Genomic DNA, 518040 nt, shown 5'->3' on the forward strand with positions numbered 1-518040 from the left:
GTAGGCCAATACACCAGAGATTGAACCTGGGACCTTCAAAGCTGAAAGCATGAGTCTCTACAACTTCAGCTAAATAGACAGTGTCTCTGGAAGACAGCTGGAGGAAATTTGCATCCTCTGTCGATCTGGTACAAGAGGGGGACACACAATGCACACTGACAGTGGGTTTCCACAGTCATTAATAGTTAGCATTTATATTACTCTAGCATCTAGTGACTACAATCAGGAATGGGCCCCACTGAACAAGGTGCTTTAACTAAACAGAATTAGACCCAGTCCATGCCCAAAAGGCTTAGCATTCAGGCGTTCTAGGTTCCTGATCCCATTCTTGGATCTTTATATAACAGCTCCATCTTGACTGCCCAGGAGATAGAAAGATTCATTAGGCCCTGGCTTTCTGACTGGTGGGGTTATGTTTGAATTATTCACAATCATGTGATGCAGAGTAAGGGATTACCATTTTTGCTAGCATTTACACTGCAGTGCTATTAAAAAGTATAAGAACATAAAAGAATGGCCATACTGGGTCAGACCAAATGTCCATTCAGCCCAGTATCCTGTCTACCAACAGTGGCCAATGCCAGGTGCCCCAGAGGGAGTGAAACTAACAGGTAATGATCTAGTGATCTCTCTCCTGCCATCCATCTCCACCCTCTGACAAACAGAGGCTAGGGACATGGTTTTAGCAGTTGATCTGGGAAGTGCTTGATCTCCTGAAAACCTGAAACTCACGTGAATTTCCAGATGCTCTTTGCTTGGTGTGTTTTTAGATGCTCAACCAGCAATGTGATCTCTTCATGCATTTGCCTGGAATCCCAGTGTAGTTGTGGCCTTTGACATGAGGGTCATATACACGTGTAACTGGATGTCCTGCTCCTTTGAGGGCCAAGAGACTTTTGGTCCGTTGGCCCTGTTCAATTAACCCCACCCACTTCCCAGGACAGTGTGTGGGACTTAAAAGGAAGAAAGCCCAGCAGTAGATGGTGGTAAGGGTGGCAGAGAGCAAGAAGGCACCTGCAGGAGACCCTGCTACACCAGTGGAGAAAAGACTGCAGTGAGGTGGGCTAGTTGAGGGCCAGGGAGATGGCTGAGGACTGTGGCTGGCTGGATCCCTTTGTAGGGGGCTGGGCATGGAGCCTGGCTGGGCCAAAGAATCACTTGGTTCTGCATTTTGTTTATTGGACTGCATCTAAAGGACTCCATTACCTCAGAAGGGGTTAAATGCTTTAAGGAGACTTGACTGGAGGGTCAAGTCACTGCTATGGTTAGGCCAAAGGCTGACTAAAGGGAAACTGAGGTAGAGCTGCTGCAGGGCCCCATGATGCTGTGAGGGAGTGCACTGGAGCAGTGAGTGGTGTACGCAACATGGTAAGATATGTGGCAGCTTTAATAAAAGAAACAATTGTCAGCTTGCTTATGAATTAAACCCTAGTCATTTCAATGTCCAGATACCACAGTCCTTGAAATAACAATTGTCACAATACAATGGAGTAGAAATGAAGGCCATGGCCGCACAAAGGAGTGGGTCATTCAACTGTAAATGCAATACACAAATTGCCTCTATAACCTTTCCCTTTTTACTCTCTGCTTCTGCATAATGTCACCACAAGGCTGTGAGATGCATGCTGTGCTCTGTTCCTGCTGGGAGATCCATACATGCATTGACATGACAGAACAGTGGTAAAACTTTCTTTTTTTAATGTAAGACTTGGTCATTTGAACAGCAGTTGCAAGTCTCTTGAAGGAGAAAGAGTATGTGGCTACAGTGCTTGTCTATAAACTATAAGATAATTGTATAGTTCCTTCCTACGCTGAACAGAAAAAAAAGTGCCAATGCCTTTCTAGTAAGAGATGTGCCTATATAGGATTCACTGGAAAGTTGTATAACAAGGCGGCAGTTTTGTCCTGAAACCCCCTCCCTGTTAGTATGTGTGATCATGCCAGGAAAGGGTTATGTTGGTTTGCTGATGCACTAAGGCAGAACACCCCCCTGGAGATAAGGGAGGTAGAGGGGGTGCTTTAGAGAGAGAGTGAATCTAGTAAGGCCAAGCCTTAGGAAGGGAATTCTAGAAGGAGCCACCAGGGGTGTAGAGGAGGTTTGAGATAAGCTTTCATCTTACTGTTGTTTTCCATGTTAATGAAGTGAAGCTCCAGAAGGAGTTTGGACTTTGGATAACATGTGGACTGTTTGCAGAGAAGGCTGGGAATAGTGTCTGCTTGCCAGGTGATAGCAAGGGCCTGACTTTGGGAGGTGCTAGGAATTTCATTGGGAATTATGGGTTTAGCCCTGCCCAAGGTCAAGCCAATTGTTTCTAAACTCAGTGTTCACATGTGTGATTTTTCTAAACAGCTAGGCAAGCAAATAGGTATGGCGTAGAAGGTATATTCAAAACTACCCAGTACATTGTGATTTTTGTTAAGACTAATGTAAGGGTCCGAAGAATTTAATGACACAATTTCCAGTCGCTCTGGTTTACCATTACTGACATTGATGCAACCAAACCAGTAAAACTCTTAGCCATATGCCTGATGGAGCTAACCCATGCAGGGAAGGTGAGTGAAGTCCAATGTCTAAAGAAGCTCTGATTGGCCTGTGAATATGTCAACCGATAACTGCAACTGCAGGGTTTCTTGAACCTACCTGTGAAGCATCTAGGGCTGGCCGTTATCGAAGACAAGCTGTCTAGACTAGATGGACCACTGGTCTAATCCAGAAAAGCAATTCCTATGTGTCAGTATGTCTACACAAGGTGAAGTCCCTTGACTTCAGTGGGGCCAGGATTTCATACATAAACTAAAAAAAAAAGGAGTACTTGTGGCTTCATCCAATGAAGTGAGCTGTAGCTCACGAAAGCTTATGCTCAAATAAATGTGTTAGTCTCTAAGGTGCCACAAGTCCTCCTTTTCTTTTTGCGAATACAGACTAACACGGCTGCTACTCTGAAACCATACATAAACTAGATTTTTGTATGTCTATGTACTTGCCTTCCTCTGCTTTTCAGATCACTCCAGTTGTTAAAATTTACTATATACTTGCATCATGTCTATAATTCCATAGGTGAACATAGCAGTTAATGAGACAGAGTTGTACATCTTGCTTCTTTTCCTTCAAAGCTTCCTACAATTCTGAAATGTACCTGTATACATGGTCCTTTGTCCAGGCCTCATTTTAAGGGGCCTTTCTGCATCTCCAAAGTCAATAAATCATCACTAATGAATAATAATATTGATAAATATTAAAGGATACAAGACTTCACATAAGGTCTTCCAAAGTCCACAGAAGTCATTGGAGGACTCCTGTTGACTTCAGTGGGCATTGAATCCGGTCCTGAGAGGGAAAGCAAGCGTGAGAAAAGGAACAGACTGATTCCTCAGAAGTCAACTGCATCGATCCTCCCTTTCAACAGCCATTTCAGCTAAATCCCAATGCACTTTTGTTTCCATTGAAGAAAGCTACTGTAATGACCCACTAGTTACTGTTTACAGGTGTTCAATCTGCTTTTCTTCTCTCTTCCCTGGTAAAGGATCATTTTAGAATTTTCTGGCTTTTCATTGTTATGAGCTAACATTCAGCTGGCTACTGTGACTTCTGTTTTAAATTCTAAACACGATTCTGCTAAATTCATTGTCCCTGGTGTAAGTCCAATTCAATTTATGGATTTACAAGCAAAGATGAATTTGGACTGCTATGTTTAAAGATGTGCAAGAGGGGGATTACTCTGGTTTATAACTGGACACCATTTACTGTAGCTTTTACAGATTTTAGAGACAGTGGATAAAAATAACTTATAGCAAGGTCAGTGCTATGTGGACAGTGCCTTATAAACTCACCACCCTATAGTGACAAAATACCCTTGCAAAGTCCAGGTATGTTATGCAGAACAGCACCCACAGGAATAAAGCAGTAATTGTAATGGACATTGGTGTCACTGAACAATTTATCTTCCTTAAAAGGGCTTCACTTTACAAAGATGCTCATTTAGCCTGGGAAATTAAATTGATAGCCACGTGGGAACATTCATCTAATTCACTTAAAGAGTTCTATCATTAACCATGATTGTTTGATCAATATTTACATAAGAGTAGAATTTGCTCAGATGACAGATTTCAGCCTTTCTTTATATATAATAAATAAAAGAAGATTTTTTGGTGGGTGACCTGTAGTAACATCCACCTCATGGGGAACCTGACAAATAATATGTACTGCTTGATTTTTAAACACACAGTACTACAATGAAATACAACTACCTGCTGTTTCTCAATAAGATTCAACTAAAGCAAGGGAACAGTCTGGCTGATGCTATAATACTAATCTACACCAGCTCAAAGAGGTTTTGCAGTAGTGTCACAATATTAGTGCTCAACAACTGGAAAGAAAAGTAGCAATAGCTTAGTAGAGGCTTTGTGTGTAGCGTTCTGTAGTGGCTGAACCGCAGAAGTTGCGGGAATTACTACACGCTAAAGGTATACGAAGTCTCCTTGCTTCTTGGGTCATTTTATGGAATAGTAGAGAACAGAATCCTGAATTTTTGTAGTGGGGGCTTTAAACTCTTGAGAGAGGAAATATTTCCACAACTCTAATTATAGTGCTATAATTCTTTATGCCTATAAGAAGAATTTCTTTCTCCTACATGACCATTCACTAGATTTGCTCTAGTTTCATTACATCCTTTCTCCTTCTTATGTCTATTTTGTCGATAACAGCTTAATCCCATATGGCACTTTATTAAGATGTCTATTGCATTCCTGGAAGCTGAACCTGTACCATACATGTGTATCAAAGGAATCTCTAAATTGATATTAGATTATTTGGGTCAAAAATAAATCCTATTTGTCTAACACCTTCATACCTATGTAATATGGAAGACCGTCTATCTATGTTCTTAGAGAAGCCATTTTTTTCATATACGTTTTCATTCAAATTATTTGTATCCAGTATTCCCTCTAATTTTTCCCCACACATGTGCAGAATGAATTTTGTTATGTGAACCAATATGGAGGCAATATGTGACACATCACCTCCACATTGGTGCACATAAAAAAATTCATGTGGCGGGGTGGGGCCGAGGGGTTCGGAGTGTGGGAGGGGGCTCAGGGCTGGGGCAGAGGGTTGGGGTGTGGGGAGGTGAGGTCTCCAGCTGGGGGTGCAGGCTCTGGGGTGGGGCTGGGGATGAGGGGTTTGGGGTGCTCTGGGGCTACAGTAGGTAGAGAAGACTCCCCCCAGCTCTCTCTCCCCACAGCACATGGGCTGGGAGGGAGAGGTACCCCTCCCCCGGCCGCAGCAGGTCCTGACCAGGGCTGGGTTTGGGCCAGGGGAGGGGTGCCCGGCCGTGGTAGGTCTAGCTGGGGCTGCGTTCAGGCTGCCCCTCCGCCGGCCACGGCAGGTTCCGGCTGGGTGGGTTCTCTGAGCACCTGCACGGCGCTAAATAGGCTGCTGTGTGACCATGCAGCTTACAGGAACTTAGCTTGTATCCCTAAATAGCCAACTTTATGTTCCCTTTTCCGTGCATCACAATTATAAATCATTTCAAACTGCTTAGCTAACCAAAATTCAACTTCACCTTATTTTTGAAAGAGTTTATTAATAGATTGTCTCAGACATAAAGAAACTACATGTATTGCCTGTAGTCAGGAAAAACAGGTTTTATAAGGGAGATTCTTTCTGTTACAGCTTTTAGAAATCTTATATTTGTCAGTGTCAACATTTCAGGGTCGTGCTGCTGCTGAAGGGACACAGAATATATTTTCTCACTAAATCACAACCTTATACTGAGGTTGTCAGATAATTTTATGTCCAAGCATTCAGATTACTGCCCCAAATGGCTCTCTATATCAGAATTGGACCTAGCCCCACAATTCAAGTCTGGATTTGGATTTTGGGGTGGTTGAGCTATGGGGTTTGGGTTCAGATCTATTACAGAATAAATACCCAGAACCTCAGCTGCTATAGATTGGGATTGATCCATTGAAGTCACACTGATTTATACCAACTGATCCCTCCTTCTCCCCTTATAGAAAAGTCTCATACAATGGAATAGAAAATCATAACCTTTCTAGAAGTTGCTTAAAGCATTCTGGAGAATGTCGTCCCTGTTACAGAATTCCAGAAGATGTCTGTGAAACCTACAGGCAAGGGATCATACTTTATGTAAGGGGACTGTTGGCCCCTTGCTAAAACTCAGCGGGGTTTTTTTGTCTGGTTAGCTCCCAGTACCAAAAGAAAAGGGAGGGATCGATGGGAAATCAGGACCCTGAGACTGACAGTCCCCGAGAACAATGAGGAGAGGAGAGGCCAGTGATGTCAGTTAGATTATTTCAGATTTATACTGGTGACATAGATATTTATAGATATTAAGGTCAGAGACATTGAGATCAGCATCTGTATATCCCTTCTATTTCTCCTCAGAGGTGCCTAATCTTCCTTCTAAATTATGGATTTTCTTCTCTTAAGCCTTTTTAAAAAACCCTATATTTACTGATAAGAGGAGAGCAGTTACCTTTAAATGACAGGTGATTCAGAAATAGTGTCCTCCTTTTCTTCTCTCTCTTGACTTGTCTTTACTAGCTAAAAATAATATATTTTTCCATCTATATAATTTTATGTGCTCCATAAAGCACCATGCAGATAAACATAAAATACAGGTAACAATATACAACATCATTTGCCAATTGTCATGACGTTTAAAATCTGAAGCACAGCTGTTTATTTGAAATATGTCTTTTTAAACGGTGTTTTCCATTTTGTTGCTTTTCTCCTGTTATAAAAACACTTTTTAAAAATAATGTACTGATCTGTTGACCAAATGTTGCAGTGTTTGGCATGTGAGACCCATTTTAGTCATGGTAGGACATAAAGGGTCAAATCCTCAGCTGGGGTAAACTAGCATAGCTCGATTGACTTAAATGGAGCTATGTTGGTTTATGTGAGCTGAGGATCTGGCTATTAGGGTTAGTCTGTGACATGAAGCAGAAGGGGTGTGAATAAGCTTCACTGTTGCTCATAGACACACTGGTTTCACCCGCACATTCTCCTTGCCCCAGTAATAGAGCAGTAAATGACTACCCCTCCTGCTCTGATTAAGGGCCTGTGGTTTGTGTGGGAATGGGTATAGAGTGAAGCAAGAGTTCCATACCTCCCTGCCCACCTGATCCAGGGAGGGAGTAAGAAGGAGAATAAGCCCTCTACTCATACATGCTTGCATCGGAGGTCTGGGTAGCGCAGATAGGGATGCAGAGGTGGGATCTCACTCCCTTGTGCAGATGTTCAGTCTGAATCTCACACAATCTAGCCCTTTGTTTAAAAAAACCCACCACAGTGTGTCACAGAACTGATTCTCATTCATATTATTTGAACAGTTAGGTACGTAAGGATAGGGACTCTGTGTGTGCTCCCTCAGTCTTTGCATTCATTTGCTTTAGGTCAGTGTACCATGCAGTATCTACTCCAGGATTTCAGGTAATGGATTACCATATGCTTGAACTCGTGACTTTAATTAAACTTGTCAAATCGACGCTCTTGAGAAGCGTACTTCTTTTGATTCTTTTCTACTTTCTTTGATCCTTGCTTTAAAGTAGGAAGAATGGAGACAGACATGGTGATAGATTTGACAGGTGACCTATTACTCCCCAGGAAAATGGAACCATGATGGAACTTTTCTAATAAGAATTTGAAAGGTATTAATGTCGCTTTCAATCTAACCAATGTGTGACCTTTATTATGGCTTTGCTGTAATGATAGCTGCTCATACTCACTGTTCAATTTAAATGCTTGCTGAAAAATGTTTGAATGTAAAAATCACACAGAATCAAGGCAGAGTATTCAATAAATTGCTACTGACTTCAATTAATTAATTTAAATGCCCAAGGTCTGAATCAGCTGGTGTATTTTGAAAGCAGGGATCGAAGGGGCTGAAAATCCAGAGCATTGCACTGTAGGAGGATTTTTACTTTCTTTGGGAAAGTGTGCTAGGTGAACTTTACAACTGATGACAATGAGACAGATGCTGTGATATCTAAAGAAAAGTGGATGCATAGTGGGTTCTTGTATGCTGCTATTCCAAATGCTTATCCAGTTTCCAGCTGTTTCATAGAAGAGCTGACATCCCAAGTTCTAGGAAGAAATTCAAAGGGTTAAGCCTGACCTGCAGGCAATGAGAGCCAAATTCTGGTCCAGTGAAGTCACTGGGAGTTCTGCAATTGACTTCAATAGGATCAGGACCTGGCCTTGAGTTCTGTGTCCTTCAGAAGCATTTATTTTTTAAAGCTAGTTCACTTCCCTCATTATAGACTATTGCAGTGAGCAGGAATACAATTGGGTGTATAACTGTAATATACAAATTAGCAGCAATCAGATTTAGGATACAGTGGGGCTCAGCTAAACACAGATCAAAATTATACTTATGTTGGTTTTATTCTTAATTCAAAGTACTCATAAAAATTGCTCAATGCACCAGATTGCTGCACTGCACTCCATAATAGCATCTACAGGAGCCAAGTGCTTTAATGATTATAGAAAAGTGTTGCTGAAAGGATCTGCAAAGAGGTTCTAAATAAGAGAGGCAGATTTAAGCATGTGCTCAACTTTAAGTGCACGCATAGCCTCAAGGAGTTCTGTGGGATTTCTTATGTGCCTAGATTCAAGCATATGTTTAAATCTTTACAGGATCAGGGTCACAGCTGGAATCTAAAGAAACTGAACTTTGTATCAGAGTGCAGGTTATACAGAGAAGCCTGTAGAATGGAGCCAGCTTAGCAATATGTGGGGTACCTTGCATAAATGATTAATCCTCAACTTCTTCTCTATTCCATACTTTCCGATTTGCCACTGTTTAAGCACTGCTCAGGCTGCTTCTCAAACTCATTAAAACACTTTGCTCCATTGAATCTGTGTGATAATGTGTTTCGTGTGTTAATTAACCTTTTGTCTGGAACACTCCTTTTATGGTGAATCACAGTAGTTTCACCCAAACTGCTTTGGATAGAACATTAAATTGAAAATCTCAGTGGTGCGTTTGAAGTCATTTATATTTAACAAGTGGTTACCAGATAGTTTACAAATTCCAGTTGTGTATATGTGTATGGATTAAACTAATGTATAGTCAGTACTGGTCTAATAAATGGACTCTTAAATCAACATTCCACCCTAACTCTTTTAGACCACAATTTTCAAAGGCGCTGATGTGATGTAAGCATCCAAGTCCCCTTTTATTTCAGGGAGAGGTGGGCACCTAATCACCTTACATGCATTTGACAACCGCGTCCTTGCTCCCTTTTCTGTTGTTTGTTGGGCAAATTGGAGGAAATTTTGGGTTGTGCCAAGCTACATCATTTGGTTTTGGGGTTTCCAGATGCCAGAGTAATCAATTCTATTAGGGCCTATGTATTTTCCTATGTTGGCCCATCTCCAGTTTCTATCTTCTGGTCTTTGTTCATATTTGTTTTAAAAATGTAATCTACTAAGTAATTGGTTCAAGTACAAAATCTTACAGGCACTATTCTTCCATTGCAGGATACAGATAATTCCTGTTAGGAGTCATCCAGGCTTATTCCTATCCTGTGGGTGGGAGAACTGGGGCCATAGGATTTCTAGCCCAGCCCATCCCCCACTGAAACCAATTGGAATCTTTCCACTGACTCTGATGGGCTCCAACTCCAATCTGAGTTGAAATGGGCCTTAAGGGCTCAAACCTACAAAGTAATTAGCATTGACATCCACCAAAGTACCAAAGCATACACTTAACTTTAAACATTGAGTAGAACTGCTCAGGCATTTCTCAACAAAATGTTTTGTGGGAAACTTTTTTGTGGGAAAGGGTCAGTTTTGATGAAGATTTTGTCAGGAAATGTCTCTTGGGTCCAGAATGGACTTTTTTGATCAAAACCAGAGAGCAGAATAGCCTGGTGGATATGGCACTCACTTACAATGTGGGAGACCTACGTGGGTGCCCAACCATGAATCTATTAATGACTCTGAGATGGGGAATCTGTCTATTTTTCTGTAAAAAAAAAAAAAAAAATTGGTAAACCTTGGTTTTATCCTGATGTGAAACAGGAAATATTTTGAGCTCTCAAAAATTTTCACAGGACTATTTCCCACCCAGCTCCAAATGTGAGTAATCTCACATTTAAACACACACTTAATACTGGATTGGGGCAGAGAGCTCATCGACCTTTAGGGTTAAGCCCTTAGACCTTAGTTTGGGGGAAACTTACTCCAGGTCAATGGGATTTCTGTCTGAGTAGGGACTGCAGAAACAAATTCACTGGATGCTTTGATCATCCAAGGAAATAAGCTGCTTCTCTTCCTCACTAGGTCTTCAAATCTTAATGCATTGCAGCTGGGTATTAGAGTAGTCATTCCATGCAGAGGTACTTTCCTGAGAGCATTAATGACCCTCCTCATTTTTGGCAGCAGTAAGTATATTACAAAGTTGCCATCCTATAGGAACTGGAATCAATTCATACAGACTCATGAGACTCTCAGTTTTCATACACAACGATCTTTAAGCAAAGATCCTTCCTTGAGATACTTCCATGTAATCCTACCATCTATCATTTTGGGGGCAAATCTGGCCACTTTCTCTCCTTCCCCTTTTCTATTTTTTTGCAGAGGGAAGAGGGGTTCTCTGTCTTGCATACTGCATCAGCTTGGGTGTAAGACATATTTCATTATCCAATTGTTAGCAAGATTGGGCCAGATCCTTAGCTGCCTTAAAGTAGCATAGTTCCATTGCCTATGCTAATTTACAGCAGGTGAGGATTTCCACTGACTTTAATAGAGCTACACCAGTTTCCAACAGCTGAGGGTCTAGACCATCATTCATAGTTATTTTTGTTCATCCTCTCTAGTTATTTTCCGAACTTGTTTATGATTTCACTGTATATAGAGCTGGGCAGGAACAAGATTTCCATTTCATGTGAAATTGCGTAATTTCAAAATTTTTCCCATTCTGAAATGGATCCAAAACAAAAAAAAATTCAAAATTTCCAACAAAATTAAATACCAGAGAAATAATTGTGCGAAGTAGACTGAAATATTTCATTGCAATGTTTCATTCATTATATATTATAAATTGAAAAAAAATGTTATTTTGAAACAGAAAATTTGAAACATTCCATTTGGAAAATGTCAGAAGACTCCATTTCAGCCTTATCAGAATGCTCTGGTCCTTCCCCCCCTACCCAGAATGAAATTTCATCCAAGCTGACATTTTTCTGAAACATTTTGCTTTAGACAAATAAGCATTTTCTTGCAGGAAAACATTGTGCTGGAAAATTTCTAACCATCTCTAGTAGTATAATTGTGGGTTGTATTGGTTGTATTGGAATCAGAGTTGGGAACTTTGTAACGTAAAATGGGCAGTGATTAGTCCAGGCTCTGGTATATAAACAGGCACCAGCTAAAATATTTGGAGCATAAACCAGGCCTAGGACAATGAACATGATGCTTAGTCTTCCAGAGCATCAGGCTGGAAGAGACCACCTGGGTTATTCAGTCCAAAGTTCTTTTATGGAGCTTCAGTTTTCTCCACGTGGCTGTGTTTTATCTATTCCATTCTTAATCTTTTGGGGGGTTATGGCTACAGCTGCCACTCTAACATCCTGTTGTTTGAAGAAACTTGTAAGAAACTTTTTCTGATTTCTTACTTAAAAGCTTTCCTTTCTTTTAGTTCTCAGCCATTTCTTCTCATATTGATAGTCTCAACAGCAGATCAAACTATCCCATCCCCCTCCTTTATACTGGTAAATATAAGCAAATATAGACAGTTATACTATTCCTTCATTATCAAAGCTATACAATCAACACTTGATTTTTTTTATCCTTTGGTCCATGGGATGCAAACTATGCACCTCTCTTGCACCAGCAGGGGGCAGCTACACTGCAAGGAGCATTCACTCCCTTGTGAGCTGGTGCTACTGCCTCTTTCTAAAGAGTTCGACTGTGAGATGGCAGCTTTACACAAGAGCCCTGTCAGTGAAGGCTACTTGTTTCAGCATGTCTGACTCAGCTGTTCATAATTCCGTACATTTGCCAGATAAATTGCTCCTACTGACCAGTCCCACCCTCTTTGGAGGCCTTCCTGACTGGCTGAAATCATGCCTAGCGAAGTGGTATTGTGAACACCTTACAGTGATCCCTTGGGGCGCCCTGTGTCCTGGCCAACACAAGCTGGATCTGGCCCATCATGTTTCCTTAGTCACTCTCATGTCCTCTATTTGTAATAATTATATAATCCTTCTCAAGATCCTCTCTAAAACCATTTTTTCCCAGAATTTTCTTTCAAACAGAATTTCAAAAATTTCAGGCTTTGACCCCAATAAGAATAAAGCGAAGTTTGGAAATCTTCCAGTCCTCCATAAAAGAGAATTTCCGTCCTCTGCACATTGCAAAATAAAAACTTAAGGATCAGATTCTTATTTTACTACCATAAGTCTAAATCTAGAGCAACTTCATTTTAATCAACAGATTTATTCCATACTTACACCAGTCTAAATGAGATCAAAGTCTGTCCCTAAGCCATGAGTAGGCCATATAATTTCATATATGCATGCACTAGAAATATGGTAACACCATGCTGAACATCACTAGGGCAATGTTAACATAACTGTTCAAACTAGGAGCATTGTTTCTGGTTAGAGCAAATAGGTTATGACAACACCTGTTTAGTGCTGTCTTCCCATTCCTGGAGTAGCACCACCTTCAGGGCTGACACTTCCTATGGTTAAGTCATCCCAGGTGGCTTTCACCACCTTTGCTGCCTCAGAATTACACTGGAAATGAGAACTGACTGACTATTTAGAGCACTGAATGAACGCTGCCTTAATGAAATCCTTTCAGTTGAAACCTCCCTGTATTTCCTTTAGGACAGGGAACATTTAATAGAATTCAATTAATTATGTCTGATTACCTGTGTATAATAGTATTGATTGCAAATTGTGTATGATGCTGGGGCTCTATACCGAAGGTATTGTTCTCAGGTGCTTCTGCACTTCAGGATCTTATCAGTGTTTCCATTCTTTTATTCCTTATTTTTGGCATATATAATTTAGCAGCAATAGGACAGGAAATCTCACAAAGGTTGAAAAGTGACATGCCTATGGGGTACAAACTGTAGAATTCAGAGCAAGTATACCGAAATCAGAAGATGTTCAGAAAGAAATGTGAATCCATCCAAAATTCAACTTGCTTCCTTCTTCACTGGAAGTTTGAAATGTGTGTGATGTTTGTCTAAAGGTTTGCTATGTTCAGACACCTTTTTGAGTGAATTTTGAATGACCCTGAGCCCACTTTTGTGCTGGGCTGATTATGGTTCTGCATCATAATCAGGTGACATTCACGGTTTCAGCATGAAACATCAGTCTGAATCCAAAGGACAATGTTAAACTGAGGGTCCGAATCCACTGAAAATCAGGCCAAGCAAATGTTTCAGTGAAGAGAAACCACTGGGCTTTGCAGAGCCCTGGATGAAATGAGACTATAAAACAAGGACAGAAAAAGATCTTTTTCCTTTGCAACAGTAAACAAGGGCTTTATAGTTCATGTTCAGCTTAAAAACTGAAAGGGGACTGGTCTTTGTCAGAGCCTTCTAAACCCTTGTGAAACCATCATCCACAGCAGGCCTCCTGCAAGGAGAGATTCCATCCATGAGCTCTCTAAGGAAACTTTATTTTATTTGAAAGTCAAATGACCTTCGCTTTGATGAATTTGTGTGTTTAAAATACAGAAGTAACAGGAAAAAAAATTTAGACCCTGCAACTATGCTTGATTCTGCTATCTTTCATCTCACACAAACTGTCACAAGATAGAGCTCTCTGGCAGCGTTTCAAAGGGAAACCCCACAGAAGCATCTTCTCTTATGGTATTTCAAAGAGACCAGATTGTAGCAATCACCACATTCCCACCATGAAGGTGTTTTGTTTTCCCCTGTAGATAATAGGCAAAAGAGCTAGCTAATTCCGTGAAGTGACCCCCCCACACACACATCTCCCCCGCCCCAACCCTCAAGTCCTGCAAAAAATGGGGAACCAGATTCTCTGTTGGAGACAGTGAAATGCTAAAGAGAATAGCAAAGGATATTTCACGTGATCCTTTTCTTCCTTGTTTATTTTGTACTCCAGCTGTGTGCCTACAGGGCCTAGCTGAGACAGGGGGCCCACTGTGCTGGGTGCTCTACAAACACACTGCGAGCTTTACAATCTAGACAAGAGGGAGAAAGGGTGGGAGGGGAAATGAAGGCACCGAGAGGGGAAGCAATTTGCCAGAGCTCACACCAGGTCAGCGGTAGAGTTGGGAATATAACCCTGCTCTCCTGATTCCCAGTCCAATACCCTATTCCATTGACTTCAATCAGAGCAGCAACCTACTGCTTAAACTGCCATATAGGGCCTAATTCTGCTTGATTGAAATCAGTGGGATTTTGTCATTTATTTTAGTCGGAGTAGGATGAGGCACATAGCAGATGACAGTTCCTGTGCTGAAATGCTTACTGTCTCTTCATCAGTGTTTGTAGTGTGCCTAGTACAACAGAGCCATACTCTTGATTGCAGCCTTTTCTAGAAATGTTTAGGAATCATACTGAATAACAGAGTGTTACCTATGGGACTGGGATAGGCACACTGATTTGATTACAGAACAGCCTCTCCAGAACTTACACAAAAGCTAAAGTGAAGCCAAGCATGGGTGTGAGTGTAAGGGGTGTTGACAAGGGTACTAGAGGCTTGACAAAGTATGAACTTTCCTTATTATTTTTCATTTTCACAGCCCCTTCTGCTCTTCCCGATTCACTTCAGTCCTAGCTGGAAAGTGCCGACATAGAATGACAAAAATCTTAAGTGCATGGCTATGTAGCAAGACAACCATAAAGACAGCCATTCTGGCCCTAAATGGAGCTGAGCCCCTACAGCTCCCTTCAAAGTCAATAGACACTAGATACTATCATTCAGCAGGATGGGAGCTGTCCTCTCTCGGCATCTCCGAGGAGCAGGCAAGGTGTTTGTTAAGCACTTAGGGCTCAGTCCTGTGCAGTGCTGAGCACTTCAACCCGATTGCTTCCAGTAGGAGGTGAGGGCTCTCAGCACTGCACAGCATGGGGCTTTTTTAAAGGAAAGATATACCACAGAGATTACATTTTTAGATTTTTAGGAAAAAACAAGTATCAAAAGTAAAGTCTCTGGTTTCAGAAAAGAGGCAATGCTGTCTGCAAGTATGAGCTCAGGGTTGAGGACTAGACCTTCCCGAGACACTGATTCAGTAAAGCATGTGCTTAAAAACTTGGCTGATTTGGGGTCTGAGTTCTTATCTTCATGTGACTGCTAGGTTGCTGTGTAGCCTTGGGCAAGTCACTTCACCTTGCTGCACCATTCTTCCCTTCTGCAAAATGGAGACCAGCAGGGCATAGTAAGGGCTAGTTAATGCTTTTATTTCCATATATCTGAAATGAGGATAATACTTCCTCACCTTTATAAAACTAAGTATGCATTCTTGTTATTTATTTGTGTAAGTATTATCGATACAACCCTCACCCTGTGCAAAAGGACGACCCCTGAGCAATGCAAAATTGGCTTATTTTTCTGCATTTAAGGCATGTAATTTAGTAGTCTGTTCACACAAATCCCTCAGATAAGAAGTGTAAACCTCTACTTTGGTTTACCTAGGCTTCCTAGAACAGCAGGCCCAAATTCTTTATACATTGTGTTGTTTTCAGATGTTGGAATATCTGCAGCTCCTTAGAAAGGTTTGGGTTTGGGAGCTAATCAGCACCCCTGGAAATTAAGCCTTATTTAGGTGCCTAAATATGGATCAAATGCCTAGCTCTAGGGTATCCAGCTCTTAATAGGTAGAGTATTGGTGAATTCAACTGGCCAAAACATCATAGCTTATTTGTATTATCCTTTATTGGGGGCTGGGGAGGAGTCACACTGTTTTAGTTTGGAAGGAGAAGGGGGGAATTTTAAATATTTTTGAAGCAGGTTAGCTAGAAAGAAAACACATAGCAACGGAAAGAATCTCTGCTAAATTTATCGACAGCAACATAAAATGCTTTGTGAATTTTGTGTGCGTGCCAGTTTTCTTGTTCATCTCAAAATGACATTTTAATGTTCACTGCTTCACTTAGTACCTTAGCACTTAGCAGAGAAAGTACAGAGAAGGGAATATATTTGTGTGTGTGTGTGTGGGAGAGAGACAGAGACCCTGAAAATGACAAGCTTAACATAACCACAATAAAATAAGCTGACCTGACTTTCAACCCATCTGCTAAGGTTGTAAATCACAGTGTAAAGTGGATTTCCCTTGGACCTTGTCATCATCTAAAGGACTATCTATGATTTCAGTAGTTTCTCTCATTTTCCACTATGCGAGACTCTTAGCATTGGAAGGCCTGGATTCTTAATCCTGAAAAAGAAAGGCACAAGGTGGGATTTGCCTAAATGATTTGTGGAGCACAACTCCTGTTGAAAGATCTTGCTAATGCTTGCCTGCCTTCAGTGCATGATACCACAGTAAGATGTTTAGATCAATTACCTATTCATCAGCAAATTCTCCTTACTTACTCGAAGGAGAAAATATCCATTATTGCGGGTTCAGTTGTGTGTCATGGGCCCAGTGCTCCCAGGTGCTCACATCTGAATGGTAACGAGTCAGCATTTATGTGCTTTGGAGGAGAGACAGACAAGCTGCAAATGCGATAGGGGAAGGGGAAAGAGAAAGTATTATTTGTATAACAATAGCACTTCAACCAGGATTGGAACCCCATGGTGCTAGGCACTGTATGCACAGCACATTGTACCCAAAGTCTCTGCTCTGATGATCTTCCACTCTAAACAGACAAAGGGTAGGTGAGGGAACCAAGGTATAAAGAGGTGAAGTAGCTTGCCCAGACCTCTGACTTCTAGCATCATGTCTTACCACTCCATTCCTCTTGAAAGCAGTGTCAGTTTAGCCCCAGAGGCTGACGGGGGACTGCATCAAAGCCTTCAAAGTGGATAAAAGTGATGGGGAAGGGAAAGGGAGAGGGACAGGAAGAGGGAGGGGCAGTTGTATGGGAAAATAAAAATAGAAGAAAAGATGAAATAACCTGAGGAGAAAAATCCATTTCCTAAAAATATCATCTGAGAGGTCTGAATATTGGCATGGGATTGGATTTTTACATATTTTAATTTTGGTCTGTGAGTTTATTTGTGGCTCAGAAGAAATTAAACATAAAACTCTAACTCATTTGGAAAAGGTTGCTCTTACTTAATACAGAGTCCTATTGCTTCGAAATGCATTGACTTTTAAAAGTTCCAAAGCATCTGAAGAATAACTACAATCCTATTCACATCCATTTACTGTATTACTGGATTATCCATTTATGAGATCAACATTCAAAACAGGTCCAACCTTTGTCCCTACCCCTTTCTTGTACAAGCGTAAGAGAATTAACCTCTGTGGCTGTAGAAAATGGTGATGCATACATCAAAAGAACATGCTCCACTGGCAGTTTTCTCAGTGTCTTTCTTGGAAGAGATAATACCTCCCCTTAGATGTAAGCTTGAGCTGTGTGTTATACATTAGGGAACACAGCTTCAGTGTGTTTTGTTTTGAACACAGCCTGGAAACAACATGTGAGATAAAATCCAGGCAGATACCCTTATAGTTCTGAACCTGTTCAAGACTAGACAGTCTTCTAGTTCTCTGTGAAAACAGCAGCTGAGCTAGGAGGTGTGATTCCCGGTGCAGACCGACACGGATGTCTGCTAGCTCTGTTCAAACTATCATGCTAAAAATAGCAATGTGGGCTTTGCAGCACAGGTGGCCGCTTGGACTAGCCACCCGATCTTGGACCCAAAGGTTGGGCAGGCTTAGACTTGAGCAGCTAGCCCAAGCTGCCACGCGTGCCACAGCACCCACACTGGTATTTTTAGCCTGCCAGCTCGAGAGAGGGTAATGCGAGAGTGTCTACCCATACTGGGAATCACACCTCCCATATCATATCTGTAGAGATACCGAGGCTCTATTGTGCTGGGCACAGTACATGCACACAGGAAGAGACTGTCTCTGCCCCCAGGAGCTTAGAACACAAATAGACGAGGCAAATGGTGAGAGAAAGGGAGACAAGCATGATAATGGAAACTGAGGTCAGCGAGATGAAGTGACTTGTCCAAGCTCAGTTCATACAGGAAATCAGTGGCAACCTGCATTTCCTGAGTTCAAGTCCCGTGCCTTAATCATGGACCATCCTTCCTCCCATTCTCTGTATTAGTGTATGCAGCTCAAGAAGTTTACGAGATACTTTACAAACCAGAAAAAGGACAAAGTCCCTGCCACAAGGAATTTACAATCAGCGGACTTGATCCTGCAAAAACATACTAGCTGGCACAGAGCTTCTATTACTGTGAGGAGTCCCCCTGATTCCTTAAAGTGCCAACGCCAGAATCAGGCCCTGGCCAACATTAATACAATACAGAAACCAACAGGGCACATGGCCAAATATGTGGTGGCATCATCAGTGATGAGATCAATAGGGAAGCTTGTTGAATAAGTGGAGACTATTAAAGAGGTATTTGAAACTGAATGGCTCACTGACAGTGCAAGGCTATTCCAAGCAGGGGAATTGGGATACTAGAATGCATGAAACTGACAATGGGAACAGGAGACTACAAAAGGGGCCAAGGATTTAGAGGCACTGGATGAAGGATGAAATAAGAGCAGTGACGTAGGACTTGAGTCAAAGTCTATTGAAGTCAATGGATTCTTTGTCTTGATCTCAATGGGCTTTGGATTAGGCTCATAGTCAAGGAAGGAGTAGCAAAGAGCATAAAAAGAAGTAATGTTTAATTATTTATTTATTACTATTTATTATTCTCCTCTTCACTAACCAAACTTCTCTGTTATTCCTAATTCCTACTTTCATCCTACTATTTAAAAATAAAGGGCCAGATCCTAGTCTGGAGTGAATCAACATCTCTCCAGTGTTGGAGCTATCCCAGTTTACACCTGCTGAGGATCTGGTTAAAAGTCACAAGCGTTTGTTCATTTGTCAATATCATTAAAGAAAAATAAAAGGATTTTGCTGGGTTTGGAAACTCTTAATTTCCAAATCAGTAAAATAATCAAACTGGCCTGGCAATAAGTTCCCTCCATAATATATTGATTTTCTCTTTCTTTTGATTTAAAAATTAAGCTATCATGTATAATGGCAAAGATATTAAAATGGTCTTATGTATGTGTGCAGCAGTCTTTTCCTTGGAATTCTGGAAGGCATTTTTATGATCGGCTCAAACCTTCATTTACCCTACAGACCTGTTCTCTAGTGGATAAGCAATATTCATTCACAAACCATTATAAATACACATTCAGGTGGTGATAGTCCCCCAGAAGAGTGGTTCAAGCCTCTAGAAACTAATATCCACTTTAAACAAGTATATACTTGTTTTTCTCTCTGATGTTCTCAAACAATAGCTTTTTATTTATCAAAATTCATGCATAGGGATCTCACAAACTGGGTAAATCAAGATTAACTTAATGGAAGACAATGGGTTTATACTGGTTTTAAATCAGCACACGTTTGTGGAGAATCAAGCCCCAACACATTTATAAATTATCTGCCAGGATATATTTTATTATTTATATATATTACTGTAGCAGGTCTCCCAAGACCAGGTCCCACTGTGTTAGAGTGCTGTACAGACACATGGTAAAAGACAATCCTCACTCTGAAGAGTTTACCATCTAAATAGACAAGACAGACAAAGCGGTAGAGAAAGGAAGTATTATTTTCCCCATTTTATAGATGGGCAACCCAGCCACAGAGAGAGAGAGTGATTTGCTCAAAGTCACCTTAGAAATCTCTGGCAGAGCTAAGAACTGAGCCCTTGCGTCCAAAGAATCCCTCCAGTGCTTTAACCACACAACACTCTTTCTTCTTTAAGAATAGTTATCTAATTTCTGTCTGTCTATACTAGCTTTGTCTAATCTATACATCCCCAGATTGCCTAACGTTGGTCTAGTCCTCCTTTCGCTGAAGATATTGGGAGCATGATCCAGCCCTGTTCCGGTGATGTCTCCCTTTATATCAAATTTGGATGAGTAGCCTGAACTGTCCATCAGTGTAGCCTAAGACTTTGAAGGCAAGTCACCTAAGCACTGGTCTACACGAGAAAAGTAGTACCAGGATAAAAATATTGGTTAGTGGTGTGGATTTTTTACTGATACATTTATTCTCATATAAGCCCTAGTGTGGATGCAGCTAAACCACTATGAAGATGCCTTAATCCAATAAAACTTATTCCTCTTTCTGAACTAGAATAAACTATACCAGTATAAGCACTTTTGATCCAGTACAACTACATCTGTGCTAGTTGGGTTTTGCCACTTTAACGATACCAGTAGAGTTAAAGCAGCAAAATTTGCTAGTGTAGATTGCCCCTAATTCAGCTCATTTGTCTACTTCCAGCCTGTAGTGTTTGTACTCTATTAGCATCACGATTCTAAACTGCTTCAGACTCTAATGCAGTAGTCCCCCTTGTGCCATTTTACATCTAGTTTCAGAGGCTTCCTAAAGGGGTCCCTGTACTTGTCTTAACATTTGTTTACCTGCTTGCCAGCTTCCCTTTTGTTTTCACTTCATGACTGAACATTCATTATAAATCAGCTCACACTGCTCTTTCCCTCACTTTATCTTTCATATGGAAGCATATTTGCTTAGGCCCTGTAGCTTTCAGGTAGGGAAAGTTTATATTAGCAAATTTGGTGCGGTGCAGTCAGTAATATGGTTTTATTTATCCTGTGATTATGACACTAATATGTCTAGTACGCTAAACACATGTTCAGCTATTGCTACTTATATTACAAAATTTACATTCTGTCTACACAGGCAATTTTACTGAGACAATGAATATGATGGATTGTTGTGGCCTGCAGGGCCAGTGGTGTCTTCCAGTTGAGGCCACGCCTCTTCCGGTCGAGGCCACGCCCCCTGCTCAGGACTCGGGAGTACTGGTAAGTCCTTTAAGTTACTTTCACCCCTGGCTTTGGGTCAAGGCCGTAGTCAGCAGCACACTTTAAGACTTCTCCTTATCTCTTTCCCAGGCAGCGTTATCACCCTGCCCTGCACCTGAACACGCTCACGGAAACGTAATCTATTGTGCATTCTGTTCTCTTCAACACAAAAATAATAAATGTGGGCCAAACCCTGCAGTCTGAACTCTGGCAAAATTGCCAGTGCCTTTAATGGGAGTTTTCCTCGAGTAGAGAAATAATCTCCTCTGTCTCATGCCTGTCTCCATGGTAACTGAGCACCTTGCAAAAATTACATAAACCCAGGAGAATATACTCGTAGAGACTGGGTTTTTTCCCTTCTCTCTGTCTGTTCAGGAGCAGATAGGATTTTGCAGTACTTCACTGTTCTTCTCTTCCCCTCCTTGTGAAAGCAAGGGGAATAATGGTTTTAGGCCCTATATTTGCATCACTGTTTAGAGCAACTGCCATTCATAATGCATTTGCCCTTTTACTTTATTTATATACAATGAATATGCTGTGAGTATGTATGTAGTAGAGCGGTCGGGAAATGGGGAGTGGGGTTTGTCTGGAAAATTTTGACTTCTCAGTGAAAAATCAAAAGCTAAAATCTTTCTGCGGAAAATCAAAAATTTAGATTCTGAAATGCCAGCTGCAGTGCCTCATGTCCCCATTCTCCTTCCTGGGCTGGACTCCCTGGCCAGACTGCATCTCCCATTTTGCACCATGATCCTCCCCTCTTGCTGAGCATTGCAGTGCCTCATGTGTATCCCTGGCCATGATATGCCATGGGAGATATAGCCCAGCTAGGAAACATGTTCCATAGAGGAGAATGGGGGCATGAAGCACCAGAACTATAATTCCCACGAGGCCCAACATTGGTATGTCCAAACCAAAAAATGTTGGTATTTGCCTGAAATTTTTCATATTGGGGGCAAAAATCCAAAAATGTTTTGATTTTTCATCACTCCATTTTTCTACAGAATTTTTTTGCTGAAAGCAGACACTTTTCAGAAGAAAAAACCTTATTCGATTGAAAACCCAATTATCCACTGAAAAACTATTTAGACTGAAAATTTTCAACCCATCTTAGCCTATGGCCACTGGATTACATGCGTGTGTGAGCACATACATGATGCAGTTATTAAAATGTTCATTTTTAGGGAATTAAAATGGCGGCTGTTTTTTTTAAAAAAAACAACAACCCTCCATGCTCTGTTCAAAAGAGAGATTGTGTTACTTGTGAAAGGGGCATGACTGACACCTGTAAAAAGCAGTCATCTCTTTATCCTCAGAACTCCTACAGGATGAGACAGGACAGTGCAAGCTTCTCTAACCTTTGCCACCAATGTGCCTCAACCACAGGATGGAGGGACAACCACAAGCATGAGAAAGGAGTTTAGTCCCGATGCTCATTCAATGAATGGGAGTTCTCTAGGTCTGTCAATGAGGAGCCATTTATAGCTGGGGGTTATATAGCATGGCCACGAAAAGTGAGAAGGGTATCAAATAAAATGGGCCGTAGCATGGCCTAGTGGAGAGAGCACTAGCCTGGGACTCAAGAGACCTATGTTCTATTCATACTTCTGCCATTGGCCTGCTGGGTGATTTTGGCCAAGTCACTTCTTCTCTCTGTGCCTCAATTTCCCCATCTGTAAATACAGATAATACTGGCTTGCTTTATAAAGCAGTTTGAGATCTATAGATGAAAAGTGCTGTATAAGAGCTAGGTATTTATCATTATTTTATTATAACAATTCCAGCTTCACTTTTCTGAATACACTGGAAATAATTAGGGACAAATAATTTAGATTGCAATGTCTGCTGAGTATGGTACTAGTGAAAATAAAGCAGCATTCCTTCATGTGTTTATCTTTCAACTGCATTTAACGGTTCCTGTTAGATTTTAAAGTTTGACTCGTTGCTGGAAGTCGTGGCTATTAGTTCATGCTGCAAGTAAGATCAAGTGGTTTCCAATTCAGGGGTGGAATATTCACATCCTTGAGTGACATAAGTTTTGCTGACATAGCTAGTAGTTTAGACATAGCCGTAGAGTCTGTCCCAGAAGCAGTCTCTTTGTCTAAATTAAATTCTGAATGGTAGCTGGAAAGAAACTTTAAATCAGCTAAAAATGAATCACAGTTGATCTCAGAATGAGTATCCAATAATGGAACTGTGCAAAATACAAGGCTGGATGGATGAGCTTCATTTGCACAATGGATGGACCTCTTGATAGCTAATGCATGTAGGAATCAGGGCTATTATTGACAAATCCCAGTGCTGCTTATGTGTCATGCAAGCGAGTTGTCACTTGTTACTTTAATGGTTGTGCCTCTTAAACTTATGTATTGTTTATACTTACATTTATATTGAAACAAGTTAATTAGCAGTGAACCAAAAGTGCATCACCAGATATTCTCAGCTGTAGGACACCTAAAACAGCATTTTTTAACTTGTCTATTTACAAGCATTGTGTGTTGAAGTGACTTGTTGATGTGAATTTACAGTTTTCAAAAGCCCACTTTATCTATCTATCGATCTACCGGTATCTATCTATCTATCTATCTATCTAGAGAAGCACAAAAGATCTAAAAGTATATATGCTTCAGACTTTACCCCTTGTCTTCTGAACTGTGGTTACAGTCAGAAAAGTAACTATACTAAAATGAAATGTTCCCATTCAACAGAATAGCTCTTTGGGTGGCTTTGCAGGATATCTGTTTACTCTGCTTTATAGACAAAACACATACCTTTTCCGCCTAATGTTTTCAAAGAAGAGCCAACATAGGGCATGGGAGGATGAGCTGGATTCTCTTCCACTTTGTCCATCATCAACAGAATTGTCCGATATGTTCTGATTGCAGAATTTTCAGTACTAGAAAGTATATCACTTGATTTTCTTATTCCAGGTCACATTTGTAGGTGGACTAGAACACTCATAGTCTCTCTCTGTCTATGTAAGAACATAAGAATGTCCATATGAAGTCAGACCAATGGTCCATCTAGCCCAGTATCCTGTCTTCTGACAATGGCTAATGTCAGATGCTTCAGGGAAAGTGAACAGAACAGGGCAATTATTGAGTGATCAATCTTCCGTTGGTAAACATTTTCAAAATAATTGAAGAGATTTAGGGTAAATTTTTTTTAAAGTGTCTATGTGATTTGGGCACCTAAATCCCATTTTCAAAAGAGACATTGGCAACTGAGAGTATCATTGAAAATCAATGGCATTTAGCCCCTTAAGTCATTTAGGGAATTTTGAAAATATTTAGGCACTTCAACATGCAGATAGGTGCTTAACTGGATTTTCAAAAGCCTTAGGCACCTAACTCCCAATGATTACAATGGGACTTAGGTGCCTAACCTGCTTGGGTGCTTTTAAAAATCCCAGAAGGTGCCTGTCTGAATCTTTTGGCATGAAAGTACCAGTGAAAATCTGGCTCTGTGTCACTTATCCTCCAAAACCCTCAATGGGCCTGACATGGGGTGTATTCCCCGTGCTACTCCAGCCACTAAGGGGTTAACTGGGAAACTAGCTGTTGCCTTAGCTGAGGCTAATTGCTGGACTGGTAACAGCTGGGGGGATATAAAGACTGCAGATCAAAGCACAGCTGTAGCTACTAGAGAGATGAGGGTTTCCTAAGAAAGGACTCCTTTAGCAACAGTCTGGTAAGAAGATACTCAGGAACTGGACTTCCAGAGTGGGAGATTCAGATGGTGAGTCTGGGAAAAGCTTAAAGGAGAGATAAGAAAGGAAGCAACAAAGGATTGGGAGGAACTGGTTTCAACTGCTTCATACAGGATCCCTGGGCTAAAACCCAGAGAATTGGGTGGGCTTGGGATCCCCTGCCATCCCCAGCAGAGGGGATAGTAAGGACTTTAGAGAAAAGGGGTCAAGACCTTGTGGGAGCCTAGGACTACTGACCCTTTGCTGGGCACATAAGACTCCCTGGGACATCAGACTCTTTTTGTTGCCCTGGAAGGAGAGAGGCAACGAATGACCTGGCTGGAGCCATAACAAGAAACCACCAGACACAGAACTAAATGATTATTGGCAGAATGGGAGAAAACTTCCCCAGGCTAGTTGCAGTAAAAGGGGACAGCTGGTGAAAGCACCCCTGGATGAGGGCTAATTCAGCTGTGCTGTAAGCTGGCATAACTCTATTGAGGCTAAAGGGGCTGTACCTGTTTTCACTGTGAGTAGAATTTATTTCCTTATTCTTCTCCTGTCTAAGCTGTGTCACTGTAGTGTAAATACTTATTATACCGTAATGGAAAGGGTTTTTCTGTTGCTGTAGTAAATCCAACCCCTCAAGAGGCAGTAGCTAAGCTGACAGACAAATTCTTCCATCGACCTAGTGGTGTCTACACTGGGGCTTAGGTCAGCTTAACTATGCAACGTAGCTATGTCAACCTAAGTTTTAGGTGTAGACTAGGCCTAGGTGTTTGTACTGCACTCACAACCATAGCATGTGAGCATTTAACTGAGGTTGTACTTATTCTCTTACTGTAATATAGCAAAGCAAAAACTGCTGCACTGGGGGAGGGGGGAAAAATAGTGACCAGTCAGGGCTGCCCCCCCTTTCCCAGCAAACCTCAGGACCCAGGGGAGAGCCCCCCCCAACTCTGGGGGCAACAGGACCCAGGTGGCGGTGACCTCTACTCTCCTGTGACTTTGGGTTAAAACTGCAGAGAGCAGGTAGGCGCAGAAGCAGCTAAAGCAAAGACCTTTGACGATTTGAGGAACATTTTACAGGTTTGACTGGACTCTCTGTGCCTTGTGCTGACTGGCTGTTTGCTCTAACTGCCTCCTCCTTCTCTTCCACTCCCTGCTCTGTCCCTGTTACCCCTCTTACTTTCCCATTCCAACTGGTTGACCCCTCCTAAGTACCCCCTCCCCCCCCCCCCTATTAAACAGGAAAAACCTGTGGCGCTAATGTGGCATTTGCTGCCATCACATTGTCAACTCTTCCTGTGCGTTCTAGCCCTTCCCCTACCCTGTGTTTGTCTTGGCTAGTTAGATTGTAAGGGTGTGTCTGCACTGCAGCTTGCAACGAGCCTCCCAGCCCATGTAGACAGACTTGTGCTAGTGAGCCTCATGCTAAAAATAGCTCTGTGGACATTACTGCCCTGGCAGAGGCTCAGGTTAGCCACCCGAGCTCAAGCCCACCTCCCCAGTTCCAGCTGGAGTGGCTAGCACTCAACACAACGTCCAAACGGCTATTTTTAGTGTTTTAACGTGAGTCTGAATACCCAGGCTGGGAGGCTCACTTTCAGCTATGGGGTAGACATACCCGAAGCCCTTTGGGGTAGGGACTGTCTACTGCTCTGTACCGTGCTTAGCATCACTTCCTAGAGCTACTCCTGGCATGGTGCATCTTACGCACTACTTCCTGCTGAGGGCTGAATGAATCCCCAAAGCCAATAGTCTTGTCTAACATGCTAGTACAGTGCTATGGCCTTTCATAATGGTCCAGTTGTTTAAATAAATGGGTGTTATAAGATGCATGGCAAAAATTCAGCTCTAGACATTCAGAGCCAAGTTACTCTGTGTTCTTCAGTTTCCTCAATATTACAGTTATGTTAACTTCAAAGTGGTAATGCAAACAGATCATTAACTTCAATAATGGCCTTGTGTGCTCACCATTACATTAGTCTACTTACTATTATTTAACGGCACATTTCAGTTGGATGAATTCACTAATGCACGTTCTGGCTCTCAGTAAATAGAGTAGCTCTGCTTTGGAATTATGCTGTTGAATGTTAGAGAAAGATGGGGTGACAGATGGAGAGAGTCTCAGGACAGATGAATGGGCTCAGCATTAGACAGGAACATGTAAAGGAAAAAATGATACAGAAAGTTTCCCTTTGTGCAGTATTCTTTTGCTGCTTGTTATGTGAGATTCGCTGTTTGTCTTCTCTTCTCCTTGTAATGATGAGGAGAAAGAGGAAATGTGTGTGTGTCCCTGTAGGGAAGGATAGATGAATGGTAGAATAAATAAATTGGGTAGAATAAACTGCTGTTCACAGCCCAGAAATGGAGTAGAAGGATATGCTGAGCACAGATACCTGCACCTGCTCCTTTATTGTACAACGTACTTAACATTCAGGCTGTGAACAACCGACAGTCTTTACGTCTCCTCCACTACAACAACCCAAGCCTCTTTTTTTATCAGACAGGACCGAGTGCACATCTCCAATTTGCCTTAATAATGGGCCAGATTTTGAATGCTGACTAAACTGTACAACATTTGGATGGGAATTTCACCCCACAATTTTGAGACCATTCGTGTCAAACCCCGTAATGGATCCTGATCTAGAGATCATGTCTCTAAGTGTCCTCTCTGGGGTGGAGTTTTGTTTGTTTTTTCCCACTTTTGCTTTGCCTTTGCTTGCGGGGGACAGCCTGGCCCAATGGACAGGGTATGGGGCTGGGGGTCAGGATCGCTGAGTTCCATTTATTGTTCTACAGCTTATTCACCATACAGTCTTCAAGAAATGGTGGTGCCTTTCTGCACCTCACTTGCCTTTTTTATAAATGATGTTTGCTGGCCTCATTACAGTGCTTGGGAGCTCTGAGGGGGTGTGGGAAAGCGATATAAATGCTAAATAGTATTATTATTTTAACTAAACAAAATTATTTGCTATTCTTCTGACGTGCTCTCCTCACACAAAGGGGCTTGCTCCACCCCATTTGTGACATAAGGAAACTTTATGCACTGAACCTTGTTAGGCATTAAATGAAGAGAAGCAGCATGAGATCCCAGGAAGAACCAATTCCATTTCTCTCTCTCTCTCTCTCTGAGAAGGCGGGGGGACGGGGGGGGGGGACTACCAAAAGAGGGATGAGAGGAAAGATCTCGTATTCCTGTGCTAATATCCCTCACCATGACTGAACATCCTGAAAAACACATGAACCATGATTAGGCTCTGGTTACGTTGGCCAAGTGCAGCATGTGGAGCCAATGGGAAGTAATCTTGCAGTGCAATGACACAGGCAGATACAATTCTAAAGTGAGTAGGAGGGGAGGACACTGAATTGTTCTATTTTGTGAGTCACAATTCCAGCAACTTGTGCTTTGACCTTCTACAAAGTTATATTCTTTCCTGTTTATCTTTTGTCTCAGATAATCCAACTAGAGAGAACTGCAGAAGGTAGATCAGTGGTAGAAATGTTGGCCTTTTTAAATATTGGCTTTAACAAATTGTGTGGTTCTCTCTCTTTTAGCTTTCTAGTGAAAACAGCTGGAGAGTTCTTGTGAACCACACTCTGTATGATGCAAGTCTAGATATAAGAAAAGGAAGAACATAAGAATGGCCATACGGGGTCAGAGCAATGGTCCATCTAGCCAAATATCCTGTCTTCTGACTGAAGCACCTGGCATTGGCCACTGAGGGAATGAACAGAATAGGCAATCATAGAGTGATCCGTCCCATGTCATCCACTCCCAGTTTCTGACAAACAGAGGCTTGGGACACTAAGAGCATGGGGTTGCATCCCTGACCATCCTGGCTAATAGCCATTGATGGACATACCCTCCATGAAATTATCTAGTTCTTTTTTGAACCCTGTTATAGTTTTGGCCGTCACAACATCCTCTGGCAATGCGTTCCACAAGTTGACTGTGTGCTGAACATTCTGAGGCATGAAGATAGAGAATTCAGAGACACCTCTCCCCCGCCCCATCCAAGAACAGTCTGATGTGGAACAAGAGAGAAACTTTTCAGTGAAGCAATTGTTCACTTACAGGTTTAATATTCCCTCTTAGTCAAGTCTCCTGTGAGAGTTAATCAACTTTTTACCTTGAGATTTGGGCAGCACTGGAGGCTGCTGCACAAGTCAATTCTGGCCAAACTACTAGGTGAGGGAATGATGTGGGATACACCTGTCATGGGTCTAAATATAGGTATGATAAGCCCCTGGATATACTGGCCTCAGGTAGGGATGTAAATAGCGGTTTAAAAAAAATAACCATGTAACCGATTAAAATTGTATCAGTTACATGGTTAAACATTTAACTGGGGAACTATGGGCGCGGGGGGTGCTGCCCCCCCCCCCCCCCCCCGCGCACGGGAATCCCCGCTGCAGCACCCCCCGTGCCCAGGGATCCCTCCTGGATGCCGCCCCTTGAGGCGGCGGCAGCAGCAGACTCCTGGGCTCCGGCTGGCAGCGGGGTTTAGTTGTGAACCGAAACCAATAAGATTGCCTGTTAGTTAACTGTTTAAACTTTTGCATCCCTAGCTTCAGGGACATTCAGAGTTTTAGGGGGGTTTTGCCTAGGCTGGTATCAGCTCTATATTCTGGATTCCAATTTGTGTTTCCACCAGCTGGTGAGAGGTATGTCTTTCATCTTCCATGTTGCTGTTGCCACAGTAGAAGATTGTGACAAATCTAGCCCACTTCTTGTGAATCAGACATTCATGTTTTTGTCAATCAGCAGTTCCAATTACTTCCCTACCGTTCTATAGGTCAGTCAGCTTAGTTGCTTGGCAAAGATTTCTTTATTCTTCACTAGAGCTGACAAACTCTGCTGCACTCCCCTACCCTCTAATACACCTCAGGTTGGTGAGGGCTGCTGGTTATGAGTATGAGAAGGGTAGAACCTTGCTTAGGTTACAGGTTAAATGTACAAGGCTGATAATGAGAACAGTTTTAAAGCAAATCTGTTCAGAATGTCACTGAGATCAACATGGAACCCCATAATGCCTTTTGTACGGTGATACTTTAAGAAATAGGATTCCTAAGTCTTCTATATTTCTGAATGCATTAACATCATTTGCAACTCCGATTTCTATCTAACATAAGATGCATTTATAAATTAGCCTCCTGCATAACTGTTTTGTCCAAGGCTGCATGCTCATTTATGAATAGTCACCCATCAAATATAAGTCTCCTTTTTTAAAGGATTAAGTAATTTAAAAAAAAAAAACCAAGCAAGAACTACAGCCTGTCCATGACAATGATTTGTAATATTTATTCCAAGGGAATCAAATTAAAATTGCTTTATTGATTTAGCTATTAGTCCTAGTAAAATTTAAGTCTGCAATACTGGTACTTTAAGACTGTTACTGTATTTGCAAATCTGTTTTGAGCAGGAGGTGAGTTTTTTATATGTCACTGAAATGAAAGGTTTCGTGCAGCTGTCTTAATGTGAATGGCTCATGGAGATGAGTGAGGCGAGTCCATAAGATTTCAGAAATTATTCATATGCTGTGCACTCGGACAGCATTTGGAAATTAATGGAATTCTGGATTTCCTAGAAGAGAGTTGCTTCCATCTGCAGTTTGGGCCTGATCTAATGGCCATTAAAGTCCTTCAGTTTAATTCAGTAGATGTTGGCTCAGACCCCTCATGCAAATATATGTTAAAAGGACATGGCATTGTTTAGTTCTTGCTTGCTCGTTTAATTCATTAGCACTTTTTTCTTTTTCTCTTTATTTTTTTAATCCTTTTCTTTCCCACTTTGATTTCTATGCTTCTGTACTTTGGAATAAAGAGGGTCTTGTTCATTACAATATGCAGTCTGCAGTAGCAATGGGCAAAGTGCCAGAGTTGGAATGGTCTAGGGCACAAGGCAGGCTCTAATCCCAGCACTGCCGCTGACCTGCTACATGACTCCTGTCCTGTAAGCTCTGTAGGGCTGGGAGTGTTTATTATCTATTTGAACAATGCGTAGCACTGGTGGGGCTATGGCAGCTGGGATTTGAGACAGTGTTGTAATACCACTACCTCTCTATTTTGATACAAGCCAATTTTTCTAATGCTTTTCCAAACTACAGGAATATTATAAGCCAGATCCTCAGATGGTAGAACTTATCATAGCCCCATTAAGGTCATAGAACTATGCCAATTTTCTCGAGATGAGAATCTGGCCATATAAACCAGTAGAAAAGGACTGCAAAACTAAAGAAAATATACTTTCTCATGAGATTTCTGACATGGCTGGAGATGGAACAGCTTTTCTCTCACCTTTTTTTGCATTTTCAGGTGTGGGCTGGCTGGGTACTGGAAATAATAGTGATTTAAAAACAAACAAAAAACCATCATCGGAATGTTCTGAAAAGCTGTGATTTGGGTATGGTTCCAGATTTGAGAGAGGTAGGGATAGCAGTACTTTTTCCTAAGCCAGTTTATCCATTCTCATTCCTCTGTTCTTTTTAGGAATAGCCTTGGGTCCGTTTATTTATTGCCTAGGACAAAAAGCACAGAATGTTACCCACTAGTCCTGAAACCAGGTGCAAAATTAATTGACTCATTAACCTTAATCAACTTGTTTTTAATTTTAAAGGTCAGATGCACAAATAGAATTGGGTACCCTTAGTTTACCATCACACTGTAGATAAGAATTCATTGGCTATGCTTGCTGTGTAAACAAAGGTTTCAGAGTAACAGCATGTTAGTCTGTATTCGCAAAAAGAAAAGGAGTACTTGTGGCACCTTAGAAACTAACCAATTTATTTGAGCATAAGCTTTCGTGAGCTACAGCTCACTTCATCGGATGCATACTGTGGAAAATACAGAAGATGTTTGTTTTTATACACACAAATCATGAAAAAATGGGTGTTTCACTACAAAAGGTTTTCTCTCCCCCGACCCCACTCTCCTGCTGGTAATGGCTTATGTAAAGTGATCACTCTCCTTACAATGTGTATGATAATCAAGGTGGGCCATTTCCAGCACAAATCCAGGTTTTCTCCTTCCCCCCCGCACACACACCCCCAAACAAACCCAAGCTATTACCAACAGGAGAGTGGGTTTGTTTGGGGGGAGGGAGAAAACCTGGATTTGTGCTGGAAATGGCCCACCTTGATTATCATACACATTGTAAGGAGAGTGATCACTTTACATAAGCCATTACCAGCAGGAGAGTGGGGTGGGGGGAGAGAAAACCTTTTGTAGTGATAAACACCCATTTTTTTCATGATTTGTGTGTATAAAAACAAACATCTTCTGTATTTTCCACAGTATGCATCCGATGAAGTGAGCTGCAGCTCACGAAAGCTTATGCTCAAATAAATTGGTTAGTCTCTAAGGTGCCACAAGTCCTCCTTTTCTTTTTGTGTAAACAAAGTTCCCCTGGTTAGCACTAGAGGTTATGAGAGAGAAAGAAAATAAAGGAAACCTTAGCAATTCTGGAGTGCTTAAAGAATGTTTTAACATGCTTCAAGAATAATGTACGTGAGACTAGGTAGGTAAGTGTCTACCAATATGCATCTCACTTAGTGCTTCTACACTTAGTAATTTTAAATTTGATTTTTGCCATACTTGGTCCAGAGAGGGTTGTCTTATTTATTGACTCCTTTGGTGTAGAACACCTTTTCTATTAATAACATCAATGAAGTATAGGAATATAGCTATAATTCTCTCATTACTACCATGATATTGCTGAATACTTGAGATGCTCTGCATCCTACCTGCAATCATTCAGGACAATCCTAGCAATGAATTTGAGTGATACTCTTCTATTATCTGTTTTTATGAGATTCAATTTGAAACCTTGAGCATCCGTTTGCAAGAAATTTTGTACGGTGCACCTCTTTCACTGGCATATCAGTAATTTGTAGAGTGAAGCCCTCATCTTACTATGGAAAAGCCAAGGGTTTGACCCTCCCGCCCCCCATACATCCTTGGGATGGCATAGCATGTGAAATAATGTGAATGTTGCCTCAACTTGTGATTTCCTTGAGGGTGTATTTTAGTGATTATGACAGTGAATTTCCCTTGAGTAACAGCGGCAAAGAGTCCTGTGGCACCTTATAGACTAACAGATGTTTTGGAGCATAAGCTTTTGTGGGTGAATACCCACTTCATCGGATGCATGTAGTAGCATTGACTCTCGGTTAATGGGGGTCATTTATGCAAATCCCAAACTTGATTTGATGAGATAACAATTGTATGGGGTCTACCTCCTAGACCAATGAAAAAATACATTTTGAGTGCCAGTTTTGTTTTCTACATTGGTGCCCAGTAATGCAGTTTGGGAGACCCATTGGCATTCCTTGAGCACGCAAAAATCCCATTTAATCAGAAGCCTTTAGGCTATTCCAGGGGTGTATGGAGGCCATGGGATGGGGTGAGAAGCAGAATGGCACCCTGGGTAACTCCCCCAGCACTGGGACAGCATAGAGCACCCCCTTGCAGCTTATCCCTATACCAGGAGTGGGACAGGACTGGGATGGGGATAGACTCTGATCAATTCCATAGGCAGCCTAGGCTGTTGTAAGTTAGGGAAACCCTTATGGCTGCTTTAACTTACGCTACAGCTGAACTGGACACAATGGCCCAGAATCTGGGAGGCTTAAAGCCTCCTGTGTTGTCTCCTTGGGGCCTTTTGTGCATCATGTCTTGAGAGGCACAACGCAGAATCTGGCACGGATTACACAAGGATTCTAGGATCAGGCCATTGGTTTAAGTTAAATGTCTGTTGCCTGTAAATGGCCATTTTCAGGGTGGGTATAGTCCCCTTAAAAATCACTTTGGGCTGAAATTCTGTGTTATTCTGTCACAGTCCCCAGGGTCTTTCCACTCCCAGGCACTACTTTAACAACTTTCTCATTGTGACTAGGACAGGTCATGGGAGACTTTCCGTTAATACAAAACTTTGTACTTCCATTTAGTAATGTTAGCTCTCAGCAACTCCCCTTTAACCATTCTAATGATCCAGTTAAGAGTCCATGCCATCTCAGTCAGTCTAATTACTTTCAGTTAGACTTCAATGAAGCTTGCATTGGACTATGCAAGAGCACCCCATTGGACGCTAGCTTTTTCCAGCTGGGCTGAGCTGCAAACCACGCTTTCAGCCCTAAACAAACTCAAGTTGCCTGTGGTGGGTGGGTGGGGGTGTGTGAGTGTTTGTGTGTATGTAAACTTGTGCCCTGGGTCTGAAGTAGTTCATGGCCCAGGGTCTTTCTCAGGTTCTCTATGCAGGGATGAATTTTGCCCCCAGTAACTAGACCACATTTAATTAAATTACTAAAATTAGTAAGAAGAGCTCTTTGGGACAGGCACTGTCATTTACTATATGTTTGTGCAGTACCTAGTGCAATGGGGCAGTAACTGGGTTGAAGTCTCTGGGTGGTATTGCAATATAAATGTTAGAAATGCCTTTGTGTTTGCGGTAGTAATCCCATGTCAGTGCTGAGACAAGCATTCGTAGGGCATGCAGGTTAGGCAACGAGACGTTTCTTGTAAGTAACAGCTGCAAGTAAGGGGTTCACAATATGGAACTATCTAAGGCAGAGTGTGATATTGAGCACACAGTCTGTGTGAAAACTTAACTGTTGCATTTTGACCTGACAATGGATTTTTCTCTCAGATGAGGCGACTGAGCGTAAATTAAATTGCAAACAAGCACACCATGGAATAACTTATATTGAGCAACTGAACAATATCCCCCTCTACCTGTCTCTGGGTTAATTACATACTTGTGTTGGTAGCTGGACCAGAGAGTGGCTTAATACGATGATGCTTTAAAGTATCGTCTGAACATACCTACTGTTGCCCTGATTTATCTGTCTGTTTAGTGTGGCCTGAGGAGTGCTTAAAGCAATCAGCCATAAAGCAAATCAAGAGGGAGGATCTATATTTGAGAGTCCTTTCTGTCTTGATTTACATAAGGGAATGGGTAGTCTCCCTTAGAAAGCAAAGGCAAAGTGAAGTAGGGGTAGGATATTCATAGAGGCTGGCTGACTGACAAATCAGCACAGCTGGTATGACTCTTTAAAGCAAATGCACGGTGCTTGTCAGTTCCCATCTGCCTGGCCTGTGAGATGTGCCTTTTCTAGGCTCTTCATCATGCTGCCTTACCCTTGTGAATGCAGATTCTTGTGAAGTTGAGAAGCTTGTACAGCTTTTTGCTGTACACCTCGTGACCGCTCATGTGGAGTAATGCTAAATTATCCATACGCTACATGTGAGACTTGTTGCATGAAGCGTCTATCTGAAATATATGATGTTGCATAAAATATTTAAAATATCAGATAATTTGCAAACATCCTAGTATATTAAGACATAGTTGACATATTTTAAATATATATTTAGGCGGTATATTGTGCCATGCTGGTATGGCATCTATAAAGAAAACACAGAACACTTCTTTTTAGTGGAGGTCATACTAAGCACATAAAACTCCAAACTACCCCGGAAAGATATTTTCTCTCCATTCATATATATATAGATAGGCAGGCAGGCAAGAATTGGCCTGGGACTCAGGAGACCTGTGTTCAGTTCCTGGCTCTGCTTCTGGTTTCCTGAGTGACCTTGACAAGTCACTTTGCCTCCATTTGCCTCAGTTTCCCAATCTGTAAAGGGGAGATTATGATCCTGACCATTTTAGTAAATTGCTTTGAGATCTACAGATGTAGAGGGTATGTGATATTGTTATATTACTGTGGTTAAGACCATGGATTGAGATTCAGGAGATCTGAGTTAATTTCTTGGTTCTGCCACAGACTTGCTCTGTGACTTTGGTCAAGTCACTTATGGCCAGACTTCCAAAAGTGTTCTGTGTTGGGAACAGAGGGGGCTGGTGGGTGAGCAGCAATTCTGAAAACATGACCAATAATCTTTCTGTGCCCCACTTCCCCATCTGTAAAAAGAGGATCATACTTCTCTTTTTGGTGTCTATTCAGACTATCAGCTCCTCATGGGAGGAACACTATTTTACTATGTGTTTGTATAGCACAAGAAGGGTCTCATCTTAAAAGGGGCTTCAAGTTTTTACTGGAATTGTTGTTGTTTTTTTTTTTTTACTTATAGTTTTATTTTATTTGGGATTTTCTATAGCACTGGCAATGTACTAGGTGCCAGGTGTACAGATGGGAATGAGGATGACAGTCTTGGCCCAAAGAGCTTATGGCCTAAATAGGCAAAGTTTCTACCAGTGTTTTAGGTTAGATTTGAACAGATTACCCAATATAAAAGGGATAACTAGACATGTGCTCAGCTTCCCAGGCTGCTAGTTTCAATCCATCAGTCCGAATTATACTATGCCTGCAAAACATCACAGGACACTTTACAAAACAGTTTAAGGAAAAAGTGACAGCTAAAATATATGTCTGGGTCTGGTATTCTGACAACTTAAGAGTTCCTTGAATGAAGGGCATAATACCACAAAAGCGAGGTCCTGCCCAAAACAGCCTCTGACATGAACCACGATATGCTGCCAAGATAATAAAGAAACAGTCCCTATGGTAAACGGGAGCAAAAAAGCATTTCAACTGCAAAATAATTTGAAAGCCATTGTGCTGCTAAACAGGAATCAGTGAAGTTCCTTTTTTGCTAGAGTCATTTAGTGGGACACCTAGTCTTAGCTATAGATAGAAGTAGAGTCTCAGAATTTGAACTTTCATAAAAGACATGCAGTGGAGCTAGGAGACTAGAAAACTGAGATTTTCAGTAATCTATCTTGAGTGATATGGATAAGCCTCTAACAATTCCCTTATTAACATTAACATGTATGCATGCTAGCTGGAGTTCTATGGAGTAACAGTAATGGAGTACTTCAAATGGCCTGTCTGAAGACTCCTGAGCAAGTGTTTTCTTAAGGCTGCACAATAGAGTTGCTTCTCATTTTTTGTGGAAATCAAGGAGTCCAAAACAAAATGTACTCAAAAACCTTGGAAATACACAGTAGGTTATGTTTTATATTTAGGTTTGGAAGATATTTTTATCAGTAAATGTTGGTAAACATCAATTTAACTACACACACACACACACACACACACAGAGACAAAACAAATTCCATCGCCTTTACAGATAGGCAAAGTAAGAAAAATGCTGCTTTAAAACATCTTGGTTTGATTTAAGGACACTTATTTGCATGTTGTGATACGGAGTGATGATGATTTGTGTTGTAACAGTGAGGAAGCTGCAACTTTTTGCAGTTCAGAATCTGTCATTAAATAATTGTCTGATCCCTCTGTAATTTTCCGCAGGTGTGCACATGTAAAGAAAAGGGTTTTGTTTTGTTTTTAAAAAAAAAACAAAGGTCAATATCAGTCAAAATTATAAATATCAAATTGTACCAAGCCTATTTACTTACCATGAAATGTATACTTTGTGGTTAGGGCTAGGCCGTGGTTGTGCATGTCTCTGAGTGAGGCATGGGACTGTGCCCTGTCCCAGCAGTGGGTCTAGAGAACATTCGGACTTAGAAGCACACCTCTGAGTCAGTTGCTTCCATTCTTCCTCCTTTTTCAGGGAGTCAGAGGAAAAGGGGATGCTCACTGACTTGTAGCTCAACATTGCTAATTACAATGATTGTATTGTTGTTTACATCAAACCCCAGCTCCTGGAGTCATATGATTTTATGTGAGAATCTCAGCTTTCACTTTCTTTAAGAGTAAGGCTTTAGCCTTCAAAGTTGCAGAGAAAAGCTTTTAAACTTGAATCCTAAAAGCTCAAAGTTAGAAGGTAAATGTAAGCAGGGGAATAGTCCCGCTATTGTGAGGAACTTTCCTGGCTTCTGCACTACCCCGGTGAAGTGGGCTAGCGAAAGGATCTGAGTTCTCGCTCCCACTTCCTTTACCCAGTGGCCTCCCTGCCCTTGAGGACTCCCCTTACACTCTCCTGTCTGGCAGAGTCTTCGTAATCCCAATAAGGCTGGGCCCAGGATTCCTGGGGGGCTCGACCCCCAACCCTGCTGTGGTCACCTAGGACAGGGGCTAGGGTGTCCCCACTTTGGGGTACTCTCTCTGCACTGGGCACTTCTCTGACCCACTGACCATTACATACAATTTAAAGCAAATGCAAGTTATTTAATCAACAATTTTAAAAAGAATAAGGAAAAATGGGAAAGGTTAAAGGAAACACATCAACCCGCTCTGTGGCAGGGAACATCACAAACAGTGTCTCTGGAATGTCCGGGCAGTCACAGTCTGTTCCTTGTAAGTCCCAGGCCTCCTGCTCAGGCCCTGTCTGTGCTGCAGGGATGCTGTGGGTTGGACACTTGCTCTGGTGGTGGCCACACGCTCTCAGGCTCTAAGTGATAGGACCCTTCTTCCCAGTGTCACCCCCACCCTGTTGGGGTTACGATCCAAGCCTGGCCCGCAGAGCCTCTTGGCTGAGGCGTCTCCCTGTGCTGGACCTGCTGCCCAGGGTCCCCCTCACTCTCCTCAGCTGCTCACCACACCCAGCTCCAGACTACTCCAGCCCCACCACTCTGTCTCAGCGCTGCTGCTGCTCTGCCTCCAGCTCCCTGGGCTGCTTCTTTGGCCCCTCTGCCTCTGGTTGCTGCAGCTCTGCTCCCAGGGCAAGTCTGCTCTCTCTGGGCTGTGCCTCTGGCTTTGGGGCTCCAGCTCTGCTCCCAGGACAGGATCTGCTCTCTCTGGATCTGGCCCAGCTATGCTCCCCAGCTCAGCTTGGACCCCTGCTTTTTCCTTAGCTCAGCCCCACTCTGCCTGACCCAGGCAAATCCAGCTCATACTGAGGACGAGGCCGGAACCTCCCTGGCCTCCTAACTCTGATTAGCCTGCCTGCCCTGTCGTTCAGGCTGACCTGGAGCATTGGCCTCTCCCCATTGTTCCTGGGGGCTGTCAGTGTCAGGGTCCTGATTTCCCATCGACCCTTCCCCTTTTAGTACTGGAAGCTAGCAACTAAAACACCCCCACTGAATGTTAGTAAGGGGGCAACAGTCCCCTTACATAAATAAAGACTCTCTTATTTATATATATATATCATTTTATATGTTAAAATCATTTAGTGCTTTTTTAAAACCAGTCTTATGATTTTGGGGACCTGACTCTCGCTTTTGAATGTTTGGGATTGCCTAATACCATATAACTTATGAGCCATAGAAGCTGGCATTCCTGAGTATATTTATGACAAAAATCCCACTTTCATTTAAGGAGTGAAAGGAAGGATGGCAGTGTCTCAATATCTTTAGACAGGAGGCTTCAGGGAAGATAGAGTCTGAAGTAAAGCCCCCCCAGGGTGGCATGTCTAGAGACTCCCAAGATCGTCTAAGATTGCATTTAGGAAAGCAAGGTTGAGCAAGAGAAAATGGACTGAGATTCTGAAGGATTTGGAGATTCAGAAGTGCATCTTGAAACTAAAGCACCTTCCTGCCTCCGGGCAATCCATGTAACTGATCCAGAACTGGAGTTATGTGATTACTTCATCTGTTGCCAGATAGTATCCCAGCAGCAGCATTACTAGCTAAAGTCTGTTAATTGTGTGTGCACAGAGACTAGTAAAAGTGACATTAAAATCCTCTAAATGGGATTAAACAAATGAAAGAACAAGAATTTCTGCATCAGCTAGATGAGAATGCTGGCTTGGAGACTGGCTCTGATGCAGAAAGGCTGATGATTCTGCTGCAGCAGAGATGCCTGATTCAAATATTAGATCAGTCCACTCCTGCTGGACTTCTAAGCTTTTTTTTTTTATTTTTATGAGACTCTTAATGATTCCTACCCAAGGAAGAGGCAGACTATAAGTGTAACAAATCCATGACCATCTAGGAACTTTGTCATGACTGGTTCCTTTTTGAGCAGCACAATGGCTTTCAAATTATTTTGCAGTTGGAATGCTTTTTTGCTCCCAGTTACCATAGGGACGGTTTCTTTATTGTCTTGACAGCATATTGTGGTTCATGTCAGAGGCTGTTTTGGACAGGACCACGGTTTTTGAGGTATTATGCCCTTCATTCAAGGAACTCTTAAATCGTTAGAATACGAGACCCAGACACATCTTTTAGGTGTCACCACTGAAACTGTATAGAGAAAGTGGGAATAGAACTCACGATTTTGTGCTCCAAAAGCACAGACCCCTGGCACTTAAGCTAAAGGAGAATGTGAGCACGCTTGAGCAGTTCTGATTCTAGCCAACAGAGGGCAGCGGTACACATAACCCTATCCACAGAAAGAAAAGGAGGACTTGTGGCACCTTAGAGACTAACAAATTTATTTGAGCATAAGCTTTCGTGAGCTACAGCTCCCTATCCGGTTCATCACCATGTTGCCTGGAATCCCCAAGCCCTTGCTCTGATTTGGTGGCATGAAACATTCCAGCCCTTGACTAGGAAAACAAACACTGCAGAAGCATGTCCGGTTAACTTCAAAATAAATCCCAGTCGCAGCATATTTACAAAAGACTTTTAAGCACTTTGAAATTAGACAAACCTTGAAGCCTCAGTCTTCAAATTCTCCTGGAAACTGGGATTCTGTCTTGTATATTTGTTTCCAGAATTTTCTCTTTTTATTATTTTTCCTACTGATGGATTTTAATTTTTCACATGGGTTTGTATGAAAAGACAGACATCTGGTGAGCAGTTGTATGTATATCTGGGTTTGCTGGGGGGTTGGTGGTTTTTTCTTTTCTTTTTCTATACTCCTCAACTTTGGAGTAGGAGTGTCTTGTTCTAACAAGCACTTAAAATTCACTAACAAATAAACAGATCTACCAGTTACCCCCAGATCAAACACCCCGGCAGCGTTTGGGTGTACAGTGTGCGTACGTTACTTAGGATGCTGGTCAACCAGAGCCAGATCCTCAGCGGGTGTAAATCATTCAAGTTAAGCCTCTTGTCATCCATTACTGTACATGGAGCTGCACTGGTTTTTACACCCACCAAGAATCTGGTCCAGAAATTGTTGGCGCTCTAGCCCATAGCTTGAGGCACACCCCAGGGAGTCACCGTGTGCAGCACAAGAGAGCAAAGTCCTGGTCTGGACAAAGCAATCAGGGGATGGGATGCTGACTGCATTACACAGTACTTCAAAACCAAACAAACCTCAACCAATTCAGCTGTCGTCGGAGTTTCCATCCGTTCCTCTTAAAAAATGACCCACTAGCAGCGCCCTTAATGGATTGGTATCTCGGCATGCTTACTGCTTGGGACCATTAATTTCAGAAAGTGCTCAGTAAGCCTTCTAAATCACAAACATAAGCGTCAGTGTCCTGGTGTTGGCTTTAAAGGGCGTGTCAGTAATAGGTCTGTGTCAGAATGATACAGTTTCATGGCAGCAGGAGAGGCTGAGATTGTTTGCAAATGTCCCAGTGACATCAGACAGGAGCATAGGCTCTACCTAGAGATTCAGCCACAAAAAGGAAATAAAGAGCAATCAAGGACAGAGCTGCCTCTTTTTTTAATCCAACATGTTTCCTGGATAAAATTCCGCAAGGAGCGGAGACTAGACTATGCTGCATTGTGCCACTCCCTTTATGTCACTGACTTAGTTCCTCTCCTATATGACAAGCGAGGCTTTTGTTCTGAAAAGCCGTATTAAAGATATTTTAGTACCCTTCCTTGATGATCTTCTACTCTTCCATTTAACTGCTCCTTCCCTAATGCTTGTTTTTGGGGATATGTAGTCACCATGTCGAGGACCTAGAGAAGTAAGAGTTGGGGAGTAACTGTTTTGCGGGAGATAGCAGCGTCCACTCACCTGCCGCTCCCCATCCTATGGGAAGGAAGGAGATGGAAAGTGGGAGGAGCCTTGATCCCATCCGCCTCCTTATCAGCAAGAGAAACTGACTGTGCACACAGCTGCTTCACAGATAGCAGTGAAGTATCTTTACTCCCTCATTGCAGCAAAGGAGGAGCAGAAAGGAACATCACCTGGCCTGCTCCTAGGTGGTGTAGCTACACGTCAACACAGAGTATAAAAGTGTGCTGTGACCTCCATGAACAGAAAATCAACATCCTATTCTTTGGCTTCAGCTAGTTACTTTCAGAAGAATGTCATGAGGTTTCCAGGTGGTGATCCAGGTAATGAAACAATGCCCACAGTGCTCCATAACCGCAGGAGAGGGGTGTCTCTGTGTGTACCTGAGATGTGGCAAGTGAACTCTGAAAACTCATGTTGACATACAGAATACATCTTATTGAGCTTTCCCTTGGTACCTGCTCACTGCAGAAGTGGCCAGTAATGTTTATCTGATGAAATGAGAATTTTCTTTCTTAAATGCCAGTGCTGAAGTTTTAATTTTTATTTACTGACAGGAATGTAACCTTTTTGGGAGGTGGAGGGAAGTAAGGTCACTTTCTGTTAAGGTTTAATGCTTTTCTAGTCAGAAGGAAAAAAAGAGTCTCTTCTGGAGGAAAAGAGACTTTCAGAGACAAACGATTGTTTAGGAATATGAGGAGAAGAATCAGAAAGGGGAAACTGGTTCATTTTTTTTATAAGCCCTCTAATAACTCAGAGAAATAAATGATTCTACAATAAAAGACCAAATCTACTTGGGTGTGCTCCGGAGGGCAGAAAAACACAGGAGTACCTTACTTTCTCTGGGTTCTAAAAATGTGAATTATTAGTAGTCCTTGAGTGTATTTACTTACCCAAAGCTAAAACAACACTGTTTCTGAGAAGGCTCTGGTTTCAAGGATTGCTTTTGATTTATACAGGAGGGAGGAGAATGCCAGGGCATCACTCATGCAGAGCTGGAAATTCAGGCATTTAGGGTATAGACTTCTTGTCATTTTCTTTGGCCTATAATGTGGTTTTGTACCTTTGCCAAACCCTATGCTCTTTTGATGGAGGTGTTTCTCCAGGAAAAACTGAAAATTGGAGGGGAGGGGGGTGGAATCCCATTAATAATTATAGGATTTGTTCTGTACCAGGACAATGTCCCTCCACTACCCATCCTATTTTAGATCCCAATTTTACAGCTGATAGCATGTGGCCAGACTGCTGCACCTCTGTTATCTACACTGCAATAAAAAACCTACGGCACAGTGTCTCCGGGCCTGTGCCCAGCCACGGCTATGCTGTAGTATAGATGTACTCTCTTAGGTCCCTGAGTTATCCACCTGGATTGTGGCATAAGAGGGGATCTAGTTTTTCTCTCTTCTATCTAACTAGGGACTGCGGGTTCCATTTCATGAGAGAAGCTGGACTGGAGTGGAATTGGTCACCATACCTACATATTGACTTTTCTGGGCTTTTGCTTTTTGTTTTGCACTGCAGAGAGACTTCAGAGAAGTCTGAGCATGTGCTGTTATGTAGTGACTTAATCCAGAGTGTGACACCAGCTTGGTGAGCTAAACAGTCCACTACAGTGACTGGCTTGACATCCACTGAGGCACGGACCGAGTAGAGCAGAGTAAATTAGAGTGAAAAAGGGGATATGAAACCTCAGCTTCAACTAATTGGCTGGGTTTAGGAAGCAATTGCCTATGCATTATGTGGACCCTAGAGCCTCCTTCTGAAGGATATGGTATTAATCACTGTCAAACATAGGGTATGAGCTATTAGTCTGATCTGGTATGGCAATTCCTAAATCCCTAAATAAGTATCAACAATGGGACCAATACGGATTGGCCCCCAAACAAAGACTTGAAATTCAGCACATTACGATATGTAGAAGGCTTTTCTGGCTACCTGATTTGAAAGCATAATTCTATCCTATGGCTCAATTTTGTTGTTGTTGTTAATGTAGTTGCCAAACCACTTGTGAAATGTTTGTGCATTGGCAATATGACCTGCTCCGCAAAGCTGAACCCTCCTCAAATTGCTTTTAGTGGGTTTGCGTGGCCAGTATTGCCATGTTCTGTAACGCTTGGGGTCTTCCTGCAATGGTGTGATGTGAAGAGGGAAAAAATGAGCTAGCTTTATAGTGCTTGACCTTACAGTTCCTGGGACACCAATCTGTTGGACTTTTTTATTATTAGTTTAATGCACACACTCATGGACTAAACACACCTTTTACGTTACCAATACTATATGAAGCTGAGCTCAGTTCTACCAGTTTATTAGGGTCTAGACTGAATTCTATGGGTGCAGCTTATGTGGAGACTCAATCCCCTCTATGTTCCCCCATTTGCACCAGCAGGGCTTATGCCAAAAGCAAGTCGCCAGCTCAGCTGTGCTGACTGGAATGTTGGAAGGCATAGCCACGGCTCCACCAATTCCTGTCCACTTATAAAGTAAACGTATGCACAGGTTACCTTACCCCTTTGTGCTGTACCCAAGGTCTAATTAGCTTAAGGGGTGTGCAGGCTAAGTCAGACTCTTGCCCTATTTCTATTGCCACTACTTTGTGAATGACACAAGAATTTTGTTCTGAAAGCGAAATTTATATAATCCTACGTTACTGGGGGGATGTGCGCTATTGAGATCACCCATAATATGAAGTCTACCAAGTAGTATGACATTTTTTTCAAGCCCTGATAACTTTGCATATTTGTTCTTTACATACTTGTGGCTCCTACTGATTTTTGCAAATGAAAGCTTGACTGAATACTCCGTGACATCCCTAGTTCAGTCCTGATGTCTTTCTGTTGTCGATTTTAAATAATTTTATTTTCTATATATTTTAAAGCAAAAATGTCTAGTTGTATGCATACATTTTTCTCTACCAGTTGGTATCCTAATGCCTTCCAAATGTCACTGACACAGTCAGCAGCGGCTTTAACTGCTTTTCCTTCTTTTCAGTATCTCTAATAGAAGGTTGAAAAGATGTTTGGTTTTTTTTAATATTGTGTTTGCCATGGTATTACGCAGGTTGAGGTCTCTATAGCAATCCACGAACCTTGTTTAACCCTGTTTAATGTTGGACAGTTACAGGATCATGTTTACACTGACTCTTTGAGCCCACATATTCCATCAAAATTAACACAACAGGCCACAAGCAGATTAGGCCCCATTGTAATAGGTGCTAGACAAACACATGATCATTGACAATCGCTGCCTCAGAGATCTTGCAGTCTAAACAAGACCTAATGGGTGAGGAGACAAAGAAGCAGGCTGGGATGAAGTGGGGTAAAAGGGCTAACAATGAAATGTAAGAGGATACACCTATTCTTAGTCGATAGTAGCAATAACAGCTCTACATTTGCCTAGCTGTTATCAAAGATGTTTGTAGCAAAGGGCACGAGAGAGAGAGAGAATGGATCAGTTTCTTCTTCTCCTGAGGCCCCCCTTCAGCAAAGCACCTGGGATTTGTCTTCACTGCAGAGTTAACTCAGGGTCTTATTCAGATGTTGCCCCAACCCCTCTCCTGTCCACACAAACAACCTTTGCACCTGAATTTTAAACCCAGGCTTGCTGGCCTGACTGGGGGCCCAGGCTGGAGCCTGGGTGCCACTTTCCTTCAGGCTGATAACCCTCCCACTTTGCAGTGAGGACACCTGCTAAAACACTCAAGTGCTGATAGTCCTCCAGTGCCTTCCCACAGTTTCCCCTTCCTGTGCCCAGAAGGACAGACATGTTGCCCCATGATTCACTAGGAAAGAATCAGAGCAGCTCATCTTATTGCAGCACAAAGACCCGTGGGACATGCCCCTAGGAGTGCTCGTGACACGCACATGAGAGTGCATCACCAGTGAGGAGGCTTTGCTGCTCACACCTGGGCGCCAATCATCTGAGTTAGTTTGGCAGAATCCTTAGGGCTTGTCCACACATGGAATTATTCTGGAATAGCTACTATGCTTTAAATTCAATTAAATGCTGTCTTAATCTGAATTAAGCTTCTGATGTAGACAAGCCCTTAATATGTGCTTTTAAGTGCTTTGTTGAATCTCAGAGTTAATCCCTGGTTCCCACTGGTTTAAAGACCTATTTGCTAGTAGGGTTGCCAATTTTTCAAAATCGGACACTATTTTCTCGTTCACAGGGAGGGGTCAGTCCATGGAGGGAGGGGCAGAGAGAGCTGTCAGGAGGCTGTCTAAGGTGGCGAGCCCAGCCACTGGCCCAGCTCCTCAAACTCCACACGCGCACATTGGGATCCCTCCTCCTCCAGCCACAGCTGCTCTTCCCACCCTGCCAGTGGAAGAGGCCGATTGCAGTTACTGTGGTAATTGGACTTTTGGTGTCCGATCAGCAGTAGTAACTGGACACTACACAGGTACACTTTCGACAGGACTTTCCAGTCGAAAACCAGACACCTGGCAACGCTATTTGCTACTGTAGCAGACCTGGCAGAAAATGAGGGATTTGTAAGCCAGATAACCCCCCCTCCCCCCTCACTTCCTCTTACTCAACCCAGAGTAAACCTTTACACTGTAAAGATGTGAAAATACACAGAGACCTTCATGTTCCTTCTCCACATTCCTGCCATGACTGGGGAGGAATGACTCCACAGCACGTTATTCTAAGTTGGAGTGCTGGTAGCAAGGACATTCACTCATCTTGTATCTCTTTGAAATCACCCTCCTGACCATCAGCTTCACTGACTGGGGAGTGTCCTTGAGAGAGAACACGTTCACAGTGTCAGCCCATGGCCTGAATTTTCTAAAAGGTTTCCCAGAACCCTGACATCTGGCAGAAGTGGTCCCAACAGGAATCACGAGCTATTTTCTTACAAGTTTGTATCATTTCAGAGTGAAACTTGTGATTTGATGTGTGTGTTTTGGTTTTTTGTTTGTTTGTTTTTAACTGCATAGGATGGATTGGGGGCAAGACTTTTCTAAATGGAGCAGTGGAACTTTCCATTCTTACAATTTCTGGCCACACAGGATTATTGTTACCTAATACTATTTATTTAGGTCACTGATGAGTTCATCCTGAGGGGGCTAAAAAATAACATTTGAAAAGAGTTGGGAATATTGTGTGATTAGAATTGACTCAAGCAGGTGACCTAAGAGACAGAGGAATTGCCTTGATTGACATCGTTTGGAACATGCCTTTTGGTGCATGTTAATTTTCACCTTTTTTTCCCTTTTCTTTCCCTCATTGCTCCCTGGGGAATGGTTCCTTTACTTTGCTATTATGTAAGAATATTGCTTGCCAAGTGGCTGAGCTGGAAATCTCCAATAAGAGCTAATTTTGCAATCAGAATGATGATAGTATGTGATACACCTGCAGAAAGTGTTTTGGGTTATAAAAAGCCGCTGTTGACTGTGTCAGTGACATTTGGAAGACACTAGGATACCAACTGGTAGAGAAAATGTATGCACACAACTAGGCATTTTTGCTTTAAAATATATATAAAATAAAATGATTTAAATTGACAACAGAAAGACATCAGGACTGAAGAGAAATTGGAAAGAATGGTAGAAGGAGACGCTAATGGTCTGAATGCTTTAAACAGTTTAGGGTTTGTGATATTTTCCATTTGAAGTTAATACATATTTCATTTTTTTTTTCAAAACCTTGAAAGGAATTTTAACCAGGAGCGATGGTAATGGATGTAGGTCAACCTAGATAGATTGGATTTACGGGCGCAAAAGCATGCAGCAGGACAAGTAGGATTTCTTTTCTGCTTTCTCTACAACATTACATTGTTTTGCCATTCAAACAATGTTGATTTTATTTTGTTTTGTTTCAATTTTAATTCCCACCAGAAAGAGCTCTTTCTATAGCTGTTTGTAATGATTGCAGGACTGTTATAGTACAATAAAAAGGTACTGATTTATGGAATTATAATATAATTAATTTGTAATATACACGTTTGCAATTAATAGCAGTTAAAAGGGTAAATGCATTGGAGAGTAGGTAGCCATATATTGCTTTTTTGTAGTTAAGATGTTGAAGTGAAGATGAGGCTTTGCTGACTGCAATTTCAGACTCTGATTTCACACCCATTTTACCCTGTTATAACACCTTTGACTTCGCTTGAGCTGTGCTGCTATGAGTGAGATCCCAATCCATCCATTAGACTCATACAGCTGTAGAATACCTAAAATCTTTCATCAGTAGCTTTCAAAGCACTTTACAATGGAGATTATTATTCCGGATTTACAAATGGGGAAACTGAGAGACAGAGAGGAGAAGAGACTTACTCCAGGTTACCCAGTAGATCTGTGGCAGAGTCAAAAATAGAACTTGGGTCTCTTGAATGTATCCAGTGCTTTATTCGCTGGGCACTACTGCCTGCCCTCCTACTGAAAAATCCTACATCAAAAAATGTACACGATGGCAGGCATGGATATTCCTGCCCCACCCCGTCCTATGAGTGGGATTAACAGCAGTGCGTGATATGGAGGTGTTGCGGACTTCTAACCATGTGGAGCTTTAGAACCGGCAGGGAAGCCCAGTCCCCATCTCATAGCCCTCAGGGCTCCTTTGTGGAGCACCTTCCCCTACTGTGCTGCTCACTGATTGGATTCCCCACTGTGCCTGGTTCCGCTATCTGGTGGGAGTGGAAGCTTCAGATGGAAATGTGTGGCTGCAACAGGAGATAATTTGCTGAGTGAGTTGCAGCGTGTTGCTACAAGTGCCTGCTCCCCCACCTAAACCGCCTCCCCTCTTTGAAGCTGGAGAAAAGTGGATATAAAGGACTGCGCAGTTCAGTGTGGTGGCTATGTAGTGTTTATCCGCTCCTATCTATGCACCACAAGTGTGACCCACAGACACTGAAGATGGGAGTCCGATTCTTATAGCTTCTATACTGAAGTCCATCCCAGCCCCAGGGCAGGTTCCCTCTGGCTTTTGTTCTTCTCTCTCCTTTATTCCTCTTACGTTTTTCTCTCTCTACTCCTACCTGCCTTTCTATTCCTGCACCCAAATCGAACTCATTGGCACTCGGAGGACCAGCAGAATCTTTATGATGACTCCTACCAAGCCTCACTCTGTTGCCTCATTCTCCTCCTCCACCACCACACCAGTGCAAATGGATGTCAATGGTGTTACCACCAGTATGTGTGAGTAAGGGATCAGGACAAATGTGTCAGGGCCAGCAGCAGCCCAGGCTCCAATACCTTTATCGTTAGGCCGATTGTGTGGTAGGATATAAAACAGGTGCACAGCTGCCACCTCCTGTGGCCCTTCCACTGCCTTATCCCATGCTTGTGAAGATTTGACAAGTAGGGAGCTGGCTTGTTCACGTAACTGGGGAGCCTGTGAACTCCCTTCCATTGAACGATCATCCTAGCTCTCCCCCTCCTCCTCCAGTCAGCCAACTTCATCCTTCCACCAGCTGCCCTCCCCCGCAGGAGACTTCCTTACAGGTATTGACAGGCTGTCTACACTGGGATGCAGTGTAGACTACAGAGGTGGGCACTGTAGCATGTGTAACCCACACACCTTCTGGGTGTGGTGTTCTGTCCCATCTGGTGGCACCAAGACCACTTAGAAAAAAAGAGAGAATGAATCTGCTCTATGGCCTTACCTAGCAGCCAGTTGGCTTTTAGCTCATGCTGTAGAGACTCATGCACTAAGCTCCAGAGGTCCCCAGTTCAATTCCGCCCTGTCGATGACCAGTATCTGTCGGTCAGTGTTACAAGTGGGGGATCGTCCGAGATTTCAACTGGGAAGCCACTGAATCTCGGGATGTGCTCCCTCAGTTAGGGGAAGTATGTAACCCACACAGCTCCAAGCTCTGACTTTTTTTTTTTTTTTTAAACTTTGGGTGAAATTAGGGTAAAACAAAACAGTGTGTCATCTATCTGAAATCATGTAAGTCATAGTGGGCTCACTCTTGGAGTTAAAACAACACATCCGGTCTATATTTTAGTTTTACATGCAAACTCAAAACCAATTTCTTGGCATTATTGCAACACAACTAGTTGTGGACTTTATGTCTGTTACAAGCTAGAGGCAGTTGTCTTTTTAAAAGCTACCATTTGGATTTGACTGCTGGTATGGCTACAGGGTTGGACTTAAAATCAGGGAACGAATTTGGATTGAATTCCGGGTCTGAGCCAAGGAAGATTGGGAAATGGTTGAAGAATCAAGTTCTTAAGGACAGTCACTGGGGTATTCAGGCACTATGGGAGGGTGATCCTCATTTAAAAATTTGAAATGGCTTAACTAATAAAGTTGCTATTCATTCTCTCAGGAACATGGTGTGACATTTTCTTTTAATTGCTGAGCATATACACAGTGCTGTGTAAAGTTACTAATAAAAATAATATACTTTTAAGCATCAGGTATGTTGGCAACAAGAAGAAAGCCAAGGAAAGTGTGGGCCCCTTACTGAATGAGGGAGGCAACCTAGTGACAGAGGATGTGGAAAAAGCTAATGTGCTCAATGCTTTTTTTGCCTCTGTCTTCACTAACAAGGACAGCTCCCAGACTGCTGCGCTGGGCATCACAACATGGGGAGTAGATGGCCAGCCCTCTGTGGAGAAAGAGGTGGTTAGGGACTATTTAGAAAAGCTAGACGTGCACAAGTCCATGGGGCCGGACAAGTTGCATCCGAGAGTGCTAAAGGAATTGGCAGATGTGATTGCAGAGCCATTGGCCATTATCTTTGAAAACTCGTGGCGAACGGGGAAAGTCCCAGATGACTGGAAAAAGGCTAATGTAGTGCCAATCTTTAAAAAAGGGAAGAAGGAGGATCCTGGGAACTACAGGCCAGTCAGCCTCACCTCAGTCCCCGGAAAAATCATGGAGCAGGTCCTCAAGGAATCAATCCTGAAGCACTTACACGAGAGGAAAGTGATCAGGAACAGTCAGCATGGATTCACCAAGGATAGGTCATGCCTGACTAATCTAATAGCCTTCTATGATGAGATTACTGATCCTGTGGATGAAGGGAAAGCAGTGGGATGTATTGTTTCTTGACTTTAGCAAAGCTTTTGACACGGTCTCCCACAGTATTCTTGTCAGCAAGTTAAAGAAGTATGGGCTGGATGAATGCACTATAAGGTGGGTAGAAAGTTGGCTAGATTGTCGGGCTCAACGGGTAGTGATCAATGGCTCCATGTCTAGTTGGCAGCCGGTGTCAAGTGGAGTGCCCCAGGGGTCGGTCCTGGGACCAGTTTTGTTCAATATCTTCATAAATGATCTGGAGGATGGTGTGGATTGCACTCTCAGCAAATTTGCGGATGATACTAAACTGGGAGGAGTGGTAGATACGCTGGAGGGCAGGGATAGGATACAGAGGGACCTAGACAAATTGGAGGATTGGGCCAAAAGAAACCTGATGCGGTTCAATAAGGATAAGTGCAGGGTCCTGCACTTAGGACGGAAGAACCCAATGCACAGCTACAGACTAGGGACCGAATGGCTAGGCAGCAGTTCTGCGGAAAAGGACCTGGGGTTACAGTGGACGAGAAGCTGGATATGAGTCAGCAGTGTGCCCTTGTTGCCAAGAAGGCCAATGGCATTTTGGGATGTATAAATAGGGGCATAGCGAGCAGATCGAGGGACGTGATCATTCCCCTCTATTCGACATTGGTGAGGCCTCATCTGGAGTACTGTGTCCAGTTTTGGGCCCCACACTACAAGAAGGACGTGGATAAATTGGAGAGAGTCCAGCGAAGGGCAACAAAAATGATTAGGGGTCTGGAACACATGACTTATGAGGAGAGGCTGAGGGAACTGGGATTGTTTAGTCTGCGGAAGAGAAGAATGAGGGGGGATTTGATAGCTGCTTTCAACTACCTGAGAGGTGGTTCCAGAGAGGATGGTTCTAGACTATTCTCAGTGGTAGAAGAGGACAGGACAAGGAGCAATGGTCTCAAGTTGCAGTGGGGGAGGTTTAGGTTGGATATTAGGAAAAACTTTTTCACTAAGAGGGTGGTGAAACACTGCGTTACCTAGGGAATGCGTTACCTAGGGAGGTGGTAGAATCTCCTTCCTTGGAAGTTTTTAAGGTCAGGCTTGACAAAGCCTTGGCTGGGATGATTTGATTGGGGATTGGCCCTGCTTTGAGCAGGGGGTTGGACTAGATGACCTCCTGAGGTCCCTTCCAACCCTGATATTCTATGATTCTATGATCTGATTCAAAGCCCATGGAAATATACTGGAATCTTGCCTCTGCCATCAATTGGCCTTTAACCACCTGCAAAGGCAGGTAGGTATCCTCTAAAATTATAGACCAGCAGACCCGCACTGAGCTACTAAGAGAGAGATGGCAATATGCAGTATGGCGTTGACAGGCCCACACTGAGACTGTCAACAGTACACTAGCTACAACTGTAGCACTTCTGGTGAAGATGGTCTAAACCGATCAGACAGAGCTCTCCCATCAGCTTAACTCCTGCTTCTGCAAGAGATGCTAGATATGGTGATAGACCTAGCACGGTCCATTCTGGTGCTTAGGTTGGTATAACTTACATCGCTCAGGGGCTATGGATTATTCACACGCCTGAGCGACTTAAATTATACCAAAGTAATTTGTAGTGTAGACATTCAACTTTTGAAGATGATCTTTCAGAATTTCTTAATTCAAACTTGCTGCTTTTATGGTATAGAATGCAACAACAACAAGGACACAAGGAGCTCAATATGTTCAGTTTAACAAAGAAGTTTAAGGGGTGACTTGTTCAGTCTAACAATTACCTACATGGGAAAGGAAAAACTTGATGATAAAGGGATCTTCAGTCTAGGAGACAAAGGTATAACGAGATCTAATGGCTAGAAGTTGAAGCTAGACACAAACACAATAAAAATAAGGTGCAAATTTTTAATAGTGAGGGTAATTTACCACTGGAACATGTTCCCAAGGGGCACAGTGGAGTCTCCTTCGCTGGAAAATTTTAAATCAGAATTTGATGATTTTCTAAAATCTGGTCTAGTTCAAACAACAATTAATTCAAGGAAGTCCTATGGCCTGTGTCAGGCAGAAGGTCAAATTAGACCACAGTATTTCCTTTTGACTTCAAAATTTATGAATAAATAAAAAAAATTAGTTACATTATGAAAGTGACACTATACTTTTAGGTCCTGTTGCAGGACCCACTTGGCCTTTGAAGAGAGTTAAGGGAGACTGAAGTACTGGACAACGTGCTGTAGTTTGCATGTAGAGCTGCTGCTTGGTGGAAGTGTGAGCTGATTTAAAATTTATATTAGTTTTTTTAATATTAAATAATTGGCAGAGCATTCAGAGCTTGTGTATGGATGCGTTTTCTTCTAAACTGAAAGGAAATAAATATATCAAAAAGCATAATCTGTTGAGGGAGTAAAATGTATATAACTTCTGAAAATGTAACATTTTTACCAGGTCCATTCTACCTGCTGGCTTCTTTAAATGTACCACAACTTTTCCTGAAGATGAAAACTTTCAGTTTCACTGTTGTTTACTTTGCCTTGTTTGTATATTTACTTAACCAATAAGAAGCTCACAGGCATGGGGCAATCGTCAATAAGCTTTATTTTAATATTCCAGACCTGAACTTTTTTTTATATGGAGCTTTCCGCTTAGGAACTCACAGAATAGGTACCAGAATTTGAGTGAGAAGCAAGGACTATTGCAGTCTGTAAAATTAAATAAAATGATCCTTAATAATTGCTGAAAGGTCAAGACATGAAAATTAACATTGGGCTCCCTCACCAGTAAAAACAGGAATGAGAGAGCTGATACTCAGCCTGGTTGGATTGTAGCTTTAAGATTAGATATTCTAGTTGTGGTTTGTGGTTCTATGTTTAACAAGCATAAAATAGACATTTGTAATCCTGCAAAGATTTATGCATATGCTTAGGCCTAAACATGAGTCACTCCACTGAACTCAAGGGGGCTATTAATCTGTTTAACGATGGTGTGTATGTAAATCATAGCAGGATCAGAGATTCTATGTAAGTACAGCGAAACATCTGGCTTGAGCTGGGTAAAAAAAAAATTGTCCAAAAGACTTGGATGAAAAATGCAGATTTGGCAACACCAAACGTTTCATGAATTCTTGTCTGTTTCACCAAATTGTTTGTGCTGAAAAAGACAAAACAGAACCAGAAAGCTTTTGTTTTGACACTTTTTTTTATGAAGTATTTTTTTCTGTTTGAAATGACTTTTTATTTTGAAATTCCTTTGATTTTTACCTTTTTAAAACTTCAAAAATGTTTAAAAGTACTTGAAATGGAAACAATGTTTCAGTTGATCCAGTGTGAAATTTGGTTTTGACTTCAATTCACAAAACATGTTCGACAATTTTTTCGAATGGCTACTGAACTGAAAAAACAGTTTTTCGTGCACCTCTTCATCTGCCAGCTTGATAAACCAGCAAAAATTGGTTCCTTATAGAGGCTAGTCTTTAATTAAAGGTCAAACAAAACTATGTGGAAACTTGACATCTTTAAATTATCCTTTGTAAATTAAGACTGATTTCCTTATTGAAAGGATCTGAGTGCATGCAGATTTGACTGTATAACATGAACAGTAATAATAATTTTTAAACCAATGAAGATGCTTGACCCTTAATTATACAGGGCAGTTTGCTCACATAATTAGAATTACTTTTCAAGTTGCCTAGATTTCACATAATGTAGTTTCATGGCACACTAACGGCAAATATTATGGGCCACACAATTATTGTTACTTTCCTCTCTCCCTTGCCCTCTGAAGAGATTTTCTTCTTTACTGTACGTTAACATTGATTTGTTTATTGACCTCCTCTGGAATGCAGTCACACCAGTGAGGGGTTATGTCACTGCCAGTCCTGTAACCTTAAGTGCCTCAGTGCGCAGCTGCTGTACCACCAGTGTCTGGATGCTTCCAGCCACCTTACAGTCGTGTGGGTGTGTGCACGCGCACATGCGTTAAGCAGCATTGACTCAGTAACTCTGATAAAAGAGGCCTGCTTGTTACACCACTTCCACATTCTGGCTTCCACCAGCTGTGGTTACACCTAGCAACATGGCCCCAACACCCTACCCAAGTCCCAAATTTTCCCAAAGCCATGTGTTCTACAATGTCCAGCCCTCTCCTGGACCATTGGAAAAGAGATTAAGGTTTGTTTGTCCCTTTAAAGGTGCAATGCCCAACAACTTGACACATTAACTGGAATTAACATTAGGGTTGCCAGGCGTCTAGTTTTCGACCAGGACATGTGGTCAAAAAGGGACCCTGGTGGCTCAGGTCAGCACCACTGACAGGGCCGCTAAAAGTCCAATCGGTGGCGCAGCAGGCCTAAGCAGGCTTTCTGGCTCCGTGCAGCTCCTGGAAGCAGCCAGCATGTCCAACTCCTAGGCTCAGGGGCCTGGGTGGCTGTGCCTTGAGCGCTGCCTCCACAGCTCCCATTGGCTGGGAACTGCAGCCAATGAGAGCTGTGGAGGCAGCACCTGTGGGCATGGGCAGCAGGCAGAGCCCCCTGGTCCCTGTGCCTAGGAGTTGGACATACCGGCCGCTTCCGAGAGCCGCGCAGTGCCAAGGTAGGCAGGGAGCCTGCCTTAGCCATGCTGCACCGCCAACTGGGAGCCATGTGAGGTAAGCACCACCCAGCCAAGGCCTGCACCCCAAACCCCTGACCCAGCTCGGAACGACCTCCCACACCCAAACTCCATTCCGGAGCCTGTACCCCAAACCCCCTCATACAGCCCAGACCCCTCATCCCCGGCCCCAGCCATAGCCCTCACCTCTTCCCGCACCACAACCCCCTGCCCCAGCCCGGAGGCCCCTCCCATACCCTGAACCTCTCATTTCTAACCCCCCCCCCCCCGCACCTGAACCCACTGCCCCACCCAGTGAAAATGAGTGAGAATGGGGGAGAGCGAGTGACCGAGGGAGGGGGGATGGCGTGAGTTAGCAACCGTAGTTAACATTCACTTTAATTCAAACACAGCACTGGGTTGGTTTAGATTAAAAGTAAAACGTTCGTTAACAAAAGGAGATAGAATTTTAATTAACATCAAGTATAAAGATAGTTATAAATCTTATTAGCATATGTGCCTCAGGTGGCACATGACCAGGATTCATCACTGAATTTGGTCCACTAGATGGATCATTAACTTCCCCAGCTTGGGCCGGGTACTGATCGGGGGGGGAGGGGTACAACATGAACACTGATCCATGCCCCCCCAGTTAGAAATGATTAATAATAAAATGCAAGTGTTTTCACTTTTATTTTATTATCATTTCTAAGTGCTAAGACTTAACACAACAACCTTTTTTTCAAGGTAGTTTCCTTCCCAATCTACCTTCCAGCAAGATGGCTGACCACCCCTCTGGTCAGGATCTTCCACAAAGTCCAAAGTGCTCAATTCCTTTGTCATCTTAGATGAAAGATGCCTTGCGGTTCATTGTCCCTCTCTTGAAATGGATTCTTTGGACCATTACCCTTCCCCACAAAGTGAAGATCACTCAAGCTGTGGGGAAGGTGACATGGAGCCTCCTGGTGAGGGAAGTTTCATGCTGGTTTCTTCCCCTGCTGGTGTTTGCTAAAATGCAAATTGATCTGTTTCCTGCAGTCTCCTCCAGGCTGTGATACTAAGTGGCTTTCTCCTGCCCTTGTTGCCTTGATGATCCTGTTTACCTTCTACGTACATTGCATTCCCATTGTCTCTTTATACCTTGGAAATAGTTTCAAGGTGGCAAAATCACATTGATTTTGCTAGGCTGAGGTAACTTTAGCCCTGCCTTGCAGACAAACTTTACAGCGTGTTTGTAATTTTTAATTTGTCCTCCATTCGTACACACGAAAATAATAATAATGATCAGTATGATTTTAGCTTTCTATAGATCTCTCATGACACCTATTTGATACAAGTTATGACATCAGTGAGTTGGGGTACACTCAACTGGACAGGCCAGCTGAAACATACCACCATATACCAGTGAACCTCTTGCACTGGGATGCTGCCAAGGTCACAATTTTCTATTGAAGTTTTCAACAGAAGCTAATATGGATGTTTGAATTTTTACTTCAAAATGTAGCTATGCAGCTGATGGTCATAATAATCAATTTGCAGGCATCATACTTGGACCTAAATATGAAGCACTGGTTTCCAGTCCGCCTGGTAAAATATGAGAAGTAAGTCTAGCAAAAGGAAGTACTATTATCCCCACTTTACAGGTGGAGAACGGAGGTGCAGAAAGGTTAAATGCTTTGCACAAGTTGGTGTGTGACAGAGCTTGTAATTTATCTCTGATCTCCCTGTCTAGTCTCTTAACCATATGACCAGCCTTCTGCTTGCTCAATGTTCAAGCCCAGTTTAAAAGAAGCACCCTTTGCATATCAATGCTCCAATAAGAATCACTTTTCAAGAATCCTCCTTTTTCAACCAAATCTATGACAAATACAGTATCTGGATGTTAATAAGTGACAGAGGGCAGAGGTGACAAAGGCTCTAGGGTTTGTTATTCCTGACCTAGGGATAAAAGAATCCTCTAGTTGGAAAGATACAGGAGAAGTGTTGTTTTCATTAAAAATTCTTTTCCCCAATACCAATAAGTAAAAACCCTCTTTTCATTACATTGAACATCTGAGGAAATAGGTTTGCAGAGCAATTCACAGAACACCTGTAGAATGTTGTCAAATAGCCATGGGCAATTACAGTGCCAGGCAGAAAGGAATTCATTAGTATTACTGGCATGAGTAGTTATAACAATTAGCTAAGTCCCTCTGGTGAAATGAAGATGGTCTTTAAAACTCCCAGCCTCTGCTTGCTTTGCATAAAGCAAAACAAGCAGCTATCCATATAGGTACAGGAGGTGGAGTAGAAACACTATTACTTATGGATGATGAATGAATGTGGTTTAATAGGGAGATTTGCACTTTATTTCATCTGTGTCATCTCATTTTTGAACTAAGTGTTGATGTTTGCCATCAGCTATCTAACCAACTCTCCCACGGAATTGAAGCTATAATGATGAGACATGCAATTGCTGAATGATTTTCCAGTGGAAGTATCTTTTTCAGAAAATCTCTAGGGAGACAGTAAAACAATATATTGTTTCCATTTATATGTTAGATAATGGTGCCCAGGGGAGCTATTACCATCTCTATTTGGGATAATGGAACCTAACAGGAATTTTAGATCAAAGGGCACATTTGCAAAGTTATTTAAGCACATTTTATTTCTTGTGTGAGAAAGTTGCAGAGCCTACGTGATTACCTGGAGCAGAAGATTAATTCTCTGGATCTTTAGAATAAGGAACATATCATAGTGTAGTATGCTGAAAAAACAGGGTCTCTCTAGATATGTTGGAGGCTCATCTTGAGGAACAAGTACAAGACTCGTTCTCATTGTTGGTAGAAATAATGCTCCATGAAGACCATATCCTCAGGATAAGTCTTGACCTTGTTGAAGTCAATGGAAGTTTTGCCAGTTACTTCAGTGAGGGCAGGATTTCACCCTTGGTCTCTGGAGAGTACGTAGGCTATCCTGGCTGCTTCTCAGATTAGTGTAGTACACCATTTTCCTCACCACTTACAGTAGCTCGCCCATTGAGCAGTACTAATTTCAGCCTTAGTCAGAGCTCCTCATCTCCTGACCCTGTAGGAAAGGGCGATAAATGCATTTGAGTGTCAAAGTAGGGATTTGGGAGAATATCTGTTGAGTGGAAAAGCAGCTGCTTCTGGATGATGGGTTGGACGTTGCCCACTCTCTGGCATCTAACAAGTCCTAACCACACAGATGAAAGAGAAAATGAACAGTTAGGTGGAAAATCAGGAACCTACTGTCAAACCAGTTCAATTAAAATAATTTCAGCTTAATGAAACATACATCAACATGGTATGAAAACTTTCAGAGGGTTGCACTCTTTAAAAATTATTCCCAAATTGGCTCTTTCAACTCTAGATAGGCCTTAAGCCATTAAATTTCTGATTCAGCAAAGGACTGAAGTACATGAGCAGTTCCATCTGCTCCAGTGGGAGCTACTCCTGATTAAAGTTATTAATGTGCTTAAAGTTACCTTGTTGATATGTAGAGTAGGACATGGAAGGGTCAGGAGAAATCAAGGGGTAGCCATTTTATTTGACTGAGTTCCATGGAGAATTCCTGTGAGCAGAAAAGAAAAGAAATTCCTATTAAGTGAGGGGAGGGAGAGGGTAAAAAAAATAAAGCTTTGAATACAAAGGAATCTAAATGGTGTTTAAATTGGATTGTTTATGGTAAGTGAATATTATGTCTTGCTTCAGCTGGGGAGCTGAGTGTTGATTAGATAAGGAGAAACTTAGAGCCAGACACCCATGAGTGTTGTACATGTTTATTGTTAGTTTTATGTTTTTATGCGGTAACTCTTCTGAATGCTGAGGATAGAAGAACACACCAGAGGGAGAGTAATCAGAGGAGTGATTGTATCTGATGGATTATCTTTCCATTTAAAAAGACTTAATTGAAATGTGTGTGCACGATAGTTGTAGCCATGTCAGTCCCAGGCTATTATAGAGACAAGGTGGGTGAGATAATATCTCGTATTGGACCAACTTCTGTTGAGGGGAGAGACAAGCTTTTGAGCCACACAGAGCTCCTCTTCAAATCTGTGTGGTTCGAAAGCTTGTCTCTCTCCCCAACAGAAGTTGGTCCAATACAAGGTATTACCTCCCCTGCCTTGTCTCTCTCTAGTAATGGAAATGGCGCATTTTCAAAGAAAAACTGAAATCACATTTTAGGGGGAAAATAAAGGTTAAGAATATATTTGTCCTGCATTACTCTACCTGTGCAAGTTGATTTGGAGGTCGGCAATTAAAGTGAAAGATTTTTTTTGTTGGACTTGAGGACAGTGTTGTCTGAGTGTGTGTTTAGGCCCTATTCAGGAAGGTATTTCAGCATGACTACTAGCTTAAGCAGATGTATAGTCTGTTGACTTCAGGTACCCTGAATAACTTAATGAATTGGAGCTTTAGGAATTACAGGCCTGAATACTACTTATTGCCCTGCGCTCTATGCTACAGGCTCTTTTCTTGTTGTTGGCAGGGTGGTTCTGGGTGCAGGATTTGTACCCAAACTGGACATAAGTGATCTATCTAAAGGGTGCCCATGTAAAAGTCAGCAGCACAGCCCTCCACCCTGCAGCAAACCAGCTAACCCACTGTAGATACATTTGGTGCACAATATACTGGCTCAGCCTTAGCTCTCTGTAGTAGGACTAGTTGGGCATAGAATAGAGTATGCAGTGTAAACTAAGACACCAATGGAACTGGTTGAATTTTGGGTGACTGTTTATTTGTGTTAACATTAAATTGAAAATTACCGTGTGGCCAACTGATGACATGTTCTGTTTATTAGCATAGATTCATGTGTTGCTCTTCTTAACTTGCCCTACAGAGGTGAGGGCAGCAACTAGGAGGAGACCAGTGTTGCCAACTCCCACGATCATCGCAAGTGTTACAATCTCTGGCAATTGCCTAAAAGCCCCAACCCATAGAGTCATGTGATTATATGAGACTCTTAGCAGTAAAGTGTTGTGTAGCAATTGGGAAATATTCCTTTAAATAATTTGCAAGTCTTTTAGTGGCCCTCACTACCTTTCTGGAGGCACATGAACCTTACCACAGCAGTTAGATGTATATATGTAGCTAGACCTTGTATGTTTAGTAAACTTGGATATTTGCGTTAGTAGGAGCATTGCCAGCAGATCGAGGGAAGTGATTATTCCCCACTGTTCGGCACTGGTGAGGTCACATCTGGAGTATGGCATCCAGTTTTGGGCCCTCCGCTACAGAGAGGAGATGGACAAATTGGATAGAGTTCAGCGGTGGGCAGTGAAAATGATTAGGGGGCTGGGGCACATGACTTATGAGGAGAGGTTGAGGGAACTGGGGGGAGGGGATTTGATAGCAGCCTTCAACTACCTGAAGGGAGGTTCCAAAGAGGATGGAGCTAGACTGTCAGTGGTGGCAGATGACAGAACAAGGAGCAATGATTTCAAGTTGCAGTGGGGGAGGTCTAGGTTGGATATTAGGAAACACTATTTCACTAGGAGGGTGGTGAAGCACTGGAATGGGTTACCTAGGGAAGTGGTGGAATCTCCATCCTTAGAGGTTTTTAAGGCCTGGCTTGACAAAGCCCTAGCTGAGATGATTTAGTTGGGGTTGGTCCTGCTTTGGGCAGGGGGTTGGACTAGATGACCTCCTGAGGTGTCTTCCAACCCTATGATTCGATGACCCCAAGGTGCCTGTGGGATTTCTTCATATTTCGTATGTTGTGTAAAGAGCAAAAGGCACAACAGTATTTTTCTAGCCTTCGTGGTTAGGGTAAGAAGCTTGAAAACGTGAACCCTAACGTCTCAAAAGCCAGAAGACAAATGTAAAGACCAACGCTTATTTCTTTACAGTCATGAGATTTTAAAAATACCTTGGGGAGCTGGGCTAATTCATTGTGTTTGGGGTTGGCAAAAATATCGGTAGAAAAACTTGATGAAAGAGGGGGATAGTAGTCATGGGTAAGGGAGATTAAGATGGGGTTACCCTTGTTCAGATTTAGCACACTTTTTTTTTTTTGTATCTTGTTCTGTATCTCACTGATGTCTCATCGCAGCTATCATACAAGTGTAAATCAAAGCTTAGTCCCAAACATAATACATTTCCAATCACAAAGCGAACAGACTCTGCAGGTTATTTGACACCAATCTAATGTTAGCAAGAGGGCAGACTGATTATTGCTGCTACAATACAGAGTGGCTGACCGTGGTATCGCACAGCAGGACCACATAAGAAACAGCACAAAGCCAGTGCTTCTTGCCATTATTGGATAACAACATGAAAATATTGAGCAACATGGTGGGACTATCCTTCCTGTCTTCTCACAAAGCCAATTAATACCTATTAGTCTTGTTCTCAGCACTAAAAGTAAATACTAAAGTGACCAGTCTGTGCCTTTGTCTGCTGACTTCCAAGGCAAAGTGCTATTTAACAGTATTTTTTAGGTCTTGAATAAATACCGGGGTATGTTCACCTGTCACGTACAAGTAACTTCTAGGGTCCTCCTAGAGTATTTGGAAATACTCAAATATGGCAGTGGAACTTTTCCTTTCAGTGGGATTTACAAAAGTCTGTGAGTGAGTTAGGTGCCTAACTCCCATTGACTCTCCTATCATAATCTATGCATATATGAGGCTGAATCCTGCTGTCAGTAAAGTCAAAGGGAGATTTGGTATGACTTCGGTGGGAGTAGAATGGGGCCTTGATTCATGGCCCATTAATTCCAATGGAAGTGATTGCACGGGCTTCAGTGGGCACTGGTTCAGGCATTGTGTATTTCCTTGTGTAATCTTGTGAGAGAGATTTGCAGCATCCTATGGATATTGACTTTGCAGTGAATTAGCTCTGCCCCAAGGGAACTGTAGCTATCATGAACAAGATTTTTAGTCATCTCAATAACACCTCCTCACTATAACACTTTACAATAGTACCTGTTTGTTAAACTGTTCTGCCTTGGATGGTAATTGTAGTGAGGAAGGATTAGAAGAATGAAATAGCATCGTCTAATTGTACATGCAGTATATAAAGGTTAGCAAGCCTGTATACTGCTTGCTGATGTAATTATAGCTGTGCCTTCACAAAAGACATTTTCCCCCCTGCTACCTTCCCATTATTCATCCTTGTTATTCAGATTAGAGTATTTCACCTAGTACAATGCTTGGTAATTCTACTTTCTTTCTGAGTTTAAATCTTGTATAGCTCATCAGCTCTCACCAGCGCATTTCAGTCTTCTTTATTATCGATCCTCCTCTGTCTATTGATCCCTCTTCTCCATGAACAGATAACTTTTCTCATTCAGTTAAACAAAGAGAGTGACCTCGACGCAGACCCAGGATCTGGGTGCTGGTGATATCTGGATCTGAATCAGGATGTATTTATAGGTTTCAGAGTAACAGCCGTGTTAGTCTGTATTCACAAAAAGAAAAGGAGTACTTGTGGCACCTTAGAGACTAACCAATTTATCTGAGCATAAGCTTTCGTGAGCTACAGCTCACTTCATCGGATGCATACTGTGGAAAATACAGAAGATGTTTGTTTTTATACACACAAATCATGAAAAAATGGGTGTTTATCACTACAAAAGGTTTTCTCTCCCCCCACCCCACTCTCCTGCTGGTAATAGCTTATGTAAAGTGATCACTCTCCTTACAATGTGTATGATAATCAAGGTGGGCCATTTCCAGCACAAATCCAGGGTTTAACAAAAAGAAAAGGAGTACTTGTGGCACCTTAGAGACTAACCAATTTATTTGAGCGTAAGCTTTCGTGAGCTACAGCTCACTTCATCGGATGAAGTGAGCTGTAGCTCACGAAAGCTTACGCTCAAATAAATTGGTTAGTCTCTAAGGTGCCACAAGTACTCCTTTTCTTTTTGCAAATACAGACTAACACGGCTGTTACTCTAAAGCCTGCCATTATGCAGGATTTAACAAGAACGTCTGAGGAAGGGGGGTGGGGGGGGGTTAGGAAAACAAGGGGAAATAGGTTACCTTGCATAATGACTTAGCCACTCCTGATCTCTATTCAAGCCTAAGTTAATTGTATCCAATTTGCAAATGAATTCCAATTTAGCAGTCTCTCGCTGGAGTCTGGATTTGAAGTTTTTCTGTTGTAATATTGCAACTTTCATGTCTGTAATCGCGTGACCAGAGAGATTGAAATGTTCTCCGACTGGTTTATGAATGTTATAATTCTTGACATCTGATTTGTGTCCATTTATTCCTTTTACGTAGAGACTGTCCAGTTTGACCAATGTACATGGCAGAGGGGCATTGCTGGCAAATGATGGCATATATCACACTGGTAGATGTGCAGGTGAACGAGCCTCTGATAGTGTAGCTGATGTTATTAGGCCCTGTGATGGTGTCCCCTGAATAGGTATGTGGGCACAGTTGGCAACGGGCTTTGTTGCAAGGATAGGTTCCTGGGTTAGTGGTTCTGTTGTGTGGTATGTGGTTGCTGGTGAGTTGGTGAGTTGCTGGTGGTTGGGGGGCTGTCTGTAGGCAAGGACTGGCCTGTCTCCCCAGATTTGTGAGAGTGTTGGGTCATCCTTCAGGATAGGTTGTAGATCCTTGATAATGCGTTGGAGGGGTTTTAGTTGGGGGTTGAAGGCGACGGCTAGTGGTGTTCTGTTGTTTTCTTTGTTAGGCCTGTCCTGTAGTAGGTGACTTCTGGGAACTCTTCCGGCTCTATCAATCTGTTTCTTCACTTCCGCAGGTGGGTATTGTAGTTGTAAGAATGCTTGATAGAGATCTTAAAAAGAAAAGGAGTACTTGTGGCACCTTAGAGACTAACCAATTTATTTGAGCATAAGCTTTCGTGAGCTACAGCTCACTTCATCGGATGCTGTAGCTCACGAAAGCTTATGCTCAAATAAATTGGTTAGTCTCTAAGGTGCCACAAGTACTCCTTTTCTTTTTGCGAATACAGACTAACACGGCTGCTACTCTGAAACCTGATAGAGATCTTGTAGGTGTTTGTCTCTGTCTGAGGGGTTGGAGCAAATGCGGTTGTATCGCAGAGCTTGGCTGTAGACAATGGATCGTGTGGTGTGGTCAGGGTGAAAGCTGGAGGCATGTAGGTAGGAATAGCGGTCAGTAGGTTTCTGGTATAGGGTGGTGTTTATGTGACCATCGTTTATTAGCACTGTAGTGTCCAGGAAGTGGATCTCTTGTGTGGACTGGACCAGGCTGAGGTTGATGGTGGGACGGAAATTGTTGAAATCATGGTGGAATTCCTCAAGAGCTTTTTTTCCATGGGTTCAGATGATGATGTCATCAATATAGTGCAAGTAGAGTAGGGGCGCTAGGGACGAGAGCTGAGGAAGCGTTGTTCTAAGTCATCCATAAAAATGTTGGCATACTGTGGGACCATGCGGTTACCCATAGCAGTGCCGCTGATTTGAAGGTATACATTGTCCCCAAATATAAAATAGTTATGGGTAAGGACAAAGACACAAAGTTCAGCCACCAGGTTAGCCGTGACATTATCGGGGATAGTGTTCTTGATGGTTTGTAGTCCATCTTTGTGTGGAATGTTGGTGTAGAGGGCTTCTACATCCATAGTGGCCAGGATGGTGTTATCAGGAAGATCACCGATGGATTGTAGTTTCCTCAGGAAGTCAGTGGTGTCTTGAAGATAGCTGGGAGTGCTGGTAGCGTAGGGCCTGAGGAGGGAGTCTACATAGCCAGACAATCCTGCTGTCAGGGTGCCAATGCCTGAGATGATGGGGCGCCCAGGATTTCCAGGTTTATGGATCTTGGGTAGTAGATAGAATATCCCAGGTCGGGGTTCCAGGGGTGTGTCTGTGCGGATTTGATCTTGTGCTTTTTCAGGGAGTTTCTTGAGCAAATGCTGTAGTTTCTTTTGGTAACTCTCGGGCCAACTGTTCCTGCAAGCAGCAGTACAAATACTTGACTGCAGAGGTCCAGTTTTAATGAAACATTTCCCTTCCTTGCACTTCCTTGTTTTCTGCCCCTTTGACCTCCTCAGGGCTTGTCTTCATTACCGGGGTAAGTTACGCTACTCCAGTTACGTGAATAACATGAATAACGTAGCTTAGGTCGACTTACCACGGTGTCTTCACTGCGCTGCATCAACGGGAGAGACTCTCCTGTTGACTTCCCTTACTCTTCTCGGAGAGCTGGAATTACCAGGGTTGACTGGATTGCAGCAGCGTCGATCTCCCCTTGGTGAAGACCAGCCGACGGCTCATATTTCTTAATATTCTTCTATTTTCTCTTTCTTACCCTCTTATGCAGTTTCCTTCTGATCTAATGTGATTCAATTAGCCTTCATTTCTCCATTGGTCTCTGGTTTCAGCCAATGACTTTGTCCTCCAGCTCTTGAATAATCCATACTCTAACCTACAGCAATTCAGAATATTCATCCAAAACACCCATAAAGTGCTGCGACTTTACCCATAAACCCTGATTTTTTAAAACCACACGTAAAATGGAGCCTGTTTTTATATATATTTTCTCTTTTGACATTTGAATTATTTTTGAATGCTTTCTGTATTTTCTTCCTTCTTCCAGCTTTGCATCTTCACACACTGAGCCATCATTAGTGTTTATTCTCAAACTATCTAAATCTGAGAGAAGAGGCAAGGGTATCTCTTCATCCTCTGTCTGCTGTCCATCATTCTGACATGAGCCTCATTCATAGTTCTTCCAGCAGCAGATTGTCAAATGTAGTTTTAACTTTGGAGAGAAGACTGAAATCAGTCACCTATCTTCAGTAGTTTGCTAAAGCTTCTATCTTCTTTGGAATTTTTTTTTTTTTTTTTTTTTTACTTCTAAATAGGTTTTCAGTATCCTCCCTCTGTGCTTTTCCTTTTACAGTGCTTAATATGACTCATTACCAAAGTCTAGTACAAGTACAAATATTTTTCTGTGTCACTTATTGAATGACAGCTTTTCAGATTTTCTCTTCCAGTTTCTTTCACTATATATGTTTTTTTATTTTTAAAAGAAGTGCATTAAGCCACCCAAGGTCTCTCTTAGTGAGCTTTAAGTGTATCCACATGGGGAATTAGTGCAGAGTAGCTAGTGCACTTTAAATTCACAACCTAGCTTACTGCACGCTAACTTTCCTGTGTAGACAAGCCCTTAGCTATGCTTTTTATTGTGGTGTGCTCTTGGCCAGTGACAATGGTTTGATCCTCATTTACACTGAAGCTGTATTCAGGCCATGTAAGGAACATTAAAGTGGAAGTAAATGATGTACTCCCATTCTAATACCCAGGCTCGTGTAAAGGGGCCTTAGTGTAAATGAGATTCAGATCCAAGTGTCTCTAAACAAGCTGCTGAGAGTTTAGTTCACATTTGGAAGGTGACCTTTGCAGCTATAAAGGCAAGGCACATGTTTTTATTCTTAAATGAAAACTTAGATTCTGGAGAATCTTATTTATGCTTTGTGTTGCAGTAGCGCCTAGGTACCCCAACCCGGTAACAGGACTCCATTGTGCTAGGCGCTGTACTAACACAGAACAAAAAATGGTGCTGGCCCCAAAGAGCTTACTACACCACATGGGCCACATAAAGACATCAAGTGTGCCAGATCCGGCCCAGAAGCTGGGTATTTGACACCATAGCCTCGTGAGTCTTTTCTAAGCTCCCAGTCCTGTGCCAGCATGCTCTATGGTCAGTGTAAAACCTGCTGAGAATTTTGTGGGGGCAATCTCTTCTCTGATTGTTCCAAAGTCTTAGTTCAGAAGCTGGAGAGGATATTGTCAGGATGTTACACTTCATATGTTAAGTATCCAGACCATCTGCCAAATACTAAGCACTAGTGAGAAGGCTGAAATAAGCAAATAAGGAAGGCATACATTTATCGGTGTATCTTGCCCTAAGTCTTCACATCAAGCTTGGAACAAGGTTTTCTTCTATTGTGTTTTTTCTTCTTCTCCCCACTTCGAGGCATAAGATGAAGTTGTCAGCCATGAACCTACAGCTGCAGCCACATTACAGCAGATGGATGTCACACAGCCCTGCTAAATGAAGTTATGATGATAGTGTGGGAAGAATGTATCCAGAAGAGCCTGACAAAACTTCAAAGCAGTTGGGATCATGATGACTAAAACAGGACTGTGACACTCTCAGGAAAGTTACGATTTGTTTCTTTGACAGTCAGAACAAATAGGTGAGGGTTATATAGGTTTTCAAAAGACAGAGAGGAATGATGGCCAGGATTCTTTTCATCCTGTTCAGGGCTATGACAATTGTTTGTTCTTTAAAATCCATGAAATTTTTAGATGCTGCCTACTAGTAATCATGGCAGTTGAGCATCTTTTTGTGTAAGTGTTTGAAGATGATGTACTAAAGGGAAATATATTAGGGCCAAATTTTGGCTGGTCCCTGCATGGATAGGCAGAGGCCAACTGCAATAGGAGAGTGCCTGTACTTTCCTTTCAATGGAAAATGCTCCTTGCTGCACACCTCTAGGGCTCAGACCACCCAAAAGGTGGAGCAATGATCGTACATCATTCGGGACAAAGGGCTAAATATTGGGCAAGTCCCAATTTTATCGAAGCACGGCGTCCCCCAAAGCACATGGCCTGGGGCGGTCGCCCCGATTCGCCCTACGCAAGGGACGGCTCTGCTGACAGCAGAACCACTCCATCAGCATAGGTAATGTCTACACTTAAAACACTACAGTATAAACAAGGCCTAAAGCTTCAGAGGAAACCAAATTCCCCTAACCCCTAAATAATTCAGCTGACCAATTGTAGGTTCAGGTGACCGATGGAATTCTTCCTGACCCATTCAGTGCTGTGCTTCATTCACAACATACCTTACAACTTCTGCAACAAATAGAGCAAGAGTCCTAAAGACAACAGTCTGCTTTACGACACAATCCTAATCTGTTCCCAGAGCAGGTCCACCCTGTTTGCTGAGTGCACTGTGAGATTTGGCTCCACTGGGCTATACAGAAGTTGAGGGTGGCCAATGGGGGCCCCAAAGGAGGGGTGGGGGTAGGGGTAAGGGAATAAGGTGCCCAATTGCCACTGAAATTCAATGGGACTAAAGTGCCTAATTCCCTTCAACCCCTTTGAAAATTTCAGCCTTTATGCCTAAATCAGCCCTGTTAGAAACTGGGCAACAGCAGAATCCCATTAAAAGAATAACATCTAAATGGAGCCTAAGTTCCAGGGTAAACACATAAAAGGACTACTACATTTAAAACCCAGGAGCAAATGTCTGTTTAAACAGACAATATCAGTAGTGCCACTTTCTTAGTTTTATTTTTGTGCTTCAGAAAATCTACAATCTCCGACATGGCATATGAAATGAAACTATATGTCAGTAACCAGGCAAAGATCAAAAGGCCTAATGTGCAGCTATTTTTTCCCCTTATTAAATACATCAATTAAGCCAACCTGAATTCAACTCATCATTTTTCAGGGTATTTGGCCTTTATCAAAGTGTGTTCAAAATACAGAAAGATCAGGCTGAAAATTTTTAGGAATAATTGGCAGATTGGTCAAAGTTTGGATCATAAGTTGAGATTGGCAAAAGTTAATCATTCCAGTGTGGATACTTATGCCTCTCAACCAGCTAAGATTCACATGTGAGACTCCATATGGAAAAAACACTCAAAATGAGGGAAACTGTTTATGCAGGAAAGTTAAAATGTTGCGGGAGTCATTATATAACTTTGTTTCATGATTCTGTATTTCTGATGTAAGTACTCTTCAGCATAGAAGTAAGAAGAAAAACCAGATTGATGTGGAACATAGGTAACTCTGGGACTAGAATAAGAAGCGTTTCTTAAAATGAGGGACAGCTGAGAGGCAGGTGGATATGTGCTTTCTTAGGACAGCTAGCAACTAGAATGTAGGTAGATTAGTTTTAATGTAAAACTCTTCATTTCTAACACAATAAAAAGATCTGGTTTTCTCCAATTATTTTGAAGAGAGAGATGCGTGCAGGGGCAGAATTATATTAGAGAGAAGATGAACTGCTGCTTGCACCTGATGGACCGAACCACAGTTCAAAGTGCAAATTTGAGCATCTGTCTTTCCTTCTTCACTAGAGCATCATGAAAATTTTTCAAAATTTTGGTAAACCAAAAAGTCAAATGACATTTTGTTTCAGGTCAAATGGAAAAACTTCATCCAGCTCTGGTCTGAAAATTAATGGTGATAAATTTGCAAATGAATTTTAGTTCTGCAGTTTCTTCCTGGATATTCTATAACCGATTTAAAAGTAGCTATACTTGAACAAAAAAACTTCAGAAACAGACTTCAAAGAGAAACTGCAGAACTAAAATTTATTTGTAAATTTAACAGCATTAACTTGGGCTTGATTAGGGACTGGGAGTGGCTGGCTCACTACAAAAGCAGCTATGTCTCTCCTGAAATTGACACCTCTTCATCAATTATTGGGAGTGGACTACATCCACGCTGATAGAATTGGCCCTGTCAACACTAGTTCTCCACTTGTGAGGTAACTCCCTTCTCTTCATGTGTCTATATATAATGCCTGTATCTGTAATTTTCACTCCATGCATCTGAAGAAGTGGGTTTTTTTCTCTGTTTTGAATCTAATTATCCCGTAAGGTATCTACCATCCTGATTTTACAGAGGTGATTCCTTTACTTCTATTAAAAGTCTTCTTGTAAGAGAACTGAATGCTTTTTCATTGTTCTAAGATCCAAGGGTTTGGGTCTGTGGTCACCTATGCAAATTGGTGAGGATTTTTACCAAACCTTCCCCAGGAAGTGGGGTGCAAGGATTGGGAGGATTTTGGGGGGAAAGACGTGTCCAAACTAAGTTTCCCAGTAAACCCAGTTAAAGTTTGGTGGTGGCAGTGAAAATTCCAAGGGCAAAGGGTAAAATTAATTTGTACCTTGGGGAAGTTTTAACCTAAGCTGGTAAAAGTAAGCTTTGGAGGTTTTCATGCACGTCCCCACATCTGTATCCTAGAGTTCAGAGTGGGGGAGGAACCTTGACACATGGCTACCCCCATGATACTTCCCCTTGTACTGCTACAGTATAAAAGCCATGGAGGCTTTCTGGAATATTGGCCCAAGGCATGATAAAGACCATGCACTTTATTTGGATATTAATCTTTCCAGATTCCTACAAAGAAGCAGCTCAGAGCAGTAGGAATTGGGTTTTGAACACTGTGTTCTTGGTAGAAAATATATCCACATAGATTCCAGTGAAACCCTGAAATTGGAAAGGCCTCCACAGCATTAATTAGTTCTGTTTATCACTCATTCTCCTTCTCTTGACTACATGCTCAGTATTCTGCATGTGAGCAGTGGATCAAATGATCTCTGGTGTTGAAAGCATTAGGTCCTAATTCAGCAAAGTGCTTCAACATATGGTTAAATCCCACTGACCTTCATGAGACTTAAGCACATGCTTAAATGCTTTGCTAACTAGGGATGGACTTAAGCATGTGCTTAAATGCTTTGCCAAATCAGAGTGCCAGTTAGTGTTGGCAAAACACTTTGAGATCCATGGATGAGAAGCACTACATAAGGACAAATTATTATGGCTATTGATTATTATTGAATTGTCATTTTTATTACTACAAAGTAGTAGTATTATGTAAATAATTAATGGTGCATGCAACCTGTTAGCTTTCAGTACTCCCGGATTCTGCTCCTGGTCTTACTTGGCACATTTTTATTTCAAGCAAGTCAAGAATCTGCCACTTATCTTAGTTTAATCCTTTCTCGCAACCTTTTGAGAGAGCCAAATTGTGTTCTCTGATGGAACAGTCAGTGGGCTTGCAGCTGTGGACCTGGGACACAGAGTTTAGCCAATTAAGGCCAAATGTTTTGATGTAGGGGTAAAAGCAGAGGTGATAAAGAGGCACAGAACTACAAGATCTAATCCCAATTACCTCTCTGGAAGCGAGTTTTGTATTTGGGACATAGTCACAATTTAGTGTAAAATTCTACTTGGAGATTCAGTGCACCTTCTTACACCAAGGTGCACGGCAGTGTGCTGTTTACTCGGCAAGAACCGTGGTACAGCCACATGGCCCTAATCTTCTTGCAGGTACATTAACAATGTTTTGGCTGTTTTTGTTTGGTGGTGTTTTTTAATTACAGAGATTTGAAGAATTGCATTTTAATGACCCCTTTGTTTTAATGGGTTTGTACTGACTGGCACAGCAGATGAATTAAGCAGCACTTCTTGTTAGTCTGGCATCTTGCCTCCCACTATAATTTAGCAAAGGCACTATCTATGGTTTTAAAGCATTGCAGAGAACAATTTCATTTTTTCCTCTCTTAAACTTCCACTAGTCTAATGATACATTGCATGTCATTTTTACCACCACCTATGGGCAGAGGCATGCCACTTCTGTTCCTGTACAGCTGTCTCGTTCAGTAAATATATCTTTGAGGACTAATTTATGCTAGTTACCAAGAAATGATGTGTTGTAGTGAGCGGTGATTTTCTGCATTACAATAGGCTTTCCTCAGCCTTGTATCAGAATCTACTCTATTTTACTGGTAAGGGAGGAATGCAGTTGTAACAGCATGCAGGGAATGTGAAGGTCAAGAACTCATAGGCAGGAGGGACAACGTCTGGTGTTGCGTGTAGTGTGGTATAGCAAACTGGCACAGTTTAACAGCCTTTCAGCCAAGGGCCAGCTGGGGTTTCTCTTCTTTGGTCAAATAATGGCATTTCCTAGTTTTATTACTCTTTAATTTAATACTCTGGAAGTTATAAAGGAGAATGAAGTGCATTGCATTAGCAATTTTGATTATTAAAGAAATAGTTTAGAGAAAATGACCTGCATTTAAATGACTTCAGCAAATGATGTGTTGATGCAGCATCTGAAAAATTCCATCTACTGTAACCAAGGAGATGGGCACACTTTACTGTTAACTGAAAATGTTACTGTCAAGTTAGACGGTGTGTTTGTATGAGAGGTGGTGGGGATACTGCAGTAAATTTCTGTGGTGAGATTCAAATAAGTTGACTGGGCTGCATCTATTTGAATGATCTCACATGTATGCGGAATTGTCTGTGTGTGGGGGGTGGGGAGAGCACTAACCCTGTCATGGCAATGAGCATTCTCATTGCTGAAATAAAACACAGCTCCAGATACCTGCACGCTTGCATGCGCGAATATCCAGAGATCAAGGTGTCAGCAAAAATGCATTTGGAAATAGCATGCTGTGTATGTGTAGAACATGATTTTAAAATTGTAACTTTATTTCCAAAATAAATGTCTTAGGGGGAGACTTTCAAAAGTTCCAAACTGATTTAGGAGTGTAAATCCTATTGATTATTTTTTTCAATAGCACTTTTGCTTTTAAGCTCTTTTGAAAATCTGTCCCTTAATTTGCACCACAGGCACTTGTGTGCATTGGGGAGAATTTGAAATGCTTTTAAAAGGCCATTTCTTAAGTTAGCCCAGAGCACAAAAAAGAAAGTCTCTATAAAAATGGTGGCTTTCAGTGGCTAAGCCATTTTCCAATCTGATAAGTCAAATGGAATTATATCAGACTTTAAAAAATATGTTTCTATTGGGCTCAGAAAATAAGCAATATGTAAAAGATAATGGGCTAGGTTTGGGGCTGATTTACTCTGGTGTAAATCCAAAGTAATGTCATGATTGAAACCTGTATAACTCATAGCAGAACATAGTTCAATCAGGATGTAGTTTCTTAACTCAGAAGCACCTTAGAATATGGGCTCATAATGGAATGATGTAGAGCATACCATTACAACCCTGAAACAATCTGAAGTGATGTTATTGTAGACTGTCTGGAGGAACAGTCCCAGCACTGTAGGTAGTAAAATAATACAATGCATTCATAATCCAGTAACTGCCATCTTAAAAGCACCTCCAAGGAAGTCTTAACGTGCAAGAGCAGTAGAACTGATGGCAAAATTCTGCCCTTCTGGGTGTGAGGCATGGAGGGGGTGAGCAGGACAATTGAGTGAAAGTAGTTACACAGAGAATGCCTGAGCCATCTGGCATGGGCACGGTAAGACATGGGGGCAGTACACCCTGACTACTGCTCCATAGGGCTCTGACCCAAAGCCCGTTGAAGTCAGTGAAGGGCCTAAAAGAGCACCATGCACTTCCCTCAAAACTTGCTGCTGGCAGCTTCTATTATCCCCTTGCATTTGTCTTACCATACTGTCTTGGGACCATGGCACACTGCTAAAATGGGTAAACTGGGCACTACATCACACTTGGCACTTGAAGGATAATGATGTTATAATACTGTGCTTTTATAGTGCACTTTACTAAGGAGGTCAGTATCATTATCCCCATTTTACAGATGAGGAAACCAAGGCACAGGTAGGTGAAGTGACTTACCCAAGGCTACCCAACAGGTCGGTGGCAGACCTGGGAATAGGATCTAGGTCTCCTGAGCTCAGTCCAGTGCTCTATCCACCAAACCACTCGTCCAAGTAGGCTGGTATCTTACATCCCAGAGCAGTAGCATGAAAGTACAGGAGGGAGGGATCAACATTCAGGAATTTGAGCTCACACCTTGGATATTTCTTAATATTTTCTGCACAATATAAATTGTGTTGCATTTTTTTGAGGCATGCTTCAAACTAAATCTGACTACACTGACATTCACTATGTCTACATTGAGAACTTCAAAATTCAATTCAGGGACCTCTTGCTGTTGCAAACCACTTCAGTGGTACATTTATTAGTGAGTTTATAGATCCACCACAATATCAGAATTGCTAAGAAATCCTGAATGAGTTGATCTGTTCTCTCCAAAATATGTTCTTCAGCTTTTCAAGCAAGAAGCATTTTGCTACCTAGTTGAAAGCTGAAATGTGTTCTACATAAATCTTAAAACCAAAAGGTTCATATTGATAAGAAAAGGCACCCAGCCATTTGTATCTGTCTCTCCCCATCATAACAACCTCTCTGCTTTATAAATTAATTTGTTCACCGTCTTCTAATGCTTTCTCATTATGCTCTTGTGTTTAATAGATAATAACCATATTCATCAAATCTCACTTTAATGAAAAGGTGTCATCACTTCATTCCAGAGATTGGATCATTCGTTCATTTTTCAGCTATTAGTTTATCAGGTGCATCTGTCAAACAATACTCCTTACACCAAGTAAATATTATTTTGAGGTCAAATACCAAATATGAAAAAGCCAAGCTACTAGTTGCCATCTTTGGCTATTTAGCGGCCTATGGGAAATGAGGTAGCTGTTTCGCAGCAGTTGCTAATGTACAGTTGTGATTGATGTCGCTGATTGGAGCCTGTTTGTCGTCTCAGAGGCATCAAGGACTCAATGGACATGAAGGTTGAAGTCACCTCTCAACCTTACAAATGATCCAGCCAAGCTGCGCTTGAAGCATATTGCTTATTTCAGTGTGGGGAAGCATGCACTGTTACTGCCTGCATTTTACCTGTTCTGTTGGTAAATAGGTGTCATCAGTGTCCATGACTCTCAGGCTGACACCAGTACTAAATTCAGATAAAAATAAGAAAAAGGAAAAGAAAAGACAAAGACTGATTAGTGAACAATTGGAAGTTTTTTTCAGAATGATCGATCCCATCTATGTAGTGCTCCCTTGAATGAAGACTGCATATCAGAATAAATCTGTTTTAAGATCAAAAGCCTCCATTTATCTTGTAAATTCCATTTTTGTGGGGGGGAAGAAAAACCAAACCAAACACCAGATCCTTATAAGATTCTCATCTGTCTGCTTGTCCATCAGAATGCTATTTTCCATCTGCACTGCTGTGGAAATGCCACTCCGTCCTCCAAAGCTCATATTCTGCAGGTGTCAGAAGCAACTTTGTTTTTTCACATCCTCAACGAGTAAAGCTATATCTTGTTAAATAAATACAGATGTAATACTGAATTAATAGTATAATAATAGTCTCCCCTTTATATTTTATCAGTTTATGGCATGTTTGATCCTTACAGCCAAAGTACAGCTCTCTGCTTTGCCTGTGCGTATACGTACGTGTACACACACACACACTCTCTCTCTCTGCTGCTGGCCCTTTTTGCTCAGAAATTAGACCTTGTCACCCCCTTGTCCACCATCTCAAATCTCTTGTGCAGCTTTGCTTGGCTTTGCAGCCTGGGCTACCTCTTGGAGCTCATTAATTATGCTACTTCCCCATCATCTCTTTCACTTTAGCAACACTGCCAGCCTCACCACCACATGTCTTTTGTTCTCCCACTCCTATCTCTGTATCTTCTTCCATGTTTCCTAAGCAGGGGATGACCTCGCAGGCCCATTGCAGGGTCTCTCCTCATTTTGTGAGTGGCCAGGGTGGAAAGGAAAGATGGAAGTGGAATTGCTCTGCAGATACTAGTGGAGCCTGAACTTTGCAGTAGCTTGTGTTGTGGTTCTGTACTCTCCCATTTTGGCCAGCAGATCTGCATAATAGCCATCCTCCCATTGCCATTTCAGATGATTTAAGTAACAGGGCTCATTTCTGCAAAAAAGCTTACTCTGAGTTCTATACAGGGAAATCTGTGTGAGCTCCAGAAATGGATTTTCTGAGTCATATGCAGTTTTATGAAGGTTTTGTTGTATTGTTTTTTCACACTATGTAAGCAGGACATGGGACTTCTGGAGTCAGGCCCTTAAAAGTATAAGTTCAGTAATATGCCTCAAACTTGACAAGACGCATTAATCATTTTATGCAATGTTCACTGCACAGACATCAATCTAAAAATCAGAGTTGCATCAATCCTGTTTGGAGTTTGACATCAAATGGCTTAGATTTATAGCTCAAAAATACAATGCATAGGGCTTCCAAACACTAAGCACCCCATGCCTTTTCCCAGTCAGCCAGTGCCTCAGCCAGGAATGCAAACTGGGATTTATTTATTTTGGAACTATATGGCCATGATTGCAGCTGGCTTCCAAATTGCCTTCCTTTCTACATTGTCCACAAGTTTCAGTGCAGCCTTTTTGGCAAAGCTGAGGTATCCAGTGGCAACACCCATATATTGCAGTGGCCTTTAGTCTTGCTGATACTTCCATAGCTTATATGAGCCTGTAAAGTACAGTTCTCAAGTTTTCACATCTTACACTAATGTGCCCCCAAAACATGCCTGAGTATTTATTTGCATGAGCTAAACTGTCCATACAGGCATATGGTTATCTGCCCATGCAAACTTGGTAGTTGTGTTCCTGAACTAACCAATATGTGTTCAGCTGTCCCTTTGAATATGGAAAAACAGACATGCAAAGTAGAAGCTTTGGGCCCTGTGTATCTGTAATGCTCCATGGCCATACAGATAGAGACACCACATTCATCAGCAGAATCCAGTGACCTTCAGTGCCAAAAACACACGGTTACACCATTTGAGATAATGGAGAGCTCCTTTAGTGGGGAAGCTGTTATGGTCGATGCCACCAGACGCTAGAGGAAGCCATGATTGCCTCTACCGGTCCAGTGTGTTGCATATCTGACAGGGAACTATCAGTTTAGGACAAAACAGTCAAAGCACTAGGGCATTTTTACCAAATCTAATTATGCTCATTTGAAACAAAATCAGATGGTTTTTCAGAAGACATTCATTTTTTATTTATTTTTCCCCCCCTCACTGTCAGTTTCCTTTTACTCCAGTGAAAAGTCTGATTGTGGCTTAATTCCAAATGAAACAAATCAATCCCAAGTGAAATGTAGTCCAGTTGTAATGGCTCCCAACATAGCATGTATTATTTGGATTCATTTTTATAATGGCTGCAAATGGCTTGCTGATCTCGTATTCAAATTACACAGGTATTTAGGTTAAAGATTATAAACCAATTCAACAATTTCACAGTCTTCAAAAAATATAGAGCGCTCTCTATATTTGGAAAAAAGACATGAACCTGCTGATACTTGCTGTATATTGGTTTTGAAAGTAACAGTTAAGAAATTAAGTTTTAGGGTAACAAAATGCAGATTCTTGTAAAGTTATTTCACTTTAAATCTCTTGGAGAAATCCCACAAATTGCAACACCATTGACATTGTAAGTACATCTTCATATCCAAGAAATGATATTTCATAAAACAGAATCTTCATATGGAGGTTAGAGTTGTAAAAGGTGTGGTAGTCAAAACAGCACTGAAAAGAGGCAAATGGACAGATAAGGAGCATTTGGTTTGGAACATTCCAATATAGCAGAAACTGCAGGAGATTAAAATAACTACCTCCTCCTGGTCTGTTCACAAAACGACATTATCTTGTCTGTGTTTCAACACCTAATAATATCATTATAAGGCCTGTCTCTTTCTGGCATTATAAAATGCTCTCTCTGGTCATAGAAAATATAATGAACCACAAGTGAGCGTTTCTTAGTATTGATCAAACAACAAGATATATCATTTTATAATTCCACACTCAGAGGGGCAGAAGGGACTCCTTATAAATGCACAGAATGATGAGCCTTGGGGAAAATGAAAAACCTAGTAATGTCAGCTAACTGGAAAGAATACAGCAGCTTAGATACTAAGTTGGTGGGCTCTATAAAAACCCTAATACGGATAGATAAATCAAACTAGAGCTGGTTGAATAACTTATTCTATTAAGTTAGTGCTTGGTGAATTGTCTGGTAACTTTGGTTTAGATTTGCCTTTTTTTTTTTTTTTTTTTTTTTTTTTTGGGCTATTCACAATAGTTTTGTGAGTGATTTATGTGACCAAATTCAGCCTCCGGCTTGTTTTGCTTATGAACTGTTGATCGCAAGTATTCTTTATTGGTTATTGGAGCAGTGTGATTGTTCTGTGGCGTCGCATGTCATGGGGAAACCCATGCCACAGGTTTTATATTTCTTACCTGGATGCCTGTAACTTCTATAGCCCGAATACATATTCTCTGGCACCTATGTTTGTCTCTGAGCATGTATATTCCAACAGGAATAAACGGAGTAGCAGCAAAACCAGATTCCTTCAAGGATTCATCCTATCTGCATGGCAGAGCTACACCAGAGCCATGGACGCTGAAAGCCTGGGGCCCCAGCTTCAATGCAGTCCTTCAGGCAGGCTGCTGAGGTGTCAAGCAAGCAAGCTGGCAGGAAATTAGGGAACTTGCTTGGGCTGCGTTGGTTCAGAAGATTAGTCAAAATCTACATATGTCTCTGAAACATTTTGCTTTCAACTAATTGGTATCTTTTCAACGGAAGAATGTTCCATTGGAAGATTTTTGATCAGATCTATAGCTGGCTGACCAACCAAAAATATTCTGCTTATTCCAAAACTGACTGTTTTAAAGTGTATGATGTGACAACAAATACCTTGGATATGAAAATTAGTCCATGCTGTGAGACTGTGTCTTTTAGACAATGGCACACAAAATACAAACCCATACAGTGCATCTGGGGTGTAATTCAGCATTCAGCAGATGTCCAGTTGAAGCCCTCACAATAGGTCTTAAGTGGTACATAAATAGTGAGAATTTCTACCTGAATGGAGATATATATTATGCATGGGTCCCAGCATTATGCTTGTCCCAAGGATCAGATAGAATTGAGACCAGTTCATGTTTCGTGCTGGCAATTGACAGGAGAATGAGGAGCTGATGTTATAACTAGGAAATTAAAAGAAAATTTAGGTTAAATCTGTTTACTGCATAGGCTGAGCAAACGACCACTGATGTGAGAAACTTCAGTGCTGCTAAAGAGCGTGTGTTTTTAAACCAAAAGTAGATGCGGAGATTGTGGCAGTAAAATTGGCTGCAGTCCTTTCTTCTGAGACGACAGTAGGATGAGGCAATTTTCTTCTAGTTAGATCATTCCTCTTTTTACTGTACACGTTCATCACCACTTTAAATTATTTTTATTCGATCTGCAGACAGAGTCAAGTACATCCACGTGGTTTAAATAAAATAAGCTGCTTCCATTTCTTCCTTTTTTCCTGGTTGTAGTAAAACTTTGTGATCACCTTTCCTATTTAGATTTTTTTTAAAAAAATAGGTTAAATGCGAGCTGCAGTTTTGACTTGAGGCATGAATCTCTCTAGTGTACTTGCCCAAGTTTAAATCTAGATTGGTCTTCCACTTTAAAAAAAAAAAAAAAAAAAAAAGTCAAGAGCTTAAATGTTAAGGCATCATTGTGGATTGTAATGGAGCAATACATGACCATTAAATTTAGTTGGTTGCTAATAAATGCAGGATGATTTCATGTACGTATATTTGTTTGCATGCAGTGGGCCAAATTGTGTCCTTGGAATTCTACTCTCAGCCACAGAAGTGTAAATCTATAGTGACTCCTCTGAAATCAGTGCAGTTATTTCATAGTTACAAGAGCAAATGGAGGTACTCTAGATTTACACTGATGTAACTGGGCATAAAGATTGGCCCTGCGTCCTTTATTATTAATATGACAAGAAAAAAAGTAAGAGGCTGACAGAAAATCTAACAACCAGCTGATAAAAATGGTATTTTTAGAAGTCCTGTTTGGTATGTTTACTTTGGGGAGCTTCTTGTTTCCTCTGTTTTATGAGAGTTCTGCACTAGCACTTTTGTTGGCATAACTTACTGGTACATCGCTCAGAGGTGTGGAAAAAAACATTTCCCAGATTCATATACACATGGAAGAGTCACCTGTCACCATGTCAAAGGGAGGCATACAGAGGTCTACATTTTCAAAAATGTCCACTAAGTTTGAGCACCTCAAAACTTGAGTGCCCAATTTGTTATACAGGGTTACTAAGCACTCATTAAAAAGAAAAGGAGTACTTGTGGCACCTTAGAGACTAACCAATTTATTTGAGCATAAGCTTTCGTGAGCTACAGCTCACTTCATCGCATGGCTTATGTGCAAATAAAGGTTGGTTAGTCTCTAAGGTGCCACAAGTACTCCTTTTCTTTTTGCGAATACAGACTAACACGGCTGTTACTCTGAAACCTGAGCACTCATTCTAATTGAGATGCTAGTCTTCAGTCACTCTGCAAATCAAGTCCTAATTGTTTCTAGTTAAGAGTTCAAAAGTAGTGAATGCTTTATGCCTCTCTCTGTGCTTCGTATTTCCCCTCAGTTCCATGTTATTTTCAATGCGCAACCATTCCCCAGCCCGAGTTCACAAGAAATCAGGACCCATTTACTTGAACCTTAGTTTATCCATTTTTCTAAACGTCTTCTGAAATTCAATTTTGTAATGAATCCTAAAACACGAGTGAGTGTTGTGCTGGACATTGTACACAGCTCTACCTAAATATTTTGGTCCCCAGGCTTGTGCTTTGACCAAAAGGCAGCAATCTGTTAAGGAAAAATTAGCATATGTGACTTCATTTTGGTTTGGGGCCCACCATTGTCTAAAAGCAAACACATCATGTACCAGGAGGAGTGTTCCTTAGATACTGCATTCCTGTGAAACCCCCCCCCCCCCCCTTGTTTCCAGCCTGTCTTGACTCCCGGTTTCTGTTCTTTGTCTGTTCCTAACTCCCTGCCTCCTGGCCTTGATGCGAGCCTCTCATCCTGATAAGAAAGGCTACTGGTGCATTGCTTTAGGATCATGTTGTGTAGTTGAAGTAATGGTTTAACACAGGGGATGCACTTAGAAGGGATAGGTGGTAGATAAGGGAAGGGTTTGTCTATTGGCTAAGGTTTCCGATGCACGAGGGCAACATGCTTTGCTAAAAGGTACATAATCTCTGTATAATCTGCATTCGGGGTCCCCTCCTGATTAGCAGGGGGCACCACGCTTGAGCGTAATAAACTTAGTATCTTTGGGAACTCTGCAATTGTGGACTTTGTTCGCGTGCCTCAGCCTAGACTCGAACTGTGCATGACCTATCGGGTATACTTCGCAGCAGTTCCTGTGCGTGTCCTACCAGGTATAATTCGCAGCATTTGTGTGCGTGGCCTACCAGGTATAATTCGTAACAAGTCCCATGTTTCTTATGCTATTTTCTCTTTCACCCTGATCTCAGCTCTCACCTTATCTTTTACTGTGTTGGGGAGTTGGTGCAATCATCTTCCCTCCCCTTCGCTTTGACACCTCATTTTCCTGTTCTGAAAATACAACATCTGGTTATGCTCCTGCTGAGCGAAACTGAAATAGTAGAGGTAATGGCATATCAATTAAAGATCACTAAAGACATCACTGTCAATTGCCACTCTCGGGAACAGAAAGTACTTTTGTAGCATAATATTACTATTACCTTGCATTTGGAAATATTGCAAATGCTTTTAACAACTTCTATGGACTCTGTCTCAGAGCTGAATGGCTCCACTTCAATTTAAATGTAAATCAAAATTGCACAATAGTTAAACCTCTAATAGATAAAGAATTCCGCACTTAGCAGAATTATTCACTTACTAAATTCTGTAGTAGTTATTCATTTAGTGCCATATCCTAAATTCCTTAATCCTGTGCAGAGAAGGCGAGACTGCTGCCTCTGCCCCTCAGGAAGCACTCCCAGGGATCTCTGCAGGTATGGAGAGAGTGGTGGTCTTGTGTATCTCCCTCATTGTCCCTCCCATAAACCAATGGGGGAAACCAGTTTAAGGGACTACAGATGGAGTCAACAGGGACTTATGCTGTTTTCTCCTTCACTGTCTAGATCCCATCTCAGGGAGGGAAGTTCTTGCAGTATTTGGCAGTAGGGGAAAGTCCTGGAAGCAAAGCTCCTGTATGAGTCGTACGGTGTAGAGGCTGAAGTGAGTTCAGCAAAGGATGGTTTGGGCAGCAGCAGCAGCGTGGAGGTAAGGGACCTTGGTCCAGAATTCCTTGCTTCTAACAGATCCCCCTCAGAAACTCCCCCCCCCCCCAGCCACTTCTAGAAGGAGTGGGGTTACTGGGATTATTTCACCCTCAGAAGAATGACAAGGAATTTCCCTGAGTTAACCCTTGTGGGGTGTCCATTGCATAGCAATTGCCCAGGACTTGTGAAAATCACAGCTACAGCCCTTCTAGAATTAGGGCTGATAATGTTTATACAGCAGTCTGAGGCCTCCAGATGATACACTTAGTAAAAGTACTGGTTTGTGGGCATTTCTCTGGCGCTCATCACTTTAGCATCGGAGCTTCTATCATCATTATTAAAGTACAACATTCCATGTTATGCTGTTTCTGGTTTTTGCGTACCACATGTCTAGGTAGACCATTAGTTATTCTTTTTTTGTGTATGTGCATGGTGGTTTTTAACAGAGTAGCGCAGAGGAATCAGGTCAGTGTTTGTATTTCCTCTCTATGGAACAACTCTAAAGCCCTCTCTCAGGTGTGGAGCTGTGTGTCCTAGACCTAAGGAACACAGATAGTTAAGCAGTTGAACAATAGTGCTATTCCCCCCTCCTTCAGATTCTGCAAAAATTAAAGTGTTTTCAGCCTGTGTTCAAGTTTCATGATTTAATGTCTTGATTTTTACAAAATAGCTGGCAGAGAACTGAAGGTTAAACCTGGCTGTTCCCTAAGTGGTCACATTGATTGTGGCTTGTTGCTGTAACTTTCTTTCAAAGGCCTTGCTCAAGTAGCTTGTGTTTTAATTTACCTAGCTAAAAACCTGTTTTACTCACCATAAGTCTTTCCCACTATTGATTTTCCTTGTTTTTTCCCAGATTAATGGGCATAGAAATCAATTTTAGCTCCCTGAAGCACTTTCCCCCCCATACATTGAATCATACTAAATTTTCTCCTGTTTTTGACAGTCTGGCTTGTGCAGATGTTCCTTGTATAAGTACCTGTAAATAGTGAAGACACATCTTCAAACTAATGATTGCTGGAATTCTTACTCTTCATGCAGTGGGCTTGACTTAACAGGTCCCACTGGCTTTTGCTGGCAGAAAACTGGGTGCACGGTCCTGGGTGGCAGAAAGCCCATCCAGCTGGGAAGAAGCATCAGGACAAGCTGATGGCTGGAGAGTCTGGACAGTGTAGCCGTGGGTGGTAGTGACTGCTGCTGAGGTTGCAAACCAGTTTGTATTATAACCACTTTTTTAGGTGTGAAAAATTCCCATGGGGAGGGAGGCTGAAATGTGCCCAGAGACACAGATCTCAACATTGGCAAGGAATTTTCTCCACCCGCTTCAGTCAGACCTTTGCTCTCAGACTGTGTCCTTGCCACTATGATACATGCCTTCATTGCCTCCAGTTTAGGCCACTGAGCTTCACTCTGTCTGAGATTAAATGTATGTGAAACATGAAAACTACAACTGCACTTAGCTGCCTTTTGCTGTCGAGCAACAACGGACAATGTGAGCATCCTGCAGGAATATGTGAACTGCACTAGCTACTTACCCATTTCTGGTTTGAATTCAAAGTCATTTTCATATTATATAAGGCCCATAAGGGATTACAGTTACCTCGGAGAAGACCTATCCATCCACGACCCAGAAAACAGCTTTATTGCACAGGGATGCTGAAACCAGACAAGCCCAGATTCAGGCTCTGGGAAGCAAGAGGAGTGTTTTCAGTAGCAGGCGCCTGACAATGGAATAAGATTAGTCTGAGCCTTGAACACGTTCGTATCTAGAGCTGGGCAAAACTTTCAGACAAATAGTTGATTCATCCAAAAAATGCAGTTTACAGGTCAGCCAAAACTATTTGCAAATTTGGATCAAATTCGGCGAATAGTTCACCAAAAATATGGGGAGAAAAATTCCCAACAAGTAAAAAAATTTAATTTTGGCTTTTGTATCCAATGTTCTGACTTTTCATTTCAAAATGACGTTTTGTTGCAAAATGTTGCTAAAAAATGTTCAGGGTAGAAAAACCCCTGAAAATTTAACAAAGTTTTTTTAGTTTTGGCTCTTTCACAGAGTATGAATGTTAAGATCCTAAATTATTATTTGGTCCTGTCTTTAAAATTCACTATTCTATAAAGAATAAAATCCCCATTGGTAATAGCGTAAGTGGCGCTGTGTCAAATAGCATGCAGTAGCAGGTGCTCCAAAGGAAGATGAATGTAATCCTACAGTAGTTAGTTACAGAATAATCCGTCCACTGGGACAGTTTCTTCCCAACCCCAACTAGATAGAATATAGTTTATATCCTTTTTTGTTCAAGTGGGAAAGACCTGTGTCTTTGTTCCTGTATGGCCAGGATTGATTCCCTACCAATAACTAAAGTTGTTTTGACTGTGCTGTTGTAACACTACATTTTACCATAAAGTCAAAGTAATTTTTCTGATATGTTACATTATAAGACTAGTATAAAATACATTATCTAGAACTGTAAGCTTTCTTTAAAAACAAACAAACAAATAAGAAAACTGCCTTCAAGTCCCTTCTGTATTATTTTCTTTAACTCTGCTTAAGACTCCTGGTCTGAAAGTAGACTTATTCTACTAAATATGAGCAGGCTAAGAACACAGATGCTATTGCTCAACACTGTGTATCTCTGTCTGGAGTCTGGTTACTGTAAGGTCATCCTGACCACAGGAGCTGTGAAATGGAATGGAGCTTTCTTTCATCTAAGGGTGGGTGTTCTCTCCCCTGTCTCCAACACACACTGTTTTGGAACAGTCAGGTTTCCAGTTAAGTGAGTAAGTTAAGTGGCTTTCTGAATCTAAATGATTTTTTTTAAGTCTTTCATACAAATGCACCTTCTTTGCTTTTGACTTCAAAGTAAACCACCAAGGATCATGCAGCAACTTGCCCTTTGACTGACTCACAGCTCTGCCACAGCAAATGGATGGTGCCAACAAATCTGAATCATGCTATTTCTGTTGTCAGGGAGGGATTGACAGTTCAGCTCAACAGAGAAAAGGGACTGTTTCTTGCACAAGATAATAGGTAATGGTGGTTGTTTTTTGGTTACACAGACCAATAGACAATGAAACTATCACAAAACCCTTTTCTCTTCTCCTGGAACAAGATTTATTTTCCTTTTTCAAAGGATATACAAAGAGCTCTGGAAATAAATGAACTGCCCTGAATGCAGTGCAGTTCAGTTACCCTTCCTTTAGGGACTTAAATAAAACACAGCTCTAAGAGAATACAAAATAAATTCCCACACAAAAATCTCTACCAGACTGGAGTTAAATCTGCAGGCACCTAGCAGTGGCTTCAGTGCATAATACCTTTCAAGAATGTTATAGCTCAAATAAATACAACCTCAGAAGTGAGAGACATAGCGAGTATAAAGTATCATTACGATCCCCATTTTACAGAGTGGGAACAGAGATTAGGAGTAACATTTTCAAAGGCACTTAAGTCCCTTTTTCAAATGTGATTTAGACCTTGAGCCAGATTTTTAAAGATCTTTAGAAATCTAAAGATTAATATCGGCAGTGGCATTTTCAAAAGCACCTACGCAGGTTAGGCAGCTAACTCCTATTGATTTCAAGTCTGAGTGTAAACTACAGAAGTGCTCATGGTATTTATTTAATGGTCTCTAATCCATCACAGGAATCTGAGATGGTTATCAGGTTCTGTATATCATCCTGCAAATGGTGAATTTCTCCCTGCTTTGTTTGACAGCAGTTTGAGATGTAAGTGCAGGGAGGACCGTTTAGGCACAGAAAGGAATGCCTTGCCTTGTATGCTCCACATCTCCAATATTTTTGGGACCATTCAATGCCACCATGGCTCACTATGTGTGATGTTTTTCTAAGAGTATGTCTACACTGTAGCTAGAGGTGTAATTTCCATCTCAGGTAGGTGTACCCACCCTCACTCTCATCGAGCTAGCACGCCCAAAATATCAGTGTAACTTCAGCAGAACAAGCAGCAGGAGGGGAAGCCACCCCAAGTCTGATCCTGTCTGAAACCCTATGTATGTACTCAGGTGGCTAGTCCATCCCACTGCTTGTACCATCCAGGTTATGCGTCTGTTTTTAGTGATCAGTCAGAGCTAGCATGGGTATTTCTACTTGAGCTGGAAATTACACCTCTAGTTCCAGAGCAGACATATCCTGAGGTAGACACATCCTTAGCTACCTTTCTAAATTACAACAGAACACTGTGCAGTAGATAGGGGTGTTATCCACAATAGTCTCGATTACTCATGCTCACCTGGAAGAAGACTTGTTGCACATGCTAACATTTTGGCCTGCAAGTTCTGTCTGCTCTTTCACTTGGGTGGTAATAAATCAATTGTTCTGTTATTGTTTTGCTGACTGGAGAGTTCTGCATTTGTTCAGGAGCTTTTTAGGGGTAGGAAGAAGCATCAGCGACTGAGAGGAGGGGTTAATGTGACTTTTAAGTCCCCTTTGTGCTCCCCCATGTTCTGAAGCTGTGGAGGGGCTTGCCAGGCCCCCACTCTAACTTAGAGAAACCGCAGGGCTGCTTTAACTTCTACTTTGCATGCTATGGCTCCCTTTGGAGCCTGGAAGAAAACAGCCATATTGGAGTGAATTCCAGCCATGTCTCTGATGCATCCTGTGGTGGAGGCTGGGAACAGAGCCCTTAGACCAGCTGTTCACAAGCTGGGGAGGCCATCTCAACGTGTGGTATTCTCGGGGCCATATCTGCCTAATTTAAAGCCCCTTTATTTGGACAGAGTGATGTAAAAGGGATTTAATTGTAACTGAGAATCAGGCCTTTTCTGTGAAGTAGGAATTCACACCGTTCACATAAACATACAAAACATTCTCAGGATATTTTACTGGGGATTTTAATTCAGGTTCCCCTGATCAAGCTATATAAATACAATCCTTTCTTTACAGTCTGTCACCACTCTTGCTTCTTATCTAAGAAAATAATGTGAACTGTCAACAATTCTGTTTCCCTTTAATAAAAAAAAGTAAGTATACAAAAATCTGTTTAGGTTCTATAGCAGTATAAAAAACTTCACTAAAAGCGACTCTAATTCCTTGGAGTGTTCTCAGAGTAAAGAACTGCATTAATATAAATTATTAACCGAGCCACATTATCCTTTCTAGGTCTCCAATATGTTACACGAGTGCTACAGTTTTCCTTCAAAATAGTTCGGTGCTGCCTATGTTTCAAATGAGAGATTTGCAAATGCACCCAGACAAGGAAAGGCAATATATTAGCTAAAAGAAAAGGAGTACTTGTGGCACCTTAGAGACTAACCAATTTATTTGAGCATGAGCTTTCGTGAGCTAAAGCTCACTTCATCAGATGCAACCGATGAAGTGAGTTGTAGCTCACGAAAGCTCATGCTCAAATAAATTGGTTAGTCTCTAAGGTGCCACAAGTACTCCTTTTCTTTTTGCGAATACAGACAAACATGGCTGTTACTCTGAAATATATTAGCTGCCATTTCTGACCAAAGAGCAATTTTTGCAAGTATTTGGTGCCTTCATTTATTCCTAAAATTTCTTTGTTGCCTACAAGGTTCCCCAAGATTAAAACTGCCTTTGTTTGAACACACTCTTGTCCCTGTTTCTGCTGCTGAGTTCTTTGTGCATGTCTTGGCAATCAGGCATGTGCTGTATTATGTATGTTAGAACTGGACAAGGGTGGAGTGGGAGTACTGTGTTGGGGTTAAGCTACTGGACGGGGGCTTGGGATACCTGGGTTTAATTCCCAGCTCTGTGACACGCTAAACCTAAGATCTTGGGTAAATTGTTTAATTGACGCCATATCTCCATTCCCTATCTGTAAAATGGGTGTAGTACTTCCCTGCTTCAGAGGGTTGTTGTGAAGATAAACTCAATTTAATAATTGTGAAGTGCTCAGGTACTATGGTGATGAGGGCCACAAAAGTACCCCATAGGCAGTTTTCCATTCATTCCTGAAGATTTAAGCAATATGTACTGTTACTGCCTAGTAGTCTATAGTGCATGGAGATGGTTTGCCCAAATATTTCCCTTTCACTTGCTGCAGAAGTGAATCCAAAACCATTCTCTATCCATACTGTGATTAACATCTACCCAGGTTCTCTATATTCTGGACCAAGTGAAAGGGTGGTATTTTGTAAGGAAGTTGAAAAGGATCACTGCTAAAGAGTGGTGAACTGGTTTGGGAAATGGAAGCATCATATCTAGAAATGAACCCTAACTGCACCTTTGTAATTACTCGGAAATTATTAGTAGTATTTTAATTCATTTATATTACAATAGCACCTACACTCACTGAATAAGAATCTGGGCCTTTTGGTGCTATTCCTGTATCTGGGCCCTATTGTTCACACACAAAATAAAGATCATTACATGTGACTAGACACTAGAGACGGATAAAACAAATTTGGGTGTGTAAGGTGAAGAATCAAACAATAATGATTAGCACAGCTAAATGTGACTGGTTAATTCAATTTCTATTCCCCCCCACCCCCCCACATACACCTCTGAATTTTGTCAAAGAAGAAATGTAGCTGGTGGATGAGACCTCCCACTGTGGGAATGGTGGGGGTGGGGAGGAGAGGTTCTAGTATGATGTGCTTTTTACAAGACAGGAGCCATTGTGAAGATGGAAGAGAGATTTTGTTAAAGCAATTGAGTCCTTCAGGTTTTCACAGATACCAGCCACCCACACTTCTCTCAGGCAGTTAAAGCACTTGGCTTTGTGCCTCATAGTAATCTTGCACCGAGCAGGTATCCAGAATGGCCAATTCATGTGTTTATTACTTGGATAATGTAACCAAGGTCTATTCCTTCCTGTTCATCCTGGAAATAAAATAGACTGACACTGTTTGACGTGATCTGATTAAGGAAACACAAATAGCTGAAAGAGAACATCTTGTTACTACCACAATATGAGGCAGAGAGGGATAACATCCCTTCATTAGTAACACTTGATACTGAGCCAATAATTTATACTTGTCTGTTCTGCAAGGTATGGGGGAGGGGGGAAATCTGCCTCTTATTTATGTGAATTACCTAGTGGATGGATGTCATTGAGGGCCTTACACTGCTTCTGTTGAAGTCAGTGGCAAATTAATAAATTTAAAGTCCTTTGAGATCCTCCTCTGGAAGGAGATCTAGAAGGGTAGAATAGGATTATGTGGTTTCAATGGTCTCTGTGGGAGTGAATATTACTGGTATTATGATAGTGTCTAAAATCACCAACTAAAACTGGTTGGTTGTGCTGTAAAAGAAAATGTGTTATGCTGTAAACACATTGTGCTGTAAAAGAAAATGCATAGGGAACACTGGTTCAAAGTGCTTACAAATTCAATATAGACAGTCCAGACAAATAAGGTGGTAGGAGAAACAGAGGCAGAATGAGGTGAAGTGACTTGCCCCAGATCATACAGCAGTTCAGTGGCAGAGCTGACCTAGAAGTCAGAAGTCCTGATTCCCAGTCCAGTGCCCTATACCTCAGTAAATATTCTGCTGTGTCTGCATGATTGCACAGACTCCGTTTTCTCTGAATTGTTTTGGCCTAATAGGAGTCTGAGGAGAATACGGAGCCAGTATTGACCTCCTTAATGCTGACTTTAATGCTGCCTTTTACCCAAATCATTCAGGCCCCCAAATGGAAGCATTTCATTTTGAATGGTTCCCAGGACAGATCTATCTGTGTAAAGTAAATGATTTAAGGCTGATGGGCTGCTGTGTAATTCCCTTTTGAGATGAGAAGACCTTGTCCTGAAGGAAAATTCTTCATGATAAAATGTGGTCTGAAAAGAAGTGGCACTATGGAGAATAAATACCTGAGCACAACAGAAGATTCTTCTTTCACCTCTGAACTTCCAGATTGCTCAGTAATGTCGCTAATGCATTCATTAGAGACTGGAAAGGAACAGCATGGCACAGTGCTAGAATAGGGTATGCATCAAGAGAGATGATTTGTTTTTAAAGCACAATATTGAGCTAGGTTTCAGAGTAACAGCCGTGTTAGTCTGTATTCGCAAAAAGAAAAGGAGTACTTGTGGCACCTTAGAGACTAACCAATTTATTTGTGAGCTGTAGCTCACGAAAGCTTATGCTCAGATAAATTGGTTAGTCTCTAAGGTGCCACAAGTACTCCTTTAATATTGAGCTAGAAAGAGAGATTCTTTCATATCCTGTATAGCAATATTCTAAAGATTTAACGTCCCGTGCTTGCTTTCTATTGATGTTTTCCCTCCTCCCCCTAACATTTCCATTTGGAAACTGCTTCTCTCTGTAAGGGCTCTTGCATGTTTTTTTTCTTAAGTAAAAAGCAACAGACTTTTAATGGATGTCTTATGTAAGCCCAAATGGCTCGTTCTGCAGTCCATAATAGCAATGAGTGAAATATAAGCATAGTGCTGAGGTGAATGATGCAAGAAAATTGACTAAGTTTATTTATTTGAATTTAGCAGTAAATTTTGGTTCAACAGTATCCTTGACCCTTTTGTGTTTGCTTTGTATGAGCACTCAAGTATTTGACCTAAATAGCACAAATGCTCAAGAAAAGTGATTATTTAGCTCTAAGAGCAAATTTTGAAATAGGCTTTGCTGTTTAGTCATATAAATCATCCAATCAGGGAATAGAAGCAATATCATGTGAGTTATGTACCATCAGAAACTGACACAGCTTGTATTCATTTGTAGTATTCACTGTGTGTGCTGTCATTACATATGTCATCGAAATCAAGGAATAGAAAATACCCCATGACTTATGTAACTCATAAACTGCAAATTGTGAATATTTGCAATAATCTGCAGAAAAAGAATTATTAATGAAAGTCATTAGTGAAAATTTCAGTCTGTTTTTAGGTGTTTATATGGCATCATCCTAGTAGTAGAATGCCATGCTCTGTCAACAATTAGGGCATGATCCAAAGCCTATTGAAAGTCAGTGTGAGTCTTTCCATCTACTTCAGTAGGCTTTGGATTGGGGTGTTAATGGAACAGAAAAAGGGGGGAGTCCATATTCATTGAATATGTTGTTTGTAGCAAATTATTATTACTTAAACAATTCAGGGTTCAGGAACCCAAGCCTGCAAAATGGATGTTTGGGAAAAGCAAGGAACATAAGAAATGGCCCCCAGGTTTGTTTAAGCACCCAAAGATGAGATATGCATTCAAAGAGTCTGGACCTCTTGAATGTGCAAAACTGGACCACAGATGCTGTCAAGGTTCCTTCCCCACTCTGAACTCTAGGGTACAGATGTGGGGACCTGCATGAAAGACCCCCTAAGCTTATTCTTACCAGCTTAGGTTAAAAGCTTCCCCAAGGTACAAACTTTGCCTTGTCCTTGAACAGTATGCTGGCACCACCAAGCGTTTTAACCAAAGAACAGGGAAAGAGACCACTTGGAGACGTCTTCCCCTGAAATATCCCCCCAAGCACTACACTCCCGTTCCTGGGGAAGGCTTGATAATAATCCTCACCAATTGGTACAGGTGAACACAGACCCCCAACCCTTGGATCTTAAGAACAATGAAAAATCAATCAGGTTCTTAGAAGAAGAATTTTAATTAAAGAAAAGGTAAAAGAATCACCTCTGTAAAATCAGGATGGTAAATACCTTACAGAGTAATCATATTCAAAACATAGAGAATCCCTCTAGGCAAAACCTTAAGTTATAAAAAGAAAAGACACAAAAACAGGAATATACATTCCCTCCAGCACAGCTTATTTTACCAGCCATGAAACAAAAGAAAATCTAACATATTTTCTAGCTAGATTACTTACTTACTAATTTAACAGGAGTTGGAAGGCTTGCATTTCTGATCTGTTCCCAGCAAAAGCATCACACACACAGACAGAACCCTTTGTTCCCCCCCACCTCCAGATTTGAAAGTACCTTATCCCCTCATTAGTCATTTTGGGTCAGGTGCCAGTGAGGTTACCTTAGCTGCTTAACCCTTTACAGATGAAAGGGTTTTGCTTCTGGCCAGGAGGGATTTTATAGCACTTTATACAGAAAGGTGTTTGCCCTTCCCTTTATATTTATGACAGATGCCATGAGATTTCAAGTGCTTCGTGCTGCCAGTCAGGCTATGGGAATTGTCTTTCTTGTCGCATTTTCACTGTAGCTGCTCAGAAATTCTCTGGTGGAATGTTGTTCAGTCATAATTGAAACATTTTATGGAGATGGTTCAATTTCCAGGAAGTTTTGAGAGAACACAGGCAGGTTTCAAAACTTGCCTGGTTTCCTGCCAGGCAACCTGTCCAGTTCTTCAACCACCTGCCTGACAGGCTGAGGGGGAGTGAGAGTTCCAGATTTCCGGCTCCCTGTCAACCCACTAGTTGGAAGGCCTATAAGCCACAGCTGCCAAAGTCTGAGAATCCCAGCTCAGCCAGTACTCCCAGGGCTTCCAAGTTTCCAGTTCATTAGGCAGGAGGACAAGGAGCCCAAAAGCCCTGGGAGCTCCAGCTCCCAGGCTTGTAGCTTCTTAGCAGCTTCCAGGGTCTGCAGGTCTGGGGAAGCCCTCGTTGCAGACTTCCCCAGAGACAGGGCTCTATTTGCTTCCATGAAGAATTTCACAGATTTTGGTTTTGGTTCCAAATCTTAATGAAGCCAAATTTCAAAACCAGTGAAATCCTCTATGAAACAGAATTACCTTTCTCCACACAGCTCCAATCTTATATCTTCTCCTGTTTTCTCCAGCAACCTGGAAGTGCATTATTCTGAATTTTCACAATCCCCTTCAAATACATTAACATCAGTAAAATTTTGGATCAGAGTTTATTCAAGTTTGGGCTGTTCTTATTTAGTCTGTCCCTGTTTCTATCTTTAAGTCCTCGGACACTCTTCAAGGGATCCCTGGACCTCACTATGGGAGTCATGCTGCCTGGAGCGGTTCATGACCATAAGCGCCAACCTCAGGACAGACTGTCAAGAAGTAGGGCACAGATGCCAAGCTGGTTGTGTGTTGATCATTAGATTTCACCACCCCAGTAACGAGTGTGAACTTGGAAAGCACTATAACGTCTTACCATGTAACTGCATGCAGCTGTATTGGTAGAGCTGTGCCACTGTAAGTTTGCTAGTCTAGGCATGGCCTAAGATTTTGAGTTCCCTGGATCTGGGCTGACCTTGCCACTCTTATAGACCTTTAGTATCCAATTGTCCTCACAAACTGGAATGTCCAAGGCTACTGTCGATCTTGCCCCCCCAGGCAAGCTGGACTTAGTGATAGTTGGTTGCTATACAGCAATGGTTCTCAGCCTATTTATCATTGTGGGCCATAGGTTGAGAATCCCAGAGCCCCCCACCCAGAGACCCCCTCCATAGAGCAGGGCCAGGCAGCCGGGACCTGGAACACATCATGCACAGGGCCAGGCAGCGGGGACCCAGATTTTTTTTTCTTTTTTTTTAAAGCACACACTTGGGCTACGAGTTGAGAACCATTGCGCTACACCAAAGATCACAAAATATTCAGATTGCTTCCAGACCCAAGAGACCAGTCACTTACCCCAGGTTAATTTATACCTTATCTCACACCAAAAACCATGCCTATATCCAATACTATTGTAAACTACGCAAGGATTTATTAACGAAGAAAAGAAATGAATTATTACTAGGTTAAAGCAAGCAAACACATATACACAGAGGAGTTGCAGTTGATGGTTTTAAAAGGTGACAGTTATCTGTCAGCTCTGAATGTCTTTTAGGGTTAATCCAAGTTGACCCTGGGGAATCTCTGCTTCTGTTTCATAGCTCCAGCCCTGTGAGAGTCCAAACAGAAAAAGCAATTAAACATTTTCTTGTCAGCTATTTTTATTTCCATCTTTCAGAATTCAAGCTGATAGGACGAGCCCTTTTGCATGTAGCCTCCTCATGGTATGAGGGAGCAATTAACAAAATTTTTGTATTATGGTGTTCCACAATGGCCCATTTAGTTTTGATAGTGCTTCTTGAGCCCCTTCCCTGCTGTCCCTGCTGCCTTGCAGGCAGCTCTCTGGCCCGCCGCTCCTGTCGGGCAGCGCGGTGGTGTGGCTGGCTCCGGCATGGTAAGGGGGCGGGGAGCGGGAGGGTTGAATAAGGGGTAGGAGGTCCCCAGGGGCAGTCAGGGGGCAGGGGGAGTTGGATAGGGGGCAGGGTCCCGGGGTGTGGATAGGGGTCGTGGCAGTTAGGGGACAGGGGGCGGGGGGGGGGGGTTGGATAGGAGGTGAGGGGTCCTGGGAGGGGGCAGTCAGAGGTCAAGGAGCAGGGGGGTTGGATGGGTCGGGGGGTTCTGAGGGGGGTGGGAAGTGGGAGGGGTGGATAGGGGGCCAGGCTGTTTGGGGAAGCACAGCCTTCCCTACCCGGCCTTCCATACAGGTGCGCAACCCCGATGTGGCCCTCGGGCCAAAAAGTTTGCCCATGCCTGTTATAATATCTTTATCACATGCTATAAGTGAAATTAATGCATGCAGCAACTTACAATCTTTTCATAATGTCTAAACACTAGATAACTAAACTGATGGGTATAGAAGTTACAACAATCTTAACAATACAAACACACAGGTGACACTGGCTGATTTCCAACAATGAATTTGTGAGTGCTCAGCTGGGGCCTAAAGAGAACATATTAGGCCACGTCCACACTACCACTTACATTGGCAAAACTTATGTCGTTCAGGGGTGTGAAAATAACACTCCCGAAGTGGCATCAATTTCTCTGACATAATTGGTATTGTGCACAGCGCTATGGCGGTGGGAGAGCTTCTGCCGCCGACATAGCCACTCGTGGAGGTGGTTGTATTATGCTGACAGGAGAGCTCTCTCCCATCGGCATAGAGTGGTAACAGGAGCGATCTTACAGCAGCGCAGCTGCGTGGGTACAGCTGTGCCACCGTAACCTTGCTAGTGTAGACATGGCCTAAGATTTTGAGTTCCCTGGATCTGGGCCGAGCTTGCCCCTGGATCTGAGCTTCCCACTCTTCTAGATCTTTAGTACCTGATTGTGCTCTCAAATCGGTGTAAACCAAGGATGACCCCTTTGAAATCAGAAGGGTTACACTGGCTAAGTGAGAACAGAATCAGGGCTTTACCTTTTTAAAAGGAGATTAACAATGTGGTAACTTCTGCTACTCGACGCTAGCATTTTGATTGCTCAACAATGTTGTTGGTTCAACGTTATTCACTTTCAGTAATGATCTTCACTGGTCACACCAGGCACATGCTACTGCTGCAGTTATGAGCAGGAAAAAAAACAAGGCTCCGTCTTTTAAAGTTCTGTTTCCTGGAAACAAATAGAGCAAGAGGGAATTTGTGTTAACTGGCATTTGACAACAGCCCAATTATTCTTTGCCCGCATACTGAATATTCCTTTCTGAATGGTTAACTGACCAGTACAGCAAATCCTATGCTTTCTATTTAGACAACAAATATTCGATCTGAGGTTTTGGGCCAGACAGCAAGTTTGGGTGGTACCGTAAAATATCCAGGTTTTTCAGCTTACATAAGCAGTGAGATAGTTTAGTACCGGTATCATTTGCATGTCTGTTTTTATGATGTGCAACAAGATGGATTTTCAGATAAACCACCAGCTTTTCACCTCTGGGATAATGGCCTGTTTCCATCCAGCCTGTGTATCCACTAGATGTGAAATTAGCTTTATAACCTCTCTGCCAGACTCTTGTGAATAACATTTGGCATTTCAAAAGCATTGCTGTCATTCAGCACAATTTGGTCCAGCTGGCACTTTTGCTGAAGCATTGAGCTAGTACAAAAATGGTTATCCTCTTGCCCAGGAAGGGAGGATTGTTACTAAGACAGCACTGGTATAATTAGCAAGTGAAGCGTGGGTCAGTCTCACGGATGGTAGAGCTGCCTGCTCTCCCTGAAGCATGGACACATTAAGTGTCCTAGGTCCTCTGCTCCATTTCTGGCAACAGCTAAACCAGCCGTAAATGGGCAGCCTCAGTGCCCCACATTGCACCAAACCACAGGCATGGGGAGAAAAACACCACTAGATGCTCAGCCAGGGGTACGAAAAAGGATCAGTTACCTCTGAAGGCTGTTAACCTGCTGTGTCTGGACCATGCCAATAGCGCTTCTCTGTAGGGTCAGGGATCTGTGTATTGGGAAGGATGGAGCTGAGGCAGAGGTGACGTGTGGCGGGGGGCATGCAGGGTCTAGGGTGACCACCTTGCCAAAAGGCAAAAGTGGGAAACGTGCAGGAGCCCCTCTCCCACTTCTCCTCTTCCCCTGATGCTCCGCCTCCTCGTCCTCTGAGGCCCCGCCCCATGGCCAAGCCGGAAGCCAGAGCAGGGCCACGGTAAGAGCTGCCCAGGGACCCCAGATCTCTGTGGGGAGACCCTAACCCTCCACCTGCCCTAGACAGAAGGCATGGGGGACCAAGAGCAGCTCCCAGCCCATATCCTCACCCCCCAGGGCACACCACTCTGGTCAGGGGGCAGGGTCTTGCGGAAAAGAGGACGAGCCAGGGGACGGGGCCTCATGGCAAGGGGGGTGAAGGCCCACCTCAGCCTTCTGTGTCCCCCCCGCACCACCACCACCACCACTGGGAAGAGGCTGGTGCCACCCCTGAACCTTGGGCAGGCCTGAAGCAACACTGCAGGAAATCTGGGACAAATGCTCTCCCGGAGTCATTCAGCACGGGACTGGTACTTGAACTCTGCATTTCGGGACTGTCCCACCCAATCCGGGACAGGTGGTTGCCCTAGCGGGGGTCACATGCCCCCCCCAGATTTCTCAGGCCACCCCTAGCCGGGATGCCTAGCGGCGAGGAGGCAGAGGCTCCCCCTGGCGGTGCTGGCACTTACTGTGCAGCGTGGGGAGGGAGGATTCTGAGATCGCAGCAGGGAGGCTGGCTGCGGGCTGAGTTCCCCTCCCTGCTACACGGGGCTGCTTCTCCTTCTCTGCCGCTGGAGTCCAAGCGCTTCCCGCTGCCTGCTTTGCAGACCGCCCACTGAGGGGAGTCGGGGGGGAGGGAGGCATCTTTGAGATTGGGAAAAGGTCGGGAGCTGCAATGCAGTGCTCAGCGCCCGGCAGCTCAGGGGGAGTCCCATCCAGCACAAGAGCCCCGGGGGTAAGTGAGGGGAGCAGGCTGGGGACAGAGAGGGAAGGGGGGGACAGATCCTGATGCTGGGTGCTTCAGTGCTTGCTGCTACTGCTGAGGGTGCATTGAAACAGTAGCAGCCTCCAATGTGTCTATCAAGGCAAAGGCGATTTGGGGTTGTCGTATTCACCCCTCCAAAAAAAAAGTGACTGATAATTCTCCAACTTCTTGTTAGCGGAGATGATCCAGCCCCAAGCACCATCCCACCCTGATGGTCCATGGAGGACTGTGCATCCCAGCTGTGTTGCCCCTTTTGTTGGTCTTGTTTTGAACACTTGCTAAATTGAGGATAGTTCAGGCAGGGAGGTTTCCTGCAAGGGGCAGGGCAGCCACAGGACAGAGAGCAGGAGGAGGAGGTAGTTGCTAATGTATGTTGTCTAACATACATATCGAGTTTCAGGGCATGGAGGCAGAGACAACTCATGGGGCAGTGACGCACCCCCAAAATCTTTCAGTTGTTACCCTCCCATCCACAGTTACATGTTGCCTCTGAGCCGAAGAACTTGTGTGAAGGGTGGGATTGGTACACTGCATACATTGTCCCTCTGGAAATCGGCAGGGAATCCTTGGTAAACTTAATACTAGCTGAGTCTGTATCCGCTTTGATGCAGACCTGCCCTCTGCATCTTCCCATTTAGTGGGGGTACCTGGGTAAGCTACTAGCAGGATAGACCCAGTCAGAATGGCTCCTACTGAGCTGTGCTGGTAGGGATGGGGACAGCTTCAGGGAGCTGGGAGGCAGTGTGGAGACACAGGGCTTCTGCAGGATCACCTTAGAGCCAGGGGATCTGGGGGCTGACCCCTCATAGGCAGAATAAACCTTGTCCACCTCCAATAAAACAATCAGGAAGAAACTCCATGAAGGAAAGCTCTTAGAGGCTCTCATCCCCATGCACTTGTTACTGTGTAGTGGACCCTTCCATACAGATGATTATGGAAGTGGGGAATATGTCACCCATCTCTAAGCATCAGGTATTGGCTGTAGCAAGAGGCGGGACGCTAGCCTGGATGGATCAAGGTCAGATTCAGTTAATCAAATCCTACAGTTCTTATTTAGCAAACAAACACCAGATCCAAGTTTTTGCCAAGTAAGATTGGCTGGTATGAAAAAACTGCACATTCTAAATCCTGGCAGCTTACATAAGCATCCTGTGCTGGCATCACTGCACTTCTGGATTTGTGATTTGCATCAGGGTGGATTTTCAGATAACACACTCTGATCTTTCGGGACCTAATATAGCTCAGGTTTTAAAGCCACAAGCTTAAATGTAATTGAAAAGATATATACGTATATTTTGTGTGTGTGTGTATATATAGATAGATAGATATAAATATAATAAATCTAAAGAGTAACAGAGCAGACTTATGGATGGATTGGAATCAAGAGTTCATATCAAACTGACAATGGAAGCTGTATTAACTTAATATAAAAAGTAGACATTAATTAAAAATATCCAGGTTCTTTTAACAGAGAGCATAACAGGCAGGAGTCAAATGATTATCTTGTTTGTTTGGTTAGTTTCTATCAAATTTGTTACTCTTTCTTGATTAAATCTTCCCTAACAATTTCTGGCTGGATGGGAGGCCAAGAGAGGGTGATCACAAATCACTCATTTGAACAGAATCTGAGAGCAATATTATATGAGTCAGTTATGTCCAACAGGACATAAGCCCTTAATTCTTCCTCCTAACTATAAAGTAGAGGGACATGATAACCAGCTACAGATATCTGAAAGGTGTAGACACCAGGAAGAGAAAAGTCTGTGGTGTTATAGCTAGGAGTAATAGAATAAGATTAGGAAAATATTTGGATGTATATCAGAGAATGCTAATTTAAAGTCTGACTGAGTATCCCAGGGAATTGGTGAAAGCTACATTGAACATTTAGGCTTAGTTATAACCACTCTCATGGAATTTCACTAACTGGAGGAGAAGGAATAGGAAATCTTTTTGTTCCTCTGATGTACATGTGCAGGAGACAGCTATAATTGGCTGGATGCACTGAGGGCCTAACTGACCCAGTGAAGGCAATGAGTCTTTCCATTCACGTCAGTGGGCATTGGTTCCAGCCCTAGCATGTCATAAAAATCAAACGTTACCCTAGCTTCTTCAGTGTAATCAAAGCTCCAAGTGTGAGTTTGAGGTGGAGGTTCAGGTCAATTTTGATTATCCAAAGCAGCTCACCCTTAACCTTATTATGGTCCTAATTAGACAAATACCTAACTTTAAGCATCTCTATGAGATTACTCATGTGCTTGAAATCAGGCACATGTTTAAGTGCCTTGCTGAATTTGGGCCTCAAACAGTGTCATATATTTGGAGAAGAAGGTCCTGAACTTGCATCACTAAAGTTCATTGACTTCAATGGGGCTTAACCATATGCTTAAAATTAAGCATATGCTGAAAGTGCTCTGTTGATGCTTTCCTATATTGGTGCCTTACACAGGGAAGGAACAACCCATCTCTTTTTTTTTCAACCATTTTTCATCCCTTATTTTTCTCTCATTTTCCTTACGATTATAAGCGTCCCCTTTTCTGACAGAGGACTGGGCTGCTTTGAGCAAGATGACTGACAAAGTCCCCCCCGCCTTTTAAGAGAGAACATTTTTTTATTCTACTTGCTTTGTTGCCAGCTCCTATCTGTAATTTGGATCATAAACCCAAATAGTGTCTCCCCCCACCCCCCAAGAACGCTGGATAATATAATGGCTGGTAGAGTTTTCCTGTTGGATGCATGGTGGCTCTTTTTCCACAAAGTGTTTAGGCATTCAGTGGGGTATTGGAAATAAATTCATACTGCAATAGAAGAAGCAGGAATGAAAAATATTTTATTCTCCTTTGCTTTTCAGAGTGATATTTTTGGGCCCTTTAACATGGGGGCCCTCTAGTCAGTGTTATGTCCCACTGTATTAGTGAAGCAAGTTATTCCAGTGAAGGGAACGTGAGGTATGGCTTGATCCAAAGCTCACTGAAGTCAATGCGAGAAATTTCCATTGACTTCAATGGCCTTTGGATCAGGCTCAAAATCTTGTTATGGAACAGGACCATGAGGCCCCTGGGTCTGATTCCTGGGTCCATTGTTTCACTCCAAAAGTGCCCCCAAACCAAGAGATGGTAGTGTCATTCTACAGAAGGAGTAACACTAAGGGGTTCTGAAAAGGCCTTCTTCTAAGTGCTCTCCACCAGGAAGATCATTGCAGTGTGTGGCACAGAGGATGGGGCGTCCAAAAGACACCCAGAGGGAAAAATGGATGGGAAAAGAACAGGTTCTGAAGATCTTTTCCCACACCACTGTGATACACACTCTCTCTCTCTCTCACTACACATAGGTTAACATAAACCTACAGTGAAACTGAACTCTGGATTTCAACTAACCCCTGCCCTGGATAGTTTAATTTCAGTCACAAACATTCAGGGCTAGTCTACACTAGCAATGCTAAAGCACTGCCGTGGCAGTGCTTTAACGTGCCTTGTGTGGTTGCAGTGCAGTGCTGGGAGACAGCTCTCCCAGCACTCTTATAAAAAAACAAACAAACCCACCTCCACGAGGGGTGTAGCATCCAGCGCTGGGGCACTGTGCACACTGGCGCTTTACAGCACTGAAAATTGCTGTGCTCAGGGGGGTGGCTTTTTCCACACCCCTGAGCGAGAAAGTTGCAGTGCTATAAATTGCCAGTGTAGACAAGGCTCAGTTTGTTACCAGCTAAATCCTGGATGGAGAAGTTTAATAGCTGACTTTTAGTGCTGGAAGGGGAAAAATAAAACTCAGCAGTTCTAATCCTCATGATTGCTCTCTTGTAATCACACAAGTTGGAACCTTAGTTAACAAGTCAATTCCCCCACCATCCTTCTCATTCCTGGCCATTTTATAAAGAGAATTTACTAGCCAGTAACTCTAATTCATATTAATGTATTCCATTACTAGATTACTGAAAGACTATATCTTGCCCCCTTCAGAAAAACCTCTGTTATAAACAATACCTTTGGCACTGGATTGGGATACAGGTGGCCTTCATTCAATTCTCAGCTGTCTGTCTGATTTCCTGTGTGACCTTGCACGCATAGCTTAATCTCTCTGGGCCTCAGTTCTCCATCTATAAAATGGGGATATTAACATTTCTTTCTCCCACCATTTTTTGGTCTTGTGTATTTAGATGTTGGGCTCTTTGGGGGTGGGATCATTTTGTTAGCCTAGCGCAATGAAGCACTGGTCTCAATTTGTCATTTACACATGACAAGATTAATAATAATCTCTGATAAGAAGTCTTACAAAGAATAGCTTTTAGTTGTAGATAAATTCTCAAAACTCTCATCTTACAAACCATCCAGCCATCACAAGGAACACTCCCCTCTCAGTGGCATCTCCTATTGGCTAGTTTAGGCAGCTTCCCATCTATCATGCTGGCTTTTGTAAATTGCAATCTGATGCCTCTCTCTCCGCATTCACTGTGTAGAGAGTCAGGCACCCAACTCAGGCTTTGTGAATTGCAGTGCATTCCTGTGATTTTTCTATGCAACTAAAGTTTTAGGTGTTGTGATGCTGAGTACTTTTGTGAATCTAGGCTTGAGTGCCTTGTTTATGACATTTCAGCACTTTTAACCTTTGAAGGGGGTGTCAGTTCAAATCAACTGAATGCAAGGATATGTCCTAGATATGTACAGGAGAAATACATTTCCTGGATACTGATATTATCTGAGTCCAAACCATCTGTAACATATTTCATACAAAACTGCACAACTGAATATGAGCTACCTCAGCATAGGCACAATTTACTCAGCCATTTGATGGCATCGTCATCAGCCAGGAGGTGAGTCGGTTGCCTACCATCAAAATAAGTCAGTGAGCACTTGTCAAGGAAATGTGACATAGTCTGAATTGACTGCAGGGGCATCGCCGGTCATTGGAAAAACCCCATTTAAAGAGATTGGCCACGCAGTTGCCCTGTCCTGTGCAAAACCGGTTCAGAGATGACCACAGGTACCATGGCAGAGCAAAACCTGGTGGCCAGATGATTGGGTCAGTGACGAGAGAGTGATTAACAGCAGTTGTCACTGAGCACTCGTTGCGCCAAGCAGATACACCGTCATGTCCTGTGGTGGCATAAATGACCATACAGGGCGCCTAGAAGACAGGTGAGCTGGCGGGTAGTTGAAGAGGTCTGTGTACAAATGCAGGTCGCTGTTCTCACAGATCTTAGCCAGCACCATGATAGAGGCCCTCTCACAGTGAAGATGGGGCAGTGCTATGTTACTAAGTTTTGGGAACAGAATTGCACGTAACGTCCCAGTAAAATGCAGGTAGCTTTGTTCAGCTGTACATTGACCAGCCTTGAATGAGACAAGTGACACCAGGCAGGAGCGCAGTACTCTGCTGTTGAATAGTAGAGGGCAAGGGCTGATGTTCTAAGCATCTGGGCACTCATGCCCCAGGTTGAACTGGCCAATTTTCTGAGCAGGTTGTTTCTAGTGCTGAGTTTTGCTGCCATCTTCTTCAAATGGTTATGGTACATTAATGACCTATCCAATGTCACACCAAGGTGTGTCACACAAAGCATTGACTGCCATTTAGTGTTTGGGTACTGAATAACTGGAGTAATCAGCACTTGGCGAGCAAGCACAGTATGGAGAAAGGGGACCTAAATGAATAGACTTTTGCCTTCTTCTGTTGGGGGACAAAAGATAGTGATATGGTGTAATCCCCGAATCACGATTTGGCCCTTTTGTTCTTAATCAGTTTATCTAGGGTTGGTAGATACATTACTTCTCTTTATGCCCCGCAGTTATTTATTGTAAGTAAGTAAATAAATGAGACATACAATTTGTTAATCAATATACAAATTACATAGGGGCCGATCCTCAAATGGCATAAACTGAAGCCAATGAACTTATGATAGTTTATGCCAGCTGAGGATCTATACCTTAGAGTCTGGTGTCTGGTTGGTTCATCAGGACAACATTTTGAGGAAACTCAAGGCCAGTTAAATTACAAGGATTATATCAGTAAATGAATCATTTTACTAATAAACCACTTAATCTGCTTTATAGACATCCTCAGATTTTTATCACAGGGGCCCAACATCTGTTTCCCTTGTGTGGCAGAACAATGGATGTAAATGTGAAAGAGGGAGAGGGGGAAGTCTAACAGCTATTAACACTCACTCCCACAATGGCTAACTAATTGATTTGTAAGGTAGGGGTGGGGGAGGAAGAAGTGTCTGGGAGCAAGTTACATAAAATAACAAGAGGTTCATACCTGAAAGAATGAACAGGGGAACAAGAACTGTAAATAAATGTGATTACCATGAACAGAGCCTGGTTGGCCAACATTTACCTTGTAATTGATTTTACTGTATAAAAACACCATCTGTAGGAACAAAAAAGCAGAAGGTAGAAGCATTGTGAGCATAGCCTTTCCACTGTGTTAAACTGCCTCCATCAATCCATAAAATTAATATTGGAGTAAAAGAACCATCTGTAGAGGGTATATGAAATGCAGCAGAATTATTGCACAAAGACTTCCCAGTTATGCTGAAATGAGTGAGACTAGATAACTATAATGAATGCTGGAGTTTTTGCAGACTACCTACTGGCAGAAAAATTATTAATTCTCTCTCTGCCTGCCTGTGTCTTCCTCTCGCCCAAACCCATTATTGGACTGAAGCGCACTGAAGGGTGTTAAATGTCAGTCATTTGTTTTCATTATTGTTCATCTCGCTATGCCCAGGGGCCTTATAGGTGCTGGCTCGAACTGAAATTGGAAGGGCCAAAACTCACCTAGCTGTTCTTGCATCCCAGCAACAAATGAGAAACAGCATAAATCTGGTGGGAGAGACTCTTCCCAGAAGACTTCCAGCTCAATTTGGCAGACTCAGGTGTCTTGGCCAAGCTTTGAATAAGCACCCTGCTTAGTCCAAGCCAAGCCCAAACTCCAAACAAGTTGAAATTTCACATCACAAATTCTAGCCTTTTATGAGAAGACCAGTGCTAGCCCTCATAGAGCAGCCTGACCTCCTCCTAGAGCTGGCCTTAAACCATCCGTGGGGGCTGCAGAGCAGCAAGGGCGTGGGAACACCAGCCCGATCTTTTTGAGCCCCTACCAAAACCCCTCACCAGCAAGATGTACAGCAATGTGCACCAGGCCTCCAGTTCTCTTTCCCACAACAAACTCTCTCTGAAGTTCTTGCCAAGGGTGGACATTAGACGTCCACTAGGATCAGCAGCATTAACCTTTGTACAGTTAGCTCCTTTTGCTCGTCATGAATTCCTGTCCCACGGGAGAGGGCAGAACATGCAGGGGGCTGTCATCGGGGTGGAGAATAGGGGGGTATCAGTCAGGGCTGTAATGAATTGTGGCTGCTCCCTTTTCTAGAATCAACAGCGTAGAGGAGTTCTCCATCAAAATGATTTTTCTTGGCATAAATGCAGATTCCACACACACACAAATTTCACATGGCTTTTGATAAGCCAATTGTACATCAGCCCAAATTTGCTCAAAACTGGAAAGTCCCAATTTTTGAAAGTGTGGGCCAAATTTCATATTTGTATGGAAACCCAATTCCAGGCAGTTTGTCCGAAGTGTTCATAGTGAACCAGCTCCATTCACCAGGTATATTATCTGAAGAGCAGCTCTATTACATTAAGAGTTTTGATACCCAGATAGAAAATTCTCTTCTGTTTCTTTTCACAATAAGTTGTTGTACATCCAAGAGGGAATGTTTTGTTCTTGCAGAAGGCACTGTTTTATGTACACCGCACAGAAACCAAAGGGGCATGATGTCCCCATAAAAAGCATATTTGTCTGGAAATACCTAAAGTAACAACAAAGATTGAAGAAGAAACGTTTTTCTCTCTTTCACGTTATTTGGTGCATGGAACAGCCCTTGTGGCTCAATCCAACAAACTGCCTGACTTCAAGCACACAAGCAGTTCCTTTTGACTTCAGCCATCTCGGACTTAAATAGGATTTACTCATGCATTTAACTTTGCTCATGTGATTAAGCATTAGCTGGATCGTGTCCTTTGTGTGTAGTCAGGTGGGTCTTTCACACTGGAACCTTCTCTCATCACCTTGGAATACATCTTGCCTTCAAGAGGCTGATGGTGGCCTCCTCAGCAGACCTAGATTGCTCAGTGTTCATTGTTACTATTATTTGTACTGCAGCGGCACTTAGTGTCCTGAGCGCTGTACAGACTGTACAGAGTGAGAGAGAGTCCCTGTCCCAAAGAGCGTATGTCAGAGTCTTAATAGACAAGACAGATGGAGGGTGGGAGGGAAAACAGAGGCCCAGAGAAGTGAAGTGACTTGCCCAAGTTCATACAGCAGGTGAGAGAGAGCTAACTCCTGACTCTCAGCTCAGACCCCACTGCTTCCTCCTAAGCGGCTACTCTGCTCCAAATAAGCTTTGGTCTTGTGATAGTTGAGTATGGGGCAGGTTTTGTCCCTTATTTTGTTGTTCATTTTTGTACAATAAATACCATTCCTATTCCAGTGTCTGAATCCAGCAATTTAGGGAGTGTAAAATATCACTGACTTTGGAAGAAATGACTTGTACTCCTGAGCCACCTCAGACCAATGGGGAGCTGTTTTATACATTTTTCCAGCTAAATCACAGATCCAAGTGAAAAAATCTAGAACATTGTGTGGATTTGTGGTGCTCCCTGGAGGATCCCTGGTCCCAGAATCAATGACTGGATCACACTGCTCCATAAACGTAGTTTGGGTTTTTTCTCAGCAGTGACAGATATATTGATACCAGTCTTCATTTTACCAAAGAGAGCTCACAATGGAGAGGAGGTTGCTTAGAGAAAACAGGGAAAGGGATTGCAGAGGTTCTTCGCATGTGTATTATGGCAGTCAACAAAGTGGATACATGCCTGCTATACAGATGTGTCACACCGTGATATGCCTTGATCCCCACTACAAAATGTAAGCAATACACACTGGTCATGTATTGCTGGGCTGCATGTATTTAGTGGTTGGGGGAGGGGGGGCAGGGGAGAATCACTCATGATAAGGATATACAAACTGAGGGGGTAGGGGACAGTTGGATACAATAAGCACCCATTGTGCAACCTGGACTCACAATGAGAAACACTTGCATTCAGGTACAGCACTTGAAGTCACCTGGATAGATGGAGGCAAAGAAACCTTTTTCTTTTATTCCGGGGGGAGCTAGTGTAAATGTGCTAACATGACAGCTTTTGGACATCACTTTAATGAGTAGTTTTGTACCATAACTAAATTTTCCCACTTTTAATAAAATGAGATAAGCTTCTGTTCCAAACACAGGATTTCCTTTCTTAACGTTATCCTTAAATTTTAGGAGGAACTAGAGCTCCTCCCCAGCCTCACAGTTGTCTATGCCCATGGATTAGTGGGATAGAGCTCATCATCATGAATAATGGTCATACGTTCTCACCCCTATCTGCGTTGCATATGTTGGAGCAGCTGCTGGTTTTTGGGCAGTCTGAACGGAATGCACAAAAACATATCAAAAGGAACACACAGTGGGCATGTATGTTTGGAAATTCCATCCACAGCCTGACCCATACCAAGAGATCTGTGCAATTTTAAAAAGTCGTAAGTGCTGCTACCTTAAACCTTGACCCAAAGCCCACTGAAATCAGTGGACGTCATTCTCTTCGTTTCAGTGGGCTTTGGATCCAGCCCTTAGACACACTCAATGGTCCATTGAACATTATAAAATAAACATCCATCTATCTTCCCATCCCTGTGTATTTAGAGAGCCTCAATCACCTCATTATCTATCCACTCATCTATAGATGCAGATCTTCAAACTAGTAATATTTAGTTCATTATGTGATTGCCATGTGTTACTACTTAGAAGTGAACAGAAACTATTTTATTTATGCAATGCAAATCTTTTAGATCAAGAGACTTCTCTGTGGGCTATTTTGCCTTACATAGATAAGCTAATCAAAAACATTACGAAAGCTTCTATTTCAAGCTGGGATGAGACACTCCTCTGGAATTCATGAATAATGGCAAAGGCTTAGTCAAGTTGCGTATACACTTGCCAGCACTAACCTAATTGATTTTGCTGGATGTTAATCAGCTTTCTGATTTAAACATTTAGTCTGTTGTGTGTATATACAGTGATCTTACAAAATAATTGTGGGTGGTGTTTATTATTTGGCTTTTAAGGCTGATGCTGAGTGATCATCTGCATATTAAATGTAGCATTTACTTGTTGGTGTTGGAAGAACATATTGTTGAGCAATCTTCTGCATGTTTGGTTTTTTTAGATACACCCACGCATAGTACACTTTCCACCTCCAACCCAGCAATGATGACAGACAAAAAAGGAACAGTCTAATGTTACAAGAGGGAATTATTTCTCAAAGTCAGACTTGAAAGATTTAGACAAATGATCTCTGTTATTGACAACAGTGACCCCCTTCTATGCACAGAACTGGTTGCAAAAACACATGGGCCAAATCTGACCCTTTTGAAGACAAACTGCACAAATGAGATAATTTGACCCCTCTCTCTGTGTTTTCACAGGAATGGGATGTTTATATCAGTTTTGAGGTCATTGTGTTCATCTTACAGTTGTTGCAGATGCAAATTGCTCCTCATCTCAACTGGAAGCTATGATCAGAAATTTAGTTCTATTTCTGCAGAAGCTCTACAGGAGGTCAATCTGGCATATGTATTCCCTACTAAACAGTCTATACCAAAAGTTGTATGCAGTATAGTTGTAGCCATGTTGGTCCCAGGATATTAGAGAGAGACAAGGTGGGTGAGGTAATATCTTTGATTAGGCCAACTTCTGTTGGTGAGAGAGACAAGCTTTTGAGCCACACACAGCTCTTCTCCAGATCTGGGAAAGGTACTCCCACATCGCAGCTAAATCCAAGGTGGAAAAGATTGTTTAGCATAAGTAGTTAGTATATATTCTAAGGGACCATTCAAGGTCTGGAACCCACTACCCCACTTTTTATGTCCTATGACTGCAGAGCACAGTTGCCAACTTTCACGTGGTAAATAAGCACCCCGACTTTCACAATAAACCAGAAATCAAGCTAATCCCATTTCAAAACAAGGCCAAAACAAGCCAATCCCTAAGAACCCCAACACTCTGTGACTAGATCCCCCCAGCATGCAGTCTGGGACTGTGGTGGGCCTGCCGTGCACCCCTGATTCTCACCCCCCTCCCGTCCCAGCTTTCCGGGAGCCGATCAAAAAAAAAGAAGCTACAAGCCAAACAAGCAGAAAGCTACAATCCAAAAACTAGCCAACAAGCAACACACAAGCCAATTAAGCCAAAAACAAGCCCAATTTCTGCGGGGTTTTTTGCGGGTTTGGCATGTCTGTTGCAGAGATGTTAAAGGGCAACTCTACCTTGAATGGTCCCTTAGAATATGCTAAATAATCTGTTCCACCTTGCATTTAACCTTGAGGATTTAAGTGGTGTATAGGCGAATTTCACCCACTGTCCCAGAAGTTAGGTTCCAGATGAAGTGGCAATGGTTGTTGCATTTTGTGGCCTGTAGCATACAAGTCAGATAAATGAAAGGCATTAAAAAGCAGAAAGTCTTATGGGTGGGTTTGTTGGGTTTTTTAAAAATAATTAAATCAATATTTTAAATTTGTATTAATAACTTGTTTTGATTGCATTTCATCACTGAAGCGTAATCTCCCTATGAGAAGTGTCAGGAGTGGAAAAGTACATATCAACGAACACAGGACATTAATTCATGCATGGACCTAATGATCCCTAAGAAAGACACATTCCAGGGTGTCCCTAAATGCTGGGTTTTATATTTGCCTCTCTGATTTATCTCAAAGATGTATAAAATCGCATGTAGGCAGAGTGCTCTCTATTAATTAGTCATCTGCAAGTCTTAATGCACGATGTTTAGTTTATTGTGCGCAAAATATAGCATAGGCACAAAGTTGGGGTGTTTTTTTTTTTATAATCTCTCATTCCTCTAAGCGTCCCTGAAACCTTGACAAATACTACTTAAGCCTCCTGTGAGGAAGGTTACTGTAACAGCCATCAACTCAGTTGTCTCCAGAGATTAAAACCTGGAGCTCTGAGTCAGTGACAGCAGGGCTTTGGAGTCTTTTTCCCAATAATCTATTGTTCTCTATTCCCCCAGTAACCTACTTTTAGAGGATAGAGCATGAATGGTTGGGGCTCAGTGATGAGACTTCCGTACATTTGGTCAAGTCGTCGGGGGCGAATCTTAAAAACAAAATTGCAGAAAGCAGCAATACTATTGTTGTCCTAATCCTTTTTCTAAAATGTCAAGGTCCTAATAAATTAGACCAACATGTTCAAAGAGGGCTAGTGATTTTGGGTGCCTCTGTTTTTGGTTGGCCAACTTGAGACACCTTGAAAGGGCATGATTTTGAGAAGGTGCTGACTACCCACCCTCTGAAAATCTGGCCCCTTTATATCAAGTATCAAGTAGGGCACTCAGAATCACTAGTGAAATCTTGGCTTCGGATTTTAGTGCCTTGCCTGCTATACGCATCATTCTGCTTGCTTGGTGTTAGGCATATACCCATCTAGGGGAATGCTCAAATGGGAAAGTGAAACTCCCAGTCGATCCAATTTTCACACAACAAGCACCGGAGAATAGTGGGGAAGATAAATTACCCTTTTTTAAAAAATCTGGGTAAATTAGATAATCTGTTCCTCTCTCTTCTGATTCTTATTGGCTAACTATCTGAGAATTGTCATCCAATCATGGAAGCTGCTTGGTTATTTACATGCTGAACAGTAAGCAAGAACCATCCTTTCAACTCACAATTTATTTGACGCATTCGAGCTCTGGGAAAATGCTGATGTCTGTAGCATATTTAGCATTGCAACCAACCCTCACAAGATGAAAGATAGTCTCCCAATTCAAAGAACATAAGGAATTATTGAGGAAGAAAATTGTCTGAACGAGGGCAATTACAGCAATAACTATCCATGACGTAAATGGTATCAGGTCATACAAGCATAACCTAAGATGTAATGAAAATACTTCAAAGGCAAACATGTGTCTGATTTACAGCAATATAATATCATTTATTACTCTGTTGGGGATGATAAAGGTAAAAGAAAATCTCTTTTTTTCACAAGATAGAAGGAAAAGATACCTACAGTATATTCCCTGCTGCTTTCCTTTAGGCAAAAGAAGTAAGGTTTTGTAGCATATACAGAGAGTATTTCAGTCCCTACAGTAGAATCCTTGTCATCTAAAGCCCAAACTTCCATTTTAACTTCCTGGAATATAATCACTCTAATTATGCTCTCTCGCTCTCGCGCTCTCTCTCTCTCTCTCACACACACACACCCACCCACCCAGCCCCCAGTGGGAATTGAATTAGTGTGGTGTATTAATTATGCTAGATCTCTCTCTAACCTTGAAACCATTTGACATCTGTGCTTTTGCACTTGTGTGATGATTAAGCTTCTTGCAGCTGTCTGAGTTTCATCATGGAGATATTGTACTTCTGGTCTACGTTTATATTATCTGTTGTTTAAAATAAGGAGGAGGAAAAAGAAACTGGATCCAAAATGTGAAAGTAGTAAGGGGTGGCAAAAGCTTGTAGCTTTTGTGATATACTTTGTTATGGCCTGAATCCTCATTCCAGGATGAAATTCTGTCATGTATAGAGGGTCAGCAAGAGGCCCATGTGCCACTGAAGTCCCACTTCTGAGGGCTCAAGTGAGACCTAAACCTTGTGCTGCGCTTCTGCACAGGTGAATTTCACCTAGAGTGACAGGATAGCAAGTGTAAAAAATCAGGACAGGAGGTGAGGGGCAATAGGGGCCTATATAAGACAAAGCCCTGAGTATCAGGACTGTCCCTATAAAATCGAGACATCTGGTCACCTTAATTTCACTGCATAGCTCACAAGCCTGAGCACAGGGGTTGTGTGTTGAGAATTCCGCAGCAATTAGGGGAATCCTTGAATACGGTCTGTAAGTATCTACATGGGGAACAAATAGTTACTGATGGGCTTTTCACTCTGGCAGAGAAAGGAATAACACAATCCACTGGCTAGAAGCTAGACAAATTCAGACTGGAAATATGGTGTACTTTTTTAATGGTGAGAGTAATTCACCACTGGAACAATATACCAGGGGTCTTGGTGGATTCTCCATCACTGGTAATTTTAAAATCAAGTTTGGATTTTTTTTTTTAAATATATGCTTAAGAAATTATTTTGGAGGAGTTCTATGGCTTGTGTTATAGAGGAGATTAGACTGGATGATCACAACGGTTCCTTCTGGCCTTGGAATCATTGAATCCTTCCCATCAGGCATTACTCTACTGATTCTAAAGGTTTCTGTACATTTTTGCTGCTTCTGTGACCTCCTGTAGTGGGAAATTTAACGGCTCCTTGCTGATCTACTGGGCCCTGCTTCTCCATGCTCGTGTGCCATGGTGCATTCATTAGTCTGACCGCCACCTCAGGGGGGATGTACACAGCAAAGTAAAAAGTTAGGGAGAATGTGTCTCCCTCAGTGGTTAACAGGTGCGCGCTCTCTCTCTCACTGCAGGGCCTGGAGGAGGGGAAGGAGCTAAGGAAATGGAATGGGAGGTGGTGGGAAAACAGGGACGGCTGGTGGCTATATTTCATGATTTCCCCTCTCACACCACTTGAGCCAATAGTAGTCCCTGGGCAAAAAAATATATTGTGGGGATCGGGGTGTAAGCACCCAAGATGCAGAGAGAGACAGTCAGGGAGCAGCCGCTCAATATGGATGCTCCCCGGAGTAAGACTGCAAATTGCCATGGAATGTTAATTGGTGCTCCTTGCATCAGTCTTCTCCTGTTCTGTAGCATTTTACACACTCACACACACCCTCTCTGTCTCCCTCTCTCTCTCTAGTGGAGAGGCTAGGTGTTTCCAGTCTCTGTGGGGGAGACAGTGGCGTGGGGGTAGAATGGGCTTACAAGAGATCAGGGAGCTTTAGCATAAGAGAAGGGCCATGAGCTCGTTGTATCCAGCCAGGTATGTGCAGGGCATGTTCCTACATTTCTCAGAGATCGCTGGCTGGATGCGTGCAGCCACTAGCACTGCACCATCTGAGCGGTCACTGTCCCAACTCATTGAGCAGCTTCATGCACCTAGAAATCTGCTCCTTTCCGGATTTTACCACGGACGATGACGCTCTACCCTACTATGACAAACCAGAATGCTATTTGTCACACCCATTGTCTGAATGAGGGCAATTACAGCAATCACTATCCATGATCTCAGTGGTATCAGGTCATCCAAACATAACCTACAATGTGAAGGCCAATTGACCCGCTAGGAATCAGTCCTGGCTCGGCTATTGGAATGACCACGTTACAAAAAGTAATCCTTCAACTGCAGCCTCGGCAAACACGCTCCTTCTTAAGGTGCGGGAATGACATTCCCCAGTATATTCTGTGGATATAAAGTTTAAAACAAAAATGTTGCCTACATAGTATCTTGGTGATACTATACTAGGCCACATGTTGTGAGTACTTCAGGGGGATTTCTCACATAAGTAAGGATTGATATGCTTAGGCACAGTGTTTGTACTTCCCTAAGAAACTATATATTTCCAATGTTCTTTAACCCATGTGAATAAATAGAACAAACACAAAATCTTGTTAGAAAATTAAATGTTTTGTTTTATTTTGGAAAAAAACATTTAATTATTACTTACTTGCAAAGTCATTCTTGCTACATAATCTACTTTAAAACTCACATCTCATTCAATTAAGATTTCATACCATTGAGAAAATGATGCTGTCCTGAAGAAATACTACAAAAGTTGCCATATGCAAGCCCATAAATAAACTGCATGATTTTCATGCTTTAAAAGACTGAGGATAAGATTCATTTCAAGCATTTCTATTTCAGTATATTTTCTGCATTCAGTAAAACTATGAAAAATACATAGAATCAAACAAGATGAACAGACTTAGGTGGGGATGGACATTTACAGTATGCTTGTGGTTTTTTACTACTTTATCAGAAACTAAAGAGGCAAATAAAAGAAACTCCATTGCCATTACTAATAATACAGTGTTCTAACTCCTAAACTCACGTGACATAACCAAAATATACTACTTTATGTTCAAAATGCACAGATAAAGCATGGGACACAGGTTATGTACTGGAAAACATTGCAGTATCTACAATAGGTCTCAATACATATGGGTTAATGAATGTTCACTCCTTATATAATACATCTATGTCATAGTCCAAAATGTTTAAAAAATCATGTTCATGATTCATTGAGTCTGCTTATGTATTTTGGGGACTACGTTATATGTTATACCTGGATAAAAAAAATAGACTTAACCCTTTATAGTAGATGCTGTTGTACTGTATGTCAAATGTTATTTTCAAATGAATCTATGATAATCATTGTTACTGACAGTAACTTAGGTGACTGCTGTAAATTTAGCATAGGAGTAACGTTCAAAGTGAGAAATGGCACAGTGGGAATTATAAATATTTTAAAATCCCGTTTTTTCTTAAAACCCCTGTATTTTTTATGACTCATTCACAACGTCACTTTTACTACAACATAATGATTAGAATGGAAATCGCCTAATAGGGTTAAAATCTATATCCATGGTCACAGGTTTTTTTTTAAAATGTCCTCCGGTATCAAAAATATGTTTAAATATTTTATCAGCACACAACACAGACACTCTGAACCCTGTTATCACAGTACAGTTCTGTTACAACAACCTGCTTCCATATATTCCAGTCGCGCTTTCTATTGTATCTTTTGGAACAGACATTCTCTTTCCACAAGGGTCTGCTATATTTACACAGTTGTGATAATTATTCCAATGCTCAAAGAGCTAAGAGCAAGCCTATGCACAAAAGCCAATATAGAGAGAGAGCCACTTAAATATTTAGCTTTCTTCTTTCCCTGCTTTTACATTTAGCTGTCAACAAAATAGAATTATTCTGCTCACAGGATTAGAATTAATAAATGGCTGTATTTACATGTATTTATGATAGACACAGTGGGCCAAATTCTGCTCTGTTTTGCCTGTGTGAATCTGGAGTAAATTTGTTTAAGTTAATGCAATAACTGCAGAATTTGATTCACTTTTTAGTTAGTTAGGGAACAAATCCTGGTCCCCTAAAATCAATGATAAAACTCCCACTAACTTCAATGGGAGATTGTCACTGATTTCAGTGGATCAGCCTTGGCCTTAACTTTGGAAGGTATAAACATTAAATTAAGTAGGGAAAGATACTTTGAAAATACTGGGTCAAATCCTCAGCCCCCTTACAGCTGGTGGCACAAAGCATTGGGAAAGCAAGCACCAACTACCTAGGGGTTTGCCTACTGAAGGGGAATCCCCGGGTGAGATGGGGGCAGCATAGGGAGGGGGTGTTAGAGATATGGCGAGGAGAAAAGACGTGGCTGCAATGGCGTTTTTGTCTGAGCAGACTGAGCTGGTGGAGTGTTCCCTTTGGGACCATTGTTGCTGAGCAAATAGAGCAAGGTGCATGTTTTTGAGGCCAAATTAGCCCCTGGGCAGCCTCAAGATAATAGGGGCATATTCATGGCAAAAGCCACCTTGTCCTCCCCCACCAACCCCGCTGGGTGGGCATAATAATAGTGCGGCTGAGGGTCTGCCTCAGTGTGTCCAAACTACCTTCGGTGAATTATCCACTGACACAATCTACAAGAACCAGGAAGACATTGCTCCAGTGAAAAAAGGAGTCCCCCCCGCCCCCCCATGAAGATACTACATAATTGTATTAGAAGCAAAAGCTGCTGAATGCTGAGTAGAGTCTAAACCACAAAAGACTGTCTTGAGGTCTGTTTAAAAGCTGTCTGTAGATACCAATACACAGACTGATCTTCAGTCTTGCTACCTTCACAGTATTTTGTTGGAATTCAGTGTCTCATTCTGACCACTAAAAGGAGAAAGATAAGTCACAGTGTGGGTTTTGATTTCCAGAAGCTACAGATCAATTCCATTTGTGAAATGCGTGTGATGTACCATTGTTGATCTGTCTGAAAGACTGAGACAACTAGCTTCTAGTACGGTTAGTCAGCAGACAGAAATCACCCTTTAAATGAAACTAACATTGCGGATTGGAGCAGGGCAGTCAGAGCCTTTTGTATCTATTGCAGATCTGGAAAAAGGAATATCTAAAAAGTTAGCAGTCTGTGTGTGTGCACACGTGATTTGTGTGTATGTAGAGCTAGTGTATATCTGCTTCACTAGTCCCAAGTCTACAGAGTGGGCTGAATGGCTGGAATTTTTCTTTTTTTCCCTCACGGTCTGGCTTCTTTACAGTGTTCCCATAAAATGCCTGTTGGCAGTATGTGGTGTTAATAAGTTTCTCTGGGATAATTGGATTACTTAAGATATGACATGTAAACAGAGAGTGCACAGCTAAACAAGAATAGCCCTGTTACAACATCACAATTGGAAGCATTTCATTTTCAGAGCACAAAAATGCATTTTTCCTGAAATACGTGACCTTTAGATTTAGATCGCAATAACCTTCCCATCCCTAGTGTTGTCATCGTCACTGACAAAACCATCCAGTGTACAGTAGTGCTAGTTACTCTGCAGCTATTGCGAATTAGCTATTGCTAATGGTCGATTGCATTACACCCTGGAAGGGAGGCAGATGAAGACAGACTTGTACATACTCGGCAAAGCAATATGGCAATTTCCAATTTATTAGGCATTGATTAGAAGAGCAGTTCCTACTGGCATTAACGGTGAGAAAATACTGGGGGGGGGGGGCACTGTACTGGAGATCCTGAAGGTATGGCTTGATTTTTCAGAGAGAATCTGGGTCTAATATCAGACTGCTGATAAATCAATCTGATTGGCTGAATTGGTACTCTTGTCCCAGGTGTTCATCTTCGTAGGAGTTGTACCTGGCCTATTCCCAGTCATCTGGAAGACAAAATAGTATTGAAACTGGATTTACTTCTTTTGGTAAATCACTATTGACTGGAGGACATGAAAGCCTGAAAGCATCAATCTAGACTCCACATTACCTTAGACTCTTGAGAGCACAAGCCATAAAGGAGCCATTTAACATGTATTGTCAGGTATTATTCAGTGATCATTGCCAATCATTTCAGAAGCTATCATTTCTAATAGCCAGTTTTCTCATAAAATAAATGTATTTTGTCTCAAGACATCTTAAGCTCTCCTTGAGTCGGGGAGAGAGAGGGGAATGCATATATACACACTGATTTGTTTATATAAATGTTCACTCGTGGGACTCAAATGTAAAGGTCCTCAAATGTAAAGGACGGGAGCTGGTTGGAAATTGTCTGCTGGAACAATTTTGCATCAGAAAATGCCAGTTCGTCAGAAGTAAAATGTTTCACGCCAACCTGTCACTTTTGACAAGTCTCATGAAGGAACACCGGCAGAACCCGGCCTGTCAGGAAGGTTTCACATCTCTCCCTGCCACCTTGCCCACACATCTGAAGGACTGCCTTGGAGTCGGGACTCCAGGTCTTCCAGGATTTGCAGCTCCAGGACAGCCTTGCGATGGTGACCGTCCCCAGGGTTGGGGATGCCAGGGCTTCCAGATTCTCAGGCCAGTTGGCTCCCTGGACTGACCGACCCCTGCAGGCTGGGGAGCCAGTTGCCCTGCGAGTCAGGCAGCCTGGGGAATCAGCTGGCACAGAAGCCCGACAGCCAGGCTCTAGATGGGGCGCACAGGGCTTCCAGGTTCCCTGCCACAAAGCTGGGAGTCTGGAAGGTCCTGGGACAGACTTCAGGGTCTGTGGTTCCAGGGCATACCCGCCAGGCAGACTGGCCTCCGAGCTTCCAAAATCTTGGGCCAGCCAGCTCCTTGGCCTGTCCAAATCTTGGGGCAGATGGCTTCCAAGGTTGTCAGAGTTGAGCAGTCGGGGAGCCAACTACTGTGAGCATTGAAGAGCAAGCTGGCCCAGGAGCCTGCAAGCCATGGAGTCCCTGGCCCCGGGGGAGTCTGCATGGCAGGGCTGCCCTGGAATCAAGGATCCTGGAAGCCTTGCCAGCTGATGGCTGAAACCAACATGATTGCAACATTTCCATTTGGTTGAAAATTTCAAAAATTTTGATATAACGAAATTTCCCATGAAACAAAAATTCTGACTTTCAACCAGCTCTAACCCTAACCAAAACCAATGGTCATCAGCTGAAGTTAATAACGAGAACATTCTTCAAGGGCCTGGTTCAAAGGTCGTGGAAGTCAATGGAAAGACTCTCATTGACTTCAGTAGGCTTTGGATCAGGCCCCAAGTCTGATGTTTTTAGAAATTTTACGCACTGACTTATCAGAGAACAGAATTTAGTCCTCTGCTTTCAGAGTATCTCCTATAGTCACCACACAACCCTTGCCCATCGCAACTGGCTCTAGAACACACAGTAGAGACAAGTGCTAATTAACTCCTGTGCCCCCGTCATCTCATCTTTCTTTCCACAAGATCACTCTAGAGCTGGGCAACATTTTTCAGCTGAAACTTTTTTTCCACCAAAAAAAAAAAAAGCAAATCCGGATCCAATGAAATATTTTGCCACAATTTGTGTCAATTTGGGCAAAATGTTTCAGTCAAAACAAAAGAAAAGTTTGGAAACGTCTAAACAAATAGTTTTAATATTTTGAAAACGTGAAACATTTCCATTTTTTGGGCTACACAAAGCTGTGAAGGAGAAGGTGGTGTCACCATCCTCCTCTCCCCCATAACTTTTAGCCTCGTGCTCAGAGCACTCACTGGTGGTGTGGGAGACTCAGGTTTGAATCCCAGCTCAGGAGCAGGGACTGCAACCCCCAATCATTCCCCTCCCAGGTGTGTGTCCTAACCACCAGGCTATTGGCTATTCTGGGTTGGGCCTCTCTATATCTCTTTTGTTGAATCCTATATCTCCTGCTCCCTGGTTTTGTGAATGCAGCCCTTCAACTCCTTTGCTTATGTTCAAAATGAAACATAGTTTCAGGCTGAACAAAAACGTTTCCTTCAACACAAAATGAAGTTTTCCCAACTTTTTCACTTTGCTGAAAATCCCCCACTCTTCCCCCAAAATATATTTTTTTAACTTCATCTTGACCAAATCACACAATTCTTCTGATTTTTTAGAACTGCCAGTGAACCAAAAAATCAGTTAGTCTCACAGCTTGCTCTACAACCTTCCAGCCAGTACAATAGGATAAAAATGGCATTGATGGGAGTACTTACGATATCGGAGTTGAAGGGTTTCACATTGATGTTTCGAATTGAACTGCTGGTGAGGGACCACACCTTGGTTTTGTGCTTAAAGGCGGCTCTAACCTTTGGAAAGAAGCATTAGAAGGCAGTCAGGAAATGATGATCCTAATCTGGTTTTATTTATTTCTCAGGTACAAAGTATTGTCTTTCCATTATAAATGGACGAGGGTTCATACGCATACGTTACTGTGGAATATTTGCCATTCTACTGTGTAATAATAATAATAATATCATGGGGTTCCATTTTAGTGTTTACCAATAGGTCCATGATCAGATTTGCACATTTAATAAGTAAAAATATAAGCTCCGATTGTGTCAGCTAATCTGTGCACTCAGGTGGGCGCTTCCCCGGACTCCATGCAGTCCCAAAATAACTGCTCTGCCAGGAGCCAGCAATGGCTCTGGCCTCTTGGCGCACCCGCAGAGACCGAAGGGGCTTTGTGCAGTTTATCCTGGCCTTCCGGGGAGCCCCTAGGTTCTATGTGAGTCACCAACTTTGTGGGTGGGCCCTGTGGGCTTTTTTCACTAGATTCAAACTCTGACAATGCACACGCACACCCATCCCTCTCTGATGGGATGAGGGGATCTGGCATGCGGAATTCCTCCTCCAGAAGCCCTCCTGACAACTTTTTCCCTGGCGGGAGATGATCCAGGCTGTTGTTTTTTCCAAACTGCCAGCCCTGCAGATTCTAATAATCAAGTAACACGAGTGCAACTCCATCACCTTCTACTTTATGGCTGCACAGGTGTCTGTCCAGAGAGGCTTTGGTCCAGCACTGGGAGCTTAGTAAATAATTCTGTTGATGGTTGTGAGCCAGACTCGAATGCAGCCTGCTCCCCCAGTGCTGTGCCAGCTCCATGGAAGTAAAAATGGGAAGAAGTACCTATTTTTGTCACTGAAATGCAGAGGGATCTGTTGAGCAAAAGGTGCCATCTTATCTAGTCACTTTTCAGAGCAGGGCTGTGGCATAGCTAAAATTCCAGCATGAGGCCTAGGCACCACTTATCTGGAGAGCCTGAGTGGGACTTAAAGGTGCTGGCCAGTCCAGACAGAGGTGAATTTCACACTTTAACAATAATGTTCACTTTGCACACACAGGGTGAAATCTTGGCCCACTGAAGTCAATGAAAAACTCACCCACCGTGATCCTCCAAATACCCACCGCTCCACTGGAGTCCTAAAGAAGTATGTCCTCATAGTGACAATACAGGGATCATATCCCCACGCCACTCCAGCTCACCTTTCTCATTCAAACAGTCCCCCTGAAGTCAAAGGGACTGTCCATGTCATTAAGCCCTAGCTCTGCCTTGTCATTCTCTAAAAGCACTGCCTTTAATTTGGCACTTGAGTGATCACATTTGTGGCAGGGAACAAAATACTCACCACCCTAGCTACAGCTTTATATGTACCCTTATATTTATGAACTACATGATGCTTTCCAATGAAATTCAACTCCTCTCTAGTTGAATAAAATAAAACCATGCCACGCAGAAATGTGGTGATGGGTGTATGTCAGTTTATTGTGCTTCCATTTTAGAAGGCGGTGACGAAGCAATTAAACATGATCCTTAAATGCTAATATGGGGGCAATATTAGTATCCCCATTTCAGAGATTGGGAAATGGAGGCACAGAACAGGGAAGTGACTTGCCCAAGGCCACCCAGCAGGGTAGTGGCAGAGCCAGGAATAGAACCAGAGCCAGGAATGGCTCTTGTCACTAAGCCATACTGCCCCTAGATGTTAGAATCTAGCATGATTTACAAAATGCTAATTGCTAAATTGCTAGTGGAGAAAAACCAGGAAAATTAACTAACTAGCTCAGTGGCATGTCAATCTGTGAGATTTAGTAAATCTGGAGAGAATTAATTATCACTGTATTGATCTGGCACCCTTTGAAGCGAGTGGCAGTTTTGCCATTCTGAAAGCAGAAGGGAGCCAATTGTTGGGGATTTTTAAAACAAGTGAACATATTCTTATTTTGCTGACAGGTACAATTAAAATTAGGGTAAGGTGGTCTGTATATTTGTAGTTCCTGTGGTGCTGTATATGTACCTTTTTATATTTCTCCCACTATGATTGCATGCTATAATTGTTGTTTATATTCTCCCTCTACTTTTGTTGTTGTTCTCCTTTTTACTTTGAAAAACAAAACAAAAAATAACTGGGGGGGGAAAAAAGGGATGTAGTCTGCTCTGTAGTTCCGGCATTGCCAAGGTCCTCAGGCAATCAAAAGTACTGCCATTTTTCACAGTATTTCTTCATACAGGTCTTATGTATTGCTTGTAAAATCCGATATCTCTGCTTTACCCTACTGATTTGAAATATTGCTAGCGGTTTTGCTTTCCTACGTCTGGGATTCCCTGTTACACAAAGTTTTGAGGAGTAAAGCATTTAAAAAAAAATTTTTTTGGAAGGTGTATTTTAAATAGAGACACCTCACAGAGACTGTACATGGAGCTAGTAAGAAATATTCTCCAAAAGGCAACTGCTCATTTCTGCTGTTTGCCAGGGATTCAGACTCTGAAGTATAGTACCTAGTGCCTCTAAGAGCACTCGGAGGAGTTTATGAATTCCCTTCCTTAGTAGGTGTCAGCAAAACAATCCAATGGCCAGATATTTATATCTGGCCATTGGATTGTTTTGTCTGGGAATCAGATGGGTCATGGAGAGAAGGAGGCTCTCTGAGCACAGGGAATAATAGGATATTTAAATATTTTTCCTTTTTAACTTTTACCAGCCCTCCTATCTTTACACATTGGTGTCTCCTTCTGATCCCAGTGCAGCTAGAGAATTCAGTACCCAACACTATGAAGTCACTGGGGCAGAGACCATGATTACATTCAACAATGGTCATGATGATGGTGGTCAGCAAATACCTGATTATTGCAAACACCATGTCCTCCCTGCCCCTGCACTGGCAGAGAAGGCCCTTAACGCTGCAGAATGGAATGGTTCCAGTGTTTATGTGCGGCATGGAGGGAAGAGGCATGGGACAAGCAGAAGAGTGGTCAGTAGGAGGTATATGTGTATATGCTGATCCACTGATTAAAACAACCACATGGTACTGACAGCGACTTCCATCACCGCCTTTGATTTACAGTAACAATGGCATATTGCTGGGCTTTTGTGCCCAGTGCCCTGGGAGAGGGGAGCATTCTGGCAGCTCCAGTCCATGTAGAGATTCCCTGTGCAAGGCCTATTTATCTGGCTAAAGCTTTGGCTCTAAAGGAGTCAATCCAGTGACACGATCCTTACATGAAAAGATCCCCCTTTAGTCCACTGTAAAGGACCTAGCATCCTGCCAAGAAAAGTGTGAAATGTTCTATTCTGGTTTCTCATTAATAAAGGGATTCTAAAAGTTTGTTTTGCTGAGATTAATATTTATTTTCCCTTCTGGCTCTGAAACCCAAAAATTCTCACTTCAGAAATGTTGCCCATAGAATGCTAGTCTCCATCCATGCCCAAGCAGTATCTTTCCCCTTAGACTTGAATTCTGATCTATTATCACATATCAGGAAACTCTGCTTCTTTAGGTTAAATGCACTAAATGACATACATTGCTACAAAGTGGGGTCATGTGTGGCCAGGAGTCCTCTGAACCATAAAATCACTGATAGTTTCATGTTTCTCACACAGAAACTTACAAATATCAGTGACAAAGAAAGTGCCCATAATGGGTTCATTCACTGTTTATTTTACACCCAGAGCACTAGAGTTTTTTACTGAGTTCCTACTTTCCTGAAGATTTCATAAATTGTAATAACAGTGACTACATAAAAAAAAAAATCACATTGCTAAGCAACTGTGACTGAGGAATAAAGGGCAGTACTTAAAGCAACAGCATTAAACAAGGGTTTCCTAAAATACCAAAGCAGATTTACAAACTTTATACCATCCTAACAATATTTTAGCATCATTTGGCTCTTGGTTTTACTACAGAAAGAGCTCTTACTGGATGTTTATTGGGGGAGAAGGGAAGAACATACCTCTGAATTCAGAAGACAGTGAAACAGGAAGATGAAAAATCCCTAAAATAAAACAAAGAAGGGAAGAATAATATTACAGGTTACTTGAAGTATTGCACTAAGCATGTGTGCAACAGTCTGAGATTTACAATTGAGCACGAATGGGTCAAATTCTTCCCTAACTTAATCAGTGACAACATTAGGCTACTGATAGGACTGGTCAAAATTTTTCCATCTAAAACTTTTACTTTATTTTTAAGGAACTTGGGTTTTCAACAAAATTTTCACAGAAAGTGTCTGCCTCCAAATCCAAAAGTTTAAAAATCAAAAATGTTTTGGTTGTTGGCAATCAAAGCCCTTTTCCAACCAGCTCTAGCTGGGACCCTCTGATGTAGTATTGGTTTGATTATCTGTGGAACTCCTTTGTGAGATGACAAAAAATTCACAAGTGCTGCTTTTACCTCTCTGATCCAGGAGAGAACTTAAACACGCTTGTAACTGTATGTCTGTACTCAAGCACCTGCTTATAGTTAGGCAGATTCTTAAGTCCTTTCCTGGCTAGGGATGCTTATTCAGGACCCTTTTATCTTGTCGTCCTATCACAAGTGCTGTATGCTGCATCAGTGGGCCTCTTTCCTACTAACTTTTGTCAAATGCAACACACATATCCTGTTGCTCAACCTGATGAGATCTACCCAGCCACTTAGGATTGTCTTATTTGGCTCCTTCTGGATCACAGAATCTTAAGTTGACTTTACAAACCTGAAAAATGTCAGCGGTGCATCCACTGTTAAATCTAGTCCTTGATGCCTCACTCTTGAAAATGAACTTTGAATAAACTCTGTCAAGGGCAGTGATCAGTACCTGTTTATCTGGTGGCTGTTAGAAGCCTTAATCAATTGCTCAATATTTTTACTGTCTATGCAGAGACTGGAGAAATATCATTGATTGTACAGGCTTATGAGATAAAGGGGTATGGAAGATCAGAAAAATATACACAAATGAAAACATTGCTAAAGATCTGTCAGTGCAAGCTTGTGGTGCTCTACAGCTGTTGTCTGAACCCTCAGAGCCTGCATTATGTACGTACTTGCAAGGAATTGAATATTGCAAACATGTACTGAAATACTACTGCATGGTCATTGACAGCTAGAACTCCAAAGATCCATGAACTTCCCAAGATAGGTAACAATACAGCAACTGCCTTAGCTGTCAACCTGAAAGATAAAATGACAGGAAATTTAACAGAACTGCCAGGCAAACAGTAAGTTTTTAACACATCCAAGGGAAGATTTTTAACAATTATTTCTTGGCATACGAGTGATTGTGCAAAAAAAAAAAAAAAAAGTCTTCTGACAGACACTGCCATCAGATGGTTGCTCAACTTTATTGCTGTATAAATGAGTAGCCGTGTCAGCCTTTTTTGATCACTGGAAAAAAAATGAAGTAGGACCTATTTATGTTCACAGCACAAAGAAAGAACTTCATCAATATTGTTCTTATGAGTCATTTCATAAGAGCGCATTGGTTGCACTTAAATAAGAGTAATATCTTCAATGTAGAACGTGCTTTCCTCTCCTAGGATCCAAAAGTGCCTTCCAGACTATATGCAACTGAAGCCCACTGAACTCAGGGAGACAACTCTTGTCAAGTGCTCATGCATCTATATATAAGTAGAGAAGATTGATGGTCCAGTGGTCAAGGAACTGTGGGTACAGTTGCCAGCACCACCAGAGATTTCCTGTGTAACTTGGGGCAAGTTGCTTAGTCTGTCCATCCCAGGTCCTCAAAAGCATTTAGGTACCTAACTCCCATTGAGATCAAAATACTAAAATACTTTTCAGGCTTTTTGCTCTGTGCTTCAGTTCCTGAGCTGTAAAATGGGAATAACAGCACTTCCCTACCTCACAGGGATTTTGTGAGGATCAATTCATTAAAGATTGTGAGGCATTCAGATACTGTGGAAATATTATTATTATTTATTATTATCACTGTAGTGCTGAGGAGCCCTAGTTACGGACCAGGACTCCATTGTGTCAGACGCTGTACAAACAGAGCAAAAAAACAGCCCTTGCCCCAAGGGACTTAAAATCTAAGTATAAGACAAGAGACAACAGATGGATATAGACAGATGTGACGTCAGAATTAGGCCTTGTGTCTCTGCACCTATAGCCTCCTAAATTAGGGCCCAATGGTGTGAGGTGCAACATGCTTTCAGTCTCCTGCAAGATGTTTCTCTTCATTACCAAAAGGAATTAAGGGTGATCAGCACCTCACATGGGGTGCTTGAGACCTTGCATGATCAGGCATTTCCAGAAGGGTAACTTGCTGTTCTGGGATTTGTTTGCTGGTTTTACTCAGGATGGTCTAATGTCTTTGCTGCAGCAGAACACCAGCCAGCCTGCATGTAGGACATGGACCTCTGACCAGACTGAAGTCTCAAAGCATTACTGTTTGTCTTACACAATTGTCTACTCTCCAAAAGTCCTTATTTCAGTCATTGTTCTTTCTCTTGAGAGAGAGTGATTCTCGGCAATAAATTGTACAAAAGAAACTTTCATTTGTGCATGTAAACATCCATACTGAGTGTAGCAGTAGTAAGAGCATTCAGCAAGAAGTACCTGGTCTGTTTCTAAGTATGGAAAGCATGAGAACAGCTCATTCCATCTGCATTCAGTTAAAACAATATACAACTTACAATGTACAACAAAATAACTTGCGGTTAATTTTTTATTTTATTTCTACTTGCTGAAAGTTGGTCTGAGTTGGAATGCAGCCAGGTTGCTTGTGAATATGTACATAGTAATTCAGTCACAATCCACTTTCTCCTAACAAATGATTCAGCGGCTACATGCCTGGGCCAAAGCTTTGGACAACCAGGAAGTATTCAGCAAGGGTTTGCTCACTCAGAACTCTCATGGAAGTCATTGGGGCAAAACCTCCTAGTTTTCTCCATGGGCACAAAGCCTATTAGCCTATTAACTGGTACCTGTGCAGTTCTATTATGCAAGGTGGAAGGATGTAGGAGATTTGCATGCCCTATGCCTCAAATTACTGAAATCCTGAAAGATACCAAGGACCAGATGCTGCCTTCCATTGGCAGAGGGAAGCAACGCAGGTGGAACCGGGGTGGGGAGAGTGGAAGTGGAGAAAAAAGACTCCTTCCCAGAGCTGTCTAAGTCCTAACAAAGGCACATGACCCCAAGTCCCCAAAGCAAGTGAGTAATCCAATTCCTCGTGAGCATTGCCCTTAAACGTGTTTAAATGTAAGCACATGCTTAACTCCTATTGAGGCCAATGGGATTTAAGCACATGCTTAAAGTTAAATTCCTTACTGAACTGGGGCTGTGGTGAAGTTGGGGATCAGTAGGTCAGGATGGGGGCATATTGAGTGAGGGAAGGGTGGAGCCAAGGATCAGCCCACCCTCTCAACTATTGCATCACTGAGGAGCTTGCAGATTGCTAGTAGGAAATCCATGCAGGAGATCATGTTGTCTCAAGCAATATTAACTTCCCCTTTGGTGGGGCTAGGGTGTAGGTGCAGGAGAGCAGTGCCTACATCTGCATATCTTTTGTTAGGGCAAGGCTCCATGATGATTACAGAAAACAACTGGAGAAAAATGAGGCTGCCGTTTCACATAACTCAATGGAAAACTCTCTTTAAATACTGAGTGCCATGGGGTCAAGGATTGCTGGAAAATATGGGTCACCGAAGAAAGCCTAGATTTCTTTAAATGTGTGTATTGAGGAGAATCTTGGTGTCCTTAGCCACAAATATTTCAGTACAATTCAGTTTGATTCTGTAAAGGGTCTGTCAGCCAGGAACTGAAGGAATACAATAAACCCTGAGGTCTATTATTCACTTACAATATACATTTCAAAGAATCCGGTCTTGAGAGCAACTTGATCAATGGAGCAGAATTATTTCATAATGCAAGGATGATATTTTTTTCCCAAGGCTAAAGTCCTTCACTTCAACAGTAACACAGGAAATATTTCCCACTGACACATTGCCAAGGACCCAGATCCTGCAATGAACTCTTGTTGGGGTGAGGGGAACCAAACAAAAACCTTGTGACTGGGCTAAGCCCCACTGATTTCGATGAGGGTCCACCTGCATAGGACTCATTGCAGGAGAGGGGCCATAGCAAACATGTGGAAAATGGAATCTGGGCATTTAGACATTTTAGGTCTCTCATCTAATCCGATATTGAAAAACACTTTCCATTATGAACCCATCACTCTTACCCTTCTGCTGTCTCAGACACATCCAATTTTTATGAAATTTGCCTTCTGGGATAAAGGGGAGTTTGTTTTAATTTTTATTTTAAGTTTGAGCAAAATGACTTCAGCCATATTTGGAGTCGTTAGACCACAACAAATATACTTTTCCCATTGCAAGCTATTCTAAACACACTATCCGAACAATGCTTCAGTAATAGTGAATGACATGAAAACTGTAACTGAAACGTGGGCTAGACAGAGTTTTCACTGAGGACTAATCAGTTTGGGCCAGATTTTACAAAGTGATAAAGGTGCCTAATGATATAGATAGTCATGTAGTGTAATGTACAAAAGCATCAAAGCAGGTCACGTGTTTAACTCCCACTGACAGTCAATGGGAGTTAAATACTTTATTCAGTTAGGTGCTTTTATAAATCCCTATCTGTTAGGCATCTATCTACGTCTTTAGTCACCTAAACACTAAATCTGGCCCTTTGTTTTTAACAGGTTTTGATTTAACAAAGATCATAGGCCTTTGAAGACTGAACACTGACCATGTGCAGTAGAAAAATGTATGAGGGCAGGAGATGAACGAACACTAATTAGGAAGGCACTCAGTACATGTGCATCTTTTTAAGTGCACATCCATTTAGACTGGGTGCTGTTTAGGGGTGAAATTCATCCCATGCACAGGATCAGCACAAGGTCTGTGTGTCACTTGCATCCAATTTAAGACCTATTTTGCTTAGGCGGTGCATAGATCTTATGCCAGTCTGCTGCACGGGTGTATTTCACCCTAAGTGTGAATGACTGGTTCAAGGAGTTATGAGCTTCCACTAACCAAGCTAGAAGCTTGGCAGCATTTTTTCCTTGACCTTTTTTATTTTCTTCCCTCCTCCTCTGCCCCCACTTCCCCAAACTTCGTTTCATTGCCTCTTTGACCTTTAAAAAAAAAGCATAGCAAATTAAATGCAAAAAGCTGCATTAAGCAACAATAAGGTCAAAACAATTCAGAAATTGCAAAAGATATGGGTCCCGTAGCTACATTAATTCCAATGCATTGCACTTATATGTTCTTATTTTTTATTCCTGTGTTTCTGGCTACATGCATAGTTGAGGAGACTAGCCCTAATAATTTAAACCATACAACACAGCCAAGTACATGTTGGTTTTGGAACTTTAGCTAGTGTTTGAATATTCAGATTGAGCAACTTTAATAATGCATCAACATGGTCCTTTGGATTTGATGCTGTCTATGAAGTTTGGTAACTAGGATGGTGTAATACTGAGTTTGATACCTCAAGACACTGAATGGGAAAGCCTGATTTCTGTCACCCAGCTGTGCTGGATGACAATAAGCAATGTCCTGTGCAATTAATATAGGTGTAGGTTGTCTTTTACCACTAGTGCAGAGAAAGAGGTAGCCATGTAGGTGGCCGTCCCCAGAAGCAGTCCAGGTGAGGAATGCTGCTCAGAGGCACAACCCAGGGAAAGGTTAACTATCTTATTTTCCCATGCCAATAGCAGATCACTATTCCCCCTGGCCAGTACAAATATAGAATCTTGTGCCGGGGGAGGGAGGGAATACAGGACAATGGCGGGCTAGATTCACAAAGGGACTTAGGCACCTAAATCCTAGGGTTAGGCACCACTGGTATTCACAGTACCCCCACTTAACTGCAACCGAACCCAGTAGGAGCCTAAGCTCATTCAGCATCTAACTTTTTGCAAAGTTCTTTAGGTGCCTCCATTTCTGCCTCTGCACATGAGCACTCCAGCAGTTGTTTGGATGCCTTGCCCCAGTGCAATGCATGAACCAAGGGATGATAAGTGTTCTTCTGACTAACATGCCCGTGAGGCCTAATCCCACAGGTAAACTCTGAGCATCAGAATATCTCATAGCCCAGCATTTAGGGTGCTCACCTGAGCATTGGCAGATCCCTGGTCAAATCCCTTCTCCCCCTCAGACAGAGGGAGGATTTGAACCCGTAGTCTCCCACATCCCAGGTGAGTACCCTAACCACTGGGCTACTAGTTATAGGGGGAGAGTGCCGCCCCACCGCTTCTTGCAAGAAATGCTGTAGATGACTAATTCCAAACAAGAGTTTGCAGCTGAGAATCCCAAGCAGAGGGAGGCGCCTCCCTGCAGCCTGGATTTAAAAGCCAAACTCCCTGAGAGGGGCAAGATTTAGGACACTCCCTTCTCCTTGACATCTCCCATTGTCTATCTTAGGCGGGCAGCCACCTAGCCTGCTGACCTTTGTGAACCCCATTTTGAGGAACCTATCGTTCTGCATTCATTGGATAGGAAGCCCAAGGACGTGAATCCCAGTGATTTTCTAGGTGCTGAAAAGTTAGCCGTGGCCACGCTAAGCATCGCTGGTTCCTTGGTGAATCTAGCCCTTAACCTCCTCTTTCTCCCCCTGCTTGCAGTAGAAATGTGGGCAGGCAGCATAAAGGGAGGACTTACTCACCCTTAGACGTCTGTTTGGTCACATTCTAGGTGATGATGAGCTGGCCCATAGAATTTTAGAAGCCATATAAGGGTTTATTTCTCACACAAGCTGATAAAAGTTCAATCACTATTGCTCTCTCGCAGTCTAGCTCTGTTAAACTGTTTTTGCTTCCAGCTTCCGTGTGAGTGTGTGTTGATCAGCCCTGCACTGAATTGACTGGGAGGAAGACAAAGCAGGCACCAAGGGGGAATTTGCTTTTCTTCATCCTTTTTACTTTCTTTTTCAGTTTTCTTTTAACAAATATGTACCACTTATTCCTTCGTTAACAGGTGACTTCTGGAAACTGCAGAGCTATTTTTGTTCTGATTACATTTTTATATCCAGTCTGTGTTTCGCAGCCTTTGGAATATTATTGCTTGTGCACAGTGTATCTATCAGCTGTTCTACTGCTAGGACTTGTTTCTCACTGTGTCAAAATGATAACAATCTGGATGGATGGGTTACAAGTTACACAGAAGGCACAAGCTGTGCAAAGCATCATTCAGCAATAGATGCTTTGATGTGGGCTGATTTAATTCCTATGCAGAGCCAAAAGAATGGTTTTGACTTTACGAGCCAACAGCAACGAACTTGTACTACATACGGCCATCATGCTGCAACTGGCTCCCTTACAATCAGTGGGGTTCCTTCAGGGTAGTTGCTGGCAATTGTGCAAAATCTATTCACTGGGCCTACCTGTATGAACCCTGCAACTTTCTTTATAGTTCCTGATGCCTCAATCAGCCTTTCCTGGGTTTTCTAATTGACTCTCCATCTCTTTAAACCTCCATCTAAAAAAACAAAAATCTTGTCTCCTTTGCCTGCTCCCCTTAGGGGCCAATTCTATAACCCTTACTCAAGAGAGTAACCTTACTCATCTGAGACATCCCACTTAAGTCTTCGTTTTACTCTCCAGTTCCTATTTATTGTTCAATTTTGCATAACATCCAATACTTGCACAGGCAATGCCAGATCTTCAGCTGGTGTTAACTGGTGTAGCTCCAGCGAAGTCACTGAAGCTACACTTATTTATACCGGCTGAAATCCTGGTCCCAAATTCTGGTCAATAGGAACATGAGGGGAAGATCCTGGAGCTGGTGTAATCTGTCTTTGCTGCATTGATGGCAAAGTGTGCAAGAAATGTATGGGTCAGGTCCTGTGGGATATCATTTCTGTCAACGACATAATATGAAATAGGCGTTCAATCTTCTTATTGTTAAATTCATTGGGATTTTTGCCAAGGAGCAGGGTCGGACCTTATAGTTTTATTATATTTGCAATTGGTTTGGAACAGTTCTACTCACTATAGCTTTCTTCTTGCCCTTATTTAATTTTTCCCTCTTTCCTATTGCTCTGAGGACACTGTCCATATCAAATACTGATGATTGAACTAGCAGCCCCTAGGCAGTAACTTTACTGCTTGCAGGAAGCAAACTGTATTGCTATTAAGAATGAGATCTATAACTCACGAATCAGTTTTATTAGTTATATATGAGGAGCTAATCCGTTTAAGGCATCTGACCTCCACAACTTCAGACATCCTGTCTGCTAAATTAGGGACTAAATTGAGACCCATAAACCAAGATTATATAAATAGCAGGAAGAGGTATGGTCTATAAAAGCAGACACTTTTCCATAGCAAGTCACATTGTTACTTTGATGAATGGTCCTTTTAACTGAATTTTCTCTTTTTGCGGTTTACTTCAGACACCCACCACTAGCAGCTCTCTCAAAATCTAACAGAGTTCAGATTAATACTGGAAGGAGATGAACTTGGACTGTTTTCAGTTTGCTACAACTTGTAATCATCAAACTCCAACCTAAGAGCTGATTAAAATCTGTGAAACAAACAGTGTTTGCAAACTTTCCTTCACAGTCAGAACTGCCATTCAATTCAGCTATGTTCTTACCTCCTTTTTATGCTTGGTATTCACCAGCCTTCAGGATTTTATCCCCTTTGATGCATGAGGAATGGCTGTTCTTCACAGAGTGGGAGTCATGAGTGAACAAGAGCATGTTGTTGTTTGCTATTATTTATTCAATCATCTAGTCAGGGAGCAAAATTACCCACCACAAATAGTCCAGCTGAACAGTATTAGAAAAAAACATTTGCTGGAAATTGTTGGAGCAACCTAGCCAGTGTGTTGCTACAAACACATTCACAGAAATGTGGACAGATTTACAAACCATTTGGACCTGAGCCAGAGTTGGTTCCCATCAATGGGAATCTTTGGGACCAAGCCTTTTATGACCTAAAAATAAAAAATGAGATAAATTCACACCCAAAAATAGTCACAATGAATAATTTGACCAGCTCAAGGAACGTAAACTAGGGGTCAAAAGAGAGAGTTCAGAGTCAAAATTTCTTGGTTCTCCTCCAAGCTCAACCACCAACTCATTGAGCAAGTCAACTGGAGCATGATTTTCAGAAATTAAATTAATCTATGAACTCTGGAAGGCCCCTTGGCAGAGGTGAAAGTAAGCCAGTACGCCCCAGTACGGGATACTGGCAAGAGCCGTACTGGGGCAGCCCGGCTTCCCCAGGGGGCAATTTAAAGGGCTTGGGGCTCCCAGCAAAGGCTGGAGCCCCAGGCCCTTTAAATTGCCTCCAGAACCCCGCTGCTGGAGCCCTGGGGTAGTGGCTGCAGGGCTCTGGGGGCTATTTAAAGGGCTGGGGCGGTAGAAGCAGGGGAGCCCCAGGCCCTTTAAACAGCCCCCAGAGCCGTAGGGTGGGGGGGCTTCCGGGGGCTATTTAAAGGGCCAGGGCTCCTTCCCTAGGGCTCCAGCAGCTATTTAACGGACCAGGGCAGTAGAAGCAGGGGAGCCGCAGGCCCTTTAAATAGCCCCCGGAGCCCTGGGGTAGCAGGGGCTCCAGCTGCCTCTGCAGCCCCAGTCCTTTAAATAGCTGCTGGAGCCCCACCGCTTCCCCAGGGCTCCGGGGGCTATTTATGGGCCTGCAGCTCCCCTGCTTCTACCTGGGGAAGCAGCGGGGCTCCAGCAGCTATTTAAAGGACCGGGGCAGTAGAAGAGGGGAGCCCCAGGCCCTTTAAATAGCCCCCAGAGCCCCGGGCTGCTGCTGCTGCTACCCAGGTGGTGGTGGGGCGGCACTTACATTACAGGGTGGGCTGGGGCGGGCTCTGACCCCTTCAACTCCGCCCCTTCTGCCCTAGGCCCCGCCCTTTCTGGGGGCCAGAGCTGGCTCCAGCATACCGGTAAGTCACTCGACTTATTTTCACCCCGGACCCTTGGTCTTGTGGATAGAGTCCTGGCCTCAGAATCAAGAGACCTGGCTTTCAATTCTGGCTTTGTCACTGATCTGCTGGGTGATCTTGGGCAAGTTTTAGCACCTGTTTTCCCTCCCACCTTTGTCTATTTAGCCTGTAAGCTCCATGAAGAAAGACTGCGGCTTCTAAACACTACAGTAATACAAAGAATAACCATATATGAAGTCACTGGTAGCAGCTGCTCAGTGCTTCTGAAAATCAGGTCCTCGACTTCACTGTGCCTCAGTTTCCCCAGGGAGAGGTGCTATTTCCCTCTTTGCAGAGGTGTTGTGAGACTTAAATTAATAATGTTTGTAAAACACTGTAAATCCTTTGCTTACTGCATTCTAGGGCCCAGGCCCACAGCTTGTGCTGTTGAAAGGTGCTCTTAGTACAAATTGTTACAGCTTCTAACTGCAAAGAATTTTTCTAATGCTGGATTCGCTCCTGAAATTGTTTTTTCTTTTTTGGGGAGGCTTTGAGAACAATAGCCAGCATGTCACCAAGGAATCCCAGAGGAAAGCAGATGCTCTGCTGAAGTGTTGGCGGTTCCTACACAGCTTCCAGAAACCTAAAGCTGTTTTTAGCATCCAGTCCAACACATGAAATTAAAAAAGGTTCCTTCCCTGCAACTGGAGTCTGGCTGGGGAGAGCAGGAACTCAGTCTCCTGCTCTTTGAAATAAGCTGCCATTAGTTCTTTGGTCTGAACCCTGTAACTGAACTACAGAGTATTATATTTTGCTGATATGTGATGTGATGTGCATCTTCAGGAGCCCTTCAGTGCTGATTTGCTGATGACAAACATTTTGGCATTCCCCAAAATGCTCTAGAATGTGTATAGACAGGAATAAGGTGGTGCCCGCACGCACGTGTGTGTGTGTGTGGACACGGACATTAGGAATTATAAGTGATATAATCAGAACAATGGAGACCGTCCCCCCGTTCCACCTCATTTGTAACAATACAAGCTGTTGGGTGCTGAGCTCTAGAAAGTCTTGTTTAAGTTCCCACAGCAGATCAGTGACAGAGGTAAGAATAGAACCCAGGTCTGCTCGCTCCCATCCCAGTGCTTCAACTACAAAACACAACACCCCCCCCAACCCCCACCCCCGCTTCTGTCCATCTGAAGCCATGAACTGAATATCAAACGCTCAGATTTACTGTCCTGGCTGATGGATTTTCAAGGGTTAGCTCCCTGGGCAAATCCATTTTCTGAACTGGGACTTTTCCATCTCTTTTTCTATTGCTCCTACAGCTCCTTCATTTCTCAGCTTTCCTGACATCATCTCTCTCTTACTGCTCTTGAGCTTCTGTATCACTCCCTGGGTCTCAGCACCCAAGCCTAAGGATGACTCTCCTTTTTCACCAACCTTTGCCTTTGAAGAAAGGTCTGGGAGAAAACACTGAAGAACCTAATCTCATAGCATGAGGTTGTTATGCTTCCAACAATAGGGTCTGTCATGGCAGGAGGGTGGGATTGATGACGTTTCCTGTTTTGGGTCTTTGCGCCACTCTGTATCCTTTAGACAAGACTTTCTAGAGCTCAGCACCCAACCGCTTGCATTGTTACGAATGAGGTGGAAAGGGGGGAGGGTCTCCATTGTTCTCACAGGGAGCTGAGCCTTTTGGAGGCTGGCCATATATTTGTGCTTTAAGCAGTCAAGAGCTGTGTTTGTGTTTGCATAGTGTTGCCTATCATGCCCCATCTCTATTTGCTAATCACTTGAGTCACTGACTCAGCCGCAGGGTAACTGAGTATACATCTTCCCTGTCCCCCTACCGACCACTGCAAGAATGGGCAATGCAAAGCACTTAAGGTTTGTCTAGCATCCTGTTGGGTTACCACTGGAATACCACTTTTAGGGAATGGTCATTTACAGCAAATCAGTCATCAGTGGTATGGTTCTTTAAAACAGACTTGTCAGGCTGTTTTTTTTTTATTGCACAGCAACATGTTCAGTTAATCATGAGTCCAAATAATGTGCAATGGTGGTTGCAAATAACATGGAGAAGTTTATTAGGAGACTTGAAATTGGGTGACAGAAGTATGAATTCCCCTAGCAGCTGGTAGTGATGGTGGTGGCGAGAAGTCAGAGTAATCAAGTGCTCAGAAATGCACATGAAATCTAAAAGCAATTTTTAACAGGACAGGGTCTGGTCCTCAGAACGTTGAAGATTTATTAATTTCCTATGCACCCATTGTTTGTTTGTTTCCCCAGCTTGATTGTTTTGCCCCTGTTTGAAAGCGGTCAGTGGAATTTCTGCCAGGGGAGGTAGCAAATAAGGCAAAGAGGGCAAGAAGAAAATTAACCTTTTTCTCCTTAGGGGTACTTTGTTCTTCTCAGGGAAGTGGGGTTCCATTTATTGTTAGAAAACTAAACTGCAATGTTTCAATAGGTCAACTTGCTTTTATCTTGTAGGAGGCAATATGTGTAATTATCATTAGTCATCTTGTTTCCACAGGCTGATTATACCTTGCACAGCAAGCACTCCAGAGTGGTACAACATTTCTCTATCAGCCCAGATAACAAAAAGTATGCAGGAGGATTTGTTTACATTAAAGTACAGTATTTAGATTATTTTGCATAGGATGTATGTCCTCTTGGGATGGGCTATCAGTCTCAGGGTAGTAAGGGCTGGAGAATTGGGCCCAGAATCATTACATCAGTTAGGGGAGCTGCTTGGTAAAGGCAAGGCAATGGAGAGCTAATTTAAATCTGGTTTGTTCATCACAATTTTCATCATAGAACCATAAAGTTAGAGAGGGAAACAACATTCTAGGTTATCTGAGCCATCTTCCTTACCCCATCTCTGCAGGATAGTTCCCTGCAATATATTTCTTCCTTGCTTTATCCCATCTAATATCAAATGGTTTCAAGGTGAAGCTTCCGCCTCATCACAGCTCCCTACCCATTCTCTATTGTCTGGGTGTAGTCTCAGTTTGAAGAATGGATCTGTAGCAGCTCTATTCTTACTAGTTTTAATTAAAGTAAATTGGCTAAATCTCTGTGAGTCATCATGAAAGGATATCCTGAAATTGGGCCCATTGTGCTATTTACAGTTGGTCTGTTTACAACCATCTGAATCTTTTTTATAGTTGTTATACCAGGCAGTACAAATCTTTGTTTTCTAGTTTCCATGCAGTAAACCAGAATGGCAGACCCAGACTTCATAAAGACGACTTGTCAAATTATAGATTTATTTTTTTTATAAAAAGACCTCTTAGTGCTCTCCTTTCTCCTTCTAACAAACAGGGTGTGATTGTGAAGCCATTACCTTTTACAGGGCATTTGCAATCTGAAAGCATTCAGCTGACATCAAACCTAACAGTGACGCAGGTTTCAACACAAAGGGCATGCTGAAAAATACCATAAGACAGGGAACCCAAGCCAAATTCAGAGGAACCATGTAAGATGGTGTAAGTTAGACACCCTTTACAGCCACCTAGGCCTTGTCTACACTACTGTGGTAAGTTGACCTAAGTTACGCTACTCCAGCTATGTAAATAACTTAACTGGAGTCGACATAGCTTAAGTCGACTTACCGCAGTGTCTCCACTGCACTGCATTGACGGGAGACACTCCCATCGATTTACTTTACTCTTCTCGTTCTGGTGGAGTACCAGAGTCGATCAGAGAGCACTCTGCCATTGATTTAGCGGGTCTGTACCAGACCCGCTGTATCGATAACAGCAGCGTCGATCTCTGGTAAGTGTAGACATAGCCTCAGTCATGTGCAAGGGAGTTTTATGCTTGTGTAGCTTACACAATGCGGAGTTGAGAAAAGATGTATGTTAAAGCAGGATGGGGCCTTTCTTAATCTGCATATTCTTACACTCTCCTGGTAACTGATTTTCTTGTTACGCTCCTCTCTTCTGGCCCCTTCCTCATGCGGCCAACTTAGGGCTTGTCTTCGCTATCGCGCTACATTGGCACTGCTGCATCGCTGCAGTGCATCTGATCAAGAGACAGTGATGGGAGAGCGTAATTACTACACTGCAACGAGAGATGGACGCTATGTTGGCAGAAGAGTGTCTCCCACCAACATAGTGCAGTGTAGACACCGCTTGAAGTCAGTGTGCCTTACGTTGCTCGGGGGGGTGATTTTTTCACCCCCATGAGTTATGTAAGTTACATTGACGTAAGCGGTAGTGTCAATAATCCCTAAGGCTCTCGTGCGATCAGACCTAATTAGAGGCAGTAGGCCAGAGTCATAGGTGATACGTAAGGGGGGAAAGAGTACAATGCACAATAAGTAGCTGTTTGCCTGTGACTCTGAGTCAGGCTCTAGAGCAGTGGTTCTCAAACTTTTGTACTGGTGACCCCCTTTCACGTAGCAAGCCTCTGAGTGCGAACCCCCCCTTATAAATTAAAAACACTCTTTAATATATTTAACACTATTATAAATGCTGGAGGCAAAGTGGGGTTTGGGATGTAGGCTGACCGCTCACGACCGCTCCATGTAATAACCTTGCAACCCCCTAAGGGGTCCCAACCCCCAGTTTGAGAACCCCTGCTCTAAAGGAAGTTTATGTTGGTGAAATAAGCCCATTGAGGTGGCTAGAAGAATGCACATCACACCAGCTTAGATTCATTTATATAACTTGTATACTTGGCCCTCTGGGCCTCATTCTTTACTCAGTCCAGCTTTACGTGGGTGTGATGGTATTGGTTTCAGTGGAATTACTACTGATTTACACTGATATAAGTCAGAGGAGAGCAAGGCCGGTATAAATTTCGTAGGGTATGTCTACACAAAGATCCTCGGCAGCGCCATGGCTGGTCCAGGTCAGCTGACTTGGGCTTGCAGGGGTTAGAGTGTGGGGCTAAATTGCAGTGTAGATGTTCAGGCTTGGGGTAGACACCAGACTCTGAGACTCCGCAAGGGGAGAGGGTCTTAGAGCTCAGAGCGCAGCCTGAGCCCAAATATCTACAACTGCAATTTTTAGTCCCCCAAGCCTGAGCCCCACGAGCCTCAGTCAGCTGGCCTGGGTTCTGAGACTCGGTGCCGCAGGTTTTTTATCACAGTGTAGACAGACCTGTATTAAAGATCTGTAATATTGTGCTCAGAGAAGACTTCATAGACAATGTGCATCTTGTTCCTTTCTTACTTATGCTACTCAGTTGATTAACAACTGAGCTAGGGAATTATCTGAGAACAGCAAAGGTTGTTGAAGTAAAAGATGGAGAGAAAAGCCTCACAGAAAAGCATCAGAAAGCTGTTTATTGGAAATCTTTAGGTTTAGCAAATGTTTCTGTTTCTTACCTTGAGGTCAATGATGCTTGTAGATTGACCAATGGAGTAAAAATCGTTTTAGCCTGTGCCTGACATTTCTGCAGAAATAACACCTCAGCCACAGGAGCTGAACTCTGAAAATGATTTCTTGACCATAACAGCCTTAATGATCTTTATTAATGAAATGATACCAGCAAAAATGTTGGTTTTGCATTTCCATGACAACAGCGCTAGTAAATAGCAAAGATACCAAGGTCAGGCATATAAACTGACAAAGAAAGGAAAGTAATTTTCTATGTAATAGCTCATATGAGCTTTAACTGCAGTGCTGCTAAATTATTAGGCATATATTTGCTTGAACTTTCTTTTTTAAATTTACATAAGGAAAAAAAATTGCTGGAACAGTCCTACAATCCTTCTAGCTTGGTATCCTGTTTCTGAAAACGATCAATAGTACCCAGTGCTTCAGAGGGTGACATATAACCAAATAAATACATCTAACTGTGCAATATTGTAGCATGTAAGGAGGGGGGTTTCTTCTTAACCCCAGTTCTTAAAAAACATTACAAAAATGGGAATTTATAGCTTTTATTATTTATCTTAGCTGGTGTAACTGCAGATGCTAAGTTATTCATATAATTGTCTGAAGATTTTGAACTTTTATTAGCTATTTGCTTCAATAAAATCCTGCAGCAATGAGTCCCACAGGTTTTCCTACATATTGCAAAAACAAACAAAAAAAGCTTTCCTAAACATTCATTTTTAATTTCTTGCCTTTTAAGTCTAAAGAGAATCAACTGATTCTCTTATTCTATAGAAAAGGTCAAAAACAGTTCCTTACCAGCCTTCTCTATTCCATTCCCTATTTATTTATCAGTGTCTCATTACTGGTCACTCTTACTTTTCTGAATAAATAATCCTAGTCATTATAATCTCTGCTCATATGGAAGCTCCCAAAGTTTTTGCTTAGTTCTGCTACCTCAGTTTGGATGTTCCTTGTTTCAGCAGGATTTTTATTGAGATGAGGTGGCCAACCTGCGAACTTCGCTGCATACGCAGTAGAGGACCAGGCTGGTCCATTGCCAGTACTACTTGGAGGGACTGTTGCTGCTAACAGCTTCAGTGCACTCTAGGCTGGTCCCAGAGTCTGTTGCAATCAATGTGAAGCAACACTGATCCCTAGGAGAAGCTGTGAATATTCACCAAATAGTTCCAGAGTGGGAACAAAAAAGAGATCTAAGTCAGATACTATCCATAGGCGGAAGAAGAAAAAGAAGAGGGTGGTACGTTTGAGTCTTGAGAAGCTTGCCTTCTGTTTTTAAGGGGAGTTTGCGTACAAATCAAGATTTCTCATACTGCTCTTTAGGGCAATGGGAGTCTTTCTATTGACTTCAATGGGTGCTGGATCAGATCCTACGTGGAACTGAGGAGGATATCTCACGCTAAGTCTATTTATGTCAGACTGGATCTATTCATTGTCTCCTATCTTGACCTCAAAACACGTCTGGATTTGCTAAAATCACCTATCAAGCTACGTTTAGATAGCAGTGACCAATCTCCAGCTCTTGGAGGTTGGTCCTAGGGACTGGTGAACCAGTTCAGACAAAACAAGAGTCAACCTAAACCCCTATTGCACAACTCTCATCAGACCTGATGTCCAAGCTGACAGAAATGTTATGAGGTTCAAAAGATGTTAGAAAACATTAAAAACATTATTGTGATTTTCAGGGGCCACTGCATTTTTAATTCCCAACTTGCAGGAAAAATGCAGAAGTACTGCAGGCAAAGCTGGTTCTCATGCTCAATTTTGAAAACTTTGGCTCTCTGCACTGCTTTCCAGAACTGAAATTCCAAAGAGACTACGAGTATGTCTATACAGCAAAGAAAAACCCGCCACTGCCTCGTGCCAGCCAACTCAGGCTGCGGGGTTGTTTCATTGGTGCATAGACTTCCAATCGTGGGCTCTCTGAGACTCTCCCACCCTGCAGGGTCCTAGAGCCTGCGTACATCCTGAGTCTGGAAATCTACACAGAAATGAAACAGCCCCACAGCCCGAACCCCAAGAGCCTGAGTCAGCTGGCACAGGCCAGCTGTAGATTTTCTTTGCTGTGTAGACAGACCCTAAGTTTCAAGTAGAAAATATATTGAGTGAAACCATAACGATGTGACACACACCTTTGAAAAACCAATGTAGGGTTAAAGAATATGGTTCTTCACAGAGTCATTTCCTCATGCCATTTTGAAAATCCCAACGTATCAGGCATCCATATGTTCTGATTAATTGTTTTTTTAACTGAATTATATCTAACATGGGCTTTAATGAAAAATGCTTTCATTCAATATTTCAGTAAAATAAATGTTCCTGCTTTTATTCTTTGAGTTTGCAGCAGTTGGGAATTTTATTTTCAATGTATACATGGCTGTTTCTTTTTCTGAAACCCACATAAAATAGTTACCGTTAATGGAGTCATATTACTTATCCAAAAATAAGGCATAAAACTTTGAAAGGACTTTCATGCTAAAATATTAACTTTTCTCTGCTGTAATGACCCTGTATTTTTCGTTTACTTTATTTTGAGAGAGCAGTGCGGGGGAAATATGCAAATCAGACAGTGTAGCTAAGAGCTTTTTCAGACTTCTGGGGTGATTTATGTAGTTGTCTACAGTGCTGCACAAGGTGCTTGTTTGAATAAGTGTTTACTTTATGTGATGGAATAACTTTAATATTTGTCTTATTATTCTGCATAAAGCTGACATAGAGTTCTAGGATTATAAATGGGGCCAAGGATGTAAATGTAACACTCCAAGCAAAGTTTTAAGTTATCGCTATTCACCATGAGTTGCACCATTTCACGATGAACGATGAGTGTTTAATTGTGGTGCCATGCATAGAGATACACCTCATATAACATTGTCCTTCTCCTATTGAAATTTCCATAGCTCAAAATCGGAGTTCTTGGGCAATAAACAAAAACATAAACAGGATACTTCAGGACTGAAAACTAAAGCCAATTAGGGTGAAAAAGGAATGTGAGCTTCAAAGGCCTTCGCTATGCATTGTAGATTTCAACACTACATGCATCTGATGAAGTGGGTATTCACCCACGAAAGCTTATGCTCCAATACGTCTGTTAGCCTATAAGGTGCCACAGGACTCTTTGCTGCTTTTACAGATCCAGACTAACACGGCTACCCCTCTGATACTTAACATCTAAAATGTTATTTGTATTACAGTGGTGCCTAGAGACCCCAATCAATATTGGGATCATATTCAGCTGGATGCTCTATAAACCAACAGATCCTAACTCAAAACCTATAGAAGTCAATGGGCTTTAGATCAGGCCCATAATGAAAAGGAAATGAAGCCATAATGGTGCAGAGGGCAGGATGGACTAGCCACCACAAGTACAATCCCACTTAGGACCTTAAGTACTTAGCCATCCCGCTGCCCATGCTGCCGAGGCTACGCTTCTCTTTTGAGCGTGCTAGCTCAATCAAAGCTAATGTATGTATGTCTGTCCGAGCTGGAAATTACACTCCAGCTCTAGTGTGGATGTACGCTATGTTGTAGAGAGGGCAAATTTGCACTAATGCATTTATTCTTATCAAGAAGTGAACTATTTATAAATCAGACCATCCCAAGCCTTTGATTCTTTCAACTGGAACAAAAATAATACTCCCTATCTGTGAAACTGAAGGGAGATTTGCCAGCAAAACCAGCATGAGCACCTTCCACCAAGGGGAAAAAAATCATTATGCTAGCAGTTAAATCTGGAGAAACTACACAAGCTCTGAATATGTCAAATCATAAGAGAAAAGCCAAAAAAGTCATACTGTTTTTACCATGCAACTTAAATTATATTAAAGATTATTCCTAATTTTCTTTTTCAAAAAACATGTTGATTTTTGTTCCAATATTACAATTTCAGATTTCTGGCGAAATCTTAACACTCATAGCTGTCATGTGTACTCTGGAATTTAATATGGATCCCTTCCTTTGCTGAATCCTCTGGAGTTTTAGCAAGTCTCCCAGGATGCAATTCAGCTTCATGCAAGGGGCCAGCACAAGGGTCACATACCATTTAAATGCCACGTAAACTCTACGTTGTCTTAAGTGGTGCATAGGCTTTGTGTTGACAAATTGCAGAGAGTCTGTTTTACCCTCAGGGGTGTAATATCAGAGTTACCAACAGCTTATTGATTGTTGGATGTGTATCAAAGCATCCTGACTCCACCCAGGAATGGTAGTGCAGTGCTCTCCAGCTATTAAAGGTGAGGGCTAGCTGGCAGGTGGCTCAGCCGTACCCACATAAAGTGGTGCTAGGTGAAAGCTCCCTCTTTATCTTTGCCCTCTATCTGTCCCCACTGATTAGGTCACCAGATTCAGCTCAATAAGATATTGATCTGGCATGGTCCTGCACGCACCTTTGGGTTTCTGAGCCCCTTTAACTCCCACTGACTTTAGGGGGAGTTTAGCTTGTTCAGCACCTGCAACAAATGCTCAGCATCTTGCAAGAACAAATCTTCTAGTTGCAGTCTTTTGGCCACTTTGATTCCAAATTTGCATGTGTCCTCATCCGTTTCTGTCTCCTTGCCAAAAGCAATTTGAGGGGTTCATAAAAGGGATGTAATTAACCAAATTTTAACAAAATCTGCTCTTTCTAGGCATTAAAATATGAAAGCAGACATACATTAAGCAGTCCTGATGAAAATTACAACATTTCTCTATTCAGACAATCCAGTGCTTCATGAATATTTAATCATGCTGGTACATTCTGTACGTACAGGTGTCTGTCAGTACTAAAGTCATACAAAACAACTCTCTCTCCATCAGTGACCCTCCTTGTAATTCATCTACATTCAGCTCTGATGAATAGGAGTCATTAAACTATGAAACATCAAAAATAAATATCTGCCAGTCATCTCTGTGGTGAATGGTACCCAGTGTATTACAATGGAGATCTCCTATAGTATGTCTTAAATTGTATTGTGCAGAGCAAAATTTTTCAGCTAGATCCACTGTACTTGCTTATTTTTGTAGCTATGTTGTATTACCTACAAAAATGTACAATTCACATGGGATTTAGAAATAAAGGGCCAGAGCCAAAGCCCATTTAAGTCAATATGATCAGGCCCTGAAAACTCAGATTTTAAAATAACTTTATTAGATGATTCCTTTTAAAATCCCAGGCCTTGTATTAGGCACCAGCGCCTGTTCAATTTTTATGAGAGTTAGGCACCTAACTAGTTTCCTTTGAAAATCCCAGTCTTTTGTATTAAAGTAAGAACTATCACTCTATCATGCTTATTGCAGGGGACTGGATGACTCAAAGGATGGGGAAGTCAGCAGTTTGAATTCCAGCTAAGTCATTGGTGACACTTAAGTTGCAATCCATTCTCGTTTGGTACATCCCTTAAGCATGCTCTTAAGTGCTGTGCTAAACAGAGCTGGTTGGGAAATTTTTTGACTAAACACTTTCTTCGTAGGAAAATGCTGATTCGTTGAAATTGAAACTTTTTGCAGGAACAGATCAGTTTAGACCAATTTTTCAATTTGAAAATATTTTCAGAAAAAAGATTTGAAATTTTCAAAATATTTTGACATTTTTAAAGTAGAAAATCCCAGCTTTATAGTACAAAATAACTTTGTTTTGAAATTTAAGCTGCTTATATTTTTAAATAGTCAAAATATAAATAAAACATTTCAAAATTATCAAAAATGAAACATTTCAGTTGATCCAAATTGAATTTTTTCAAAAATTTTATTTGCAAAAAATGTCTAGATTGATTTTCTTGGTCCTGATTTAGTATGGGAAAATTTTTTGCTCTCTCAACATAAACCTAACTCAAGTGCTGAAGAGAGATGGACTTAAACACATACGTAAACATTTTGCTGAACTGGAGCCTTAGTATGGTGATAACTGAATATGTTGGCTCATGGAAATAGACAAACTGGAAACACTTATAAATTCAATCTGTCCCTTGCACATTAACATTGCACTGGTAGTTCTTTCATTGCTCATGTTTAAACTCATGTATGTATACTTATCTCTGGATTCTTCCCCATGTGTTTAATCAAATATGACCCAAACAGCATTTTTATTTTGTCATATCCATAGAGCCAAAGATTTAATTAGATTTAAGACATTATCATCAGTAGTAGGACTTCAGGTCACTAATTAACATCTTAATACTCTCATCAATGTATTTTCTTTATAGTCCTCCCCCTTACTCTCCCTTCAGAGAGCTTCAATGAGATACATTCCTCATGCCCTTTGAAGCCATGTGTGGGGAATGTGATTACATGCCATTAGAAATTGTCAAGAAAAATAGCTGCTGGAAGCAGATTTGACTTGCCAGAGCGCTCTTTCTAGTGGATAGATTTCCTTCAGCAAACAGGAAAAGCTGCTTTTCATTTTTAAAGGAACAAATATAAGCGGGAACTCGGATAAATTTTTTTTTTAAATGCACTAAGTGTTGCATCTGTAGTTTTCATTGCCCAGTGAGGCACAGATCATTTTTAAACAGCTTGAACCCTATGAGAAAGTTTGGACCCAGACTCATTGCTAATCTTCTTATAGAAGAGGCATTTCACAGATGGCTGTCACGGAGGGGCAGGATTCAATCACAGTGTGGTATCTCAGCACCTTCTGGCCAATGGAGACGCTAGAGACGCTGCTATTGGTCAATCCGCTGCTTCCAAGAGGTGCTGTGATTGACCAGTGGATATTGGGCAAAGGATGAATTAAGATAATCTTTAAAGAAGTCTTCCAGCTCCCGCTTCATCTTATTTGTGAGAGCATTTACAAAAAAAAGGAGACAAATATACAGAGCAGTACCTCATTGATTGATGCCTGCTTAGAGAAAAAAACAAAGCTGGCAAAAATAATCAGGTGACTCCGCATCCTCTACGATGATCTGAGACAAAAGGTGTCTGTGCTGAAAGAAAGATGGGGAATCTTTATAAGCAGAGTGCACTGCTGGAGGCTGGCATGAAGAACCATGACAGGCAATGTACCATTGACAAAATGGATGTGCAATTTGCCTTAATGCAATCAGTGTGCTTCTGGGATATAATTTATGGCTTTGCAAAGTGCTTTGGAATGTTCGAGTCCACGGACAAACCCTATGGATGTGTGCAGCATTGAGAGCTGCTGGAGCAGAGCCCACTTTTAGTTACATCTGTTAGAAGATAACTTTACTAATCGCTATCTGTCCATATAGATAGGAAAACTTTCTGTGTGAAGCATACCAAAGCCGATCATGCAAGAAACACTTTAGCAACGAATACTGACAGACGCAGGGAAAACCCAAAGCAAATGCAAAGGTGGCTGCTACGCCAAAAGTTAAAATGTAGAACATAATTAAAAACTGACATGGGAGAGGAATAGCTTTGTGTGCATACACACTCATGTATCCTGTTGCATAGTACCCGCTTCCATTTTCCTAATACATTGAGCCCTTGTACATGGTGAAATAAAAAGCAAACTGCCGTTTCCAGGTGTCATGCACCTCTTTGAATATGTTTTCAGCGTGGCTGAACAGTTTTTGCAGCAAATGCTGGATGCACTATGTTTCTAATGCCTACTGGTTTCTCTGCCTTCTAAGAGTTTTTTGCACCTTTAGTCAGCATTGCTTATTGGGTGCTTGATCCAGCTCCCATCTGAGTCAAAGGAAGGTCTCCCACCACCTTCCATGGGCACTCGGTCAAGCCCTTTGTCTGCTTATTCTTTGAAACAACCAAAAAGTAGGTTAAATTACATTTAAGAGCCATGTAAATGTATGTTTTCCCTGTGATCTCTGTGATTCTTCAATGGCCTAGGCCTGAAAACTGGGATCATAGAATCATAGAATCATAGAATATCAGGGTTGGAAGGGACCCCAGAAGGTCATCTAGTCCAACCCCCTGCTCAAAGCAGGACCAAGTCCCAGTTAAATCATCCCAGCCAGGGCTTTGTCAAGCCTGACCTTAAAAACCTCTAAGGAAGGAGATTCTACCACCTCCCTAGGTAACGCATTCCAGTGTTTCACCACCCTCTTAGTGAAAAAGTTTTTCCTAATATCCAATCTAAACCTCCCCCATTGCAACTTGAGACCATTACTCCTCGTTCTGTCATCTGCTACCATTGAGAACAGTCTAGAGCCATCCTCTTTGGAACCCCCTTTCAGGTAGTTGAAAGCAGCTATCAAATCCCCCCTCATTCTTCTCTTCTGCAGACTAAACAATCCCAGCTCCCTCAGCCTCTCCTCATAAGTCATGTGCTCTAGACCCCTAATCATTTTTGTTGCCCTTCGCTGGACTCTTTCCAATTTATCCACATCCTTCTTGTAGTGTGGGGCCCAAAACTGGACACAGTACTCCAGATGAGGCCTCACCAGTGTCGAATAGAGGGGAACGATCACGTCCCTCGATCTGCTCGCTATGCCCCTACTTATACATCCCAAAATGCCATTGGCCTTCTTGGCAACAAGGGCACACTGCTGACTCATATCCAGCTTCTCGTCCACTGTCACCCCTAGGTCCTTTTCCGCAGAACTGCTGCCTAGCCATTCGGTCCCTAGTCTGTAGCGGTGCATTGGGTTCTTCCGTCCTAAGTGCAGGACCCTGCACTTATCCTTATTGAACCTCATCAGATTTCTTTTGGCCCAATCCTCCAATTTGTCTAGGTCCTTCTGTATCCTATCCCTCCCCTCCAGCGTATCTACCACTCCTCCCAGTTTAGTATCATCCGCAAATTTGCTGAGAGTGCAATCCACACCATCCTCCAGATCATTTATGAAGATATTGAACAAAACCGGCCCCAGGACCGACCCCTGGGGCACTCCACTTGACACCGGCTGCCAACTAGACATGGAGCCATTGATCACTACCCGTTGAGCCCGACAATCTAGCCAGCTTTCTACCCACCTTATAGTGCATTCATCCAGCCCATACTTCCTTAACTTGCTGACAAGAATGCTGTGGGAGACCGTGTCAAAAGCTTTGCTAAAGTCAAGAAACAATACATCCACTGCTTTCCCTTCATCCACAGAACCAGTAATCTCATCATAAAAGGCGATTAGATTAGTCAGGCATGACCTTCCCTTGGTGAATCCATGCTGACTGTTCCTGATCACTTTCCTCTCCTCTAAGTGCTTCAGGATTGATTCTTTGAGGACCTGCTCCATGATTTTTCCAGGGACTGAGGTGAGGCTGACTGGCCTGTAGTTCCCAGGATCCTCCTTCTTCCCTTTTTTAAAGATGGGCACTACATTAGCCTTTTTCCAGTCATCCGGGACTTCCCCCGTTCGCCACGAGTTTTCAAAGATAATGGCCAAGGGCTCTGCAATCACAGCCGCCAATTCCTTCAGCACTCTCGGATGCAATTCGTCCGGCCCCATGGACTTGTGCACGTCCAGCTTTTCTAAATAGTCCCTAACCACCTCTATCTCTACAGAGGGCTGGCCATCTCTTCCCCATTTTGTGATGCCCAGCGCAGCAGTCTGGGAGCTGACCTTGTTAGTGAAAACAGAGGCAAAAAAAGCATTGAGTACATTAGCTTTTTCCACATCCTCTGTCACTAGGTTGCCTCCCTCATTCAGTAAGGGGCCCACACTTTCCTTGGCTTTCTTCTTGTTGCCAACATACCTGAAGAAACCCTTCTTGTTACTCTTGACATCTCTTGCTAGCTGCAGCTCCAGGTGCGATTTGGCCCTCCTGATATCTCAATGATCTCAATGAGTTAGTGCAGGGATGCCCAACCTATGGCCCATGGGCCGTACTCAGCCCACCAGAGCATTCATAAGGCCCATGACCTGCTTCAACACAATATGCTAACAGCTGATTCTTTAGCGTTTTTTCATGTTTATATCATTTTAGTTTACGCAAGTGTGTAAATAGACAATACTGTACATAAAAACAACCTATCTAAATATATACGAAACAAGCTGAACTTAAAATATGAATTGTTACAGGTGACTTTAAATCTTAATATGTTTGGCCCACACGAGGTTGTGCTTATGTTTATGTGGCCCTCCTGTGTAATAAGGTTGGGCACCACTGAGTTAGTGGATTTCAGCACAGTTCCTAATGGATGAAGGTCTACATGCCTCAGCTGGCGCCATTGGAAGCTGTGCTGGAAGTCTCAGTAGTGACACCAAATCAATATGACAGCTGTGGTAATCTGATTCAGTGGTGCACAGGAGATTTCCTCAGATAACTATATGGCACTTTCTACCAGCACTACATTTAGGGCAGGGGAGAGGTAGATGGGACGTGTTCCCACTCCAGCAAAGGGGTTATATTAACTGGTTCCCACAGCATCGCATCCCACCAGGAACTCCAGCCTCGATCCAAAACACAGAAACATAGGACTTGAATGAGCAGAGGGGATCCATTTCTTGTTTTTCTTCTAAGGGAAATGTCTCTGAAATGGATTCTGTTGTGTACAAGAACGTGCAAATAATTTAGCAAATGGTAAATGGCAGAGTCTGCTTGCCTCCGTTTGTTGGCGTGCAGACCACTAAAAGACTCCCCTATCCGCTGCCCTGTCCACAGTAAACGGAAACATATCTATGTACCAACAAAAGCGCTCTTAGAAACGTTTGGGAGGCCTTTGAACAAGAGTAACTCAGTGTGTTTGGCAAAACCCTCGCAAATAGCTGTGCCATCAGTGAGGGTGTCTGTGTGCAGACCGTACGTGTGGGTATCTCCTATCAGAAAATAAGAATGCATAGTTCAAGGAAATGAAAAACATGTGAATGATTTAGCTGTAAATCTTTAGCTAATGTAAATAGATAATAGAGCAGCTATTCTAAATTAGAAAACGCAAGGCTTCCTTTTTTTTATTATTGTTTAGATAAGTAGAAAAAACAAAGCACTTAATTAAGCCAGTGACCTCTTTTTTTTTATGTGGAGGATTTAACAACATTAGATATCTTGGCATTTATTTTCTGTGACTTTATGCCTGTTCAGCTTTGTAGAATTTAGTAAGAGTCTCTTTAATTAAAAAAAAAAATTCTGCATGGTTGCTAATGCGATAGCTCTTCATGTAGGAGTTGGAGATTCCTTCAAAAATTTGGATCAACGTCATGTGAATCACAACACATAATAGCACATATGTAACTCCTGTGTCAAACATGTCCAAATGGATACATGTATCCTAAATCTGTCATACAGTTTTCTGGGAAAGGGAACATATGAGTTGTTCTCACTGAAGTTGATGGCAAAATCCGTATTCGCTTCAATGGGAGCGGAATTGGGCCTATACTGCAAGCCATCATGGGAAAACAAACCATTTTTTCACGTATTCCTGATTTCAATCATTAATTTAACAAAATGGGGGAAAAAAACTTATTCCCTCTCTAGAGATCTAAGGGACTGTTTTGATCATTTTATTGAGTGAACATTGAGCTTCGCAGGACAAAGAGAACGTGTATAGTGAAACAAAGTAAAATGCTAAGGAAATTTTCTAATTATATTGTAATTGCTTTCTCCCTGGCTGATTGTGATAGCTATCATTTCTGGTTCACTAGCTTATGAAGTCTACATTTTATATAAATGATACTGATTGTTCCAACTCATTGGGCCATTTCTGAGAAGACAGTGGGGAAGCAGTCAGCAAGAGTTTGATTTGGCTGTTTATTTGAGAGCAAGCTAATGAAACTCTATCTGTGGGACAAATGTGGTGTAAATTTGAGCATGCTGGGAAGCCCAATGATATAGCTACGCCCAGTAGCTTTGTTTCAAGCCTAAAACCACTTCTGTGGAAGTAGAGATGGAGAAAGGCGTTTTGCATTTCGTATTTACTTTTGTATGTCCACTATGTCTCCTGAAAGTATTGTAATTAAGTCTTTTTGAAAAACTGCACATTCTTTTAACCCAAATATATTCAGAAGCCCCACCCCACTTATATGATGAAAATGATTACATGTGATAAAGGAGTCTTTTCTCTGATCAAGTTTATTTATGACAATACAGTCAAACTGGACATCTTTCCTCACCCAAGCATAGGAAGGCAACTCTCCCTCACCCAATCTCCATCCATTAGGTGCTGAAAAGTGGATCCATAGGCCCACTGGTGTCCATGGGAGTTTTTCCATTGACTATGATGGGCTTTATAACAGATTCAAGGTGCTTATATGGTGTTCAGTTAAGCAAGTGGGATCTTAACTGAAGTATGTCCACTCCACTAAGGCCCCAATTCAGCAGAACACTTAAGCACGTGCTTAAATGCTTTGTAAAATCATGTCCTGTGCCCAGCAGGCTATGGGAACGTTGGAGTCAATCTCTACAGTAAACTCACCAAAAACTGAAGTTTTCGTTAGGGGAAATCTCTCTTTCAACATCCAGTATTTCACCCCAAACTTCCCCCAGCTGAGACCTTGAACTCTTACATTTGCATCCAAGATCAACTACTCCATGTAGGGCTGGTCAAAATTCAGTATTTTGAAAAATTTGGTTTTCACCTGAATTGGCCGAAAATTCTAAATCTCTGGACTTTTTGCAAAATGCAATATTTTTGAAATATTTCTTTTGACCTTTCAATAATGTCAAAATGCTTTGATTTGACAATAATTTCAGGTAGAATAGAATATAAAAGTAAAAGTGATAACGTTGAAATTAAATCTTTCACCCTCATTGGAATCAAACATTTTGATAATTTCCCACCAAAATTTCGACAAAACTGATACTTCGCATTAAACATTTCAATTTTCTCAAATCAGCATTTTCTAGCAGAAAACTATTGTCTACAAATCTTCAGTCAGCTCTAACATCATGTATTATAAAGTGGATACATGTATAAAACAAAAAGGCAGTAAAACTCAGTGTCTCTGTGTGAACCCTGCATTTAAAAAGTTGCATACTGCATGAATAAATAAAGACAAGAGGTTTTTATTTTAATTGTTCAGTAGGACCCTGATTCAGGAAGGTACTTAAGCACATGAGTACTCCCACTGAACTCAGCTATTTCATTGAACTCAGTGGAACTATTCATGTGCTTAAGGTTAGGCACATGCTTAAGTACTTTCCCAAAATTCACCCTATTTGAGCTAGGTGGAAAATGCAAAAAATAGTCTATCAATATTCCTTTAAATATTTTAATGCATTCCCTTCAGCTATGTTTGTGCCCATTCTGTGTTCGCTCCTTATGAACGGATTCAAGTGATTAAGTTTCAGTGGCAAAAACGTTCCCAGGGAGCAAATCACAAAGGCATAACAAGATTATTCATGGAACACAACATCTGAATTCATACACAGAATTATTTGTGCTGGAAGTGCTTGTGTGATTTGTTTGACCAACCACAACTAAGCAACAGAGTTCATATTCTGAATATTTGTAAATAAACCAAAAAGAAAAGGAGTACTTGTGGCACCTTAGAGACTAACAAATTTATTTGAGCATAAGCTTTTGTGAGCTACAGCTCACTTCATCGGATGCATTCCGTGGAAAATACAGTGGGGAGATTTATATACACAGAGAACATGAAACAATGGGTGTTACCGTACACACTGTAACGAGAGTCATCACTTAAGGTGAGCTATTACCAGTAGGAGAGTGGGGGGGGGGGGGGGAGGGCCTATAATCACTACAAAAGGTCACCCCCTCCCCCCCCCCCCCCAGCTCTCCTGCTGGTAATAGCTCACCTTTCCTGATCACTCTGGTTACAGTGTGTACGGTAACACCCATTGTTTCATGTTCTCTATGTACATAAATCTCCCCACTGTATTTTCCACTGAACGCATCCGATGAAGTGAGCTGTAGCTCACAAAAGCTTATGCTCAAATAAATTTGTTAGTCTCTAAGGTGCCACAAATCCTCCTTTTCTTTTTGCGAATACAGACTAACACGGCTGCTACTCTGAAACCTGTAAATAAACCGTACATCATTAAATAATTCATGAAACAACTGAATAAATTCAGATAATAAACAATTGTGGGAAATTCTTCACTCAGCCCTAATTACTAGTTTGTATTTCTGTGCTAGAATTCAGGCACCCCTTAGATGTCCATAAAAGTGACCAGTTCTGAGTATTTTCACATGCAGGAATAGATGATTTGATACAAGCTCAGACTGTGACCGAAAAAAGAACCTACCTACTGAACATTTAGTATCTGGACTGCTACTCGAATCAGATTTCCAGAAATCTTGAATTTCACCCCCCTTTTGCTCCAAAAAATGTCTTAAGCATTGGACCTTCAAATGGGTAATTTTACCATGATTCCTGCACATTTGCATCCCAAAGACACATGAGTTTTTCTCTTTGATGTTTCTTCTTGAACTTCAGCCAATTGTTTTTTAATTTGGGTTGTTTTTTTATTTAGTTCATAGGGGTTGGTTAATGTGCACCTGCCCTGTGTCTTTGAAACTGGAGTAAAGTGATTAGCTAAGGATATGTCTGCTCCCTTCAGTGGGACATGCAACAACTGGAACTGAGAAGGTCACTTCACCCATATTGCACCATGCTGCAAGAGGAATTTAAATATTGGACAAGACATGGAGTTGATTCACTTTACAGCTAGACTCTGAATATTACAGAAAGCAACTTCCTTCTCCCTTTTTGTACTACTGTTTTCGTTTTGAAATTCAGGACTTTTTCCCATAAAGTTGAATTTTTGAGGAAATTCAGTTTGCCAAAAGCAAATGCCAGCTTTCTGAACAAGAACTATACTGGGGTATTTCATAGGCAGGAAGAGCTAGCAAACTGCCCAACTAGTATATGGTTTCAGTGCATGTTGCACTTACAGCAAAGAGCTGGCATATGCTGTTCTGTAGTCATAATCCAATCAGCATGCTGACTCAGATCACTGCCATATGGAAAATCATGATCAATTACTATAAATAATTACATCAGTTTATTACTGTCTGTTGCCAAGAGAAACAGGTTCCCATTGGTAATATCCACTTGCATTGCCAAGTAACCTCATCTTTAGGGAACCTCAATACACCATGGACAAACCAACGCATCTCTACCAATATATTATCCTTTCTGACTGGTATCATCGTGATCATGATTGCATTCTTATTCTATCAAGTACTTCAGATAATCTCTACCTTGATATTTCAAGGCACTAAGTGCCTTCCAGTCCTAATGCACTCAATGGAAGTGTAAAATACTCAAGACCTTGTAACCAGTGTGTTTGGTACCTTGGAAGATTGGGCCCTGTATTAAGTAGAAATATATCTCTTCTTTTATTTTATGTTCCATGTACCATCTAAAATGTGCTTCTAGTGCAGTTAGTCTTCGTTAACTTTTACATTTTGTCATGAGGCTCCATCACTTGATATTTTTTTCTTTGGACCACAATATAGCATCCCTTTAATTGGCTTTCTTTTCACATAGCACATCAGCTCCCCTCAATCTGGTTAAAGTTTTCCTCTGGCAGCAAAACCTGGAAGAAGGTGGGCTTAAGAATTGCAGGCTAGAATTTTCAGACTCAGATGTTGAAATTTAAGGACCTACGTTCATGTTGATGTCAATGGGAGTTGTAGGTACTGAGAATGTCTGCAAATCAGGCCACTTATTTAGGTGCCGATAGATATATTTTACACATCCACACTTGTAAATGTTGATCCTATTTTCTTACCAAGGAGAAGCGAGCAAGCATTTGGCAGCCCTGCTATATTCCTTCTGCCACCTCTTACTTGTTTTTCATTCATTGCGCTGTGCCCTCCAGTTCATTATCACCTGCCAACTTAGAAATCTTTCTATTTAAATATCATCATCCAAATTCTTTCAGACAAAAACTCAGCATTCACCCTTGGGCTTCCCTGTCTTTAATTTCTTCCCATCTTGAAAAGACACAAGTTAAATCCTTCCCTCTTTTTCTGCCCCTTAGCTAGGGCAATTCGCCGCACTGGGCAGACCTTCCCTGGTACCACAATTTCCCCTGTACTGTAATTCTTATCCTTTCACCTTTGTCTGATGGTTTCTGATACCCTGAGCACTTTATGTGCCTGCAAAATCCCCCTTATCCCCCGAGACAATACATAACTGCACCAAAAATTTCAACTTGTTTTCAGTGCTTCCTTGCCTTGCAAAAACCACCTTGTCCCATTGCAATCAAGCTGGATTTTCTAAAAATACACCTGATGAATTCTTTCTAACATCATCCACTTTCCACCACAGCTAATGTCAAATGAAGTGTACGATCCAGATGGATGCCTGACAGGCCCTTTCTTTAAGGATGCCATTACATGAAGTATTTTGCAGCCTTCAGTGATTTCTCCCCCACTGATTTAACTTGTCGACTCAAATGCTACCTTGTAGTCCTTGGTGACAGTAGCTTGACGGAAACTACAGAGGTTATTGCCTTATTTTTATTTCCCTTTGCTCTGTGTCATTGTCTCAGCTTGCTACGCTCACTCACTCCAACATGCTCACATAATAAATCAGCTAATCAACATCCAGGATTTTCTGGTATTTGGTTCTTATCTTATACTGAAAAAAGTCTCCCATGCAGCTGTGAGAACACCAGAGAATCCTGTTCGGTTTGGTGGGATTAGCTTTCTTCTTCCTGGGAAAACTTTAACATGAAAGGGATCATCTCTCCTTTAACACAAAAATGTATAAACTCCCCTAAGCATGCAAGGAATACCAACTGCAAAGGCAAGAAATTGGATTTTGCTAATAGCATCAGGTTCAACGCCTCATTTCTCCAACAACCCACATCAGTGCCCTTTTCCATGACGTCTTCTAAACATGGAAGCCCTGATTCAGCAAAGCAATAACACACAAACTTGTGCCTTAACTGAAAGGTAAGCATGTGATTAAGTGCTTTGCTGACTTAGGGACTCCCGGACCTGGTCCTGAAAGCCACTTATCTTCTCATTCAAATCTCTCTGGAAGACCCACTTCTGCAATAACACCCACAGGAAATTAGCCAACAATGACATATCTATTTTACATTACTGTCTGCAGCATGATTGTAGCCATGTTGATCCCAAGATATTAGAGAGACTAGGTGGGTGAGGTAACATAAGAACAGCCATACTGGGTCAGACCAAAGGTCCATCTAGCCCAGTATCCTGTCTTCCAACAGTGGCCAAAGCCAGGTGGCAGAGAGGGAATGAACAGAATAGGTAATCATCAGGTAATATATTTTATTGGACCTACTTGTCTCTCACCAACAGAAGCTGGACAAATAACAGATATTACCTTGCCCACCCAGTCTCTGTAATATCTATTTTACCTATACTTAACCGAAGAGTTGTGCTACCATGATATACAGTCCATAACTGAATAACTTCATAATCCTACTGCTTTGCATCCTCCTGCCACACCTCCTTATTGTTTTGTTCTTTTTTTTAAAATCCTCCTCATTATGTCAGGTCTGAAAGTAGATTGCAAGTTCTCTGGGGGCTTTTTTGTTTGGTTTTTACAGTGCCTGGGACCATGGGGTCCTGGTGTATGACTGGGGCTTCTGGAGGCCACTGCCACACATGATAATAAATAAGCTTGGAAGCTGCTATGAGAAAGGACTGCATCTTTGTCTGTGCTGCCAGGTGCCTAGCACAGTTTGGGACACTGAAAAATTAATAAGAAATAATTATCTATGTCATCAGCATACTATTAACAGTAAGGATAATGTCAGAGGCAGACTTAGGTTGGATGCACGGATTCGTGGATGGCCACACCCCTAAATGGCCTAGAGCAGGACGAAGAAAAAAAAAATCACATTTTCAGTCTGTATGTCAGGCATTCTAACTCTGTCCCTAGTGTTATTTAAACAAAGGACCTTAAGCTCTACTCGTTTGCACTTCACTGTGCTCCCACCTGCACTGCTCACAAGTGTCATAAAGATACCAATGGTATGTATTGATTTATACATCTTCCTATGGTATGTATTGATTCATAATCTCTCTCTCTCTCTCTCAATATATATTTACCAGCCACCAAAGTATCTAGGTACTCAATGGTATCTATATAGCTTGTATTAACTTATGGACATTGTTTCTTTATTTTCATAGCTCTGATGGAAAATAAAAATAGTTATTGGCAGAGATGGCCATTTGTCTCCTTAGGTACTGTAATTCCTTCATGTTTCTGAAGGTCACAGGGACTCACCCAGGCTCGAATCACCAGTCATTTTAATTTCCAGTGTTCTGAATTCATCACAGAATAATTATCTTATAGATTTTTGTGTAGACATATTTACTGTTTTTCCCTTCACTCCGGAAGATATACAATAACTAAACTCACTTTAATTAGATCAGTGCCACCAATATTGGAAAGTTGCTGGTGTTTTAAAAATTAGGTGAATAATTCAATCATAAAATGACTCTTCATGTCACAATTTCAGGACAGCCTCACCAAATCCTAAGTGTACTGTGCCTCGTGGCTCAGAAACATAAAAAGCAAATTGTCAACACATTTTAGAGTGACTCAGTAATAGACACATTAAATCTGCCCTCTTTATATTTGGAGGAAAGCATGTTTAGGAGATACAAGAATGTCTCTCTGGACTGTACAATACTGTGTTTCAATTAAATTCAGTGGGCTAAATTCTGCTGTCAGTTGCACTTATGCAACCCCATCGGTTTGGACTGAGGTTAGAATTTAGCCCCATGTGTTCAGATATCAGAGATGTATCTAAGTTAAAGTGTCACTTCCAAGCTTCTGGCGATGGGATGGCACTTTAATAAGGCAGTGTTTTGGCTAGGCCATCAAAAAGGCCACTACCATAGTGTGTAAACTGCTTTGATATATAAGAGCATTAGGACTTAAGCTCAAAATTAAAGTTAAGCATGGGCCTAGGTGCTTTTCAATAGGGATGGACTTAGAGGTAAACACATGCTTAAATATTTTGCTGAGTTAGGATCAAAATCAAGGATTATCCTCAGAAAGCCAGGGAGTATTGAAATGTTCCAGTGTAAACTAATTAAATGACTGTTGCATTCTGTGCAATGTACTTTTGAATGTACTTATTCTCTAAGGGGAAAGAAACCAAAGTGTTAATAGAAGGCACAATCATGAGTCGGTATGTGAAGGGGATTGTGATGGGATGGTAGGGGAACTACCTAGCTCCTGGCAAACAAGGGGTTAACTCCAGCTTCGCTTCCCCCTTCCATAGCACAGTTGCTGCATTAAAAATGGGGGGTTAATTTGCTGACTGTGACTGTTTTTTTTTCTATTGAGTCATCCTACCAATGTACAGAGATGAGCACATGATATAGCCATCTGTGACCTAACCTCGTTCTAGGTGGGTCCCTTATTGCAAAGCAATGTGAACAGAATGACTTACTTGACTGCATTGGCATCTCCGTGCACCTTATAGTTGTCTGCGCTGATTCTCGAGATGACTCTGGTGACGGCAATGAGAATGCCAATATTGACCTAAATAAGAAAAAACAGAGCTTAGTCAGGGAAATGAGCATGGAATATATCAGAGGCAGGGCCGGCTCTAGGTTTTTTGCTGCCCCAAGCTCAGAGAGCGCAACTGTCCAAGAAGGGGGGGGAAAAAAAGGCCGGGGGGGGGGGGGCAGGAGGTGGCCGGAATGCTGCCCCAAACACGTGCTTGCTTTGCCTAGAGCCGTCCTGGTCAGAGATGCAGAGTGCCCTGAGTATGTATTCTACAAATCCAGCAGAAAAGGGTAACCTTTGCCTTTTATATTAACTTTCCAACCATAGAGCTATAATTTTGGTCTGTTCTTACTTAGGCTAGGCTGACAGTGGTCCCAAGGATAGTTCTGGTAGCTTGTACTCTTTTCCCCCTAGATGCCATTTTAGCAGTTCTGTGCCACCCACAAATTCCCCTGTGCAGGGGAAATTCTAAGAAACCTAAACCCACTGGTTCTCTGGCTGTTTTGCACAAAGCAGCAGAAGTGGGGGGCTAAGATCTGGACCCACTTTTTTTTTTAAAGCATCTTATTGGGGACTTTGTTTGTTTGTTTAATGGATGTCCACTATCTGCACATTGAGATTTGGGTTAGATGTGCTGAATGAGAATTGACCATTAGTTAGAAACTTTGCATCCCCTCATCAGAAGTATGATTTGACCACAACTGCAAGGCCAAAAAACCCTATTCTATATGTGAATATCTTAGGTTCCTACCAGCAGCTGAGAAACTGGCCATGGAAACTGCAATGTGTGTGCATCTGTGTTTTAGAAAGCACCTTCCTTTAGACCTTTCAGTGCTGAATTCTTGACAGTTACCAAAATTTGCTTGCAATGTTGGCATGAGATCATTTCGAAACAGAATTAAGGAAAAATGTTAAGCCTGAACTCTGCTTTACACAAAGGCATGCTGCATTTGATGACAGGCCCAGCAGAAAAACATCCATGTAGTGAAAAGAATTCCCGGGGAATCTTGAAAAGATTGACATGGAAAGACAGAACAAAGGCTTGTTTGTCATCCCGTCTAGAGTCATAGGTGAAGAAAAGGAGAAGGAAGCTTTACTATTGGAGGGACACTCTTGCTGTCAAAACACCTTAGCTTTTTGAGAGCGAGAGAAAGAGGGAGCTGGGAGGCAGGGAAAGTACAGTTCCCCCTTCTAGTCTAAAGTCAGATACCAACTACAGTTAGTGTTGCCGCCTGTCCAGTTTTCACCAGGACAGGCCGGGTTTCGGCTTGTGTGTCCGGGGGCCATTTGACAAGCCCCGAGGTCCGTTTTTTTAATCTGTGGCAACCCTAAGGAGAAGGAAGGAGGCAGCGCAGCAGCAGCAGCCGTCACCACCTCCGGGGCCAAGTTGCTCACAAGGCTTGTGGCGTGCAGGGGCAGGGCTGTGGGGAAGAGGAGGGGTGGGGCGGGGCCTGGGGCAAGTGGTGAAGCAGGGATGGGACCTTGGGGGAAGGGGCAGGGCGGAGCCTTGGGGGTCCGGTTACTGCCGAGGCAGCCCTAATTACAGTGTGTGGTGTTTACCATAGAGTAAGTACCATGAAGGAAGAAGAATAGAATAGGTCTGAACAGGAGGAGGAGGAGGAGGAGGAGGGGGATGCAGACCGTAGTGGCTGCTACTAATTATTTTTCACCTCAAAATGAGCAGAAGTAGTTATTTGTACATATGTGCTTTAATTATGATTTTTAGAATGAGAAAATATTTAAGATTTTTGAAGTTTAATGGCCACTGAGGCTTCTCAAGATCTTTTCCTTCATTGCCCCCAAGCCCTGTTTCTCATCGACTTTAGGCATGTAGGTGCAGATCCTCAGCTCATGTGGCCAGTCATAGCTATGATTATTCACAGCAGCTGAGGATCTGGCCCATCATTACTGCAGGACAACAGGTAGTAGGAAATCAAGAATCCCACTCTGGACTGGATCGAGAGCCATTTGAATAATTCCTTGTGAAAGCTGGCACCATTTTCATTCACTGGTCTCTATGAAGTTGGATAATCTGAATATTATTCAGTAGGAATTTGGGCATTCCCTGTCTCCTTCCCCATCATTTGGAAATACAATTTTATTTTATTTACCAGGCTGTAACGGGCAGTCATGAGCAGCTTACTTTTGATCTGACAGGTACACCATTCACTGAAGCAGTTCTAGTTACCATTTAATGTAAGCTGTTTCAATCTGTTTCGAAACCCTTTGCATTGCATATCCTTACTTTTAATCGTGGATGATATTTTAAGCATGTGTTAAAGATTTCATTGTTTTGGTCCCCCTATCTCTATTTCATATATTTGTACACAAACACAGGGTCAAATCATACTGATTGTATTCATGTGAGAGTCCAACTGAAGGCAATAAGCCAATGGCTATGGTCTTTACTCAGATTTTACTCAGGAAAAATTCCCAATGTAGCCAATGCAAGGTTTGCTTTGGTATGGGCTCAGTGAAAAGGGTCTGTTCCCCCAATGGTGTTGACTGTTCCTTGAGAGGAGCAGAGCGTCCTCAACTCATATTAGCTTCAATGGAAGTTGTGGGATCAATCAGAAAATGCTCCACACCTTGCAGAATTGAGCCCACACTGAATATGGACCATATGATCCGGTTATCAGAACCACTTGTGTGAGTAAGTCCAGCAGACTGCACTTTCAAAGCAAATGCAAACAAAACCTGTTTTCTAAAACACAGGATGTTTAGCATTTGTAGCTGAATTTCAGTTTCAGAATTATATATAAATGAGAAACTATTTGAAGCCTAAACTTCACTGATATTTTGGGACTTCTGAAATGCTAGTTGTTTATAAATTCTTTTATCTTCTCCTCCTGTGAAGTCGCTATCACCATGTCCCCTTTGCTGTATGTCAGAGAGATTGCTATCACATAGCAAGAGAACACTATGATCTTACTACAAAAAAAATAAAGACCCATCATAAAATCAGCAAAGAAATTCTTAAATTTCCAGAGCACCATATTTTAGTGCCTTGTACCCTGCATCTGCTGAAATGTCTTGTATTCCCAAAGGCTAATTGCACTACAGTTTGGATTTTCTTACAATACTCAGAGGACAAAAGCTCTCTAAAAGCACTGGGTTAAATCAAGAAATGAGTTTTGTGCAAGAACGTTAAGAAGTAGTTTTAGGGCAGATAAGCTATTTGGGAAATTAGTGTTCACATCTAGCCTGAATAAACGGATTAGATATGAACTTCTTACTTTATTAATGTGCTAGCAAGCAAAGTATGGAAGCAATTGCACTCCAATTATAATATGAAACTGAAATTCAGCCACTGAATTGTTCCACCAATGATTTTTTTGACATCTGGCATTAATACCTTGTCAACAATATGAATAGGAGAATGTTGGGTTGATGAAACACCATTGTATTTTAACTTACAAAATAACACAACCTTAAAATTGCTGCAGATTTACAACCAAATATGAGAGACACACATACAGAAGCCTCACATATTAGAATGTTGAAGCTAGAGGAATAAACGTTTAGATAAGGGAATTGAATGCTGCTCCTATTTCTTATTTTTCTGAAAGACCAGAATTGACTTCAGAGTTGCAGTTATTCTGCCTTATAATTACTCATGAACTTGCTTGTACTGCTTTTTTAAAAACACAGTTAATAACAATAGCCAGATCTCCTGATTTACAGGGCTTATATTCGGGCAAAACTCCCATTAAAGCCAATGGGACACATCCTAGGAGGTGATGAGCAGCTGCTAGTCTAAGCAAAGTGAGTGGGAGTGACAGGTGAGCCAAAGTCCATGGCAAATCTCTCATAGACTTCAATGAGCTTTGGATAAGGCTGAAGAACATTTCACCTGAGTGAAGACTGCAGGGTTGGGACCACAGTTACAAAGGCAACCAAGGCTGTTTCTAAGTCCTTTCAGCATCACTTTTCTCTCTTTATGAGACTTTTTTCCCAGAACCAGTTTCTGAAAAGTTGAAGTATATGGGCCACATCCTGCAGTCCTTATTCATGCAAGTGGACACAAGAACAAATGGATATAAACTGGCCACTAGGAAATTTAGACTAGAAATTAGACGAAGGTTTTTAACCATCAGAGGAGTGAAATTTTGGAATAGCCTTCCACGGGAAGCAGTGGGGGCAAAAGATCTATCTGGCTTTAAGATTAAACTCGATAAGTTTATGGAGGAGATGGTATGATGGGATAACATGGTTTTGGTAATTAAATATTCATGGTAAATAGGTCCAATGGCCTGTGATGGGCTATTAGATGGGGTGAGATCCGAGTTACGCAGGAAAGAATTTTCTGTAGTATCTGGCTGGTGAATCTTGCCCATATGCTCAGGGTTTAGCTGATCGCCATATTTGGGGTCGGGAAGGAATTTTCCTCCAGGGCAGATTGGAAGAGGCCCTGGACGTTTTTCGCCTTCCTCTGTAGCATGGGGCACGGGTCACTTGCTGGAGGATTCTCTGCTCCTTGAAGTCTTTAAACTACCATTTGAGGACTTCAATAGCACAGATATAGGTGTGAGGGATTTTTTTTGTACGAGTGGTGGGTGAAATTCTGTGGCCTGCGTTGTGCAGGAGGTCAGACTAGATGATCATAATGGTCCCTTCTGACCTAAATATCTATGAATCTATGAAAAAGTAGTTCTGTTTAAGGGAAGGGGGGTCCCCAACAGGTAAGCAAGGCTTGGCCCCACAACTGGAATTTCAGTGGAATGTCTGCTGTTGCAGGACCTGATGCTGCAAGCCTTTGTCAAATCTTCCACAGGTATCTAAGGGGTGACTTGACTGCAGGATCCTGCCTCTAAAATAAGTCAGTGGGCGTTTTGCCATTGACCACAATGGGGCTTAGGTTCCAGTTAGAGATGAGTAACAATCCAAAGGTTGCTCATCTGAAATACAGGTCTACAACAAAGCTGGGCTGGAAATTTGGCAGGAACAGGCTCTTTCCTTTATTTAGCCAAAATTTTAATCTGAATTTATTTATGTTTCATCCAGATTCCCTCCAAATCTCATTAGATTTTTGTTGCTTCTCTTGTGCACTCCAGAAACTCCATGAACAAAGCTTTATGCCTGGCATTTTGGGACTTTTGCATCCACTCTAGGTCGGACCCTGGAAGGTGCAGACACATTCAAAAAAAGTTTCCAATACATTAAGTTAATTAAATCCATTGACCAAACTTCTTTAAAACATACACTCTTTTAGGTTCCACATGAGTTTCAAGCAAAATGTCAGCGGGTTAACTGAACAGATTCACCCATCCTTAGCTTTAATGTATTTCCTGGGGACATGAGTTAATTTTCTTGTCATCACAACATCATTAATAGCAACACTAACATCTCAAGTTATTGTGGCAAAGGTCCATCGCTAAATCACATGGGAAATCTGTAGTGGATGTTATGCATTTCCATCTGCTGCTAATCAGTTAAAGCAGATGGATGTTCAAAGTTGGAAGAACAAGGGGCCTAATTTTGCTCTCAGTGACCCCAGACCAATTGTGGGGTCATTATGTTGATTTAAAGGGAGTTACTTTGGATTTTCACAAGTGCAGCTTAAAGAATTCACACCTGGAAGTTCTGCCTCACCAGTCAGGGCATGGCAGAAGGGTTGGGAACGGAGGAGATATACAGTAAAGCAAGCACTGATGGAAAGGTCTAATCAGACCCTTATTTGTCGTCTTTCCTAGCTTTAGTCTTTCACGTTTGATTTCTTATCATCAGTTTAATTCTTTGACAAAAATGCTGCATGTTTTTGTGTAGAAAAAAAGGAATGAGGAGCTTTATTTTAAACGAGAAAAAGTGCGAGGGCTCAGGCACTGATGTGGATAAAATTAAGGAAGCTCAACTCCTGAGAGTTGTGCCCCCATCCAGCAAAGCACCTTAGAATGTGCTTGACTTCAGTGAAACTATTTGCCTGCTTCAAATTAAGCATATGCTTAAGTGCCTTCTTGCTTCAGGGCCTCTAAGCATTAGGGGCCAAGTTCTGTCCGCCACTTACTCCTCAAGCAGACTGACTTAAATCAGTGGGGCTACTTGCAGAGCAAGGCACTACGTAATGAGACCAAGAGCGGAACATCGGGCCTGCGGGGTGATCAGCCCCCTAGGTGCTCCCTTACTCATAATAAAGAGTACCTTGAAGTCAGTGGAGGGAGGCATTTCAGTGTAGGGCACTGTACTGGGACTTGGGAGTCTTGGGTTCTAGTCTCAGCTCTGCCTGTGACCTTGGCAAGTCACTTCACCTTCCTGTGCCTTTGTTTTCCCATCAGTAAAATGGGGATAATGAGATTGACCTCCTTTGTAAATTGCTTTGAGACCGATTGCTGGAAAGTGCTGTGTAAGAGCTAGCTGTTATTACAGAATTGGGTACTAGGTACTATTCAGCGTGAGTGTGTCAGCAAGTTGCCTTCAGTGTTTAGTATTTACAAAGTGGTACCATTCGTAGGCATGGATTGCACAGTGAGACAAGAGCCCCAATTCCCAAAGGAATGTCCGGGCCACTAATGAAAAAGCAATTAGCCCATGTCCCCATGGAGCACAGAATTCTTTGTTGTGATGACGTTTTACTCAGATGTGCACACTCATCTACAAAATTGGTGTTGAAGAGAAATTCTTGTAACAGGGGATGGGATCAGCCTAGGAAAGTAATGATTTATGTCAAAGCAACATAAAGGACCAGCAAACTACTGTCCAAAATTTTCCTCAGCATGATTGCTACCTTCTTGGTCTGTTCGATGTCTTTGCTACTACCCATCACCCAGGAAGCACAGGAGTTTGGGTTTTCACTAGAATTGCCTTAACTCTATCATATCTATGAAAACACACCAAGGGTTACAGATGCCTGATAATGAACAAAGCCGTCTGCCAGAAGTCTTTACTACCTTGTTCCAAATATACAGATTCTTTTGGAGAGATGTTTCCTTGAGCACAGTCTGACTAAGATTAATTTGCTTTTCAAATCAGCGGAAAGAGCGAATAGCAAAGTTTGATATTTTCAGGATACTGCATGGGGGGTTTCTTCATGTTCTTAAAGGCCTAAGATCTAGGGATTAGAAGGGTGCCCTACAGCTCTTCATGGCACCATCCCCTCATGTCCCTTGCCTCAAATCCTAAAGCGACCACTTTTGGGGGCTGCGAATCCACACGTGGTCAGAGTGTGGGAGATGGTGGGTCGATTTGTGGCCCTTATGGGGAAACTACCAGAGGCTTTTAACTTTTTCCACAGACACAACTCCCATCACTCTGTAACTCCCTTTTAAGGGGGCAGCTCCTGGTGGAAGCAGCTCTAGCAGCATGGCTCCACTGCCTGGCAGGCAGAGGCATAGGAGCTACACCGATCTTGTGGAGAGAGGCACCCATTCCATGCGGGAGGGGGCTGCAAAGCCTGCTCCCCCCATGGAATGATTGCCTATATGCCATTTTCCTCTGCTGAGGCCCCCTACATGGAAACCCTGTGGGTGGGAGCCGTCAGGCTTTTAAGTACTGCCTTTTGAGCTGTACTTTCCTAGCAAAACAACATTTCAGGCAGCTAATGGCTAGTTTGCTACTTAAAGAGCTTTTGCTGCTAAATAACAGGATGACTAAATAAATACAAATACACACACACTGAAAACACAAGTTAGCCTTGCTGTTATTCCCTAGGGTATTAATCCATTTCTCAAGTAGAATATTCAGTTGGCACTATTAGCTGCTCTTTTGGGCCGAGCTGGATTTGGAATATTTTGCAAATTATTGTAAGAACACTACCCCAGTTCATTTATTCTCCCTCCATTTGGCTCGCTCTTTCTTTCTTCAAATATTTGAATCCACATAAGAATATAACTTGTCCTGCCAAGAATACTATCTAACAAATAAAAAGTTAGGGCCAAGTAGTTTTGCTCTAATTCACACTGGTGAGCAGTTACTCAGACGAATAGTGCCTCTGATGTCAAAATTCACCCCTGGCAGTAAGTGCTTCGCCATCTTCCCCTTTGTATTTAATGCTGTCTTTGGGCATTAGTATAGGAGGACTTGATTATGCTGATCGCCTCACATGTCCTACACGGCAAGACAGCAAGTGCTGAGTCAATGAGGAAACAATTTGACAATTGGATTATTTCAGTCCTTCACCATTTGTGGGTTTCTCTACACTAGAAACACGACAGCGGTACAACTGCAGATTGTACTGTAGACACTTACTAAAGCCACAGAAGGGCTCTAGTAAATCCATCTCTCCAAGAGGCAGAAGGTAGGTCAAGAGAATAATTCTTCTATCAACATGGTAATGTCTACACTTAGGCTTAGGTCAGTTTTAATTATATCACGCACGAAAAAAATGAACATGTTATGAAAACAAGCCCAGGATTCTTCCACCAACTCTGCCATACCCACAGCCACCCATCTACACTGTCACTTGCACATCCGTGCTTTCCTTTAACATGACAGAGAAATTCTCCACCTATCACTAGGGATTCTTTAGCTATGCCATTAATCTCATCATTAAGCTGTTGGTATCAGGCAATTTCTGCCATGTCAACATACTAACCTTGTAAAACTGAGACATGAGCTTTTTCACCTTGCCTGTTAAATGTCTCTAGAGTCCTAGCAAGCACTTCCATTAATATTAACTTCCCTATGACTTTTCACAGCATGTAGAGTGAGTGGGAGCGGGGCTGGGCTACACTGCCCATGAAATGTCCTGATTCATCAGATCTCCTGACCACTCTCCAGCAGCCAGGCTCCAGCAGATGCCTGGCTGCAGCCCCACGGGCAGAGGGAAGCAGCGGAACCACCAACTGCCATCCCCCTTTGGGTGCAGCTGTAATGGCCAGTTTACCATGAGTGAATCAAGCCCTTTGTAGGCGCTTAAATGCTTGTAAAATGCCGTGATGTGGTGAATTTGGTGTATGTGCAGCTCTCCTCTTGGCTTGTGTCAATGCTCATTTGCAAATGCAATGGGTGGGAGGTTCTCAAGGTGCAGGAGCATTTGGGGGCATCTCACTGGAACTTTCCTTTTGCTATTCTAGCCCACTATGGTAAAGTCGATGCCCCCATTCTGCTGCTCCTCCAGGAAAATAATGGGGGCATGATTTTTGTGCTGTGCCTCCTCAGTGTGCACAGAAGGCACAGTTTGTGGGGGACACGTGTAGTTTGGCATTGCCAGTTCTTAGGCGGCTTATTCCTTCCCTGGTCCTTCTCTCATGAACAGAGAGCAACAATACCCGAAGTCCAAAGGTGCAAACAATTCGATGTTTATTGGGGTGAACTTCCAGCAAGCATGATTCCAGTTTCCTTCCTTAGTATCCTCCTTCCCAGCTCTGACACCACAGAGCTTTACACCTGTGTCCCTGTTCCCATTCCTGCCCTTAGCCAAACATGATTCCAATTTCCTTACTCCCATTCCCTGTTCCCATTTCCCCCTTTAGCAAAACATGATTCAAATTTCCATCCTGCTCTCTCCTGCAAGTCCCCACCACAGACCCCCCGCTGGTGTCCATGCAGGAAAGGGGCATAGAGCTCTTGGACCACGGGCATTCCATGCCACTCAGCCCCTCTCCAACACTGAAAAGATGGCCCAGAATCTGGACTCATGACTTAAAAATCAAAGTAAGGCCTTTAACACAGAAGTGTGGTTACTCTACTCAATATAAAAAGAAAAGGAGGATTTGTGGCACCTTAGAGACTAACAAATTTATTTGAGCATAAGCTTTTGTGAGCTACAGCTCACGTCATCGGATGCATTCAGTGGAAAATACAGTGGGGAGATTTATATACATAGAGAACATGAAACAATGGCTGTTACCACACACACTGTAACGAGAGTGATCAGGTAAGGTGAGCTATTACCAGCAGGAGAGCCGGGGGGGAGTGGTGGAAACCTTTTGTAGTGATAATCAAGGTGGGCCATTTCCAGCAGTTGACAAGAACATGTGAGGAACAGCGGGGGCAGGGGGGAGGATAAACATGGGGAAATAGTTTTAGTTTGTGTAATGACCCATCCACTCCCAGTCTTTATTCAAGCCTCAGTTAATTGTATCCAGTTTGCAAATTGATTCCAATTCAGCAGGCTCTCGTTGGAGTCTGTTTTTGAAGTTTTTTTTTTGTTGAAGAATTGCAACTTTTAGGTCTGTAATCGAGTGACCAAAGAGATTGAAGTGTTCTCCGACTGGTTTTTGAATGTTATAATTCTTGATGTCTGATTTGTGTCCATTTATTCTTTTACATAGAGACTGTCCAGTTTGGCCAATGTACATGGCAAAGGGGCATTGCTGGCACATGATGGCATATATCACACTGGTAGATGTGTTTATTAATATGTTTATCTATTTCTCATTTGCATTATTGTCCTGATCCTACAACCCTACTACAGGAGTCAGAGAGGCCTCATTGATTACAGTATCAGAGGATGCTGCTATAGAGAGGTTTTCGGCCAAGTAATGCTCTCCTTAATCCCAGAAAACAACCCTGACTCCTCGAATAATCAAAGCGATTAAGCACCAGTTCACTGTAATTTAATGTGTGGGCATAATTAAACCGTTGTAATACATTCATGTATCAGTAACTGAGTCATGAACCTGCACTCTTCTCTGGAAAGATTAAAATCATTACAACCGAGAGATGTACCCACAGCAGCCATCTGAACATAACAGGCCTGCTTTAACAAGCCATTCTTTCACCAAGAGTTTAAACTGTAGTGCCTGATGTTCCATTCCAAAGTGGAAGGAACAGCCTGAATCTCATATCACTGTATAGTTCTAACACATGGTTACAGGGAAGGGGAATGTGCAGGCCATATGATACTGTCCCCAGAATTCTGCTGGTGGGAATAGCTCATCTAGTGATTTGTTACCCATTTCTGCAATGTGCTGAGTGCCCCCAAACTCCACTGACTGCAATGGGATTTGAGGGCACAGAGCCCCACGTTTGGAACACCCAGGCATGGAAGGAACAATAGATTTGAATACTAGTGAAGGGACTCAGCCCTCTGAGGTGCAGAAAATCAATGCCCTGTAGTTTGCTCTGTGTGGGGATTGTTTTGATAAGACATTTAAAAATCCAAGAGCTGTCCGTTCTGCACAGTCATTAATGATCCCAGGTCACTTGTTCATAAGAGCAGAGGCTTGCTCCAGTAACTTTGCACAAATTTCCCCACCATTGACTCTTTCAGAATTAAGAGCAATGTGGGGGCTGCTCTGATCTCCACCAGGTGGTAAGTGATCCTGAAGAACCATCCAACAGCTGCGGCTCTGGCCACACCAATAACTCTCCCCCTACACCACAGGGGGTTGCTTAGGATCCAGCTACATTACCTAGGGTATCCCTGGCTGGAGGGACAGGTCCAGTCTCTGATCCCTTTGCACTGCCAGAGTGGCACAAAGGGAGTAGAGCAGGGCAGAGAATCTGGCCCATGAAATATAATAGGCATCCACTGTATAAGTGGTTTGCAGGTATTTTCTTTCCATACCTGCCCCTCTCTCCTCGGATGTCAACATTGGCCAAGGAGGATTTCAATTGCTCTTACACTTGACAGCGATAGCATTCATAATAAATGATGGCTCAACCATGCTCATTAATATCCTCTGCTTTGAATGTTTTTAATTAACTTTTACATTTACAATATTACTGTTTCCTCCAGCAGGCAACTATTTTGGCAAAGATTTTGTTTTGTTTATTGATCATAAATATTTACTTTGATTATTTGAATATGTATTTTAAAACACTGGATAGCTCAGGAGAGAAACATAGATTCATGCACCTCTAGAGTGTTAGTCACTATATAACCTGGGCTAGATTTGAACTAAGACTTGTTTCTGATGCTTGCTTAGTGGCTGAAGAAGCAGTTGTGAATAATAATGCTATATAGAACTTTTCACCACCAGTTCAGTAAACCACTAAATCTCTCTCTCTCATATTACTATGTTTCTTAGGCATTTCTGCAGGGCCTGTAGATGTAATTTCTGATTGTTGATTATCACAAGACTGTATTCTAGTGCTAATTTATAGCTATTATCTGAGATGCTTTGTGTACAATGATTCCCATTAAAATTCCAATAAATTCTCTTGCAAGTAGTTACTGTTACCATGGTATTTGCATTATTCCCTAGGTATTCACAATACTACAAATATGGAACATTGTGAATACTGCAATTATGTAATGTACATGCAAAGGCAAGGTTATAAAGATTTTAATGGCAGCCACCATAGTTTGATTTGAGTGTTACTATAGTAACAAAATAGTTTCTGGTTTTAAATTAATAAACTTTATTGCTTTAATAGCTGCATATAGTAGTATCTGTGATTTTCCTATAATTGATAAAAATAGCTATGCTCTTATTTGCAGTTTATTTCAAATACTGCATATTATGTTGTTTATAAATAAACCAGAGGGGGAAAAAGAGACTTTACTAATACAGAACTTTTCATTTTTTAAATATGTTGGTAACATGTATTTAAAAGATATATTATTGCTATTTTAATAACATAGGGCCTAACTATGCATCCATTACTCACAATGAAGATCATTATTCATGTGAGTAATTCATATGAGTAAGGCTGATACTACTGGTCCCATAAACACTAAAGACAATTTAATAACATAGTAACAATCCCATTGTTTTGAAGCTAGGCACCTAAATAACTTTGAGGATCTGGCTATGGAACTTCATACATAGAAATGAGCCATGAAGTTTGAATTTGGACCCAAGTCTCCACAAAGGAGGAGGAGCTTTGGATTCATCTTAGAGAGATGAACTTAAGCTGAGAAGTTTGGATCCAAATCTGACCAGCCTCAAAGTTTGCATGGGGTCAGAGTCCGTGTTCTAGGATCAGGCCGATCTGCAGACATGCCGAATTTTTCTAAGTGCGGCACTTAGAAAATGACTGGGCTTCACATATCCTGAATTCAGCTCTCAGGCTTCCTATGCAATGAACGGAGGGAGATAAGTACCTAAGTCTGGGTTTCACAAAAGCCAGCACACTGTGGGAGGTAGCTGCCTAAGCTAGCCCATGGAAGATGCCAAGAAGAGGGGGCATGTCCTAAGCCTCACTGCTATCAGGGAGTTTGGTGCCTAAGACTGGGCTGGAGGGACACACCTTCCTCTGCTTGGGAGTCTCAGCTGTGAAACCTCTCCTGGAGTCAGGAGGTACCTAAGGAATTTCTTGCAAGGTGGCAGTAGACCTCCCTCCAAACTTTTAGCCCAGTGGTTAGAAAAGCACTTGGGATGTGGGAGCCTCCTTCAAGTCCCCACTCTGCCTGGCGGGGAGAAGGGATTTGCCACCTCTCAGGTGAGAGCCCTAACTGCTGGGCTATGCAATATTCTGATGTGAGGCTCCCCCAGGCTCTGTTCCATTTTGGATAAGAGTCATTGGTGCAAGGGGACTGGATCCTGGGTGAGTGCTCTGACCACCAGGCTATGGAGTCGTTCTCATGGTGGCACAGCTTCAATGGGAGAGGCTGAGGGAGCCCCCACATCGGACTATCCCATAACGCAGGAGTTATAGCAATCCTCTGAGAGGTGGGAGAGCCCAGTTCAATTCCCGGGTGCGTGCCTCCTGCTGCTCCTCCTCTTTCCCCATCCCCAGCCATTTTGGTGAGCTCAGGTGAGGGGACCAATGCGGTAAGCATGACCAGAGCGTACCTCCCGGCTTGGGCCCCGCAGGGGAGTTAGTGGAGGAAGAGCTCTCTTCCCCTGGTTTGTGAGTCTCACTGGGGCTTAGGCATCCAGACACCAAAAGGGTGTAACAATGCACATGCTGCAAAAACTTAGGTGCCAAGTGAATTTAGGCACCTCCAGGGTTCAGCGGCAGCTGAGGAGTGGTTTTGTGAATACCAGTGTCTGGTTCTAGGATTCAGGCACCTAAAGTGGCAGTTAGGCGCCTAAGTCCCTTTGTGAATCTAGCCCATAGCGTTTGATTGGAGGGACATAGGTACAATGGTACATTTAGACTACAGCAGGCTTTACTGGTAGTTTTCATGTAATTTTTCCCATTAGAATTTCAGTGGCTGGTGGCTGTTGCAGCTTAAGGCCTATCAGCATGAAGACATGCACTGGGGACTAGTGAAATGAGCCGTGTAGGAATCTGCTCACCTAAACAAATAGTAACATGTCAATCAAAGTACAATGAGGGCATTTGAATGAACAGAAAGAAAATAGCTCAGACAGGCACCATGCCATACCATCGACTTCAGTGGGGCTGCCCAATGTTACTGAGGATGGAATTTAGGCCTGTGCCTTCAAGTAAAACCTTACTGTGGGACTGAAACGCATGTGCAATGAGAGGCTGACAGCAGCAAGGGAATATACATACCACAATTACAAACAATGCTGGGGCCGCAAAAGCCCAGATTGCGCCGTTCTTCAGTGAAAGCCAGCAACTGCAGGGAGAAGGCAGAATGGTTACTATCTACTCACTAGTGGAAGATCAAACATGAGGTCATTTAATTAGCAATGCACTTAATGAGAAAGAGAAGAAAGTATGGTACAGAATGGCTGCGAAATTCTAAAACAGGAAACATCGATGGAGCTAATTGCATCCTCTTGCTTCCCCCCACTCCTCCTACTCAAGGAGTCTCCGGCAGGATCTCTCTTGGATTTGTAAATTGCATAGGGAAGTCTGCCTGTAATTATCTGCTGTAGTGTGCTTCAAGATGGTGTGAAGGAGACACAGAGAGAGAATATCTAAGCTGTCCTTTCTGGCAACTGCACCGTGTAATATGGTGTTTATCAGAAGAGAGGATTCCCGTTGTCTTTGCAGCAAGAACAAAATCGAAGACTTCCTCTCTTGTTCTTCAGGCTGCTGGGAGATGAGGAAGGGATTGGGAAAGGGGATGACAACTTTCAGCTTAGTTCTTACATCTACAGTTTGGAATGGACAAAAACGGAACGAAGGAGTAATCTATTCATTTAACAAAAACCTGTATCATCCTGTAATGACTTAAACACATGAATTACCTTACCCATCAAAAAAACCGAGGAGTACTTGTGGCACCTTAGAGAATAACAAATTTATTTGGGCATAAATAGTCCAAATAGTTAGTCTCTAAGGTGCCACAAGTACTCCTCGTTTTGTTTGTTTGCTTTTTTGCTGATACAGACTAACACGGCTACCACTCTGAAACCTTACCCATCGAAAGGATCAGGCCCTATGGTATTCTCTCAGGTCAGTTTGCTTTTTCTGCTTACAATGCCCCATACTCCATGTTCAGAATTTTAATCCCCAAACCATCTCTAAATCTGTTTTACTAATTTGTTTAATCAGTCAATCATCTTTTCTCTTACTACAGACATTCCCAGCCTCTACATTATTGGATCCTTCTGACAAAGCACAGCCAGAGGGGTTCTCAGAGCATGTGTAACACTGATGGATGGAAACATTTATGTCCACATAGAGAAAGTCATACTGCCTAGGAGACTGCTGGGTGTGTAATATCGGGCCCTCGGGTAGGTTGTCAGCCATGGGGATTGAACCTGTGATCTATTATTCTAAACCCATGAGCCTCAACTGCCTGAGATAAAAGGCCCACCTCTGTTAGCCAAGGCTGTACCTGGCTAATCAAGCTCTATCTGTGGCTTAGCCAGCAGTAGAGGGGGCAGAGTGCTATGCTGAGCGGGTGTGATTTAGAAGTGGAGAGGGTTCAGAAGCAGCATTTACTACACCTTTTAAAAGATGCACCATTATCTCCAGCAATGGCCCCAATACTTCCTCACTGAATTAGATCCATATCTTTCCCTAAAAGCCAGAGGTAGTAACCCTCCCCCCAAGCCCTGTAATTCCTGGAGGTAGATTGCTCTTCCTTCTCAAAATCCTGCTCCCCAATAAGATATATTTATAGAGAGCTTTTATGTCCTCCGGGGCGTCTTCAGTCCTCCAATCCTGCCTCACTACTCCTCCTGTCCCTGCACATTAGATCGAAACAAAGAGCAACCTCCCAGCTGACTTGACACCAAGTATTTTGAGAGACAGGGTGGGTGAGGTTATATATTTTATTGGACCAACTTCTGCTGGTCAGAGAGACAAGTTTGGGAGCTTACACAGGGCTCCTCTTCAGGTCTGGGAAGGGTACCCCCAATGTCACACCAAAATGCAAGATGGAACAGACTGTTTAACATAAGTAGTTAGCACATATTGTAAGGGACTATTCAAGCTAGAGTGGCCCATTAACACCTCTGCAGTCATAGGCTACAACTACATTGCTTACACCAAGTATTTTGGTTAGTTTTGTTGCTCTCTGATCCGTGTTTAGTCAAAACTGGAGTTCAGATGTAACATACATGTTAAAAACAATAAAGATTACCTAGCATGAACTTCCACCATCACTATTGCCGGAGGCAGTATCTCTTTATGGAACAGAACACTATAATGTTGAGCAATCTCATAGAGAACTATTTGTGGGTGGCTGTTTCCTAACACATTTTAAATGGGGAAAAGTACATCAACAATAAAGACTAAGAGCAGGAGAGCTGGTTAGCTGTTTCAGTCCAAACAAAGAATCCTTGAGCAATTCAGTTTTATTAGTAAAATAAATATGCTCAAAACAAAAGTGAACGTATATAAATACCCTTACATACGCATGTGTATTTATTACTATTATTGGTTGTATTACAGTAGTGCCCAAAGAGATGGATCCAAACCGGAACTCTAGATCTAAGAATCTCTTCCACCATCTCATCCCCAAACTCTGAGGAAGTTCACACTCAGCTCTGATTATGGATCTGAACTTTCAAAGTTGAGCCCATCCCTGGCAGATGTGCAAATAGCCTCAATATATAGACCTAATGTGCAATGCATAAGTGATAAATAGTGCTAGACACCCTCAATTCCCACTAAAGTCAATGGGAGTTGTTGGAGCCCAGAATCAGGCCCTGTGGGAAGATATTTAGCATTAGTCCTGCCCTCCCCATATATCTTACTTGTTTTCATATTTTAAACAGAGGTAGATCTTTCTGTACTCACTTCTCATGTTCTCCATAATAGTCCATGGCTGAAGCTGCAGAGATGATGCAGATCACCAGTGGGCACCCTGCAAAATTCAGAGATGGCGACAGTGTCAAAACTGCACCTGATGCTTCCCTTCAGAAAACCAGGTAAATTCAATCAATGTGCCCAGAAGAAATCTTCACAGGCAGCAAACAGCTCACGTGTTTCAGAGTTACATGTGCCGTAGAGCCCTTTGTGCAGCTAAATTACACAGACAAGGTGGGTGAGATAATATCTTTTACTGGACCAACTTCTGTTGGCGAGACAGAGAAGCTTTCGAGCGTACACAGAGCTCTTCTTCAGGCTTATCTACTTCAGTCATACATGCCGAGTCAATGATCCTAATCCAAGCATCCAAAAATAGTCCTAGAAAACAGAGTCAAATCTCCCAAGAGGGTTCACAATTAGCATGGAGATAGCCTAGAAATGTCAACACCCAGTTACTCTTTTGAGCATCACAAATGGGTAGGGAGAGAGAGAGTCTTGAATAAATTGAACCAAGTTAAGATCCCATTCAGATGCCCTCAGAGGGTATGTTTCCTAATATGAATGTATGAGAGATTTCTAGTGGGAGATGTATTTGCTTAAAGTAAATAAATTACATTTTCTATCATTACTGCCAGGAGGGAGGGAACACTTGACAACGTTACGTAAGTATTATACAGATTCAGGCTACTGTGCTTCTGCCTTCAATGGTAACTGCGTGCAGCTGGCCCAGAGCATAATGACGTCTTGTTGTGTCACTTTAATAGTTTTCCAAGCGAGTAGTTAGAAAGGAAGCAAGGTTTCTGCTACCAACGGTTTTGAACAGGGTAAAGCAGGAACTCTTTACCTAGCAAAGGATTGTCTGTCAGGCCCCTATAAATGTCGCATGTAGCGAACAGAAAACGATGTGGAAATAGGGTGGCTTTTTAAATCATTTTATAGATTTAATAACTATACTCCTGCTAAAGAATAAGATGTACAAGATGTTTTTTAAAAAAATACCATGGAAGGGAGATAATTCAGTAATAAAACCTATGGAGTTTTGCAGTAATTTCTACAAAACCTTTTAAAATTAATTTCCATAGAACTTTATTGGTTTCATCCCAATTAAATTCCATAGGATGTTTCCAGAAGGGCAAACCTGCAGTTTTAGGCAGAGGTGTTTCAATTCTTAAGTGATCATTGCCAGGAACAATACATATTTATCAATGACAAAAATATTCAACAGCCAGCCAGTAAACGTGCTTGCTTCAGTGTTATACCAGAATAACTTCAGGGTGGAGTTACTCCTGAATTACATCAGTGCAAATGAGAGCAGAATCAGGCCCACGGTCTCCTAAGTGCCGCACTACAAAGTGAATTCTAAAGTCTAAAATACTGTCGTAGACAGTCGTATTTTTAAACAATGGAAAACCCTGTTCACTAACATGTGATACCCAGAATAATCAATTGTACATGACCCTGATTCATCACATTTGAGTGCTTGGCTGAAACGAGGCCCATATCATCTTACCTAAGCCATACTCTTGACAACCCCTGAAAGACAAAAGCCCAGGTTTTTACTGTTTCAAGTACAACTGACTAAGGGCACGTCTACACTGCACAGTTAAGCTGGCCATTTACCCAGATTTTAGTCCTAAGGCCCTCCCCTCTCCCCCCCTGCCCAAAGAAAAATCACTGACCTGGGGTTGGAAGTGCCTGAAGACCAGGCTAGCTGACCCAGCTCGGGGACTCAGGAAGGATCTGGGGTCCACTTTAACTTGGGCTGAAACCCATCCACTTTGTAGTGGGGGCGTGTGGTGAATCAGTAGAGTGCTGATGGTCTTCCAATGCCCTTCCCACAGTTCCCCCAGAAGAAAAGGACAAATTCTCCCACAATTGACACAGCTGACCACAAAAGGAACCATAGAGCATCTCAACACAGAGAATATGAGGGATATGCTCACAGACACACACAGGCAAGTGTAGAAACATTGAGAACCCAGTAATGGGTATGGCTTTGTAGTGTGACTGCTCACAGCTAGGCTAGGCTAGGCACTCAAACTCAATAAACCCAATTAACTGAATGTATACACAGCCTAAGGGGGCAGAGACAGTCTTTCTTTTCTGTGTTGGTACAGCACTTTGCACAATGAGGTCCTGGTCCAGGAATGGAGCTCCTAGGTGTTACGGTAATATAAATAACAATAAGAAGTTGCTTGGCACTGGCTAATAATCTTGTGGTATGAGTTTTCTTCCCAGGGCTAACAGCCTTCACATGTAGATAATCTGTCTCGTACACAAAAAGTACTTGTGCTTACTATCCCTCAGGATGCTAGCCTGAGGCAAATTTCAGATAGTCACAGGATTTAACTTGATTATTTATCCATTTTAATCTGCAACGAAGAAGAAAATTAAATACAGAGTTCCCTAGCAAGATAATAAAACGTATACAGATGAAGCGTAGTGCAGTCATCTGGATAACAAGAACAGTTAATTCAATGAATGTAAAATGGTCTACAGCCTACAGTGCAGCATTTGTCTTCACTCTGCAGTAACAGGCTATTAAAAGATAGATGGGGGTGGAGGTTAGCATCTAAAATAAATTAGGATTTTGTTACCATGAAAGAAACATATTGTTCTCTGAAGAACCAACCATTTGAGACATTCTGTAAAGGTAGGAATCAAACATATTTAGCCTGATGAGGTCACAAGATTTGATCTGGCCTGGAACACTCCTATGGATAATATAGTACACGAAGATATTAAGGGTATTTGCTCAATCCTGGGCTTATGAGTAAAAACTGCAGATGAGCTGTTAGAGTCAGACAACATCTCATAATAGTTAATTCTAGGGACACAATAGCAAAAGTGCTAATGCAGTGCTATTACTGCTATTTATCATCCATGTAAAAATGCCGGTTGTGCTTTTTTTATACTGTATTCGATTGTTTCCTCGGTTGAGATGTTCTAAACATGTTCACCAGCCTTACCCCAACCCTTCAAACGTACAACGTGACACGATATGCTTTACGTTAGGAAGTGCAGCATCAGATGCAGGATATTGTACTACACAAGTCTGTCATCTAAGCCGTGGCATCTGCAACATGCACACCTCTGTAGTATCATTGCATGCTATGCAGCACTGCATATTAATAAGTGAGTATGAGCCACACTGCAACATAGCCTCAAATTCTGGACTTCTGGGGAATAAGCAAGGATGGGTCAGCCTCAGGACATTTGGTTCAGTTCAGATAAGCACCCAGATGTCACCCAAAATGTATCTGAACTTCTTGGGCTGAAAATCTATTAATATTAATATGCAAACTAGATACCATTAACTTAGGTTTGAACAGAGACTGGGAATGGCTCAGTCATTACACTAATTGAATCTATTTCCCCATATTAAGTATCCTCACACCTTCGTGTCAACTGTCTGGAATGGGCCATCTTGATTATCACTTGAAAAGTTTTTTTTCCCCTGCTGATAATAGCTCCTCTTAATTAATTAGCCTCTTACAGTTGGTATGGGTACTTCCACCTTTTCGTGTTCTCTGTATGTTTAAATATCTTCTTACTATATGTTTCATTCTATGCATCCGATGAAGCAGGCTGTAGCCCACGAAAGCTTATGCTCAAATAAATTTGTTAGTCTCCAAGTGCCACAAGTACTCCTGTTCTTATTTCTCCTATGTGCCTAGCTGAGGTGATGGCAATTAGAAATGCTGTCTTCATGGACAGGTGTGAGAGAGAGCAAGTTGCTGTGGACTCAAAGGAAGGTCTAGTCAAAGCCCTGAGAACTAGGTTAAGGCCCTAGGTGGGAGCAGGTGATGTCTCATGTGGGAAGAGATTCTCAATGCCCTTAAGGAATCTATGCATCAGTGGGTAAGCAAACACCGAGTATCTGTCTACCTGGCAGTGGAAAGCCGTTTTCACTGCAAGATGTACCTTAAGAGAGCTGAGTGAGAGTTTTGATCTCTTGAGGTCTAAAATGTAGTGCAAAATCAGAGATAGGGAAGACGAGGTTGGGTCTATGTTTTTAGAATGACAACAAACTTGGAATCGTTTCCATTTTGTAGGTAAGTATGTTGAGTGGTCAGCTTTTGGCTGTGTTGCAACATGTCTTTCAGCTCCTCAGAGCATTGTGCCTCTAAGCCTTGGAACTAAGAAGGAGCCATGCCTGGAGACGGAAGACCCACAGGTTGGGGTGAAGGATCAGCCCATTGTTTTGAGAGAGCAGGTAAGGAATGGGCCAAAGAGGAACAGGAGGGCATGTTGCCATCTATGTCAGGTAAGGGAGCCAGACTTGTCATGGCCAGGAGGGGCAATCAGAATAACTCTCCCTTTGTCTTGTTGAATTTTCAACAGGACCTTCAACAGAAGAGGAAACTGGGAAAAGGCATACAAGAGGGCCCCGTCCCATGGGAGGATGAGGGCATCTCCCAGTGACTGTTTCCCCAGGCCAGCCCTGAAGCAGTAACGAGGACATTTCTTGTTCTGGTAAGTAGCAAAGAGATCTGTAGTCAGGGTTCCCCAAAGGGCGAATATATCTTGAAGGACCTCTGAGTTCAATACCCACTCATGGTCATGACAAAAATTCCAACTGAGACTGTCGGCTGTCACATTCTGTATGCCTGGTAGATAGCAAGCTGAGATGAGAACATTGTGGTGGATGCACCAATTCCAAAGTTTGAGTGCTTCCTTGCAGCAGGAGGGAGATCTGGCACCCCCTTGGCAATTTATGTAAAACATACAGGTCATATTAAGACTATCATGACTTTTATGTGGGTGTTCTTGATGAAAGGCAGAAAGTGTGCACATGCATTCCTGACCGCCCTTAGCTCCAAAAAAGTGCTATGGAAGGTCACTTCTTTGGAAGGCCATTTGCCCTGAACCTTGTGATTGTGTAGGTGAACTCCCCAGCCTATTAGAGAGGCATCCATGCCAGGGTGGTGAGTCTGCATAGCAGGAGGAATGTCTCGCTTGTACTGCATCAAGGTTGGTGCTGATCAATTCCAGTTGCTGTACCGGGGTTAGTGCACCACTACAATGAAGAGAACCTTAGAGAATATCCTGGGTGGAGCAGTCTGTACTGATAATGGTCCTGCCCCAAAGGTAAACCATAGAAAACCTCCCGTACAATGGTTATATTGAGATATGGAAGTAGACTTCTTGTAGGTTGAGTGCTGGAAATCAATCTCCTTGCTCTAGAGCTGGAATAATGGCTGCCTCTTGTGTCCATCTTGAACATCTGCACCTTCCTGTATTTGTTTAATGCCTTTAGATCTAGAATGGGCCTCCAACTTCCCTTCGCCTTGGGGATCAGAAAACAATGAGAGTAAAACCCCTTGCTCCTGAGTTGCACCGGGACTGGTTCAGGGGCCCCTAGGCATAACAAATGATATATTTCCTGATGAAGTAGGTTCTCATGAGAAGGGTCCCTGGAAGGGGGATGGGGAAGAAGGGTTGGAATCAGGGAGGGACATTAATTGAATGGCATAACTCTTCAAAATTATCTCCAGAACCCACCTGTCAGAGGTGATATTCTCCCAACTGCTGTGAAGTAGGGCCAGGTGACTTCTGAAAGGGTGTGGCAGGTGTGTAGGTGGCAGCTGATGTTGCAAGGTATAATTGTTCAGGCCCTCGACCAACCTGTCAAAAGTGCTTAGCAGAGGTGGTTTGAGAGGTTGCGGACTGCTTCTGCTTTTGAACCCTGGTCCTCTTATACTGTGGCTCGTAACAGCGTGGAGATGGTGGGTATTGAGGAGGTTGTGACCTGTGCTGTGGCTAAGAGATACATCTTCTCTTCTGTCCTGCAGTGTAGATTCCCAGAGAGCGTAATGTGCTCCAGGAATCCTTCAGGATGTGGAGAGAAGAATCTGTCTTCTCCATGAAGAGTTTGGGCCCTTCAAATTGGAAGTCTTCTGCAGCTCTTTGGGCAATCCAGAAAGGTGTAGCCCAGAAGCCTACCTCAGTACCACTGTCATGGAGACCGAGCGGGCAGCTGTATCAGCTACATCCAGTGCTGTCTCTAGCACCAGTCTGGCTATTAACTGACCCTCTCTAAGAATGGTCTGAAACTGTTCCTTTTATGTTCCAGTAAATGTTCCAGAAATGCACTGAGTTTCCCATAATTAATGAAATTGTATTTGGCCATGACAATTTGGTAAAGTCGCCAACAAATACACCATCTTGCCAAGCCCGATCATATGGGGTCAGTTTGGCATTATGTTGCTTGCTTCATGCATTAACCACATCCCTTGTGATGGATTTGTGTTGCAGACATTGAAACAGTCTGCCTGTTTGGGAGGGATGTAGTATTTTTTTTCTTAATTATTTTTTATTTCTGGTTGATGCAATGGAGGCTGGTGTCTGCCAGATGACTTTGGTAGGATCTAGAATCACCTCATAAATTGGGAGGGCAGTTGAGCAGGAAGTGAGGGGAATTCCCCCGTGCGGGACTAGATAGCCGCGAGGGAGGGAGAGCACATGTGCAGGCTCAATGAACGCTGCTACCCAAAATCTCTGATTAGAGGCGCAGGGGTGCACATGCGCTTACAGTGAAGCACCCATAGGGACACTACTCAAAGAAGAAGTATATTTATTTCAAGCTCCTGGAAAGACCATTTATTGCCTGGCTGGGAAAAGTATATTCTCTAATTTGTTTAGCAGGAGTAGAGTTAATCTCATCTGATACGATTTTTTTTTCCCATTGGGTTATCCCAGCCCTAGAGAAGGGCACTGGATCTAACTCAACCAAGTGGCAGCAAATAATCAACATTCAAATGGATGGAAACTAAATGCCCAATTCTAACTAGTAATCAAAGGGAAAAGAAAAATGCCTGCAATGCTGGGAACGGGTTAAGTACAACATTCCACTGTAGTAACTTTCCACACAACAACCGATATCATCAATGTCTGACAAATGGGTGAGAGGGGGAAGGTGTTTTGAAAGTTTTGATATATTGATCTCTATATGTTATCCTGAATCACCAAGGCAACAGAGCATTATTCCAACCAGTCTCTAGCTATTTTTAAAGGTATTCCCTTCTTAGAATCAATCATCTTTTGAATTACTGACAACTGTAGGTATCAAAGTAATTCTAGCACTCTTTGGACTGATGATAATACACAGAGACTTCAGATGATTCAGAACATTTGGTAATCTGTCTCTCTGCTGAATTCATTTTACTGAAGTAATTTCTCTCAGCCATCACAGAATATGGTAGGATATTTCTTGACATTCAATCCAGAGCTTACTTGTTCCCATCTCCTGTCAGATTTTGCCCCTAGTTTCAACTCTTCATTAATCCAGATGCTGCAAAACTGTACTCTCACAAGAGATTCAATGGGAATGCTGATGCAAGGACTATTTGCTTGGGTTTGTAAAAATCAGACTCACATTTTGCACACTCCAGGACCTATGAATGTGCAAAGGGTGGTCGTCTTCACATGTGAGATAAGACTGAAAGATGAAGACAGGGCAATCTGCTTTGACTGGTCCAAGATGAGTCATCCTCTTCAACAGCTTTAATTCACTTTGGGTCAGTATCATGCTCCAGTTGGTGAAAAACTGGCCACAGCTGTCAGACATCAGGAAATTCACATACACAAATGTCTGAGGGCAACAGGCTAGTTTGCACTGCAGTGGTCAAAAGAGGTTCACTCACTCACGTGCTACAACTTCCACAGTTGAACACAGATTTGTATGAAGAGACAAAACCTTTATGGCTTCTACAGTAAATATTTATGGAGATGCAATATTTTGAAAACAAAATACTCAACAGGATTCAAAGTTTTCTGCTATTAAATTATACTGTTATACCAATGAGTTGTCCTGCTCCAAAATGGAAGTCTAGCAAGCAGATATCAACCAGTGAAAGCTTCTAAGAAGTCAGAAAAAGAAAGGGCAGCTGCTGTTGGGAGGAATAACACATTGTGATTCTTTTGACTAATAGAGATCCATTTGGGACTCTGCTTTTATGTCTCCAGTACAAGCATGACCACAGTTCAGTTCTTGATTTATCAATTTATCAAACACTTATTTCAGAGCCAAATGTCTTTTTCCAGAGCTGAGAGGGCTTGGTTAAGATGTATAAAACCCTCATCAATTATATACTTCCTCCCTTGTGTTCATGAACTAACAACTCAAACTGAACCTCTATGTGCATTAATACATGAGCACACATTAACACATTGCAAATGACGGCAGTATTGACTGGCTTGAACATTTCCATCCATATGCAAAGTCAAGATGCCAATAATATGGGTTAGCAACTGATAGGTTCATTCGCATCACTCCTGTCCCTTTGTTGGCCCTATATGTTTAGTATGGAAGTGAGAGACTGCAATGTGAATAATATATACACACACACACACACACAGAAGTTGGTCCAATAAAAGATATTACATCTCCTAGCACGTCCACCTTAATTCAAGCAGCAGTTACTTCAATAGCATTCCCTTTCTTCTTTGGCATTAAACCTCTCTGTTCCTACAGTATACTGTAGTTTCTAATCACTTTATAGTTCTGACACACTAATAAAATTTAAAATGATATATATACTGAGGTCCACTAAGCAGCATCCATTATCCACTCAGTGAATACCAGAGCCAGATTACAGGCAGTGAATGGTATTCATAGCACAGACTATGAAAGTACCCACTGGTATTCATCAAGTGATAAATAGCCTGGGGTACACCTGACTAGTTAAATTATTTCAGGACTGTTTTGACACATTTTCAACAATGACAAGATGTCAAATGTGATTAAGAAAACCCAACAGCCAATTCAAATGCAGGTTTCTCTAAAGCAATACAAAACAATTTCCTAGCAACCTGATTTGTACTGACATTTACATTCCTTGGGAAGATTTCACTTGTCTCAGAACACTGTAGGATTGGCAGTCAAAATCTACCAATTTTAGAAACTGAGCTACCTGTAAAAAAAAAATGTTCAATGCAAATTTTTCATGAGGGAATTTATCATTGTTGGATGCGCTCTTATCTGCTGTCTGCCTGAGTCTTAGCTACACTTCACAGGAATCTATGGACAATCAGTGCATGCCAACATGTCTGACTTACACTCTATCTGCCAAGAACAACAACACTAGGAAAAAAATGCACAAAGGCCCTGTTCTAATATAGAACCTTCCACCATTTATTCCCTAGTGAATTTTGTGTTGGATGTCTATTTATACTGCAAGCTCCTAGGCCCCGGGCCATGGGCCTAATCCTACAAACCTCTACTCAAGGCGTTAATTTATAAGTCATTGTGTATGCACTGCAATAGGTTAGGACACAGTGCAATAATTAGCATTTATTTAATTATAGTAATCATATTGCAGTATTTCAGGTCACATTGCAATAGCCTGGGGCACACTCATGTGAGTTATCTTTGATTGACAATAAGTGTTTGCCGACTTGGACACCATGGTTTTCCTGTGTTGGGTACACTACTGGGCAGACCACTGCCACTTTACAAATAATAAATGCTAATATTAAGCATAGGGGAGCAGGAAAAAAAGGCTAAACTTACATTTGTCTGTGATTTGTATGCATAAGAATGTATCTTCAAGCAGCAGTTAATAATTAATTATTTGTTAATTAATGTATCAAAGCTTATGCTGTAAGCCAATTCCCCTATGAATGAGATTCATATCCTTATTCTTCATAATAATAGATATTTTAAAAAGCCTCTTCAAACAAGAACCATGTGAAACTTGCCAATTTCACTTCCCAACAGTTTGTAAGAACATTTTCTTAGATTTCGATCCATTTGGGTTTGCATTCCTGACATTAGGGGTTCAAAAATCTCAAATCAACTCTCAATCCAAAATTGCCAGGTTTCTCTCACATCAGCACTGAAAGAATGTGAACCACATGAATCTCATGTGATTTAAACCCCAGACCACAAATGAGCTCAGGTTTTCTTGTGATTGGGCCTAAATTCACACATATGATCTATGAACCCCAGTAAACCTGGTATAAGTTTGTAGTAAAACCTGAAATGGGGGAGTTTTTCTTGGTGGTTCTTTGGTTTCTCTGAAAATATTTTACAGGACTTTGCTGATAACACTGTAGGACAGCTTCAAAACTTTTTTGGAAAACAGCAGCTGTAAGATGCATGATTGGCATTGTAGGCATGTAAATTGGTCATTCTTTAAGGAACACAACTCATTTAAACCAATCAGATTGAAGGATGCATTCCATAAGTCTGTACGTGACATTAATTCATAGAAAGCTGGCATGGAGAGATGGTGATTTGCACAGCTGTCATTAGTCAGTACAGTCCTGTTAATTCACATTAATCTCACCATCTCCATAGGAGGTAGGAGGGAAGTACAGTCAGGGACATCTTCCCAGCCCTAAGTTAAATTAAATTCAGCAAGTTTAACAAATCTGCTGTGAGGAGTGCAGACTTTTCCCTCAAATCAGGTACAGTATGGGCAGTCCACTAACAGCCAGATGAAGTAGCAAAGTGAGTTTAATTTCAAGATGCAAAAGGCTTGTACGCTTATAATTTATAAAGTGGAAAAGGTAACAGCAACAAACAAGCTTTAGACAATCAGGTCAAACATGCATGAAAATGGAAATTCAGGGTCAATGGCTTAATGCACTATTGCATTCAACCATCCCTCTCTCTCTCTCTCTCTCTCTCTCAGAGCTCTTATCCCAAGGGTTCATATTCACCTACAGATTCAGACTCAAAAAAAACCTTATCTGAATTTGTTTTCCTGATTGTTGAATTCATTTTAGATCAGTTAGGAAAAGGACAAAGAGTAGGATTTCTCCCTTTCTGTCTCTCTTTTGGTGGTTATTTCTCCTAGAAAAAGTCAGCTTAGATCCAGTGTCCAATGTGCAGTGAAGTTCTGTTTGTAACCAATGTTCTAGTTGGGGTGACTGATTCCATGTTTGTTTATTATTACGTGAGTCAATAGAACCACGCGGGGGGGGGGCAGGGTGGAGAGACAATGTAGCACCATTGAGAACGCTTGCGAAATGAAGCGATTTTCAAAAGATTGACTAGAAGTCAAACTTCGACAGTTTTGCTTGGAAGCTGACTCAAAATGAAAAATCGACTTCTATTTTCACCCAGACACAACAGTGAAGGCTGGCCAGTGAGGAACATTCATTGGCCATCAGCAGTGGAACCAAGTGGTGGTGGGAGTCACAGCTCATGCAAGCCAATTAAAGAACATTTGGAGAATGATAAGAAGAGCATTAAATGCCCCAACAACCAATAAGAGTGTTTGTTTTCTCCAAGGACTTCCATTATCTAAAAGAGTCCCTGATTAGCTGGCATGTCCAATAAACACCAGCTGTTCTCCCTGGGATTTTCTCCAAGGCAACTGACAAAGCTATCAATGGATCTGATATTTCTAACCTTTTGCAGGGAGGCAAAGGGGGGCGGGGAGTCTTAACTAATTAATCTAGAGTTTGCTCCCCCAACATGATGGAGACCTCCATGTTACCCACGAATGTGTATCCAGAGGCACTTGGAAGAAAATTCGTTAGAAGAACATTTTTAAAAGGAAAAGAAAGTGATGAGCAGAATGAAAAGGTCATGCTGAAAATACGTAAAGTAGGAGCAGCTGAAACATGTAAATGAATGGCATTGCTACTGCCAAGGCCTGCAGTGTGGAATAGGTATTAAATATTCCAATTATGACTGACAGTAGGTTTGTATTATTGTTATAATTGGTTTTGAGTCAGCTTCCAAATGAATCAGTGGAGAAAAGATAATGCCTGTTTTAAAATATTTTTGAATTTATCCATAATGATATAGGTATTCCATTCTTTGTTATCTTTTCTCACGCCTCCTTTTGTCCCAGTATATCACTTTCTTTTCTTCTTCTAATTGTGGAGCTTTGCCAAGCATCATTCATATGTCTCCAAAACAATGAGAGCAAGATATCTTTTGTCTTGTGTAAAGAGTTTTGAATAAGATAGGCGTAGTGGGCTGTTTTTATTCATTTCCCCATGCATGCAGCTCATATTTTGGATCCTGCATTTGAAAAAGTAGTGAATGGCCCTGCTCAGTATTCCTGAATCCTATGATCACATTTTTAGTCTTAAATCTGGGTTCTTATGTAGCCCCTTTCACATACGGATGTCAAAGTGTATTACAATCATCCGCTAATGAAATCTCCTGAACGGTTATATCCATTTCACAGGTAGGGAAATAGGGGGGTATAGGGTGATGTTCCCAATGTCACAAAATGAGTAAGTGGCAGAACCAGAAATAGAACACGGGGGTATTGCAAGAGCCCCACTTAGTCCAATATTGGCTTTATGACTAAGGATCGAATCCAGCTCACAGAGAAGTCAAAGGAATTGATTCCATTTGCTTCTATGGGATTTGGATTAGAATCTATATACTTCAAAGTGTGGTCAGAAAAGATGCATCTTCCTACCTAACAGACCTGCTATTTGCAAAACAGACTGTGATCACTGTTACAGCTGCTTCCTTCTTTTGTCTATTTCAGAGATACTTTTAATATGAGAGATGGCACATCAGATAAAATCACATTGTACCATATTATTTAATGCTGTCCCAAAGTTCAGCTTTATCTGTACTATATAAATTCGGTGGCCAGGATTCATATATGAGCTCTTAGCGCAGGTTTAAAAGAGGTGAGGAGGAGATTGTTATTAAACACTTACCCCATCCAATCCCATAGTAGTATAAATGCTTGCTCTCTTCTGACCCAAACACTTTGATCACCATGCTGTAGAGATGAAATCCTTCCACCAGCATCCAAGCAAAAGCACTCAGGAAGAAGAAATGAAGGAGAATGGCCAAGATTTTGCAAGGCACCTACCATATGAAGCAAAAAAAAAAAATTAGTCAAAATTCTTGGTGAATTTTTTCCACAATCAGTTTGGGTTTTTTGTGTTTTCACAGTAAACAAAAAAACACACTAGAGTAAAAGGATAGTAAAGAAAAATAATAAAGCATTAGAGAGACAGCTTCAAAGTGACATATCTAAGGAGCCTATGCTATAATCAGAAAAACTAGTTGCCAAACCCATTTGTACCAGATGGACTTAAGAGAACCAAATCACAGGCCTATTTCTGCCCCTTCCCCCATAACATACCAATCATTCCCGCTGAAGTCAATGAGAGTTAGAGGCACTCGAGTGCAGGATCAACTCCCCTGGTGAGGCAGTTCTAGAGACAACTGACTATGAGATAAATAGGAGATTTGGAAGCAAGGGGTGACATGACCTGTGGAAGGAGGAGGAGAAGCTGAATTTCTCCAAGGGTTTAGTGAAAGTCAGTGCATGTGGCTTTCAGGAGAAACCTCAACAAAGTGACAGATTTAACTCAGGTCCAGGTTTTTAAAAGCTATTTAGGTGTTTTGCTGTGTGCAGCATTACAACACCTAACTGGTTTAGGAGCCTAAGTTTTATTTTCAAACATGATTTAGGCACTTAGGAGCCCAAATCCCACTGACTATCCTAAATCGGTTAGGCATTGCAATGCTAAGCACAGCAAGACCTAAATACCTTTAAAACTCTGGGCCTTAGTTTCTAACTTTATCTTGCCAGTGAGTCCCTCCTTAGTCTGCTGTTCCTCATATTTAAAATAGGACATTTAGACTCAAACTTATTGTATTTCCAATTGTGTCTGTCCCAATTAGCAATTCAGCAAGTCTCACAAGATTCTCCATTCACTATATTACATGCTAAAAAGTGTCAGAATTGGCTTATAATGAGCCATAGTTGGGTCATGAGTTATAATTGACTTATGGTAGTCATCTAGCTTGTATTACACACTTGCCTGTCCAATAGCATCAATTTCCCAGAGTAAGTTACAGTGCCCAGTGTACAAAGCCATATTTGCCAGAAATGGGTCTAGTGGACAAGAAGGAGGACAAGAAGTCATGGCTACTGAGTTCTTTCAGACATCTCAAACACTCCTTGATGGTGTGTGTAGCACAGTGAGCCAGAGAAATTCTGGGAAAAGGAAAAGTGATGACCATAGAGAAGGGTCCAGGGGAGGCTGCATTTTTGTGAATAATATAACGTTTAGAACCCAGTTGGACACAGTAATATTCTCACAGGCCAACATGGCATCCAGAAAGTAGGAGAGTCCAACTTAGGTAAAGAGAAATAGTAATTTCAGTTTTATCTATAAAATGCTTTGAAGATAAATGAATTCTTGACAAAGAAAGAAATGCCAGCGCTAGGAGTATGTAGCTGAACTAGAAACATTCTTCTTAGGTCATATTCAGCTGAATTAGACAATGTTTATGAGCGTCATACAGAATACAGGCAATATAAGCATGGGCTTTAATTGTCAACTTTCCCTAAGGGGCTGAGACCATAACTGTTATCGCTGATTATTCCTCAAAGAGATACTTTCTGTGCCAAATCCCATAACTGCCTGTCTTATAAAAACAGCAAAACCTAATCCCTTGCTCTTCCCCACTCCTCATGTATGCACACAGCCCATTGCTCTTCCACCGTTAATTGCTTTGCAAGGCTGTCCCATCATACCTAGTTTCTCTCGTTACATGGCCATCTGATAGATGTGGCTGCAGATTATTTACTGCAGGACACACTTGTTTCGTCCGCTTTAGGTTAAGGTATATTTTAGGCCTCCTTCTTGGAATAAATCCCAGATACGTCTCCATATTGCATCTTTTCCAGCACACTGATGATGTCTGGATTGCTTTGCTTTGACAACGTCACTCAAAAAACCTTTTAGACACCTACTGCATTTCACAGGGGTCTTTGCTAGTTTACAACCCATTTAAGTGAGAAGACAAAAGAGCAGTTATTATTTTCTTTCCTAGTGTCCTTCCTTCACCTGGGCAAAGCCCACAGTCATGCTTCAATTGCCTGGATGCCTATGTGCAGAAATAACGTTGCCAATGGGAACCAGTCTGCTCTCTCCACTTCTTTCAAATGTAAATACGCAGTTCCCTTTGTTGTATTAGCTTAGCTGCCATGTTGTGGCATTTCACCCTTTATGTGGGTGTGTAGAGACTCGATAATGTAATGAGAGCTGAACTCTCCTAGCCCTATCTGAGCTGCATTCTAGAGGTTCTACACTGGAGCAGGGACATAGTTCCTGTTTTTCTGATATACCGATAACAAATCCATAAAAACTCCACTGACTGCAACAAAATAACGGTGAATTTAACGGATGTGAGATTGGTGTCTGACCCACTATTCTTTCAAGACACCCAAATCAGTATACAAACAAACAATACCACTAATACATAAGGAATTCTGAAATGTTTTGGTGACATTGGACCACAACTGGATCTGTTCATTGATGAAACCTACAAAAAATATCCTGGTTCAGTTCTTTATCATAATATCAGGGGCCAAACAATAACATGGAGTCCATTTAAATTCTACCTGATTTACACAAGAAAGCTGCCCCCACCCCCAAAAGAAAATAAATGCAACAGAAAACCAACCTACAATAGAGGCTAGATCTGTAAAATGTGAGCTATCCATTTGCTGCCCAGCCAACCAGATGTGTCAGAAACAGCAAGTGGCTGAGCGAAGCAAAACCAATGTGGAAGCAAAGGAAATTAAGACTGACGCAATCCATGGCTGCAGTATGAATACAGGTTCGTTTGGGCCACTTGTCTGAATCCAGCTTGTGATGGTGCTTCTAACTTGAGTGGCAGTTTTGCTACAGTACCAAAGAAAAACAACCAAAAAACCCACCACCATGAAAATGTGCTGTTTCTATATACTGCTATACTGCTGCATTCCTCATTTGATCTTCAGTTTAGGTAGATGCCCGTAGGACGGTAGCCTAAGTAAAGGTAGTTGTTTTTTCCTCGTCTTGCGGAGTCGCTTTATCCTTTCTTTCCTGTGTCTGTGGTTCAGTACTGCTCAGAGGAGCACAGAGTGAAAAACAGCTCAATATGCCCACTACAGAACTTCAAACAATTGTGGATACACACTGGGTTTTGCCAGTAAAACATAAGGCTATTTACTGCCTCTAGGTCACTGTAGACTTCATTTTATTTTGTGTAAATACATGTGCTTCTGCCTTACAAACATGCAGGTCTCTGGATGCTGCTGGATGCTGCTTCTTTTTTTTTTTTTTTTGGTAGCATGTGAAAACATACATTTTTAATTTTTTTTAAAAATCCACTCTGGCTGCCACTGTTTGGATGGCAAAGATGCTTGATGTGCCTGTCAGTAGGAGAAAATATGGTATGTGCGGAAGCTATCATCTCTAAGAAAATGGCCCAGGTGACTTTAGGATTAATTCCGTACTGAGAGCTCTAGAACATATAATGCCAGTTTATCCCTATTGTTTAAATCTTAGGGATTAAATTTTCTACAAGGAGCTAAATACATTTAAGGGAAAGAGTTCCTCTGTTTTATGGTTATAATGGAATTGACTAAACTTGTGCCCACCCTACGAAATTAATGTAGTAGAAATGGCAAATGGACAGGTAATGTAACTGAGATCTGCTTGATTGGCACAAACACTGGGCTACATGCAGCTCTCTTTGGTATCCAAGTGAAGCACCCAGATTCCATGGTGGGTTAGAGAGATCCTGAATAAAATCCAAGGGCAGTGGTAATTTCAGGTATTGCTGCGTCATCTGTTGACATAATGCCACTCCCAGGCCTTTGCTGTACTTAGTTTGGCTACACGGACCTAATTGACACTTTATTTGAAAATATAAGAACATAAAAATATTCAAACCAATGGTCCATCTATCCCAGTATCCTGTCTTCTGACAGTGGCCAGTGCCAGATGTTTCAGAACAGGGCAATTTTGGGTGATTCCCCTGATATCCTGTCCCAGCTTCTTGGATTTGAAGAGTGAGAGACACCATTGTGTTGCATATAGGATTTATAGAAATTTTTTTGCCTTAACTAGATAGGCCCATCTCTAGCAGAAAGAGAAGATGAAGCAAACCACAGCACCGAGAGTAAATTCTCTCTCTTTTGTGCAGTATCCTCCAGCCCATGCAATTAAAATAGCAATTAAGGGTAATCAGTTTTAAAATTAGTAACAGCAGAATACTCAGTAAGTAAAAGCTTTCAAGGACACATGAATAATAAAAAGGATGAATTGTAACACCAAGGATCTTCCATCCAAACACAGCAACAAATGAAAACAATAATAATCATGTAGTTAATACTTACAAGGAGCTTTTCATCCATAGCTCTTAAAGACCTTTATAATGATGTGTACATATAATTATCCTTATTTTACTGGTGGGGAAACTGAAGCCCAGAGAGGCTACATACATTGGCTCAGGTCTCAGAGAAAGTAAATGGCAAAACCAGGAACAAATCCAGGCCTTGATTCATATGGTATATATGACATGCTGTTTCCTGTACTTTTAAATGGAGAAAAGACCCCTAACTGTTGTGGAGGCAGTGGCCATTTTGTGCTTGGCTGCAGCCATCTATAGAAGAGACAAGCATACTGTGCTCTCTTAGGGAGACTTTTTTCCTTGCTTTGTTGCTTTCTTAATATAAAATAAATATAATCTGGGTGACAGAATGAAAATGGCTGATATTTGTGCATGGAATAACATACCGTGTACTTGAAAGTTTTTACTTACTGCATATTCTGCTGTTATTAATTTTAAAATTGATTATTCTTAATTGCTATTTTAATTGTATGAGCTGGATGAAGAAAAAGAATAAGACCCCATTACTATCGCTCAGCCATTAAATCGTAGGCGCCGACTGCCCCTTCTAGACTCACAGAAGGGGAAATTAAATAAATGTTGAAAAAAATTGTTGCAGGCGTTGGAAGGAAGAAAGGAATTATCTTGAAATTGGTTCACATCAATTCGCGCCTTTAATTTCCCACTATCTAGAGCACTGACTAACTAAAATAGGTGTGCTGGGAATACCTGAAGCTAAAAATACAAAGGAGAAAAGGAAAGTAAACTTGAGTAACAGTTTGACAGGCTGATTTCTCCTTTGTCCTAGATTATGTTTACATCAGGGCAAAGTGAGTGTACAGTGCTACCCTTCTGATTTGGAAGCACTTCATGCCCATTTAAATGACGGCACAAAGCCCAGGGCATTGGAGAATCAAAGCCATAGGATGCAAATTTCCTCCTGCACCTACAGAGCTTCTGCTTAGGGACTGTCTGTAGGCAAAGTTGCTCCACTTTACTTAAGGGGTGATATTAAAGCAGTTCAGTTAAACCAGCTTTGTTCTAATTCTGGTTTAAAGCAGGCTTAGTTCAGTTTAGCTCAAGTCAACTTGGAGAAGGTTTAAGCTAAATTGAAATACAGAACTCTTAAAATGAAATTAGTGTCTACACAGGAGTTTGCATCGGTTTCACTGAATAAGCTTAACTAAACAGATTTAATTAAACCATCCGTGTATGCGTGCAGACAGGGCCACAGTACCATAAGAGGCCAAGAGCTTGATGAACATGGTCAGCTTTGGCAACAGCCATCCAGAAAGAAGGAGCCTTCACCAGAAAGGCAACTGAGAATTCTTAGCATTTTAAAAGACTAGGTGGGGAGAGCAGGTGAGGAGCCAAAGGGCTTTTGTTCAAAACCCTGTATCAGTGGAAATTGCAAGAGAGAGACCATGACAATGAGATCATCTTTTTTGTCAATGTTGTTTTATTCCCTATATGTATTTTATTTCCCCCAAGACTGTCCTCTAGGTGAAGTTTTAGCAGCCTTCCTGATCTATTGAGCATTATTTTAGTGTGAGGCTTCCCTTGTTTTCTATTTCCGATTGTATCACTGTTGCTGTTTTCTGCAGTCTGCATTTTATTTTCCATCTAAAGTTAAACCATTCGCTGTCATTTTCTCCCCAGCACCTTATCATATTCACTCAGGACCTGCTAAGGTTTCAGCTGATAGGAAATTTGGAGTGACTTGTTCATTTTTCTTTCATGTTTTTATGTCAACCTTCATCCCTGAGCTGTGCACGTCAGGGACTGACACATGGGTGGAGAGACAAATGCCATGGCTCCACAAATGACACTGCTCCTGAAAATCATCATCATCTAATGCAAGGGTGCCAAGACATGAGAAACACAGGGCCATATTGGCAGATGTGGTGAGAGAAGGGCAGCATGGACCACTAGTGAGAAAAGTATAGCCCATGGACTATCCTTCCTTCCTTCCCTCCCACAGGGGGAGGGATAGCTTAGTGGTTTGAGCATTTGGCCTGCTAAACCCAGGGTTCTGAGTTCAATCCTTGAGGGGGCCATTTAGGGATCTCAGCTAAAAATTGGGGATTGGTCCTGCTTTGAGCAGGGGGTTGGACTAGATGACCTCTGAGGTCCCTTCCAACCCTGAGATTCTATGACGACTCCAGATGGTGTGATATTAGAAATCAGGATTCCCTATATTCTATTCCTGGCTCTGCTATTGATTCACTGGGTGATCTTCTACTATTTTTTGCCCTCTCTGTGTTTCAGATCACTCTTCTGTAAAATGAAAATAAGGATACCCAGTTTTACAAAGTGCTTTTAGATCCTCAGATGAAAACTCTGTAAATGCCAGATATTAACAACTTACCAGAAGCCCACAGGATGCCAGTTGATTTGAATACAAATTTACCTATGTTTTGTGTTGCCCGAATGAAAAGCACACAACTCTCATATGTGCTTGTACTGAAAACAGAAAGAATGACAGATGAATAAGAACCTGCATGTTGGTTGTCAAAAGCAGTATGGTACAGCCGCTGATCTCCAAAGCAGCCAAGTTTTGTTCTATTAAAAATCTGAAGTGCTGTGGAACATTATCTAAAAATAAGATTTTGTTTTCTCCTGATGCAGGAGGGAATTTACATCTTAGGATCCTGTGTTAATTTTAAATAGCTTTTTTTAATAAAAGCCACAAACACCAGTACATCAATGGTAACAAATTACATGTTCTTCCTCTGGTGGGAAGCCAGATCTATTTGCTCATTACATCTGTTGTGGGTAACTTGGCACATCCCTATTATTCTGGTCTAACAAATGGTATCAGTCCTGATCCTGCAGCTGCTTGGAGCAAGGAACTTTTCATCTGCAGGATGTGTCCATAGACTGAAGACCAGTACATCTCAGGGTTCAATATGGCCCATAGTTTTAAATGAAAAGTTAGTACATTGCTTTCAAAGTCTTATAAGAACTTCAAGGTGGGAGCGGTCCCTTCCTGAAAACAGGTACACACCTACAATTGGTCAATTCAGTCCATACTCACAAAGCAGCACCCTCAAGTAATGCTCTCTACCATCTCTGCCTGGCTAAGAAACTCTGTCCCATATTGGTAGACGATGACCTGGCTTTGGTTATGCACACCTTCATCACCTTCCAACTGAACTACAATAATGCTTATACCTGGGGCAAGGAGCCATCAGCCCTTAGGAAACTCCAGCCAGTGCAGAACCCTGCAGCGCGTCTCTTCAGCAGCATGGCTATCCTAAGCACATCGAACCTGTCCTCACTCTCTGCACTGGTTTTCCATAGAATACTGAATCAAGTTTAAGGTCTTGGTCCTTATCTTCAATTTGCTCAAATTGCCTAAGGCCATGACAGCCAAAAAATCATCTAAAACTCCACGATAAGGACTGTGGTCAACAATTATGTTCCTTAGCACAACAGAACTTTCTGCCACACAAGTAAAGCTCATCTGTGCAGGAGACAGAGCTTTCTCAGGAGCTAGTCCAAGACTGAAGAACTTAACTGCCACAGGAACTAGGACCACCAGAAACCTCAACTCTTTCCACTCAAAATGCAAGGGGCACTTCTTCAATTTTCCTTGTCTAATACAATATGGACATACTGGGAAAAAATCCTACCTATACAAAATGCTACAGCGCATGCAATTTCCTCCCTGGAGAGAAAGGATGAACCAAACGTGATAGATGTTAGTTAGATTAATTAATGCACTAAGGTGTTTGGACACTATGGTGATGAGGGCAGTATGAGAATCTAGGTAGAATGGAACAGAATAGAAATAGTTTCATACATTTGATGATCAGCATCTCTGTTTTTATTTTTCAAATGCCAAGCACGGACGGATGCAGTGATAAAATAGTTTGGGGGTATAAAAGCCTTTAACTTGCTTTGTCTTGTGCTGTGGGTTAGGATTTTTGGCTTAGAGGTGTGTTTAAAATAAGAGAAAGGTTGTAATACACACAATCTTGCTCTTGGCAGGCTGTATTTACGTTCATGGAGATGACTTGCCAAAAAAAAAAAAAAAAGGCAAAATGTGCTTTTCAATACTTACCATTCCAGGGCTGAATTGAAAGCTGATGAGAAGCAGGATCTGAGCCACCAGGATGGCAAAGGACAGGTTGGCGTGGATGTGGTAGCGCTGATTACGCATGGTGCTGACAGAGCTGGGCGAAGGAGGAAAGGCTCATGAGTAAAACAATATTCCAAGAAGCAGTAATACATTTATGATTTATTTGCATGGGGTTATTTTTTATGATGCGGTTTTGAGTTCTTTCTTCCTTCAGGATTAAGCTGTGTTTAATCAGGTTCCCCAATATGCTGACACAACACTGAACAAACCAAAAGGATCGAGGTGCACATTAAGTAGCTCTACTAGTAATGGGTGGAAGAGTATTAATAAAGGGCCCGATCCTGCAAGGTGCTGAGCGCTGAAGGATGTCAGTGGGCACAGAGGCAGATCAGCACCTTGCAGAAGACCCTCCACATCTAGCAGAATCCAGCCCAAATGACATCACAGCTCGATTTTAACTTGTATTCAACACAAGCATTTTATGCCTATTTCAGTAGGAATGAGTGACCCTAAAAAGGCTCAGATTTAGGTTTGACTTGGATAAGATTGCCAGCTTCGGGGCAGGGCGGGCACTGTATCTTTCTGTGTATCTGTGCAATACCTAGCTCAGAGGGGCCCTGACCCTGGTGATGTCACCTGGGCATTAACACAATACAAAAAGTCTGAACCTTTCTCTCTTAGCTCTAGAAAAGCAGGCTGAAAATCCTAAGAGAACACACTTTCTTAAAAGTTTTCTGGCACTCTTGCTTTGTTTCCCAGCCACAACCAGGAAGTGAAAAACCTCCACTTGTCTGAATATTTCAGATCCTCAACATAATTTGATTCTAAAAAGAGAAGAAGATTTAGGGACAGCAGATTTTCTTATCTAATCCAGTGCCTGCCAGTCCCTATCTATCAGTTTTAACCCTTTCAGTAACTGGGCTGGATGTTTGGCATCATGAATGATGGTACTGTCTGTACACAAAGATAGGCACTTCCATCTTTCCTACACATCTCGCTGCATTGCCAACTGCTCATGATGATACATCATATAATGCCCGCCACCAGATGACACAATGACACAGACTAGGTGGAAAACAAGTATAGCTTTTTGTCGTGTTGGCTTTTTTTGTCATCATTTTAGCCAACATCCATTTAGAATATCAAGGGTTTATTGAAGAGACATAGAGGTCTGTCTATCTATGTCCTACAAGTAATTCAAAGATACGTAGTGTTGCACAGTGCCAGTGTCTCTCTAGTTATGAACTTCATGTAGACATAAACTGAAGCATCCAATCCAGAAAGCAAGTAAGGCTGCAGCACTCTTAGACACTGGCCATCTGTTGCCAGTGTGTACAGAAGCTAAGAACTCAATAGATTCCACTCTGCTCAGCTCACAGCCATTTAAAACTAGTTTGCAACATTTCCCTTCAGTTGTCCAATGAGGCCCTGTCCTCCAGTAAAAACTAATCAAATTATTTTAAGTGACATGGCATGGTTTCAAAGAAATGCTATGTATGAATGGTGTAACTCAGCCTTGTGACTATAAGCTGTGTCCAAGCTCTTCTTTTAAGTCTTCTGATGTTTCCCATTTCCCTATAGGCTCCACAGCCCAGGTGTCTTCCTGGGAGCTGTATGAAGTAACATAGCTCCTTTCCTTCCCAAACCTTCTCCCATCTGCTGTTCTGCTCTCACAGTCAGAAGCAGCGAGGGATCCATGGAGTAGATCTCCCACTAGCAAAGGTGCTGACTGCCCAAGAACACACATGTAGCCTTTGGAGCCCTTTGAGAACTGGTGTTTCCATGTGTTATATTATCATAGTGCCTCAGAGCCCCAGCTGGGCACAGTGCGTCCATGCATGGCCTCTCAGACCAGGAGACTTAGAAGGAATATCACAGTGTTGGAACAAACTAAACAAACATGACAACTAGTGTTTTGTTGTTGCTGTAGGGCAATAAATGCCTCATATAATCCAGCTTCTAAACCTGGTCCTCTTAACAGGATGCTCAGAAATTACACTTGAGTGAACAGATAAGCCCTTGAATGATTAGGAGGCAGTTGGTCTAGTGGCTAAGGCCCTGGACTGGGCTCAATGGACAAGGATTCTGTTCCCAGCTCTGCCACTGATTTGGTGTGTGACCTTGGGCAAGTCACTGCCTCTCTCTGTGCCTCTGTTTCCCTTCCCGTCCTTTGCCTTATCTATTTAGATTGTAAGTTCTTTGGGGCAAGGACTGTATCTTACTGTGCGTTTGTACAGCACCGAGCACAGTGGGCCCTGACTTCAGTTGATACTGCTGTTATACAAATAATAAACAATGATAAATGTCTATTTCATCCTCCTAACTGTCTCAAGAGCTCGATGGCAAAAGTCTTCCAGGGCAGAGAGACCACTAAAGGGCTTTCACATTACTAACAGGAGGCTGAAGTTGTGCAGAGGGCTTTAGCACAAGCACTGGAGTGAATTTCACTTGGTTTGTTGGATTTGTTTGTCCTACTAAGGGACTGTTTGAAAACGAGGCCAGCAGAGGTAGAGTAAGAGCTTGAAAACAAAGGTAGGATGATGTGATATAATTGTTTCAGTTCTGTGTGAAAAATATACGCCAAATTCATATAAATTAGACTTAGGAAAGATTTATTCCATCATCTTGCCCATTCCTATCTGCCAATGTAGGATTATAGCCTATTGAGTGTTTTATATTTCAGCGTCAATTCTAAAGTTCTACATAGAATCATAGGACTGGAAGGGACCTTGAGAGGTCGTCAAGTCCAGGTCCCTGCACTCATGGCAGGACTAAGTATTATCTAGACCATCTTTTAGGCAATAAAACTTGAGATCAGGGTCTAGGCTATAGATTCTTCAGAAGAGTAACAAGCAATTTGGGGATGTTGGGGTTTTCTTTAAATATGTAAATGGAATTTTAATCCATTTCCATTTTTAACAATTAGTTTCTGTGTTAATGTGGTTGTACCTGGTATCTTTCATAGCCAAATCATCTTACCGCTCTTCACAATTAACTACACTGGGCTTGATTTTCATCTCACTTACACAGATGTAAACCAGGAATAACTCCAGTGAAGTCACAGGAGTTACACCAAAGTGAGTGAGTGGAGAATCAATCCCATCATTTCCATATTTTTATAATACTGCATTGTGCTAGTATCTACAGGTGGGTGACTTATCTATGAATATGGAAATGCAGCATTAATTGCTACCTCCCCAAATTATATTCTGTATCCATCCCTGGGAGTCTCACTCTCTGTCTGAATTCTCACTGTGGTAAACAAATTGGCTGGCATGATGTGGGTCCTTTCTGAGTGCATCCTATTCTCATTTTCATCACCTTGGTTTTGGTCTCTATACTGCAGTGTGCTGCCCTCTGTATTTTGTTCACTGTCTAAGTCAAGGCTCAAGTAACACAACTCAGAAATTGCTTTGAGAAGACTCTTGGATAATTTTTCGGGCTCAGTATAGAATTGACTCAACCTTAATTTTAGGTACAAGTTAGTGGCAGCCACTTAAACTATGAAAGAAACATGGTAGAGCAGGCAAATCCAGCTGGAAGAAGAGTGACTACACATTTCCCTACGTCTAGATGACGAAGCTCTTTGAAAAAATAATGGGTGGAATTCACCCCTGTGCAAAGGACCACGCAAGGCTCTGCATCAGTCCCCAAACAGGTCACTAGCGAGCTGTCTGAGCATCCTAGAGAGAAGCTGATTAACAATTACATTGTTACCCCCATAAAGTTGCCTTTAGTAAGAGTGGGGAAGCGTCTCCACAGAAATAAGGCAGCAGCAAGCAACGATGTATTCACAGTGGACTGAAAGCAAAAAACATCGTAACCAAAAATTAAAATCTCTTCCCAGCCTGCTGTGAAATTCATCCCCATGCAGTGGGGCCAGCAGAAGTCCTTTGCAGCACTTCCATCACACTTAAACCCTGAGGGTGAAATCCTCACCGGGGCCGCAGAAAAGGCGGGGGCCATGGCCCCATCACTTTTAAAAGCAGCCATAAGGGCGAGTGATGGCGGGGAGGGAACAGAGAGAAGCGAGCAGGGGGGTAGGGGGGCAGAGTCTTGGGGGAAAGAGGTGGCGCACAAGTGGGGCTTCGGGGGAAGGTGCAGCACAAAGGTGGGGGCTCAGGGAGAAGGGGCGGCACAAGGAGTAGGGCCATGGTTCAGGAGCTGGTGGCCCCCTGACTTTTAGGGAGCTTCCACCATTCCTTACCCTGGCCCCATTGAATGCAACTGCAAAACTCAACTTGACCTCAGAAGGTGCAGTGTTTCACCGTGAGAGTTCAAGCAGTGCTGGTGCAGAGGCCTTGCCACAGCATTCTCTTCTCTCTGGGCTTTCGGTGGCCGTTCTAATAACCCCTTCCCAAATGCCTGCAGCACAAGAGGATGGGCGACAAGAAGGAAGCATTGCCCCTGCATCCTGTCGTGCCTCTTTATACAGCCTTGCTTCGGATGAACATAAAATCAAACGTGAAGTTCCAATCCTGCAGTCCTTACTCAGGCTAAACTCCCATCGACCTCAGGATCAGCCCTGATACCAGCCTCAAACCCTCTTTTCAAATTCTAAAACCAGAGCAAAATGGGATATATATTACAAGGATGTAAGTTGCTATTTAAAGACCTTCCCATTCTGGGAAATTAAACTGAGGAACAACCAACCGTTACAAATATATGTGTAGAATCTAATTAAAGGGGCTTAGGGAATTAATAACCTTTGAACACCTGAAAATATCCAGTTCGGTGGTCTGAAATGAAAATGTTTGCATTAAACTGCCAGACTTTTAGGGTGATATTTGCTCAGCAGGTATACAGTTAAAATTACTCACGACAGTATAGCAAACGTGACCAGAGTGATAGTCAAACAGAAGATGGACAGGGAGCAGCCGATGTAAGTGATGGATGACAGCACCATCTGGTGTTGAGGAGTCAGCTGTGCAAAAAGGGAAAACAAAAATGTTATCTATTAATTGATTTAGTATGCTAGAGAACCATATATTCTGGTGAAGGTCTGCCCACTCTATGTGGTAATTCAGGTAATGTGGCTTTGGTTCTTCCTTAGACTGTAGCTCCACCCCTGTGCACACATCCCTATATCAGCAAGTTCTAGCAAGAGAAATGTATTGAACTATCTGAACCTAAAGTCAAACACCATGGGCTCTCAGATTTCTGTGTCATTTTGGTTCCTCTCTTGTATTTCCTATGACTGTATTTCCTCAGAAGAGGTTTGGTTCAATCTACATTGCTGTGATAGTGTCAACCCTGAGATTAGATAACGCAATAGAAAGCAATTTATCCAGGCTGTACAAACAAAGGCAAGGGTTGTTTAGCTTTTTTAAAACTTTTATGACACTTTGCAAATGCTCTCACACTGCAATAACTTACATCGTATAAATGCTGTCAGCGCTCCGCAATAGTGAGACCTGACAAACCAAGGCAGCCAGTAAATCATGGCTGCTTACAGGTGGTTTCCAAACAATACTGTAATCTTTTTTATGTGTCGTATTTGTAGTGTCCGTTAAAGAAGCCAGATTGGCACTAGTGATATGAAGTCCTCCACAGAATCACAGAACAAGCAAAAGCACGGGCAGCAGAAATGTGAACCTCTCACATCGCCCTCAACTCTGACCTGGAGGGACCTTCTGTAGGGGCAAAGAAGGAATTCAATTTCCATAAGCACTGAATCCTTGGCCTCTCCGTGTTAATCAGGGTGATCATTAAGGTGATGCATTCTGTGACATGGATATTCTCTAGTTCCTCAGTGCAGGGACTCTGGCTATGTCTACACTACGGACCTTACAGCGGCAAATCTGTATTGCTTCAGCTCTCCCGCCGGGATAATTAAACCACCCCCAACGAGCGGCAGTAGCTCTCCCACTGACAGCGCTGTCCACACCAGTGCTTTAGTCGGTGAAACTTAAGTAGGCCAGGGGTGTGTTTTTTCACATCCTCTGTGACCAACAAAAAAGTTTTGCCAACACAAGTGCTAGGGTAGAACAAAGTCTCTGTTTCTGCTGTTGATCATAAATTATTCAGGAACAGTGTTTTCATTTTCCATGTAAAGTCCTCAGTTTGGAGGAAAAGTGACAAGAAAAGCCACATCTAGTTAAGGGAGCCAGGCACTATTAACATATAGTAAAGGATAGTTGGGCAGGGGACCATTTTCCCATCCTGCAAGAATTAAAAATAAAAAATTCCCCATCGTAAATCAGTTTAAAAGTCATAAACTCCACATCTAGATCCGGTCAAACAAAATGTTTTGTTTAGATAATTCAAAACATTTCATTTCAATTACGGCCTTTTCACTTTTTAAAAAACTAACAAATAAATTAATTTATATTTCTAAACAAAAGGTTGTTTCAAACCAAAAAAAGTGAATTTGTCACTTGAAAAATGTAGAAATAGGGATGTTTTAATAAAATAAGGATGTTTTAATAATCTTGAAACTTTTCTGGCATAATTTTTTTGATGTGGGAAATTTGTGGAAACCGATCCTTCACCATGAAGGGTTTCAGTTTCAACAAATTAGCATTTTCCAACAAAAAGCATTTTGATAAAAAATTTCTCACCAGCTTTAATAATCAGCTTTCCATTAAAAGTCCTTGGGGGGGGGGGGGGAGATAAAATCCCGTATTCTTATGCAGAAGCAACCGTTCACTCTAAATAGAGTCAATAATGATGTATTTTGTAGATATACATTTTTTGTACTGTAATTATCCAACAACTGTACCAATTCATGGGCAGTAATTTTTACAGTGGCATGGATTCCACGCTTGAGGAAAAGCTGTGAAACATTAAATGATACAGCAGCACAGGAGTGAGACAGACAACCGTTGCTACGATACTACAGTCCCTAGGAAATGTGATATGGCCTTTTCGTATTTTCTCTTTCAGCCAGAGACAAGACACATTTCTTGCCACTGACTTGGTTAGCTCCAAATATGGAGCCAAAATGTTGGACCACAGAGAGGGGTGCACATTAACCCTACAAAAACATCCCAACTGTGCCCCCCTGTGTGCCACCCCCCTCAGATTACTCCTGCAATACAAATAATTTGTGGGGGAGGTGGGCAAGGTTTAGGAGATGTTTCTGGATCAGGGATGTACATGCACAAAACATACAGACCATATCCCCTGATTGCTAGGACATTCATGTCTTTTGTTATGGGGCACCTGTCGGTCCATAGGCTTTGTGGGAGCTAGGATTTTACAGTGTAAGTTTCAACTGGATAAACAGGACCACTGGGCTCAACATTTCCAAGTGGTTAAGAGCTCTGCCTTGGGCTCTCCATACCTCCAGCCAGACACCAACTGCCAGAAAATGCCCAACCCAGAGGTCACAGTTGCTCACCAGTGATTGAAATTTACACTACCATGGGATACCATTTGCATTAAGGAATGCAGATAAGGGCTGTAACTGAAAGGTAACCTCTTATTATCATGTCTGGGGAGTCAATATATGAGACCCAGAGGATCCACCTAATGGAAGTAAGTAAACATAGGTTTTTATTTTATTTTTTTATAAAGGCAAAGCCTTCAGTTTTTTCACTCTTGTTAAGTTAAAGATAAACAAGAATTACCTAACAAGCCTTTTCCATCTCTAATTTATGAGTCTCAGAAATTATCCACAGTAATGAATTAAGATGATGTATACACTCCAAATCACTCAACACCTCTCACTCCTATTAAAGGCAAGGAGAGCTCCATGCATCTAGGATTTCCAGGCTTGAACCTATATTCCTCAGAACAAGGAATGAAAAGAAAACTACTGTCCACAACAACAGTTGATGTGAGGAATACATTAAAACCTAAAATGGTTCATTTAGGGCCCAGTTCTGTGAGGTGGCAAGTACCCTCAGCTCACTGAAGCCATGGAGATTTGAAAGTACTCAGCCTCTTAGGCCCTTAATAAATCCCCAGCTCTGTCTTGTAATGACCTGCCTCTGGCAAAGCTCTGGTACTCAATCTTCCATTAATATACTCCTTCAGCCACATGGATATGCTGGAAAAGATGTGTGGGCTGCTATCATTCAAACAAAAAACTAAACCATCAGATCAGAGACAGACAAGGAGAAGTTTACATGCCAACTAGTAACAATAGTGATCAATGGGCATGGGTATTACACAGAAAAGCTCTTTACCACGTGAATTCCAGGGAGTGGGATGCAATGCTATAGGAAGGCATGGGATGATCTCTGGGGCTCAGGGCCTTATTCCAGAAGACTGGAATAGCCATAGAAAATGGTGCGGGAGAGTGGATACACCATATTTCAAGCACCAGCTCTTTACTGCCTTCTCATACATACCTGCTGTTATCTCAATGACACGTTCCAACCAGACATAGATCTCATTATGAAATATAACATACATATTTTTTTAAAAGGGGACCTGGAACCACAAATGACCACGCACCATGAGTTACAAAGAAACAGTTTCCTGAGGGTGAGGGGAAAAAGAGTATCATTCCTAATACACTGATTTCATTTAAATTTGTCCCCTCGTCATGTTTTTGTGGATTTTTCAGATTTTTAATATCGCTTATTGTAAAACATGAAATTCAAGCAGGTAATCTTGCCAAAAAGGACAGATACCTAGCGATACAATTTTGTAGTCCAAGACAAAAATGACCATCTGTTCCATTAATGATGCAGCTAGATTATATTGTGCCATAAGGCTTTCTTTTTCATTCCAAAGAAGCTAACTAAAGGAAAGAAGATTAAAGAGCATCAAGGGCAACCCTGAGCAATATGTGAAGAATTCTGATGAGACCAAGGCTCAGGATTGTTCCATTTCACCAAAGAATTTTTCCTTGCTTGTGACTGATTTTGCTTCATGACTTCTCTGACTGTATGGGTCATTTTCATACCGTGTAATGCTCTGTAGAAAGTTGAATTGCTAAGATACAAGTTGATATAGCCTTGGGTGTTAGTAATCATAAATACATAAAATACAGATGTTTCCTAGTGGCACTCTTTACAGACTCTCAAAACACCAAAACAAAAACTCACTGTCCAGATGATCTTCCATCTTTTTTTCCCCCATGTTGACAACTTTCTCCCTGAAAATGCCCATAACTCTATAGCAAAAACACTCAACAGTTTCATAGTTGTATCCATCTAGAGTATTATTTTCTGCTGATATTTTTCCCAGTTATTTACTCATAAGAAAGAAAAGTAAGTGCATGGCTGTAAAAAATTTATCTCTAAGTTTCAGGGGACTAGATGACTCCAGAGACTTGTAAGGACAAAACTAACCTGGAAATCCTAAGGCACAACATTTATTCTCTTATCTTTATCATGATGATGATAATGAAAAAACGAATACAATTTTACTCACTAATCAAAAATATTACCCAATGCAAGTTATAATTGTTGTTAATATTAAGATATATTTAGAAAACATAACTTATGGGAAAAGGTTGAAAGAATTGGCATGTTTAGTCACAGAAGAGAAGCTTAAGGGGGATGGGACAAAATATATAAAGTCTGTTATAAAGAAGAGGAGGAACAATTGTTCTTCAGGTCCACTGAGGGTCGGAAGAGAAGTATTCAGCTTAGCTTGCAGCAAGGAGATTTAGTTTGGCTATTGGGGGAAAAAAAAACTTTCTAGCTATAAGGATAGTTAAACCTGGTACTGGTTACCTAGAATTCCTACCTAGGAATTCCTATCATTAGAGTTTTTAAAGAACAGGATAGACAAGCATCTGTTAGGGATGGTCTAGGTATATTTAACCGTGCCTTTGCATAAGGGGAATGGACTAAATGACCTCTTGAGGTGCCTTCCAGCCCTACATTTCTATAATTCTATGATGGGACAGAATATCTCTTTCACCTCTGTGTCACTGGTTCAAATCCAGCTAAGGGTGGCTAAAAAATTGTTACAAAATTAATTTGTTGATATAAATCTAGTTCCCAACAGACAAATGCCAGATCACAGAAACCGCCAGTACATATGGCACTAACTGGCAATCATGTTCGGGATCCCTTCAGACTGTCCAAAGACGGAATGGGCCGTGGAATTATGAAGTATCCTCTCTGGCTCCTCCATGGGATAGCTCGGGCACATTACACTGTGCATACCCAGGCTGTATCTGTTCTGTGCTTAAACAGAAGATTCAGTCTCCAGGGCCGTCAAACTAGCATTCACTGATTCCCTAGATCAGAGGTCTCAACAGGAGTGTGGGGCAGAATGTATTCAGAGGGGAAGGGGAGCTTTAGGGGAGAAAAAATATCTTACTGCACACAGCAAATTTTACCCAGAGCAATGAATTAACTAGCAAAGCTGATTCCTCCAGACATAGCAGGTCCTCAGATGGTGCTGTGCCTTTGACTCTAGATGGCGCTGTGCATTTTGACAGATTTCTGTTAAGTTTGCATAGCATTATACAAAGTCGTTGCCATCTGTACGTCAATCCATTTGCTATGACGCAATGTGTACATTTAGTTGTAAGCATCAACCACAGTGTAGATTTGCTCTTATTACAATGGATCATTGGCTCTGTCTGAATCAATGCCTTACTGTTTTTAATATTTAGTGAGAGTTGCATGATTTGCTTTTTTTTTTAATCAGCACATGTGCTTGGGTGGCGGGCAGGGGCGTAAACACCTACAGACACAAAGAAGGGGGGGCAGAATCAGATAACTTGGAGAACCACTGCCGTAGATTCTCTCTCAGGGCAGTGGGCATTGTCCAGGACTCTCTGTTCTATGCCTCTTTCTGGATCCCTTGTTTTGGGCCTTAATCTGTACTCCTGTCCCTTCTTTCTCAATCTTTGTCCCCCTCAATTAGTTGATCCCCATGTTTTCTTTGGACTTTTCCCCAGATATTTATTGGTTTTGTACACGGGGACCAAACAGGCCAGAATTTTTCACAAGCACTAAATTAAAACATTCTTTTTTTAAAAAAATCTCATAATATAAAATATTTGTCTTTAGAGACAAAGTGCCAGAGAGCTGAGTTTCCAAACCTTATAGACTTGCGTCATGTTTTGTCAGCTTTGATCCTGAAGACATCTGTAATGCTATAGACTTCAGCTGACAGTTTTACAAGTATAGCCACCAAAAGCAATGGCATTTGTTGATTTGTTAAACTATTTTGTCCTTTTTCTTTCCAATTATCAATGTGTCTTTTTTTAAAGACAAGTTCCTGACTTTAAAAAAAAGGCCAAAAAAAATAGTGACTTTAAAGATCTCAAGAAAAGATCCCTGAGCACAATGCAATCTGTAGAGAATGTTACCCAAAACTAGGGTTTGCATTTTATAACGTTACTTACTGGTATGAAATACACCCTGTGTTTTGCCTTGTGTGGTGAGACAAATTATTTAAGAAGAGGAAGATTTGTGTTGGATTCAGGGTTGGGTTTATTTTGCTTTTATATGGTACATACATAAAAATATGAGGCTGTTTTTTCCCTTGACTGTCTGGTAGAAATGAGGGGCATGGTAATTATAGTCTTGCTCTGAATGCAGACACAGTAGCAGGTTATATTTCACTGCCCCCTCTGATCAGCCTTTATAAAAACCTCCGTTCTCAAAAGAATCATTAATATCATGAAGTCACATACAATTACATATTTTGCGACCCTATTTGTACAACTGAACTGTGATCTACCAAGAGACAATCTGGCTACTGCATCCTAGATGTAAATCAACTCTAAATAGGTGCCAACAAAAATAAATGTCATGTGAAACCATTTTTTTCTTCCTGTTGGGTTAAAAACTAGGAACCAACTGCCCCTATTGCAGATGCACCTCTCAAATGCAATCTTAATCAAATTAAGAAACGGATGAATAATTAACTTTGGTGGCAAGAGTATTTCAGAGACATTGCAATGCCGGCCCTGGCTGATGAGGCAAATGTTTCAGATTGCCTCCAGAAAGGTTGCTAAAATTGACTTTCAATCCGGAGGGGGCTTTATTTATACAGTAACAAAATACCAGCAATACTAATACAAATTGCTGATTTCCTTCAGCTTGCCAGAGCACTTTGCTTAGGGACCTTGGACTACAATTTTCAAATTAACATTCTGAGCTTACTTTATAAGGCTCCCTTTGGAAATAGACCTGCTGAGACCATAAGTATGTCTTTGACATGCACAAAATGAAATTTGTGGGGAGAATTTGTTGGGAGGAGTAAGCACGTAACTCACAGGCATTGTACAATTTCTACTTAAAGAAGAAAAAGTCCACCACACAGAGTCAACAGAGACTCTCTTTTAATGAAGCCACAATTTATCAGATACCAAACGAATAAAGTAAAGGAGCATCTGAGAGTCACACTATGCAGTAGGACACTCAACAGCAGCTGTTTCCAGCAGCTCTGCTTTGAATTCATGTTCTCCATTAGCTCGCTGTCTCCTAGCGATCGACATAAAGTGCTACAGAGGGGACTTGTCATGTTTTAAAGAAGCATTCTCTTCACAGCAGCCCAGCTGCACAGCTGCTTATTAAAAAAGTTTTCACTGTGACAAGTCAAATCTTAAAGTCTCCAAAGGTTTCTGCCGAGTTATTAATTAGCATTTTTAAGAGACCTTGTAGTCTTTTAAAAGAGTTCTGGGAAAGATGTCATCAAACAGTAGGTAATCTGCTCATTAAACTTTTCACATAGAGAGGTTTTAGTTTAAATGAAGCTGTAAGGAAGAGCTGTAGGGAGGATGGAGCCAAGTTGCAAAGAAATACTACCACCAGATTATTATAGTGTTTGGAGAGCAGTGAGGCAGATATTTATAAGCCCATCCTTGTAAGTCTGGTTATGTAGCACACATTGTTTTGCTTCTTTCTTGATTTTTCTCTTTATTTCTTTCAGGCCTAGGGCTTACAATGTTCTCAGCCAGTCTGTCTTATTAGTAAATCTAGCATAATATTTACCCTCTGTTAAACTGAAGGAGCTACTTTTGCCCACAGACCTGGAAGCTATATATCTGATTGCTTCTTCCCTTTCTGCTTCTAGCAGAATAAACTTGATACCTCATCTCCTTCTTCACAATTAAGGGCCAGATCAAGGAAGTCCAGGGGCCAGATCAAGGAAGTCCAGGGGAGAGGCCCACAAGGGGAAGAAAACTCAGTGAGGGACCATTCGGTTGGGGAAAGAAGGGCTGTGTCTTTCACAAAACTCTTAGGCTGAGTTTTCAAAGGAGGATAAAGCCCAGAATCCGGCCCCCAGTCTCTAACTCCCAATCCCCTAATTTAACCATAAGAGCACACTACCTCCCTTGCGGGAAGATAGAAGACAGAAGTTTGAATATTAGTGAGACCAGGACAGCTGAGACACAGAGCCACAGAGGACACAGAGCCTCACACAATAGGGTCCTGGTCCATGCCTGAGGCTCCTAAGTACCACCACATTACAAATTGATAATCCATAAATAATAAATAATAACAAGCAATTAGAAACCATACATGCTGAATTTAGGGCCATCAGGAGTTGACAGTGGCCCACCCTAGATGAAAGAAAGAAAGAAAGAACGAAAGAAAGAAAGGAAGGATTCTAGCCTTCTTCAAGCTCTGCCAGCCCTATAAAGACCCACAGAAAACAGAACTGTGGTGTTTGTCTGTGAACACTCACTGTTTAAGTCTTCTGTGGGAGGAGGAAGCAATAAAAATGTAGCAATATCAACATGGAAAGCAGCAACATTATGTTTCCCAGCTTGTGTCATGGGGTAAAAGTGAGCTCAATTCTGCTGCAAGAGCAACAGGTTCCTATACCACAAGCAGATGTGGTCACTGCTGGGTACATCTCTAGAGGAGCCGGCATCTGTGCCAATTAATAATGTAGTTTGACAGAAGAAATACAAAACCATGGCTCCTTGGGCTTCTAGGACAAGTGACCCACTAGCTGAGCTAAACCAACAGCTGTGCTAGCTCAAAGTAGCAGAGACTGTTTCTATCTTCACTGTAATTCCACAGTATCTGCTCTAAGACAGCAGCAAATCATTTCAGGACACGAGTGTCTCTGCAGTGGTACACTCCTGCTTTGTAATTTGTGCTTACGCCCGTGAGCGCACACCCAGCCGCACAGAGAGAGCCACACATACAGATGCTCTCACGCTGCCCTTTGCACCAAGCAGTGCACTGTAGTTTGAAGGGCAGATTCTGTCCTATGGCCTCTGCGAGAGACAGCACAAAAGACACAGTTTTGGGGGTCAGGATAATGGTACCTTTAGGTCATCTTTGAGGCCTCTGGATTCTCAACTGCTCCAGAGACCAAATCGTCACCTGACATAATTTATAGAAGACTCAAATCTGCTCTAACTTATGGCAGCCTGCCTATAGCTGCTTATGGATTGCACTGCAGCCCAGAATTCCTATGGCACTTGGTACTATGGCCCTGACCCAAGCATGCCCCATACACCAGGGCTTATGGACGAGAGCAGGGGAAAGCAGCACACAGTCACTTAGGCTGTCCCTATGCTGCTCCTGCACCAGAGAAATTTTCCCCTGATCCCTGACTGTTTATTCATTGTCTCTATACACCATTATACATATAAGGGCCAGAGGTAGGGCAGAATCACCCACTGAGTGTCTTATGATGAGATGCAGTACACAGTAGTTTGGAATCTTATTATATTACAAAACTTTTTTGGGAAGAAGACCCAGAAGACGACAACTTAGTCTGCAAGAAGAACAATTGTATAAGTGACACAGTGCATTGATTTGGACCATCCACCCTTGTTGTTGAGGACGCCCGTGTTATTTTGCTCAGTATGCAGATAAAAAAGGCATTTTTAGTCAGTATTCCTAATTCAGAAGAGTTTACTTAAACTACACTATAGTTCTTTTAGGTTTTTCTGCCCTTCCAAAAATTAAAAACAAAAACCAGTGAGCTTTCTCCTCTGCCATTGGAAATTCAGTACTCGCCAAGCAATCACTCTGTCATCTGAGTACCAACAAATATGTTCAAAGGAGAAATAAGCTCAGTTCACCAATGCATTATTCTAGTTTTGTCTCTATATAACTCCATGGAAATCATGATTGCAAGCAGAGAATACAGGAGAACGGATCATGAGGTTAGGCTGACCAGATAGCAAGTGTCAAAAATCGGGACAGGAGGTGGCGGGTAATTGGTGCCTAGGTGAGAAAAAGACCCCAAAATCAGGACTGTCCCTATAAAATCGGGACATCTGGTCACCCTACATGAGGTATTTATGGTGTATAGGCAAGTGGCCCCCATTGAAATGAATGGAGTTACGCTAGTGCAGAACTGCAATCGTGTGGTAGAGGAATGATGCCTGTGATTTAAAAAAAATAATTAAAAATCCACATTGAACTTGTAGGTGGATAAAAGTTGGGATCTAATAAACATGATACACAGAAATCCCAACTAAAATGAAAAAATGCAGAAGACACCTCTAAGAGTCAATGCCATTTTCAGAAAAGGGCTTGTTTTCATCCAAGGGTCATTTTAATGGCAAATCTCCAATGATAACATTTAAAGAGGGGGGAAAATCTGTTTATAGAGGAATACTGGAATGACTACAAGGGAGATGGCAGATTTGTCTTTGTTCACTGGATGGGTAAGGCTTGTCCAAACTGTCTGAAAAGATCTGTTTCACTACTGTCACTGGTCATTAAAAGGGAGAAAAATATGACAATGCTTACCTAATTTTCAAATATGCAACACAAAGGAAAAATGACTGAGCTAGGACATTTTCACATCCCCAACAATGAGAAACTGGCTGAAAAGTATTAATTGCAACACACCAGGGATCAGAGAGAAAGCCATGACAGTTCCATTTTATTGTCCCATTACTTATTGTCCCATTACAGCACATAATTTGAATTTCAGCTTGCTACAAAGTTTGAGAAGACAGGCTATCATTTTAGACTGTAACTGCTCAGGTCCTTTGAGTGTGGTATTTGATTAGTAAAAACTGCAGTATCTGCTTTAAGGAAATAACGTTCCAAACCTGTACATTTACTTACACACACACGCACACACTTTATTTAAAGATTACTTTGTTCTTCTTCCACGACCCATGCCATCTAAAACTGGCATCACCTATATCAACCTGTAACAGTAAAAAAATAAAACCATCCACTTACCTTCACAAAGAGAATGTTATGGCTCTGATTTTGCAATTGGATCCCTACAGCCAGGTCTCTGTGCCCCAGGTTTTCCTATAGACACAAGGGTCTGCCAACATAGTTCCAACTGCAGGATCTGGAGCTTCATATTTTTCCCCCTTCGTATATGCTTTTGTGGTTCCTGACAGATAGTCTGAACCATAGTGACTGAGTCCCCCTTCTGAATTATGGAACAAGCACTACAGACTGTCAGGTTGAAAAACAAAGTCATTTGTTAGTTACGGAAACGCAAAACGCTTCTTTAATCGTCTGAACCCTATTTCTACTGGGGATTTTAACATTATTACTTTGATTAAGTACCAAGCAATTTCTCATAGCTACAGGTTACCTAAAAAGGATCTATACAAGCAGACTAGACTAAATTCATCCCTGGTTTACCACTGACTTCAGTGGAGGTGATGAGCTGGATTACCCCTGCTTTATGTCTGACTAACAAAAGGATTTTGCTCCATTTTGTTTAACTCTCCTTGATATTTTACTCCTGTGGCAAACTCCTTCCTCCAGGGGTATTACAAAGAATTTCCACAAGGAAGATTTCTAATATTTTCTTTGGATGTAATCTGTATCATCAACTATCATTAAAAATTAAAGACTGTTTACATGCAATTAATTTTGTAGTATACAGTACACGTGTGGGTCTGTGGTTATTTGCAAGCAATGACCCCATGATGTGCTGTTGATAATCCACCATGCTTTATTCTGAGCCTAAATCAAGGTGATAATTTCTCATTAAGTTAGCTTAAATTGATTTCAATAGGAGTGCCCACGTGCTTAAAATTAAACACACGCTTTAAGTGTTTTGCCAGATTGGGGTCTAAAACCTGAATCAATGAACTGTGCTAATAAGTAATCTACTGCCAGAAAGTGGTGGGCATAGCCATGGTGGTGTTAATTATTGTTTCCATTTGTGTTGATGTAGCACCTAGGGGCTTCAGTCATGGAGGAGGACACCACTGTACTAGGTTCTGTACAAACACATAACAAGAAGACAGTCCATGCCCTAAAAAGCTCACAGTGTAAGTAGAGGGCACTAGAAAACAGAATCCCTTTCTGCTTGCATCACATATAGATAAACCCCGTTTCCTTTTCTGCTGCTACAGTGGCAAAAAATGCTGAGTGTGCATTATGCAGGGAATGGGCAGAAAGCAGAGGCTAGGTAGGATGGCTCTGCAGGCCTCCAGGGGTTTGTCTGCGGGCTGGCTGTGGGACTGATTAGAGTGTAGCCGATGGGTCTGCCCACTACACTGGGCCACGGAAGGGAGTCTTTGGTGCACATCTGTGTAGGGTGTGTCGGGCTGCAGCCACATTTTCAGATCCTCCAGAATCACGTGCTGAGGCTCTGGCTGCACATCGCCCCACCCCTCCTTGCATTTGCATGCACCGTACGTGGCCCCACAGTGTTGCAAGTGCTCCTCATCCACCTCCTCCTGTCAATGGCCAAGATGGCCATTCATCACACGAGGAGGAGGAAGCTCGACGGGGGGACCGCTCCGTGACCTTGGGGCCTACTTCCAGTCCCTTGTCACTTCATGCATCCAGACAGAGCTCCTCTGGGTCACGTCCACTATCTCCTCAGACCCCTTTGAGAAGCCGTGGTGCTCTCCAGCATTCTCTGCTCAGTGTTCCCCACTGGATCCCTTCTGCTGGCCCTGTGACCTTCACTCCAGTCCTTGTTTTCTCATTGTTTGTCCCCCATAATCATTTGCTGACTGGGCTCAGTGGTTCCTCCCCCTCAATTGAGGGAGGGGTCTTCTCACCCATGCCAGTTCCAGCAATAGGTACATTGGACCACAGCCTGGTACAGGAGGAACACCATGGCAATGCCCCTGGTACAGGTGCAGCTTCACAAAGACATGACATTCCTTTTCTTTTTGTTCTGACAAGCTGAAGACATTAAAAAGGCAAAGAGAACAAAGCAATTCATCTGCAGCCACGGCTTTTATATGCACTTTGCTCGGAACCGCATGAAATAGAAATGTAAATCCACACGTGAACTTCAAGTGTGTCATGGAGGAATCTCGGTCAACTTGCTTTTTAGTGTCACCATGTCATGTGGCACCATTTCCTTTGGACAATCAACTAGCATTTACTCAGCACAAAGCCCTGGTGTTTTCACTTTCATCTCCCACACCCTTTGGATTCTCAGTAATGCCAGAGAGAATGTGAAAGGAGAGGTACCACTTGGGAGAAAATTCAGACGAATATTCTAGGATTCGCAAAGAGAACTGTTGTGTCACACTTGCGCCAATCTCCTGGCCATAAAGGTTCCTATTTTGCTGCAGAAGCCAGCAATTCCCCTTTCAAATGGTGTCTGAGCACTGATATCCCCAGGTGTCCACCCTCCTTTTGCTAAAATGACATTTATGTGACAGATGGTACAAATAGCCTGGCATGATGCGTATTTGTTGGATCATTGTAAAAATAAAAACTGCCAGACAGCTAGCATGTTCCTTGGCACCTGACAGAGGGCACCACTGGCTGATAAGGCTAAGTGGAGCTGCCCAAAATAAAATAATTGTGCCTTAGCTTTCTTTGGACTGTGGCTTGCTCATTATTTTTCATTTCTGCTGCCTGCGAAGCTCCTTGTGACAGACATGCTCCTCCTCAGCAGGAATTTCTTTCAGCATCAGATTTATCAGGCTCCAGTTTAACTTTCCACCATGTGCATATTTTATGCTCCTCTTTCTCCCCCCTGTGCTTGAAGCTGTCAGATTATTTGGGGCTGGATTTGCCTTAACTGGCAAGGACTGTTGTGTCCTGGTGGTGGACTGGGGCGGGAAGGTCCACCACCACTTGCCTTCATATAGGGTTTCAATAGGAGTGCTGCCAACAGAGGCTGCCGAAGAGAGGTGCTGAGAAAATACTTCCCCACACCAACACACATGCCTCAACATGCTACTGCTACCCACCTTTCAGGCTGCGCTAGCTCTCTCCAGGCAGAAGGATTGCCACCATAATGCATTACGGCAATCACACCCGGGGGGCCTTGCTACTGTGGGTGCCTTGCACTCTGGTTTATGCCAGCAAAAAGCAAACTTAAGTCAAGGTAACCCTAACCTTGAATTCTCTTCAACTAGGTGGAAGATCTCTTTGGCTGCCATCACTGCATTGATGTACTGCTCTCTCCCTCAAAGGCAGGGTAGTAGCCATTATAAGCCTGATCCAAAGCCCACTGAAGTCAATGGAAAGACGCCCACTGGCTTCAATGAGTCTTGGATCAGGCTCCAAGCCTGCAGTAGTGTACAGTCTGGTTGGCTGAGCAAGGAATTACAAAGCCAGGAATTCCTGAGATCTTAGCTTTGTTACTGACTTGCTGCGTGGCTTTGGACAAATTGCTTAGAAGGGGGCTCATAATATTTACTGAACTTCCAGGGTTGTTGTCAAGATTAATTAGTTAATATCTGCCCAGCATATTCAGAATGCCCAGTCTAGGCAGACAAAGCCGTATATATGGCTTCATTTATAGCAGCCTTATTTTTAATAACACGATTACAGAGGTAAACAGATTTTTTTCTCGCTCAAGTTCCAAATTCTAGCCGTGTTCTGACTTTAATTACTTCCATGTAACTCCACTAGTGAAATTAAGGGGGAAATTTGGCCTTTAAAGAATATTTGGCTTATCTTTGTAGGGTTTTTTTTTATTTATTAATGCCTACTCGTTACAAAATTCTAGCAAATGTTATTACTTCTCAACCTTAAACCAATATGATAAATGTGTTTCAGTCAGCAAACCTGAATGTCAGCCAAGCATGATATGGACATAACAGCAGAGTGATAAAGACAAATAATTTCAGCTTTGCCTGGTGCCAATTCATCACTAAGCTAACAGACCGGTGCCAGCCTAACATCTGAGTGCCACATGGTTGCAAATTTTTCCAGCATTGTTATTTCTTTCCTGAAATAAAATTGTTACAAGTGTTAATTCCTGGCATTCACTGAAGGCAGCTAAACTATATAAATGGCTGTTGAGCTGATCAGCAGTATTATTAGTATTCCTTCTTCGCACTCAGTGCTCTGGCAAGACTTATCTTTGTGTGTCTTTGCTGTTGCTCAAACTAGTTTGAAATGTGCAATAGTGCTCAAGCACACTTGTAGGCCAAGCTCTCAGCTTCAGCTAATGGCACTCCAAGCCCCCATTCACCATGAACTGCTGCCCCGGGCACTGTAATAAGGGTGCTGGTTCATTTCAGGATGTATAGCTTATGCTTCCAGATTTTAAAATTTACCTCTTTACCTCATTGTGTTTCAGTTTCTGCATCTACAAATGGGGATATGGATACTTTCGCATGCCTACGTGGGGAATGGTTTCTTGGGGATCACTACCAGCAGGCATAAGTTAGAGCAGCTCCCAGGCTGGTCAAACCTGCCCTGGGGCAGAGGTATAGCCAGAGAATCAAGGACCCATAACCAGTTCCCTGCTAGACCCCCATCTGTGCTGAGCTCAGCCAAAACTAAGCCCAGTGGAGAATCTGGCCGATACAGCTCTAAAAGAAGCATCTGATATTTTTATTCTCATGGCACTTCAGTTCCTGATGAGGAAACACTGTGGGAAGATCATCGCTCATATAATTTTGACCCTGTAAATGGCTCCCTGGGGCAAAATAAAGTTTGGGACAAACAAACACAAATATTGAGATAGGTTCCTGCACAACCTAAATGCACAGCCCTGTCACAAACAAAGGTCTTTACCTTTGTCACAGAGTGTGGGGGAGCCCAGGGCCTGCACCCATCTTCCTGGGATTCACTGTGACTCTCAGCCAGCTAGTAAAGCGGAAGGTTTATTCGACAATAGGAACACAGTCTAAAACAGAGCTTGTGGGTACCACCAGGACCCCTCATTCAAATCCTTCGGGGGAAGGGGGGCAGGGAGTACAGACCCCAGCCCTGGGGTTCCCTGAGTTCCACCACCCAGCACCAAACTGAAACCAACCCCCCGCAGGCTCTCTCCTGCAGCCTTTGTCCGGTTTCCTGGGCAGAGGTGTTACCTCCCCCTCCCCTTCCTGGCTCAGGTTATAGGCTCTCAGGTATCCCATCCCCAGTGAAACTCCCCTGCCACATTCCCAGGTCAACACTCCCCGCTCCCTGCGTCACAACCTTATTATTATAATTTAGTATCCAAAGTCCTACTAATAAAGTGACCTAGAAAAGTATACATAAAAATGTGTATGTGGCTTTCAGAAAGCATTGGGTATGGAAAGAAATGGATTAGTACTATCAAAATGGGGGGATCAGGGCTGATCCAAAGTACATTGAAGCCAGTGGACTTTGGCTCATGCTCTTATTGCAGTAGAGAACAAAAGACCGAGACCTGGAATATGGAAGGCTAAAAAGAAATGAAACTAATCACAGAGAAGCTTTTTAACCATGTGCAGCATTATATTAACCTTAATATATGTAAATCTTTAGGTCAAATATTAGACTATAAGTCTGCATTGGGATCCTGGGGCCAAGAACACAACATGAACTCTCAGGGCTGATGGTATCACCTGAATGCCTTGATGGTGTGTGTGGACTGGGGCATTTTATATTTTCTTTTATTCCTTTGGAATCTAACCCATCAGCCATTCAGACTGAGAGGAATCAAAGGATCTTTGTCTTTTTTTTTTTTTTTTTATAAATGTCAATTTGCTTTCTTCTCCAATATAATCATTAGGAGATAACAACATTGAAATCACATTGAGGAAAAAGGTCTAAACCAAAACCCCTACAGAGACAGTTCATTGTCATCAGCTCAGAAATGTGACACTCCTAGTCATTAGTGTGATTCTCAGAATTATGAACATAAAGCAAAACAAAACAAAATCTGAAGGCAGACTGTAGAAATCCATTCTCCAGGTAAAAATCCCCCTGCTGGACCAGCGGCTTGCCGTAGCCTTTAATAAGAATCAATGCTTGCACATGCAGTCTCTTGAACACCTGCTTCCCTTTGCCATTTTCTGCTCAAGCTTTGAGAGATTCAGAAGAAACATTCATTGTCTTTGGCACTCTGCTGTCAACTAACAAGTCTTCACTCCACTTTCTGTGCATTTTCCATCATTAGATACACTCACTATAAGAATTTACATAGCAGGTTATTACTCAGGGGTGTCTCTGATTTCCAACGTTGCCAGCTCAGAGAGATCCTGGCTTTGCACTGCTTGGAGAAGCTGTCTCTTTCTCAGATTGTGAATGGCAAATTGTTCACTCTAAATATCTGAGATGTGGCTAAAAAAAGAAAAACCTACCAAAGGAAGGCAAACTGTTTTAGTAGCTCCGAGATGGAACTGCATAGGAACACAGGACACAGAACTGGAAGGGACCTTCTGGGTCATTCAGACTAGTCCCCTGTTGTTGCGGTCAGCCCAGCACATAATCCCATCCATAAATTTATCAAGCTCCATCTGAAAGCTAGCTCAGTTGTTTGCCCCCACAACTCTAAGTGGGAGGTTGTTCCAGAAATTCACTCCTCTGATGGAAACCTTCTTCCAATTTCAAGCCTAAATTTATTCATGGCCAGTGTATATCCATTTGTCCTTGGGCCAACGTTGTCCTTTAGCTTTGTGGTGGGGCGATGCCCCACCCCCATGCCAGATTGGGCTACAAAAGGCCAGAGCAGCTGTGCAAGGCGGCAGCCAATCAGGGAGGGCCTGTTAGAGAGCCAATCAGGGCCAGTATTACAGCCAGCCAATCAGGGCTAGGCTAGGTCCTATATAAAGGCTGCCCATGAAGGGAGCAGGCAGTCTCTCCCAGGCTTTCAGAGGGTGAAGGTCTGTCTCCTGTGTGAGGAGACTAGCACCAGGGCAGGGCAGGGCAGGGCAGGGCAGGGCAGGGCAGGGCAGGGCAGGGCAGGGCAGGGCAGGGCAGGGCAGGGCAGGGCAGGGGAGAAAAAGGGCCTAGCTGATGTAAAGGGGCTGAAGGGGAAACGGCCCAGGGAGAGAGACGGACAAAGGGAAAGAAGGAGGGCAGGCAGGAAGGCTGCTGCCAAAGGGTCCCTGGGTCAGGACCCAGAGTAGAGGGTGGGCCTGGGTCCCCCCCTTGCACTTCCACCTGGCCATTAGGAGTGGCCATCACAGACTGCACTGGACCCCTGCCAAAAGGGGTTAGACTTTGGGGTGTGGTTGGCCATTGTGGCTGGGGCAAAGAGAAGGACTGCTGATAACACCAAACCCCTGGAAGGGGGTGAGACCGGGGCAGTGGGCACTGCCAGAGGGCAGTGTCCTGAAGAGGACGGTGCAAGCTGGGAGCAATGTGGGTTGAGATGCCAATCTAGGGTGAGAGATGGACAGGACACCACCGGCAGAGGGCACTCTGCATGAACTGAGCTAATTCCCAGAGTGAACAGCAGGAGTTGCTGCGGTGGTGAGTCCCAACTCCATCACAAGCTTGAACAGCTCTTCTGCCTGCCTGGTGTTTACTCTCCTGCCCTGGAATTTACAGAATTCTTACCAAAGAATGTGGTTTCCTCCTGACTATTTTCCCCAATGCTGAAGCTGCTAAGTACATGCAGGTCACCACCTTCATAGGTTCCCCTATATCGGGTCAGCTCCCTTCACTGCTCCTGTGTCCCCACCTACCCGCATGCCTGTGTGGTCTCTAAAATGGCAACCCCAGATCACTACACCTTAAGCCAAGCAGAGTAGATGCACAGACCAATGATTTTGGGTGACTGACTTCAGGCCAACTACATTTCCCATGATGCATCACTTTCTCCCTTCTTGGTGCGGGGAGGACATACATCAGAGGTGTCACTGGCTGTCTTGACAGATGTAGCCTGGTCGGTCTGTCCTGCTCATGGAGGGAAACTGGACCATACGGAACCTGAACTAAACTCCCATGAATTATAAATGGAAACATTTCAGTTTTCAGCCAAAATTTTTTTTGTTTTTCATGCATCAAAATTTTCCACGGAAAGCAGACACTTTTCAGGAAAGTTTTCAGTTAGTCAAAAAACTATTTTCTGTCACCCACATTCCTTTCTTTCATATGTAAGCCGATATGAAAGTCCTAATTTAAGGGAAGGGGGGGCATAAAAGAATATATAAATGTTCAAGATCTGACATATTTTTGACTAGAACAACTCCCTTGGAGCCTCGACAGTCTGTTATGCAAACAGGAGATTACAGCATTTTTTTTAAACCATATATCATGCACTTGATAGCACCAAATTGTTCCAAAGGTGAATAAATATTTATACACATTTATAACCCTCAGTATTATATCATTCACTGACAGACTTCTAGGGAGTAGAGGGGAAGATATTACAGTATTTAATGGTTCCAATAGGCTCTCTTGTTTTGGCACATGATAAAACTCTTTAGGAAATTTCTTAGGAAGATACTACTGAGCATCGCCTGTTTATAAAGCTCAGTAACTAGGTGGTTTTGTCTTTGTCTGCCACATAACCTCACCCCAGACCCAATGTAAAGATATCTTAATATGCGTGAAACAATTACCACATTTGTTTTAACTCAGATTTGGTTTCATGACAAGCACAATGGATGCTTTCCCAGCTGGTGCTGATTTTGCCCTCTTATTTTTACATCCCCATCTAGATTTATTATCTGTTTTTAATTAACTAATAAATAAAAACAAATAATTTGGGGCTATCAATTCAAAATGAAGCTCTTTGGTCAAAGTTCTGAGGCTCCAGGGTGGGATTTTGTGCCGAGCCCCACAGAGGCAGCACTCACAGCACAGTGAGAAAGGGGATTAAGGCAGCTTTAAACCCTTCCAATCCTGGGGTGCTCCAGGGGCTACAGTAGCCCCCAGAGGAATTTAGACAGCCCAGGGTGGAGGGGGGCATTTGTCTAAGTTATGGCAGCCTTCCCTGACTGCCCTGTCTCCACAGCCCTGCATGCTGGAGTCCTGTCTCAAAATATACTCCCCATACCCACCTCCCTACACCAAAGCAAGAGGACATATTCCGCACCATCTGAAGAGATGGGGCAGCAAGCACTTTCACTCTACGGGCCAAGGAAGTAGTATTCCTCGCCGAGTTTCCCTGGGCTACTTTGAGTCTGTACAATTTCCGATCCAGAACTGCATCTGAATGGCATGGTTGAGCCCTCTGGCTGGAACCTGTGTTTTGTGGGCAAGTGGTTAACTCTGAATTCTCGAAACAAAGTCTGAACCTTGGCTGATCCTGGAGAGGTTAGAAATGAGCATCTGGCAGCTCATCATTCACCTGCCCACTCTGAACCGCTGCAAACATTTCCAAATCTCTCAGATTTGCACAAGGGACACATGGTTTCCACAATGGGCGCACAATCACAGGGCAATGCCTTTCAGCTTCCAGTGCGTCACTCGTTCTGCTGACTGCTAAAGAGCTATTGATTTACTCCATGCCCCTTGTTGAAAATTGTATTCCGAAGCAGAGGGCATAAGGATTCAGTAGAGGCCTAAGGGAATCAGATTTTTTAAATGTCCAGGAGAACTATTCAGATAGATTTTCCAGAGCTCTGACATTGTCTATTACAATGTAGGGAAGTTTTCCTTGCATCAGAGTGATTAGGTCTGAGCATCCCACTCACCCATTTAGCATCTCAGGAACATTTCTGCTGTTTTTTGAATAGTTCTATAGAAAGAAAGGGAAACAAAAATACTCCAGGGTAACACAAATACGGAGAACTTATGCAAACATTGGCAATGGGGCACACACTAGGACAGAACATTCAGGGAGAGAAAAAGCAAACCAGTGACAATACTGAAAACAAAATCATGATTAAGTGACTATGGGGAATAGGACAATTTATTCAGGGTTCCAGCCTCTTCTATTTACTGTCGTTGAGTTCTCCTTAAGAAGGTACACGCTTGATCAACTGCAAGGAGTTTGGCCAAAATACACAAGCTTGATCCCCAGTTGCCAAGATTGCACAATATTAAAACTTATTCCAGCTTTTGGCTAATCATAACTGCTGGATTCTGTTTGGGCAATTCATTTAAGTGTTAGACCATTCAGAACCATTTCCAAGAATAGAATCAGTTAATCTTACAATACCACACAGCATTTGACTGGTTGGATAATATCTGTCATGATACATTTTAGCATCAACAAACTAAAAATGTTGAACATGCTTCAAGGGAACTCAAAAACACATCTGAGAGTTGCCCAGCTACAGTTATTGGGAAGCCTGGGGATAAAAACCTGTTCATATCTGTGTGGGGGTGGGAGGGGGGGCTGTCTGCTGTGCGTGACTTGACTAAGAGTCTGAATTATTCCCCAACTAAACAAAACAAACATTACAAATAAAATTATATTAAAAATGTGGCTTACTAGTTAGAGCAGGGGAACTGAGAATCAGATTCTTCAGTGCTACATTCAACTCTTTCACTAACTCACTTTCTTCTAGCCTGATGGTTCAGGCACTAGGGTGGGACTCAGGATATTTAGGTTTAACTCCCGGCTCTGTTACAGACCTCCAGTGTAATCCTGGGAGAGTCACTTAATCTCTCTTCATCCCTCAGTTCCCCCTCTGTAACAAAGGGATAATAATAGTTTCTTTCTGCCACCCTTTGTTCCTCTGGTCTCTTTTGGTGTCAAGCTCTTCAGAGCAGGGACTTATTACGTATATGTACAGCAACTAGCACAGTGATGCCCTGATATCATCTTGGGCCTCTAGATGCTTTTGTAAATAAACAACTAAGTCGCTAACTACAGAACTAATAACCAGCTCCACAATGACAGTCATGTGACCCTGCACAAGTTACTTAACCCCTCTTCCACCCCCATGCCTCATTTCTCTCATCTGTTAAATAGCTATAATAATTCAGGAGTGTTCTGGGGCTTTAATAAGCTCTTTGGATAAGACACTAAAAAAAGCAAAGTATTATAGTGACTGCCATTCTAGAATCTGATTCTGACTTCTGTGGAGTTACACTGAGTTTGTCACTGACTTATTGAAAGCAAGATTTGATTAATACTTCTTATAATATTAATATAGCATCTACTCCTGAAAAGATGGCAAGTTACGTTATGCATCATTCATTTTCTGAAAACCTTGATGTGCTGTTTAGTACTGATTAAAATTCCTTTAAATTGGGTCACTATTTGCCAGTTGATTTGTATTGTGTTTCCATTAGCAACAAATTCTGTGCTGTTCTCATGAGTATGTTGTACCCATTCGCAAACCTGCCAGCAGTCTCATGGCAAAGCCACTATCTGAAACAACAGCAAACTCATCATTCATACCAATTAACACAGAAGTCAGACACACTACTTCATAGTCAATGCATCCGTGCTATCAGGTCTGACAAAGAACTCTGTATGTCCCACTAGGGATCATATTTCCCGGTAAGCCAATTTCAGAAATAAGGTTAGTGAGGAGACAGATTTGGCCAAGAGAGTCCTTGCCTCGCCAACTGGCATTGGACAAGTTCTGCTGAAACCATTCAGTACTGTGAGTAGGAAGCAAAAAGCCTATCCCCTGCTGATAGGAATGGTTATATATTCACACTGAAAAAAAGCATATAATCATTAACTCTTTGAACAAAGAAGTCAAGTAAATACAATGAGCAACTGTAGATAAGGATATTCATCCTCAACTCTCTTTCTCCCAAGTTCTTGATCCCATTCTGTTTTTCTCAAACCAGACCCAACTTTGCAGCCAGGTGAGGAAAGAGCATCATGTGCATCATGCAACATAAGTGCAGGGGACATACTGCTTCCCAGTCACTAGCAGAATACATGTTCGGGGACCAGCTGGGAAGCAGAAGAGATTGGGACTTGCTCCAGGCAGGAATCCCAACTTATCACATATCTCTGCTGCTGTAAATCCTCCCTGATCCACCCCATGTGATTCGCCACCCCAACCCTAAACAGTCACGTCTCAGATGTCCTCTGTCTTGAAACTGAATCAAAGAAATTAGAGATAGAAAAGACCTATCGCTCATCTTTTAGCCTATGCGCCACTTGGCCAGTATAGGAGTGTTCTATGGAGCATGTCTGTAAGTGCTTTTCCTGCCCAGTTATTTAAGGGCTATAATACCAGTGGGATGAGAATTAAGTACCGCACATATTGATTCCTACTGACTGCAGCGTCTTTCATCCCACATTCCGTTTCAGTTAAAAAAGAAAATGAATGAAAGAAATATGAAAACAACATTTCCAAGAGCAAACTCTGAATTTTGCAACAGAGCTTAGCTACTTGAGCAAAATGGTCCCAATTCTTCTCCGGCCACCCGCCGCCTTATATTGTGTGGCTGAAAGTGAGATATAAAGAAGGGCTGAATTTGGATCTCTGTCTTCAAAAAGTATTTCATTCCATACAAGTGGCTGAACTGGTTTGTGCTCAGTTTTGACCACCTAGATTTACTCCGTTGTTTACTCTTACCTTCAGGGGTACAACTTGCATCAGAATGGCAAAGTTGGTGAGGTGGTTACACAGGCAGACGGAATAGTTGAGGTCCCCGCTATCACGCACGCAGCCTTCATTAGACCACATGGCACTTCCATTGCTGCAAAGCACACAGGAAATGGAGAGGGATCCCTATTAAAATTGACTCTCCTGGCACTAATTAGACATGAATTTCATTAAACAGAAGATATATTTTTCTTAAACAAATTCTTTTCTAAAGTTTAGCTACCAAGAATCAACCAGGCAAATATCTGCACAAAGACTAGAGGTTTCCTTTGACAGGTCCATTTATAAACTTTGACAAAGCAGTTGTAACACTAAACATGCAGGTTAAGTCTACATTTCTGCTGCAAATGTAAAGATCATTTTAAAAGGGAAAGAAATAACCCTATGCAGCCATCAGCAGAAAGAATGAAGCATGTCACAACAGCTTTTCAATGCAACTTTCAAACATTAAAATACTCCAGAAAGATACAACACAAGAAAGAAAATAGCAACCTAGAACTAAATGGTTTGCCTGGTATTCTTTATCAGAGCACTGAAGTTGGTGTGCTGATCATGGAAGTTAGTAATCAACATTCATATTACCCAGGACCCTAATTACATCTAAACCAAAGTACATGCTCTCAGCGCTGATGTTCCAATTTCAGTACGTCAGAAAGTCCGAAGTTACTAACAGTTACCACTGAGATAGAGCAGCTTCTCCTTACACTTAGCACAGGAAATAATTGTGGTTTCTGACATACTGTGGAACAGTAACTGATAGTAAATGCTGACTGTTTAATGGTGATGGCAGCAAATCACAGTAAACCATATTGCATGGTGTGTTTCTAAGCCTGGAATGATGAGTGGTTTGCAGCACTCGAAGTGGCAAATGATTGTGTGTAGTAAAATATATTAGTCTTGGTGGCAAACAGCTGTGTGTAGTAAAATAATAATAATAATACTACCAAGGACCAGTTTTTTACCAGCCTCACTCTCCTTGTACACTCCCATTGGTTTCAGTGGAATTACCCACAACTCAACATTCAAGTAAGCTGGGCAATATCAAGTCTGAAAAAACTATTGTGGGCTAACAACAAGAGAGAGAGAGAGAGGGTCAAATTCAGCATTTAGTTACCTCTTTTCACTGGATCTATGCCAATTTGCTGGCCCATTGGCTTCCGTGGAGCTATGCCGATATAAACAATATAAAGATCTGGCTCATTGACTTCAATACAACTATGCCAATTTACACTAGCTGAAGACCTGGCCCGTTGACTTCAACAGAGCTACACAGAATTATACCAGCTGGGGATTGTGTCGATATTGTTCCTATTATACAAATGCCAAATGACTCCTTTTATTGGAGTAATACATCTGAGACAGAGAGTGTGTTGAGGTAAATAAACCTCTCATTTTGGAAGGAGGGACTTTCACTATCGTCTTTCATCCTCAGGCAACGCCTCCAGGGCCTAATCCCCCAGAGCACATACTGTGGGAATGATGCCCTGAAGCATATTGACTAGCTTTAGTAAAACATGTTTCTAATTTATTATAATTTGTGAGTAAGCAGACAAGCTAGTGACTACAAACAGCTGGGACAGCTCAACGTAATCACAATGAAACTTTAATAAAACAGGTACGCTGATCTTGCCCAAAGGCAAATTGGAGAGGCGGTATCACAAAATTGTGTGCCACTGATGCACTGCGTAGTGCTTGGAATACCATGACTCAGAAATGTGACAGTCCCGGCTCAGGGCTCATTTTGACTTGTTTCACAATTAATTCAGTATCAACAGCATGTTTAGAAATCACCAATGCATCAGATATACTATTCCTGGCTACCCAAAGTGAGCAGAAAAATAGCCACTCTTTGTGGATATTTGCTGTTTACACAGTGCAACTTAAGGCGCACTTTTGCCCTGCTTTGCATTCAGTGGCATCTAATTTCATCATTGAATATGTACCAGACATGACTCACTGCTCTGAAATGCATACGATACACCTCTTTCTGATCTCCTTTGTACGCAATGTGAATCAGGAGGAACTCCAGTGGAAACAATTACCTCAGTAGAGCTATGCCGATTTACAACACTCATGTTTCCGGGCGAACTGAGTTATGCTTGCAAAAGACCAATACAAGTGCAACCAGAATCAATCCTTATGTGTTCATCTCAATGTTTTTCATTCTCTCAATAATCTGCTTTATCCCGAAATCAGTGAATAGAATGAGAACTTCCCCACCTACAATAAGAGGAAGCTGTTTTCTCTTCCTCTTTCCTCTGACTATGAAGCTATTTTTGTGGTAAACCCTGTGGTTTCATTGCTTTAATAATTCCCATGAACACAAGAAAAAGGGAGTATTTGTCAGGTCTGGCGTGCATTGATGATGTCACATTCACCATAGGTAACCAGTAACAATACATCCAAGAAAGACATTTAGAAGCACTTAACATACCTATAATCCAGAAAGGCACAATACAGGTTAACTTTGTGGCTTTCATTCACTGCTTGGCTGTACTGCTGAGGAGTCTGAAAGAAAAAAAAATACACATCCTGAAAAAGAAAAATTTAAAAAGAGATGCCAACTTAAAAAAGGCCAAATTCTGCTCTCTGTTTAACCAGTGTCGGTCATGATTATTCCATTGACTTCACCAGAAGTATTACAGATTAACAGCAGTGTAACTAAAAGCAGACTGTAGCCAATTATATTTGATTCTTTCTGCTACACACATAGGCCCCAACCAAGCAAAGACTTACACACATGCTAACTTTATGCACCATGACTAGGTCCATTGGGTGAAACCCTAATCCCACTCAAGTCAACGGTAAAATTCCCATTGACTTCAATGGGGCCATCATTCCACCTGTTGACTTCAATAAGACCACTCACTGTGCACAAAGTTAAGCATGTGTGTTAGTCTTTGCAAATTTAGGACCTTATTCTTCAACATACCTTTTGGATAGCTGACAAGAAAGCCAAATGTAACAAAAATTGACATTTTAGGATCAGTCTCACTGACATGTACACTACAATGATCAGCGAACATTTTATTTTCAGAATGGTAATTATTACTACACATATAATCAAACTAAAAAAGCAATGCCAACCTCCAAGCTTTAGTTTTAAGCGAGTTTGGCATTTATACAGGGCCTTAATTCTCAACTCCTGCAAACAGATTATTTGCTTTCTCAATCTTCTCCATTCAGAAAGGCTTGGGTCCACATTCTCTACTCTGTTACACCAGTGTAACTCCATTCAATTGCAGTGGAGTAGAGAATCAGGCAAAATATCCTACCCAGAAGAATTTCAAAAGCCTGTTCCATCCCCTCCTTTTGACACTGATACACTAACAGCCACCTGCATCCAGGGCTACATTAATGACATTCAGTACTGCACTTATGTATTGGACCCCATCTCAGGGCTATTCTTCATTTCAGGAGTCACCACCATTAAAAAAATGACTGGAAAATTACCAACGCTCAGATCATTACAACAGAAGACCAATAGTGCTATCAAGCCAGAAAATAAGCAAGTGCTGCTCTCCTTGTTCAGCATTTAAAATAAATTTACACAGAGCTAAAACTAAAGTTCATACAAGAAAGTTGCATCAGAGATTTCTGTCTTCTCCCCCACAAGAGCAAGCATGAAGTGTCAGGCACAGGGCAACATAGTTACCTCCTCACCAGCTGATAACAAAACTTCCTGTCTCAGTCAGGAGACTCTCAGCTAAATTTCCACACACTTCTAGGTTATATAGCTTCCAAATTTCCACCCAACAGATAAGCTCCTTTACCAAGTTGCTCTTGCCCCACATTCTCTGTTCTTGTGGAGAACTTAAAAGGAACCTTCCTTTCTGTTTGAAAGATGCCTACTATGCTCTCCAGTGATTTGACAGGTCCTAAATACAATGATTCCTCTAAGTTAGTGCCATGGTAGGCAAAGAACCTCAGTCGAGGAGTAAAGTGCTATATAAGTGCTAGAGGTTATTATTAATGACTCTCAAGAGTCAACGGTCATCAAAAATGGTGTGCAGATAGAGATGAGGTGGCTTAAAAAATAAAATATTTGCTATAACTGCAGATAAGATCAGACAGTAACAATCATCATCTGTTTACAAAATGCAAGTCTCTACTATTAAAACAATAATCTATCCAACCTGTAAAAGGTTGGTTACAACAGGGAGAAAGTTCTCAACTGCATACATCAATTTTCAATAATTCCCCATCAAGAAAAATAAATAACCACCAATCCATCAGAAGCAATTTGACCTGCGTTTCAATAATTTATTTCTTAAATTTAACTGAGTGCGATGACTTAGATCGTGACCTGGAACCTGTGGCAGTAAGAATATTTGATTTAATAACATTGATATCAGAAAGTTTAATATGCAAGCAGGCTTTTTTGTTTGCAGATTAAGTCACTTGCATGTTTATAAAAACTTGTGAAAGGGAAGTTCGTGTAGATCCCAGTGGCTTGGAGGGAGCATCCTGGCACACCAGAAACCTTAGTTCTGGAAACAAGAGATTCCTGGGACTCTGATACATACTGCAGCTGGCAGTCTAGGACCTTGGCAGAGTCTGACAGTCGAGTGTCTGCTCTATAAGCAACTCAGCATATTAATTTACGGAGAAACATTAACACTGGTCTTGAAAATAGTCAACTGTCTTCTCTCCTGGACAGAGAATGAGTGCAGCAAGGCTGTCTTACCTTCTAGAGCAGGGTTTCTATCTTACCTTCTAGAGCAGGACCCAAAATTGGGTTGCCAGACTGTTTCAAAGGGTCACATGACAGCTTCTGTGGTTTCTGTCCCACAGGGCTGGCTGGGCTCGCCTCCCTGCTCCAGTCACTGCAACCTCTGGGGTCCCACTCAGATTTGGCCCAGCTGTCATGATGACGGGAGTCCAGGTAGAACAAATTTGAGCGAGTAGCATTACCACCCCATAAGCCAGGTCACAATTCCACTCACACAAACTTCGTCCGGTCAGGGCCAAACCTGAGCAGATAAGATCAGACAACCCCGGAGGTTGCAACACCCAGAGCGAAGAGCCAAGCCCAGGCAGCCCCACAGCACAGGAGCTAGAGCAGCTGCCACTGTGGGGTGAGTATCAGGCAGGATCCAACCCACCCAGGGGGCAGGACCCAACCAAAACCACTCCAACGCCTCCACCCCCCAGACTATTCACTGAGTCATAACAGGCCATAAACATTTACAAATGGGCCCTGAGCCCTAAAAGGTTGAGAACCAGAATTCTAGAGGCAGGGAGTGGAAGTGGCATGAAGAATGGTTTCTTTAAAGTGAAATCATGGTTGAAGTGAGGGTTTACGTCATCTGCACTGAGCGAGTGAGCGTCAGACTTTGGGCTAGACAATCCTTGGCCTTTATATTTTGTACTGGAAAGAATGCAATAAGACTTTCCCCCTTGTGCCCATGTGCAACAGCTAGGGATATCAGGCAGCTCAGGGAGGGACTGCCTCACAGGAAACTATCCCTCTGCAAGCGCGGCCTGGAGCAGTGTAGCCGTACAGCAACCCTAACATGAGTTAGTGGTCTCTGGTAAATTCTTATCACTTAAAGACTAACGACTAAGTCACAAAAAACATTGTGTCTGTGGAGATGGCTTGGAGGGAGGAGGAGGAGGGAGGTCTAGGGTAATTAGAATGCTAGGATGTAGGCATGAGGCTTAGGTTGTTGGGGGGCAGGCTAAAAGGCTAACATGAATGCTGGGTACCTTCTGGAAAATGTGTTTGCAGAAGACCTCAGTACTCGACAACTGAAAAAAGAATAGAGCCAGCCAGTTGTCTGCTTTGGAGAATTGCCAACGAAGGGGAGCCAAGCAAGGGGTAGGCAGACAGTTTGTGAGAATAAATTTCTCTTTTTTTATTTTATTTTGAAGAGCAAACACGTACCAAGCTGAGTTATGGAGGCCACAAAGCAAGGAGGAGACGGCCTCCCCCTTCTGTACTTTTACTCCTGTATTAAAGAAAGGAATTTAGTGGGCCAGATCCTCAGATGGTGTAAATGAGGATAACCTCAGCCCAAGCAAACTGAGCTAGGCGATCAGTTAGTGTAATTGGGTGTAGCTCCCTGTAGTTTTAATGGACCTGTGCCCATTTACACCAATGAAATATCTGGCCCATTGAGTTCCATTTGGAGCTCACTCATCCCTGCTTACAAAGCACAGCATTTCCTCCAGTTTGTGGATTTCCTGTGTTCCTCACAACGTTCTCATCTATCACCAGTACCTACACATGACCACTTCCTTCTCCTCCACATAACCACCTGTAATAACATTTTCCTTCACATTCTTTCTATTGCCCAGAAAAATAGGAATCTCAGGCTGCACATATCCACCCATTGCACCAACAGTGCAACAAAGCGTTCAGAATAATCCTCCAGCCATCGGCTGGCTACGTTCTTTCCAGATCTGAGATGGTTTAGAGCTGAGAGATGCGCAGTGTATCAGAATCTGGGCTGAGGCCACCAAGCTAAATGGATTTACAACATATTTGACTGATTCATCCTTAGAAATAAGCTGTACACATACTGGAAAAATTAGATCCTCCCAATGAAATGTTTGTAGGGTCTCTTCTACAGTTGAGATTAATTTACTAAACACTGAGTGCCTTGCATAATGACAGGTTTCAGAGTAGCAGCCGTGTTAGTCTGTATTCGCAAAAAGAAAAGGAGGACTTGTGGCACCTGAGAGACTAACCAATTTATTTGAGCATAAGCTTTCGTGAGCTACAGCTCACTTCATCGGATGCATACTGTGGAAAGTGTAGAAGATCTTTTTATATACACACAAAGCATGAAAAAATACCTCCTCCCACCCCACTCTCCTGCTGGTAATAGCTTATCTAAAGTGATCACTCTCCTTACAATGTGTATGATAATCAAGTTGGGCCATTTCCAGCACAAATCCAGGGTTTAACAAGAACGTCGGGGAGGGGGGGAGTGTGAGAAAACCTGGATTTGTGCTGGAAATGGCCCAACTTGATTATCATACACATTGTAAGGAGAGTGATCACTTTAGATAAGCTATTACCAGCAGGAGAGTGGGGTGGGAGGAGGTATTTTTTCATGCTTTGTGTGTATATAAAAAGATCTTCTACACTTTCCACAGTATGCATCCGATGAAGTGAGCTGTAGCTCACGAAAGCTTATGCTCAAATAAATTGGTTAGTCTCTAAGGTGCCACAAGTACTCCTTTTCTTTTTACTAAACACTAGGACTTAAAGTTCAGCTCATGTAAATCAGCACAACTCCATTGGCATTGATGCAGCTATTACACCAATGCATACCAACTGAGTTTCTAGGCCTAATGGATTTTAATATGCTAATGAAAAAATTTGGCAAGGAGTTCAAAATTAACATTTCCTCAACCCATTTCTTAAGACTACAAACATAGGTTTAAAGAATCCTAGGACACTGCCAAGCATTGAAGCCTGTGACAGACAAGTAACAGAAGGAAAAAGAAAACCTGATAATGAATTATTAGAAACTACAAAGACATCTGGAATTAGAACAGCTTGCCATAATATTGAACATAGATTGTTTTCAAATTTCCCTTTGCCTGGGGTAAGAACCAGTCAACACATCACATTTCCACCAGAAGTTTTGCTCATAAAATGCTACACCAGTGGCCTTTCCTGGTTCCCTGAATTCCACATTTAACAGCTGCTGTATCAGGAGGGCAAAATGCAAAAATTGAAAAGTGATGACAAGGTGTGTGGGTAGTGGAATGGAAAACATCTTATCAGTGTTCTGTACCAGCCAGTGTCTTGGGTTGGAAAGGAAGAAAAAAAGGAGGGGATGGGGGAAAGGGGCTAATACTCTAAATTCTCCTGTTTAGTTATTATCCCTAGCAGCCTGTGTTTGATGAGTTCTGGATGTGCCAGCATTAAATATTCTGCCTTTTCCCTTTATATGAGAGGCATCCATTTAACAACATCTCAGTCATCTTTCCTGTCGTGCTGAACCAGGGGTTGCCTCTCAGGGCTGGAAGGGAAACATCTAGTCATTTACATATATTGACTCCCAATTCACTTCTCAGGGGTTCTCAAACTAAGATCTGTGGAGCCCTGCTGGTCCACAGAGCACTTGCTTGTTGCCTGCAAGGAAGTGACCTGCATTAGCATGACAATATTATTGTTGCCTGGTGCTCTTGTCCCTCTCAATATGTTTGTTTAACCCACCCAGCTTGTAAGGGCAGGGACTGTCTCTTTACTTCATGTACAGGGTCTAGCTCAATGGGGCTGCAATCCCAGATTGGGGCATCTAGGCACTACTGTAAAACTAACCATAAACAAAAAAGGTCACATGGTCCTAGCTCTCCTTCTTCTTTCCAGATGCTCAACATCATGAAACTTCAGATAAAATAATACATTAGTAGCCAGTTTTCTCCAACAAAGCTCAGCACCCAGCAACTCCCATCATCCTCAATGAGAGCTCCTAGGTTCCAATCACTTCTGAGCTTGGAAAATGGCTGTAGCCTAAAGGTTAAAAATTCCTTGCTCTGAAATCTCTCCAAACACAGATTTGGTTTTGGTATAGTCATGGTAGGGTTTCCAACTGACTTCAAATGTTACAGCCAAGAACCTCCCACCCAAAGATGAAACTTATATGAGTTTGTATCACTCTGAGCACTTCACACAACAGAGCATCAGATAACGAGGGAAAAGAAAATGATAGTTAAATCAAAAACACCTTGAAACTAATTGATTTGCAATAGCAATCCACCAAATACTTTCTCATAGTGGAAGTATCTGAATATCTGGGGGGCGGGAGGGAAATGATGGGGAAGTCATGTTGGAGGTTGGATCATTTTTGTAGCCATGCACATAATAATTAGCTCTTTTCTCTGCTGACATTACCTAACTGATCCTCTCAACACCCTTGCAGATTATCCCCATTTCACAGACAGAAAAATTGTGGTAGAGAGTTTAAGGCCTCAACCCTGAAAACATGTATGTATGGGTTTAACTTTCATTAGTCCCATTGACTTCAATCTGAGATTATTCACCTATTTAGAATTTAAAACATGCTGGAAGATCTGGGGCCCAAGTGACCAGTCCAAAGCCAGTCAGACCTCAGGAATTCCTGGCTCAAAGTACACTGCTCAGATCACTAAACCACACCTGTCTGTCTAGTATGCACCTCTGAGCATGGTGGGAGCTGACATCGCTCTCTGTCATTCCTTACAATATCAACATATAAAAAAATGTTATTTCTCCTTTCCACATCCCCTTTCTCTCCTGGGCTTATGAGTACGAAAAGTATTTTGCAGATACTTGCTAACACTAGTTAACAACAGGTACTTCTGGGCCAAATACTCCCTGCTTAGAAGCCAAAACTACTTAGGACCCTATACTGCAGTGCAAAAATCATGCCAAGTTCCCATTGACTTCAGTGTGGATTGATAATACTCACAATATTGTTGTAAATCATGGTAATAAATGAGAGATGCAGGAGCACTGGACAGTAGCCATAACAAGAAGTAGATTCATCACCTGTCAGGAATGGTTTAGTTATTACTTAGGGCTTGTCTACACTGGCAAGTTTCTGCACAGTAAAGCAGCTTTTCGCGCTCAACTGCAGACGTGTACACACTGCCAAGCCACTTTGTGCACAGAAACTCCTCTGTTGCAGCGCTGCAAAAAAAACCATCTCAACGAGAGTCATAAGGCTATTTGCGCAGAAGCTCCAGCGCTCCTTTGCCAGTGTAGACAATTGATTGCTTTCTGTGCTGTAATTGGCCTCCGGAGCTGTCCCATAATGCCTCAAGTGACCACTCTGCTCACTGTTTTGAACTTGGCTGCCCTGGAGATAGGCGCCCCTTCCCTTTCAAAGCACAGAGGCAGGTGTCCGTGTGTGTGTGTCTTTGTGTGTATGTGCACAAGTGTGTATGAGAGAGAGAGAGAGAGAGATTGCTGTGCAGAGAGCCCAGGGAGGGTGGTGGGGGCTGATGTCAGGGTTTCCCCCTCCCCCTGCCTTAGGACTGGTTGCTTCCTGCTACTGTCTGAACTTACAACACAACATGCTGACACACCCTCTGTCCCTCAAAACACATTGTCTCTCCCCACCCTCCATACACACACACACACACACACTCCCTGTCGCTCACTTCCCCACCGCCCGCCCCTTCAGTTGAAAAGCAGCTGGCAATGTAGTAGGATGCCCATGGAACAATGGGATTGGGAAACCTGTATCATTTGATGCTGTGCCTCCCCATGAGGCATTGCAAACCCTTCCCAAAGCACCCTGCAGCCAGCTGCACAGTGGGATAGCTACGACAATGCACTGCTGCCTTTGCCGTCGCAAGAGCTGCTAACGTGAATGCGCTCTAGCGTCACTAGGAGCACAGTGTGGACACGCAACAGCTGTTTAATTCCAGTGGTTTAATAAAAGTGGTATAACCTGTGGCGCAGAAACCTGCCAGTGTAGACATACCCTCAGTCTTGCCTTGAGTGCAAGGGACTGTACTAGGTGACCTATTGAGGTCCCTTCAAGTCCTACACTTCTATGATTCTATGAATCCCCAAACCATTGATGTCAGTGGGAGTCTTTCCATTGTCCTCAATTAGATTTTGGATTAGGCCCTAATCTCCAATAAATTACACTTGTGCAAAACTAATGACAGCAATCAGACTGTAAAAATGCCCTTGAGGGAATAATTTAGCCTGCAGAACCTTTAGGCTTGAGATAAAAAGAATCCAGCTTGACTGTCACAGCCCATGGCAAATCTGCAGGGATGGCAGCTAGGAAAAAAAAGAAACCCTTCTTTTTTCTTGTGAACACATCTGAAGTGAAATTTATTGCGAGGCAATAAACATGGAACCCAATGAGGCTCCTTTTTACTGCCACTTTTCCAGAATTAAACTGCCCTTTAAACCTTTCACACTGCAATCATTTTTAGCACCTCCGAGTTAAATGAGTGAAGCAGAAATAAGTCATTTTTGTTCCAAAGAATCCCCTAAATATACCCTAAATGCGGCGATGTTCAGAACTCAGATCCAAATCCCATTTGTTCACCGTGAGCCCATCCCTGTTTTCCTATTATACAGCCCCTGGCTCTTCCAAGAAGGCATCCTGTGGGATTCTACTTGTTGAGGTTAAGTTTTAATGTAACCTCATGTTATGTTTATTATTGTGGTTTGCAACAAAGTTGCTTACATTATTGAGTACTCTCCACAGCAGGGTTGAAAACAACTAGTTTTTAAACAAGACAAATATTTATAAAGTTGACTGTGCATCATATACAGCAGCCTTGCAAAATTCCACTCATCTGATCACCTAGAATACATCCTTTTTTTTTTTTATGGGAGAGTGAAATATCAATCGTTTTTCATCATTCTGATGAGACCACGGGCAAGAAAGTAGATTTTGTGTGCATGCGGTACATATTCACGATGACTTTGCAAAACCGTTAGATTGCTAGTGAGAGAGTTGAAGCAAAGTGATTTTTTTTGTTGATACTCACTTTCTGCTGCTCCACATTATTATATTAAAATGCAATATTTCATAACATAAAAAACAAATGTTGGTTTGCATATTTATTTCTCCCCTCCTGTTTGTTTTCCTTAACTCATGGAATCTGCAGCATTACTAAATGGGATCAGTTGGTTTGAACAAAATCAAGAAGCCTGTTCAAAAAAGGACGCATTACCTAACCCTTAAAAAATCATAATGAAAGAGGCAAATGACTGAGACTTTCTCCCCATCCATGTGATTTCAGAAGGGTTCTCTTTTGCAATATATCTATCCACTCCCACAGTAGTCCTCTGCAACAGGAAGTAAATGTGATGACAAGTGCTGTGACAGGGAGCAGAAAGCATAATCCCATACAGTGATGTTCAGAGCTGAGTGGAGACATTTTAAAAATATTTTTCCTATTAGCTAATATCTCCACAAGCCTTGGTCTCCAAAACAGAACGTTGATATTTCCTTCTTATGGCATTTTGCTAGAAGAGAAACATTTGCATCAAAAGAGAGCCACTCAGAGTTAACATTTAAACTGCTCTTGGGTCTTCAAAGTGCTGAATAAACTGGCTGATTTTCACAATCCCCCTGGGAAGAGAATTTAAACATTTTGCTTGAGCAAGTCAGTGACAGAATTAGGATGAGAATTCAAAACTTGCTAAGTGCCAGTCTTGTGTTTAGTCCACTTTGCCATGCAGCCGTGTGAGAATCCTCTCAGGTGATCCCAATTTCAGTGGGGAGTTGAAGGCACTCAAGCCCATTGCAAAATCAGGCCCTATGCACCCAAATCTCCAAGAAGAAAGTGCCCCTGAGATTTTCTATAACAAAAGCTCCCAATGATCTCAGTCAAAACAAATACAAAGCTTGGCATGGGCTTTTAGACCCTTTGCATCTTTAGTTAAACCCATGAATCAGGCTTTACTGGATAATTTGGGGAATTGTGCTGCATTCCAGTGGATGACTCCAGATTCATGTATTTTTGTACTATTCCAAGTCACAAAATTGAAAGGGAGCTCAGCCCACCTGACAGGACAGGCATCACAATAATGAGACGTGCCACTGAGGTCAAGAGTAACAGGAAGCTACAACAAGAAGCAGCAAATGCAACAAGCATTGGCACTTTTGTGTTCTACCTGCTTCCTGCCAATAAACTTCAGCAGGTTGGATCAGCAAAAAAAAATTTTCACAAGATGGAAAGCCATAATTATAACAAGGATCAGTCAATATTTATATCTGTGGAGCTTCACAGCATGGTGGGTAACTGGCCAACAAGAAGGCATTGTCCTTTTCCCCAGAAATATTCCATTCAAAGAATCAGCAAGTACTTCCCCTTCTCAGTACGCAACGGGAAGCAGAGAAGACACAAGGAGCTCCCTCCTTGTTCCTTTGTACAAGGACCAAGCAAAATCGTGATCCTACCATTCAAGGAGCATGAGGACTCTGACAGCATAGAGCTCTGAATAATTAAAACTCCACCTGCCCTGAAGTCTCTCTCTTTAATAGGCACTCAGTGATATTCAACAGCATTTGCCCTGCAGAGCAGGGAATTCACTGGGAACTTTAGGACTACCGGGCTGCCAGTGCTAGATACCCGGAAGTGAGCAGAGAAGGATGGAACAAGGGCGGAGCAAGAGCATGGTACCACGTGAAGGGAGTGTGCACTGCCCCCTTTCAAAGAGTGGAAGGACCCCTGGTGCAGAGTTGACTTCCCAGAGCTCCATTAGGAATCCCAGCTGACTCAGCCAGAGTTTGCACAAGGGTACCTGCTGAAGTGCATTCCTGTCATTCCACTCAGTGTGAGCAGTGGCTTAACGGCACAATCTTAGCCTCGTTAGACTGCATAAAGATGAAGGGTGTTAGATGGGCTATGGATATAGCAAGAGTCTGGTGATTTACTCAGGCCTGGTCTACTCTTAAAAATTAGATCAACCTAGCTACATCATCAGGGCTGTTAAAAATGTTGTGCCCTGAATGCTGTAGCTAGATCGACCTCACCCCAGGTATAGATGCAGCTAGGTTGGTGGAAGAATTTGTCCATCAACCTACCTCTGGCCTCTCATAGAGATGGCAAAACCCTTTCTAATCGATGTAGGAAGCATCTACACTGCAGTGCTTCAGCTGCAGCACCATAGCTATGTAGCTATGCAGTGTAGACATGCCTCTAGGGAACTGTCTTTTTGTTCTGTGTTTGTACAGGACATTGGCCCTGTGGGGTCTTGAACTACCACGATACAAATAATAAATAATAATAATGAGGAAGTGTTGAGATTTAGGGTGAGATCCAGCTTCCACTGAAGTCAAGGGGGGTCCTTCCATCAACTCCATTCTGGATCAGGCCCATAGTGCATGCCCTGTAAACTCCAGGATTTTGCAGAGTTTTGAAACAGTTTATATTTATATATTTATATTAATTTCCTTAGCTAACACTTTTGTACGAGGGGAGGTGTATATTTAATAGGCCTTTAGAAAGAATTGTATTTTAAGGAGGAGGCATAACAGATCAGGTCAAAGACAGGGTACCAAGCCTAATAGTAAAAATATTTACCATTCCTTATACTTGTTGCTAACGTTGTGTTTTATGGGATTAGATTCATATGGTAGCTTTTTCCATCCTCATTAAATTCCTGACCATGAGAACGGTGCCTCTGAAATATAATGCCTCACATATTCTGTGAATTATAGCGATGGACATTTTTTACTTTTGACCTTTCAGTGATTACGTCCCTTGACTGGCCAGTCATCCTTTATCCTTTTCCCGGCTCAGCTAATCTCTGGAGAATGGGTGGGATAGCCAGTCAATGGAAGGCATGCAGTGTAAATAATGACAGAGTATAAGAAGCATTCCAATTTGTCATATTTCGTGACAAACATTCTCAAAAGGGTGCAACAAAAACCACCGTCATGAAAAGGTGTTATAACAGGACTAGAAGATGCTGCACACAAACTTATTCTTGAGGCTCAAGATATTCAAGATATGCAGGTGTAACAGGGCACGTTTTTATATCAACTCAGCAAAGCAGCATAGTCCACTGGACTGGGAATCAGGAGACCTGGGTTCTATTCTTGGCTCTCCTACTGACCTGATGTGTGACCCTGGGCAGGTCATTATAGGGCAGAGACTGTCCCTTGCTATATGTTTGTGTTGGGGTCTTTGATACTCTAACAATGTTAATATAGGGCCTGATCCTGTAACCCTTATTCTTGTGAGTAGTCCTTATTTATATAAGTAGCACATTGAAATACAAGGAGTTATTGTAGTCATGAAGATAGATCATCCCTCAGTCTCCATGCCCAAGCAGCAGCATAAGACAGACTCAGAACTCCTTTTAAGACCCCATATGAGATACCCAGGTCTTTGGTGCAGGGACACAAGTAAAAGAAGGTCACTACTGTCATGTCCACCCTGCACCAGACCAGATGGGTGCAGTCTTGACCAGTGGTGGGCAACCTGCGGCCCATCAAGGTAATCTGATTGTGGGCTGCGAGACATTTTGCTGACGTTGACGGCCCCGCCTCCCGCAGCTCCCACTGGCCATGATTTGCCGTTTCCGGCCAACGGGAGCTGCAGGAAGCAGTGGGCCATGGGGACGTTATGGCCACCACTTCCTGCAGCTCCCATTGGCCAGGAACAGAGAATCGCAGATCACTGGGAGCTGGGGGGGGGGGGGGGGGGCCATGCCTGCGGATGGTCAACTTCAGCAAAATGTCTCGCAGCCCAAAATCAGATTACCCTGATGGGCTGCATGCGGCTCACAGGCTGCCCTCCACTGTCTTGACTCTGTCCCTTAATTTCCAGAAGAACTAAGCAGCCAGAAGAACTAAGCAGAATTGAGTAAGGTTAGTAATTTTCTGCTGGCATAGGCCAGCAGCAGATTACCACCTCTATGGTAGTAGTGAGGGAATTGTTCCTCCCTGAGTCAAAAATCCTTCACTGAAAAACTCCGTGGGCAGCACAGCACCGCACTATGAGCTGATTCTTTGGGGCACAATCTAGTTCATAGAACTAAAGCATGGAACAAGAGAGGACTTTGTATCTCTGGAGGGTTTGGCATCTTTCAGATCTCAATCTCCTGATCTCTTACTAGCCTTGATGTCCCAGCTCCTCAAAGGTATTTAGGCACCTAACTCCCATTGCTTTTCCACTGAAATACTGGTGGATGAGAGGATCTGGACCAATGGGAGTGCATGCCTCTGTGTGAGTCTTTGCAGGATTGAGCCCAAAACTTTCCAATGTTTTCAGTTTTACTCTCCGTGGCTGAAAAAAAAAACTACATGAACATTTCTCTTCTGCTAATTTTTATGTCTCCTCAACCCCGAGTTTTCTTTTATCCGACCCCACAAAAGGGGCTGAAACTAACACACCTATTTTGTTTAGCATCAGACTTATGTTATAGAACATTTTAGTGTGCCAAAACAATTTGATTTGTGCATCAGCAACATCCAATGAGGTCAGAACCAGTCTGAAAACAGTACTTGTCTGTCAGTTTCAGCTACACAAGTGAGTTGAAGGGGCCTGAACCATTGGACCAGATCCTCAACTTGTATAAATCACTAAATGGAAGGCAATGGATCTACACCACTTTGTGCCAGCTAAGAATCTGGCCACAGTTTGGTGGGGGCTCCACAAACATAGTGGATATTGAGGGTTTATATATATATATATATATATATATATATATATATATATATATATATATTCTCGCTGCTGTTGTAATACATTAAAAATAGCAATGTAAATATTTAAGGCCAGATTCTTGCTAATGCTGTAGCTGCTTTGGGACCGTGAAGCTGGCATAATCAGTTCTACACCAACCCTTCCTGCACCCACTGCCCTCCTGGTATAGCAGGCATACCAGGGGCTGGAGGGCACATGGCCAGAGTGCTCTGTATTCCATTCCACAACTGGGAAGTTACAGCTTGACCTTAAAGCCACTTTTTCTCAGGGACATCAAGCGGAGGCCTGGCTCAACTGAGCATCTAAACCTTTGAATTTACAGCATATGATTCCTCTCACAGTAATCAGGCTATAACACTTTTAAAGCAAGTTAAATATTCAGCCCCAAATCGTTGACGATGTATTTTAAAACTAACTCTGTACAACACCGTTCCTTGTAATACAACCTGAAGCTGATGCGACTCCCAGATCCCAGACTGCAATCCTGGCAGCAGTTACATGGCCCATCCTGAAGCTACTCTTCCCCTCAAACCCCTCCCCACCCCCCGGCCCCAAAATCTGTAGCAGCCTTTAAGTCTTTTACAAGATGTGGACAAATTGGAGAAAGTCCAGAGCAGAGCTTTCCCTCTCTTTCTTCATTAAAGGCCTAAGTGTACATCTGAACATCAGCTGTACAAAATGCAGAGCCAAATACACACAAAGCTCACTACAACAAATTCAAGATAAACCCAGGAAGAGAAACAACCCGCTGATAAAGGATTATTGCCTGCTGGTCTACATGAAGGCTTCTTGTCCATAAATACTAACATGTCCAACATTACTCAGTCCCCATTTCACTCTGTTTGTCCGTAACTCAATTTTTCCGTGTGATTCCTGAAATCAATGACAGGTCCCTCTGGAAACTGATCTAATTGTTTGAGGAATGTAGCTATGGTAATTAGGGCTTGGCAAGTTTTTCTATTAAAACTCCAGGCTCTCTTGTCAGATTACTTAGCACAACAATTTTAAATGGGCAAGGACTGAGCAATGTTATGTTCCTCCTTAATTGGAAAAGTGTTTCACCGTCTTCCTCCTTTTAACTGCAGTGAAATGTCGGTGTTTAGTAATCTGGATTTTAAAGCATCTCAACAAAATGCAATAGCCAGTAGTTAAGCAATAGATCAAAGTGCCACATTCCGAAAAGTTCTTGTGACACAGTCACACTGCGTATCACATTAGCATTTTTTCCTTTAAGGAAAATGAAAGTATAAAGGAAACCGTGGAAAATACTTTCAGAGATAATTAAACTGCAATGATAGTCAAACAGACATGGCTGACTGCACAATTTAATTTACTAAAATAATTCATTTTACTCCAGTAATTAAATGAAAAAAGAAAAAAAACCTCTCAGCAGGCTACTTTGTCACAGCCAGAACTCCTGCAGCTTTAAAGGACTCACAGGGCATGCTCTCACTGAAATCAATAGCAAAATTTCCAGTGACTTCAGTAGGTACAGGACAAAATCTTTATGTTGCACTGTGAGTAAAAATAATTTTTAAAAAAGCCCAATTTTAAGAACACAGGAATTGTACATAAGAATGACCATACTCAATCAGACCACTTGACCATCTAATTCCATATCTTGTCTCCAACATTAACTGATACCAACTGCTTAAAAAACCCAGAAATCCTGTAGTAAGTAGTTAATGGATAACCTTCCCATAGAAAGTGAAACCCATGTGTCAATGAAGTCAATGGCAAAACACCCACTGATTTCCAATGGGCCAAGAATTTCACGCAGAGAGAGTTTCCTCCTGACCCCCATTAATTAGGGGCTCTTTTATTCCCTGAAGCATGAGAATTTCTCTCTCTTCCAAAATTCTCTTTTTTAACTCACTCGTATGGTGCAAATATTTCCATTGAGGGTCACGCTTTATATTAAGGGTCCGGTTATGAATACTTCATAAAGGCTAACTAAATGATTAAGATACTTTTAACAAATAATTAATGGTCGTTGACTGTTATCAAGTCCAACAGGTTGCTTATAACCATGGCACATAGCATTTGTGACACCTGCTGAGATACTTATAATCATCAGTGCATGTCCGTAACATGTTTATATCTAGGCTTGGAAGGTTAGATTTGTATCAGTAAATGACCATTTCATTGTACACATAAACCCACAAAAAATATTTCCAATGATGACAATCAAAATTTACAGGTAAGCAAAGTAAGAAAAATGCTGCCTGAGAACTTCTTAGCGAGAACGTATTAAAAGCCCAAATCCCTGGGCTTTTGAATTAGGCTTTGTGTGTATAAAAGATCTTCTACACTTTCCAGTTGTTTGTGTGCAGTATGGGATCCAGTATGCATCCGATGAAGTGAGCTGTAGCTCACGAAAGCTTATGCTCAAATAAACTGGTTAGTCTCTAAGGTGCCACAAGCACTCCTTTTCTTTTTGTGAATACAGACTAACATGGCTGTTACTCTGAAACCTGAATTAGGCTTGTTGCCAACAGACCGATAGTAAAAACTAGTGCTATTTGTTGCTTTGGGGGATAGTTACGGTGTATATTTTGACATGTGATGTTGACAATTTGTGTTTTAATGTTTATGAAGCGTTAACTGTTTGAATCTCAACATCGACTGTTATTAAATAATTGTCTGATACCCGCCCTACAATTTAGTGCATCGTGAAAATTTACGTGGATAGCAATGTTTAAAATGCTTAACAGTAAATATCAATATAATCTGTCGAAATTATTTTTAAAAATCAGTCAAAATCAGCGAGGCCTACTCACATCATGGAGTGCTCATTTATTTACTCTTTATAAATGGCACCTTAATGACAGTGTGATTCCCCTTTCCTGCCCCACCTGGTCTTCTTGGGACTACTGTCTCATATAAGAAAGAGTGCTTGCATGAGTAAGGGTTGCAATAAGTACTCCAAAAGTAGGTACTTACAAAAAGACAGAGCAGGAAGAAGAACCTTCCTTGATAGACATATTTATGCTATTTACTATCAGGTTCTCCCCAGACTATGGCTAGTTATTCAGGAACTTCAAGTGCAACAGTTAGGACTGTTGAGCTATACTGAACACAAAAGACAGAGGTCTTTCAAATTTGGAGTTAAATGGCAATGACACACAAACAACCTAATAAAACTGTATCTCCAGACTGCAATTTACTAAGTGGCTACCACGGGCAGTATAACCAGGCTTATGCCTGCTAATAAATCAGGAGTTAAAAGCACCTAAGCAAAAAGGCCTGAGGAGAATCAACTCAAGGAGAAGGGATCTACCTTAAACCCAATCTATTTGTTTATCTAGTGAACATTTTTATGACCAGCCTCTCACCATGGTCTCTAAATGCTACACAAAATTAAAGAGCACAAAAAAGATGATTCTTTTCCTCTTGGGTTCAACTGTGCACCTGACTTTATGTGCGTGTAGAGTTTTTGAAGAGTAAATGTATCCTTTAAAAAAAAAAAAGTAACGGGAACATACCCAACATCTCTTACCCACTAATAGGACTTTTACTAATGTCTTTTTAATTTAAAAAATTGTTTTGTAATATAGATAGGTAACCCTGGCATCATCCAACTATGTAGTTACTGGAACATTTAAAGACACATTTTCCCAGCACGTAAATTTGACAGCAAAGAACACTTCAGGGAATCACCTAAGCACCTCCAGGACTTCCCCAATGCATTTTATATATAAGAGTAAAGTGGTTTTGTTCATTATCCTTCCACAAAACAAGGTACTGGACATCCTCAATGCCCCATCCCATACCCCAAACAAGAGCACACCTCATCTCATAACACTAGGCAAAGCTTTCAGTTCCTAACTGATTCTCACTGTGTTTCCTCACAGATAACCAAAAACAAACTCCTGCAGATACTAGGGTGTTCTACCCAACCTGATCCAAAGCTCATTTAAGTCAATGGGTGTTTTTCAATAGGCTTAAATGAGCTTTGGATCTGGATTCCTATCGCAAAGACAGAAATTCTGCATGACCACCACAAGAGACTGAGACGCTGCGAGGTCTCACTGCTTCAAAATGTTTCTAGTCCAAGAGTCCAGATCTTCTTCCCTGGCACCAGAATCTTTGATGGCACCAAGGCGTGGCCTGTGCAGACAGTACAAGCTGCAAAGTTTTGCTCTTCCTGGTTCAACTGTTTTTCTAAAGTCTTTATCCTTGATTCATCCAGGTTCAAACGCATTGCCCTGCACCAGCATAGGCTGCTGCATCCCAGGGAGGGATTCTACCATGGTTTGTACCACCTTCTTCCCTCGGTGGTTATGTCCGAGAAGAAGAGCTTTCACTCCATAGAAGAGCTGCCCGCGATTCCTCTTCCATAGGCTCTAGCTATGTCTCTTCCCCTTTCCAGTGGGGGGGAGTTTGCAGCTATCTTATGCCACCTCAACCCCTTGCAGGGGCCCTATGCCTGGCTGATGTGCATTGGCACTGAATCTGGTCCTTGCTTACTACACATCACGGATGACACAGCTTAGGGCCTGATCCTGCAAACGCTTTAGCACATGTGTAACTTTTCTCACTTGAGTAGCTCCATTGAAGTCAGCCCATTAGGACTAAAATTATGCACATGCTTCAGGGCTTGCAAGCCCTGAGTATGTAACATGTTCAATAGTTTTTAGTTTGCTGCCAGTCAAGATGTTTAGGGAAAGTCTATGTAGTACAAAGAACAAAATCATAATAGCCTCAGGAGAATACAAAAATAAAGCCAAAGACTTAATGTAAAACATACACATTCAGGTTGTTTTCAATCCTACGTGTAGAAGAACTGAGTCTGTGTTTCAGATGTGCATCTGATCACCCTGACACTTTAAAAATCAGAGCTTTGCAAATGACCCATTTCTGCACAAATCCATTTCCCACCTCCAGTACTTTTGCTCTTCTTTTTTCCCCATCCCCAAGGAATAAAATCCTACTAACACACACATTCATTTTTTATTTAAATAGAAGGACCAGTGAAGCTAATTCCAGTCTTGGGCAGGTCTGAGAGCAGCAATCCACTCTCATCCCTGAATTATCATGCATAAATGAGACTGAAGCTAGATTACATTTTACTATCAAGTTCATACACAATAAGAACTGGAATGCAAGGCTCCTCTTTTCATTTTTTTCACTAACATGCTTGACAATCTATCTCAGTGAGGAGGGGGAATGATAAAATATTGAAAAAAAAATCTAAATCAAGACAAATGAAAGCATACATTGTAATGCACCCCATGGAATATAATTATGGCAGACTGTGCTATATATGTTTCACAAATTGCAGCATACAGTTATGTGGTAGAGGATATTATAGGTTACTGTACTCACTAAGCTTGGACTCTGACTTAATCTGTCACAAAATGACCTCACAAATACCTATGTTTGCCCACTCTTTCCCAGTAATTAACACAAGCAGCCTTTAATAGAGGGCAGACCAGGGGACTGTCATCAAACCATTAATAATGTACACAAGCTGATAAGCATAGCAATCATGAAGCCCCGACATAGCATTCTGGTACTCCCCAGCATCAATTACTAATTTAGATCATCTGACACAAAGCTATACAAAGTGGTTTGCTTGTACACTGAGGTCTGAGTCAATGTTTAAAATATCCCTCCAAAAAAAAAAAAAAAAAAAAAAACCAAAAAAACCTCTCTGAAGTGTGCTGATGTCCTAAAATTACAAGCAGTGGTTTTTCTATTCATTTTGATTTTTTTTTAACATTTGCCATTTGTTTTTTATTTTTTTAAAAAGCTTCTTTAATATTGTTTTCTTTTTTTTTTTACATGATCCTTCAAAAAAGGCAGGAGAGAATTAGTGCTACTCAGCTTTGTTAGCACTCCCTCTCTGGGTAGCAGAAATTGCTTGGCGGGAACTTTTATGTTTTTCCATTTTATAACCAATTCATGTTGAGAAAATGTTTGTATAATTCAAGCACAAATAGAACTACTGGCATCTAGTACTAAAGTAATATGGCTGTAATGGCTGAATCATTCCATCTTTTCAAGCTGAAAAACTGAATGTGTTTGGGTACAGTATGAAACTGTTTGCTGACAAAAAACACTGTATCTACATTCCATGGACAATGCAAACAGTACTTTTGATTGCATTTACATCTTATGCAAACATAGGGATGAGTACCGCACACCATGAGAGATGTTCCCACAGAACACATTCTGTTCACAGAAAAGGGAGCAGTAACAAACTCATTCTGCTTAAATTTAACTGGACTCTGGTTTATCGGAAGAGCTGTCACGAAGAATCATGAGCTCTTTAAAAAAAAATCACATGTGCAAATGTAAATGTGAAAAAAAGACCATTTGCAGAAAGTTTGTACCCTGTTCAGTCAGGGTTGAGGATGGAGCTGTATGAAATTATCCATTTGTATTTTATTATTTTTCCCCAGCAAAAACATGGAATTTTGGAACATTCTACACATACAAAAACCAGAAATTTGCCTCTTTGTGAAATTATGTCCAGTGCAAAAAGGAATGATATCTCCCATTTCTGAGTTAACCCACTGGAAAATTGTGAGAAAATTTTCAAATGAAACTTTTTTAATTAAAAATTTGCTTTATCAAAATGAGATTTTCACAGATGTGTTTATTCTGAAATTTTGTCAATGAAACTGAAAACTGAAGCATTATTCAGGGGGAGGGTTGATTTTTTTGTTTATTTATTTTATGTTTTAGAGTGATGTGAAAAAACAAAAACAAAATGAATTAATAAAAATCATTACTTTTCCAAACTTGGGAAATAAAAATGATGAACTATACAAAACAAAAAGCCTTCTAATCACCCCCTCTCTACTTTTTAACCTGCTGTTGTTGTAATACAGCACCCAAAAATTCCAGGGATAACCCTCTTTTCAGAAAATATACCCTTCCATGTTGAAGGCACACTTAACTACTGTTCATGAGCGATTGACACAGGAACCACCATCACAGTCTAGAGTCAAGACAGCTGCCAACACATTTGCACAAAGTTCATATACAAAAAATCTGGAAGGAGTTTCATTTTTTTTAAAATGGTGTGACAGGGTCAGTCCAAATGGCTACAGGAGAGTGACAGAAGGCAGATATATTAGCCCCAGGTTAAGTAGGTCCCTTTTCCCTGAGTAAGGTACCAGGGAAGGTTCCAGAGCAATCAGGAGCCTTCCGGAGACAATTAAGACAGACAGGCTGATTAGAACACCTGCAGCCAATCAAGAAGCTCCTAGAATCAATTAAGGCAGGCTAATGGGGACACCTGGGTTTAAAAAGGAGCTCACTTCAGTTTGTGGTGCGCGTGTAAGGAGCTGGGAGCAAGAGGTGCTAGGAGCTGAGAGTGAGAACGCGGACTGTTGGAGGACTGAGAAGTACAAGCATTATCAGACACCAGGAGGAAGGTCCTATGGTAAGGATAAAGAAGGCGTTGGGAGGAAGCAATGGGGAAGTAGCCCAGGGAGTTGTAGCTGTCGCACAGCTGTTCCAGGAGGCACTCTAGACAGCTGCATTCCACGGGGCCCTGGGCTGGAACCCGGAGTAGAGGGTGGGCCCGGGTTCCCCCAAAACCTCCCAACTCCTGGTCAGACACAGGAGGAGTCAACCTGGACTGGGGGTTCAGAAAAACGGCCAAGCTGAAGGCTGCCATGAAGCTCCAAGGCGACCAAATCCACCAATAAGCGCAAGACCCACCAAGGTAGAGGAGGAACTTTGTCACAATGGGGGCACACAGCCTATTCTCAACATGAATATTTATCGTTTTTTCTGGATGCAGTGTTTACACTGGGCATCATTCTGCAGCCTTCCCTCACTTGAATTGTTCCATTAGGAAAGCTCTGCACTGCCACGGACTTCAATGGGAGTTTTGTTACTGATTTCAGTGGCAACAGGATCAGACCCACTGACCTCATGGGAGTAAATGCTCCAGGATCAATCCCACCCTGGATAAATGACTCAAAGATCTTCGTTTAAAAAAAAAATAAAACCATTTGTTTTTGAGTTATAGGAGTATGACAAATCATGATCTGATGCCGACAATGTCATTTATTTATTTGCACTTTTACGGCTTGAAGGTTTCTAAATAGTTTGTTTTCAATTTGGTTGGGGCGGGCGGGGGGGGTGGGAAATGGACTTCAGGCTGGTTCCCAGTATTCCAAGTTTTAACCCAGAGCACATTTTCATGGGCAAACTGTAGCCACCTAAAATACAGGCTTTCGAATGGAAATGCTGACAGCCCCTGAACTTAGCAGTAATGGAGAACTCTGTCATAGAAGTAATAATAACTTCCACTTATATAGTGCCTTCCTCTCGAAGAATCGTATTGCACTCCAAAAACTATAGGTCAGATCAGCTCATCTATGGCAGTAGGGAAGAAATAAAGTGGGAAATAGAATGGTCTAGTGAGTAGCGGACTGCACTTCACTGGGACTCAGGAGACCTGGATTTTATGCCTGGCTCTGCCATTGACCTCCTGTGTCATCTTGGCATCTCTTTTCATATTTCTGTGCCTTATTTTCCCCTCCCATCCCTTTTCTGCCTTGTCTATTTAGATGGGATGCTCTTTGAGGCAAGGACCATCTCTCAGTAAGTTTAGACAGTAACATGAGTGCCCCAATCTTGGTGGAAGTCTCAAGTCTTTATTGTAACACATGTGCCACTAATAATAAAACATACAATTCCTAGACAAAATTTGTTTATTTATTTTCGATGATCACCATTTACTAACACACAGTTACTATCCTGCAGTACCTGAGTTACAAGAAAGAAGTAGAGCTGGTCGGGGGCAAAAAAATTCCTCCAAAAATGTTTTGGGGTTTTTTTTGTTGTTGTTGTTTTAATCAAAGATTTCCTCAAAATGTTTTGGGTTTTTGTCAAAAAACAAATGGGGGGTGGGGAAGGGGAGCTTCGGTTTTCAATAAAAGCTTGACATTTTTTGAGAAAACCATGGATTTTTCTTCCCAAAAACATCTTTTGTGAAAATATTTTGACAGAAATTTTTCAACCCATTCTCAAAAGAAGTGGAGCATCTCAGATATCTCTGTCTGGTAGTTACTGCTAAAATGATGACCATGGCATTTTAATCTTTTTTTGATGTATAAAACACATTTTTCACAATACCCTACATGCTTATACAAAAATCTCTTCATTAACAGATAACAATGAACAAGTCAGGTTACTATCAGTTAAAGGACTCCTTCAAAGATCTTTCTCATACACACGCAACCCGTGGCTGGAAAGCATGAAAATGGGGGAGGTGCTTATATAATGTCACTGGGGCTGGAGGTACAGGGTTAATATACCTCCCACAAGTGTGCAGGGCCCCACCAGTCTGCCCAACAACTTCAGGTGATGTCTTCCCCCTCCTCCCAGCCACCCCAAGGAGGGGTGACTCTTAAAGGAACCACTACCATTTTTCCCCCATCAGTCTAGACACAGTCCCCTGTCTTTAAGTTTGTGGGGATTGCATTCACCCTTCCTCTAGATGGTGGAAATTGCTCTATGTAAAACCATGTAAAGACTGATTTTAGGGGGTATGTCAAGGAGGAGAAAGGGGCAAAGATACAGGGCAGGTACTGGAAATGGTACAGTCCCCTGCCAAGCCTGTAGTTTCCACTGAGAGTCAACTCTGTTTGTTGCATCTGTAGTTCCCACTTCACTTTGTCCCTGTCCAGAAGCATGTTTATTTGGGTCGAGAGACAACACAATCTTAATTTCAGAATGGGACAATAATGTTTGATATTGTTTTAAGAAGTTTTCCTATTCATATGCACACATTATTCATTTTTTTTTAAAACTGTGTAAAGGCCACATCCTGCTCCATCTTAAGTCAATGCAAAGTTCTCATAGAGTTCAATGAGCTAGGAGCACCTTTTATGCATACACATTTAAAAAAAAATAAAAAAGTGAGCCAAACTAACAGAAAACAATTTGGGTAGCTCACATAGTCACTTATGGCTTCTATGCAGGCTGTTCTGCATAGGTAGCTGCGCGGAGAGGCAAGAACGAAGATCAGAAGTCATGAAGTGGAGAACAGGCTTTCCCATCTTTCCTTGAGCTCTATGCATAGGGAAGGTCACCCACCTGGCCCCATGGGGATGATGACTTAGAAGGTCGATACAGTTCAGTTTTCCCCTCCCCAGAGAAGGACAAGTTGTCACTATAAATATAAGGAGAGCTCTTCTCCCACATACGGGGTGACACCTGGCAGCTGGTTAAACAGTGGCAGAACAGTTACACGCAGTAATTTGGGAAGAGGGATTGAGGAAGAATGGTCCAACCAGTTGAAACTGCAGTGGGTATCTATGAATGTGTCAACTCTCTTTAAGTCAGTGGGAGTCTTTCCACAGAATAATAGGATTGGGTCCTTTGGCAGACAGATTATAATTATCCAAAAGGGCAATTTGCCAGGAAATCAAAGTTACTATAATAATAATGGGGCGGGGGGGGGGGGGACGGACAGGAGACAAAGGTTTGTCATAGAAACACTGCAAATATCCAATTAGAAAACCTTCAGCCCCTGTTTCTTTGATGTATCCCATCATGTACCAAATGGAATGGCTCTTTACAAACATGAAATCATTTAAAACAATCTTATACAACATAACCACCAATCCAGACTTTCTGCTTAATGGCCTCTTTTCCAAAGGGCCTACTATCAAGCTAAATAGCAAGTATGAGATTCAAATTTATGGTGAGAAATGGACACAAACCAAATAGTAAAATATTTGTGGCATATGGGAACCAGTGACTATGTGAGCTACCCAAATTGTTTTCAGCTAGTTTGGCTCATTTTTATTGACAAAAAGGCATATGCATAAACTGCCAAGTCCTCATCTCATTGAAGTCAATGGGAGCTTTGTCACTGACTTTAGTGGAACCAGGATTTGGCCTTTGTACAGGTTTGGATTTTTTTAAAAAATAACACAAACATTTGAAAAGGAGAATTTGTTCAAACATATTCCAGTTCTGCATTTAATCTCTGCCCTTGGAGCAACTGACGTTTACCATAAAATCCCTACTCCATTTTATTATTTGTTAGTATTACAATAGGCCCTAATATACTAGACCCCTATCTGGGGTAATTTGTCAGAGCTCCACTGAAGTGATAAGTTATCCCAGCAGAGGATCTGCCCCAAATGACCTACCCAGGGTCATATTAGGGAGTCTGTGCCAGATCCAGGAATATATCTCAGAATTTCTGGGTTCCCGGCCAGGGGCCTTAATCATAAAGCCATCCCCCCCTCTCTCATTTCACAATTATAACCACTCCATTTGTACCACTGAAGTGGGCTACGATATTCATCAGTAATAGCCCAACATTTCAAATCCAGAGAGCACATTAAAAAAAAAAAAGCTTTAAAAAGGCAGTGATGGGGATGGGAAAGTGTCTTAGAACAAGCTCCTGCTCGAAAGGGGATTAATCTTTGTGGTTTTTGTTCGTGTTCGGCCACTCTGGATCATCTGCTCCAAAGGGTGCAATTATGAACTAAAGCATTTTTATACATGACTTCAGCAACACTATCTCTAGCAAGCTGTGTGTAGCCAAAAAGAAAAACAACAAGTGCTAATTGGAACCGATAGAAAATCATCCATGCCCTTTTGTTTCTTAGATCAGAGTAGGGAGGGACAAAGCCATTCTGAAAACTTTTGAGTCCGGTTAGAGAGCAGATATCTAAAATTTTCCTACAGAACTAGAACTCTTAGGTTTCAAAATGTGTAATAAATGCCGGCCCTTTGCAGCCCTCTTGAGAAAGGGGAGGTGGAGTGAGAACTCAGCAAAGCCAGACTTTATGTTGAATCATTTTGGTTGAATGATGTTATGAGAAGAGGGATGGAAAAAGTTCTGAGTGATGTCAAAAGAGATAAGAAGTTTGGCATCAAGGGCAAAGAGATTAATGATTGCAGCCCCTTGACCACAGCTCATTACATAGCTCATAACAACTGTCTCGCTATCTCTTTAGGGGGCAGAACTGCAGATTTTAAATTACAGTTTTGCTTAGGAATTTTTAGGAATTTAGAGTTTTGCTTAGGAATTTTTTTTTAAATTTTGTTCATTTGCTTTTGTGAGATAAGCTTTCCATATACAAGTGACATTTGACAGTATATGCACAGTCCGTCCACAGGTCAGGTGGAGATTTTCAGGAAGGTAATTTGCTGAATGTTTCTGAATATTTTCTACTATTTTAATTACAATTAAAGTTCTGGAGTGACACCTGCCCCCACTGAAGCCAGTGGCAAAATGCCCATTAACTTCTGAGGTGACATCCTGGAGTCACTGAAGTTTTTTTTCAAAACTACTCTAGGTCCTCTCATCCAAATGCTCATAGCTAGTAGCATACCGTAGAAAGTTAACCATAGTGAGCCCTGATCCCGCATTGAGATCTGTTACCATGGCCTACTGAATCCAGACGATGTCCACGGACTTTCAGTGAAGTACGACTTGGGCACCGATTCCCATACTAGCAAATCCTGGAACAAGCTTCATAAGATTACACCATTTCAGCCATACGGAGATGGGCCTTAGACCATGATCCTGCAAACATTTACACATACTTTATGTGCGTGACCGTTTGCTTGATCAGGGCCTTAGCTAGCACAGTTCCACCTGCAACTTACACAAGTATTTAACCACCAAGTTTCATTAGACATTAGTGGTCATTGTCTGATAAAGAGCCAGAAGCAAAGCAAAATTGGCCTATTGAATAATTATAAGCAGCACATACACTAATAGCTATTGTGCTAAAACTGCTTATAAGGACACTAGTAATTATTTTGCTGTAACTTGCATTGTTCATAGCCCACCCTCATGAGCACAAAACCCAAATTTGCTAGCTACTCTATTTAGTTTGTTCTTCACAAGGCAAATTTTCCCACCCTTCTTTTACTAGAGCAGAAACCGACAGGTTTCCCTTTCAGTTATTTCTCTTTTGGAGCACTGGCAATATTGAACATGGCAGCACGAATTTGCAGAGCAATTGAAACAGAGCTACTTGCTACAGGCCAGCGGGGAAACAAACACTGCTTTGTGGTGCATCACATTCAAGTTACACCTGTTATCTATCATTATAACTTGGCAAGTAGGAGAGTGATTGTGGGCTACAGTGTGTCAAACCCTGTGCCAGGGGATGTGCATTTTCCTGCACCATGCCAGGAGCAACCCTGAGATGCATTATGACTCAGACATCTTTCTGACACACAATTTCCTCTCTGCTTGCTCCACTGGAATAGTTGTTTGCCACTGGTCATTTGTCAGCATCAAATTAAAACACCCCCTGCATTAGCTGATGCTTTGGGGAGGCAGAGCTATTCCATACCCATCCCTACCCAATCCCCACCCATCTGTTCGTTGGGAGGAATAAGTAGGCGAGAAGTGCCTGGGCTCAAGGTCCAGGTAGTCTATGCTGTGACCAGTGGGAGAGTCATGCAGAGTCAAAAGAATCACAATCTAACCCTTATCATATCATTTTTCATCCCCAACAAAGTGTAACCATTTTAAAGTAGGGTAGATTTGAGGTCCACTCTATTTAGTTAGTCTCTAAGGTGCCACAAGGACTCCTCATTGTTTCTATTTACAAAGTATCTTTAAATTAGTGCTGTATGGATTTGGAGAAGCTATGGGGCAATCATCCCCAAGGGAAGGGAGAACTCTGGGAAGGAGCAATGCTGAAAGAGATCTGGGGCACAGTTGTGATGTTTCATTCCATATTCTTTATGAAAATATGCTAATGATTTTGTTGACTCACCATTTTGATGGAAAACGGTTTCATGGGAAAATTTTTGACCAGCTTTAGAATTTAAAGAAAGAAAACATTTTGGCTGAATAACACTAAGCCTATTTAAAAGTGGAATAGATAAATCATTAGTAAATGAATAATAGTGAACAGTGGTGTACACACTGGCAGAAAGACAAACTATACCCTGGGTCTTTTCCAGCCCTACTTTTTCTAATTTTAACTTCAAAAAATTCAGAGATTTTGAGCAAAGCTCCCAAAATGGGATTGTTCATCTGGAGTATATCTGAACACGTCTGCCATAGAAACTGGGTCATTGTCAATCTCATAAAACAGGACTCTTGCATGCAATTCACTGTAGGGCCTGGTTTGGAATGAGTCTGAAATGCCACAGGAATAGCTTTCCTCATGGTATCTCTGTTCATTGCTAGCCCAAACCAAAAAGGCTCACACTATTTTTTCTTAAAAGTTAACCAAATCTCTTTGAACCTTGTTAAAATTGCAGGTTCTGTTTGATTCCAATCTTGGTAAAGGTTTGGGTCAGTTCTCATTTAAATATATTTTATTCCATTTTCCCACACCCTCTTCTTATAATCAGTCCTTCAGGGTAGCAAAAGTAACCATACTCCACAAAACTTCAAAGACTTTTTTGAAAAGTTATGTTTAAACTCGACACTGGTAATTTAACTTGCTGCCAAAAAGTTTTGTTTGCTTTAGGTTTTTCAATATACACTTCTTTTTATACCTTCCCTGGCTTTTTATAAGATAGTCTGTGCTGAGTCAGCATTTCCCCCCCACCTCACTGTATTTTGGATCACTACTACATTGTTATTTTCTCAAGTGAAATGCTGTGGTGTCACAGATGTTTTGCTACCAGAGGCCCTGCATGGCAATATGATTTGAGAAATCAATGTTAAATAAAACCATAACAAATAAAAACCGTGAAAAATCTGTCTAAAAGACAAAGGGAAAATTGTACCTCGTATGGTGCGACCCTCCACTGCCTTGCCCGGACGTAGTCATTAACACCTGAACAAAGTGGGTGGGCCAAATGCACCAAAACAAAATGGCTTTTAACCATCATTTTGCACAAGTGCAAATGATTAAACAAAGGTGTAAGGCGGTGAAGAATCAGCACCATGTTGTTAGCTGGAGTAAGTGATGTAGTTCTGTTGAAGTCACAAGAGCTACCCCGGTTTTTGCCAACCAAGAATCTTGTCCCCAAGCCACAGAATCCTGTAAAGCACCAAAGCTTTCTCTCCCCGATGGATTTTCCCCTATTGCATCCACTGATTGCCAGCCACCTGTATAGCTACAAAATCACTATTTGCACTGGGGTACTTCCCCCCATTTGAAAGAGAGGTAAGATGAAATGGTGTAAACAGCAGCTTACAGCAGTTTACCTTGTCTGCTCTAGAGATTTGCCCTGGGACAGTTATACTGTTGGCTGAAATCAAAGCAAAATCTCAGTGTAGGAAAGACCTCAGGTCCTATGGCCATTAGCACTAATAGAATGCCAATAAATTGTTACAAACAGCCCAACCTCTAACAAGGAAATGTTGGATGTTGCATTTTTGTGTCTTTTACGTTTTACAGAAACAATTTTAGACTAGTTAAATAGTATTTCACGTGGGAAATGAAATAAACATGTACCCTTTTTTCCAAAATAAAGAGTTTCACTTCTGAATATGAACCCAGGTGGTTCAATCTACTTGGAAGTGCAAATTATGGCTTGATTGTAGTTCAGTTATTCTAGTGGAAACCATTTAAAGGACTATAAATATATCCTTTCATCCACCATATTTGTCATTCAAATATAAACATTTAATTAAATGTGTCAATACAAATCTCATAGGCCTGACTCAGGAGACCACTGAAACATGTGTGTTGCTTTCAGTACCTGTTTGGGTGCTTTGCTGCATTGGGGTTTGATTTTGATCTCACTTACCCTAGTATTAATCAGGAGTAACTCTACTAACATCAGTGGAGTTCTACAGGGAAGAGTGTGGTCAGAGTCTGTCCCTCTGTCTGATTTTCTTTCCGTGACATCAGAGCCCCATACCAAGAGGTTCAAGTAGCTTGACCAAAGTCACATTGTGAAGCTTTCAGAGTGGTAGCCGTGTTAGTCTGTATCAGCAAAAACAACGAGGAGTCTTTGTGGCACCTTAGAGACTAACAAATTTATTTGGGCATAAGCTTTCGTGGGCTAGAACCCACCTCATCGGATGTATGGAGTGAAAACACAGAGCAGGTATAAATACATGAAAGGATGGGGAGTTGCTTTACCAAGTGTGAGGTCAGTCTAACGAGATAAATCAATTAACTGCAGGATACCAAGGGAGGAAAAATAACTTTTGAAGTCATAAGAGAGTGGCCCATTACAGACAGTTGACAAGAAGGTGTGAGTAACAGTAGGGAGAAATAAGTATTGGGGAAATAAAGTGAAGCTGTCAGCTTTTGAAGAAGGCCAAACAAAGGATTACGGGTTGAGAGGACTCAGTGGGACTTAAGTGAGATCTTGGGCTAGCCTTTGCACAGGGGTGAATTTCACCCACAACGATTGGGTTATTCAAACAGAACATAGCCACAAACTTTCCTAGTATCCAACCTATTTGCTGCAGCCACAAACCACACTCTCTTTATCACAGCTCAGTGTATCAGTCTCTTGGTATGCAGTACTGGCTGGATGGTAGTTCTGTTATAGCTGAGGTTGTTGTGGAAAACTTGGGTGCAGCATTTTACTTCATCTTATTCTTTGAATAATATATATATATATATATATATATATATATATATATATATATATATAAACATTTCTGGGTGGAAGATCTAAGAAATACCACTACAGTTCAGTCCCCATTGTCTTGGACTGATTGTGAGGGCTATGATCCATGTTCTAGGTTATTGTAACCTGATTAGTATAATGATCTATTTTATTAAATTCCTAATAGAGTTCAGTACAGATTGTACTGAACACTTTAGCTAGTACTCTTACCCATTAGAAAAGACTTTCCAACATAAAATTGCACTGGCTGTGTTGATTTTAAATTAAAATTTGTATTGTGTTCAAAATAACACTTTCAGCAGTAACAGAAAATCCATTTGCTTTTATTTATCCCCTCATTCTTTGCATTTTGAGTCACATCTGAAGATCCAGTGAATTAGTCTTTATGGTGGTCTGAACGGTATGAGACCTTGGAGTCTACTTCAGTGCTTTTATTTATTATGGCCATTAGATCTGGCATTAATGCTGGAATTCCTTTCTGCTCTGATTTACAAGGCTGATTGGATTTCATTTGTTTTGTTGTTTTAAAAAATGTTCAGACCAGGATGTTTTTTCCCCTCAATATTGCCTATACCTTATTGTTTTTTCGAAGGAGAAATATGGTATGGTTACTGGGTGCTTGCCATACAAGGTGATGTTTAGATGTGGGAGGTTACTGTGAAGGATTCTGTGTCTAGGTATTTATAAGAACCTCTTCGTGTCACAGTCATTAATGGATTTTGTCCTCATAGCATATTTATGGAGCAGGGCGGTACTAGACCCATATTAAAGATGGGAAACTGAGGCAGATGTTTGCCCAAAGTTACATAGGTCTACAGATGTGCAGGGAATTGAACCCAGCTCTCCCAAGTCCCCCTGCAAAGCCCTACCCACTAGACCATCCTTCCCCCAAGTACTGCTGCTGGTGTCAACAAGACTGATCCTGCACATATACCATACTTACAACGAGCCATATGCACCCTTCCAATATATGACACAAGAGGAAGCTGATGGGCAAGTTAAGGCTCAAAGGAAGATTTTACAGAAGGGACAAGCTACAAGGTGGCATTATATCATCATTCTGCACAGCCACGACCAACGGCCTCTGCATCACATAACGCAACTCGTGAAAAAGGAAAGGAATCAGTTTCCTCTGGCACCCTGGGCTAGGAACAAGCTAGTACATGGCTGGACACCACAGTCCCTGCTCCCTCCTCATGCCTGTGCAGGCACTAGCTGCCTGACAGTGGACAGAACAGGAGGATGAGGGCAGAACTAGCACAGTTTGGGAGTATGCTGCATCTGTTCTCCAAGCGCTACCCAGGAGTCCTCCCCCGGACACATTTCTGGTTGAGTCAGTCAGGATTCCTCCTGGGGAATCTAGCTTCAGTCTGGCTCCTCCACACCCCTAAAATGTTGCTGAAGAGGCCAATAGCACAGCCTAGCCCATAACTGATTTTAAATAATTGTATAAGCTGATGTAAAATAATCTTTGCACCCATAAGGCCAATTTCTGCAGTGCTCCCTCAGGCCCATCTCCCACTGAAGTCAGGAAGATTTTGCCTGATTAAAGCCCATAAGATTTGTTACATGTAGAGCCTGATCCAAAGGCCATGTAAGTCAATGGGAGTATTTCCAGTAACTCCAATGGGCCTTGGGTGAGACACTTAAAGCCTTTATTTAGAGGAGATTATCAACAATGAACTGGGCCCCACAACTCCCCTGTGAGGTGTAGTAGGTCAATGCTCTGTTCTAAAGGTCTTTCCTGGTCCTGAGAGTTCACCAGGAAGTAAGGACGATCCAAGTCATTTACACCAGAAAAAGTAAAAAAAAAAAAAAAAAAAAAAAAAAAAGAGAGAGAGAGAGAGAAAAAGAGGAGTTGAAAATAGCTCGTGGTTTAGGTCAGGGTTTTCAAAGGGGTGTAAAGAAGTTAGGCAACCCAGTCCTACTGAACTCTCTTAGGAAACACCAGCTTTTGTACTTACTGTTACTGTTCCATGGCCAGCACCCTGACCGGGGCTAGAGCTGCTCTCTCAACTTCCCCAGCTTCGCCTGAGGCCGCTTTGGTGGTACAGTTCAGCGGCCTCAAGGAGCCATGCTATAGGTTACTGATACATTAACTTCAGGCCCAATTCTCTGAGCCTTACTCAAGTCATTTCAGTGAAGGCAATGAGTCTACTCATCGGAGTAAGGAATAGTTGTAGAAGAAAAGGGTGCAATGGCAGGCCATTGTGCAGTAAATAAAATCAGTGGACAGCACACACATTTTGCAGACAGATGAGAGGAGGCACAGAGAGGGAAACAGTGTTGTCCATGGACCGGACAAAGCCAAAGCCCAAGACAGTGCTGTGCCTTCACCCTTCTGCCATCCTTGCAACTCTTACTTGAGATCAGAAGATTTCAAAGTCATTGTGGATGGAATTTTCAAAGAAGCCTAAGGGAATTAGGTACCTAACTCCCACTTAACTTCATGAAATTGCTCAACAGGGTCAAAAAACCAGCATAAAGGCAATGCATAATTTTCACTCTTTTTAAATAAGTGATGGTGGGTCATTGATCCAGGACCCCTTCCTTGTATCCAGACAGGGTTTTGGCCACCTAACTACCTTAGGAAAATCACAGACTAAAAATACAAATATGGCAGGTTATAAAAAACTAAATATTGCACCAATACAATGCACTCAGGTATATCATACTTAAGGTTGAAACCTTGCATTGATTAACCAGTTATTTGGCATTCTGAGCTAGAAAGCTTGGTGGGAGATCTCTGATGACCTTTAGAAATGCATGTGCTATATAGCAGAAAGCCTGACAACGGCTTCTGATTTTATGAGGCTTGTTATAATTATACAACTATCCACATACAATTTTTCTAAGGTCTGAGACCAGGTGGGAAGGAGTGAAACAGGATGATAATTAAATGGATTCATTCAGTCGCCTCCTTTATGTAGATGAATAAGCCTGGCAATCATCCAGATGCAGAAAATAAAGCCTTTGTTAAATGAACAACTATGAATAAAAAATTGTCATGAGGTAGCTAATGACGAGAATTGCTGTATTAACAAACCACGAATCCAGCCATTCAGTTCCCTCTTTTCAGTAAATGTGGACGAAACAGGCTCAATTATTAATTTAAAATCAGAGATAAAGCCTCATGACCCGCTGAACTTATTCTGTTAAAAGGATGGCACTGCCAGTTTCCAGTGAGACCAAGATCACAAACCACTGATGGGTAGCCATTTGTAAAGCAACTAGAAGGGGAGAAAAGACTGACTATGTTCCAGGAATGGCATAGGAATTCACATTTAAGTGTAATAGCTGGAAAAAGGAAAAGGTTGACAAGCCCCTACTATTTTTTCACATCAAGTTTCACTGCCGTTCATAGTTGGTATCATCATCAGTACCTCTCCGCTGACCTACAGAGGATGAGCCAAAATCATCCCTCGGTAACCCCATTAAAATCAATGGTCTGACCCTGTGGATAAGGCCCAGTTTGTCCACAATTAACAACCCCTCTCTCATTCCTCAAATCTAAAACCAGCCCTTTGGAGAATTTCTCTACACCTCTTCATCTCCTGCAATAGATCTCTTAGTCTGATCAGTCATTCTTCCATATAACCTTGCATAGTTAGTTCTTTCTCCACTTCCATCCTTACCATGTGGCTTATTATTATTTATTACACCTCTACCCTGATGTAACGCGGTCCTCGGGAGCCAAAAAATCTTACCGCATTATAGGTGAAACTGTGTTATATCGAACTTGCTTTGGCCTCGAGCATTTCCGTTATTAATACAGTATTTGACACAAAAAGTGTTATTCTTGGTGTTGTTTTAGAAAGGGTGCATTTGATGTCATCCTTCACATCAAGCCCGGGGTCGGGGCTCACAGCCACGTGTCCCTGTTGGGGTCGGGTCTCTCAGCCCAGGATTGGGGCTCACAGCCGCACACCAGGGTTGGGGCTCACAACTTGCAACCGCAAGTTGGGGTCGGGGCTTGCGACCCCCCACATAACCGGATCATGACCCTCAGTTTGAGAACCAATGTTGTAGACGAGACAGAAAACCATTTTTGCTTTACCGCGTTATATCCGAATTCATGTTATATTGGCTTGCGTTATATCAAGGTAGAGGTGTATTTGTATTATCACAGTGCTTAGGAACCCAAGTCATGGACCAGGAAAACTTCCTATCTTTCATCACCTCTAACAGCCACCTCTGCTTCACAGCATCCCTGATTATATTGCTTCTCATTTCATCCATCCACTTGATCTTCATAATCATCATGCATTTGTAGTTCACAAATCCACCCCATCATTTTGGTACCTCGGAGGTCTTACACCTATATACCAACTTTACGATGACTTAGTAAATATCCATATTTTTTTCTAAATGGAGACACACATGCAGATATCAGACATACACAAACGTTAGTGGGCATACACAAAGGGCATACACAAACGTTAGTGGATATGGAGGGACTTACAGATGTAAACTACAGGTGCAAATAGGTGCATGGGCAAGTTTGAACATAGAATCATAGAAACTAAGGAACTTCAAGAGGCTATCTAGTACACAAGGGTTGCCTCCCAAATACATTATATAGCTTTTCACAAAGTTTTGGCCCTTGAACAACTGTCCTATCTGACCAATTATCTTTCATTATCCATTCTATTCCTTTTTCCAACCTATGATTTTGTACAGATGGCATTAAACAGGACGATTCATTTGGTAGTCTAGTCTCTTTCTTGCCAGTGGGCATTGATTACAATAGTCCCCATTTTTCCAGAATCATTTGATTCTTCTAAAAACCCTGAAGAACTCTCCTATAATGAGGATCACAACATAGTGGTCCACTGTGCCCCACTGAGACTGATATTCTAATACATGCTAGACCTACTTAATTTTCATTCCAAGTGTGGAATCACTTTTTAAAATATGTAACTAGGTATCACACTTGTACATTCTGTGCCAATGCTAAAACTACACAGTACTGTCACAAATTCAGTACATTTCATGCCATCAGATTACACACACACGCTCTAAAAAGGTTTACATTCCATTACTCACTTTGTATGCATATTGCCTCTGTGACCTGTCTTAACTATTTCAAGCATCATCTTATATTATATACTATATACTTGTTGTTAAAGATTGATTTTATACTCAATCCTGGGGCATGTTGAAAAAAAATGATTTACAGGGGCCTCCTGAGTATATCAGCAATGATTATTAGCATATATAGTGCTGTAAATAAATGATGCAGGGTAATTTTACCCTTTCCCCTGCACATATGGCTACTGACTTGATAAGGAAGATTGGCAATGAAGATAAATGGTAAGGAAATAGCCCTGCACCACTAAATCAATTGCTTTAAGTGTAGGTTTCAATTCAATCCATCATATTAAGTAGAGCAAAAAAAAAAGGAAAACCAGATGAACAATGCCAGAGTTGCCACTTAGCTAACACCATAGCTTGAGGGATACCCACTAAACATCATCCTAATCAAGGCTGCCCATCACAGTAGGGGACTTTGCCCTGGAGAGTGTGTCAGTCACGTTTTTAAGTATTAGGGGGTAGCCGTGTTAGTCTGTATCCACAAAAACAACAAGGAGTCTGGTGGCACCTTAAAGACTAACAGATTTATTTGGGCATGAGCTTTTGTGGGTAAAAAACCCACTTCTTCAGATTCAAGTGGGTTTTTTACCCACAAAAGCTCATGCCCAAATAAATCTGTTAGTCTTTAAGGTGCCACCAGACTCCTTGTTGTAGTCATGTTTTTGGTTTTCCAACAGAAATAAGAACCAGCACATTCCTACCCACAGCAGGTGAGACCAAAAGTAGCTGGGGTGACGATACATAGCACAATCACTCTGGGCTCTGGCACTGACTTCCTCTGGAGCCTTGGGAAAGTCACTCTGGCTGCATCGATACTAATACATTTTATACCAGTTTACCAACACCAGTGCTGCTGTTCCAGAACTAGCAACTGTGTAAGCACTCAAGAGATTTCAGTACAAAACGTATAGTCCTTGCGGTCAATCCTACAAGGAGCTGAGTTCCTCTTAACTAGCCGCTTCAGTATCAGTTGCAGGAAGTTAAGGTTGCTCACACCAAATCCCAAATCTCATTAGAGTAAGTGGAAAGACTCTCCAACTTCACTGGGAGGTGATTTAGGCCCATTATCAGGATCCGACTGTGAAATTCCCCTATAAAACTCCATGAACATGATCTTTATTTTATTATTATTAAAATGCAGACAACTGGCAATCATCCAACTTTATCCTATCTAAAATGGCCAGGCACAAAAAGTTCTGTGGGGCCTGAAAGTGACAACAGCACAGCTGAGTCTGTCACTGCTCTTTTCTAAAATGGCAATCTTCCGTTTTAAATATGGATGTACTGCTTTTGAGCCAAGCAATTTAAACTGCAGATTTCAGTTTACTCACTCATGAAAACAAAAGAGGTCACTATGGGAGTTTTCTTACATTGTTTTGCAAAGTACCTCACCCTGGACCTAAGGGACCATAGAGTAGTGCAATGAGTATGGATATGCATTGTAGGCTGAGAGCCTCAGAGTACAAACTGCCTACTGCCCCAAATGTGGTCTGGAATTTATTGAAGCTAATCTGTGATTTAGCCAACTTCACACTTTAGTCAGCGCTGGACTCCAACCAGGATCTCTGATTTTTTATGGCTGATCATTGTTAGAGAAGGCTTAAATCACAAATCAGTCTCTTAAAAGTGAACCAACCCTCATGAATTAATCTCGTCTGTTCACTCGGTTGACTTGCTGTGTTTTTGTACAATTATTGAGCTCTCAGACAGCCATTAAGTAAATGAGAATGTAGAGTGCCTTCAGATCTCCTGGACTACTTGTATACCCAGAGCAAGTACAGAACTCCAGTTCATGTTATTTTCCAACACTGGTCTGGATTCTTTCTGTTAGCTCAGCCAAGCCACTGAGGCACGTATAGCAATTAGGGCCTGAACTGGAATAGTGGCTCTGATCCAAATCCCCTCTATCTTTGAGGAGGCTTATATTTGGATTGGTCAATCTGCACTGGATTCACTGTGTCGAAAGAAAGAATTTCTGCAAGGGCTTCAGATCTTCTGCTTGCTCATCTCCTTGCTTTCAATGTTCTCCCTGACGCCGCTCTTGTTTGCATCTTGACCCTCATTCTCCTTCTATACTCCTGCTCATTGATCTTCACCCAAGTTAATTCTTCTTACTGCTTCCTTCATTTCAACTTCCAGCTCATAGGAACAGCCATACCATATCAGACCAGTGATTTTATGCCTGATCCAAAACCCAGTGAAGTCAACGAAAAGACTTTTATTTATTTCAGTGGGCTTTGAATCGGGCCCCTAATCCAGGATCCTGTCTCTGGCAGAGGCAGTAACAAATGCTTCAGAAGAAGGTGTAAGAAATCCTGTATATGTTAGGGAGCACACAACAAAGCAGCAGTTCAGAAAAAAGAAAAAAAAAGAGTTACAAAGGGATTCTACTTAACCTCCAACTAGACAGGTCAGATCAGCAAGTTAGGGAACCAGAACTAGTAATCTGTCACTTGAGCCATTTCTATCCTCTGATATTGGGCCACATGACCAGTCATAACCATGCAACCCAGCTCAAACTTTGAAAAAGCAACATGTGAGTTTGCTACTACACTTCATAGTACCGGCCCCCAAAAATATTCATGTAAAATTCACTGGCATGTCACACAATTTCTCTTCTCTTGTGAATATTTCATAACTCAAAAATAGGCAAAACTGGATCAAACCCCATTTTGCTATGAATATTGTGCCAACTTCCAGTCAAAATTCATGAAGGCAGTCAGTGATCAGAGGACTACCTATGGTACTCCTATGGCCCTCGTTACTATAAGCAATGGAGGGCTGGGCAATCATTAAGGTATTTACCCTCACGACAGTCCTGCATGGTAGGGAAGTGCTGTTATCCCCATTTTACAAATGGGGAGCAGAAAAGAAGAGACTTGCCCAAGGTCACTCAGACAGCATATGGAACAGCAGGGAATTTAACTTAGCTGTCCTGACTCCCAGGCTAACGTGCGCTAACCATTGGACCATTCTCTCTCCACTTATTATATGTGCTCTTTATACCTACCCATGGTGAGGTGTTTGGGGCAGACACGACAAGTCCGATTCTCCACTGCCTTGCACCTTTTCAACAGCCCTCACTGCTGGGCAAACTCCCTTCCAACTGACTTTACTGGGAACTGGGGCAGGCCGATGCTGAGTGCTTTTTCAAATTCCAACCCACACGCCATCATCTGTTCCTGTCCAAAGCAGGTGTCAAATTTTATGATGTTGGAATCGTAGCATTTGACACCCACATTGCACATCCAACATGTGAGGCAATGGGGAATCCGGTCCTATGGTTTTTCCATCCTTGTTTAGCGTGCCTACTTATTGCAGTGCATTGTGTACATATACAGCAATGTGTAAAATAGAAATAACAGGTGCTTAAATGTTAACACACTGAAACAAAACTCATGAAAGATGAAAAATCAGCCATCTTTGCAAACTAACTCTGCATGTGTTTTTATGGAAACATGTATTCTCAGTGTATATATATTCCTGACTTAGCAAATCACTTTAACATAATCAAACAGCATAATACATCCAAAGAAGTGTGTCCAAGAAAAAGCTGTTTATAATTTGTAATGATATGAACTGTCAAAAAAGGCTAATTTTAGAGCATAGAAAAATATAAAAGAACCAAATAATACTTTGTAAGTGACGGGCTGTTTTTCTTCTAAATAATGTTGCGTCATTTGAAGCCTATTTGCTTTTGTTGTTTTAGCAGCAGGTGCGGATTTAATTGTGTTAAAGATGAGAAACATTTACCCATGAATATGCCCTACTTGGGAGAGCTGAATGAAACAATTTGCAAGAGAAAAGTCCCAGGCTCTCTGAAAAACAAGAGCGCCCATTTGGCCTTCATCCACCACTCTTGATGAAATCATACTATCTGGGGGCCGGTATAGTTCCACAGATGTGTTCTGTGTTATAAACAAATGAATGAGGTATCTTGGGAACAGGCCCGCTAATCCATGAAACAGATTGTGGTCTGTTCTGCCACAAGTGAGTATATGACTGAATGAACAACTGACATCTTTATTTGCTATAATTTCCAGTTATTTCCTTATGCTGGGCCCCTAACATCTTCACACCGATACTGGTCAATCCAGCGCCTGCAGCTCCATTCCATGACGGCTATGATTGCACATTCAGGGAAAGAGGGATGGGCTCTCCTCACTTAAAACCTCATCTTAACTCGGTGGTATTTTCTGAAATGCGGCCACAGCTATTTAGATTTAAGGTTTCTTGGCTGAAATGAGAGCAAAGGTCATAGATGCCCTGGCACTCGCAGGTGAGTCATTTTGATTCAGATGTACCTTCACGTTGTAGATAACTGCCAACTTCTTAGCATCTTGATGAAAAATGAAGCAGTAAGACAAGACTTTGGATTGGGGTCAATGGCAGCTTTACAAGCAGGCTTGAAGCACAAGCTGGAGTGCTATGTGAATTAAACTTTGCCATGCAAGGCACCTTCCGTGACATCCCAGAGCCATCTTTAGAGACTTCTCTGTTCCAACCAGCTTAATGGAGAGTGCCAGCATGAGAGATGTCTCACTGTGTGTACAGGACAACAGGACTGTTCTAGGCCAAAGCTGAAGAGAGTCAGAAAAAATTGCCACTACTGCTGTCTGTCTGTCAGACCTGACAAATCACCGATATGTGTAGCCAGCCATCAAGCATGTGAAAGATATTTTAGTACAGGTCTGGACAGTAATGAGTTTCATATGCCCTAGGAGACTAAACACTAAGCCTAATATTTATGACTAATGCTTCCAGTTCAAAATTCAGGCTGCATCCTCCCTGTTACTTTTCCAGCTTTGTATTTCTAGTACTCCCTTCTCCCTGTCCTTCCTAAACTAATAAAAAAAGAGTTACATCATTAGAATCCCATGTTCAGTCAAAGGCCTCATGGGCCCTATCATCTTGCAAACTTCCAAATCACTGAAAACCTGAACTGCTATGTATCGTTAAGATGAGCTCATGTTATCACTAGAATGGCCAGCAAAGTTAAGAACAATTTAAATGGGTCATTATTTTAAAGTATCTGGGTTTCCCCCCCCCCCCCAGATGTTATTTCCAAATACGCTGCCTAAGAATGCAATGCATTGCCTAAGAATGCAGATGACTATCCAGCCACGGTGGGTGGCCCACAAAACCGATGATCACAAAGAGACCAGACTACACCATAGTGAATAAAATGTTTTATAAAGTCAGCTTAGATCAATCTGGTGCTTCTTGCAAAGCCACGGGACGGGGGACCCTGGTTGGAAGGTCCAATCAGGGTGCACCCTCCTAACTCCATACCATGCCAGAAAGAAAAAGAATGTTGCAGCCTCTTAAGGGTACAGTAAATAGGGAATGGTGTCCCTAACTGGTGTGTGCACTGTTCTGATAAATGGGACCTCAAATTATCCTAATTGTGAGTCTGACTATAAAAAGTGAGTGTAAATTCATACGTCACAATAACCTACCAAAACAAATGTTGATGCAAATAGGTGCAAGAAAACCAGACAGAGAGGCTGGATTAGTTTAAACTAAAAAGGCCACGTTAGTATAATCTAAGGACTGTTGAAATTATGTTTGTTAAAATCAGATAATGCAGGGGAAGGGTGATATTAATGAACCAAAATTGGTGTGTCAGATACTGGGCATAATCTAGTTTGCATATTAATTCAAGCTCAGCAGTTCCTCATTGCAGTCTGTTTTTGAAGCTTTTCTGTTGCAAAATTGCCACCTTTAAGTCTGTTACTGAGTGGCCAGAGAGGTTGAAGTGTTCTCCTACCGGTTTTTGAATGTTATGATTCCTGATGTCAGATTTGTGTCCATTTATTCTTTTGCATAGAGACTGTCCGGTTTGGCCAATGTACATGGCAGAGGGACATTGCTGGCACATGATGGCATATATCACATTTGTAGATGTGCAGGTGAACGAGCCCCTGATGGGGTGACTAATGTGATTAGGTCCTATGATGGTGTCACTTGAATAAATATGTGGACAGAGTTAGCATCGGGCTTTGTTGCAAGGATACGTTCCTGGGTTAGTGTTTTTGTTGTGTGGTGTGTGGTTGCTGGAGAGTATTTGCTTCAGGTTGAGGGGTTGTCTGTAACCGAGGACTGGTCTGTCTCCCAAGATCTGTGAGAGTGAGGGATCATTTTTCAGGATAGGTTGTAGATCTTTGATGATGCGCTGGAGAGGTTTTAGTTGGGGGCTGAAGATGACAGCGAGTGGCGTTCTGTTATTTTCTTCGTTGGGCCTGTCCTGTAGTAGGTGACTTCTGGGTACTCTTCTGGCTCTTTCAATCTGTTTTTTCACTTCAGCAGGTGGGTACTGTAGTTTAAGAATGCTTGATAGAGATCTTGTAGGTGTTTGTCTCTGTCTGAGGGATTGGAGCAAATGCACCTTGTATCTTAGAGCTTGGCTGTAGACAATGGATGGTGTGGTGTGTCCTGGATGGAAGCTGGAGGCATGTAGGTAAGTATAGCGGTCAGTAGGTTTCCGGTATAGGGTGGTGTTTATGTGACCATCACTTATTAGCACTGTAGTGTCCAGGAAATGGACCGCTTGTGTGGACTGGTCTAGGCTGAGGTTGATGGTGGGATAGAAATTGTTGAAATCATGGTGGAATTCCCAAGGGATTATTATCCTGCTGCTAATAGCTCATCTTAATTAATTAGCCTCTTACTCCACTTTTTCATGTTCTCTATATGTGTATATATCTTCTTACTATATATTCCATTCTATGCATCCGATGAAGTGGGTTGTAGCCCACGAAAGCTTATGCTCAAATAAATTTGTTAGTCTCTAAGGTGCCACAAGTACTCCTGTTCTTTTTGTGGATACAGACTAACACAGCTGCTACTCTGAAAACTGGGCATAATTTGTGGCAAAAATAATGAGGGGATGGGCTAATCCACCCACCATTCCCTTTGTGAGTCCTTAAAAAGAGAGGCTCGGGGGTTGAGGGGTAAAGGAATAGCTGGAAGGACAGACAGAGGTTACTGGAGTAAGCTTTACATCATAGCTGCCTCCCACACCATCTCCTGGGACTCCGGGACTTCTTTGTCCTAAACCTGGAGGCTGTCCTGACCAGCTCAGGCCAAAGAGAGGGATCCAAGACACCCCCACCTTCACCAACTCATAAGAATGGCCATACTGGGTCAGACCAAAGGTCCATCTAGCCCGGTATCCTGTCTTCCAACAGTGGCCAATGCCAGGTGCTTCAGAGGGAATGAACAGAACCAGGTAATCATCAAGTGATCCATCTCCTGTTGCCCATTCCCAGCTTCTGGCAAACAGAGGCTAGGGACACCATTCCTGCCCATCCTGGATGATAAACATTGATGGATCTAACCTCCATGAATTTATCTAGTTCTTTTTTGAACCCAGTTATGGTCTTGGCCTTCACAACATCCTCTGGCAAGGAGTTCCACAGGTTGACCATGCGTTCTGTGAAAAAATACTTCCTTTTGTTTGTTTTAAACCTGCTGCCTATTAATTTCATGTGATGACCCCTATTTCTTGTGTTATGAGAAGGTGTAAACAACACTTCCATATTTACTTTCTCCACACGAGTCATGATTTTATAGACCTCAATCATATCCCCCTTTAGTCGTCTCTTTTCCAACCTGAAAAGTCCCTGTCTTATTAATCTCTCCTCATATGGCAGCCGTTCCATACCCCTCATTATTTTTGTTGCCCTTTTCTGAACCTTTTCTAAGTCCACTATACCTCTTTTGAGATGGGGCAACCCCAGCTGCACACAGCATTCAAGGTGTGGGTGTGCTAGGGATTTCTACAGCGGCCACATGACAACTCCAGCTGCATCCCAACCAGCGCCTGGCATGAAACAGCACTGGGCTTTACCAAGAGTAGGGACAACAACAGCTCCAGTCCATCCCCACTCACTTCTCCTCTTTTCCCCACAAGAACAGGTAAAGCCACCTTTAATACCATGCAAGAGACTATGAAACATGGGGGTGAGGGGTTCTTTCTAAAACTCCCACCAACTAAAGGGAAAGGGAACAAAGGCGGTTGTTAAAATGAAAGCCTTACTTAATACTTCACATTTCAAAGGCTTTAACTGGTTTTCCTTTTTTTCTGCATCTTTCATAAAAGGTAAAAGGATTTTTAATATGTGTTTGCCATGGTTCAAAGCAGGCTGAGGTCTCTGTATGCCAAACTCCCCCCCCCCCCCCCCCCCCCCGCCCCGCCCCTTGTTAAATACTATTTAAAGTTGGATAGTGACTGGATGATGTTAATATCTTTGGCCCGTATCTTCCATTTAAATTAATACAAACCACACATGTGGAAGGAATTAGGGAGAAAGTGGATGAAGGTTTCCTGTTAGAAAGAAGGAAGGAGAAACTACGTGTGCCCAACCATGGCCTAGACATAGGGAGAGTCCACAGTGGCTCAAGTGAGTATCACTACAGAGCTGTCAATCAGCTCGGAGCAGCTTGTGCTCCCCGCCAGCAATCAATGAAGCATGAGCAATACATATCCCACCAGCATTTCAACATATCCATGCTAATGTGGGGCACTGCCATGAACTGGAGCCTCTGGCGGTTGCACGTTCTGACAGCGCCGTCTGAACCAGGCCTGTGTTTTCTAAAACATAATGGATATTTTCATTTCTAGTGCTGCTAAAAGAAAAAAGCAGGGTGAATCTCGTGAGGGGCTGCCAGATTTCAACAAAACCTCCTCCAATAATTTATCTTGGAAGAGGGCCTGAAAAAACATTAGGATAGATCCTCAGCTAGCGTAAATCTATGTAGCCCCGCTGACTTCAGTGGAGCTATGTCAGTTTATACCAGCTGAAAATCTGGACCCTTGTATTTTGCAAAATTTGAAAGAAGAGCAAAAAACATGGCAATAATCCTGATGTAGCCTAAATGGCAGCATTACAGGACCCTCACATTGAGCTGAAATGAACACATCAGAATAGCAACGTCAAGCCCCATGAGTAGTTCGTGCCTACAGTTCTAAGGTATTGGCAGCCCACAGGGTGCGAGAGTACATCACACAGGGTTCATAGAGCATCCGTGGCACGCTGGAAGTGAATGGCCTTGTTTCTGTTGCAACTGACATTTCTTAAAGGTATTTTTCTGCTTTCAATTATCTTTGTTTTGTTTTTCTCATAAGTTCACAGATGTGTGTGCGCGTGTGTGGAAGGGGGGAATCTCTCAATTTGTTTCTTCACAAGAGGTTAATTTCCATACAGTATATGGTGATCAAGCTGGATGGGATCAGAGACTAGTGCTCTGGAAAAGGAGGATGCTTATAGAGGCCTACTGAGTCATTTCACATTTGCAGTAGACAGCTTTCCTTTGGAAGATCAGAATTAGGTTATGGACAGTGGCTGCAGAATACAAATTTAAAACCATTATCCTTGACACTCATCATCATTAAAGATCCCTTAGCAAGAGTAGGAGGGTTTCAGCACATGCCTTAGTTTGGTGCATGGAGCATTTATTCTTTCAGAAGAGTTATTCCTAATTTGTATTTTTGTTTGAGTGACCTCCACAGCACGTTGACAATTTATGAAAAACAGTTCCAATAACGTAAACTTAACAGCTCTCTGCAGGGTTTGTGTTCTGAGGTTATTTCCATTATACCGAATCTCAGCAGAAAACTACTTTTTTTTTTTCTCATTTAAGTGAGTTTTAGTGACTGCGAAAAGCTCCAGGTTGACAACACTAGATTGTGAAGTCTCCCAGTCAGTCACAGGGCAGTGTGACAAAGTTCCTCCTCTACCTTGGTGGGTCTTGCACTTACTGGCGGATTTGGTCGCCTTGGAGCTTCATGGCAGCCCTCAGCTTGGCCGTTTTTCTGAACCCCCAGTCCAGGTCGACTCCTCCTGTGTCTGACCAGGAGTTGGGAGGTTTGGGGGGAACCCAGGCCCGCCCTCTACTCCGGGTTCCAGCCCAGGGCCCTGTGGAATGCAGCTGTCTAGAGTGCCTCCTGGAACAGCTGTGCGACAGCTACATCTCCCTGGGCTACTTCCCCATGGCTTCCTCCCAATACCTTCTTTATCCTCACTATAGGACCTTCCTCCTGGTGTCTGATAATGCTTGTACTCCTCAGTCCTCCAACAGTCCGCGTTCTCACTCTCAGCTACTAGCGCCTCTTGCTCCCAGCTCCTTACACGCGCACCACAAACTGAAGTGAGCTCCTTTTAAAACCCAGGTGCCCTGATTAGCCTGCCTTAATTGATTCTAGCAGTTTCTTGATTGGCTGCAGGTGTTCTAATCAGCCTGTCTGCCTTAATTGATTCCAGAAAGTTCCTGATTGTTCTGGAACCTGCCCTGTTACCTTACCCAGGGAAAAGGGACCTACTTAACTTGGGGCTAATATATCTGCCTTCTATCACTCTCGTGTAGCCATCTGGCCTGACCCTGTCACAGCAGGTACAGAAGACAGAATCACAACCCACATTCCTTTCTCACCTCTTGGACACTTAAGGCTTTTCTGGAGGATCACCTTTAGGGAATATAAATACATCCAGTTTTATTCTTCAATCCCTTTCAATCCTTGACCCTTATTGTGTGACTGCCAATAAGAGTGTCAATCGGTGTCAGTTCTGTTCGTGGATTTGTGAAGTGTTTCTTTGTCTACTATAAACTGGACTGGACACTAGTAACTTACACCCTGATCCTGAAAAAAGTATACACATGCTTAATTTTAAGCACGAGTAGTCCCAAAAGATGCTATTTCTGTTTTAAATTAACTCTAATTAGTTCCAACAAGACAAAGGAAGTCTAATGCAGAAAAAAATATAGTATTGCCAAGAACTGCTCGTAAAGCTAAAACACTATTTCTACGTCCATAAACAGAGAAAAAAAAACCATAGCATTTCTAAGAAAAGTTCCCTGTATAACTTGTACTTACATGAACCGCAAGACAGTTATATTTAAAGTATAGCCAAGTAAAAGGATTACCAGTACTTTATTCTTGACTATTATTCTATTCAAAGGACATTGCTAAAAGTGTTTTTATTAATCTAAATAAAAATCTTTTATTCTTTGGGCTCAATTCACTTGCATGGACCCAGTTCCCAATGACTTCATCAGGTGACATGCCTGGGAAAGGCTTGATCCAAAACCCATGGAAGTCAGTGGTACGACTCCCATGGACTTCAGTGGGCTTTGGATTAAGCCCTACAGGTAGACAGACATGGGGCATTGCTGTTTAGAATAACCCTGGGAGCTTGAAACTGAGGCTGCAATCCTGCAATCTGTCTGCTCACATAAGAAAATTTAATCATATGTCTAATTATTTTCACGATTTCAGCCTGAAATTGACTCTACCATTTCCCCCCTTTTCATTACATGACAATACTGGTTTGTTACTGTAAAGTTGCTCAGCAGAGTGTATTTTATTTTATTTTATTTTGAAGGTGGGGAGTGGAAATATTGACACTCTTGGAAAAGTTACAATGACAAATACTTTGGAAACAGATATAAGAAAAAGAGGAAAGTTAAATTTTGGCCCTAACAGCCTTGAGAGTAACCCTTTACACAATGTCTAGTTTTAGGCACTAATCCTGAAATCAGATCTGACTGGGCTGACTCCCGTGTGACTTTTGGTGCATCTGAGAAAAAGATTCAAAATAGGAAGTTAATGGAGGAAAATATCTGGGGTGCTATAAGGTTAGTTGAACCCATAATAAAGATATACCAGTTTCATTGCCCTGGAGCCTGGCACTAAAAGCTGGTAGGTGCTGAAGTGAAACAGTTAAACTGATGTAATGTTTGAGTTGTGTTTGGTTTGTTTAACTCACATTAACCTTTTGAGGAGGAAATCAACTTTATTGCCCAGGACTGTCCAGCATGCTACATTCCATCTGCAGGATGGCCTGGCACCACCAGCCAGAGTGTTGGGAAGGGCTGATGCACATTGCTGAAATTTTGCTAAAAGCCTGGCATTTTTGTAGCTGGCATGCATGGGACAGAATGAACCCTGGAAAATACTTGCACAGATTAAGCTGAAAGAATGTAGGGCAAATATTAAATTATAAACCAAACCAATTTTGAAAACAAAAAACAAATCAGGCTGCAGTGGCCATTTATCATAGTCATTTAACACCTGACTTTCAAGATAAGACAGATGAGTAGGCGGGGAAGGAGCAGAGGGCACTCCCGTCCTGTGCCCCTATGTAGAGAGTTATCCTGAATGTGGCATGGGCTTTCCCTCCCTCCATTCTCCAAAACTCCTTTCTCCTTGATTTGGTGCCTAGAAAATCTGGTCACCTTTATATATATTTGGCAACATGATCAATATATAAGTCCACACTGACATCTGAAAGTGATCATTTTACTGCCCATGCTGAAGGAATGTTTCCCCACAAGGGTAGGGAGTTTTATGAGAGTTATAAAAAGTTACTGGCACTGCAACATATTATCATTGCAATATAAACTACTGATCTGCCTGTCAGCTATGGACTGGCTAGAACAGCAGCCAGATATATCCTTCTGCAATGAGAGGGCAGGGAACCTCATGGAGAATTGCCTCTCTTTGCAGCCTTTCCCCAATGTCAATCATTTTACTCCTCCTTAAGGGCCGTGTGTTCAAATCCTAAGGTATTAGAGAGGTCAGGCTGAAAGTCGTTCATAATAATCCCTCCTAATTCTTATATACAGCTTTTCCATTCATAGATCTCAAAGGCTTTGTAGCAGTTGTTGCTTTATTTACCAGACTTGAGCTAAACTAAAGAGAATTAAATAGACTGAATTCTTAAAATACAAGACACAAAGATGCAGTTCAGCTCTTATAGTTCAGTGATTGAACAACCTTCCTTTCAAAACATTCTGAGGTTCATTATTTTTTATTTATTTAACTAACATTTTACTGACGTTTGCAGAATGTCCACACGGGCACAAAAGCAGATTTCACAAAAATGCTAATAGCCGACATTTATATTGTGCCTTTCATTCTTAAGCTCATTATGAACAATAATGGATCGAGGAACCATTTCGCCCACCACTGATATGCCATTACCGCTGGGCTGAAATAGGGCAGTGATTTAACATACGAAAATTCAGAGAAGGAAGAGAAGAAGAATTCTATTTCCAGTAGGCAATGCTGATATCATTGAACGCCCTGGTTAAGATGGTCACTGCTCTGCAGCAGCTACTCATATACTGGATAGCAGCATGCAGAAGAGAACACCATCCATTGGGCTGCTACTTCCCCTTCTGCACAGGTAGGTGGGTACATGAACTTGATCTAGATGACTCAGTTTTACAGTGGTACGCCTGCCCCCAAACGCAGAGACGAAACGGAATCCTCCGCACATCGTGACTTGCACGCCCCACACGTGCGAGGTTACACTGCAGGGAGGCCATCATTTTGCCCACAACTGTATGCTTGCATGCCTGACTAAAAATATCATGGCACACTACTGCCTTTCTGTTTCCTTTTCAGAATATTGGCAATACAGGGCAACTGCAAGTACTGTCAAACAAATGGAAGAGATGCACCATTTTCGACTGGAACAATTCATCTATATACAGGTGATGCCATCACTTTCCATATGTTTAAAAAAATGCAGTGGGCTCTCAGTGATCCTTCAGTGTTTCCAGGACACATTTTCCTTTAATAAGTGTATAGCTGTTGGCTGAAGATTCACAATCAAGGTGTCATGAAAAACATTTAAAAAATTGATTCAGTCACGCAAAACATATATGAATAAAATATAAAGAACTTTTGGGACCTTTCTCTTTATTTTTTTTGCTCCTCTCTCACAAGCCCAGCTTAAATGTTGCACTCCACTCGCAGTCCAAAATGTGGACAGAGAGTCTTCTCAGCAGCTAATGGGAACAGAGGCCATTGACCAGACAAATCACTTTATCTTGTACATATGCACACACAAGAGGGGCTTGAAAAAAAGAGATAATTTCTAGTGAAAACAGAATGTGTAATTAGGTGAGCCCTTTGACCCTCTGCAACAAGGTGATCTTGGGCTACCTATTTAAGGTAAGTAAGTATATGGCTCCCATCACCATAATATCTGAGTGTCTCACAATCTTTAATGTATTTTATCTTTGCAACACTCCTGGGAAGTAGGGCAGTGCTATTATTCCCAGTTTACAGATAAGGAACTGAGCCACAGAGAGGCTAAAAGACTTTCCCAAGGTCACACAGGAAGTGTGTGGCAGAGCAGGGAACTGAACCCAGGTGTCCCAAACCCCAGGGTAGTGCCTTCCTCTCTCTCAGCCCGTGGCAGGAGGGAGCAGAGTGTTGTCTGATCCTTACCCAGCAGGAAGAGGAGTAAATACACCTCTAGCTTTTTGGCTTACTATTCCATTCTACATTTAGGAATTGACTAACTCCTTGACACTTATGGCCATGGCACATATCATTGCTGCGCTCAGGAGAAGTCTTATACCTAGCACCAAGAGGCTAGAGTATGTGAGATGAAAAGATCACTGATCAGAAGGAATGGGATGCTGAAAAACCCACTGAAAGTTAGCTGTCAAGGATGAATAATCCTATTTTCCAATAGAAATGGAATTTGCTAATTAATTAAAGCCTGGCTCCTGTAATGAACTCCACCCAGGTAAACGCCTGTGCCACTGGAGAGCTCATCGCAGGGTAAGGAGCTTAGATTCAGAACTGTGTATTCATCCATTCCCTGATTGGAAGCAACAGCACTGTGACAGAGGATCCAGGGCCTGTCAATTTACATTCTATAACAAGATAAATTCATAAAGGAAAGTTTTAAAAGGGTTACATCCCAGCTACCTCTGTGTCCAGCAGAGGCAGAGATCGCATTTACACAGCAGCAGGCCATAAACTAACTCCGACAAAAAAGGACATTGGCACAGATTGAAAGTTGATCATTTTGCTTGATCCAAAGAAATGGCAATCCCTAGGGTTTATGACATTCCAGCTTTCAAGACAGCAAAAAATGGGAAGGGAACTCTCAAAGGACTGGAGAGCATAGTAATTAATAACCTGGCTTCACCTCCCTCCTCAGAACCTCAGATCAAAGATTCCTTTATGAAGTATTGAATTGTTCTCAGACAGGTTTTTGTATAGATCACCAATGCATTGTAGTTTTCTCAGGAAATCAGTGGTGTCATGGAGATAGCTGGGAGTGCTGGTGTCTGAGCACCAAATCAGATATTAGGAATGGCAATATACAAAAACCTGTTGAACACTTCAACCTTGCTGGACACACAATAGCAGATTTAAAGGCAGCCATCCTGCAGCAAAAAAACTTCAGAACCAGACTTCAAAGAGAAACTGCTGAGCTTCAGTTCATTTGCAAATTTGACACCATCAGCTCAGGATTAAACAAAGACTGTGACTGGCTCGCCAACTATAAAAGCAGTTTCTCCTCCCTTGGTGTTCACACCTCAACTGTTAGAAGAGGGCCTCATCCTCCCTGATTGAACTAACCTCGTTATCCCTAGCCTGATTCTTGCTTGCATATTTATACCTGCCTCTGGAAATTTCCACTACATGCATCCGATGAAGTGGATATTCACCCACGAAAGCTTACACTCCAATACATCTGTTAGTCTATAAGGTGCCACAGGACTCTTTGCCTCTCTTTCCTCTGTAACTAAGATGAGGGTACCGAATATAGTTTGGTTTATGGACAGTGTAAATCTAGATATATTAAGCAAACTGTTGCTTTTGTTGTAATTCTATCTTCCCTCTGCTTTTCATAAATCTTGCTTTGGTTAATATTACTATTATGTGGGCAATATTAAGCAGACATCCCTGGAGAAAAGAGAGCCCTGTGTCCTCTAAGGAGACAAGTTGAAGGGTAAGGCAAAGTTTCTAGGACCTATACCTACAGTGTCAGTCAAGAGGCCTTGGCAGAGGTATTGGTCCCAGGGAGCTATGTTACTATCAGGTTGCAGGGGATGAACACAAAGCTGTAGGCTGAGAGGCTAAAGGCCCAAGAAGGCGATGAGAGTTGTTGGCCATGTTGGTCGCAAAGCACTGTTCCAAAAATATGAAAGGAGAACCCATTCAGAATGTGCTAAGGATGTGCTTTCAAAAGGGCAGGGTGAATAATGTAGCTGCCAGAATTTGTTTCTTTTTTCTGTTCATGACCTGTCCAAGTTCTCTGCTTTCTCAAATTTATCCATTATTCACCAAATCATTTCTGCAAATATTCTTGGTCTATAGATTATTTGTGAGCAGCTCATTTTAAGGACGAAATCTGCAAAACTCCAAATTTCTTCTGCTTTTTTGGGCACAGACCACATGCTATTGTTTGTTTCCTCAATGAAAGAGTATAATTCTTAAAATCAGGTTCTTATGGTGGTGCTCGTTAATAATATACCTGTTTGAAATTTGCTTTCCAGGAATATCCTGCAATTACTTAATTTGCTGCTTTTCCAAACATTTCTGCTAGTACACTTATTTGCTAAGCAGTTGTACAAAACACACTAAAGGGGGTGCTAGCAAAGTTGAAGCGAGTTTGTTAAAAAATTGGAACAAAAACATTTATGGAACTTTGTTATGACATTGATCTAGCTCTAATTATCACAATGAGAAAGACAAAACAGAATTTTTAACAAGTACCCAAAAGCCCAATCCTGGGATACACTAAACATCCTCAACTGAATTCAAAGGTAGTTGAGAGCAATCAATAATTTGCAGGAGCAGGCCTACAAGCATGGAAATACTCAGTACATAAGTCTGCTGTTTACTGAAGTTATGCCTGTCTCTTGTTCCCTTGGACACACCTTGCACCACCATAATAAAGTATCAGAGCATCTGCAGCTGCTATTACGCAGTTTTCGTGGTGGTGTGTTTCTAATGTTTCGTTAGGTTTGGGTATTTCCAGGATTTAGTTGGGTTGGCCTGTTTGAGTGGGTGGATGAGAAGTAAACACTGAATTAAAGTGAGATCATAAAACCCAAGTGGGTTAGGTATGTCTGAGGTCACAAATTCCTTGAAAGAAATAATTAGGCTCAACTGTGTCCAGGAGATTGTTTTTCTATTTCCCCCCACCTCCCCCTTCAGAAGGAACACAGAGGTACATAGAATTATTAGATCAACTAGCTGGATTGTGCAATAGCTCGTGAACGCTGTTTTATTTCAGCCCTCCTCACTGGACGTTACTGTGCTACTGGGACCTTCTTGTAAATTTCACTAGCTAAAGGGAAAGCCCCAAAAGGAAATGAAAAGAAAACGTCTCCTGCTATTCAGATAACACCGCTCTTTGTAAGAATGTAAGAGTAAAAATTTCAAAGGCAGAAACAAAAGATAAGCCTGCAAAAATGCCTTTGTATCCATTGAGCCTACACAAACCTGCATTTATGACTATGAGTGAGAACACGCATGTGCCAAATAGACAACTACATGTATACATGCCCATTTGCATGCACAATTACCCATTCTGTTTGTACAAGCACTTGCTGGTGCATGCAACTGTAGGTTTGTGTGTGCTCACACCCAGTTTGCAGCCGTGGGTCCCATAGCAAGTTCACTTGTAAATGTGGTCATGAGCATCTTACTCAACCACACTTATTAAATGCTTTGGATATGCAGGATTCAAGATTTCTGCACATCAGAGGGTCAGGTTCAAGCACTGCATGTGAACGTTGCTTTTTATGCCTATTTGGAACACAATGGCTACTGATCCTGGGATGGGAATAATGCCTTTCTGAAACAGAAATTCTGATTGTGATGTTGTCTTTTGCTATATTAGATTATTCCCTTAATCATTTTCTTCCTTTTTCCCCACACCAACACTTGGTCTAAGTCTTGGTGGATTTTCAGTATAAACAGTTCTTCTCCTTGAAGGGTTTTGAGTAAAGACACAACATATTGCTTTACAAGGAGAAAACATGCAACCTGGTTACATCACAGTTCCATGGTGACAATTAAGAAAGGCTCAGAATGCTGCATTCTCGGATACTAGGAAGAGAAGGGATCATCATTACACTCCTCTGCCCTAAGGGTTTGTCTATATAGTGCTTTAGTCTACACCTCAGGGGTATAAATTTTGTTGTCTGCACTAGTGTGTTGTACACTAACTGGCCTGAATGGACCATCCTGGAACGCACTCGATGCTCTCTAGTGCATGTTACCATAATTCTGTTTCAGGGTTTCAGCACTTTCTGGGCACAGTACTGGTGTGGACTAAAGCACTGGTGCCTGATTTAAGAGGTTAATGTTATTAACTTGGATAGTATGGGTTATCGGCTCGTCAATTAATCTGATCAGAAGATAAGAAGAAACCTATAAGAAAAGATAGGCAGGCAAGCAAGCAGGCTACAGCACCATGTAGAAAAGTCCTAAGCATAGGCTACCACTTGGCAAACGAGTCCAGTTTAAGGCTTGTTTTCACTTTCAGAGTCCTTAAACTGTGTTCTAGGGCAGAGACCCTCAGGTGGTATAAATCAGTATAGAGACCCTAGAGGCCACCGTTAGGCTGCTAGGTAAGGGATTAAAGTCCAGGACATCCATAGTAACATTCTCTGAAATGCTTCCGGTTCCACATGCAGGGCCAGTTAGACAGGCAGAACTGCAGGGGTCTGAGAGTGGATGAGACGGTGTTCAGAGGAGGGATTTAGGGTTATTAGGAACTGGGGAACCATTTGGGAAAGGAGGAGCCAACACAGGAAAGATGGGCCCCATCTAAAGCAAAACAGAACCAGATTGCTGGCATGTAAAATTTAAAAAGTCATAAAGGAGTTTTTAAACAAAGAACTGAGGAAAAGACAACAGCTGTAGAGGAGCACACTGTTTGGATAGAGACGTCCCTTGGGGAGGGTTTATTAAAGGGGATACTCTATGCCTAATAAAGAGGAGAGGATAGAATTTGATAAAGTACAGGTAGGAACTGAAGAAAACAGTCAAATGAAAGAGTCCCATTCAATTACATCACATGAAGGCTGACGACTAAATATTGACAAATTTTATAAGTGCTTGTATATAAATGCAATACACCGAAATACTAAAACGGGAGAACTTGAGTGCCTGGTTTTTAAAATGAGACTATTGATATAATAGGCATCAGAGAAACTTCATGGAACGATAATAATCAATGGGACACAGTAATACCAGGATACAAATTATATAGGAACAACAGAGTAGATCATACTGGTGGGGAAATGGCACTCTATGTGAAGAAAGCATGGAGTCAAATATAGTAAAAATCTTAAATGAATCAAGCAGCTGCATAGAATCTCTACTGGGTAGAAATTCCATGCTTGAATACCAAGAGCACAGAAGTAGGAATATAGTAGTGACCAACTGACTAGGACGGTGGTGGAGATTGTGAAATGCTCAGGGAGATTAGAGAGGCTACAAAACCAGAAAATCCAACAATAATGGGGGATTTCAACTATCCCCATATCGACTGGTGACATGTCACCTCAGCATGGGATGCAGAGATAAAAATTTCTAGACACCATTAATGACTGCTTCTTGGAGCATTGTAACCCACAATGGGAGAGGCAATTCTTGATTTACTCCTAAGGGCTGCACAGGGTCTGGTAGAAGAGGTGAATAGAGCTGAACTGGTATGTTAAAACAACCATAATGTAATAAAATTTAACATCCTTGTAAGGGGAAAAATACTAAAGAAATCCACCACAGTAGCATTTTACTTCAAAAAGGGGAACTACACAAAAATGAGGAGGCTAGTTAAACGGAAATTAAAAGGAACAGTCACAAGAGTGAAATGCCTGCAAGTTAAATAGAAACTTTCTAAAAACACCATAATAGAGGCTCAAACTATGTGTATACCCCCAAACTACAAAAAAATAAAAGGGCCAAAAAAATGCCACCTGATTAAACAGCGTAAAAGAGGTTGTTAGAGACAAAAATATTTTTTTTAAAATTGGAAGTCAAACCCTACTGAGGAAAACAAAAAGGAAGATAAATTCTGGGAACTCAAGTGTAAAAGTATAATTGGACATGCCAAAAAAGATTTTGAAGAGCAACTGGCAAACGACAAAAAAAAAAAAAACCCCAACACCCCAATAGCTAAAAAAAAAAAAAAAAAAAAAAAGTACATCAGAAGCAGGAAGCCTGCCAAACACTCAGTGAGGCCACTGGACTATGGAACTGCTAAAGGAGAACTCAAGGAAGACAAGCCCCTTGTGAAGAAGCTAAATGAATTTTTTGCATCTGTCTTCACTGCAGAAGATGTGAGGGAGATTTCCACACCTGAGCCATTCTTTTTTGGTGGCAAATCTGAGGAACTGTCCCAGATTGAGGTGTCAAAAGAGGTGGTTTTGGAACAATCTGATTAATTTAACAGTAATAAGTCACCAAGAACAGATGGTATTCACCCAGGAGTTCTGAAGGAACTCAAACATGAAATGGCACAACTTTTCACTGTGGTATGTAACCTACTGTTTAAATCAGCCTAGGTACCTGATGACTTGCAGATAGCTAATTTAATGCCGATTTTTAAAAAAGGCTCCAGAGGTGATCCTGGCAATTACAGACCAGCAAGCCTAACTTCAGTACTGGAAAATTGGTTGAAACTATAGAAAAGAACAGAATTATCACACACATAGATTAACAATATGTTGGGGAAGCCTCAGCATGCCTTTTGTTGGGAAGCGTCAGCATGCCTCACCAATATGTGTAGCCTTATATGATATCACTGTGTCAAGAGGATATGGTACATAATATAATACCAGAAATGGTGTCTTATGTTACATGATACAAAATATGATACACTGGAGTCTAGATCTACTGAACAAGTTAAGAAATGAAACAATCAGAGATTGATCATTTCATACAATACGAGGACAAAGTGAGTCTGGCAAATTAGATATTACAGTACAAGCAAAATCCCATACTGTCTTTTTAAGAGGATGGAGTGAAGCCTGATTGGTATTTAAAATTTTCAAGGCTAATTTTATCACCAAGACAGGTATATCAAGTTCTAAGTGGCTTTAATTACCACTCCCACAAGCAATAAAATAATTTACCTGCCACTAAGCAACACTCAAGCAAAATTATTTTCTTGGTTTAGAAAATAAAGAAAAATCATTTCCAAATATGAAATTCCACAACTGATTATTACAGATGAAAGCAAATCCTTCCAGCACAAATGGGAACCAAGAAGTGAGATTTCAACAGTGTAGCTGAATTATTACAAACATTCCTCAGGAAAAACAAATTCCCTGGTATCTCTGGTGCCTTCTCTTAGTTCAGTACTTAGTTCAGTACAAACAATCAGTATTTTGTCTGATTTATTACAAACAGACCGGAGTAAAAAGCACAAGACAGAAAGTCTGTTGTACTCTTGAAACGATCACTAACCAAATTATTTAAAACATGTTTTTATGCTAGTAAAAATGTTGATGTCAAAATTTTGCCAAAGCAATTTCATGCAGCTTGATTCATATTTATTTCTCTGCTCATAAACTTTTATTAATAAGAAATCTTCTTCAATTAATGGCCCACTCTGATTGACTGTTTTATATTCAAAGCCATAAGTAAATATGTAACAGAGAAAGAGAGCTTTTACACCACTGTGCATGCACCCATTTAAAAAAAAAAATCCCATATTCGAATGTACCTTAGCTCATAATCACAATAAATATATAGTCGTAGTTAGGGTTCTCGTATAATCTCCCCAACCTATGGAGACAAAGGACATTTACTCATGTTGATGTAGTCCCATTTCAAACAGGACTATGTTAATGTGAAGTAGGTACCTTTTAGAGCATGCCAGAAGAGTCTACATGGGGTAGCTAGAGCACTCTATAAATCAGACCTCTCTGGTCCCAAGTAGACAAGTCCTTAGCCATATTGTTCCTATCCCATGCTCTACACAGTTGAAGAATGAGGCAAATCCTCAGTTGGTGTAAAACAAAGTTAATGGTGCTACACTGATTTACACCAGCTAAGAATTCTGATCATCTGAGTGCAGAGAACAGTAAGCAAACATTTCCCATTAGACTCTGTGACAGATATGCATCAAGGGATGAGTTTAATCCCTAAATCCATAGACCTCATGGGAGGTTACCAATCACAGCCAAATAAACTCTTCCCACAATACACCAAGTAATGCTAATATTAGCAGATGTTTAATTCCAGGATGGCAGTATTGTGGCCCCAATTCACTAAAGCACTTAAGTACATTCATAAGCCCCATTAAAGCAATGGGAGTTAAGTATGTGCTTAACTTTAGGCACATGCTTAAGTACTATACTGAATAGGGATGGTAAATTGGAGGCTATATGAGTGAAAAAGATTGAGGGAGTACATGACACAGAGAGAGAAAGGTTGCACAAATAGACATCAAGAAATAAGACTCACTCTAAAGTGAAATTCACTTCAGTGCAAAGGGCTAGCCCAAAGCTCAAGCCCCAAAAATACCCTATTTCGATGGCTTAAGTGGGACTTAAGTTATGCATGGGTTGAACTTGCATTTATTTAATTCCCCTTCTATCCTGAAAATCTGATCTATGATTTTAACAAAAATCTCTACTCAGGATAAATACCAAGTATTTCTCAATGCGAAATGTACCAATCACTGTGCTACCTGTTACAGGATAAAATTGATTCCCCTTTTGTAACCTTTGGAAATGTTATTTGAACCCATCTACTAAGATCCATATGAGTAAATTCTCACTCAGTAATCTTGTCACGGGGACAGCAAAATAGCATATGCTCTTCTGTAACAATCTGCTTAGTGGCAGAATAGAGCAGAACAGTCACTTCTATAAAATGCAAACAAAAACAGAATATTTGTATCTGTATATAAAATAAGAGAGAGCTCTCCATTACTAAACCGCTTCTTTCCATTCCTCTAACGAGAAGCCACATAAATTATCTTGTGACTTCTTTTGACCTCTTATTTTTAGTTGGATAATGCATTTCTGGTACCAGTTAGGTCATTCACTTTTAAAATTCTTCATTGTCACTCCGCAGACATTTTCTTGACAAGAATCAGCTTCAACCAACTTTCAAGAAGTCTTTGTATATCTCCCTAAAGTCTACTTTCTCTTCCCCAGAGCCTATGAGACATTACTTTCTGCATCTATCTTCATAAGCATTGCCAAAGCTCAGGAGGTTATATAACCTTTAGATCTGGGATGTTCCGCAGCTGCTCCGCCTTAGTTAACATCTGTGGCTTCTTTCCAAGATCGACAGTAAGTCTAAAATGGTGTTTCCTTTTATATACTAAAAACCTGAATACTGGCACTAGGCATTTGGAGTTTCCTTTGGCCCCAACCCTAACAGAGCAAATAAAGCCCAAACATTAAAATATAGCGTGTCTAAGGAAAAGACTCCTCAAACCCAACAAACAAATATGTTAGCACTTAGGGATTTGCATAGCGGAACCACAGTCGCTAGAACAAGGCGTGGGAAGAGCACGTGAAACAGGCCAATTCTCCCACCATAGTCTGGGTTTTGGTCATGTGGATTTGTTATGTGGAATGACTGATGGCTAGCACACCCACACAACCTCTGGGCTGTCCAGTAAAGAAGTCTCTTTTGTGGGACACAAAGATGTGCAAAGGCCCTTATGTGTTTTCCACTCATCTGGCCCCTTGTGCAGCAAAAATGCACTGTTTCCATTGTCTTCGGTCTTCTTATATCTGCATTTACCACCTGCTTTTTTTAAGATGTTGAACACTTGTGACTTCCATTTAAGTCAACAGGAGCTGTGGATGCTCAGAACCACTAAAAGTCAAGTCCTAATGACAATTTGGCCATCATTGCGGTTTCTGAACATGGTGCCTTTGCTGCTTGCTCCTTGCCTACCTCAAGCTCTTTCTCGCTTTTCTCACTCTAAACCTCAGTTTCAAACTTTCCCCTTTCCCTAAAGTTATTTACTCCAATTCTCTGATAGTTTTTCACTCCTCCTATTATTATATTAGCATTGGGCCCTGACAGTTATTGGCTATGACCATCTACCACTTTTGTTCATCCCTCTTTCTTGATTCTGGGTAGCCCTTCCCTAGTGCTTCGGTGTTCAAGTATTCCAGTGCTGTATCTAAAGTAATCCTTTTAAGTTTGCAAACTCATATGCAAGCAACTCCTAAGCTCTAATGGGTCACTGACTAGCTGCATGATGTTGAGCAAGTCACTTAGGCCAAAATTTCCAACACTATCCACTAATTTTGAGAAACACAGTTTTGAGGGGCCATCTTGGACCCAATTTTCAGAAGCATTGAGTCCCCACAACTCTGACAAAAGCCAGTGGCAGCAGCAGGTACTCAGCACCTGTGAAAATTAGGCCTACGATGCCTCATTTTGGATGTTCAAAAACCAAAGGTGCTCCAAAATTAGAAGCCACTTTTAAACATTTTGGCCTAAGAAGTGAGAAAACTGAGCAAAAGAAACAGCCGGGGGAGCAGGAGTAATTCAGGTGAAGTAGTAAAAAGGACCTGCCAGGTTAATATCCTGAGTCAGTATTTTGCATTTATCCTTTACAGATGCAGGAGATTTCTCTTTCTGTGTAGCTATTTTATTAACTTATGTAAATTTGTCTCTTTTCTTCTGTCCCCTCTATCGCCTTCCCTCCTCCCCCCCCCCTCCACTCGCTAAAGCAACGGTTTCCTTAACGGTGGGTTGAGGTGCGACATGTATGCCCTAGAGGCGCACGCACACACACACACACACACTCTCACTTCTCCAGGGCCGTAGGCAGAAGCATGGGGAGCAGGATCTGGTGGAGGCAGCTGCACAGAGGAAGCAAGTGAAGAGTCAACAACCAGAGGCACATTCCCCACCACACCCATGCTCTCACTTCCCTGGAGAGGAGGCAGCAGTGTGAGGAGCAGGGCCTGGGCAGCAGAAAGGCAGAGGAAGCACCTCCTGGGGCATGTGCAGGACAGGGACAGGCTGCTGGCTGTCTGCTCGCTGGTGCCAAATGCTTCATCCCCACTGCTGCTGCTGCCCGCATTCCACTCTTATTTCCCCTGGGAAGCAGGCCGCTGGGTGGGGAATGAGATCCAGGCATCAGCAGCAGGGCGGAGGAAGCGGTCGGAGCCAGTGAGTGGACAGTCAGCAGTCTGGCAGGGATCACAGCCTCACCGTAGGGTGAGAGGGGCCCTCTGGGTCTGCTGGAGGGGGCAGGGCAGGGTGAGCAAGAGCAAGGGGGCTGGGATGTGACCTCAAGCCAGGTCTGCTAGTAATAATGGTCTTCGGAATTGTTTTGCCCCCCGCAGCTGAAATGTCTAGGAGAGAGGAGATCTGAGGCTGTCTCTCCTCAAGTAGGATGCTCTGGCTGAAATAATGAAATCACATCATATAGCGCCTGCACCCATCTCAAGTGCACTTTCTTCTTGGAAGTCATTAAATGATAGCTTGAAGAAACAGAGTGCTAAAATCTGTTGAGAGTCATTGCAGAGGAGGAAGGTGTGTAGAGCTGTTCTTGGGATGAGTCACTGAAATGCAGTTCCTCTTGGCTAGCTATACCCTGAAAGCAATCCTGTTGCTGACCCTGGTAGTGTTATGCTCATAAATCAGGGAGGACTTTTTCATATTTTTAAAAGGGAAAATCCCTCTTTAGCTGCTGCATATTTCCAGTTGGGAAAACAATTCCAACTTACTGTTAATAACCATAAATATCATTAGATATCTATGAGCTTTGAAGCAAAGCAGAGGGAATTTAGCTAAAACATCCTAGATAACAAGCTTCAGGGTAGAGACAAGAACAAACAGAAATTCACCATACCGACATTTCTCTAGAGTATGTCTCTTACGCCTTCCTTGAACTAACATGAATGCTGTTTCTGAAGCCAAACTCCTTCTTTTATTTCTATTATGTACACTAGATGGAACTATTATTTTTAGATCTGAAGCTTCATGGTAAGAGAACCTATAATCAGCTAGGCTGCCCCTTCTAATAATTACAATTACAACCACAACACAATGCCAGATTGTTTAAGTTTATCTTGTTAAAATTGTACAATGGAAAGGATCTATTTAATTTTGCCAGAAAGGGAAAAGCCAAACCCTCACTCCACAGCTACAGGACCCTATTCCCTACTGGCAGCCAAGCTATATTCGTTCATTGCAGATGGGACATAAGAGATAAGGAGTGTAAGCAAGGCAAGAATTTGGACCAAAATCTGTACATAGTTACTCACTGTCTTTCGACCCCTAATCACCAAGGGCTAGGCTGGGTATTTTGTTTCTACTGGGGTTGTATGAATAGCAGGTGTGTTCCTCCCTTCCCTCCACAATTTTTTTAAATTGCTGCTGGGCCTCCACCCAGAATTTGGAGCAGATGTTTCTTTTCCTTGCCGGTGGTCCAGGGTAATACTCCAGGTACTTTCCTCCAAAGGCAGTGAGTATATTATAGGAAAGCCAGCTTGCTGCATGGAAGCTCATGGAGTTTTCATCGCTTCTTTCATTGTCCCCTTGTCAATCTTAAACTGCTCTGCATCATTCCATTTGAAAACTGCCACTTAGGGCTTTATCACTGGCCAGCAGCACTAGGACAGTGGCGCATCAATAAATCCCACCTCCACACACATCGTCAGTGACTGAGTTGTATTACCACAGAGTGCCCAGCCACTCCTCTAGCCAAGGAACAAAGGGCAATTCTGTGTTCCCAAAAGTGGGTCTCCTGTACTGTCTGAATCAGATGCAGATCAGTCAGGGATCTGAACTTTTTTGTTTTTAATACACAAGTTTGAACCCACTCTGAGAGGGCTCCTGTCCATCCAACCATCATCTTCTGCTCCTCCTTGCAATCCTAATTCATATATAATTGCCACTGGCTAGTGTCAAGCTTTCTGATCCCAAATCACACCAGACGCTTACCACTTTCAAGGGGTAGGGAATTCCAATTTCAAGTGGGCTAGAAATAGACTTATTGGCTAACAAACTATGACTCAGTTTTTGACTGAGGTTAGGAGCACTGACAGATTAATCAGATCTACTACAGGCAAGCTTCTGTAGTAGAAATTCACTACTGCTAGACCTATTAGCCCAGAATGTTTGAGGTGCATAAGCCATACCAGCGTGCGAGTACCATAATAATTCCAATGTCAGAAAGCTGATAGCCATGAAACTACGACTGAGTCTGCAGAGACTTCATGGTGGCCAGTACAGCCAGAGCTCCCTTCCACATGAGCTAAAGGAGAACCTCCATAATAGGTCAAAAGTAATATATTCTAGGCCCTGACCCTATGAACACATATGTAAGTGTTTAACTTTTAGAACATACATTGCCACATTGGCTGTTTTCTCACAATGTTTTTAGATATATGAGCTTTTGTATCCTATAAGAGAAAGTTTCCTGAGGTTGGGATCAGCCTGAAATATCACACTCTCATTCTTTACGTGTCTGTAATGATGTATATTCTCAAGATGAATGCATAAATAATTGTAGCATTTGTCAAGATAACATTGCAAATGGATATCATCAATGTATCCAAATCTAATGAGTATTTTTCTTGACCTTTGAATATTTTTTTAATGCCCATTGTGAATCTAAATCAGCCAGACTAAATCCATTAGGGGAGAGTTACTGGAATACATACTTACACCTTAACCAAAAATTATCCTGTAAACCATTACAAAGAACTTAGAATCATAGAAGATCACCGTTGGAAGGAACCTCAGGAGGTCATCGAGTCCAACCCCCACTCAAAGCAGGACCAATCCCCAACTAAATCATCCCAGCCAGGGCTTTGTCAAGTCAGGCCTTAACTTCTAGAAGAAGGCTCTGTTTACAATGGAGCAGTAGGCTAGCTGCTGAATGAGCAGAGTTAGGCCCACAATGAGTCTTGTGGGAATTTACTTTAGTGTGTTTAGGATCCAATAGTGCAAACCCTTATGCATGTGAGTAATCCACTGTAGTCGATTAAACTCTTCTGGCAGCAAGCACCACTCTTAGTAGTACTTTTCACAGCACTGTACTATTAAGAAACATCTAATCAATGGCTATAAATTGCTAAAATAGTCTTTTTTTTATATGCACCTACAATGCCCTATGGTTAGAAAAGTGTGATTAAGAATTTATTTTTAAATGTTTTTCTGTATAGCTAAGAAAATTAGCCAGGGATCAAATGCATCCAAAGATCAATATTTGATAAGAAAATGGCAGAATTGTGTAAGACTCTGACTCACACTTTTCCCGTCTATTTAAAATAGAGATTTAAAAGACTTGATATATTTTAAAAATATATTCATTGGAATATATTTCCCTTTACTAGCAAGCAAATGGCTAAGATTTATCAGGAGATGAACACACATGAAAGGAAGTGATTCCAGGACTGTAAAATGCAGAAGTGGCTCGTGACCTTTCCAGCAGAGCACTGTAAAACATCTTACATACATACAAGACCATAGTTTTCAAACATGCTGTATCTTTGCAATAGCTTAGCCCTTCATAACCTCATCATTTTCAGCACATTTTTACATATTTGGCAGGGTGGGGGGAGTGGAAGGAGATAAATCTGGCATGACAAGAACTGTGTCACCATATTTACTATTTTCTGCTTTGGAGCCTTGTTTACTTATATTCAATTTAAACATGGGTCCCTCATGCAATATAAATCGTTGCTTCCAAGATTAACAGCTGGATGTTTCATAGGCATACTGCCAAATATGTTAGAAGCCAAGGAATTTGAGTGCAAAGTATGTTATATGGGTGGTACTTTAAACCAAGGCGTGTCAAAGCACAAACTAATAGCTAGATTAACCACAAACAGAGGGCCCGTCAACTCACAGGTAAGGGGGTAATTTGCTATCCATGGGATTTAGTGCCAACATTTTAAAATTACCATTGGTGCAAGAATAATTAGCACAATCTGGTATCGTAAAGTTGGTCAGGTAGAAAAGGGAAGAGGTATATGATACGGTAGATATGCCATACTGGCGATAAGAGTAGTATAAAAAAAAAATAGATTATTTTGGCCCGAAGTGTCATGTGTATAATTAGTAGCATTGTCTATACTGAAAATATCCTTAATACAAAGGGTCAAATTCTAATTTTAGATATCACAGTATAAAATAAAAACCAGGCCTGGGGATTTACTCTGGGTTTAAACTAGTATAACTGAAATCGCTAGCTAGCCCTATTTTCAAATAATAACAGGATGAACCCACAGTAGATAATAAATTCAAAGTCATAACCGGAACTCAGTACTTAACCTGCTCCATTATGTCCAGGGCTCTCCCAGTACAGTAGGCACTACAGTATTGCCATAACTTGACACAGTTTGCACAATTAGGAAATTCCATCTATTTAAACTCTAAAAAACAACAAACAAAACGCCCTACAATCTCCCTGTTATTGATCTGTTGAACTCAGGCCAGAGCCCAGGAACAAACACCTTAAGAAAAGCACGGCTGAATAGTGAATGCACCCAGGTTAGAAGAAATATCAATGCTCATTTTTATGTTTGGTGATTTGTTGTAATTTTGCAACAGTAAAACAACAACACAAAACGGCAAGTGAAAGATGTTGAGCACTATATGAAAAGGATATCTTACATGTATATAGCATCTCTCATGCAAAAGGACCCAGAAGAGCCTTTCACAAATGCACCACCACTGGAATACCAGTGGAGAACAGTAGCTAACCAGTGGAAGACAGTAGCTAATACCACAAAAGAAGGAAGGAGAGACTCAAGGTCCAACCCCTTGTCATGCATGGGTTGCACCTGAACTTTTAGGACTGGATCATCAGCTCCTTGACCAGTATGTAGTGGTGAGCACAGCAGTGTTGCACGCCAGTGCCAATGGGAGTGGAAGCTAAATATAGGCTGGAGTAAGGTTAAGTGCTAGGTCTTGTCCTCCACAATAAGTGAGAGCAGTTGTCAAGCCCTATATGCATGCCCATTCCCTTACTCACAAGTGCACAGGGGAAAAAATTAAAGGGGGAGAAGGGCTGGATGTGGACAATATCTGGCAGTAATTCAAGGATATATTGGCTTCAGTTCAAGTGTCAGGCTGCTTACGTATCTCCTCCCCTCTGTGCCTCACTGCTGCTACTAGGAAGCAGTAACATGACAGCTGTGACCTCATCAGAGGATCGTCTTCTTGTGGGCTTCCCACTATGCTCATCACTTTTGCCTTGTGCTCGCATAATACTTTGCAGCTGCACTGTGAAAAATTAAGCTCTTAGCATCCAAGGAAAGTAAACAAGACTTTGCTCTGCAAGATATCATCCAAAAGACCATCTCACAGCAAACTAGCTGGAACTCAAATCAATCGGTCTTGAAAGAATGGTGGGCTGCGTTAACCCTGCCACGATGGGAACATGTGGGTCCTGAGAGTCTGAACAGTGCCAGTCAGATGCTTAGACAGTTAGCATCTCCACACTGGGTAACAGCATTATGCTTATAGAAACCTCTTATAATTCTGAGTATTGTGTGCACAGTTCTAGATAATGTTGTTTTGGGGAGTTCATGTGAGCCACTGAATTTCGTGTGTGCATGTGTGTAAATAAGAAGGAAAAATAAATGACACTTTCTCACTCCTGAATTAGAGAAGTCATTTATTTCTGATTTGAACTAATGATATTTAAATAAATGGCAACATCTCTTAAATCCAAGATGAGCTTCCTAGTAGAGAATGCCACAGTACCAAGGAGCAACTTTTGAACATACTCCCCCACCTCTCATTTTAGATCAGACAATGAATAATGAACTACAGTATAAAGAGCTTTAAACAAAAAGCAATGGATGGAATAAAGTAAACAGACACGCCAAGATTGACAAGTTTTTCTGACCAACATCAAGCCCTTAGAAATATGACCCTAGTACAACAACAAGAATAAGATCCCACAAGAAGCTTCTTAAGAGAAAGAAGTTGTCAGAAAGAAAGAGTAGAAACTTTTGCATTGGAATGCTCTCAGTTTTCCTGAAATATGTCTGAATCACAAATGAATCATCCTGGTCACATTTTCTGATGTGAACCATTCAAACTTGTTTCACAGCAGCCTTCCATTGCAATCAACACACATTTACAAAGCTACAAATTGCTGGGTCTAAGCAGCAACTTTTCAGAAATACCTCCCCTCCCCTCCACCCCCACCAGAACAGTTGATGTTTAGAAAGCCACAAGTAATGTCGCAAATAAGTACAGGGTATAATCTTTGTAGAGTGGAATGTTGGCTGCTTCTCATACAGCTAGCAGAATTAGGTTTCCTGGATCTACAGTTTCAAACAAGGTTCTATTTTTTACTGAATTATACTTTACATGTAAGTAAAGAGGAAATCCAATTACATTTGGGTCTGTGGAATGTGCCTATACAGTGAGAATGCAAAGTTTAAGGCAAGTCTCAGACTGAAGATTCCCTCTCTCTTGGTCCTTTTTATCTGGGTTATTTTCAATTTAATTTCTGGATTACCAGCCACATATTAGCATTAAGCATCGGTTCATTGAAATCATCATCTGACAGCAAAATCAGTGGGGAAACGGTTTGAAACAATCTTTTGCTATGAGACTGAGCCCAATTCTGTTACCACATACATCAGTGTAAACAAGGATTAATGGAATTCTCTCTCTGTTAAAACAATGTAAGTGAGATCAGAGTCAGACCCTAAGGGTGAAATCCTTGCCCCTTGGGAGTCAATGGAAGTTTTGACTTCAAAGGAGCTAGGATTTTGCCCCTTATCTTTAACAAACATTTGACAAAATACTTCAGGATGTATACTCTTCCGAAGTTTCTTACTGATGTTAATTTGCTATTGGCGTTTGGGGTTTTTTTTGTTGTTGTTGTTGTTTTGTTTTTTTAAACAAAGTTAGTTTGGCCATTTTGAATGTAAATCGAATGTTTAGTGGTTTCAAATGCTACAGTGCACCTGTGCTATTGCAAAACAGCTTGATCTCATCAGGATAAATTTTGCAGGACACTTGCTCAAAATAGGCATTAGGACTTGTAATAGGCTATTCTTATTGTTTTGTTTGTAGTTTAAACAGCCAAGTTATAAACATCTGAAATGTAGCTGCTACACCTCTGCAGTGCTTTCTTTTCATAACAGTTTTAATATGCATATCTGCGTTAACATTGCACAGAAAAATGTATGGTTTTTTAGTAGAAACCTTGACAGACCTTTAACCATAGCACAGCTAGCTGGCACTGCTAGAGCAATCCATCACTACATGCAAAGCCGCTCCAAGAATCTAGTCCCTGGTGAGGAACTCAAACAAGGAGAACTAAACAGAATTTTAAAAGTCAGAGTGGAGATGGGGGTGAGATTCTGCATCATCAGGCTAGATTTGATTGTATTGGTCATCAGCCCTATAATCTTCTCTTCTCCTTTGGAGTGACAAATATTGAATCAAAGTAGGAGAGCAAAGTAACAAAATATTCCATGGCTCTGTAAAATAAGGTAGCCATGGAATTCAGTTATGGGTTTATAAATCAGCAAGATTAGCTCGGTATTGATTGATCTGTGAATGCTGATGCACTGTCACTTGCAGGTAGGACTAGAAAGAGAAACAACAGAAGCTTTTCAGTTCATGCCAATAATACTTGGTTCTAGTTGGTTCTATATTTCTTAAGAAGGAAATTAATCAGTATAATTTCTATTAGCTAAAGTGAGGCAGGCAGATAAAAAATTACCCACGTACCTAGAGAAGACTAAACCGCAGCATCTAAACTGTAAAATCAAAAGTGCAAACTTTATTTGAATGTAGCTAAAAAACATTCAGACCACTAGACAGACCCCTTCATTGTCCCTTAGCGCATTACTGTGACAACATCGCTTCAAAGGGAGAGACATATTGATACACAAACACGAAGGATGTCATAATTACAAACTAATGACTCAAAAAGAAAAGAAGTACTTTTCTTTTTGCAAATACAGACTAACACGGCTGCTACTCTGGAACTAATGACTGAGAACATCTGAAGGACCTGGTGCCTCCAAACGTTGCTGATATGTCTTTTAATATGGAGATACAACCTTCCGTGAATTACAGCTCATCACAATGCAATCCCGGTCCTTACAACTGGCAATTCTGAATCCATTTAATGAAAATCTATATTTTTTTTGTTATGGTGTCCTTCTAAGGTTTTTAAAATAGAGCCTCTGAGAAGAATGTAACAGTTAATAATATTAACAGTATAGAATGATTGCTGTAGTGTTAAGAAGTGTTGTATATCATCATAATGGCTGTCAGTAGTTTACGGTTGCCCAGAAGCAGGAAAATTAGCTGAAACTATTTACATTTCTCACTTGAACTCAGTGGATTTTCCATGTAATTTATAGTAAAGATTTAATTTATGTAACAAAGTACGGAACTTTCTATTGATTCCTAAATTACAAGGTTTTTTATTTCTTTAACTTAATTGTTACACACACTGTAGGGGTTGCACTCTTAATTATATTTTCTTCAAGTTTCTGTGGCAAAGGCCATACGGGGAAAATGCAGATGTGGGCAAAAGCCATTGTTTTTCCATGGTCAACACGTCAGTTAGTCAACACTTAGCCTTCCATAAAACTAAATTGGCTCCACATCGATTTGTGTCCCCTGTGGTGTCTCTAATACATCTGAGCAAAGAACTGGCTTTCCCATAACTTTGTTTTTCATATTGGCAACCACTTTAAACGAACCTGAAGACATAAAGCTTTGTGGGCCACGCAAAAAGAGAACGAGAAGAAGGATCAGAGTCAGATACCTTTAGGGACAGTCCTCAGTTGGGGCTGATGCACCACTACCATGCTCTACTAAGAACTATGGGAGTAACTGTTTCTTAATCCTAATCCTAGCTCCCTGGAATGCAAAGGGACCACGCAGTCTTCTCCCACTGGTGCAGGCTGATGTAGAGGGGAGCAGAGCCATGGCTCTGTCTTCTCCCTGTGCTTCCCATCCCCTCTAGAGCAATATGCAGCCATGAGGGTGCACTTAAGGAGCCTTCCTCAAATCCTGGGACAGTATCTATCCCAAGCCCTATGTTAGAAAATGATATTGCTAGGAACATGTACAAATGCACAGATTACAAGGCTAGAAGGGACCATTGCAATTATTCTAATCTGACCTCCTGTATAACACAGGGTCCTTAGAAATTCCTTAACACAATTCCTATCTCTCAGGAAAACATGCAATCTTGATTTGAAAATTGCTAGTGATGGAGAATCCATCCATGACCCTTGGTGAGTTGCTCCAGGGGTTAATAACCCTCACTGTTAAACATTTATACCTTATTTCCAGCCTGAATTTGTCTAGTTTCATCTTGCAGCCATTGGATCATGTTATATCTCTCTCTGCTCGGTTGGAGAGCCCTTATTAAATATTATTTCCCTGTGTAGACACGATTTGGGAGTTAGTTTACCTCTACTGCTACACAGCGTTCCCCTTTTGGTCATAGCATTGCACTGCGAGCTCATGCTCAGTTGATTGTCCCTCAACTCGCACATCGTTTTTAATCACTGCTTCCTCCATCCTGCCAGTACGCCCCACACTCTTTGTTCCTAGATGTAGGCATTTACATTTAGCCATATTAAAACATATATTCTTCCCTTGTCCCCAGCTTAGCAAGTGATCCAGATAGCTTGTGTCAGTGACCTGTCCTCTTCATTATTTACCACTCTCCCAATTTTGCATCATCTCCAAACTTTCTCAGTGATGATCTTACATTTTCTTCAGATAATTGATAAAAATGTTAAATAGCATAGGGCCAAGAACCAATCCCTGTGGAACCCCACTAGATTCCCCCTTTATAATTACATTTTGAGACTCATCAGCTAGCTAGCGTTTAATCCTTTTAATGTGTGCCTTGTTTATTTTATGTTGTTCTAGTTTTTCAATCAAAACGTTGTGCGGTATCATGTCAAATGGCTTACAGACGTCTACGTACATTACATCAAACACTATTACCTTTATCAACCAAACTTGTACGCTCATAAAAATAAAAAGATATCTAGATAGACAGGATCTATTTTCCATAAACCTATGTTGATTGGCATTAATTATATTACCTTCCTTTCATTCTTTGTTAAAATACCTGCTTCTGGCAGAACAGATTAGGTGCCACATAAGCCCAAAAGGTAGCAAAAGGTATTTTGCTGCCTATTCTGCAAGACTACAAAATTGACTATTTCTTAAAAGTAAAGTATCCCTAAAGGGCTGCTCTAATGAACTGGCTAGAACAGAACCTTCTGCCAGCCATAATGCAATGTGCTCTCCAATTTTTGTCATTAGTCAGGGATCAGTGAAGCACATCATACTCCAGTTCCACCTCCTCCATTATGAAAGTGCCTTTTGGCCTCACCAACTTCATCATGCCCCCTACAGTCAATAGGGCTGGCTTCACACCATCCCATAACTCCCCCAGGCTAAGGGAATATTCAATTGCCCTATTAGGACAGATTTAAAGGTCATTTTGCAGCACTCTAGTGGCACGAGCCAAAGATCTGGCTTCATATCTCATCTCCATATAGAAGTCACATAATTTCAGTGTCGTTCTGGAATAGAACTGCACTGTGTGAACTTTTCTGTTAGACACACCACATGTGTTTTCATTCCTGACATTCATCTCTTGTGAATTTCTACGATCTGCTGTAATTTCTTGGATCAGGTAAGTGAAATGTTGCTTTTCTCTGATGGCTCCTGCTGTGAACAGCATCTGCTTGCCAGGATAAGGATTTTCTTGATGCTGATCATTTTATAAAATGGATTGCTGATTCAGACATATAAAAAAAATGGACATGTTGGTAGGAGGGGGTTAAGATTAAATCTTCTTGGAGTTCAAACTGCTACCAGCCTTCATGTGGTGCCATATACATTGAAGCTGACAAAGCTGATTATTTTAACATCAGTTTTGCCATGCATTGAGAGCAGAGAATCGCCATTCCTAACAATAATTGTTGAATCTTGATGTTTCTCATTTAGTTGTTCCTGGATAGTAGATTTTATAGCACTGCGTGCCATCCATGTCCACTTTGTTCCCCCCCCAAAGGGCATCGATTAGAAGCGTCTTTGCAGGTGAACCAACAAGTTTATTTTATAACAAGTACTGCAACCCAATGTAAAAAAGTAACTCTCTTTAAAGGGGCACAATTAGCAGACTAGAAGAAAGACTGAAAACTAATGTAGAGGGTTTTGAAGAACACTATGCCATACTCATTTTTTAATTAGCCTTTATGATGAAGTCAATGGAATTTTGCCTCAGTAAGCACTGAATAAAATATAGACGATCTAATTCTCCTCCCTCTTATACCCGGGAAACTCCACTGAAACAGCAACAGAACCATACCCGATTTACATCAACGTAAGGGAGAGGAGAATCATAGCTTACGTCAGGGCCTCAAGATTTACCCTACTTTATGGCCTGCCTAGTAATATCTCCTAAACTTTACCAATCTCTTCTGCTATTCATACACTGATGCCTCAATAACTGCAGAAATTATCAGCTACCTTGAGCTCTTGTGCAATTTATGTACAAATTGTTTTCCATTTTATTTTGATTTGGTTAGGAATCCTGCATGAAGTTTCTCTGGGATGGTATAATTACAGCACCATTACCGAATGTAGTTTACTTTACACACTTTATACTTCTTTAATGCTGGTGAAAGGTCCCAGGTTGACAGTAACAGAGACTCAAGTCCTTTATTGATAAGAGGCAGTGACAGTACCAGTTTCTTCATGCAATCGTGCCAATGTATAATACCTTTAACTGGGAGAGACCTACACTAGGAGGTGGAAAAAGGTAGCTCTGTTTCCAACAGAGAGATGAGCGAAATCTTTTGGCCAAATTTAGAACTCGCTCAAAAATCACCAATTCCAAATTTAGGATAGCTCTCAAATTTTGTGGTTCAAATTCAGTTTGCCTTTGGCAAGGAACTCTACAAATACGTCAGACAAAAAAGAAAGATGTGGTGTGGGGGGTCTGCTGCTGCTCCGTGGAGAACTTGAGCTGGTAACAGAAGATAAAGCAGAGTTGCTCGATACCTACTTTGCTTCAGTTTTCACACAAAAAGTAACATGTGACCAGCTGCTAGCAAAGTTATCATAGATAATAAAGGGGAAACGATGCAGATCAAGATAAGTAAAGAACACATCAGAGATCGTCTGACTAATCTGAATTAATTCAAGTCAGCAGGACCTGATGCTATTCACCCCAGGGTGCTGAAGAAATTTAGCTGAAAAAAATCTCAGAGCCACTGGCAATAATATTTGCAAACTCATGGATGAAAGGAGAGGTCCCAGAAGACTGCAGAAGAGCTAATGTAGGGCCCATCTTTAAAAAGGGGGTAAAGGAAGAGCCAGGGAACTATAGACCTGTCAATCTGACCTTGACACCTAGGAAGCTATTAGAGCAACATCTAAAACATTCCATTTCCAAATACCTGGAGGATGGAGGGTGATCACGAGCAGCCAGCATGGATTGACTAAGAACAAATCATGCCAAACCACCTTGATTTCCTTCTTTGACAAGGTAACTGGTTTGATGGATGGGGGAATGCAGTGGACATAATATACCTGAACTTTAGCAAAGCTTTTGACACAGTCCCACATGACAGTCTCATCAGTAAGTTGGAGAAATGCAGACTTGGTAAAACTACCATTAAGGGGATACATAATTGGTTACACAACTGCAAACAAAGAGTAACTATGAATGGAATGATGTCAGATTGGAAGATTGTCTCAAGGAATCTGTTCTGGGTCTGGTGTTATTTAACGTCTTTATTAATGACCTGGATGTAGGAATAGAGAGCGTACTGACCAAATTTGCAGATGACACAAAGCTAGGGGGGAGTGCAAACATTTTGGAGCATAGGGCTAACATTCAAAGGGATCTTGATAAAATGGAGAACTGGGTGATAGACAACAAAATTAAAATCAAAGACAAATGTAAGATGCTACACTTAGGGAAGAAAAACCGAATGCACAAATACAGAATGGGGGATAAGTGGCTTGGAAGCAGCACTGCTGGAGAAGGATTTGGGAGCAGTGGTGGATCACAAACTCCACATGAGTCAATGCAATGCTGTTGCAAAAAAAAAGCAAAGGTGATTTTGGGTTGCATTAAGAGAGGCATAACATGCAAGTCGCGGCAGAGGATACTACCACTCTCCTCAGCACGGGTTAGGCCTCAGCAGGAGTACTGTGTCCAATTGTGATCACCGCTGTATAGAAAGGATGTGGAGAAACTGGAAAGTTTCCAGAGATGAGCGACAAAGATGATTAAAGAGATGGAACACAAGTCATATAAGCAAAGGCTGAAGGATCTCTGTATGCTTAGGCTGGAAATGAGGAGATTAAGGGAGGGCATGATAGTGGTCTTCAAATACTTGAAAGGCTGCCATAAAAAGATGGAGAAAATTATTCTCTCTTGCCACAGAGGGCAGGACAAGAGACAACGGCATAGCAGATTTAGATTAAATCTCAGGAAAAACTTCTTAACTGTAAGAACAGTAGTACAATGGAACAAATTGCCTAGGGAATTTGTGGAAACTCCTTCCATTGGAGGTTTTCAAAGAGAGTCTGGATAGCCATCTGTCTTGCATGGTTTATATGCAACGAATCCTGTATCTTGGCAGGGGGTTAGACTAGGTGGCCCTTGCGATCCCTTCTAACCCTATGGTTCTATGATTCTAGGACAGTGGGATAGACAGGTGGCACTACTGAGTCATTGCATGATGACATTTAAAGGTGGAGGAGCCGCATGAGTTGAACAGGTCAGTCCTGAAAAAATGGAACTTATTGCTGCTGTGCACTTCTTTTTATTTCATTCTGCTAGCCATCCCAAGAATTGCTTGCACAACAAGGTTTTCCGAGTTGCTTTCATAGCACGGGCTTCCCCTCATTAAGAAAAATGTTTTTTTCTTTAAATGAAAATTTGTTTGAATTGAGGTGGAAAATGCTTCAGTCAGAAATGTTCTGTGAATTCCAAAGCTTTTCCAAAAAATCCTAGTAGTTTTGCAAAGTCTACAGAATTACCATCTGCCTCCACCCTTCTACTCTATGTCCATTCAATATTCAGGGCCAGAACGGAATAGGTCACCATAGCTCTATTGAAGTAAATGGATCATCTAAGACAAATGGAGTTGTGATGCTCAACACCAGCTGAGAAACTGGCTCTGGACTTTCTGCTAAGATTGCCAACGTGTGCCAATTCATAGGAGTTGCAGTGGCGGGTTTGTTGTGGGCACCAGTCGCCTACGAGCTAGCCGTATTCCACCAACCCAAGTCACATAAGCCACAAATAAGTCATCAGGTGATCCTATTAGTACCTTGGCTAGATGCAAACCAGTGGATCCTGCAGTCCATTTCCCTAGATCATCCTTTCTCTCAATTGTATATATTTTCTTGATGGGCAGGAAATGTTCAGGTTTCTAAATTAACCTCTTTAGGGTCTGTCTACACAGGAAAGAAAAACCTGTGGTGGCCTGTGCCAGCCAACTCAGGTTCGCAGGGCTCGGACTGTGGGGCTGTTTCATTGCTGTGTAGACTTCCAGGCTTGGGCTGGAACCCAGACTCTAGAACCCTGTGGGGTGGGAGGCAGCCCTTTGTTTTGTAGGCCTACCCTTAAGCAACAACCTCTTCGGAAATATAACCTCAATTCCACCAGCGTCTTGACTCATAGAATCATAGAATAACAGAGTTGGAAGGGACCTCTGGAGGCCATCTAGTCCAACCCCCTGCCCAGAGCAGGACTCATCAGACAGTTATATTATTATGCTGTTGAAAAGTTTAGAGGGAAATCCAGTTTTGCATTCAATATTCTACATTTACAGACTGTACTAGCTGCCAGAGCTGATGGAATCGATCAACATTGTTTTCTGGCACAACAGCCCCTGCTTGATAGTTTGTCAGATGATGAAGATTTGCACTGCAAAAGGGAAAAAAATTCTGTATATGTGGAGAAAGCTCAACAAGCTTCTTGTGTGGGTGTATTTTGACTGGCAGGTTCTGTGCAATGAAAAAAAAACCTGATTCAGTAGAATAAATTAAAATTTTTAAAAAGGGACTCAAAAGCTCACCAGCAGTGAAGGAGCTAAATAATAGAATTGCAACAAAACGGCATGAGAGTGTCTGGTGATGCAAGCCAAGATTAGCAAAACATTTATTTCCAGTGTCTATTCCCCCATGAATCTTGTTTGAAGCAGTGGGAGTGAAAGGAAGATCACTAAAAGAGAAACCCTTACATGTAGTGTTTAGATGACACAGTACTGTAAGAAACAGAGACAGGGCTGAGCAAAACCCTACAGATTTAAATAGCCCCAAACCCTGCATCACAGGCCTGTCTCTTATAAGAAATGTTTTTCACAAACAGCTATTAAATCATCTTATGAAAGTGGATAAGTATCATTATCTCAATTTCACAGATAGGAAAACTGAGGCACAGAACAGTGAAGTGACTTGCCCAAGGTTGTACAATGAGGCAATGGCTGTGCCATGCACAGAACTCTGGTTTGCCACCTCCCAGTCCTGAATGGGACTCAGAAAAGAAGAGATGCCCCAAAATGAGTGAGAATGAGAGGACAGATTGTGTGTGGTGGGGGGAAATGTATTTTTTACTCACATTTTTGAGTTCAGAGAAAGTTCAATTTGAGTTCTGGGAAAAGGTTTGGACGTTATTTCATCCCAAACAGTTGACACATGCCTGAGCCTGCTAATTCAAATACTTCCATGAGAGAAAAAATAAAAAGCATGAAAAAAAAGTTATAACAGAACACTGGTTTCAGGGAAGCGTTCAGCACACAAGAAACAGTCTTTGATATTAGAACACTGACAATTTAAACAATTTGGTATACTACTACTGTAAGTACAATCATTGTATACATCTTGCCCTTACAGATCCTGATGCTGGTAACAAGAGTTGGCCAAGAATTTTTTTTTCCATTTTTTGGATGAAAATGGACAATTCTTAATGAAAATTTCTGTTCAATTAAAAAGCTACATTCAATCAAAAAAGGTTTCACTGGATAATCAAGCTGGTTGAAAATTGATAACCCTCCCTCAAGAGTCCAGCTGTCAGTCCATGAACATTATGCAAAGCAAATCCTGTCTAGCTAACATCATATCTTATAGTCTGTATGCAGGAAATATAATACACGTCAATGGTGTCTGCCTTAATGCAATGGACTAAATCCTGCTCCATCTATCGATTTATGATACTTGTCTGGCCTCTGTTTACCGTAATATCTGGGTATCTTTAATATATTTATTCTCACAACACTCCTGTGAGATAGGGCAGTGCTATTATCAATATTTTACAGATGGTGAACTGAGGCATTAGAGAGAGAGTAAGTGACTTGCCCAAGGTCACATGGGAAGCCAGTTCCAGAGCAGGGAATTGACCCACGGTCTCCCAGTTCCTAGGTTTGCACACACTGAATACTGGACCATTCTTCCTCTTTGTGTTGCACAGGAGTGTTGAGGGATGAGCAGGAACAGGGAGCCTCCCCTCCCCAACTTACCTCCACAACAGCAAAGCAAGACACACCCATACAGCTCCTTTGAGCAAAAGGAAAAGGGTTCAGCTAATGCACCCACTGATTCCCCCTGGCCAAAAAGTGCATGGTCTGTCAGGTTGCACATGTATCTAGGTCCCCCCACCACAGGCACAAGCTCCAGATTTTGGGCCTATTGCAGTAAGGTACGCTCTACAGCACATTTTCCCTTAACCTTTCTGAGCCATCCTGTACTGCACCATCAAGATGGCTCTGGTCCCTTCTTTGTGCATGCCTTCTGCCAACCATTTGACCCCCCACCCCACCCAACATTCAACCTCCTTGCCCGCCATTCAACTCCCCTGCCCCTGTATCCCATACAGCTCTTCAATGTAGAAGCAGGATTTTGCCGAGTCCCTCTACAGGAGGGAACGAGTACATTATAGGTAAGCATTTCCAGTGCTCCTATCTAGTTGCTGCAAAATGGCTTGGCATTGGCCTCCATTCTCTCATGTAAAAATGCTTGCGTTCGAACAGAAAAGGAAACAGACACCCACTTCCAAAACACACTCTCAGAAATGTGGGTGCAATTTTCAAATAAACTTGGAAGCTTTAAGTATTGTCTGCTTTTTGTATATTAATCGTTCCATTTGGCCTTCATTCAAAAGGCTCTACTTATTGCAAGGACTATTAACTACTGTAACTGTACCCTAAAATAGGTGCATTTTATTTCCCTCCTTACTCTTTTTCTATAGATCAGCGTCTGGCATTTTTCCTATACCCACTGGAAAGCAAGGATAAAAGCCCTTCAGTAACCTTTCTGGTATCACTAAAATAAATACAGTGGGCCTGATTCTCCTTTCTCTTAGCCCACTTTTACAGGGCTGTGACCCCACAGACTTAAATGGAATTAGTACGGATCCAAATCAGAGTAAATGGAATAAAGAATCCAGCCCCACAGTTGAACCTTCAGTGAGAACAACTGTTTGTCATGCTACCTTTTTCTCCTTGTTTTTCTACTCCACTTTTCTTTCTTTCTGTTACCTGAGGAACATTCTGTAAAACCAACATGCAGCTATAAATGTCATTGGCAGCCACTTCAAATTTGTTTTTCAGCATTACAAGAAAGTCGTATGTTAATGAATGCGATATTTTTCAAAGCCAGTTTTTAATATCCTTGCTCTACCCATTATGATTACTCACAGAGTTACATAAATGCCTTGGGTTTTATCCTTTCAAACATGATGCATACTTTTAAAAAAAAAAACCGCAATGACCTTCACCTTAGTTATTTGCAGCCAGCTTCTGATATTCTTGCCTATATTGGATTATACCTTAATTCCATAAGTAGCCCTATTGAAGTCAATGGGACCACTCCTGGATCAAAGCACTATGTAACATGAGTGTAAGATCAGTGGAAGCTAGCCGTGGGTTGGTACAGCCTGAAAGCTTGAAGAGACACACTACAACCATTCTGATTTCAGTTACACTTGGGTAAATTCAGAGTAATTCCACTGATGTTACACTAGTGTAAATGAGAACAGAATTTGTCCCATTATCTTTACATATGCATCGTTAGAGAGCACAATCCATTCATCCATCCCTCAAAAACAGGCATGCCTGCTAATTAATTTCCACAGAAAAGTCAGCAGAGATGCTATTCCCAGGGCCATGCTCTCTTCAGGCAAGTGCTCTTTTCATTGAGTTAAAAGCGTATATCAGCTAGTTCAGTCCAGCAGAGTCTCTTGCATCTTTTATCCACAATTCTTTGCCATGGATCTCTCCCTGAGGGTACGCAGTCACTATAATTCTAGCTGCTCTATTTCTTTGTTTCCAAAGATTACTCCGAGGATTTTGATTCTATATCAAAAGATATGCGGAGGTATTTGGGTCAGTTCAAAGCTATCCATTGCTCAGCGGTCCATAGCTTTCTGGTGAGTTCACATCAAAAGGGAGTCAGTGATCAAACTGGGAAGGGGAGACTGGCCAATCAGTTCTGACCTGTGCACTTACATTGGATACACTTGTAAGGACAAAAATAAGTGGTGCTGAGTTCCCTCAACTCCCACTGATTTCAGTGGGAATGGAGGCCACTGAGTGGCTTGTAGGATTGTGCCCATAATCAGACTCTTCATCACCCACTCAGAAGCCAGATTTCTTTACTGTTGATTTGGGGTGCACATTTTCTTCACCCCTCAAAATCACTCCCCCAAATAGTTTCTTAGTGCTATCAGTAGTAAAGGGGAAACATGCAGTCACAGTGGGGGGAGGGATAGTTCAGTGGTTTGAGCATTGGCCTGCTACACCTAGGGTTGTGAGTTCAATCCTTGAGGGGGCCATTTAGGTATCTGGGGCAAAAATTGGGGATTGAATCATAGAATATCAGGGTTGGAAGGGACCTCAGGAGATCATCTAATCCAACCCCCCGCTCAAAGCAGGACCAAAATTGGGGATTGGTCCTGCTTTGAGCAGGGGGTTGGACTAGATGACCTCCTGAGGTCCCTTCCAACCCTGATATTCTATGATTCTATGAACAGCAGAAAAATAGAAGACCATAGCAAATGGCAGAGCAGACAACCAGTACATATCTCCATTGCCTAGATCTCATATTGCAGCTTGACTGAATTTGCCTGCAAACATTTCATATCTAGTCTGATTTTATTATGTATTTTAAATAGAAATGATCATAGTCTCAAATTGAATATAAGCAAGTCCTCTTATCCAAAAAATAAAAGCAAAAAAGGAAGTTGCATATGAACACTGAACCTAAAATGTTTTAATTAGAGCTGGTTGAAATTTTTCTATTGAAAAATCTTCCCATTAAAAAATGTAGTTTTCACTGAAATTCATGTTTTCTGTGGGGAAAATATCAACGTCAATAACAATTTTCAATTTACTGATCACACCTGACTCCCCCAACGGCCACCCCCTGCCCTCCAGACTCTCAGCCCAGCTCACACTCCTTGCCATGCCACGCCACCCTGCACCCTACATCCCCCCCTGACCCCCAGAAACCCCCTCACCTTTCCAGATGAGCTCCACATCCACACAGTGGCAACACCTCTACAGCCCAGATATGGTGGTGTTCAAACAGCTGGAGCAGGGCCAGCGGATGCCTGGGTACCAGAGTCTATGGGGGCCAGATACAGAGCAGCAGGTGCAGGCTGGGCACCGGCATGGAGCCTGGTGGATCACTGCACTTGTGGCCGAAGTCCTGGCAGCCCTTGTGTTGCTACCAGGACCAGCCTCAAGCCACCCAGCATCTGAGCCACGGTTGCAGTTGTGATCTCACCCACACAGGGGGGTGAGGAGCAGCTGGGGAGTGGGTCGGAGCACTTCCCTGACAGCATGGCTGGGGACTGCTTTCTGCTCCTTAGAGCACCAGCTGGCAGCTAGACTAGTCTATAAGGTGCCACAGGACTCTGCCACTTTTACAGATCCAGACTAACACGGCTACCCCTCTGAAGGTAAACTTTTTTAAAAACAGACTATTGACAGTTGAATCTATAGATCACTTTTTCCAGTTGGATTTCCAGACATCACTGATAAAAGTTCAAAGCAGTTAATACTTCCCCTAAGAATTAGCTGTTTCGATATTGAATCGTCCTGAGACTGAAAGAATGGGACAAAGTTTCAATGTGAATGTATTTTATTTTGCATGCAACCAAACTCTAGGGATGCCACACTTCCCTTCCCCAGGAAAGCAAAAAGTTTCACTGTCAAATAAAGAAAACTCAGTTGTGGACCAATGAGAAGAGGTTAACAATAGATCCTGATTTCTGCACTATACGTAGAGTAAGGAGGCCAAGAGGCTCAAAGTTGCCTAAGGGGTTTGAAACCCATCTTCCATTAGAAATGAATAGGAACTGGCCATCCATATGCCCTAAGCAATCTTTAAAATCCAGCTGGAAATCCCAGCTATTAAGTTACAAAAAGATCTTCTCTCTTGTCCTGCAAAACTACAATGCTTTGCCCACAAAAGATTTAAACTATTCTGGGACTCCTTTTGAAGCTTGTACCCAAGGTTTTTTTTCTAAAGTGCCCCTTCTGCCTCTAAAACTTAGAAAGTTGGCCTTAAACTTATTCACACGCTGAGTGAATAAATTATGCATTTATCACACTGGAAGCAGCAGCACGCTTTGAATTATAGAAGTAGCAAAGTTTCACGTGTCCACACATTTCCTCCAAGTTTGGATGAGTTTTTAGGGAAGCTATGGGAGTGCGGCATTGAGTAGGGTTATGTGAATCTTGCCAGGTTTGGTTCACAATGGGTTTTTAATCAATTGTAGTTCATATCATTTAACCCTGAGTCTCAGGTTCAGCTGAGTTTAATATTGTGAAGGGGAAATCCAAGACAAAAACAGTGCATATAGTTAAGATCTGCATACTGCACCTGGATTTGTAAGGTTTTCCCATGGTTACTTTGACCCTGGACGACCTACCATGTGATCACCAGTCACAACTATTGTAATAAACAAAACAAAACAATGAAACTCATCCACAAGAGAAAGAAAAACTGTGCATGTCCAAAGACAGGAAAAAGTTTTCTTTCCATTTCACCACAAGCTTCACAGGATCAAAATGGTTTTGCACAAAACTTCATTGCCATAGCTAGCAGAGTTAAACATCATTTCAGTTGCAAGAGGTTCATATAACTAAGCTCTCAGGAACCTGATTAGCTAGTTTTGAGCTGCTGTTATATCAACCGCCAAAGAAGCTCAAAAACCATCCTAACTAAAACTTTCCTGGAGGTTCGAGGACAGAACCAGTGGTTGTGTGTCACTGCTTTGTTAATTATAGTATAGTGTTCTAGAGCCAGTGAGAATGGTTGCCTGCTCGGAAAACTAAAAGCTAGAGAGTGGGATGCAGCATTAAACTAGTCTTTGTTTTGGGACTGTGTTGTCAGCATTGTTCATTGCAATGAGAGGGACATCAGAACATGGTGGGGGGAAGGCAACATAAACAAGAGGTACTACAGGACACCCATCAGCAGGAGCAGAACACTAGAGTGGGAGAGAAAGGTCATGATTTACTGTCCAGTGAGGAAATTTTTCTCCAGCTAGAAATTTCTGAAAAACTTCAAGTAACTTTAGAAAAGCAGGTGGATTTTATTCACCTGATTCACTTGGCACTAGACGTTTCCTCTCATATTAGCCAGCTAAGAGGGAGCGGCATTGGAACAATTTTTATAGTGGGGGCGTTGAAAGCCATTGAGCAAAACTGTAAATCCTGTATATGATGGAAACCACTTCAAGCCAGGGGGTGCTGCCACACCCCCAGCATCCCTAGTGCCAGCACCCCTGCTAGGAGTTAAGAAATTTTGATCCAGAGTTTTTGAGGAGAGAGAGGAGTCACCTGTTCACCCTGCTTTCTCTTTGCTCATTCTTGAGAAATTCCCACAGTTTTTACCATGTGAAGATAAATACCAGAAAATCTCAAGTGAAGAAACCTTCCTGACCAGGTCCTTTTCTCACCAGGCGGACAAATGTGGAGGACATCTATGTGTAACTGAAATGTTGACAGTGTTTTGTTTTTAATTGCCATGATGGAGAGTAAAACTTCCAGGGAAGTCTGAGCTAAGGGCCAAATTTCCAGGAAAGGTTAAAAGCCAAATCTAGCAGTGATGTCAATTTACACATAGGGTCCAAAATGGTGAAAAAATAGGCAATATCCCTTCCCTCCACCTCTAATCTCTTCTTCTTCCCCTCTTTTCTTATTTCTCCCTTCTCCTTTTTTCTTGCCTGCATTTAGATCCAAGATACACACCTTCCCCAGTAGAACAAAGTACTCAGATCCAAATCTTAATAGGTGACAACCTTAATTCAAATTAGACATGACAGTTCTAATTTAGATACAGAGTATTAATTTTGCTGTAGTTCTCTTCTATCATTAAAAGAAACCAAGAGGCATGAGAGCAGTTGCTATACTTTAGAATATGCAGTGATAGGGTCATGCCGAGGGCGAGTTTGAAACTGGTTTTGTTGTTTTACAGTTTTTGGAGCTCAGGAACATCACGTATGATGTTGGGGTAATGAGGAATGACAAGCATAATCTCTCTTCTCAATTTGGGCTGTGCCCAATGTTCAAATTTACTCAGAACTTCAAATCTGAACCCCACCCAAACCAAACTATTATATTCTTTCCAACCCAGCCTCCTTTTGGGTTTCATTGAATCTATAATAAGGAATTCTCTTTGGAAGGCAAGACTGAAACCCATGGAGGCAACTGGACTGATCTCTCTCTCTTTTTTCAACAACCATATGAACAGATAGATTTTGAAAATGATGGTATAAAGAAAGGCATTTTGCAGAACTTAGAACATATGGATTGAATAAGGTAAAAGCATTACAGTAGGGTCAGACAAATATGCTCCGTTGGATTGTCTGGGATTGGGAATGGGTCAGTTTACAACAAATATGTAAACATTTTCATACTTGCCTCAAATCTAAAGAAGTCATGAGGGGTGGGGGGAAAAGGACTGTTTTGGGATCTGACATTTTACACTGATATTCCCCCACAGTCATTTTCAGAGCTAATGCTTCAGGAAAATACCCATCTGTCATTCACAGCTAGAAGCCATCCAGAGGTCACTCAATAGCATTCTGATCCCTGGTTAAATTTGCCGTGCTGGCAGATAAAACTAACCAGCAACATTTTGTTTGCAAACTGTGTAAATTTGATATGGTATTATTAAGAGTCAATCCCAAACAATCCAAAGGAGCAGATTTATCTCTCCCTGCTGTAATACATTGAAAATCTCTCTGTTCATAAGCTGTCAAAAAGAGACAAGTGAGAGATCAGCCTAGTTGCCTGCAGGGGTACCCCATGAAACCTACAATTAGACCTGTGTGAGAAACTGATTTTTGGTTGAGTGGCTGAACCCCCCCAAAAAAAAAAACCCTGAAAAAAATCTATTTTGGGTTCACAGAAAACTGAATTTTTGCTTCAATGTTTTCACTCAACTTGGGAAAAAATAGTTTGGGGTCCAATCATAGAAATGCAGGGCTGGAAGGGACCTCAAAAGGTCAAAGTCCAGCCCACTGTGCAGAGGCAGGACCAAGTAAACCTAGACCATCCCTAACGGGTGTTTGTCCAACTGGTTTTTAAAAACCACCAATGATGGGGATTCCACAACCTCCTTTGGAAGTCTATTCCAGAGACTAACTACCCATATAGTTACAAAGTATTTCCTAATATCTAAACCTAAATCTCTCTTGCTACCAATTAAGCCCATTACTGTTTGTCCTACCGTCAGTAGACATGGAGAACAATTGATCCTTGTCCTCTTTATAACATATTCAACATATCTGAAGACTTATCAGGTCCTCCACTGAGAGTCTTCTTAAGATTAAACATGCCCAGTTTTTTTAACCTTTCCTCATAAGTCAGGTTTTCTAAACCTTTGATCATTTTTGTTGCTCTCCTCTGGACTCTCTCCAATTTGTTCACATTGTTCCTCAGGTGTGGTGCCCAGAACTGGATACAATACTCCAGCTGAGGCCTCACCAGTATCATGTAGAGCAAGATAAATCACCTCCCATGTCTTACATACAACACTCCTGTTAATACATCCCAGAATGATATTAGCCGTTTTTGTAACTGCATTACACTGTTGACTCATAACCCTCAGATCCTTTTCAGCAGTACTACCAGCTAGCCAGGTATTCCCCATTTTGTAGTTGGCCATTTGATTTTTTTTCCTTCCGATGTGTAGTACTTTGCACTTATCTTTACTGAATTTCATCTTGTTGATTTCAGACCAGTTCTCCAATTTGTCAAGGTTGTTTTGAATTCTAATTCTGTTCTCCAATGTGCCTGCAACCTCTCCAAGGTTGGTGTTGTCCACTAATTTTATAACTATACTCTCCACTCCAGTGAAAATATTGAATAATAGTGGAACCAGGACTGACCCCTGCAGGACTCCTCTAGATACCCTCCCAGTTTGACAGAAAACCGTTGATAACTACTCTTTGAGTATGTTTTTTCAACCAATTGTGTACCCACCTTATAGTAATTTTATTCAGACCACATTTCTGTAGTTTGCTTATGAGAGCGTCACGTGGGACTGTACCAAAAGGCTTACTGAAACCAAAATAGATCACGTCTACTTGTTTCTTCCTATCCACTAGGCCATTAAGTCTGTCAAAGGAGAAAATTAGGTTGATTTGGCATGATTTGTTTTTGACAAATCCATGCTGGCTATTACTTAGAACCCTGTTAACATCTAGGTGCTTACAAATGATTGCTTAGTAATTTGAAATGCTTGATTTTGTTTTGGGGTACCTTTTTTAAAATAAAATCAGGATAAAACTGAAACCTAAAAAGTGCTTTGAATTGAAAAAAAAAAAATCAAAAACACTGCATTTCAAATTTTTCAAAATTAAATGATTTTTTCAGTTTGTTTTTGTATTTTTTTAAATCAAAACAATGTGGTGAATACAAGCCATATTCACAAAATGCTTCAGTTGATCTGAATCTGCATTTCTCAACTGAAAAAAGTTTTGGCTGAAGAATTTCTCCCAGCTCTCCTGAAGAATTTTAGGAACCTCCTCATTCTTCATGCATCGCTCTCGGTACAAAGGTCTAGCAATGAAAGTCTTTGAGAAACTCCCAGACATGATATTGAGGCATGAAAATTCTCAGAGTATTTAACTCTGAACTATATCACCCTTTGGATCTGGAACTTTCTTCCTTATTTCATTGAAAACGGCAGATGAGGCATCTTCATCAATAAAAAGAAACCCCTCTGTCCTCTAACTTCCAAAATTGACACATGCCTGAGTTTAGGCCTGTAGGTTAAAACAATTGAACACACTGCTATAATTTGCCAAAACAGACAAGACACTAAAAATCCTCAGACTTCATTCCCATGTGTGACAAAGATTCCCAAACACAGTGTTACATACAAAGTACAAACAAACAGTAATCCTTTCATTCCAGCAGTTCCCAGCATCCAAATTGCCAGCAATGAATTTTGTGCTACAGAAGCTGACTCACAGCGCTAAGGTGTTTAATGTATCCTTGTAATAAAAAGCTGTACAGCGAATAGGAGACAAGCATTAAAATAGAGGTCAGTGCCACGCTCAGGAAAACTGCAGATACTTTACCAAAACCTCATTAAGCACATGCATATTTTTTGTATCTCCTATCACCTCAATGCTACTTGCCAATATATACATGTGTACACAAAGGCTATCTTATGCGTATGCTTGCTTCTTCTGCCTGAAATAATCAGTGATATGACAGTTCACTATCATGCAAACAACGGTGTATTAGATTAGATATTGGATTAGATAGTCATACGCTCTATATTCTGGGTTAAATGAGTTAACTGTCAAACCAGAAAAGGAAACAAATGATAAAGCAAACAATTCTATCCATGCACCAGCATCTTGATCCTCCCCCAAGACTGACAAATGGAATACAGAAAAAGTACAGGGCAATTTTATGGGCAGTTTGTGAATCGTCATATTAAAGTATCAGGAGGTATCTGAATGAATGAAGCAAGACATATTTCTTTAAATCCAACAGCCAGAGCCCTCACCCCCGAAGTGCCTGTCTCTCAGAGGCCACTGGGGACAGCATTCAGAACATCCTGTTCAGAAACACACAACAACAAAATAACTCTTCAGATCTATGCTCTTAGACTTTTTCTCTCTAGCCTCATGCACCTACAACAGAGCAACTGGGGGAGGGGAAACTTACATTTATGGATCACCATAAATGGGCTGGAAAATGTCCATTTAAATGAAGCCTCAATGAAAAATGTGGGGAAATGGAAATTTTCACGTTTTTCCATTTCTCACCTCTCTCTAATAACAATATTATTCAACGCTTTCTTGAGTAGGTCAGTGGTCACTGCATTTTTCACACTACCTCCTCTGCCTTCAGAACATACTGCTCTACATTGCCACTGTGAAAGAAAGAAAGAACCCAGTGGATCATTAACAAACAATGATACCCGTTTCTCAGGGAGTATGCAGTGATTCATATCATATGGTAAGTTACATACATACATACATACATAAACAGCATATATCCAAAAGGATCAAAATCAATACTTGTTACCTAACCTTCTTATCAGTGGGTCACTAGTAAGTCTTTTGTGGCACTATACAAACAGATACAGTCCCTGAAATATGGCAGTTGGGGTAAATGCAATATTTTGCAATCATAGATATCAGCTGAGTCATCACTAACATAGCCATAACAACAACATCAATGCAGAGAAACCTCCACAGATGCAAAAAGATTGGAACAACCAGTCATGGTAAAAGTATAAACTGGAAATTTCATTTTCACTTACCAATTTATGGGTGAGCTGAATGGTAATAAGAGGAGATCCTGACAGATTATGAGACAAGGTTGGCGGTGGCTCCACCTTCAGGGAAATAACATAGCTCATTGCAGAGATCTTGTAGCCTTTATAAGCAGCAGCCTCAGCAATCCTTGGAGAGGAAGAGCAAAAAATACCAGAAAGTGGGTAAAACAGCATTTTAGCGTTTGCAGTTCATACTGTTATGGGCTGATCTAAGTTTGGTCAGAAGAAAGTTACTCTTTCAACATGCACCTACTGCTCTGAATTCACTGAGTTAGGCCTTGTGCTAGGGCCAAATTCCATGGATAGGCTGAAGGTCCAAATTGAAGGACCCTAGCTGAGCTGCAGAGGTGGAGCCCTGTCTGGTGAGCTGTGTATTTATGCTGTCTCTGCCTGTTAAAGAAAAGTAAGAGCTGAAAATGCAAACCTGCTGGGTCAAATTCATCCCTAGTTTAACTCAAGTTAAATCAATGGAGTTACACTACAGATCAGTGTGGCCTCTTGCCTCGGAAACAGTTACAAATTCAGTGTAAAAGAATTAAATCTGTTTTTTAGTTTAAAATGATGATCCATACCCTCAGCTGATGTAAATCAGCACAGCTCCATGGAAGTCAATAAAACTATGCCAATTTACAACAGCTGACAATCTGACCCCGTGTAACAAAGAGCAGAAGACATTTAAGTAAAGTTTATTTCTTTTTGACTTGTACAGCTCAGCATTTAACTTACTTACCTCCTCCACAGGTCTCTCTCCATGTTGTATTGTATTATATTATATAATCAGCTCATGGTAAGCAACAAATGTACAATAGAATTAACCTTAAATCAATGCACTGAAGCTATTAACCTTCCTCATTATATAGCTTTAGATGGATAATGCAGAGTCAAAACTCTGACCATGCATGTATCCGCATGAAACTGTTTAAAAGATTAAACTGTACCATTAATAATTTGCTGTTTTGTAAATATATTTCCTGTACATCATAAGCAAATATATACACATGAGATACCAGAATCACAATAATTTCAGTCCCCTTTCGTCAAAATCAAGATCCCAGTCTTGGAATTAGGTCCATGTAAACAGACCATGGCACCTCCAGTCCCATTTAAGTAACTGAAGGATACCTTTCTGCTGCAGAGAAAATTTGATATACTTACATGAGCAGATGCTCTATTCCTATGTAAGTGCATGCATACATGCATGCATATATACATGTGTAAGTAAGTATATAAATAAATGATTTGTCGGGGCATTTTTAAAAATCATTTTGCTATGAAAAAATCCTTGTCCAGAATACGTTTTTCTTCTTAAGGATATTATAATTCAAACCAGAATGCTGATGGAAGTTAACTGAACATCTGATTAGGAAGCTGGCTAGCCAAGACATTTTTCTAGCCCTGGTGAATTTGACCATACATAAAACAAAAACATTTTTTTTAAATGTTTAGTTAAAATGCTGGGCAAAATTCTGCTCTTGGTGGATCTTAAATCTGGGTCTCTGCACATTTAGGAAGAGCTGAGATCCATTCGATCAGAGTAGAATTCTGACATAAATTTGAAAGAGTGTCCCATTGATCAAGAACAAGCACTGTTTACATTAGCAGAGCATCTTCCATCATTCTCTCCTTAGCATTAGATCATGCAGACAGATGAGTGCTAGCTACAATGGCAAATGCAAATGCATGGTGAACTCACTATTCATTAGCTTGGGTTACCAAGCAAAACACATTAGCCTGTTTGGCTGCTCACAATAACCATATCACTCACTCTCCACATCACAATCTCACTTCCATCAGAAAAACGCACTTCTTTAAAAACCTATACCACATATCACAGTGGTTTCTTGGTGTTTTTCCTCATACTGACTAAGAAGAGTTCATTTCAGACATTAACGGATGTCATCAAATTGCACAGCTGGGTTGACTGAGACAAACTCAACTAGATTTGTAGGATATATGTTCCAACTCTGTTCTATAACCTTTAAATGATATTAGCATCATTAGGGATTATTTCTGCTCCCATTGCACTCAGTAGGAGTTTTATCCATGCAACCGAGGGCAGAATTTGCCCCCAGAGTATGTAGAGTTATAGTCAGAGAAGGGCTCACAATGTGAAGTTTGGATCCAGATGTGTACCTGAATTTTGAGCTTGCTTCCCCAAAGTCTGGGGATATTTGGATCCAGGACTCTGTGTGCTGAATTGCCCAATGTTCAAAGGTATTCACACCCAGGACTTTAGTTCATCTCAAATTACATCCCATCGTTTAACTCAGTTTAGTATTTTGTAATGTTGCAATACAAGGCCCAGAGCAGTACTCTAATGAATCTGAATACATGTGAAAAAAACTAAAACACAAATAAGAATCCGGCATTTCTCTCCACAACACCACATTCCCCAGAACCACTGTCCAACACTAATGTATGTTACAGGATGCAGAGCCTGTAACCTGTCTGACTTCCATGGAGTGACTCCAGATTTGCACCAGTGTAGGACTGAGAGCAAAGTGGAGCTCAAAGCTTCTTTAGGCTTTGACTCCCTTCTTAAAGGACCAAAGTGACTCTTTCAGAGAGCTCTGGTTAGACGGTCTGAAAATGGAACAGTCATCTGGCAACAAAGCGCAAAGAAAATTCAACATGTGCCACAAGGATAATGAAATTCTGTCACGAAGAACCAACCAGGCAGACTGTAAATTATAGGTGCCCAAGTAGTCCGAGACTAAAGAATCCTTAAAGAGTGTCTTTAAAACTACTCCTCTGTGGAAAACAACATTAGAAAAGATTATTTTGGTGAGACTTAAGCCAGAAAGATGCAATAGCAAAGCTCACCAAAGTAAACCAAGGGAGAAGGAATTGCACACTTATTATTTTTCAAGCATTCCTCAGATATCCGGTGCTTTATTCCACAAAGGAAAACTGCCAAGCCAGCATTCCTTGGATTATTAAGTTTCAAAACAGGCCTCTGGAAAGGCAAGCCATCTAGAGCTCCAGAGACATGATTCCGTAATACTAGATACACTGCAAATAATTCAGGTAGCCCAGGTTAATATTAGAAACCTAGAGACCACTTTTAAACCATGCGTTCCTTAAAAATTATATGTTCGGGGCTGATCCTTCTCCCACTGAAATCAGTGGCAAATCTTCTATATACTTCAATGGGAGTAAGAATGGGTCCCTCCCTGTATTGTCATGTTCTCTCTCTGTGGGAGTTGAGACATGGAAATACAGAACTACTCAATATTCTTAAAAATGGCAAAATTGGGCCTGTTGTGCAGACAGATCCCTGTGCAGGATCAGAGCCCAAGACTATAGTAGAGACAGCCATGAAAATGCCTCGGAACTCAGTGATTTTAGGCTGAAGGTATTTACACACTGTCTTTATCCTTGCTAATCTTTAACCTGTGAGTCACGACCACATTAATTCTCTCTCTCTGTGGGAGGTTAAAATTATGGTCTATTTCCCTTAATAAATCATAGTGAACATACGTCTTGAAAAGCTAAACCCTCAAATTATTGCCTCTATTTCTTCATATCAGTAAGAAATATTGCATGCCGCTGATATAATTCTTTCACTCACTCCAGCGAATTACCTTTATTTATTTATTAATTTTGCAGGGAGAAGGGTGCATGGTATTTTTTTATAAACTTAAACCGAGTAGGAAATCATACAATTCTTCTGTGAACTTTTTAACATTGCTTCAACACGATCATAAGTGGTCCTAATTTAGGGGTGTTCAAGTGGTTTCAGCAGGTTGCAATCTCCCCTCCCTTGCACATGGCTAGAGAGGAAGAAGTCCCTGAAATAGATTGAAGTTGGAGTCCTGAAACTTTCTTCTGCTGTAGCAGGGGGTCCTGGCATGGAAAAGACTGAGAATCACTGCCCTAATCAGCAGAGATTGAAAAAATGACCAGCCTAAAAGGCAAATGTAATGATTGACCAGCACTGCCTTGCAAAATTCCCTGGGAAACTGGCTTTCTGAGAGGTATATTGCTCCGAGTTTATTTTAACTTATCTGCTAATGATTTCATTGGCACAGTATATAAAACAAAAAGGCTTTTTATGTATTGTCTGATTTATTATTGCAAAAATTAGTTTACAGGTTTATGGGACTAAAATTCATAGCACTTTTCGGGGAGAGAGAAAGGTTATATACTGCTGCATTATTTAAATACAAACAAACGTCACCTTTTTGTGAGACAGCAGAAAAGAAACATAAATTTAAGTTCCATATAAGGCATTACTTCAAGGATTAAATATATGAATCTTCAATATAAATCCAAGTATGTAGTGGAAGAGGTTTAGAAGGCAGAGAGACAGACAAGTCACCAAAAAAAAAAAGTTTTTTTCCCCATCAGGAAACACACCTCTAACAAAGGGCTTCATTCCACTGCCGCTAAAGTCAATGGCTAAACTCCCATGGGAGCAGCGTCCAGGCCCATGATGTCCGATGCACCAGTTGTAAAAAACAATTGTGCCAATGTGTACTTAGTATCCCACTGAGGCCATCATAACACTATTACAGCAGTTCAAGATCGGGGGTATCATTCGCTATGGGGCAGGGGGACGGTTACCGCCCTCTCTCTCTCCACCAGCTGGATAGGAAGCAGCAGCAGTTGCCTGAGCTGGAGCTGAGTGCAGAGCAAGCTGGGTCCCAGTCCCTGCCCTGGGCCAGCCGTAGATGAGGCACGCTCCCCTGCCTTCCCCCCTTCCCCCACCCTTCCCTTCACCCTTCCCCCCCCCACCACCTCCCCGCCCTCCTCCAGGATGGGGCCAACTCACTAACCCCCCCCCACCCCCCTCAAGCAGCCTCAGCAGGGAGGCAGAAGAGCCATGCTGACACAACTTCGCCCTCCTCCCCACCCCCAGCTGTTTCTGAAGGACACCACTGTGTAGTATACTTACTTGGTGTCCATAGGGTTGATGTCCTGGAAGAAACGGTGCATGTTATGGTAAAGAAGGCCCACAATGGTAACCCAAGCTGTGAACAAAGTTGACAGGAGAGATTATACTTCAGTGTGACAATCCTGAGGGAGACACTTTCCTCACCTAGGTATGAAACTCCATGTTGATTTAGAATCCTGACTTCTGCAAACCTTCACACCTTTGTTTTAATGGGAATTCCAATTGCTCCCATAAAGAAATTAGAAGGCAATCTGCAGGCTGCTGTGCAATGTTTGGAACATAATGAAAGAAAGCCTGACATCTACTCACCATGAAAGTATAGAGTTAAACTGTTAAATTAATCATTCATCCATTATAAAGTCATGTCAGAACAAAAGGCAGCTAAGAGTGGCTATGTGACATACCAGGGCATCCAGGATGCTTAGAATAATCAGAAGGACTACTTGACTACTAGCAACATTCACTGGCATCTTAAGAAGCTCATAAACGCAGATGTGTAGTTTTTGTTTCTATTCTCTGTTTGCTGTCTGCATATGAAGTATTTACAGCTTCTCCAACACTTAAGTGAAAAGACAGATGCCCATCTTACAGGTGTCAACCATGCAAGCATCCTTTATGGTCTTGGTCTGATGGGTTCCAAGTATTTAGAATGTCAGTCACTTAAAGTGGAATAATAAATTTTAAAGGCTAGTTCATGTGAACAGCCTAGCAATGTGGCCTGTTAGTTGAAAATGCCATTAATAAGATTTTAGATAGTTTCTAACTAACTCCCTGGAAGATGCAAGTTAAAGGTCTTACAGTTTGGATTCAGTCCAAACCAGTGGACACAATAATGTCCCATAAGAAAATGCCACATGGTGGGAGAAGCTGTAAGTGGGATGGGGAAAGGTTCTTTTGTGTGGTATTTTTGTTATTTCAAATTACCTTGTGTTCTCAATAATTCAAGCTTCTCAGAACTCGCAGAGAAATCGCAAGCATGAGCTCCCTGCCAGTGCAAGGAAGCAAAGCTGTCATCATAAATCAGGTAACTCACATGTGGTGGGGAAATACTTCAGTAACTGCTCTGCTATGTAAAGTAACTAATTTTGTACACGGTATTGAAGAGGACCAACCTGCCCTTGCAGAAGAGTCTCTGGAGGAATCCCAGATGGTGCAAGGTTTGCTAAGGTCCCAACATGCCACCCAGACTCTGAGCCCTTTTCCCTGAAACAATCCTGGCAGAGGTCCCCTTCTGAGGAACTGATGAGCATTCTCCTTGCTAAGGGCCTGATCCAAACCCCACAGAAATTAATGAAAAGTGACTTCAATGAGCTTTGGATTAAGTCTGGTTGTAACACACCTTCAGCTTGCTCCATTTGTTCTACTCTGCCATGACGGAGGAAGTGGGCAACAAACAGAGGGAAGGGGCTTGGCAAGTGGTACCATTGAACCCAGGTGAACAAAGCAGCTGAAATTTCAGTCCCTGAAGTAAGGGGGGGGGGGGAGAAAAGATTTTGCACACTGCTGCCTCAAAATTAGTTTTAAAAAGTTAGGGTGCTAGTGGGTAAGGCAAGAGTGCTGGGCCACTGCTCTGCTGGCACAGCTGGAGGCAGGACGTAGGAACCTAACTTTGGTCATTCTTGTTTAAAAAAATTTGGCCACATGTTGTCTTTGGCCCAAAACAAAATCCTCACTTCTTTCCAACCCCAGACCTCGAGGTTATTAAAATCCAAACTTAGATCTGCAGTTGAATTTTGCCTTCTTGCCTTTTCTCCAGTGCCTATTGTATAGGTATTCCTGTCTCTTTCCTTTTTCTGCTATTTAGCTCTGTAACTTTACTCTTTAATTCCACCAGGTGTTTTTGGAAACTGTTAGCACAAAAGATGCTATGCAGAATAAGGTTGTACTGTACTGAGATAAGTACTTGATTTGATATTAGAATTCCCTGGAAAACAACCAGTTTTGGTGGTTAGAAAGATAAAACATTAGCTCCACGAATTGAAGTTGCCCTGATGTAAGATAGTGCCAAGATTAAATGGTTGTAATATATATGACCTAGCTGCATTACTCAAGTTTTTAGAAACAAGCGGAAAAACAGTGCTGAAAATGCAGAGCTAACCTAAATCCCTGTCCCCATGCAAGAGCATTTCTGGAGTGAGTGCTGGTCAGGATTGGCTGCCACCGTTCTACTTCTCCCTGAAAATCTTGCCCTTACCTTTGTTATGAAAAGCTTCACTGGGGATAGAAATATAACTCCGTCCTTGTGATGGGAAGCGGTAGTGTGACAAGTTCAAAGTCTGAGGAGGCATTTTGACCAAAGAGTAATCTGTACAATAACCCAAAAGAAAAAATATGATAAAATCAAGAACGTTTACAACCTAGTTAACCATAGAACTAGAGTTTGCTCTTTTAATAGCTACTGCAAATCTTGACTGTAAACCCCCAGCTGTTTGGGGGCGAGGGGGAAAAGAGTAATTCCCCACTCCCATCAAAGAATAAAATTGCTTTCAAGAAGTTCTGTCTTCTTTATGAGTCGAAAAAGTAGTATATCAGGTGTTAATATACCATGGATCATTTGGCAATGTGCACAAACTGCGCTTAATGAGGCACTGAAGAAAGAAAAATTGATTGATACCTCTCTCTTTTTTCCCCCTGACATTTTAAAGACATTATTTTAGAACCTTACTGCTCAATTTTAAAATGTCAGTGACCAGGACAGTGTGGTGGAAGAGACAATTTGCATGTGATTCATGACTTCTCTTTTCTTACGTAGCTCACAATGCAATAGGGAAGAATACCAGAACTAATCAGTTATTTGTAGCTAAAGCTGGGCAATGTGTTGGACAAATAGCTTATTCAATGAAAAAAAATGTAGCTTTCATCAACCCACAACTATCTGTGAATTTGACATTAGTAGCTTTGGCTGTTCTCAAAACAGGCAGGAAGTGGAAGTGGAGGACATGGTGGTGGTCTTGGTGTTGCTGCCATCACCCCTACCACCACTCACTTATAACTTTTAGCCCAGTGGTTAGGGCACTCACTAAGATGTGGGAGACCCAGACTCAAATCCCTGTTCTGGAACAGACACGAAATAGACTTTTCTGATTCACTGAAAATTCTGTAAAAATTCAAATTCAGTTCAACCAGAATTGAATATTTTCCTGATTTTTCAGAATTGCCACCAAACTGAAAAAAAAAATCAATTATTCATCAAGCTCTCTTTGTAGAACTGGAGGCAAACTGAGATCAGGGCCCCACTGTGCTAGATGCTGTACATACACATATTATGAGAGAGCCACCCAGTCCATGAAGGACTTGCAATTGGTGTAAGATAGATGAAAGTTTGTCCCGCCCTTCCATTCTCTTGTCCTCAAATTTAAATTCTGTAGCTTTCAGACACTTACGTAAAAGACTTAGGCAGAACTTTAACTGTTCATGTATCACTAAACTAAATCCAGAGATAATATACAGGAGCATTTACATTTTCCCCCCAACCCACTCAGTGCCCCCAAAAGCCAACAGTAAAAGTAAACCAGATTGTTGAGCCAAGGGGATTACCTTTCTCTAAACTAACTGTATAATCAACTTTCTGCAATGTACTCAAATTTGTTGGATTAAAAGAGACAAAAAAATATCTATTTCAACTTCCTTCCCAGCACTGAAAAGTTTGAAGCGGCGGGTGAAGAAGTATTTATTACAATCAGCCAGTTTAGAAGGCAACTGAAGATATGTTTATCCTACAATCAAAGGCCTGCAGCATGGCCATGGCTGGCCAATGTCAGCTGACGGGCTTGCACTCTGGGGCTATAAAATTGCAGTGTAGTCATTCAGGCTCAAGCAGGAGCCCGGGCTCTGAGACCCTGCAACAGAGGTGGGTCTCAGAGCTCCAGTTCCAGCCTGAACACTTACACTGCAATTTTTTAGCCCCGCAGCCCAAGCTGACCCAGGCTCTGAGATTCAGTGCTGTGGGGTTTTTATTGCAGTGTAGACATATTCTGAATGTTGCTGTTCCACCCTACCTGCTACAGTTGATGAGCCCTCAACGGTTACAACAAATGGGTTTCCTCCCAGATTGCAGGCCACGTGCACCATCACATTGTCAATTGTTTCGATTAAACCTCCAATCACGGGAGCAGTCTGAAAAAGGAAGGCATCTCAATAATAAAGCAAAGCGCTGGTCTAAAATCCTGTTTCTATTGATCACATAAGTGTGCCCAGCTTCTGTTAATGACATCTTATTTCCCCTTCTCAGGACCACACAAAGTAAAAATACTGCATGATTTAATATCACTCAGAGCCTGATCCTGCGAAGTACCGAGAATCTCCTGATTGGTGCTTGTGACAGGGCAGACTGGCCCCGCACTGGGACTGAGAGGGTTAACCCTTCCCTGCTGGTGGAGGAAGCCACGCCCCGAGGCTCTGCTGGGCATGCTCCAACAGGGAGCATAAAAGTATAAAAGCCTGCAGAGCTTCTCAGTCAGGGCTGGCGGCTGAGGAAGGACAACGTCCAGCGGAGGCTCCAACCCAGGAGCAGTGGTGACTCGTACAGGAGGAAGCCAAGGGGCCAGGAAGTGGGACGAGAGACTGGCAGCTGTGGGAACCCCAGGGAGCACTGGGGGCTGAGGAACCTGAAGACCCTGATGCCACAGGGACTGCTACGTTTGGAGAACTGGTAGGAAGTGACCCAGGAAAGGGAAGGAAGTGGTATCTCCCGCCACTCTGAGGGCAGCGTGTTGCGGTAGGATTCCCCGCTGACCCTGGGCGGATCACGCTCTCAAGAACAGGGCCCTGGGTTGCAGCCCAGTGAAGGCGGGTGGGCCCAGGCTCCCCTACTGGGGGCTCTAAGCCTCCCCCCCTTTTTTGTGATGACACAGTTCACCGACCCCTCTCTTACCTCAAAGGAGATGAACTCCAGCCGCTGGGCCGCACTATCCTATGAGGGGAAGAGGACTTAGAGGGACTCTGGCCCTCGGGCCACGCTGCTTTAGGAGTGCACTAGAGACACTCCAGCTGCTAGGCCATGGTATCCCACCAGGGGAAGAGAGTTTTGGGAGACTCTGGCCATTGTGCCACACTGCTTTAGGAGTGCACTATAGGGACTCCAGCCGCTAGGCCGTGCTATCCCACTGGGGAAGAAGATTTAGAGGGACTCTGGCCATTGGGCCATACAGCCCTGACTACCAGGGAGGTGGTAGAACTGGCATTGAAACCAGGAGGCTGGGTTAACCTCGCTCCCCCCGGAATCAAAGGGGTTTATGAGGTACAAAACCCGCCACAGTGCTGAATGGACCTTGACTCCCATTGCCATCAGTTGAATGGATGATGTTCACCACCAAGCATGATCAAGCCTTGCATTAAAGAAGTTATTTGGGGAATGATTTAAATGCTTGTTTCCATCCATCAAGACTGGCAGAAACTGATGTCTAAGTCAACAAGCAGATATCCTCATCATCATCAGATCAGGAGTTTAAGTATATCTTGGCCATCATTAGAGTTACATCAGCACTCCCCTAACAAATACACATTTTCAAGGGGTGTGTATTTTGGCTGGAAAGCATCCTTCCAGGCTGAAGCTTGGTATACAATATCTCCGAGTGAGTATATAGTTTTTAAAACATTGTAAAACATTAAGTCCATTTGGTTATTTTTCGCTTTCATGTTGGAGAAAGCTGCCAAGTTTCAGACTAAGAACTTAAATTCATTGGCGTTCCACATCTTTCACCAAAGGTATTTATGATTCAACTACAGCGTGATTTGTCACGGCCCATCCACTTCTCCTCCCTTTTTAAGGTCCAATCCCACATTCTTTGCTCCTTAAAACTTGATCCTGACAAACCCTGAAAAACTTCGGAGCACTTCCCATTTGCACCCCTCTGCACAGAACGACACCCGCAGGTCAGATCCTGCACACCCTTAATCTGGTGAAGAGTCTTTACTCATGTGATGATACACATGAACAAGGACTGAAGGAGTGGGCCCTTAACATTTCAATAAAGTCATGTGGCCAGATTCTCAGCTTATACATAGCCAGAATCAATGGAGCTCTGCTGATTTACATTAGCTGAAGCTCTGTCCATAATACTGAACTTGTTACACACTACAATCATTTCCATTTCAATGTACAGTGATGTCATAGTACTGGTTTATGACATCACAGCAACAAGATACACAGAAGGAGAAACTGAGCTAACAGAGCTGTTCAAACACACATAGGTCAAATTCTGTTCTCACTTTCGTTGGTGTAAATCCAGAACACCACCACTGAATTGGTTTACTCCAGTGTAACTAAAAGGAAAGCTGAGAGCAAGCACTGCACAGGAATGACGACGAAAGTATCCTCTCAGCTCCGAGTTCAAATGTGATCTTTCCCAGAGTGTTAATCGGGAAGCATTGTTGCCTGTGCGGTATCCATTCTGTAAATATGGACATGGCTTCCCAGGCACAAGATATAATTTAAAATGAGAGGGGGGGGGGGGGAAAAAAAGCAAATGCTTTAAAAAAGTCCTATAAATAGCCAGATGCAGGGGATGTGTTAATTCTTTTACATGGCCACTTTCAAGAAGAAACTGCCAAGTAGGCTACATTCCATGTAAAAATTATCTTTGTTAAATACCTGTTTCACTGACATTGCCCATTCCTTTGCAAACCTCATTTTTTATACTTTTTCGCCAGTCCTTATGAAATATCTCAGAGCAGTAACACAGAAGTTATCTTATTTTAACTCTCAACAAACCATTACACAATTAACATTTGCTATCTTTACTTTGGATGCAGAGATGAGAGCGTACTGCTGGAAACCCAAAGCTGAAGGATAATGGATGCAACCAATGTTATTACTGTCCAATATGCACCTGAATTTAATCTGCAAACTTAAAACATGTGTCTTACCTCCAATATGCCAGTCAAGCTGGGTAAAAAAAGAAAATCTTCAACAGCTTTCAAGAAAGCCTATAGATAAATAGGACCACATTATCTGATTAGTTTCAGATTACTGATTTATCCACTACATCCCCTGGTAAACATTCAAGGTAGATTTCCATTAAGAGTTCCAAGATTCATTTTACAATGACAGACACATTTTCATGGAAGTCACTTCCCTGCTTGGAAGTTCACTCATTATCTTTTGTATGGTAATATTTTAAAGGTAATAGTTTATCTCCTATATTACATCTATTACACCCCAGCTAGGCCACTGAAAACACTGGAATTGAGTGGAGCTTGAAATTACTCTGCCAGTGAAGCCAACTAAATCCATGTGGAAATGGGCATGTTTGCCCAATAGTTCAGAGCAGGCCATTAGGAAGCACACAGTATAACTCTGACTCCTACCATTTGTTTAACCTGATTATTATCTATGTTACACTAGCACCTACAGGCTCCAGATGAGGCTAGTCACAGTTCAAACACATAGTGAGTGACTGTCCCTGCCTCAGAGAGCATCCAATCTAAACAGAGAATACAACAATGGGAGGGGAAACAGGCACAAAGAGGGGAAGTGACTCCCCCAGGGTCACACAGCACATCAGTGGCAGAGCTAGGAACACAACCCAGGTCTCCTGATCCCCAGTTGAATATCTGAACCTCGAGACCACACTGATCTAGAAATCACAGTGCACACCAAATTTGCTCACTGATTTAAGTGGGTGTTATGCACGTGTAAGGACTTCAGGATCAAAGGTGAGATCCCTCTCCCAGTCCATCTTATCTTACATCGTGTAAAAGGGCCCTCAAAGCCCTGGTTCTCACTGGGCAAGGATTCCCCTGGTGCAAACACCATGGAAGACATTCATAAGGCTGTCCTCTGAGTAGTTAAGCTCTGGAACAGGCTTCCAAAGGAGGTTGTGGAATGCCCATCACTGGGGGTTTTTAAGAACAGGTTGGACAAAATCCTGTCAGGGATAATCTCGGCTTACTTGGTCCACAGCGCGGGGGGGTGGACTAGATGACTTCTTGCGGTCCCTTCCAGCCCTGCATTTCTATGATTCAATTATTCTATGACTCAGACAAGCCCCCCAAGGCTGCCTAAGTTAGGGGCATCTCCATCCTCCAGAGCAGCCCAGGATCAGGAGGCCTCTCTTTCCCCGTGGCTGCAAGAACTGTCCTGCTCCTTTGAGAAACTGAGTCTAGAATTTCAGCCTGAGGGTATAAATGGAAGCCTGGGCCCAGTACACAACCTGCATTGCTAAGTCAGATGCCAGAAGGATGGAGAGAGGAATGCTTTTCCAGGCCACAGAATGCAGCAAAGCTGTTCCACAGAGGCTATCTTAGGCCACTGAGAGTGCGGGGACATGAGAGAAATGGGAGGATTCCCAGAGCATCAGATCCTTGGCGCAGCCATGTTTGGCCTCCTCCTACACCCTGGACTCACAGTGAGCTGGGCTAAGATAGATTAGAACTGCACATGAACAGAGTTTGTCAGAACTAATGCATTATACGCGTGGCTGTAATCAGAAAGTTTATTGCATAGCACTTAACTCGCAATCCTTTATCCTGCAAGGCATATGACTACTAGCCCTGAGACAACTGGCCCCAAGTTACAACCTTGACAGAAAATGATATGCACACTCAGTGGCTGTATCTCTGGGAATTAGCTACAGACAAACAAAAGACCTAACCCAATCAATCAGGTGAATGGCAAAGTCCACACATATGATTAGGACTCTGCCATATAATTCCCAAAGCAGCTTTGCTACAGATTATCACATGCCTTGTTTCGGTCTGCATACCACTTTCCATGCCACACAACGTACCGCGGGATAGCATGAATGAGCAATAACATGGCAAATGAGACTATGTGACACCGCAGAGGATGAATGGCAGTTTTCAAATTAGCTCCAATCCCAAATTTTCAGTGAAACAAAGAACAGCACATAATGAGGCCTTTCAGAAGGATTTCTGCTCAGTATTCGTTGGTGATCCACACACACCGAGCCTTAATATCTTCCAATCCATTACATGAAACTATCAGTCTCTGCCCAGTTTTTTCAGAAACATTTTGTTTATTATGTCTTTTGTCTGACCAAATAATCCTCGTCCCCCTGGTATTACCCATGGGGATAGAGAAACAATCACTGGTAAGACCAGCACTGATTACTGTAATAATGGCTTTCTAGCTTGCTGAAATCAGGGAATTAGCTGCCCATCATTCCAAATGAGGCTGGAGTCATGTTAGTAGGAAGTGACCTCTTGTCCTCAATTAGTTCAGACTGCATGTAATGTTTAAAATAATCTACAAAGAACAAACAGAGTAAATCTTTCAGTTGGACTATGGACCTGATCCTGCATTCCACCAATTTCAGTGGGAAATTTGCCTGATTGAGGACTGCAGGATCGAGCCTGGATTTTGATAAATTAGAGTACACAAGAAAGACAATGAAATTTTTTCAGGATTATCATCATTCCAGAATTCCTACATTTTGAACATAGCAGAAAAGATTTTCATAAGAAGTGATTGTCTCCTTCTCAGTCATCCGTCTAACTAAAAATTTATATTTAACCCAGAACCATGATGCCTGGGGATGCTACCATTTTGTGCGAATATTACATGACATCTTAACAAGTTGATGAGCCCTGTAATTAAACTTGTCTTTTCCAGTGACAGCTGACCTTTTGCTACTGATTAAAATAGTTGTCTTGGGTGTTTTTTAAATATTTATATTTTATGATCAACAAAATCTTTCAAAGCTGCATTTTACATTCCAGCATGTGAAGTAAAAACAAGATCATTTGGCATCACCCTAAAAACTGAAAGTAACTGACCTCTGTCAGATTAAAGGCAGTATTCTCCAACAGGGATTTGTTGGGTAAACTGAGTGACATGTTTTTCAGGTAGCGGAGCAGGTCCCCTCGGTACTGGAAGTTTCCCCTCTCCTCAGTCAGTTTAGTTATGATAGGATGATATGCATCTGTGGAGAGCTAAAAGACAACAACATTGTCTCATCACTGCATGTCTTGGTAAGCAGCCATTATTTCCATACTTAACTACACAAAAGTCAAGCAGCAATTTGGGGCCTAATTCCCTCCAAATCCTTACATGTTATGCAAGCAATGCATCTCCGGGACTGATCTGATGTGCCTCTCTAGCAGTAAAGCCAGAGAAAGGGAGAAACAGTTTACTGCTTAATCCAGTCTCTTCCTGCACAGGAGATAACTCAAAGTCTGGTCCGAGACTCCCTTTCAGTAGCCTGAGGCAGAGTAAATTGTAAGGCTCTGATTATGAATAATAGACCATAAGCAAATGAAGATAAATAGATTAGTATAGCACGCACACACATTATGATATTCACACACACACTGTAACAAAGCTAAAAAAAGACATGAAACTAATAAATGCTGCTGAAATTAATTTGTTGTCCGCTTATTCTTTTCATTAGAAATTCAGGTCCTGTCTACCCTGGTTTCCTGAAAGGCTCTATGAACAAGAAGAAAAGGAATAGGATTTCAACATCATACAGCCAGGTTGAAAAGGGTACTTATTTTTGTTTAGACTATATAAAACACTTTGGTATTTATTTTAAAACATCTATTTAATACAAATACCTCTTAAACAGATGAAAGAAAAAGTTCTGTTGTAAATCCGGTTAAATGTTTCAAATTCCATTTTTTTTAAAAAAAGGGGAAAAAAACATTTAGCCATATTTTCATGATTTTCCCCATTCTTTTTTAAACTATTTCCAAAATTTAAATGTTCACAAAGTTTTGAAAAAGAGACAGCAGAAGAGGGATTTCTTCCCTTTGGCCCTCTAAACCAGCTCTAATAGTCTGTTAAATAAATCACTTTAAAAAAAATCCCTCCCCTTTCTCTGATACCTCTAATGAGTTATAAGGGGAGTAAAATGAAAATGAAAACCGAATCTTACCTAAACCATGGAAAGGCTGCTACCTCTCTGTAATACACATACATTTTGATATCAAGAAAGCAAAACAGGATTGAGAAGGGAAGTTATTGTTGACGTTAAAGAAAAGAGTTAGGACGACTCTCCTACCATGGGATTTGTAGTGGTTGTCATAATGGGCCACAGAGGTGTTGAAGAAAGCAGAAGTTGCTTGCCTAGGAAAAAGAAATTATAATTTAAAAAAAAAAAAAAGTTTCCTGCAATAAATATATTTTAAAAAACTAAAACAAAAAAGATCTGTGAGAAACATTCACAATGCAATTCTGAGAAATTCAAGCCAAGACTATGCAATTTGTTTTGCATTTTCCCGAGTTCCAATATTGAAACTAGACTGGTGTATTTAATCAGTTTCATTTCCTGTTTCTAGTCAGTTTTACTTTCCAGTCCTTATACACTAGCCAACGCTGTTTTGGCTGGATTTCCAACACTGCAAGGGAGTGTTTTTAAATTTAAAACAAAAAACTGATTTCAATGAAATTTTAAATCCATGGAAACATCTATACAAAGAGAAGAAGGTTGGCCTTGTGGATAAGGAGACAGGAAATCCAAGTTCAATTCCCAGCTCTGTCACAGAGAATCAATGAGACTTAAGTAAATTGTGCCTCAGTACTCCACATAGTACTACCTCCTTTCTTCCACACTTTGTCTATCTTTTCTATTTAGATTGGAAGCTCTTCACAACAGGGATTGTCTCTTATTAGGTGTATGTACAGCACCTAACACAATGAGGTCCAATCTGAGTTGGGGCCTCTAGGTAATAATGTAACGTAATACAAAGAAAGAATGAATTTATATTTTGAGCCTAAATTTCTTGATGGGGTGGTAATAGGAACATTCCGTCCAGAGCATTGAAACACTAAAAACAAATCAATGGATGGCTCTTCAGGAACAAAAGTCTTTGAGAGCTAGGCAAACGGTGAAGTCCCTAGCCCAACAGAAATCAATAAAAGTTCCTACTGAAGTCAATGGGACCAGGATATTACCCAAAGTCAGAAAAAAAGAGCATAACAAACGGATGGCAGCTATTGATGAGCAAACACGTGAGTCTTGAACAAAAGCTAGTGAGTATAAAGCCTCAAACCAACTGACATTCCAGTTTGCACTTAAAATATGGCATCTGCAAGAAGTCTGAGCACCATTGCAGATAATGTCTCCATTAGCTATTTGAGCTGACTTCAAGCAACACAGAAAGCTGCTTTTAGTCAGCCTGGCTTTACCAATAAATGTCACTCACTGCTACTACATCAGTGAAGGTTACCATACAAGTATGTCATAAATGATTTACTTAGATAAAAAGTATAAACTAGATTTTTGGATGCCCTCCAGCAGTTCCAGTGTTAAACGTATTGATTCCTCTGCATCTGTCAGGATTTATGGATCATTTGCGACCAGAAAAGTAAAACTTTCTCTCTTAGAATTTAATCATGCTCATTATTTTGGTATTTGGGCAGAATCATCAGATATTAGTGGTATTTGTTATTCAATTTTTTTAAAAGTGGGTTTTCTAATTAAGCTTTCAATAAAGTTAGCCTAAATTTGTTCTAGTGAAACTCCACTGAGGTCACTGAATTTACACCAAGGATAACTTTGGCTCATTATATAGCCTGCCATTATCAACAACCACTGGCATTTCTAGGGATCGTGTCACAATTTCACCAATCAACTTGCATGGACATCTACACTTGTGGGAATTAAAAAAAAAAAAGAAAAAGGAAAAAAGAAAAAAAAAGAGTGAGATTCATGGCCTATAAAAATGCCTGATTAATCCACTGGGTTCTATCCATGCTAGAGAAAAGAGCCATGAGAAAGCAGCATACTCAGTAATGGCCACCACAAGTGTTCAAAAATCATGAGCCAGGCCTCTAAATATAATGGAATTGGCTTAACAAAAAAAAAAAAAAAAACCAAGGTTTCTTAAAAAAAATAAAAATAATACATTTGGGGTCTTTTTTTGCCTTCCAGTTTCTGAGCCTTTAGGGTGCACTTTTGTCAAACTTTTCCCTGTAACCATGAGAACTAGAAACTTGCTTTTGTTTTCTAAATGAAAGGCAAGATTCTCACATATCATCAGGAACGGGGGATTTAAGGAGAAAAAACCATTAAATATTGTGAGACTTGGAATTTATTTTTAAAAAGTCACAAGAGTTTGAAACATAGCGCAAACTTCTAAAGTTGCAAATCAGCACTTAGGGATGCATCCATGTCTCTTCTCAGAACATCAGCAGGGGTGGGGACGGGGGCATCTCTCACAGTTAAAACCCTGTGTAACTCTTCAAAAATATAGGTAATGTCTGTGACTAGCTATTGTAAGCATTATTGCAATATTAGGTGCAGGGTTGAATTTCTCACATGGTTTTCAAATTTAAGCCAAAGAATGCAAAATTAGGAGCAAATAATATGAGACTAACACTTTGCATACTGCAACCATGGGAACATCCCCGGCAAAGTCTTTCCAAGCTCCAACCTCTATTTGGAATGGTACATAGAGGCAGGTGGGGGACTTGAGGGGATGATAACTGTACCCTATACCAGAAACCTACTGACCGCTATACTTACCTACATGCCTCCAGCTTCCATCCAGGACACACCACACCATCCATTGTCTACAGCCAAGCTCTAAGATACAACCGCATTTGCTCCAATCCCTCAGACAGAGACAAACACCTACAAGATCACTATCAAGCATTCTTAAAACTACAGTACCCACCTGCTGAAGTGAAAAAACAGATTGACAGAGCCAGAAGAGTACCCAGAAGTCTCCTACTACAGGACAGGCCCAACGAAGAAAATAACAGAACGCCACTAGCCATCACCTTCAGCACCCAACTAAAACCTCTCCAGCGCATCATCAAAGATTTACAACCTATCCTGAAAAATGATCCCTCACTCTCACAGATCTTGAGAGACAGACCAGTTCTCGCTTACAGACAGCCCCCCAACCTGAAGCAAATACTCTCCAGCAATCACATACCACACAACAAAACTAACCCAGGAACCTATCCTTGCAACAACGCCCGATGCCAACTCTGTCCACATATTTATTCAAGTGACACCATCATAGGACCTAATCACATTAGCCACGCCATCAGGAGCTCGTTCACCTGCACATCGACCAATGTGATATATGCCATCATGTGCCAGCAATGCCCCTCTGCCATGTACATTGGCCAAACTGGACAGTCTCTATGCAAAAGAATAAATGGACACAAATCTGACATCAGGAATCATAACATTCAAAAACCGGTAGGAGAACACTTCAACCTCTCTGGCCACTCAGTAATAGACTTAAAGGTGGCAATTTTGCAACAGAAAAGCTTCAAAAACTGACTCCAATGAGAAACTGCTGAGCTTGAATTAATATGCAAACTAGATACCATTAACTTGGGTCTGAATAGAGATTGGGAGTGGCTAGGTCATTACACATATTGAATCTATTTCCCCATGTTAAGTATCCTCACACCTTCTTGTGAACTGTCTAAATGGGCCATCTTGATTATCACTACAAAAGTTTTTTTCTCCTGCTGATAATAGCTCATCTTAATTAACCTCTTACTCCACTTTTTCCATGTTCTGTGTGTGTGTACATATATATATCTTCTTACTATATGTTCCATTCTAAGCATCCGATGAAGTGGGCTGTAGCCCACAAAAGCTTATGCTCAAATAAATTTGTTAGTCTCTAAGGTGCCACAAGTACTCCTGTTCTTTTTGTGTACATGAGCACTGAAGAAGTTAAAGAAAGTTACTATCCTTCTGGCATATTTATACAAGAGCCATACTTGTCTGACAGTTAAACAGCACATACATATAGATGGACTGGGGAAATCTAAAAGTCTAGAGCACTTGAGTTCAGTAACATAACATTCTTGTGTTATATTAATCCAGGAAGTGAGATTTATAATAGCTTTGGATTTGATGGTGTTATAGTAACTCCGGTTTGTTGTGATAGATACAACAACCAGATACCACAGCAATTTTTGCCAACCTGATTAAAACATTACACATTTATTAAAACATCTTTTTAATATTTTCAAACATAACACTGAAATATTTAGTGCTATTTCAGGCACCAAATGAAGGCTTTCCCAAGACCATCACAAGAATGACTTTTTTAAAAATAGGTCCCTTTGCTATTCTGACATTAGTTAAAAGGAAGTGGTTTGGTTGCCCTAGCAATGGTTGGATTCTGCTGAGGTTTTCTTCCAGCCAATAGATGAGGTGAGACTCAGTGAGTGCCTTTTGGTGACACGTCTGAGGGGCTGTGCCCCAGCATGAGAAAAACACCTCCCTTGAAACTGACAAAGTGATTCCTATGAACATTTATTCCTATAAACATTTATGCCTGCAGATTATCGCCCACTAAAACAGCTGGTTTAACAGCTGAACTTTATAAAATCTCAATTAATGAACTTCTTAAAAATCAACATTTATACAGAGTATGCTCCCACTTACCGATAGCAGCTGTAAAGTATTGTTCAATTTCCTCGGGGGTGAGTGCCCTTTCCCATATGATAAACTCATCAAAAGCCCCGTTCACATAGCGTTTGCTCTGATCATTCTCTGTCCCTGTCAGCAGATTTGCGCTGGGGTCCCCATAGCTATAGGAAACTTTCCCATTTGGGTCGGTGGTGTTTAGAGTTCCATTGACATAGACTTTCAAACCTTCTTTTGATTTCCATGTGAAGAGAATATGAGTCCAGAAAGGACCTGCAAAACATTAAAACTCTCTGTAAAATCCATGAATCAACTTCATTTACAGCCTTTCTTGTTCAATAAATTTTAGCTCAGTTAAAATGCGTTTCATTTGTGCAATGCAATGGAGCTATAAAAGAAGTGTCAACACTGAATTATGGAGCAATGATATCATGTACATTACTCTTTATTCACAAGGGACAGTCCATACTTTGGAAGAACCCCGATTGGCTTTAGTGACATTGTGCCTGAATCCTTCCTCAGGCTCATTGCAATTGCATAAATTATACTATGGGCCCGGATCGAAAGTCCTTATTCAGTCCTATCTCAGGCAAAACTCCCACTTCAGTGAGGGTTGCATAAGGACTTCAGAACTACAGAATATGTAAATAAAGACTAATTAAAGGTTGCTGCAGATTACATGTTATGCTGAAGAGGTCCAAACATTATTTATAATAGTTGTCACATGGATTAAAGTAACTACATACATGCAACAGCTTTCCTTGCAAAACACTTTTACAAATTATTAAACATCACAGCTATAGAGGAGTTAGGTAAGGAAGTATTATTAGCCCCATTTTACAGGTGGATACATTGAGGCAAAGAAAGGTTCAGTGACTTTCTCTGCCATAATTACAATCCATAAGTCCTATCAGCCAGTGCTCTTTTCTAACCACTAGACCCCATTGCCTCTCAATTAGTAACCTGCATTCTGGATCAGAAGACAGAAATAAGATATTCATTTTAAAATACATTATTAATAATCATGCAAATACATTTCCAGGACTTCATTCTTACCATACAAATGGCCAAAGTGTATCATGTAAGCATGGAATACTTACCCAAAAGGGTTACCAGAGAGGTTTAAAATGAAAGAAAATGGGAAGTTGGACTCCCAGCTTACGAATGCACTGAGTGAGGACTCCAAAGGCTTCATCCTGCACTCCTCACTTGCTCTTTCCCAGGTAAACCCCTATTCTTCCACTGATGTCAATAAGAATTTTACTTCAGTAGGGACTGGGGAGTGCAGGATCAGACCCTTGAATGGTGACATGAACTGTAACTGTGTTGTACACAAAGTCACTGACGTTCTAATACCTGCTTTCTCTCTTGGGAAGTAAAACCTATCCATCCTTCATCTATCCACCTACTTCCTCATTTCTCATCTTCTCTTTCTATCCAGATAAGGGAACTGTGCTCATCACTACTTTATCTCCATTCTGAACCCTCAACAGTGAAACTGAACGTTACCTGGGGGACTAAAGCTTGCCTCCCACTTCATTGAATTCCCACGGGCATAAAATTCCAGAGAGCCTTCATCTTCACTTGAGCAGATTTTGAAACCACTGGAAATGACCTGTCCACCATAGGCGGGGGGAAAGTTAGCCTTCTGCTCCTGAGTCTTCCAGAAAAAGGAAAATGTTACTCCTGATGGAAGCAAATGAGAGAAGAGATGTGCCTAATGAGAAACAGGTGGGATTAAAAAGCATCAAACATACTAGAGTACACACAGCAAATATGCACGTGGGGGCAGATCTTCATGCTGGCATCAGTGGGGCACTTTTATGGCAATGGAGCGATGACAATTTACACCAGCTAAGGATCTGCCCTTGGTTTTATAACAAACTGGCACATACCAAGCACATGATAATACTCATTACTACCCAAGTATCCCATTTTAGTCATAACTAAAAAAATAGATTAGCCACACTAATATTTTTAAACTTTAAAAAGAAAAATCTTATATAAATAAGGAGCTGGTTATGCTATAGTTCTTACAGGTGTTGAACCTGTAATCCTATGATCATCATGGCTCTTCCCTCTGGTTATTGCAGGGACCAGAGCATCAATGTGATAGGAAGGGATACTGGTTTATAGGAAAGGATACCAGCTTTTACAAACCATAACCAGAAACCTTTCTTTTCCCCAATCTGAGATTCTTAACTCAGCACAAAAATCAAGCATTCCCTCCTGACTACAGGTGCGATTCTACAAACAATTGCACATGTGAGTAGCTTCACTCACAACTAGTCCCACTAAGTTCAGTGGAAGGTTTTGGAATATTCTTGTACTGTAAAATTGCACAAATTGTCACAATGATAGCTGTGTTTCTTTAATAAAGGTGACCTAGGAATGCTGCTTGAATTGTAAACAGCAAAGGAAGCATCCCTCACAGCTCAGCACGGCAGTAAAGAGGCTCAGCAGACAGACAGGAGCAATTAAAAAGAAAGTGGCTAGACTAACTGCTTCCTAAAAACATGGCTCTTGGGGAATAATGGCATGAAGTGCTAAGAGGAATAAAACCTAAGATGAGTGCCCACAAACAAGATACCGGACTGGAAAGAAACTTGCTGTGTGCAGTGAAAACATCTGCCTTGATTATTTTAGTTATAGTTAGTGGCAAGTATTGATAGGCTGCCTAAATAAAACAGGACTTTAGGCTACCCAGTAGCAACATGCCAGAGTAACCCTGCTGAGGTCTGAATCCAGCAGGTAGTCTGATGGTGTGCAATAGAATGTTTATAGGTGTTTACCTGATTCTTATTAGTATTGGGGAAAGCTCAGGCAAACCCCAACCCACTCCAGTGTTCAAAAGCCCTCTTTCCCCCACCAGCTGCCTGCATACAGTTCTGTGATGGTGTATGCACCCCACAGAAGGCATGAGGGGGTTAAGGGGGTTAGGTGAGCCAATTAACCACCTAGGCTGCACCTGGAAGAGAAACCAGGGAGCAATGAGCACTAATCAGAGATGAAGCTCAGCTGGAGAAGAACAGGAGCAGCTTGGATAAAGCCCAGCAGCTGAGAGTAGAAGGGGGCTGCAGTCACTCAGGGTGAGAGAAGGCCACATAGGAAGTAACCTAAGGATACATCAGTAAGGTTTAGGACAGTGCAGACTGTGACTGCTTGTTGTAGGGTCCCTGGGTTGGAACCCAATGTAGAGGACAGGCCTGGGTTCCCTTATTGGGCAGTGGTGCCGTTAAGGGGCAGTGAGCAGAAAAACTGCCTGGGACAGTGGGTCTCAAGAGACTTTGATACCCAGGAAGGGGAAAAATACAATGAGCTGGTTGGTGGGCCAAGCCACGAAGCAGGAGCAGCTAAGGAGTGAGACTGCAAGAGCTAGACTGGAGTAAGCTACTGAAGTAAGGGTTGTCGGACTGGCAGAGGTAATCCCAGATGTGGCCAGAAGGTGGCACTCCAGTGGGGAACAGAGCACCCAGTGACAAGTTATTACAAAAATCCTAATATTCCTGTTGTCACATGGGCGTTTGTTATTGCCAAATAAATATCATATGTATATTTTGCATTTCTATTTAATCTATCTTTGTCTGTCTGTATAGGTCCTTTTAATGGCACCCAGCACTACATAGCATCTAAGCATCATTCCCAATGTGCCTTACACATTTATATAGAAAGGAGTCATTTTCCCCACCACTAAAATATTAGCTGGCTCTCACCAGCTTCCTAGCTATTGATCAGTATGCGAACAACATCAGCTTGTGTTTGCCAAATCTCCGTCAGCACCAGCCAAAGCTTCTGAATGCAGTTAACCCCCAGCCCAAGGCTCATTTCAATTGACTTTGAGATCTGATGCCAATGTTTTGAACAGCTCTAGTCAAGAGCAGATTTTGGTTTCATGTCTTGTCTGAAAAGCAGCTCCTGCAAGACCCTTCACTCCCATAGAAGACGGAGGCATTGATTCAATACTAACTCGGAGAAAACAGAGTCACCTGCTGAAAACACCATACCGATTTGGGTTTCCCTTGGATGTCTGCCATCTAAGTACTGACCCTGCTTAGTGTGAAAGATCATAGTCCTTTCACCTTGGCTTACCACACATTTTCCCAGAGGTCAGCTATGTGTCTATTGTAGGGTAGCAGGTCTCCTGGTCTCCTTAGTCCAAGGCTAACACCTGAACTACCGAACCATCCAGTATATGCCACATAAGCACCATGAAGAAGAATTATAGCTCAGAAGTTTAGAATAAAACCTTAAATCCTCCTTAAATGCACTCTATCGCTTTTTGAAATGATGAACCTAAAAGTGAAACTAAATGAGCTCATTGTAAATCTCATCACAAAAATGCACTTAGAATTTAGGAAAGTAATTTTGTCCATATAGTTTGACTGCATATAAAAATTCCTCATGGTCAAATATAAATGACATCCTGTCTTGACAGATGTCTGTAATAACCCCAGGCAGGGAGCCCCTCCACAGTGAAATAAAACAAAAGAAAAGAAATAGATAGGAGGGGAAGGAATGGGAGAGTTGAACTATAGAGCTTTGTCATTTACAACAGGCTTATTGTACATAGGATTTCCCCAGATCAAACCCCAAATCTTCACAATGTCCTCAGCTCAGATGAGAGTAGAGCTTCACCATTAAGGAAGGTGCCTACATTTTTATGCACCTTCATTGCTTCTCATGTGCTGTTTCATGACCTCATCAGTGGGGGGCAAAAAACAACAAAACCCAAGTGTACTACTGTCTCCAGGGACATTTCTATTCTATTTTATTCAGGGCCCATACAGTGCTATGTGACAGCCTTCCATTAGTGCATTAAGCTATGCGATTAACATCTGTCATGTAATGTAGTACTGCACTATGTTAAAACGCACTAGAGAACCAGCAGGGTCTACAAAGACCAATTAATGCACAACATGTTAGTGCAGTTTAGAAATCATACCCGCATAGCGCACACAACCTTATTGTGTAGACAAGCCCTGAGACAGATTTGGGTTATTGCTTATGTTCTGCACCAATAGTCATCAGCTTTAAGGATCTGGGAATTCCACTAACCCGTCTTGATTTCAGGTCATGTAAGTCCACCTACTCTAAGTTTGTTTCTTCCCCCTTTAAGATTTTAGTTAGGATAAACCAAAAAAAGGTCAGACAAAACTCCTCCAACACTGTAGAGTTTAGCATGGTTTTAACCCCAAATCAAAACACCCTCCCGCCCCAAAATTTCCTGGCAGGAAGGACTAAATATTTGCACAGTCCTGGCCCAGGTTTACAAACCTCCATGAACTTTTTGGTGACCTGGGACAAGTTTTGAATTCACACAGCACTAGCCAGGGCCCCACAGGAATAAGGGTAGAGCGATGGAGCCTACAGTGTAATATAGGCTGAGATTTTTTTAGAATTTGGATGCCCAATTCCCATTACAACTAATAGGATTTGGGCATCCAAATCCCATGGGGCAGCTTTAAGAATCTCAGGTATAGTGTCTAATGTTATTAGAAGAGTCATGCATTGGTGTAGGTGCAGCTTAGGTTAATGCTGCTAATACCCAGCGGTCTAAGTCTCCAACTCTCCATTTCCCCAACTATGTTCCTTGAGCAAATGTATTATGAATGGTGAGAAATTCAATCTTAGAGAAACTTTCCTTCACATTGATAGGCTCTGGCAGGAGAAAGGTGGGGAGAGGGGATGAGAGGATTGTCCAGTGGTTAGGACACTAGTCTGAAACTCATGAACCCAAGACCAAGTCCCTGTTCCACCACAGACTTTCTGTGTGATCTTGGGCAAGTCACTTAGTCAGCCTGTGCCTCCATTCTCTATCTGTAAAATGGGGATATTAGTATTGCCCTGCTTCACAGGTGCGTTGTGAGGATAAATACGTTAAAGATTCTGAGGCGCTCCATTACTAGGATAATGGAGATTATATACCTACCCAAGGTAGATGCACACAATTGCCTGAGGCCTCTAAATTTTGATGAGGAGAAGTGTCATCAGGCTGAGACAAGGTGCAGTATAAATGTGGCAGCTCTTGTCCAGGGTCTGATTTAAGAAGATTAGGGGTCAATTATGGTCAGGGTTGGTGTTTTTCGTTTTAATCTGAGGTATGGTATATTGGCTGACTGCAACCTTTCCTATTGCATTCCCACCTGATCGCTGAAAGGCCTTCTCTTGTGAAACTGCACTTGGATTACTCTCTTGTGCAACATTTAGGGCAAACTTAGAAATAGAACTGGTTAGGAATTTTCCAACAAGCTATTTTTTCACCGAAAATTGCTGATTTGTCAAAAACGAAACCATTTGCAAAACAGGGTCACTTTTGACAAATCTCCCAACTAGAATAACGTTTGGAAAAAGTTGCAAAATTGTCAAATATCTCCTTTTGACATTTTCAAACTGGAAACTTTTGGGTTTTTGAGTCAAAAGGACTCTCTTTTTTAAAATTTTAGTATATTAAGACAAAAAAAGGATTTTAAAAAAAAATCAAAATTGAAACCAAAAGTTTTGATTGTCCCAAACCCAAAGTTTTTTCATTTCAAAAAAGTGTTCAAGAGGGCAAACTTTTCCTCTGGATGCAGGACAGGCAAAAAAAAATTGACATCTCGAAAATTTTCATGGGACTGGAAAACCATTTCCCACCCAGCTCTACTTAAAAGCAAATCTGTACAAATATAACCAATGCACACTGAGACGTTTATTGTATCTTAAGAAAGATGTCATTTTGGACAGAACTACAGCCTATCACTGCCCAAGATTTAGTTTCGTTTAAGGGAGGCACGAAGACCTCTCCTTTAGAAAAGGTTGTTTACCCACTGCTGTGGTTCAATATTAACTATTTATGTGATTCTTCTCTTCACATTTTTATCTTCTGAATATTTCAGTATTTTATGGTTTTAATGTTCTTGTTTGTGAGGTGCTGGGAATGGCACCATAAAAAATAAAATTTACTCTGATTATTATACTATAGTTATAGAAATAATGTGATTTACTGATGGTTTCATTTCCCACTGGTATGAAAAATACACATAAAATGTGGTATTGTGTAAAGAAATATGCCTGCAGCAGAATACTGAATAATCTCTACTCTTCCATTTTCAGGTAGCAACTAAGTATTGACTGTTGTATGAATTTTTACCATTTTTTAAAAGTGGTAACACACAGTATTTGCTATACATGCCAGTATGAATAAAATCTTGTCATATGTCTTGTCAGTAACTTAAGAATGGCCTAAATTAACAAAGCAACTAAATTCAGTATTAACACTGCCACTTAACTTACCCATTAAGTTTAGGTATTGCAGAAGTTACACCATGTAAAAATCACATGCACCATTCCACATTGATCCCTACAGTTTCAATGCATTTTTCATCAATCTTACAGTTGTTTTGTTCATTCATGTAACATTTTCAATCTTTTTCTCTAAATCATTACCTTGATTGCACCAGATAATTTGTGACTTGCACCATAATTTTATTTGTCATTTGAATCTTCTACAGCATCAGCATACTGTGAGGGCTCTAAAATATTCTCAGTGGAAAAAATTGCTTAGGGGAGACAATCAAACAATAGACGGACAGACGGGTGAAAACACCCGAAAGATGAAAACCACCATGTGTTGTAGTTTATAATTTTTCCAAAGCGTATTTTTTTAATTAATGTTCAGGAAGTACTGAAATGTATTGCAACTTTTATAAAGCCTTTGCATGCTGTAGATTTAAAGGATATGGGTAGTATTGCCAGCCAGAGGTATTCAAAAGTCATAAGGACCAGACCCTCAAAAAAAAAAAAAAAAAAAAAATCAAGAGATTTGTTAAAATAAAATTTGACGTTCTTTCATTTGCCTTCTAGTGTTTCATTCTTTAGGAGTCTCATTTTCAAGCTTCTCTCTTCAACCTCAAAGGCTAGAACTTTTTTTTAAATAATGAAATATGAGATTCTGATGTACTGTATTCACACAACTCCAGCAGCTCAGGCTTTAAGAAAAGCATCCAGTATTGCAAGACTCATGGTAAAAATCATGCAAGTTGGCAACACAGCTGGACCCAAAGCATGCTAGGTGCTTTACAGACCAATAAAAAACCATCCTGTGCCCTGAAGAGCTTGCAAACTAAAAGCCAATGCCTGCTCCTACAAACACTTACTACCAAAGTACTTCCATCAGATTACCAGCCATATAGTACTTACTACATGAATAAACTATGTTTAGGATCTGTCCCTCGGAATAGAAATAATGGGAGGGATTTTCAAGAGTGCTCAGCACTGGCTTAACCCTGCTCCCAGGGCATGTCTACATTCCAAATGACAAGTGCTTCTGAAAATCCCATCCAATATTACTAATTAAAACAACAGAAATAGGGAGGATAGAGAGGAGGGGCAAGGGCTACCACAAAAGATCATGTGGTTTCCTTTGGTTAGTTAGGCACCATCCTAATGGTTCTGTATCTTTTTTTCTCCCCTGTATTTATAATTTACAGGCTGAATCATATCCCCTAGACCCATGCATGGAGGAAGCGCGCTACATACAGATTTCCCCCTACACCGTTGCGGGGGAGGGCGTCTGGACACCCAGAATTGTCAGAGAGGCATGAGAAACTTTGAACAATGTCCCTGGCCCCCTCCTGATTCCCTGGGATCCAAGCAGATCCTTGGAGATCCATCTGGTCTGAGGGCAAGCCTGAAGCCTGTTTTGTGGGGAGTAATCAATCCCCTCTGCACCTGATGGAATGAATGCAGGGAAATATCAGTGAGAAAAAAAAAGCTTACTGAGAAATCTTCCCCTTTAGCATCCTCCTGAATTTTCCTGATTTGGTGGGCGGGGGGTGATAAGAGTTGCCAATGATAGTATTTGGAGGGCGGGGGGGTGGAGGAGGAGGACTGGAGGAGAGTTAAGAGTAATGAAAAGGGGTCGGTGATATGGTGGGAGGAAAGGAAGAGATAGGATTTGTGGGAGAAAAATAAGCGGAAGGGAGGAGAGATGAGGAAAACAAAGGTGTTGCTAAAGATAAGAAGAAGAGAGCATGGCATAGGGAGCAGTGGATAGTGAGATAAGGAAGCAGAGAGGACAGTTTAGCCTGAGTAAAAACTCCTGGATTGGGCCCCCAGTCTGTGTAGTATTTATTTAAACCACACCCCACTTGGTGTAACCAACCCTATAACACATCTGGCAAATATTTTAGCTGTCCGTTGACAGTTTTTTGAATCCAGTAACCAAATACAAAAGAAAAAAAATTAAATGTTATATCACAGCAGGGGGAGGGGCAGGGGGAAGAGGTTGAGAATGCTGATGGCTTGCAGCTACAGCAAAGCCTGTAGCAGCCTCTCCAGTGTCTATGAGCCATGGAAGTTGATCTTGCATATTGTACACACATATAAAAAAAATCATTTGACTCCAAACCTAGGCTGCATGATTTTAGGCAAGGCTGCCTTGGGTAAATTCTTCCCTTTTAAACCTATGAGGTATTTTTATTAGTTATTCCGGGGATGGAGACTAACCCACAATAACCGGCACCAAGTTAAGGACGCCATGTGGAATTGTGTTGTCCATCTTTTTATGGAAGCTTAAGAGTTTAAGATGGGGTATTCACAGTATTAGGTGGGGACCCAGGGGAGGTCAGAACTACCCTGAAATCAAAAATAAGGGGCCTCTCAAACATAGCAGGCCCAAAGTTTCAACCTGGCTTTGGTTTACTTTGCGTCACTATTGTTTGTTCATTTAATAGAGGGCCTTGCACAAACCTCAGATCACATTATGGGATTACAAACAATGGGCCACCTTCTGCTCTCATTTACGCAGTGTAAAACCAAAGTAATGTCATAGACTTCTGTGGAGGTGCTCTGGATAATGAAACTATTTATCCAGAGATAATTGCTCATGAAAAAAATGCCAACATTCTCAACAAATATTATTTACAACCCTTTATTCAGAGACTCACAGGTTTTAAGGCCAGAAGGGACCATTCATCATCTAGACTGACCTGTATAACACAGGCCATTGAATTTCACCCAGCTTTCCCAGCTCCAGGCAACTGCAGTGGCCTGTTTGGCTCAGGGGGATTTACATCAATGTAACCAAGTGCAGAATTGGGCCCTGAGTACATATGTTACAGGGATAACTTCACTTCCCCTGCCAGCAAAATCCCAGCTTCAGGGTGAGATTAGGCGGTCCTATTCTGCACCCCCATAAATCCGTTAATAGTTCCCATTGACTAATGGTACACATTAGCAGCACTAGCAACACAACACAACTGTATAGGGCCAAGAAACAAAAGAAAATCCACTGAAAGCAGCCATAAGAGAACTTTAGATAGGAAGATAATTAAACATACTGGCAATTGGTATAAGCTATCCTGCCCTTAACCGCTTTGAGTCCCTATTAACGGACACCCTTATTCTTTTGAAAAGTGTTTTGGGATCATTAGTGGAAAAGACCTTGTTTTTACATCTCATCCTAAAGAAGTCATCTGCAGCAGTGCTATACAGATCTCTGTGAATAACTGATTTTTTGGTTCATTGGCAGTTCAAAAAAAAAAAAAATCAATCGGGGAAAAAATTGGTTTGGGACAAATTGAATTGAAATTTTTTTTGAAATTTCAGGTGAACTTAGAGTCAGAAAAATATTAGTTTCCTGTCAAATGAAATCTCAAAACAAAAAAGTCATTTCTAAAAATTTCAAAATGTAACGCTTTGCCTTCACAGGATTCCTCCCTTCCACCCCCCTTTTTGCCACAAACAATTTGGCAAAACTGACACAAAATCACAAAATTTGTGTTGCCAAATCTGCATTTTTCTCCAAAAAAAAGTTTTGTCCAAAAAATTTCACCCAGCTCTCATGCAATGTCCTGTTGCGATATTGATTTGACTCTTATTCAGAGGGAAGAATACCACCTTTTTTAATTGCCAGCACCAGTATCTGCAGCATCTTGGACATATTCCATCCAAGATGCTATTCCAGCTGGCCACATCCAGCTCATAGCTTGTGAGATCTAACACAGCCTTTGTTGGCATTTAGGAGGATTCACAAAGAGGCTTTTAAAAATACACAAGTTAATTCTAAAAAACATCTGGGGAGGCAAAATCCTTGTGTTTGTTTGGGTTTTTTAGGTCTGGCAAAACGACAAAAGTGAGAGTGGTGGAAGGAAACCATGTTTTTAGACCTATTTCAGAGAACAGTCCCTAACGCTCCAAGGACATTTATCTGCCAGTCTCTTAGCCTTTGCAAGTCACTAACAAGAAGTAAATCAAGACAGCCTTTCCTGAGTCTTGGCTTCTCCACATGAACTGATCAAGTGACACTCGCAATATGTATCGGAACACTTCTGCACTTTTTGTGTATCATGCCATTCCTGTCTCTCGAGTGCACTCTAGCTAATAAGTAAAATCAGCAATGACCCATCTGATGCTTTGTAGAAATCACAGGTAGTCTATTTAATTTCATAACTCAGTACTACAGCTTTAGGATCCAGTCCTACACCCCGTGATGAAAAATGCAAAATTCCTCTTCACTGTCATGACTATAAAACCAAGTCCTTAGTCACTAGCATGCTGAAGAGCCCCTGTCTAAATCTGAACAGCAACCTATGGTAAAGGGACTTCATACACTAGTCTCCTAAATTTGAAACCAGCAAGACAACACGTCTGTTTGATATGCTGCAGTGCTTGCAGGATCATTTCTGTTCTCTCTGTGCTAAGGGACATTGTTTTGGAACACAGGAGGCCTGATTCTGCTCTCACAATAACCAGTTAAATGCTGTATAATTCCATTGATTTGAGTGGAATTACTCCTCATTTAAACTGGTATGCGTGAGAGAAAAAAATCTATGTGGGTTTTTTTCATATCTAGCTGTAAACTGTTTTAACTCAATAATTGGCAAAGTCAGAAATTAGAACTTTAGAGAGAACTTCCATTTGCAAATAAGGACCTTGTGTTAACTACTTACACCTCATAACTTTGTGTTCCCTGTGTAATAATTAGAGCTGTTTTTAACAAAGTTTTTTCAGCAAAAAATGGCTTTAAAAAATAGCAGAGTATCTTGAGGCTCCTAGACAATCTGTCATCCAAGTACAGATATGACCCAACTCTACTTAGCTCATGACATCTGATAGGATTACAGCATAATAAAAACAAACAGTAATAATATGGCAAAGCACTCACCTTCAGGTCCACACATTTCTGGATTACTAATGCAAGAGTTTTGGGAGTTTCCAAAGATGAGAAAGGTAACTCTTTTTGGTTCAGTGAGGTAAATTCCTTTGTTGACCATTCCTTCTACAATATCTAAGGAAGGAAAATTAAAATGTAGTCCTTTAACATTCTCGTGCACTGACAGCTTCTTGGGACATGACTCAAATGACTCAAGCATTTTTAATATGTTTATCTTTCTATCCCCCTTTTTCAGGATAAAATAAATGAAAGGTACAGCTTACTGTCTTATCATTTATAGTCTATAAAAATGATATTGATCTGCCCTCCCCAATCCCCTGTTCAACTAAATCATTTGTATAGCTGAACCAGCATGGCCAGAAATTACTACTTGAAAATAGTCTGAGTGAAGTTTATGTATTCCAGAGTTCTGAAAACAAGCGGCACTTTATAGGGTATTTTTGGCTAATCAGGAAATTCTTCTCTCCCGCCCCTCAGAAAATTTGACAAAAAACTTATTTTTTCCTCCCACAAACATTTCTGTTTTAGAAAATGGCTTTTTGACCATTTTTGATCAAAAAGGCTATATTAAAGGAAGATATTAGACCTACTCTAGCAAGAAGGCAGAAATACATGTATGTTCTTTTGAGACACCCAGGGGCATGACTTTTTATTAGCATCCAAAAAGGCTCTGTTTCCATTTATCATGTGTAACTCCTTGTGATTTCTTAGGGCCTATCTTCTTCACTGCTTTTAAAAAAAAAAACCCACAGTTTTTTACCTCAGGTTAACTAATGGAGGCGAGCTATCCAGAGGTAAAAATCACAGCACTTTAGGTTTATCAAGAGGTAAACTTGCCGCAGATAATCTCAGGCCTGGGTATAGGGCGGACCTTGGCAAATTTACCTTGCAATAGAACTGAAGTGCTTTGACTTCATTGTGTTTTTACCTCAGGATACTCATGCATGTTAGTTACCCAGAGGTAAAACACGCAGGTTTTTTAATACTGAAGACAAGTTCTTAGTAACACTTCATACAGCAGGATGCAAAATACCACATGGATTTTCTTTATTTACAGTTTAGGCAGGAAGAATGTAATTGCCTGATTTGGAATTTGTCCTGGACAGTACTGTTAATACCATCACTTTTGCAAACAGTGCTATGGATCTATGATGACAGTGAGAATTCAGGATCTTTGTTTTATGTCTTCTCCAAAATACTGCATTCTGAAAAAGGCACTTTCAGGATTAGGGTTGTCCAATGGGCAGGCAGTGGGAAGAGTAATATGGTGTTGTTCCTGCTAAGAGATACAGAAGTCTTAGCCAGGGCTATGGTTGGTATCCGCAATCACCAGGATGTAACAATAGAGATACGGAAAGATTGTGTGTGGCCCTAGCACAGATGCATGGTGAAGGACCAAGGTACAAGGAGCCTTTTTTATATGTGCCCTCTGTTCTTGGGTCCAACTCAATAACAGTCCATGCGCAAGGAGAATAGAGTCTTGACCCTTTGGCACCCCCGAATCACCCCAAAGATGTAGAGGCAGGGCTATGGCCCCATTTCCCTCTACACTTATCCAGAGAGATGGCTAGGTATGCTATAGGGAATGGGCTTTATCACCCTAAAGATGGTGCAACATATGCATTCCCCCTGTGACTGGAGGATATTATGTCTCTTGAGCCTAATCTTCAAGCTGTCCATATTCAGTTGAAACCACGACATGGGGCAGCCAACAGTCAAGTAACCGGTTCCGCACTCCGGGGCAAAGAGGACAGGCTGGTGTAGGGAGGTGTAAAGGACACCTTCAGTGAATTTGGCCCAAAACATTTCTTGATTCACCCAAAATCTACTGTCCATAAAACATACAGTTTCCAGATATCTTCTCTTCCTTAGGGCAAAGGAAAAAAAAAATCTAGGTCACCCTCTAAACTCCAGCTAGCACTTGACTCCTTCAAATCCCTCTAAGGCATTAGCATTATGAAGTGAAGCGAACTTTTCTGAATTCTCTATGAGCCACATAACCTCTGAATTAACCTAGCCAGGATAAATCCCAAAGAATTACACATTCTTGTTTTCATAGTATTTCCTTGGCATCAGTGTCACTCTCTTTAATGTTCACATGGAATATATATCTTATTGTGTGACAACTATAAAGCAGATCAGTGAAGACTGGAAGGAATCAGGGTCATTTGAAGTTCATTATTAATAGAGTTCAGAGTTGCCAGCCCACTCCTGCTGTTGGAGAATAGGAAAATACAGTACAGGAATCCTTTTGCTTTTAATGCTAACCCTCTTACATTCAAGTTGCCCAACTGGAATCTACTTAAACCTATGCTGCTTTCATAATCTCATTGCTCACTTATGTTTTTCTAACAACCAGCTGTAAATTGATACCTAATTCTGAGGTAGATAGCTGGTCAGATTCCAACTACAGTTACATTAGTATAAATTTAGAGCAACCATACTGAATTCAGTGAAGTGACTCCAGGTTTATACTGGTGCAAGTGAGCAAAGATTCCCAGTAAGTTTTTATCGTAAGTGCCTGCTGGGGTAGTCATTTTCCACTCAGCTGATTCTCCCTTTGATCTATTGGCTGATGTAGACGTAAAACAGTTGTTGTTGTTTTAAATGAAAACACCCACCACACACACCTGCATGTCTTCCACCTGTTTTTTCTATTATTTTAATCAGAAATGTCATGATGGGTAGCTCCCATTTTCCCTTGCATCCTGCAGAATTGTTTGAAGTTTCTCTTTTTTTAAACACGTTACTTTAAAGGCTACAGATTGAAGAAAAACAGCTCTTTTTTCTTTTAACTTTATAAAAAACAGAGTTCTTTTAACTCCTTTAAACAGATAGTTCAAATTATATTGAAATTTCATGCCAACTGATTTTTTTTTTTCAGTGCCCATGTTTACAATTCATCTCAAATGTTTTGGGGTTTATTGGGCTTTTGAGGACAAACCCTACTCTCCTTAGCTATGTGAGTAGTTCCATTGAAGCCAGTGGAACCACTCAGATGAGCAAGAACTGAATGATCAGTACATAGCCAAGCCAAATTCTGCTTGCTTACACCAGTGTAAAGCCAGAGTTACTAAATAACATCACAGCAGTTTTTCCAGATTTATGCCAGCATAACTGAGAACAGAATTTGGCCCATAAACTCCAGAGGATCATTTAAGAATGAACCAAACAGTGTTAACTTCGAACCCAACATTATCAGACTAGTCCAAGTTTGACAAATGCAGAAAAAAAATACTTGAATCCTCACCTACGGTTGCAGAGAAGTTAGAGTAGGCAGAGTCATTGGTATATACAAAGGTAGAATTATGGGAAGGAAGCACAGTGAAGTTGTGGATTCTTAGAGCTGGGTGGAACAACAAAAGAAAATAAGCAAAACAATGAACAAACACAAAATCAATATGAATTGTCCAGTCCATATCTCTCAACACAGATCAAATGTTACTCAGTGGCCCTTTAAACTATAACATTCTAGCATTCTATAACATCCTCCATCTTTTTTTCCCCTTAAAGGGCTTGTCTGCACATAAAGGGTGTTCCACTTTAACGATAGTATAGTTAAAGTGATACAACTGCCCGCAACGTAGACACAGTTGTATGTTTTACACCAGTGTAGCTATTCCCTTAGGGAAGGGAAATAAACTATAACTGTATCCACACTAGGGGATGTATTGGTATAAATATATCAGTTTTAAAAAAAAAAAAAAAAAAATCATCTCCTGAAACCAACATAGTTATTCTGGTTCAAAATCTGTATGTAGACCAAGCCTAAGGGAAACTGACATGCAGATGGCATTATCAGTAACTTCAAAACGACAGCATCAAAAAAAAAAAAATCATATTTTGGTCTGCAGATAATTTTATCTATATAATTTTAAGAGCCCTTAATTATAAAAGTTAGTAGAGAAAAACATATTTCTATTGTTTGGATTTGCTTATTTTGTACTTTTGACAGCATTTTGCATGCAGTCATTTTCACTGTTTGTCCTGCACGGACAGTTAAGACTTGATTCAAAGCCCACTGAAGTCAATGGAAAGACATTTGTTGACTTTGAATCAGTCCCAAAATCAGTGGAGTATTTCATATAGCAAAAGAAGAGAAAAAAATGTATTTTAAAATAGAAAAATATCAATGTAAAACTGCAGGAAAAAAGTTAGCAGAGGGACAAAGGTTCAGATGCAGCACCTGAAAATACCTTTAAACCCTTTAGATTTTTTTTTAATTCACTAGATTCCAAATCAGTGATGTCTCTTTAATTTCCTCAGTCAGTTCTGCCATTAGGATATTACCATTATAGACCCGAGAGAACAGCCAGTCAGTATGGAAAGTGCACAAAAATAACCTAATTTGGTGATACTGACTCCCAAAACAGTGAGACGTTGAGAGGTATGAAACTGGATTCCAGCCACACGATGACTTCAACAAATAAAATGGATTAACATGAAGGACAAGATTATGATGCTCCAAGGTTTTATGAGAAGAAACATGGGATGAAAACAATTGCATGAAATTACAAGTGGAAAAAATAATATGAGAGACTCTAGCAATGAATAAAAGAGTTGCATAATCATAGAGTGGTATCAAAAAGCAGGAAAATGGTAACCTGCAGTAGAATACAGCAATAAAGAAAACCTTTCTTGTGTCTCAGAATCAGCCTTCAGATGCAGGCATGCAACTCCCATTGAAGCCAATGGGAATTATATGCATGTATTGGAGGATAGAATATAAGCAACTGCAAAGTAAGAAAAGGGATTATCTACAACAACATTAAGGAAAGAATTCAACATCAGAAAAAAAAAAAATCACACAAAAGAACAAACATTTTCCGATGTTTTTGGCACCCTTCCAGAAAACACACTGTGGTCCAATCCTGGAAACCTTCACTGACACGAGTAATCCTTATTCATACAGGTCATACCACTGATTGCAATAGAAGCGTTCATGTGAGCAAGTGCTTTTCACCGTGAGTGAACGTTTCTAGGATCAGGTCCTATAAATTGAACTATTCGAATATGCTTGAAATGGCTTCTGAATTTCAGCAGTTATTGCTCCTTTTGAAAAAGAGCACTTCCTAGCCTCAACTGTGTATTTCTTGCTCTTATTAATTATTATTAATTATTAAGAGCTGCATTTCGGGTTAGTTTTCACAACACCTAAGTCCCTTTGTGAATCTAGCCCAGGGCCTACAGGAGTTAAGCATTCAACTCCCATTGTAAATCAATAAGAGTTAGACACCGAACTCCTTAGGGACTAGTGAAAATCCCGCCCACTCTGTGTATTTGTGCATGGGCAAGTATACACCAAAGCAACTGACAATAATAGGATTTTAATGACACTTTGGAACACACAACAATTTCTCTTCATAACCGTAAGAATGTGTAGGCTGCTCATAAAATGTCTGAGAATACTTTGGAAAAAAAAATCACAGCTTTGAAATGCAAAATCATTTGGACTGTCAAAACATTTGATGAATAATTAGATCTCAGCTGCCATGGCTTTAGCTCTAACCTATTTAGCTTTCATATCTCCAGCTCCCTTGCTACTTACTGACTCTCACAAATACTTATGTTACTGTCATTGTCACGAGTCCTGCTTCTACCTCCATTTGTATCCCGAAACTCATGGATTCCGTCCATATCTTCCAGGGGCCAGTAGTGGGACGCTGTCTGTAAAACTTCAAACCCTTTCAAGGAAACACAAATTTTAAAAGGTCAGAAACGCAGGATTCGAGGTCAAGTGTAACAAGTCTCCACAGATGCTTCAATGTAGAAACCAGAAAAAGAGGGGAATCAAATGGTTAGGCAAAATAAAACATTTTATGTAAACTATGCACTGCATACAAGGAGCGAGCATTTGAAATAGAGCAAAATAAATAAATAGCAATGGGGATTAAAGCCATATGTTATGCAACAAGATTTCTGATCGCACATTGCAGGGGACCCCTGTTTTTAAAAGCTGTGTACTTACTCTACCTTCGCTGCAGTAGAAACAGGTTGTGGCCTAGTGGCTAGAGAGGAACTTGTGGACATTGTCTATCTTGATTTTAGTAAGACTTTTGACATAGTCTGGCATGACATTCTCATAAGCAGATCAGGGAACTGCGGTCTAGATGAAATTACTATAAGGTGGGTGCAAAACTGGTTGAAAGACCATATCAACAGTCCGCTGTCAAATTGGGGGGATGTATCTAGTGGGGTCCCATAAAGATCTGTGCTGGGTCTATGACTATTAAATATTTTGCTTAATGATTTGGATAATGGAGTAGATATTATGTTCATAAAATCTGTGGATGACACCAAGCTGGGAGGATTTGCCAGCATTTGAAGGACAGGGTTAGAATTTAAAACAACCTTTACAAATAGGAGGATTGGTCTGAAATTAAGAAGATGACATTCAATAAAGACAAGTGCAAAGTACTAGACTTAGGAAGAGGGGAAAAATCAAATGCCCAACTACAAAATGGAGAATAACTGACTAGTCAGTAATCGGTTACTGAAAAGGACCTGAGGGTACAGTGAATCACAAGTTGAACATGAGCCAACAATATGATGCAGTTGCAAAAAAATACAACTCAGAATGATATTAGCCTAACAGGGTGTTGTATATCAGACTCAGGAGATGGTTTGCACCGATAAGGCCTTAGCTGGAGTACTATCTCCAGTTCTGGGCACCACACTTTCGGAAAAATTTGTAGACAAACAGGAGAGAGTCCAGATGAGAGCAACAAAAAAATGATAAAAAGTTTAGAAAACCTGACCTACGAGGAAACGAAAGTTAAAAAAAAAAAAACTGGGCTTGTTTAGTCTTGAGAAAAAGAAGACTGATGGGGGACCTGATAAGGCTTCAAATATATTAAGGGCTGTTATAAAGAGGACAGTGATTAGTTGTTCTCCATGTCCACTGACGGTAGGACGCAAAGTAATGGGCTAAATCAGTAGCAAGGGAGATTTAGGTTAGATATTAGGGAAAAAACTTTCTAAATATAAGGATAGTTACGCTCTGGAATAGGTTTCCAAGGGAGGTTATGGAATCCCCATCATTGGAAGTTTTTAAGAACAGGTTAGACGGACACCAGCCCGGATGGTCTAGGTTTACTTGCTCCTGCTTCAGCATAGGGTCCTGGATTAGATTACTTCCTCATTACCTGTCCAGTCCTAGATTTCTGATTCTATGTTGCATAATGATAGAAGACCTGACCCTCAGCTGGTGGAAATCAGCATGGCTGTACTGAAGTCACATTCTGACTTATACCAGCTGAGGATTTGGTCCTAATATTTTAATTTAACAAATACATTTCTATATTTCGTGCATCCCCACACATACCCATAAAGCTTAAGCCACAATACTTAGATCATTTTAAGGACAATATCCAGAGAGGGCCCAAATGTCATACAGGGCAATGTACAGAATGGCAGTTTCCTTTCTACAGCACCCTTTCTCCTTTTCTTACACCTATGGGAGCCTCTCCACATGTGTTCCAGCTCTGCAGAATTCAAGGGGCGCATGGAAGAGGCAGCTGAGTGCCTTAAGACTCTTCCCCTCTCCCCAGAACCCACAGGGGAAGGCAGCACAAGTTAACACACCTTGAGGCTATACTGATCTGTTTGGTTTTCACTTCTAGCCTGTGAAGACCTTCCTCTACTGATGGGTGTTGAGCAACCCCAGTAAATTGACTGCTGGAAGCATGGATTCTGCAGGGGCCATGTTGTCCAGGTTTTGGGGTAAGCCAGGGAGGTGGAAACCAGCAGCAGAAACACAGGCAAGGGATACGCCATGGGGATTTTGGGAGGGTGCATAGGTTAAGGTGTCAGAACTACACTCTTCACTGGAAGGAGTTTCCTGACTGGGTCCCAGAATATTTAGTGGCATCGGAAAATAGTTAACTGCTCTGCATGCAGCAGCTGCTATTTCTTCAGAACCTTCTTTTCCCCAAAAAGTGAAAAATAAATCTTATGGCTAATAGGAACATTTTGTTTCCCTAAACGTCTTCTTCAGTTGCAGATGGTTACACTGAGCTCCAGGTGGACAAGCTGACAAAAGCAGAACATCTGATGGTTCCCATTTTCCAATGGCAGATTTATCTAGAGAATCTAATTGATGTCAACTAGAGAACACTTTAGGGAGATGTGAATTCTCAAGCTGGAGCAGAAACAGACTGCCCAGAGCCATTAAATGGCATGTTAAGGTAATGCTCTATTTTAAGGGTCGAACATTAATAATAAAGGCAAATACAGATTGTATTTTATGTTATATTATTATTTGTAAGAAACTTTTTTATTCCTAGAATAACTAATTTAGCAAGCTGTGCTGGAAAAGAATGTGTAATCAACCAGAGCAATGAAAGTTGTAGGAGAATGAGACAGTCATACAGTAAAACCCTCTTGCTATTGCAAATGAGCGTTGGTTCTTTTGTCCATCATGGTGGCAAATAATTCTATTGGCATAAATTAATCTGTTTATGCTTTTTTGGTGGGGTGGGGTGGGGGAAAGATATCTACAAATCCAGCATTTACAGAGGTTACATTTTTTTTTTTCCTATTTTTTCAGTTGTGTTTTCAATTGAATTGTGTGCTAGTTAGGAAGTATCCGAGAGTCAAGTCTTCTATTAAACCACAAAACAGATACACCAGGAATAGCAGAGCTGGTTGGAACATTTTTGCCAAAATGAAATTTTAGCAACGTATGCTCTTTCACTGAAGATGAAACATTTTGCAGGGACTTATCAGTTTCCAATAAACTGTTGTGGCGAAGGGGGAGGAAGGGAGAGAGAGAGAGACACTATAGCTGGCTGGTTAGCTGGGACGCAAGCGATCGAGGTTTGATACTCTGACTTGACACTACTCTGCTGGTATCGGAGTGATCTGGGATGAAAAACACTACCCTGAACCAGGCAAGGCAGGACTTGAACCTAGAAGTCCCACAGCGTAAGCCAGTGCCCTAACCACCCAACTATAGAGCAAACACACAAAAGTCTTTCCTTCCAATGCAGAACAAAAACAAATTTCAAAACCAGCTACAAGACAAACGGTTGTCTTCCAGTCACCTTCAATGGCTAAATACCTAGAATCCACTCACACCCCCTACCCAACTGCTCTTTGTCCCATGCATGTCACTATATCTTCTTCCATGCCTAGAACCCCCTCACTGGTCTTGCTTGCCAAATGATAGCCCTGTCGTTCTTCAGCTCCCTGCACAAAACCTAGTACTTCTGCTAGACCTTTCCATGTTAGCATCTTGCCTCATTTCTTCCCCGCCAAAAAAGCAGCAGAAAGGAGTAAAAGAGAGGAAAAACAGAACAAGCCAACTACAAGAAAACCTACCTCCCTACCTTTCACATGTGTACACACACACACTAACATATATTATTGCGATGCATATTTGCTATTATGTTTGGACTGCACTTTGGAGGCCCAGTTGAAGACTTGGTCCTGCAAACTCTTATTAACAAGAGTAGTCCCATGTAAGCCAGTGGGACAGCTCACATAAGGAGAAGCTCACAAAGGTAAGGAATGGCTTCAGTGGGATTACCCAAGTAGTAAAGTACTACTACTGATCCCAAATAAGGGTATCAGAATGATTTAGTGTGGCCCTCTCATATAAATTTCATGGTGTCAATAACTCTCACTTGCCTAGAATTTCTTTAGATTCCCTACCAATCTCTCAGGGACCTAAGGAAGGACAGGGGGTGGGAAACAGAAAGGCAAGTTGAAAACAGAGTGAGAATAGTAACAGGGGTGCAAAACTTGCCCAAATGAACATACAGTGCGTATGCTAGCCAAACATTCCAAAGACCTTATAAAACTTGGGTGTGTAAGTTAAAAACAAACCACAAGCAGATTTTCCCTGCCACTTGCAGCTCATCCCCAATGCTCCATTCACCTTGACAGTGTTACAGGGGTTCTGTCATCATATGGACCCTGGTTTTGGACACACAGGGGTTTTTTTCATTTTCATTGTAGACTTGAAGGGTTTTGTCCACCCCTTCCGTGAAACCGTAGCCAGCACAAAGAATGTCTTGCTTTAGATTTTGCTCTCTTCTGTGTCCCCTTGACACAATTTCAGAGCTGTAATGGTTGAAGACTGTAGGGTTCTTTTGGATTAGGGAATCGTGCTGATGTGATTACTAAACACCACAGCAGAGGCAGGGGAGGGTTGTGCAACAACCAGAAGTGGTAAATTTAGGCCTGTGTAACTAAGGCAGCTGCATTTGCTGCAGCCCTGCTTCACACCTAACCTGCCAGCCCAAGTATTATCCTGTTTAACCATCCATCTAACACCACTGATTATACAAGAAACTGGAATCCCCATCTGCCCTCCTTGCCTAGAAACATTTGCAGTGGTCAGAGAACCTCTCTCAAAGAAACTACAGCCTGAGAGAGCATGTCATTGGTATACAGTGATACAGGTGTGGATGAGGCGAAATGGTGCCACACATATTACTTTGCATACTTGCAAAACCTATGACCTAGCTGGGAGAGACAGAAAGATAAACCACAAGAGACACACGCACTCTTGTAATCTGAATTAATTTCCTGAATGACCAACCAAAGCCCCTGCTCCTCCTGGGAGTTTAGGTGTGAAAAGAATCCCAAGGGAATGAGGTATAGGATTAGGAGGGGGCTTATTTTCCTTTGGGTCCCTGAAGCTTTGGCATGTGCCCTAGTTCTGTCTTCCAAGAGAATACACTGGCACCCTCCAGAGGAAATAAGGGCAGCAGCTTTCCAGGGCACCAGGAGACTCTACATGGGTAGATGATGCTGACCCAATTTTTCTATCTGCTTCCCGTGAAGTCTAGCAGCTCCAACTCTTTGTGACAGCAAACTGGGGCAAAGCATAGAGCGTGCACGCTGGTTTGCGATGCTCCTTTGCGCAGATATCTACCACTCCCAATAGCATTTAATTTTCAAATGAGCAAGGAATGAGAAAAGGGATTCAGAGCTACCAAAGAAAATCAAAAAAGCCAGAGAGAAAATGAACAGATAGCAATAACTAACCACAACACAACACAGCACTTCATTATCGTTAGCTGTATTACACTAGCACCTAGAGGCCCCAACTGAGATCAGAGCCCCATTATGCAAGACATTCTACAAACGCATCGGGAGAGTCCCTACCTCAAAAGCCTACAGTCCTAATAGACAAACCTAGGGAGGGAAAACAAACACAGAGGGGGAAGTGACCTACCTAGCATCAGACAATAGACCAGTGGCAGAGCCAGGACTAGAATATGCAGATCTTTCCGATTCCCAGTCCAGCATCTTATGCATTAAACCACACCGCCACTCCAGCTGATGACCAATCCATCCTGAGGGGGCTCCAACAGTTTGAAAACCACTACTATACCTGCTCCCTGGATTTCCCTTTTGTTTTGTAACCACCATTAAGGATCTGTCTATGCTATCCATAGAACCAAGCCAGAAGAACAAATTACAACATAGTTCAAATCCATAGTATGATTTAGGGATCCGGGTGATGCTACATCCCCATACTAGGTTTCCATACTACAAAATTGTAACTGTTCTATAACCGGGTTGCCCAATATATAAAGTTGAGCTAAAACCTAGGTTTCTTATATTGCTTCACCAGCTAAAGGTTGACCAGCCTTATCTATAGGAATTGAGGCCATGAATTAACATTTGCTAGACGAAGGAGAAACAAAAGAAACTCACATGAGCAAGGGCAATAGTTTAGGCATACTGTAATTAGGACTGAGATAACAAGGCGGGGGTGGGACAGACATATTGCAATAGCACCATAGAGCTTTTCTTGCTAGAAGCAGGATTTTAATTTTGTAAGTACGTACGTACGGGTAGGAATTAAAAGCACAAGGCAGTCTGTGGATTGGTTAAAGAGTAAGGTTGTACTTGTACACCACCATGAGGTTAAACTGTGTGTGTGTGTGAATGGAAGATCTTTCCAGTTACAGACACACAAAATTAGTCAGAGTGATTTTTGCATTGAAAACAGATGACTGGAGCTCAGAAGAAAAACATGCTTACGTTCAGTCCTGAGCAAATTACACTTAATTGTAAATAAAAAAAATAAAAGAAAGAAAGACTGAAGCTATGCAAATGCACCGTGAAGTTTACAAACTGGCATCTCTAGCGGTAGAAGTCAGTGAATTTGAAGTGCTGCATGCTACCACAGCACCGATTCCAAGAGCAGCTCAAGGTTAAAAAAAAAAGTTGTAAACAGAGTCTCAAAACACAATGGTTTGTAAACTAGTGTGTGTAAATGCAAGCAGCATTTCCTTTTTTACTTGTTTATGCAGAATGTTAGTGTACTGAGAACTGCAATTGTAATAGATTACGGTAGTCTAGTATTTTAGACTTATTGCCCTACATTATATTTTAGCACGGTACTTATTCATGCATGTAAGAAAATGAGATGTGCATATCAGAAAGCAAAAGTTTTAGTAAACATACTGTAATAATTAAGCACAAGATGGTCGTACAGTAATAATAATAATAATGATAAAACAAAGAATTTCTTACCTGGGTGTTTGGATAGTCGTGAATTGTTTCCATACACCTGCACATAAAACAAGACATTGTGAAGTGAACATATCACTAAAAGGAAATCCAAGTAAATCTTAATGTTAATCATGTTCAGAATATTACCTGATATTTAGACTGAAATAGAATCAGCAAGGAATAATGACAGAGCAGAGACAACAAATTGTTCATGGTCTTTTCGAGGTTAAAAGTGCAACTGAGACCAAATTCCTTTGAGATTTCAATCACAAACACAAATTTTCCTTTGCCACTTTGTTTTCTTTTAAAAGAGGCATTTTCCACACAGGTTCAAGATGTCCATTCCTTCAGTGACAGCAAAATATGCTTCCAGATCCTTCAGAAATATTTGCCTCCTTCAAACTTGGATTCCTTTTGTTATTCATAAATATATTACTATGATGGGAGCAAAATTATAAGATGAAATCTATTAGTTGCAAAAATGTACAGTTCCACAGAAAAAATGCATACAATTCTGCTGCAATTGGTGCCAAAAAAGAGAGATCTTATTTTTCAACTCTTGCTTTCTATCGTTGTCTTTTACTTTCAACTGTTTTCACTTTGTGAAAGATCCGAAGTCAGTTTTGATTCTTCAATTAAAAAAATACCTCTTTATTGTACATAAGGCAAAGTCCCACTATTTCCTGGATAGGAACTGAATTGAAATGAGTTGCGAACTTCTTGCTTGTCTGACTCACGTTTGCACCTTCATCCAAGATCTCTTTGGGTGGAGAGAAAGTCTGAGTGATGTCATGCTTTCTTCTCAAACTTTGTCCCATTCTCGTACTCTATTTATATCATGTTGCTGCTGTCTCCTTTCTGGGTCCTAACACCAGCCTGCTAGGAACACGTGGAAATAAGTCAATGTAGTTCAGAAAACAGATTAAAGAAACCACTGTCAAAATTGTTTCTTGCAAGTTTGCACACTGAAAGAAGGAACAAAGCCAGTACAAATATTAATATTTCAAATTCTTAAAAACCATAAAATAGGTTAGGGGCACAAGTTTTGTGAGACAATCAACAAACCGTTTATTATAATACTTAGCATTTATCCAGAGCTTTTGTCTCTGAGGAACTAAAGTCATTAATATATGTAAGGTGGTTAAGCTTCACAGCACTCCTGAGAGATAGGGGAGTTTTATTATCCCTGCGTATAAATAGGGAAATTAAGGCACTGAGAGTCTAACTGATTTGCTCAAGGTCACACAGGAAGGTTATGGAAGATGTAGAAATGGAACCCAGTGCTTCTAACGCCAAGTTGTGTACATTAGCCACAAGCCCTTCACCCTCAGTTTTGATAGAATAAATTGTACTGAACAGGTTTCCTGAGTAGTCCTTTATCAGAGCCTCGGTTTTATTCTAACCCAGAGCTTCTCAAAATGGGGGTCATGACCCCTCAGAGGGTCACAAGGTTATTATGTGGGGGAGTTGCAAGCTGTCAGCCTCCACCCCCCAAATCCTGCTTCGCCTCCAGCATTTATAAGGGTGTTAAATATAAAAAAAAAAAGTGTTTTAAATTTATAGGGGGGGTCGCATTCAGAGGCTTGCTGGGTGAAAGGGATCACCAGTACAAAAGTGTGAGAACCACTGCTCTAACCCATACTGTGTGCACTAACAGTCATTTTGTATTTAACATAACATTGATAACTAGAATGGGTCAAAATTTTCATTTTACACTTTTTTGGACAAAAATGGTCTTGTTTTAAAAACAAATTTCCACAGAATTGTGTTTTAAAATTCTGTGTTTTTCTCAGAGAAAAGATGACAATTTTCAGTTTTGTGCCTTTTTCTCCCCATCCTCTTTTTCCTCCACCGTTTCCTCTGCCTCCCCGACCAACCCCCCCCATCAGAAAACTACCCCTTCCTGCTCCCAACACCCCTCCCTTTACTTCTCCCCTTCAAAGACCCTGTACCAGCCACTTCTAATCCTTGATGCCTTCCTTTAGGCCCACCCCCTCCAGACCCTGAACCCTCCTTCAGAGGCATGGACTTTTGTTTTTGACAGGGGGTGCGAGCAGCAGGTACGGCCTCGGCGGGGGAGGCGGGGGGAGAAGAGGCCGAGCGGGGGCAGGGCCTTGGACAGAGTGCAGGCCGGGGGGGGGGGGGGGGGGGGGGGGAATCGGGCCACGGTCCAGGACCCACAAAAGATTAATCTGGCCCTGTGGTGGGTGCTTGAGCCCCGAAGCTCCAACAGAGTTGGTGCCTATGCCCTCCTTGACTCACCCAGTTCTGGTGCTTGGCTTCACCTTACTCTTCCCCTCCTGGCCTCTAGTCTGGAGCTGGTCACAATTTTTCCTGACAGACAGTTTTCCATTTGAAAATGCTGATGTGAAAAAACTGAAACATTCTGCAGAAGTGTGTCAATTGCCCTAAAAAGCTTTGATGGAAACTAGGCTAGCCAGCCAGCCAGCCATCTGCTTTGCTGTCAGCTTGCTTGCCCAGCTCCCTGGACTTCTGGGCTCCCCAGCAGCATACCTGGTAGACTGCTACATCAAAACACATTTGCACTGCAGGAACATTTCAATGTTTCCAAAATGGAATCCTGCAGAATTTCAGTTCTGTGAAAAATTCGAGTTTTGGGCCTTTCATCCCAATTTGGAACAAAAGAAAAAAAAAAGAAGTGCAAAAACTTAAGTTTTGTTTGCAGAACTGAAATTCTATCCCCCAGGTGGCTCTACCCTTGTCAGACCCTTGCCTCCCCTCCTTTTGAATCTTACCATACATCTTTCAACCCTATTCCCCACCTGCTATCAACGGCCAGAAGTCCCTTCCTGCCAAGGAGAAAAGCTAAGATTTTTGCAAAACCATTAACTGCTAAGTAACACCACTCCTAGAAATTAAGGCTGTCGATTAATCGCAGTTAACTCACACCATTAACACAAAAAAATTAATCAGAATTAAAAAAATTAATTGTGATTAATCGCACTGTTAAACAATAGAACACCAATTGAAATTTATTAAATATTTTTGGATGTTTTTCTACATTTTCAAATATATTGATTTCAATTACAACAGAATACAAAGTGTACAGTACTCACTTTATATTATTTTTTATTACAAATATTTGCACTGTAAAAGTGATAAACAAAAGAAACAGTATTTTTCAATTCACCTCATACAAGTACTGTAGCACAATCTCTTTATTGTGAAAGTGTAACTTTTTGCAAATGTAGATTTTTTTTGTTACAGAACTGCACTCAAAAACAAAACAATGTAAAACTTTACAGTCTACAAGTCCACTCAGTTCTACTTCTTGTGCAGCCAATCGCTCAGACAAGTTTGTTTACACTTACGGGAGATACTACTGCCTGTTTCTTATTTACAACGTCACCTGAAATTGAGAACAGTCGTTCGCATGGCACTTTTGTAGCAGGCGTTGCAAGAGGTATTTATGTGTCAGATATACTAAACATTCGTATGCCCCTTCATGCTTCGGCCACCATTCCAGAGGACATGCTTCCATGCTGATGATGGTCATTAAAAAAAAAAAAAAAAAAACCAACAACAACGCATTAATTAAATTTGTAACTAAACGCTTTGGGGGAGAGTTGTAGGTCACCTGTTCTGTTTTACCCACATTCTGCCATATATTTCATGTGATAGCAGTCTCAGATGATGACCCAGCACATGTTCATTTTAAGCACATTTTCACAGCAGATTTGACAACATGCAAAGAAGGTACATGTGTGAGATTTCTAAAAAGAGCTACAGCACTCTACCCCGGGTTTAAGAACCTGAAGTACCGTCCAAAATCTGAAAGGGACGAGGTGTGGAGCATGCTTTCAGAAGTCTTAAAAGAGCAACACTCAGATGTGGAAACTACAGAACCTGAATCACCAAAAAAAAAAAAAAAAAAAAAATCAACCTTCTGCTGGTGTCATCTGACTCAGATGATGGAAAATAAACATGCGTTGGTCCATTCTGCTTTGGGTCATTATGAAGCAGAACCCATCATCAGCATGGACGCACGTTCTCCTGAATGGTGGTTGAAGCATGAAGGGGCATACAAATGTTTAGTATATCTGGCACGTAAATACCTTGCAACCCCAGCTAAAAAGGTACCATGCAAATGCTTGTTCTCAATTTCAGGTGATATTGTAAATAAGAAGCAGGCAGCAGCATCTCCCGTAAATGTAAACAAACTTGTTTGTCTGAGCAGTTGGCTGAAGTAGAACTGGGTGGACTTGTAGGCTGTAAAGTTTTACATTGTTTTATTTTTGAATGCATTTATTTTTTGTACATAATTCTACATTTGTAAGTTCAACTTTCATGACAAAGAGATTGCACTACAATACCTGCATTAGGTGAATTGAAAAATACTATTTCTTTTGGTTTTTACAGTGCAAATATTTGTAACAAAAAATATAAAGTGAGCACTGTACACTTTGTATTCTGTGTTGTAATTGAAATCAATATATTTGAAAATGTAGAAAACGTCCAAAACTATTAAAATAAATGGTATTCTATTATTGTTTAACAGTGCGATTAATTGCGCGATAAATTTTTTTTAATCGCTTGACAGCTCTACTAGAAATTACAAACAGCTGCAGCTGAAAATCAGGAGAAGAGCTAAAATGTGAAAGAGAGGAATTTACAATATTTGCAAAGAGGCCTATTAAGGGAAAGTAGATGTTCTTACAGAAAAAAAGTCTGCTGGAATCAAAGCAATCACGTTCACTGGTAGGAATTTGTGTGGAAATAGCAAACTGTAAACAGATATCAGAGAATATCTGCAAAAGGCAAATCTTAAACTTGTACATGTGATACACTATTCCAACCAAGAAACTGAAGCAATACCAGGCACCTTGTGTGTCCTGTCAAAACTAACCAACCCAACTTGAATTTCAAAAGGCAGATAATCACGGTGAACTGGTCTTGAACAACCTTCAGACCAAACAAAATTCACAGAAAGTACTTGGATGATAATTTTGATCATCAGATAAATTAGATCACTTGCAGACAATCTGAGCAGAAAAATAAACTCAGTCCATTGAATCAATTATTCACTCCGATAGCTTAGTTGAGAATAATGCATGAAATTCCTCCATTGGTGAAGAGCCAAGTGCACCGTATAACACCTGTGGTACCCCCATAAGGGAGGAGGTGGTTGGAGCAGCTGAGCAGGGGCTCTACACTCTTCGTATGCCAAACTGGCAGAATCCATGACAGCTTTGGATATGCTAGCATACTGGGGAATGCTGGGGGGAATAGTGCAGTGAAGGGCCACTGGATCTGAGCTAATCCACCTAGTGGCAGGTGCTGCTATTCCATGGAGTTATTGGCCAAGGAGGGCCATATAGAGACTGAACTGAAGCCTACTCTGTAGCTGAATGCATGGATTTAATTCACCAGAGTACATACTGCCTAATTACTCTGTCCATATGGGAGTTCAGAGAATTGCACCCAGCCTTGCAAAATTCTACATGCCTTGAGCAAGTAATTTTTTTTTAAATGTTAAAGTAAACTTCTTTTCATTACAGTCAGTCATGTCACAGGGCTGGCAAGTAGATTTTGTGCCTGAGGTAGGACAATTATAACAATTCTGCAAGGCTTACAATGTATTAGAAAGGGTGTCAGTTTTTAAAATTAAACAATGATGGTGAGCTAAGGCAATTAAACTTAAATTTTCAATTTCAGCTCTCCTTGTTCACAACAGGCACATTCAGGGTGATGATATTAAGAAGCGAGAAAATTAGCTAATTTTGTAGCAGATAGACACACACCAGGAAAAGAAAAATACCCTGATGTTGAAATTCCCTTAAACTGAAATTCTGTGTGCAAGAAGAAGCAAAGAGAGGCTTCTTTTACCCAATTTATTTTTCACTGTAGAAGACAGAAAATTTGTAAAGCAATTTTCTAACTGTTTTTATTGGAATTACTCCTCCCTTCCCCTTGGTAAAGCTGTCCAGGGGATCTCAGTAAATAATTGGCACTGAAATATTTAACAAACGTTATAGAAGAGAACAGTTGAACAAAGTCTCTGCAGTTTCTAGCCGTTGGATTTAATCTCAAACCTGTCTAATATCCCATCCATACTGATACTCCATTAAACATTCCAGCTGAATGGCTCTCCAGTGAGACTATTTCTAAATTAGTAATAGATTAATATTAAAGTCACTTACAAACAGTACTAATAGGAAAATATTTCTAAAACACACTCGCAATTGACAAGTTGTAGCTTTAATGTTAAATTTCCTGGCTTGCCTCACAATGTCATAAGTAGTAACATGAAGTTGTTTTTTATTTAATTGCAGTTGTGGGGATCAGGCATACCTGGTGGCAAATTCTGCTCTCAGTTGTAACTATGTAAATACAGAGTAACTATTGACTTAATTGGTATTACTCCAGATTTACATTGATGTAACTGGATGAAATTGCTATCTGTGGAGAGGAACAGCACAAGACCCGTGCATCATTTAAGGCCTGCTCTACACACAGTTTTTGTACTGGTCATATTTTGGGTAAGGGTGTGCTTTTTCTTCTTTTTTTTTTTTCCCCATATAGTTACACTATACAATCGCCTAGCATACACAGAGTTATAGAGGTACCATATAATGGCATAGCTTATTCTCCTTCCCACACGGAAATAGCTATGCTGATATACCTAAACCCTCAAAAAAGGGCTTACGTCTCACATTAGTGGTGCAGAAGGCGTGTGCTGGATCTCTGCATAGGAATGAATTACACTCGTTGAAAGCAGCATCTGGCCAAAAGGTTAACTAGTTGTAGCAACTCAGCCACCTTCCAAATATCAGCAACTTTTGGTGTGGTCATTCTCAACAGGGAGACCAAAGCCTTGATGAATGAATTACTTCCTCCCCTGGAGAGGTCACCAACACAACAATGTTAACATGCAAAGAAAGGAAGGCACTGCTGCTGATTGGGCTGTAAGTGTTCCATGGATAAACAGAGGACTTCAGTCCTCAGAGCTGTCAACCTGGCCCTCCTTTCGATCCTATGACTTGCACCTCTGTCCCAGTTTGTTCATTTTTTATTCCCCATCCTTGATTAAATTCTGGGTTCTGTGGCCCACCCTCATCTGAGGGGGCTGGCCCTTTGGTGTTCTGGCAGACACCGCCCAGCCTCCCAGGATTTAAATACACTGCACCAAATCCCCTCCAAAGGTGTCAAAACAACCTGTATTAGATATGTTGAATAACCATGGTCATGCTGTCACCCTGCCTCTGTTCAGATATTTAATACTCATTGGGATACCAGCAGGGACTAACTCTGTTATGATCCTAGCATTCCCTGGTGCAGGAGTGGGGGAAGAAGAGATGTTCTTTGCACAAGCACACAGATGCACAAGAATCTGGCCGTTAGTCACAGGATTCCAGGAGCTGGGGCTTTAAGAAAACGACCAAAATATCAAGAGACTCACAATAAAATCCTGAAAGAATCCCAGCTTTCATTTTCATTTCATGTTTATGGAGAAAAGTGTGAAATATCAATGCTAAAGTCTCAAAAACCAAAAGACAAATTAAAAATCCCTCAACATTATTTTATAAAATCTCATGCTTATTAAGACAATCTCAGGATATTTTGGGGCACCCAACTCCCAATTTTGAACTATTGAGGCTGGCAATACTGCATTTAAGTTGGCTCTGTTTTGCCTGTGGAAAAATGGACAGGTACCTATTGTAATATATTATAACTCTTCTTGGGTGCTGGAAAGAAATACTTGACCTTTATTCTCACGCATCCAACTTCTACATCCCTTTTGTTTATTATCCCTTACATAATGCCCAGCAGGACTATGTTAAACTACCAGGGAAAAATCAAGTCAACAATATGTTTTATTTTAATTCAAAACATAGCGAGCCCCCTATTGGTTTTATAGCATGGGAATGCGCATTCAAAGCAAAACCAAGAGACATAACTGAGGTTTTCTTGTCTAAAAAACAAAACAAAAAACCCAAAACTCTGAGTTAGTATTTCTCCTTGCAGCTGTATCAGCATCTCGTAGCATTGCATTAACCCTTTCATTATAAGAATTTGCTGCAACCTCTACACTGCTCAGAACACGGCAATATTCTTTTAAATATTAACTGTCCATGGGAACCTGTAGATAGGGCAGCAGTGGAGGCGTAATTTGCCACACATTCGTAGAATATTAAGCAGCACTGAAACAGTAAAACTTTTAAAGCCTTATCCTTTAGTCCTTTCCCAGCAGCTTCAAGAGAAGTTTTGACTGAGTAAGGATGGCAAGAAGACGACAGTGGCATTGGTTATTTCAGTTTGCAGTCAAGTCAACAATAAGTTTTGCAATTAATAAGTCACATGTGAAAGAGTTTTAGCATTAGAGAAAGGCAGGGAGAAAAGATGGACAGCAGGGACAACACTAAGGTTCTAACAGAGAATAACAAAATGCTAAAACATGCACATGTGAGAAAGAAAGAGGCCATCATCCCAAAAGCAAGGAGGAGAATAACCAGAGGATTGATTCAAATTCAACCAAAGTCAAAGTTTAAAATAGTAGGCCTAAAATAGGGCATCTTTCTCCTGAAAAAAAAAAAAAAAAATCAATAAAAGACCTATTTTTGTATTTAAAGTTTCATGCAAAAATTCAGAGTTTGACTTTCACATTTTGACTTTTGAAGCCACAATTCTCTTGAAATGGGATATTTTTCCCCATCAGAAATTGACTGATAGATTGAATGCTCTTTGGAGCAGAGATTGATTGTATTGCTATAGCACTTAGGAGCTCAGTCAAGGACCAGGACCACATTGCGAGAGGTGTTGTACAAATAATAAAGAAATTTTTTTTTAAATGAATAAGAACAATTTCTCAAGTAACTTGGCAAAGATCCCAGGAAAATGGGCTCATTTTCAAATATATAATGAAATGCACAAAACTGTACATTGTTTTAAACTCTTGGAGCAGTGAGGACATTCATCAATTTTGTACGCTGTGAGGCCCTGCTATTTCCTGCTCTCACCCATGCTATTATACACTACACAGTATTAGTAGCACTCAATTTATCTTGGGATAATGATCCTTTTTAACAAGGTCGTTCACATACTTTACATATTCTTCCTCTTCACTGCTTTTCTTATCACCACGTGGCACTACCTTTAGAAAAGGAAAAGTAGTAAATATTTCAACAGTCAGAATTTCCACTCTCTTCAGCAGACAAGAGGTTAAAGAGTTATCAGAAAGTTACTTTATCAAGCAAGGGTGAGTACCAAAACGTAATGGATTTGGACTGCCAAGAGAGAAATGGCCAAAAAGATTAAAACCAAAGCGCACAAAAACAACCTCACGGCATTACGAGTAACAACCTACACAAAGGAGAATAAATACAGAGCAGCTAAATCCGCTGCTGACTTTGGGGCCATTTGGAAAAGTATTATACAATGATTTTATACTAGTTTTACAAACAGTTAAGGTCTGCCAAATCTATACTGTGTGTTAGAGAGAGAGAAAATGCTATTGTATGAGTGGGGTACAAAGTGAGTATAGGATGGGTGCCAATAAAATCTTTACTCCCGAGCCCAAAATCATGTATTTTCGATAGACCAGAATTTTAAACAAATGCAGGTGCCTAAAAATGCAGATGGCACTTCTGAAAATCCCTTAGGTGCCTATCTGCATCTTTAGGCACCTAAATACCTTTTAAAATCTGGCCCATATATCCCACATATTTTAGAAATGTTTTTGAATTGTTTCTTGATGTTCTCTCTCTACTATAGATCCAGGCTACTTTAGTACCAAGAGTCCAATTATAAGGGTATTAGAGAAAAAGAAAAATAATTCATATGAGAAACCTCTAAAACTGACCCTTTAATAGCTTTTTCATACACACTAATATCATGATTTTTAGCAAGCAATATCAGACATTTACCAGGGCTAGAACAAAAGTCTTCTATCATTAATAATGGGGGATTCCATGCTTTCTAATTATATATAGCTTTGCTTTTTAAAGTTTTAGTTCTGAAGAGTTGTGAACTAGTAGACCTATCAGGAGTCCATGACTGAATATTTCCCATTCTGGGGTTTGGGACAGTGAGTTTGAGAGAGACTCTCCAGTCTGGGGAGAAAAGACAGCATTTATTTGACAGACTTTTATTAATTATTAGAGGGCAGCAAAAGGCTCACATGAGGTCCTACACAACTGCAGGTAGAGATTTAAACTGGGTTTAAGTGAGGCATAAGGCCTTGTACAAAACCCCTACATTGGTCAGTGTGATTAACAATAGGTAACTCTTAATATATTTGTCAGCCCATGCAATTGTTATCTTCAAAACTATACACAGCCATGAGTCAAAGCACTTTAAAAATAAATAAATAAAAAATACACACATCCACACACTGAACTTCAGGCGTACACAGGAGGGGGAAGAGTATACAGGATAAAAGCACAGAGAGACCAAATTCAAATGAACAAAAAAATACATTCCTTTTAGCAATGCCCCCAAACTGACCCCAGCCAGCAGAGTTTAGTCCTCTTATTGATCTAGGAGACAAGCAGGCTTTATCCCTTTCCCTTAGGCATCAAGTCAGAGAAGGAGCTGCTTACTACAGGTCATAAGGCCCTTACCTCAGAGCAACCACACTTATGATCAGAAAAACAAGTCTGTAAACCTAGCTGAGACTAACAATCTAGAGCCTAACGAGCCTGCTGTGTCCCCCACACTTCCTTTTCCAGTTTTTCGGGCAGGGGAGGGCAAGGCACTCCTTGATTATGACCAGACTGTCCCTTAAAGGGAAAGTCCCCCCCACAGAAGTCAGTGACCAGCCAGCATCCTGCATAACAACTGGGAATAGGAAACATTCTGGCAAAAGGGTGCCATGGAGCTCATGGTAAAATTAACACATATTAGACTGCTTAACTAAGAACATCATTGTGATGTCACGTACTTAAGGTCTATGCAGAATAGACGGGAGACTGACTTTTAAAATCTCATCTCAAAGTCAGTAACTAGAGCTGGTTAAAAATTTTCTGTGAAAGAAATTTAAATTAAAGGAAAAATTGAAGTTTCTTTCAAAGGTTTCCATTTATCTGTTTGTTTTTGCCAAAAAAAATTTTTTTTCAGTTTTCTATTGAGAAAAATTGAAATTTTTGAGGAAAATGATTTTTTGTTATGAAAAAAGGCCACTTTTCATTTAAAAAAATGAAAATTTTGACCAATTCCATGAGTAACATTGGCCCATTAGGCACTGGCTACATTAGAGCAGTGAACCATGTTAAATGCATCCACACTGTACAAGTTTAGTGATTTGCCTCAAAACAATTTCAATTTTAATTCCTTCTGGGTACCTATCTCAGTGCATTCTGAGAGATTTCACAAGGACACCAATGTTCTGTGGGGCAGCAGAAGGAGTAATTGAACCATTTCAATTTGTTTGTACCCATACTGGCACAAAACTGGTTTGGATTGAACTAGTTAACTGTTGAGAGGTTTAGACCAGTTCTAACTATTTTCTTCCACACATATAAGCCCCCCAAGTGTTTTACAGATATCCCATTATTATTATTAAAGTTTGGTGCCTAAATACCTTTGAGGATCTTGGGCTTATTGTTTTAGGAATAAGAGATACATGCTAAGCTGACACAGAATTGGCTAGTATTATAATAAATGTAACATGATTTTTAAAAAAGTTTATATGATTAAAATCCAAATTTTATTTGCCAAAAGCCACCGCCTGTATTAGCTGTCTATTATTTTCTGGCATCAACTCATGAACTTCAGATTTTCTTAATCAGAAAAATATTATACCATGATGAAGCTTCCTTTGCATTTGGAATTTGTGCCCGTACCTCTGTTTTGTTGCAATGTTAACTCCTCTGCTGCCCTTCTGAGTGAAAACAAATGCATGAAAATCTCATTCAGCTGCTCTGTAAATTAAATTTACCATTCAGTCTAACACAAATGGAGTATAAACCCAGAAGCCAATCTACAAACCGTTTTGCAGCAAGAACATCTGAGCCTGCGAGAGATCTAAACATTAAAAAGACTATTTATTATGTGAGAAAGATGATTCTTCCCTTTTATAAACTCCATTTTGTTCTTAGATCTCTAAGTAGTTATTGGGGGCGGGGGGAATAGATAGATGACTTAAATATTGGCATAGTGGCTGCCAAATCCAAGCCCTTGTTAAGATCTGATTAGTTCCAAACTTGAAATGTAATCAAGTTATGAGTTAGAAAGGACAGATGGATTTGAGCAGCAGAGTTCAGATCTAGATTTTGAAACCCACAAAGTTTGGGTATATTCAAATTTGGAGTGTTGGTTTAGCTCATTATAGACAGAGGGGGCCAGGTGTGAAATTCAGGTCCTGGTTCAGATTTTCTTTCACACAAAGAACATGCATATTGAGATCTAGTGTTTTGGTTTGGGCCCATCACCCATTTCTATTAGAAACCCCAGTAAGTCTGTACACATGATTGGAAAAACACTTAGATGTGATAGCTGCACTGCCAATCCTAAGCATTCAAAACTTACAAGTCAGGCCCCCAAAAGTCTTGGGACTGGCTAAAAAAAAATATGGAATTCTTTAAAAATAATATATTTGGGGTTCTTTCTATTTTTCTTCTGGCCTTTGTGTTGTTGGGGCAGGAAGTCACATTTTTCAAACTTTGCTCTGCAACCAACTGACCTTACCTTTTTTTAAAAAATGAAAGCAGAGATTCTCACATAATAATGACTCCAGGAGTTGGGGTTTTAAGAAAAATAGCAATTATCATGAGGTTTGTGATAAAATCATGACAGTAAGCAATGCTGTGATAAACTGTTGCTTCAGGCTTAAGAGGAGTCTTTTTCATTCTGTTCCCTCTATTACTTTTTATGAAGATATCCTGTGCTACCATTGCCCTCCAGGTCTCCCAAGTCAGATAGTCTTGTCTGGGTTTTTGTCAGTTGAGAGCCACGTCTTTGTTTTAGTCTCATATTGCACTGAGCACCCTGGCAGTGCTTAACAAGTAATAAACTGGTGGGCACCTTGTATAAGATAAAGAAACACCCAGTTACTACCAGTCTGAGTCTTCCAAACTCATATCACTTGCGACATAAACAACAGAATCTAGGGCTCCAAAGGAAAGAGATTAGTATATTAATGACACCTGGTCAATGGCAAATAATGATGTATTTACTACATTCAGTCAGTTCATCTGCTGCTGAAATTGCTGCTGTAAGGGATTTTGTTCCTTTGGATCCTCAGTTTAAGTTATTGATTTTTCTATTTCCTGTCACTATCCTCTCTGTGCTCTGCAGAAAAGTAAACCAAAAAAAAAAGTTCCTCAAAACTTGTGATTTTTGATCGTTTTCTGGCATTCCACTTAGCTTAGGAAGCCAATGAGCCAAAACGGGTGTATTCATTCCTTGAATAGATTTAGTGGCATGGTGCTGGAACTAGGGGTGCTGCTGCACCTACTGGCTTGAAGTGGTTTCTATTATATACACAGGGTTAACAGTTTGGTTCAATGGCTCTCAGAACCCCAACTATACAAATTGTTCCAGCACCCCTGTTTCTAAGTGGTGTTTCTAAGCCTACTGATAAGTTTATGCTTCAAAATAAGTCCAAAGATTAGACAAATATACTGTTATGAAAACATCCTCTCCAGAAGGGTCCTCCAAACTCATGACAGTTCCCCCTATTTTTCTTGCTTTAAAATCTCCCCTCCCGTAGAACTTTGTGTCTCTCACAGTCATTCCCTTACAGCTGAAGAAGACTGACGGGTCCTCCTTCAGAGCTGATCAAAGCCTGTCCTTAATTAATCAAAAATGTTGAGCTTTGCAAAGAGATTAGATATTCCTTTCCACTCTCTAGGGTTTATCAGTCATACTGCCTCTGCATCAATCCCAGCCCCTGCTGGGACAGGGAGCAAGAAACTTAGACCAGGAACAAAAACCAGGGCAATCCAGAGCATACCTGCTGTGCTGACTTAATATCCTTTCATCTTTGTATTCATTTATCCCTTGCTTCATTCTATTAAGTATTACAGCCATAAACTGGTACCTGTAGGAACAACTTTACTGAGCTAATTTATTAGACTTCTGTAAATGCTGGGTGGTTGCTACGTAAGTATCCACTCTATTGCAGAGCAATAGCTAATTAAAATATAAAACAGTTTTGCAAAATACCACTCAACCCAAGTGAATGAGATTACCTTTCTCTATCATTACTTTGAAGTGGGATCATAGGTTTTATACCTGGGCTGGTAAATTTTTGTTTTCATTAAACAATGTAACAAGGCTGATATGTATTTTAATGAAAATGCACTGTTTTTTATAATACCTATAGGCACCAATCATGGATCAGGTCTCTCTCATGTTAGGCACTGTACACACATAAACATATATCAAAAAAGACAGGCTTTTCCCAAACAAGTTTACTGTCTCTGCATATTGTAGCCTCTTTTTGACCTGAGTGGCTAGCCAAAGTTCAGGGCCCTAGGAATGTTCCAGTGAGAAGGAAACATTGGGGGATAGTCAGGTATTTTCTTTGATACAGTCATGTTTATTTACAAGAAATACATTAATTCCTGTTTCTTTAAACAGTGGAGGAGCCAAGAGGAAAAAAGGGAGCAGTTTTATAGCTTACAGCCTCAAGCCTCTTTAGCCCACAGCAGACCCAAAAGCTCTCTCTTTTTCCAGTCATAGGGTACTGCTTGGCTTTTGTGCATACACTTCATCTTCAGCAAAAGCTCCCTCGGTCCAAACTCCCAGGTGAGTTCAGCACCCACTTTTGTCACAGTTTGGGGGGCTTCTCATTAACTCATCCTGACAGTTTTGTTAATTGAAAGGTAATGTTCACACACAGCCTCAAAGAGATTTGTGATGGATATAGTCACCAGTACCTCTCAGCATAATAGTATGTAGCACTGAACACTTAAAAAATAGATCAACCCACATAACTAAAAGCAAATAACAAAACAGACATATTTCAGAGCAGCAGCCGTGTTAGTCTGTATTCGCAAAAAGAAAAGGAGTACTTGTGAAAACAGACATAGGAAAATATATGGCCTTGTGGATGAATGAAAGCTTGAACTGTAGCACAGAAGTATTTGCCTACAGTAATAGCATTATTCATCCTTTAAGAGTTCTTATACATCCACACCATTTATAGAAACAATGCTTGATCTGGAAAGTAAAAGAGTTTATCAGCTACAAGAAACTGCGGGGAACCACTCACTTTTGCAAGGCTTCCTTAACTTGTGGGAAATTTTGGAACAGCTTCTCAGCTGGGGTAAATCTGCAAAGTTCTAATGAAGTCAGTCGACCAGTGCCAATCCAAATCAGCTGAGTAAGTAGCCCAACTACATTTCAGCGTTACAGTGTATCTCTTCTCCTCAAGTTTTTACACTGTGATCTTCAGTGTAGTATCTAAGTGCTTTCCAACAATGCATGGAAGCAACATGACTAGCTCCTGTCATGGGTGGCTTAGGCAGCTTTTGCCTTTTGTTGGGGAGATGATCTGACCTTATTATTAAGATGTTAATTTTTTCTCTAAAGCAGCAACATTCCCATTGATGGTATCAATCCGCTGGGTAGAGTTCTCCCTCCCCCTAATGTTTCACCCACTCGTCTAATCTGTGTAGTTTTTCCTTGGGTTGTCACTCTTCCTTCGGTTTGTTTTGATGTCTAAGGTCAGGTTCTTATTAAGCATAATTGTTACTAATTTGTTTTGCTACTGAGTGGTGTGTTAATCATTAGCAGCTGGGTGGCAGCCACAACTTGCAGCAGATAAAAGGATATTTTATTCTCTGTCCCTAATTTACTTTTTTCATATTAATTCATACAGGACTTTTGGGCTGGATGCCCTTCTTGTAAACCAAGCTGTGTTTCTCTGTATCCCTTCTCACAGTCTCACCCCTCTTAATGCCAGAGCTGCCTATTCCAAAGTCCCTGCCAAAGGGAACACTCTCCTGTGTCTCTCTGCCTTCTTGACTCTCTGGGCTGAATTCAGCCTGGACCAGAGAGAGAGAGGAAGCTGCCCGTCCTTTCCTGCTCCAGCGGATACCAGGTAGTGATTGGGCCCCCATGCTGGCTAGAGCTTCCCTAAATTTGCACTCTGGCTGTCATGGCATCTATGGGCCTCATTGCAACTGCAAAGTGAGGGAACACCTCAGCTACACCTTCTCCCACCCCCAATAAATTCTCTGTGTGATAGTCTTCTGCATGTAGGCTATGATGCCCCCTGTACTTGATATATTCTCTGGGCCCCTTTCTGGCTACTTTGTCTCAACATAGCTGGAGTAAGTGGACACTGTGCGGGGGTGACTTCCCCCTCTATCTTATTTCAGATCTCTAAAGATGTAACTTTTCTCCTTTGCATAAATCTCTTAGCAGTGGGAGAGAATAGTTAATATTTAAGACCCCAATCCTGCAAGGTCAGTGGCACCTGTGCTGAGTCTTGACTGCAAGATTAAGTCTTAACTCGGATATTATAGGAGATTGTATTGAATTAAACTTGATGAGTACGTCGTGGATAATTCTTTTATGCACCAACATTAGTGAGTCAGCAGGTTCTTTAGTGGGTTTATTAGCTCACCACATTTATTTGAATTAATATCATTTATCAAGATATTGACGGGTTCCATTTACTGACCTACGTTTTTTTACTCTACGTTTGCAGCATGACGGGAAAACATGACTTAGTATAAGGTGCCAATAACTCAACCATGCTTTGTCAGCAGCACTGGGATGGCAGAACAGTAATTCACTAAGTTGTTCTATTTTGCCATCTGGGTGGATTTAATTTAAGATGAACAAGTAACTAGGAAAAAATACCATTATATTTAGCTTATTTTCCAAGAATAGAAATATTGCATAAAGAAAATGATACTGTTCTTTCGCCCAGTTTAAACTCCCATATCTAGTTCACCTCACTGGTCCTGGCAGCTAACACATGTGGAGCTGCTCTTCTCTACTGAATAACTTGTGAAAGTGTATTGCAGTCATTTGCTATTGTTGATCAACCTAAAAGCATCCATATCATTTTTTCCCTCAGAAACGTATGTTTGTGCAACCTGGAAGGCATTTGACCACTTAATACAATTTCATTTGATCAGAGCAACCCATCTACAGCAGTTGCATGGATGTCATGCCCCATCGTGTGGTTAAAAGTGGTACCACAGTTGCATTCACTGTTTTTTATTAGCTTAACTTTCATGGGAAGAAGAGGGAAAATGCAGGCCTGGAGTTGCCCTTCCCTTCTCACAGATGATGCCGGCTCCTCTCTTCCAAGCCATGTGTAGGGTAGAAAGGCCTAAACGCTGATTCTGGATGTCCAAGATTAATTATTTTGGTTGTACCAACTTTGCAAACCCCACCTGATATCTAAAACTCACGCTGTGTTCTTTTGGTTCATGCATCATCATCCAATAAAAAACTTCCACCAAGTTCTCTTCCTTCTGTACTTTCACTCTGAACAAGAAATATTGCTTCTCTCCAGCCTTGTTACTTACCTAAGCGGAGAAATGAGGAAATTGGCAGAGTTACTTTCCACTTTTGTTGAAATTATTAGTGTTCTAAAGAGGGAGGGAAGCTGCTGGAGACATCTGGCAAATACAGAGATAGAACAGAAAGATAAAATGAAGAGAAAAGAAAGGCAGTAGGGCTAGTTCATGTACTATAGATCTTGCAAAGGACATCATGCCCTGTGTGGCTGCTTGCTTTGCGTGTGTTTAAGCCAAATTCCTTGTCCTCTTATTTTGCTCCAAACTTTGGGCAGAGGAGTCAGAATTGGGGTTATAACAGGAAGAGCCATGCAGCACTGAAGGAATATGAGTAGTGTTCTCACCATCTGGATTATGAAGGAAGGCACACCTTTAAAGATTTCTTCTTAAAAGTTATTTGCTTCAATTAGAGTGCCCTTTAAAACTCATGAATCCCAAGAGCTTCATGTCTATGATCTCCTCCTTCTCTAAACAATTATTCCTGCAAACTAATCAGATTTTCATTCTAGCTACCCTCTATCTATGCCAGAAGGAATAGAGCATAATATTAATATACATGCAAGCAAAGCAGACTCAGAAACCCTGACATTTGTGTTTATTATATTTGTGTTATTTCCAACCACAAGAATTAAAAAGCTGAGATTCCCAGGTAATCACAAGGTTCCAAGGGCTGTGGCTTAAAGAAAAACACCAGATATTCCAAGACGCATGATACAATCTCTAGAGCTGGCAACACTTTTTTGTGGTTTGCTATTATCTTCGACTACCCGCCTTCTCCGTGTTTCAGACGGGCAGCTGATTTTTTGAAGAATGTATTTATTAACAATAGTTCATTTTAGGTATTTCTATAGTACCAGTTGCCTTGGCATTTAATGCTGGTGACAATAAAGCTGCTATCATCATCAAAACCTACATGTATATATTTATTGTCATCCCAAAGGATTCCAAAACATTGTACAAATTATGAACAAGTGCTTTGCTCAACATTGAAATATAGCTTTTTAACAGTGCATGCCAATGTTACCTTACCTAACATTTTAGGGAAGGACATAAAGAATACTCTTGAAACTGCTGGGACAATATTAGGTAGGTATAATGTATTGACACAAGTTGGAATTTGGTTAAGACATTAATTAATGTACCTACTCAAGATAGATGCCATGGGAATTTGATGTCCGCTTCTGATCTGGACTTTTATGCCTCATTCAAAAGATAGCACCTCCAGAAGAATAGTGACCCCCGCTCTATAATGGACCAATGGATCAGTACTTACATGAAGTGTCTTTCCAACCTTACTAATCCACTGACATTACTCCCAGCACCTACCGTGTTTTGTTGGAGATCTCTCCTTCATCCTCTCCCGACCCGACCCAGCTTGTGAGATCGGACAGAATCCCATTACAGTGTGATAGAACTGTAGGACATTGTTATAAACTGAATTCTTTTCCCCACTGTATCTGTTTAATATGTTGGATAAAAAATATAGACGGAACAAAGTCATTTCTCTCAAATGACTGCTTTTCTATAATTTTTCTGTGTTTTTACATTTACACACTGTTAAAATATGCTATTATTTTCTGTATTTTTTTCATTAGTGATCTCTTTTGTTACAAAAGTAATCATTTGTTTTTCTTTTATTTTTTTAAGTAATTCATATCACCCTTTTTCTGGTCCATTGAGGCCCCTTTGCACCAAATAAACGGTACAAATTGGCCTTAATCAACTGCTGACAGATAGTAGAGAATTCCCATTGCGCAGAAAACTTTCCAGTGGTGGAAGCTGGAAACTCAGCTCCATCATTTCCTGCACCAGCCTTCTCCCCACCTCTGGTATAACAGCAAGGAGATGATACGGGGAGCAGGTTGGGGAGGCCACAATTCTATTAGCTAGGATATTATATTTATGGGTGATTTAAACCCTCAGGTTTTAGGGCATAAGACAACCACTTGCTGCCAGGAATTAGGAATAAATTTCCCCAATGGCTAGGTTATTTCATAATTGCCTGCTGTTGTGTGTTAAACCCTCCCTTTGAAGCACCTGGAACTGGGGGCTGTCAGAGATAGAATACTGAACTACTCAAATACAGGACTGATCTGGTATAACAATTCTTATGTTTCCATCAATTCCTCCCAACTTGATTCATCATTCTTTGGTTGAGCGCATAATAAAAAACCTCCTAGAGTTTCCACCATGCACAATGCAAGATCAATTTCCAATTTTTAGATGTTCAAATATATCACATTTTGGCAGGAAAATCTGCTGCAATTTAATGTTCTTGAGAACAAACAATTTTTTAGCTTCAGTGAAATATAACAGAACTGTAAACTACTGCACATGGGGAAGCCAAAACAAAGAAGAAACACAGGATTTAACCTTCTGCAAGATCCTATCATTTGTGAAACTAGTTGCGCCAAACCCCACTGTGCAGGCTGTTTTTTCATGATCCAGCCTACCATGCCTTAATCAGTCAAATGGAAGCCAAGAGAAAATAATCAGGGCTAGTTAGTTTCCATTGGCAAGCTGTTGTATGGATAAACAGCTTAACCTACAAGAAAACACTAATCGTAGAATCATAGAAGTGTAGGACTGGAAGAGACCTCAGTAGGTCATCTAGTCAGTCCCCTGCACTCAAAGCAGGACTAAATAATAACTAGATCATTCCTGACAGGTGTCTAACCTATTCCTAAAAACCTTCAATGACGGAGATTCCACAGCCTCCCTAGGCAATTTGTTCCAGTGCTTAACTACCTGACAGTTAGGAAACAGAGTAGCAGCCGCAATCTCTTGCTGCAATTTAAACCCATTGCTTCTTGTCCTATCCTCAGAGGTTAAGGATAACAATTTTTCACCCACCTTATTGTAACAATGTTTTTTTTTATGTACTTGAAAAATGTTATCATGTCCCCAGAGACAGATTATGGGTTTGTGGGACCCTGGGCCAGAGCAAGTGGGGGCAGTCGTCCCCTTCCCATCCCTCCCATCCCTGGCACTCCTGCCGGGGAAATGGGGTCAGGGCATGGGGCTTGCCCCACCCCACCTGTGCAGCGCTCCTGCCAGGGAGCAGGGTTGGGGTGCAGGGGCTTGTCCTGACCCACCCGCCTGGCACTCCTGCTGGGGAGCAGCGTCAGGGCACAGGTGCTTCCCTCATTCCCCAGCAGGAGTGCTGGGCGGGTGAGCGGAGCCAGGCGGGACACCAGGGGTGCCCATTTTTCCAGGGCCCCCCAATTGGCCAGGGCTCCTGAGCGCAGGCCCCATTGGTCCAGTGGCTAATTCGCCACTGCGTGTCCCCCATCAGTCTTTTCTTCTCCAGACTAAACAAATCCAATTTTTTCAGTCTTTCCTCACAGGTCATGTGTTACAGACCTTTAATAATTTGTGTTGCTCTCCCCTGGGCTTTCTCCAATTTGTCCACATCTTTCCTGAAAAGTGGCATCCAGAGCAGGACACAATACTTCAGTTGAGGCCTTGCCAACACAGAGTGGAAGAAATACTTCTCTTGTCTTTCTTACAACATTCCTGCTGATACATCCCAGAATGATGTTTGGGTTTTTTTGCAATAGTATTACACTGTTGACTCATATTTAGCTTGTGATCCATTATAACCCCCAGATCCGTTCCTGCAGTACAGTAACTCCTCACTTAAAGTCATCCCAGTTAACATTGTTTCGTTGCTGATCAATTATGGAACATGCTCGTTTAAAGTTGCGCAATGCTCCCTTATAACGTTGGGCAGCCGCCTGCTTTGTCCACTGCTTTCAGGAAGAACAGCCCGTTGCAGCTAGCTGGTGGGGGGCTTGGAACCAGGGTGGATTGGCAGCCCCTCTTTCAGCTCCCGGCTCCCCTAAGTACCCTGTGGGCAGCCGCCCAGCAGGCTATCAATTGCGGGCAGTTCGGCTGTCCCTCCCCCACCTGCCCTGTGCTGCTCCTGCCCTCTGCCTTGGAACTGCTCCCGGCAGCCTCCTGCTTGCTGTGCTGGGGGGGGGGGCGCTAAAGTCAGGGTGTCCCCATCCCCCCTGACCCCCACTTACCCCTTCTCCATATAGAGCAGGGTGGGGACATGACAGGGCTCAGGACGGAGGGAGCTTGCTGGCCGCAGCTGCTGTCTCAACTTGCTGGTCTACTTAAAAAGGCAATGTACTTAGAGTGGGGTCAGCGTACTTAGAGGGCAATGCATCTATCTCTCTCTCCCCCACACACAGGGTGTGTGTCTCAGTCTGCCATGCTGTCTCCCCTCCCTCCATTCGTGCTGCCTTGTAGAGTGTGAGGCTACATTAACAACGTGTTAACCCTTGAGGGCTCAGCCGAATGCTAGTTCATCACTAAGCAAGAAGGTATTCCCTGGGAAGTATCCCACCCTCTTACTCCACCACCTCAACCAAGCTTCACAATCATCATTGCTGTCTACAGTATTAAATTGTTTAAAATTTATAAATTATACTGTGTGTGTATACACACACACACACAGAGGTTTTTGTCTGGTGAAAAAAATTTCCCTGGAACCTAATCCCACCTATTTACATTAATTCCTATGGGGAAATTGGATTCGCTTAACATCGTTTTGCTTAAAGTTGCATTTTTCAGGAACATAACTACAAAGTTAAGTGAGGAGTTACTGTACTCCTTCCTAGGCAGTCATTTTCCATTTTGTTGTGTGCAACTGATTGTTCCTTCCTAAGTGAAGTACTTTGCATTTGTCCTTATTGAATTTCATCCTATTTACTTCAGACCATTTCTCCAGTTTGTCCAGGTCATTCTGAATTTTAATCCTATCTTCCAAAGCACTTGCAACCCCTCCCAACTTGGTATCGCCCAAAAACTTTGTAAGTGTACTCTCTATGCCATTACCTAAATCACTGATGAAGATATTGAACAGCACCAGACCTAGAATTGATCCCTGCAGGACCCCACTCGATATACCCTTCTCGTTCGTTTAGGAGGTCAGGCGGAACAGTATCAAAAGCCTTACTAAAGTCAAGCTATACCAGATCTACCACTTCCCCGCTATCCATAAGGCTGGTTATCCTGTCAAGCCTGAAACATCAACAAAAACTAATTCTATTTCTTACAAAAGTTGGAATTGTGCAGGTACCCACTATACATAATCCTATATAGTTTCTCCATACTAAGTTATTGACACCAGACAAGAAAGAGAAACTGACTTAAATGCTATTTTAACTTTATACATTAAAATGACCCTGGCTCAATTCTGTTTCATTGCATAAATAGGAATACCTCCACTGTTGCAATGAAGTTACATTAAAGTTAGAGAAGAACCATGCTCAAAGCACTTGAATTTATAAAATAGTTTTCATTTAAGCATGTGTATTTTTATAAAGCAGCTGACAGTCCAAATTGTGCCCTGCCCTACAACCTCCCATTTTAGTAACAAAAGATCAAAGGTCAGAGCTTCAAAAAACATGTTTTGGCCCAAAATAGGTGAAAATAGCATACAACGCATTCCAGTGCTCGGTTATAGATTTCCTGTGGAAATGTTCAGTGGTCCACTAAGGGCAGCTTTCAGTCTCCTTTGCCAATGGGAGTGGTAAAATGAATGCTTGGCATAGCCCAGGGCATGACTCAGTATCATTAGCAAATTTAATAGAAAAATCTTGTACAGGATCTTTGCCTCATTTTCACGTTTTATTTTCAATAATGTTCATTAGATTTAGCATCAGAAATACTGGAGCTTCAGCACATTACCAGGCATAATATATTTGCCAATACCCCACTCTATATTTGAAAGCTAGAACAAAAATGCAGAACCTCAAGGACAAAATAAAAAAGTTTTTAAAAAATGAACATATTTGGTTCAGGTTGCAAAATGTCAAAAATTAGAAATCTCATACAGAGGCAGATTGCCAACTTAAATAAAGTTGAAATAGACAGCATATGAAGTGACCCTTCTTGTATCCCAAGTTAATATGAAAATTCAGCAGCTGTATAAGTGGAATATCAAAAGGTGAAAAGTTTGGCTTTAACTGATTAAGGCATTCATTTGGAATAAGTGAAGTACTGTGTTCTAATGTATAACTCATACCACTAGGTGGAGGTATTCATAGAGTTTAAGGAACGTTTTATTTTCCTGACCATTTATTAAGGGACAAGCAATATCAACATTTGAAAGAAAAAAAAAAACAAAGAAAATAAATAAAATAAAAGTATCCCTACAACAGTTTATCACTTTAGGACAAAAGGTGCTATATATATATATAGGAAGAACAGAATATTATCGGGTGGTAGCACCACAGTAGTTCAGGCTGAGATGAGTGGATTTGAATGATTTAAAGACATGGTTATACAGATTGTGTTGAATTATCAGGAAATGCTCTACCTAATTTTCTCTTATATGTTTGCATACGTTCAAGTAATGCTATCAACTGGAAGCTCTAAAACATAACTCAGTCAAGCCCTTTAACAACATATACAAACTGCCATCATAAGACTGTTAAAACTTTCATCATGCTTTTAAATTTAGCAAGACAATGGGCCTCTAACACAAACTAATCCTGAAACATTAGCAAAAACAAATCTTATTTCTTACAAATCACAATAGGGTATATGAAAAAAATCTGACAAAAGTTGTAATTGTGCAGGTACCCACTAAGACTATATTGGCCTCATTGTCACAGGATCAGTTCAGGTCCCTAGTCTAACCGACCCTGGAAATGCTGTGGACAGAGCATGAACTGAGCCCTATAAACATGGAATAACTTTGCTATTCTACAGCACCATCCTCCAGTCACCTGAAAAACCTGCAATGAGACTTCAAGAAAGATTTCAGCCTACTTTACTAGGCCAAATGATATTGCAGTGACAAGGTCCAGGAAGACTAATAGATTTGAGGGAGATGAATGGGAAGGTCACTAGAGATCAAACTCCAGCAACTGAAAGATCCAGTGTAGGGCATTTTAGAAAAATCATTATTTCATGACGTTCTGTTTGAGCTTTGGATAGCTTACATTTAAAGTATGTGCACATCAGACAAAACTATTATGTAGCTCAGAGTAGGCAACCTATGGCACGCGTGCTGATTTTCAGTGGCACTCACACTGCCCGGGTCCTGGCCAGCAGTCCAGGGGCTCTGCATTTTAATTTTAAATGAAGCTTCTTAAACATTTTTAAACCCTTATTTACTTTACATACAACAATAGTTTAGTTATATATTATGGACTACAGAGACCTTCTAAAAAAGTTAAAATGTATTACTGGCACACAAAACCTTAAATTAGAGTGAATAAACGAAGACTCGGCACACCACTTCTGAAAGGTTGCTGACCCCTGATGTAGCTATACTCCACTACTTTGCAGAAGCCACAATACATGCAAAACAAAGAAGTCACGGCTACTAGGGATTCTCCTGCTAAAACAATTAAGGGGTAAAAGTGGTGACAAGAAACCATTTTGGGGGGGGGGAGGGGAAGAGTGGCAGAAAGGGCAGGCAGCTCGGGCCAACTTAAAAACTAACTAGTACATAAAGTTAGTTGTATGTACTGATGGAACAAGACACGAAGACTGAAATTCATCTATTTCCAGAAAGGACCAGTGAACTTTAAAAGCAAAAATCTATGTTGTAGAACCTAATAAACAGGTGAGTTTAATCCTGGCAGCATTAGTGAATAGTGTTCATTTAGGGCAGTGGTCCCCAAACTTTTTATGTTGTGTCCCCACTTAGCCATAATGTAACCTGTTCACACTCCACGAGCCAGAGCTGCAGCTGAGGCCACAGCCCTGAGAACGGCTAGGGTTAAGGCCAAACCCAGGGCCTCAGCTGGGGCCGGAGCCAGGGGCAGTGCTCCCCCTAAATGTTCCTCCATGCCTCACCCTAAATCAGTGGTCTCCAAGCTGGGGTATGTCTACATTTGCAGTTGGGGGGAGGGGGTGTGATTGCCACTTCAAGGCAAAATATGCATTAATTCTGATTGAACTAGCATACTAAATGCAGTTTAACCACAGTAGTGCAAGGGGCTAGTTGTCTGAAGTGCAGGGGTAGGGTCTCAGCCAGGCACACATTCCATGTAACTAGCCCATCCCACTGCTCATGCTGCTGTGACCACTTATGTTTAGTGTGCAATTCTAGCATGTTTTTCTTCAAATTAGGAATCAAATCACAGCCCTACCTCAAACTGTAGCCATAGCCTAAACCTTAGTGGCAGAATACATGAAGCAGAAGCCTATGTTCAGGGGCTGTTTGATTCAAGCAGACTTTGCTATTGAAAAAGACCAGTCCAGCTGAAGCTTTAGAAGAGAATCTGGACACCTTGACTGCAGATAAAATTAAATGCAGAATGAAAAGGCTACCATTAATCCTGCCCGTGAAGGACTGTTTCAGCTCCTCCCCTTAAGCCATAACTATCTGTAAACTAGTTTCCAAAGTGAATCTAGACCATTAGAAATCTGACTAATCATGTCTAAATGTTTTTGGAAGAAAATGTGATAATGACAGTGCACTTGTTGCTGGTAACAAGGGTGCTTTAGGTTGTTGGTATTATCCAAGTTTAAAAAACCATTGTCAGTAATAACTATGTACATAAACATGCAAGTTGAGGAATAAATGAAATGCTCCACTTTATTAAGAAACCAAAAATACAAAACTGATGGATTCATGTACTTAATTGAACACTACTGAAAATTATTTCCCTTAAAAACTTCCATTTTGGTGTGTATAAGTGCCAGTAAATTTAGTGTTAAAGTTGACATTTTCCACTATCTGTGCTGCAATAAGCTATTTTCAAATTTAGAACTTGGTGTGGTTTGGTAAAGACTTATGTAGTTCAGTCAAGCATGGAATTTGACTCAAGTTTTAACTAATTGTAACTTCAGTGGAAAGTGAGTTACAATGCTCAGCGAAGAGCCCATTTCACTGTATACACTGAGGAACACTCAGCCTTAACTATAGCAGAACACTAGCTCTGCTATAATTTGTACATCACTTAATATAAACAGGTATATTGATGACTAGTTTCTGGTTGCTATAGTATGGAGCCCTCTGAATTTCAAAGTTCATTTTAATAGATCAATCTTCAGTTCTGGGTTGCAACTGTTTAGTTTTTTTTAAAAGGCAGCATGGAGGTTGAGCTTGGTACTGTATTCCTAGAAAAAGAATCTCTGCAAGCAGTATCTGTATTTCAAATCCAGCCATTAGGAACAGGTTTAGACCTGCATTTTACACTTGTTTCAATCCATTTACACTTGCCAATCCTTCAGGGACTGTCTACATGGTAGGGTAATGTGCACAAGGGGGTGGTGATTTTAAAAAGCATATTAACACATGCAGTAGTTGGCCCATGTCAGCCATACTTGTACACATTTAAAGTTCCCTGTTGTGTACACCAGGGAACTTTTAGTGTGCACAAGCATGGTCTACGCAGACTAATCCCCCCCAAGCACACATTACTTTAACCTGTAGACAAGCCCTCAGATGTTCACTGCTTTTGTTTTCCCTAGTTAAGTTACACTTCGGGTTTTAAAAGTCAGTGTTTAAATCAGGTAGGCTTCAAGCAGCTTGTAAGAGCTTACCAGATTACTTTTTAATTTACTACTTGTTGCATATGTATTCCAAGTGTGAAAAATCAAATTAACATTCAATACTATATTAGCATCTATTCAAGGATAGGAGACATTTAAATTACTCCTAGCAATGCATGAAAGTTCACTTGTTTAGATATTTGAAATACAACTTTATTATGATCTAAACAAAAAAGGAATGGGAATGACAGTAACAAACAAGATTTACCACTGAATACTGTGATGTGACTGCAGCAGTCTTAGTTAGATTTGAAACTCAAGGGGGAAGTAATTGCAGTCCAAAAAAAACAGCTAGATATGCAGGTCCAAAATATGAAGGAATTTTTTTTTTTTAAACTGCCACATTCACTCCGAAGCCCATTCAACTCTCAGCATCCCAAAGATTAAGCACATGTTCTGCTCAGCTAGATAATAAAGTGGCAAACACGCTGCACCACTGACATCACAGGACAGTTGCCTATAAAACTAGACTTCTGACGCTGGGCTCCAGCTTCATCCCTTACAGGTCATCATCTTCATCTGGCAGGGCAGTGGTCTGAGCAATCTGAAACAGAGAAAATTATATTTACAACTAGTTATAGAGTTTGAACTCCTTATAGCAGTTGATTTCTCAGGCATCAATGTTAGAGAAATGGACAAACATTTGCAACTCTGTACCATTTTGTTAGAGCAGTTACCTGTAAGTCTTGCTCATACTGTGCTGCCAATGCTGGGTCCATAACAACCTCTGGGGGTGCAAGAGCAGGCATGGCAACAAACTCCAAGTTGGGATCTCCAATTAGCTTCCTGGCAAGCCAGAGGAAGGGCTTCTCAAAGTTGTAGTTACTCTTAGCTGAGATATCATAGTACTGCAAAAGAGAACGGTCATATATACACACACAAAACATGTTAACACATCTACTGTTGGAAAGTCAGACCTTGTTATACTGCTAAGTTTGGCTCTGACCAGCATCTCAACTGCAAGGTCTTCACCTGCTTTACTCCCAGTGATTTTTGCCAAGCTAAAGTGGTTTGGCACACGATAGAAACAGGCCACTAAACAGTCCCGTAACAAAAAAAGCAAGTTAAGACATTTCAGTTGTCTATCAAGGCAACAGATTTCCGGACCTAAACCTTGATTTTTATTCTAGTAAGAATCTGTTTTTATTTTTCTTAAGTGCACAAGACTTTGTGAAGAGCTCCACTCTGAACAGATTCACATTTGGCTGCTCTGAATTTTTATCAAATTCTAATGAATGTTATGTTACCCTTTTTACTGTGTTATCAGCTTCTTTAAATGATGAAGAGCTTTATATCAAGACTGAGGTCAGGGTCCTACATCTCAGGCAGAAGTCAATATTAGTCCTAATGAAGGGAATATAGCACCTTTAACCTCCTATCTGAGTCAATTGTTAAGATCCTCAATTCTGTTCTTATGGAAAAAAAGAAGCGATTTGATGTTTTACTGCATTTGTAGTTAACTATCATTGGTAATGAGAAATGCGTAAGTGCTCAGCATTGCATTCTACCTTCAAAATAAAAGGGCTGCAATAGTACTGTTTAGGTCAACAAACTAAAACCAAAACATAAGATTCCTGAAAACAGACAGCCACCATACCTGAAGATTCTTCTTCCTGTGGAAGACAATTGACTTTGCCTTGACTTTTCTGTCCTTAATATCCACTTTGTTGCCACACAACACTATAGGGATGTTTTCACATACTCGTACCAGATCTCTATGCCAGTTAGGTACATTCTTGTACGTAACTCTTGATGTTACATCAAACATGATGATGGCACACTGAGCTGAAAGATAATTCAACCTTTCATATTATTTATTTATTGAAATGTATACTAGCGCTGGATGAAAGATATATGAATGGGTGGTCCTCCTGTAAGTACAACCCTCGGTCCGTCCACTCTATTTCACACTTCTAATTTTCCGCCTAAGAATTCTGTCAGGATACCTCCTGCTTAATAAGCAAAAAGAATATAGGAGTTCCTTAGGCCAGCCCAGGATTATTTGGCTGCTCACATTTTAGGGCCCAATCCTACAAACGCTAAGGCACCCAGTAAATTTATTTATGCAAGTAATCCTATTGAAAACCATGGTATTACGTGGATAGGGCACACACAGAGGCTTCCCCAAGAAGTTTGATTTGCCCAAATATTTATCAAAAACATGATTCAAATAGGTGTAAACCTGTCTCAGACAACCTATCCCGGCCTTGAGCTACTTGAGAGCTTATGGTACATATCTCAGGATGACCTTGTGTCTCCCACCCTAGTCCAAGGAGCTTTTCAAAGAACAAAGAGGCCAGACTTTGTTCCTCATATTTCTAAAGGCAGGCAAGAGGACAAACTCTTTAGAGATATTCTGCAAAGAATTAAATACACTCAACTGAGTCAAATACATAAGGAATTTAGAAAAATTTAAAGGGAAAAACTCCTGTTTAATGCAGTTTCCAATTCTCTTTAAGGGGGCACTTTAAGCCTGGCAAGTGATTTCTTGATTCGTTTGTTATGCCATTTAACTTTACTGGAGAGTTCCACAGATTATTAGAAAACAATATACAGAATAGTGTGACTACTTCCTCATGCTGACATGGCTACAATTTGCTTAGGTTGGGATGCTCTTTTTTGTGCAACTATTGTCATATTTCTGACCCCTCCCTGTAAAGTTATGGGGGAGTTACTGTAAATATTCTGCAGTTTTACACTTACCCTGAATATAATAACCATCCCGCAGACCACCAAATTTCTCCTGACCAGCCGTGTCCCATACGTTAAATTTAATAGGGCCTCTGTTAGTGTGGAACACCAGAGGATGGACTTCAACACCCAGTGTAGCTGTAATTAAAACATTAAATTTAGAAACTGCTTATGTAATATTTGAAACTAGTACTAGAATTCTCCAAGTGTTTAAACATACCTACATACTTCTTTTCAAATTCACCAGTCAAATGACGTTTTACAAATGTTGTTTTACCAGTACCACCATCACCAACCAAGACAAGCTGTTGAAAGATTTCAGAAAACAAATCAAGCCAACACATTTAAAGTCTCTTTATAAAACAACTGTCACCTATTAACCACTTTTAGGTAATTTTTAATTAAAACACCAATCCTATAAATTTTCTCCATGTAGGGGGATTACATGGTTTCGTTTTTTTAATTATAAGTTACCTAAAAGCAGTTAATGGCCAGCTTGTTATATATTTCATTCTTTGACATTACCTCAATTTCAAGCTGCCTTATGCAACACCATATAGCTTTCAATGAAAATAAAAGTGTTAAATTTGGTTCTATCAGTCACAGATTATTAAATCCAGATAAAAGAACATTCTAGATTTGGTCTTAGAGTGCAGGTACTTTAAGAACATCTTCTTAGAATGTTGTATAGAACCATTTCAATTTTAAAAAATTGGATCAGTTAACAAGACCCTCCTACAGTGCTTGTAATTCAAACACTACAAGTGTTGGACAAGCACATTAGAGCCACAGCATGAAGTTGACTTGCATTGTCCAAACCAAGAAATATGCAACAGCATTTGAGTTTTTAGAAAACAAAAAACTATTTACCTTCCCTAGTGTTTAATAGGACATTAAATAATAATTTGTGTAAAACAGGAAGACAACCACAAACACCCAAGATTTATACACACTCTCAGACTCCTTGCTATAACACTGCACTAAACAGTAAACTACCTCAAATGAGTTTTTCCTGCCATCTGACAGTTTCCACCCAACACAGGAAAGAAATGGGGTAAGTTAGGAGACTACCTCAAAGCAAGAAAGTGACAAAGGAACTAGGGAGAGGAAGCATTTGGAAGTACTTTTAATTCATAATCGGCTTAGATTTTATGTTGTGCACCACAACGATTTAAAAAGTTTAAACAAACTACAATTCGAATTAGGAACAACAGCTAACATGCATGGCATAATGGAAATTCACTCTAGGCCCTAACCTGTGAAAACTTACTGTACAATGGTAAGTAGAGTAAAAACCTCCGCTCCAAACCCACGGCTGCGCTAACGCCAGCCAGGAATCTATATGAAGCTGCGCCAGCGAGTCAGACCTGCCCGCACAACGCCAACTCCTTACCTTAAACTGCACTTGGGGCTCTCCTTGGGCGGCCATGCTGGGTCTGCGGGAGAAATGGCAGCATGAGAGCTCAGCCCGCCAGACAGCGCTGGGCCCGGTGCTCTGCGCTGCGCTCACCGGCCGCCTCCGGCGCAGGGGCCCGGGCTCCTCCCAGCCCGCCAACTGCCCGCGTGGTCCCGGCCCCATTCATCGGGACAGGAAGCGCCGCGCCGCATGGGGCGCGAGAACGAGCGATAATGGCGGCCGCACTTCCCCCCGCCCCCATCCTAGACAAGGAGCCGCCTGAACCCCACTTTCGCCAGGCCCGATACGGGGGGACTGAGCCACGGGGCCTGCAAGGCGCCCCCCGGGGAAGACGAGCTTGGACTCGCCCCCGGGGGTGCCCGCCCCAGTTCCCTCCTTCCGCGCCAACACCCCGCCGCTCAGCGGAGACCATCTCGGTGCCTATCAAGCGTCGGCCCGGGCTTGGGGCTCCGGAGGGGCCCAACCTGCCTGCCGCTCCCCCACCCCTCCAACGGGCCTCGCGGCCTCCCAGCGCCACGATGACAGAGCAGCGCGCGCGCCACTTCCCCCCCCCCCTCCCCGCGGGTACCCAGGCCGCCTCAGGCCCCTGCTCTGCTCCTCCAGCCAGGCCTCTCCCGCGCCTCATCTGGCGAGCGGGCCCAGACACCCCATCGCGAAAGAAAGGAGACGGGAGCGGCCCCCAGCCAGGCCTCACCTCCCCCCTAGCCCCGTTCCTAGGCAGCGACCGGCGACTACCATCGCCCTCGCTCATCCCTCTATCCCTTCCTAAGCCCAACCCACTTCCCTCGAGCCCTACGGGGAAAGGGAGGAGGCCTGGCCCCGTTACCTTCCCGAGACGTCTCTCGGTGTCGCTCCCCTCAGTGACTAGGCGCTGGAAAGATGGCGGAAGCGCGGTTCAAATACCCGGAGTGCGACGCCGCGCGGACACAGTGAGAGGAGGGAGTGGTCTAGCGTCACGTGATAGGAGGGGTGGGCGGTGAGTTCACTCCCTCAGACAGCGCGCGCCGCTTTGGGAGGCGTTTTTCTAACCGCCGGTGGAATGCTGGGAGACGACGCGCAAGCGCTACCTTAGCTGCACAGAGCGAAAAAAGAATCAATCGCTCTTCCGGGTCTAGAGACGCGGGAATCAAGACGCTCGCGCCCCGCCCACGCGATGTGACGTACAGCGCTCGCTCGTGGCCAGTGCTCAGAACCCGGGCGCGCGCCCTTTGCGCGCGCTGTTCCCAGCCCCCCAATTACTTCCTCCGCTCCACGCCCCTGCCTAATAAAAGTCCTAGGCGGAGCTGGGCCGTCCTCAGCGTCCGCCGGAGTCGGGGGTTGAGCGCGCTTCGCCGTTTCCGCCCTCAAAGGGCCTCGTGTGCACAACCCAACCCTGAGGGGGGACCAGCCCTCCCCGCTGTACAGGCAGCCCCGCCCTTCGTGCGGTGTTATTAGCTCCCGGTCCGGCGCTAAAGCTGGAGTGTAGACGGTGGCGATGGAGGAGCAGGGTGGCGAGGGGAGGCGCTCTAGGACACCTGGCCGCCTCGCAGGCTCTAATTCGAAGCAGCAAAAGGACTCAATCGGGAGTAACAACTTCAGGATTTGGCCCCTTGTGTCCCAGATGGAAAGATTACACATGCTGATGAAGTGAGCTGAAGCTCACGAAAGCTTATGCTCAAATACATTTGTTAGTCTCTGCCGTGCCACAAGTCCTCCTGTTCTTTTTGCGGATACGGACTAATGCGGCTGCTACTCTGAAACATGCCTTTTTATCATCTTCACAGTTGGAGTTACTGTTCTTTTCCATGCTCTGTTTTGCTTTCCACAGGAATGTATGTGTAAATAAAGCATAACCTGTTTAATGGAGTGGTTTATGCCTCAGATATGTCTACACTATGAAAGTAGGTCGAATTTTTAGAAGTCTTTTTTTAGAAATCATTTTTATATCCTCGATTGTGTGTGTCCCCACACAAAATGCTCTAAGTGCATCAACTCGGCGGAGTGCTTCCACAGTACCGAGGCTAGCGTTGACTTCCAGAGCGTTGCACTGTAGGTAGCTATCCCACAGTTCCCGCAGTCTCCGCCGCCCATTGGAATTCTGGGTTGAGATCCCAATGCCTAATGGGGCAAAAACATTGTCGCAGCTAGTTCTGGGTACATGTCATCAGGCCCTCCCTCTGTGAAAGCAACAGCAGACAATGGTTTTGCATCTTTTTTCCTGGGTTACCTATGCAGACGCCATACCACGGCAAGCATGGAGCCCGCTCGGCTCACTGTCACTGTACGTCTCCTGGCTGCTGGCAGACACGGTACTGCATTGCTACACAGAAGCAGCTTATTGCCTTGTGGCAGCAGACAGTGTAATAGGCCTGATAACCATCGTCATCATGTCCTAGGTGCTTTTGGCCACGTTGGTGAAGTCAGGAGGGCTTGGGCAGACCTGGGTGCCAGGACATAAATAGGAGTGACTCGACCAGGTCATTCTCTTTAGTCCTGCCGGCAGTATTGCACCATCTTCTGCCGAGCGGCCAGGAGATGAGGATGGCTAGCAGTCCTACTGCACTGTCTGCTGCCAGCCTAAGATGTAAAAGATAGATGGAGTGGATCAAAACAAGAAATAGACCAGATTTGTTTTGTATTCATTTGCTCCCCCCTTCCTCCCTCCGTGAAATCAACGGCCAACAATCGTTTCAGTGAGGTCTGTCAGAGGTACCTTCAAAAGTTTAATGGAGATTCAGTCCTGCCTGGAATACCAGGAGGAGGGATAGCTCAGTGGATTGAGCACTAGCCTGCTAAACCCAGGGTTTTGAATTCAATCCTTGAGGGGGCCATTCTGTGTGACAGTTGTTTTTGTTTCTCCTTGATGTAAAGCCACCCCCTTTGTTGATTTTAATTCCCTGTAAGCCAACCCTGTAAGCCATGTCATCAGTCGCCCCTCCCTGCGTCAGAGCAACGGCAGACAATCGTTCTGTGCCTTTTTTCCATGCAGACACCATACCACAAGCATGGAGCCCGCTCAGATCACTTTGGCAATTAGGAGCACATTAAACACCATGTGCATTATCCAGCAGTATATGCAGCACCAGAACCTGGCAAAGCAAAACCAGGCAAGTAGGTGATGTCAGTGCGGTGACAAGAGTGATGAGGACATGGACACAGACTTCTCTCAAAGCATGGGCTCTAGCAATATGGGCATCATGGTGCTAATGGGGCAGGTTCATGCCATGGAACGCCGATTCTGGGCCCAGAAAACAAGCACAAACTGGTGTGACCGCATAGTGTTGCGGGTCTGGGACGATTCCCAGTGGTTGAGAAACTTTCGCATGCTTAAAGGCACTTTCATGGAACTTTGTGACTTGCTTTCCCCTGCCCTGAAGCGCAAGAATACCAAGATGAGAGCAGCCCTCACAGTTGAGAAGCGAGTGGCAATAGCCCTGTGGAAGCTTGCAACGCCAGGCAGCTACCGCTCAGTCAGGAATCAATTTGGAGTGGGCAAATCTAATGTGGGGGCTGCTGTGATGCAAGTAGCCAACACAATCATTGAGCTACTGCTATCAAAGGTAGTGACTCTGGGAAATGTGCAGGTCATAGTGGATGGCTTTGCTGCAATGGGATTCCCTAACTGTGGTGGGGTGATAGATGGAACCCATTTCCCTATCTTGGCACCGGAGCACCAAGCCAGCGAGTACATAAAATGCAAGGGGTACTTTTCAATAGTGCTGCAAGCACCGGTGGATCACAAGGGACATTTCACCAACATCAACATGGGATGGCCGGGAAAGGTACATGATGCTCGTGTCTTCAGGAACTCTGGTCTGTTTCAAAAGCTGCAGAAAGGGACTTTCTTCCCAGACCAGAAAATAACCGTTGGGGATGTTGAAATGCCTATAGTTATCCTTGGGGACCCAGCTTACCCCTTAATGCCATGGCTCATGAAGCCATACACAGGCAGCCTGGACAGTACTCAGGAGCTGTTCAACTGCAGGCTGAGCAAGTGCAGAATGGTGATAGAATGTGCATTTGAACGTTTAAAAGCGCGCTGGTGCAGTTTACTGATTCACTTAGACCTCAGCAAAACCAATATTCCCACTGTTATTACTGCTTGCTGTGCACTCCACAATATCTGTGAGTAAGGGGGAGACCTTTATGGTGGGGTGGAAGGTTGAGGCAAATCATCTGGCTGCTGGTTACACGCAGCCAAACACCAGGGCGGTTAGAAGAGCACAGGAGGGCGCGCTGCGCATCAGAGAAGCAGTGAAAACCAGTTTCATGACTGGCCAGGGTACTGTGTGAAAGTTCTGTTTGTTTCTCTTTGATGAAACACCCCCCTCCCCTTGGTTCACTCTACTTCCCTGTAAGTGAACCACCCTCCCCTCCCCTCTTTGATCACCACTTGCAGAGGCAATAAAGTCATTGTTGCTTCACATTCATGCATTCTTTATTAATTCATCACACAAATAGTGGGATAACTGCCAAGGTAGCCCGGGACAGGTGGGGGAGGAGGGAAAAACAAGGCCACACTGCACGTTAAAACTTAAAAAATTTTAAACTTATTCAATGCCAGCCTTCTGTTGCTTGGGCAATCCTTTGGGGTGGAGTGGCTGGGTGGCTGGAGGCCCCCCCCACCGCGTTCTTGGGCGTCTGGGTGAGGAGGCTATGGAACTTGGGGAGGAGGGCGGTTGGTTACACAGGGGCTGTAGCGGCGGTCTGTGTTCCAGCTGCCTTTCCTGCAGCTCAACCATATGCTGGAGCATATTAGTTTGATCCTCCAGCAGCCTCCGCATTGAATCCTGCCTCCTGTCATCACGCTGCTGCCACCTATCATCTTCAGCCCTCTCTTCAGCCCGCCACCTCTCCTCGCGTCCATGTTGTGCTTTCCTGCACTCTGACATTGTCTGCCTCCATGCATTCGTCTGTGCTCTGTCAGTGTGGGAGGACAGCATGAGCTCAGAGAACATTTCATCGCAACTGCTTTTTTTTCGCCTTCTAATCTTCGCTAGCCTCTGGGAAGGAGAAGATTCTGTGATCCTTGAAACACATGCAGCTGGTGGAGAAAAAAAAAGGGACAGTGGTATTTAAAAAGACACATTTTCTAGAACAATGGGTACATTCTTTCATGGTAAACCTTGCTGTTAACATTACATACATAGCACATGTGCTTTCGTTACAAGGTCGCACTTTGCCTCCCCCCACCGCATGGCTAACCCCTCACGCGTTCCCCCTCCCCCCACCGCATGGCTAACAGCAGGGAACATTTCTGTTCAGCCACAGGCAAACAGCCCAGCAGGAACGGGCACCTCTGAATGTCCCCTTAAGAAAAGCACCCTATTTCAACCAGGTGACCATGAATGATATCACTCTCCTGAGGATAACACAGAGAGATAAAGAACGGATGTTGTTTGAATGCCAGCAAACATAAGCTGCAATGCTTTGTTGTACAATGATTCCTGACTACGTGCTACTGGCCTGGAGTGATAAAGTGTCCTACCATGGTGGATGGAATAAGGCTGCCCTTCCCAGAAACCTTTTGCAAAGGCTTTAGGAGTATATCCAGGAGAGCTTTATGGAGATGTCCCTGGAGGATTTCCACTCCGGACACATTAACAGACTTTTCCAGTAGCTGTACTGGCCGCGAATGCCAGGGCAAATTAATCATTAATCACGCTTGCTTTTAAACCATGTATACTATTTAAAAAGGTACACTCACCAGAAGTCCCTTCTCCGCCTGGCAGGTCCGGGAGGCAGCCTTAGGTGGATTCGGGGGTACTGGCTCCAGGTCCAGGGTGAGAAACAGTTCCTGGCTGTTGGGAAAACCGGTTTCTCCGCTTGCTTGCTGTGAGCTATCTTCCTCGTCCCCAAAACCTGCTTCTGTGTTACCTCCCACTCCATTGACGGAGTCAAAGCACAGGGTTGGGGTAGTGTTGGCTGAACTCCCTAAAATGGCATGCAGCTCATCATAGAAGCAGCATGTTTGGGGCTCTGACCTGGAGCGGCCGTTTGCCTCTCTGGTTTTCTGGTAGGCTTGCCTCAGCTCCTTAAGTTTCACGCGGCACTGCTTCGGGTCCCTGTTATGGCCTCTGTCCTTTATGCCCTGGGATATTTTGAAAAATGTTTTGGCATTTTGAAAACTGGATCGTAGTTCTGATAGCACAGATTCCTCTCCCCATATAGCATTCAGATCCCGTACATCCCGTTCGGTCCACGCTGGAGCTCTTTTGCGATTCTGGGACTCCATCATGGTCACCTCTGCTGATGAGCTCTGCACTCACCTGCAGCTTGCCAAGCTGACCAAACAGGAAATGAGATTCAAAAGTTCACGGGCCTTTTCCTACCTGGCCAGTGCATCTGAGTTGAGAGTGCTGTCCAGAGTGGTCACAATGGAGCACTCTGGGATAGCTCCCGGAGGCTAATACTGTCAAATTGCGTCCACACTACCCCAAATTCGACCCGGCAAGGCCGATTTCAGCACTAATCCCCTTGTCGGGGGTGGAGTAAAGAAACTGATTTTAAGAGCCCTTTAAGTCAAAAAAAAGGGCTTCGTCGTGTGGATGGGTGCAGGGTTAAATCGATTTAACGCTGCTAAATTCGACCTCAACTCCTAGTGTAGACCAGGCTTGAGACAGCTCGTTTCCCACATTCAAAGCTTAGCAGGATCAGTTCTACCAGTCATAAACTAACTTCCATGTAGTTTAAGGGGTTTTCCTTGAGATTATGGACATCAAAAGGCCCATTGTCAAAGATCCGACAGCAACCTTTTTAAACATATATTGGTTTTCCCATAGGTCTTTGGCTAAAATATACTCTCCTTGTCCTATTCTTTACAATAGTTAGTTGACATTTTCCTACTTGAGAGATAGCACCACTTTAGCATTTCTATAATTTATTAAGTGGTTCAGATCCTTTGTGCTATTAAACATAATCTATTATTTATTGTTGGTTTTCTATGTGGATAATTTTCATATAACGTGTACTGAGTTTAAGATCAAGGTTTTAAAAGCCTTGTACTGTTTGTTGCCATTTCCATGTATTTAAGATGGTATTGTAAATGCAAAGTGTTACTGATGTTTTCCTTTGGTAAAGAATTACAGAGCTTGTTCCCCTACAGTAGTTTTTCTCGTTGCTTCTAGAGGTCAAGAAGGAATTGGTTTTAGAGGTTTTTTTAATCACATTCAGTATACATAGCTTTTTTCACCTTAAATTCTTTCAGGACAGCAGAATTCTTTATAAAGCACTCCTCTCCTGTACCAAATGATCGTTTGAGTCACATCTTTCTTCCTTAAAACTAAGTATGCCTGTAGGAGCTAAGTATTTAATAACAGAAGTCCATAACAATAAATTGCATGAACGTTATAGCAGCTTTTAACAAGAATACAGAAAACATTTCAGTCTGTACCTTTATTTGTATGGTGGTTAAATGCAGATTTTATGAGTTTCTAAATACTGGTCCAGAGTAATTAGTAAACGTTGTTTGACTTCAAACAGAGTCATTGAATGATGTTCTGAGTTAATTCAGTGATCTGAAATGCTTTAGAATACCATGAATACATTTCAGGATCTTAGTTCACAGAAGGTGTGTTGATTTAGGATTGTATATATATAAAAAAGAGAAAGAGAGAGAGAGAAAATTTTGGGTGTATTAAAATATATATATTACGTTTTGTCAAGTCATACATACAGAGAGCTAGAGAGCACAAAAGGCTTCCTTAAGGCTATCTCTGCACTTGGAGCTGGGGTGTGTGATTCCCAGCTTACATACCTGCACTAGCTCTCGTGTGCTAACATTAGCAGTGTAGCCAGGGTGGCAGGTTGGGCTAGCCAACCTAGTACATATGCAGGGAGTCCAGTGGGATAAATACACAGGGCTGCTAGCCCAAGATGCCTCCTGTGCTACCCCAGCTACATTGTGCTATTGTTAGCACACTACTTCAAGTTGAGAGAGCTGGGAATCTCTACGTATGGATATAGCCTGATTGGGGGGGGGGGGGGGGGGGGGAGGGGAGGAGGAAGAGAAATACAGTAGTGTGGATTTGGAAAAGGAAGACCATTTGTCTATGAATAGGAACATAGAGAGTGCCATACTGCTTCAGTCTCTGTCTAGGCCAGTATTTTGTCTCTGACAATGGCCAATTCTAGATGGTTCAGAGGATTGAATGAGAACCCTGCTGGAGGCAGTTGTAGGATAATCTGTCCCCACATTAGATCCACACAGAGATTTAAGTCCCAAAATTTATATCCTCAAAATTTCCCACGCTCAGCTGCTGTTTAACCCACGGGGGCACCTACATTTCCTAAGCAGTTAAGTTTCTGCCAATAAGAAAGATGCCTAAATTTCTTTTGGCGGGGATGTGCAAAGCTGCCTAAATCCTGACACTGCTGAGCAAATCAGTGCCCGGGGGCAGGTCTACACTACAGGGTTAAGTCGACCTAAGTTACGCAACTGCAGCTACATAGCTTAGGTCGACTTATTGTGGTGTCTGCACCACACTGGGTTGACGGTAAAAACTCTCCCGTCGACTTACCTTAGGCTTCTTAAAAAGAAAAGGAGTACTTGTGGCACCTTAGAGACTAACCAGTTTATTTGAGCATAAGCTTTCGTGAGCTACAGCTCACTTCATCGGATGCATACTGTGGAAAGTAAAGAAGCATGCTTTTTGTGTGTATATAATAAGATCTTCTATACTTTCCACAGTATGCATCCGATGAAGTGAGCTGTAGCTCACGAAAGCTTATGCTCAAATAAATTGGTTAATCTCTAAGGTGCCACAAGTACTCCTTTTCTTTTTGTGAATACAGACTTACACGGCTGTTACTCTGAAACCTGTCCTTAGGCTTCTTGTTTCAGTGGAGTACAGGAGTCAATGGGAGAGCGATCTGTGGTCGATTTAGTGGGTCTTTACTGGACCCGCTAAATCGATCCACGGTAAGTGTAGACATGCCCTAAGACATAGCAAGATCCTTAACCTAGGTGTTCTCTCACCTATCTAGCCTGATCCAATAAGTGTGTCTCGATGCCACCTACTAGATCAGGCATCACCCAAAACATGCTGCCACACCCTCCCTTACACATTCTAGCCTAATGGTAGAGCACTCACCTGGGATGTGGGAGACTCAGCTTTGAATCCCCACTCTTTCTGATTTGGAGCAGGGACTTGAACCCAGTTTTCCCATCAGGATGCGCTAACCACCAGGCTTTAAAGTAAGATAGGTTGGATTATTTTCATTCTCTCCTGTTGGAGCTATTCCATTTTGTGTAAGATACTTACAAATATTCATTGGAGCTGGGCCTGGAGTCATTCTGACTCTCTTTCTGGCCCAATGAATTAGGTAGGGGGAATTTGAACCCACATCCTGGGTGAGTGCAATAACCACTGAACAAAAGGAAACCACTTCATTTTGTGGGAAGAGCTGAGCTGGCTTAGGCATCTAAATATAGGTGAGGGTTCACTCATGTGAATCTCAAGTGGAGGAAGGCACCTCTTACCTGTCCAGAGTTTAGATACCCCTCTCCTCAGAATTTCCCGCTAGCTAAACTTGCTAGGTTTTGTGAACTCCAGTCTTAGCCACCTCACGCCCCTTTCACTGTATAAAGAGGCTGGTACCTAATCCATCACTGTGCAGTCTATCAGGAAGCAAGGCACCTACATGTTAAATGTTTCAAAACTGAAGCTAAAGGCTTAATCAATGCTGGGGTGGGAGGGATTAAACTGGATTCATCTGACACATTTTTTTTAACTGGCAGTACATAACTGGCAGTAATGGTGTACAGACAGAACAGCTGTGTCTTGTTGTTCACATCTGTCAGCACCCAGGACATGAGGCATCAGAGTACTGGGTCAAAACCCAAATCAGGCATGTCTACACAGCAACTAAACACCCACAGCTGGCCCATGCCAGCCAACTCGGGCTTGTGGGGCTTGGGTTGCCAGCCTATTTCATTGTTGTGCAGATCAGTGATTCTCAATTAGGGTTACACAGACATCTTCCAGGGGGTACATCAACTAATCTAGATGTTTGCCTGGTTTTACAACAGGCTACATAAAAAGCACTAGCAAAGTCAGTACACGCTAAACTTTCATACAGACACTGACTTGTTTATACTCCTCTGTATACTATACGCTAAAATGTAAGTACAATATTTATATTCCAATCAATGTACTTTATAGTTATGTGGTAAAAAATGAGAAAGTAAGCAATTTTTCAGTAATAGTGTGCTGACACTTTTGTATTATTATGTCTGATTCTGTAAGCAAGTAGTTTTTAAGTGAGGTGAAACTTGGGGGTACACAAGACAAATCAGACTCCTGAAAGGGGTGCAGTACTCTGGAAAGGTTGAGAACCACTGGTGTAGATGTCTGGGCTTGGGCTGGGGCCCAGGCTCTAGGACCCTGTGAAGTGGGAGGGTCCTAAAGCTCAGGCTCCAGCCTGAGCCAAGATATCTACAAGGCACCATTCTGTGCATCCAGTGAAGTGGGCTGTAGCCCACAAAAGCTTATGCTCAAATAAATTTGTTAGTCTCTAAGGTGCCACAAGTATTCCTGTTCTTTTAGCCCAAGTCCTACAAGCCTAAGTCAGCTGGCATAGGTCAGCCATGGGTTTTTCTTTGCTAGTTAGATATACCCTCAGAGTCCAAGGTCAGAGTCAGAAGTTACAAATCAGAGCTGAAAGTCAAAACAAGGTTACCTAGAATGAGGCGAGGCAAGACAAGGCACTATCACAGTCATGGATTAAATATTTTGAGCAGCCAGCCACTAAATTGTTGCTGCGGCTGATCTTAACAGCTGGCCTGCTGACTCTTCCAACCAATCACGCAGTGTAGCCAATTAGGCAGCCTACTACTAGCTGCCCTCCTTAGGTTACCTGGAGACTGACTAGATTGCAGGCCTGATTCATGACAGCATCACTGTGTACACACACTGGCAGCTTGCTGTATAATAAGCATGTGGTGTTCTTGGAGAATATCTAATGATCCTTTGCTTTGCTGCCGAGCAGTGTGCATTATGGGAATTTTCTCACTGGGCATTGTGGGATGCGTAGCAGAAGCCTAAAAGGTTCAAACTGGAAAAAAAATTCCCATGTTTCTGCTGTCTCTACCCCATGATTCCTTTCAGAGTGGGTTAGTGCTATTGGCCAGCGTCAACCCAACAATGTTCCAGCTGCAATGCTGGCAACTGTGAATATGCAGAAGCTGCTTGGGTTGTATTTCAGTACTCATAGCTGGACAATTTGGCATTAGACTTCGCTGGTTGCAGCAAGCAGATGTGGTGGTGGCAGCGGCAGCAGCTTCAGTGGGGCAGAGGAAGCAGAACAAGGATGAAGAAGATGAAGAGCAGACCAAGCAACAGATACTAGAGGAGCAGTTTGTAGAGCAGCTTCATGCCATGCAGTGCCATTTCTGGGGTTGGGAAACCAGCATCAAATGGTGGGAAAGAATTGTTCTGCAGGCTTGGGATGATCAGCAGTGGCAAGAGAATTTCAGGATGGCAAGGGCAATCTTTTTTGAGATACGTGCTGAACTAGTCCTGGAGCTACTGAAGCAGCAGCCGACCAACATGTGGTGCGCCACACCTGTGGAGAAACGGTTACCATTGCCATCTAGAAGTTGGCCATCCCTTGAATGCTACTGGTCTGTAGCCAGCCAGTTTGCAAGGGGAGCTCAACAATTGGAGCCATTGTCATGCAGGTATGTGATGCCACAGAAGAGGTACTGTTGCACCTGGTTCTAAAACTTGGTAACGCTCAGGAGTTTACTGATGGCTTTGCATGCATGTGGTTCCCAAACTGTATTGGGGCAACTGATAGGACCCATGTGCCTATTATTCCTCCTCCACCCCCTCAGAATTTATAAACAGAGAGATGTATTTCTCCATGGTGTTCTGTGATGGGATGTTCACCCCATGCTAGCCTGGGAAAGGTAAATGAGGCTGAGAAGGGGCTAGTTTACCAGATAGGACACACCTTAGGGTAATGAAGTGGCCTAAGTAACCCATACTGGTGATGGAGCCCAGTTGAGAAGGATCAGGTGGGGTTAGTATAAAGCCAGGAAGTTGGTAGCAGAAAGGGGGTAGCCCCAGAAAGCAAAAATGACTTCAATGAAATATTGTTCTTCACTATGGTGATAGTATAATGTAGTAATAGCATAGATTCTAGTGTATGTTGGGATACCAGGCAATGAAATGGTAGATAAAACAGCAAAAAAAAATGCGCTCAAAATGAGGAGGTTGATATAAAGATCTCTCAGAATAAACAGGACTTCAAAAGTTTGGTTAAGAGAGAACTTAAGAAGGAATGGCAAGAACAATGACCTAATGAGATAAAAAGTTGAAGGTTCTGTGAAATATGTCCTAATCTTGAGGATAATGGTGTACTTGATAGAGGAAGTGAAGTAACTATATTTAGAGCACTAACAGGTCACTGTTATCTGAATTGTATCTTATATTTACTAAACCAGCATAAAGCTGGGTTATGCAATACATGCGAAATCCAAGAAACAGTTGAGCATCTGCTGTGGCAATGCAGGGAGAACTACATACAAAGGAGATTCTTTATGAAGAACTGAGATGCCTCAAGGTGGAAAAAATATTGTCCAAAAGGATCGGTGGGAGTACTGGGCTTTTTTAAGGATATAGTACTGGGGGAGAGGATACAGTTTTTTTTGTTTTGGGGAAAATGGAAGTAGGTAGGGGTCATAGCCTCACATGCTGAGACTGCTACACTATAAAATGGCAGGAAAAGAAAGAGGCTGCAGTGAGGAAGCCGGGAGAACTACATACAAAGGAGATTCTTTATGAAGAACTGAGATGCCTCAAGGTGGAAAAAATATTGTCCAAAAGGATCGGTGGGAGTACTGGGCTTTTTTAAGGATACAGTCCTGGGGGAGAGGATACAGTTTTTTTTTGTTTTGGGGAAAATGGAAGTAGGTAGGGGTCATAGCCTCACATGCTGAGACTGCTACACTATAAAATGGCAGGAAAAGAAAGAGGCTGCAGTGAGGAAGCCTGCAGCCCCTCTCTGGGTATTAGAGTGGGAAAGGAGGAAACCCAGGAGATCCAGGCCCTGAATGAAGGGTTTACCCAGAAGGGTGGTGGAGCAGAAGCCTGAGAGGAGGAATAGGAAAAGGCTCAGGGAAACACCAGCAAATTGGGATGTTACAGACCTTAGCTGTTAATTACAGGGTCCTTGAGCTAGAACCCAGAATAGAGGGTGGGCCTGGATTCCCCCTACCAGCCACTGGGGAAGTGGCACAGTCAGATCAATAGATTTGAAGACTCCCGGGGATGGTTTGCCCTGTGGGACCTTGATACCCCAGAAGGGTGGAAATGGATAGTAACCTGGCAAGAGGGCTAAGCCATGAAGAAAGAGAACAACTAAATCATGAAGAGGGAACATGCTGAGTTCCAGTGAGAGTAAATAAAGGTGGTGTTGGACCTGGATGGCACTAATTCCCTGAGCAGCCAGGAAGAAGCGCTGTAAGGGTGAGTGGAGCCTATGGCATGTTCCAGGGGCGGGTTGACCACTGTGGTAGCTTTGCAGACGTAAAGGCAGGGTGATCTGGAAGGCTCCAGGATGCTAGGATGTTTTGGAATTTCGCTCTGTTCACCTTAAAGGAGAAAGGACTGTTTGTTCCCAGGATTGCTATGGACATTAATGGTGTAGAGACTGTTCCAATTATCCTGGGAGATCCATCTTAACCTCTGACTCCCTGGTTAATGAATCTATTCACAGGCCATTTGGACAGAAGAAAGGAACTGCTTAACTCCTGTGTCATAGTTGCAGAACGGTACTGGAGTGTGCATTTGGCCATTTAAAAGAAAGGTAGTGTTGTTTGTGGAATAGGTTAGTAGCTGAAAAAACATGCCGAAGATTAGAATGAGTTGGTAGCTGGGAAAAAGTGCATAAGATTACAGCAGCGTGTTACGTATTGCACAGTATTTATGAGAGTAAGGGTGAAAGCCTTAACAATGGATGAGAAGCTGAGGTGCAGAAAAGTACCAGCAAGGTGTCCAATAGAAAATGGAAACAAGGTAATATTATCAGTGATACCTGTTGCTTTTACTTTTGAGTATTTTCTGTGTAAAATGTAATGATGACACTTTAATAATAAAAACCATTAAAATTTAGAAACAATGTGTTTATATTTGGAAACAGAAATAAACCTTCCATTAAAACAATTATGAAACAAACTCGAAGTGATGCAATGTGGTGGAGGGCAGAACACCACAAGGGGAGGGGACATTCAGGTCACAGGTGAGTATATGCCTTGCTGCTGATGCTTCTTGGTTTTGGGCCTTCTGGTGTTGTGTGGCAAGGCTCAAAGCTATTAGGGGGTGTTTGATGGCTCTAAAGAGCTGAGCTCCAGTCCCAGTGGCAGCTGTTCTCTGCCCTGAGCTTAGTGCTATGGAAAGATTGGCCTCTGGGAGCACAGCAACAGGGATCTAGCAGGAAGGAGTTGCTGATGTGGCCAGTACCCTGTATTTTCCAGAGGCTACAGAATATGGCTAGGTCCTGGTTTACAGCACTGCATTGCCTTCTGCCCTAACAGCAGCATGTGCTGCAGCAGAGCATTCTGACTCTGAATTGCCTCAGGAAGTTGCCTCTGCATCGCTGTCTTTTTCAACACTGTCTTTTGTCATGGCAGTGCTGTCCTGGGCCACTGTAACTCTGTCTTTGGCCACTCCAGTGATCTCTCGGGAGAGCTCCATTTCTCCCCCCCCCTCCATTGTCAGGTACAGCCTCCATCTTTCTTTCTTTTTTTTTTTTTTCTATTTTCATTTTTCCTTGGGACTCTGAAATGAGAGCTGCAAGCATTTCATCATGAGGTGTCAGATTTTTCCTCCTCAGGTTAGCCAGCTTCCCAGCTTTTGATAAAGGCCCTCTCCTTGAGGGTCTGAACACTGCAGGTGCTATGGCTATGGAATTCGGAAAAAACCCAAGTGGTTATTGTTCATATTCCAAAGAGGCTATTGTAGCTTTTTTTGTATATGAATTTCTGACTTTCTCTCCCTGAGAGTCTTCCCAGGCTTGGGGGAACCTCAGAGGTTGGAAGTGCCTGGGGAGGGCTCTTTGGCTTTGCAATTGTGCTTTGGAGGGGAGGGGAAATTATGTTGCCAGTTTGGATTTGCAGTTTTGCTTGTATAGTATTGGAGAGGTGACTGGGGGTCAGTTGGATAATAATCTCTACATCCACTTTAGGCTATCCTGACTCTCGTTGATGTTATATACTAAGGTAGGTGACTAGGAGGCTGAGAATGGTCTTATTCAACAAGGCAAAGGGAAGACCAGCAAGATACCCTGTGAAGGTATTTACCAAGTCCCCTCAGAAATGTTGTAGGAGTGGAAAGGAGTTGCGAGATATGCCAGGGGTATGAATGTGCAACCGTGACACATAGCCAGAAAGGGTTAAGCAGCTCACAGGCTAATTGACCCAGATTCAACCTTTAGAGACATGTTAGAAAAGTATGTAAGTGGTAATTAAGGCCATTCCATGTTAGACAGGCTAGAACTTTGAAATGCAAACCTGTATTGTTAGAAAAATAAAGGTGATTGTATGTGTTTATTTATATCTTGTTAGATGGTAGCCATGTTGTCAGGGTTCCTTCCCTACTCTGAACTCTGGGGTACAAATGTGGGGACCCGCATGCAAGACCCCCAATCTTATTTTTACCAGCTTAGGTTAAAAACTTTCCCAAGGCAAAAATTCCACCTTGTCCTTGAACAGTATGTTGCCACACCAAGTGATTTAGACAAAGAATCAGGGAAAGGACCACTTGGAGTTTCTGTTCCCCCAAAATATCTCCCCAAGCCCTTTACACCCCCTTTCCTGGGGAGGCTTGAGAATAATATCCTAACCAATTGGTTACAAAATGAACACAGACCCAAATCCCTAAATCTTTGGACATTGGAAAAAAAAAATCAATCAGGTCTTAAAAGAAGAATTTTATTAAAAAAAAAAGGTAAAAATCCCCTCTGTAAAATCAGATTGGAAGATAACTTTACAGGGTAACAAAAGATGCACAAAACACAGAGGAACCCCCTCTAGCCTTACTTTCAAAGTTACAACAAAACAGGGATAAACCTCCCTCCAGCAAAGGGAAAATTCACAAGTTGGGAAAACAAAGATAAACTAATACACCTTCCCCGGCTGTACTTACAATTTCTGTAATAAGAAAAGGAGTACTAGTGGCACCTTAGAGACTAACCAATTTATTGTAGCTCATGAAAGCTTATGCTCAAATAAATTGGTTAGTCTCTAAGGTACCACTAGTACTCCTTTTCTTTTTGCGAATACAGACTAACACAGCTGCTACTCTGAAACCTGAATTTCTGTAATATGAGAGACTGGTTCAGAATAGTTTGGAGGACATGGATTGATGTCCAGTCCCTCTTAGTCCCAAGAGCGAATGAACAAAGAACCCAAAACAAAGCCTCTTCCCCCCCAGATTTGAAAGTATCTTTTGTCCCCATTGGTTCCTTTGGTCAGGTGCCAACCAGGTTATTTGAGCTTCTTAACCCCTTACAGGTAAGGAGGAATTTTAGGCTACCCTTATGGTTATGACACATGTAAACAGATAGTTCCTGTCTATTACTATACTATTACCATTGATTCAGATATCAAAAGTGAATATTAACATTTAGATTAATCTTAGGTGAAATAATTTCATTGTCCATATGTCTCTTTAAAGTTTGTGATAAAAATGGATAAATTACCATATGTTAATCCATGCAGTTAATTACCAGTGATATTTGGGAAACAGAAGGTTACATCAAAAGCCTATTGTTCACCCAGGACTGCATGGTCAAGAGGCTGCTAGAAAACTGTATAAAAGGCTCGTGGGACCTGATCCTTTCATCTCAGATGTGCTTGATGCTGTATGTAGGGGAAGCTTGAGTCGTAAGACTGAGATCTCCATTCCCACCTGGATCACCCTGAATATGAACATTGGACTATAACGTATGAACCAATTCTGAAATGATTCTTTTACAAAGCTCACCATCTCTACTATAAAACCTATCTCAGAATGGTACTCATATCTGTATGTATGCTGATCTTTTAACCAATACTCTTTTCTTATTAACTAAAATATTGTTTAAAAAGAATTGACTATAAGCATGTATTTGTGTAAGATCTGAAATATTCATTAACTTGGGAGGTAATAAGAAAAGGAGTACTTGTGGCACCTTAGAGACTAACAAATTTATTTGAGCATACGCTTTTGTGAGCTACAGCTCACTTCATCGGATGCTGAAGTGAGCTGTAGCTCACAAAAGCGTATGCTCAAATAAATTTGTTAGTCTCTAAGGTGCCACAAGTACTCCTTTTCTTTTTGTGAATACAGACTAACACGGCTGCTGCTCTGAAACTTGGGAGGTAATGTGTACAATCCTTTGGGATTGGTAAAACTTTCTTAGATGATGAATAAGATTTTCAGTATCCTCATCATATTTGACTTGGGTGTCTGGATGGAGGCCTAAGGCTGGATTGCTTTAAGGGAACTGTGGTTTGGCGTCTGGGTAACCAGTAAGGTATTATAGAAGCTGTTTTGAGGCTAGCTTGGTGGATCTAAGTACTGGAAGGACCACCAGCTTTGGGAATTGTCCGCCCCATTCTGTGCAGATTGTCCTAATTAAGTAACCTCAGTGTGGCTCCCCTGCAACCCCAGTCATAGCAGCTATTGCCGTCCATGTCTGGAGCAAATTTGAAGCAATTTCACAGTCTTAGATTCTGCTTTATCTCCCCTGAAGACGTGGTGAAAGTGCAACGAAGAGTTCTGCACTGATTGTCTGAGCCATGAAGCGTTTTGCTATCCCTAAGATAAAGCTCTCTTCCTGTAAGAATGCATGTTACATTGCATTGATACCTCAGTGGGAGAAAATGAGGTGTAATCAGGTGAAGTAATTAGCCCGAGCTCTCCAAGTCCCTGATTCTGCTCCCCTTGGCAAAACCCCCACTGATGTCAGTGGCGCACACAGACCTCCAATCCAAAGACATTCAGTGCCAAGGCTGGGTCTAGAACCCAGGAGTCCTGCTTCAACCGGCTCTTGATCATGCTGCCCTTTACCTGCTGATGTCACCCTCTGCGCTGGAAAGCTAATATTTGCATAGCTCCGCCCCCACCTCAACACAACCCTCCTCACAGCGGGTGGTCCTGGCGCTTCCCCCCACAGCTGTGATTGAGTCAGCAGCGCGGAGCATGCGCAGAGCGGGTTTGGGCTGGGGTGGTTGCCTTGGCAGCAGGCATAGGAAGAGGGGGATTTGAGCCGCGGACTGTGTGAGGGGAGGCGGCGCGGCCCGTCCACTGAGCCGCGCCGAGGAGGAGGCTGCGGCCGCCGCGGCGGCGGCGAACGAGTAACGGTGTGAAGCGCGGGCGAGCCGCCGAGCGGCTGCGGGGATGAGGGACCGGCTGGCTGAGCTGACAGCGGTGAGGGGGCTGGCTCAGGGACCGGGGAGCGGGCCGGGGTGCGGGGCAGGCCGGGAGGGGTAGCGGGCGGAGGGGGTGCTGGAGGGGACAAAAAGCAGCGAGTCAGGGACAGCGTGGGGTGGCAGGGGCTCCGTGGGGAGGGCTTGGCGGTCAGAGATGGGGACCTTCGCGAGCCTCTGTGCTAAGATCCGCTTAGGCAACGCCCCAGACACGTCCCTGGAGGCAGCGAGGTCTCTGAGCCGCTCCAGGCTCCTTTCCAGCTCCCGTCTCTGGGAGGAGGAGGAGGAGGCGGGATATCCACTCTTGAGAGATGGGGAGACGTTTCGAAAGCTCTTGGGGCTCCTCGTACAAACTTCAAACCCTGTGGGTTTTTTTGAGGCGGGGGGGTGAAGACCCTCCCCCATACCCAAATGTTAATATTTGAGTGACAGAGGAAACGGGTAATAATTTTTGTGTGCTTGAATTATCTACCGTGAGATAGTAAATGCAAGAGTGAAATTAAGGGCTTTGTCTCTTTTTGTTTGTTTTAAGTTATCCCATTAAGAAATAAGATGTCTAAGTCAGCTGTATGTTTTGTATATATTTACAAAGTGGTAGTTCAATATGTTTCTGTATTCTTTTCCTTCCTCTCATTCTTATCCTGAAAAGAAGAGAGGGTGGAGTTTGGGGAGAATGCCTTTTGTTTGACTTCAGCAGGATATGGCTCCAACAAAATAAGAATGTTTTGATTATATTTCAGAAGGGGAAAAATGGAGAATGCAGATCAAATGGAGTTTCTGTAATCAGTCAGGGCTCCAGGTGTGTACAGGAGTTCACTTATGCCAAGTTGCTTGCAGGACTGGGTACCAGTTGACTTAAAAATAATGTATTCTGGAATAGAAAAAACTCAACTATTGAAATTGTGCTTGTAAATAGAATAAGTAGTCTCTTTCCTCTATTCTCTGTACGGGTGGGAGGCCTTTTGGAATGCTTATTACAGTAATCTTAACCAGAAAAGACTGTGTGTCAGGATTGTCGTTGTCCTAATGAAAAGTGTATTTTTTTCAGGCGATTTTCTTCTTCCTCCAGTCAGTCAGTCAGTCAGTCAGTCTCTCTCTCTCTCTCTCTCTCCTTTTTTTTTTTTAACTCTAAACCTCCATTCTACAGATTATATGGTGTCAAATTATAATATAGTGCACACTTTTAAAAGGGGGCAGGGAGAGAAGAAAGCAGCAACAATCTGAATTAGATCTGTGATACTTAGCATATTCAAAGCCCAGTCTGACGGGGAATGGGAGGGGAAGCAACAATGTTGTTTTCATTTAGAACAGAGTTAACTTTGACATTTAATTTAAAAAAAATACTATCCATTTGTAGTAGTTTGTAGGTTAGCATCTAGTAATGCTTCACTCAAAGACACATGAAACAGGTATGACACTTGTGTAATTATGACTTTAGAGTAAACACTATGTGTAGTAGTAAAATACTTCATACTTGCCTTAGTGTAACTCAAGTACAGTCTATAAAATTCATTTTAAAATCCCGAGGTGCTTGTTATGGATTGACCTGCATACAATTTTTCAGTGTTTCAACACTTATTTTAGTCCGAAGAGCAAAAACCATCGAAACCCAAACTTTATCACTTAAAAATGTGTAGCTTTACTTTCTGAGACACATGTAAAACAGAACACATGCTGGATGATATCATGTAGGCTAAATTAACTTCAAGAGAAAACTTGGACAACCAAGTCATCACCCTCTCATCTCCCCAAAATTTTCCTCACTGTAATATCACAAATGACAAGTTTTTGCTAATATTAATGAGTGTTTTCATCACTACATCAGCTTTTTTGTCAGAGTGCATTTCTGCTTTTTTTTCAAGCACAGAAATGATGGGTTTGGTTTTTTGTTTTTGTTTTTTAAGTCTCCACCGGGAGAAATCGTGTGAGCTATATGAATGTTGTTACCTATGTTTTTAAGCCTGTCTTTGTTTTAATATAGCTTCACTGCCTTTTGATTTTAATAAATATTTTAGCTGAAGTGTAATAGGATTATATTCTGTAGTTTTTAAACAGTAACCTGCCAAAGCCTGCGGAACCTTCAGGAATCACTTAGCATTCCTACATGAGGGAAAGGAGTTAGTTTATAAATAAGCAAATTATCAATTTAGTGTAAAATAGTCTATTTCCCACTGCCAATGTGCTTGATATGCTGCATAAATAATTTAAGACGTCATGGTGTTCTATCCAGTCTACGTTAATACATTTAGTGAAAATACTTCAACCACCTTGGGAAAGCGTCTATCCTAGATTCTCTGTAGTTAAATTTAGGACTTCTAATTTTTGGTTGCTCTTTAAATATTACTGAGAGCAAATGTTCTATTTTTGTCAACTATAATATTAAGTTATTTATGGGGGTTGTGGTTTTTTAAATAGATAGTACATTAATTTGATAAGGTTAACAGGTATTTCCCTATTGGTAAGTCTGGTCTCTAGACAAATAAAATTATGGAATTTTTGGATTGGTTGGCGACACTAGCTAAAACAGTTCCTAAAGCGGAACAAATGTGAAAAGAGCAACTGGAACAGTCAGATATGAATGTACATAGTTTTCCCTCATTGAACTGAGGAATACCCAGTAGTCACACATGTCCTTCCAGAGGAAAACGGGCCTGGATGCGTTTGTTGTTTTTTGTGGGGGGTTATGTCTTATTTCTCTTGTAGGGATATTTCCAAATTATTCTTGGCAGTTTTGTAATGTCTGCTCTGTGGATGGTTAAAACTGAAAATGATCTTTTTTTGCATCCCAGGAAAGAATTGAACTGCACTGGAACTCAAGTCCAAAGCTTTGTGTTAAATATCTTTAACCCTATTCCAATTCAGTCTTGGATTCCTTCTACCTGCCCCACCAAGGGAATAGTAATAAATTTTAGAAATCTTGTATTTTTATAGTCTGTATTAAAATAACAAGCTCAGAATACACATGCAATATAAAGGTTTAAAATCCAATGAGCGTTTAATAATCTGTTCAATAAAATGTGCAAACCTTTTTCTTTCTATTTTAAAAAGTCATTCTAAAAAGTCTAGATATAAACCTTCTCTTTTTTTAAGGAAGCTAAATGTTTGGTGTATTTTTTTCTCAATTTGGTGTAAAGCTTACCATTCTATTATCTGTCATGTCTGCTTTGAGCTTTGTTTGCATCATGTTAAATGCATCCTGCCATCTTCGTAAACCTACCCTGTGTCTTTTTCTTTATCAGTGTAACTGATGCCTTTGGGAAATACATTTTTATTTATTTATCGTGCTTTAGTTTTAAAATATAAAGGGATTGTAACTTGGTGAACAGAACTGAAGATATTGATAGTTTCTTAATACAATGCATCTTAAATGTACATGAAGCAATTTATGTTAACTAATGACTGGTAAAATATGTTTGGGAGTATGGGGCTGGGGGGAGAGAAGAAATGAACTACAAATGCCTGGAATACTGTGGTAACTGATAGAATTGCAACAGTACAAAGAACATGAAAAACCATTCAACTTGTGGACAGGATTCCTTTGCTTAGAGAAAATAGTTGGGTGGCTTTCTTTGAATTCAGTTTACTTAGTTCCTTTGCTTAAAAAAAATAGAGATTCTGTGGAGATGAGTGTTTAAAAACATTTTTAACTGTTCGATAATATCAAAACATAGCGATAAACCTATTAAACTGTCTGTAGATTGATAAATTGGCAAGTCTTTTATTCAAGTGTCAGTGTAAATAGGTCTCTGTACACTTTAACATCACATATTTTAAGACCTTTCCGATCTGTGCATATTGATTGATATCTGGATCAGTGCTTTTTGGGGAATCTGACTCTCAGTGTTTCATATGGTGTGGTTGAAGAAATGCTTTAATTGTTAAAATTTGCAGGCAGAAATTGATATTAATGAAAACTTAGAGTTGAGAAATCAAGTATAAATATTAAATATATATTTTTACAGTCTTACATTAAGATACACTACGATATATATATAATATGTAAGTAATTACATATAGAAAATGTTACATATGTTAACAGAAGTTTATTTAGGTTGCAAAGTCAAGGCACTTGAAAGATAGGAAGTGCCAGTTTTATGGTTGCCTATGCAACCTCTCTTCTGCTCCCTTGTGTACTCGTCCTATGTACTGAGAGAGGCATGGGTGTTATGATAAAAATAGTTTGTGTTCATGTAATGACTAGCCTGTATATTGCATAAGGTTGTTGAATTAAGGTTGGATGGGCAACCACAAATCTAGCACTTTAAATCTTTCTAGTGTTAGATTTTTGCAACCTAAATAGCTTTCTTTTTAATGTAGGTTTTTAGTATGCAGCTTCCCTATGCTTTTTAAAGGGGGGAAAGTTTTTTTTTTTTTTTTTTAAATTGCATATATATAATAGAACTTTGTATTGTAGCTCCTGGCCCATTTGGTGCCACAGAAGGTTAAGGAGAATGGGAGCCATGGCCTTGTGCCTGACCGTAAGGAAACCTAGTTTATCTCTCTCTTTCCTCTCCCTTCCCCAGCTTATAGTTATTCCAGGAGCTCCCAGGTGATCCTGTGCTTATTTTCCTGCCATTCATCTCTCTGAGATAAACAGTTCCTATATGGTAAAAGTTCATATTGGGAATTAAACTGTGTATGAAACAATTCATGTTAATTGATTTAAACATAGTTTGATCCAATTCACTCTCTGTCCAAGCTGTTTAACTTGCACTAGTCTGAACCAGCCTTAAACCATGTATGTGGTGATGTTTTTAATGTTCTAAAATAAAGATTCAGTAAATGGGTCCTAGCCCAGAGTTAAAAGGGCCAACAGCCTCAAGTATTTTTAATGGGAGCAGTGGATCTAGCATAAATAGACAGAGGACATCATTATCCATGATTGTCAAGCTGGAATTTTACAGGACTGCTATTTTAATGCACAGTCCTCTTAAAGAAGAGAGAATTAAAAGTGAGCAGTGAGTAACTGATGTGGACACAGTGGCAAAATGAGAACACCCATATGCATGCAATTAAGCACTAGGCCTCAATTTTCGTTAAACTTTAACACTGGGGAGGGGTTGCTACTTGCCATCTCCCTTACTCTCCTGTACTAGGCATTTAATTGGTTACAGTGCAGGGGTCACAGGTTTCTTTACCATAAAGCCCATAACTAGCTTAGTGTTACAGGGCTCTTTATTATATAATCCATAACTGGGTTAGTCTCCTCAGAGTACCCACCAGTACTCAGCTCTCTCTGAGGCCTAGCTCTCTCCTGCTGCAAGGGGGAATTTCGATTTAAATATCTGAAACTGTGAAATTTACTATTTTTAAAATCTGCTGACCTTGAATTGGACCAAAATGGACCGTGAATTTGGTAGGGCCCTACCTATAACACAGTTATTAATAAGTTAGCTTAGTTGCAACCTAACTTCAGCTATAGCCTTTGCACAAGATTTCAATGAGTCTTAACTAAATGGAAAGTTTAAAGATAGTTTATTCCATTATTAAGATCCTTCAGATGCTAAATTTCTTAAATGATCCAGTTTTAACACACAAACTAATTAAACAGGCTTTTTTATAAATTTTCAGAAAATTTATTTTATACTCAGTAAATTTGAGGAGAATATGCTGTGTTTTTCATACTAACAGGTTGAATCCTTGTTTCAAGGGCAAAATGGAACACAACCTCAACCTTAAGTATGGAGATAGAGCTAGTGCCTTTATAATAATATGATCTCGCCCCTGGGTAGAGTTGGTGTTGTAGACAGGCCTCTTTTGTGGAGGGAGGATAATAAAAACTGTAGGTTTCTGCTCATTTTAATTTGGACATTATAGCTCCCCTTGAACGTGGAAATTGGATTGCTTATCATGCTAGCATAGGCATTGGGCTCAGGTGGCTTCTCAGAATTTGTGGGGAGAAAGAACCATAGTAGAAATACAAATATTAACTTTCATTTATCATTTATGACACTATTACAGTAAAAGCTTTGTTATCCAGCATGTTGGGGGAACGGGGATGCGAGTTAGTCAAAAATTCCGGTTAACTAATAGTTATACTTACCAATGGAATACCAATTTTCAAAGAATTAGAATACAATAAAATGAATACACTATAAAATAGTATACAGCTACTCACCAATCCAGTAGTAGTCCTGCACTGCCAAGTGATTGGTTTCTTGAAGCACTTAGGTGTACTGTATACAGGTAAAGTTTTCTATACAATAGGTTATCTTATGACGCTACATATTACTGTGAGCAGCACGTGGAGTACACCCAGATCACTAAAAATACACTTAACAGTAAAACTGTACTGAACATAATTTAAAACATAATTCTGAATCATAAAAGAAAAACATAATTTTTTCTTTTATGATTCAGAAGGCACTTCAGGATCTTGCTGTGCCTCAGGGTCATCATTATCACTGTGGATGTAGAAGGTGTAGGAGATTAGGCTGAATCTGTAATGACCCTATGACACCACCTGGATGCTGCTTTTTTGAATAAATCCCTGATAGCAGCTTGCTTGTCTTCTGCCTCTTTTGCATAAAAGTACAGTGCAGAATGTGGAATTGCATAACCTCCTGGGCAATATACTAGTCCCGATTATTAGACTGAAGATTTGTATTGGGAGATATCAGAAATGCCAGTTAATAGAGCTTTCTGGTTGATAAAGTGCCAGATAACACAGTTTTTACTATTATGTTTTAGTCCTTATGTTGAATAAGATATTTATCTTTTAACATATGTGATAAAGCAGTGATGGAAAGATATAGTAGATCTTGTTGTCATCAGTGGGTGTAGGCCTCATTGGACACTGTGATGTAATGTTAAAATTGTTTTTTATAGAAAACTTTGTAATACACGAACAGCCTTGGATGGGCACAATGAACACATCTGAATGAATGTAGGATGTCAGTTCTGAATGGAGCACCCAAGAACTAAAGGTAGTAGGCAGAGGTTGACACCATTTTCTTCTATTGGCTAAGGTGTTCTTGGACAGAGATTTGGTTGACTAATTTATTGAGAAGGCAGTTACATCATTTTTGGTACATGATTTTGTGAGAATAGTTGACACACCCTCATATCTGGAAATTAGTGAAGTAGGCTGTTATCCTACCTGATGTGAATGGCCTTCTCAGGTGAAAATATCTTCAGTGCTTATGTCAGTCCACTAGTATCTTTGTAAAATGTGGGTTATGATACAGAAACTGCAACTTTTGGTGGGTGGTTTTGGTGGTGGGGGTGGTTTTGAATCCTAAAGTCTGTAAAATCCACAGTAGGTTTTCTTTTTGGTCTGAGGTATTTTGTGTAAAGGGAAAAAAATACTCTAGCTTTTGAAATTTTATACTGGTCAGATGTAGTTTTCCCCAATGTGTCTACTTGTTTATCTTTTAGATTACGAGCCCCTTTGTAGCAGAAACTGTGCTCTTAAATGTTTGAAAAGCACTTAGCACATAATGGGTGATATTACACATAGACTTCTTCCATGTTCTTATGTATTTATTAGATAGGACAATAAATTTGACAGTAGTGCATAGTGGATCCCTATGATATATCTTCCAGTGCTTTGCTTTGTCTGTTTATACATATCTCAAGGATTCAGGATTTTGCTAATTCCTATGGGAGACTCTTCCATAGTTTTATAATTATCATTAGGATTTTTTCCTTACTAAACTTTACTTGATTTCATCCTATTATTCTTCGTTTTAATCCATTGTACTATCTACATTTCCTGGGTGTTTACAACTTTCAAATATAATATCTGAGGAGTTGTCATTTTTTTCCTATCACCGGTTAGCTGTCACTTAGCCAGCCTATCTCATACATATTTAAGGTGTAATATAGACCCAAATCCTGAAAACATTTATGCATATGCTAAACTACTACTGTGAATAGTCTCAGTGAAAACAGGAAAGTTAAGTATGTATGTAAATGTTTGCAGGATTTGGGCCATAGTAACATTTTTTCCAGTGACTTCTAACTTTTGGAATGTTTTCTGTTGAGGAAGGGAAAAAGAGAAAAATATAATATAAAAATCAAATATTTGATTTTTATATTATGATTTTAGCTTGAACACTAAGAATTGTTTAATTGGGAAAATATATTGAACTGTAACTATACGGGAGAGCTTTTGATATATAACTATTTCCCCAATGTGTCTGTGTTGCAGCAAAAGCTGTTGCATTTCTACTTGCCCAGGAATTATAAGTATGGCAGAGGAAACATTAGCTTATATTGCTCATGTTGTCTGCTTATATTGCTCATGTTCACTGCTAATGTTGGCTGCTATGGTGAAGATTTAGAATGGAAAGTGTAAATGGAAAGAGGGCAAAGCGGTAGTACTTAGTCATAGCTTTGTTGCTAAGCTTATTTAACTAGAAGTAATCATTTGTTTAATTCTGCTTCAGAACATGTCCCTGTGCTTCATTTTGTAGGCGTGCTCAAATTAAATACCTTTTTTGTTTTGTTTTACAGTGTAAAAAAAATGAAGATGGAGAGACAACTGTTGTTGTTGAAAAAGATCATTTTATGGAGGATTTCTTCCAGCAGGTAAAATGAAACAAGGGGCAGATAATTTTCTCCAACACTTACCTGTTTAAAATATGTGTAATAGTCTTGGTAATGTTTTTTTTCTTACTATTCAACTTTTTTAAAAAAGCGTTTTTAATACCATATTCTGTAAATTATTCCTGTTTCCTTCTGATCCGAAATAAACTAAGCCTTACCTTTTGTTATATCAACCATCTTTGTCAGTTCAGGAGGGAAAAGTTGAGGCATCATAATATAAAGAAAATGTGGATTATATAAAAATAATACTGCAGAAATTATAGCGTATAACCATGATGGCTAAAATCACTATACAAAACCAAACAAATAGCAAAACTGAGAGTACTATTTGCCAATATATTGCAGGACTTCCTACTAAAATCACTCTAGCACAACTTCCCTCTAGGAATGTAAAGTAGAAACATAGCTACGTTCTCACCAGTCTTACTTTAGTGTATAGTGTCAAACACATATACTTAACAGGTATTTCAGGTAGATCATATAACTGAGTGAAGCTTTGCATTGTTTTTGATGGATGGAAGCTCTCATGTGGTAGTTAGGTATTTGATTTATTTTAAGAAGTGCTGCTCTGTGCTAGAGCAAAAAGGTTGTAGTAAAAATGTGAACAGATACTACAGAGCAAGAGATATTTCAGCAAGAAAATCATATGTATGTTCAGGATTATGTTTTAATCGTGTTCAAAGAAATTGCATAATATACGGGGGGACGTTACTTTTTTCAAAATTAACTTAATTCATGCTTAACTGGGGAAATTTTACAATTCTAGATTCTAAGGACCTCACCCCTTCTTGTCACCTGTCTAAATGGGCCATCTTGATTATCACTACAAAAGTTTTTTTTTTTTCTCCTGCTGATAATAGCTCATCTTAATTAGCCTCTTACAGTTTGTATGGCAACATCCACCTTCTCTGTATGTGTGTATAATTATAACTTCTTACTATATGTTCCATTCTATGCATCCGACGAAGTGGGCTGTAGCCCACGAAAGCTTATGCTCTAATAAATTTGTTAGTCTCTAAGGTGCCACAAGTACTCCTGTTCTTTTTGCAGATGCAAACTAACATGGCTGCTACTCTGAAACCTATCTTAATGCACTAACTTATTAAAACAACAACAAACGTAACCAAAAAAAGCAAGATTTTATGGTCTCCAATAGGCTTAGCCTTAAACTTATGCCTAATTACAAAAACAAGTACCTTAACTACATTACTTTAATTCAGAAAAATGTGAAACAATGAAATGAAGTTCTCAAAAATGAAAGAATAATTACCACCTTCTTTAGCAATGTTATATTAGCATTCAAACCTAAACAGTTATAAAAGAAAAATGAAATTAAACAAATGAAACAAACACATAGCAACTACAAAAGAAAGGCAGCAAGCCAACGCTTCAAGGATCTTGCTTTTTATTATCACTTTTTTTTCTTTATCAGCTTCAACTGCTTCATCTATATCAGGGGTCTCAAACTCAATTTACCTTAGGTCCAGTGCCAGTCCTCAAATCCTCCCAGTGGGCCGATTGGTGTTCACGCCACCTCTCAGCCCGTTTCCCACTCTTTTCCGTCGCTCCCTTGGCCTCATGCCGCTCCAGCTGACTCTGCCCAGCGACTAGTGATGTTGTCTCCATGGCTGACTCTGCCCAGCGACTAGTGATGCTGTCTCCATGGCTGACTCTGCCCAGCGACTAGTGATGGTATCTGTCCCGCTCCCCAGCCAGTGGGAGCTGTGGGGGGCTGTGCCTGCAGCAGACAGCTGGCAGCTTGGCTGCCTGGGTCTCTCCTTCACAGCTTGGCGGGCAACAGCAGGGATAGGGAACTGCTTGCAGGGAGCTGAGCCACCCGAGGTGAATGACACGTTGCCGCGTGCAACCACTGGGAGGGTCACAGGAGCAGCAGGATGGAGCAACATTGGAGGGAGGGGCATGTGAATCTCTCCTGCCCCCTCCTTCCCCCCTTCGGCTGGCAGCCATGAGGGCCAGATGAAATAATTTTTTAAAAACTTTCTGTGGGCCGCAGTGGGGAGGTTCTCGGGCTGCAGATGGCCTGTTGGCCAGCACTTAGAGACCCCTGGTTTAAAACATGCTTAAGGTTAAGGATATGATTGAGTGCTGATCTGAATAGGAAAGATTTTCTGAACTGGTGTTTCAAATGGTTCCTCAGGTTAAGTCAACTCACCACTAAGTCCCTGAGGTTCCCATGACTTTAATGTACACTGTAAAAGAGAGATCTTTGAAATAGTCAGTCTATTCACAATACAAAAATTCCAACCCAAAATACATAAGTCAAATTTGTTTGGTAGAAACTTCCTTTACTATATCTTGCCTTCGGTTTCAGGTATGTAGGAATTTTCATGCCGGCAGTGACAACATATTCTGTTTTAAGCAATTACTAATGCCAGATACTTCAGAGGAATATTGTGCAATATTGGTGTGGGGGTTGGAAAGATTCTTCCTGACCCTGCCTACTGATGTTAATGTTAAGCATGTAGTTTTTTTAAACCTTAAATTATTTATATTATCTGTGTTAAAATACTGGCAGAACCTGGTCTGTATCTGAAAAAAGGGATTTCCCTTCTCTATATTGGGAAACCATAAATGGATGTACCCTCAGTCTGGGAAAGACACAAATCATGACTGATTGCTCCTTAGATGTAGAAGGTTCTTTGCGTTTTCTCATGGTCTGCATTGTTGGCCCATCAGCATTTGTCCCTGGTATTCAAATCTGAATAACTTTGGTTTGTAATGTAAGAATCTACAATACTGATATTTTTCTTTTGACCTTCATATGGTTTTACGGTATGGCATTTCCTTCCTTTTGACAATCCTTATGACTAGTTATCCTTTCACTCCTTTTGATTCTAAGCATTTCTGATGCATTTCTTCTTCCTAATCTGTTGGTAGTAAATTTTTTTCTAGCATCTTCATTGCCACATTTTTCTTTCCCTGTAGGTTGAGGAACTCAGAAACAGTATAGCAAAAATAGCACAAAATGTGGAAGAAGTTAAGAAGAAACACAGCATTATCTTGTCTGCATCAAATCCTGAAGGCAGTAAGTATTTTACTTTTTTAGATATTTAATATGTATGGATAGTGATCCTGAATGAGTACTCTTAATGGCTATGCAGGCATATTAATTGAAAATAGAACTTTTCAGTAGGAGTGAATATTGCAAAATTTATGAAATATGGTACATTTTTTTTATGCCTCAGATATAAAATAAATTGAAATCGCCCATTTCAGCTTTAAGATCACATTTAAAAGAGGGAATGTCTTCAAAACGTTGTTTCCATAATACTCCAAGAAGCCAGTCTAAAACTTAACCTGATCATTTTTCTAAAAATAACTCAAAGACAACATCTCTTTTCTGTCTGAAAGTGCCTCACATCTCAAGTAAACGACACATTGTTGGAATTGTGAGACTGATTACTCCTTCCTCCATTTTCCAATAATGAGAACCTACTGTCCCACTCAAGCTACTTGACTGTTCTGCAGTAATGGTGAAGTCCCAGATCAGGAGCACCAACTTGGGAAGTAGTAGCCCTCAGCTTAGAGACAAAGGTGCACTTTCAAAACAAAGAACGTTGTCTCCAGTGAAAGCTGCCCACCACCTTGACCTCATCTATCAAAGGAACACATTTACCAGGTATATTGAAGGTGGGCCTTAGGGAAAGAGATATTTGTGATGCTGAGAGCAAAACAAACCACAGAATAAAACGTAAATAACATTGTAAATATAAGTATTCATTATCTAGAGGATAGTAAGACTACTAAAATTATATACTTTTGGATGTGAGTAGAAGAGTTTATAAGCTAATTTCTTTCCATTCACTAGTAGGCTTTTTCTACCAACTGGTATTCTGTTCTAAATTTTCTTTTGGTCACAGTTCTGTTTTCCCCCTTTCTTTGTTTTGAAATGAATTAGTATGAATTCATGATGGGGGGGAGGGGGGAGAGAAAGGAATTTTTTGTTTTTTTAAATTTAAACTTGATGGGGAAGGGCTCTGTTCACATCATCATGTAATGAATCTTCAAAACTGGTTGCTACTAAATAACTGTTTAAACCTCCTCATATTGGTTTTCTAAGAAATCACAATGATATTTACTCCATTGTTCTGGAACCAGTACAAACACATAGCTTAGAGGCAGCCCTTACCCCAAAGAACTTGAACTCTAATTTAAGGCGAGAGTCAACAAATGGGTTTAAACAAACTCTTGGAATGTTTGGAGGCAGTAGGATGCAGAAAACCATGATAGGTGCACATAATTACATAAACTGGCAATGTACATGGTTGGCAGGCTTCAAGATAGACTTTTTAGAAGATATGAAAATAAGATGGGCACAGTTCTTGGATCATACTGAGCTGTATTTGACTTAAGAATCAAGGTGGGGGATGGGTGCAAAGCTACATTTAAGAGGTGGCAGGGGCCTGAATTAACTCCAGGTTGAATTTAGAACAGTCCCACAGTTGCACCCAGCTGCATTGTCCCCGTTGATGGCCATTCTGGCAGCTGGGGATCACTGAAGCACTCTGGCCACACTCCTTATGCCAATGGCTGTAGGGGTGGTATAGGGTTGGATATGCCACTTGAGGATTTACTCTATACTGGGGGAATCCTTAGTTGGCCTCTTAGACCAGCTTTACAGCCCCTTTGCAATGTCAGTAGCCCAAATGGGTCTTACGGGACCTGATGATTGGCCCAAAATAGTCATATTGGTAATCCCTATCTTAAATTTGTTTTGAAGCTTCCTTTGGTCAAGTTTATAACACTCTCTTTTTAATGGATGAAAGGATCAGATGTACATAATTTCAGTATCACTGCCTATATGCATGTTTTGCATTTGTAGTTGTGTACACAAACTACTTTTCAGTGGTGAAGAATTACTGTTTTGCCCATTTGTGAATCCTTAATCTTTTAAAACTTTGTTTTCAACCTGAATACTTACAATAACATCTGTGTATTTATTGCAAAGAAAATTATACACATAAGACACTGCTTTCATTTGAATGGTACTGATAACGTTTACTTTCACTCAATGTTTCTCTCATACACTTACTGTAATTATTGAAGTGTTATTAATAGCTAGATACTGTTTTCACATGCAGGAGTCAATGTGCGGTCATTGGTGAGAAATAGCCTTTATAATATAAAATTGCCTTCAGAATCAGTGGAAGATGCTGACATAGAACAAGCTTTGAGAAACTAGTTAAAACTGTAATACTGCATATTTTTAAAAAGCTGCTTAGTTACAACACAGTTGCCTAAAACATCACTTTTATGCATTCTAGGTTTTAAAAAAAAAACAACTCACTTTTCACCCCTCTTTGCAAGTTCAGCATTATTGACCAGAGTTTCCAAAGTGCCCAAGTGACTTAGCACAAGTCTTGCTAACTTTCAGTGGGGTTTGTGCTCTCAAGTAATTTAGGCTCCTTTGAAAATCTCACCCTTAAATGTCTCTAGTGGTATTATTCATAAGCTAATTATAGCTGCCTGTGCTTAGATTCACTGTAGAGGCTTAGCTAAATCTCTCCTTATTAGACTGTATACAGTATTCTCAAGTGAAAAATGGACAGTGCCTGGTACAGTGATGTGATTAGGGGGAAAACAATGAATCAGTGATAGACGGAAGTATAGAATGAACTATTTATAAGAAAGAAAAAAAAAAAACCTACTTGAAAATTTCCCTTAATTAAAAACTCAGTGCACTTTAAGTTGTTGAACTTTAAATTTGGACCAAAAAGTAAATCCTACTTTAAAAAAAGTAACCTTCTTAATGAACTAGATCTGAATTGCTGTGACTTGATTTGGTTAGCGAGTTTATTCGTAAAGTATCCCAAGCTTAAAGACCTTCCATGACAAACATAAACATAAAAAACACTAACCTGCTCCTAATGTGAAATCACATAGGCCTTTTAAAAAATATTGAAACTTAGAGGAAGGACTTTGAATTTGGACATCCAGGATCCTTCTTTGTGTGCCTTCCATTGAATCTCAATGCTGTGACATCACAAGTTTGAGCATACATAGCCCTCAGCTTTCTTGGTTATAAAATTACTATTTGAGTGATCAGTCTCATTTAAAACAAAGTTTATCAGCAATACAATTTATTTCTATTTTTTTGTTTGCCTTGTTAAAATAATTTTAGTGAAGATTATTTTCCCATTTGTCAGCACAAGCAACATTGTATGGGAACTCAAAATATCCTTACTCATATGTGGACATTAATAGATTTAACCTCCTATAAACTTAATTTTGCCATAATATTAGTATTTTGTTTTGATGATATATGCACTAGTCTTGTGTCACACCCAAGGAATCTTTGCTTTTCTGTGTCTGCCTATGCCAACTGAATTTACTGTGTATGTAAAGATTCACAAAGCATTTGTGTTTCCCTTTTGATTTTTCCCACAAACTGGTGGTTACCAGCAGCAGTGAATTTGCACAAATGCTGGAGCAATGATACAAAACTTATCTAAAATTTTCACTGTAGATGCAGATTTAGGGCTTGATTCACTTCTGCATTTCTCGTTTCAATCTGGTGTGACTTCACTGCTTTTATGGCAATGTAACTTCACTAAAACTGGAGTAATGCAGTGGTGACTCAGGCCCACAGCACGTAGTTGATGACAGCAAGAGGAGAGCAGAAAACTTGGTGGGTGGGGAGTATAACTGGTTACTATTACAGGAGGAGATACAACAAATAATTGCAAGTTACAAATTGGCTACTTCAGGGCCACAGCTGCTGGGTGAGGGCGGCTGTTTCTGTAAGATGGTGACCCTGTACTGAAAAGAGTTAGTAGGGACCAGGAAGTCACCAAGGAAAGCAGTCTTGGGTAAGGGGCTGCTTTAATTTTGTTCCAATAACATTGCAGCTGTAGAAGATGGAAAAATAATTTTAAGTTAAAAATAAAAGCTAACTGGATTTTACATGAGCCACAAGTGCATGACAGAATAAAGAGTTCATTTATACTGGCCTGTGATGAAGCTGCTGTGTGAAAGGAGTATGTTTCACTTTTTTTATGATGGCGGTAACGTTTAGAAAAGCTGTGTGTTATGCCTAGAGGAAATGGGAAACTAAGGGAAGGGAAGGAAGTATGTGGAGAAAGCTGTATAATTTCAATGAAATAGTTTCCAAAAACACACAATAGTTTGCTCTAAGGGGAATGTTTTTAAATTACCTTCTCCTCCCCTCCCCCACCCCCGTGTGAAAGACATGAGTTTAAATTTCAAATGTAAGAGGGGAGGAGGGAAAGAAGAATGATAAACTCAAGTTTGTGGTGGCTTAGTAGAAGGTAGTATCTCACTTACATAGCTATAAATACCTGTTTTTTTTTATCTTAAGAGCAGAATTTGCCTGATGGGTTTTAATCTTTAGCTCTGCATATGTATTGTTAATTTAGGATAAAAAGTTTTTTTTTTTAATTTAAGATGTTACTGAACGTTTCCAGAAATTTCTTCTAATGACTATTTGCAACCTGAAACATCAGTTAATTACTATCTTGTCTGACTTGAACTTAGTTCTCCAGAAGAGAAATATGTTTATGGCCAACTTTATATGCTTTTACTTATGGAAATTACAGTACTCAGTGGTACAACTAAAACTTATTAAATTAAATTACACAGTAAAAGACAAGTAGCTAGCTTTATTATTTGAAAATAGTGAACAACATCACACTATATCTGGTAACTTGCATGTTTACTTTCTGTCCTTTGTTTTATTAAATTTGTCTTAGAATTATGCAAGAAACATATTTGCTTCTTTAATAGCTTTAATATGAATTCAAATGAAGGTTCACATGGGGTACTACAAATTATATTATATATTACAAATAAGGTCTGTCTTCTGTTATGGGAGTACATACAAAAATATATATCACCTACAGTTGATAGAAATTTAAGTTACATGTGCACCTGGTATAAACTTCATGAGGTTGGGGAATTCCTTGTGTTTTCTTCTGATTTGTTTTCACTAGGTTTTCTCCAAACACTCTTGTTTTTTGTTTTTAAAAAAAGTCTTTTATACAACATAATTTTCTAATACCTTTCCCCTCCCTCCTTGGGTACCTCTGAGGAACATCTCCTAAGGAAATATAAATGTTATACAACCATCGCAATTATTCAGTGTCAACTATATCTTTCTAAAGACTTTTAGTTTTGTAAGATTCCTTTATCTTCTAGTTACTCATTTTCTAGATCATCCACATGTAGAGTTGCGTGAAATGTTTTTGACAAATAGTATAATTGGACAGGCCAAAAAAGAATGTTTAAGAGCAACTCGCTAAAGAATCAAAGCCTAACCGTAACAATTATTTAAGTACCTTAAAAATAGGAAGCCGCCAAATAACAAGTGGGGCCACTGGACGATTGAAGTGCTAAAGGAGCACTCAAAGAAGATAAACCCCTTGCAGAGAAGCTAAATTAGTTCTTTGCATCGGGCTTCACTGCAGAGGATGTGAGGGAGAGTCTCACACCTGAACCATTCTTTTTAAGTGACAAATCTGAGGAACTGCCCCAATTTGAGGGGTCAGTGGAGAAGGTTTTGGAACAAATTAATAAATTAAACAGTAATAAGTCACCAGAACCAGATGGTCTTCACCCAAGAGTACTGAAGGAAATTGCATATGAAATTGCAGAACTACTAGCTCATACGTAACCTATCGCTTAAATCAGCTTCTGTACCAGTTGACTGCAAGATAGCTAATGTGACAAGCAATTTTTTTAAAAGGCTCCAGAGGCAATCTGGGTAATTTACAGTCTGGTAAGACTAATTTGAGTAGCAGGCAAATTAGTTGAAACTATAGTAAAAAACAGAATTATCAGATACATAGATGAACATGATTTGATGGATAAGAGTCAGCACAGCTTTTGGAAAGGAAAATCATGCCTCACCAATCTATTCATCTTCTTTGAAGGGGTTAACAAACATATGGACGTGTGTGGTCCAGTAAATATAGTGTACTTGGACTTTTCAGAAAGCCTTTGACAAGGTCCCTTAAGGCTCTTAAGCAGAGTAAACAGTCATGGGATAAGAGGGAAGGTCCTCTCATGTATCAGTAACTGGTTGAAAGACAGGAAACAAAGGGTAGGAATAAATGGTCAGTTTCAGAATGGAGAGCAATAAATAGTGGTGTCCCCCAGGGATCTGTCTGTTACCAGTGCTGTTCAATATATTCATAAATGATCTGTTAAAAGGGGTAAACAGTGAGGTGACAAAATTTGCAGATGATACAAAATTACTCAAGATAGTTAAGTCCAAATGAGACTGCAAAGAGTTACAAAGGGATCTTGCAATATTGAGTGACTGGGCAATAAAATGGCAGATGAAATTTCATGTTGATAAATACACAAAATGCATATTGGAAAACATCCCAGCTATACATACAAAATGATATCTAAATTAGCTGTTACAACTCAAAAAAGAGATTTTCAAATCATTTTAGTTAATTCTGTGAAAACATCCGCTCAATGTGCAGCAGAAGTCAAAAAAGCTAACAGTGTTACGAACCATTAGGAAAGCTTTAGGTAATCAGACTTGGTACGCCTGCACCTTGAATACTGCATGCAGTTCTAGTTGCCTCATCTCAAAAAAGATATATTAGAAATGGAAAAAGTACAGAGAAGGGCAAGAAAAATTAAGGGTGTGGAACAGCTTCCATATGAGGAAACAGGGACTTTTCAGCTTGGAAAAGAGACAACTAAGGAGGGAATATGATAGAGGTCTATAAAATCATGAATGGTGTGGAGAAAGCGAAAAAGGAAGTGTTGTTTACCCCTTCACATAACAGAAGAACCAGGGGTCACCCAATGGAATTAATAGGCAGTAGGGAACATAAGGAAGTACTTCTTCACACAACACACAGTCAACGTGTGGAACTCATTGCCAAGGGATGTTGTGAAGGTCAAAAGTATAATTCAAAAAAGAATAAGATAAGTTCATGGAGGATAGGTCCATCAGTGTCTATTTGCCAAAATGGTAAGGGATACAACACCATGCTCTGGGTGTCCCTAGCCTCTGATTGCCCAAAGCTGGGAGTGGATGATAGTGGATGGCTCCACAAAGTGATCATATCAGCAATCAAACATTACAGCTCAAACATTTTCTGACAAATAATTGTTTTTGTAATTTCAATAACTTTTCCTCGTATAATTGTACCAGCATTCAGGAAGAAATATGGCAGAGAGCCATCTATACTTTAAGCTTTTGTTTGATTGACTTTATGTAAAATCTTGTCTTAATACATAATACAACAAAGATCATGATGCCTTCCTTTTCAGATTTCCTTTGCTGTGGGCCAAAGTAATAGCTTTTAATATAAACTAAAATCCTCTTACATCTAAATCTAAAGAAGTGGTCCCCAAACTTTTCAGGGTTGCATCCCTTACCTCTGTCCACACCCTGACCTGGGTGCCGAGAGCAGGGCCACGGCTTCTGGGGGCAGGATGTGAATGGGTAAGCGAGCCGAGGCTGGGGGCAGGTGTGGGGCTGAGGGCTGAGCAGGGCTGGTTGATGCTCCGTCCCTGCCCTCATGGGGGATGGCTTGCTCGCATGCACACACACACACACACACACCCCCGGCACCCTTTGAACGTTACCCCGCTGTTTGGGGACAACTGATCTGAAGTGTCAGATGGTGTTTCTCTAGAAATACGTTCAAGTCAGAGTCCTCTTTCTGGTTTTGATGCTGAGTATCCAAACGCTTCTGGACAAATGTGGCTTCTCCAGTATTATTTTTCTTTTAGGGGCTATGAAGCTTTAATCTTCGCAGTTTTCTTCTATTAAAGGCACACAAATTAGTGTACTACCCTCTTGCATATCTAACAGAATGATAAACAGGAAAATAGGAGTGAATGTCTGCATTAAGTAAACATGATTAAATTGATATGAGCGGTGGAAAGAAGCTGAAATACAATAGTGATGAACTCCACATTAATTATATAATTGTCTCTCTTATAGAGCTTATTACTTGAGAATCTCAAAGAACTTAATAAAGGAAAACAAGTATTATCCCCTATTTTATAGCTAGGAAAACAAAGCCACAGGGAGAGGGGGAGTGAATTGTCCATGTTTATGCAACAGAGTGGCAAAGTCAGGCATAGAACCCAGATCTCGTCTCCCTGTCCATTGCTTTATGCACAGGACTAGGCAGCTGGCATGGGGCTGACTGAGGTTTCTTGTTCTTTTAAAATGATACAATTTTTAGTGAATTCACGCACCACGCTTTCTCACTAACTTTATTTTACCCGGGTAACTGGAAAGTTAATTAACTTATTGAGCTGCATATAAATGCTGAAAAAGGGTATTTATTAATACATTTTGGGTGCCCTCAACATAATTTAAAATACATCACAAATATCTTAAGTATAGAATAAAATTTAATAAATCCACTACAAGTAAGCAAGGTAACTTAAAGATTCAGGCTGCCCATCCCCTCCAATAACCCTCCACTTGTATAGTTTCCATCCTTTAATGCTTGTAGTCAATTTTAGGTTGTATACCTAAAAGATAGTTTGGATACCTTCCAAAAGGTATACTTGCTCATCAGTATGTCTTAGAATCAATCACTAATTATTCTAAAAGCTATGTTTCACATTTTTTTAAAAAAGGAACAAAGGAAGAACTCGAGGACCTGAACAAAGAAATCAAGAAAATAGCTAATAAAATTCGAGCTAAGTTAAAGGGTAAGTGCAACCCCCCTCCCCCCATGATTTAATTATTATATGGAGCCTTATATATGTATTTGTGATATTAGGAGTGCTCGAACAGTCTCAAGAACTTTGGAATTTGCCCCTCAGTGTAATTAATGGGGTCGATATATGTATATACAAATTTGGTTTTCATAGCTTGTATCATAGTGGGATGTTCCAAACTTTAAGAAAATATAATATATTATTACAGAAAATCTTGGAACTCAGAATGTTAAAATAAGTTTCACTTATTGTATCAAAAATGATCAAGACATGCCCCTTTATCAGATGAAAGAAAAGAATTGTAGATTTAAAATATTTGCCCAGCGTTTAATGTATTTAATCAACAATTAAAAATAAGGGCCATATATTCAAATGGTACAAACTGACATGGAGCTATGCTAAATTACCCCAGCTGAGGTCTGTCCCAAAATTCATATATCTGCTCCTGAGTACTCTTGAAAATCAGGCCCCTTATTTAGCAACTAATTTAGGAGTCTTAATTGTTCAGCATGTGTCAACTCAAACATAACAATGTTTTTTTTCTAGTGCCACTAAATTACGTTAAGGTCATTCTTTTCTTCAGTGATAGATTTCTAGGTTTAAGGGTAATATTTAATAAAATTCTTCTGTCCAGTAAACAACATTTATTATTCAGGTAGTAGTAGCAACCCCAATTTGTTAGGCTCCTTCCAAGCACAAAAGATGACATAATACCCATCAACGAACAGATACTTTTAAAAATTTGTTTTTAATTTGGCTGTGTAAACAGTTATATTCTTAACCTTGCATTCTATGTCATTAATAGATTTAGTTTTTATTATCTGGTGAAAATCTTTCTAAAGAGAAACTACTTTTTTGGGGTAGGAAACAGGAAAACAGTACTAATTATGATTTATAAAATAGTAAATGTTTATGTTAAAACTTTTACTATATGTTGCATTCTTAACACCTTACAGTATGAGTTCTTATATTCTTCCTAGCTATTGAACAAAGTTCTGATCAAGATGGGAATGCTAATCGAACATCAGTTGAACTCAGGATACGAAAAACACAGGTATGATCATAAAGTTTGCATGGGGAAATCTGAGGATTTTAGCAAAGTCAACTAAGCTCCAGAAGAGAGACAGTATTGTGGGGTTGGGAGAGGGAAGAGTTGGACTTTCCTGGAGCCTATGTACTAATTTATACTTTTTGCAAATGCATTTTGTTGTAAAATAAAGTACTATATTTTTACTCCTCAAAACTAGCACTTGGTATTGTCCCGGAAGTTTGTGGACGTCATGACAGAATACAATGAGACCCAGACCCTGTTCAGAGAACGCAGCAAAGGACGGATACAGCGACAGTTAGAAATAAGTAAGTGACCTGAATTTTCTTCCAATATAGATGGCTGAATTAACTTTTTTAATGGTCTTTGTTTGTTTGTTTTTGACATCTTTTTTTGTTGTTTTGGTTTATACAGAATTGAAATAATACCCCCAGTCTTCTAGTTTTATTTTCCTGTATTCCAGTTCTTATTTTGTACCGCCAGACAAGGTTTTTTTTCAATAAAATGGCAATGTATCATAGAATATCAGAGTTGGAAGGGACCTCAGAAGGTCATCTAGTCCAACCCCCTGCTCAAAGCAGGACCAATCCCCAACTAAATCATCCCAGCCAGGGCTTTGTCAAGCCTGACCTTAAAAACCTGTATGTAGTCCTGCATACTTCTCTATAGCTGCTCCTTTGGAACTTAACTCCTTAGATGATGAACACACATAAGCGTCTACTTGTTTGTTTTTATGTTACACATAATATAAATAGCTGGTTAAATTGTAACTGTCTAATAGACTTTGATATGGAAGAACTTACCTTGACCTGAAGAATGATTACTGTATATACTTGTTCATAAGCCGAATATTTTTGGTAAAAAAAGTGGCACATCAAAGAGCGGGGGTCGGCTTATAAATGGGTCTATACCAAAATTTGATGATTTTAAACTCTATGAAATCATTTAATTGAATATCTAATACATAGTCGTTTTATTTACCTGGAGCATTCGCAGGCATGGAGCCCCTCAGCTCCCAGTGGCGTGCCACTTCCCACAGCTCCCATTGGCTGGGAACGGTGAACCGCGGCCACTGGGAGCTGAGGGGCTCAATGCCTGTGAACGCTCCAGGTAAACAAAACGTCTCGACCCGCCAGCAGCTTACCCTGATGGGCCGGGAGCCAAAGTTTGCCAACCCCTGAAATACAGGGTCAGCTTGTGAAAGGGTCATACAGTTTTTACTTTTTTTACCTATCCATCTTGGGGGGTCGGCTTATAAACGAACGGGCTAATGAACAAGTATATACAGTAGTTTAAATGTTGATTTTGTTCTCAATAGATACTTCTAGACATATTCTTTTACTAAAGTTAACTTCATGGATTCTGAATATACAGTCAAATCAATAGCAAAAATCCCATTGACTTCAGTGAACCAGAATTTCACTCACTGTAGTGTTGCCAAATTATTACCCAGAAAGGTTGTCGACCTGTGCTGTTGAATGTTCTTACACCACTCCTGCTTCTTAGAATTGTAGCCTGTATTGTCTGGCTATACCGAAAGAAGGACAGGAAACACTTGATATGGTTTTAATCAGGCCACAACTTTATTATTAGATGTCTGGAACAACCCGGCAGATAAGTATACAGTGCAGGAAACTTCATGTTCATTTAATATCTTCTGCCAACCCCCCTCTTTTTTCCATCCAGGTCCACCAGCCAACCTATTCCTTGGACTTTACTATTCCCCCCGCCCCCCTCAGACGAGGATTAAGGTGGCATATAAGAAAGCGGGGTTGGCTCCCTGCCATACCAGTCATAGGAGCCCCGATCTCTTCTCTCCCCCCCCCCCCCCCCCCCCCCCCCACTCCGTTCCATTCCTTTAACCAACACCTCCTTTTTAAGTCCTTTACCAAGCCATTTATCCGGTCACTGTATCCCTTCCCTCTGGAGTACTAGCACTGGACATCCGCGCGCACTTACATAATGAGTGGCGACATAATAGCCTAACACCTTTCCTTCCTCACCATACCACAGCACTCCCTGAACCTGCTGTGGGGAAGGTGGGAAAACCCCCTACTCCACGTAGGCCAATCTGGTGGCGAGGGAAAAATTCCTTCCCAGCCCCCCTAGAAAGGAGTGGCTAGTGCGATGCCCACAGGAGGTCTTGACCAAACCTGGTATTTTGCCACCTCAGTGGGAGGGAGGGTGAGTGGTGCTCCACCTGGTCTGGGGAAAAGAGGCTTCCTCCGCCAGGCTTGCTCCTTTTGAACTCCTTAGCCTTTCCATTCCCTGGGGGGGGGAGGTGTGTGTGTGTGTGTGTGTGTGTGTGCGCGCACGTGTGTGTGTGTTGCCAAGCTTCCCCCTTTTGCAGCTTCTAAGCCTTCCTCCCCTTCCCTCCCTGGCCCGTAAAGCACTATTCCCTCTCCCCCGGCAAGCCAGACAATGTTCCCCCCTCCACACATGCATTAAAAGGTGCAGTGTGGTTATTTGTGTAAAATAGAAGATACTGGATATCCTATTGTTGGGGTTTTTAAAACTTGGTTTGACTTTTCTTGAATTGTTCTCTATTTAACAATTAGTGTAATTCATAAAACCATCGATGAATATCTCTGGAGGAAGTGAAATATCACTATTTTGGTAACACTGGGAGTTTCACTACTAGCTTTCCCTTCCTCACTGTTTAGGTACATCTCCTATAATTTAAGGCAGGGATTTTCAAAGAAGCCAAAGGGAATCAGATCACTGAAAGTCAGTAGGTTTTGGACATCCCCTTTGGCTTCTTTGAAAATCCCAGCATTAAATGAGTGTGGCTATGTTGGTAGGAATGCTGCCCAAGTCATTGAATATTTGATCTAAAAGAGTATGAATTGGATAAAACAATTAATCTTCACTGTGTTGTATCCAAACTTATGAATTGAGATGACATGTTTGTGGGAAGTATAAATCACATCTGAGATTTTGTTTGTTCTGGTTTGTTCAACTTTGTTTATCATTGCCTGGCTACAATATCGGTTACTGTAAGTGCTTTAAACAGAATGATTAAACTTGTGGGGGATCACTGCTTTCTGGTAGCTCTACCTAACTTAATGGAGGAGCAAAGTTTTCCACATTAGAAAGTAGTGAAATAATTTCTAGCTGCTTTTTTCTCTGCCTTCTCAACCAGAATCATGTCAAGTTACAACAAAAATCAAGAACTTATTCTTCAAAGAAATTGCCGAATAAACTTTTTGAACAGGAATTAACACACACTCTGATATTTTGTGGACAACATCTTAATACAGAGGTTCTTGTGGACTTCCTGCCCATCCATTCATGATTTTACAGACCATCATCTCTCTCTAGTTTTTGATTGTTACATCCCTATGGCAATTGCTTATATGAAAAAGTAATATGAGGAAATTATTTAATGCATTGGTAGCAGTCTGGCTGTATTTGCCTGAACCATCCCACCATTTCGCAGGAGATGATCCTGGTGGGAAACATTTAAGATATGGTGTAGCTGAGCAGTCCTTAACGAGAGGACCTTAGGAGAGGAGAAGCCAAGCCTGGAAGCATAGCTTGGGCAGGATTTTGTGGAGTTCCTTTTGTGACTAAAGCCAAATCCAATAATGGGGTCAGTAAGTTCTGATGTACCACAACTTGTGTGGACTCTGGAGTAAGGCGGAAGAAGCCAGCACCGTATGACCCTATTAGCAAACCACCAGAGTTTGACAACCAGTCTGTAAATCTCTGCATCCAGGATTGGATCTTTGTGCTATGTGAAATTCCTGTTACATTTAATCTGGTAATATATAGCTCTAAAAACCAAGTCTCTTTTGCCTGATAAATTCAAGTTCTAAACAGCTCTTCACTTTCTTTCATGATCTGTTCTTATTACCACAAACAGTATTTGTTACACTTCAACCTGCCTCTAGCACTGAATGATCATAAATGACTACCTCACCCTGCACTGAACCTGTAAAACATCTCTAGATACCGTACAGAAATTGAAAATGATTGTCATTTGGTTGTTGCAGTATCCTAAATCATTTGAATCTTTTTCTTGTGAGTTTTCAATAGACTGCCACCAATGCATTACTTCATTGTAACTTGTTGCTCTCCACTCAGTGTTTCGTACTTGTATACTTTAAATGAAGTATTTGTTTTTTAGTGAGGAATGAAGAAATAATTCAAGGATGAACCAGCCAACAAATGACAATCATTTGTGGCCAAAATGTGCTATGACTGGTGTAGTAATAGAAATGAAGACAACTGATAGTCTTTAAACTAAATAAATATCCCTTAAGTTTATCCCTGGCTTTTATTCGTATGTTTACTTTTAACATTTAAGATCTCTGGGAAACTTTGTACTTAAATAACCAGAAGAGATAAATATACTCAAATGATGGCAAATTAAAACTAGGCCTTGCTTTAGCGCTAGCTAAGTAAGGTCTTCTGGGGGTCCTGTGTCCCATGCAAGTTCTTCATTTCACAGGCTGGTCCTGTATCCCTCTCAGGAATAGTATGCAGTGGGGGAAAGAAAAGATGAACTTCTCAACCCAGTCTTCCTTGAACCATTGAAACCAGAGAGTGAGGAAACAATTTACTACTAGAAATCCTATCCCAACCCTCTTCTGGCAGTTGTACTGCTAAAGGGGGAAACTTATGCCTTTGTTTTTGGGCGTGTTTTTCCTTGCCCATCTCCTTCCATCAGCTTAGGGTCCTCCATGTTATGATGCCAACACTGATTAGGAGGTGTTGCAAAGAGCAGTGGGTCTAGAGGAACAAAACAGAGACTTGCATGTAGAATTAGAAATATGTGCAAGAAGCAATATGATTCAACCAAAATAAACACAAGTTAATACATCTGAGTGAAAGGTCTGCAACCCAACTATTCAGTGGGAGAAGCTATGTGGAAAGCAGTAAAACCAAAGAGACCTAAGATGAATCTAGGACTGCAAATCTGATCAGCCCTCTGCCATACTATATGGGAAAGAGAGGGAAGATCTTATGGTGCAATGGAGAATTAACACTCTTGGTTGCTGCTCCTTTTGTTATTGTAGTAACTGAGTTCTTTTGTAACTGAGTTGCTGCTTTCTGTTGGTTTCTCCTGCCAAGGTAATGGCACTTCTTAATTAGATATTTTTTTTTTGGCAGTTTACCATCCTCTCCACTCACCCACAAACACAAAATCCTAACATATCACAAGTTATGGCTATTTTTATTTAAAGTTATTTAAATTATTGTATCTGACTAGAGTTGAGTCTTTAGCATTTTGTGTGCACTGAAGACTTAGATACTCTCCAGGAGCTGCCTCCCTTCATTTAAGTGTAAGGCACTGCTTAGATATTATAGCTTTTGTTTTCATTGGGGAAAGCAGAATTCTATAAGGTGCTGCAGAATTTCTTTTTCTGTGGGAAGATAGGTAGAATATGAAACCTCTGTTTGAATTCTCTGCTCATTGTTTAACAAAATTATATAATATGAACTACTTGAACGTGCTAAGAGGTAATTTTGCTACACTTGACAGGTTTCAGAGTAGCAGCCGTGTTAGTCTGTATTCGCAAAAAGAAAAGGGGTACTTGTGGCACCTTAGAGACTAACCAATTTATTTGAGCATAAGCTTTCCAGAAATGGCCCACCTTGATTATCATACACATTGTAAGGAGAGTGATCACTTTAGATAAGCTATTACCAGCAGGAGAGTGGGGTGGGGGGAGAAAACCTTTTGAAGTGATAAACACCCATTTTTTCATGGTCTGTGTGTATAAAAAAATCCTCACTGCATTTTCCACATCTATGCATCCGATGAAGTGAGCTGTAGCTCACGAAAGCTTATGCTCAAATAAATTGGTTAGTCTCTAAGGTGCCACAAGTACTCCTTTTTGCTACACTTGAGTTTCAGTTCCTTTTTCATGTTTATGCAAACTTTGAGCCCTGTCCACACAGGTGCTGAATAATAAACTATATTAACCTTTAACATAGTACTTGAATTTCTATAGTATAATATAACTGACAATCACTTTCTCTAATATGCTGATGCAGTGATTCTCAAACTGTGTGGGTCGGGACCCTAAAGTGGGTCGCAACCCCATTTTAATGGGATCACCAGGACTGGTTTAGACTTGTTGGGGCCAAAGTCCGAGCCCCACCACCCGGGGCTGAAGCCCGAGGGCATCGGGGCTCAGGTTACAGGCCTCCTGCCTGGGATTTGGGGTTTGGGGCCCCCCTCCTGGGGTGATGTAGTAATTTTTGTTGTCAGAAGGGGGTTGCGGTGCAGTAAAGTTTGAGAACCCCTGTGCTAATATGAACTGAATCCTGTATTAAAATAATTTTAATCTCATCTTTGTAATACTGTTTCATTACTCATACACAGAAAAAATTAGATTATTTTGAAAATAGATTCCCTAGATATTCATGTGATTTAATATCTTCAATATAATATAGGAGTTGTACAAACATGAATGTTAAATAGCTTATCATTTTATATTAAAGTAATTTTTCCTATTGTGCTTACCAAAAACATGAAAACTGAATTTCATGATTTTATTTTTTCATTAAATTTAACCTCCTATTGTGTGTTTGCAAAAATATTTGATTCTTGCAATACTACTTACCCTCAGAAATAGCTTCAGGAATAACAGTTTAATAGCACAAGGACACATTTTGGTAGAAAACTGTCTTTAACAACCTCATGTTTCTTAGCTCCCAGTCTTAGCCTTATAGAGACACCGTAATAGGGGAATACATTATTATGGAAAACAGCTTTCTTAAAAAATGGTATTGTTTTGACCATGCAACAATCTAGAATCATTACCTTCAGGAGGTGGGTTTTTTCCCTTGTTTTCTGTCCTGTTACCACAGCTGCAGATGTTTTCATGCTGCAAGAATCTTTCATACTGTGCTTAATGGCAAGAGGTTTGGATGCTAATTGTTATTAAAAACTGTTACTTTTTGTGGAGTGGAGGTCTGAGTATAGGATTGTGGACCATCAACTCCTGTTTGCTAATTCTGGATTTAGCACATTCTTCCGGAGACTGTAATATAACTTCATTGCTACCACTTCCCCATAAACACAATGAATACTTGGGTTTGAGAGAGTCAACCAGTTAATTTTTAGTTAACAAATTTTAAGTTTGTTTTTGTGCTGTATGTGATTATTGTTCGTGGTAAATTCTCAGGCTTCTAGGTGTAGCAGAATACCTTTTATGTTGAATAGATAAACCACTTTATAACCTTAAAATATACTTTCTTCCTAGCTGGAAAGACCACCACTGATGAAGAACTGGAAGAAATGTTAGAAAGTGGTAATGCTTCTATTTTCACTTCTGATGTACGTATTCACAGCCCACTTTATGGCTATCACCTATTCTATTTCTTTAATTCAGGAATATGTCAATCACATACTTATATTAGTTATTTCGTATTTTCCTCTTTCAAAGATTATATCAGACTCCCAAATTACTAGACAAGCTCTGAATGAAATTGAGTCACGACACAAAGATATTATGAAACTGGAATCCAGTATACGGGAGCTACATGACATGTATATGGACCTGGCTATGTTTGTTGAGACTCAGGTAAATGAACCAATTCAAATATTGTCTTAGTAATGAAGTGCTTTGCATGTTTTGTAGTTTTCCTGTGAAAACAATACAGGACAGTCTTGATAACTGCAACATTTTTATAGGTACCATTTTTTGTTTAAACACTGTAATCACAACTCTGTAAAACTAAAGGCAAACTACTAAAGATTACACATCAGGGATGTTTTTTTAAAAGGCCAGAAGGCATTATCTAGTCTGAGCTCCATGTCTGATCACATCTGCTAGGGATAGTGAATAACTATGTGTCAGATGCTAAAGGATGAGATTTTTGCAGTATATATTTAAGTACAAGTGTAAAACTATTTTTAGTGCAATAGTGTAATTTCTTGATCAGGGCTAGATAATATGGTGGGTGAATACACTGACCTGAATGCAAATCTAGATTTAGATCATAAAGAGTAAATTTGGTCTAGCTAGGCCATAATGGCAGTTAATATATTGAAAACCAACCAACAGAATTTGTTAGCTATTGCAGAAGACTAACGTGGTGGTGGTAGTGAGTTAAATGTTGGGTGAGAAGTGTATTGGCAGTGATACTTGGTTATAATTTCCATTCACGTTAAAGGGAGCAAAGTCCGTAAGTGGGAGAGTGATAGCCAGTATCCTCACCTCTCAATTTCATAAATCTTATCTTAATAAGGAGGTGGGAAGAAAAGATCATTTAGGGTTAAAAGCAATTAACTCTATTTGCAGTATTTATAAAAATATGAAAAATTGTATTCAGTTGACCTGTACAAACTCTGTTCTTGGGATTCGCTGACTTTTTTTTTTTTATAGTGAAAGTAAACTGTGTTAGATCCACTGTGAAACAATTCAGTGGGTAGTACTATGAATAATCAGCCTATATTTAGCATATTCTTTTTTGGAGGATTTCACATTCTACAAGTCTGATACGTTGCCTTGATACAAAATGAATAAGTGTGAAAATTACTGGTATGTTATAAACTTGTACAGAAATGAACAAGTTATTTGTGCATCATTTTTAATGCTTTGCTGTTCACTGCTGCTGATTATGTCTTCTGGTGGACAGAAACACAGGTAACAGATCTACTGTAATATTTTCCAGACCTTGCATTTCATTCCCAAAGTTCATTAATCATAACTGAGCTAAAATTCATTATGTACTGGCATTCTAAGTAGTTAGTTTGGAGGAATCCACCTCCTTAAAACCTGTGAATAATTTTGGATGAACGTTTTGTAGGTATCCTTGCCGTTTCCATATGCTGCTTCAGATACTTCTGAACTCTTTAGTATGCCAGTTGTAGATTAGCTATTAAAGCATACCTTTCTCTTAGGAATATGCTTTAAATTATCAGTATTTTGTCCCTACCTGCCCTTACCAATATTTTTTTTCTTTTTAGGTTAAAATATTTTTCTTATGAGACCTTGCTTCCCATTCCTTTTTTTTCCATCACATGTGGATGCAAAAATAAAAACTTCAGCCATTAATACATAATTCTTTTTCATGTTTAAAATCATTTTGATATGTTTACTCAGGTTCATTATGCGGGGCTCCAGAAAATTCCAGTAGTGGTAAAAAAAAAATTTCTTAATTTTATTTTAAGGGTGAAATGATCAACAACATAGAAAAGGATGTGATGAATGCATCAGATTATGTAGAACATGCTAAAGAGGAGACAAAAAAGGCAGTTAAATATCAAAGTAAAGCACGAAGGGTAAGGTTTTTTCTGGATTTTCATTAACTCAATTAATATGGCATAACAAAAGGTAGTTTTTATTGTTTTTAACTTCACATGCTGTAACTTGATCTTCTTTGAGTACTTGCATATGTCCATTCCACTGTGGGTCTGTGCATGTCCCATGCACCGGTGCTGGAGAGTTTTCCCTAACAATATTCGGGGGCAGCCCCAACCATTCCCAACCTCCTCGTGCTTCGAAGAAAGTGGTATAAATGATGGAGCCACCTCTCCTTGAGTTCCTTCTGACCATCCATGTCAGTTGTCAGAGCATCTGTGTTCTTTTTCAAGTTTATAGTTCTGTAGTGTCAATCAGTATGCGCTGTTGGTGATGAATGGCTATTCTAACTGGGAGGCAATCTGTTAGCCAATAATGTGACAGGGGGTTGAGAGAACAGAGTTCTTCAGTCCTTTGCTGCTGAGGGCTGCCTTGTCTCTCTATCAGCTCTTCAGGCTCCTTGGATGTGACGGATTCTGTAGTGAGAGCTATGGTGACAGCACTCACTATGCGTCATTGCTCCTGGTTGCAGTCCTTTGGGATCCCTGTGGAGGTGCAACAAACAATTGAGGACCTTCCGTTCAAGGAATGTGCTTTGTTCTTACTGTGACCGGGTTGGGCCAGATGGCTACAGGAGAGTAATAGAAGGCAGATATATTAGCCCCAGGTTAAGTAGGTCCCTTTTCTCTGGGTAAAGTAACAGGGCAGGTTCCAGAACAATCAGGAACCTTCTGGAGACAATTAAGATAGACAGGCTGATTAGAACACCTGCAGCCAATCAAGAAGCTGCTAGAATCAATTAAGGCAGGCTGATCAGGGCACCTGGGTTTAAAAAGGAGCTCACTTCAGTTTGTGGCGCGTGTGAGGAGCTGGGAGCAAGAGGCACTAGGAACTGAGAGTGAGAACGCGGACTGTTAGAGGACTGAGGGGTAGAGAAGCATTATCAGACACCAGGAGGAAGGTCCTATGGTGAGAATAAAGAAGGTGTTGGGAGGAGGCCATGGGGAAGTAGCCCAGGGAGTTGTAGCTGTTGCACAGCTGTTCCAGGGGGCACTCTAGACAGCTGCATTCCACAGGGCCCTGGGCTGGAACCCGGAGTAGAGGGCGGGCCCGGGTTCCCCCCAAACCTCCCAACTCCTGGTCAGACACAGGAGGAGTCAACCTGGACTGTGGGTTCAGAAAAACAGCCAAGGTAAGGGCTGCCGTGACGCTCCAAAGCGAGCAAATCCACCAATAAGCGCAAGACCCACCAAGGTAGAGGAGGAACTTTGTCACATTACCTAAAACAAACAAAGTATCGCACACAGTGAAGGACTTGAGAGTGGTTTTGAGGTCCTTGGGTCTCTACAATTTGGTTGCAAAGCAGACAAAATTATCATCCTCAGTTCCAGCCTAGACAGCAGTATTATCCCTTCCATCAGGCTGACTGCTCTAAGGGAAAGCAAAGGAGGTCACAGAGCAGAAGGCTGTTGCCCTCTGTTTCCCTGGTCTCTTCATCTAGACATCCCCAGGCCTCAAAGTATTGGTTTGACTCTTTTATGTCAAAGACAGTATACTACCAGATCTGGACCAACCTGATCCTTCCCCTCCCCCATCTGCACCCCCTGGACAGAATATCCCATTTCCTGCATGCCTGGCAGTCAGTCCATCACCCCAGACAAGTGTGTGTGCAAAGCAAGATGGAATCAGGATTATACTCTGCATTTTCTTTCTGTCCACCAACGTCACCTTCCAGTCCCTCTTCAGGGACCCCCTCTCATGAGTCTGCACTAAGGCAAGAAGTGCAAACTCTGTGTTCTTTGGGAGCCATAGAAGAGGTTCCCCTTCAATATTTTCTAATACCCACGGCTAGAGGGTGTCTGAGATCCATCCTAGACCTTCGGAACCTGAACAAATATATCAAGAACATGAAGTTCTGCATGGCGTTCCCTTGATCCAGGGGGGAGAGAGTGCTGCCCTCAATTTACAAGATGCCTATTTCCATGTGACGATCAATCCTGGCCACAAGAAGTTCTGAGGTTCATGGCAGGGGAGGATCATTACCAGTTCACCATGCTGCCATTCGGTCTATCATTGGCACAGAGGATCTTTATCCAAGTGCATGACAGTGGTGGCAGCCTACCTCCACCAGAGAGACATCTATGTTTATGCTTACCTGGAAGACTGGTTATTTCGGGGTTGCTCCGGACACTAGGTGCAGGCTGTGGTCCATCAAACTCTGTTCAATACTCTGGGCCTGAAATGAAGCAAAGAAATGCCCATGTTATTGCCTCTGCAAAGAATAGAGTTCAGAGGAGTGGTCCTGGACTCGACTTCTGCCAGGGCATTTCTGCCTCGTTCCAGATTTCAGACTCTACAATATCTGTGTCCCCCTCAAGGATCATCCACAGACGACTGAGAAATTGTTTAAGGCTCCTAGGTCACATGACCAAATGTACATATATTATTCCTAATGCCAGGCTGCGTCTCAGAGCATTGTGAGCATGGGTCTGATCAGTCTATCGCCCTCAGAGTTATCTAGACAAACTAGTATGCGTTCTGGACATGATAGCATCATCTCTTAGCTGGTGGATGAGCCAAGACAATGTGTGCAGGGGTGTTCACCCCTCTGCACTGCTTTCCTTCCATGACTTCAGTAATGGAAACTTCAGTCATGGGGTGGAGAGCACATCTGGGTGATCTTCAGACTCAGGGTTTGTGGACTATACAGGTTACAAATTATCCTCAAGTTGCAAGCAATATTCCATATGCATCAGCGTTTCCTACCTCCCATTCAGGGCAAGACTGTCCAGGTGCTCACCACCACAGTGGCATTTTATGTGAACAAATGGGTGGCCCAAGGTCAGACAGCCTGTGCCAGAAGGCAGTCAAGCTATGGAATTTCCGCATACAGAGCTCCGTCATTCTCAGCATGTTGCTTGATGGAGATTCAAAATAGCTTGGCAAGTCGTCTGAGCAGATCCTTCAACATAGACCATAAATGGTCTCTCAACCCAGCCGTTCTAGTTTGTGTTCTTCATAGGAGGGTTTCTGTTGGCTGATCAATTTGCAACACAGCAAAGCAGAAAATGTCCCTTATTCTGCTTCAGGGTTGGTCACAGCCCAGAATCAATATCCAACACTTCTCTGTTTTTCATGGGACAAGGACCAGCTGTATGCATATCCACCAGTGCCTCTTTTTCCAAGGGTCATGCTCGGGCCCCAACAAGGTCATGGCAGAATGATCCTCATAGCTCAGTCTGTCTGAGACAGCCATGGTATTCAGACCTACATAACCCATTCACTGACCACCCTTCCCATTACCAATAACCAGAGACCTTGTCACCCAGAACCATGGTTTGGTGCTCGATCAAATCCTAGTGCTGCACCTCATGGCATGGTTCATCAATAATGAATGCACAAGATATTTTTTGCTCAGTTGCTGTCCAGAATGTTCTCCTTAACAGAAGGAAACCTTCCCCATGAGCGGCTTACCTGAGTAAGTGGCAACAGTTCTCCATCTGGGTGGCTTCCCATAATGCCACCTACTCAGAAAATGATTCAATCGATTCTAGACTACCTCTGACTACTTAAGGATTCAGACCTAGCTCTCACTCTGTTAGGGTGTACATGGCAGCCATCTCAGCATTTCATTCTCAAATTGATGGTAAGACTCTATTTACTCACTCTATCACAACCAGGTTCCTGAAAGATCTAGATTATTTCTGCCTGTGGAGATCCAGCACTATCTTGAGATTTGAATTTAGTTTTGTCTACTCTTATGAACCCTTCTGTTGAACCTTTCGCATCATGCTTACTTCTGCACCTTTCACCAACAGTAGCTTTCTTAATGGCTATTATCTCCACTAGGAGGAAGAGGAACAGAATGCCCTGGTCATTGATCAGTAATATACAGTTTTCTACAAAGACAAAGTTTAGCTACGTTTCTCTCCAAAGTAGGGTGTGATTTCCACCTGAATCAGTCTACATATACTTGCCAGCTTTCTTCCCAAAGCTTCGTACTCACAGGGACAAATGAAGACCCACTCTCCTTTCCCAGTGCAGTGAAGTCTACTGTTGGATTCCACTGTGAAGGAACTGAGGGAAGCACTGGCCAGTTCTTCCTTTCATACCTCTCACTTAAGAGCAAGAGCAGCTCGGGCATGGGTGTGGCTGTCCCGAGTGGTACATCTAAACCCTCAGCACCAGTGCGTGGGGGACATACACTCCCCCCGCCCCCATGCTTTAATGGACAATATGCAGCACATCTTGAAGAACAACATTTATGAAAAGGTAAATAACCTTTTTGTTTTTTGTTTTACTTGTGTTTCTATACTGTAAGCATGTGACCATACAAGAAATAACACTTAGCTCTTTTAGAGTTACTATGTATGGGTCAAATGAAATGGGATTGGAAAATTTTATATTCAAGTTGTCCATGGTCTCTGTCCTTAAAAAGTGAAGTAAATTTCTTTATCAAATTTCCTCTTCCCGTCTGTTATACACTCCATTTATTATTACAGGATATAGCTTATCAAATTTTGTTCTGAATAGGCTTTAATGTGAATTGGAATATTACTTCTGAAGGGTAGAAATTTGTGGGAAGGGAATAGGTCACAATTCACATACAGTAAAGATTGACTTTTTCCATTAAAGCAAATTATTTTTGAATGCATAGAAACTGTACACCCAAAAGAAGTGTTTAAAATGTGTCAGTGGTAAGTAACTTCTGTGGCACAAAGTTATTCAGGAGTGAAATATGTTTATAAAGGCTTAGAAACCTCTGTAATTGAAAGACTTATCTGGGCATGTGGTTGTAATCATATATTTAAAATTAATTTGATTTTTCTGCTAGCATGGTAAATCTCCTTCAGCAAAAGTAGAAATTCCATTCATACCATATTATTTTCAAAGATTCAGCGACCATAGTTTATCAAAGACATGCACTTCTATAAATGTATGAATCATCATAATTTGATGGGCATCATACCTGGTTCAAAGAAACAAAATGATGTGATCTCACTGGAAAGGTTTATTTTTAAAAACCGCATTTAATTCACTTGCATTGACACTGAAAATGCTTCAGTGTTTCAATATGCTTCTTCCCTTCAGCCCCCAAGATGAATCATTATGAAGTCAGTAATCTACTAAAACAGTTGCTTTTTGACCTCTGAACACTAATGGTTTTGCAGTCTAGCATCTGCATTATATTAAAATTCTTTTAAAACTGCAGTGGAATTTTGTGAGTTATATAATAAAGTGGGGCGGGGGGAGGTGGCAAGGGAGACTACAGCAAGATTTTTCATTATGTTTGTGGCATGTTAAGTAGCTTCAGAGCAGGCAAGTCATATGGAAAGACCTGACTGTAGCTAGAGACTGTAGAATTGTACTTAGATTATTTATAGATAAATAATCTTCAATTCCAAAAGCAGATTATACACAGTCTGTTTGAGGTGTATATATTCTCTGTCCCAATACCCTCTACATAAATATATATTTTTTTCCGTATTGGCAACTGTTAATATGTTTAAAATGAGGTAGATATCAGATATGAGAGCCCAACTGTTTCCTTGCAAATGTTGGCAAAAAAGCTAATAACTCTGACATTTGCAGTAAACTCTAGCCTCACTAGATAGAGATCCTTTTAAGAAACCAAGTGGCAGTCAAAAATGGTAGCCAGGACCATTTCAGGCTTCAAAAATTAAGGTGGTACTAAAAAGACTGAATTTCTTTTCTACAGATAGAGAATAAATCCGGATCCTATTTAACACTGTGTTCTGAAACTAATCACTTTGCTTCTCTTCGACAGAAAAAGTGGATAATTGTCATTCTATCGCTGGTGTTGGTTGCCATAATTGCTCTAATTGTTGGTTTGTCAGTTGGTATTCGATGATGCTTGGATAACTTCAGCATGCATGTCTCTGCCAATGCGGCAGTAAGTAACTAATCAACTAATTTGCTTCATTGTTATTGTTTAGTTTTGAGAACTCACTAAGCAAACAAGCTATTTTGTACCAACCCTTAACACATATATAGTTTAATACTGTAATGACCAGGCAGGGGGACTGGACCTGATGAAGCAGTGAATCTTGTCAGTCTCTAGTTGCTATAAAAGCCCTAATGTATGTTCAAAAGTAGATATCTTTTGAATTATGAAAACTGAGATCTAGTGGTAATTTTATGTAATTTACAGATTTCAACCTCATGTAAGATCTTTGAGTTTTTAAAAATCAATGGGACAGATCCTCAGCTGGTGTAAATTGTCATAAGCCTGTTAACTATTACATGGACAGTTTACACCAGCTGAGGATCTGCCCAAGATGAGAAATCATTTTCACACGGAGTATAACTTTTATCATGTAGTGCGTTTACAGTTATAAAGAGCTTTCAAGACAGACCCATATTACATATGTCACTCTGAAGCCAGAGTGTGTTTTGCAACCAGTGTGTTAAGATTTCCCAGTTAGAAACCAGACTTTTTAAATCGTATGCTTTCTAATCCGCTCTTTTTTTCTGAGATGGCGATATTTAGAAGTGGGCATCTGCACAAGATACTAACTCTAAAATAACAATGCAAATTTGTGGGTTTGAGACTTCTCAGCCTTTTTTTATATTAGCGGAACAAGTTACTGTCCTCTACGCAGCAATATTTTCTTCAGTCACAAACTACACGGATGATCTGCAAGGATGAAAAAGTCAATGATTCAGAACTTGAAAGAGAAACTCTGCTGTACTTATGTTCTTAGGTAGTCTGTATACTAAAAGGATGGTCCTACTGGGTCAGAACAGTAGTCCATCTAGCTGGGTATCCTGTCTTCTGACAGGAACCATTGCCAGATACTTCAGAGAGAATGAACAGAACAGGGCAGTTGAGTGATCCATCCCCTGTTGTCCAGTCCAAGCTTTTGGCATTTGGAGGTTGAGACACCCATAGCGCGGGGTTGCGTTCCTGACCATCTTGGCTTATAACCATTGATCAGCCTATCCTTCATGAACTTACCTATTCTTTTGTGAACCCAGTTATACTTTTGGCCTTCACAACAACCCATAGCTACTTCTGTATCTTTAAAATCAGGAAATATTGAAATAATTAGGAGCAGCATTCTCTTTCAAACAGTTCATCAGGAAAAGTTATTTAAACTATCACTTTTTTAACATGGAGTGTGTTTTTTGTAGTTATTAATACAATACCATCTCAATTTGTCATTTAGTAAATCCTGTCATTTGCATATTAAACCATAGGCTAATGTAAGGTTAAGTGCCCCTGATTCTATCTGACACATGTAGTCCAATGAACCCATTTTGTTCCTGCAATAATTACTGGCGAGCTATCAAATATGTAATAGTTGTTTGTTGACTTTCTTATTCAGCTCAGTATGTGTTAATAAGAATGAACAAGTATCCAAATAAAGGAGAACAAGCAGTTTTCGCAAATCTCCAGTTATGTCTGCAGACATGAACATGCTTTATCAACTCTCAGCTTCCATATGTAGCAAACAGTAATTTATCAATTTGTTTATGGATTTTAACACGAGTATTCCATGAAATAAAACACACAGGTGTTAGGCAAATATTGAAAAGTTAAATTAAGTCTGCTGTAATTGATTGCAGTTATATGTACAATTTGGAAGAGAAATACTGACAATAAGTGTGTCATTGTATTGGGGTGCTTTTCAAAATCTTCAAATACATGTCAACATTTTCGATCCATATATATCTATTTGCTATGGTTCTAGAATGTGCATGTACTACTGAAAATAGATTTAAAATCTGATATGAATACATTAATCTAGATTTTTCTCTTTTTTGCAGAAAATGACATTCATAATTATTTGTGTAACTGTCTTGCTTGTGATCCTTGGAATTATCCTAGCAGCTACATTATCATAGCAAGCACATTCCAAGAGTTTAAGAATCTTCAGGCTCCAAATCACATCTGCAATGAAACCAAATATCCTAACCTTTTCTTGGGTAAAAGATGCCTTACACCATGTTACACATGATGTTCAGTGCTGACCTGTCATTATTGATTTAAAGGTGAAAACACAGTGGCACCTAATGTTTAATCATATCTGTAAATTGAAGTGTATATGGGAAATCAGTTGGATTTTCATCAGAAACTACATGGATCTGTCAGTGTGAAACCTGCTTTTAATGGTTTTGAACTAAAGTGATTTGGGAATTCCATTTTTTGATATTTCAGTGTTATAAATGCAGAATTTAATTAGGGAATTGTGAAACTATTGAGTTATGGCTATTTGGTATAATTTTTCCACTTCTAATGCAATTCTAATTCAGAATTTTAGTACCACATTTGTGGTGGTCTTGTTAGCAAAATAATTGATTCTCTGAGCACTGTTTTGTAGGAGACATAGCCATAACTTTAAATAAAACATTTACTGGTTAGTCATCTTGCTCTATCCAGTTTTTTAGGGGAAAAAAATTCCCTCTTCAGCTAGTGCTGCCTCATTTTATTTTAAAAATCAATTTGTGTTTAAAGATATTATAAAATTGTGTTTTTAATTCAAGGGGAAAATCCTGCTTCCAGAAAGCTTATGAAGCAACCAAATAGCGTTCTGTTAATAGTGACTATAAAACTTGAACTGTTTTTAAAAACCTTCCAGTAAAGATTGTTTAGAAGATTGCACTTAAGTCCAGTTCTGCTTGTTTCATTATGTTAGAATTCTTAGATTTTTTTAAAAAAAAAAACACTAGTTATTCTGTTATGAAGTTTATTGTTCTATTTACTTTGAGATTCATTGTGCTTTATTGCTCAAAATGTGTGTCTAATCTATATAATCAAGACAGTGGCTGCAACATTTTCCTGGTATAAAAATGCAATAATGAAGCACAGATATAGTTTTTGAACTTTTTGGGAAGATATTCCAAAATAAAATTTGTTGTGCATATGAAAACAAAACCAACAGAGCAGTTAGCCTTACAACTTTGACCAGATTGCCATAAGGCACAGTTCATCTTGTTCCTTAAAGAGCAAAAATCAAGACTTAATTTTCAAATGTTTGCAAGTGGTGGTGAGAAAAGATAGTAACGAATAGGCTTCTTTAATTGCATTGTGTTTGGATTTGCTAATAATACACTGATTTGTTATGAAATTTACTTTTGTGAATTTATGTAACAAGTATGAAGAGTTTAGTAATAGCTATCATAACAGACGTATTGCAGCTTGTAAAGTTTTAAACATTTCAAACTTAACCAAAATAGCTGAATTTAATGTTACAGGTTATTTTTGTTCTTGTATCATTTCTGTGTAAAATATTTAATTTGTGTTTTGATTTCTCATTTGAATATGTTCATGTAGATATGTAGATATATTTACACTTAAAGTGAAATTGAAAAAAGAAAAGGTGCCTTCTTAAAACGTGGCTTACATCTCTTCATTTTCCTGTTTTCAGGTGGTGACAAATATTGTTTTGCTTTAGATAATGTTACATGTTGCAACTTTTTAGTACTACAGCTTACTGACTCATTACGCATTAAAATGTTCTTATTTAAAATGTCTGAAGCAAGTTATACATTTAAAATGTAACTAATTGAAATCCTTCTTTATGTTTAGCAAGATTTACAATGTATGCCATCTGTTGAGGGATATTCCTGCTTGATGCTGTCCAAATATACTGTGAAATTCTTTTCAGATTGTATTTTGCAAATGGTGATCCATGGTGAAAGCAGATAGGAACAAATAGGCTTCTTTAGTTGCATTGTGTTTGGGATTGCTAAATGAGATCCTGATTCAGTAATTTTATCCTGAAAACACTTGTAAAAGATTATTCATGGACTCTTACAAATCAGCTATCAAGAAATGTATTGAAATTTTCATCTTAATTAATGAACAAATTTCTTTACCTTTTCTTAAGTGTGGACAGCCATGAGTGACTATGGAGGTCTTTATGCAAAATACTGAAACAGTTGGTAGACTTGAAATGGTCAGTTCTTAAGTAAAATGTATTTTTTATTTAATAGCTTTGTTTTCTAGTATTTAGTAATAAACCATATTTATAGAAATGTACAGATTATTCTATATCAGAAAAATATCAGATAGTGCTGTTGATAGAAGGGGATTATCTACATCAACCAAAAAAGAAGTGTGTAACTTTTTTTGCATTCATTTGCAAGAGATTCTCCGTTCAGAATATAAATTGAAAGGGTCATTTATGACTTTATATTTTTTGTTCATATACTTGCCTCACAATTTTATTAAAAAAATATATATACAAGTATATTTAAAATTGCACACAGGTGCACGTGCTTACTTCCTTGTCACTTCAGGAGCAAATAACCGGTTTCTAGTTAAATAAATGGAAAATAACACTAATTTCCCATTCGCTAATAAATTTGTCTATGCAAGTATTTCACTTGTGACTACTTTTATGTTGGTGAGTTTATTGTAAATGTTTACACAGACTATTGGAAATACTTAAATGCGGGTGGTATGATTATCAAAGCAGTTCTAAAGTTCCAATAAACAGGTATATAGGAATGAGCGAGAATAAGCCATAGCATCAAGCACTTCCTTTCAAAAAAAATCCCTGATAAGGTCCTGAAGTAATACTGCACATATGAATACATATGAGTAACTTTAGAAGAGGAAATAATCCCAGTAACTTTTTAAAAAAGCTGGAAAACAATTATTTTTATCAAACAAAATCTTGAAGTCAGTCGAGCTACTCATTTTTGCAATCGTACTCCTGTTTGCAGGTTTAGGTGCTTGGTTTGTTTTTTCAAATTCCTCATAATGTTTACTGTAAACTGAAGTTAAAAATTCCTCCTAACTCACAGGAAGGAGGGGGAGTTCCTGAAGGGCTCTACAGTGTGGTATCGGCCTGTTGTTCTACATGAAATCTTTAACCTCGACACTGCTGGTTTAACGTTAGATTACGCATCTACTTCAAAATCTGTTATTTGGGTTGAAGCAGTAGAAGTTCACTCTTGGTGGAATCGGAGGACTTTTATAGCTGATTTTGGTCTGATTTTATTTACATTTTTAGAAATTAGGTTGTACATGCTTGGATAGGTGCAGTTCTGTAAACTAAATATAGCAGTGACCAGAAGGTGTTACCATCCATTCTAAGGGCTGTTCAGTGACCTACGTGAAATTGATTTTCTCTCATCCAGTTCTTAATGGGCAAGTATCCACAAACAACAACTGGCACATTTTTGATCAGTCTGAGTCACATGGGTTGGAGAGACATAAAGACAACAGTAGAGGCTTAATCCATATAGGTCAGAGTTGATGCAAATTGATGAGGAAGCTGAGGAAGTCTAGATTGCTGCAGACTCTGCTTGGACCTTTCTTTTGGATAAGTTAATGTAGGTGCATGGGCTGCATGATGATCAAGTGGGCAGCTCAGAGCTGTCAGCTGGGAATTTTGACTAAGCACTACAACAAGCAAATTCCTTCTGACTATTTGTAGAGCTATAGTATCTTTAATATGTACGCTCAGCAGACAGGTCCTTTGCTCTCAGATGAAAGACTGCTGTTAACTGCATAGAATTTATTTATTTGTATTGCTATAGCACCTAGGACGCCCAGTCAAGGGTCAGGTATTTGATGTAACTTAGATGAATGACTTTCAACCTTGCTGGGATCCATAGCTCGGCTTCCAAATAGCCCTTGCCATTTTAAATCACTAAGGGTCAGATTCTGATTGACTGAACAATGCTTAGTCTATGAAAACACCACATTGAGTTCCATGGGATGTCCAGCAGACAAAGGTATGCAACATGAGTAAAGGTATTTCATTCTGGCCATAAATCACCCTATCAGTTAGGGCTGTTAAACTAGCAGGTGTTGTGGGTGCTAAATTCCCTAGCTGGAAAAGCACAGACTCTGTAGCTTGAAATACTTATGTGAAGTTCTTGAGAGGAACAGTTTCATTATGCTTACAAACAGGAACTGGGGCACAGTGGCCTTGTCTGCACTACGAAATTAGGTTGAATTTATAGAAGTCGGTTTTGTAGAAAGCGTTTTTTATACAGTTGATTGTGTGTCCCCACACAAATGCTCTAAGTGCATGTAATCGGCGGAGTGTGTCCACAGTACCGAGGCAACCGTCTGCTTCCAGAGCGTTGCATTGTGGGTGGCTATCCCACAGTTCCCGCAGTTTCCGCCCATTTGAATTCTGGGTAGAAATCCCAATGTCTGATGGGGCTAAAACATTGTTGTGGGTGGTTCTGGATACATATAGTCAGGCCTCCCTCCCTCTGAAAGCAAGGGCAGACAATCGTTTTGCACCTTTTTTCTTTAGTTACCTGTGCAGACGCCATACCACAGCAAGCATGGAGCCCGCTCAGCTAACCATCACCATGTGTCTCCTGGGTGCTGGCAGACACGGTACTGCATTGCTACACAGCAGCAGTTTATTGCCTTTTGGCAGCAGACAGTGCAGTATCACTGGTAGCTGTCGTCGATGTAGTCCAGGGTGCTCTTTTTTTTTTTAACCGACCTCGATGAGGTCAGGGGCGCCTGAGCAAACATGGGAGTGACTCAGCCAGGTCATTTCCCTTTTAAGTTTCGTCTCATGGCAATTCAGTCCTACCAGCAGTGCACTGTCTTTTAATCAGCAGCCAGCAGAAGACGATAGCCAGCAGTCATACTGCACCATCTTCTGTGGAGCACCCAGGAGGTGATGATGGCTAGCAGTCGTACTGCACAGTCTGCTGCCAGCAAGATGTATAAAGATAGATGAAGTGGATCAAAACAAGAAATAGACCAGATTTGTTTTGTATTCATTTTCTTCTCCCTCCATCCATGAAATCAACGGCATGCTAAACCCAGTTTTGAGTTCTATCCTTGAGGTTTTGAGTTCTATCCTTGAGGGGGCCATTCTGTTTCTCACAAAGCCACCCCCTTTGTTGATTTTAATTCCCTGTAAGCCAACCCTGTAAGCCATGTTGTCAGTCGCCCCTCCCTCTACCAGAGCAACGGCAAACAATCGTTTCACGCCTCTTTCCCTGGATTGCCCGAGCAGGAGCAGAGGCCATAGCACAGCAAGCATGGAGCCCGTTCAGCTCGCCACAGCAGTTATGACCATTGTAAACACCTCGCGTATTATCATGCAGTTTATGCAGAACCAGCACCTGAAAAAACAGGCAAGGAGGCGACGGCAGCGTGGTGATGAGGCCATGAACACGCTTTTCTCTAAAACTGCGTTCCCCAGCCATTTGGAGATCATGGTGTTAACGGGGCAGGCTCATGTCGTGGAATGCCGATTCTGGGCCCGGGAAACAAGCACAGACTGGTGGGACTGCATAGTGTTGCAGGTCTGGGATGATTCCCAGTGGCTCCAAAACTTTTGCATGCATAAGGGCCCTTTTTGTGGAACTTTGTGACTTGCTTTCCCCTGCTCTGAAGTGCAAGAATACCAAGATGAGAGCAGCCCTCACAGTTCACAAGGGAGTGGCAATAGCACTGTGGAAGCTTGCAACGCCAGACAGGTACCAGTCAGTCGGTAATCAATTTAGAGTGGGCAAATCTACTGTGGGGGTTGCTGTGATGCAAGTAGCCAACACAATCATTGAGCTACTGCTATCAAAGGTAGTGACTCTGGGAAATGTGCAGGTCATAGTGGATGGCTTGGCTGCAATGGGATTCCCTAACTGTGGTGGGGCTATAGACGGAATACATATCCCTATCTTGGGACCGGACCATCAGGGCAGCCAGTACATAAACCGAAAGGGTTTCTTTTCAATGGTGCTGCAAGCACTGGTGGATCACAAGGGAGGTTTCACCAACATCAACGTGGGATGGCCGGGAAAGGCTCATGACGCTCGCGTCTTCAGGAACTCTGGTCTGTTTAAACGGCTGCAGGAAGGGATTTACTTCCCAGACCAGAAAATAACTGTTGGGGATGTTGAAATGCCTATAGTTATCGTTGGGGACCCAGCCTACCCCTTAATGCCCTGCCTCATGAAGCCGTACACAGGCACCCTGGACAGTAGTAAGGAGCTGTTCAACTATAGGCTGAGCAAGTGCAGAATGGTGATAGAGTGTGCATATGGACGTTTAAAGGGTCGCTGATGCAGTTTACTGACTCGCTCAGACCTCAGCGAAACCAATATTCCCATTGTTATTGCTGCTTGCTGTGTGCTCCACAATCTCTGTGAGAGTAAGGGGGAGACGTTTATGGCAGGGTGGGAGGTTGATGCAAATCGCCTGGCCGCTGAATACGTGCAGCCAGACACCAGGGCGGTTAGAAGAGCACAGCAGGAAGCGGTGCGCATCAGAGAAGCTTTGAAAACCAGTTTCATGACTGGCCAGGGTACTGTGTGACACTTGTTTGTTTCTCCTTGATGAAAACCCACCCCCTTGGTTGCCTCTAAATTCCCTGTAAGCCCACTGCCCTCCCCCCTTTGATCACAGTTTGCTTACAAGGGAAATAAAGTCACTGTCATTTAAAAAACATGTATTCTTTATTAATTGATTATGAAAATAGGGAGATAACTCACAAGGTAGCCCGGGTCGGGTGTGGGAGGAGGGTAGGAGGGAAGGAAAAGGCCACTTGAAAACTTCTTGAATGACAGCCTTCTGTTGCTTGGGCTGTCCACTGGGGTGGAGTGGTTTGGTGCCCAGAACCTCCCCCCTCATGTTCTTGAGGGACTGGGTGAGGACGCTATGGAACTTGGGGAGGATGGAGGGCGGTTAAGCAGGGGCTGCAGTGGCAGTCTGTGATCCTGCTGCCGTTCATGAACCTCCACCAGACGCCGGAGCATGTCCGTTTGATCCCGCAGTAGCCCCAGCATTTCCTCATGCCTCCTCTGATCTTCCTGCTGCCACCTCTCGTCATGTTCATCGGCCACCGTCCTGTACTCTGCTATTGTGTCCTTCCACACCGCTCTGTCAGTGCCGGACGACTGCATGAGCTCAGAGAACATATCATCGCGTGTGTGGTTTTTTTTCGCCGCCTTATCTGAGATAGCCTTTGGGATGGAGGAGGGAGGCTTGAAACATTTGCAGCTGCTGGAGGAAAAAAAGGGAGTGAAATATTTAAAAAGCTACGTTTTACAGAACAATGGCTATACTCTTCCACAGTGAACAACGCTATTCACATTACATAGCACATGTGATTTTGGTACAAGGTCGCATTTTGCATCTTATATTGAGTGCCTGTGGCTTTGGTGTTAGAGATCACACACGCAGGGCCGGGCAACAGGATTCGGCTTGCAGGCAGCAATGGTAAGCCATAGTCTTTCGGCTTCTGCACCCTTCATAACAGTAGCCCCCTCCTTTCCCATACCAAGCAAAGCCCATTGAGTTGACCATTTAGTGCTGCAGTTTTCCTGTTAACGTGCAGCAGCAGAAACCAAACTAACCCCCTGGGGATAACACAGAGAGATAAAGAACAGATGTTGCTTGAATGCCAGCAAACACCGGGACCATACGCTGCCAGGCTTTGTCATGCAATGATACCAGATTACTTGCTATTAGCATGATGTGGTAAAGTGTCCTACCATGGAGGACGGAATAAGGCTGCTCTCCCCAGAAACCTTCTGCAAAGGCTTTTAGAGTACCTCCAGGAGAGCTTCATGGAGATGTCCCTGGAGGATTTCTGTTCCATCCCCAGACATGTTAACAGACTCTTCCAGTAGCAGTACTGGCCACGAATGCATCCCAAGTCCTCAGGGCTACTTAATCATTAAAAAATGTTTGCTTTTATAACATGTATTATATTTAAAAAGGTACACTCACCAGAGGTCCCTTCTCTAGCTTCATTGGGTTGGGAGGGTATTTCAGTCAGGATGATAAAAAGATCCTGGCTGTCGGGGAGGACGGTTTGCTGAGTGCTCTCCCCAAGCTCTTCCTCCTCCTCATCTTCCCCATCTGCAAAATCCTCAGCCATGGCGGAGAGTACCCCTTAATCGGAGTCCACAGACAGGGGTGGGGTAGTGGTGGCGGCCCCCCCCTAGAATTGCATGCAGCTCAGCATAGAAGCAGCATGTCCCGGGCTCTGTCCCGGAGCATCCGTTTGATACTTTGGTTTTCTGGTACACTTGTGAGAGCTCCTTAAGTTTCATGCAGCACTGTGTTGCATCCCTGATGTAGCCTCTGTCCCTCATGGCCTCTGAGATTTTTTGAGATGTTTTGGCATTTTGTCTTTTGGAACACAGTTCTGATAGCACGGATTCCTCTCTCCATACAGCAATCAGATCCAGTACCTCCCGTTTGGTCCATGCTGGAGCTCTTTTTTGATTCTGGGACTGCATGGTCACCTGTGCTGATGAGCTCGCCTGACCAAACAGGAAATGAGATTCAAAAGTTCCTGGGGCTTTTCCTGTACACCTGGCCAGTGGATCCGAGTTCAGAGTGCTGTCCAGAGCTGTCACAATGGTGCACTGTGGGATAGCTCCTGGAGGCCAATACCTTTGAATTGCGTCCACACTAACCCTAATTCGAAATGTCAATTTCAGTGCTAATCCACTTGTTGGGGAGAAGTACAGAAATCGGTTTTAAGAGCCCTTTATGTCAGGGAAAAAATGGCTTCGTTGTGTGGACGGGTGCAGGGTTAATTCGGATTTAGCGCTGCTAAATCCGACATAAACTCGCAGTGTAGACCAGGCCACAGAGATTAAGGTCAAAATATGCACTAATTTTCATACCCTCTCATCTTCACATACATTTGTGAAGCATTCTACAAAAGCCCATAATAAAATTTATAAATTTATCTTCAGAGTAGAATTTGAGTAGTGTACAGTAAATGAGGCCTGGGGCCATCCATTGCACAAAGAAGATAAAACAATATTGAATCACTTCTCATTAAGTGAACATTAGCCATCCTGAATGAAGCAGGGCCCAGTGGGGAAAAAATTGTATGTGAGCATGTAATTAAAGATTGCGTTCATAATAATTCATATGTACAAGCAGGTTGAATTAAGGTTGCAGAGGCTTAATTCTAGCTTTTCCTAGCTCTTGAGTGCTTGACTTTGCAACTTTTAATAATATTGATTTAGTCTGTTTGGTGTGTAATACGATTAATGGAGTTGAATCATAAGAATTTTACTATGTGAATGCAGAAATTTAGTGGCACCAGAACAGAATGCTGGTAGCTAAAGGTATAGTATTTCTGCCCACTAGTGGTGACTTTCAAACCAGACATTAACAGTGTTATACAAAGAAGTTTTCCTTAATGGTAGAAGAAATTATTTTCCTTTTAAAAAGAAAAGATAACTTTCTCCTTCCCTCAGCCAAAAGGGCTAAATTTCTGCTTAACTAGGTCTCATTTATGCCAGCTACTGAACACTGTCAAAGAAGCCACTGTGTGCACTGTACTTTTGAGCTCAGATGTGCACCAGGGGGATCCTCTCCTTTAGTCTGTGCACTTCGAAGCGGGTGCTGCCTTTTATTGGCTCTTCACGGTTCTGATGTGCACTAAAATACACTTTTCCATGAAATCACTCTCAAGATGAAAATACAAGATTAACAGCACAATCTTGTGTCTAAATTAAAGCTATTTCTCCTTGGTGTCAGAAATAGTATATGAAAGTAGTGGTTTTCAACTTAGCATTCAGTTAAGTTAAATGGTTTCCCCGTCGAAAAGGGTTGAGTGACTGGCAGAAATGTCAGAGCTTGGGAGTAGTGTTTGCTTTTCTTCAAATGGTCTGCGCTACCAAACATGAAAATCAATTTTTTTGTTGTTCATACAGGCATTTCTGTGGTACTCCTCATTGCAGTGCATCTGTGGAAGAGTACAAGAAATTAAAAGAAATGAACTAGAGAAAATATTTGAACTATGTTCTTTTAAAAAATCAACATTAATAGTCTTTCTTTTGCTTCACTTTGTGCCCTGTATTACCAGATTTGAACAGCCCAATCTTTAGGCATTAATGTTAAGTCTCCAGTCAGCAACTTCATTTTTCCATATTAGATTTTTTGCTCTGTGGGAATAAAGAATGCATAGCCACTTCCATATTCAAGATACTTAAATGTACAATCTTGCAAACACACACCTGAGGAACTTTACTTAGGTGTGTAGTTCCAAGGAATTCAGTAGAATACTCCATCAGGTTATTCAGGTAAGTATGTATTTCTAAGTGTCAGGTTGTACCTGAATTTGAATCCTGGTTGTTGCAACATCTGTACTGACAAATGCAGTAGTGATGCGCTCTACTACTTTCATATGGCAAGAGAGGTGACTAGCAACGTTCAAATAACCAAGTCCAGATTAGTGAGCCAGTCGTGGCTTTGGGAGTGGCTTGATGTAAGTCTGAGATGCCACTCGCAAATGATTCAAGCTGGCACTGACTTACAATATGGCCCATAATTTGCAACTGGCATCCAGTCACGTGCATTGTCTTACACTTTTGGAAGATGAAAAAGACAACCACACCAGCCATGCAATGTTCTAAAATGGTCCAATGCGGACCATTTTCAGACCAGGTTGAAGCTTGGAAGTTCTTTTGTAGGGTCTGCAATCAGATATTTGTTTGGGACATTACGATTATCCTAGAATTCTTTACAGCTTGCCTCAGGATTGAATGAGGATGCTTGAACAGCTTTAGCCCAATCCCAAAAAGGCTTGTAAGATTCAGATATGCTCACAGCATGGGATGTTTTGAGTCTGGCTAATTTGTAAGAGAATGTTAACTAGAACACAAGTCTGATGCTGTAGTTTTTTTATTTGGAAAAATACATTAGGTACCTGTACTCAGTGTATTATGCTCTAATAGAAACACGTTTGGGGTGAGACTTGAAACTTCCTCCTGGATGGATACCAGCAACTATTACATGTTTCATCTAAGGGCAACAGCTTTTCCAGTGAAGTATCCCTTTAGTACTGCACTGCAGTGTTTTCAGGGATGTAAGCACAATAAAATAAAGGGGAAATCCAGAAAGTGGTGGTGATAGAATGGCTGAATGGGGATGTGTGGAGGAAGCAGATTTGTTTCCCACTTGAAATTTATCATTCTTAAACTGCCACCATTGATATTGTTCCTTTGACAAACAGGCACAAAATGGGAATTGAGGCACATTTACTTTGAAAGTTCTTCAGGCTCCAGTTAACTAATATTAAATGTACTCTCATGTGTTCTTGTGACTCATGTGCCTTTCTAAAAATAATCATGGCACCCTTCCTCATACTCGGGTCAGTGGGTCAGCCTGTGCACCTGTGAAGCAACTCAAACTTTTTTGTCATGTACAGTGATTGGCTCTTCAGTTACATAGTGCCAGTCACAGACTATTTTGGTTAACACTATCAAACATGCAGTGTCTGAATCTGCAAACAGCAAACTCTTTACAAACAGCAGTCTGGGATGAAGGCCAGATAATCTGAGGAATATACAGTAAAATCTCAGGTGTGCAAGAACAAAAGTGCTTCGTGGATAGATATTTTTTCCAAAAGAAAAAAGAATGGAAATAGTAAGTATTGTCAAACTATTAAGATGGGTACTTACTATATTCAGTGTGTTTCATACTGCCGTTAGATACTGTGTTCAGATTAACTTAATTCACTGAGAATAAGGGGAATTATGTCTGTAATAGTAAAGTGTCTGCTGAATGGGTAACAGTTATTGCCAATTACAAATAGCTAAATATATTTCAGACTATTTTCATTGTAGGTTAGGAACAAAACCTTTCATCAACTGTACAATTCGTGTGTAAGTGATATTTTTCTATACAAGTTCAGTCATAAGATGAAGGACAAGGAAATGTTTGATTGTCACCACCTGGGAGCTACTGTCACTTGAGAAAAACAAATCTAAACAGAGAGCTGCCCTACTTCAAACCAGTACAGGGAGTTCAGTGTAGTTAATGAGTTTAGAATATTCATCAGCCTGTATATTGACTCAACAGGTGCACGACCCTATGTAACAGCACAGTTGCAATTGTTTTGTGCAATCTTACAATAAATGTGCAGTCAGTTTAAACAGATACTTGTCAAGGTTACTCCAGCTATGTGTTTGTGTGGTACTGCCATAGAGTATATACAAACTCATGGCTTTTTGTAGTTGTAAGGAAAACTACAAAAGTTCTCACCTGGGATTTGGCACATGGTTATAAAATCAATTTCCAGCTAAACTGAAGGAGAAAGTTTTCTTTTGAGCTTTTTTGGAATATGATGCAACAGTGTTTGCAAGTCTATAGGGTTCTATTATGGGAATCAAGTCTTGGAGTAGTACACGGAGAGTAGGTGGCAGGGCATAGAAGAACTGATATGCATACAAAAATTATGTTCATGACTTCTGTTTTAATTCTTTTTTATTTTCTGAATTGTTTAACATGATCCACAATAAATATCAATGCATGGATTAAAAGCTTCTCTGATTAAATTATGTAATCCATTGAGGGAATGGTGGTGTACCCTGAAACATGAAGTCTTGAATTTCTCTAACTCTCAAAAGTAAGTGTAAAGCTGATTAGTTCAAAGGCCTTATTCTGATCTCTCTCAGGTTTTACACTATAATCACTTAATATTCTATTGATGGATATTGCATCAATAGAGTTATATTGGCATGATCTCAGAATGTCAATTGAATTCAGTAATGTGACACTTGTCTAAAACCTCTGAGAATCAGAATCTGGCCCCAAGGAGAACCTGTTGCCTTGCCTGATCATAGACCAGATTTTGTTAGCTAAAAATTTAAGGTGGTTATTCTGATGGGCAAATTCCAGGCTAGAAATTTAAGCTGCCCTGAAAAATGAACCTACCAATAGCTTTTAAAAACTGGGGTTTGGTATTTTTAACAAACTGGAGAAGTGTAATTCTGGAAACAAACAAAACCTATTTTTAAGCTCTAGCTCACTATCTGTGGACTAGATCATGATATCCTTACTCATGCTGAGTAATACCTTATCCCATGAAGTCAATGGGGCTTGTGAAGTAAGATACTACAGTCTGAGAATGGTATTTCAACTCTGGAAGTCAATGGCACCATTCTGCTTCACTTGTAATTCTATCCAAGGTACCTATGGCCTCCATTACCCTAGTATCTGAACACCTCACAATCTTTAGTGCGTTTATCCTGACAACACTTCTGAAACAGGGATGTGCTATTATCCCTATTTTACAGATGAGTAACTGAGGCACAAAGGGACTAAGTGACATGGCCAAGGTCACATAGGAAAACCATAGAAGAGCAGAGAACTAAATCAAGGTCTCCCAAGGCTCAACCTATTGCTCTAAGCACTGAACCATCCTTCCCCCTCAGTTTCTAATTAGAAGAAAACCCTCATTTTTTTTGCCTAAATTTGGCCAGCAAGAAGAAAGTGATGTAATTTTATAAAGGATAATCTTAGTGAGGTAATTAATATTTATACTGCATCCTAACAGGTATTGCCAAGGAACAAAGAACTTGTAAGAATTCTTGTTTTGCCAGCTCAACTAGTGGTAGAACTTTGTCAGGTAACAGTGTTTCTTAAAAAATGTTTTGAAAAGTAAGCAGTTGTATGTTGCTGGTTATTTCAGCTGGAGGAAGGAAACGTGTAATACATGTATAAACCCAAGGGCCTAATTCTGTCAACAGCTAGGACCTTGCAACCCCATTGAATAATATTAATTACTGGGAACTGGGGGTCCAAATTACTTAGGCAGCTTTTGAAAAATCTCTGGCTTCATCCTCAAAGTGTCTTACTTTATAAACACTAATCCCCACAACACCATTGTGATTAAAACGTTATCCACATTTTACAAAGGGTAGAGCCGAGGTGAAGAGACTTGCTGAGGGCCACAGAGGAAATTAGTGTCAATGCCTGGGCTAGCTGGCAGGTGTTCTCAAGATTAAATCACTGGACCTTACATCTCTTCCCAGCCATCATTCGAGTGTAACTGGGGCCTGGTCTACACCTAAAACGTAGGTTGACCTAGCTACATCACTTAGGGCTGTGAAAAATTTCACATCCTGTGTGACTGAGTTAGGTTGACCTATGCCCACTGTAGCTGCAGCTAGGCCAAGGGAACAGTTCTTCTGTCCACCTAGCTACTGCCTCTCCAAGGGGGAGAATTTACTACAGCAACGGAAAAACCCCTGCTGTCATTGTGGTGTCCACACTATAGCTGCAGCTTGCTGCTGTAGTCCTTGTAGTGTAGACCTGTCCTTAGGGCTGAATCAGTCCCCTACTGAAAGTTACAAAGGATGGTTATGGATAACCTCCTGGAAAAACTGATATGCCGTATCTCTTCAGCTCCTGTCCAAGCTATGAGAAAAGTGGGAGTGCAACTGACTGTATAGATGCCTAGTCCTGAGGCAGAAAGTGTCATTTTTTCCCCTTACAGTAGTTCCAATCCTCCATCAATTATGCATTCAGAAGTGTCACAGCCCTTCCCTCTGCCACTCCTCCTGTTCACTTGGTGCTTGGCAAAAATGTTATTTCACTCCATAGTTCATCTTCAGAACCGTTTTATGTGATTGGTCTAATCACTTAAATCAGTATGTTACAGTGTAGAGCTTTTTATCAGGGTGGTGCAATATTACTTTTTATACACCTACTCCTGAGAATTTCTGCAGAATAACGCATTAGATTGCTGATGTGCATGGGGAAGGAATACTGAAATACCTGGCAGTTTGACCTGCCATTGTAGTGGCTGGCTTCCTGTCATGATCCCTCTTTTCTCATAAAGGATACTTAGTATTCTAAGAGCCTGTTTTATTTTAATTTAATCCAAAGCTTTTAAAAATGGGGGAAGTGGGCAGCTTGATTTAATTTCCTGATCCTGGCTGGATCAATGAGACCTCTTAGATGTTTGTTGCCCGGGACCTTCTATTTCCCCCACTCCTGTTCTGGCAAATATTTACAATATAGAGTAAGATATGGTTTAAGAGTAGCTTTCACACTCATGGTGGATTGTGGTCCCATGTATCTCACAAGCCCTTGCATCATGTGAGCTGCATAGTCTTGAGTTCTTATAGCTATTTAACTATTCCATTTTGGGCATGTGGATTTCTGTGATAATATAGGTTCTCTTTACTGCCATGCTATCTATCAGGATTTGAACCCGAGGATGAATCCTAGGCAGGATACTTGAATCCCATGTGACCTATGAGTCTTTGGGCATAAGTGTTATCAGGTTATGCCATATTAACTTTGCAGAATCTGCATGGTTCCCCATACTTTACTCTCAAAATCTGTTGGGCTCAGAGAAAAATCAATATTTTCCCCCAAATGCATTTGATCTGCCTTGACAGAAGGAGGATTTCCATTTAGTTGGTCTGACTTCCAGTGAACTGGGGGCATTGCTTTGAGTCTGATGTGTATGGAAACTGCCTGAATAATTCTGCACTCTGCATTTGGAGTGCTGAATTATCAGTGGGTAGTCTGGCATGCGTAACAGAACTGATTGATCATGCTAGCTATATATTTTATATTTATATAGTTCCTTTAATCCTGAAGGGTCCCAAAATGCTTCACAAATCATAAGTGCCTCATCACTATGATATTCCTATTTCTATGGTGAGAAGAAGCAGTCAAGTGGATAGTTGTTGTAGAACTGTGGCAGTAAGAGGAAAGGAAAGTGTGTTTTGCCTAAGGATAAGATCACAAGCCCTTTATCTTTACAAAAAATATCAGGGGATCTTTAATGTCCATGCAGGCTGTTGCTTTAGTCAGCTGTAAAAGAGCCCCGGACCCTAAACTGGACAGAATTTTGAGAATGAAGATTAGGCTTATACAAAACCTTATAGAGGAAAGACCATATAGAAAGGGGATGATTTAAACCAACAAAAGCAATGAAATTTAGCACTAGAGCTCATTGGTTCATTCTAAGAAAGATGTCTAAGACTGACCACCTAAAGCAAAATAGTCAAAGGATCACGTAGGTTATCCTATGGGTTAACAAAACCTAGGCATTATATTTTGAGCTTTAAGTCAAAATTTATGGGTTTATTCCATACAATATTAACTCTTACTTATTCTGTGATATTCACAATGCTTGCTGATGATATTCAGATGAATTGTATATCGCACAGTTTAAAATGAAGGGCAGACTCATATTGATGCAACCAAGAATTCAAGTTGAGTGTAAATTGCCGATGCAATATCAAACTGTCACTCTTTCCTCTTTGTTGAACTGGTGGTAAAGATTAGCCAGAGATTCAGTTTTTTGTTGCTGCAAGCCTAAATCAAGCCCTAACAGTTAGAACAGAGCACTCAAGTCCTCTCTGTGATTAGCTCAAAGCAAAAGAAACAGCCAGGAATTATTAATTATCCCAATCCACTTAGTCTTGGTCATCAAGTAATGATGGCTACAAGTGTGACATGAAAATGCAACTGAAGAGATATGGTTTCTGTAGAAGTAATTTTATTTTATAAACCAGGAAGACAGTGGAATGTTAGGAATCAACTAAATGTCTTGGACTAACTGAAATATCATTGGAAATTTAGTTTTAAACCATAGTCATTAGAATATTCTTTAACGATCATTACTCAGTTCACAGAATTGAGCTCTGCACATTATTGTGGTACTTCAGTATTTAATATATTAGGTGGTCAACAGTGTAATAAACTAGTGGAGGAAGGGAACTGGAAATTACATAGGGGCCATATCTACCAACACTTGCCTCTCAGTGCATTCTAAGGGAATTTAGTGTAGAATGTTGGATACATCTATGAAAAGATAGTTTAAAGCTTGTTTTCACAGTAACCCACTGTAGTGTAGAATGGTGTCATGCTGGTTTAGACCAGTGGTACATCTAGCCTCGAATCCTGTTCCCACCATTGGCCAGTACCAGAATCATCAGAGGGAAAACTAAGAACCACCAAGACTGTATAAAATCTGCATGTTTACTGATTACACCGGAGTTTTGGAAACTAATCCCTGGAAAAAATCTTTTTCACCCTTTTCAGTTAGTGATTAGCTTTTGCCCAGAAGCATGTGAGTTTTTATATCTTACTGATTGATATATAGCATATTATTTTCAATTTGTTCTATCCTATTCTTTGTATCTGTGTTTTTGACTTATCAGGGCATGTGGATCCATCCACAATGATGTCCAGGTCTTTTCCTGAGTGGCTACAATTAATTTAAAACCCAGCAATATGTATGCACAGTTAAAATTATTCCTTCCGATCTGCAATACCTTGTATTTATCAGCAATGTATTTCATCTACCATTCTGCTGCCCATTCACCTAGTTTTGTTAGATCCCTGTCCTCACAGCCTTCTCTATGTAGTAATTTTGTCAGCAGCAGATATTGTCCCTTCACTGGTCTCGCTTTTCAACTTTTCAATGATTCATATATTAAAAAAAAAAACCACTTCTAACACAAACATTGTGGCTCTTCACTCTTAACCTTTTACTGCGTAGAAAATTGATTGTTTTTTCTATATCTGGCTTGGGCCAGTTTCTAATCCATGCTGTAACCTTACCTTTCGCCCCATGACTACTTAGTTTCCTTAATGGCCACTTGTGAGAAACTTTATCAAAAACTTTTGAAAGTTCATGGCAGGGGCAAGAAGCATCAACCCATTAAAGTGCTTCAAATTTATTTCTGTGTTGACTCGGAAAGTTGTTTCATGAAGTAGCATGAAAGGTCCTTGAAGTCTTCATTTTGAATGAAGATCATGGGATGTGGTTTCACGGTACGTTCTACCATCCTTTTTAAAAAGTAAGTGGCAGGTGTTTCTCAACAACTACAAACTGTGCCATGAAGAATTCTGGGAAAGTCAAAACCAGCAGATTTATATTTTACTCTCTAGTAAATATGAAGGGTTTAGGCTTGTTAGGCACACTATATATTACATGGGTGGGTGCGATTGGTTTAAACAGCTCTGGTCAAATACAAAAAATTGCTTCATATCATATGGGGCAACTCGTCCTTTGTCATCCCCCTTTTAAAAACAAAAAACTAACACTTAGCAGCTTCCTGAGCAATTCAGAAGCTTACAAAATTATGGAGCTTTTCATCATTTGTAGATGAAATTCAATCCAAGTTGATAATGACCAAAAAATTGTTACTATCTGACTATTTATTGTGGACTCTTAAAAATAGGCTGGTGGCTCAATGCCTAGTGGAGAGATTACAACATCACCAAAAGAGCTGTCATCAAAATTGCCCTGGCCCCCACTTCCCATCTTGGCAGGGAAGAAGCCAAAGGCAATGGTCCCTTTTTAGGAGTGCTACACATTGCCAGGATAGTGTGGGGAAGTTTTCTCTGCTGTTGTCCACGCTGTCCTTGTTCTGTGGATAAAAGAAGAATTTCACGTTTCAGGACTGTCAATCTGGAAATGTTTTGTAAATATTGTATTCAGTTGTAGGTGTGTTAAGTAGAGGATTTCAGTAATCCCTCAAATGAAATCAGTGGCAGGAAGAGCCTGAATGCAGCATTTTAGCGAAAAGGTTTGGGGAAAAAAATGTTTTGAGATTTACATGTTGCAGTAATAGTACCTTTAAAAATAATTTTGCAAAGTGCATTGCAGTAGGGCATCTTGTCCAACTTATTACTCACTGCAGTAGCAGCTGTTGAATTGTAAACCTGGTCCTAGCAACTGCACAATGGAATAAATTGCTCTGATTTAGACTGCTTACAAATTGGACATGTTCTTTTTATTGTCTTTAAAATCAGGATCTGGGAAGCGTGACACTCTTTCTATATTTCTGTGACCCAGAACTGCATTTGCATTTCTCTTTCTCATCTATATGAGGTCAAATTTTTTTATGTCAATTTCTTGACAGGATTTGAGAAATGTTTCTGAGGGACTGTACCATGGTTTTGTTTTTGTTTTCTAATAGAAGATTTATAATGAAAACATAAGAATGGAAAAGTAGTGATATGTTGTATGATTTTCTGGTTAATGAAACCTATTAATATTGGAATCATCAAATTTTCCTGTTGCCATCCTGGAGGGTAAGAATCTGACTACTCATAGAAGGGAAATTTTGCCGTGACACAGTGGTAAAAACATTTGCCATTTGTTTCCACTGTTGGCAGCATTGATGGAAATGCACTGTTGCAGAAAAACACTCATTTTTCCTTGTGTGGACAAGGCTTCTCAATTTAACACTTTGCTTCAAGGCATGATGATTTTCTCCAAAGTTATTCTATCTGCTTGGTCTGATGCTTTCCCTCTGGTTAGGCCACTGTATTCAGGCTCTCTTATGCTATCCGTGTCTTGTTGTGTATGTACAGAAGAGGGTAATTGCAACACTGAAGAGCATCAGGGGTCTTGGTAGCTGCCCTTTGATTAGTTAGGCAGGATGGAATGTGTGATTTCAAGGCATGAACGGTGTTCCAGAGTGACCCCATTTTGTTAAAAATGGTCTAGATTGTGAATCCCAAAATATTTAGAAGTAAATTTTGCCCTCAGATACGTCTGTGGCTCTCAGTGAAATCTTTTGGCTGAAGGTTATGGGAAATCCAGGGGCAGAATTTTGGCCTGAGTATCATTTCAAAAAAACAACATTCCAGAGTGATAAAATGGCACTACCACGTTGGACTATGGAGTCCTCTTCTGGTGGCATTTAAAATTCAGTTGTGGATAGTTTCCAAGATAAATAGTTTGTCACGGTCTTCTAAGTGCTCCGAGAAATGTAGCCAGGGGATGTTTAATTTGTTACTCAGCTTGGCTAATATAACTGGACATTTATTCCCACTGTCAAAACATTGCTGCTGTAGATGAGACTCATAGGTCTTTATCGTGTTCCATTTTTTATCAATACTTTGTAAAGAATCCCTTCAAGAGTCCCTCTGGAGTGCTGCGCTCCTGTTCGATTGAACATTCACATCACTTTTAGATCCGCTAGTCCCAAAGGAATTGTACACACCAACTAGTACAATTCAACTCAGGACCACCGCTCAGCTGAACACACAGCACTTACAAAGAGAGAGTGTGAAAACAGGAATAAATTTACCATCAAAGAACGGAGATTCAAGTAACAGAGAGTGAGAATGTTGGAAACAGCCAGTTACATATTAAACAAAATCATAACATGCTAAACTTAACCAACACGACATTATCCTGTCTCCACAAGACCACTTACCACATGTTCTTTCACCAGGATTTTCAACCCTTCAGCTGAGAATCCGGGGCGTAGGCACGGGTGAGCCTGGGTGGGCTGCAGCCCACTTACTTAGCAGCCAGACCCACCCAAATCTGAGCAGAGGTGTCAAGCTGCCACAGCAGCCCGGGGTGTCACTCGGGCACCTGAAATCCAGGACGGAGCTATGCACCAGCCTTTCTGAAAGCTACTCTCCAGCAGCTCTGCCTTGCCATTTTCTGAGCCGCGGGCCAGAGGGTCCCTGCTGCCCTGACCTCTCGGGGCTGCCCAGCCGCAGGAGCGCACGCAGCAGCCACACACAATGAAGAGGCGAAGGACAGCACTGCAAAGACATATTAGTGCCCTAGCTGTTCTGCCATCCCACCCCCCTGCCTCCACATGGCCGTACCATTAGGTCACTAACGCAGGGGTGGGGAAATTGGAAAGGAGGCAACGGGAACCAGCATCCCGGGCACGGGGCCTGGGCCCTCACCCACTCAGAAAGCAGCATGGGCTGTTTGTGCCGGGAAATCACCCCCATGCACAGTGAGGGGTGGATGCCATGTCTCCCCGCTCCGCTGGAGGGGGAATGGTTGGGCCCCCACAGGTAGCTGCTCTGAGGGAAAGTGGGTAGTGGGCACCTGGGGATGCTGGGCCGGGTCTCTGCCAGTTTCAACCATGCCCAATGCCGCAACAGGTGAGGAGGAGGTGCCATTGCTCCCCCCAGGAGAGGGGAACTGAGCCCGGCAGCGAAAGAGCTGCTGGTGGTGATTGCCCAAGGTGAGGCATGCACGTGCCCAGCTTGGCAGATGAAGCCCTGTGTCTGGGAGCACCTGGCTAGGAGAAGGGCATGGCATTGGGGCAGAAGCTGAGGTAGTACAGTTTGTCACTGCCCATCCACCCGAAAGTCGGGGCCCAACCACATTTCCATTCCCAGCTATGCCACTGCTGAGAACCCTTCTCGTAAAATCAAGCCAGCTGGCAGCTTGTCCTCACAGATTAAAGGAATGAGGGTGTGCCTTCAAATCCCTTACTTATACCCTGAAAAGTCCATTGTCCTTGCTGGTAAACGAGAGTGACCCCTGATGGTTCACTTGTTCCTGTAAATTTCCTCTTTGAAGATTTCACAATCCTTCATTAGCGTTCAGCTCAGACTGTAAATGGAGACCCATTGTGAGCTGTACAATACTTAATTTACATGTAAATAGACAAACATCCCTTGCCTGAAAGAGAACCGGCTTTTCACCTTTCTGGTGACCAGTCACTAGTCACAAATCTTAAGAATGTAATTTCCAGTAAATAGTCATAATTCCTTACACTACATCCACACACACATTTTGCAACAATTATGATGTCCAGTGTGACACAGGCTTTCATTAGAGACCTTACATGATATTCTTTTGATGAACCCAGGTGATCCCTGTTTTCCTTCATATCCCTATGTACTCTTTCAGTTGGCATCCAGAGGTTATTGGATCCCTCTTCCTGCACTTGTGCCAAGTAAGTGATTATATCTGTCACTTTGCAGGTGTTTGGATAAAACACAGTCAGGATAAAATCAAGACTAACCTGTCCCTTGGAGCTGGGCCATTCCTACTTTTTAAAATTCCAATCACACACATTAAACTAACCAAATTTATGACTGAATGTTGTTTGGAAATAAAACTAAACATTCATGGGAATGCTCAAAATCAAAGTCGTTTTAAACCATCCCAAAATCTGGTGCAAAACATTTCACAGCATGTTAGTTCTAAGGTAGGTTTCTAAAAGAAAGATGAATTGTATTTCCAGCATGTATTTATACTGTGCTTCTGACTTTTCCTTTTTGCAAACCATTCATATGAGAGATAGTAGGTGGAATCTCAGGGGAAAATAAAGGTCAGTGTTTTGAAACCTAATGAAGTAATTATCTGAAGCATTATATACAATGGGTTTTAGAAGATAATTAGGCTCTCTAATTATGCTTGTTTGGAACAGCCATCCTGTCAATAAATCACGGTGTTGCTATACAATTTAGTTTGTATTAGAAAAAATATATCGGAAATGGCTTTGTTGTAGAAAAATCTCATGATAGAAACCTAAGGCTTGAGCCTGCACAGTCTTACTCATTTGAGAGAACCTTACTCACTTAAGTAGTCCATTGGAGAGGAGAGCTCTGCAGGATGAGATCTCTTATTTACAATGCACATAGTCCTCTTTAGCTGTCTTCAACATAGAATCTACTGGAAGGGACCTCGAGAAGTCATCTAGTCCACGCCCCTGCACTCGTGGCAGGACTAAGTATCATCTAGACCATCCCTGGCAGGTGTTTGTCTAACCTGCTCTTAAAAACCTCCAGTGATGGAGATTCCACAGCCTCCCTAGGCAATTTATTCTAGTGCTTAACCACCCTTAGTTTTTCCTAAGATATTAGTTTTTCCTAATATCCAACCTAAATTGCCCTTGCTATAATTTAAGCCCATTGCTTCTTGTCCTATCCTCAGAGGTTAAAGAGAACAAATTTTCTCCCTCCTCCTTGTACCAACCTTTTACATACTTGAAAACTATGTCCCCTCTCAGTCGTCTTTTCTCCAGACTAAATAAACCCACTATTTCCAATCTTCCCCTCATAGGTCATGTTTTCTAGGCCGTCAATCATTTTTGTTGCTCATCTCTGGACTTTCTTCAATTTGTCCACATCTTTCCTGAAATGTGGCTTCCAGAACTAGCCACAGTATTCCAGTTGAGGCCTAATCCGCACAGACTAGAATAGAGTGGAAGCATTACTTCTTGTATCTTTCTTACAACACTCTCCATATTTGGAGCAAGTGTATTATGGCTGAAATAAAACAGACTATTAGATACTGTGTGGTTTTATAGACACACTATATTACTGGTGCATTTGCATCCATCTAGTAACATTTGCTTCAGCATTTCCCTTGATACCTGTTAAAACTTGTTTCAAAGGAAGCTTGGCTCACACAGGGAACTTTTTTTTTTTTTTTTTCCTCTTCTAAAATCTGAGGGTCAGGAGAAAGTTTGGTTTCAAAACTAGGTTTAAAAAACAAAAACTTTGCCAGGTTTTCATGTGTGTATCGCTCCTTTTACAGTTTTATGAAAAGTGAGGAATGTAAACAAAATTTGAGACATGATTCATCTATTTTACTATCAAATCTCATTGGTATTTTCAATAAATGTTTTAAAAATAGCCATTAAAGTGCACCACATTTCTCAGGCGTGTCAGTAGTAGTGTTTTCACAGAGTATTAGGTAGACCTAAGCCCCAGGGAGGCATGTTCTGGGCAAGCTGCTCAGCTGGTATAACTAAGCATAGCTTCATTGACTTCTATAAAACTATGCTGGCTTACAGCAGCTGAGGTTATGACTCTCTGGTGTTTAGGAGTTTCTAAGAACAATCTCAATCTCCTTTCTTAGGGAGGCTCCAAAGTCTTGCAGCTGGCATCTCTCCTGCTTTGGGGAGGAGAGCTAAATAATTTTTTCTCTTATGGATGTTTCAGTAGTGCCACTTTCTGGAAGCAGCTCATCTGGGGCTAGATCAATGGGCATGTCTCCATTGACATCCATGGAAGCTGGATGGGACCACTGATTTCTTGCCTACAATGTACGGGTTTAAAGCAAATGTCCAGAATGGAGAATCTGTAATGGAGTGGAGCTATAATGGGAATTGGAAAGGTAGAGCAGGAGAATCCTAGAATATGGTAGAATTTATACATGGGCAAGACCTCTTAGGCAATCAAAGTCTATTCCATGTGGTCTCTACTATATTAGTGAAAGCCCAATGAAAATGGAGAGAGACAGTGAGTACAGAATAGTTCTGAATGCTCTCCCAGCAGGACAGTCTGTCTACCCACAAAGAAGCCCTAAAGACTGATGCTAAAATGAGTGAGAGCTACTGAATTCCTTAACAAGAAAACCAAATTTTGAACTGTCCCATTTAAGAAGTAATGAAGACTTAGCACAAGTAGCTATTGAGAATGGGCCATTAAGTGTGTCTGAAAAATCTGGACATGTACAAATGAGCTGGCTGAGATATTATACATACTAAAAGAGGCTGAAATAAGAAAGAGCTTTTGAGGTGCAGCTCCCGTTTCAAAAAGCAGAGGCAGGGTGCTCTCTGTCTTGGGGCAGCACTGTTTCCTCAGGGCTGCTGATCCCCCTTGGTTGGTGAGGGAAGTACTATTCAGGCAGGGAGATCTGAAGCCAGCATTAAGGGTTCAGTTCAGCTCCCAATGAACTCAATAGAAATATTCATACTGGCTTCAAAGGGACTTGGATCAGGCGCTGAATGCAAAGGAGATTTAAACCAAGGTCTCCTAAGGTGAAAGACTTTTGCATTAACCTACGGTGCCACTGAGCACAATTCATTCAACAACAGAACAGCATCTTTCATCTCTGCAAATTCACAAGGAATGTTTTTGATTTGCTAACCAGAAACCGTACATCTTCTGCCTTTCCGACAAAATGCATGATATAATGGATAGTGACTGCAGCGGGATGTCAGTAAGTGTGTTTACACCCACATTAAATGACACAGCGCATTGGGCATTAGCAGGCTTGTATCTTCAGAGTGAGTCTTTAATTTGTATCCCACAGACATCAGCTTTTCAATCCCACATGGACAACTGAGAATGCATTAGGTAGAAAGCTCTGTGTTTGCTTGGTCGGAGCAGTCACATTTTGTATTTTGTCTCTCTCTTCACCTGATCCAGCAAGCTTAGATGGAACCCCTCTATCTCTTCTTCTGCACGGATGCAAAGACTGCACGGATAATTTTCCTCACTGTGTTGGTTCAGTGTGAAGATCAGAATTGTGCATGTGTAATATGATGGCTTGGTGACAGAACAGTTTGCTTATATTTTATTTTTAGACAGAACATGCTTTTCCTTTAAAAGTGAAGCACCAATGCTACACTGCACTGCAAGAGTTTATGGAAACAGTTTTGCTGCGAAAGACACTAGGGCACTTCTATAGATAGATCTTTTTTTTCGAATCTACATTAACTCTGCAAATTGTTTTGGGGTTTGTTCTGACATTAAAGTGTCAAAGTTCCCTTGGTGGGATAATATATATAAAATATTTCTATTCTCAGTCAGTTTTTGATTTTTAAATCAATCAGAATTGTAAAAAAGGCTTTTTGTAAAGCAAAGCAAAGTCTGGTTTTATTGTACTGAGTGCTGCTGAAATGAAAGCCAGCTGCCAGCTCCTTAAGATAGTGTTTTAATTGATGAGGAGCTGCCTGTTGCATTTGTGATTCTTGAACCTTCCCTGGATATAGGTGAAACTTCATGCTCCATGCATATGGGGATTTCCTGTGGAACCTGCTGTTGGTTTTTTGGTCTCTAAATGGGACAGTGTGCCTGCGGCTCAGGACAGATTGGAAAGGTAGGTTATGGGCACTGTTTTCTTAAACCCAGTTTCAAAGCTGAAAAGCTCAGAATAAAATGCTGCCAGAACAGTTGAACAGAGACGAACTAGAGATCCCCTAAACTTTCAGATTTGGAGAGAAAAGGACACTCTGAAACATGGCTCAGGCATTTTAGAAATTGAACGCTAATGATTATCTGGAGAGTCTGTGCTTATTATGCTTCATTAATATCTTTAGTTAATAGTGTAAATCTAATATAGAGCTGGCCCAAAACTCGGGCTCAAATCTTTGCTGCGGTTTGAGATCTGATCTGAAAGTTGAACCCCTTTCCAGTCCAAATTCAGTTTGACTTCTACATATTGAGGGCTAGCTTCAGCTACTTGCCTTATCTGTTAGTGTGAAAAATCTCTGCCTGCTGAGGGTTTTCAGTATTTTCACACTAGTGATTTGAAGTCTCAGCCAGCATCAGGACCCTGCTGCGTTAGGTACCATACTAACTATACAAACGCAGTCCTTGCCCATGAGACCATAACTGTTGATGGTCTAAATAGACATGGCAGACAGAATAAATCAAAATTATTAGCAAAACAAAAGTGATACTGCATATCCAATTAGTGTCTCTGTACATTACACTGGTGTTGCCCAAGCAGAAAAACGTATGAGGGTGTGACACATCTTAAAGCTGCTGCCTTTGGCCAATATGCACAATAAGTATATTTACCCATTTTTTGCTTATTGCTATTGCCATTGAAGACAAAGTTGCTTTTTGTTTTGCTATCCTTTTGCCACGGAGTCACAGCCTTGGTGCTCTGAAACCGCTCTGAAGGACGTTCAGACAGGACTCTAGTGCAGTGTCTCTCCCTCAGGGCGCACACTCAGGAGGGCAAGAAGCCTCCTCAGCTTCAGTGCTTCCTGAGTCTGACCTTGGATAGTTCAGCACACCCTGTTCACACCATGAGCTCCCTGCCGTGAGTCCACCTGGATGGGACATCTGGGGAAGCATTACACATCCCCAAAGGGCCATGCAACCCAACTTTGCAGTCAGCAGTGACTCTCAGCCAGCGTTGTAAAACAGAAGGGTCTATTAGTCATCAGGAACACAGCGTAGAACAAATCTTGTTAGCACAGAAATCGGGAGCACTCACTGAAGCCCATCCTGGGGGGAATCCAGAGCCCAGGGCCCTGGGTCCCCCCGCCTCCAGAGACTGACTTGATTTCAGCAGCCCAGCCTCAGACCCCCTGTTGCCCCTCCTCTGTCCTTTGTCTTTCTCTCAGGCAAACAGGTCACCTGTTTTTTTTGTTCTCCAACGCCTTTGGTTGGCTCCTTGCAGGGGATGGGCTCCAGCTGCCAGGATACAAAGTGTCAGCCATTCTGTGCCCAGTCAGCAATCACATCTGCCCACTTGGGGTCTCTGCAATGATCACACACCCTTATTCCACCACCTAGATAGTTGAGTAACACATAGGGGAAACTGAGGCACACCCAGTATTCAGAGAAAACATTAGGACTTTTCCCACTCTGTCACAGCACTTGAAGCATCTATGGAAAGAAGGAATTCAGGAGGGATGCTTGCCTGTTTTGTCACTTCTTCAGTGGGAGACAGAGCCTTTCCTTTAGGTCACTGGTTTGAACCAGACCAGGAGTAATGAAAATTGCTCTTGACATTTGATGGCCATTTGGTGTTTGAAATGAAATGATCTGAGCTGGTACTGGTCTAGTTATTAACAGACATATTACCTACATCTGTCAATGGTATCTGCTGGAATCCATGTTCACGGTCTTGGAAGAGAGCACAAGGACTGAATGGGCTTTGAGACCAAATTACCTTCACTCCTCACAGGTCCCCAGTGTGTGCGTAGTTTTGTGTTGCCACTGCCTCTGCTGTAAGTTTTCTGTGGATAAATAATGACTTCATTCTCTAGGGCTGCCAATCCAGCAATTTTTATCTGTACTAACATTAGTAAATCTCAGGGGCTGGTTGAAAACCATCCAAAGATCGGTCTAGTACTCAAAAAGTGCCAGGAGGAACCATCTGAGCAAAACAACACAGGCTGGAGAGGAAGGTCTGAGACCTGCTCAAGTCACAGGAATCAGAAGACTGCTGGTTGGGGGTCTATCTGCATCTGTCTCCGGCTGGCCAACCAGTTCCACCTTAACGGGAGATTGGCCTCATCACTATCTGTGACAAGATCAGCTCCCCTCCCACATGGGGGGAAAAATATTTCTTTGTGTGAGAAGAAGGTTACATGACTATCTCAGGCCAGGCTTGGGGGAGAGTAAGATGCTTGAGTGGGACAAAGGCCTTGGGAGGCTGCAGCTGGCTTGAGGAAACATCTATAGGGAGTTAAGGAACGATTTGGATTATGACCTAGCTCCAGGAAGGAGGGCTGGGGGCTCCTGATTCAAGGAGAGAGAACTGTTTGAACTGTGGAACCAGTGGTTACGGGGGCCAGCTGGGTGAAGGTGATGTGAAGTACTACATGACTCCAGGAAGGAGGGCTGTGGGCTCCTTTACTAAGGGGAAGGACTGGGGCCTGGATGGGACCACTGTGAGAATGAACTAAATAACTGGATCCCCTTCCAGAAGGGGGGCATTTTAAACGTTATGGACTAGGTGGAGTTACTGAGGAGCCCTGCAGGAGAGCAGAGTGCTGCAGAGCCACCCCAAGCAATCAGGAGGCGCTTGGGAGGTGGTGACTCATTTTTACAGGGTCTTTGTGAGCTTCTGTGGGCCCAGATCACCCCCCAAACACACACAATCACACATGAAGTGGTACTTCATAGATTGAGCTCCTCTTCCCCACATGGGGGGAGCTAAGGTTCCCCCCAAGCACAGCCCTCCTGTCTGGGTCTGTCTGAGCTTGTATAAACCCAGCTCATGACCCCCCACCCCAAAATTTGAACAGGAAGCATTACCCCATAGATGCTTAACTGTCCTAACCCTGAAAGTGGGGCTTTCTGTGCAGTTTGAGGTGTGCATGGGGGATCAGGGAATGCAGTTGGGGTATGAAGGAGGTGGGGGAGGGGGTGAGGTAGCATATCACATCTTTCCTACTCCATGGAGATTGCAAAGAGAGTTAATGTAGTGTCTGTGAAGTCTTGCAGATTTGGGGGTCCCTGGCAGGACAGTTCTATTGGATCTGGGAGCAGGACTGTGGAATGGGCTGTGTCTTTCTAGGGTACTGATGCTAAATGCACCTGGGGATTTGCATACCTTGTGGGTGTGATTCTTTGCCTAGGTCCTTCCCTCCATCTGTAAAAAGAAAAGGAGTACTTGTGGCACCTTAGAGACTCAATCTGAGGTAAGTTGTGAAAAATGTGCTCACTACTCTTCCCTTCCCTTCTCTGGTTTTCCACTGTACTGAATGACCAGAAGGCTGGACGAAGCTGTACCAGTCTAGGCGTTTTTTTTTTTGTGGGCGGGCGTATGCAAGGGCATGTGTTTAATCTGAGATCGTGGGATGGGTTCTGCTGGTTTTACTGATGACCAGTCTTGTATTGGATAGAATGAACTGAAGCTAAGGCCTGCTGTCTTCTGATGTTTTATCTATGGAAAGCCAACCTCTGAAGGCTACAAAGTTACCGAGTGGTAATTCGTAAACTAATATAAGCTGTCAAGTTATCCTTGCTCCTGTTTCCTTCTCCTTAAAGTGATTCTTCTTTGAGCAACTTTTCTCTTTTGTTAGCTGATATTTTTAGACCAGAGGTGTTTTTGGAGGGCTGACTGATGTTTTGTGCTTCTCTCTCCTGCTCCCGTGTGGAGTCGTGGCGTCATGGCTGGTCTGGGAAGTCATCAGAAGCAGTAGGGGTACCAGCGCCGCCTGCTAGGCTGTCACTCTGACAGTCAGGGTGTTTTAAATGTTGTTTGGTGTCAGAATGAAGTCAGCAGCTTGTCTATGTGTAATGAGCCAACACGTGGTGTGAGTCTGATCAATCTGGAAATGCACTGAAACCGTCTAATGCCCTGCAGCCCAGAAAACATGAAACCTATCCTGCACAGTTACGTCTTGTTCCACCAGGACTTTCCAGGGAGGAAACATGCACCAGTGATTCAGACAGAGCCTGGGACTCGGGAGACCTGGGTTTAATTCCCTGCTCTGTGTGACATTGGGCAAGTCATTTAGTCTCTCCATGCCTCACCTCCCCATCTGTAAAATGGGAATAATAGCACTGCCCTACCTCACGGAGGTGCTGATGGATAACTATGTTAAAGACTTTGTTCAGATAATATGGTAAAGGGGACAGATAAGCACCTAAGGTAGCTGTTAGTTTGTTCCCAGACACCTTCCCCCCCCGGCCCGCAACAGAAGGGAAGCACTTGATACGTATGAATGTTAATGCAACTCCAGGTAATGCCAAACAAAACAGCACATCCTACTTGTTCTTTTTACCCTTCTTATGCTGTAATGGATAAACTAGGAGGTGGTGTGGGTCAGCAGATGGGGCATTGGACTGGGGCTTGAGATATCTAGGTGCTGTTTCTGCTTCTGCCACTGACCTGCTGTATTACCTTGGGCAAAACACTTCCCTTCTCTGTGCCTCTGTTTCCCCTTGTCTATTTAGTGTGAATGCTTCAGGGCAGAGTGTGTCTCTTCCTATAGATGTGCACAATGGGGCCTCTAGATGATACTGTATTACAAGAAACAATTTTTCAAGATTTCAACTATTTGTTCCAGTTTGCGATGGGGAAAATTTTCAAAATCTCAAATTTTCATGGGATGGGGAAAACCTTTTTCCATCCAGCTCTACCGCTGATCCCTGGCCCAGGGAACTGTCTCTAGCTTAAGTTCAGTGCACCTCTGATTTTGCCGTCCCTTGCTGTATGGGTTCAAGGCACAATTTTTATAAAAAGCGAAGTACAATCAATCTATTCTTGGGAGCAGGGAAAGATTGTAATAGATGCTTTGTTTGTTCCATTATATAGAGCAGCAGTTCCCAAACTGTGGGTCGCGACCCCATTTTAATGGGGTCACCAGGGCTGGTGTTAGATTTTTGGGGGGTCTGGGGCCAAAGTCGAAGCTTCAGCCCTGGATGGCGGGGCTCAGGTTACAGCCCCCCTGCCCAGGGCTGAAGCCCTTGGGGTTCAGCTTTGGCCCCCCTGCCATCCAGGGCAGTGGCGCTCGGGAGGCTCAGGCTTCAGTCCCCCATCCTGGGGTCTTGTAGTAATTTTTGTTGTCAGAAGAGGGTTGTGGTGCAATGAAGTGTGAGGACCCCTCTGGGATAGAGTATCTGTTGAGCACTGACATTATTATGCTCGCTGCTCTCCAAAGCAGGGAGGGAGGCACAGTGCTGTTCCCCAGGGCTTTAGTCTAACTATTGGAACCTGCCGTTCCACTGATAGCTGTCCTACCTGCCACCACTTACCAAATAATTGAGCAAAAAGAAAAGGAGTACTTGTGGCACCTTAGAGACTAACATTTATTTGAGCATAAGCTTTTGTGAGCTACAGCTCACTTCATTGATGCATGCCGTTGATGAAGTGAGCTGTAGCTCACGAAAGTTTATGCTCAAATAAATTTGTTAGTCTCTAAAGTGCCACAAGTACTCCTTTTCTTTTTGCGGATACAGACTAACACGGCTGCTACTCTGAAACCAAATAATTGAGGATGTCTGTTTAAATGTGATGTCCCTTGAAGACTGCCAGACCTGGTCTTTCAATGGGCTGGGAGGCTGAATGAATTCTACAGCAGGGAAATCTCCACTGAGCAGAATGGTCAGGCTGCATCACCCTGTCCATACACCTTAATCTGCAGTAGACTTGCTCAAAAAGAAAGGGAAACACAGATCCTATAGGATTGCTTATGACTCTTGTGACTCAGTAGGAAGTGCATCCACCTATTGCAAACCCTTCCCAATTCTATTCTGTGGAGTACAGCTTACTTGAAGGGAATGTCAATGAGGTCCAGCTGTCTCCCCCAGTGCGAAGACCTAAGAGGAAATGCAAGCAATGTAATTTTTTGGAGGGAGAGGGTAAGGGCACATTGTTTTGATATTTATTATTTCCCTGTTAATGTTCTTCATACATGTATTCCTGAGGAATGGTGATTATGAAACTCCAGTAGTTTGGAGAGTTCAAAGCTATTTCTGTGGGGTAATATCTCTGGGCTTGTGTTCACTACCACACTAAATCGGTGCCACTGCATCAACATAATTACTCCACCTAAAAGGCAGAAACTATGTCGTCGGGAGAGCGTCACCTGCCAATATAGTGCGGTGTAGACATTGCTTTAAATTGCTTTAAGTTACATCACTCAGATGGGTGGATTTTTCACACCGCAAACAACGTAACTTAAATTGGCTTAAACAATAGTGTAGACAAGCCCCCATTTCCTTCTTACATGGAAGAGTGTCCCTTTGGAAGTCCTGAAAGACAGAATTTGGCTTCTCTCAATAGATGTTTAAATGCTGTCATGGTGATATCAGTACTGCGTCTTTCTGTTACAGGAGAAGAGTATCAAGCATGATCTGGATCATGGCAATGCTGTCCTTGAATCCCCCAAGCTGTCTCAGTCGGTTCCAAAAGTGGAAAAATCCTCAAGCAAACAGCAGGAGGAGGTTAAACCGGTAAGTGTGTAATGTATAGTCTTCAGTCCAGCGAATAACCTAATCCACTCCACAGCCTGCCTAGTAACTTTGAGTACACTGTAGGAGGGCAGAGGACACATTGAATGCAACCAGGAACTCAGCCATTCATGTGGCCTCTTAAATAAATAATATTTTCATCTCCCTTGTTTTTGGTTACAAAAAGAGCGTATTGCAGTTAACACTGTAGCTGTAATCATACCTCCAAAGGCTCTCTGTGCCATAAAGCAGGGATGTCCTAGAGCTTGGGAGACCTTAGCTAACCAGTTAAATTCTGGCTGCCCCCTGCTAGCTTCAGATATGGTCTGTGGATACAGTTCCTGGCTAGTGGATGTTGTCAGTGTAATACTGCAGCATCTGCATTGTTCTTAATGGTTGCTCCATGCCATATTCCCTGCACTGACAACGTACCCACTGACTATACTGCTGTCCAAACGCTCACCCCATCCTGTGGTTTGTCTTTAAATGTTATACATCAGGATTCTACTTAAAACACCAAGGCTTCCTGTCCCTCCCAATAGCTCTCCCTCCCACATGGGTACTCAGGCCAAGATTTTAAAAAATGGAACGCTAAGATTAGCTTCCCTAGAGACCATAATTGGGCGCCAAAATGAGGGGCCTGATTTTAACAAAAGCTCTGCAAATAATCAGTGGACGATACTTTGTGGTCAGTGCTCCTGAAAACGAGACCACTACCTGGGAGCTTAACTGTAGGTCACCCAGGTTTGAAAATGTTGGCTTCAGCCTGAGGTCCTGAGTCGGAGACCCACCTAGTCTGTCTGCCAGGGCGAGGCACCAGAATGGCTCTGTGGGTCTGAACAGGTCCCAGAGTCTGACGGCTGGTCACATTTATTCACCTAACCCTGATGCTACTTGTCAGATTCTACAGAATGTCTTCGGAGATGATTTCCCTAGTGCTAGGAGGCAAATACATCCATTAGCTGTAAATTAGTCACAGCATACCTTCAAGGAAATAGATAAAAAGATAAGAAACCACTGACTGAGCAGCAGAGGCATAGAATTTATATTTAATTACAATTTTTTATCTTTCTTGGTAACAATGGAAATTACTGTAATCTCAAACAAGCTTGGAAAGTGGGACCCAGAACAGTACAGGCTCAGTGGCTGTTTACCTTTTCCTGGGGTCAAATAGGGACAATGGAGATCCACATATAGAAGAGATGATTTTTATATTATTTGGTTGCTCTCTGCATTTGTTCCCTAGCCAGGTAAATAAAGTTGGTTGCTAAGCTTTAGGCAAGCTGTTGCCACTTAGAATGACTCATGTAACCTTGTTAACCAGAGTGCTTCTGTGGGTTTTTCCGTTAGAGATATCACCATGCTTTCTGTCCTCCACAGACACAAATGAGTGCTCTCTTAAAACTCTCTAGCCTTTTGCTCTAGAGAGGGGGAAAAAATCTGAAATGACTAATTACATTTGTAAAAATTATCTTTAAGGGATGAAAGAAGAACCAGTCAGTTACTGTCTGTCATATTTAAACTGCAATTACTGTGCTGCATATTGATTTTCATAGTTCAGTTGAACACATTAACCTTTACAAGGGATGTAAACAAAAAGTGGATCTGAGCCATTGTAGAATTATGATTGTCAAAATTAATACATATGTTGGATTACACTTACCTTCTTGTTCTTGCTAAAATCAACATAAAGATGAGGAGAAAACTGGGTTGCAATTTTTGGAAATAAGGGGGTATAAAAACTTTGGAAGTTGGCCAAAAGTTCTGAGTTTAAGTAACTCAAAATACTTAAAATGCTTTTTATCTGGGAATCTTGAAATTCTTTACCAAGAAGAGTGTATATAATTATCCCGCCCTTTACAGACTGGGAAATGCAGGCACAGAGAAATTAAATCATCACTTGTCCAAGCTATTCAGCTAGGAATAGGAGTCAGATATTCTGATTTTCAGTCTGATGCTCTATCCACTAGATCACATGTTAATTCATTCTATAGTTCAACATTGAAAGGACCATGCAATTGATAGGATCAAAGAGATGTGGGAGGGTAAATTAGTTACACCTGGATACCTGCATGCACTGAGCCTTTGTCAGCAAACCAGATCCTTCCTTTCATAAGGTGCACATTAAATGCTGAAATAAGGCCCATTTTCAGTGCCTCAAATGATAATTTGCATAAACACCATTGATTAGATTTTGGAAAGCATTGATTATGAAAGATATATCTTTAACGTTGTTTTAAACTTTTGTAGTAAGTACAGATGGGCCCAAGTTATAAATTTGAATCTGGAACTAAACTTTTTTACTGAGTTCAAACGTGTTTTGGATCCAGGTGGCTTAGATTATGCCAAACCTTGACAGTAAGATATAACAGCGCATCTTTCTTGCTCATATAGCTAATTACACATTTATACAGTGCATTCTATGTGATTGTGTAACATATATACTAATAATGTTTATTACTAAACCAAATAGACTCAGTACTTTTGACTTATTTATGGTTTGGCATAAATTACTGAGATTTCCTCCCCTGAAAATGTTATGAAAAATTAATTTAAAAATACCTACTACTAATTTCTAGCTAAGAATAGTGTGGTATTGGGTAGGTAATTGCTTCCACTGTTCATTTTATTTTTATATATATATAATATATGTATGCATTTATATGTAATTCAGCAAGAGCCCATCCCTATCTATTTCTGTTGATATCTGATTTTATTATCCAGATTTAGTGTTATGATATCAAATAATGGATTTTCATGCTTGAAGCAAGATAGATACTGCATATAAACTGAGGGCTATCCTTCCCTATGGTAAAGCAAATGATTAGCGAACATGCCTGTAGAAAAATACTACTGACTAATACACATAAGAATGCATGCAAAGTATTTTGTATATCTATTTGTACTGAATCTCTTCTCATTGCCTGCAGCTCCCCTGTTCTAATCTCTTTAGGTCACTTTGCTTCTGTCCTCCTGTGTGTTTGCTACCCCTGCAATTTCAGAGTCCTCTGCAAATTCGGTGGATTTACACTAAGTAACATCAGATAAAAACCTGAAGCAGATGCACAGGGTACAGAGAGAGGTGCATTTCCCACCCCCCTCTCTAGTTTAACTGATGACAAAAGTCTCTGGAACCCTCCAAAGCATCATGGATTGGACTACAACTAGCAGAAAGCAACACTAGTAGAAGACTGACTGACAGTTGGTCTTCGTAGCAGAAGCAACTGCAAGGAACACCAGTGCTCCACAGATAACAGTTGGAGAATATTTGCTTGGAAAGGTGGATTCTTACTTAATTCAGGTGGATTCTTACTTAATTCAAAGCAGTTCACTCACCCCTCCTATTGTCTCCCTCCAGCTCCAGTTTGCTTTGCTGCCTTTTTTCCTGCTGCAATCTTATTCTAATGGGTTATTTTTGTCATCATGGGGGGTGAACTAAGGGTAGAATAGCCTATAGAATCCCTCTTTTGAATAGGCCCTCTCATTTGCTATTGCTGAGTTCAAAGAATAAAGATCAATTCATCTGCACTATTCAATCAACATCTTCTTTAAATTGTACCAAGTACCGGGTCATGGTGACCAAATAGCCTCAGCCTATATCATTGAACCACCTGACTCAAGAGCGGGGATCAGGGGTCTGGGGAGACATTGCTGTCAATCACTTCTTGTTTACTCTTCCACTGCTTTCTTGGTTATCCAAGATTAAGTGTTATGTAAAGACAAGGAACAGCTGCTTGCTGGGACTGTCAGGCAGCATGCAAAGGGGGGAGAGCTGGGAACTCCATTATACGAGGTGCCTTTTTAAACCTGCTGTAAAAGGGATAAGCAAACACCAGCTTCCCTTCCTAAAGTAAGGAAAGGCCAGCATGTCAAGAGAGTAGAAGGTCCTGGAGTGGGTAGTAAGAGCCTGTGGCCGCTTTCCTGTTGGGAATCCCCTGGCCAGCACAAGCTTTTAGCTGTGAGCAGGCTGCTTCAGTCTGACCAAAAAGGAATCTCTTTGTGCTTATCCATTTCAGGGCCTCTCTGTCATTTCATACATTGTTGTCCTTTGGGCTCAAGAGTTGCTGCTTGCCTTCCTCTACACCAGGATAAATGGGGGAAAAGAGGAGGGACTGACTTTCCTCAAAGGCAGGGACAGAGGAGGATGTGGCCAGTGAACAAAGTATTACATGCAAATGGCCAAATCCCTTTTCTTGTCAATAACATGTCTTGCTGGCCTGTTGAATCCCATCCCTGCTTTGTCTTTTCGTTATTTAGATACATAAGCTCTCTGAGTCATGGATTGTCCTAATAATAAATAATATCACCTTGCTCTTATGTAGCACTTTTCATCAGTAACTCTCAAAGCACTTTACAAAGGAAATAGGATCATTATCCCTATTTTATAGATGGGGAAACTGAGGTACAGAGAGGACATGACTTGCCCAAGGTCACCCAGCAGAGCTGTGGCAAAGCCAAGAACAGAACCAAGAACTCCTGTGCTCAGGTCCAGTGCTCTATCTTCTAGGATTCGCTATCTTCCACATTTGGGTACTGCTGTACTATAGATAACAAGTATCTCTTAATAATTATAAATTTGTATTATGGTATCTCCTAGCGGCCCCATCCAAAATTAGTAATCCCATTGTGCTAGCTACTGTACAAACTCATAGGAAGGGACAGTCTCTGCCCTGAAGGGCTTACAGTGTAAATAGAATCATAGAATATCAGTGTTGGACAGGACCTCAGGAGGTCATCTAGTCCAAACCCCTGCTCAAAGCAGGATCAATCCCCAATTTTTTCCCCAGATCCCTAAATGGCCCCCTCAAGGATTGAACTCACAACCCTGGGTTTAGCAGGCCAATGCTCAAACCACTGAGCTATCCCTGCCTCCCCCTACTACATACAAAAGATGAAAGAGAAGAAATATTAATTTGGCAGACAGAGAACTGAGCTGCAGAGACTGAAGTGATTTGCCCAGGGTCACACTGGAAGTCTTTGCCAGAGCTAGAAATTTCATCTTAGGTGACGAGAGAGAGCTTGGAGTGTTTTTGCAACTCACTTTTACAGTTCAGTCACCCTTTGAAAAGCATTTTCCTGAGGGTTACCCCTAGATAAAGTTCATCCCAGCTGTGAGGACAGAACCATGAGCTTTCATGGTGAAAAAGGTTGCATGTGGTTGTTTGCTAAAATGCAGAGCCATCTGTTCCTGCCCCTCGTTCCTTGCCAAAGAATGGTCAATTGACAGGTGATTGCCAATCAACTTTGATGGCACCTGGCTAAGGTTTCAGCTTGTCCTTTGTCTTTGAGAAACTGGTTTACCCACTCCCCAGACTTGTCAGGTAAACACATTGTAGTCATACTTTCAGTTTATATGCGTAACTCTTAATGTGTATTTTGTACATACATTGCACAAGAATATTGATGATCAGTGTGTTAATTTTAAATGATACCTCACAAGGCATATTTTGCACAAAGATTCTTACAATAGCATGTAGGGTGTGAATACAGGGGTGCTTTCAGTCACCAGAGGAGCGCTCGAGAGGAAATGGCATTGCATCCTTTTGATGTGTAATGTTTCATTGTGCGTATTTCTGATATGCATACCTGATGGTATGTGAGGTAGAGCCCCGACTTGAGTAGCTCTCCAGTAAGTGGCCCAATATACAATTAAGGTAGAATTGTTATTCTTTAGTCTTGTATCTACTATTTTAGTGTAATATTTTTTTAACAAAAATTAAGAGTGCCCAGGGCATTATATAGGTGCTCTTTTATTGTACTCTGCATAAGTCTAAATATAAGAAAAATGTGGGAAAAAGGATGGCCTTGTGATTAACGCACAGGTCTGAAAGTCAGGACCGCTGGGTTCTATTTTCAATCTTGCCACAGACTTCCTGTGTGACCTTGGGCAAATCCTCTAGCCTTTCTGCAATTCTGTCGCCTCAGCTCTAAAATGGGGCTAAATTTATGGTTTGTGAAGCACATTGAGAGAACTGAAGGAAAGATGCTATAGAAGTGTAAATCATGTGACTGAAACTGTAGTGTCTTTATGGGTTTTTATGCTCAGAGTTTTTCCATACGAACATTTAGTTCACAGCAAGCTGGGGTATACATCTATCTCACTCAGTGTCCATGTGGACACTGCTGCCATGCGCTAACAGTTCCCTCGCTTGCTTTGATCTGTCCCACGTTGAAATGGGAGTAGATCAAAGCACACGAGGGAAGTGTTAATCCATGGCAGCTGGCGAGTGTGGTGTAGATTTATGCCCCAGCTTGCAGTGAACTAATTGTTCACGTAGACAAGCCCTTGGGGGCGGGGTGCATGATGGGGAGGAGAGAGAGGTGTTTTTAGGGCATAGCTGCTCTAATTCTGATGCATACCTACCAGTTATCAAGGGGGCTAGGTGATGAAATGGGAAAGTGCATGGCTTTCAAGGGACTTGCATGGCACATGGAAAGGAGCTTGATGAAGGTGTCACAACACAATACGTTTTCACAAATGACAGTGCAATCCAGCACGAGTGGCAGTTCCAATGATTCACCCCAGATTACCTTACTAGCAGTTCTTTCAAGATGCCGGCATGCTGCAAAGCTTTGTGTGTGTGTCCAACAGCTTCCAGTGGAATATCCTGCTCAAGCCAATGCTATGTCTTTCCCCTTCAGCGTAGCATGTAGCAAAATTAAAGGCAAAGTAATGTTTTTATGGGGGAAAGAAAGTCTAAATGCAGCAGTTTAACAGTACACCACATCTTAAAAATAAATACCCAGTCCTCTAATACACTTGGAACAGAGCTGCTGACTTTTTTTTTCTTCTGTTCTCATTCTATATTGGGTAGCATCAGGGGGCTCAAAGATCCCTGTGTATCGTGTGCTCTCATCACACTTCAGTCCAATCAGACCATGTGACAAAGGGTATCCGTTGTCCCCCTGTTAGCCATAGCTAACAATTCTGATGAGCTGGAGGTCCTCAAGCATTCACCCACATAGATGCTCCACACAAGTACTGCCCTTTCCTAGCAGCTGGTAGGGAGACACAATGACACATAACTATTAGAGGGTGTTTTAAGAGTGGAGTTGTTTGTAGTGTATCTTATGAAGTGGGTATTCACCCACAAAAGCTTATGCTCCAATACGTCTGTTAGTCTATAAGGTGCCACAGGACTCTTTGCCATTTGTAGTGTAGTAGCACTGAGGAGCTGCAATCATGGGCCAGGGGCCCATTGTGCTAGGTACTGTACAAACAGTATAAGTCTGGGCCCAAAGATCTTATGTTCTCATCCATGGGCTGAGTGCCATATGCAATATGTGCTATCAGCCCTTTTTGACTTCAAGGCCACTCCCCAAAACTTGGGATTTCCCATGCAATGACAAATTATGCCAGTCACACCACTGGGTGCTCTTAACGGGAAACGTATTTTGGTTTTATACCCTGTCATAAATATAAAGGGAAGGATAAACACCTTTAAAATCCCTCCTGGCCAGAGGAAAAACCCTTTCACCTGTAAAGGGTTAAGAAGCTAGGATAACCTCGCTGGCACCTGACCAAAATGATCAATGAGGAGACAAGATACTTTCAAAGCTGGAGAGGGGGAGAAACAAAGGTTCTCTCTCAGTCTGTGTGATGTTTTTGCCAGGAACAGAAAAGGAATGGAGTCTTAGAACTTAGTAAGTAATCTAGCTAGATATGCGTTGGATTCTGTTTTGTTTAAATGGCTGATAAAATAAGTTGTACTGAATGGAATGTATATTCCTGTTTTTGTGTCTTTTTGCAACTTAAGGTTTTGCCTAGAGGGATTCTCTATGTTTTGAATCTGTTTACCCTGTAAGGTATTTACCATCCTGATTTTACAGAGGTGATTCTTTTACTTTTACTTTTTCTTCAATTAAAATTCTTCTTTTAAGAACCTAATTGCTTTTTCATTGTTCTTAAGATCCAAGGGTTTGGGTCTGTGTTCACCTATGCAAATTGGTGAGGATTTTTATCAAGCCTTCCCCAGGAAAGGGGGTGTAGGGTTTGGGGAGTATTTTGGGGGGAAAGACGTTTCCAAGCGGGCTCTTTTCCTGCTATATATTTGTTAGACGCTTTGTGGTGGCAGCAGTAAAGTCCAAGGGCAAAAGGTAAAATAGTTTGTACCTTGGGGAAGTTTTAACCTAAGCTGGTAAAAATAAGCTTAGGGGGTTTTTCATGCAGGTCCCCACATCTGTACCCTAGAGTTCAGAGTGGGGAAGGAACCTTGACATACCCTAATGGTAGATCAATATTTTATTCTCCACAGTCCAAAACAAACAGCAGGGAAGCAAAAGAAACTTCAGTGAAGCCTCTAAACTGCAGACCTGGGGCCAGGACCTCAGAGAAGATAAGTGCCTCTATGTCTGTCCAGAAGACCAAGGTAAAATTTATAGCTAAGTCACATGCCCTAAGTTCTCACAGTTGGTTTATAACACTACTTTAAAGAATTCCCATAAAAATATTTTTCCTTGTATGCCTAGCCCAGTATGATGTCTAACAGTGGGAAATACAAGATTCTTCAGAGGAAGGCACACAAAACCTTGCAGTAGGCAAATGTGAGATGAAACTGTCCACAGGGAAGTTTTCTTCCTGACCCCCATTAATTACAGGTTGCCTTATGCTCTGAAACATGAAGGTTTCTATCCCTTCTAAAACTCTTGCTTATCTTTTTAATCATTAGTGTCATAAATTTGGTGGGTTTTAGCCCACAAAAGCTTGTGCTCAAATAAATTTGTTAGTCTCTAAGGTGCCACAAGTACTCCTTGTTCTTTTTCCATATGAATGTGTAATTCATTTTTCACTGTTTTAGCCTTTTTGCACTAGTGCACTTAGCTCCAGATGGTTACATCTTTGGTTTATACTCCGTTCCTGAAACTTCCTGTTTCTGTTGCACTGTGTTGTGTTTTCAGCACTGAAGAGGAATGTTTTAAATGTGTAACATTGTCCATAAAAATATCAGTAGGAAATGGTGATGAGAGACCAGCACAAATTTCAAATGTCATGGGCTTCTCTGATTTCCATGGGGCTTTAGAGTGTTCTGGTTTTATGATTAAATCACATAATATCTACACATTAAAATGGTGGGGGCATGAGCTGAAAATCATAGGCATAAACATAAATTGTGAGGTTTATCTACCAAATCATCACTGTATTGGGCTCTAGTCCTGTGAACACTTACTAAGCATGAGCATGAACAATTTCCATTGGAATAAATGTTTGCAGGATCGAGTGGACTGGATTATTGCACTATTTTGTAGACTGAGTGGTTCAAGAGATAGAAGTGAAATGCTCCAAATCCTATTATCTAAGTCACTTGTTCAAATCCAGACTAAGAAAGCAGTGACTAGAAGTCCACAGGCTGTTTGAAATTAGTCTCGTGATCCCATTCCGGTTCCTAATAGATTGTGATCACGTTGCTATTAACACCTCATGCATTGAGACTGGCATCTCGTGCCTTGCCTGCCTGATGAGAATTGTAGCTCTTAGCATAGTATAAGTTATTTAACTCACTCTGGTTCTAGCTGTTATGCTTATCCCAGACCTCAAGAAGTGCTCAGTGTAAACTCAAAAGCTTGTCTCTCTTCCAACAGAAGTTGGTCCAATAAAATATATGTCACCCACCTGGAATCTCAGGAAACAGGCTGTATTCTTGATGATAGACTATATTTCAAAAGGTGTTGAAGGAAAACATCCTCTGGGTTTTTATGGAAATATCTGAGGGTCAAATGTAATCAGCAAAATTTGGCAAGCAAACCTTTAATACAAATCAGTAGCTCCTAAACAATGAAACAGGCAAAAACTCACTTAAAGCAACATGATAGGAAAACCTGTTCTTTGAAAGGTAAAACTTAGTTATTTATTTGTATTGTGGTAACATCCAGCAGCCCCAGTCAGGGATCAGGACACCATTGTGCTAGGGGCTGTACAAGCATATAACCAAATGATCGTTCCTGCCCCAAGGAGATTATAGTCTAAATTCTGCTCCAGCAAAAGCTATATTGGTTTGTTGTAGATTGAGTCAACATTGGGTAAAAACTTAATTATCACACACAAGGAAAGAAAGTATAAATTAGAGAGAGAAATGTACTTTGCTCAGATGTACCTAGCACAAACTTTCAGAGAGAGGCTGGAGTACACAAATAGGCTGGTAGTAAGTGGGTGAGCAAAAGGGCTTTCTGATCGATAAGTTATTTATTTGGCTTAACCAGACTAGGTATCTAAGAGCTTATGTACATGACACTACAGCAGAGGTGGGCAAACTATGGCCCACTGGCCACGTCTGGCCTGTTGGACCTTTTAATCCGGCCCTCAAGCTCTCACCGGGGAGGGGGTCCAGGGCTTGCCCCACTCCACGCTCCAGCCAGCAAATGGGGTTGGGGGCTTTCCGTGCAGCTCCCCGAAGTAACAGCATGTTCCTCCTCCGGCTCCTATGGGTTGGGGCAGTCAGGGGGCTCCACACACAGCTCCCATCCCAAGCGCTGCTCCCCACACCTCCCATTGGCCATGAACCGTGGCGAATGGGAGTTGCAGGGGCGGCGGTCATGCCTCTGTGTAGGAGCCAGACGGGGACATGCCACTGCTTATGGTAAGTGCCGCCTGGGCCAGTGGGACCTACCAACCTGCATTTAATTGTCTTCCAAGAGAGGGATATGGACTAGGAGGGATGTCCTCTGAGTAGGCTGGAAGAGCCCCATGGAGCATGATCACCCAGGTACCCCTCTAATGGGCTGCCCTAGGGACTGAGTTAATTGTAACCCTTAAAGCCATTGAGCCTCAGGCATCTGCAGCCTTTATTTTCTGCCAGCCCTAGCAAATAATCCTGTGTTGTTTTCGTGTGTGTGTGCGTGCGTGTGCGTGTGTGTGTTTAATGGGAACCCATGAAGGGATAGAGTCTGTAGAACCTAGTGTTTGGAGCCCTGAAGTGCTCTCCTCTGAGTTTGTGGTACACAGAATGCCAAATTTCTGTAAAGAGCCCATGTATAGGGGTGCCCCTTTGTGGTCATCTGTTCCAAACTCCTACCCCTTGTCTTGGGGTGGAGACCCTCCTATGGCATTGGAGGAGGCAAGAATTCACCCAAACATCACTCCTACACCACTCACAATAACCAACATTCAGCTTTGTCAGCAATAGTCCCAGCCCCAGTGCCCCGCAGGATCAGTCTCTCAGTCACTGATCAGGGGCTTCCTTTCCTCTGGACTCTGGTTGATTTCCCCCATATGGTGCAAGTTCACAGGGTCCACGTGCTCAGGCCGCTCCCTGGGCCCAGTCCCCAGCCCAGAGCTCAGCCTCTCAGCCTGCTGTGTCCCTGCAGCAGCAGCTGCTACCACCTCATGTGCCTGCCCCAGCAGCCTGCACAGTCCTTCTCCAACCTCAGAAGAGCTGGCAGCAGGGAGTAGGGGTAGGATTTCCAGCCAGCTTTCCAGACAGCCAGAGTTTGTGAGGGTGGAGAGTTAGGGCCCTGGTGGGCAGGATCGTTTTTCTCAGCAGTGTTGCTGATTTGTGGAGTGGGCTTCCTGAGCACTCACATTGATGCCAGGCAGAGGGGTCAGTGACAATAATCTGCTTAACTGTTTCTTGGTGATGCTTCTTCCTGTTTGTTTGCCCAAACCTGTTACATATATTTCATATTGCTGGAACTGAGTGTGGGGGCCGCAGCTGGCTGTATGCAGGAGGTCAGGGTAACAGGGAGGTCTGCCCCTTAAAGGCAAGGGGGCCTGGGCCAGGCAGCCTGTTCAGTTATCAGATCCTGCTGGAAAAGGGAAAGGTGGTCCCTATAAAGGACTGGGAGAGCTCAACCAGAGAGCACTGCAGGAAGGAGGTTAGCTCGTGTGGCAGGCTCTGGTGTTGGGGAAAAGATATGAAGGGAATGGCCCCTGGGGCCCTGCAGTCTCCTTTGGTTGTAAGGTCTGTGTTGAAAGACTACAACTATGCCCTAAAGGAAAGGCTTGAAAGACTTTGGGTGTGATGTCAGCCTTTCCTGGGCTAGGGAGTCAGGCTAGCATCTGACAATTAAGCTAGCGGACCAGAGTGGTCTCTTTTGGCATTACAGTATATGAATCTGAGAGTGAAACTGGGGTTGCCAGGTGTTAGGCCCTTCAGAAAAAGAGTCTGAGCTCTGACCCCACAAGAGGCTGAATCAGGATTGGAATGTTGGCTTGGGCATTCAGGCAAGGGCAAAAAGGAATTGCAGTCCTCCTCTTTAGGTGCTGAATCTGGCTTGGGTTGGTGTGGAGGTGGGGAGAATGGAATGACTGAGGGGAATGAGCCTGGGTTATAGAGACAGAACTTGTCTCAATGGATAAGAGTTATGGTTCTTCTAAAATAACATTGAGGCACATTGTCAAGGCAATAGGGCGGCGGGAAGCTTGCCACTTTACTACCAAGGCTGTCTCTCTTCTGTGGACAGAGGTTTTCATTGTCCAGGGCTCTCAGTCTAGCACCGTTCACAAACATTAAACATTCACTTAAAAATCAATACATATTCCAGTGTTTGGCAACACTTACCCTTTTTAACTCTGCCATTTACTCAGTGTTTTAATGCTTCATGAGCACTCGCCTGTTAAATATTCATGTACAGATTTAGCAGATGTAACACATCACAGTTTGATTCAATTTTCCTAACTATGTTCATTCATGACAAAATGAACTGTTTCAGAGACTGGAAATTGCATTTGCCAGAGAGTAACAACTGAATTACTCATTCAAGGTCAACATCGGGGTCCATTTGTAAGAATCAGCTAATATTCCAACATCAAGCAGTAGAGTCATCAGCATTCAAATTGGAGACCTTTTTTGGCTTCAGAAACAGGCCCTTCTACTACTATGTCAACTCAAGCATATTCAGTTCACAGAACTCTTCTCTGTCTCACTGGATTATTACTTCCAGTCTGTCACTGTGGGAAGAAGGTGTGCCAAGTTTCTCATTCCACTGTTTAAATGGATGAGAATGAAAGATGTTAATTTCAGGAGAGTATCCATGCATCCTGTGGTGGTTAGATTGCTAGACCATCCTCCAGCTGGGATGGGAAGAACTGATATGATAAATATGTCTGAATAACCCAGCTTTGGAATTTAGCATCCGACTGCAACAGCAGTGTTGCAGGTAAAGGATGGACAGAACGTTTTTGATAAAACATTTTTGTTGGAAAATGCCAATTTGTCCAAAGCTAACTTTTTGCAGACTGGAAAGTTTCTCAAGTCCAGGATGGAATCTGAGAGAGAGAGACTCATCCCTGAATAGCCAATAGCCCAGTGGTTAGGGCACTCAGCTGCGAAACTACATTCAAGTCCCTGCTCTGCCTGATTTAGACCATGGACTTGAATCTTTGTTTCACACCTTTCAGCTGAGTGTGTGCCCACATCCCAAGTGAATGCCCTAACCAGTGGGCTGTAGAGCCAGTGTCTCTTCCTCTCTCTGTTTCAATCAATATTTAATTATTTATATAAAGTGGAACAGCTGCAACAGGAGAAAATGAGACAGAGAGACCTGAAATTTTTTGAAATGTCTCATCTTCATCCCAATGTGGAATGATAAATGTCAAAACCTATATATAATTAACAAAACAGAATTCCTGTTTTCTGGCCAGCCCGACTTTCAGATTCCTGTCAAAATATGCAGTTCTGTTGACAGCACTCCCTTGCTTGGGGACATAGTTATTTTATGTAAGTCCTTTGATTTAGTCAGTTTTTAGGTTCGTTAATATAAGGGAAATTAGCTTTTCATAAATGACGTCCTATTGCTTCTAGAATTCTGGCTAGTCTTCCATTTCCCTTAGAAGAGCTGACAAAGTTATTTAAATATTGGAGATATGTCCAACCCACCAAATTCCGATGTTGATTTCAAAAACCCCAAAGTTCTGGGATTTTGGTTCGGTGTATTATAAAATTAGAGACCATTTGCAAATTGAGGCCCAGGTTCAAACTTTGACCATCCGTTCATTTTCATACCTCTCTGATTCTGGAGAGGGCCCGAAGGAGCAGTGCCAACATAGCAATAGACACAACTGTCTTTTTTTCAGAGCGGTAGCTGTATTAGTTTGTATCAGCAAAAACAACGAGATGCAAGTGTCTTTTTGGCATTTCTAGCCCAGCCAGTTCCAGAGAGCACATGAAATCCCACAGGAAAGCCTAAACTCTTGTGATGCACAGCCTAACACTGAAACAACTCCTTTAAAAATGGTAGCTCTGTGGAGGTTTGTACAATATGTTTGGCTCCTTGTGCTTTCTGTCGTGGGGGTTCTACATGCTTTGGCTATAGGCTCTGCTTTTCAGTTGCTGATTACTTCTGAAAAAAATTCCTTTAAGGCTGAAATTGTGCAAAGGTGAATTGTTTTGTGCAATGTTAAACTTTGTAAATCAAGCACTCAATTTAGGAAATTCTAAGTTAAGTTTTCTACTGCAACATTAATTCCACCTGTTGTATTTTCTATTTGGCTTTTCCTTATTAAATGGAATGTTCTCACATTAATGTTTTTCTGTTTAATCTATAAAATAAAATATGCTTTCTACCAGCACACTGTAACTCCTGGGTTTTCATGATTTTATGAGTGCTTTATATCTCAATGTTTAATGTTGCATTAAAATAGTTTGTGCTTTTAAGGTAATAGTGTTATATCAATGACATTCTTGATTGCTTTCTCTAGATATAAGCATAATGGATAAAACCTGTTGAAGCCCAGGGGGCTTTTGCAGGATTAACTAAAGACAAACCTTGGTGTGTGTGGGTGTGGGTGTGTGTGTAAAATTTTTGATTTTGTGTAAGTATAATATGAATCCTATTATTATTATGACTAGTCTTAATTGTAAATTATCTCTCGTCCTCTGAGACCTCCTTGAAAACTAGACTGATCCTCTCAAAGGATTCCTCCGAGATAGAAACTATAACTGAAGAAGCAGTCTCCTGGGGGGCACACTTCCTGCCATGTGCAGTGTGCATTGGCAGGCACCTGATCTATACACATTAAAAATGATGACTAACTTTTGGGAATGGAAGGATTAATATAGACTGACTCCAGACTTTCGGTTGAGACCCCCTTTGCATCCTTGATGGGTAAGCTATGCCCTAATAAAAGACATTTGAGGAGCAGTGTGTCTGTAGCTTGACTGTACGTGTTCTCTATTCTGTTATTTGCACCATGTGTCAGGCTTGCACCTGTGTAACAGTTCTCACTAGGAGATGTTTCCTCTTCATCTCTATAGTAATTTTGGAAATAAGGATTTTGTCTTACTCCAAACGCTTCTCTGTGGTATTGTGAGTAGCATTCTTCCCACTTTGTGCTGTTCATTTTGGCTCTTTATGTGCCAGTTCGGAAATTTTCATGTGTTGAGTTTGCAGATAGGAAGTTGGCAGCCAGCGCCAGAGAGAGGGGGAAACTCACAGGCAGAGTTCCAGCTCTGAATTCCACAGCTGAGGCAGCCTCTGTGCATAATGAATTTCCATGGTTTGCCAGAGGGAAAGGTCTGTTCTGATGAACCACAAAGAGCTTTATCAGATTGGGACTCCATGGTGAACTCCCAGGGTATGTAGAGGGAGAAGGGACGTGCCTATAAGGAGGCATAAAGGTCGCTAATGACAGCACTGCACAGTAATTCCTTAGTAGTGTTTTAACCTTGCTTCAACGGGATGTCCGGTCTAGAGTTTCCAAGCAAAGCAGCAAAAAGGAAAGTTAAGTTAGAAAGAGAAAATTGTAAGCAAGTTACCCAAATTTACTATTTCTCTGCTAGTACTGCTTCAGAATCATCTTGCAAATGATGATCAAATTGAAGACATGGGTATTGACTTGTGCCCTCAGGAGAGTGTGGATGAAAATGCGAGAATTCCTGTAATCCAGGACAAAAGTGATGATGAAAAGGATGACTCACTTTTCCTATTACATGCCCATACCAAAGTTGGCTAGAATAGCAGTGATAAAGAGAATACTGGTCCTATTAGCATCAAACAAGATCCAGTTATCCAGTTCATAATGGAGGAGTTTCGCACCCAATGTATCGGGAAAGGCCTGAGAGCAGTACAAACGTCAGAAATTGTCTCTGTCAGCTCTACTTTTCTGACAAAAACTCCATTTAGAGGAGAGCATTATCAGAGGCATTGGTTGATGTATTCTAAATCCACAGGAACAGTATTCTGTCTTGGGTGCAAACTCTTTTCATCCCCTATAGCACATTTGTAACCCCAGACTTTTCTGACTGGAGAAAAGCAAAGGAGAAGCCATGTTCTCAGGAACACAGTGTGGAACATCACAATACCACATTTGCATGGCTAGCACATTTTCAAGGCAAGAATCACTGTGTCGCTGGTAAATCAGGTGCCAGCTCTTGCCACAGCTGTAGGTGGGCAAACTACGGCCCGTGTGCCACATCCGGCCTGCAGGACTGTCCTGTCCGGCCCTTGAGCTCCCAGCCCCTCCCCAGCAGCCCCCTCCACCCCCCCCCCCCCCCCGCAGCAACACTCTGGCCTGCCGCTCCTGTCGGGCAGCGTAGTGGCGTGGCTGGCTCCGGTATGGTAAGGGGGCAGAGAGTGGGGAGGTTGGATAAGGGGCAGGGGGTCCCCAGGGGCAGTCAGGGGATGGGGAACAGGGGGCGGTTGGATGGGGCAGAGGTTGGGGGGGGCGGTCAGGGGACAGGGAACGGGGGGGTTGGATAGGCACATTTGTTACTAGGTTGGTGAAATATAGTTATAAATCATACCACCAGTTATGGGTGTCTACCCTGCTTTTTGACAGTCTGCCCTGGGGTTGGCACTCATGGTTGTGAACCACTCCAGACAGTGTGACAATTGCATCAACAGGGTGATAGTACAGCTACTTCTAATCCAAACTGCTTATGGAAGGAAGTTTTAAGGCATATTATGACATCTGGTAAGCTTCTTGCTGAATGTGGTTTAGCATTTAGAGGAAGGGAGGAAGTTATCAGCTCCCCTCAGAACAGAATTTATCTACATATTCTTGAAGCCATTGCCGAATTAGATCTGTTTCTAAGTGAACATATTAAATCCAATCTGTGATGAATTCACTGAGCTAATGGGACGTAAGGTTTTTTTTTTTTTTTTTTTTTTTTAGTGTATTGTAACTGAAGCCAAACAGGCAAAATTTCTGATAGTAGATAGTATCTTTTTGATAGTAGATTTCAACTCCTGATAGTGCTGTTTTAATCAGTTATCTGTTGTCTGATCCTGCTTACATGGTGCCATATCTGAGTGTTTCATTGGGTTTATACTGATTTAAAGCCACATGGGCAAGTCACTCTTCCAGAGCGTGAAATCCTTTTATTGGAAGCAAATGACATTGCTAATGAAAACTGCAAAGGTCAGTCATACAATAATGCAAGCAACATGTCTGGAAAGTATGAAGGTCTTCAAGCTCAAAACAAAAGACTAAATCCACTAACTGTGTACATGCCATGTAGAGTTCATTCACTGAAGCTGGAACTTGCAGAGTTGATTCTTGCATGGAAATTACAAACTTTTTCAGTTTTGTTCAAAAACTACGTTTGGTTTTGTTTGGTTTGGTTTTGAGGCATTGCCCTAGCTGATGGCAGCTTCTGTGCAAGAGTGAACAAGGAACTCTCCTCGTCCTAAAAATTCTGTCAGATATGAGATGGTCTTGTCATGCTGAATCCTGTAAATCAATTATAGTGAACTATGAGGGCATTGAAGGAAACTGTGGACAATGCTGAGGCAAAAAGTGAAACTCGAAGGGAAGCACGATCATTGTACAAGAAAATATGGGGACTGGGAGCTGTATTTATGAGTATCTTACGGAACGTGATACTAGAAAAGTTTGTCAACACTAGTGTAAGGCTTCAAAACTAAGCCTAGATTTTGTTGTTGCTTTTAATTTGCTGACTTCCTTGCAAGATTTGTCACAAGCTTATTGTCTCAGTTTGACGATTTTGAGGAGCAAGAAAAAAGAATTGGGAAGTGATGCTGATGAGTCCTATTGGGAAGAACACAAACGTATTGTAACACAAAAATTTCCAGATGGCAAAAATGAAATGAAACTTTGAGGAAGAAGGACATTCGAGGTTGAGAGCTTTTATACTCTCCTCAACAAGCTAAATTATGAATTAAGTAGAAATAAATGCTATGCTGGACTATCCACAAGATTCGGCTTCCTTACATCTCTTGATCAAGCATGAAGTGAAGAGGACATGAAAACATGCTCTTGGATGCTCCTCGACACTTTCCTGAATGATCTAGAGTCTCCGTTTTTTGCCAGAATGTATCAATTTCTAGCATTTATAAGATATGGTAACATGCAAGAAAAGAGTCCTACTGAAACCATCAAATTTTTGTACGTCAAAGATCTGAGTAATATCTTCCCAAATATTTTCATTACATTGAGACTGCTCTCATTGCCAGCTGTGAAGTAAACTTGCCTTAATAAATTGTTCTCGGTCAACTATGGTAGAAACAAAGCTTATTGCTCTTGCTATCATGTCAACTGAATGGGATTTACTTCACATACTGTCTTCTGAGGATACAATAAGTGAATCTGTGGCACTTAAAGCTTGCCAGTTTAAACACATGGCATTTCATTTGACTTTCAATGTTTTTATGTTTTCTAGGCAGTATATAACCTGTTCATTGTCTTCAATTTTCTTTTCATTTTTATTCAGTAATATATAGGACTTGTTGATTGTCATAAGATGGGTACTTTATTGCTTTCATTAATAACATGTTAAGAAAAAGGGGCCCCTGAAAAACGTTAGCCCTGGGCATCCAACCTCGTTAATCTGTCCGGGCAGCTATGGTGAGGGTCTGACTAAGGAGGCCATTGTGAGGAATGGGTTTAGGAAAGTATCCAAGCAATGGAGCCAGGGCAGCTGGCAAAATTCAGTTTGTGTATCCTGACTAGAGCTGTGCAGAGGATGGAAACTCTGTTTCATGAAGGATTTTGAGAGGTCTATGTTTGTCTTTTTCCAACCCCCCCTCCTCCTTTGAAATTTTCCGCAAAAGAAAATTCTGAACAAAATTTAATTTTGGGTTGGTTGAAATATTTTATTTTGACAAAATGGACCATTTTAATTTGGTATTACAAAATTTAAATTTTATATTATATAACATAAAAAAATCAAAAAGAAAAGTTGTTTCAAAATAAAAAATAAAAAAGTTCAATTCCAAGATGTCAAAACAGCACTTTTGACATTGTCAGAATTTTTTTTCTCCTAAAAGAAATGTTGGCAAAATTTCACAAAGCATTTTGTCTTCTAAACAGTGTTCTCTCATGGACAATGGCTGTTTGAATATATCTGACCAGCTCTAATCCTGACTAGAAGGGATGACTTGTCATGCATGTGCTTTATTTGAAAAGGTTAAACTGGCTTGTGTCTGAACTATTATCAGAGTGGGGGTGGGAGAGGGGAAAGAGAAATTTGGTATTTAGGAAGGCTGTCAGGGCTTGGTGGTTGTAGTTAGAGCAACTGCTAGAAAAATGTGTAGAAGACAAGGCAAACTTTCAAAAAGGGGGGATTTTAAAAATGATTGTACTGCAAAAGTTTGTAAATATTTTGCCACAAAAAAAGACAGAAAATTCAATTTTCCTCTGGAGAGTCTGTGTGTTAAACATGGAGACAAAATTCATCTGTTAAATTGAGAAACAGAAGAAATTTAACCGCTTTAAGTGTAAATTTCAGTGAAACCTTAACTATGGAAGTTACTACCAATGCCACTGTAATTTCCAGACATTTTAATTTTATTCACTGATAATGATACAGATTGCAACTGGCTATTTTATTGGTATTACAGCGAGGTCAGGTTAAACTCTCTGCCTTGCACTCAGGCTTTGCCAATACTAAAGAAATTAATCGTTTTGCCCCAGCAACTGCCAGCGATGCACTGGTGGTAAGCTACTACGGTAGACCAGAACTCAGTGTTTCTATCACCATGTCATAAAAACCTCAGTGAGCAGGTTTTCATGACAAGCTGGTAAACAGAGCTTATGCCTTGGCTACTGTTGGAGCCACTGCACTGTCACTGGCAGTTGTTGGAATATGGATGCTAATTATGTTTTGTGCAGACACACAAATTTATGTAACTGCTTGTTCCCCCACTCACAACCCCTTAATGGATTCTAATTGTGCTTTATTTATCTGAACATACAGGGCTGTTCACAGAAATGTTTAGACCTGGTTAGGGGGATGATGCGTCTTCATATTCCGGGATCTGTTAACAGCAAGTAAGACTCCAGGCAGTAAGGCCTGAACCTGCAATGGTTGGGTGTGAAGTGAGAATGCCGCAAAGGTACCAAAGGGGTGTGTAAATTATTCTCTAAAATGAAAAGTAATAAGTTTTCCCCACCTGTAAAAACCAAATACAAATGGTCCCCTTCAGTCTGAACTCTTCTCATGCTTACCCTGACCTGAAAGGACCCTTTTCTCAAGGGGTGAATGAGATTTCAGTGTCCATAACATCTCAGTTCTGAGCAGCTCTCAAGCTGAAAAAGATGAAAGATTTTAATGTCTTTTCCTTTTTAACTACACTGTTCCACTGTCTCAGATTTATTTATTCTATTTTTTTACACTCATGGATTTTGCCTTCCTTGATCCCATGTTGTGTTTTACTGGGAGACTTAGTTGCTGAGTGCATACAATTGAACTGAGCACTAGAGGACACTGCTGCAATTGCTTTCAGTGAAGGGCTCTTTGTGGAATGAAATGTTTTACTCACACTGATAGTATAAGGCCCTGTTCTGATGGAATATGAAAAAAGGTGGCTAAGGAAACCCCTTTTCTGGTACAATAAATGAAGGCGTTGGAGATGAAAAGCTGATTGTGGAATAGGTAACTACTTGATATGTACAATGCCAAGCATGAGAGAAGAATTTTAGTCATCTCCAAATAACCTTAAACTCATCCAGATTTAAAGTGTAAAGATGTGAGAGAAATGAGGTAGTTTCCTATATTAAGAATGAGAGAGTTCAGATTAGTTTTGTGTTTTTATTTTATGAGTTGGTAGATCAAAGTCTACAGTCTGATTATTTTTGTTGTGTTTTATATTCTTCAGGTTCTCTCACCATTCTCCTCTCCAGGGTATCTGAACACCTTCATTTAGTGCATGCTCTTGTGAGTCAATATTTTCTCTTCAGAGTCTTGACATTTGGCTGGGGAGAGGGAAGAACAGAAAGGCATGTTAGTGTAAGGAGCTTGTGTTAAGATCATGCTGGGTTCCAGGAGTGCTGCTCCTTACATAAAGTACCTCTTCTGTGTGGATGGCTAGTGGATCTATGCCTCTGGTAGACTAGTTAATATTTATGGTATATATGCCCCAGACTAGACACTAAAATAGTCTTGATACATGATGTACTCGACTACTGGACTTTTCTGGATATCCAAAAAAATTTTGGTTGCCTACAACCCAGGGATGCTAATTCTTAACTACAATAAGGCACCTTTAACACCACTTTGCTAGTGCAGAGTAAAGGGGCTTAGGGGTAAATGGGAGACCAAGGACTCCAAACACTGCGCCTTAGCATGCTGGGCAACAATGAATGCTACTCTGCCAAATCAGCCTCTAATCAATGGGCCATATTCCAGTATCTTTACTCAAGCTTATGCCACAGGTAATCCCATTGAGACCACCAGGACTGGCAAGGAAAAAAGGTGGTTGAATCTGGACCACAGGAGTACCAGTGTAAAGCCCTTATTGCATCTTATCAGCACTCTAGCCTCAGGGGGGGGACACAGCTGTTTCCACCCCAGAGCCTCAGTCATTGGTGTTTAACTGGATAACAGGACGGCACTGTTTTTGCTGTGGCAGAACATGACAGTGTTCCATTGGAATGACGGCATGAGAAGTGACATATTCTGGTGCATGGTGCCATGCTGAGGTGCATATCTGAAGGCACCAGCAAAGTAGGTAATTGCAATGCTGCAGGTGTCGGGATATGCCAGAACGCTACATGGAACAACAGAAACAGTGAACCAGTAGCAGCACTGTGGTGCCATCAAGTGGTAAATTGATTGATACATGTAATAATCATTCAGGCTGGTCAAGTTCATTTAATGAATCAAATTCTACAAATGCAGGCATTTTTCTTTTCTTTTAATCTCTTCTGGGTTCTCCCATCATTTGTACCTTGTGATTGGACAGGTGGTATTGTCTTCTGCTCCCTGATTAGATGGGGGAAACGCAAGAGAATGATTCATAATGCATTTCTGGTATGCATTTGGGATACTCCTGGGAATTATAAAGAGCTCTGTGAATGCCGGGCATTGTAGTTTCAATATTCGTGAATAGCAGATAACATGACTCAAAGAAGAGGAATCAATTGAATTGGAGTAGTTTGCTCCCACACATTTGCAGATTTTTCCTCATTCTTTTGATAAACTCCAACACTGGGATTTTCAGAAGTGCTTAGCTTTAGCCTGATTTTGCTGTCATTCAAGTCAACGGCAAAAGTCCCATGGATTCAATGAGAGGAGAGGAAGACGAATGCTGCACTTCTGGAAATTCCACCGTAACCCAAAACTGGACTTGCAAGACAATATGGAGGAAGCTTATCTTATTGCCCTTTTAATCATTTATCCAGAGAGATTTCTTTATTAACCACCTAGACCAGGATGTCTTGTCTTCAGGTGCCTCCAGCATCTGAAGTTTGGTGATGACAAATCTCTGAGCCCCTTAGTGCAGCGTTTCCCAAACTCTGTTCCGCGAAACACTGGTGTTCCACACGATGTGAATAGGTGTTCCATGAAAGAATCATAATTTTTAAAAAAGGGTCTTTAAATTTTTTTAAACTTTAAGTTTGGCATATTTGAAGAGTAGTTTACAACTTTTTGAATGGCTATAATTTAACATAAAACTCTTTTTCCGGTTATTGATAGATCTCGTATTGAATATCATGGTATAAAGAGAATGCGGCACGCAAGCATGTTGACGTCTACCCCTTTCGGGCATGTTTCAGTTAGTGACGTCATACCCCTTCCGCTCGAGGCTGCGTGAACTGCAGCAGTATGCACACGCCAGTCTCTTTACGCCATGTTGAATATAACATATTCACTCAACATGTTCAAATCTGTGGGTCTTTACCATGTGTGCGATAAGCACAACTAAATTAGCTTCACTCAAAACAATATAAATATTTGTGACAAACAAAATTTGACAAAAATCAGTATTTCTAAATATTGTTACTAAACCTAATCACCAATGGATTTGTGGCTAAAAGATGGAACTTTGAAACAAAAAGCAAGTTCTTCTGGTACTCCAACTGTGGCAGAAATAAACGAGCAAAATATTGTAACACTTAAAAGTGAGGATGAACAATCGCAGTCTTTTGTTGCCGAAAAATCTGTTAGTACTAGTGAAAAGAAAAGGAGGACTTGTGGCACCTTAGAGACTAACAAATTTATTTGAGCATAAGCTGTCGTGAGCTACATCGATGTGTCCGATGAAGTGAGCTGTAGCTCACGACAGCTTATGCTCAAATAAATTTGTTAGTCTCTAAGGTGCCACAAGTCCTCCTTTTCTTTTTGCAGATCCAGACTAACACGGCTGCTACTCTGAAACTTAGTACTAGTGAGTTATCCAAGGTGAAAGAATTTCCACAGAAGTATATCAAAAAACAAGAAGAAGCAGGTTTTAAAAGACCGAAACTAAAGTATGATGAAAGTTATTTGTCTTTCGGTTTTATGTGTGTTGGAAATAAAGATGTTCCTGATGTGCAGTGCGTCGTATGCAACAAAACACTAGAAAACAGTTCATTGGCTCCTGCTAAACTTTGTAGGCATTTGGAAACCAAGTATGCTGAATACAAAGACAAAGATACACGATTTTTTTCAAGAGGCAGCGTGACTCACTTGGAAATTGTAAACTTTCGATGATTAAAATTGCTAAAACAGACAACGAAAGTGCAACAGAGGCATCTTATCGAGTAAGTTACCTTATAGCGCTTGCCAGAGAAGCTCACAGTATTGGAGAAATGCTTATCAAGCCTTGGGCGAAAGATATTGTAATGTGCCTGTTGAGTGAGCAGTCTGGTTTAAAAAAAAAAAAAATGGATGCTGTACAGTTGTCAAATAATGCTGTTACATGCCGTATTAAAGATCTTGCCGATGACATAGAAAAAGAGCTAGTTTGCAGACTGAAAATTTGCCATGAGTATGCATTGCAGCTAGATGAGTCCACTGACATTTCAGGACTTGCTGTGCTACTAGTATTTGTCTGATATAGATTTAATAATATTATTGAAGAGGATCTGCTCTTATGTGAATCTCTGCAAAGCAATACGACTGGAGAAGAAATATTCAACTGCATCAACAGTTTTATCAGAAAGCATGAAATTAGTGGGGAAAACATATTGATGTATGTACTGACGGTGCTCAGGCAATGATCGGGAAGATGAAGGGAGCTGTCATGCGAATCATAAGTGTGGCACCAGAAAGCACTAAGAGCCATTGTGTTCTATACAGACAAGTACTTGCAGTTAAAAAAAACAAAACAGCATATTTGAAAATTGTGCTCGATGAAGCAGTACAAATGATCAGTTTTGTCAAATCTCGACCACTTCAATCCAGGTTATTTAAAATTTTGTGCGTGGAAATGGGTAGTCAGCACAAAACGCTTCTTTTACATATGGAAGTGAGGTGGCTATCCAGAGGAAAAGTGCTTGTGAGGCTTCTTGAGCTTCACAGTGAACTACTGGTATTCTTCACTTCACATAATTCAGGACGAAAATTTAATTACTGTCTGACAAATTCCTCGTGGCTAATGAGACTTGCGTATCTTGCAGATATTTTTGAAAAATTAAATAAAATTAATCTGTTGCTGCAAGGAAAGAAAGTGACCATTTTTACTACAATGGATAAAATTTCGTTGTTAAAAAAGAAACTGGAATTCTGGGCATCTTCTGTAGAACTTCGACTGCTTCCCTACAGTCCATGAATTTCTGACTGAAATAAATTCTACAGTCCATGAAGAAGTTTCCAGCACCATTTTACAGCACTTATGTGACTTGCAGGCCTCTTTATTAGAATATTTTCCTACAACTCCTGATGATAATGCTTGGGTTCGAAAACCGTTTGTAATTACAGCCAAACCAGTCAGCTTTACTGTGCACGATTATGAAAGCCTAATTGACTAAATTTCTGACTCTGATCTGAAACAAAAGTTTAAGGATCTTCAGCTGAATAATTTTTGGAGCAGCCTAGTAGAAGAGTACCCTAATGTGGCTAAATGTGCAGTTCGAGTGCTCCTTCCATAGCTACAACTTATTTGTGTGAGACAGGATTTTCGTATTATACTGCAACAAAAACCAAATATAGGAATAGACTTGATGCTGCGCCTGACATGAGGATTCAACTTTCCAGCATTATTCCTAATATTAAGCGAATTTGTGATAGAAAAAAGCAGAAACACCAATCCCATTAAATCCAAGTTTGTATTTCTGTTTATAAAAATAGATTTTCCGAATAAAAATCTAATTTTGTTTGGTGTTTGTATATATAAAAACAGGTTTTTTAAGTAGAACACTGTTTTTAATTTTGACTCTTGCACTTGATTTTTGTACTACTTTATACATGCTTTCCAGTTAGAAATTGTTAGTTCAAGTTATTTTAAATTTGTATTTTTGCTTGGTTTTATAAAATAAAATATATTTGAGCATAAATAACACAATTTTTTAATTTGAAAACCAAACGACTACAGAATAATATTGTAAGTGTTCCGTAATAGGCTAAAAAGTGTTCCGTGGCCAAAAAAGTTTGGGAAACCCTGCCTTAGTGGATCCAACCACAAGATCAGGGCCTCAGTTTGCAGATTGCATTTGCAGAGTACAGAGCTGAAAATTATGACAGGAGGCTCTGGAATAAAGTACTTAATCCTCTCCATACTCGTGCTCTCTTTCATATTGCTGTTTCAGAGATTTCATCCTTGGTCTGCAGGTGCAGAGAAATTCGTAACAGTTAATGCTGCAGCCATCTTGGCAGCAGCAAGCCAGCTTCCTGGAGAGCATATTCTTTCACATCACCAGGAAAATCTTGTATATAAAGTAACAGATCCAAATCCTGCAGACCTCGCCCGGTCAGAGTTCCCATTAATTTCAATGACAGTCTTGAGTGAATGAAGACTGCAGGATGCATATGAATTTCTGACCATTTGTTTTATTTTTTAAATGAGTTTACTCACAGGCTAGGTTAAATGTAATAATCAGCTGTAAAAAGACTATAGATACTAACAAATAATGCAACTGTTGGAATTACTTGGGTTTAAAACAAGGAACCTCTATATCCCAGAAATAAACATTACCCTACTGTTGTTTAAGGGAACTTAATGTTGCCACTATGTGAGAGATATATAAACACGCACAAGCCACCGCCACCACATACAAAACCCCGGACTATTTTAAATGCTGCAGATACAAATAAGGCTATGCAAAATCCTCTCTCTCATCATGTGTGCACAACCTTGTTAATGTGGGGCCTGAATAAAAAATAAAGGTCTAAAAAAATCACATCATTGCACCACTTTTTTGTTTTCAATGGGAACAGGACTGTGCTTTAAATGTTCTCTTTAGGCACGTTACACACACAAAATTATGTTTAAAGAACATTAAGGTTGCAAAGTGAAGCACTGAACAGTTAGTAAATGTCAGAATGTCAGAGCTGCAATTGCAGGGAAAGTCCAGCTTCAGCCCTAGACTGGCGCATGCTGATTGCAATGGAATCTTAGGGGAGTTTAGCTTTGAATGTCTAGCAAGTTTGTACTGAGAACATTTGAACTGTGACTTTTCAAAAGCGATAGCTTGGCCAAATTTGGCCAATATTTTTACAGGAACGGCAAAAGACATAAAATCCTGAAGTCCACCCGACTGCAAAATTTCAAGTACCTGCTCCAAAGTATAGGGCCCTAGAGCCACTTAAAGAAAAGATGCTAGAATTTTTTAACATGGACAAAACAATGTATTCACTAGCTGCCTCCTTAGAAACAGCTGAACCATTTTGACTGACATTTTCTAGCAGAATTCTGCATGAGGCAAACACTCTGCATGAAAATTTCAGCCCAAATGGTTAAACTTTAGTAAAGGTACAAGCTACTGCATAATGGGAGGGCGATGTGATTCAGAGCCAGAGCTTCAGCCAGAGCCACAACTTCAAAGAGCTGTCTATACAACAATTTGTAGAGTGTCAGCAAGAGTCGGGCTAGCATGAATCTGTCAACCCAGGCTGGGAGGCTCGCTTCAAAATGCTGTGTAGACATACCCTTCAGCACTTTTGAAAAACTTACCTCATGTGAACATTCACAGAAAGCTTATATAGCAAGGGTGTGAGCATATAATGAACCAAAATTTATGCAGGAGCTTCTGGGTAGAGTGGGTAGTAAATTTTTCAACAAAATGTGTGTGTGGGGAGGTTTGCGGGGGTAACTTTTTTCTGGAGAATACCAATTTGTCAAACCCAAAACTTTTTAGCAGGAAGGGGTTGATGTCAATGAATTTCATATTTTGAAATATTTCTGGGGGGAAGCTTCAAAATTGTCAAAAAAGACCATTTTGACATTTTTTGTTATAGTTTTTCAGGTTGAAACAACTTTGCTCTGAAATTTAAAAAGTGAAAAGGGGCCAAACTCTAAACAAAACATTTCAAAATTATCAAAACAAAACATTTTGAGTGACCCCTACCAAAAAATATTTGGATTTTCAGTTCATGGAAATTTTTAGGTTGGGAAAATTTTTCGATACCTTATAAATTGTTGTAGGACAGGAAAACAGTTTCCTGCCCAGTGCTACTTTTGGTTCCCTTCATTATAGTATTTGAGCAAATATTGAAAATCTTTTTTGCAATATTCACTCTGTGTGTGTGTGTGTGTGTGTGTGTGTGTGTGTGTGATGGTCTTGGGATAGTGAGTCCATAGCTAAGGTTGCATCAGATTTTTATGTTTTACAGGGTTTTACCTCAGTATCTAACTTTTTTTATCACCCTTTTTGGTTCACATGCGATGGGGAATTGGAACCAACTTTCAGTTGCTAATTAATGTGTGTGTGGAATGTTCTCCCCTGTGTATTTTGCAGGTATGGGTGGGATTTTTAGGAAGTTTGGGGAAAACAGAACGTTGGAAAAACTGGATAGGAGGCTGCGGCACAGCTCCCTGAGCAGTAACATTGTGACATCAGAGGTAATCAGCCACTCATCACTTAGTTCCTCTAGATCATTTGCATATTTGGGGAGAGTCACTATTGCCCTGATTGTCATGGCAACGGCAGTCTTTGACTTACCTCAGTCAACCATAATATTACAAAGACAGCTCCCAGGAGGAGTTGTAATGAAAACAGACTGTGTTTTGATGAGCTCCTGCTATTCTCCTTTGGGTTTGTACTGTTTCTTTTCAAAGTGTGATTGTTTGTTACATTCCTCCAAAAGAATGAATAAAACTAAGATGAAAAATTACAGTTCTTTTTCATGTGTATTGTTAATGTGCTTCTTACATATTGTAGGCTTCTACTTTCTGAATATTTACATTTTTTTAAAAGGCAGGGGTTATATTATAGATATGAGTCCCTACTCAGTTTTCTATTCCAGTTTAAAAAGTGTGATTTAGAAGTTGCAGTAAAACTGAAGTTGCATTAAAAATGTTTTTCTTGAATAGAGCTTAATTAGTTTCAATATATTAATCAACATGGCACCGAGCAGTGAAATATGAAGCTTCACAAAGATAATGGCAATAAAATACACAATGACGATAACAAATGTGGAAGTGCTTTATTATGTAAATAGCACATATATGAAAGGTTTGCTTCTATTAAAATGCTAAAGAAATTCACAAACTTCATTTCACATTTGTTAAGCTTGCTCTCATCAATAAATTAAACCATGAAAAATTAGAAAATGCAAAGTTAAGGATTAAAAAACTGTGGAATCTTAATCCAGCCCCTTGTGCATATGCATTATGATACAGCCATTATTACATGATCCAATATTTGTTTTTACACAAGATCCCTGCTTCATTCAGTGCATGGGATACAGCTGCTCTGGGGATGAATCAAGGTTGTGTAGTGACCCGGGCCAGATTAAGGTTATGAGGGGCCTACGGCTAAAGGGAGGGAGCGGCCTAAGTATGAATGACATATTGCAAAAAAAAATTATGACCTCATCAAACATTTATCTACATACATATTATTTATTTATGTAAAATTAACAAATTTACTCTATTCTCACTAGACTCATTTCTTCAAACAGATACTTCTGAGCAAGGGCATGTCTACACTTACATTTTATAGCGCTCTTACTTGCTGGCTCAGGGGTGTGACAAATCACCACCCTGAGTGCAGCAAGTCTGAGCGCTTTCAAGCGCTAGTGGAGGTGGGATTACCAGGAGCGCTGAGAGAGCTCTCTCACAGCGTATGCACGCAACCACACTCGCACTTCAAAGCGCTGCCGCAGGAGCGTTCCAGTGCAGACATACCCTCAGGGGTAGCACGAGGGATGCTACGCTGTCCTTCTCTTAGGCCTCCTTCCTCCAAGGTAGTGGAGTGCTCACCTGTATGAGGATGAACACTGCAACATTCCCCATCCTGCTCACCTCTTTCAACCTGGTGCATCTACCCTCGGCTCTCCACAGTGCAAAGCCAAGCCCTGCAGGTGTTTCCCCCAAGCTATGGACTCTACACACCACACACCCTATCTCACGCTGACTGCAGTCTGGGAGGCAGCCAGCTTTTGTTATGTAAAAGAAAACCACTCATGTAAAATCTACTGACGTAGAGGAAGTAGTAGTGGGAAAATTACATTGGGTGGCATTGTGTTTTAGGCTGTCTTGCTCTGAAAGCTGCCTCCCAGTATTGGACTGGCTGAGGACAATGAATTACTGTTTTCACATTTCAGAGTAACAGCCGTGTTAGTCTGTATTCGCAAAAAGAAAAGGAGTACTTGTGACACCTTAGAGCTGTAGCTCGTGAAAGCTCATGCTCAAATAAATTGGTTAGTCTCTAAGGTGCCACAAGTACTCCTTTTCTTTTTGTTTTCACATTGAACCCAAATATCATTTGTGGGATGATACCCAGTTTGTGTAGTTAATCTCCAGTGATTCACCACATCAGGCCATTCTGTCACCAAGCTCTTCCACAATTAGAATAATAGAATAGAATCATAGGATTGGAAGGGACCTCGAGATGTCATCTAATCCGGTCCCCTATGCTCATGGCAGGACTAAGTATTATCTATTCTAGAATGTGTGATCAGCAGCTCTGACATGAGGTTTTTTAAGCATGAGTTCTGTGTGCACCAGCCCCCTACGGTTTGCATTTGTTTGTTTTAAGCTTTCTGTAAAAAAAAAAAAAAAAAAAAAAAAAAAAAAAAAGGTAACAGCTAGAAGTGACAGAGATCTTTAGATGGTTGCCCAGTCATAATATTTAGCACTTCTGTACTGTGTTAGTTCTTCAAAATCACTGTACAAACATTAAACAAACTTAATCTAAAGCCTTTCAGCTTTTGAATGACTAGGAGTTGACAAAACAGAGCTATTCCCTGTTGTGTTCTCCGCCCCCCCGAACAAAAAGATTTCACTGAAAGTAAAAGATTTCACTGAAAATAAAAGAATCATTAAGGATCTTTCAAAAGAACAGTCCAGCCAAGGCTGCTGTATTGACACCCTTGTTACAGCAAGTCTGGTTTGTTTAAGGCTGGTGTTCCTGTTTCATTTGCATGTGTAAATCAAGCAGACCTTGTGTTTTTTTTTTTTTTTTTTTTTCCCCTAAAGTGCTCAGAGTTTAGGGAAGGAAAGTGAATGAGATTCTGCTTATACCAGGTGTGAAAAAGCACAAGGGACCAAAATCTATTCTTGTGCAAAAATCTGTTCTCCCTGAAGTCAATAAGGCTACACAGGTAACTGTCAGCAGGAATTGGCCCGTGTTCTCGTTCCCTCCTCGAATCACATTCCATGCTTACCTAACATTTTCCATTTGGGAAAGAAGTTAGTTTGCGTTGGGGCAGAAAAATGAGGACTAACGTCAGGTTTATTGAACTTTAAGTTTTTGGAATGAAACTCAAAAGAAATCAAATGTGAGGTGCTTTTATGATCGATTGAACTGCTAGAGAACCAGCAAATGGACAGAACCTGCCTTTAGCCTATTCAGCCAGTCTTTCTATCATAGCCTGCTAAGAAGTGGATTTAAAATCCTTGAGGGAGAGGGGAGGGAGAAACCTACAACATTGTGTGTTGACTTCCTCCAGTGCTTTTGCAGCCCCTTAAAAGTACAAAGATGTGTTGGCCTGTGGAACTAGGCTGAGCATAAGGAAAGAACTGGGTGGCCTGTGCATCCCAGTACAGAAAAATACATCAAAAAAAAGAATTGGATTTCTTGATTTTTAGAACAGTTCAAGACAGTACTGAACACAGTGCATCATAAATCTGAAGCCCCTCTATGGAAGGTATTGTGAAAGTTAAAGGACTGGTATCCAGAATGGGATGTTTTGTTTTGTTTTTCCTACAAATGTGTTGGAATTCGTTTCTTATACATGGGAGGGGCAATTGTTCTGGCTGGAGCTGGATAGAGTGTGTGCAGGTTCTGTGCAAGCTTCCCACCCTACCGCTCTGGTACTGCCTCTGCCCCCCCACAGACACTCACCAGTTGTCCAGAAACGGGACCCAGCACACATAGAAGATGACAGTGACAGGCACTAGGATCCAAGAGGCAGTGTCCTGGAGCTGCCTGTCAGGCTCAGCAGAGGAGAGGGACAGAGGGAGCTTCTTCCCTCCCTGACAGCTAAGCAGAGCTCTGGAGAAATTGGGGGTGGGGGCAGCTGAGGCGGGGAAATGCTTGCTCAAACTACACCCATGGCTGGCACAGATTCCCACGGTAACCAGATTTTTAGTGTCGGTCACCAGTGTTAACCGGATACCTGGCAGTGTGTTCCTGCAGTGCAGGGAGATGCAGCAGGTTGCTGGCTGGCTGCCGGCTGGGCTCCTTCCTAGCCACAGGGGGCTGTTTTGCCTTTCCTGCTGGCAGGAGCGCCCCAGCAGGGCTACGTGAGCAAACTTGCTCCCCCTCACCCGGCCCCACCCGCGCCCCCTGCCTGACCAGTAGGGCCTAAAAAATAGGAGGCCCGAAGGCCATAGCCTTATTAGCCTAATGGTTAATCTGGCCCTGGTACTGAAGGAGTCTGTTATCTGTAGGATCCCCTGCCTTATTTGTTGAGAAGCTGGAAGGTGTGTTGTGATTGCAGGAAGCGAAAGGATGGTCTTACGGTTTGGGCAGCTGAATGCCACTCTGGAGACTTAGATACTATCCTTGCTTCTGCAACCAAATTCCTATCTGATGCTAGGCAATTAACTTACACCAAACTTTTTCATTGTAATCACTTCTGCATGTAAAAGGCTATCTCATAGTGTATATACAAAGCGGGCTGGATCAAGGTTCCACAGACAACATTATTTCTGCCCTTTTCTAACTTGAGTGCACTTGACTTTATTGCATCCTTTTAATACTTTTTTAATCCTTATCTTTGTACAGCTTAATTTTTTATGGTTTAGTTTATTGCTGAGAGCAACCTTAACTAATGTTTAAATGAAGGGTTTTTTCTGGGAGTGTGTGTGTGAATAATTTAAAAAAACAACAGGTATTTGCTGAATATGGTTTTGATCCAAAGCCCCTGAAGTTAATGGAAAGATTCCTTTTGACTTCAATGAGCTTTGGATCAGGTCCTAATACCACCCATCCACCCACCATAGTTAAGATTGGAAAACTGTTTCCATTTAAACTCTCTATTATTACACGCTTATAAATTTCTACAGAACTCACCTTCTAGGCTGAAATTTTCCATGCTTGGTTCTTGGCTGTAGTAAAACATTTTTTTAAAAGATTGAGCAAAATCTAGAGGAATAAAATATACTCTATACAGTGTTAGTGAAAGCAAGCCACACTCTCTTCCCAGACACAGCTACAGCAAAAAGAGTGAAAATTGCCATAGTCATAACATGCAGTGTGTCTTCCTTTTTACCAGGACAGAAGTCCTTCAGCTTCTTCTTCATCCTCCACCACCTCAAGAACTACTACCAAAAGGTTTCCTTTAAAGCACAAAACACACTCAGTGAACCTGAAGTCCCTGCAACCTCCAAGCACTAACCATCAGTCCTATGGTATCAAAGATCTGGAGATCCGCCTGCTGCAAGTGGAGTGCGAAGAGCTCAAAAACCGACTAGGGTGCTTGAGGGTAAATATTAATCCACCATGTCTGTTGAGAACTGAAAAGGGTCTTGTTCACAGTGACACTATAACCAAGCAGGAAAAACGTAATCGGTTACTTTTTGCTGAGAGTTAAATATATTTTGTTTTATTTTGATACTTCAACATGCTAAGTTATGTGAGCGTGCACAGACCTCATTTTATCAATAATAGGCAGGGAGTTAGCTCTCTGCTTAGGTAGTTTTTTATAATATAGTAGTGTGTTAGAGGCCTCACTGTGTTAGGGGCTATACAAATGCATAGTGAGAGACAGGCTCTGCTCCTAAGAGATTACAGTATAAATAAATAGGACGTATGAGTGGGAGGAGAAATGAAGACATAGAAAAGTGAAGTGACTTCTCCACTAAGCATGTCAATGGCCGAGCTGGTCATAGACACCAAGTCTCCTGACTGCCAGTCTAGTGCTCTCTGCATGAGATCCTGGCCCGGGACTGAAGACTCACTCAAGCAGCCCAGAGACAAGTTTTCTGTTTACCCCAAAACTTTTCCATTTCTTATCAACAGTGCACCTTGCACTTCAAGAATGAAGCCTTGGGGAAGCAAAATATGGTAGCTTAAAGTTGGGGGGTGGGGTTCCTTGCTGGACAAGCTGGCTGACTCCACATCTTACAGAAGCTGCCAGGATGCACAGATCTATTGCTATGCATTTCTTAGCACGGTTGGTGCTTTACAGTTACATAAGACAAGTTCTGTGCTTGAGGGGCTTACAGTCCAGTATCGTCAGATACCACAGCGATTGAAGACATCAATCTGTAGTGAAGAGACAAAACTTGGGGAGTGCAGAAGGGCTCTTGGAGAGAACATTGTTAGATTTTCCAGAAGTGGGTAACAGAGAAGTCCTGAGTAGAGCATAGAGATGAGATGACCAAGAATATTATACCTGAAAAGTAAAACCTGCACCACTCGAAGGTCAGACATTCAACATACGTATCCAATAGTTCTGTTCTCTACTGTATGTCTTAGATTGTAAAATGAAGGGGATGGGGCCATTTTGTTTTGTGCCAATATAGCGCAGGGCATGGTACCTGCTGTCCCAGTGTAATCCTATCACTCTTTCCCCTGTATACACATCACACCAGTAAATGCTGTTACACAATTCCCAATTCAAGACAAACTGATACCAATTTGTATATTAGTGTTCAGGAAGAAAGCTGATAGTAAGATTTGAGAATAACAGCTGTCAAGGCCAGCCTTACAAAATTACCACTATAATTTACTGCCCCAGGCTTACAATCTCCTAAATAGTGATTATAATGCAAAGGCTTAAGACATTTTACTTGCTCCAACTAAAATATTATTCCATCATGTGAGGGGATAGGTAGACTTTTGCAAGACTGTTACTAGTTTGTCTGTATTACAGTAGCACCTTGGAGCCCCAGCCATGAACTGGGACCCCGTTGCGCTAGGTGTTGTACAGATACAGAACAAAAGGACGGTGCCTGCCCCAGGGGCTTACAACCTACGTATAATATAAGAGACAACAGATGGATACTGACAGACCAGGGGAGTACACGGAAATAACAAGACAATGCCATCCAAATAGACAAGACAGACACAGAGTAGGGGAAGGGGGTCTAACACACAAGCAGCGTGAACGAGATGATGGTGGCAGGCAGTTCCACGGTATTTTTGATGGGTGGGTTGACTTAGGGTGGAATCAGCTACGTGAAAAGGGAAAGGAAGGGGGCTGAGCAGGATGGGGCAAGTGTGGAGTGCAGCTGAGGTGAAGTGACCAAGGGTGTGGGGAGGTTGACGCAAACAGCCAATCACCACAGGGTAGAGAGTACCGGAAAACATTCTATGATTCTGCTGGAATGTCCAAAGGTCCCTGCTTTGGCTGCTCCTGTTCCTACTGGCTGGAGTTTCTGACTGGCTCCTCTTTGTCCCCCAAAGCCACATGGTAAGGCAAAAGAAGAAGCACTGCCAGGGTCCTTGTGCCCTGAGAGTAGGGACGGGCTTCCCTACATAGTTCTGGGTCAAGGGAGGTGCCAGAAGGAGGTAGCCCTGGCTGTGCCCTATGTTACCCACTCTCCAGTGCAGCAGTCCTTGCGTGGTCTGCTTCTGTTTCTACCAGCTGGAATCTCTAGCAGGACTAAAGAAAATGCACTGCCACTTCTAGAGAGGGAGAAATGTCTATATTTTGTCCACCGTTTTTTACAGTGCTCTTATTATGGAAATCTAATCCTCACATCTGCCAGCTAAGAGTCCTCATTTGTTGAGATGACAGTCTAAGCCGAATTAGAATATTTCAAAACTTTGAGGAAGTCCAGATACTATTTGGTCATTAAATAGAGAGTGAGTTATAATATAGCTTGTATCACCATGGTTTACTAAAGCAAGTGCAGCAAAAGACAGGAGCTCATTAACAGTAAATATTTTGCAAGCTAAATCAAGGTTAGAAGCCAATTTGGGTTTGAATTCACAATGCTCTGGATTGGCCCTGAGTTCAGACTTTCATTAATGGATGTACTCTGGATTAACAGTCTGACTGGTATCTCTGTAATTTTAAATTATGGCTCTCATAACAAACATTGGGGTGGAAAAACCTGCAGATAATACATATTGAACTAAAGTTTCTATCCTGCTCTGCCAGCATTTTTAATCTGCTGTAAAATCACTAATGTCAATATACTCACAATGCATTGTGTAATGAGATATCCTTAACATGAACATTGATGAAAAGTTGCTGAGTCAGCCATCTTGTTTTCTGTCTCTAAATTTTCCATCCCAGCCTTCTACCTTGTTTTGCATTATTTTACTGGACCATGGATTTATCAAAGCTTTGCTTCCCAACCTAACCAGTTCTTGAATGATTTGCTTCCATGCACAGGAATTACAATCCCTAACCTGATTATTGGTCCCAGCAATTGAGTCACCATCCTTTAAGTAGAATGAGTTAATGCATTAGAAGAACATTAGGATTTTGAGTTTCTTATGCCATAAGCAATGTATCAACTTTTTAGATGGCAGAAGCCTGTGATATGGACAATTCTAAATTCAGGACAAAGAAATTCCAGTCTTCTGTGCTTTCTGAATTATTTTTATTGCACAATCTTGATCCCTTATGTGGATGCTATATGGTACAAGACTGCCTACAATATAAAAATCAACTCAAGTGTGATGGAGCAGGAACATTTTTTCCTTCTTGGTTTACTGATCCTTAATATTTCAAATGCGTAAATATAGATACTTTACTCTGGCAGATGTTATTGTTTACCTAGAAATCCAGTGATGATAAATTGTACGTTGCCATCACTGTACATTAAAAAACAGCTATTGAAGAACATTTTTGTCATACAGGAAGGGCTGATGGGCGAGAAGCCAAGTGATATGGAGAAGTTATTGAAACAGTCTCAAAAGGAGCTATTGTGGCTTCAGAGGCAGCTGTCCTTCATCTCTACAGGCGGGCCTACGTGCATTTTGTCAGCTAGCAAGGTGAGGTCCTTCATTATTGTTGGGTATTTTGTGTTTTTTAATTTTTTTCCAGTCTTATTTTGCTGTGCAAAGAGGAATCAGAATGGGAGCAGTTTATTCTCCCCTCACATCATTGCAACTCCATTGACTTCAATGGCATTACTTCTGATTTATGCAGGGATGAGAGGAGAATCAGTTTCATGTATGTATTTTTAAAAACGGTTGCACATAATTTCCTGGAGGATACAAAGAACATGCAATTCCTTTAGAAATGGCTGTGAAGATGAATGAAGGTTAAGCGTTGAAATGGCATTTTGCAGAGTTATACTGCATAAGAGATGGCTTGAGTTAATATTGCCTTCCCTAAAGACAACTGTGAAACTTTAAATGGCAACAGAGATACTCAGCATCTGATGCTCACTTGACATCTGGCAGAGCTCACCATGTATAGTACTAGATAAACAGTAAATTATTTATGTTAGAAATGCTTTAATATCTTATCGTTCCAACTGGTAACAGCAATAACTTACCTTGTGGGTGCTTATCTGCCATGGAGTAACAGATTGAATACATTAAGTTTTTAAGACTTTGGTTTAGGTTTATGGCTACTGGTCACAAAAGACATTTTTTGAAAGCTTGCCATCAGCACAGCGTTGCTCACTGTTTTGAAAAGGGCTCCTATTTTGGCACCACAAACTAGCTTTGCTCATGTTGTTAGATACTTAAAAATCGCATTGTTTCTCATGCAGCTAAGAACTAGAGATGAATTCTATCCAAAACTTAAGATCCAGACACCTTCAAACATTGATGTTCAAGTCTAGAGTCAAACTTCACAGCTGGTTGCTCTTTTTTTTTTTTTAACCCTTAGAACCATACACCCTTCAACTTTGTTTAACTTAGCATCCAGATCTGAACTTCTGCAGGTTGAGCCCATCTCTAAACTGAAATGGGAGACGGAAACAAAGAAAATGACATGATTACGAGGCCTGACCAGAGAATGTTGAGGTTTCAAAAACTGTTTTCATTATGATGCAGAACAAAAAACAAGACCTTCTGAAATTTTTTACAAGGGGAGAAAAAACAGTCAGTGAGAGAGAGTCCCCATAACAGCCACTTCCAGACAACATTTAGAGCCAGAGGACCAGATTCTCAAGCCTATTTGTGGCCTCTTTGCACCATTGATTTTTGTAAAGGGAAATCATGCCTCACCAATCTACTAGAATTCTTTGAAGGGGTCCACAAGCATGTGGACAAGGGGGATCTAGTGTACTTAGATTTTCAGAAAGCCTTTGACAAGGTCCCTCACCACAGGCTCTTAAGCAAAATAAGCAGTCATGGGATAAGAGGGAAGGTCCTCTCATGGATTGGTAACTGGTTAAAAGATAGGAAACAAGGGGTAGGAATAAATGCTCAGTTTTCAGAATGGAGGGAGGTAAATAGTGGAGTCCTGCAGTAGTCTGTACTGGGACCAGTCCCATTCAACATATTCATAAATGATGTGGAAAAAGGGGTAAACAGTGAGGTGGCAAAATTTGCAGATGATACAAAACTACTCAAGATACTTAAGTCCTGGGCAGACTACAAAGGGATCTTTTCAAAACTGGGTGACTGGGCAACAAAATGGCAAATGAAATTCAATGTTGATAAATGCAAAGTAATGCACATTGGAAAGCATCCCAACTATACATATAAAATGATGGGGTCTAAATTAATTGTTACCACTGAAGAAGGAGATCTTGGCGTCATTGTGGATAGTTCTCTGAAAACATCCACTCAATGTGTAGTGGCAGTCAAAAATGTGAACAGACTGTTGGGAATCATTAAGAAAGGAACAGATAACAAGACAGAAAATATCATATTGCCTTTATATAAATCCATGGTATGTCCACATCTTGAATGCTGCATGCAGATGTGATTGCCCCATCTCAAAAAAGAGATATTGGAATTGGAAAAGATTCAGAAAAGGGCAACAAACATGATTAGGGGTATAGAACAGCTTCCATATGAGAAGAGATTAATAAGACTGGGACTTTTCAGCTTGGAAAAGAGACGACTAAGGGAGGATATGATTAAGGACTATAAAATCATGACTGGTGTGGAGAAAGTAAATAAGGAAGTGTTATTTACTCCTCCGCATAACACAAGAACTAGGGGTCACCAAATGAAATTAATAGGCCGCAGGTTTAAAACAAACAAAAGGAAGTATTCTTCACACAATGCATGGTCAACCTGTGGAACTCCTTCCCAGAGGATGTTGTGAAGGCCAAGACTATAATGGTTCAAAAAAGAACTAGATAAATTCATGGAGGATAGGTCCATCAATAGCTATTAGTCAGCATGGGCAGGGATGGTGTCCCTAGTCTCTGTTTTCCAGAAGCTGGAGATGGGTGACAGGGGATGAGCCACTTGATGATTACCTGTTCTGTTCATTCCCTCTGGGGCACCTGGCATTGGCCACTGTCAGAAGACAGGATACTGGGCTAGATAGACCTTTGGTCTGACCCAGTATGGCCATTCTTCTGTTCATTCAGGTGGGGCATAAAGGGGCCATAATCTACTGGCAAATGTCTAGCAGATATTTCACCCAGCGTAGGACAAGTCCCTGCTAGTGTGTCTGTGCTGCAGTCAGTCTCTGTGCTTCTGCCCCCACCCTCTCCTAGCATGTGGAGCAGGGAAAGGGTATGGTTGAACTCCACTATGCTATAATCGTCATTCTTTGCCGTAGGTTTCATTAAGAAGCCTCCACCAGTGGGATAACTTAATGCTGCTGCCTGGCTGCATCTCTAAGTTGTGTAGGGTTTGTGGCCGGCCTTTAAAATTGGGGAGCTGGAGTCAGCTCCCTGACACGTTTGTTCCAGGCTGAGCAAAGCTCAGGCATAGGACAGAATCCACCGCTTAGACTCTGTCCACACTACAACTGAGTTTATAATATGGTTGGCTCTAAATAAGATTTTGGTCTACATACACCCTGGGTCGTAATCTGTAAGAAACCATGGCAACCATTATGCTAGTGGCCTTGGTTGTCTTCCTGTAACTGTCTCGGCATACTTTTTTTTTTTCTTTTTAAATAGTAAAATAGATTGGACCCACTAACTCTGTTCGTGTCACTGGGTTGGCCAGTCCTCCTTCCTCCCAGTTCTCTGTGCGGTAGAACCTCCCAGCGTGCATTGCCTAGCATGCTGGTGGTGCTTCTCTGCATGCTTGTCCTCCAGGCTCTCCCTCCGCTGTTGAGGCACTACGGGGTAGCTGCCTAATTCCTCCCCCTTCCTCCTCAAACATTGATACAAATACAGTTGGGAGGCCTGGAAGGTAGAGAGACTCAAACATGGGTGCATGAGGAAACAAAATCTGCTGTGTGGACCCAACTCCACAGGTCTTTGTTGTTTTTTGTTACTGTTACCAGGTCAGAAGATGGGCATTGGTTACAAAAGCATAGCTGTGCTTGTAATGTACTCAGAACCACAGTCTAATCCACTTGCCTGTAGGGAATGGGTATGTGGTCATGGACAGGAACATACAAGGCCTTTTTCTTGATCCCACTCTTCTCCTGCTGGGTGACTTTGGGCTAGGCAGTTAGGCCAAGATTTTCAAAAGCGACCAGGGATTTTGGGGGACTAACTTTACATGCCTTATGTTGGCGTGATTTTCAGAGGGCAGATACTTGGCGCTCTCTGAAAAACAGACCTCTTTAAGGTGTGTCAAGATGGGCACCCACAAAATAAGGCACTCTTGAAAATTTTGGCCTTAATCTCTCTGGGTGAGACTTTCAGGTGCTCAATGGGGGATTTTCAAAAGTGCTCAGCAACCAGAAGCTCCTACTGTAACACTTTGGACCAGAATTTCTATTCAAAATTGATAAAGGAAATCCAGTTATTGTGGAATCATTGCCACGGGAAGCTGGTGAGGCTAAGAATTTAGCAAGATTTAAAAAGATTGGATGCTTACATGCATAGAAAAAATATCCAAAGTTATAATAGTTAATACTAACAAATGTTGGTAGGGATAGTAAACCTTATGCTTTAAACCAATCTCTAGCTTTTAGAGATCTGGATCATACCTAATGTGAGGAGCAGATTATCTCACAGATGCTTGCTGGGAGTGGGTGGGGGGTGTCTTACACCTTCCTCTACAGCATCTGGTACTGGACACTGTTGGAGACAGAATACTGGACTAGATGGACCCCTGGTCCAATCCAGTGTGATAGATCCTATTTGCAACAGAGCTGAACACCCAGCATGAACACAGCAAAATAAGTTCTCTTGAAAATCTGGCCATTTATTCAGGTTCCTAAATAGGAGCTGAGCCATTTTGGAAAACACTGAGCCCTTCTGAAAATTCTGCCTCAGTTTGCTCATTTGTAAAACAGGGGCTGCGGGGTGGAAGGAACCATGTCTGAAAAGGGGCTGTAACCATTCACTGCCTCTTTCAACCACAGGCACATTTAATTTTACGAATAATGGAGAAAAATTATTAAATGGAGAAGTATATTTCTGTAGCTGCTTTGGAAGGATTCAATACAATGATTCTAAGCTCCCTGGGAATAGAGTATTTCCTTGCACTGCGAAGCCTTGCATGGAAATGCAGAAAGCTCCACTCCACATTCCTTCATGAGCCATATAGGCAAACAACTTGAACTGACATATCCTATAGCTAAAATTAAGGTCCATTATAGGAGACCC

The 518040-nt window shown here is 41.5% G+C and overlaps 3 protein-coding genes, 2 long non-coding RNA genes and 1 pseudogene across 13 annotated transcripts; 4 read left to right on the forward strand and 2 right to left on the reverse strand.

Moving 5' to 3' along the window:
• The first annotated feature begins 24605 nt into the window (after window positions 1-24605).
• On the forward strand, window positions 24606-180922 carry LOC119563779. The gene is made up of 7 exons (XR_006286007.1): window positions 24606-25194; window positions 81386-81527; window positions 171538-171694; window positions 173229-173338; window positions 177326-177435; window positions 177564-177695; window positions 179015-180922. It is a non-coding gene; the product is annotated as an uncharacterized LOC119563779 (long non-coding RNA).
• On the reverse strand, window positions 113090-372212 carry ADGRD1 (adhesion G protein-coupled receptor D1). 5 transcript variants are annotated; one of them, XM_007054972.4, is made up of 28 exons: window positions 367412-367478; window positions 366010-366059; window positions 357095-357823; window positions 356969-357005; window positions 350074-350157; window positions 347724-347819; window positions 344465-344587; window positions 333829-334005; window positions 332338-332592; window positions 327976-328040; window positions 326750-326905; window positions 323879-323938; window positions 321010-321127; window positions 319206-319316; window positions 317012-317087; window positions 312100-312241; window positions 225256-225329; window positions 222792-222915; window positions 199231-199334; window positions 194393-194504; window positions 185862-186015; window positions 173208-173274; window positions 170562-170628; window positions 156214-156305; window positions 122861-122987; window positions 121792-121833; window positions 117775-117867; window positions 113090-115492 (listed from the first exon to the last, which is right to left on the reverse strand). In XM_007054972.4, the coding sequence occupies exons 3-28, from the start codon at window positions 357158-357160 to the stop codon at window positions 115397-115399; spliced, it is 2718 nt and encodes a 905-aa protein (XP_007055034.2). In that variant the 5' UTR covers window positions 357161-357823; window positions 366010-366059; window positions 367412-367478; the 3' UTR covers window positions 113090-115396. The 5 variants fall into 5 exon arrangements, with proteins under 5 accessions (XP_007055034.2, XP_027673076.2, XP_043385338.1 ...); XM_027817275.3 differs by lacking the exons at window positions 347724-347819; window positions 366010-366059; window positions 367412-367478 and adding an exon at window positions 367528-367653; XM_043529403.1 differs by lacking the exons at window positions 347724-347819; window positions 366010-366059; window positions 367412-367478 and adding an exon at window positions 367528-367588 and having other exon boundaries at window positions 357095-357826.
• Window positions 372151-374044, forward strand: LOC122463043. Its single transcript, XR_006286008.1, has 3 exons — window positions 372151-372233; window positions 372732-372953; window positions 373941-374044. It is a non-coding gene; the product is annotated as an uncharacterized LOC122463043 (long non-coding RNA).
• Window positions 374045-382928: 8884 nt separating this feature from the next.
• RAN (RAN, member RAS oncogene family) lies at window positions 382929-389422 on the reverse strand. Of its 2 annotated transcripts, XM_007054973.4 has the most exons (7): window positions 388848-389422; window positions 387998-388040; window positions 386825-386909; window positions 386617-386742; window positions 385511-385698; window positions 384591-384761; window positions 382929-384457 (listed from the first exon to the last, which is right to left on the reverse strand). In XM_007054973.4, exons 2-7 carry the CDS (start codon window positions 388031-388033, stop codon window positions 384413-384415), a joined length of 651 nt encoding a protein of 216 aa, XP_007055035.2. In that variant the 5' UTR covers window positions 388034-388040; window positions 388848-389422; the 3' UTR covers window positions 382929-384412. The 2 variants fall into 2 exon arrangements, with proteins under 2 accessions (XP_007055035.2, XP_043385332.1); XM_043529397.1 differs by having other exon boundaries at window positions 386825-388040; window positions 388848-389012.
• A 16743-nt stretch (window positions 389423-406165) lies between these two features.
• Window positions 406166-480204, forward strand: STX2 (syntaxin 2). 4 transcript variants are annotated; one of them, XM_043529361.1, is made up of 11 exons: window positions 406181-406416; window positions 414873-414947; window positions 417912-418011; window positions 426567-426641; window positions 427631-427704; window positions 427898-428006; window positions 434916-434989; window positions 435099-435236; window positions 436829-436939; window positions 476671-476790; window positions 479718-480204. In XM_043529361.1, exons 1-11 carry the CDS (start codon window positions 406387-406389, stop codon window positions 479823-479825), a joined length of 1014 nt encoding a protein of 337 aa, XP_043385296.1. In that variant the 5' UTR covers window positions 406181-406386; the 3' UTR covers window positions 479826-480204. The 4 variants fall into 4 exon arrangements, with proteins under 4 accessions (XP_037734766.1, XP_043385296.1, XP_037734768.1 ...); XM_037878837.2 differs by lacking the exons at window positions 476671-476790; window positions 479718-480204 and adding exons at window positions 442747-442872; window positions 444750-447310 and having other exon boundaries at window positions 406187-406416; XM_037878838.2 differs by lacking the exons at window positions 476671-476790; window positions 479718-480204 and adding an exon at window positions 444750-447310 and having other exon boundaries at window positions 406166-406416.
• A 19716-nt stretch (window positions 480205-499920) lies between these two features.
• On the forward strand, window positions 499921-502140 carry LOC122463032 (annotated as a pseudogene).
• Window positions 502141-518040: the final 15900 nt, after the last annotated feature.

Source organism: Chelonia mydas, chromosome 15, assembly GCF_015237465.2.
Source record: "Chelonia mydas isolate rCheMyd1 chromosome 15, rCheMyd1.pri.v2, whole genome shotgun sequence".
Taxonomy (NCBI): Eukaryota; Metazoa; Chordata; order Testudines; family Cheloniidae; genus Chelonia; species Chelonia mydas.

What these genes read in the sequence shown, in the direction of transcription:
- ADGRD1 (XM_007054972.4), bottom strand. Translation starts at nt 357,160, where the DNA reads ATGAACAATTTGTTGTCTCTGCTCTGTCATTATTCCTTGCTGATTCTA. An exon ending in GTTTCGGGATACAAATGGAG is followed by an intron (nt 347,820 to 350,073) that starts GTAGAAGCAGGA and finishes TGTTCCACCCAG; the next exon opens with CTCTAAGAATCCACAACTTC. An exon ending in CTACTATGGGATTGGATGGG is followed by an intron (nt 173,275 to 185,861) that starts GTAAGTGTTTAA and finishes TGAATTTTGCAG; the next exon opens with GGTGCCCACTGGTGATCTGC.
- RAN (XM_043529397.1), bottom strand. Translation starts at nt 386,948, where the DNA reads ATGTGTTGGCTTGATTTGTTTTCTGAAATCTTTCAACAGCTTGTCTTG. An exon ending in ATTTGAAAAGAAGTATGTAG is followed by an intron (nt 386,743 to 386,824) that starts GTATGTTTAAAC and finishes TTTTAATTACAG; the next exon opens with CTACACTGGGTGTTGAAGTC. An exon ending in ACAGGAAGAAGAATCTTCAG is followed by an intron (nt 384,762 to 385,510) that starts GTATGGTGGCTG and finishes TCTCTTTTGCAG; the next exon opens with TACTATGATATCTCAGCTAA.
- STX2 (XM_043529361.1), top strand. Translation starts at nt 406,387, where the DNA reads ATGAGGGACCGGCTGGCTGAGCTGACAGCG. An exon ending in TGGAGGATTTCTTCCAGCAG is followed by an intron (nt 414,948 to 417,911) that starts GTAAAATGAAAC and finishes CTTTCCCTGTAG; the next exon opens with GTTGAGGAACTCAGAAACAG. An exon ending in AGCAGGAGGAGGTTAAACCG is followed by an intron (nt 476,791 to 479,717) that starts GTAAGTGTGTAA and finishes CATTGCCTGCAG; the next exon opens with CTCCCCTGTTCTAATCTCTT.